The sequence below is a fragment of the Anopheles merus genome, chromosome 3L (assembly GCF_017562075.2).
Source record: "Anopheles merus strain MAF chromosome 3L, AmerM5.1, whole genome shotgun sequence".
In the NCBI taxonomy this organism is placed as follows: Eukaryota; Metazoa; Arthropoda; class Insecta; order Diptera; family Culicidae; genus Anopheles; species Anopheles merus.
Window position 1 is genome coordinate 33,254,218 of NC_054085.1, and position 487,587 is coordinate 33,741,804.

The following is a 487,587-nucleotide window of genomic DNA, read 5'->3' on the forward strand; positions in this document are numbered from 1 at the left end:
TTTTTTTTCGTAATCCCAGCTCCAAACATCCGGTAATCCATCATTCATATGGCACCACTACCGCCCGAATCGGGTCTTTTCCCACGGGTGAAACCGACCATGTGGTCAAGTAGTTTAAGTTTGCGTTTTTCTTTTGTGTGTTTGTTTGTGTGTGTGTGTGATGAACGTTGAAATGGAGAGCCAGAAATATTTGTCCGTTTTATGTTTACATTCAATTTTTCAACCGAGCTCACCGAACTAGAACGTAAATATTATCCGATCGGCTTTTAGTTGCCTTTTCTGATTTCGTTCCATCGGCTTGGAATGAAAACAAGGGGAATAGGAAACGAGTGCGTATCGAATGTTGCCGTTTGTTCATGGGAATCCAATTGGCATCGTTTTCGTTTGCTATCAATCGATTGTTGGTTGGTAGTTTTCAGTATCAACAATCAACAATAAAACAACCCTTGTTACATCGACTCCTTATGACCCAATGTGACCTTATGGTCAAATATGATCAAATCAAACTATCTTGATCCTTGGTTGATTAGAACCATTTACATTAATTTAAGAGACAAGTACACGTTTAATTATCGATATGCTTGATTATGAAAAGCAACTTGAAGTTGTGTGAAATTGCAGCATTGAAGAATCGACACATAACAACAAAACAATCATGTACGGATGAAAACAACATTATGAACATGAATTCTCAATTCCAGTTGTTGCGTTGATTTTATCGGAATCATTGTACATGATTACTGTATGTTTCACTATACTCATAACCAAGTGTGATACCCGCGCTCTGCTTCCAAGTGTGATGAATGGAAAACTTTCTCTATGTAAACGTTATTTATGCCACTGTACTGTAGTGCACACTTTGCTGCTACGTGTAGCGTTTCCGCAGCGTCGGAGCATTGTTTGAAGATGGGCTTTGCTGTTGTGCCGGACGGTAAATGTTAGCCGCTTACTTTGTATCATCCAGTGTGCGCGTAAATCCTTGATACCTCCGTCACACTGCTCGACGACGACGACGACGACCGTGTAATGTAAGTTGTGGCAACGTTTCCGAGATATATCATTTTAATGGCTGTTGACAACGTTATGATCACCTGCATGATGGGTTAGCACGGTGTGCTGTTTGTTTGTTTTGTGACGGCAGCGAGAACGTTTGCGGTAGCTGGTTGTTAAAGCGATGGAACAAGGTTGGAAGTAAAGGAAGCTTTAAGCTTGCGGGATAAACCATTTCAAACTTAAGTTCTGTTTGGTTGAACTTTACTCTAAAAAAATGCCTTTAATTTGCTTGTTTTGTGGCTTGGCTCGGAAAATACGACCTTGAATGATTCAAAATACTGTTAACTAAATGAACTTTTTATTCACTCTGTTATAATATCTCCAAGCATTTACCAAAATACAACAATTTATAGGAACCACATCGTTCAAGCTGATGCCATCTTGACGTCACACATTTGTAGACTACTACTTTGTACACAGAACCTGTGCTGTTAAAACAAACCACTCGTGGCTATCCTTGCGCGAACTGGCTAGCTGAACTTGGCAAATGGTGCGCTGCAAATGTGTGTTTCCATTTTATTTTATTTTTCCACCACCGATAAGTTTGTGCAGTTTGTGCTTTATACGTGGATTACTTTACCACGGTGAAAGCACAATAAAACATCAAGATGGCGTGAAAAGTTTTCACGGTACGCTGAACCATCTCGGGCAGCGGGCGTACATGATGAAGAAGATGATGAAGGTATAGTTTGTACGGGTGTTTTTTTTCTTTTTTTGTTTTGTTAACTGACAGTAGGTACAGCAAAAACAGAAACAAAAAAAAAGCCGACGCTCGCTTTATTCCATCACGCTTATACTAGTTCTGCATTCAGCGGGTAGCGAATCGGAAAACCTCAAAGCCGGACAAATGATGGCAAAGCGCAGTAAGTTTGCTGTTGTCTTTGTGAACAAATCAAAAGCAACGGGAATCATTGCACGAAGACAAAGTGTGTGAAGGTAATGGAGGTGACGGGAAAGTACAAGTAGTGTTACATAGAGTTCAAATGATTTCACCTTGCGATTTCGGGATGTTGGAATAGTGCTAAAGGATTTGTTTTTTTACGGTTCTTTTTACCCGTGCAATGCTAGAGCTAGTTGTGAAGTTTAATTTGTTTAAAAAAAAACGATAATAATTATGAAGAGTTGAATTTTGGTTTCAACCGTACGACTGTTAGGAATGAAATTTTAAAGTTTTGTTCGTTAATTTATCTTGGAACGTCATGGACACTCCTGAACACCTGTGTACAAGTACTACAAACGTCTTGAAAACCACAGCTTGATTAAGACTTTTTGTTGAGCTGACGGGTTGAAAGGACCCCTTGTTATGCTTCGATTTCACTTGCCAAACACGACTGTCCTTTAGACAATGTTGAGCTATTGCGTTGGTGGCGCGCAACAATCGAAACACCATCGATCCTACACGATCACCATGTGTCGCTAAGGACGGGAGATTAATTTGTCATAATACGATATGAATACTAATTCGCATGGTGGTGGTGGTACCACCGTATCACCCGGGACCAACAGTGCGTACAACAGTGTCAACTTCCAAATAACGTGCCATGAATACCCGTGTGGGCGCATCACACAGGATTAACGGTGACCGTGGCGTGGCGGTCTCGGTCCGACAAACTGCAATTGGTCCATCCGTGTCCTACACGTGTTCTTTACTCTCCCACACACACACACACACTGTGTCTCACATACTGTGTATGAGACCCGTACCGGAGAGCGGGACAAACCACCAGGTAAAAAAGTTACTACCACTTTCACACACGAAGCATCGGCTTACCGGTCGGACAGTTTGGACAGTCCACGTTTTGGCACAGTTGTGGCGGGCAGTGAACGAGCTTAGCTGTCGCGCGGCCCAAGCTGACCGGATGTAGTATAAATCGATCTCTGACCACATCCGTTCGCCATCGATTTTCTGCCACGGCTGGAAGGGATGTTTTTGGTATGAAGTAAGTTAGCAGCCGGTTCGCCGGTTTGGAGTGGGACAAAATGGAATCTACTCGGTGGCGAGTAACAGCAAAAAAAAAAAAAACAACAAAAACGTCCAGACCATTCTCCATTTGAATATTCATCGAAAGTATTGGAGAGTTTGGATGGTATAGTGGGCTGAAGAATACAATGTCCCCGCAAGGGACAGGCTACATTCGTGCGCTTGATGAGTGGTTTTTCAGGGTGCTGACATGCTTCGGTTTGAAAGTTATGTTCCGCTTCCGGGCAGTGCTTGGTTGTCATTGGGCATTGGTTTGGTTCGATTGTTAGTGGCACTTTCGTACTAGTTTGATTCCATTAGCCAACCGAGGGACCTTCGCATTCGACCGCACGGTTTCGATGGATTTACAGCAAACGTGAGAATAATTCACAATTTGCCAAACTACGAACACTAACCACTCCGCAAAGGGGATAGTGAATGTGGGTTGCTAGAGGCATCCTACTGGATGTTGAAAGTTGTCCGTACTCTGTCAGTGGTTTGCATGTAGCCGGGGTTGGATGTTGTTCTTAGAATTGTGTGAAATTAAATAATGGTAATATATCTTTCAAACGAAAGAGAATTCAAAGAAAAAATGAAATGAGTACTACATGGAAACCCCAATGATAAGTTGTGGGTATAAACTTGAGATGTGCTCTGTGGGGCGAACCCACGCCTCCGATCCGACTCCTGATATTGTTCCAATCCACTTCCGACTCCTGCAAAACCGGATCCAATAGTTCTACCTGCAGAGTTGTTCGGAGTCAGAGTTAGCTGGTGTTAGGCGGAATCAGAATCAAACTGGAGTCGGAGTTGCCCGATGTCGCCGTGTTTCGTCAGTGTTGGGCCGGCATTTCACTCGGACTTCGAATCGGGATGACGAAGACTCCGACCCCGAATAACTCCGACTACGGACGACTCAGACTCAAACCCCAGATGACTTCGTAAGATTCTGGATGGCTCCGAAATACACTGGTCGGACCTATATTCCGGAAACCGTTTCCAATATTTTTGGAGTTGGATTGGAGTCGACTTTGGATTTTTGCCAACTTCAAAATACATTCAAAGAATTATCAATAGGAACAGGTTCAGTCTGTTCAGTCTAATCCAAATCAAAATGATAAAAACCAGCAAAAAGGACATTTAAAACAAAGCAATACAGTAGGTTGCTGAAAGGTGTCAGTTTTAAAGCCCTAAAATCTCAGATCAAATAAAAAGTTATTCTTAATTAATCTAAAAGTGCAACAAAGTTATCCTAAAGTGGTTATCTAAAAAAAGCTTACAAACTAAAAAGGAAATTTAAAGACCAAGAATTTCATCAATACTGTACCAAACAATAATCGTAAGACCAAGGAAAATGGTTTAATCAAATGTAAGATAACTTTATTGACTGTCTGATTTTAATAAATAGGTTAAAAATCGGATATTTTAAGGCTTTCATAGTAGAAAATTTTAATTTAATTAAAAGAATAGAGTTGAATGATCATGTTTATATCAATATCAAAATCATTCGCCAAACAAAGTGCAATAAGAAAGGTTTGAGCAATCAGCAGAAACTGATCTTCAAAACAACGCTAAATATAATCCTTTGTTCGACAAATGTTTCAATCAAAAGCAAACCCATTACACCACTCATAAATCAATCCCATAAATCAGCGTGTTATCATCGCATATCCATAAATCTGAACCAACCTTAAGAATCATTTTTAATATTCCTCCACTCTAGGGGTTCACTTTCCGCCACTTGGGCGATATAAAATCACGCAATTACTTGGCCGGCAGAATTTTATAACTTTGAAAGTAAAAAAAAAATGTAATGCTCCTTTCTTTCTCCCACCATGGGATTCATTTCACTTTGATGTGTTTTTTCCCAGCCCTTTCCCGCTTCTCGCCTCTGCATTTGACTCGATTGTCTTACCATAAATTTTGCTCCCAAACGATGCTGTACGATCCTTTAGCTTTTAATTGCCACTTGGAGGCGGCGGTGGTTCCGAAGCGCCGGGGTCCGTATCATCGTTTGCGATTGAGAAAATGATTTCGCAATACCACTGGCCACTGTGCGGTTCCTTTGCCACACCCACCAACACAAAAGGCGCGGTGTTTAAAAGTGTAAAATTTCGTATTAATTAGCCATTAAGTCGTATCATTAAAGCCGTTAAATCTCTTCACCGGCCAGCCGGCTGTGGTTCGCCCCGTTGGTGGCCGTTTAGCGGTGAGAAATTTGTCAAGTATTCGATTTGGTCATCGGGCAAGCGATTAACACGGCCATACGGCGGAGGGTGGTGGTTTTCATCCCCCCCCCCCTTAGGTTTCCCACGATCTGAGCAACTGAGCACGGCCCTCGCCAAAAGGGGCGTGAAAATGATGTTGTTAATGAAATTTACGGTTCTCGCTTTCGTTTCAGTGCTGGCGCGCCGTTTTAGGACATTCGCTCGCTTTCATTTCCGATGTGTCCGGGTTGAGCACTCCCCGCTATTCAGTCTGTTTTGCTCCATGGGGAAATCTGGAAAAACAGTTTTCCTACCCGTCGTGTGCTGTGCTGTTTGTGTGTGAGCTGTGGTGCAGACGGATGAGAAGTTGTCCATTGACGAAGTTTTTCTTGCTCGCTGCTGGGGCGTAAAGGCCCTTCCCCTTCCTATTCAACCGCCTTCCTTTGGCCTAGTTTTTGGGGCCGGCCCGCTTCTCCGTAAAAAGGTACTAAACAAATGCAATCAGCATAATTCACTTTATCCAAGGCGCGTACCATCCTCGGGCACTGGCAGCCCAGCGCTGAAGGTGGAATTGTTTTTCTCCACCCACCATGATGCCATTTTTTTCTTCTTCTCTCACTCACTCTGAGCTTGCTGGTCCTCAGTGTACGGCGTGGGTGGTGAAGCGGGAATGGTGACGCAAAACTGATGGCCTGATTTTGGGAATTTAATGTTTGGCACGGTGAGCTTATTTCTCTCTCTCGCTTGGCCGGCAGCTTCGATTTGATAGGGGTGTGGAAAGCGATTTGGAAGGTGCGTGGTAGGTTGTGTGTGTGTGTGCGCGCGCGCACCGGTAGTGGTGCTGGAATTTTGTGGAACAGCAGTTTCGGGGCCGAACAGCACGCTCTCGAAACTCTTACATCGATGATGATTGCTGTGCTGCAGGTTCTGGAATGCGAGCGTTCGGAAAATGCCTCTGAGTTCTGAGAAGTAAAAACAGCGGCGCTCGGAAAAAAAATCATGTCTTTTGTTGTTCAACAACCGGTCGAACTTTACTGGAGGAATGTTTTATGAGTTTGAAAATGTTGGTGCATTTTTAGTTTGTTTGTTTTTGATTTCGAATAGGCTTAATTGAAGCAGAGTTTTTCATTGTAAAATCATGCCTTTGGCATGTACAGGCAAGATGTATGATTTGTGGAACAAACGTAATTTATGCGCGCTTTTTATAGTTCAACGTGAATGTTTCAATTTGAATTAGGTTAAATTATGTATTATTTATGCTACACAATAAACTTAATTTTATTTATCTCATTTCACTAGTTGAAGAACATTAAACCTTTGTATGCGTTCATGGTATGTCCTAGAACACAAAATCGTGTATATGTCCATTATAAGGAAGCGAGCGTATATTAAGATTTTACAATAACTTTTTCCTAAAGCTGGCGTTGCCATTAAACTTACAAACAGTACGATTTGCTAAATTCAAACTTTATCGTGGTGGTGTAGTAAAATGATATATGAACGCCTGCTTTGTTCAGAATGTTACGGTTACCTTTCGATAATAACTTGTCAAAGGTCAGTGGTCAATGTAGTGTAGTGTAGTCAAAATTGTAGTGAATGAGTATGATTTTGATTTTCCTTGGCATTTAAGCGTAGCTCTACTTTCTTAGATTTTGAAAAGGGAACGAACACAATTACTTTTGATCAATAGAAACGTAATTCTGATTATTTTAACAATTATTTTATAAAGGTCAGGCTTCTTCGGGGTACAAAAGGAGACACAATTTCCAGGGTTTACCAGTCCAATAAACAACTGTCCACTTGTTTCTAACAGAAGTCGTTTTGAATAGCCACCGCTGTTTACCACTTGATCACACGTCAGATGGTGTAAGCTACTCTGTCCACTTTAATAACATAATTTTCGCTTTCGATTGAATGTGCCGCTTCTTGCCAAGGCTGGGCAATTTAATATATGGTCTGAACATTTCGACTTTAACATAACTAATGATACTTTCAAACGAAACTAGCTTTAAATTTTTATCTTTGGTGATGTCACAACTCGATAGAGTTAGAGATAGGGTAGAATTAATATTATATTTAAGTTGTCTCAGCCAAATGGAGCAAGACAAATATGGGTACAAATAAATAAATAATTAAATAAAATGATCATGATGATCATAATCTTAATCATTGGCGGTCGTTGGCAGCCAACGACGGCCTGTACGACTAATGAGCTTGGCTATCAAGGACTTTTTGTTCAGCAATAGTTGGATAGTCAGTCTTACGCATGGATGGGGCATGGTCTCATTCAGGGCTTAATCCTACGACGGACGTGATGTTAAGTTTTGCGAGAACTAGATCGATTTAATATTAAGAACTAATCGATTTAATACTTAAGTGTTATGGATGCTCCTATATTGTGACTCTTTCGTGGAACCTTTTCACAAAACATTTAACTTTTTTGGAAGCAGAAGTAGTAAAACAAGGCTATTTCTCATTTTCTATTTGACACTTTTGGATAAACATCTGCTCTCAATAACGAGCACGAACCTCCTTCATACCTCTAAATTGCCCTTAAAGTCGCGCCCGTCAGTGCAACAACTGATGCCAGGTGCAATCTAAATCCATTTGTTAGACTTTCGAATGCCGGTGACTGCAAACAACCTCCCAACTGCCAATACTGCCAGCGCTCAACGGTTGGTCGGTTTCGCCCGTTGAAAGGTGGAACATTGCTTCGTTTACACCGTTCGCTTGTGGTGCGCTTATCGAAACGCCCGTCCTCTAGCTCCAGCGTGGTGGCCGCGAACTAGTGTGCGCGAGCTAGTATACAAACCCGTTCAGCGCTAATTTACATTCCGGCAGCATATATCATGTACAGTTGACGTAAAAACCTCATAAATATGTTTATCGCCTGACTTGCGTCCCGCTCGACCATGGGAGCTTGTCTGTAAGGGGTAGCCCCCACCGCTAAAGAAGCTTTCCCACCCCTTCCTTTCAGCTAGCATCGCAGGTAGACGTGTAGCTTTTGTGCCTTTTGGAGCGGCGCTCACCGGAACCGGCAGAAACCCGCCCCACGCAGTACAAGACGTGAAGGATGTTGCGGATAAATCCTTCCGTCCGCATAATGCCAACTAAAAGGTACCGCGTGTTCCGTGAGCACGTCGAGGAGTGTTGATTTAATGCAAATACCAGATATTTACTCAAGCAACCATCGTTTTCCGGCGGTGCTGGTGGCAAATAAAGGCAAGGAACCCGCAGCACCGTACAGAGGGTCCGGGAGGTTTCGCCTCACCCCGTCCGCGCCGTACCCCGTGCTGCGTTACCGTGGCAGCTTCCGGAGCTTTTTCTGGCGGTTCCGTGCGTATTATGCATTGCGGCAGGGTGATAATATGCCTAACAAGCTGTGGGTTCGCTTCCACCCGAAAAAGGGAAATGGTGCAGCGCGGCTAATATTTACCGTAGCACCTTGGGGCGCCGAACCGCTTTGCCGCGGGAACGACGGCGCGCGGCGGTGGGGGCGCAGAAATTTTGCTCGCTATAATGAGCACAGAAAACGCACTTCACTAGAATGGAATGGAATAAAAGGAATCGTTTGAGCTGTCGGTCGGTTGGTTGCTGTGGCGAGGGAGCTATGCTGACTGGTTGTGGCATTTCTTAGACGAAGGGATTGTGCGAAAGTTGTGTTTGAAGAAGTCTTACCTGTTGTTCGAAAACCATCCATCATGAGTGAAAGTAACAGTGTGGGTGTATTGTATTGTACAATATGGTAAAAAGCATTCAGAATTAGTAAATTAAGTTGGATTCATATTGAAATAACGTGATATACACTTTAAGCATGATGTGAAAATATCTATAAACCCAAATAATTAAAGCTTGACTAAACTCAACACTTGACTTTACTAAAGACAGGCTTTATAATCATATTTATATTTTTGTGTAGAAGTAATTTTAGAATTTTAGAATAAAATATCAAGTTTAGTTACATAAGTTAGAAAGATTTTTTTTAGTCAAAAAGTAAAAGTAACATAAAACTTAACTCTCGTGTTTAAATAAATAAACAAAATAGTTTAATAACAACGTTCATTATGACAATATCGAACATAATCAAAGTAACTATAATGAGCTTTTCTTAATTAAAGTTTTGATTGAAACTTACTGCTTCTTCTTACAAACGACTTACATGGATTCCCACGATTTATTGGTTTATTCTCATCAATTTTTCTATATTGTTTGGTGCGTTCCCAAGATTTGTTGGTTATTAGTTTCGGATATGAAATTCGCGAAGTCGCGGAAGGTTAGTTGATCGGTTCAGACAAAAAACTCTGTACACGGGTGCACAGTTAGGCGTCAGAATTGTAAGTGTTTATTCAGATTCAAAATGAATTCTTATATACTAATTTCTTCAAATTCTATTTTTGGAAGGTTATTTTCTCTTCCTTTTTCGCATATGTTCGTGTCGCTAGCCCTTTCCTTTTTGCCACGCCTACGCATTCTCCTAGGAGGTTTTCTGGTTCTGGTGTGCTGTTTTATGTCAAGCGATCCTGAAGGAAATGTGATCCCTTTTTTTATTGCTTTCTCTGGTGAGAACAAATTGTTGCATTGATTGCAGGCGTTGTGGTTTTCCCTTTTTGGCGTAACTGTACCTAACACTTGACTTCAGTGGTGCATGTTCCGGATGTATCGCATCATTGACAAATACTTGAACTTATTGCCTTTCGAAATCTTATCTGGTTCATGTTATTAACGCATCTATGTTTGAGAGATTTTTAGGTTTAACGATTTTACGGTCGTGAGAAAAATGGATGTGGAATTTTCCTACGCTTCTCGGAGTTGGTCTAGCTTGGCACACATGCATGCTGTAATCCTAAGTTAATCGTTATAGGTTCGAAACGAATTGAAGTAATTGACTGCTAAAAAATGCAAGTCAAAATACCCAGATGGCCCTACTTGAAGGGTTTAGGATTACATTAAGTTTGTCTCCTTGATGGTACGTCTGTTCTCGAGTATGTTTGAACTATCATATTTTATTCTATTTTATGGTTAGAAAGAAATATAAAAAATCTGGATTGTCGCGTTCGCAACATACCGGCCCTCGTAAAACTACAAGTTTTACAAAATAACGCGACATTTTCTATGATAGAATTTAGGAGATTATAAAGCAGAGATAAAAAAAATATAAAATGTATAAACCTACGATATTTGTGTTACTTGCGTTCGTAATCACCGTCTTGCTGCCCGATGAGCGGTTGCTGTGAAGGCGGTGCGCATGCTGTAGTCATCTCGTGGTCTATTGTTGTTGGGATGTTGTTGTATCGCGGATACAGGAACATTGGTAGAGTACGATGTATTCTTTGCTCTACTACGGGTGATGAGAATGCTGGCGGGTTCTGGTCTGTGTTTGGTTCATCGATAGTGTGGTTTGGATTGTACGCCGGCTGTGGTGCTACATTTTCTTGTTGTCTCCGATGGCCGCGATGAGATAGCAGATTAGTCAAGGAATCCCAAAAGGATGCTAGCAACTGCCATCCTACTCCGTAGATTTCGAATAGAATTCTGCCATGGATTATTGTATCCATAATGAATTTGACTGCTCTGCCAAATACATAGATACCTATGGCTGTAGATGTAATGTTTCCGATCCACGTGGACCATGATACCAGTTTCGACCAATATTTTTGAAATGCATTATGAATTACCTTTTCTGATATGAGTGCGTCAAAGGTAAATCCTTGTAGATTAGGATGTTGACCGGCGATCATCTTGTACAAGACTGAAGATGCTATTTTCTTATCACCTTGTTCGTACACTAAGTTCTTCATCTTTTGGAGACTTTCGGCATCGTACACTCCACTCTTCATTAGACTTGGTAAGGGAGTGTATGCCCAATTGGTTACGATATCGGTGGTCAGTTGTTGTGGGGCTGTCGTTTCTCTCAAACGATGATCTGTAGTATACCACCTACCACCAATTGTAAATTTCGCTGGTAGTAATGGTGTGCAGTCTATTTGCGTGCCTCTTAGTTGTAGCATTCGTGTAACTGGAGCCATAAACATAGAGCGATTATTGTACTTCACTGGAATTTCTTGATAGCAATCTTCTTTGCTGTCATAAGTGACGTAGACCGGTTTGCATTCCAGAATGTATAGTACTTCGGCTGCTACGACTGCTGTGTAACCAGGACGTTTAACGAGATTCTTGACGAATTCACTTGGATTTAGGCGAGCAAGTGTTAATTTGGTCTCCAAAAGTGCTTTATCTAGTTTGCACATTTCGGTCATAACTGTAGTGTACACATCGTTCAACTTTTGACCGAGATAGTTTTCTACTAGCGTGATTTTTGAATTGAAATAGGTGAACAAGTCGAGATTTTTTCCATCGATTGCTCTGCGTTTGAAAGGCGATTGATATCCTTGTAACTCAAGAATGAAAATCTTTGGGTGATCGGTTACGTAGCTATTAAAGCCGCATATTTGAGTAGCATCGAGAGCCCTTATTGAAAACATATGCTCTTTCGATATTAAGGTGTAGACTGCGTTAGCTCGTGTTTTAACGTCAGTATTTTGATCAAAGCTTTTGTTTACAGTACCTTCGTAGATTATTTCAAAGTCGTTGCGCTCGCATTGTCTTGACAAGTCGACACTCCACGTAAGGTAGCCGTATTCCGCATCTAGACACCAACCCGTCGTATATTTGCAGATGATCCCGTTACGCAGCGTTACCTGGTCGTTTTCGATGTCCGCCGTGGCTACGTAATCGTACATTCCGATTTCATATTCGTAATATACCAATGCGCTTTCCCAGGTGTAGCTCGATGTCCGGTAAGTTCCGCCGCTGCATTTGGTTCCCGTGACGCTGCCGACGATGAGTGCTTCCCCTCTGGTGGTGTGATTACGACGCAGTTCCCTGACCTTGGCATTGATGGATATAGAAACTTCTCCTAACGTTTGAGCTAATTTACATTCTACTGGTGTAAATTCCTTTATGATGTACGCGTACCCGTATTCATAATCAGAAGTGTGAGAAAAGGCGCCACAATGTCGAATTGAGCGTTTGATTATTACTTTGCATTGACTAACATGTACTATAGTTTTCGGACTTCTTTGTAGTACTTGAATGCGTATTTCTTTTGTCGTTACATTTTTGGCCGGTGGGATACATGATGCTACGTCCATAAGGGAGTAGCTAGTAATGTTTATGTCATTATTAGCGCAGTCATACGCTATCAAACCCCTTGATGATTCCCCTATTGCTTCAGCTGAAAGAAATAAAATCATTAGTAGAGTAATGACAATATTGTTAAATTTTTTGATGGTATTCCCCGTTAATTTCTTTTCCGATCCCGGCCCTCGTTTAGAGTCTGAAACGCGCGTGTCGTTTGGTGGTAAATCATTATAAGGACGTTTAAAAGATTTAACATCGCGATCGTTTTTCTTGTTTTCATTTACCTGATTATGACAGGTACTTAATGGTTTTTTAGGGTTTCGTTCATGCATGATACCTACAAATTCAGGTGTTTTGGCGGAATTGTCTATTGAAGTCTTAAGATTTTCTTGTTTATAAACGTCAAGGATTGCTACTCCTGTAACTGGACGACAATATATACCTTGTGCTGTTTTTATTTTAACAGATCGTATTTGTCCGTCCTTGCCGGGTTGTAATTCTATTACTCGTCCCTTTAGCCAGGTACCGGGTTTCATCGAATTAGAATCTGTAATTACAACGATATCATCGATTTTAATCGGTTCTGTCAATTTATTCCATTTTGGTCTTTGGGAAATGAGTGGTAAATATTGCTTTACCCATTTGTCCCAAAAAACCTTGCCATAGTAGAGCGCAAGTCTGTAATGTTTACGTTCTAAGCTATGGGTTGGGGTTTCTATCGGTATGGAGTAATTTCCTGCTCTACCGATAAGAATATGAAACGGTGTTAACGGTTCATCGTTTTCTTCATTTAGAGGAATGTTCGTTAAGGGGCGAGAATTTAGAATAAATTCGGCTTGTATTAAGGCACTTCTTAAGACTTCAATGGTCGGTGCACGATTTTTTCTACAATGTATCATATCCTTCAAATTGGATTTGATTATGCGGATTAATCGTTCCCAAGACCCTCCAAAGTGCGGGGCGCTTGGTGGATTAAAGTGCCACATTATTTGTAGTTTCATTGCCTCTCCCTGTTCCATGCGGGCGTTAATTTGTTTTATCAACGATCGCAGTTCGTTGTCTGCTCCCACAAAGTTTGTTCCATTGTCGCTGTAGACATGAGTCACCATTCCTCGTCTCCCTTGAAAGTTTAGGAAGCACATGATAAAGGAATCGGTATCTAGCTTTTCAGCTAACTCGATATGGCTTGCTCTTGTGGTCATGCATGTGAAGATTACACCCCAGCGTTTTTCTATTGATCTTTTTACTGCTACTTCGAATGGTCCGAAGTAGTCTATACCCGTATGTGTAAATGGATAGACGTACGCTTCCGTTCTACAGGTAGGCAACGGTGCCATTAGCGGTGCTATCGGTTTAGCCTTAGCATTTTTACAGTATTGGCATCTAGCCTTTACGTAACGAAATGCTGTATTCAAACTGGGTATGAAATATTTTTGTTGAATTGCCGATAAAACTATTTTATCTGACTGGTGGTTGTAAACTTCATGATACCATTGTATTATTAGACGAGTGATGTGATGATCTTTTGGTAATATAATTGGCATCCTCGTTGATTTCGGGAGATGCTCGGTGTATTCCAGTCGGCTCTTGAAGCGCATTACGCCGTTTTCGTCCAAAAAGGGCGTTAGCTTCGAGAGAGGTCCAATTGTTGTCAATTGTCCGTTTTTCTTTATATCTTTTATTTCGTCTGGATAGATATCTTTTTGAGCCTTTCTGTACAAAATATTCTCGGCACGAATTCGATCTTTCATCGTGTATGCCTTGGAAAATGACCTTTTTCTCAATCCAAAATCGACTATTTTCATGATGGTCGAAATTCTAAATATGAGTTTCCACCAATTGGAGAATTTTTGTTCTTGAATGTAGTCCTTTTCATCTATATGAATGTTGACGAAATGTTTTTCTTCGTCTGTCTCTACCGCTACATTCCTGGGCCATTCCTTTTTGTCATGCGTTAGGAATGGTGGTCCTTGTAACCATATGGAATTTTTGGTTATGACCTTTGTGGCCTCATCTGCTGGGTTCAGCTCTGATGGTACCCATCTCCATTGGTTCATTGTCGTTGTATCGAGGATTTCTCCGATACGATGGGCGACAAATGGTTTGTATTTACGGTGAGAGGAATTTATCCATGCTAACACCGTTTTTGAATCAGTCCAAAATGTTGTTTCGGATATTTTGATTCTCAGTTCACTTTTGATTGTATCCAACAGCCTAACCCCCAATAATGCTGCTTGTAATTCTAAACGAGGTATTGATAATATTTTAATTGGCGCAACTCTAGCCTTTGCGGTGAGAATTTGGACATATGGTTTCCCATTGTTTATGCTTCTGGCGTAAATAACTGCGGCAAATGCCTTGTCGGAGGCGTCTACAAATGTGTGTAGTTCTATTTCTGAAGTGGGCGTTTTCATAATCCATCTAGGAATACGAACATGTTTGGTTAAGTCAACATATTTTAGCCACGTTGTCCACATTTCAAACAAATTGTCTGAAATTGGTACGTCCCATTCATTTGTTTCTTTTGTCACTTCTTGCATAAGAATTCTCCCTTGTATGGTTATGTTGGATAAGAGACCCAATGGATCGAAGAAACTCATAACAAATGATAATACTTCCCGTTTTGTTGGGTGTCTGAATTTTAGACGAACGTCAGAAGGTATTTTGTCCAGTTTTGCATGAAAGCCAATGTTATCTTTAGTTGTGTTCCAATAAATTCCGAGTATTTTCGATTCCTCGTTTCTACTATCCATTACCTTTATATTGTCTGCGTCAATCCTATCTTCTGATATGGTACTGAGCAATTCTTTGTCATTTGAGCAAAACTTGGTAATAAAGAATCCTCCTTCATCATGAGCCTTTATTACCTGTTGTACTGTCTCTATGGCAGTGCTCATTGAATTAAAGCTGTCATTATAATCGTCAACATAATGCTGTTGCACGATTGGAGTTAACGCTAAAGGGTATTTGTCCTTTAGCCTCTCTGCATTGGAATTTTTTGCGGCCTGCGCGCAAGAAGGTGAACATGTTGACCCGAAGGTCATTACTTGCATAACGTAAGTATCTGGCTTACGGTCTTCGCAATCGCGCCAAAGAAATCTTTGGGCATGTTGATCTTCTTTACGAATTCTTACTTGATGAAACATTTCTTTAATGTCACCACAGATTGCGTATTTTCCTTCACGGAACCTAATTAGGATTCCAAATAGTGAAGTGGTGCTGTCCGGACCCGATAGTAAGGCGGAGTTAAGAGATTGTCCTCTAACCTTTGCTGCTGCATCGAACACCAATCGGGGTTTCGGCGGATCCTTGTTTTTGTTTATTACCACGAAGTGTGGAAGATAAAATGTATTTGATGGATGCATTTCTATTTCCCATGGTTCTAGTTTCCTAGCGTAACCTTTTTCTACATAGCTCTTGAAAGTTGTTAACGCCCATTCCTTTAGTTCTGGTTCCTTTTTCAACTTTCTTTCTAAGCCAATGAGCCTTGACATTGCGTTGTCCAAGCTATCGGGAAATTTATGGTTATCCTTTTTCCATAGCAATCCTACCTCGTAACGTCCTTCTTTGAACCTCAGAGTATTTTTCAGGATTTGCTTTGCCCTTGTTTCTTCCTCAGATTCAGGTAGCGCCTTTACGGGCTTTACACCAAAATCTTCAATGGAAAAATAATTTGACATCATTCGTTGAATTTCCGAATCTTCTTGAATAACCATCGTGAAATTTTGATTTTTGTTTTCCATCCTTTTACCGTGTATAAGCCAGCCAAGTGGGGTTTTTACGGCTATAGGTTCTCCCTGCTTCCCGTAGCGATGCTTTGTACCCATTAATAGTTTGTTATGTCTTATGCCGATCACAATGGTCGGCTGTACGTTTTCAAACTTATCGATTGGTAAATTTTTCAAATAAGGGAACTTGAGACACAATTCATTGTAATCTAACGTTTGTAATGGTAGCATTAGATTTTTAATCGTCCTAACGTCTTTTAGGGCGAAAGTCTTTTTGGTTGTCCCTCTTATCTTTAGATTTACCTTTTGACTTCCTTCATGGTCAGCCTTTGTACCTTGCGTCCAAACTAGTTGAAGAGGAGTTTCTTCTCCCGTTAGCGACAATTGTTTGGCTATTTTTGCATCTAATAGGGTGAGAGATGAGCCTGTATCTAAGAAAGCATACGTTTCCACGGTTTTTTCTTTATTTATTAGTGTTACTGGTAACACTTGGTAATGCGTGGAAGATGCGCTTTGTACCTCGTGGTGATTATTTGCTACTTCTCTTTCAACTGCTGGTGTTGATTCTGTAGAATGAAGCATTTTATGATGTTTAGCTGTACATCCGTTAATACCACACGTTGGCGCACTTCTACAAACGTTTATACCGTGATTGTTAGAATTCAAACATCCGGCACAAAGTCGTTTGTTACGAACTATCTGTTGACGCTCTGTTATAGTTTTGTTTACTAAGGCGTAACATTTAATAGTTTCGTGGGATTTATTGCATATTAAGCATTTTATAGATGATTTGTTTTGATTTGGTTTATTATTGTCCTGCCATTTTGGCTTAGATTTATGTTCAAATTTTTGCTCATGTATGTTTAGATGTCCTTTGTTATTAATCGATTGTGCGGCACTCATGAGACTGGCTCTTTTGGCAAAGGGTTTTAACCATTCACACAATTCATCTAAGGTTTGATTTTCTAAATCTACCTTTTGTGCTATAATATAATCTGTCCTTTTGACTTGGATGTCGTAGGGGAGTTTGGACACTAATTCCAAAACCAGTCTATGATCGTTTAGATAAGACGGTTTATTCATGAGTTTTACCGTGTGCACTAGATTTTCTAATGCATTGGTCAATTCATAAATCATGGTTTTTGACTCTTTTTTAATTTTCTGTAGATTATTTAGGAGTTCAAGATAAACTAAATCATTTCTTCCATATTCCTCTTCTAACCTCGACATAATTTCTTTAACGTTATTGGATTCCATCATTAGCTGTTGAACGTGCTGCAACGCCTTTCCGTTCAAAGCTTGTGTTAAACGGTTTAGATTTTCTAAATCCGTAAAACTGCCCTCTTCGTTTGTTTTATCAAACGTTTGTTTGAATTTCGTCCATTCTTTTGGATCGCCTCCAAACTTGGGCAACTGCATCAAGGATTGCCTTCTGATAAGGGTTTCCACGTGCGATGGTTCCTTTTTATCATCAACTAATATTTTGATGACGTTAAAAATGTCTTTCATCTGATCCTTTTGGCTGATGATAAAATCTTTTATGGAGGTTTCAATGCTTGTTTCTTGTTCCTTTCCCTCCTTGCCCTTGTCGGTTTCCTTTGTCAAGCTTGTAAGACGATTAATTTCGTACTTGATGCTTTGGCATTTCGGACATAACCAATATTCTTCTCGTTTAGGCAGTCGTTGTAATTTAACACACGACAAATGGAACCAACGATCGCATTCATTGCATTGTGTCATCGTTGGTTCGCTCGTGTCCACCCCGGTACACAATCGGCATGCGCCGTTCGGATTGGTAACAAATTTTACAGGCATTTTGGAAGATGATTTCCTTGCCTTTTGTTAGTTTTAATAAGGAATTGGCTTACCTGGATAAGTTCCTTTATTTCCTTTTGAAGTGACGCAGGGTGACGTTCTCCTTGTCTGGACCTTGGCTGCGCTGTGATGAATTATTACAAGCACAATTGTTCAGTAATTTGATAAACAAACACTGCTGGTTCAGATTACGAGTTTTTTTTGTTTTGTTTAATTAACGAGTTTAACGGACGAGGAGGAAATTGTTCTTTCACAAGAACGGTAAGAAATACGATTTGACGTTACAATTTAACACCCTTTTGTGTAAACTCATTCACTAACTTTTTTGTTCACTTCGTTCACTGGAGTAGATATAAAAAAATAAAGTTTTGGAGTTTTCCTATTTCTTTACACTACTCCTCTCTGGAGCCACCATTATTAGTTTCGGATATGAAATTCGCGAAGTCGCGGAAGGTTAGTTGATCGGTTCAGACAAAAAACTCTGTACACGGGTGCACAGTTAGGCGTCAGAATTGTAAGTGTTTATTCAGATTCAAAATGAATTCTTATATACTAATTTCTTCAAATTCTATTTTTGGAAGGTTATTTTCTCTTCCTTTTTCGCATATGTTCGTGTCGCTAGCCCTTTCCTTTTTGCCACGCCTACGCATTCTCCTAGGAGGTTTTCTGGTTCTGGTGTGCTGTTTTATGTCAAGCGATCCTGAAGGAAATGTGATCCCTTTTTTTATTGCTTTCTCTGGTGAGAACAAATTGTTGCATTGATTGCAGGCGTTGTGGTTTTCCCTTTTTGGCGTAACTGTACCTAACACTTGACTTCAGTGGTGCATGTTCCGGATGTATCGCATCATTGACAAATACTTGAACTTATTGCCTTTCGAAATCTTATCTGGTTCATGTTATTAACGCATCTATGTTTGAGAGATTTTTAGGTTTAACGATTTTACGGTCGTGAGAAAAATGGATGTGGAATTTTCCTACGCTTCTCGGAGTTGGTCTAGCTTGGCACACATGCATGCTGTAATCCTAAGTTAATCGTTATAGGTTCGAAACGAATTGAAGTAATTGACTGCTAAAAAATGCAAGTCAAAATACCCAGATGGCCCTACTTGAAGGGTTTAGGATTACATTAAGTTTGTCTCCTTGATGGTACGTCTGTTCTCGAGTATGTTTGAACTATCATATTTTATTCTATTTTATGGTTAGAAAGAAATATAAAAAATCTGGATTGTCGCGTTCGCAACATTGGTCGTTTCCCTAGAATTTTTCGGTCCAATTGTATTGATATCCAATCGGAAAATACCAATAAATTATAGGAACGAACCAAAGATCTATGGGATACGACCAAAAAACCGTGGGAACGCATAAAAAATCATGCGAACTGACCAATAAATCGTGAGAAACCCTGTAATCGACGGAGTTTTTGCAGGGTTTATTACTTGATTTCGCAAGCGTAGCAACGCTTAACGCAACCGTAGCAATTGAAAGATTAAATGCATCAGTGGCATTCGCTGTAAAAACTGCTCGATTTTCTTTGTTTGTTAAGTGCAACGCATTTCATATGGCATAATGTAGGTGTCAAATGGCTACAACCCGGATGATCAAAATTGTGCCACTGATAGGCTGAAATTTTAGCTTTCTGGATTAAACTATGGAAAAGGTCATTTATTTAATTCGTGCGTAGATGCCTGCTTCATATTCTATTGAACATTTTGGAAAGAATAAATTATCTTTATCCTGTGGAAGTTTTTGCAGCTCTTGTTCAAATAATAGCCATTGAAACATGTAAGTTGTATAATCTACGCACGTAGCAATACGGCCTTTTTGGACCGTTTCTCCTGGATAACAATAATAATCTAAACATGCAACTGCACGGAGCTGCACTATGACACGACGATAAAATAGTTGCAATTTACAATCCTCCACGGTACGAACCGTCAGAATCAGATACATGGACACATTTATGGCATTACAAAACGAAAGTCAACTAAATTACGATGTCTGGTGGTAAATATGAATCGACCACATACGGTGATCAACGCACCCGTGGGAATGTGCTTGTGTGTGTGTGTGGTAAACGACCAGGTTGACACTGGAAAATGGGCAAATTTTATAAAACCTGTCCCACCGGAAGCTTCGCAGCCTGCACTTTGGACAACCCTGCACTGGGGACCTTCAATTACATTGGCCAACTGTGGGTCCCGCATGAGCGGGCCCCCGTTTTGACTACGAAGAGGTGGTAACACACACCCTGGGCAGGCCGGGTATCGGGTACGCTTCCAGATAAATTCCCATCGAAACTGCACTCTAATCGAATCGGAGCTGCTCGAGCGGGCTTGTACGCGCTCGTGCTGGATTAAATACGTACCGGCTATAAATTCATTAGGAAAACAATGTAGCGCATGCTTACCGATCGGCCTGTACCGATCGAGGGCTGGGAAACAATGGCGAAGTGGCCAGCCGAACGGGAGCGCGGACGGTGAGGGATGGTGGCGATGGCGGCGCAAGTGGAGATGCGATGCGTGAATGCACTCTTCTGATTGCACTGACCAAACTGGGCAATGTTGGCATAATAAATTTACTCAAGGAATTAAACTTCAATTATTAGAAACGTGCAGGCAGGCGTGCAATAATGCTCGGGCACGGTATTCTGCACGAGTCTGCCGGGCTTCCATTGCCACTGGTTGCAGGTTGCCGGTGGATTGCTGTGCGGTAGTGAGGTGTTAGCACGGTGGCTTAGCATCGGGGGTTTCGGCACACGTGCTGTGCAGGCGCACGGCAGAAAGTGCTGATGAGTGCGTTACAGACTGGGGACTGGGTATATGTAAGGTATTTGGACATGGAAATGCAAATGGACTCATGAAGGTGTTCTGAAAAGGTGGAAATAAATTTCTAAAATGTTTTATCTTAAAGTTGGCATTTTTAAAGAATTGATGAAAGGCAAACATTTAACAACGATAAAACATGTTTGAAAAGCACTGAACATTTCAGCACAATTAAAGCCATCTGAATAAGAGCATCACATTTTTCATAAGTAAATGAAACTACTAGTGACAAGTAAATTAAATAAAGCTAGGATTAAGGTTAATCATTAACAAAAGTATAATAGCTCTTAATAGATATATGAGAAATGAAAGGAAAAGAAAAAAAGAGAAAGTAAAGAAGGCTTTACGAGGAATGATAATAGAAGCGCAGGAATGATAAGAGTTGAAGGATTGAAGTCGAAGAGCCCTTGAAGCTAGATTAACCGAGCGGATGTAGTGTTGAGATACCAGTTGATGTCAAATTTTATGCTAGAATATAACATTTTTGCTTTCCTTCTTTTATTCATTCTTGCTGATAACTTCTGCAATGCAATAAATCTATGTTTACTTCTGCAATCATTTTAATTTAATATTTAGTAAATTCCCACTTTGAAGGAGGACTTTTTTCAAACTCGCTGATAAGGCGTCATCCATCAATCACGTAATGCAAAACATGCGAATTTTTGACACTGTCCCCCTATTCTAACAAACTGTAACGTTTGAAGAACCCTTTCTTTAAAAATACGTACCAGATGGAGCCTCTTCCCAACAATAGATTATTTTAACTATTTTTACAAAATCAGATTATTTTAGCTGTATTGTGGTACATTCACAAGTTTCTAATTGATACAAAATGAAATTTTATTATATTTTACAAAAGAAAAATTTGTCCCATCAAGCAATCAAATTCAAAAAGATTCTAATAAACGGATCCTCCGCTTCGTTTGCAATATGATTGCATCACCATCATCTGAAGCGTATTTCAACCAGCCATCTTCCTGGACCTCCCTAAATATGCTTATCTTTGAATAAATGTTTATTTGGCTGTTGATATTCGATGGTGAACAATTTGATTATTCTATTTCACATCACACGTGATGCCAGATATGTTACGCATGTTTTACGAACAAAATCGGTACTGTTTGTTTAAGTTCGGCTACATGTTTGATGAATCCATAAAATGATCATCCAGTGATCAGCATTAATTACATCTACAGCATGTTTGAAACGAATTGGGTTTGCAAGTAATTGGATTGGTTGAACACCTGTTTCCTGCGTTACAGTTGATTCTCGTGCCATATGATTAGAATCGCGTGCCTCTACTCTCGAATGCGGCCGTCGTAGTAACGGAATGCCACATGGTAACTTCAGTGATGGGTTCAATCCTTGTGTGAACAGTCCCCTAGGAATGATGGGCTATTGAGCTGTGTGATACATAATGTGATACACATTTTAACGTTTGACTACACAACTCCCCCCTTATCAGCGTATCGTAATTGATAGATGGCGCCTAAGAGTAAAACCAAAAACTTATTTAGTGACTGTATTAATTGCTTTAAATTTAATTATACACAAACTATCACTCTACGGATAGCGGCTTAGAACAGATGTTTCAAAACCTCTGTAGTAAAGTAGTCAAAACGTACCAACAAAAAGCATGCTCATCATGGATCTAATGCTCAAAAATTCAAATTTGTTGCAATGTAAAGCTTAACAAATATTTTGTTCGTCGAAAAAGTATGATTGAACTAATAAAGCTGAGTAAAAGGTTCTTTCTAAATGAACTTACGGCTAGAAGTAACGAAAGTTCTTTTACGAATAATTACACACCAGTTGTACAAAAACCCTTGTTTAGCTAAATTGTGGATGAAAGCACGCTGATGCGGAGAATCATACCATGTGCCCTTTCGTTACCCTAAATAAACTTTGCCCACAACAAGTGTCCGGTGGCCCCACACAAAAAGGCATCACCCTTATCCCTTACCGTACTCACCTGACCGCTTGACCAGTATAGCATAAGAAGACCAATCATGTTCTCTTGTGGTTCAATCTCATAAGGAAAAAAAGTGCTTACTAATCACCACAAGAGCCATGTTCCGGCACGGCCTACATGAAGCATATTCTTCATTTCAAGAGCTTTCGGCAGGCGGGTGCACCCTCCGAAGGTAGGACGGTAATGAGTGTGTACCTGCATTAATTTGACATTTCTTTGTATATTTCAGCTCACTCATCATGTTCTAATTTTTGTTGGAGGGTTTGCATTATTTTTCGCAAGCTTACGATAAGAAATCATCACTCTCAGCATACATGCTATAAACAGACGTGGTCTTTTCTCCTGCCAAAGCAAACACGCTTGATTTACCTTATCTCATCATTGCTAGCAACGCAGTAGGGCGAATGAATATCACCTTTATGAAATGGTCTCTTGCAGATGGGGCATGAATAATTTTGCTGATTGAATGAATGGAGCGTAAAATAGCAAAACCAAGACAGCAAACGAAAACCTAACAACAACAAAAAATCTTTCAAATTTCCATTCCGTACAAAACAGTCCACCCGACTGTTTTTCCAGGTGTGGTGGTGGTGCAATAGTTTGTCCATTTTGAGCCGTGCTCATCCTCAAAACATCGTGCAGTGTGGTCAGCGAACGAAAATTTGCGGTCGACGATCAAAACTAATGACCGGGTGGAGGCGCACGGTGTGTGTGTGTGCTGCGTGCGATGGAGACGCCCGGTGGTTGGTGTCGTCGCGGTCAAAAGAAATGCACCGCACAGCTCTGCCATTTTTTGTTAAGCCGCTGCTGCTGCTGCTCCTGTTGGTGTGCATGTATTCGGGTACAATTTTCTGCACAGCGTCATGAATTGCAAAGTGGTTTGAAGAAACAACTTTTCCTCCGGGCTTCTATTTCTCCGGGGTTACAGGCGCTTTTCGGAGGTTTTCCTGGTCCCGGCTTCCTTAAGGAACGATAGGGGGCGGGAGCAGAGCACGGGGCGTGTGCCATTTTTTATCCGTTTTTGTTCTGTCGATGGTTTGTTCGAGAGGAAAAGGAAGACATAAACGTAAATATCGCATCACAGTAGGATACCGGAACGTCTACCGTTTCGTTTAAGCGGTGGCGCTGGTGGTGTTGGTGGTCGTGCAGCACCGAGCGTCGGGAAAAGGCTTGCAAAGAGAAAAAAAAACCACACTTTTCCTATTTTATTCCGCCGCTGTTTGTGAGGCTGGTCACTGGGGGGAGGAAGCGGTTTGCACAGAAAGCTACGGGCGCATCCTGTACGACGTGGTCGCACTCGATTAGTGCGGAAGTTCCGGTTTGGTGAAGGTTAAACGAGATGCGAATAATGGCCGGCGCATTGCATTTTATGAGATGCAGTTTCGTTTTGGGGTTACCAACCCCACTCTGCCAAACCGCTGTGCTTGTGCCTTGTTCTTGTTCTTGCATTGCTGCCCCGACGGACATTCATGTTGGTTGGTTTTGAAGTTAAGCTGAATATGTATTTATTCGTTGCATCGGCATAATGAGGTACAGAACGGGAACGGTTCTGCCCGGTGGCCAACGTTTCGTTAAGCAGCGCAAAAAAAACAAACCTACAAAGAAGCGAGCCGCTTGCTAGCTATGATAGCTCAAAGTTGCATTGGCAGCTCGCAATGCCACGGGCCACGGGACAGAGCGAACCGGAGTACATCCATCCGTTGCAAGTCAAAGTAATTTCACTGGGAAGCCGCAACAAAAATCAACAACGATGAAATTAAATGATATCACTTGAAGTTCTTTATCGTTTGATATCATCGTTCGTTTGAGCTAGTGCTCCATAAAGGGAGACAAACGAGATGGTAAACTGAAGCAACGATATGATTCTTACTTCTTCTGCTCCTCCTCCTCCGAACGCCATTGAAATTGTGACCTTCGACTGGTGGATTGGCAAACACACTGCACGGTCTTCTTGCCAGCCGACACAGAACGACAGAAATTTCAATTATTTTGGCCGGAAATAGGAAATAATGAAGCAATCTATCTGTCACCAGGCAATCGACCGAATAGAATATTGTCCACGCGAGCAGCACAAAAAAAAAAGACACCACCCAACAACACATTCCTTTCTGTGAGGGGAAAACAATAGAAGTAGTGAAATGGTTTCTTCCCGCGGTGGCCAGACAGACGCGCGGTCGGTTGGAGAAAGTTTATTTTTATCACTGTACGTGGCCGCTAATAATAAAGTGATGCGGTGCTTCCGGTGGTTTATTTCGGTTCGGTCGGTTTATCGCCTCGCACAGTGACAGGGCATCGCGCATGTGTGTGTATGTGTGTGTTTGCAGTGTGTTATCTGTATGCTGTCGTTTAAGAAATTGGAATTGTCCGCTGTTCGAACGAGGACGTTGGACAGCGACGCAAAACCTTTCCCCATAATCGTTCGCTAACCCAAACGATAAACGGTTCGAGGCGGAAAGGGCTCTTTCGGCGTGCTGTAAGACGGTGATATGTAGTATCGCGGCACACGTACAACACAATCAAAATAGTAATTTATGTTTTCACACGTTCTTTATTTCCATTGGGCTGGATGGGGAAGGAGATTTGTGAGATCATGTGGCGGAACCGTTGTTGGTTGTTGGTTACACGTTACACAAGTCAGCGATGAGACAACGATCCTTATGGCAATAGAATGTAATTGAATTACATGGATGTTTTATGTAGTTTAAGTATATTTAGCTGTGTTTTTGTGAGCGTTTCACATAATTTATGTTTGTGAAATAAGACGCGGAGAAGGAAATTCCAAAGAAGTGTAATAAAAAAGGGAAACTGATTTCAGTCAGTGAAATAATAATTATACGCAAGGTAATGATTTCAAAGTCCTTCCAATCGTCAATGGCTGTTCTGTGTTCAGAGTTCGGTCTTAGCATTTTTAGCTTTTTATTTTTGCTTTTTCCCCTTTATTTTCTGCTCTATTTCTCACTCTATCGCTCTCGATTACTCCTTAGCATGTTTAATATTGTATATTTTTTTGCTTCAGATTTTCGTTCCATAGTCTGCTGAAGAAAATTGTTGGTTCTTGTTCTGATCTTTTTTATTTATTTGTTGAGTTTTATTAAATCTATTTAAGATTTTCGTTCCATAGTCTTCTACGGAAAATTGTTGGTTCTTGTTTTGATTTTTTTATTTATTTGTTAAGTTTTATTAATCCTTAATATGTGTCTAACGTCCTCGTTCGATCAGCCGTCAATTCCAATTGGATTTAGATGTTAAATTTCATTTGTTATACAGGCAGTAATTTTTCAGATAAACGAAACCTAAATTAAAAAGAAATATACAATTAAAATTATTATTTTTATTTTAAAATTAATTAAATAAAAAATAATTTATTCCTCACTCATTTCATTCCTCATATATATGATTTCTTGAGCTAAAGTGCATATAAATAAATGATAAAAAAGTAATGGAAAGCAAAGTAAAATATAAAGAACCTTATTGGATAATCTAACCGTAGAAAAAATATAAATTGATAAAAATTGATTGTTTTATAGAACGAGCCAATAGTTGATACATATTTTGTTTTCCATCATGTTTATTATTATAACGTAAAACGTAAGAGCAATCAAACCAGATAAAGAACAGCGATGCAATTATATTGTTCCAGCATACAGTCTGATGGTTTTCTGTTTTTTTTTTTAAATAAAATTCCGGCTCATCGTTGTTTTTGTTCAGCCTTTTAATTATGCCATCTTGATGTACCCGAAGCCAAGAAACCCCCCCCCCCACCCCCCCTCCCAAAAGTTGTACGGTAATAAGCGAAACGATTGATTTATATTACTGCGCGCAACAAAACGGTACCCAAACGGTACACCTAGACAGATGGATGGGTTTCGAAAAATCCCCAAATTGGGTGTTTTAAATTAATAGCAACCAGGTAATAAATGCTTCCGGCAAACCCGGCCAAACGTTTCATTTCACCATTCATTGGCGCTGTTTGGTGGTTTTGTATCGCTTTCCATTACGGGACGCTACCCGGTTACGCTGCCGGATCGGAACGGTATGCTTGCATTTAGATAAAAGCTGGCCAGGGCTGTTTTTTGCTGGCGGGCCTTCTTTTGCTGGTAGGCCTCTTTTAGAGGCTGCAAACGCACACTGCCAGAGTTGTATCTTCTTCTCCCCCCCCCCCCCGGCCCATTCAGGGCACGATTCACAGTTCGCCTCTCCCCACAACAGTGCACACACGAAAAAGCCTTCCCCGGTTGGGGTAGTAACATCATTTGCAGAGCGGTGATAAATTACCCTCTACTTTCTAGGCTATTTAGGGTGAGTTATGGGCTCGCAGTTGAAATCGTTTGTAAATTAGGCGTTGAAAGGCTGGGTGCACGCTGGCCGGCCGTGCTGGGTTCGGTTTTAATGTTCGCACATTTTCGCCCCGCTGGCTGGGAGGTTCGAGCGATGGGCTGTGTTTTTGGTGGTGAGAGTACAGTTTTCTACCATCAGCATCGGATAAATGGAATACGAGTGGCTTGTTCGACTGCTACTGGATACAGTGAGCAGCGACCGATGGTACAGGGGGAATAGAGATAGAAGAATAAATGAATACATAAATTTGTTCATTCCAATCCGCACACACACACACACAGACACTCACACAAAGTACACAAAGTCACCGAGTGATACTGTGTTTGAAGTTGGGTGCTTTTAAAGGTAGCTCTGTGTGCAAACAATGCTTCCCGTTTGTAGAACAAGAAGTGGGCCTTTTCATGTAAATTCAATTGTTTACTGGTTTTCGAGTGTGTATGATTTGGTTTGGCTCTGTTCCGCGTGTCGCAACCGAATAACAATTACTCTACTTCGAGGCAGACCTAGATGGTTCATGCGTTTAAGTAATAAAATTTTAATCTTTAGCCTACCGATGTATTTATTTACTTAAAATTTGGTTATTTTTGTTTGTAAGTAAAATGATATATTAAGCCTGCCTGTGAGAAAAAAACAACAAAATATTTGAAAGATTCATTGTAATAATAGACAACTGATGTTTTATGCTACAACGCTTTACTTAATTAATGTTTGTTACCAAACCACTTCTGTGATAGCATTTATGAAAATGCTCGGATTTTGAAGTGTCCTGGATGCAAAATAAGCTCCACTTCCGTTCCCGCCAACAACCACAACACTCCATTGTCAGTAGAAAACATTGTCTAGCTGACTTATTGATTGTCGGTTTTCAGTGAGAACTTCTGATTTCGCTCGTCCGCCGTTCAATTGAATTAAATTTTGCCCGGAACTTCTTGATTAGCAATCAACCACTCGACGTGGTGAGTTGTGCCATTTCGCTAAAAGAGATCGTTGTTCTTCCAGCTGGGCTGGGTGGTTTATTTAGCATACATTTCATTTACAATTTAAATACACCCTCCAGGCGAAACGAAACTTGCGTACGCCAGGCCGCAAGAAACGACACGACAAGTGCTGCCAACGTACCCAATCATATGGCTCGACGCGTTCAACGAGAGTAGAGTAGCAAAGAAAGGAAAGAAGCGTAACAATTTCACTGCGGTAAACAGGCAAGTTTGCTAGCATAATTGGCATAATATTCACCGATACGTTTCGGGCGATGGTGGCGGCGGTCTGACGATAATGATGCTGAGGTAAAACCCATCCACAGTAACGACGGTGCGGTGGTACCGTGTCGATTCGCTTACCAATCAAAAGGAAGTGTGTGCACGCGGGCTGATTGAAGCCGGGTTCGAATGTAAAACGGCCCACCGGTGTCGATAATTTCTCCTCTTCACAGTCCCTTCCAGCCCGAAAGGAGTGGAAAGAATGGCCTCAGTGGCAGCCAAACTACGCCCAGCACGCTATGGAAGGAAAGGGGAAAATGTGGCTTGCGTCTGTTGCGGTTCGGGAATGATATCTTTATTGCCTCGGTCCCGGGGTTTCGTTATGGGCCGACGGAACTATCATCTCGTTTGCGTAAACATCCGCCACGCTCTGGAGCGTGGCCTGAAATCAGCGACATCATCAGCGTGGCACGGTCACCAGCCCGTGATTTCATCACAGGCAAGTGTTAATGTCACGTCTCTCAGCCGGGCGTGTCGAACGGTGTTGTAGCTGGAACGCTCATGCCGACCGGCAGACAGACACAGACGATTGGCAACGGCAACACGTACATGCGAATTGTAACAGCGGGTTCGCGGAAACGCGTGTCATTTACATACGCTTTCAATACACCCATCGATTATGGGCGTAGAATGGTATCGAAATTAGCAATGAATGCACTTAACCTTGTGCAGTAAGCTTCCCGTTGTGTTGTGCTCAGCCTCAGCTGCGATGCTATTGATTTTGAGTGTGTGTTTCGAGTGGATGAGAGCATTTGATTGAATAGTATGGATGGGTGGTTTGCGCTTCTGTTCGCGGAAAGTTGTCATTTGTGCGCTGTAATGTTTGGTATGATCGCGATGGATTGGGTTAGGGCTTTTTGAAGCGACGTAGTCGATCAACCGAAAACACAGTTGGGTTTGTTTGACGTTCAATATTCAGGCTACGATACTTAGAAATAGATGCATTGAGAAAGCTGGAGATTTTATTTGAAATTAAAAATACAGATATATGCTATAAACTGCAAAACCTTTGTTCTGTGGATCTCTAGAAGATATTGTATTGTTTTTTTTTAAACGTTGTTATTGTGTTTGTTTTCTTTTGTTTGCAATTAGTTTGGATCTTTATTATGTATTTTAATAATTATCAAATTACCTTTAGCCATTCTTAATAATTAATTAATAGTGTATCCAGATGACATTGTAGACTTGTAAACTTGCTAGCAGTATTGGCATTGGTGTTCGTCTAATCAATTATCTATATATGGCGATAAATGTAGAGTTCTTCAAGTGCAAAAATAATCCAATAGTTTACGCCTATTACCTTAACCACTATCAGCTTGCTCGTAAATATGTCATCCGGGACCTTGGAACGCTTCTCACTCATAGACAACAACGCTATCAGTCACTCGTAGACAAGGCTAATCGTAAATTCATACTAAAGATTCATACTAAAGCCTTCAGTGATCCACTATGCTTCAGAGCTATCTTCTCATCAATGGTTCTCTGTACTTTTGAGTAAATTATCATAACCTATTCTCGCTTCTAGGGTTGCAAGCACTTGTCACTGTCGTATTTATTCCTATGGCCTTAAAGAATGAAATTTAATGAAAATAAGTTATTGTTGAATTGAACATAAGTCCAATAAATCAAACAGCCATAAATAATATGTTAACAAAAACAAGTAGATAATTAAAGGTTAAAGTGAAAGTAGAAAAGTGCTGAATTGCTGTGAGTCAGACAAGTAAATTGAAAATAAAAATAAAGAGGAAAAATAATAGCATAACCCATTTTTAAAGCTTGGTTTAAAATTTGTTATACTGTGTATGGAATATACTCAAATCAATAAATAGTGAAGCCATTCTTGTCGCAAGAGTTGCTTTCATGAAACTTCGAACAGGTTGATGGTCACAGTAAATACCAATTCTCCTCATGTTGCTGATTGTTATTAGATTATTTAATTCGAACGATTAAAGACACTAAATCATCGTGTTATCGGCTAGCTACAAAGCTTACCTCTCGGTCTTTACAGTGTGCCCCGGTACCTCGATAGGCTTACACATCCATCAAGTTCACTCAACCGCCGATAATAGACAGATTGTGTGCAAGCGTTCAATCGGCTCAACCACTCTGCACTCTCCCTTGAAGTGTTACGTCTCGGATGTCGAATCCGAACGACCACTTTAACCCGCCCTAATAGTACACGGATTCCCGGGGTAGGGTCGTTGCTTTTCCACGAGCATTCGCCGGAAACGACGGTCCGGTAACGAGGCGTAAAGCATTCGCACGCTTCGTGCGGCCGTGTGCGTTCCTGAGAGCCTGAACAGTCTCACACTGTTGCTGCAGCACTTTGCGGCATGATACAATCATCCAAACCCTTACAGAGTGTGGGGTGAAACGCTATCGTATCGCTTTGCGAGGTAGTGCGGAGGATGAGGGAGAGCCGTATTTACCCAAAAACCGTGCCACTCACGCACACAAACTCCGGAGGTGCAAAACACTCGTCAAATTAATCGAATCATTCGCACTCGATGAGCGGCAAACTCAGCCACAGCGAGAGCGATCGTGCGTTAATGTCCGAATGGAAGAAACTCCCAACCAACGGCCAAGATTACAAACAGCACCGGCACTGGTCCGGTCTCAAGATCACAATTCTCTGACTATGACTATGACGCCTATCGGTCTTATTTGAATCGTAAATACTTGACCGCTATTAGACCCACGATGCTCGATGTTTTGTCTACCGGCTTCCAGCTTCCAACTTCTGGACACTGTCAACAGACAAAGTAAAAGACGGAGCACACAGGCGCTCACACACAAACAAAACCGGAAAGAATCTCGACAAACTCCTGCACGCTTGGGGGAAGAGGGGAGAGCAGCAAGACCTGAAATGACTACAGTTGCGAAAGCAAAAGATTTTGATAGAGTGTCGGACGAGCAAGTCGACCGATGGACAAGATGTCATTAGGAAGTGTGATCTTATTTAATTATTTCGTTTCACGAGCGGCAAGTTCAACAGAAGTCATCAGCAAACGAGGCGTTCGAATAGTTCTCGGAGGGTGGTTGAGTGGGGGGAAAGAACTGACGCTTAGCTCAAGTGTGAACACGATAAGGATAAGGCAGTTGTCCCAGCCGCTCCACCTCGTTAGAAGCTGGAAGAAGGTGGAAGAGTTTTACCAAAGTAAGCTAGGGTTGGCTGGCCATAAAAGCAATGGAGCCTTGTCGAAACGGGCAATGGTAGAAGCAATGGTAGACAACCGAACATGCTAGTATCGTATCGGTTAGTGCAAAGAAACTACACCGGAACTAGTGCCGGTGTGGGTCAGCGAAGGTGCTGGTGGCGGTGTGTTAAGTAAACAGAACCTCATTCAACCCTCATTCGCACCGTTGTACCGTTGTGGTATGGAGGAGCATTTTCTTTTGCCTCCTTTCGGCTCCGTCTTGAGCACGACACTTCTTGCGAAATGAGAAGGACGTGTGTGTGTCTGTGACTGTGGAAGGTGGTGGTATAACTTTTGCATTTGATTATATGAAGCAGCTTGTATGTGTGGGAGAGAGAATTATAGTTGGTAGCTTGAAATGAAACGAATTGACCGAAACATTGACCATCCAGGTCCGGAGAGGTTTGCCGGCAGCAGCAGCAAGGACGTATAAGAAGAACGTTGATGTCACTACGTCTACTTGAATGGTCCATTGATGGATGCAAAGACACCGAGTGCAACGATGCGCAATCGAGCCTCCGGGAAACGGCAGTCCGTTTCGAAAGGATTGTTCGTTTCTGGTAAAGTTGATTGGCAAATGTTTGCACAAAAAGGTGATTCATAAGCTCATTTGTTTGGGATGTACTGTTGACAGTGCAGGCTCGGTCCAAAAAGCACAGGTCACGGTGCGAGTGTTATAATGCGATTTACAAATAGGGTTCCACAAAGTTTACCATTGAAACGTTCTGCAGCAAAGGTGGCAGGGCAAACGTTATTGAACGCAAAGATATCGTAATGCAGTTTGTTGGTTGGTTAGTTTATGCCGTACCAATGACACAGTCTTCTTTGTACAGCCGTTGGCCATTTTAGCTCTGTGGTTGATCACCTTCCCATGCGATCCACCTTGCCCATCGCGGCTCATCACATGGTGGAACACAGAGTGGAATCAGTTTCACCACCGGTCAGCCTTTTGCAGCCGCCGCTGTACCCTAAATGTCCAATAAATTTGGTGGTGCAATTTTCCGCTGCCATGAATGCACGTTCGTGTGATGGCATAAATTTTAATCTTGCTCCAAAATGACCTCATCAGCGTTGCGGTGGTTTTGAGAGTGTGTGTGTGCTGTCGCAACAGTTGAATGCACCGGTGAGTTGACTTCAATCACAGGCAAACCCTTGCGTGCCTTTGACTTTATTAGTTGACGTATCTAGGGCGCGAAGAAGAAGGAGGGAAAGAGTGACGCTTGCAGCTGTAGTAAAACCGTGCAATTTCACCCCGAATATCCATGGAAATCAAGTTTATCATGGGGGAAAAAAGCGGAGCCGCTCAGTTGCTGCACACCAGTGCAAGCACACTCGCCATTTTACGGTCAGCGGCGTGTGATGAGTATCTTTTGACTATTTGAATTAACAAGCGGCAGGCTAGAAGCGTGCGCCGAACGAACCCCCGCCTTCGACCGAACACGGTGATGGGAAGTTATTTATGCGCTGCCCGTTTATCAACACATCAATCGGTTGGGGGAATAGGTTTTTCGTGGACGTTTTCGCGATGCTGCGCTCTGGTGAGGGAAGATTTCGTTTCGGTTTTGATGCGTAGGAATAAAATTTATGGAAATATTACGGCCAGTGCAAAAGGACTGACTGAAGGTATATCTGGAATACGTTGGATAGAAGAGCTATTTTCAGCAACTCATGTCCGGTTATTTGTCCATCAACGTAGTGATGGGTGGGAGTGAGTTTTGGTAGCTAACGTTGTAAAATTAAACAACTTCAAATGGGTCTGTATATAAGTTCAACATTATCTTTTGATGAACAAGGATTAGCAACACATGTATACTGTTTGGAACAGGTTCAGTAAACTCGCTCAAGTACGAACATGTTAGTATCATCCTAGGTTTCAATCAATCTAAGTATTTCACATTTTCTGAAGTGTACGCAGGAATTATTTGGTGTTTGGAAGCTCAATTGAAATAAGGAGCTAACGATGAACCGATACCAGTTCTGGAACTGATCATGAATCTATGCTGGTCCTGGAACCGATCTAGAACTCATACCGATCCTGAAACTTATTACGAATCCAAACTTGTCCTGAAGCTCATACTAAACTTATACTAGTCCTGGAACCGCTCATGAAACCCATTATGGTTGTAGAAACGATTATGAACTCTTACCGATACTAGAACTGATCATGAGTCTTTGTTGTGTAATGTGATGATCGTACATACGACACAACTGCACGTCGAGTACCGTCGCATTAGGTCAGTGTTTCACTGACATGAGCCGAGGTGGAAGTAAGCTTTGTTCGAAACGGACTTTTCAACACTAGAACGCCCAGGTGATCATAGAAACCTGGAAGGGGTTTCCCTTACTGGAAACGATGGAGTTTAGAAGCCTTTCCTTGGGTAGTGGGACATAACCAAACTCTTTGAATGAGAAGTCGACTGATGTAGCAAGCGCCGATCCTGACAGTCCGAACAAACCTGACTTGCCATGGTCGGAGTTGGTTTTATTTATACTCAAAAGATGTTATGGGTTTTGCACATTTGGTTCTTAGTTGTATGTTGGAAAGTTATTGTTTTCACTAAGTTAGTTACGTTTGTCTTTTGTTTTACCGGTCCTGAAATCGATGTAGTACCCATACTTGTACAGGAACTAATAAAGGACTCATGCCGGTCTTTTACCTGATAATGAACTGACACCGGTTCAGGAATCGATGCTGAACTCCTACCATTCCAGGAACCAATAACCTTCCCATATCGGTCCTCGATCATACCGATCATGAACCCGTATGAACTAACACCGATCTTAAACCTTATTACGAATCCTAAACAGTTCTGAACTCATACCAGTCCTGGAACCGCTCATGGAAGAAAAACTGTAACCCATACCGGTACTAATAATGATCATGAACCCATACCGGACCTAGAACTAATGCTGAAGCTTTACCTGCGCTTAAATGGTCCTCTATTTTATTCTGTTTCTGAAACCACATCTGGACCAGTTCCGGGCCGATACAGTTCCAATTAAAATCGAGTAACTTATTCTGTTGTACGACTGCCCACACTCAGCAGTACATGCGCAGCATAGGAATTGCGTAGGAATTAGTGAAAGAACTCGCGTAAGCATTTTAGCTCAATTTGTCTAGGGATGATGATGATGATTTACGGCTTGAAGATGGTCCCATTACACCCTTTGAATGCTGATTCAAACCATAACCGTTCTACGTATGGATTCGTTGATCTCTTACTACAGCCAGATACAAGAAGGGGCTGTTCTTTGGGTTTATTAACAATCATACCAATATTATTCGATGAGTGATGCCAAAATAGCAACTTTCACCACAAAATATTCATGCTGGAACTGTAATTGATACATCACAATTCTAACGCTTGCGAGCAACATGCTACACTGCAACTACCATTTCAATCACTGCGCTCTTTGTTTCGTAAAATCAAAAACCATAACCTACGCTGCAACATTTCCCAAATTGCACAGCCTAATGCAACATCTTGCACCACCACCCACATAAGCCAGCCCGGGCAACAGTGCATTGCAGCCCCGTTGTTAATTTATTCGACTCAATTGACGAAAGTGTCTCCCCGGGCTGCGCACTGCAGCGCGCCATGCCACGACCCCCACCCGTTTCTTTCCCACACAACTCCAAGCGCAAGCTCACAATGGGCAGTTAATCAACGGGCATCCGGGTGGGCTGTGCCGGGTGGAGCCCTGAACACGGAACAATGGATTATCCCGCCGGCCGTGCTTTATGTGGCGATTATCAAGATCCGCTGGTTTATGATTCGCCGGCCGACCGGAAGCGGAAGGCTGTACAATTGTATCTTTCCTTGCAATCGCGCGCCCGGCTCGCAAATGGGCGCGATTGCTTCTTTTGTGATGGAAAAGCGTCCGGGAAAAGCACACGGCACGCGGATGTGGGAAGGGAGCAAGGGAGGGAGTAAGGTTAATGTTCAGGACGCCGGGTCATTACTTCAGCGAATGTCACCTAGCTTCCTTTTTGCTGGGTCAGGGGGTTGGGCAGTGCCCCGGCACAAGGCTTTCCGCAAGCGCAAGGAACAGCTGTGCGTGCGGAAGTGGAATCATGTTGCGAACGTTTATCAGTCTTCCGGGATGTTGTTGGCGACGTTTTTTGTTTTGTTTTGTTTTGTTTCGTTTTGTCGTTTTGTTCCTCTTTGCTTTGTGGGTAAATTTACGGCCATTGTTCATGTTTGAAATAATCGAGTGGTGCTATTGATAATTTTAATTGCTCATTAGTCTTATCCACTGTTTCCTTTTGTGCTTTACCGCACACTGCTTACCTGTCCCGATGGAAGTAATACTCTCTCTCTCTCTCTCTCTCTCTCTCTCTCTCTTCCTTTATCTTTATTGTAGCTGCTTTTCTTTCTATTTCCCGCTGGTGCTGATTGTTGCGCAAAGCGCCGTGGTTGCAGAAGGATCTCGACAGACGATCGGAGGAGGATTTGCGTCCGGACAGAAAGTCATGTTTCTGCGAGACCTTTGCGCGCGGGATAACGAAGAGGGAAACAGCAGTGTACGAACAGAGCGGAGCATGGGAGAAAGGAAATAAAAATCCCAATGGCCGCCGGGCGGGCCCAAGAGTGCAATGCAAAGCAATAAAACCCACGTGCTTTTAATGGTGGTTGCTATCGCTACGCGTCGTCGTCGTCGTCACTGCTGCCCTCGGATGCGGTTTTCATTGCATCATTGCAACCTCTCTGGCAGGGATTTTGCCGCCTGCTTTGCCAACAACAGTCGCTGCATTTTTATAGCTTTTTCGCTTGCTTCCACCCGTATCATTGTGGCGCTTGTGTTCTTTTCAATTAAAAGTGTCCATTTATTTTGCCATGAACCATTGAGCGCACCCGTCACAGGGTTGCGCTTTTTTCCTTCTTGCTGCATTAAAACCGACTAAAAGAGATTTTCCGACTAGGGTGTATTATGTTGGCACAATCGTTGCTCATCAGCTGGAAAGGGGAAGAGTAGGATCGTTCAACACTTTTTGCCCTTCTATAATTCTGAAGGGTAAGAGTTTTACTTTGGCATGGTTGGCACAGCATGTTGTTACTCATGTTAATACCGATTGATCGGTTGTTTCAGTTTAGAGAAATCAGTTCACCTCAAAAAACCTGTCACGACGTACGAAGCTGGGACTATATAGTACTTATATAGTACCGGTACTAACACACGCCTCTGAGACATGGACGCTGTCCAAATCTGACGAAACCCTCTTAGCCGCATTCGAGAGGAAGATGCTCAGAAGGATACTTGGTGCAGCGTATCAAGCTCGTCAGGCTCCGGTGGGCTGGCCATGTTGGACGCATGGTTAGCGGTTTCGCACGTTCCTGAGTACACCAAACGTAAGGATGTTTAATTCCCCAACTATTTAAAATGTAAAACACATAAAATTAATGAATTAAATATTTTTCCTTGGGATTTCCCGCTGCTTATTATTTTTTCACCATGAACAAAGCAGGAAATCATAAGGAAATGCATTCAATGTATTAATTCAATATGTTTTCTATTCTATATAATTTAGGAGCGGAAAATTCTTTCTTTTATACAATAAGCCATATTTTGATTAAAATGTCTTGAAATGTAGCAGAAAAGTCAAAAAATTCACGCCTAATTTACCTGATAGTCTAACGCAGGCTTTAGAGACAATAATTGGTTGAATAAAGACAAAATTTAATGGAAACCCTTCACTGAATACACTTTGAGCATTGGAATTTACCCTTCCTGTGAGATAAAACTCAAATATAGGGTGTTCATTTTGTGTTATTTTTGACAAGTTTTCCCCTTTGTTTTCCTCCTTTTTGATCTAAATTGCTGTTAAACGATTGTTAATGCCACAAAATGGTTTGAATGAGCAAAAAACTAAAGATTTTACTCTAACATTTCCATAAAATTCATTTTGTTTCAACAAACTCACTGTAAAGATAAAATATTCCCGCATTTCCACTACTCATTTTCCCTCATTTTCCCTGCTCGTTTACAAAATCAGGACACCGTTTTCATAACAAGTGTGCGACAATTGCTGCTTCGCTTCCACCATCGAGCACATAAAAAATACAAGGTAAACAGAATCGGACAGCAAATTCGCGCACGAAACGATCTAACTTTAATAATGTTTTTAATGAGAAAAAGTTACCATCGATGTGCCCGGCTTCCGTTCCCTTACGCCAGCGCGGAAGAGGTAGAAAGCAAAGCAGCACAACAAAACCGGGTCAAAAGAATGTTAAAGTGGCGCGCGGGAGTTTTTTTGTTTTTTTTTTTGTTTTTTTCGTTCGTTCTTCATCCACCCTTAGCACGGGATTTAACACCTTCTGCCCTAACCCTGCTGCAGTCCTGCAGGCAACGAACGGCTTCGCACATTGCTGTGGCCGAAAACGGGGAAAAAGTTTAAATATTCCCGTTTGTTGTTTATAATATAAATTTTAATTCTGTTTCCTTCCGCTCTCGTGCTTCTGGTGGGTGGTGGAAAAGCGTCAAAAGGAATGAGGGGGTATCAGCGAGCACTTGACTGATGGTTAGCTGTGTGAAGGTTGTCAAGGACTTGCTGGTTGATTTGCGGGAATGTTGTACCACCGATGAAGCGCAAAATTGTGTCGCAGAAAGAAAAAAAAGCTCCATCTTTCGTTAGCAAAGTTTCACTAATTTTCATTCAACCGATTGCAATTCATTTGAAAGTGAGGCGAAAAGTGCATGCATTGGGCTCATTTCCACTGCACTTGGGACGCTTCGCAAAGGCATGCGCACACGGATGGATTAAAACTCCTAACGTACCGATCGGGTTGGCTAGGGCGGGCAAAGAAAATTGCAGAAAATAATCCACTCGTTAAGGTGGCTTGAAGGAGGTAGTTGATATATAAAAAGAAAAAAAAACATTCACCGTTCTGTTCCGGGCGAAGTGGCACGAAACGGCAGCGGGAAATGAGGTTTTTAATTACTGGCACAAAATTCGCCTCCTCTCTCTCTAAACACTTTGCTGGATGGAAAGAAGGAGCAACACGAAAAAGCGCTAGAATGGAAAAGGAATTAGATTCCCTTCCATCATTTCGACTCTAGTCTGGATGGATACGTTTCCTGTGCTGATAGCGTTTGCTGGACAGTGGAAGCACTTCATTCCGTTTTAATTGTTGCGATGTTAACAGAATGTAGCCACATCGCACCATATCGTGTTGAGTGGAGTAAGACATACCGCGCACTACTGGCGGTGACTGCTTTCGCTTCGTGAATCCCTAGCATCTGAGGATTTCGTTCATTATGCTTGCTCCATTTTTCATTTTGTTTTACATTTCAAAACCCCCACAACAATGCAAAAAGATATTTTTTCCTGCCACAATTGAGTGCGCTCGATGCAGTTTAGTGCCCGCGACACAATGGGGATAAGTGTATTGATTCGGCTTCACAACGTTCACAATGCCGAGCGCACTTCATTTCCTTTCGAGTTTTGGGTTGGGTGTGGGCTCAATGAAAGAAAGGGAGCTCAAACAAACGGTGGAAGCGTCGTGCCCCGTGCGCCGGAAACCGTAAATATATGCTTTACGGAAGCGTTCTGCCACCCTGGACGGTCGTACGACGGTGTGAGATTTTGGGCTTCACTGTGCAAAAATAGCCAATAAGAAAAAAGGATCCTCAATCGAAGTGCTGCACACTTCGTTCAATGAGTCAATGCTTGGGACTGGTTTTGTGTGGAAGCATTCTTCAGCATTCTTTATCATTCCGGGAACAGGTAAGAATGCGTTGGGTGTGAGCATGAGTAGTGCACGAGCAGTGGTGGCCCATTGTTGGTCCATTGGCTTCCAGACGTACGGCTATTCTTTAGTTCGGTACAAAAAAGCAAGAAACGGTTCCCAAGACTCTCTCATCACCATCAAAGGGCACTGTAAGACAAAGACCAATAGCAATTGCTTCCATTGCATCGCATGTGCATCGGAACGGGAAGCTGCTCAGGAAGTGCAGGAAGTGCACAGTTTCTTTCGGATATGCTTGATAAAGGTGCGACACAAAAGCCCCGAGTGGGTGCAATGAAGATACGAGCGTGCAGGGTGAATATCAAAAGAATGCTTATTGATTTATTGCTTGCTTGAGTGCTGTGCGATGTGCGAAAGTTTACAACAAAGGCGAAAAGACGGGGCGGCTATAGGTGCATTATTAGCCTTTTGTATGGTGCGTTTTGTGCGCTTCGGATCTAGAATCTCTCCTCGGTTACGTGCTGCTTGCGGGTGTGGTGCGTGTCATCCTTACTGGCCGGTACCATCGAGTTGAACTGGATGAAGATGATCAGGTACGTGACCATGCCGGCAACGAGCTGCCAAAAAAAAAATATAAAAGTATTAAAAAACAATAAACTTTAAACGATGCCCGCTCTGTCATCTACAAACCCCCGACAGCATGTTGTAGTTGATGGTGAAGAAACCGAACGCCGAGAAGCGAACGCTCGAGATCAGGTTCGGGAACCAAATCGACGAGTGTTGCGCCACCTGGCTGTGCTTCATGGAAAGCTTCGACAGGTAGGACATCAGCAGCTTCGATTCACTCTCCACCTGCTCGCAGATGTACGGCAGGGCCACGATCGCGATCACATTGTACAGAATGATTCCGCCCGACAGGACGAGCGTTTCAATCGACAGGCCTCGGTCACCCTTGGCCGTAAGATGCAGATAGCAGTAGTACGATTGGATCGTGGTGACCGAGAACAGTGCGGTGTAGACGGTCAGGAAGAGTGGGCCAAAGTACGACTCAATCTTCTGCCCGAGATCGATCGTGCGCGACACGATCGCAAGCACCTGCAGGTCGTCCGATATTTCACGCCGCCCCGCGGAGTGCAGTTCCTCGCCGACAGCCGGCTCCTCGTCCAGCTTTACCATCGTCGCGAAGCTGATGATCGTTTGACGCGCCGGCGCAAAGATGTGCCCCTGCCGGTAGTACTGCTCGACCAGCGTGTTTAGCCGGCGGAACCGCGCATGCAGCCAGTAGATCAGCACGTACGCGTGCAGAAACGCCATCGCGTAGATGACGAACGGCAGCTGGTGGGACAGCCAGTACCACACCTCAACCGTGGTGAGCTGCACGAACGACACGAACCCATCGTAGATGGTGAGCGACAGTAGGGCAAGCAGCACCACGCCGTACCGGAGCAGAAACGACACGCGCCTGTAGCCCGCCACCTCGTGCACGTTGTAGCTGCTCAGCTCGCGATCGATGAGCAAAAAGCCGTCCAGTATCGAGCCGAGCTCGTCCGCCTTCAGCTGCGGCACGACCCAGGCCACCGTCAGTGCGATCGTGTTCATCAGGAACTGGATGTGGTTGGCAATGCCGGTGATCAGGGCCGTCCGGCGCTCGATGAAGAACGTCTCGAACAGCGCGATCCAGGCGACGACCACCAGCAGCAGCACGATCAGCATCATCCAGCGCGTGTTGCGCACCCGGTACCGGTCCTTCTGCCTGTCCATCAGGCCGGGCGTCAGCGCAAACAGCCGAAAGCACTTGAACGCGAAATGGAACAGCTGCTCGAACTCCTGCTCGCCGACCGGGGCCGCTTGCAGCGCCGGGCCCGGTTTGGACGGTGGGGCCAGGTTCAGGATGGACACCTTGCGCTTATTAATCCACTTCGACATGATGCTCCACCGACGGCACGGACGGTTCTGTACGTACCGGCCATCCCGGGCAGCAGTTTTGTGCCACCAACAAAGCGGGGCCCGAAAGTTTTGCCTCTTGCAGTGGAATAATGGGACGGTATTGTGCAATTTTTGTGCGGAACTTTTGTGCCCCACAGCACAGCCCACCCATTCCAAGCTTGGTTGAATTGTTTGTGAGGTGATTACCCAACGCCTCAATGGCGCAGAGAAGTTCCTCTTCTGGGTTTTTTTTTGCTTTTGCTTGTGGGACCGCTTTCATTCGGCGGTCCGTTTATTACGCCGAGTTCGAGCTCGAATCGATTTCCAGCGGCAAAGAAAGTCCCCGGCCGGTGCTGAAAGGAGAAAGTTTTTCGGTTATCAATGAGGCAAGAAATATTTCACTCCACTCCCCGTCGCGTTCCCCGGGGCACTGTAATGGATGCATTTGATTTCGGGCGATTGTGCTCGTCGGTTGTGCTGATGATTTCGTTTGGTGGCGGTCGGTCCGTCGGTTGGCAAGGAAAGATGCTAAAAATCGACCACTAATGGAAGTGGTTTGGAATGGGTGCGCTAGATCATCGCCGCTGCAGAGGAGCTTCCATCCACGTTCCCCGGCAGGAGCCTGGTCTATGGTTCAGAAATCAGTCGTTTTTTTGAAGGAAATGTAAATAAACTTCTGCCTGCAGTAAGCGTTGCGGTTCGGTTGGGTTAGGAGGCAGTGGGGCTTGGGGACAGTTTTCCACTTGAATGAGACTTGCGCTGGTACGAAGCGGAGCGGTGTGCAATCGGTATAATTGAAAAAGTGAAATAAATTTCCCCAAACAAGTTCGAAAAACTCTTCGAGAGGGCTTAGTGGAGGATAACTAGCTTTGAATCTGGGGGGGATGAATTGTTTTTTTGAATTTTGTTTTTTTTTAGCGACTAGCAGCGACGAAACAAACGATAATCGTGGGAATGAGGGAATGTTTTTAAAATAGGGATTTAGCATCATTATGTGCGTACCATAAATTAAACTGGCTGACTCTCTCTCTCTCTCACACACATCGCTCTACTGTGAACTTTTCCATTGTTAGCCGCTACTTAACCTGTCATATTTATTGCGTAGTAATTGCTCGGTACAATTGAGCGAGCGTTCAATAGGCTGGAAGGTGCTTATTGAATTAAAAACAAAAAACAAAGCCAATAGAATGATGGGAGCGTGTTGAATGTTTTGTTTCCGTGCCGATAATAAATCAAGCTCTAACGCGGTGGCAATGTGGAATTGCGTATGGAAATAGAAACAATTGATTTTCCGCTGAACGAGAGCTTACGGTTGATAAAGTAAATGATCAATAAGGTTTGGCTGTAACAGTGGTGATTAATTGTTGTACGCTGAATGTGCTTGTGCTGTGATATGATAATTAAATGTAACTATGCTAACCGTTAGTTTTTTGTTATGAATCCTGTTCAGAATAATTTAATCATTTTTGATCAAATGATAATAGATAGTAAGTATCATTGAATGTATCTCAACACAGCAAATGCCAAATTTACATGCATTATTGTTGATGTAGCTTTTGACAAAGCACAATACATTATTTCCAAGAGTTTTGCAATGACGCCTGATTGAAATTATGTCCCAGAAGGCTTACAACCAATAACTATAAAATTTTGATAATTAAAACCCTTTTCGTCCGAAGTTAAGTGCGAATGTGGTTATGAGTATGCAGAATTTTGCTATTGGGAGAATGGGAATGTAAAATTTTTAAAGGAATATTTCAATTTGAACCAATCCCTAGATTGTGTATGTATTGTTCATATAGAAGGAACATTTATAGAAAAACAGTAAACATTGTTCTATATAACATGATCTTTTAATATCTGGGCTACAAACGACTAGTATTGTTTACATCGTTTTAATGATCCTACAGTGAAAAGTGGACTTACATTTGGTTCGTATTATGACATAGCTAGGCCCCGTAGCGTAGGATTTGCGCGGGTTGGCCACCGCTAAAGGAGCCAGACCTTGAGGGGGCATCAAATTAAGAAAACGTTCGAACACAACCGTACTGTAAAAAACATCATTCAGGGCGTCTCTTATGTTATGACAAAGTTATGACAAAAAGGATTTGATATGCGTAGCAATCGTCAGGTGGTCCCGTGGCCCAGTCATCAAATCGCTCGTTTCGAAATCCTTATAGACCGCCATGTTCGCGTAGGACGCTACGTCAAATAGAATGACTAATGGAATCGTTTAAGGTGAAGTGTTCAGCCCGAATTGATTGCTTTAAAGTTGTACAGGATTTTTTTTAATTTATTGTTTCTAAAGGATTTTTTTGTGTTCCAATACCTTCCAATGGCTATGAGAAAGTTCCGAATAGCACCATTGATGACTCTATTAAAAATATAATCATTGGACCGAATTCTATCTGAAAAGGTCTTTACATCGTTATACCTTATAATGTTTAATTAATTCATCTCAGGAAAGAGATATGATGAGTCGATTGAACGAATAAAAAAAATAGATTAATGATTATAGTCATATAAGTAGAGGATGATTGAGCCCGAAGGTGTCTGTCAAATTGATTGTTGAGTCAACCAGCTAGCTCTGACTTACTTGAGCTACTTGAGCTTAAAAAGTAGTCCTAAATTGCAGTATTAACGGGTAGTCCCAGTTTCATAAAAATAGACAATAATGAATATATAGAGTTGAAGTAAAAATTAACACATTTTTTCAATTACCGAATATATGGTTATTAAGGACAAATCGGTTATAAAATAAGATATACTGCATTTTAATCAGTGTACGCTTAACAGTTGTGGCAATATCATATTCGTTATTAACTTAACATTCCTTGCTTAAAGTACCTTACCCAATAACGTAGCTTGATGCAGAATATTGTTACGGAAGTGTTCTTTACTTTACGAAGCATTTCACTTTTTCCAATTTAACTAGTTAAAACTAAAAGGAAAACTAACCGGGAAAATGTGTTCACTCCGCATTGTACCAGCAACTGTGATGACATATCACGTAAAATTGACTTCAGCCGCTTGACAAGTTTGTAAAGAGAAGTTTTCCATCGCAGAGAGAGAGAGAGTGAGAGAGAGAGAGAAAGTGAGGGAAACAGATATGCCACTGAACAAAGCGCTAGCCACAGCAGCAGTGCCGACATGCACCGACAGGAAAAGAAAATGTTTTCCCACAAGAACAATGTACGATCGAGCCGGCGCACGATAAGGCAGCGGCATCACGCTCACCGATGACGGCCCGCTGTTCGATGTTGTTTTCCATCAACACACCAGCAACTACCGAGCAAAACGGAGCCCGAAATTGAGTTATTGGAAGCGCATTCCAGGCGAGCGGGGGAAGCGGTTGCTACCATCAGGGGTTACTTTCCTCGCTGCAGGCGCACGGGGCGCAAAAAACCCCCCTCGTTGTTTCGGTTGGCTGTGCTGGAAATTAGTTTGCACAAAGTTTAGACAGTGTTGATTTTTCGACGCCGATTTGTTGTGCCCCCCCTGCCTACCCTACCTATGTGGACGGGGTTGTTTCTCATCATAATGAACGTTATGAATGGTCCGCGGAGTGACGCTCCAAGAGGGGTGGTGTTGGCACTTCTGGCTGAAGCATTTGTCATGTTTGCAAATCATTTGTTGAAGTGTCTGTGCCAAGTTATGAGTGAGTAAGTGGTGAGTGGCTCTCGCGCGAGGGTCCCCGGCTCTAGCCATTAGCATACACAACTGTGTGTGTGTGTTAACCACCAACATGTGTTGCACCCTAATGAACCCTAACCACGGTGACATATGGAGTTGGGTGTGCGTGTTCGAGTAACATAAAAAAAACACACACACAGCGACGGATTTTGTTGAACTCGCGATATGTTTTTGAAACAAAATAATCAGATAAAGCGCACGAAAACGAAGAAGAGACTACTCAAACATACCCAAAACAAATACACCGGCTCATGTTTGTGGTTAACATTAGCCCTGGTGCGAGAGTCAACACAAAGCTCCACTAAATTAACACCGTACAACAGCCCACTTCGGGAGTCCAGCCCGTTCGGGTGCAGCGGTTTTTCTGCTGTGCTGTGTATGTTAAACAATGGAGAGCCCCAGCTCCCAGGAGTAAGCGCCTGTGCTGCAGGCTTTAACAGTGAGGCACAATTTCAATACCCATCCAACCATCGCCACATTATCGCCACGGAACATTCGTGCTTGAATTTCACAATCGCAATCATCGCCTGCACTCACGCTCACATCATTAAAATGCGATGCCTGCGATGCTGCATTTGCGTTCGATTGTTTGGTAAAGGTGCGGAACGGAACTCTTGTCGAAATGGCGAGGAAAATAGTGACCCACAAAAAGAGTAAAAAAAAGGTAACCCATTTTTTCCGTTTCCGATCCGATTCCCTCTTCGATTTGCAGCACGATCACGGCTAGTGGTAAATGCTTCCCGATGTGCAAAAAATTAAAATTCATAACGTTTTACAAGGTTTTTTTTTGCTTTCCGCCACGGGTGCGACTGTTATTCGTCGATGATCTTGGCAGCATTTTTCCGAGCACCAGGCGAGACGAGCATACACGGGAAAGCAATCATTACGGCGTAGGAGTTTTTCACCGGTGACACTCAAACTCTTGAACCAGCATGCTTAAAAACGTTGTACCACGCTCTTCGCTTCGTGGGTAAAAGCTGTCAATGGCAGTGAGATTTTCGATCATGCATGAGGTACGCTTGATGCTTAAGTGTGTAGAGGGAATGGAATGGCGTGAAGGCCAAATGGAAATCAAATCCACTCGGCTGCTTGCTGTGCGTGGCTGAATGCAGTGTGAGCTACCATTAAGATTCAAATGAGGAAGTATGCTTTGGATTAGAGGGTGTTTTGTAGTGTGGGATTGACTTTGACATTGTTACTTCAATGTGAGTTTATTTAAAAAAAAATCAAGCCTTTGATCGCCAGGAAACGCTTGATCCAGACCCACAAACGTTTAAAGCCGTTTTATCTGGATTAGCAAAAACTTTAGTATTGGACTAATCTAATCTAAGCTAATTAAAAAAAAAAACAAGTGAGAATATTTATTACCATGAAGATCCATTAAAAGGTAGTTAATTGCAACAATATATCTACGACCTTGCGAACAGCCTGTCGTCAGTTATTCGAAGTTTTCGTCATGGCGAAGGAAGACATGCTTGTAGGCATGTTTTAAGATCTACCTTCAATTTTTATTCAATTCCTCCTCAGCGTCCACGATAAAGTTGTTGGAGTAGAGCTTTTGCATCATGTTGGTCTGAAAACATTCGTTGGAGCGCAGCTGGGAGATGTTGGACCGGTTCGCGGACTTGGTTATCCTATCGAAATACAAAACACGCCTGAAATGATTGCATTGAGTCATTTCATGCCAATATGAAGCCAGTAGACTCGAATTTACTTCATGATATGTTTGTTCATGTTTCACTGTTTGGCCAGTTGCATCGATACAGAGACTTTTCACTCGGTCTTCAACATCCTTTGGAGTCGGTCAGAGGATTCAATTCTTTGGAACCTCAAGTCGCTTTTCGGAACTAGGCTTTCTTTCGTTGCTCTGACTGTTGTCTAATAGTGGCAAGACGTTGTAGATGCCGAAATAGGCTTTTACGAAGTCAACAAACTGCGCTACGGGTTGTCGTTCTTTGACCGCACACGCTTCAAAACGAAGTCTTGGATTAAGCATGCGTAGTCTGGACAGCATCTGGTAGCACAGCCAAGCAGAGACTCTAAAGTGTCCAGAATAAATCTACTCGGATTGCAGTCCGCAGGTTTATCCATGGGTACGATAGCCCTATGTCTTCTTAATCAGTTCATTGCCGACTATTAGGTCTGGTTTACATTAGGACTTGACACTGCCAAGCTCAGGCCTTAGTCATAGCCGGTTTTTTTTCCTCCGATCTTGATGTTCCCTATCTTGTCTCGTCTATTCCCCTTTACGATCCTTCTCGTCGCCTCAGGACTAGGCCTTCACTGCTTTTACTCAAAACGATCCCTGGATCAGAGCTGGTAAATCCTTTAACTCTCACTATCATCTGTTTGACTTCAGTCTCGCTCTTTCCCAATTTCGCTCTCGCCTCCTCTATTCTATATAATTTCTTCTGCACGCTTTTCCTCCTTTCCCAGCATGATGGCCTTTTCATCATTCTGCCACGCGCAATCAATTTGAAGAATTAGATTGATCCCGTCAGCTTATTGGCTTCCACCACCTATCAAACAAAGAAAAATCTAAAGAAAAAAAGGCTCAAATAACTCACTCGATCTTTTTATTCGCCAATTGCATCGCATCATCGCTGTGCGAAGGATAATGAAAAATTATCATAATTCCTAGAGGGGTTGCTTTAACTTAGCTCACTCATCTCCTCCGACCTGTTCATCTCGTGCGCTGCTGTGCCGAGCACAGCAATAAATGGTACCGGCAGCCGGGCACAAAACGAATGTATGAAGTAACATATAAGAGCAGCACCAACAAAAAAAAAAAAAACACACACACACACACATCACCAACATAAAACCCCTGTTTACACAATGGGCACCGTGTAGCAGAAGCGAAATCTGTTTGTGAAGCGGCAAGGAAGGCGCACGGTGGCGTACGTCCAACAGCGGGCAGGAAGACGACGTCCCAGAGCAAATAAAATATAACGATCTCATTACCCGAGTTTTGCAAGCGAGCGTTCTTGCCGCTCGTACATGTACATGTGCGTACAGCCTGTCAACCTGTCCTGGCACTGTGCAAGAGGAGCCAAGCATATGTGTGTAGGCAACTGTGTCTGTTTTTTTTTCGTGCTGGTTTCTATTTCTTCCTCTCCATCTACCAGCATTACCACCCCACAAGCACTCTCCTTGGAAGGATGGCGTTACGCGCGAGTGTGAATGTGTTCGATTTATTTGACATATTTTATTTCACATCCATTCGATCGAGGTTAAAACGAGCCGTTTGCTGCGCCCCAGCTGCGATCCATCCATACTGTGCGGGTTGTCCCATCCCCATTTTGTTGCCAAAGACACTGGCATGCAGCAGCAGCAGCAGCATCAGGCAGAAAATCAAACAAGCGAAACAGCAAGGTGGCGGTGTTCAGTTTCAATCTGCGGTTCGTGCCCCATCCCCCCATTGGGGGAGATTGTGAGCGTACGATAGGGACGTTTGAATGGGCTCGTTGAGGCGAAAGCGATGCAGTTGTAACGGTGTACTCGAGTACAATTACGTACGAGTAGCATCGTACGTTAAAGAAAACGCATTGTTACACCGCACTGGTGAGGGACGCAACGAAGGGGCGATTGAATGGATGTTTTAAAAAAATTGAAAAATATAGTTTTCGAACGGGGGATTGGGGGAACATTTTTAGTGTTTGTTTGTTGAAAATAAACTCTGCGACGGTTTATGATTCAGTCATTTTTTTTTAAATTATTTGCTTTTTTGTAAATATTAGCCATATTTTTAGATCTTATATCAATTTAATTTCATAATGCAAATTTCCTAATACTATGTTACAGCTTCTTATTTTCCTGCATTTTTCTTATTTCATGTTGAAAAGGTTGATACTGAGTGTTTCTCAGAGTTTTCAGAGATTTTTGATAAAAAAAAACATATTTTATTGATGTCAAAGGTAAATTATTGCCAAAGTTTAATTGTTCTGGTTAAATTTTACTTCTGGTTTCACTTTAATTTTTAATTTCGCGCAACAAGAGACCAAAGACGCGACCTTAAGTATCATTGGGGCCCTTTCCGTTTTAAGTTGGTAGGCTGAAATTACAGCTTGTCAGCTGTTTGCATTGTATAGCTATTTTCGAGCAGCTATCTAAGGGTGGTACAATATACAGGTGCGGTAATCCCAAGATGTATGTATTTAGAAGGTTGTCTTTTATCGCTTCTGCTTCTGAATAAAGATTTTAAGAGTGTTTTGTGTATTCGTCAAGTTACCAAAGAGCCTGTTTGAGCAAAGTCTTTCACCCATCCTGTCAAAAAATGACGTACAAACGTGATTATAAAAAAACATGCTATGAGACCACATGGATTACATACACTTTGATTCTGGATTCCATCACCAGATCTCTTTAATGTTCCTTGAGATAAATGTAAACACCACCTTGTTTTGCCATTTTTCAAGCAGGTACACTTATCTAATTCTAGCTTTGAGGCTAGAATAATCTAGACTGAAAATGGCAGACTAGTTTTATGCGTGGTTTTGTATGGAGTGTATACAAGATTTCAGCCTCCAACTGTCAAACTTCATACAAAAAAAAACTTACTAGAATCGTGAAGGACCCCATTGATACAATTTTGTTTCCTACTGCCATCGCATTTCCTGTTAGAAATAGAGCGCAATGTTTGGTTGACTTTGTGATTTAGTCCTTTGAGAGCTCATCTATGAAAGCGCGAGCTAGCTCCTTAACAAACGAGGGAAGAGAAAACGATTAATTTTCAATGCGGATCTGTGAGATGGATGTAATACAACATACAGGTTTTTATATTGATATTGTAGATGCATACCCAAAAAGTGTATCGAATACTTTCAAACCCTCTCTTTTACACATCAATTACAATACACACAATAACAGCCAGGGCCGCATAATTTCAACAAACACTCATCGTTCATGTAAACGTCATTCCAAACTAGTGAATCATTCATCATCACTACTTTCAACAGCAACAAACAGTGATTAGTAGTCAATCACGCTACTAATCGTCTCCAGTCATCTCAATACCCTGAAGGTTCCTGGAAAATCTATCGATAATGGCAAGGAAAGCAGCAAAAAAGCGAGGGATAAAACCACTTCGATGATGCGAATTCAATCCCGCTAAACACACTGCACTAATCGAACCCGTTTCCATCTTAACATCGAAGCGACTATCATGCCATGTGACGGAAAACTGATACCATTCACACCGGGTGGCTGTCGGTTGCATCCACACCAGGCGGAACGACACGATCAAGAGGCAATAGTCGGTTTTTTTGCTGGTTTCTTTTTATTTTCTAAACCTACCACCACGCTTCCGACAGTTGCACCAGTGACACATCTGTTAGCTGCGGGCATAATTGGAGCTGACGCGTGGGTAGGGCCGTTTACTCTCGTATATCGATTGCTGCCGTTGCTGCCGAGCGGGACCATTATCGGGTTTGTGCACAATACCCGGTCGCTGGAGCTAATCGTGCAATCAAACGGCAAACCCTCCGGGCGTGACAAAGTGAAACGCTTTTTCCAAATGTATTGTTTTTAAGCTCACCATTTGGCGGCGCTAGGGGGTTTGTTTTTGTCCCGAAAGCGCCACCAAAGCAGACACAAAACATTGTGTGCGGCGGGAAAAGGAAATTTAAACGACCAGACCAACCAAAGTTCACCTCACAATCACAAACAATCGGAGGAGGAGGCGGAGGAAAAAAGTGGGCACTGGCAGAACGCCATAAACAGACGTGAAGTGGGACTCGAACGCTTGAACTTCATTACAGCTGGCAGAAAGCGCAGGAAGAGAGAGAGAGAGAGAACGAAAGCGGAGAACTTCATGCCGTTTTTGTTGCCTCCCTTGGGAACATTATTCTACAGGATTTGTTCGGGTTCTCGGGTCTCAAGCACTGGCAAAAGTATTCATACACTTTTATATATTAATGCTCGAGCTCCAATCCAGCCCAATTCCAATGGTTGGCCAGCATGCGGGAACTTGTTGAAGGAATGGTCCGACAATGCTGGGAACGCTTGCAAAACTTAACTCATCCCGGGCCGTATGTCCCCCGCTCCAATCAGTCGGTTCAAGCGAAGGGAGGAAGACCGTTGTGGACGTTTTTCATTAAATCCTGGCACCAGCTGGTTGTTATGAAGTCGAAAATTGGTTTTTATGCAGCCCGGTGTTTTGGGAGGCGTGAAAACGGTCTTCCTGCGTCCTGCTATAAATTTGAAGGTGACCAGCACGGGGCACCAAGGTGGGCCGGCATGGAGTTACATCCAAAACAAGGGCGTTCGACAAACAACTTCACGAAATGCTTTGCTTTGTTTGGAAAACTGCAGTTCAAGCGCTGTGTGATTTGAATTCAACCAGAAGAACGTGGAATGCAGTCGTCTAGTGTAGGGGACGCACAGAAAGCTAATCAGATAGGGCTGATGCTGACTACGAAACGCTGAGATGCGATGTAATCGTGGCCGGGAATAACATTACCTTCGATACGTTGGTTGTATCGGTTACGAAATTGATCCCGAATTGCTGGGGACAGTAACATTCCCGACATGACAAACACGGTGGTTACGATACGGCATACGGTACGACGCAAATGCATCCTCGTTCCGATGACGTTCCTCGTTTGACGCTGGTGATGCACTAGACCAGCCACAGCCACGACTCGATGGCTTGCGGTTTGTGTCGATGGCTTATGATGGCTAGGCTTGGCCTGGCTGACTCGCTGTGAAGAATCGACACGCCCGCTTAACATGCTGCCAAGGCGCTGCGTCCACTTCATTGGCATTCGAGGCGCGGTTCAGTGTGCGAATGTCTGACGGAACTCTTCAGCTCTGCTCCGGCCAGTGGACGAATGTGTGTGTGTCATTGGGTGTATCGATACTGGGAATGCACGGTGTCTCGTCTCCACGCCACCAGCTCCGGTTGTAGTTGGACCAGCCAACGTCGGGGGACTGATTTATTTACCCAAAAGCAAAGTTCTTTCACCGTTGCACATCTTTACAGCGGTGGGCGATCGTTTCATTGGCCACACGCCAGCGAAGCGCCTTCGCCCCGGGCGAACGGCACGTGCCCTGGCATAACTTCCTTTTGCGTTCGAATCGATGCGCGATGTGCCACGGAAATCTATAAACCGTAGGGCAAAAAGACAAAGGTCGACGGTTGGCTGAGGGTACCGATCCGGTGAGGTATGCAAGTGGACCAGCTTCACGTCCAATACGCTTGTACGGTGCGCTTGTTTGTGCAGAGTAAAAGTAGGCCTTCAGCAGATCCTTGGCGGAGCAGTGGGAAACAGTTTTCTGAGCCACAGCAAATCGTTAGCACAGTGTTACAAGCTTATTTGATAGTTGCCTTTTTTGACGTTTCCTTTCGGTGGTCAGCGTGTACTGAAGCGTGTACTGTTTGCTGGGGAGATAGTTTATCTACCCACCACTGCAGTTAGAGTTGGCGCTGCTACGGAGATGCAACGGTTTAGGGCAGCTGTGTCAAACACATTTCATCAGAGGGCCGCAAGTACAGATTTTCAGTGATTCGCGGGCCGCAAAGTTGAGAATAAAAAATATACCTCAATATTTAAATAAAATACTGTAAAATTATTATTGTTCATTATGATGAGTCCCACCTCTTTCCCCAACATAGGTTTGAGAAGGACGGAAGTATCTTTACGATAATATTACTCTGATAGGTATATTAAAATATTTTGTACGAGCAAGTGGTGGCATCGGAAAACTCTCAGAGGAACCGTCCGAGTCATACACACACCCAAGATGACCAACATAGTTTCATCAAGAAAAAACGGGTCATACTTCATCGAATACAATGGTATTGCCTAGCATCCTTTACGTAGCCCGCCAACAACCATTAAATGGATCTGGCGCACCACTTATCAGGACACAACTGCGACATGCATATTGCCAGTTCCACTAGTGCCAATGATTGGCTCTAGGGCACTACCTTCCGAAGCAGGTGAACCTAATTTATTGTATGTGGAATTTGCCACTTACAATCATCAATGAGTGAACCCTGTTGTGACCTCCCAGACCGTGTGCAAACTGTTAATTACCCCAAATAGATCCCGAATATCCACTTGTACGCGCGCGTGTCTCAAACCTATGTTGAATCTTTCTTATATTTTTTCAAATTTTAATTATAGTATATAAAGAAAAATCTTATCAGCATCATAAAGATCGTGATGACAACTGCAGTTACACATTTAATAATGACATGAGACATCTACACATATTTCATTGTTAAACAAATTGAATTTTGGGCCGATCTGGTGGTACAGTCGTCAACTTGCACGACTTAACAACATGCCCGTCATGGGTTCAAGCCCCGAATAGACCGTGCTCCCATACGTAGGACTGGCTATCCTGCTATAGTAACAATAAGTCACTGGAAGCCAAGCTCACTTCACTAGTGGGTACAGGCAGGCCTTGACCGACAACGGTTATTGTGCTAATGAAGAAGATGAAGAAGAAATAAATTGACTTTTTGTACTCCTTGCTTCAAATCTGGAATCGTTCCTTATTTAAAAATGTGTGATGTTAGTTTTCATTGTGCTCTTAAAAAAAATGTTTGATATACTTTTAAAGTCACATGCTATTTCTTTTATCCTTATTATTGAAATAGGATATTTTCCATTTGTCGCGTTCTCACAGGGCAGTTCTGTTAGAAAATATCGCTCAACCCTACTTTTTCACTGAGGTAGGGGAAATCTAGCTGCCTGTTCTGAGCTATCCATCGCTGGATGCATAACAAATAATATGTGCCTGCAATTTTTTGACAGTTTAAGAGAAAAATTGTAATAAACCGTGTTTAAACATTAGTTTTTGCTAATTTCCAAGTCCCAAATGTTCTGGTGGTATATTCATTTCTTATAACAAGAACCCGTTGTTTATGAATAATTTTTGTAAAATACGATAATTTTATACGACGCAAATAGTAAGAACAGATTTTTGGTTTGCAGTGCTTACAGCACTTTTCAAAATATTCTCGCGGGCCGCATTTATTATCTACGTAGGCCGCATGCGGCCCGCGGGCCGCCAGTTTGACATACCTGGTTTAGGGTATGCAATTTAGCATTGTAGCGTTGAAGTACAGGGATTGATTGTATACAGAGAATAAGGTTTATGAAGGCTTAGACACTTCTTTAGATTGTTAATTGAAACATATTGAGGTATGTAAGTTCCGTAAAATTATATTTAATCACAGTGCTGCAAATCCAACAAGAAGTGTTAATTCCCAGAAGCTGTAATGATGCAGTATTTCTACATTTCTTCCTATTTCACACCTGATTTTCATGGGAATGAGCAGCATTGTGGAAATATAATCCAAGGAGAAGAGTTTGTTCCATCACGAGATACTTCATAGAGAGAATGTCGTCTTTTATTCCTATTTCATTGCTATGTTTCTTGGGATTCGACGTGCAATTCTTCTCGATAATCCTTTCTGCCACAGTTTAATCCATAACTAACTCCATCTGGTAAGTTTAATACTACCAAGAATCACAAAACCATTTAACACTGTTTTTGCTTACGCAAGAAGCACCTTCAAACGGTGTAACTTTTCCTACCAACATTCAACTAAATGTGAAAGGTTGCGCATTAGCTGGCAAAGGTATCGCCGTGTCCGTTAGTTGCATCGTCACAAGTTTGATGCTCATTTCTCAAGCTCAATCCATCCGGTCGAGTTCACCACTTAATTAGTCTTAAAACCCTCGTTTTTCCGGACACAGTCCGGGACCGTGGTGTGGGTTGATTTGTAAAGACTTTACTTTCATACCCATTCCAAGGCCTAACAAGTTGTTCAGAAGGGATGGAAAAAATAACGTTTAACGCAAGCAAAGAGGATAAAAACAAAAAAGAATTGAAAAAAAAACACACACAGGCACAGCATATCGTTGCCCCTTATCTTGGCACTTGATCCATCCTTAACCGTCTCTTTTTCTCGCTTTCTTTGGTTGACCGTTTTGCAGCTCGTACTACCTGGAAACTGCGTAGGTAAATCGGAAGGAGTGGATTCATTATGCTGGGATTGGTTGTGAGGATGCAGCACTCTCTCTCTCTCTCTCTCTCTCTCTCTCTCTCTCTCTCTCTCTCTCTCTCTCTCCCTCTCTCTCTCATGCACCCAGGATGTATTCCATCGGGAAGACCTTATTCGGGAATGTCCGTTGAAGTATTGCTCGTTACACATAAACCCTAGGGACAAAAGGCTCACATCGCATTGACCGACGTTTCCCACCGCACCGTGCATTGCTTTCCCCTCTTGCTGCGTACGAGCATGACGACTTGCTTCATTAACTTCAAGTGGGTGCTTGTGCCGACCGGTCGTGAAATCGAGCCGGGAAGTCCTTCTCGCCAGTAAATGAATCAGGGATCGTTTAGCTCGAATGGTCGAGAGCGGGAGCGGGCACCAGCCGGTGTAGTAACAGGAAACATATTCATCCAAGGCTCGTGTCTTCGATGATCATTATCACAAGAGCTGCATATGGTAAGCGGCACATAGGGAACGACCGGCAGGATTTGCTGAATGTGCTGAAAAAGACTGCGGCCGACAATTTTCCACTAGCTTTTTTTTTTTTTTTGGGTTGTACTAACACAGCTTTTGGGAGCTGCCTTTCGAGATTCGTGTGGCTCTTTGAGTGGTCATTCGGTGCGATTTGAAAGGGGAACATTATTATGATGATTGTTCGATGCTAGAAGCAAGGCTTCCGGAAGCAGAGGCAGGAGTGGAACGGGAAAGACACTGGCAAAAGTCCATCCCGAAGTCATTCATCATCCAGCCACGTGCACGAAAGGGATCGGAAGGGACTGCGGAAGCAAACATAAATCCCTAACGCTGTGGAAGAAAGGTCACTGGAATGCATTCCCACTCACACCAATAGGTCAACGTTGTTGTTGGTCGGTGTTGGAGAGGCCCGTTGGAGGGGTAGAAGTTACGCACTGTAAAAAAGGGAGAGAAAATCGTGATAAAACGGATGTGATTTTCCACTACCTTCCATCCATTATCAAAAATTGTGTACTTTGCCCGGCCCTTCGTTAAGGTTGGTGTGATTTTTGGCCTGCTTTAGATGGGGGAAAATGTGGCAAAAAATGGGACGAAAAAAAAAGCAACACCAAAACCCTGTTGCAAAAATTGATTGGAAATGGGAAGAAAAATATGGCACGGCGCAAGGATTCGCTTCCGAAACAAACTGATACTTTTCAAATACGCCAGACACACCGATGATGGATTCCCATGTGCATGCAATTTGTGGATATATTTTTCGCTGTCAACGCAAATGGTTCTGCGCTGTGGTGTGTGAGTTTTATTTGCCTTTCCTGTTAGTGTTTTAGCACATGGAAATGGAACGATTTGCGGTAAGACGGATATCATAACAACACTTTCCGGTTACCTTCGTTACCGTAGTGTTCCAGTGAAGCACGTGTACAGCGAACGAAAGCGATTGCATCTAGCGCGCGTGTGTGTCTGTGAGCGTCCGACACAAATAAGGTTCAAATAAACCTGCGCGAAGGGTTTGTAAATACGCATGAATGCACGAAAAAAGAAGGTAGATAAACCACTCGAAAAAGTAAAACATCTCTATTGCTTCTACACCGTTTGTTTCTCGAGCTCACCAGCTAACGCGCGCGGTTACTTTAGACATACATCCTGCGGGTAGGGAAAGCAGCAACCATTTTCCTTCCCGAAGCCGCTTGCGCTCACTCACTCGCTCGTTCGCTTGCCCGCTTCCTTTGATCTCAAGCGAGAGGAGGTTTGCTTTGATGGTTCCAAGGCAGAGTTTTTTGTTTCTTTTTGCCTTTGAGCAAACCGAACAAGAAATGTTGTTCTTGGTCTGAGTGAAGCGGGGCACGCGTTTTTCACAACTATTTGTGCTGCGTACTCCACGCGCACGGGAAACACGCCGCGGTGTCGAACGCAAACCCGGACGCGAGAAGCCTTTGTGTGTGTATGTGTACCCTTGAGAAAGGTTTTTTTTCTGCTGTTGCTTTCTTTTGCTTGCTCGTGTTTTTTTCCATCTCCCTCCAGGATGATGGATCACGGTTAGTAAGCGCCGCTTACCGCCGCGAGATCGATTGAGATTTTTCATCCTTAGAAACGATTTTTCCGCTGCACTACTTTTCCCACGCTACGCTCACCCGACCGGGTAAAGCGAGTTCCAGCTTCTGACCGGAAATTGATTACATTGACGAAGTTGCTTCCCCACTGCCGGGTGGGTGCGGTTTATGCGGCTTTTGCGGCGGGAAGGATTTTGAAGAACGGGTTTTACATTTTTCATATGAGAAGGCCACGAAAACAACTTCACGGAATGATGGCTGAACGCGAGCGTTCGTTGGCTGGAACGAGGGCACTTGCCTTTGTTTACAACCGATCCTAAGATTTTCACTCGATAAGTGGATGAATAAAAGGCTAGCGTAGTTGTAGTAGTAGTAGTAACAAATACGTCTTGTTGTTTCGCTTTCACGGCAGACAAATTTGGTGAGTGATCGTTTTTTGCTCTTTGTGTGTCAGTGCGCTTTACTCGCCTCAGATGATACTTCGTTCGCTTTACAGCTGCTCCCTTTACTGTGCAAAAGCAGTGGGGTTTGTGATAAAATTCGTACTGAAAAGACGCTCCTCGGTCGGCACAGAAATGGAGACACTTAATGAAATGGAAATTACGACTGCACATATGCTTCATTTGTTCGCTACAGTATGCAAATACGGTAGTAAATGGGACGAATGGGTGAACAGGAAAAACTTTTATCACAACCAGGAAAAGCCATTTCCTACATTACTGTTTTATGGTGGAATCCAATCAAACTATCCAGAGCTGCTTTCAACGCTGGCAGCAAATTGCCAATTTAATCTATCGCTGATTTGTTTTTGGGTCATATAATGATTAAATGCTAGATTTGCAGTATTCAGCTACAAACACAGCTCAATCAAGAAAAGAAAGATCTAGTTTCTCCTCTTCAAAAAGCGAAACTTTTTAAAGCAATACTTCTTTTGTTTCTCAATCGTTTGCATGTAAATTAGATTCGAAAAATAGCCAGATAACATTAAAAAAGAAAACCAGTCATCTTCCTTCGTTGTCGTCGCGTATACAGCCTACAAAGACTTATATTCAGACCATATATCGAGATTGTGACATTAAAGATATATCTTTAATAAAGCTGTATTCAAAGTTAAAATTTCTCTAGTCAAATTTCATATTTCAACACAAAAAGGAAATATCAAATAATTGAGTCGCTAGAAACGATATCTCATCTCATCTCAAATAAAATTGGATTTCCAAATTGGAAAGTGGGAGAGAAAAGATCTCATTTATCTCACAGAAATAATGTATATCATCATTTTTCAAAAATTCTTAGAATACTGACTAAAAGCAATCATCTAAGAAAACATCAGTTTTGCTGTTCAAATATAAGAAACCGAAAATTGCTCCGACAAACCGGTCAGTCAGTGTCTTATGAGCCATAGCGTATTACACTTGGCCGCAATCACTATTCCATCCACATCAAAACCATCCAGCCAGGTCGGGTGAAATAATAACTTTCCTCCATCTATTCGCTCGAGATGTACACAATCGCCTCGAACGGGGTCGTTCGTTGCAAAGCAGTGCTGCGTACCCGTGTCCGTTCGGGTACACTCAATTACCCTCGAGGATCGTAAATTTACATGTCTTATGTATCTGAATTCCATCACCCCAGTCTGTGTGTGTGTGTGTTGGAGTGCTATCGAGCGTGCAGAAAATGAGCTGCAAGATCGTGTCCTGGTAAAAATGGGCCACCGCCTCAACATACCTGCAGCCATCAAAAGCATCGCAAATGGGAACACGGGTCAGCAATAAGGTGTGTCCCTACGGTGGTTCTTTCCCGGCGCTGGTTCCAGAACGGCACTGAACTGAACAGTATGTGTTCATAATGGTTCCTTTCTGTTGGCCCTGTGTCAGCCGACACACAGGCACACAGCTCACCGTTTTCACCTGCACCGGACATATGAGCAGGGCTAAATTCCTTTCGCTTCCTTTCTGCTCCAGCGATGGACAGAATGGTTTGACTGATGTCAAATGGCGGAAGGAAACGGTGGAAAGATAGAACGATTCTCTGGGGTTAATAAAATTTCACCCAACCTCATCCGGAGCTGCAAGCCGGATAGGTATGGGTGAGGGTTTTGCCAGTAACACTTGCTTCTTGAGATAAAACAGCGTCCGGCATTTATGTGTGTGTGTAGATCGTTTCTGGTGTACATAGATCGTCTTGATAGTCTCCGGGGAAGATGATTTTACGCAACAGCAAGAAACGGACCGTCTCGGAAGTGTAAGACCAGCATCAGGTAACACGTTAAATCTAACGTTCAGGTACGGGAGGAATAAAGAGAAAAGAAGGAAAGGTACGCATTCCAGTCTCAAATCGAACATTTAGCATGAGAAAGAAAGATGAGAACATGGAACGGTGTCGATGGGAAGGGTGGACTTTTTTTTCCCCAATAAACATGTATGATATCAATATTTCTTACCACCGTGTACTCTTCAAAACCACTCGAGCAGTAAACAGAAAACGGTAACACACACACTTGCATCCAGAACGGAAGGGCTCGTGGGCTCGATCTTTTGCCAGTGCCCGGAAACGGCAGTAGCCGTCCTTGGTTGGTGTGCTGTGTTGTATGTGCTTCGCTTTCGAAAGTGTGCATTTGAGAAAATAATAATAAAACAGCGATTGGTTTGGTCACACACACACACACATACTCACACAGCACACACACACAGCTTCACACACTCGTAGTGCACGGATCAGAAATACATGCCGATGACACGATTTCTTTATCCTTCCGGCGCGTGGGCATGGACAGGAAGCGCAAAACCGCAAGCAGAGGAAGCAGAGGCTGAAACATAATAATATTTTCCCGGTGTTTCGTGATTGAAAACTGAACCAAGTGGAACGACCAAGCCCCTTCCTACCTCAAGCACTGCACTGCAAACACATCCTTGACTGAGTGTGTCTGTGTGCGTGTGTATGTGGATTTGTCTTTTTTTCTTCAATTCTTCTTTTTTTTTTCTTCAATCCATCTATACAGGCGCCCTACAACAAAACGTTCACCGAGTCAACCGACTGCAGGAAACGAACCATAAGAAGATTGAAATTGAAGAAACAGCTAAACGGCTTCGTCTACGTCGAGCTGGTTTGTTGTCGTGCTTTCCGTTTTGACGTGCGAGTGACATTACGCAGGGCACGGCACGGCCTACCATTTTTGCATGCAACCGAGACCGACCGACCGACCTCGATGGGGCTCGATACTCGGTAAGGATATTAAAAATAAGGGCAAGCAATCTTATAAGCCTTGCATGAAAGCAAAACGGTGTACGCATGATAAAGTGTTTTCAATTAAATCCGTCTTCCGGCTGGGAACAGCATGGAGGCGCCCAGTCTTTCATTCCTTTCCGAGTGTACATTTGTAACGTTTAAAATTCGTTTTTTTCCGAATGATTTCAATTTCAATCTTGATTTGAATGTGGAAAAGTGGAAATATCTTATAAAAATTTAAATAGAAGGCAACCGTGGTCAAATCTAAAACTAAGCAATCGATTTAAATCAAAAAATTAATATGGAGAGTAAAATGCAAATTAATTATATAAAATAGTTCATATTCGTACAATTTACATTCCTGAAATATGTCCTGAATCCAAAAGAAACTACTACTTTCACTACTATAGCGGTTCTTGGATACAAAAAATCTAAGAGCCAGTATTTACTAAATCAAAGGATAATAATTCAAAGGTGATCGCTAGCAAGCAGTAGAATAGACTAAAAAGCAATCTTAATTATTTGTGATATTTGAATTTAACACTCTGGGCGCTGTGTGGCTCGCTTTGGAATCACAGCTTTGTTCACTGCCCTTCTCTGTGATTGGTCTCTCAGCAACTCTCAGCAGAGCGCATTGCAGCGGGAAGAAAGAGAGAGCGCATATTGCAGAAACGGTATCGTACGTGAGGATCGGAAAGAGAGTGAACGATCGTAAGCCAATGAAACGCTCTCATCGCTCTCTTATCTTTTACTGTTTTCTCAGCAGAAAGCTGATGCAAAATGCCAGTGCCCAGAGTGTTAACAAAGCTTTTTGTGTTTTGCCGCTTATATCTAGAATAATTGTTTAAAACTTTGATAAGACGAATCAGAATTTTTCTTCATTTTAATCAATATCTGCGCGAGCGTAAATAAATCATGCTTTATTAAGCTTGGCTACATAAATTATCAGCATAAAAAGTATATTTTAGGTTGGGTTTTGGGTAGCGAAGGATTTTAATTCAATGTATTATAAAATGTCATACATTTTTCAACATTATCAAACTAATCAGCATAAATTGTGTATTACAAAAAACTAAATTGCAATTATTCATGTGTGACTAAACACATTGAACCAAACATCATCTTTTTGACATTTTTTTAAAGAATATAAACCCAAAATTATACTGGGAATAAATCACTTAAATATGCCATTTAAATACACGATCATTCAAGACTACCAACAGTGAATTCAGCTTCTCGTACACCAGATTAAAGTAAAATCAATAATCCACATAAAAACTCGTGCAGCAACTTTGGCCCGAAAAACGTGACTATCCAGCAATGCCGCATGCACCAATTATTTCAGCGAAAAGTCAAGGCTGTAGTAGGCTTTGGACGGACGTTCATTGTTGCTCCATTTTTTGTATGTGTGTGGAATGCTACATCAACGGCACAACACAGTGAGATGACACTGACAGTTGGGCGACCCTGTGTTGGGTTGTTCCGAAAAGTGAACATCCTTCCGTGCGACACACCACGCCACGGAAGCCCTCATCCATGGGAGGGTAAAAACTGGGTCGCACTGAAAACCACCAGTAGATTTCGTTTCCATTAGCTGCCCCCGAAAGTATGCTCGTAGCGGTGGCACTCACACACACACACACACACACTCTTTCGTCGGCGTCATGTCTGCAGTGCATCAAGCATTCCTGATTCGGGGAAAGTTTATAACCACGCTGCTACATCTACCACTGTTGCTATTTCGGTAGCCGTTCGCCGTACGTGGCCAAAAGCATTCCAAGCAGCTTCCAAAAACTCGCCCGACACCACTCCGGTTGCGAATGACATTTGCATCAGACAACGAGTAAAGTTTGGCAACACTGCGGCACAGGAGTAAGAGAGAGCGAGAAGAGGCTGTAAACAAGAATAAACTATTCCCTTCTCTTGCCCCCATTGCGCTGTGACCTTTGCGGTGAAGGTACCTTTACCAGTGATGGAACAACCATCGGGTTATTGAAACCGACTCTTCGGTGTGCTCTGAGATTCGGTCGCTAAATCCACTGCCGGCAGATTTCAAACAGTGGCAACAAAGAGAACTGTGCATATAAAATTAACTAACAAAAAAACAACCCGTATCTTTGATGGAGAGCCGTCCCAGGAAGGATGGACAGAGGAACGCAAGCCAGCAGATAGAACAGGAGAGGTAAAAGCTTTTGCTCATCCTTCTACTCTTTGCGCGGGTAGTGAAAGTGATGGTGCAAGAGTTAAAGAATGCCACCTGATGGAGGAGAATGCAGTGCGAATGCATCCGTGTTGCACACCAGGCCATAGGATGCGCTTCAGCGATGACATAGTAAGGTAGTGCCGGTTTCGGAATGAACTCAGTGAGCTGATCTGGAAACTATCCTCACCGTTCGTACCATCGGATTCGGAATGAGGAATGATTTGTAATGTGCACAATGTTTGGCCAGGCGACGGATATATCGGTTGCAAGATGAATGCTTCGTGCTGAGAGCGAGTGGAAAATCGATCGAAATCTTGGTAGGTTGTTTCAGATGTTGCGCACTAGTGGCCAGGCCGTTCATTTCAGAATCAATAAAGAAAACAGAACATAATTCAGAAGAAATAATGAAAAGCGAACAAACATATACATGAACTTTAATAATTTTGGCCTAAACTCAAGGGCAAGCAACAAAAACATACAAAATATTAATTGTAATAAAACCTGAAAGACAACAATTAGTTTTAAGCTGCTTGATGAAACTCTATTTTCTGAACTAAAGCTTCTATAACAAATATTTTGTCCTTTAATCACTATTATCCATTACCGTTTAAACAAACTATTTTTCGCCTTTTTTGCTTTTATTTTCCTTACTTACAACAATTTGTACATGAGAGATCCACTTGATCAGTGTAATTACTGTAGCAAATCCTGTGTATCGAATGTGGATTAACAAGTTCCAAGAAACAATTGGTGAAGACAATATGTGGGATGTCGTCATTAACGCTAAATTTAACACCAGGTTACTGTTCCAAGAACCAACACGTTTGAGCAAAGCTGCTAAATACAGACTCCATGAGATGTCTGCTGGGTATTGATTTGGAAATATATCGAATGGAAGACGATTTGCCACAAAGATCATTTTTTACTGTTTACCGTATCAACGTTCAACGTCAAAATCACAATAAACTCTTAACGCGTCAGCATCTGCATCGCCTACCGTGAAACAAACCCAATATGTTTAACCATCGTACGCGATAAGATTTAAACTTTTCGCTAGAAAACTCTAATTTTGTGGGATTATTTTCTTACTCAGCGCTCCATAAGCTTAAAGCTGCTTATCGCGAACCACCTTCCGACGCTTCTCCCGGTTTTCAAATCGATCCCATCCGTGCCTTCAACGTTACGTTCACTACACAATCGACCGTGTTTGTGCCCGTAAAGTTTGATGGACAATTTTATTGGATTACGGCACACGCCAACGAACGACGACGACGGATTTGGCATTGGGCGGTTGCAAAATTTAACTCCGGCAACAACAACGGTACCGCCGTACCGTACTCGCAAGCGGTTGCGCTAACGGAATGTCTATCCTTACCAGGGCCGTTCCCCGGACCGAACAACACGGCTACGCTCGATAACCACATCGATTGAATGTTATTAGCATAAAACCATCGACAATGCTGCGAACATATCTGCGCTGCTTTCAGTAACTTCGTCGCTATGTTTGGCATCTGACGAAAGCACAATGCTGCCGTCCCGTACCGTTGCTACGATACCGTACTGAGCTTGGCGGGGCAGTATGTAGTCCACGATGATGATGATGATGATGATGATGATGATGGCTGATGAAGCCGTTTTGACAGAGCTTGCTCCTATGAATAAGGTCATCGATGCCGGACACGGAGTCAAATGCTGATCCGGCCGGGTAGACTTCTGTTATGCTCAGCGGGAATAAAGCTTCAAGTACAAAACACAAAGCATACCAATGGGGAATGGTGAGGATGGGTGGGAGCTGGGTTGAACCTTTGTCTGTGCACCGTCGAGCGATCGTGTTCGATCCATTGTTTCGCCAATGGCAAGTCGATGGGCTTGAGGATTTTGTCAGTCGCGGAGCGTCTGGGAGAACGGAACAATAAAACAGAATGCTCGACCATTTTTACATCTCACAAGCAAAGATAGAGAAGGAGGGTAGGGCTGGAAAAGGCTGGATTCTTCTTTTGTGCCGGCACTTGCAGCCTAAGTCACAACTTCCTTAACCACTAGCATGGCGAAGCAGCCGAGGATTTTGCTTCTGCACGAGGAGGGAAATTATTAGCAAAGTTTGTTACCACACCAACTTCTTTCACGCTCCTGAAGAGCTCTTTAGGCCATTGACCCTTGTGTGTCTGTGTGTGTGTGTGGGTGTTTTATGCTTTGCGTGAGCGATAAACTTGAAACAGCAACTTCAAGCTGCTTGCACGAGATATTCGGGCAACTTTTTGCTTAGTTGCTTTCCCACCGCCCATTTTTTGGTAGCGGTTTTGTGGCGCGAGCTCTTCCCAACCGTGGTCTGAGATTTGATGAGCTGAGATCACCGTGCGTAGCATGTTTGAACAGCCCCAAAACCCCACGCCAAACAATAAGATCGGTAGGCGTACCGACCGGGCGTACGAACCGATGACAACTTTCGGCCTGTTTATCGCGCACCAGGCGCTAATCTTATCGCGGCAGCAGAGTTTTAAATTGCGATATTTTATCGATGCTGCACGCGCAGCGAGACACAACTCAAGGGAGGGGCACCCAGAAACGTCGTGGCTCGATTCGGCCTAAATGTGAGCCGTCGCCTCGTGCAAGAAGTCAATCAAAAGTCAATTTTCCAACTTGAATTAACTCGCCCGAGCGAGCCAAACTACCCTAACTCGCGTGAGGATTACGCTTTGTGCTGTGCTCAGTTTCTGGCTGCCGGGAACATGAGTGGGTAGGTAGATTGGTGGGCGTTTATTGACTTCGCTCCCTTGTTTGGCAGTCTGAAAGACTGGGCGTCTCCATCCACACTCAGCTGACGTTGCATACCATTCAGGCGCAAGCGAGCGGCTGAAACTTTTGAGTGACATATTTCTCGTAAAATGGAAAGATTTTTCCGCTCAACCCATTAGCGATGGCAAAGAATCTGAAGTCGGTAGATGAAGCGGGCGGTGGAGCAAATTAGGCACCAGTGGGATCAATTAGATTTAATGATCATTAAAATTGATTTCTTCGCACAGATTGAAAATTATCGTAATAAGGTGTATAGCTTTTTAAGCAGTTTTTGATGTGCTTTTTATTGGGCAAGCGTTAATGTACGAGATTATTTTGCCCAGTTGAACTAATTTGTTTATGAAAAGCTAATAATCCCTCGTAGAAAGGAGGGATTTGAGCTCTACAGCTGGTAGGTATTGGTTTTTGGATTGTGAATTAAAAATGTTCTAAATCAATTCAACGTTCCATGGAAGTAAACAAAATTCAAATTAGTATTTAGATTACAAGTGTTGAGCTCGGCTTATTGTTTGTCTGAAATTGATTAATATCATTAAAAATACCAGTCAAAAAGATTCTTTCATACCCTACAATCATAAAACAGTACTAAAATATAAGGCAAAATAAAGGTATTATAATACAATCAAGCTTAACTAACGCATTGTATTGATCCACTTTCACCTGATCCAAAGCCGATCAGGAAACCGTTAGAAGAACAGCCAACTTGCGACTGGTCCTGTCATTTCCCTTTACACTGCTGCACCCCGATTTATGTGCACATCAACTTCGGCTCGTAAAAAAAGAAACCACCATTCTGCTCCGGAAGTGACTAACCTCCACGAATGTCAACAGTTTCTTTGTGTTCCTGATGGTTGTGATTTCGCCGACATGCAAATAGTGGCTCAAATTTAGCAGCACCCGTTGGTCGATGGCTGCGTACCGTCACTCGTACCCTAACCGAAGTGAGCGTAAGCGGCCGGCGTTTTTGAGCGAATTCGATTAATTTTCCGAAATGAAATTGATGCTCCTGAAATGGTAAATATTTACACACGCTGTCGTTTCCGAACGCCCTCGACCCGTTCCGTTGTTACCGTGCCTTCGGTGGGTTGCGTTATTTACGTGCGAAACCTTGAGACAGTTTCCCTGAGCCCCAGCTCCAGTGTGCTTAACCGAAGTGCGCGCGCGTTAGTCAAACAGAAGTTCTTATCTGCTTCTCACCTGGCAAATGGTAAATATGCTCCGATATGATACGCCTGCCAGCCGTGTCCCGATACAAGCCGCTGCCCGGCACTGTAGAGGAGAGGCAAGGGAGCGGGTTTCGGCAGAAGTTTGCCACACTTCTTCGGTGGCGAAAGTTTCTGCACCGTGCGAGAAAACGACGTATTGCTTGTCTTGTTATCTTAATTAGATCCATAAAACCGAAAGCCAACTCGAGTCGTGCGTGTGTTTGACTTTTGCTTGCTCCCGTGTTAGCTTCCGTGCTTGGTTGGGTACGGGGTTTTACGGCACTCGAGTCGACTGTGCTCGTGATTTATCCCACGGCGCGCGTGCAAAGCTCAGTGCGTTTCGCAAGATGCTGCGTATGTATGTTTGCGTGGAATAGCATCAATTATTGAAATAATCATCAGAAACGTTATCAACCTGCGAATGAAATTGTATGAAACGAGCTACTGTGCCGAGTTCGTCGGTCCTTAAACTTAAGTTGTATTTAATGTTAGTTGATTTTAACAAATTAAGCACACAGTAAGGTCCGGTGATCGGCGGTGAAGTGGAACCTTTATAAGGAATATTTTCTTTCAGCAGAAGATCTATGAGTGATGAAGCTTTTCGATTGTAATCTTGAAAGATATTAGGGGAAACAAGCCATTTTCTTTTATTAGTTATATAAAACAATATATTCATAAATGTATAAATTAGTATGAAAAATAGTGTATGAGTGCTAAAATTAAAGAAAAATCATATTTGCAACTCTTTTTCTTCTTTGTGATTGTAGTCAATATTCTTTGATTGTCAAAGTGTTTATCAGTAAGTAAACTTTTAGGCAAATAAAAGAAGTAAATTGAAGAAATGCTAGAAAAAACTATAACAGCGTCTGGATGAAGTTAATGAAAATTGTCTAAAAAAACAAAGATATAGCTACCCTTTAAAGGACTTGGCACACATAATACACGTATGGAACCGTATGTGCGACTTAGTGATGAGAGATATAGTGTTATTAATTTAGAAGAATTATTTGTTTTTGAAAATAAACAAAAAATCATTCAGGAAAACGATATTACCAACGAGCACACTTATGCATTTCTCACGATTCTGAGATAAGCTACTCAAACAATCTTTTTCTTTCAAATGGTTACACGCTATAAACCAGTGTTCAACCATAGTTCACGATCATCCAGTGAACTATACACATCACATTCATCTGTCGATGGCAAAGCGTCATATCAGTCGTTCCGTCGTAGTCCTACAGCAAACAGCACCCAACATTCGCCCTAATACCCTGCAAGCTGAAAAGCCAAACGTAACCAATATCTTACCCAAAGCATCGTCTAAAACGTGTAGCGAATTTATCTCCATTTGATCCATGGTTCGGTTCCAACGCTCTCCGGGTGTGTGTCATCAGCATCACAGCACACACACACACACACACACACAAAATAAAGCAAACCAAACAAAATCCCAACGAACGGAACAGAAGTGAAAGACTAGCCGAGCTCGTTTATGTATTTGTGTCTTTTTGCTGCGTTGAAACATTTATTATTATCATCTCCACCGCTCTTCGCTGGGCTGTTCGCCAACCCAAAACTGTCACTGTCAACGATCGATCGTTTTGATAAAGCCCCACGCGAGTAAAAGGGCGTCGTCGTAGCACCAGCGCACTTACAGCGAACGCCCGTGCTCTGTGTGTCTTTTTTCTATGTACGATGGGAGGATTTGTGTACGTGTGTGTGTGTTTGTGTGTTTTTATGAGTGTGTATTAGTATGCGTGTCTGTGTGTAAACATGGATGACGACTCCTTCACGGCCAGTCGAAACGTGCCCGGGAGCTGATCGTAGCTCTTTATCGCATCTTTATAAAACGTTTGCCTTAACATTGTAGTGTTTCTTGATTTTGTTCTTTTTCTTTTTCCTGTGCCATTTGTTCCTCTTCAGCGCTGAGATGGAATGGGAAGAATGGACAATAAAGCTGACCCCTTTGTTGTATTTTTTTAGATATTATTGATGGCAGATGGTACTTCTCTTGCAGGTGAATGTTTGTTTGTTTTATGTACAAACGTGTGGCGCTCGTGAGACGCTTTCTTGCTGATGATGCTGAATTCCTCGCCCGGCGCGATCGTTTCAAATCGTGTTAAATAGTATAATTTGCTTTGCAAATAATGTTTAAATCGATTGCACCTAGTTACCATAACTATTACTCAATCCCTCGACCGTTTACACTAACGATTTCACTAATGATTTTTGCTAAATAGACTCTAAACTAAAAAGCTGTTCACTTTAACCGCATCTGCTGACGCGGTTGAACAGTCTTTCGTTTTTTCCTCTTACGTACCGGGATGGAGAGACTAGGGAGATGGCTAACATGGGGAAAAGGAATTGCAAGGGATGCGGGCAAGGGATGGAAGGATTGAAATAACGCATCGACTCACTGCATTCTCCTGCAGCTCTGTACACACTCGAACGGAAACGGATAAATTCCTTTCACTTCACTACATTGTATCTACAACACTTCTACCCTCCTTTCTAGTTGGCAATTTCCCAAAGCAGCCGTTAGATCTTTGATAGATTTAAAATTTCAATTACAACCGCTTTCCACGCTCTCTGCTCTTGCGCGTGGCTCAATTCCTTAAAACTTTTTCAATCCCAACTCCCTGGTGGGTATCTTCTGGGAACCCTTTTTCCGTTCGGGAATAGCTTTAAACACGAGTTTCACGTTCACACTGTCTTAAATTTTACCATCAGCGTCTTCCCTATCCTTCATATCTTCCACATACCCCAATGGGGGATATTTTTTGACCGGAAGCTCACCTGTACCGGTCCGAGCAGCGGGTACGAGCAAGCAAAAAAGGGACAGAAAAGGGATCGCCTAGATGTATCCCTCCCTTGCTCCCACCATTCTCTTCCGGGGCGGCATCGTGTCTTGTATTTAAAGTTGAGATTTATTCCAGCCCGACTTTTCTCGTTCTGCGCTTGGCTTGGCTATTTGGGCCCGTTGACCTTCGGGGCAGCAGCAATCGATCGAACAGGGCAAACAGTAGGGGTAACGGCAAAAAGGGATCAGCAAGACAGCACTGCAGAATAAAGGTGGCTTGCTTTTTTTCTGCGAGCACTAATCTTGCCACCTCTTTTGCTGGCGAGAGCGAAAAGTCGAAAAGCCAGCGAAATCTTTTGCCCAACAGCAGTAGCGAGGTAAAAAAGAGCACAGCCTCATACTTGTTGCACTTGGGGCAAAATAGAGCTTTCAAGAATCGGTCAAAGGTTCCATTTCTTTCCGTGCTCTCTCGCTCTTTATTCTTGCCCAAAGCAAAGATGAAGATGGAAAGATTTATTGATTGGAAAAAGGTGAAATGGCTGAAAATGTTTCCAATCGATTGAATTAATGATCTTTTTTCGGTGCTCCACGATCACTCTAAGTGAGAAGTAAAGGAAGAATTATTGCATCGCCAATCAACTGCATAAAGGAAAAGCATGAAAAAAAAAACTATTACAAGCAGCCCACTTATCTTATTTACCCCGTTCGATCGACCGGTCTGCCGCTGAAGGCTGGCAAGCATCTCGTTCCAGCATTACTGTATTGCGCGCGCGTTACGCTCATTTATGTCTTCACACAGCTTCCTGGTCGTCGTCAGCTGTGCTGTACCGATGCTATACGGTAACCTCCTGGATCTGGACGCGTTTCTTGAGCGTGGCCGTACTGCCCGGAGCCGCAGGGCCGCCACCAGCCGGGCCACTGCCAGCGGTAACCGATCCACTTCCGCTCGCATGATGGTGCGCATGGTGATGGTGATGGTGGTGCTGGTGCTGGTGCTGACCCAGCACAGTTGGTGGGCTGCTTCCGGTGGCCGCTGCCGCCGCCGGCACCGTGGCTGAGCTTACCAGATCCACCGTGATGACGCTGCTGTTTGCTGGCGGTGGCAGGGTGGCGTTCGCCAGTTCGCAGCTCTGTTGCTGATAGTGATGGGGCTGATGGTTGTTGTGGTTGTTGTTGTTGGCGGTGTTGCTATTTACAAGGATGGAAGTGAGCGGAACGACGGAGGTGGACGCTGTGCCGGAGGACGAGGAGGCGCTGCTACTGCTGCAGGTCGTCGAACGGATCGGTGGAAGGGGCGCTTTGCTCGCCCGGGGAAGCGTCTGATGGTGGCTGACGGTGGCAGCCGCCGGCGTTATTGTCACTGCCGTGTGGCCGACGTTGGTGCTGTGCGGTGCGATTACCTGTGCGGGCGAAAGGGCGGGAAGACAGTTTGAAATGGGCATTAGATTCATAGAGGGTAAAACCGAAGAAAATTGGATTATTTAGGTATTGAAACGAACTTTAAGTGTTAGTTAAAGTTTACCATGTTAGAATAACAGCAATGTTTTCTTTTTCTCATACAAACAGATATTTTTAAATTGAACTGTCTACCACCTACCCAAACATACATCCTGGAAACCGTGCTAGTTGGGTCTAATTAAAAACGGTATCATCCTGGTGCTATGCAGTTGCAGTTTTAGCAGTTCGTTCGCACTCATTTTTAAGAACCAGACTGTGCTTTTTATGTACTGTAAAGTCTACCAAAGCTACGGATTATGGAGTTAGTAAATTAAACAATTCACTCCCTATCTCTCTGTTGGATTTTGGGTTTATAAATTAATATTTCGAATATGAATTCAAATAAGAAAACACATATGAATTTGATGGAACTAAACCATAGGATATAGATAAAACTACTTGACTAATTTGGACTGCATGAAATGAACTACTCGAACTACACGAATGAACTTTGTAGTGAATTATGTAATGAACTATGGGACAAACGAATGCACAGTTGCAAACGGACCGACGATTAAGGTGCACTCTCCTCATTCTCATCAAATTTATACTAAGCTAATATTACAATCCAGCACTTTAGTGAATATATTTCACACTCTCCTTTTCTTACACACTGATTTTAAGCGCTACAAAAAAAAGTATAAAAATCATATCAGCCATAATTGATCGTTAAAATTTATTCCACCCCTGTTCGTACACACTTCCTCTTTATTCCGTAATGTAATCCGTACAATCTGGCGCCGATTTGCTGGCGTGAGTTTTCATTAAACACTACCCCGTCGTGTTTCCCCCGTTCACCACCCAGGAGCATTTTTGTTAATTTTTCCCACTGCACTGCTCACCACTTTAGTGGCGTTTCACTTTCGGGCCCATCGCTTAAACGAATTAATTGAGCATTAAAGCAGAGCAAGAGGAGAGGGGAGGGGGGGGGGGAGAGTAAGACAACTTATCCCATATTGGTGTGCCCTGCCTTACATTATTCATGGACTGTGTTGTGCTGTGCGCACATATAATTAACTGCTGAATAATCAACGGGAATTCATCATCCTGCCGCCTCACGGGCGGGGGTGGCATGAGGTCCGAGTCACCTTTCAAAGGGCGGATGACGCAAGGATGAGCTCGAAAGCGATGCCTCATCAACTTCAACAACCGTGCCAGCAGGTTCAAGTGGGCTGTGCGAGCTTATCGTGGAGTAGGATTTTATTTTTGTAAACAATTTCTAAACCCGGTCACATGGGGATAGGAGTGCTTTGTGCGCGTTACTCATAACAGATGTTGTTTCTTCCCTCGGTGGAGTTGGGATATGGTGTCTTGGGAGCTTTTTTAACCACCCCCTTTGGCGCATTGTACTGCGTTGTGAGTGTAGTGAATATTTTAATGAGTCAAATCACATCCAACCGGTTGCAGTGGAGGCTAAAGGTGACGAGACACTGGAAGTGTCTATTCTTTGGTCGATGATGAGCGTATCCATCATGCCGGCTAACCGCACCGTGTGGGAGTAAATCAATCAATCAAATGCAAACATTGTTGTCCCGAGCTGGGATGGCGGATGTACATATAAGGTACAACGCGCACAACTTGGCTGTCAGCAGTATGTATGTAAATCTGTACGCTTAGAGGTGAAAGAGACACGGGCGTTCTGCATTTCCTATCCTCCCCAGTTCTTATGCCATGCTAATGCTTCTGTAGGTATTTGCTCCTTCTCGGTATTCTCCTGCCCGAACCAACAGCTATGGCTATAATGTGCACGATGATAAATCGATACGCATGATGGGGCAGTTTCTGGGGCTGTGATGAGATTATCGTGGATGAAATATTGCCCACACCAACACACGCACGCAAAGGACGAGCTGACAGTGAGCGTTCGTCACCATGTCTACACAGAACAGGATGGGGTGCTACTACAACCGACCGTCACGTAATCACCCCAAAAAGACTACGTTGCGTTCAACACGGTTGACAGTTTACCGTCAAACGGTAAGAAAGCGACAGTTGTCCAGCAAACTGCCCAGAGGGTATCTGCTGAATTTGTTTGACATTCCGGACGGTACCGTGATTCCGTCGGATGTAATGCAGGCTCTCGTATGGCGTTCTTTATTGCTTCCACTGTCATTTGCGCTGAATCTTATTGGAAAGCGTCGAGGGGACAGTTATTGTATGCGATTCGGTGGAAGAAATGTGCGGACTGTAAGCAACAAATTAGAATAAAGAAAACACATAATTGTAATCTGGAGGGATCGATTCTCGTGTTACTTGCTGTGTCAGTGAACAAATCAAAGCTCAATCAAGATTTTATCTTCAAGTGAAATTTATATCTTTTATTGGGAAAACGATAAACTTACAGCGTTTTGAAAGGAGAGTATTACGCTTTATGTGCATCGTTTAGAAGAGCAACTTCTACAGGGAAAATGTTTTTTTTATTGTACGAATTTGTCTCCCCAAGGCATTGTACCTGCTATTTAAAGTCCTTCCTAAAGAGAAGTTTTTTGAGGGAGCTTTTCTGGGAAAATAATAAACGCTCTGTTCCAAGAACGTTCAAAGGCAATATTCATTCATAAAATTTAAATTTCGACAAGTTTGAGAGCAACGATGATTAACCAATTCTCTGAAACATTAATTTCATTCCGTTTCTTTGCCATAAATAAAGCACTGCAAACTTTAACGGGTCGAAAATGCTTTCAGTATCTGCGTGAGGATCAGGAGGTTTCAGAGGTTGCGTTTAATTGCGCACGAAGTTATTTATTTTGTATTTTTAGATTTTAAAACATGTTCCAAAGTATCCATAGTATCGTTGTTAGACAACTCCAATAGGAATTTCCAAAGCGCCTGCCCAAAAAGGGTGTCATAGAGTCCAATTTCCAACATATGAAGTTCACTTCCCATCAGATAGAATCAAGAAAGTGTTCCAAAACTATGACAACCCCTGGAAAACCCTGTAAATATCCAATGGCAAGCACAAAATCTGTATCTTGATGGGTTTAATTTTAACTAGGCTTGTTATTTTCAACCAAGCTTATTTTAATTATTTTCTTGTTTTCTTTTATTTGTGCCGACAAGTCAAATAAGAAATATTTTAATAATGATCAAACAACCTTTGATAAATACTTAAAATACATAACTTTTTATCCGCAATTCTTCTTAGTTTCATTATTTTCTATAAAATCGATGTATTTTATGAACAGACTCATGCTTGTAGCGCCATTTTTCATATGTATGCTTTGCAGTTCTAGTCTGATGGGATCTTCGAGTAAGCCAAGTTTTCTATTGTGCTAACAAATTATCTCTTCACAGCATTTTCTAATTGGTTTCAATGTCATTTTTTTTCTTTTTGTCTTATTGTTTAAGTAATTCCACAAAACAAGCTAATTATATGAATAACTGATTTGTAATAATGTAATTTTGATGCTGGGTATTGATTTTCTCGTTTACTTGTTAGTAATTTTGATTTTTGAGTTGATTGGAATGAATATTTCGCCATATTTTGTTCCATTTCACTGTTGGACATGTGTTGTTTTGTAATTGTTTAAAAATGTTCATCAGGGGTCAAATATTTCCATTGTACCTGTTGTTTAGATCGAACATCTATTTCCAGTTTTCTAGAACTGCCTTATTCACGCATGTGTGAAACGTGCTGGATGAGCATCCAAACCATCCACGGCAAACGGATCGGCACGTGTACCACGTGATTCCCGTGTGCACGATTGATGCGTTGTCCATGTGTGTAGAAGTTTGGAGCTTTTGATTTAGAAACGAAAATAGATGGAATAAAAAAAAGGAAACAAAACTTTGTTCCGTTCTAAATCGCTTTAACATGTTTTCCCACTCTTTCTCTCTCTCTCTCCCTCTTATTTGCATGTTTCACACTCAGTAGCATTCTCAGAACACGCGCACGAAACTGTTAAAACATGCAGGCGAAAATCATGCGTCTCCCCCAAGGGGCTTGACAACCGAATTTCTAGCTCTGCCTACTGTTCATACATAAAAATACGGGTCGGGTCGGGTTTGGTATGCATTTCGCCCCTCTCCCTGCGGGACACCTCTTCACCTTTTACCGCCTCACCGGTATGTGCGGAAGGCAATTTCGTGGCAAACGCAATCGACAGCATTCTTTTTTTTTTGTTGCTTGTCTTATATTCCACGTTGCTCGAGCTGCAAATTGAGCATGGTTTGTATTTCGATTCCCCGTTTATTTCTCACTCTTTTCCATCGCATTTGCAGCCATGTTCCCTGACACCCTGCGATGCTATGAGCCTATCATTTTCTGAAACAATTTTATCTTCTGTATCGTTTGTTTTTTTTCTTCTTCTTCGTCCTCCCTTTTCGTGTCTCGCCTGGAACGTTTTCCCACGGGGAGTATAAAAGGGCAGCAGAACGGATGAAGGAAGGGAAGCACGCAAAAAAATGCAAAAGCACACAGCAGAAGCGTGAGAGATCAGAGACATTTTGCGTTCATTTGTGCCTCATACCGTACACCTCTTTTCTTCCCGCTCCGGCAAGGGTAAATATCAATTACCATTTTTTATCTATTTTGTGCAACGTTTCGTGCGCCCCTTTTGCCCGGGTGCGCGCACGCTGCGTGTCGTTCCGCCCTCTCGTTATCTGCTGGCAGTGGGGATGGCGGGACAGCACGACGCATCGTGCTTTAGATCGGTGTGATGCGATTTCTGTGCTACTTACTTTCCTCTTTGGGGTTCTGGTTTTCCTATTTTTTTTAGCACAATTTTCTTCCCTTCCTATCTCTGGCCGTCCATGGTTGTGCCTACCGAAGAAGGCCTGCCCTGGCATGCAATAGTACGAACCCCGGAGCCTGGAATGTGCCTTTTGGCGACAGAATTTCTTGTGCTGCTGGGCGGACCTAAAGGTCTATACCCCACTCACGGGCAAACGGTTGCGTTAGTGGCCTCCTCCCGATTTTTGCGATCCATTTTTATGCCCTACCAATGGCATCTTTTAAAGGACTTCAATTGGAGTTGTTCTGGAGAGAAATTTGAATAAAATTATCCTCCCGTTTGGAGATAATCTGGAGAGCCCAGAAAGAGGGAAAAACAGGGAATGCTGTAACAAGCCTAGCTAGCCCTTTCGGGAGATTTTTTGCTTATTTTTGATCAGTTATGCCCTTGGGATAGGCTCAATTCATTTCCCTAGTACGCCGTAAAAGCTTTCCAAGGCGATGAAGGCTAGAACGGAACGTAAAACAGATGGGCTCGAGAGTATGAAGAAAGTACGCTACCCTTTAAACAGCTTCGATTTTCCTTATTCAAAAAGGAAGCTGGCAACATGCGGCAAGCCTTTTCCTTGCAGCCGATCCGCCACCCAGACATCAATCAGTCATGTGTCAGCTGAATCGGAGGGAACACATGGAGGGAAACCATGTGGAAAGGGCCTCGGGTACGAGGGGAAACTTGTTTGCAGACGCAAGCATAAATCTACGCTGGCCGGTTTCCCTCCGTTACGGTCTGCAACACAGATAACACAGATGGAAGATAAATAAAATACAAATCCACCGCCCGGGCACAGGCTGCCGCTTGGCCGCTTGGCAGTACAGTCGAAAGATAATTCAATGTTTTCAATCGGTCACCGAGATGCGCCAAAACCTGAAACCGGAACGGGAAACGGCCGTTGGTACAGAGATGGATGTGGAGCTAAAAATAGACCTCCAGCTTCGTTCGTAGGGTCTTTGTGGGGGGGCGGTGGATGAATGGAGGAGCACAAATCAGGCGCCTTGAAGTGGGACGGACAAGCAGCAAGGCAGATCAGTTTCTCGGCGCTCGGACGCATTTGATTGATGTGCGGACGGATGGGTGAACAATTAGGGGGGGTGGATGGAATTTAAATTTGTTTGCCAAATCGAAGAAAGATCTGTTTGCTGAGGCAGTCGTTCTGGCGTTGTTTGTGGATAGTTTTTAAGAGCGCATTTTGTGTGTCGGTTTGTTTGGTTGGTTAGCTCAATGGGCAAAGTTGTGGTGGATGTTTGGTAGATATCAACATCAAAAAGTGATTCGAAGAATAAATTAATGAAACATTCTAATCAGTAGGAGAATTCATGTACACTACTTTCAAAATCAAAATTGATGGAAAAGTAATGCTAAAATTCAAAAACATGAATTTTAAATCTTATTACTTTTATCCGAAAGTTGCTGGATGAAATTAAGTATCAACTTTCCAACGATGATTGATTTTTCTAATTTCGCCAACGTTTCCATTCTGTTAAAGCGTCCAAGTTCGTTGTATGTCAGCAAAAAAGCCTCAAATTTTGCTTCATAAAGCTACATAAATGTGAGCAGTATAGCGAACATTTTGCTACAAACTTTTACCAGAAGATTTGAAGACATTTAAGTCGTTTATTGAGGAAAATAAAGTAGATACTATTGTATGTATCAAACACAAAAAATTTCAATGAAATATACTCCGGTTTAATGACGCACATTGAAGTGACAAATTACTGAGCATATTGACAATGTTGTAAATTATAAGACTAATCTACAGAACCACCATAAGGTTGGTAGAATCATACAAAAAGACCAAGTATGCCAAATTCCAAAATGCATTGAAGAAAATTTAGTAACATAGAATCATGTTGAAAGGACTTGTTGGCTAATTTAGAAAGAAAAAGCTAAAATGCAACATGTTGATAAGTAAATAAATCTACTGTTTAGATCTGTTTCACTTAACAGAGCCTACAGTAACCTTACGTATAGAAAATAAATCTATTTGAACAGAATATTCTATGCTTTAAGCTAATGTTTAACAACATCCTACCTATTATATTGTACCACAAAGAAGCAAACGCCAGCAAGGTAAATTATGTGCCTTTAGCATGCAATGCGTGCTTCATATTACACAGTTGATTTTCGACAAACTGCGTTTTTTTTTCCACAACGTTCTAGCTTTGATTATGAGTTTCGATTCTTTTTCGACTGCTCTTTATGCTCCCAGCACGCACCGAAGATACACGCACGCCTATGATCGGTATGGAAAAGATGAAGCGAAGCGAATTATTAAAATAATACCAAATACACACTCCTAGTCACGCTAAGTGTGTGTGTCTGTATAGCGGTGAGAGAAAGAGACAGAACAAGGCCGCTCTGAGCTTAATGAAAATGTCAGAGAATGATTTAATCAGCAGCGACGCATACACAGCCCAACCCACTGCAATGCGTGCGCGTTTTGAGAAGAAAGCGACCCCAAGATTAGAAACTTCCGGAATCACTCACCCTGTCAAATGGAACGCTCCCCGGAATGGGATGGTTCGATTGCGCCGGACGGCAACGAGACGGCAAAGTTCACAAGGTCGAGCATAAATTGAATGCAGAGCTTTTTTCGGGATGAAAGAAATTGATTCGTGCCACGGGAGGAAACAGACAGCGGGAAAATCAAGTGGAAGCAAAGTAAGAAACACTCCCACAGTGGCAAACTGAAGTGAAGTGAACGAGACGAGTTTGCACCGGGAGGGGGGGGGGGGATGAAACGGGTGCTGTGAAAGTTTAGGGACAGTTGTACCTTTCCGAGTGTCACTCCCAGGGACCACAGTACAGAGCGCACATTTGTGGTGAAGGCAACGGCGAAAACGGGCAAGGCGAAAATAAAACCGACCACCATCGGCCGGATGCTGCCACAAACCGAGCACCGGCCCGAGCCCGCGTGCGGAAGGAAACACCGCCCATCCCGCCCCAGACCGGCCGGCTGCTCCCCTTCTCTTTTTGTGGTATTAATGGAGTCCATTAACGACATTCAGCTTCCATTATTCGTCAGCAAATTGAGATGAATGAACGATGGCGTCGTCCGGCTTTTCTTTTTCTGCCCGACCGGACCGCCGGGCGATCCGAAAGATTGAAGAGGGGGAAAAAACGGGGAAACCGAAAAGAAAAGCGCAAAAAGCTGCTGCCAAAGGATCGGGTGCTGATGAAATGAACGTGGTTTTGTGACGTTTATTGGCATTTCCTTCGGTCGAATTAATGTTGACCTAAACAATCATAGAACGGGGCACCAGGCGCAGAGGGGGGTGGACGGAGTACAAAGGGTAAAAAACAGATTTGCAATCAAACGACCGTCTTCTTTGCCGTACTCTCAGTGATTGCAACCGAACGGAGGGTATGTTAAAGGATTATCGCATTCATTAGGGGGTGGAGGGCATTGGAGTGGAACCGAGACCGAGAAACTGGTTTTGTCCAGAGCAATTTAGGAGAACAGATGAAAAGCTTTTTTCCCCCCCCTCAGCCAGTGCCAGTGCTTGTTTGCCTTTGAATGTTTGGAAAATTTGGAAACCAGTGCTGCTAATGAACTGATGAGTGATGGAGTACAACACTATTGAGTTGCTGTGGGGGTTTGTTAAGCAAATAAAGCAAAGGAATGATTCTTGGTTCAGGGAACTTGATTGTAACCAAGCCAATGGAGACAGTTTTAGTTTTGGAATGAAATATCTTTTTGCAAGGAAAACCACAGCTTTTTCAATTTTTGCATAAAAGGAAACTGATTGATTGATGACATAAGTAGTAGCAGGTCTGCATAGTCAAACTGATTTATCATTTCAGAAATTGGAAAAAGTGACTGTTGGTGCCTAAATACGCTTTGTATTGATTTTTCAGAAGAAAAATCTCAGCTTTTTTCGATGTTGCTTTCGAATAGGAATTTTCAATCAACAATATATTCTAGTTGGCTTTTCTAAACATAAATCAATGAATGAGATTTCAAAGGTTAAGTGACATTTCCGATTAGAAAATTTGTACGATTTTTGCTTCGGTTTGAGTTTCAGATGCAGGAATGTAGGATGCCTTGTACCAATATTGTTGTATCCAGTGTCTCAAAATATTTATTTATAGAATAGAAAATCACACTAACTGCAACAGCATTTTTTAAAACTTCTGTACATATTTTTTTTTGCAGCTGAACACTGAACGCTATTACAAAAAGTCTTTTGCGTGCTACTAGCGTGCAAATTATTCCGTACTGCACTTGCTCATGTTCCGCTCAATAAACATTCATTATTGCACAATGGAAATGAAAGCGAAACTCGTTCTCGAAACGCACAACCGCAACCGTTCTCCACTTTCACGTACATTCATTTGTACAACAATTTAACTTAAAACTTCTGTTCTATAATTTCCATTTAGCTGTAGCCTGTATGCACAGCCACACCGTCACAGTAAACTTTATCCTCTGTGTGTGATCAAAATTCATGACCATTTTCAAACACCAACCGGAGGGGGTGAGAAATCGAGGTCGAGGTAAGGGAAACAACAACAACAACCAACGCTTAAATGAAACCATTTTGTGCGCACTGGTAACGTAAACGGGTAACACCGTCAGCAACACTTCCCCAACAGCTGTAACGGTGAGGGAACGCAGGGAACCCAGCAACGGTACGCTTTTCGCCTAAGCAATCCCTCTATTTTTATCCACTCGCGTAACACGCACGTGCAGTTTTTTTTTTGGTACGCAAGCTCTGCTAACACACGTTTTTTTGCCTATTTGCACCACTGTCAATGTTTGTTTTTTGGGTTGCTTTTTTGGTGGTTTTTTGCGCTCTCCTGCAAGCACTTTCACACATGCTTCACATACAGCGAGCTGTTTGAGCTAGCTTTTAACGAAACATGTGGTCACAGTTAAGCTCGGTGAAACCGATTTGATTTATTCAGCAGCAGCGGCAGCAGCACCAGCAACGCCGGCTGACTGTCAACGGGTGAACCTGTAACCGTGCCGATCAATTTTTAAATCAAACAAAAACTTCCCCTAAAACCAAGGGTGGTTTGGAGGAAAGCCATGGGAAAATCCCTACTCGTTGTGTTTGGGAGACGTTTTTTTTTTATTTGACAGAGTGCGCAATTGGTGCTCGGTTGCTTGTTTTCGCTTCTCGTCAATTCGTCAAACACCACAAGACAAACACAGTGCAACCAATGTGAACGACAGTTTGAGCACCGATTGGTGCCTCGGAGTGGAGCGAACAGCTTGTGCATTTTTTATGCTTCTTGTAGCCCCTTGCGCCGTTCGCACGATAACCGGTGAAGGCTAAACATTGAGCATTTTGGGAATAAATCAATCATTTCTTGCTTATATTTACACATTGCCTTGCCATTGCAAGCAACGCGTCGGCGGCATTTTTTCTCTTTTTTTAAATGCTCAAACTCCCTAAGATATCGATGGCCATAAGTCACTGCGGTCACGGAAAGATGACAGTAGGGCGACCTTATCGAAGTATTGGAAAAAAGCGTTTCCACTCACCTGTTGTGTCGAATACGGCTGCTGCTGCCGGCTGCTGGTGGACGAGTCGTAGAAACTCCCCGTCCCGGAGCGTCCGAGTGTGCTGGCCCCCGTCCGAAGATGGGCGGTCGTGGGCGGTGATCCCAGCTTGGTCTCTTTCGTCCCACTCGAACCGCCGGCCAGATGCTGATGCAAATGGTGATGGTGCTGGTGCTGATGGTGCATCCCCGTGGCCCCATTGTTGCCGGTTCGCTTCGGCAGTGTCGCGTAGCTGGGCGGTGGCTCGATCGTACGCTTCGCCTTGACCGGGGACGGACTCGGTATGCTGGTGAGCGGAATTTCTGTCGATCAAGCGCAAAAGTACAAGATTAATCAGTACGCGACCGGCTGGTAGACCGAGGGCGGGGGAAGATTTATTGGCCAGACACACCACTTACCCGACTCGTCCGGCGTTCCGTTGCTGCCCGAGAGGGAGGCGGATGTGCCGCTGGTAACGCCACTGCCGCCGGCCGTTCCGCTCGACTGGGACGTTTGCGATTTCCGTTTCGTACGGTCGCGCTGGTAGTAGATACCGGCAAAGATCAACATGTTGAGCAGCAGCAACAGACAGCCGACGCCCACCGTCACACCCAGCGCTGCCGTATAGCTACGAAATGAGTATGAGACAGAACGGGAGAGAGAGAGAGGGAGAGAGAGAGAGAGAGAGAGAGAGAGAGAGAGAGAGAGAGAGAGAGAGAGAGAGAGAGAGAGAGAGAGCGTGCGATAAAGGGGATAAAATAAGTAGGAAATTACATAGTTTCGCACAGTCACAGGCGCGAGAATCAATCATTCCGCCCGTACCTGTAGTAATGCCGGTTGGCGAGCTTTTCCAGCAGCTCCTCCTCCTCCTCCTCGCTGAGCACGTTCGTGAGGGTGTCGCCGGGACCACCGCCGCCACCGCCGCCGCCACCGACGCCATTTTCCTGCAGCACCTCGCCCATCGTCGGGTCCGGTGTGCACTCGGTGCCGAACGATTCCTGGCGCGATTCCTGCGCATCGTTGATGACACCGTTCTGGTAGAGCGATCGCGGCCGGCTGAACGATTCCGCACGTACCGAACCTGGGTGGAAAGGGGGAGGGAAACGGTTTGGTTGGGTTGGCATTAGTGAATGCTGTTACCGGTCTGGTGTGTAATCAGATTTATTTATATTGAGAATGGGTGCCTCGGCAACGGTTTGCAATAATTATTTTCCGATGAAATTAAGAGCACGGAGAATTGTGTCACAAGGGCACTGTGCTGTGTGTTACAGTATAGTGAACTATGTTAACTATGCGAAAAACAAACAATAAATAACTCTAGACGAAAAATGTTGTGTAAAAAGGGGTTTGAGAAAGAATGCTAAAATTTGTGACATTCAGTGGAACAATATTCAACATTCGTGATGTATTTTCTATACTCAATTGACAGTTGCGTTCCGCCATGTTGGATTTCGGCAGTTGTAACTGTAGTTGTAGTTGTAACGACTGACAAAAATGCATAACAAAAATTGGAATGCGTTAAATGAATTTCAAAACACCAATTTAAATGAAAATCTTCAATATTTCTTTTCCAAAACAATTCCTTTATTAAGTTAATGTTTCGGTTCAAGATAAACTCTTCATGAGTGATTGTCGAGGGTGCAAGTTCTGCCTGTTCCTACACATCAGAAAAGCATTTAATTATAGACGCGATTACCCTAACTATAAACGTTATCAATTACATATTTTGTCGGTCAAATATATTATTTGCTTGTTGATATCACTCGGTATGGCGTAGCGGTTAAAGGTATTTATGCTAAAGACCTATTACCTTTTACCTAGGTCTTGTAATCAAATCAAGTCTGAATCTCAACGGCCGAGTGCTTTCAATACTTTGCAGCTAGTTCTGCCCCGAAAATATCATCTTTCTCTGGATCTAGTGCTGACGAGAAACTTCTTGATGTTTGTCTTGTACGTCGAAAGACACGCATATGAAAAATGTAAAAAAAAATTGCAGTCCATTAATTTTGTAGACACTGCAGGACACTGGATTAAAAACAAATAATTTTGCAGAATTTCATTTTTGTATGTAGCAGCTGAAGGTTGGCATTGGTTTGTAGGAGTCATTTCATTTTTAAATTATTTGATTTATGCGTTATAATTTCATGTATGCTTCTGAAATTACCCAACATTCGACAATAATCGTATCTTTTCTTATGTGGTAAAACGTTACATGAACGCACTTTCCGCTTAGTAATGTACATGGGAATAAACATTCTTTACTTTTTCAATCAAAAACACGTTTTCTTGTAATTTCTATCTTGTCCACCTGCTGCAAACGGTTCCTGCATCATCTTACCAACTGCACCGATGCTGCTCAGTGGCTTCACGGCTCAGGCAAGCATGATCCCGTACCCGGAATGGAGTAATTACGCCCGAAAGTTATTTCATTCCAACGTAACAGAACGCCTTTGTAGTCTAATTCCGCGACTAAGCGAACGGGCCGCACTTCCTGTGAAACTGTGAAACTGGCTAACGCTAACGAAACGGTTCTGCTGCACAATTGCTCCACATTTCCAAACCCAAAACGACGGCGGCATGGCCAAAAAGGAAGCCAGCTACAGCCGAGCGGAGCTCTTTCTGAAGCTGATTTTCTACGGTCCGTCTGATGTTAATGCTGTGAAAAAGGTTATTTTCGTCCGTTTGGTCCGTCCGTCGAAGCGGTAAGCGTCTTGTCAGTCATGTTCAGCACACTTTTGTTGTTGTTGCGTCTGTACGGTGCACTTTACAAGGAAGAGGTTTTAGTTAACCCGAGACGAGTACGGAAGTGTGCAATGAAACCGACGCCAAAGAAGAAGAAGAAAAAAAAAGCCGTTTCCGCCTCGCTGCAAAACAACAAACTGTACCGGAAACGAGTCGCTTGCGTTGGATGCGCTGCCCGAAACGGGGTGTAAAAGAGATGATGGAACCCGTTTACCCGGGAACCGTTTCAGGCGAAGAAGCAGCAGCCAAACGCGGGGTAAAAAATGGCCCCCTTTGCTGCCGTCGTAAGCGGGCACTCGTGCGAAACAACCCCCTTGGCGGTAGAGCAAGAGAGTAGGAGCGTGCCAAATGCCATTTCCAATGCCTTTAGGCTCTTGGGGACCGAGCTAATGGTTCCGTCGGTGTTGCACGGGACCGGGCAGCGTTGCCGTAAAGCAGCCGAAAGTAAGGCTGGTGACGAGCGGGACGGATCGACATGGATGAGTTAGCGATGTTCAAGCGGCGTTACTAGTTCCGTGGGTTTAGCATGCTCCGGAAGCAATTAGGTTTCTTGATTTGGAAATATTCTTCCCGCTTTTCCATTGGCCCTTTGAGCCAATTCGCTTTTGCTTGTTAAAGGGAGTCGCAAGACTTAAAGGGGTCGCAATGCGCAATGCGTGTGCAAGTTTTCGTCCGCTATCAAAACTATCGACCGCTTTAAAGCAAATCAGCTTCACCAGCACTCCAGCAACATTGCTTCAACCGGGCAATCAAACAACAATTTCGATAAACCCCATTGGCATTATAGGGGAGGGGATCGGATTTTACGTGCGTCAACTTTCACCAGCTGCGAGCTCAATCTCAGGAGGACAATGACATGGCCCGGCTCATATTAAGCTTTGCTCGATTCGCGGCTAAATACCCAACAAACCGCAAACCGACACTTTACCTAATAGGCAAACTTTCCGCTCACTCAATATCTCAAGGGTTGCTCCTTGCGGCGGGCTGGTGTTTGCGAGCGAGCGAGCGGTTACTATTTGCTGGTATGTGTCCATCGGAAACATACACTCACGCACATCCCGCACAGTGTCACCTCAGCACTACGCAGTGACGTGCAGCAGCGGTCGCTAAATGGACAAACTTTCGATTGAACTACACGCTAGAAGTAAGGGACGAGATTGTTGCCGCTCACGTCATGTGACAAGTTGGGTCGGGGAAAACCGGGCGGGGAAGCTGAACGGTAGCCCGGATATTAAGCATCACCGCCCGGGACCTGGCAGCCAGGCTACACACTCACATGAGATACACTTGACGCTTTGTGTGTGTGTGTGTGTGTGTGTGTGTGTGTGTGTGTGTGTGTGTGTGTGTGTGTGTGTGTGTGTGTGTGTGTGTGTGTGTGTGTGTGTGTGTGTGTGTGTGTGTGTGTGTGTGTGTGTGTGTGTGTGTGTGTGTGTGTGTGTGTGTGTAACGGTTGAAAGTTTTACTTCCACCGTCTGTGCGGGCGTACATCGCTGTGCAACGGTTAACGAGTAACTTCCGCTTGCGGTTGTTTGTTGCGACTCTCGGTCCGTGCCGTGGACAGGTCGTTGACGGGTGAAGAATGGGCGCAAACAAACTCGCGCAAAATAAAATGTTTAAAACAAAATATAAATTGCTTTAGTTTCTTGTCCGGCTGAAGTGAACCACTGGGAGAGTGGTTATTGTACCACTTTTTTCGTTTACATGTTCATTCATCTGTGCGCTGTGGTTGGTATACATTGTGTGTACGCTCGTCTGTGGCAGGTACAGGGTTTTCCAAGGTTTTTTGGTGTGTTCCTACGATTATTTGTGCGTTTTCCACAATTTCTTAGTTTAATTGTATTGATGTCCAATGGGACGATACCAATCCATCGTATGAACGAACGAAAAATCTATAACATACGATAAATCAGTCATGAGACGAGCCCAAAAAATCATATTATAGATTTGACCCATATTCCAAATTCCACATTCACAAAGGATTTTGGAGAATTTGTTTTTTTGTAAGAATTATTCTGGCTTTCATGTTTTAAATTTTTTTAATGTTTGAATCAGTCTTAGTTCTTCAAGTAATTTAATTTGATCCAACCATAAATTAAAAACTACTTAAACTAATTACCTAACGTCTCTTTTTATCCTTTTGAGTTTGGCTTTTGCTGTTATTTCTCTATTTTTTAGATTAAATATTGACAAAATCCTTTCTTGAATATCTGCCGACTTAATCACGCAATACTTCTACATTCAGTAATGAATTCTTTTATCTAGTTTGTTTTTTTTGACATAAAAAAATAATTATTAAAATTACACATATATATGTTATGTGTGTTATATGTGTTATATGTGTTATATGTAACGTTATGCTTTGATGTAAAGTATTAAACTAATATAATACGTTATAAAACAAGAATGATGCATCAAAAGATGCATGGTTTTCAAAGTAAAAGCTAGTAGATGTAAAAACTTCGTTTTCGATTCCCAGTACCATTACATTTTTTCAGCTAATCTAGCAAAAAAAATACAAAAAGTTGTGTAAACACTGGGCGAGATAGCAAAACTTTTTGAAAATTAAACAAAGGGATCTAAGAGTACACAAGACGACAACATGAAAGGTGATAAAGCACGTCATAGCTGCTTAAAATCGACCACGATGTCCCACGAATAGCTTCATTCCTTGGGACAAAGCGTTCCGATCGTATGTGTTCGCGTGGAACTGCAAGATTGAAACAAAAGTTTTACCTCTCCCGTCCGGTTTGCCTGATCCACAATAGTGGAAAATGAAGCAAAATGTTCCACTCCATCGCAGTAGATACAAGTTCACATGGTTGTGGTTGTGGTTTTTCTTGGAGAACGAGATCATTCCCAACCCAACCGAACAGCAGGATGATGACCGCGCTAGTGATACATTGTGTGTACCCCGAGTGGGTAGTGATGGTCGTTATTGTTGGCTTAAGTTTGTTCGTCGTGAACTACTAAAAAAGAACTTCTCGCCTCGCTCAATCATCACTCGTTCAACACGAGGCAAAAGCAGCAGCCACTGTGGGTGGTTGTTGCTACGAGACTTGGAGGATTTGGAGCACTGATACAAGAAAGACCGGCTTGGTGTAAGTTCCCCCGGGCAACCGAAATGCCTGCACTCACTCTTGAAACTTACCGGCATAGTAGTGGGGCTCCCGTTCGCGGAAGTGGTGATGTCGCATGGAAACTTCCGGATCGCCCGGACGATGAAGTTGTGGAATCAGGTTCAACCAGAGTGCCATCTTGTGCCCCCGGTAGTGGCTACGCATTTTTGGCTTCGTCGCTGAAATGAAATTAGACGTTGAAAATAGATGTTCAATGAAATGATGAGAAGGTTAGCAAAGGTTTGTTGTTGTTCGCAATCGCAAAATCGCAGGGCTGTTAAAGTGCTGTTAAAGTTTCGCTCAGAAGTGAGCGTGGTTTAAATTAAACCAAAGAAAATCCCCGAAACACGGAAAAGCGTGTGTGAAGCGTGTATCGCTAAATTAATTTCACAACGTCAAGCTTTTAATTATCCGTTGAGTCTGCGTTCATTGTTCACCACAAGCTGAACGCACACCGTAGAAGAGAGGGAGCGGCAGCAGACAACCAAAAAAGAACAATCGGTTTTAATTCTCATCACGTGCGATGACCTTTATTGTGCCAGTCCTTTTGCAAGCAATAATCGCATTGGTGAGGTGTATAATTTTTCCCATACGCCAACGCGATCTGGTCGAGCTGTTTTTTGTTTTTGTTCAAAGTGCTCTTTTGTTTTAATTCCACATATTAAACAACAAACACTTTTTCCTGAGTGACGAAAGCCCCGAGGGCGAAGCGCGTTGAAAACAATGCTCCTGCGTTTGAGCCAAAATTATGAACCACCATTGATAAGGGAGAATTTTTCATTTTGCTGTCCCAAGTTTTAAAGCTTTCCTTGTTTGAATTTAACCCACCCGGCATTATCCGGCATGAGTACGGGAAAGCGATGAAACGGCATAGCACGGGAGCAGGAGTGTCAAAATTTATGAAAATGCATTTTTCATCCCTCACCAGCAGGATATGATTTATGTCAATGATCAGGCTCCCGTCATTGTCAGACAGCCACTCTGGGGAACAATGTCAAAACTTGTGTTCGAATCAAAGGACACGAATTCTGATTCTCCTCCTCCCAAACATTCGGCAGTTTATTCGGTAAGCTCGCCCAGGACGGAAGTGAAGATCTATCAGGCTCCACTGTCACGTGCGCATCTTTGGTGCGATTTTTCCAAATAGATCCGTTTGTTTTCGGACGGTGTAGGATCTGGAAAGAAATTCTACCCGCTTCGACTAATGCGTTCTTGGGAATGGTGTGAGCGACTGTCTGGATGTGGAGCCGTTAGTGTGGGCTGTCAGTTTTCGACGTCTGATTTTTGGCTGTTTTTTTCAGCTCCTCGGAAGAATGGTACAAAGGAACCGTTCGCTTCTGGCACGTTCGCTAGACGGAAGCGAGTGTGTTTGATGAAGCTTCTAGCTAGAAATGAATCTATGCTGGGTAGGAGCATAACAGGAGGAAACTCATTTGATCGTGTTATTGAGCGGAGTCTGAGCTCATTGTGACAGAGCTTGGTTTCAGGAAGGTTGATGTGATTTTAATAAATATGGTTAGCATTAGGATGATTGAGTTGTGCGCAATACTGTGTAGTCTGATCGCTTTAGCACAACGTTTTGAGTATTTTTAAATAAGCATAATAAGTTTGGCTTATTTTAAATTGTGTTTTAAATTGTTTGTTGCCATTGGCTGGATTTTAAATAGTACGGTTGAGAAGTATTTCATGGAATCTACATTTATATGCTAACGGAAACCTCTGCTATATTTCCCAGATTAAGAAACACAGAATATGCAAAAGACTTTACAGGCAAACTTCCATATCTTGCACAATAATTAGTTTGCTTACGCCATTAAGCAATTCCAACAAGTACTGGGCGTCTCCATCGTATCGAGTAATTATTAGTCCGCATCGTGAAAGAAATGTTTAAAAATTAATCAATATCTCAAAAATTAAATTAAATTACAAATTGCTCAAATTTGGCATTGCAAACGCATTGAGCTCATATGTTTATTTCAATGACTGGCCCTAGAGTGTCTTCAAATAAACGATCATATGCGATACAAATTAATAGACGCTTAATTATACTACTTGATGTTTTTCCCTGTGCTTGCCTATATTGGCTGTTCAAAATTAGAAAAAATACGAAAAAACTTGTGTGTTATAAAACCACTTCATAATACGATGTAGAAGCAAACTAGTTTTTACTGTGAATGGTTTTAAGAATTCAATTGTAAGTTATGAACACTCAAAACTCTAACGAATCCTATCACTCAACTAATCATAGACATCTGTCCTAACAGTGCCTCTGAGGGGGAAAAAGCAGAAAAAAGTTGAAACGTGCGCTTACTAATACACATTAATTTATCTTCGTCACAATACATCCAGGCTATTTGTATTCCGAGCATACAGGCACACTCACACAAAGGGAAACCCCCGGATAGAAAGAAAAACATACCCGATATAAGTTCTATTGAAAGCAGCCTAACAGCGAATGACATCTTGCGAAAACCGATTCAAAACTATTTCGACTTCCACCCACACCGGCCTGGGTGGCTCTACGCTGACAAAATACAACGTAAACAGGAACGAAATTGTCGATCCGCGCGCTCTCGCAGCAACATGCCATACAACCTACAGCCGGTAAAAGGAAGACGGACTTATCCTTCCCATAGCACCGCTAATACGAATATTGGCAGCGCCACACACACACCGTACGGCGAAATGAAACTTTCAATTTGAAACACGGTGTCTGCTGCGACGTGAGCACGGATCTTCTCACGTGTGTGTGTGTGTGTGTGTCTGTGTATTCGGTGCTCCTTCCGAAAGGCAAAGCCGTCCGGGGTTTGCTTTTCATCCAGCGGGCGTCTTATTGCGTGCACAGCACAGCCAGTAGCAGCAGCCGGTGGAACGAGGACGAACGTGTGCACGATTGGGACGCGTCCGCTGCATTGGAGATGAGAGTAGCAGAAGGATAATCCGTTCGTGTTTTGCAAAGAAGGACGCGCAGCAAAAAGTGCTCGGAAATTGGATGGAAGCTATCCTTTAGTAGTGCAGCAAATAAGCACTAAGCACTGTACGCTTGCACTGTGTCACTGTGGGCGAAGATGGTGAATTGAAGGTTGCTGGTAGATCACTCTAGCGACACACAGACTCAGAAACACACACACACAAAACAGTTTGCTCCACGCTAGGCTGAAAGATGAGCTCCAGCAGAAGCGTCTCGATCTCGATCGGCAGATGTGCCACTCGGTGAGTATTGAATTGCACGCATTCGAATTCGCTACTAATAATGGATGGAGTGCTCTAAACGAGTAATCAATCCAACGTTTTCCCGATTGAATTTAGGAACCCCGGAAAAAGGAGCCGGCAAGTTGTGGTCTAATTTGCCCTCGGCACGAAGGGTTGTAGGAATAATGAGAGGCAAAGAATTGGATCCCTTTAACCTGCTCGCCCGAAGCAATGATGGTGCTGTTGTGGTTCACGAAGCAGCCGTAAAGGAGGAAGTTGTTCAGCTTCGTTTGATGGCTTTCAAGCTACGCCTTTATCAGCGGCACAGGGGCGCAGCGGGGCCACGATTCTAATTAACAACAATCGTGTTCGCTTTTCGCTTCCAATGTTCAATTCGTGGGTAAGATCTTGCGCTTCAATGGTGCCGGGTACGAGTCAGTGAGCACTCGTGTCGAACCGACCGCTTTATGTTTAAATCACTCTACGCTCTGCCGCTTGTCGTTGGGCTGAGCGTTCGCCATTTCGGTGTCGGTTTCACAAGCAATCACTGCACCAGATCTCTACAGCCGCTGGTTTCGCTCAACCAGCAACGAAGACGTCAAATTGGCCCCTTTACCGGGGTTAGTTCCGTGAATGGTTCATATTTGCTATGGCTAATGAAAAGCTAAAACTTAGTCATGCTTGCGAAACACTTCCGTTTATCACCCCCGGTCTGGGCCGGGGTTTCTCTTGCCCGAGCCAATCTTTACGCCATTGCAGCCTTGCCGCCATGCCAACGCCAAATCATTCACTGCTCCGTTCCGGGCGGCTTGCAGCCCAAAGAAGATGCTGGCAGAAAGTTTAAAGACGAAATGGAAAGAACAACATCACATCGAGCCACTGATCGAGATACTCCAAGGGGCCATTTCTCTTTCCGGTGACAGTAATTCGTCACTTTTCCTCATTGACCTTCGCCATCATTTTCGGTGCCGGCTGGTTTTATCCCGCCGGGCCGGTTGCTAGTGGGCAGCTTGACATCGTACGATGAAAGCGTTTTGATCTCTTCCAGCATGATTCGAGCTTTCACTTAACGGTCGCTACGGCTCACTCATCCAACACGGGCAACCGTCTTTCGTACTGACGAGAACGCGCCGTTGCTTCTTACCACTACCACTGTCACTGTTTCACCACTCTTCTCTGTCACTCATTCTCTCTCTTCTTCTCAACAAGCCGAGATGTTTATTTTTCATTAGATTCTTTTCGGCTAATGAATGATGCAAACAAAAATATGCTTCATTTCATTCCCGGGTGCCGGTTTCAATTTTCCACCAACAGTCTAGAGGCACAGCCCGAGAGGACAATGCGGCCCCTTTGCCTAGCCTTGGCATTAGTATGCGACCATTGTTCTATGGTAACCGAAAACCGGTGCTGTGGGTCGCCGGAAGAACAACAAGCATTACGCACGTCTGCTCCCGCACGGCGGGGGAGAGCTTTCACTTTTCACCGTCCAAATGAAGCGTTCTGGCCCGATGCTTTCCGTTCTGTGCTGTGCTTGCGGGGATCGGGTGGGATGCCGGCCTGCTCGTGCAGCATCTTTTGTGCCGTTGTTTTGTTTCGGCCTATTTTGCAGTCGTATTATTTTGGCTTTTGGTGTTTTTTATTCTCATTCTTCTCTCTTTTGCGCCATGCGCTTCCTCCGGCTGGAGATGAATGGAGCCCATGAGTATAAATCTTGAAAATAGATGCTTATCGGCGAGTTCGGCTTCGTTAAGTTTGTGAGAAACAGCAGCCAACGACCGGACTCGCGTTCGCTTCGGGAAAGGTGTGGAGAGAGGGAACGGATGGGACCGTATCAGGCCACTCAGCAGTGCGTTCGATTTATTATGCAAAACATTCGATTCGCTCGGTGCATTATGGCGAGTTACATAAACAGCGCTTTGCATTGTTATTGTAATTTGAAATGTAAGAAGGATTAAGTATCGCTTTCGAGCGGTTCGGGGGAGGGATTTACATATCTCAAGGGGAGATTTTGAAAAAGAAATACGATTATTTATTATCATTTTGGGACAGAATTATTTATGCGATTTAATTATATTACATTGTCGCTAGAGAGTGATGTTGTTTGGTTTAAGATTTCTTTTAAAATACACTGCAGCATGATGACGACAGCTCCACAATTCTGTCATATCAGTCACGATATGGGCTTTGGACAACAGGTCCAGGGCTTTGGAACAGGTTGGACCGTCCAGAATACTTTGAAAAATCTTCATTTGACTGCTAGGGAGTTGAGAGTTGCATTCAAACCCCTAAGCAATCATAACTCCCCATCTGCCAATCTTCTTATATCTCTCTCTCTCTAATTATCTCTCTCCATCATCCTCATTAAAATTGGAAGCTATGAAAAAAGCTTCCAGGTTCATTCTATTCTTGCAATCGAGATATCCGACGTCGAGTAGAATATTGCTAAGAAAATCAGGTAATTTTGTTTTTACTAAATTATCCCACTTATAATTGCGATTTCGAGGATTGTGTAGAAATGTGTTAGATAGGAATATTTTAGTAATGAAATCGTTTACGTGTTTTTTTTTCGATTCCATAGTCGATTCAAGTCTGTCGTCAAAAACACTACCGAAAAATGGATCGATATTGATGCTTTGGCAGTTATGTAGTCAAATACTTTGGTATTCTGCTTCGAAAAATTTAGTACTAATAGGTGCTAAAATAAATTAAAACCTATTAGACCAACATTTAAAAAGGAGCTAATCATATGAAAAGAGATTAGAATAAATCTTATCGATTGATAATCCATAATCCGTTAATTTGTTTTGATAAATTTTTTAATTTTAATAATTTAATAAGCGTATTTTGATGTCATAACCGATGGTCTGGCTATTTGTCAACCACTGTAATGTCGGCTGCCCTTTTCGATTGATTTTCCCTACCAGTAAAGCCTGCTAGCCCTTCTAGAATAAGCTTCCTTGCGGTTAAAATTATATTTTGCACAATTTTTTGATATTTTAAAGTTTATAATTAAAAACCATCTTTTCACAAATTTATAAAAAATCAACTCACTATAATGTATAAGCTTAACTAAACCTGTCACAAAAAAAAACTAATTAACCATAAGACACATTAAACAAGACAGGAATGTGGTGTAAGTCCTTCAAGTCTAGTCTAGCAAATCGTTCAAAACGAACACTTCTACTTCCTTATTGAGTGTACAATTTTGTCTTCCGTTTGCCATTTTTGCTAGCTTTAAAAATGGAAAGCATTAACCACCGTTGCTTTTACCAAGAATCCCCACATTTCCACATCCACTGCCTTCTAAAAACTGTAATTGAATGGAAATTACACACACGAAATTTATGAATCACATCCAAATCCGTACCATTTGTTTGTCTTCCGCCGCATCATGCACAACTCGTGACGGGGGAAGAAACAAGAAAACAGCGGCAAAACAAGAACAGACTTTCCCCCCAGCCAAACCCCAGCAGCTTCTTTTAATATTGGAAATCGTTTTCTTTTGCTGGTTCATGATTCAATTTTGCTACAACGTCCGTGTCCATTGCCTCCAGCAAAATGCGTACGCTCAATTGATGAAACAAAAACTGCTTTATCTTGCTCCACCGCCAATGTGCCATCTCCCAACGGGGAAAGGAAACGCCACGCACAACTTTCTACCCTGCCCACGATGGGCGGCCAATGCCAGCGTTCAATACTTTTCCCGTTGAAATTTCATCCAAAGATGTGTATCGATTTCATGGCCACTTGCGCACGCACCAAATGCCGGCAAACTTTGACGGGCGATTTGCTGCTAAAGCAAAGTCTCTCCCCTTCTTCAACTTCTGCTCTTAGGTAAAACAAACAAAGACAACGTGTGAAAGTGTGTACCCAAAAGGACAGGTGGGGGGGGGGGGGGTGAGAAATTAAAATCAACGTTTTCCTTTCCCAGTGCACGGTGATACACTTAAGGGAACAGAACCAAGCAGGATAAATATCGACCCACGAACATTGCCATCGATTTATCGACGGTGACAACCAAAAGTAGCGGCCGATGAATCGGAAAAAAAAGTTGTCCATTTAATTGTTTACCCCTGAAAGTAAACCATAAATCTTCCGTTGGACAGCTGCAGTCATCGACTTGACCAGCAGCTGACAGTTCTCTGTTTAAAGGACCTTTTTCTTCTGTCGCATGCCGGGGAGGGGAAAGGCAAAAGGAAAAGCAAAACAGATCCAAAACCCTGCGAAGCCATCGTAAACTTCAGCCATTCTTTCATCTCCCGTGTGGCCAGGGTCGCTCGTGCACTGTTGAACTTTTCCACAGGTTCGACCGGGAACTTTGAACGAGTTGCCGAAAGCCCCGACTTCACATTGTCATCACCCACTGAGGGGGAGGGGGGGGGGGGTCGCCCCTGGGCGAACATTCGTCTTCACGCCAATTTCTTTCCGTGGAGTGTTTTAAGCGAAACGGCCCTTTGCCGGCACATATGTTTCGGCACGCAGCCCAAGCCCACACACACACCCGCAAGTTCTCACACGCCCGGCTATGGTTTCTTGGTTTTGGCCACAACATGGACGCCCGGCATATCTTGGTAACATATCTCGAGGAAGAAGGAAAAAATACCATGAAACAAGCGTCGCTTCTGCTGCCTGTTTCGATGTTTTATTTCCTGCTCCACCCGAAAAAGGCAGCAGTTCCTGGGAAGTAAATTTAAAAAGGATACACAGGCCACCAGCAAGTCCTCTTAGCTTGAATCTAGCAAACTTTATCGTCCCATCGTGTGCCCACTGGGCCCCTTGAAAGGAGAGAAAAAAAGCAAAAGCAAGGAAAACCCAAAAGTTCCAGTGTCGCAAAAGGTTCGTACGGGTAAAAGATTTCCCACATTCGAAGCGTCTCCCGCTCCCGGGACGTCCCGACGTCGTTTTGCTTCTTACAACGTAGAAAAGATTTTACTACTTAACCCTCAGCTCTTGGCAGGATGAAGAAAAACACAGCGGCAAAAAAATAGCAGCCAGCCAGCAAACTAGGAACGAAAAATGTGCTGGCCGGAAAATGGATTCGACCGAGCTCCTGTTAGTAGACTCCACCGTACACAGCGTTGTCGCCGCTCGCGCGTGATCCGATAAGAGCCTTATAACTAAATTGAATTTATCTCTCGCTCACTCTCTCTCTCTCTTACTCTGGTCCCTTTTAGTGTGGGGAGTATTTCTTCCTGAACCGGAATCAGTGTGCATTTTCGTGAGGAACAAAAAAAACAAGGAAATCCTCGCCAGCTTTTTGAGGTTACGATCTGTTTTACCGATCTTGTGATTTCTTACGACAAGACAACTGAAAAAAAAAACGGCCAGGGATGTCGAACACAAAGTCGGCGTTGAAGCAGTGCAGAACTATTTTTGGGAAAAATGTGTAAGCCCTCGATGCATGGAATGGTTGCCCACCAATCCGTTAGGCTGTTGGTCAACGATTCATTCATACCCTACGCTTACTAGCTTCATTTGATGACCTTCATCAACTACCATGCCATGTTTGTCATCCCTGGCAAGGGACGCATGGGTCGAAATTATTCATGCTACGATCATTCCTTTCGTCCTCAGTCTCTCTCTCTCTCTCTCTCTCTCTCTCTCTCTCTCTCTCTCTCTGCCTATTACCCACTCCGGCCGGGTAATCATTTCAATCGATCTTTGGTTGCCCCAGCCGGCCGGGAGTTGCTTAACGCTGACTTACGACCGGTTACGAACTACTCCACTGAGTGCCTGGGCACGCACTTGGACCGCACCAGGGCAGGGTGTAATTTATCGAGGCAAGATAAGTTCGCAGGCAATGGAGGTTTTTTTTTTGGCGTAGAATGGCACTTTTTTGTTCCGAGGTAGAAAGAAGCCAAAATTAAAGAACCACTAGCCCTAACCCGCTCAATATTCTGGCGAGGTTGCGTTTGCATAATTCAATGCAGTGGACTGCTGTGGTCATTTTCAAGCTTCAGTATACTCACAGATGCTCAGATACTGCTGCGTGGTGGTTTCGTACGTTTCCCACGTGATCAACCGGAAGCGGGTCCGCTCCTTCGCCGTACCGTAGTCGGGATGCAGCGGGGCCGCCTGCTGGTGGCCGGCCTCGTTCGGGTCGCCCGTTTTGCAGAAGTTGGTCACGAAGTTGAGCACCGCTTCGTTGACGCCCATGTCCTGGCGCGAGTAGTTCTGGGGAAAGACCGGCCCGCCCTGCACCAGCGGCAGCCCGAAGATGTACGGCAGATCTTCGCCCCGCACGCTCCCAAGCCGCTGAGGAGGAAGACGACAAAAAAAGAAAAGCAGAGCAAGAATAAAATAGAAATATGATAAAAGGTTATACTTTAAAAAATAAAATATAGAACAAAAAAATGGGAAGCACGGGCAACATCCGCTCGGGCAATGAAAAGCGGAAAGTCTTGTCGGTGCATTAACTTTATTATATACGCCAAACGCGAGAGCGCGCGCGCCCCAAGAAGCGGGTGGATGATAAGAGCTGAGAAGTAAATCATAGTTTATAGCTAGAATCTTCTTTGTTCGAGAGGCACAGGAAGAGGGGGGAAAAAGAAGACGAAGAAGCGCAACGTTGTTAGAAATATTAATGCTCGAAAAGTATGCAGTTAAATCACACTCTAAATGTAAATCATGTGATAAGTTTTCTTTGTCCGCGCAAAAGCGCTCGAGAGTAAGAGCATAGCTAGTAGTTGAAGTTTGAAAATAGTGTGTTCGAAACTTTATGCAACTCATCACTGGCTGATGATAAGTTTTCGGGTCAAGCATATTGATAGACCGAGGGGCGCGTTGTATGGAAGGAAGTTTTACTATCTATTATGCTATAGGGCAGATATTTACACACTTTTATTTGCACCAATTATTGATAAATTGATAAACTTTCACCAAAGACTGTGACTTATGCCGTTTGAATTCAAACATGAAATAATTTTGGGTTTTAAAATTAAATTTCTAGGATTTATTGGAAAATCAAATAATTTGAAATTGATTAGTTTTATCGCTTTACCCTGTCTTGACCTTTAGTTTTACTTTCACATTTAAACCAAAAACATAACGATACCTCAAAATAATAAGTTGAAACATATTTGAACCCTTAAACAATTCTCCTGAAACTAACACTTAATACTTATTTTGCAATAATTCTATTTTTAATCTTTTAATTTACGAATCTTACCTGCGGATATTCACTCTCCTTGCTTTGATAGCCGAAGTGAAACATGTACGTCTTTGCGCCACGTCTTGCATGTAGATATGCGACCTTAATGATCGGTGCCACCGTGTGGCCATCGCTCAACGCTTCCATGGTCGAATCTCTGTGCGGGTTGGGAAAGCAAAGAAAAACGAAAAACAATCAAAAGATGGATCGTTAGAAAACCCCAAAACAACAATACAATAAACCCATCCACCAACCCACGAGTCACGACGCCAACGATGATGATGATGATGATGATGATGATGCGAGCTACGAAAACGAAGTTCATTCTTACTGTGATTACCAGCAAAACAAGAACAAAAAAAAAACAAATCCAATCAAAATCGCAAACGCCAAACGCCAGGAGAAATGGGAGTAATAAAACACTGGAGCAAAATCAGTCCATCCATCAGCCGTGGATAGAAACGGGGGAAGAAAATATAAACAACAATCATCTTTCAACAACAATTCAAACGCTGCCCTGCGCCCCGCGGGGAAGAACGAGCCGGGCAAGGAGAAGCTGCAATTTGTGGCTGCAAGAACAACAGCTTGGAAGCTCAAAACCGAAAATTAGCCACCACCATCCGGTGTGGTGGGGCAAATACTTGTCACGTCATCCTTTGCCATGACTATCACGGCTGCCTGGAGAATGGGAGTGCAATGAGCGAAAGGGCGTCCCCCAATCGTGTGTTGTTAAGCAGTTGATTTCCTTCATTTTCCAATCGCTTTTCCGTGGCAATTACGATTGCAAAGGCACACCAATGCTGTGGAATCGGATTTTATTTCCTCCAAACGTTCTTGCATCGTAGTAAGCACAGTCCGTTGATATTTGACATAAAATGACAGATATGTTCTCGTTCCTCCTCGCACTGCTCTTGTGTATCACGGGCAGACAAAACAAGCCACAAATGACAGGATGGTGACAGTGAAAATGAGCGGAAACTCTCACTCTCGGGGCTCCGTCGAGGGCGAACCTCATTTGGGGGAAAAAAGGTAAAACGGAAAAAGGAAGATAAATACAAAAAAGCAAAAAAACCCGGAGAAAACGGAAAGAAAAGCGATAATCCCGCGGGTCGTGACTGGCAGCATTTGCGGGGGAAAAAATAAACGATTGCAAGCTGTCGCGCTAAAAGGGCGAGGTTTTGTTTCTACCCGGGCCTCCGTCCCCCCCCCCCCCCCAAACCGCAAAGTGGATATTATTTCTGGACTGTATTTCACCGTAAGCGTCCGTCCCAGCGCTCCATTCCCCCTGCCGAATGCGGCTGTTCAAGCGGAGCGCTTTGTTGGTCCGTGGGAAATTCTGCGCGTGCAGTCCCGTTGCGCGTCGTTGATTGTCTGCTCTTGCACTGGCACCAGGATGTATTTTTTCCTAGAATTTGTTTTTGCTTCACTCTCCCTTTATGGAAACAATGTATTGATTCGGAAAGCTGGGCGAGATGTTGAGGGAGTGTAAAAGAAAAAAAACCTTCGCTTTTTGTTCGATTCCCGGGCATCCCGGGCAACGTTTAACAGACAACCTTGCGGATGACGGTTGACACATGCATTGTGCCCCGGTATCGATAGGAAAAGATACTCCCAGACAGCTTTATATCTCTTCGAATTTTAAGAGCACCCCCGTGAGAAGGGAAAAACACACCCTCGACGAGACGGGCTGAAACCACACAAAAAAATTGATCGATTTTCAGCTCTTCCAGAAGCTTGAGAATTTGAGGACTGAGTTGCTTTTCCAGCGGGAAATATGTCGTTTGTCGCCGTCGACAGGGATGTCGTGATTATGTCAAGTTGTCCATTAATTCGATTGACGCCGCAAAGGCAGTGTCGATTTTTTCCCGGGAAATTGAGGATGTCTTAAACATTTCCTATGAAATATAAGCTGTGCGCTCATGCAAAACTGATACCGGTCGAACAACGAATCGAACCAGCAGATCGAAATTCACACGTACATATACGCATATAGAAGTCAATTTTGCGCTAGAGCTCTTGCGTGACAAACGCAGTGCCGAATGTACATTAGCTCACCCATCGCACACTGGCCGAGCACAAAAGGTGAACCCAATTCTTAAAGGTGGTTTTATACATTTTTTATGAGCTCCCTGGTCCCGAGATCGCAGCAAGGCGTGGCGCAAGGCGGTATGCGCCTAACACAGCGGCTCGCAACCGGAGCACCACTTTCCGGGTGGTTCGGTTTCATTGGCAATTTATGCGCATCGGAAAAATGGTTCCGTTCAGGTTCGGCGCACCGAGCATCCCTTTCGGGGTTGGGAAATTGGGCCGGCCATTTTCATGACGAAGGACAAGAACTCATTTCACGCCCTCACGACCAGACCAGAGATTCGGGAGCACGGGGGCACGGGCCACTCTTGATCTCGGTGAATCGATCTGAACCCCTCCCCATCCACCGGAAGTTAACCCAAAGCGCCCGGCGAACGAAATGACCACATCTCGTCCTAGGATCCGCTTCCCTACCCCTTACTCACAGGTCGAGACGGTCGAGTGCTAGTAATAATTTTTAGCACAAGCCGCTGATTGATGAGTTTGTGTTTACTGTTCGTTCGGGGCGGTTGTTTTTTTTTTTTTGTACCCCCGATACACTCCCATCCAAGCAGAAAAAGTTTTATCCCAATCATTATTGATAAAGTGTTTGGCTCCTTTATGCTGTTCTCGGTCGGTCGCTGCCTACGTACAGTTCAATTTTGACTCAACCTCCCCGGATGAAACCGTAAGGGGTCATGCGGTGGGAAAAATGGGTATTAATATTTATTGCCGCTATACGCGCCAGCAGCAGCAGCAGCAGAAGGGGGTTGGTAGTGCGCTGCTTAATTCGCTCCTTGTACGTGTGTGGCGTGTGATCGGCGTGTGACAAATGAGCCGGAATTATTCACATCACGCACAAAACTGGCCACTCATGGCGGATTAGCAGCTTTGGGTGCTGTTGGTTCGTGGATGGTGGATGGTGGATGGTGATCGTTTTGTATTACTCATGCGCATCATTTAGCCAACGGGTCCGCGTGACCCCGGCCGGAGCGAAGGTAATTTGTTATTTTAATTGCAAAGTTCGATTGTGCCGTTTTGGCTTTTGTGACGGATTGGCTGTTCGGTGCAGGAGATATGTTTTTTTTATATGCAACTTTATTTTTGTGTTGGGTTATCGTAGTTATGAAAACTGTCGTATATTTTAATCAATAATATTTCAATATTTTGTTTGTTTTTTGTTTTCTTCTCTTTTTTTCTTCTTCTCTTTTTCTCTTCTTCTCTTTTTCTCTTTTTCTCTTTTTCTCTTCTTCTCTTCTTCTCTTCTTCTCTTTTTCTCTTTTTCTCTTTTTCTCTTCTTCTCTTCTTCTCTTCTTCTCTTCTTCTCTTCTTCTCTTCTTCTCTTCTTCTCTTCTTCTCTTCTTCTCTTCTTCTCTTCTTCTCTTCTTCTCTTCTTCTCTTCTTCTCTTCTTCTCTTCTTCTCTTCTTCTCTTCTTCTCTTCTTCTCTTCTTCTCTTCTTCTCTTATTCTCTTCTTCTCTTCTTTTCTTCCTCTCTTCTTCTCTTCTTCTCTTCTTGATTTCATTACTCTTTTAACCTTTTACTCTTATGATTTATGTTTTCATTCCTTTTCCTTGTTATTCTACTATCTACTCATTGACGTTTTCAACAACACTTTATCGGATTTTGCTAACATTATCCAAAATTGGCAATTTTTCTAATTGAAATGACTATTCTGCTTAAACACGTAGATGCATTTGACATGCTATCAATAGTTCATACGAAAGCCCTTTGTCACTATTTACTGATAACAGTTGCAGCGAGATTTATAATGTTCGTTGAAATTAATACAAGATTGTTACAAAGAACCTCTTTCCGAACTACTTATCAGTCGTTACACGGTATTCGATGTTCATTGTTGTCTTACCATGTGTTTGTTCATTTCACTGTGTTTAAAAACCAGATAATGAGCATGCTTTCTATTTAATTCATCGCACAGAATGCGTTGAACAAATTTCGTAGAAAATCGTGTATTAACCAATCGAAACCTTACCACCAGCCACATTTAAATAATCAGTGAAGCCGCATAAATACCAAACACCGGTCCCAACGCCAATAAACAGCTATCCCACAATGCGTTGCGCTTTGTCTTCGTGTATGCTCATCAGTTTTATTTTCCCAGAAACCCGTTCCCCTTATCGCATCATCACCAAGCACTCTCAGGCCCTTTAACACGTAACAATGGTGCGTAAAATACTAGTCTAGCAAATTGATATTTGCGTAACGGCATTCCTCCCGCCGGTTCCGACCGCCGTTGATACGATTTCTAATTCGCCGCGATCGATTAATGACTCTCGCCGCTGCATCGGAACGCATTTGGCACTCACTCACTCGTTTATTATCATTATCATCACCAGCGCTTTCCCAGTGCAAGCGGAAAAGGGACCGGAAAGGGACGTAAATTATCGAGTAGCAAATTATTAATACTCTTACTATATCAACACGACAATGGACCTTCAAATGAAGTGGCTGGATGGGGGGAAGGGGGGGGGGTTTGGGAAGGCCGGGTATTTTGCTCCATAAACATCAACGGATGCAGATGATTTAGTGCACGGTGGCATTATGAAAGCCGCGGGTGAATCTGCGAACCCCCCCCCCCCACCCCCCGATCACACTGCTCCTACCCATCGATCATCCAATCAGCCGTACACGAGCGCTTCAATCCGGGCAATGCCAACGGTTAGCAAACGAGCTACATAACTAATCCTATTTTACGGTATTAAATGGCTTCACATTTTCATCCGCATTGCAACAGTTGGTGGAAATGCAACCCTGGTTTGCTACCGCCTTTTGCAACCTCCCCTGTAGACCTGTAAGCAAATAATCAAATCGAAGTACCTTCCCCCATCCGAATGCTTCCACAGTTTCGGGCTTGGGACGTGCGGGACATTTCGTTTCGCATAACTACACGTGTTTTGTGGACACATCTCGTTCAATCCAGCTACACCGCACTGGCTTTGCCTGGTTACGGGCGTAATGATTCCCCCCCCCCTCCGTTGTAGTTACCTATTTCCTGCCTTTGCTAGTGGAGATGCATTCCAAGGCTGTTGGAGCGTACCTTGGGGAAGTGTTTCATTTGGCAGCCCACTACGGATGATTACACAAAACTGGTCCATCCAGACTGGGTTACCAGCTGTCCGTTCGTTGAGTGGAAATGTTTGAAATAATATTATTACCATCACCGGTTATCCCAACCGCCCCTGGGAGTTAGGCAATTGGGGCAAACTAAAAATACAACTTGTATAAACGCTGGCAACGGAAATGGGCAGGGAAATGGAAGGCAAATCTTCGCACAAATGCCGTTGTGAGAGCTCAATTTTATCAAACCATGACTACCGACAATCATGCCACTTAACACAAAGCTACATGCTGCTGCTGCTGCTGCTGCTGCTGATGCGAAAATTACCAAACAGTCCCACTGTGCACAGTGGAATTTACCTCGGCACGCTCGCATACACACCCCGTTCTTTACCGCAGTGCCCGAGCACAAACGTGAAAACCAGCCCGATCGGATTGCTGGTTGCTTGGGAGGTTTAATCTCATGTTGGGAATTAAAATTTCACAAAATCCAATTTAGAATCAAAAGTCTCGCTTTACTATTTCCGTGACGCGCCGGATTTAGTCGCAAAAGGGAAAGGAGAAGAAGAGAAACTGGTGAAAAGGATTTCTCTCTATCTCTCTCACTCTCTCTCACTCTCTCTCTCTCGCTCTCTCTCCCTCTGGTTTCTCTCACACGCTTACATGTACTCGTACGCAATAGGAAAGCTCATAGTGGAAGCTATTTGCACTGCGTCCCAGTGGAAGCGTCCTGCTCACCCACATACGGGTGCCGATTGAATTCCATCCGAGGGGTTTTTTTTTTCTTGCGTTACCTTCCTTCGAAAAGATTCTACACAGCAGCAGCAAATATGGGCTACCACAAACACACACACACACACACACACCCAACTGTCGGAACCTGGGAACCAATTTTCATTTTCCATTCCCGTTCCAATTTCACATCCGTTCCGTTTCGTTTGCGATTGTTTCGCAAACGCATCACGTCCGTAACCGTTCGGGAGGGGGAGTGTACGGCGAGTGCTGAAACTTTTATCAAAATCGCGCACACTCTGAAGGACGTGCTCTTTGGTCAATTGCATTATCGGGAAGGGAGCGGGTAAGAAGGCTTTCGCTAAATTATTCCCCGAGCTTTTCCTTGCCTGTCTGTAAATGAGCGTATTGTTGGTGGCTGTAGGTCGGCTAGGACACACAAATGCAGACAAAAAAGAGTAGCCCAAAAAACCTTTAAAATATACATGGCCTCATTAACTCCTAAGCTAAATTGTTCTTAAACATTTCAACATCGAGTCACCTTTACATACCGATAAGGATACTTTTTGGATATGCTAGTACAATTATCCAGTGCGGTATCTAAACGAACTCATGAAAGACTTAATATAGACTTTTTATTGATTTTAGGAACTTCTAAAGTCGGATTCGATCCGAATCCTTAAACTTCGAAATCGGCTCCTGAAATCAATTTTCCCCAGAATTATCTTGAGCCGTTTGTAACCACCTGGAGTAGTCCGGAGTTGGAATCATCCGGCGTCATCTAGTGCTGTCCGGAGTAATCTGGTATCGTCTGGAGTTGTCCGAAGTCATACGAAGTCGTCCGGAGTTGGCCAGAGTCGTCCGGAGTTGAAGTCAGTCAGAGTTAGTGTCATCCGGAGTGAGGCGGAGACGGCCGTTGCAATATTTTGAGGTCTGGCGTTTCATCTCAAACTCCGTCTCAGGTCGACTCCAGACAACTCCGGGCGGATTTTGTGATTAAGATTATTAGGAAATGCGAATCGGACTAACAACAGTCTGGGATGTGCTCCCAAGAACACACCACTATTTCTACATAAGAAGTGCTAGTTCTGAAGTAGTTAAACTAGAATCATTAATTTTCTAATTTCAGCTTCATATTATCCATTATTAACAGGCTACGGTACGATTTTATAAAGAAATGTTGACTGCTCAACCTTCCGTGGGCCTCATACATGGATTGATTGAAAAATCAATCTGTGTTTTGAAGTCTAAAGATCTAAAAGGCTCCCTTGATATTCTATGAAGTGTATAAAGGCGTTATTTCAGCCAGCTAATGTCAAACTCCATTAGAAAAAAACCTCATAAGAGTCGCAATACTTCCCATACACGGATATCGCATTGTAACTTATAGATATAACTTTTGAATGGCGATTTGTTCCTAAGCAATTATGTTATCCACATAAATATATAATGCTAGGCAATTGAAAGCAATACGAAAGCTGCTTACGATAAGCGTGTACCTTGATCCGGTCTCTTGAGTTGTCGCTTATCCAGGTTCCACTGTATTCCATTGAACATACATCAATAACATATCAAGCATTAATCAACCTTTACCTCAACCTCTCGCTAAGCCCCTGGAGGATGCGAAATCAATTGCTTTCCCATAACCTCCTGGCACACATATGGGAACTTTGAATCACAGTCGTCATTTCTCAAGAGTCTCGTCCCAAAATTTCAATCACCACAAGGCTGTACGCATGGTAGGATAATTCCATCTTGGTGCCGCCGTTCCGCGGGTCTAGCATTCCCCACATCCTCCGTCCCATTTCCAAACCATTTAGTCCTGCCCTGGTCGTGGAATCCCCTTTGGCGCCGTTGGCTTCCTTACCTGATATTGATTGGGTGCTGGATCGGTTTGTCCCAGTCGGTGTACTCGTTCCGGACGGCGGAGAATATCTCGTTCAGGTGAAACGTGAACGCGTTGCGAATGTACGTCCGCAGCAGCCTGTTTCGCTGGTCTTCCTCGAGCCCGTACTGTGTGTCGTGGTGGAAACCAGACAGAGAGAGAGAGAGAGAAATCATTGTCAAATGTTCCACGTTCGCTTTCCCCCCTCCCAGCCCGCGTGCCATGCTCACCTGAATGTCAGACGCGCTAAAGTCGCTGTAGCTTTCGGTCGTGGTCATGCCCAGCATTAGCTCGCTCGTAATGAAGCCCTCACCGGAGTGTTCCATCGCGAACTCCGGATCCATCGAGTCCTCCAGCGGCAGGAACGGGCCCCAGGAGGGCATAAAGCGCACGCTGGTGAGCCGCACGCCCATGAGCGCCTCGATTGGCTTGTCCCGCAGGCATTCGGTAATGTCGTCGGTGGTGGGCTTGCGACCGTTCCGGCCCGGCACGAGATGGCATGCCATCTGCTGCGACACCTCCAGCCGTACCGCGTCCGGGTCCGGGATGAGTGCCCACGGGCTGAGTGCCGAGCCGCTCAGCAGGATCGCCCGCTGTACCAGTCCTAAGCGCACCAGGGAAAGGGGAAGAACGGTAGATAAGCGAATTTTTTCGAATCAAATGAAGGACAACCGGAAGCAAAACAAAAAACAAAAAAAGAAGAAACAAACGGAAAAAGCTAAAAACGTAGCCAATGCCCTTACCCTTGCCCGCCTTGGAGATAAGGGCAAGATTCGCGAGCGCGGCCCCCGTATCGTGGCCGACGATGGTGATGCGCTTCGGGTCGCCACCGAACGACGCTATGTTATCTCGAACCCACTGCAGAGCGAGAATGATGTCCATTAATCCTAGATTACCGCCGGAACCGGGTGACAGTGAGGCACGAGTTTTTAGAAAACCTGCAATGAAACAAGAGCGAGATCAAACCGTCCCAAAACGAGCGGGCGATCGGGTTAGAAGCGGTTAGTGGCTAGTGGAGAACAAAGGGGGAGGGCTTTCGGAAGTGAACAAGGCATAAGATAAACTTCTTAGAAAATCACAACATTTATCTTGTGTCGCAACAGCATTACGAATCCTTTGCCGCTGTCACGCTTAATGAGATTAGGTTTCTTTTGAAAGATATTTTAACGCCACCGGGTACTGTTTTGCTTGCCTGCAAAGGCTGAATGCCTGCAGCAGTGAAGTGAATTGATGCGGTCAAAAAAGTTACATTAAGCGGGGGTTTTGATTTGAATGTTTGGTTACGAAAAAAGAATTTCCTTTTTTTAAGGATAATTAATGAGATGTTTCTGTTTTCTTTTGGTCTTCAAAATGGTTCACTTTATGTTTGCTGCATTTGCAATGTGTTCAGCTGTTATCGCATGATTCGTGATTTAATTAACCCGTTTTATTGCCTTCCCCTTGACTTATTAATTTTTTTTAACTATTTTAACGTTAATTTTCTGTTTTTTTTTTTTACAGAAAAAACAAGTATACAGTATTTCCCCGAACTACGCGACGCTCGAGATATTTCAAATCAGTACCATTTTCGCCAACAATTTTCTCACGAAAAATAAATTGCTATTTTTCTTAAAGTTTTAAATCGCTTAAAAGACATAATTTTTTATCAAGAATGGCATCAAATAAGTAATTAAGTACATAGAAGGAGTAAATTCAATCAATAATCGTTATTTTTTTACTTTTTTTCTCTCAAAAACGTGGATTTCAACTTGCGCAAAAATCAGAGTTACGCGAATGTCTCCGGAACGCATTATTCGCAGTTGTTAACATTCTTTCAAAAATTCAATTTAATAAATTAATATTTTGCTTAAAACACAAGTATTTGAAATATTTCATTAATAAATTTCATTCCTTCAATATTAATGAAAACGCTTCAAAGAATGTATACCATAAACGTAATGTTCTGTAACAGTGCTTGCAGTTCGGTAGGTTTGTGACACATTTCCAAGACTTGTTCCTCCCGCTTCCTAACCTTATGCTACAAAAGATACAGATGCTTCAACAATGAAGCTGATGTTTTATCGAATAAAACACCCAGCCCAGCCTGTCAGCCTAATTTAACCGACATTTGCCACTCTCATTCAACCGACGCGAGCTTCCCGGAAGAAGCAAAAAAAATCAAACGCGGGTGACGGTCAACGAGCCGATGAACCTTAGAACCGTTCCCGACCCTGTGCATATTTGACCGCTGGCCAAACGATGCCCCACAAAAACAGTCCTTCTGAGAAATCGTTTACTCAACAAATAAAAAAAAAACCACCACCCGATAAAGCAAAAAATACAAGTAATTCATTCAATTATTCAAGCACAAAGCACCAGAGGCAACACTATTCTTTCTGTCGCTCCTTCAACCTCCAACCCCAACCATCTGCGGGAGTCCTTTCCTCGGTTTTGGTCCAGCATCATTTTGCCGTTCCGATTGCGGCGGCGACCGTTTCTCGTTTGCACGTACGTGTTCGTGTTTGCAGAAAAAGGAGTTCAATGGAACGCATCAAAAACCAAACGATTGAACAAATAAACCATTTCCTGCGATATTTATCTACTGATTACCTTTTGACCGTCTGGGCGGTCTGCTTCTGCCACCGAAGTCACTAGATCCAATCTATTTCTTCAACACCCCAAAGGTCTCACCCTCAGCATCTCGGGGGCGGCAAAAAAAGGGAGCACAAAGGCTCGCTGGACTCATAAAATTGATAAATGGTAATCTTCTAGGTAAACGTATGCTCTCCCTATGGAATGGGGGGGAACAAAAGGTGAAGATGCTCGATTGAACCCAACCCACCCACCCTGGAAAACCATCACCCGCTCCCGATGATCCGCAGTGATCCCCCGGACCATTCAAATCGATCGATTGGTTCCGATTCCGCCGGCGCTTTGTTGCTCATTGTCCTCCCGATGGACCATTATATTGGCCTGCGGAATAAGAAACAATCGCTTTTCTTATCGCATGTGTGATGCAAAGGGTGGGAGGTGAGGAATGAAACAACACAAAAAACTACACCCCAAACGCGTAAATCTAACTTCAATAGAAATAGAACCGGTACTGCACGGTACGGAATGGATGGACCATTTCTGCTACGAAGGATCTTGCCAGCGAGCGAGGCAGCAAGAGCAGTTTATTTATTGACTCGTTCGGGATCGATTCAAACGAATGGTCTGGCGCGTTAGTTTTTCCAATCCATGGTTTTTGCTTTTTTTGCTTCCTTTTTTTGCTTCATTTCATATACACTTGTCTGGACTGTCCCACTAACAGCGAGCATGATTTATGGAAAATTCATAGTAAAAAGTAAACAAACCTCCAGCAATTCCATTTCGCGCACGGGCTTTGACAGCGAAGCGCGCGAACACTTTCTCTGCGCTCCCTTCGTCCCCTTTTGCGAACAGAACTACCAACACAACTAGTCCCACGTACACACACACACACACACACACACACACACACACCACACACACACACACACACACACACACACACACACACACACACACACACACACACACACACACACACACACACACACACACACACACACACACACACACACACACACACACACACACACACCGAGGCAGAGAGAGGTAAGTATTGCTTCCTTCCCGCGAGCGCAAGCCAAGCAGGCAACACACATCATTGAAGCGAAACGATCGGCTGGAGCGTATAAATTAGATTATTGAACCGCATAAATCAAACGACACATTCGATAGTTTCAGCAGACTTTCTCCCGAGCCCTGGGCCCCGGGTAAGTCATAAAGCTTCTCTCTTTCATCCAAACCCCTCCTTTGCTGCACCCTTGTGGCAGACGCGCAAGCCAGACGTGCGTTATTTTTCTTTGCGCAAGCTGCACCGTTACATCTGTACACGATCGTGGTGCAACTTCTGTGACTGTGCATGTGATTTTTTTCTTTTTCCTTCTCTTTCTGGGTGCCAGATTTTTGCCACAAATTCTGCTTCAGCCTAGAAATCATTGCATATGACATCAGGTGGAAAAATGCATCCGCTGCGTTTGTGCGGAACCGGGGCCACGTGAATGCACCGTCATTTGCATTTGTAAAACCTGGTGCCCAGCGTGATGCTAGCGAAAGCGTTGCCAGGGTGTTTTTTTTTTTTTTGTTCGCTTCGAATGATGTTTTACACCCATCCACCCTTCAATTTGGCACACCTATTGCGCGCGCGTTGGTGAAATCGCGGAACTTAACGGTCGGTGGCAGGAGACGGGAAATTCAATCGCTCTCGAAGGTGGCCATGATTTACAAGGCACATTGTGCAATGCGATTTTATATTGCCATTGGGCGATGCTGTATGTGTGTTTGTGTGTTTGCTTTCCTTGTATGGGGAAAAAAAACCCCATCGTTCGTCAGTACACGAAGAGTAAATCTGTGCTCACCCTTTCACTCTCACTCATTCGCCCAGCATGTACTGTGTGATTCATTTTGCACGCTAAACCACCCCGGCTTGTCGCTTTTGCAAATAAAATTCTATTCCACTGGAATTGCAGTTTTGTTTTTGCTTTTTTTTTGTTTTGCACTGCGAACAGTTTGTTTCATGTCTGTGTTCATTATTAAAAATGTACACAGAGCGTCAGAAATAAATTGCTGGAATCTACCCAGCATACCGTATGGCGTCCAATTTGTACGTTTTTCGTATCATGCAAACAGTCATGCGAGAGGGTTTTGATGTTTATTATTGGTTTATTGGTTGGTTCTAGAATTTTCCGCATTTTTGTTATTGGTTGTACACAATTGGCATGCTTGTTGATTTTACATTTGCTTGTACAGCTATGGACACAGCTAGTTTACATGAATACTATAAAAATGTGTCAATATTAATTATTTTTATTTTCAAATAAGATCAAACTTCTAACGAAGAAATTGATTAATTTAATTAAATAGTATTATAATCAAATATTTACTACAAATTATTTTTCTGGCCAGCTTTTCTAGACTGAAATACTGAGGCTAGATTTGCATGTGTTGACATGATTTAAGCCGTCAACTGTCAGACTTTATGTAAAAGAGCTGTCTAGTATCATAAAGTATCGTATTGTACCTCGTTTGATTAATCTAAGAATTTTCATACATTTAAATGAGTTTACTACAAAACATACAAACATTTGCAAATTGAATTCAAATTAAAAATTCGACTACGTTAAATAGTGATTCCAAGTATTGTCCTGTGGATCAATGCACAACAACAACAAAAAGTCCCAGTCAAATAAGCGATAAGTCATTTATTTTCTATAGCTTTTTTTTCTCCTAATCGATCCCAATGATGTTGGGCACACTGATTTGAGCCTAAATTTACGTCCTGTCAGCTGTGAAATTTATTGGAAAAAGCTTTCTTCGCATGCAGCGCAAAAAAAATCTTCAAACTTTCGCCGAAATTTCGCCGTCAATCAACGTGACGAAGGTAGCCGCAAAGCTGTTTGATGTGCAAGCACTGAAACTCGATAAGGTGCAAAGGTAACAATAAAGCCAACAACTTTCGTTTTGTACGCGTGACAAATTTCGTTCTTTTTTGCACATGAAAAGGGGAGCTTTTTCAAGCTTAATCGTTACGCGTGGCACATCAAAAACCAACAAATTCTGCAATAATCAGTAAGCATAATTGACTTAAAACGATTAGTTTAAGATGGGCAGCATGAGCTGAAACGCTACTTTTTATCTATTTTTTCCCCATACAATCCAACACACACATGGCAACACACAACTCTGCTAACATTGTCGTACAATTTTGCACGCAAATGCTCACACATTTCAAACCGATTATTCCCTTATCTCTTCCGTGCCGCTGGTCGGACGGGGGCCCGCTGTAACTGGATCACCATTGAAAATCGATTCCAATTTACGAACAATATTCGATGCAAAATTCGATGCTCTCCATTAACTTTAATACACCCGCTTTTGTAGGTAGTGTAGAAGGAACCCCGAAGGTGGTGCCATTTTTACAATACGCCCATGATACGACCAGCGGAATTGTGCTTGCTGCGTCCGCCTTGTGCGATATGATATGGCGCACGCAAATGGCTCGGGAGAGGGAATCGTTACACGATCGTTCGTCTTCCCATTCGTGTCGAAAGGTGTCGGAACACCTGTGGTTAAATTACACGTCAATTCAAATGCAGCCTTCTCCTTCGACCTTGTTTGCTGTAAGGTGTGATGAAGAGGACTTTTTCTTTCTGTCTCCTCTACCGCCTTTTCCCCAATCTCCCATTGTGGCACAGCTCGTGCGTGTATGATGGCTTTTTATTGTGCCAAAGCCCGCATGCTGCCGCAGCTCGTTTCCCACAGTTCCCCATAATCCGCACAACAGTGCGCAACGAGATGAAGATTTTCACTGCAGGAGGTGCTACGCTTTACAGTGCCACACGTACTCGATGCTCCAAAATTTGTGGGGCACTTCGGGTATCACCTTTACCCACCGTGGCAGGCAGTGTGCAACCGCAAACCAGAGCCGCTGCCGAGTCCTGGTGCCCAAAGTGTTTAGGAAGAAAAATAGGTGTTTAGGTGAGAGCATTACAGCCCAGTTGCCCACTGGGGCACGCGTGTTGAATTCGAAATTTGGGAAAGCCAACGGGAAGCGGTAGGCTCTATGCTGTACAATGTGTGTCTGGGTGTGGATGGCCCTGTGAGCTATAAATATTTGTGTCTCACTTCTCCTTCGGCCGAAGAAACTCATATCAAGCGAATGCGACGGCACACAGCTGGAGATAGACAGGTCGTACGTTATCTCGTAGAGGGATTGTAGAAATTGGAACCATTCGAAGGATGCTGGTTCGTTTAAAAGGTGACCCAATAAAGGGAGGGGAGCTCAAGCATCGATATGAGAAAAAAAGCCCTACTAACTGTAATGGAATGTGAGATGTTGTGTAAAAATCCTCCATCCGCTTCAGTAAGTCGCTCAACTTCAGCTCTCCCTTCATCGCAACATCTTCGAATATGAATAGCGTCGCTTGGTTCCCGCAGCGATGGGAATGGTTGTTGCCCGACTATCGATGGCAAAGTTACTCAGAATTGTGGCTATGAATAGAAATGGTGCAAACGCACGGTGGCGTTGAATTACCCTGATTTCTAAACTGGCGAGGCACAGCGTTACAGTGACCTACAGGAAGCCGTGCGATGCACATAGGGGAATCCTTTTGAAGGGGAAAAGGTTAAGCTACAATCTCAGTGTTGCAGTGCAGCGGATTCTGAGGATGATTATGATTGCGTCTGATGTTTTCGTGGAATCAATTGTTGTTCATAATTAGTTACATATAATAATACAATGTTGTGCTATTCGATTTTAATCTTGCAGCATCATCAATTTTATTCCAATCTTCAAAAGCTTTGGTTGTTGTTAAATGTAAAACGGTGCAAACAAGCTTTTTTCTCTCGGTATACTGTCATAGCCTTATACGTTTGATGGTACTTAAACACAATTTTCTTTCAAAGAAATCTCTCTTAATCCTCTTTACAGGCAAGACATTATGACAGTGGCCTCTTTTACAATTTAAGCTTATAAAGCTATATGAGAATGAAATTTCAGTCTGTCTGTTGGACAATATTTATGATGTTATGATGTATTTATTTGCCAATTATATACTGTCAAATTGAATTATTGTACAAAGAAAGAGGTATTTTAAAATTTTGGCGTTTATTTACATATATTTCAGGCTGAAGTAATGTAGGCTAAAAATCTTACTTTGGCGCGTGATTTAGTACAAAATTCCATACTAAAAGCTAGCTAGAATCTAGTTGTGAATGTTTTCTTTTGATTTTATATCGTTTATGACGAACTCAGCATAACTATTTCAACGGTTTCTTATGCGAATTCCATGCGAATTCAATTCAAAGTAAAATTAATTGAAAGCATGAGTCTCTCTTCTCTTATTTTTAATTTTACATTCTGTTGTAGTACTTTTTACAATAACAAATTAAAAAAAGCAATGGAATTTTCGAGTGTTTCGTTGTTAGTCAGCATAGTGCAACGAACTCACGCGTTCGTTCTACGCTCCAAAGCGCCCAAATTACCCAACGACGCGTTGCGCATAGTTTATCATCGTAAACAATTTCCAAGCAGAATCTAAACAGAAATTGCACTTTCGAGTGGTTTGTGGGGCTGCATGTGTGCATGCCCAGCATGAGAATTCCCCGCGCTACTTTAAAGCAACAACCGCCAAAAAAACGCGGTCCGGCGACCACCGTTCTAGACGACCGATACGACCGATAACGACGACATCGATTGCACGTGTGCGTTTGGCTGGTCCGTTTGTAGCAAACCGTTTCCCCCCACCGACTTTTGCAATAAATATTATTCCATAACGAAATGAATCCCAGCCATTGCGAAGCATTTGCTGGCAGCTGTGGAACCGATTTTCCCATGGTCGTGAACCAAAACCGTGCCGCGTCTGTGTGTGTGTGTTCACAACCAATTCCATTCATGCTGCTCGCTGTTACATGGTTTTCTGGCGGATGCTGCAGCCGGTCCAACACGCAGCTGGAGAGCGATGGAATCGTTTTTCAGCATTTATATTTATCGTTCGCTTGGTGTCGCCGTAGCACCGGTCGGTGGGCATCTACGGTACGATCTAACATCATCTGTGAAGCAAACGCCCGGAGTTGGGTTGTTGTTCTGATTGCTCCGCTATACCTGCTCTACAAATAAACCATCCCGATTGAGGTTGTATTTTTTGGCACACAGGCTACCCCATCCGATCCGCAGCCAGCCGGGATGATCGTAAGCAGTTCAACATTAGTTGACATCGTTCTCTTGAGCCAATGACGAAGGCATTGGATGGATTTCGGAGATAATCGGTGTGGAATTGCACCGCTTTATGAAAGCACTCTCCTCCGGCAAACGCGCTCTCAATGTCACCTTCAATCATACGCAAAATTTAATGGCTAGCAGTTCGTGCTGTGACAGGAATTTTCCAGGGATTTTGTTCTGTTAAACTTTCCCCTCCAACCAAACCGTGCGTCGCATTTAAGGGTTTGATCCTTTCAGCAGCGCTTTACTGCTTGTTTTATTATTGCTTTCGTATAAGCACTAAAACCAGTGATAGAGTTAGCCGATAATCAGCCTGTGCTGTATGTAGTGTGCAGCAGCGAGAATGCTGCTAACACAGCTACTATCCCCTTTGAATGTACTCGTGTCATAAAAAAATACGGTAGGAGGAAAATTTAATAACACCATAAAACGGGAACACCATAAAACTTGCCCCACCGAGGTGACCGAGACGGCACAGTGCATACAAACAGGCGCGCGCGCGCGCGTGGTTGGAGAATAAAGTTTTCTGCTAGTGCTGCCGGTGCTACATTTTCAATCTTTTGATAAGTAATGATTTATGCTATAATTGTGCAAAATAAAGAAAAAATACCATCACACGCGTGCAGATAGTAACGACAGCAACAGTGGGAGTGGGTTAAAATATGTTATTTTACGCTACATAGTGCTCGTGGCAGTGGATCGCGAGCGTGAAGCATGGGGTAATAAAAATATGTGCCCAAAACCAAAAAATCCGTTCCCTTTCTTCCTGAAAACCCCAAAAACCACTAACCCACGCTGACAGATGTCTTGCGCCGATGGTTGGGGCGCGGTGGTACGCGTTTTAGACAGTGCGCGTTGAGTCAGCAAAAGAACGAATCAAACCACGGCTCACACTGGATCGCTTCGAGCGCAGTGAATAATATAAATTTTCATTATCCCGAATCCACTGGACACACACTCGCGTTCGAAGAGTGCCACCACTCGCCAAACACTTCGTTTGAAAGTGTGGCAGTAGAGCTTTGAGCGCACTGGGACAGAAAGCCAGCCGCTAGCCAACGCTTCGTAGATTTACGGTTAGCCCGGCAACGACCAGTTCGGGCTCGGGCTCAGTTTTTTGCTCGAATGCTCCTTCGAAAGCCTTCGCCCAAATTAATGAACGATGACGTTGATGATGACTTGTTGCAATGGGCAAGCAAAAGCACATCCTACTTAAACCCAAACGCATTGGACACACACTGCACGCGTGCCATACAAGCGTTTCGAAGTCAAAGCGGCAAGGAAAGTGCACCAATGTCAAGCTGCATGCGAGCTTTTGCTGCAGTACGCCTTCCCCGAAGTGCGTATCAAACGAAGGGTTAAATAGTTTTGTGAATAGCGGGTTAGCAGACGTTTCTTAGACTGCCATCCAGCGCTGCAACCCCGATAGTGGCAATCACCGATAGGGGGCAAATGCGATAGCTTTACATTACCCTGTCAGCTTGCCAGGGAGGAGAACCGGCACGAAAGATAACTTACCGAGTATTCCTAAACGAAAATTGACTGTAACAACTATGACGTGACCGTAGCTTGCCAGTACCGAGCCGTCGTACGGATTGCCGGAACCCCAGTCGTACGCTTCGCCGTGAATGTAGAAGAAAATTGAGTACGGTGCCTCCAGTCCGCGGCTTCCTGTTACGTCCAGAGGAGGGAGAAAAGAGAGGGAAGAAAATTATTAGTGCCATGTGTAGTTGTCGTGTGTGTGTGTGTGTGGATGTGTATGCCATCCGTACGTTTGCATAGAGCGGGAAACATCAAAACAGGAAGGGTAAATTCATCAACACTGCTCCGAGAATGGGTTAGATTGTTTCCAGGAAAGTGGTCGCCGTTCGAGTGTGTTACTGTTAGCGTAAGCCGTACAACAGTTGCAATTGAAACAGATCCGGTTTAGGAAGACTAGGCTTACTAGATATCTCAGATCGTTATAATGGTGTAAATAGGTTGGCATGGCATGTCAAAGGATTCATGTGTGTAAATAAAAACAATACTCCATTTGAGTTGTTGGCACGATTGCACCGAAATGAGTGGGAGCTAAGTATTGAAGTGTTAAAATTTTCTATCAACAACTTTTGAATGTGAATCATTTCAGAATTATTAAATTGCTCAAAATTAAACTTATTGAATAACAGCTTCTTTAAGCGCTCTGTTATTCTTTCATTATTCGCATGCAATTTAACGTCTCTGTGTGAAATTAAACTGGATATCATATGGAATAAGACTTCGATATGTTGACGTATTTCAGGAGTTAAGATAGACAAAATGAGGTATAATGACTCTCAATTTGGATGCCATTATACTTGGATAGAAGAGATTGACAAATATAGAGAAACGGTTAAATGAGGTAAATTTTACATGACAAACAGTTCTTCCCAAACCCAAATTCTTAAATCGTTCTTCACAGATCAATCTATTGTAATTTATTCACTTTGATTCTAAAATTAATATGTGAACTATCCTATGAAACTACAAGTGTATGCCTCTACATATATCAATCCATCCACCATCCAGATGATGGTTCAACTTCATTAATATCATTGCGGGTGGCTTGTTGAGCAATCAAATTAGAACTCAGAACTTGTAAAACCTATTTAAAGAACGTTTATAGAGGTTCAAAAGCTTGCTTACAGGCTCCAGAAGAAAAGTAACATAAAAAAAATCTAATAATCTGAAACCCCTCTGAACGATGTAATGAAAATCAATCTGCTTCTTTCATTGCTCGTAACATCCCGCAAACTCATTTTGAACTTACTCTTTTTAAGGCAAACAATGAACCACCTTTATCGGTACCTTTTTAAATATTTGACGTACCTTCACGATCAAACAGCAATGAGTTTTCCAGCACAGTGCAATAATATAAGCAACTCATCTAAAGGTCAGCAAAGGGGTAGGCAAAGGCAAATCCCCGGAGCAATTTTGTTTTACATTTTTCATATAAAATGCCCTTAACGTCCTCACAAAACGAGCATCAATCAAAATTAAAAGAGGATCTAAATAAGAGGCATATGGAAAACATAAATAACTTCTGTATGTTTGCATTTAAAATCCTCCTAAATATTGTTTTCAAAATCTCTCATTTGATTTTTGCAGTTATCTTTCATCTTTCATCGCTTATTAGAAACACATTATTCTCTTATCAAAATTTGTTTTCCGTCGGCTAGCAGCAATCAAACGATCATTCGTAAAAGAAAACCCATTTAAATTAAAACCCACACACAAACCTGTGCATTGCAAACGAGCGTTTGATGAGCCTTAGTAGAAGCAAAACCTCATGTTGTTGTTTCTTCACATCAAGGTAAACCGAGTACACATTCATACGCAAAAAAGACGCATTCAACAGAAGAAAGCAGTACCAGGGCAGGCTTGAAGCAAAAGCTAATCTTCATTAAATGAAGCTTGCTATTCAATTGCTCCCGTTTTTCGGTGACATCAGTAAACGCTACCCAACCCAAAGCTGTGAGAGCTTGCTTTGAACTTTGAACTTTGAACCACCGGCTAAATCCGGCTGGCATACAACGCATCACTTTTTTCGGAGAAAAACTGCCTCCGGCTTGCAGCAAATCATAACGTGAACTCCATATCAAATATGAAATCATCCCGTGCGCCCACACTCGAGAATGGGGCTGCGGGGCTAGGGGCTAGGATTTTAGCTAAAAATAATGAGTGAACATAAAAGTGAACAAGCGAGCGCTTCCCGGCGTTTTGTTTGTCCGGATGTTGCGGATGCTCGTTTACGTAGGATGTTGTGGTTTGCTGGCTTACTGGCAGAGCGAACAGAAGGGGAAAGACGGGGCTAAAACTCATCCACACTTGCCCAAACCAGCTCGTTCCGAACGATGGTGGTACAGGGATTATTACAACCACAAATCCGATACGGAAACAAGACCGAGAGAGAACCATTTAAGACGTGTGCCCGGTCGTCCCGGACCCGGAAACGAAGGATCTGCTTTTAATTGCAAGCACTGGATGCTCTCCATCATGGATGGCGACAGTGGCGACCCGGACAGTTGTTCTACCCTTTGTCTAGCGAAAGTCCGAAAAATCGATCGATCGAGAACGTCACCCCGACGAGTTTCTGAAGAAACTTAATTAAAAATAAATAAATGGTAGCACAGATTGACGCAGCCCGCTGTTACACGTTTAATTAAGATTTCAATTAATCCGCTCTCTTCCTTTCACTTTCGGTGCTAAACGTTCGATGGATGTCCGCTGGCGTCGAGGGCGCACCGTTTAGAAGAGAAGAATCTACGAGACTTGACTACAGTACTTCTTTTAGAAAATGGAGCGAAAGAGAGAGCGAGCTATAAAAAGAATGCCAACTTGTGTCTTTTAAATTGCAGTGCTTCAAAAGCTCTCAACCTCTCTCTCTCACTGATCACGTCTCAATGCGAACTAAAAGCATCTCATCTTTCCGTAGAACCACAGGCGTTCAGTTTACGAGGATCATCATTTTCGTTGGAATCGCCTTTTAAATGAACCACCAACGCTGGTGGCCGGGCCAAGGCGAATTAGAAGTAGACGGAGCACACGCATCAGCTCAATTATGGCTGCAAACGCGTGACACACGCACACACACATTCTGGCCCGCTCTTAGGAGTCTTATTGCAAACATTAAATAATCGTTGATTTGGTGTCGTTTCTTTCCCACGTTTTCTCTAAAAGTCAGTTTCGCGAAAAAAACATCCTCCCAACGAATGATTTCTTGGAAAGTTCAGACTGTGCTTTATAGCTTTCTTTTTCGGTTCGTTACAGCAAATCCACCACCTTCCCTTTCCCTTTCGTAGCGTCTTCGTAGCGGCATCGAAGCAGTGAGGATTTCCCTTGTTAAAGGGAACTCGATCTCGAATGATAGAAAACCGTAAATGTTAAAGTTGAAATTCAATTATCATTTATCATTTGCTACAAGTATCCCACTTGCATCCCACTGCGCTGCCACTACGAGGAGGACATTGGGGACACACACGCACACACAGAACGCACACCGTTCGAGCGGAAGCGCACTTGAACAACATCCTACGCTTGACGACAAGAAATACGGTTCGTTCTTACGGCATACGAACGGCACACCCCGGAGAACAGCATCCTTGCTGAGAGAAAGAGAGAGAACAAGAACGCCCGTGAACGTCTGGACGGTATGGGAGCCACACAAAAAAACATAAGAAAATTTTGCACATAATGTAGATAAATTGTCGTCCAGGGCAGCGTCCTCACCATCGGAAGAACGATTGCAAATACGAAATTCGAAACAAATAAAAACGCAAAGCACCGAGTTCTATTCAAATTAATGAGAAAAAGATTTGTGTCAATGTTCTGCCCGGAAAAGGAAAAGGGGGCGTTGGATGTTTTGAGTGTGTGTGTTCGAGGTGTTCCTAACGACACTGCTGCTGCAAGGGCAACAGATGCTGCTTGCGGCTGAACGGCAGTCCACCGTTTTTTAGTTATTCTTGAACATGTTTATTCACCTTTTCGGAAAGCGAATGCTTTGCAGCGAATCGTGTAAACAATTGATGGCGGGAAAGTGAAGTGAGACATGAGATGTTCAGGAGACACCGGCCGATGCTTTAATAGCTGAATCACACCTTGAAGTGAATGATCGCGAAAATGCGATGCAGGAAATATTAATATATAAGCAAAGTTTACGTGACAATGCTTAAAGATTCAAGCATTTGGGATGTAATCAATATTAAAACGTTACTTTAACAATTCGATCAATGATGATACAATTCTCAGAAATATCTTTCTACCTTTCCCATGTTGTCTTTTACTTTTTAGTACATTTAAAGCAAAATATCCTTCAACCAGTGAATTTTTAGTGAAGCGTTTTAACGTTTTTATGCTGGTTTATGTTTTGGTGGATAAATTCAAGCAGTTAATTTGTTTATGGTAAATTCATATTTGCCGGAGATGTAAAGAAATTCGTGTGAAACATGTTTTCAAAACAAAATACTCAAAACATTGGTGCTAACTTATGCTTACGTAGAGCAGCTTTAGCAGAATTAATTGCTGTATGAACTAAAATCAAACGAAGCGTTTTAACGTTTTTATGCTGGTTTATGTTTTGGTGGATAAATTCAAGCAGTTAATTTGTTTATGGTAAATTCATATTTGCCGGAGATGTAAAGAAATTCGTGTGAAACATGTTTTCAAAACAAAATACTCAAAACATTGGTGCTAACTTATGCTTACGTAGAGCAGCTTTAGCAGAATTAATTGCTGTATGAACTAAAATCAAACGAAGCGTTTTAACGTTTTATGCTGGTTTATGTTTTGGTGGATAAATTCAAGCAGTTAATTGTTTATGGTAAATTCATATTTGCCGGAGATGTAAAGAAATTCGTGTGAAACATGTTTTCAAAACAAAATACTCAAAACATTGGTGCTAACGTATGCTTACGTAGAGCAGCTTTAGCAGAATTAATTGCTGTATGAACTAAAATCAAACGATTTTTTTCCCTTGAAATTCAAAAATGTTCCATTCAAACAGTTTTAAGTAAATCTCAGTTGTCAAAGTTTCATTGTAATTTGCATTGTGTTCTTGCATCCATCGCTCATTCCTGTGGGTCGAAAACTCTATCCCAAAACCTAGATAAACCATGGCAAGAAAAGTTTTGCATTGAACATGCTCCTAATCGAAAACAACATCACCATCATCCTGGCACCATCATCATCATCATCATGATCGTCTCACAAGCTAGCGTCTGCCGCCAGCGTTCTCTACAGCGTCAATAGCAAACCAGAACGATCCAATCAAACCAAGCTAAAGCGACCGAGAAGCTGATTCCACGAAAGTTTGCACTATTTCCCACTACACCAAAACGCCCACTACGCTCCTCAACACATGGCTGCCAGGGAGAGCCAGCCAGGGAAGAAGTTTGCGGTTTGTGGGCGCTGCGAGCTCGTACGAGTTTTTGCCTTGAATTTTGCCCATTTATCGACGTTTGAAGCATCCGCTTCTCGTGCCACCGGCCTCATTCACTCTCTCTCTCTCTCTCTCTCTCTCTCTCTCTCTCTCTCTCTCTCTCTTCTCTCTCTCTCTCTCCGTATGAGTCATGTATTTTGCGTTGAAATAACCATAAAATATGCATTACTGTTGAAGCTGCTTGGCCGGAAAACGGCACGGTTCGCCTTCACTGCCAAGTGCAGCTCCCTAAAAATGAGCTCAGCTTTGGTTAAAAAGTTTCCCTAAACTCGTCGTTTCCGCCATTCGACGAGTGGCATTTCCCACCACTACTGCCACCGTTACAAGGGCGTAAGGTGTTGGTACAGATTTTTCACCTAAATCTAGGCAAAAAAAAAACCCCCACGCAAGCATGCACATCACCAGCCCCGTCCGTGTGACCGAGGTGGTGAAATTGAATTTACCTTTACCATATTTATTCGGTTAGACGTAATTTCATTGCTGTCGACTTTTGCCCCGGTCTCCCCCCTTTCTACCCTACTTCACTGCTCTTGTCAATGAAGGGGAGGGAGGAAGCGAATGATTTGACGGACGGGAAAGTTAATTCACTGCGATGGGTACGGCTCATTTGGGAGCTTGTTTGCCTGTGCGCTTCAATTTCCGTGCCACCTCTGTGTTGCGTTACGCTTTTGACAGCTTCCCGGTGGCGGAAGGCATCTTAAAATTTCTCAAACGCTGTGAAGGACCCTTACCATGCATGTGCCTGTAACATACATATTTACACGCACCCTAAACGTCAAGCGTTAAGCGCCACTGAAGTGATGAGATAAATTGAAAATAACACATTCAAAACAGCACACACACACACACACACACACCCAGACACTTCCTCCAAAAACGTATTCACGTACGCAAAACGGTTCAAAAATCTTTACATTCGCGCTTTTGCTTGCTACGCTTCTTGGCACATGGATGGCGTACGGATGATTTATTTTGCGAATTTTATTACCAAGCGTTCATAAATCGAATTGCGTCGCTGTTCTCTCTCTCTCTCTCTCTCTCTCTCTCTCTCTCTCTCTCTCTCTCTCTCTCTCTCTCTCTCTCTCTCTCTCTCTGAACCGTGGGTGGGTCGACTTGTAATGAAATTAAACGATAAAAATAATGCACACCCACACACACGCACGCAAACAAACTCAAACTGATGTTGTGGACCACCATTACGAGATTAAAGAACAAACCGATCAACTCACACTCCTGCACTCCATACGCATCGGTGGGCCTTTGTGATGTATTTGCCTGTTCGTGCGCAACTGCTCACACAATGAGGAGAAAATGCATAAACAGCAAAATCGAATCTCTTTGCCTTTGTAAAGGTTATCGGTTTGATTTTCGGTCGATTGCAGTGAGCATAAAAGCGGGGATCGTAACATTGCTATCTCAAATACTGTTGATTAAGGAAAATAAATGATTCGGAGGAAAACATCCTACTCATTTCATCCTTTTTTTTGTTTAGTTTTTAGAAAACATGAATTCTACTTGTTCACTTAAATTGTGATCACCTCTGGATGCCCACAACGAGAGCGATTCAGGCTCATGAACATGTATCCTTTAAAACAACGTCACACTCATCGTATCTTCTCATGCCATGTATTCACCAAGAAACAAGATACATTTTGGTTTACCACCATCATTCGATCCGCCCGATGTCGCAAAACCCGATGCGATACGCTCGTTAACGGTCCCGCTCTTCAGCAACCAGCTGCACACCAGGCTCTAATCTCCCTTTTCGCAAGCCCCTGGTGACTAATCTGTTTAAAGCATCGTAAAATTAGGTTCGAAGCTTCGCCCCACTATTTAGTCGACATGGGTAAAGCGGTAGCTCATCTGATAATGACCACCTTTTCGCCCGGCCTGGCCCTTGCCAACCAAACTCTCCAGTTGGCCATATATCTGCGGTTGATGACGGGGTGTGCCCAACCCGACACGGGCAATAGTCCCCGCACGGGAGCTTAATAGTGGGACAATAGATTAAATTTTATAACTACAATTATGGCGCTACGTCGGGGCACCGGCGCAACCCCCCTTTTGATGGGGGTTGCGCATTCGCAGTTCCGGGCCGGTAGCGCCGGTTTCGGCCGGAGATGTTAGTTGGCGGGTGCTGTGTACTTTATAATTTCCCACGTTTTGATAGCTCCATTTCTTTGGCATGTGGCAAGGTGGCACTTTTCTTATCGTGCGCCTCGGCCGGGCAGGGTCTTAATGCTAGGAAAGGTGCTATTATTTTCTCGTTTCTCACATCATCCTGCCAAACAGAGGCATTCAAATTAAAAAAAAAATCGTATTATTATTGAGGTGTGCGGGGGAAACAATCTACAGCAGTGATAAGGAGTATTAGTTTTGAACCGATTTAAATTTATAACCGATTGTTTAATTGAACTGGGTTTGGATCGAAATTGGACATTTTGAAACAATCTACACTGTCAAATATATTTCACATGCTTGGTTAAAAATATTGCCAAAAATATTGGTGCAATCAGCAACAGTCTTCTTTACTTTATTAATGACATTAATTCAGCAATTATAACACAATCAGGGACAAGATAATGTAAGATACTATGTTTTTTTCATATTTTCGATTAAAGCTTGTGAAAAATGAGCTAAGAGCTGCAGCGGTGAAAGCTTCTTATGTGCTGTGGTTACAAATAAATGTTTTCTATCCGGAATAAATCGTTGCTAACAGACGTCATTTGTTATTTTATATGCTTTCCAAATGATCTTTTTGGTCATAAAAAAACAATCTTACAGTTTATTGATATCTTAGCTTTCTCTATCCAAACTAACGGTTAAACAGATAATTTTAGCCGAAATTTTCAGTTAAAACGGTTGAACCGAGATCAAAGGCAAGATCTCAGTTGTACGAATTCCGGTTACTTTAACCGAGATACGGCAAAAAAAAATTAAAAGTGTATGAGGCGTATCCTATTCTTATAATCGACGTTGAGTTGATGAATTTTGTGTGTTCATTTGTAAGGTAAAGTTCACTTTGGAGTTGATTTTCTCGACTCGAATCGAATCGAGTTTAGAATGACAATTTCATGTGATAAAGTGCAGAAATAAATTGAAAATGCTTGGAAAATTAGCAGTGCTACTCCAAATAGAGCTTTTTCAATTCTGACTGGGTGCACTAGATTTTCTAATTTGATTCAACTGTCAAATATATGAACGGCACCGTTTTTTATTTGTTAAATTCATCATCAAAACATAGTTCTTTCGGTAAAAAGAGTAGGCAGTCAATAAAAATAATGCTTTTGAAATAAAACTAACAGTTAACATAGCTTTTATCAACCCTCTTTAATCATTGTTTTACGGTACAAAAACAGAAGTATGTACGAAGTATGAAAACACGTATCAACGAAAAATAAGCTCAAATGAATAGAGTATAACAAGTCAAGTAAATGTACTTTAACTTGTAAGTGTAAGCTGTTGTGTAAGATTTTTAAGTTGAATGGTAAAGGAGTTATCAAACATACCGCTTTTGCAGCAAATATTCAAATGAACGGAAAATATTTTTGAACCTCAGCACGAACTCAACTTTGAAAATGTATAGTTCAGTCCAACAGTGCACCATTCCAACAAACACCAACCACTACCACCAAGTTTCGCCCTGAGAACAATGTCAACTGCTAACAAACAATCATTGTTCAACTGCATTCTACTTTTAAAAAAACTTTCAACCGCCCGTACTTTACTACCGAACGTCCCGCCCCATCCCGCCGCGAGCGTTACTTTGTACGTCAAAGTCAAGGCAACTTGTTTGGAGTTGGCCTGCGATAAAGTTGTTTGTTCAGTGTGCTCCTGAGCTGCTGACCTCATTTCTCTAAGCGGGATGCAAAAAAAAAAAACACTATCCAATTCCGCTCTACCAACTCGCCACACGCTCAACCGAGGTCAACCAATCTCACCGAACAAACGGCGATGAATATTACAAACCATAACCTTACGGTTGCTAGGGGAACAACTCTAAGAAACCTCGAAATGTTCTCGCCGTCTCCCGGCGTTGTATTTTGGGCTAAGCAAAGGCTGTTTGTGCTGCAGCAGTACTTCCTTCCAGTCCGAGGGTACCTTATAGTGATCCAATTTATGGTCGATGAGTGCGGAATTTATCACCCTCCGTTCACAGCCAGCCCGACAGGGCGCGGCCAATCGAATCGGCGACTTACATGAGGTGAAGCTACGGCTGGAATTGCTGGCAAAACTGATGCAAAGAGAAGAGTGCGACAAAGACTGTAGCTTACCACTTCCGGGGACGTAAATGTTGAGCGTCAGACAGTCCTCGCTCTGGTTCGCTAGCAGTGGCTGCAGTCGCTTCAGATGCTGGTAACGCCCCTTCGGCATCGAGAGCAGTGCCGCCGTCCGATTGCTGATGTCGGGGAAGCTCTGCAAAAGATGGTAAAGCGTAAAGGATTAGCGACTGTCGCTGGGTAACTACAGTGAGAGAGAGAGAGAGCGTGTGTGTGTGTTTGTAACAAGCATCAAGCGAAATGGGAATGGGTAGAAAACATACACATATATGAGAGTTATGAACAGCCATATCCTGTCCGGGGTATGGGTACGACACTGGTGGGCAATGCTGCAATCTGCTCCTCAGACGGCAAGGACTCGATGATAAAACGGTGCCCCGCGGCCACTACCGGCTTAATGGAAATGTTCAATTTGGAAAAACGAACTACCGAGACAGACCGAGATGCCGGCTGACGGTGCCGGCAGGCACGGTTGCTGATGTCACGAAGCGTGGCCGGGCTGCAAGCGCGCACACACACCGATGGAGCCAAAGTGCAATTTGCAGTTTCTGGTTGCAGTGATTTACTGACCGGGTTGTTCTTGGTTCGTCCTTCGCTCCTTGCCGTCGAGCGTTGGCTCCCGAAAAAGGGATAGATTTTAAAATTGATCCCAAAATCTGAAACCCGTCGAGAGGGGCCCCTATTTGCCCCGGGAGGGAAAGAGAGCTCGAATGAAAGGTCTTTCGATTTGGGATAATTTTCCCCACAATCAGGTTCTTGTTTTTCGACCAATTTGCAGCACGAGAACGTAACGAGATGATGCATCATCTCGAGTTGTGGTTTTTGTTTTTTTTTTTTTTTTGGCGCGTTCGGTTTGCACCACGGTGAGGCCAAGGATTGTGAACGACGATGGATTGTTGATTGCACTTAAGCAGCAGTCTGGTAAACAAACCAATCTGTTTCGTCGAATGGCCGGGGCGCTGATCGAGTGGGATTTTTGTTTCAGCGTAGGAGCGTTTACCCGCCGGGGATATTCATAAGTGGTCTAGCGACCCTCGAGCAGGGTTAGAGAGCGGTTTGGTCTGAGTCTGAACCGCGGTAAGCCGGGGGTTTGTTTGCTGATGTTTTCAGCTTTACCGACTGTTTATCGATCAATTAGGAGAATTTAATTAAACTGAGCCCGGCGTTGAAAGGGTCACAGCATAATGTATTCCACGAATAAGAAGGTCGTCAGCTTTAACAAAGATCATTGGATTTGTCTTAATTAAAATGAGGATTGACACTTTGATGTCAAGATTGTCCACGCTCGATATTTGTGGAAAAGTTTGTGTTTTTTTGCACCTAAACGTATACTTCGATTTGGAGAAACATTTACAGGCCTATTGTATACGTCGAACGACTGTCCAATCTGTCGGAAGCTCCAGAATCGAACCGGAGAATATTTGGTACCGTATTCGCCGTTCAAATCAATGAAGATTTTGTCGACTTTTTTGTTCTTATTCCAGAGTGACTGGCGCGTTGACGTTGACAATGTGGTTAAATGATACCATATTTTTCTGTCATTCAATTCGTCACTTAATGATCTGTTTGAATCCCATTCCAAAGGCATGATTAGGTTAATTTGGATCCTAAATTAAAGTTGCTCGAAGGGTGCATATGATAATAGGTCCACCAATGTTCTGAAAAGTATCTTACTGTCCTTGGTAAGCTTCGGAATAGCCTTACACACCAACTTTTGAATAATGTGTTTACTATCTATAGCGTTTGCTTTTATTTAGCATTAATTATTTTAGGTCTAGTTTCTTGTAGAAATTTTAAGACATTTCAGGTTACTGGAATCAATCAAAACTGCTTAAAATCATAAATTGATGTTATATTACTTTAACTAGCATGATCTAGGGATTTTTTGCACAATTTATACAGTTAAATGTAATATCCAAATAGACCCACACATCCATAAAAACCTTAAACACATCTGCCTTTTTGCATGGTTATTTCTTGCATCGGTATGCCCGAAAGTGATTTCCAATTCAACGGACCTAGAGTAATCGTAACGAAAGCTCACACACACGCTTTCATCGAAAAAATACACACCGAAACCAGTAGCCAAACGTGCAATATGCACAGTGATAGAAAGAGAGACAGAGACTGTGCGTTTGCATTCGGGTAAGTATGCACTGTGCACAACTCTTTAACTCAGACATTCGAGAACATGCAGCCATCGTTGGATCGTGGTCCGTAAGCAGCGCCCTTGGCCACACATCTGCATAAAAACGTACAGTTCATTTCTTTCTGTCAGCATTCCGATGATGAAAGCTAAGGAACGAACTACAAACACTCCTTTTTTTCTAGCAGCACATATAAGACTTCAAGGCAGGAAGAAACCTCCGCACCATAGCATGCCAGCGTTCTGCGTTCAGATTATTGATCGAAGGAAGGTTTAGGTTGTGTGGAAGCCCGTTCTTAAATGGAATTCCGTTCCCTTTTTAGCAGCAGACGCAAGCATCTGCATCCATGCTGTGGTAGAACGCATCGCATCCAGCAAGCACCACCAAAACCTCCTTAAATCCACCCCACTAATACACGCTCGCAGGCACACTTTTACAGGCTTTGCGTGTTCGGTTTCCGGAAAGGTTCAGCTCTTCAGGCGCAAACCTCTGCAGTGATGCTTTCTCGCAAGAGTTGGCAACTTTCTACGAGATCATCGACCCCCCACCTCTCGTCCCACCATAAGAAAAAACCGCAAGCATTGGACAGTGAAGCAGTTTGAAGCTGGCTGGCGTTCCGCTGGATAAGGATGAGGTCAGGGCAAACTGGTCGGAAAATTGGAAACTTCGTTTTCCGCAGTATGCACTTCACTTTTATCGAAATTAAAAACCGATGACGATGCTGGAATCTCTCGAGCCGCTGCTTCAACCGACCGTACAGGATCGTCTTCCCATTTGCTCGGTTGGCACCACCGTCTGCGGCATGACACAGCGTCCGCCGACCCGGCCATCGCGCCATCGGTGAAGTAATATTTGTAACGATAATGAGAAAAATTTTCACTCTCGCAAAACTTATGATGGTTTATCGACGGCTGTGTGTGGCGCTACGCCCATTGCCAGCCTCTCGAATTGTTACTTCAGCTTCTTGAGCGAGGCTGGTGTGCCAATAAACACGCCCATCCTACACTCGAGCAAATGACTCTTTATCGGCACACGTTTCTGTGCACTGGCACCTTCAGCCTTCGACACACACACAAACACACACACACACACATTATCTGGAAGATACTCTGAGTCGCCAAAACTCGTCATCCGCCGCACGCCGGAAGAGCGGGCGTTGAGTGATGGATGAATATTGACTTTTATCCCGGGGGCCATCTTCGTATGTTTCCAGGCGCGTGTCCTCATGGAGGCGAAGTGAACGATATCGATCAAGCTCTGGCTGAAGGACGACGCAGGAAAGGTGTCATAAATGACTTGTCTGAGGGAAGGACGTTCCATCCTGCACGTACTAGCGCAACTCGATTAGATCCTCCGGCCCGTCCGTTTGCTTTGCCGTTCCGATTTTTCGCAAACGTGGCCAGTTAGGAGGTACTGCTCAAGTGTTCTTTCCAAAGATCCGGCCAAGTGTGCTTACTGTGCCACGAGGGAAGGTGGGATGAAAACTTTCCAAACACCAATCCACTGCTCCACCGTTTCCGTATATTGATCATCGTTTTCCTGCCTTCGGTTCGGTTTGGCTCAGCGCACGAACGAGGAAGCAGCGGGTAAAGCCGTTCCAGCAAGTGCCTTAGTTAGGTAAATGGAGAGGAATGCTCCTTGCCGATGCCGATGGCGTACGGTGGGAAGAAAGGAAGAGTTTAAAAGATTATCTGCATCCATTCGAGAGGTGTCGTTTGCTGCACACATACACGGCGAGGCACTGCGATGTGTTGGGATCGTACGGAAACAATTCTCGCCCTGCAGATAAGCGTTTGGTGCGGGACCGTTTCGGGAAGAAGGCAATGAGAAGCAGAACCAGCAGTAAAAAAAGAAGTGCCACCTCCTCCTTGCTTCGTTTGACGACCGGGGGAAATAGCTTCAATAATTGAAATTGCAATATTACCATCCCGTAACACATGATTTTGTATGCGCGATTGCACAAGGGCGCAAGTGGGAGCAAGTGTGTCGAGAATGTACACTTTAGAGGGTTTGAAAAGACGCCATGTAAGAGTGAAGCCAAATTATTGATCCACGAGGAACACTATCGAGTAGACGTAATGGTAAACAGTGTAAAGAGAGTTTAACATACATTTTTTGAGTACATTTTGGATTCGCGTTTGGTGAGAGTAGTGTTTAGGAGAGTGGTCTCCAATCTGTGGTCCAGAGGACCACTAGGGATCCCTGGTTCTCCGTGATCCGAAAAACTGTACAAAAATCACCAAAACTGTATAGACACCATTGAATACGTAACATTAATAGTTTAGAATCTCCGAACCCTTTTACTCGTTCTGTTAATAGCCATGCTTAATCAATCACACAATTGATAGAGCGTATTATAAAAGAAAATTAAACACGTTTTAACAAACACAGAGTTTCCCACGATTTATTGGTCAGTTCCCATGATTTTTTGGTGCGTTCCCACGATTTTTTAATCGTATCCCATAGATTGGGATTGGATCGTTCCTATAATTTATTGGTTTTTTTTCGATTGGATATCAATACAATTGGATTAAAAAATTCTAGGAAACGACAAAAAATTGCGGGAACGCACCAAAATTTAATGGAAACCAAGCAATAAATCGTGGGAAACCCTGTAAAAGTTAAGCCCGAGGAGTGTAGTTTGAAGACCCTAGATCTAGAGCAGTGTATTTTTGGAACAACTTTGAACTCAAATTTCAAAACTAATTTGAAAAAAATAACGAAACAAATAATTTGATCAAGCAGATTTCCTAATCTCTCCATCTCAATCATTGTTTATTTTATATTTTGTTTACTAAAAGTATTGTACGAAAATTAAGATAATGTATATCTCACAGTTTACTCGCTTTATTTTGCTTTCAATCTTATTTGCAAATTTGTGTCTGCAAATACTTGACTTCTTTAAACGAAAGTAACCGTCTTGTTCTTCGCCACCTTCCTGCCAAAGAAAGAGTTGGTGATGAAAATTTCATGATACTTCAGTTTGCCATTTTTATCGCTTGTACCCCTTGCTACCGTCCGTCCGTTTTCCATCCACCTCCAGCAGCTCCAAGCGTGCACCGCTTCGATAGCCTTGAGGCCTCGTTTGTGTTGTGGTTATGGAAAACAGGGGAAAATAAAAAAGTACAAAGATGAATAAAAATGTCATCTTGCTGCCGCTAGCGCCACCCTTACTAGTAGGTAGGCCCCTAGTCACCCTGTTTGCAAATCTTCTCTGTCTCCGTTGCAGCGTAACCAAACCAGCGTTTGCCTTTAATGGTTTCCCATTTCCTTTTGCCATATGCGAGACTTGTAACGAGTGTTGAGTAAAAAAGGAAGCTGGCAAAACTTTACCTCCGGGACTGGTAGAGGGCCACCATACAAAAACACCCACCCACAGCCATTCGTTGGCAAAAGGACCGAGACTTCTTCGAGCAATTCGCTCATCAGTGCAAACGAAACGGTGTCTACACATGTGTGGATGACTGGGTGTGTGTGTGTGTCTTTATGAAAGAGAAAAACCTGGTAAAATATTGTAATGATTGTGTCGAGTTCTGGGCCGGTGCCCGGGGCCCGCATCCCATCCCCGTTGGGGGTGCCTAAGAAAAGCAAGTACCACTTCCCAAACCGGGTACGTTTGGCAGCGTTGCCCCGTTAAACGTGAACGTGTCGGTCGTTGCACGGGATGGATATACCGTTTACACACGATGTGTGTATGAGAATGACTCGTCGCGCCATGCCACCAGGCAAAAAAGGAAGGGAAATGGGTCTGACGATGATGTGTGCGAATTAAAGCGGAAACAGATGGGAAACGCGCAGGCAAAGACAGGACAGACCGGCAGCTGGTTCCATACCTCGGGGCACTTTCGGCATTTTCCTACACCCGAGCAGCTTATTTTTCATTAGCCATTTGTCGACAATTTAATGCAACGAGTGTTTCCTGCCTGGCTGCCTGTCGGCGACCTTTGCCTTTGGAGCTCGTTTCGCGTAAGCAACGGTTTTGAAGTTGCCCACGTTTCGCTGCGCAGTGGTCGTCGTGTTCGCCCATACTTCCACACCAAACTTGGCGGCATTTTGTAAAGTCATGAAATTGACCTGAATTTTTGACGAAGCAAGTGACCGAACGCTGGTCGGTGTTCCCGCGAGACGGCAAAACTTTGCTCCCATTCGAGATTTAACTTTTTCCTGTTGGGTTTTTTTTGTGTTCCCCGTGGAACAAATTGCTTTTCCAAGTGGCTCACACGGTGTGCTTGCAATTTGTTAGCTAAATGATTTATATTATTGAGCGTACCAGCTGGTCGGGGAGTTGTCGTTTTTTGTTCTAGCAGTTAATTTCTTTACGACAAAGCATCGAATGGAAGCAAAAAAAAGACTCTTTGCACATGATACTTGCAGCAAGCAGAAAATGCTTGTATGAAATGTAACCTAAGCTAATGCACTTGTTTCCTTTCATTTTTAATTTATGAATTATTCAATGCGGAAAAACTGACATGACGTAATCCTTCGTTGGATGAATGGATGACGTACGTGAATACTATTTTTGGCTCGGCAAAATTAATCTCATGCACTCGGGAGGATTCAAGTTGTACACTTTCCTGTCGAGCTGTTTCACAAAGCAACAAAATGTTGGACTACAGTTTATGGTGGTTAAGTTAGGGAAAAAAGGCAGTATTACTCTTCACTCGTGCATTTTTTGGAACAGAAACAATAGTGAGGCCATGGTAACCATGGTAGCAGAATAATTTTGAATAGTGCTCATTACATCACAGTGCTTAATATTTAATTCAAACAAATAGTAAAACGATGATAGGAAGGATTATGCTAGTTTTTTTCTTGTTTGTTTTGGTTGTTTTTATGCAATCATAAATGAGTACAACTCAAGGGAAATTTAAATAAAACTTGTTATTTACTTGTCTCATTTCAATTTCAATAAGAATAAAAATTGTAAGGAATTCAATCATTTTTTTGAATGTATTCAATATGTTTTCTCTGCTATTAAATTATTGATAACATCTTCTAATCATAGCTTTAAACACTGCAGTACAACATTTAAATCATAAACAACCATGCGCCTCCATGATTTAAAAATAGTTTTTCATTATTCCTATTGGATCATGTTTTGTTTTCACTCAAATTTATTCAAATCAAATGCAGGCTTTATTTGTCCTAAGAGCTATTTCAATTAAGCATTAGTCACTTGAACACGCAAACAACTATAAGCAAAAAAAAAAATTATTCGCATCTATCTTAAAATGAGCAGCTTCTTCCAGATTTAAAAGTACTTCGCTATTTTACCTTCATTCACAATCAGTTTCATAAAAAGCAGCGCAAGCAAATTACGCAAAAGTAAACTCCCTCTCACACGATTGCACTTTATGCCCACCCGATAAAGCTCCAGCGCTCGTTCGCCCACCACCAATGCAAAACGACAACCAACCAGATTGCACCGGTGTGCCCGGGAGACGGTGAAAAAATTATGATATTAATTTCCTGAACAAGTGCCGCCAGTGCACATTAAGCACGAACTGGCGCACACACAGTGGACTAAAATATTTCACTATTGAATTGAAAAAAAAGGGCCCTGCTGTCCTTGGACGGCAGTGCAATTGCCGGTTGGAATTTTGCTTTCCTTCCTTACTGGTACTTCCCTTCCCGCCCTTCTCGGGGGAAAAAAATCCATAAAGCTGAGCAAGTCTGGAGCAGATTGAAGCCTTCAAAAAACGGCACACTTTATTGCGGTGCAATCCCTACGCTCGATGTAAGACAGTTGGCGAGCGAAGGGCAAAGAGAGAAGCAAAACAAAAAAACGAGCTGACTCCATCTTGGTGAGGAAATGGAAAATGATGCTGACCATCTTTCACCGGACGACCGGCGTAAGTGCAATGCGAACTGTGAGAGTTACTTTGGCACCAGCATTTGCTAGAATACGTGGCGTTTTGAGCAATGGGGTGAATTTTGTCCTTCAGTGGCTGGTTGAGAAATTTGCCGGATAAGTGGGACAATTTTTATTCCGTACTTTTGGTTGGATTTGGATTTTTTCCCATTTTTTATTTTTTACTTCTTTTCCAACGCTGTTGTAAACCCATTTGCCAGTAGTGCTGAAACGACGATGATGGTACCATTTATCATCTACCAGCACGGACTGCAATCACGTCATCAGTGCGTTGAGGCAGGCACCGACCGTTGGACCGCCCTGTTTCGGTGCCCCTCGCAGCAGGACGGCAAACGTGCGCCGAATGCGAGAAACGAAATCGTCTCATCAGCGACCATTAGGCACGGATTTGATGGCGTGCGTGCTGGGCGCCTTAAGTCAGCCGGCCATTTACTTTCCATTCAACGCCGGCAGAACTGGTAGATAATGGGTTTATTGAAAAATTTCCTCTCGTGAAGCAGGCACACTTTTCCGCTGAAGAACGGTTCCTTGCTGTGTTTCCTGGCCACATCATTAGAGAGTAATTGATTATTTTACATAGTTGCGCTTGTTTTGAGACCACTGAACATGAATAATAGGTTTGGGTTGTGTTTTCAGCGGTTTTGTATCCAAAAGCTTGCTTTGATAGAGGTTATGAGCACTTGGAGGAAATATATTCGCATATGAACTACCATGCGTCTCCATTTACTATGAAAAAAGGACTTTTAATTGCCCCTTGCATGACCTTGTCTTTTCGTATTACAAAAATTAAAACAAAAATGTAGAACAATTTTGAATTGAAAATGTATACGATAAAAAATACATACTGTCGGATTTAATTTATATACTAGTATACCTACTAGTAGTATACTTTACTAGTAAGGTACCCAAAACAAAGCATTAATGCTTCCAACACTCAGAAAATGTATACATGTCTGAGAAAATAAACCAAAAATACTGAAATCAACATTGAATTTCAATTTTAATTAAACCATTTTTATCAAAAATCATGTAAACTGCTTCTTTTTATTTATTTATTATTCAGGAGGAACATTATCTTATTTTAAAATGAATCGTAATGTTATGGAGCGTGAATGTTCCAATTCAAAAGGTTATCTGAATCTAATTTATCTTAATTTTTTGCAAGTCGTAGAGATTAAAACTTTCGCATGAGGCTGGATTGCTATTGAATAATTTTATGAAAAGTACCAGGCACCTCCATTTTCATTAATTACCCACAAACATTTTAATTTCAAACAAACATACCATTGAATTATGTGAATAAACTTAAACTGTCAGTTGAATCATAAACATTTTAAAAGCTTAAATGCATCAGTCACTTGCTTGTGCAGCTTAAATCAGTGTCAGAAACAGTAAATCACGTATGACAAACTTACCTGTGGACACACCGAACCGAACGTATCCGCTAGCTTCGTTCCCTTCCACGGCGGCAGCTTCTTGGGTGGCTCAAAACGTAAACTTCCAATCGGAGGGGTTGCGTACGGCACTGCTTTAAAAACCTGTTTGGAAAAAAATTACGGGAAAAAGAAAGCAGCACATACACTAACCATTTCACACCTTACGGCTACACTCTGCAAAACACTGCTTTCGCTCAAAACCGTTCCCACACACACACACGCGCGCGAGGGCGTGGAACACTGATCGAACACGAAACGTGCACCGTAAATTCAATTTACCTCCACTGGCTCGAGGTGCTTGGAGTTGAGCTCGAGAATGACGCCCCGAATGGCGCCCGACTTTGTATCGACGATGCGGGAGCTGTAGCGCGGTCCGGCCCGGGCAGGAGCGACGGCGAAGCTGCAGGCACACCACAGCACCCACAGCCAGATCGTGGCACGGGCTGGGACGAGTTTTGTTTGCAGCACGAACCCCGCACAGGACGTGACACGGCTGCTCACCTCCGGTTCCGGCTGCTGCTGCTGCTGACGGTCGTGGCGGTAGGATCGCTTTGGCCCATCGTGGGCCTGCATTGTACAGTGCGGTGAACGAATGGGGGAACATTACCGGTTCCCCACGTGAGGATCGGCCATTCTACACACGCGACGAACAACACGGTATGGGGTGGGGCCGGCTAGGATGACGGCAAGCACCTGCCCCACTCGGCATGCCGTTCTTATCCGGCTCGCGAGCGGGCCAGTAAATTCGACGGATTCAATTCACGGGTGCAATTAATATTCCTTACTCGGTTGCCAATTCAATTCCACCCGTACACCGAACACTGCATAATGGAGTAGAAATTATTTCTAGACGGTTCCACAATTCACTTTCGTTAATCTTTGCACAGCACCACACAGATAACATACACCGACTGAAGAATGCAAATAAAAACAGGCAGTGTATAATAATTCCTTTTTCCTCAGTCGATGTTTAAGATGATAAAGTCTGCAAAGAAAAATGACGTATAAGGGTATCAGTAAACATAGTAAATACAGTTGGATCATATGACGATCATGAGTCAACGCTATTGGAACCGGAGTAGCGAACGCGTCGTGAACATATGCGATTTTGTTACCCAAGTTGCCAGTCGTTGCCACTAGATTTTGGCTCTAACTCTCCTAATTTTGACAGCGTGACATACTTTTTTGACAATGCCCTTCAATGTGTGCCTCTTATGCATCAAGTTTTGACTGTAAGTCAATCGCTTTATTAAGAAAATTCAACGTAACGGCTGAAACTGTGTGTTCTAAAATAATTTATGTAAGTTCAGTAGTTGATAATTTCATTTCAAGAATTTGAAATATAACTATCTGTATGCACTAAAAATCCCCATTTTTACAATAAATAAGTAATATTCCATAAGTATAAAGCAAAACCGCATGAAAGCATTGATTTCAATCAAATAATTTCAAAGTTCGTGATTAAATTTGCAAAAAACGATGCAAAAGGCCTCTGAAAAAACAACTTGCGCGTTGGAAAAATCATATTACGCCTGTGAAAATAGCATTGGTGCGGTGTAACAATAACTTTTGACCACTAAATTGAATCTTTAGTTACTCAAATGGTTTTGCTGACATTCGATTCTGACTTGTTAAACCCTGTATTGAATTTTCTTATTATCTAATAACAGTTGTCATAAATCTGCTCAAATACATTATACATTTATCACGATTGCTAAATGAGTCAAAAATTGATGACTTGGAGCCAACATTGAGCGATAACGATTGTTCACCAGTTCACGTTGAGTTCATCAGTACATTCCCATGTTATTTTGTGATCAAAATAAGACATATTTAAGCACTTGGCTTGTATGATACCTGGTTGGTTAGATTCCCCGAGTTATCAACTAAAAGAGACTGCATTCGCTTTCATTTCATTGCGAAACTACTTTTTTTGTGACAAAAATCATCAAAAGACTTTTCTTTGCGTATACAAAACTTTCCCCAATCGTTGTAATTAGCACGATAGAGCAAACAGACAATTTCTTCAAACAAAAAGTAATGTCACATATTTCGTCGCCCATGCAGCCAAGCAATGTGACAAACTCATTATGATAAAACATTTGCCCTTTTGCCCGCTACACAAAGCTTCACCACTGCTGCAATCGCACCCAATTACCCACACCCTCACTCCCAGCGCTTCTTGATAACTCCTTTCACATGCGCTACTTAAGAAAGATAAAACACCCTCCCGACAGCGGTACTTCAGACAGCGGGCAAGCTCGCTCCCCCCGTACAGACAACTTTGCTCTTCCTGCCACATTGCCAATTGCAGCACCACGTTGCAATTCTAGCGCGTTTTTGGTAGAAGTCATCGGAAAACTTGCCCACTCGTACGCTCCTCACACGACGGACCAGCCCGGTGGGCCAGAGAGCGGCCACAGCCGTTCGCGTTTTCCCTAGCGCAGCAGTAAACGGGAAGAGATTTAATTCAAAGTCATTTAAACTTCTGTGTAAGCCTTTAAATAGCTACCGAAGGGAGAGCAGCAGTGTCAACCCGAGCTTGCATTGCGTTCACAAAATGGTGCCTCCAAGAACTACCTTGGCCTCTTGGTCGTTTTCTCATCTTCACTTTCTGGATCACAGCGACCGAACGGTGCTGTCGAAGTCGATGAAAACTTTCCTATGCACATGGACACACACACACACACGCACGGTGCGCATCAATGAACCACCCCACCACCGAAGTAGGTCATTTAGCGAAGCGCGACGAACCGAGGGTACTCCTAACCCCCAGCGCTACCGTGTCTTGACCATCTCCCCCAAGAATGTCGGTAGCCGAAAATTCGCGCTTCTCACACGCCAGGAAACTCGCTGACTCTCTGCTCAGCGCGACGAGCGCAAAGCATATTTGTGCCGTGATTTGCATCGGTACAAATTAAATTAATTTGTTAGCAAAACTTTGCACCCTGTGCCAAAGTGCACCGTAAGCGGCCGCAGTAGCAGCAAACCGGGACAAACAAAATGCCAACGCGCGCCGATGCGCGTTCGGTAAAGTTACTCCTGCTCGGTTCGTTCTTTGGTCTCGCGTGGTGGTGCATTTTGCGGCAAGGAGGAGTGCGTGTTGGTGCACTTCATGTAGTTTCAACCGACTTGACCTCCATTTTTGCAACTTCCGTATTCCGTTGTCGAGGCCCCACGGATGCAGGTCCCATTTTAAAGGGGGGGGGGGTAAAGTCTCTAAAGAAGCTGCTACTATTCACTCTCACGCGGCCGAAGGTTACGACCCAGTGGAGGGTCGTTGCAAATGGAATTACTTTACATTCCACCGGGAGGGCAGAGTTGCATCTTGCCTTCCAAGACCTGGCTGCCTCGCTCGGGTGGTGGATGAGAAATCTTAGCCATCACTAAGACACCTCGCATGGTACAAAGGCGCTGCCTCGTATGGTTTTGGCTGTTGGGTAGACTCGTTTGCTAATTCCATGATTAGGGAAACCCATCCGACGATGTAATGGATGAAATTCGTCCATTATACACCCGGAGATGGGGAAGGAGGAGAAGAAGAAAGAAAAACACTCACAGGAAAATGGAAGCCAACTTGCACACAGCGAAAGCATTACAGTTTTCCTATGAACGGAGGAACGAATTTGAGGAGTTCCACTCAGTCGTTGTAGTATCCATTAGAAGATTAAATACTTTATCCAACACTTCAGCTGCTATAGAACACCCTCTTGCCCTCTCTCCCTCTCTACTCTCTTCCCCATTGCACTATGCATCGCGCAGCAAGTGCATCAATGGCGAGAAAACCATCCGAATCTCGCGCGTTTCCAAAATGAGTTGATTAGAAAAGTTTGGCTTCGTAACAGCAAAAAAGTTTGGCTTGGTGCGCGTGAAAACTCGATCCTCAAAGCGCCCAACTTCTCGCCCAAACCATTCCACTATCTCCTTCGTGCCCGGAACTATCGAAGCTCCGCTCCACGGGAACGAGCAATTGGAGAATCCAAAGTGCCCCAGCCAAGGGGGCCTGCTTCTTCAATAGTTGTTCGTTAAGAAGTTTAATAGATTTCGCCCCCGTTGGCAAGCGCCATGCGCCCTGCTTCTCGCAGCTAAAAGGTAACCAACCAAAGGCGTTAGCTGTAGTTGTAATTAATTCCTTCAGTTTTGTTCTGCACGGCTACCGTGGCAAGCTGTTCGGGGCGACTTAAGAGATTACACCACAGCCGACAGCCACCAAACCCGACAGCTATCATCTGATGCGATTTCGGAAGTGTAGTGGCCTGGCAGAGTTGGCTCAGAGAAGAAGCCGAACCGACCGAAAAGTAAAACCACAAGCCTGTGTTAAACTATCCGCACTGATCGGCTTCCCGTGGGAAACAAAAAACCCCGACGAAGAGTAGTTAAGATCGTTTCCCTCTCCAGGAGATTAAGATTGTAAGCAAAGATGTTTCACACTGTTAAAGGTATTAAGCGATTTCAGCTGCACATTCTACGGCCCAATCAGTTGTTCTATCAAGCTGTTGGGTACTTTACGTACATCTTTTGCTTCATAAAACCCAAACACATGCAGGGGTTATGCTCACTTAATGCCCGAACGATGTGCAACGTGGTATCGGCAGCTCGTTATCAATCATGGACGCTTTCGGTTGGTCGAATTATGGAAAGCGAAGCACACACTTGATCGATTTATCTTCACAGTTTATGAATTTTTATACCTTCTTTCCGGGCAATGGTACACTTCGTTGGGCCTTAGAGGTCGTTCCTTGCGCTGAAAGCTCACAAACAAGTCGTTAACAAAGCGCATCGCGTACAGCGCGCCCCAGTATGTTATGCTTTCTAATCACGATCGCTTCATAAAATGTTTACTACCAGCAGCCGGCCAGCCATGTCAGCCATGTCGGCCGTCCGGTTCGCTATCGTAAAATTCGATTCTCCACCTCCATTCCCTTGCTCCTTCGAATAGTGTAACATCCCAATTCGGGCATCCCGCCGTCCTCCCATCCGCCTACACGGGCCAATGAATTTTCGCTTTATGAATAATGATTTTTCAATCCAATAAATCTTCCATTCGGCTGGTATTGCAAACAGCGATGCTGTGGATTGGGTGGCGAGTTAGTAAACCTCATCGCAGTAAACACATTGAACATTGGTGTACGTTCGCGTAAGGATTCGGTCTGTTTAGAGCGAAACGGTTCAAAGGCAAAGGCGCGGGTGCGGAATGTTTTTTTCCATTTTTTTGCGGAAAAACACTGTGCCCACCCAGCAACGATTTGCTATTACTTGGCAGATCTTTTGCGATCCTTCCACGTACACAAATAGGGCCAAGCGTGCCGTAATCCAATTCGGCTTCCGGCATTGCACGCGAAAGTGATTCCATGCAGCCGGGAGCTTTCACTTCCCCGAACTCATTGGCAGCAGCCACAGGCCAAACGTAAACAAACCAAAGGGCCACGCGCGATCCGACACACTCATCCACATAAAACACGACTACCCGTTATACTCCCCCCAAGCTCCCTCCATGGTTCGTTAGGACGTTCGGTGGAAAGTGCCTGGGCACGTGGACATGAACTCGTATTTAGCTCATTCCTAAGGCTTCGTTGAATGGTCAAAGCAGAAACGAAAAACAAAAACGAGAGCTAGCACAGGAAACCGGAAGCCGGCGACGTCCAGCCGGGCACAAATACAGCGTATAAAGTTGGGCAAGAAATCCTTTTAGCCTCATTACGGCCGGATGTTTTGCTTCATTACGGGAATACTACCGATGTGTTGTTGTGGAGGGGGGAGTTGTGGCAGGCCATGTACAACCCGGCCGGGTCTGATGCGCCTTTTTTTGTTTCCTGCTTATTATATTGCTTGCACTTCATCCGTATGATGCTCGCCCTGCCCAGTTTTCCCGATGCCCACAGGGCCCAGATCTGCCCAGCTGGACGGCAAACGGTACTCTGATTCACTCGTACCTGCAGACGAGAGCTATAAACAGATTGCGCACACGGATTGTATGTAAGCTGGTAGGCGCACGGCGCTGGGCTGTATTGAATTATTTCTCCCTTCCAAACGGCCGGCACCATGATGAGCCAATTAGAGCGGATAGACACAGCAGTTCAATAGATTGCTTGATGTTCGTTATGTTGTTTCTGTGCCTCATTCACGATAGTAAAATAGTGAGATTTATCGCAGCATGAATGTATGTTGCATTTGCTAACATAACTCTTGCAAAACGATTTAAAGTCGGTGCATTTGTATAGTTCAGCTATTTCCTGAAATACGGCTTATAAATTCAATAATTACTGAAAACTAAGCAAAAAGTTCATGAAAAATGTTTTTAATACAACCATGTGCTGTATTTCTTAACCATTATTACGTAGGAGCCAATTTTATTGGGCCGAAAACTCATTTTTTTAATACTTAACATTATACCGAGTCAAGAATGGTTAAACTTATTTGTACGAAAACTCAACAAGACAACGCTCATATATATACCGTCAACTAATAAAACCAATTTGCTTAAATTAACTCACACATTTCAAACATTTTTTAAATCACTCATAAGCTCATAAAATTATCAAAAATAAATGTTATTACTTTAAAACTTACAAAAAGCTAATTTAATTTATTTTATATTTTTTCCTATTTACTATATAACCAACATTTTATTATGAAGCATTAAAACTCATGCACTAAATCATATTGATTTTTTTAACCTTTTTCTTTGATTCGGATGCTCATCTTGTTCTTACAGACAGTATAAATCCGAAGTAATGAATTCGGTTGAATTTTTTATGAACCTTCCTCAACTCACCCATTAAATCATTCCATTACTATGAAACACCAAAGCACTCCCATTTGTCTTTAACGAAAAAGGAAAAAAAAACTCCTAAATGATCTGATTTAAATAGAAACAGACATCCGATATCGATTTGCTACACTGTGTTACACTCACGCTGCCATCCAGCTGGCTCCAACGAGTTCAAAAAAGAATAAAAAAAACCAAGAGGTGATTTATAGCGGATCATCAAAATGTGCTTCACATCAACTTTATCGGCACATAACTCTCATATGGCTCTTCTAAACGACTTCAGCATTGCATTACAGCCGGCAGTATATGGTTGTAAACTTCTACACACACACACACACAGACACACATTTGTAGCTTTGTAAGCCATTTGATTCACAAAGTTAACCCATTTGCACTCCGCTTCTCACAAATGGAACACTTTTCACAGGCAAAAGTACCCCTCCCAGATGCCAACAACCTTGGCCGAACACGTATAGTTTCGTAACCATTTTCACCGCTAGCCGTACTGTGCAGCGAGTACAGAGTCTTCTGATACTTTTACCACTATCAAGTGTTTTTATTGCCACCATTTCCATGCGCGAGGTGAAAGTGCCCATTATAGCCTCTTGGCGCGAAACAGGTAAGGTGGCGGGATCGAACACCTCACCGAGCACACTATTGGCCCCGCTCGAAGGTGAATAAACAAGCGCAAAAGAGCGTGGCGTACTTGTTTGGTAGCGAATGCTTACGTACACATTGCACCCAAGGGAGCCATCGCCGGAGTCATGGAGTGCTGCAAAAAAAAAGAACTTCGAAGGAGCATATTTGTTCGACCTCGAAAAATGGGTCCAAAAATATGGTCCTCGATAAACAGAAAAAGGTTGTGGCATAGAAAAGACAAACCTTGAAATGACTTTTGTCCTTTCATTCACTTTGAGTCACATAATCATACGGTCTAATAGTACGTAGACAATACCGACCGTTCAATCCAATCCAATTCCATCCATCGCACACTGGTCTTGGGGTTTTAATAAAGCTTCCAATCATGGAGACAAATTTCACTCATAACCTCACACAACCCGGGTCAGTTACGTGCAATTCAGCGTGAGCAAATCTATTCCCGGGTCTTTCCCGTTCCCGGCCGGAAGCCTAACATTCCATTTGGAGTTTTTCTTTTCGTAGAAACAAAAGAACACCGGATCATTCCACAGCCGATGCAAGAAGTGGAGAAGTGGAGGAGAAGCTGCGAAAAAAAAACACACGGGACACGGTTATTCTGGAACCGACACGATAAGGCTCTCGGCTAAAACCGGAAAATAAACTGAGCGTCTGAGATGAAGCAACAAAAAAGACGGCAACCCGCACCTGAGCGGGCAACACACCGGGACGCACACACACACACCGGAAGAAAAGAACATTCGGCTCCACTAAATGAGGAGAAGCAAAAAGACAGAAATAGAGCACAGTGAAAAGCACATCCATCATGGAAGCAACACGGTCTGCTGGACTCTTTATTGCTGTCTGCCTTGGAGCACGAGTTTGATTAGCGGACAAGTCGGGAGCAGGATAACAGAGCCAGAGCCTCTGGCCCGATGGGATGGTGCAAACGAACGCCGCCTTTCCTGCTGGACCCTTTCCAACCAATAGCCAGTGGATCAATGTCTCTTGCAGCTTAAAGAAAAACGTAAAGGCCACAGGACGTAGTGACCACTGCAGGAGCATTAGAGCAAAGCGACGGCTCTGACGGAAATGATGATTTCGTTACGTGTTCGTTTCGCCAGTCACTCGAGAAACGGGATGCACCGTTTGCGTTGCTGTGAAATGGTTGGTTTTGATGCTGTGTTTTTTTTTCTTCTCTTCAACCCGCTTTTACTTGTATTATACGCTCAGATTAACCGACTTGGTGTTAGCAAAGACTTTACCCGTTTATGTAAGCGAACGCGGATACTTCAATTGGGTTGCAGATAAGGCTAAGCCTTTCGTCGTCTTTGCACCGTTGCAATTGCATTTGCCATGCAGAACGGGCAAATAAATGTCAAAAGATAATACTCTTCAGTCTAGTGATGTTCTCTCTGGAGCGCACCCACGACTCCGTTCCGACTTCGGATATTGTTAGTCCGATTCCGACACAGGCAAAACCAGAACTACTTGCCAGACTCTGGGTGGAGTCGGATTCGTCCGGAGTTGTCCAGATTTGGATTCCAGATATCCCCAACTACGACTCCGGATGTCCCCGACTGTGACTCCGAATGACTCCAGACGTCTCTCCAGACGGCTCCAGACGGCTCCGGTTAATGTTGGTAGAACCTACCATTCCAATGTCGGATCCGAAATTTTCAGAATCGAATCAGAATCCGCTCAGGATTTTTATTCCCATCACTACTTCATTCAGTCTCAATCCAGTGCAAAGGGTGAGCATCACATCGATTGAAGTCTGTTTTTACAAGATTTGTACCACAGGCCAGAAATAAAACACTGCCAACCCGCCCTGTCTCCAAGGAACTACTGACCTTTCTCCCACAGTGTGCAAATATTTATAGAAATAGCTCGCCGAACGATGATGGATAGAGGCAACGGAAAATCCTCTAGTTTCATTGATAGAGGACGCAAACTCCCTAACTGTCATTCACAGGTCGTCGTCCAGCAGACTTTGCGAGCTGCTTGTCGCTGCCAGGCGCGCGACACAACGTAGGACAAAATCCCAAACTTGCGCCTGCCATTGCAGCAACGTCCCGCCTATGAATAATTGATGTAACACTTCGGAAGCGAACCGAATATTCGCCCCGAATATTGTGAGCACCAACGGGAAGCTGCCTTTCAAATTTGAACACAGCTTCAACGCTTCGAAAGCTCAGTAGCCATAAAGAAAGAGACCCCGACACATGAACTGTACGCCGGTCCGTCCGAAAAATATGCATCTACCGAACTTGCAACCTTCGGAGCATTTGTCCTGCGCGAGGCGCGAGGCGAGGCGTCATTTTATTTATGCCGATTTTTGCCACGAGGCTCCCCGAATTGTGGAACCAACTAAAAAAAGGTTCTGGTTGGATCTTTGAAGACAGGATGAACCATTTCTGCCCCTTTCCTTGCGAAAAAATGGACGCTAGCAAAAAATGAAGAACGAAAAGGCCGCCGCTTGTGCGGTCGTTCGGGCGACCCCGCTCGCTTTGGGGATGGACATTTATGCAAACTAAGCCTCAAATCCTATTATTTAACAGTCCCCCGAAAAATTGAATCAAACTTTTTTTCGCCTTGCTTCATCTCTTTTTTCTTGCTCCTGCTTTTTTTTGTAGTTGTTGACACCCTGGTCGTTCCTTTCTTCCGCACCTCATTTACACTCCTATTCAGTGACCACGGGCACTTTTTTGCGCTACTCCTCCATTCTCCCATTTTCTGCCACTTCCGGTAAGGGTGTGGTTTCGGTATTTTCTCACCACGCTGGCCACGCTGATCGCCGGGTATGGGTCTATCTGCCGACTGCCGACCGACAACCTTTCGAATCATAATATTTCAACAATGATGGATCCAACTCCACCCGCCATAACGGAAGTGGCGGATGGTCCGCTCTGCCTGCGTGTCGAGCGATGCCTTGGGATGAACATTGAGGTCGTGTGCTGGCGGGGAAAATAGAAACTTTTTACTCACGTACATCTATCCCTCCCTGTAGCTTTGCGTGCTTGTGTCCCAAAAACGGGAAGCTTCATTCGTTGTTCACCCTGTCCTCTGGATTCGTTTGCCATCCTTTTTACGGGCTAAGCTAGCAGGGCATCACTGGTGGGATAACTTTTTGACAGTTTCATGTGTTGTTTCGGTCCTGTAGCTCGCAGTGGGCTGACAGATTTAGGGTTTTGATTTTCGGGCAGCAGAATACAAAAAAAAATGTGTTTGCCCGCCGGCTTATGCAGCGGGACTGCCGGCACAAAGGTCCGGCAGTGACAGTGGCGCCATGGGATGTGGATTGATATAATCACATTCAATGGCGAAAAAAAACATGTCAGCAGTGTGTAGATTGTGCAGATTGAGTTTAGCACACGCAAACACAAGTACACTGGGGTGGCTTTTTTTCGCACATTCCATCGCAAGGTTCATTTTGTGTAAAATTCCAAAAAGGCTACCATGTTACTGCGACACGTACTACGAACAATTAGAGAGCACCTTATTCACTCAACTACTTCAAGGGTGTCAGGAGTTTTTAGATGTAAATCAATTCAATTTTTAGAATAAGATAGTAAAATAAAAGCAAATATAATTACTTATTGTACTAGCACTTCCATAGGGTGAAAAATTATGTATTTTGCAATCATTTGTAACATAGCTCCAATGCGATTACACTCACTCATTCTCTATTACGACCATTTAATCACTTCAATTTGTAACTCAATTCACTCATCTTTACCCTTTTCATTTCATTTTATGTGGTATATTATTTATTATTATAATTTATTGAGTAATCTTCAATGGTAAGCCCTAGTTAAGATGGGTAATAGTACAAAATTACATAGTGACATCAAGCCTTTTATCACTGGTTCACTGGAGTCACTGTCCAACCCGGAGACGTTCTTAGAAGCACTGAGTTGAAATATTAAAATCAAAATAATCTGAAACAGTATTGAATTCCCCCGACATGCCAAACAAAGGGTCGGACCGAACAGCGCTGGGGCGAGCAGAGTCTTTCTATACCTAAGTGGTCGAGATGGTGCGTAGATATCGATGCGATGCAGTAAAGGTGATGAACCGATTGAGCCATTTAGCAGGCCAGTGATAAAAGAGCACTGTGCATGGCGTCTTCTAGCCGAAAGAGGTGCAGCATAAGGAGGAAGATTATTGCGATTCTGTTAGGGAAGTAGTTCAAGGTATTGGCGTACATCCTCTACCTAGACTTGTTTGAATAAATTCCCAAAAGATGGAGAGATTCAGAGCAAATAGAAAATCATACTCATATTAAAGCATCTTTAATCTAAAGAGTTTATTTCTAGTTTTGAGTAGTTTGATTGAGCTAAATATTATAACATCAAAGCCATATATTCGTCCAGGGTCCAGAATACTTCAAGTTGTTTGAACTTTATCAAATTGAGATCAATCATTGTACGTGACCGTTCTGTGTGGTCACTTATTTCGATAATATCAAACAAAGAATGTGATTTAAAAATGATTGTTTTGTTATCAAAAAATACTATTCTGTACGTGGATAATGCTGCACCTTGTTGTATGCAGGACACTTGTAGTATCTGTGGCAACTCTAGTTCTCGTTCGTTAACCAGTTGATCGATAAGATTTTTTACTTTTTTATATGTTTTATGATTTTGTGATTATTTTGCTGAACTTCGTCCTCAATGCAACTGTTTCGGGAATCACACGCTTAAGCATTTACTTTTTTTCTCCCTTTATAGCACAAAGCACACGGTGAATAATGAGCCCAGCGGTTCAAGCAGGTCACTGCGGTTGCGGCTTCCTACTCCAACCACCAGTTATGTGGCGACAAATTAAGCGACAGAGCTGTGCCCCATCTAGACTGTTATTATTATTTTAACGAGATGTTTCCCGCCGATTGAGAGGACAGGAAAAGAAGGAAGACACAATAGAGACAAACTGACTTCATTGTTTCGCCAGGAAACCATCATTTGCGGTGACATAAAGTCTAGCAACCGCAATGCAGCTTGTTAGAAGGAAACCCGCGTTGGCATGGTATACATATTTTGTGGTGCGAAACATTTTGGCTCTGATTCGATTTTGTTTATTTTATGCAACACATTTATGCCCGGAAAAACTAAAAATCAACATAAAAAACTTGTGTGTATACATCGCTATCACAAATAACAGGCGCAGGTGGAGGTTTCGGCAATATGTTTGCCCAAAATGATTAGTGGTGCAGCACACGTCAAACTCGAAATTGAAGCATCATGTCAAATATAGTCCCGTGACCCGTTTGCAAACAAAAAAATCCCAGATACTATCCAGTGCACAACGGGAAATGAAATCAAAACAAAAAAAAAACGAGCACTGATCAATTTACACACACGACCTGCTTCAAATTAAAGTCAAAATCAACTCCCGATTCATCGTTTCGTTTGCGCGGGGTCACCGAAGCGTGACGCGAACCTGATACGCAGCAGGTTGCAAACATTTAAATTTATGCTTTGTTTACACGATTTACCCAAAAACGGTGCCCGTTTCACCCAGGCTTGGCGGGCAATAAAAAGTGGCAGTGGTCGTGCATATTTTTTTGCACTGTCCTCTCTTTGCATGTATTTTTCTGCTGTTGGTTTCCGAGTTTGGCGGCTACGATTTATTCATCGCTTCATGCCTCCCCCAGCCCCCAGCGTGGGAAACAATGAGCCGCGCAAATGTACGCGCCAGTGTTGGAACCCGCCCGGATGTGGATATGGTGGATAGAAATTACTCGAACCAATATGACGGACAATAAATTCCGTTCTGCGTACTCTGCGTAGCCGTCCACGCCAGCTTCCGCTTGCCGCGATTCTTCGCATACTGCGCGCAACGTTTGAATACATTAAAATCCCCGACCATTATTCTCGGAAGCGCAGCTGCACGAAAAGCTACCCAAAATGAGGTCAACGGGACCCCCTTTACCCCACCAACCAGGGATCGATTTGGAGTACTTACGCTTTAATTTTCCGATCTCATTGCGTCGTCGGTTCGTATCGAACCAAACGCACAAAGACACGCTTGTTCATCTTGCTGTCAAAAGCTCATCTCCAAAAGCCCCGAACGCCCAAATCATGTAATGTACAACGGCAATTTCGACGTTGTTGTTTTTTTATTGCCTTTACTTTATTTAAACTTTTATTATGAACCGCTTTGCTGTTTTTTTGCTTTGTACGGGGTTAGCGTGTGTCTCGTTCTCTCTCTCGCTCCTGGTGCGGTCTTCGCGTACCGCAATTCCGATACGATCCATTGAAGCAGAAGTTTAATTTTCTGTTTCATTTAAAATCCAATGAAAATGTTTGGGCTTGCACACGCGGCCATAGGCCTGGGTGGGAATGCTGACACTAAGGGTACATGCTTATACCCGTTTCTGTGGGACCGGTTCACATGTAGGTGCAATAATTTTTTTCCCCCATCATTCGGTGAGTTTTTTGCTTTACAATCCCCGTTTTTTATCGGCATCCTTTTATAAGTGTGGATCACTAATGGTTGCTGTGTTGCGTATTTTTGTTTTATTTTTTTTTCGAATTCATCCTTTCAAATCCTCACGCGGAGGTTCTGCAGGTTCAAGCATCCCTCCTGAAGCCCTTGTTCTGTGTGTGTGTATGTTGTATTTTTTTGTCCATGAAATGAGCTTTATATCGTACCCAATTCGATTCGATATCGACATCATTCACTTCCTGTTCATTTTTTAGAGAATCGTGCGGAAAAATCACTCATGCGAATTATGTGAAAATCGCTACCGGGGTTTTATCTCTACCGCTCTCGCTGTATCTCGTTCCTACGCCACCAAAACCCACGCGTGTTCCAAACAGTGATAATACCCACAAGGGCTTCGGCGCCCCCCGAAACACCCATACACCCAGCCTTTTGGGGGCAATACATACCCAACAAGAAACCCGAACATTGTCCTTATGCTCGGCTAAAGCCAACCGATTAAAACACACTCACACTCAACGCGGGCGCTGCTACACCCCAAAAAATGTTTTGACGCCCAGTGCCACCAATTCCGAGGGCTTAGCAATGTTAGCCAACGAAGCAAAACAAAAGCGGCGCGAAAAAAACCGATAACAACTAGAGAGATAGAGTGGCAAAACACACACACCGTTTGCCGTTTCTCCAAAAACTGGGGCTTCCCAATGAGATATATTAGGCTTTGCTAGGCTTCAAAATGGTGACAGAGTGAGGTTTTTGTGGGTAGGTGTGTGTTTTTTCCTACAATAATTTTCCCACGTTTTGGGTAGAAAAGCACCCAAAAACAACAACAACAAAAAAACAACCTCGCGCGTATGTTTGTGACAATCTCCACTTTCCTGGAATGGCGGCTTTCGGTTCGTAATTAAGGCTGTCAGTTTCCCAGCTCTAAGCCGCTAGTTGCGCACAGTTGCGCTAAGCGCATTTAACGAGCTAACGAGCTTTCGTACAAAACATAAGCGGCTGTGTGTGTGTGTTTTTTTTTTGTTGTTGCGTTGCCTTCCTTCCTTCACCTAACACTTAGCTGTTGATCAGTTCAGCTGCCACGGGACGGGTTGGTAGATGTATTGCAAACATCTATTTTAATTACTGACCAGTGTGTGTGCGTTGGGTTCGATCCGTAAACAAAGCAGTGGACACATAATTAATTTTAGCAATTTTTGGGATAAAATACGTGGAAAACTCCCATTTTGACGTCTCGTTCACAGGAACACCTTGCATCCAAAAAGCGTACTTGTATTGATATTCTAAACGCATTCCGGGTGCTCTAACTGTGTGATACAGCGCACTACCCGGTCGCTGCTGGTAATTATGGCGCTGCGCTTGCTCGGGCAATACTTTTTACCCAGCATTTACGGTAACATTCGCAACAAGACAAGACCCGTGAAATGGGAGAGTGATTTTAAATTGTAATTTAATGGTACCCATTTACCATTCGACCCGTTTGCTTCCAGCACCATCGCTGCTGCCGATGCCTGTGGTGTGGTATAATATTCGGGTGGTTGCAGAAAATATGCTACTGCGGTTTCATTTGCTGGGACGTAATTAAACCTATCCATTCTACCGCTTCCACCATCCCACCAGCTGTAAACGATCTTACACGCCCGGTGCGATGGCGTTGGGGTTTTGCGTTGTGTGGAGGTTCCATTTGCTGTTAATTAAAAAATGGAACCCGATCGATTGATTGGCCGAATCATGGGCGCGCGCAGTTTCATAGGCACCATTCGGTAACACGCCTCGACACTCGACACAGGCACGGGCAGGTCAATAACAATTGCAGCCCAACTTCAAACGGGTTTGCAGGTTCAACGTTTTCAGGGTGTGGTAGGGCTCATTGCGCAGGAGTTTTGTTTTTGATTTCAATGATAAATTGAAGGACAATAAACGTTAAAGTAGCGCCGACCACTGGGGGGAGGCGCATCGCAGCAATGAGATATTAAACATTTATTAACCGACGCACGAATGGATCGTTGTTAGTGTCGCAGGGGTGCTTTTTAAGTATTCATTGAATTAATTTAATTCAGGTTTAAACATTCAATCTTACAAAATTTGAGTATTTTACCAAAAGATGTAAAGTGCATGGGTATCAATACCGTAAACGAATAATAGTGCTATGAATCAATTGCTCTTTAATATGAAGCCAAACTAGTGGCATTTAATATTATTAAATATTCATAATTATTGGTATTTAAAGTTATCAAATAAAAATAATGATCAGCTATTTTTACAATCATATAAGAGCTTTCTAGCCACCTATAAATATCTGAAAACATAATAAACAAGACCTTCATGAAGAATCCAACCAGCACTGCAGACGCTTTGAACACATTTATCAAGTCGGTGTCAACATATTTGATAATACCACACTTGTACCCATTATTCTAAAACAAAATTGTTGACAACATCCGAATAGTGTTGCACATAATCCGTTGCGTTCCTATTTGGTAAGAAGCCATTGCTCGCACCGGGACCGTTGCCCAACAGAAAAACCCAATTCGTCGTCGTCGTAGGCACGCGCTTAGCACGCTACACTTTTATCGATTTGTCATATTTCTCTTGCCACACTGCCCCCCCATTTCGTTCGATGTGGTTGTTTCGTTTTCCTTTTTTTTATAGACGAGCACCAGCTTCGCCAGCAGCCAATAGAGGGTTTATTTTATTAGGTGGTACTCAAACAACTCGCTAGAGGACAATTGAGCGTGTCTTCCCCATTGTACGAGGAAAGCAACCATTCTTCCTGCATCAATGGTGTAGGCTGGAAGTTGGCAAAGCCGGCAAAGAATCTTTTTCCGGCTTTTCGCAGAAACAAAAACCTATCTCGCTTTTATGTCCGTTCTATGAAACTTACGTCAGGAGAAGGAAAATTTTATGACGTTCGTGAAACAGAATGGGCATGGACCGATGGGGCATTTTGTCATCTTGTGTAGCCGTCGAGGAAAAGGAAAAAGGAAAGCATATAGAGGAAATGTTAAAGTAACAGCGTGTTACAGATCTATTGAGAAGAGGTGAACATGTAACAAACCATGCCAGTGCTGCAATGTTTTAGCTTTAATAAGGCAGATTAGGATTACAAAATCACATTAAATCTGGTTTTTGCATATCTTTGCTAAAGCTTTGTGAAACAATGCTCTCATTTTTATTACATTGCCGAGATTTTCATTCTATTTTCCATTAACAATTACTCAAAAACTCATACCAATAAAACCAACTATCTTAACATGCTAACGTAATTCCAGTAAATACCAATAGCATTACGTGCACATTTCCTTTTTCCTCGCAATCACATCTCGTGGTGGGATTGAATTCTTCCGCCGCTTCCTTAAGCCACCATTTCGATCGTTGCACAGAATTAGAGCGCAGCAATTGAGCACTAGAGCAAGATTGGTGAGTGTTTTATTTCGCAGTCGCTTTTTTGAACACTCTACCCATCTCCGGAAGGATGTAGATAGCGAAACAAGGGGTAACATCAACATTGCAACCCTTCCAATCACCATCGAACGTTCATCAACATCTTTTTCCAAATTAAAATAAATAGATCTACCTTTACCGGGGTTACCGCAACGAGCAGTGTTTCAGGCAGCCTTTTTGAACATTTTCCTTTTTTTAGGTGTTTTTTTAGTTAAATTCCAAATTCATCCCAATTTCCTCGATTGGAAATGCATCAATTTTTTCTCGAATCTTGTGTTTACATTTCCTTTTCCTCTAGCTCATTTCCTCTTGCTTCTGTAGGAAGCTTATTATGGTCGTTTTTAGCCGATTTCCTACGTTTGCTGGATGTTGCTATTTCGGGACGAGAATGCGCCATGCTTTTCCTTTCTACACAGCGCAAATTTTACAAAGCTGGAATAAAATTAGGAAATCATTACTGGCAGCAAACGAAAACAGAAATGCCTTCCATCACCTTTATTTTTTTTACAGCTAAATGCATTTCCGTACGAACATCCTCTTCGATTACTGTTAACAGTTGCCGGAAACGGCCAACCCAAGCACACACACACACACACACACACACACACACACACACACACACACACACACACACACACACACACACCACACACACACACACACACACACACACACACACACACACACACACACACAACACACACCACACACACACACACACACACACACACACACACACACACACACACACACCACACACACACACACACAACACACACACACACACCACACACACACACACACACACACACACCACACACACCACACACACACACACACACACACACACACACACCACACACACACACACACACACACACACACACACACACACACACACACACACACACACACACACACACACACACACCACACACACACACACACACACACACACACACACACACACACACACACACACACACACACACACACACACAGCTCGTCGAAAATAGACCATTCTTGCCAAATCTCTTACCTCCTGCACCCAGTAAGTGTGGCAGTGTTTGGGAAAATATTTACATTTTATCTACATTTTAAAATTCATTCCATCGCCTGCTATATTGCACCGTTCGTATTTACACAAACCCGATCCGTGCAGCGAAAGGAAATGTCTTGTGAGCACCAGCACCGAGCGCGGCTGGTGTTGATGAAGCTAAGTGTATCTGGCAAGCGCCAACCACCCATGGGAAGCGGGAGCTTGCGCCAGCAGAAGATAAATAAACATGATCGGAAAGGTATTCGTCGTTGCCGCACCGGACCGGGAGCCGGAGGAATGCATTTAGTCGTAAGAGTGGCAAGCGTCTTTTGCAGTAACGATTGCAACGATTGCAATTCTGACTGCCGCACGAGCCCGGGCAGCTGAGGAAGTGAGCGATTGGAAAAGAAAAACACTCCCAACGGTGTTGCCTTCTGGGTGGTTCTTTTTAATGAACGACGTCCGTCTGTCTGCTTCCATGCTTCGTACCTGGTCGTGGACGGTGGATCTGTGTGTGTGTATAGCTTGCTGCAAGTGGAAGCCAGAAATAAAAGCTACACTCAAAGGTACTTTGTGGTGCTCTTGCTGGTGAGGAGCGTATAAGCCAGCACACAAGGGTTGGATTGCTTTGGTTTGCTTTAAAATAACGTTGGAGAAAGCTTCCTTGTTTCTTTGCTGGGGGGAAGGTCTTCGTTCTATTTCCAACAGTAAGCTTTACGGAGCGAAACGTATTCGAGGTTTGAAGCCAGTGATCTTGCTGCACATAAAATGAGTTCTGTTATTCTGTCATAAAAGTGTAATAAAAGCCATAAAAGCCACAAGATTCTCTCTGATGTAGTATTTTTTTAACTGAGTCTTTACATTTAGTGAGCTTCAAAGTTTTGTGCAATTGATGGAAATATTATGAGAAATGCTCAAGCTTAATTTATATCTAAAGAAATCAGGTTCTCCAACGGCAACAAAAATATACTTTCAAATTACTATCTGTGTTACAGGCGTGCCTTTGAACATACAATATTGATAGGCTTAATTGTTATTACTAGCAACTTTCGAGTGCGAAAAGAATGTGTAAAATAAACTGTTTTTGTTATTTGTTAATATTTTGTGTTTTTCTATGTATCAGAAAGTTAATCATTAGAACTAAAAATTTGTTGGAATGATTAATTATATCCTCACAACTACACTCATTTTGCCTGGGGAATTTTGTCTTTTTTGGGGGGGAATTTTTGATCAAAACTTCGCTAAATAGCTTGGTTTGCCACACCCTCCCCCGCTTATGAATTTATGAGTGGGGAAATCCTAAATGCACCTTCTATGGGGCGGGAAAGCTACAAAAAGGTTGAAAACCACTGATCTAGACTGTATTTTGTCACATTTGTAAAACTATTGTTATACTATTGTTATGATAGATTTGTTTTAATTGATTTTCAGCTGATTATCGTTAAGTATTACCTATCAGTTATTTCACATCGGTGTGAATTTTACTCAGTGTGTCCGTTTGATATTGACTGTGGTAAAATGGAAGTTAACAACAATATTCTACTGTAGAAGTAAAGGCAACATATTATAAAAGGTCTAATGTTTCCTTTTATTTAAATTCAAGTGATGGCAATTATGAGTAACCAACCTTAGTCAGTTCATCCCTACTCAACCAACTATTTCCCTAAATTGTCTTTGCATTTGGGATCAGATACAGATCAAAACTTATTGAATTTACTTCATCAGCCTGTAAAAATAAGGATTATTGTAATTTGCGTATGTTTAATAAGCCCAAAACAAGAAACATGTGACCGAATGCGAACAAGACTTTTCAATAAATGAAAAAGCAATAAAGGGTACTTAACAACGCTGAAAAAAAGCAAGCTTCAACTAACACCCAACTTTCGTATTATTTCATAAAAAAGTCAACACTCCGTGTAGTAATTGAAAACAGGCGGCCAGGTATTCAGCCCAGATCCTTTCATCTTGCACTGCCCTTAAACATTCATTACACGCACCGCTACACCTAAATAGCGCTCATCTAAAATCTAAACAAGGTTAAAAAGAAAAGCCCTTACAGTTTTGTAGCGCTTTCCCTCAACACCGACCACACGCACAGCAGGGTGTGCGTGTGTGTGTGTGTCTGCTAAGCTGATAAAGAGAGACTGTAACTGTTTTCATTTTTTAATTAAAATATCTCATATGTAAACGCGTCCCGTAGCGCGTACTGGCGTAGCTGGAAATTACCCCCACAAAGATCCCTTTGATTTTGTCATTTGCGCTCCTGCTTGCTCCCTTTCCCGTCTCATATGCTCCTCTTTGTGAAGCTGAAATTGTTGTATCCAACCAAGAATGGCGCGATAGAGTGGGGCTGGAACGAAAATCCTTACAAATCCCACCCGCCAACAAGTAACACACACGCTCACACACACACGTGCACGCTCTGACACAGAAAATGTGCCATTTGCACAACACGAACCAGCGTACGCTGTATGCGCCGAGGTCGAAAACGGATCACAGGCAGTATGTCTTACGTTGTCAGGGCCAACACTTTCTCGGAGCGTTCGCTGTTGCAACGCTGCACTGCATGTGCATCGGTCCGTGGCGGGAAAACCGCCGAGCGGAACGCTCTTGAAGATTAACACTTCAAGATTCGTTTGCCCGGTAGCCCTGAATCCAACCATCGACTACTCGCCGCGTTCCCCTCGCTAAAAGGCGGCCGCTGGCAACGAGATGCGCCTTTTAGTGCCTTCACGCACCACACGCTCCGAAGACATTGTTTCGTTCGCTCGTTCGTTCGCTCGGCTTACCAACACTGACGGGAGTTGGAGCACGGGCACGGGTGGTGGTGAAAAATATAGTTGAACTGCTGCCGGAACTTTATGATCTTTTCCCAGCTCGCTCGCTTGCCCCCCGGTAGCCTTGGCGCGGTATGACGTGGCGTTGTTGCGGTCGCATCGCAAGCGAAAAATGTGCTCGCATTTGCCGTCCCGTTTTCTGTGTGTCTGTGCCATGTGGGTTTTAAGAAAGGCTGCAGAAAGCAGGAAGAAGTTGATGCTGCGCCCGAGCTTCGCGTTATTATATGGATTGCTTCGTGCACGGCCTCCGCCGGCAGGCGCGTCGCCGTGTGACCCACTTCGGGACGGGGGTCTTTTGTTTTATGTCCCGCAAGAAGATGATGACGGCTTACGTTCCGCGGTCCGTTGCCTTTACCGCGGCGAAATGAGAAACATGGAAGAACCGGCCAGGAGGTTGCATTTTTGTTTCGCCGGCTCATGCCTCTTCGTCGCAGTCACAGCTTGGTGAGCTTCTTCTTGCCCTCTTTCTCTGATGGTGGTTGAATCGGTAACAAACAGGGGGTGAAAAGCGCACAAAAGGTACTCGGGCACCGAGCGCCTGCTTACGGAGTACGTCCGTAAAGGGTAAGATTTACGGTGTATCAGTAAAAGTCAGCTGACCTCGGTTGAACGGTAGCATAGGTGCACCATATCGAGATGTTTTGCTCCGGTCTCGGGACAATCAGCGAGCAATGATGAAAAGAGCTGGGTAAGTAGTTGCTACAATAAGAGATTTGCGATTCGTCGTAAAAAGGTAATTGGGCTTGAAAGGGCCATGCCTCATAGGAGGTTTACAAAGAGTACAGGCATTATAATTTTGTAGTAATGAGAGCTTAATTGGTTTAGAATAAAATAGCAATTCTCGAAATTACATATTGTAAGGATTGTTAAAACGATAATAAACGGTTTAATTTCACATGCTAACCTACACTAGTTGGCGTAGCGTCATGAAGGTATTGCGAGCTTATTTACCTGCAGAAGAAATAAAAAACGCACCATGATTATTATATTTAAAAAAAAATGGTGTAAATTGTGGCATACGTTTTGTGTGATTTATGAACAGTACCAATCAAGCGATATATTTTTATTAACATATTCGTTCAACAAGTCATGTGTCAATTTGAGCTCCAAAATTCAGTGCCCATGCAAGGATCAGTAGTTTACATCCTTTAAACGTTGCAATGTAAAACACACTTTGACAAATATCATTACATTAAGCATTCAATAAACTTAACCCAATAGGAAAATATCTTTCACTATTTTATTGGTTTTATAATTGTTTCAAATATTTTATGTTGTATTTAAAACATAACAATCAAACTAATCTTGTCTTTCCAGTGGCAGTCAAATTAGTTAATGCCAGCCTTTCGAAGCGGCAATAGCTCAAAAATAAAATAAAAAATAAACTTTTAGGTTAGCGTTTTAAGCTTTACTAAAAGCTGCTTTACTGCACTATAACCTTGTTTAAATTTATTGTGAAAATGCCAGGTAAAAACTAAAACTCTTGAATTATTTGTTAAAAACGATACAAATGAAGTTTACGATAGCGAAAATTTTCAAAGATTTGCAAGCTTTTGATGAGGCATAACTAAGGCTATGTTGATGGCATAATTGGAAAGATTGATGTATCTATTATCAAAATAGTATAAATCATATATCTCATATTCAATAGATATAACGATTGATGTATCTATTCCCAAAATAGTGTAAATAAAAATATGTTTTAAGCTAGAATATCTATTTCAAATACAGTATCACTCAATGCAATGCTAAGCTTTCCTTTTTACGAATTATTTTCGAATAATCCTATGATATGATACAGCAGATTGAAATATGGAACTTGATTGTTCAAATTCTCACCAGAATCGTGCTGGAAATGTATGCAACGCGTATTTCCGATGAGGATTTACAATCTGATTTCGTAGAAACGTTTTAGATCCAATGAAGCTTCAATTTGGGATAAATGATTCCTAGAAAACGATGTACCGCTGATGTTACCGCAAGCGAGTGGGAATCATTTTGCTTAAACGTCCTTTCGTACATACATACATACTATAAAAAGATCGATATTTATAACTTGTCTCAACTGAACTGACAAAACCCAATATTGTAGTTAGAAAACTGTACTTTTAATTCTTTTTCCCCATCCTCTAGTTCCTTCCATAGCTCATGATTTGCTTTGCAGCATCCTTCGCTACCTTTCAAAAACCACAAAGCCCCAGATGGAAGCAATGAGAGAAAATTGAATTAAAACTCACTGCTCCAAGCGCCAGATCCGGGGCCAACCATTTCCAAAGTTCCCTACGTTCCCCACGATTTTTCCGCCTCCACCCTTTTGCCTCGTAGCGCACATCGCGCATCACAAACGTGGAAGCGACAGCGAACACAAAAGCAACTTTTTCCAAACCACCGGTTGGCAAAACTCTTGCACTGCTGCCAAAACAAAACCGACCGGTAAATGGTTGGCGATTGCTCCGCTCGAAGCTCCAAATTTCAGTTTAAAATTGAATTCTCCATTGAATTTGGAGACGGACAAACCTCGAAACCGTACAGCCCAGCTTAATCATTGACGACGAAGCGGCCATCAAATACGGTTCCGGGTAGCGGGAGCTGAACGCTTTTTCGGGTTGATGGCATAATTAATGCAAGTGTCCCTGCGGTACACGCCAAAGCACGTCAGTAATGACGGCTAACCCAACCCCCGTGTGCAGTAGCACACGTTATAATTCCACACAGCAGGTGTGTGTGTGAATCAGTTATGCTCGTTATGGATTTTGAGATCGATTTTTTCTTTCTCCTCCGAAAACCTTTTGTTAAACCCTACGATCGTACATTCCAACCGGCCACACAGAAGCACACACCTCCAGCCATTGAAATGAAATGGTAAATGCACGGGGATTTATAAACATTATAAATAATTAAGTTAATGTTGGCTGGTTGTTACCCAATTAGAACTTTGACCGTGACGTGTGCGCTACCCCGCCCTGTTTCACTAGCCACAGTGAGCACATAATTATTTAAACAAGAACGAGCCTCCACGAGTCGAACGGACCGCGGTACCCAGGGGATCGCCCTTCCGTACACTCATTTGTGGGCCGCGTGGGAAAACCACCGGTTGTATTTGCCTTTTTGTTTTTGTTCCGTTTCTACCGTAGCAAGAGTCAACAACAACCAAACGACAAAAAAAAAAACAAGATCGCAGGGCGCAAATTCCTAGATGGGTCAAGAAGTTTTGGAGCACTTTTTGTTCGTGCCCTTCCCCCGGTTTCCGAAGCGCAGTAATTCCATTTGCGGTGGAAGGCCTTCTGGCCCCGCTCGAGGTTGATTTATTTCGTTCTAATTTAATTCCACCCGGGCAGGAGCCGGCATTCCGAAGCGTTTTTTCAACGAAGGTAGCAGAAATTTTAATCTATCCCAATTACAGCAAGGGCCGGACCGGCGATCGCCATGGCAACGGCATGCACGTCTGGTTTTCGTCTGTAAAATGTTGTTTCGCTCTTGCTTACTCTCACTTTGCCTTTTAAGCCACAAACGATAGAGTTTTGGAGGGGATGTACAGAAAAAAATGGACATAAAAAACCAAAGGTAAAATTGTTTTACCCTTTAGTATTAGGAGCAAACACAAATCGCCCGCAGAGGTCGCTTCAACTCCCCCGAAGGGAGCAACCCATTATGCTGGGCAGTAGCATTGTTATACGGTGAGTCAGGTGGGCACACGTTTGTTGGTACAACGAAATGGTCAAGGTGCGTAAAATACCTGCCAAAGGTTGCACGAGAACATGGCAAACACTCCAAACCAACTCGGAATGCCAGACCGGTTGGGAAAGAAAAAGTGGAGAAATGAGAAGACGAGGAGCCCTTCAGATCCTTTGTTATCATTAGACTAGTTATTGGGCCAGTCCGACTACATGCCCCTACTCATTACTGGAGGGAATTTTCCCCCGCCCTGTTCACTATTTCATTTGCTGTGCCAGTTTTCATCATCACTCTGCTCTGTTCTGGCTTTTTTTTTTTTCGTTTACTTCGGTGCTCTTCAAACATTACCTTTGTTCTTGTTGAAGCCGAAGTTCTGTTCCCTGTTTCCTGTCCAGTCCAGACAACGGTAGTGCAAGCGGTACGATGCTTTAGAATGATGATTAAAATTTAGTTGTGTGCCACTCCTTCCAATTTGAAGCTACCGATTGGTACCGGTACGACACCGCTCCCTGTCTCCAGTGTCCAACAAACTGACCTTAGCACACACCTGAGCACAAAACTCTTGTGCTGTTTGGTGAGCATGTCCTCCGAGTTCTTTATTTTTTTTTAGTAGAACCAAAGTATGTTTGACTTTTATTATTTTCACAAACATGCACCCGTTTTTTTTGCTGACCGATAACAATGCGTGTGCAAAGAAAAGCGGGCTAATGAACACCCCTGAGGGGGTCATAGCCATTTTGATGTTGGTTTAGCACTATCAACAGAACCGAAAACGAAGGACGATGTTCAATAATGATTTTTTTCTCTCTCTCTCTTTGGTACAATATCTAGTTCAAATGAATGTCAGAATTAGTCAACATTATCTCATAAGCCCTGTCCTCTGACTAGTATAGGTAGCTTTCGTCATGAATGAGCAACACGAGCAACCAATTCTTGGAGATCCTATCCTTTCTGCATAAATAGGATTTGAGCAAAATATTGCAAACTTCAATCGCTAGCTTCTTGCAAGCCTCACAGCTGCAGCATTCAGGTCATATGAAATTCAAATTTTATATTTGTAAAGCTTATACCAGTTCGATGCTGCCAGTGATACAGGATGTTGACCTGTTGTTTCCCTTCCCGCCCACCGGTTAGCAATTTTCTATCGACTGAACGGCCCGAAAACCGTCGCTTGCTATCGATCGATCAAACCGTTCGACGTTTGCGATACCAATGCCGAGGCAGTGCTGACTTCAGAACACTTCACCAAGCCTTTCCAGCCTCCGTTTCAAGCTCCGCCTACAAAACTGCCCTGCCAAAGCCAAAGCCAAAACCAACATGTGCGACGTCCTGTCCGTTGCATAAATTCCACGAATGCCATCATAATGAATCGCTCCTCGTGTCACACCTTCTCGCCGTGTTTCTCGGTCTCGAGAGCTGCACACGACGCCGGGAATGTAAACATGGTTGGAATTTTTAATGACGCAAACGCAAAGTTTACCTTTGCGTCCAGGATCTGGTTCAGCTTCGGTTGAAAGCGAGCCCGGAAACCATCCACTCCCTATATCATCATTGGCTGGCCGAGTGGGCGAGGCTGCACTGGGTTGCGTCTGACATTGCTGGCGAGGAATTTTACTCGCCCACCGAGGACGACCGTCGGCTGGATGGTACCGGCGTTGGTCACGCGTTGGCATTCATAAAAGGATTATTATGTAATATCGTCAACGTTTGGCGTGTTGGAGATGATCGTTGGCTGACGTCTGCGCTTCGCCCTTTTGTGCCTGACGACGGCGGCCAGTTTAGTAAAGCTAGCCGATTAGGGAATGTCTGTTCCAACTAGCGAGATGACGATGATGATGATGATGATGGTTGTTGTGGTTGCGGGATGGTTAATTTTAAAATTAAGATACACTGTGGCTCGTTAAATACATTTTTCGAAAACAATGCAAATGGTTGGGTGGAACGCTGACAGTTGAATTCATGTAGATGCTGTGTTAAATTATATTCTATTATTTTATTGTAATATGCGTTAGTTGTAATCTTCACAACGAAGTGTTTTATCTTACTAGGTACCTGTACCAGTTGAGTGTGGACAGTGAGGTACAGAAACTTGGAAAACAGTTACGAATTACGCGAATTAACTCTGAAGCTCTGATTTTGAAGATGTGATGCTCGTACACTAACACATCATACATTACATTTACCAGTACACTAGAAATCTTTTCTGTGATCAATGTTACTTATTTTTCGACGTATTGCCTTGAGATGTATTTGGCATTTAAATCGTCCTGAAACAAAAGGTTGTAATTTAATTGTTTGTAGGCGAACCTTTTAATTCCTAAATTATAAAAAAGCACTTTTTAACGTACTACTAAACTAAAAAATGATCAAACAGAGCACCAATCATGGACAAAGGTTTTGTAATGTGATAGTGGCCTGTACGGTACATACTGTACATCGAACAGCGTCGCGGTAGGTCAGTTTTTACTGACATGAGCCGAGGTGGAATAATACATCGATCGAACGGACTTTTCAGCACTTGATCGTCCAGGCGATCATAGAAACCTTTAGGAGGTTTCCCTTACTGGAAACGTTGGAGTTTAGAAGCCTTACCTTGGGTAGGGGGACATAACTAAACTCTTGAAATAAGTTGGAAGGCGAAGTATTAGGAAGTGTAACGTCCTATCTTGGCAGTCCGAACGAATCTGCCTTGCCACGGTCGGAATTGGTTTTATTTATACTCAATAAGTTTCGTACATTTGGTTTTGGAATGTGTTTTTGTCCTAATTAAAGGTTATTGATATGAGGTGCAATTTATACATTGTATCGGAAGTGAGGTGTCTATCAATTTGTGCCTATGCTGCACTTTTAGTGTTTTTACAAAGGTTCTGGAAAGTTTCAACTGTTCTAGCCAAAGAACGAGTGCGTTCGTTGCTCTTTGCCTACACTGCGCTTTTAGCAATAAGTTGCTATGCGTCTGCTTTGCTGCAGTAACGCTTGAATTGCTTATGCTGCGCGATTCGGTTGTTTTCGATAAAATGTGTCTCAATGGTTTTTTCTATGAACGGTATGGTCTAGGTATGTTGCTATGGAGTGGATTGATTTGCTGATGCAATATAATGACTGTGTTGCAATAATGTGATTTGACTTTACGGAGTGTGTTACAATGTGTCTATAGCTGATAGTGTGTATTATAATAAGTTCTGTATAGCAGATATGCTACAGTTTTTCCAAATAGAGATTTGATTGTTTTTTTTCTTTTAGGGCATGTTTCAGAATAACACAATGCAGAAAAACTAATAATTGAAATTATTTATTTTTTTCATGTTTTTTACTGTCAACATGTTTATCTTTTTGTCAAATTGAAAGATTGAAATAAGACTGAAACCATAATCTGTAAATAAAAAAATAACAAAATTTTGCTAAAATTGAAATATTGAGAAACTGAACGAAATATTCCATTTCAAGTTCCATTTTTCCATAAAGATAAAAATAAGCATACGTCAAAACTTGGGGCACATTTTGCAGCGTGTATTTTTCCTCCTCATTAACGACATGTATATGCAATTAAATGCATCGTAAAAAAAATCTACAAAATAATTGAGGCCAAATCACCTCATTAAAAACCCATCCACACATTGCCAAAAATTGAATAAACCAACCAAACCAACAGTCACAGCGCATCATTATAGCATATTTTTCTCTCCCTACCCGAAACACCACACAATTTACAGCTTTTTGTGCTCCTTTGCGTCTGCTGTTTTATTTCATTTCATTGCACTCATCTGTTGAATGAACGAACGAACGTTACCCAAAACCATGCTCGGTAGTGGGTGTCGACGTTGAATTCAGCAGCAACCGATGAGCGGTGACGCGGAATACTCACTTCATCTTGCTTTGACAAATGTGGACCCCGTTGCCCTACTGCCCGCTGCACGCTTTACAACCGACCAGTTCAAATAAAAATAACACTTTACTCAACTCGCCCGCACCAACTCTTGGTTCGCGCCCACAATTGGCGCGCTTTTTCTTGCTTCGCTTACTCGGGGGAGGGAAATGGGCTCGCAAATCACCGCGTGAAAAATTCGCGTGCGAAAATAAACATTAAATTATGCTGCAGGCGGCTGTTGCAGGCCTTGTGGGTGTGCTAAGGTCTCATCCCCGGGCTGCGAATGGGTGGTCTTCGGGGAGATCTTTGCCGCGGTGCTGCCACTCCGTTAATCTAATTTATGGGTTCATTTCGTTTGTTGATTTCGTTGCCGTGGCGTAAAACACGAGCCACCCGGGGGGCGGCCCAGTAAGCCCCGATATCCACCGGCTCCACGGTGAAGCGCGCTCGTAAAGCTCGTTTGATAAGGGCCGGTCGAGATTTAGGGTACCGTTGAGCGACAATGAACGCATAAATTGCTGCCCGATGGCGATGAACGAGCGAAAGAGAAAACGAGAGAGAGAGAGAGAGAGAGAGAGAGAGAGAGAGAGAGAGAGAGAGAGAGAGAGAGTGGAAAGGAGAAAAAAATCGCAACAAACGAACCCTCGTCCCTCGACGCTGTCGAAAGGTCGCCTTTGGGGATGAATAGTAGCGAGTGGATTAAGCCCAATTGCCACACCCGCCTCACAGTCTCACAGCCAATATATCATTTTTGGTCGCCCCCTCGAGCGTAAGAAAACGTACGGTAAGCGTAAAATATGTAAAAAACAAGTTAAACAAAGTCCACTCTTCTTAAACGAAAACGCATGTCCAACCGATATCCGAAACTGTTTACTTTCCCGCTGTGCCTTCGAGGGCTTCTCAAGTGTAATGTAATTATTGTGCGCATGGATATCACTGTCCACCCCGAAAGCTTGTTGACCAACTTTTAACGCCGGCACAACAGTTAACAGCTAAACTTTCGTAACCGGTAGCAAAATCTCGGCTGCTCCTGTGTGTTTTGCTGACTTGCGATGTGTCAAGCGATACTGCCGCGAGCCGTAAACTGGGTTTCGAGCTTTGATCATATCATGGCTTTTACAAATTAAGTTGATTTCCTCCCCGGTGTACTTGTTGTCTGTCTGTACAACAAAATGGATGAAAGGTTCGCTTTTGGGTGGTGTCGTGCAAATGGATGGATGGGATTTGCAAACACGTGCAAAACTTGGCGTAAGATTGAAAATAGTTTCATCGCCATTGATTCAATCACATGAATGAAATTAAATTTTCATTTAATTTGCCATCGTGAATAACATCAATTGCTATGAAAAAAAAACACCAAACAAAATGAAATCAAACTTTCAATCAACAAAAGTTCTATTAACGGAATTAAGTTCAGCTTAGACTCCTTAAAATGATACGATCGTTTCAACAACGCATCCTGCTTGGGGGCTTGTTTCAAATGAAATACTTCTAAAATATTACTTAAAAGTTAGTTTTTTTCTCATTTCATTACGCTTCTTTAATTCTATATCTGCTATCAAAGCTAAGTACAACAATACAACGTGTAATTGACAAAAATACCATTCTTGATCTAGACTAAACTAACTCTTACCTAACGAATAAAAGGAAGAAAAGGGTAGAACGCAGAGAGACTATTGTAAACCTAGAGAAAAATAAAAGAGAGAATAAAAGCTAAGCTACTCTTCTTAGAAATAAGAAATAAAACAGAGTATTTAGTAAGTTTTCTCAATATTTGAGCAGTTCTTAGTATCTTACTGTTAAATCCATGCATAATTCAAAATTAAATAAATGCAATGAACGTATAGTTTCCTGGACCTACTGCCAACACGTCTAAAATTAATCTTTACATCAAATTGATTGTATTACCGATGATTTGTTTGATTCAAAGCATAACCAATGCAGCATAATACATTCAGCATAATTTTACTATTTTACATAATCATATTAAAAAGATGAGAAGCTAACTGAGCATTACAATGAACATAATGTAGAACAGATTGCTGACAGTTTCTCTGTAATAAAAAAATCCAAAGCTTGAACACAATTTCACTCTTCTACAGTCTGCTTAACATGCAAAAGAATATCATCCTTTTTTTCACCCTAACATGGCTCCTGGAAACGAAAAACAAAACCGGCAATCATTATTAATTTCTGCCCCAAAAACAAACTCCACCGGATTAATGCTCTGCACCATGCGGAAAATGAATAAAATTTATCAATTATTCGTCTACCGAACTGGTGCCTGCATGCGAACACGGCCGGCACCAAAAAGCCGTGGAAGCCCGCCACCGGGGCTCCACCTCGGCGATGACACGGGAATGTATCTCCTGGTGGGGGGGGGGGGACCATTATAAAGAAAACGCGCTATTCCCCCGTGTAGCGTTATTCATCTCCCATAAAGTTATTATGATTTCGTGCCGCATGCTTCCGAATAATGTAATATGCTACGCCATCTCTCCTTTCCGCTCCGCACACACACACACACAGCTTCTCACGTCCTGCCGCCTGTTCCATCGCACTTCCGATGGAAAGCTCGGCATGGCTCCCAAGCCTCCCGGGCAGCAGCAGCAGCAGCAGCGGCGGCGGTGAGGCAGTGTGTCGGCGGGCAACGAATGTAAAATAGATGACATCGCACGGGGCCCGGGCACAGATGAGAACATCGAATGTCGGGATGAATTATGATACGGCTTAATACAGGCATAATCATTAGCATAAAAAATGAAATCATCAAGGGTGACAGTAGCAGCAGCAGCAGCAGCAGCAGTGACAGCGATCGAACCAGTGCCTCCCGTGCCGCGCAGATGAGTTTGTGAAATTTTCCACGGTGACATCCGGAGCAACACATATAAGCGCGGCACCACGCTCAAAGCACATGTACACAGCTGTCTCCAAGGAACGGCTCCGCAGACGGAGCCAGCGCAGCGGTGTAGCACACTTCTTTCCGAAAACCGATTTGTTCACCCATGCGGCACGGATCCCACGGGGCCGATCGCATCGCGAACGTTTCGCTTTATCATAAAGCTATCAAACGAACAAGCGCTATTGATGTAAGCATTCCACCGGGAGCCATATGAGGCTGGTTTCCACACTGGAGTTGTTTCGCCGAACAGAGCATAAGCGAGTAGCAGCACTCAAACAAAACAACAACGAAAACCCTGGGAGCTCCTCAATTTCTTGATCAATCAAACTGGCAGTGAATAGAGGAAGTCGAATTGCTCCATTTCCGGTGCTGGTTGATTTCTTGCCGCTTTGAACCTGCTTTTCCCTCATTTAATCGGAATAGGCACCAACAGGGCGAAATTAAACTCATCATGATGGGTGAAAGCGTAGGGGAAAATTGAAGTTTCATCTGCTGTAGGCAAATCTTCGTATTCAGAAGGTTTTGTGAATAGAGTAGCTCGTTCTATTCAGCAATGTCTTACACAATTATGTGCTCTTCTCATGCATTTTGGTTTAAAAGTTATAAAATCTCAAAAATAAAAGCTTCTTGATTATCAAAAGCATTCAATTTATTCTTCATTGTTCTTACCATCAAACTCGCAGAATAGAATGTGTTCAATAAACTTCACAGGAACAACGCTTTAATCAATACGATCCCATTCATCCATACGTTTGGTGAGTGAAATTAAGATTAGAAAACTTTACACCAGTAGCTCTTTGTTTGTTTGTTTTACACAGGAAACCAACTCTCCACGTCTAGCCCAAATAGCATCGCCAGCCATTCTTTCAAAGCTGGTAGTTTCTATTTGAGCAGGATTTAAAATGAAAAAACATCCCTAAGGCGCTACTCTTTGAATGCCCCAACAACTCCTTTCTCGTTTTTTGTTAAATATTTAAACAAGCTGCCCGTTTGTTAAATATGTCAAACTCTCTGGCTTTTCGTATCAGGCACGCGAAGGAAAGCCTGCTTGAGCAACAGGATCGCATACCTAGGAGGCATCGAAGCGAATTGAACGGAGCTAAATGTCCTGTGCCTTAAGATAAAGTTTAAAGGAAGTAAGAGTTGCCTCGATAACCCTCGTTTCCTTCCACCGGCTTCGGTTTACCATTGTTCGCTTCTTCGCCTTTTGGTACAGCTGTCGGAAATATAAAACTTTTCTGCTCTCACAACCACCAAGACACACCAAGGCACACATTGCCGCTCTCCTCCCGCATTTGACCGGCCATTTTTTGCCCACAGGAAATCCTGGGGCCCCCGATCTCACCTAGACACACCCACTCGGTGGTATTGTTTTACCGAACGGTTGCCGCGCACGGCCAGGCGGGACACGGGAACCGGAAACAGCGTGGGCAAGACGTGGTCATCATGCTGAAACGGACTACAATCGGCACGAACTCATCGGGACAACGGGCGAGTATAGATCCGTTTCGGATCGGTCTCCGTTTCTCTTCCCCCTCACCAAACGTGGTAAGCAGCATCAAAGAGATGTGGACTGATCAAAGACGAAATCGAGAATGCCAAAATGCGCCATTGTTCGGAGTGAAGCTTTCATTTCACTGTCAGTTTCCTATTTCCGGCGCACAAGGCTGGCGCTGGTGTGCTCGAACAAACACACAATCGATGGATCGATTAGGTTTCGCTCGTACCAAGACGTGCTGGATCGATTTTAATTCAATTTCTGCAGCATGGATTCACGGGCTTTTCGCACATTATCTTCCCGCAAACGGACATTCGTGAGCTGGGCTGGTCCATTGCAAGCTCGATCGCTTAATGAACCCTCTGGTAAATGTATTTTCTACTAAACGTATTACCATTAGGTTTTAATGTTTAATTTGGTTGTTATTTGTAATTTTGCAAGCCATCCAATAGCTTTCTAGTAAAAAAATTTTAATGTTTGAATACCTCTATTTCTTTTCATTACTTTGAACATGATACACCCGGCGCATTGGCACAGTCGTCGATTACATGCCAGCTATAAGTTTAATTGTATTACAAAGTGAGCTTTCCTTTAACAAGAATTTTGTTTGTTATTTTTGTTATTCATTCAGACACATTTGTCTGCCGTAAACCTCACATACTTCAAGTAAATTAATTATTAGTTAAATGTTGATACAAAGTAACATTCACAGCCTAAAGGCCTCCTATCCTGTATGTATGTAAAGAGTAGAAGCAAAAAGAGTTTAAAGAGTAATGGAAACCAATTAGTTGGAAAAAATTGCTTCAATGATGAACTAACAAACGAATCAAGCGAATCGTAACTAGTGCCATCTTGTTGTTAATTTGAGCCCTAGTACTTTAAGAGCTGAGGAACGATCTAATTGGAGGACCTCAACTGCTCAAAATTTACCTCAGGTCCTTTATCTGAGGCCAGTGAGATCAACTGTCCAAGAAGTTGTTTGTTGTACGTCTGAAAATCATACATTTTTATCTATCTCCCATAGAGTTTTAAATCTTTAAGGTCTCACCGCGTTATAACTGACTTCCAAAGCAATAATATTTAAAAGACTCAAAACTATTTGGAAATGAACGGAAAAACAACGAAATTGTATAATAAACGTCAATAGACCCTGCATTAAAGCTATAATACATATTTCCCCTTTCCACCAGATCTGAAGCACAAGTAAAGAGTTTCTGTAACACGAAAAAACATAACACAAAGTAGAACAATCATTAAAGTTCTTCATCATTTCTCCATTCGTTGCCTAAACCCTAATTCACGTCGGCTAGAAAGCAAGTAGCGTTGATACAGATTCCAATTATTCAACCAAACCATTAAAACGCCTGACTAAGAACCCTCCCCAATAGGACCTCACCTCCCCCCCCCCCCCCCCCCCACACTCCTCCACCGCTGCAAACGAAGCGCCAAATATGGCATGTAATTTGATAAGGCCAAAATCATTCCACGTCTTTTTTCTTACCACCTCCTCTGCTCATTTGCTAAATCACCGCTCCGACAGCCAAATCACCGATCCTCAGTTGCCCCAACCTTTTGCCTCTGTTGTGGTAAGTGTTTCTCGTGCCGTTTTTTGACAAAACACAAACCCACGTCCGAGCGAAACAAACGTAGGCTTATGATTCATATCGATCGTACTGCAGGTACAACAGCAACACCCCCAAAGGCCGCCGCCGCCGCCGCCGTTTTCACCCGAGCAATTCTCTGTTTTTGTGATTAATATTCTTCTTCTGCTGTAACGACGCCCCTCAAAATGCTGCAGTAACGGGTCGAACGGCGAACGGGGGATGAAAACCTTTTGCCAGCGGTCTCGGGGTTTCCGTTTTTTGCACCCACCCGATGCGCAGCAGAGTGAGAAAACTGGCCAAGCTTCTACGAATCGAAGCTCATCATAAATATTCATCAACATTGTGACCGGATTTTCCGTGGTTCGGGGCGGCCTTTCGCCCGTACGCAACGCTTATCGTTCGATCTGCCCGTTGTTGCCGTGGTTCGTGGCAACGTGGCTACAGAAAGCTTACCGTTTCCTTTCTCTTTTGCGCGCTCTTTCTCTCTCTCTCTCTCTCTGTCAAGCCACCATGGCTGGGGCACTCTGTACTGGCACGATCCGAAGCCGGGAGGATAAAACTTTGTTCCAAAGAATGACTAATTAAGCTTACCCCGCCAGGCGACACCACTTCAGGTGCGCTTCGTTTCGGGGTTCGTCTAGGCGCCTAGGTGTGGAAGTATCATATTTTCTGTACGTACGTCGCCCGAAAAAGGGGCGCCAGGAAAGCTGAAGCGGGAAATCTCATGCTCGAAGCGATTGGGCACGGAGCCGGAGATGATTTATGAAGCTTTTCCTTTCCGATGATGGATCAATGATGCGTGTTTGCGGGTGAGGATTGGAAATGCTGGACGCGCCGGAAGGTTTTGTTTTCCTAGTGAAGGAGCTTTAATGAACAGTTGCCTACAGTCGAACGATAACAAACGAGCTTAAACGAGTAAACAGCAAAACAATACATTGAGAGCAGCAGCAGCAGCACATTCACGACTCAGATACTCAAATGCGAACAAACCCGTGGCTTAAAACCTGTCTTTCATTATTTTCCCATAATCCTTACCTCATATTCGGTAGAAACCACTAAGCGTTCCCGGCAATAATGAGGCAAGCGTTTTCGTGCTTTCATTCACAAACATTGCCAAAACGATCAGTTTGCGCGCTCTGCAGCGCTTGAACGAAAATTATGAGAGCAAGGAGAAAGTTTTCCTTTTCTATTTATCACACGCTCGGGGGAAGCAAGGAGTTGCGAACAATGGTATGCTTTTCGCCCACCACCACCAACACGGACGATTCTGAGAAATGACAGTGCCTATAAAATAGATCCTAGACTTGCGTTTTCAATAGCCGGCAGAACTGTCCGGGGAACAACGACCGAGCGCGGCGGAGGAAAGAATATCGCAACTTCTAGCTGAACAAATTCGTAAGCTTTAAGATGGAAAGATTATCGCCCCGAGGAACTTTTAATCCAGATTAATTTGCACTTAAACGGAGCAGAACACATTTCAATGTGTGAATTTGGAGCCCTGCATTGGATTCTGGATAAACGAGAAGCTAAAAGAGCACAGGTTGGCAGCATTATTCATAAAGTTTTGCACTTTTTATACGCAATAAAACTTATTTAATTGGTATGTAACACTCCTCAAACTTCATTAACTATATTCCATGTATTTATTCAATTCATCTTTCCACAACTTTTCCTATTTATTGAAAAATCTTCAGTTGCAGTTTGTGCTATGGATGCTTCCCTTGCAGTATTATTGCATCGAACCGCATTGCGGGTCATCCATCTGTGAAGAACCTGCTGCACTCAACCGGACCATCAAACTTCACCAGCATTTGTCGCAAAATCGTTCAGCTTAGGCAAGCTTAGCCGACGAGATTGATGGAATTTAAACGCTGCAAATGTACGTCTGTACGTCGTTCGGGCATTATTTACCTGCAATGATCACCAATCATTCTGTCTTGACGATGCAGCAAAACAGCGCAGCTAATGGCTTTTTGTAGCAAAATGGCAAAACAATGCTGTATGGATGCTATAAATGGTACAAACCCGTTGACAATATTGCAAACACACGCTAATAAAATATTTTGTGTTCGAACTATGGGGCTAGAATTATTGCAAAAAGGTGTTTGATGTATACACTCTTGATGTTGAAGATGCTGATTCTAATATATTATCACACGTTTTCCTAGACGGAGTAACAACACCACTTTATCTAACTAAAAACAATCCAACTACTATCCTAAGGCATGAAGAATGAGTATTACAATCTTTTACGAATAATTTTGAGTACACAAGTAAAATAATTCCCCTCAGTATAGTTGCGCAAGAGCATTACAACGCTAACTCTGTAGACATAACCGCTTGGTTTTTCCAGCAATACCTAAAACGCAAAACCCAAACAATCAAGAGCATTTCAACGGAAAAAACAGATACAAACACTCGCAATTTTAATCCCTCCCATCCTTCAAACCATGCCAAGCGGGACCTCTGGGAGCTATGTTTGAGATGAAAATTCCAGCCCCGCCCTGTGCCGCGCTGCATATTGCACCGGTTCCTTAAATTGTTAAATCGGATTCGGGAAAATCTCACTCCATATACTCGTATCTATCGGAACATTGTTCTACGACTACGACAGGGAGGTAAAAACCAAAAAAAAAAATCACGTTACCAACTTCCGGGTATGAAGCTAACCTGAATGGTGGCTTTTTGACTTCCACTCTTTTCTCTTTTTTTTTCGTCCCCAAAATTCGCGGAAGCGTCCTCGGCTCGGGCAAAAATGATGCAACACCCGGTGGTGGTGCGTGATGGTACAATAACGGGTGACGCTTGCGTTACTGTTGACGTTAAAAAGTCATAACCGTTGCCCGGAGCTAAGTGAATTTTTGACATGAAATTTTAATTAAAATCGTGCCATATTTTCACTGGTATATTCACGCAACAGTACCGTACAACCTAACGTTAAAGCAGCTTAACTTTTAACATTTTTGAATTGTGGTTTTGATGTGGTGTTAAATTTGAACTATATTACATCAATTCCAAGAGCACGAGCTTAATGCTTCTTTATCCCTTTTCCAAAACACGAAGCTATGCACTTGAGAGCACTAAAGCGATTTGAGAAACTATTTCAAAAATGGCTAATTATTATTCGGACGACCACTCGATTCGGTGTTCGTACTAGGAAACGAAGCTTTGACCCAACGATGCGTTGGAAACAGGAAATCTGGTGGTTAACGATGGAAATTTAAACCAGCGCCGTTAAAGAGGTTATGCGAGTACCGAGAAATCTCATCCGGAATACCGCAGCAAAACAACATTTTGCTGCTTTACTCATATTTAAGACGGTGAAAATTTGCTCCAATTATCCAGCGCCCGTATGAACAACTTTTACCTTTTTACGTTGCACGTTGCAATCAAATCTCCGCACCTCTTTACCACCCCCGGTTGAACGGAGCATAACAATTGCACTCATTATCAGCACCTAGGGGAGGGTTTGTAGGAAAAAAAGGGACGTACACACAACATTCACATGCATGCGTTGGAGGTAAGTGTGTGTGTGTTTGTGTGCGAGATGGTTTCCTTCTTCATGCTAGAACTGTCCTCTGCAGCTTCCGTGAAGAAAACCCCCCAGCCCGAGCTCTGAACCCAACCCACACCGGGCGGGGAGGGTCCGCTTCTCAGCTGTCACCGACAGACGGACGCTCCAGCAGCCATGTAATACTGTCCCAGCAGCAGGCAACACTTGAAGGGGCACGGTTGGGAGCACAAAAGCACAAAAGCATGCTGGTTGTGGACTGGCCTTACTCGCCGGTAAAGATTCTACTACGTTTGTGTAATTAAAAGTTGTTCTCAGCTTGGGCTGCTAGGTTGCAGACTTGTTCTTCTCTTGCTTGTGTACACGCTGGTCCTATTTACTGCTTTGCTTTGGCGTACTTGAGTCACATTCAGCCACTATTCAGGTCAGCCCGGTTGAGTTGAAGCGGTGGGTCTCGCTCATTTTTATTCCTTGACCTGCGCGAAAGCAGCGAGATGCCTTACCGCTCTCTGTTGACTGTGGCACTGTGTACTGTTTATTTTAAACTTGAAGTCAGCCATGTGCAACGGTTCATTAACAAAGGTGTTAATATTTGCAGCAGTTTTCTTTTCCTCGTACTCAAATATTAATGTTTTTTTATTGTATAAACATCAAGATACCTCATTAACGTAATGTTTTCAATAAATATATGTAGAATTAATATTTAAAGCATTGCTTTTATAAATGAGTTAAAATAATCATTTAAATTCAATAAACATTTGAAAGGTTGTAAGATAACAGCTGCACTCACAGTTCCATAGTGCAAATCTTTCAAACATGGGCCTATTAACAGCACTCACATTATTAAATGGCTTTCTCATTCATTCCGAGCACCTGTTAAGCCCTCTACAAAACAATATACAATTACCAGCTCCCTCTCTCTCTCTGGTGAGATAGAAACTGGTTCAAAAATTCCATTAAGACAATGGTTGTCGAACCGCACATATCTCGTACCAATTATGCCAGACAATAGCATGTGCGTTTCATGACGAACCGGAAGTTGCATCCCCTGAAGAGAATGGAGAGCGTGCCCGGACAATGATCAGGAATTGCTTTCAATCAAATTTAATTTTCATTTGTGCTGTGTGTGTATGTATGTATGTTCTGACACGAATACTAAGTGATTGGTGCTTTCCTGCTGCCTAAAGAGCCGCAATCCAAGGGTACATTAAATGAACATTGATAGTAGCAGGTTATAAAGCAATACTTATCACTCAATAGAGGTGTAACGATTGGTTACATTCAATGGCACGGTTGATACAATGTACCATCAGTATGAAATGTGTAATCAAACCTTTGCTTTGAATTGTAAGCAATCAACGCCACTTGATCGAGTGAAGTATAATTATTCACTGATTTAAATACATTTATTGTACAAATTACATACAATTGTCAATTGAGATATATATTTATGCCCTTCTTCAATCTTGAGCTGTTATCAAGCTATATTTTCATGCTTAACCTCACATATTATTTTTTAGATAACTAATTACCTTCTGTTGTATTTCGAACAAGAAAATGTTTCCCCACAGCAAAAACCCATTGATCTCTACCATCAATACCCCAACCCAATTGAACACGACGCTCTCGTTCGGGTGTTTTGTTTTTTCCCTACCTGCCGGAAGCAGGAGGTCGAAGCAATTCAATTAATTCTTCCATAAAATCCAATACCAAAGCGATAAATCTCGGGGCAAATTAAAAAAAAACCACTCTGCCAAGATCACCTGGCACATGTGCGTCCGCTTTGCTGCAACTAATCGTTAGCAAACCACCCGCAGCATAAGAATACTTTTTCTCTATTTATCCATGCATCCATGCTCCCAACTTCCAACCTCGTGTTCGTGCTAGCTGGAAGAACTGGGTTCCTAGTTTTTCTTCCCACATTTTCAAAGCAAAAGCGCCTCTTTGCAACCGACGACCACGCTAAATCGTGGACAGGGCAAAGAAGTGTGAAAGAGGTTTGCCGCTTTCTTTTCTGCATTACCTTTTTTGTCCCATTTTTATTTGTCTTCACAACGAACCGTTTTTCATACGAAGCGGAAGAACCACCAACGACCTACCGTACTTTATATGTATATACCTCTCTCTCTCTCTCTCTCGCTATGCCAGTGTATCGATTGCTGATACGCTCGGTAGTAGTATTTGCACAGCAATCGAATATAAAAACGACATGACGATGCCACCAGCCCCAAACCCGAAAAAATGGAAGCCTCAAGCAGCCGAACCTATCGCAGAACATCATCAGAACAAACAAATTGTTCAGATTGTGATGCGAATTTTTCACTCCACCTCCTTTCACTGGCGCGCGCACACACACACTCATATCCATTTGTGGTCGATGCCTCTAGGCGAGAATCAAGCAACCCGGAAGCGGAAGTTCAAAGCCTATCGTCTCTTGCTGAGCCCACTCGATTGTGTGTTTGTGTGTGTTTGTGTGGGTAGAAAATGTTGAGTGGGGTCCTTGCTCGCCCTGCTCTCTCACCGTATCGCATATCATCGATCCACTCATGCTTCTGCACCGGCAGGTTGGAAGGGAAAAAAAGGCTCAGCTCAGCCCTTCCCAGAACACCAAGAGCATAGCACACCAAAAATGTGTACGTCGTTGGAGGCCATTCCACAGTCCTCTGGCTGGCCATGCTTGCTATGATAGAAGCAAATAAAAATCTGATAGAAATTCATGAGTCGCTGTGTCGCTAGATTGCTATCGACCGTGGTCAAGCAAACTTTATCGCAGATCGGACCATCTTTACCAGGAAATCATCTTCGAGATTTTGGAGCCCGAGGGAAGGAGGATCGGGGGCCGGTGGGTCCCGAGTTTAAAAATAGATCGTGGATAGAGAGGTAGTGTTCGGTGTTGGTTTTATTCTTCACTTGTTTGCATAGATATTGGACGCTAAGCTTGGCTAGCGTATGAATGCTGTTCTGATTGCAGCTTTGCTTTCTATTTTTAAAACTCTACATCAGCGGTCGGCAAACTTTTGATTCAAAGTGCTAAATTTACTTAATGATCGTGAGCCGCGGGCCAGGAGATGCACTTTTTTTTGTTCATACATGTTTACATTATACAATTGTAAAAACAAAACATTTGGTGTTTGATTCATATTAAGCAATCCAAAGCGGTTATAATGTATGCTTTCTGTGATTATATCATCCAGGCAAGATTCAAAGTCTCACTATTAAATAACTGTTATTAAGTTTAATTGTAAAGATGATCTTTAATGATCGGCCACATAGCTACCGATCCCATGCTGCAAAACATATTGGTGATATTCTGGGGATGGAACAAATTTTACGAACTCGAGTAAAAGATTTTCGAAATCAGGCAAGTCATTTCACTCGATGGATTTAATGTTCCGACAGACTGCATTTGGCCCGCAGATCAGACTTTGCCGACCGCTGCTCTACATAATGCTTGGACTACACTGCATGGTCACTGAGAATAGTAAAGAAATTCAACAATTGCACGAATGTTTTGAATAATCTGAACTTGTCTGCAAGATTATTTAAGCAATTTAATTATTTAAATGAATAATTTAAATGAATGAAATAATCACTTAAATAATATAAATACTGACCATTGCTTTTACTCAATTCTAAGTATGTTTTAAACATTCTATTAAAACTTTTTTAAAAGAAGATACTGTTAGAAGATTTTTGACTTTCAAAACGAATTGTTCTTAACAATAGTAACGTATCAAAATTCTACTTTTCTCTTCACTGTCAAAATTTATCAACTTCACTTCACTGTTTTAGTCATTTGTCGGCATTTTGTAATCGAAATACACCTGAGAATGTTTAAAAATTACTAAATGTGATAAATTTACTTCAACTATCAACAAAAAATATTTGATATACTTATCAGCTTCATATTTTCCCATTATATTTGTCAGGATTTATCATTATGATTATAACGTATCGGGGAAAAATCCGTTCCAACAATATTTTCAACTTCAGCCCAGCCGATTATTATATCGCCAGTACACTCACAGCTTGTGTGGCTCATCCCGCCACTAATTGGATATTCAAGGCAGCAGCCTTAATCCACGACCACGCCTCCCCGACACGCCACGAGCATGCTCGCTTTTCCCACGCGTAGAGCAACCTTTTCTCTCATTTTCGGTCCATTGTTTTCATTGATGTTGAAATTAATTACTTAAACTAGTGGGCCACACCACACTTCACCACAGCATCCAAAACGAGCCAATGGAATGGGAGCGTGGCAAAAAAACCCGTTCTAAGTAATTGCCACCAGCCACAACGGGGGGGGCGTGTGCCACAAACTCTACCGGATCCAATCTTCTCGGAGCGAGAAGGCAGAAAGTAGAGAAAAGCAACGACAACAGCAAAGCAAAAAAACCCCATCAGCACCGCCAAACAAACGATGGCAAAGCATAATCCTTCAAAACCAAAACCCACCGCCACCCTGTGCTCGTGCAAACCCCGGTAATGAATGGGTTGCAACATAATCCACAATCATCGTTCGCCGGCGTGGTCGAGAAACAAGTGGGAAAAGAAAGCACACGATCCACCCACCGGCTAACATACACACAAAACACCGGCACACGAGATGTCGACCGACACCAAACAACAACGTTTCATAATCATTATGTTTCCTCGCAGTACGTACCCCGCTGCTGGCCCCCAGAGGGAGCCAAAGGCGGCGGCCGAAGGTTAGGCGGGTTGCTGCCGTTCGCTTCGATGATTCGTTTTCATTTATCGTCTTGTTTATCTCGTTTTCGGGACGCCATTTTCCCCGGTGAACAATAACACGCCCGAGGAACAACAACTATAATTCAAAATGGTGGGCTGCGTGTTGCTTGGCCGTACGGACCACGGAATGGGTGGCTGTGTGCTTGCCGTACGAGCCATCTTTTATCCATCGTAGGATTTTTCTACTCAAACCGAACCGGGTCTGCCTCTACCCTTCGTATCCCTTTTTTGGAAATGGGGATGCTCTTACGACCTTATTCTGTTCGGTTCTTCGCTTTTTGTTACTTGCTTTATTTGCACTGTTCTGTTAAACCGTCACGACAAACTGAAGGTGCTTTATTATATGTGTCTTCGTGATCGCCTTGCCGCACACACACACACACCCGCCAGCACAGTTTGTAACATTGCAAACACCGAACGAGAACATTTGTTAGCGAGCCGGTAAGCTCGATGACGACGACGACGACGACGACGACGCAAACGGTGACAAAATGCCACTTTTAAGCCCACGTCGCGGACGTCGCACCGTATGTGACAAGCATCTCATATAATGATTTTCCCCCGGTGGCCCGTGTTTGGCCAAAACCCTCCGCCCTTTTTCCAGGCCGCGTGGTTAACACGCTAGTAAATGAGGCATTGCCGTTGGTGGGCAGAGAGTGGAGCCGGCCATCACACCCGATGGCTCTGATCTGTCCCCGTCGAGCGGCATCAATGTTGGGTGCACAGCCACTGGGCGAGCGTGCCAGGAAGGAAAACACCTTCACCGTGGTTCCTTTTCGCTTGTTTGTGCCTTACTTGGGGCCACCTCCCCAGCCCTGCCTGCGATAGACCCAGAACGAGGTGTAAATGGATGTTTTTGACGAGGATTAGGAAGGCGCATGTTAGCAAGCATCCACTCGCACTCCGTCATGGTGTCACGTGGATTAAAGTGCAATCGATTTTTTACACTCTTATACCGCACGGTTTCTCGGGTGATGGATGAGACAAAAAGCTATTGTAAAAAGGGGGCGACACATTCGAAGACAAAGTATCCTTGTTTGTAGGAGCGTGAAAACTGAACTCAAGTGCGACCAAGACAATAGGGGTTTATGTAGAAAATTTAATAAATATCTTACATTGTATTGAAACCACAAATAACAAAAATAATAATAATAATAATAATAATAATAATAATAATAATAATAATAATAATAATAATAATAATAATAATAATAATAATAATAATAATAATAATTCTTCTTCTTTTGGCTCAACAACCGTTGCCGGTCAAGGCCTGCCTGCACCACTTGTGGGTTTGGCTTTCAGTGACTAATTGATTTCCCCCCATAGCAGGATAGTCAGTCCTACGTATGGCGGCACGGTCCATTTGGGGATTGAACCCATGACGGGCATGTTGTTAAGTCGCACGAGTTGACGACTGTACTACGAGACCGGCCTAATAATAATAATAATAATAATAATAATAATAATAATAATAGTAATAATAATAATAATAATAATAATAATAATAATAATAATAATAATAATAATAACAACAATAATAACAAATGGTTAGTTGCCTTTTTGTGATGTGGTTGTATTGGATGTATTGGAATTCATAATACCAATAAATTCAACAATTAAAATAAAATTCCACTTCTCACGTAGTTGGTGCATCCCTTTATGCTTGTAAATTAATCAATTGCAATCATCAGAATTTTCGCTGCCAGTCATTGAAAGGTGCATGTCATGTATTTCCTATCCATGTGAAATGATTTTAATAACCTGCAATCATCAAATTCTCATTAATTTAAAATAAAACATGCAAGCTTGATTATCAAATCTGAGTAAAAATAATGAAAAGCCAGAGTATTCTCACTTTCAAAGAAATAGCAATTAGTGATTTCTCTCTTGTACGTCTTCTGCAGTAGCAAAACATGATTAACTTAAAACAAAACATGTATGCATTAATTATAACTAAATGTTGAAAGTATATTTCGAAAGCAAACCGCTCTGCAGTAATCATTCGCCAGTCGTGATAACATACACACACACACACACAACCAAACTTAAGTAACTTGATCTCCAGTGTGCTGATCGCACCGTCAGTGTACGTGCGTGATAAGCATCAAATCCATCACACCGTCCTCGTCGCACACACTAATCCAATCGACCTGCAGTGGGCCTACAAAGCTGGCAGAGCGAAAATTGTTCCTAATGTATTTTTCAAAAAAGCAAGACCATGTATCAACGACCCAGAATGAACCAACTCCTCCACCACGTGCCGGTTTGCTTCACCAACACGTCAGCCCATGCCGTGCCACAAATAAACCCAAAACGTGACGTGCAGAATTCACGCTTCTTTTAATCTTGCCGGCTCGTCTGGCTACAAATGGTGCCCGGCCAGTGCCCCTGTGGAGCCATTTGTGTGCGCAGCCCACCCCAGAACATGGTGGTCGTTCTGCGCGTCCGTAGAAGGACTTTCCCTTTTTGGCAGAAAGCTTTTACCCCTGACCCATTCGCAAAAGCAAAAGCTGGGGGGGGAGGGGGAGGGCCCATCGTCCAAACAGCGGGATGTCGATGGCTCGCGTTTTCGCTCCGTTGTAAAACGAAGGTCAGCTGGGTTCTCGTTTTTTTTTTCGTGCTGCATTGTGCCACTTTTGAAGCTACGAACCACTGCGGGATGTAATTATAAATCATCTCAACCTACACACCTGGGCAGGTTTTTCGTTTCTGTTCTGTTTTGAAGGTGAATGTTTGCTTTATTGTTTCCCCTTGCAATGCCGCAGGACGACTCGCACCGTTTCCTTCCCAGCTGTCAATATTGCGTTATTTCCTCACGCACTGTGAACGACACACACACACACATAGCGCGAAAAACACACGCCAGTGGCTGGACACAGGAGGTCGAATTTTAATGGCACTGTTTTATTCATGGCCCCGCTTTGGCAGGCTAACTTTTTTTGCGTTTCATGTTAGCTGCTGTCCGGCGAAAGATGAATGTGTGGGCGGAGGGAGGAAGTTTTGCTTTCACTCGACGAGCATTTGCCAAAATGTAACGATAAAGTTTGATAATGGAGTCAGGTAAACAGTGCTTGAATTAGAAAAGCGGTTAAAACTGTGTAGGCAGTGCATTTAAACCCCAAGAATAATGTGATCAACGGTGCGCCTACCTACACTCGTTTAGTTTGATTACATTTGCTTACTTTATAAAATAGTTTGCCTGCGCAGCTGGTAAAATATCAATACATATGAGCAAATGCTAATGGGTGTATCTTATTTTAAATTAATCCTTATTTAAAATTGTTTCTAATCATTTTATTCCAATTAAATTGTGTAATTTACCTTATATTTTTCATCTTATCTATGCATCTCATATCCTAGATTTTTTTTTCAAATTTAGTAACAGCTATAGAAAAGGTTATTTTTGTCAAGTCTTATAAACATGTTTGCAGGGTTTCTCTCGTCAGCTTTAGACCGTAATTAAATTTTCCAATCATGTAAAATGCATTTCTACAGTATCCTTGGTAACATGAATGTTCTGCAAAAGATTGCTTTAATTACGTGTACATCCGATCATTTTGAATTTAACTTGAAATTGAGTTGGAATTAAACATTGATGTTTAAATAATCAAAGAAATCCTGTACTATTTACAAGGTTTTCTAGAAGTTCTCAAAGCTGTTGGACACTTAATTTACTCTTTTTTTATGTGAAATGGACATAATGTAATGGGAATTGGACTCTATAGCACCCTTGTTGGACAAATCTAATAGGAATTTCCAACGATCCTGTCAAAAAATGATGCTATATAATTCTATTTCCAACATATGAAGTACACTTCCCATAAGACGAAGTCCAGGAAGTGTCCCACAGCTATGAGAACCCCTGTAAAATCCTGTTTAATCATAATTCATTTCTATTAAAAAAAATCATCTTATTTAGCTATCTTATTTCAGTTTTATACTATGTATTGAAGCTAAGGCCCGCACATCACTAATTCTCATATTTGCTTTTGGATCGACAAAACTAAAGCTAGACATATACCAGACGCACAACCGTACATGGTCTCATGTCATCTGTTTCAGTAAAAATACTTGTCAAGAATTCTCTTTTAAATTCTTGTAAAAATATACTTTACACAACACGCTCCACAAAACAGGGGAAAAAATAATCCATTCAAAGTCGATGACGATTAAGTTGGCGTAAGTCTATTTTAATGGATATTTTCCACACCCACCCGGCATGTAACAAAGCAAATCTTCAAACATGAAACACAACTCAACCGCCGAGCCATCGTAGGCAGGCTTCCAATATAATCACATAAATCAAAGCAAAACGCAATCGGAATCCGACGGCAAAGGAACCAGCCGTAACCAACCAACCAACCGGTCCGCCCCGTCAAGCACGCTTCGCTCCGTTTTCCCCCGAGGGAGTAAGGGAGAGTCGAGAAGAAAGGGAGCGAAAAAATACACCAATACAGCAAATAACTTAAGAAAGAGGATTACCTTCGAGCCTGATTTGAGCATTTCGGTGTCCTCCGTTGTTGGCATTTCCTGTCACCCTTCGTTCCCGTTTGTACCCCACACCTCGACCCTTTTGCTTTGTGCCTGAGCGGTTACTTAGTCCTTAGTATACTATTTCAAGCAAGCAGCAACAGAAGAAGAAAAAGTACAACCCGCGTGATCAATGCTATTGGAACCGTGGCACCGTGGTACATTGTTGTCTCGTTGCATGTGAAGTGAAGCCCACCAAAAAAAAGCTGCTACAGCAACAACAACAAGCAATAACAATGAACAGTTCCCATTACATCGGTTCGGGGAGCACCAACAAAAAAGGAAATGAAAGCAGTACCAGCGCCACGATTCGCTCCGCTCCATTTAGCCCCGGTGTTCGCTTTCATTCCGCACTCTCGAGACATGGGCAACTACTGTTGGATCATGTGGCAAATTAATTGGAAGCCATGTTACCACCTCTAGCGGTGCCCATGCATTTCTGTGTGTGTGTGGTCGCCTGCAAGGATCGTGCACGGTGTGATTAACTTGACGAAGGGTTTGCTAACCGCCGGCACTGCTAGGAAACTGCTATCGGATCGCCGGGATTGCCGGGTGCGAGGCGCAAAACGAGATGAAAATCTGCTTAATCCTTTCATCCGTGGTCCGGCACACGGTCCAGCACTCGACAGTGGTCAGCGATGAGAGAAAATGATTAATTAGCCGTGGCGTAAAGTCAAGCGATACGTTTACGCATTTATCAGGCCAGGAAAGAGAGATGTAACGGAACACGGGAGACCATGCCCGACCGGCTGATTGTTTGATGTTGTTGCGATTTTAATTAGAATCATGTTGCATTGCTTCGTGGGGTTCGTTTTGTGTTAGATTGTAAGCTATTTTATACAGATTTTAATTGTACCTTGTTGAACGGCTTACAAATTGCCGAAGATTCGAATGTGCCTATGGGTGTTAGAATCGGAAAAGCAATAAAAATGTCCTTTGTTTTAATTTCGAATAAAAGACCCTTACATTGTTTGCAAGAAAGCATCTTCGTAGAATCGAATTCCTAGCGAACGATTCAGATAAATTGTTAAGTTTCTTTGAAATTCTCTTCATGATGTGCTTCTAACGGTTTAGTCCTGTGTCCTGAAAACTGTTCTGTCTTGTCTTTTTTCCGATCCTCTACACGTATATCTCACGTTTCTAGATTCTGTGATACTCCTATTCCCCGTGTGTCTTCGTGTAACCTTGGCGTATTATTTGATCCGAGTCTCTCTTTCAAAGAGTATACGGATTTTACGGCCAACAAATGGTGCTGGTTATATTAGTCGTACGCATTTATTGCTGGGACCGTCCGTGGAATATGCCAACATCAATTGGTCTCTTGCTCAAATATCTCTGCTCCAAAAGGATTGAGAGGATCCAGAGACAATATTTCGTAGGTCACTGGGTCATCACTCTATTACCCTTTTCCTTCGTATGACGATAGATGCGCTTTATTAGGCCTAGCCTTAGCTTGGAACACCGCTTCTCGGTCTCTCAGGCTCCTTTCGCGGGCGGGCCTGTTGCTTCATACGATCGAAGCTTCTTCCCTTCTGTCTCGTGTACATTGTTATGCTCCTTGTCTCGTGTCCATTGTTATGATCCTTGTCGCACCTTACGGTCGTACACCTTTTGCTCGCAATGAAGCATTTTTAAGAGCTATTTCGACATTCAATAGTTCCTCAGATCTGTTCGATTTCAACCTATCCCTTCCCGTCTATCAATCCACGGCTACGCTCTTTTACTTCCTTTTCTTGCACTCAAATTATTGTTCGCTTTAGTTAGTAAGCACTAAGGCTGTAACCCTACGTGACCGAGCAATTAAAAAAGAGAATTATCGAATAAAGGATTTTTTCGCAATTTCACACTTGTACATTGCATTTCAACTGTTAAGCGTGCACATTCACCATCCAATAACATAACAATCTCTCCAATCTCCCATAACATAGGTTCCTATTTTCCATTGCTACTTGTTTTAAATTTACAATGCCGTTCATTTCCTAAATCACGTGCCATCTTATCAGTGCTCTCATGGAATGCAAACGAGCAGTGGTGAAATCTTTTCTTCCCATCCCAATTCCCAACGCTCTGCAACAGCTGGATCCCAAGCATCCCGCAATGCGTCCCACGCCACAACGGCTCTGTCGTTCCAGCTGTGCGCGGCCGGAAGAGCGTTGCAAAATCAACCATTCATCAAATTCCGCCTTTCTTCATCTTATTCACCTGAGCTGCTTCTGCCACCTGTGCACCTGTGTGCGAACAACTCGCTACGCTACGCCGTCAGCTCGAGCTCTAATCCGACTAAGCAGAACGATATCCGGTGAACGCACCCCGCTCCCATCCAGCCCACCATGCGCCACACAAGCATCAAAGCTAACAAACCTTCCCCGCCCACAAACCGGAAACGAGGAAACAAAGCACGACAAGCAGGAACCGGGAAAGAGGTGAAAAAATCATTCCCCTAGAACTACCGGTTCCACCGGAAAAGCCGGGCAAGCGTACAGAATCCCGCACCGAGCACGGAGCACGGCATGATGGCGCACGTTCGATCCGGTCGGAACAATGCGTCCCATCAAGTAGTGTTGCAAGGCGATAAGATATTACAACACTCATCGGGGAGAAGTGCAGCAGTGTAGTGGCAGTAGTAGCAGTCGCCGCGCTGCAGGCAAACAGCCCCAGTCAGGTGGGACAAATCAAATGACATGTATTCTTTGAAGCGAGAAAAGAGGGACACAGTAAAAAGTGTGTCACCAGAGCCGGCTCGGTCCGGCACCGTCTGATCGTACACGTTTTGCTAGAGAAGTTTCCGGTTCGCTTCCATTTCCATTTCCAGCTGACAGAGTGGCTGGTAACCTCCAGCATCCACGCTTCCCACCGTCGATTTTCCCATCCTGGAAAGTTGAACCACGTGCAAGGAATTTGTAAGTTTTTCACGCTTCTTTTGATAGTATATTTTAGTCGGTTGGTGCCTTTTTTCCTCTTCTGTCGATGATTGGATTGTTGTTGTGCTTCTGTTGTTCTCCCGTTGATCTCTGTTAACACTGCCAGATAAATTGCACACCAGGTCGTATTGATTGTCTTGGATACTCCGTTACCCCTTCCACATCAATGGTGCGATAAACATCGGAGGCCGAATCCAAGTGCCGGTGGGTAGAAGTCACAACGACAACCAATTGTCGTAGCTCAGATTGCATGAGCTTGATCGACCCCTTCTACTCAGTATAGCATGCATGGCCGTATGTAAGATTGAAGCAACTTTTCCCCTGGCCCTTTTCCCTTTGTTTACTTACGGGCTCTGCGAAGAAACTTTCCTTTTCCCCCGAGTTGCTGAGTCCACTTGCTGGAACTTCCCAGAAGGGGGCTTAGCACCGTTGGCAGCTGCTTCAAGTGGAATCGATTTATTTACACTTGTACAAATATTCACACCCTAGCCTGCTTCTGTGCTCGTGTTTGTGTCTTCGCCATCCCCCTCTGTGCCCTATTGCTGCCAACGCCCCTTCCTGTCAGGGCGACAACACAATCGTGACACGTGATGCGTGACTATCACCATTCCCCGTGATGGCAAGTGTGTTACGACGCGTGTACGATCCTCCAACCCGGCTCCTGGTGGAATGACTCAACTGCTCAAAGTGTCATTTCAAGTAAGAAAAAGCTTCCCTTTTTGGTGTGGAGTGTTTGAGAAGCAGGATAGGGGACACCAGACCGTGTCACCGGAGAAGCATTATCGGCTTCAACAACTTTGCGCTTCCAGATTTGCTGCTGACATGAGCTCTTCAGTGCGCACCCGTTTCAATGGTGCCGAAGAGACGAATGTGCGGTGGAATCCCTCGTTTCACTTGTTGTTTCATTCCCTGGAAATGAAACCGTCCCATATCTCCACTTTGCTTGGCGGGTAATGGTTCTGAAAATCGACCACTTCAAGGTGAACGAAAAGGCGTAACGTTGCTGAAGCAAAACGAACAAACAAACAAAAAACCCATAACACGCACAGGTGGCTTGCTTCAAAACCGCAAGCTCGCGATCAGTTTTGCAGCGAAGGCAGTGCCATAGGCTCTTTCTTTTGCAATCGATATCGGGCTGCAGGGTGATGTAGTGGACCTTGTTGAATGTAGCTACAGGCTTCCGTCCATCCACCATCCATCACGGGCGTGATACGTGCGTTAGTGATTGATGAGGACGGTCCTGTCTCGTTTGGCTCTACCGGTCGGTGTCCCATCTTAACGTCAGCCACATTAATTAGGTAGAATGGTTTCGATGGCAAGAGAAGGGGTGAGTAGATTGATTTCAACACATCTGTGCGGTATCTTCGGACGGGTGCGTATGATCAAACGCTCTTTAATTAGGTAATTCAGGTTACACGGATGAAGACGAGACGCCAGAGAGGAGCTGCTGGCCCATCTTTAATGAGCTTTTTTCGTTATTAATTACAAAAAAATAATTACTTGTTTTCTTTTTTCTATCCAGCAAGCTGAAATTTCAGCTAGTCACTGGAACAATATTCATCATCCAGTTGGGTTGTATCCAGTTGACAATTACGTTCCATCCACGTTGAATTTTTGCAGTTGTGTACAAAAAATCTAAATTCGTTTTGTGCGTGAGATTTTGACAGCCGCCTGTTAAACGCCTTACAAAAAAGCTGACTAGTATCGGAAAACCTCCCAATAATTGAAAGCACTGGGAAAGCATTTAAACTTTATTTGGATGTTGGAATCATTTTATTCCTAAGCGGCTCAATTCAAGGGATACAAATTATCTATTATTAATTTATGAAATACGTTCGAGTTTTGTCCTTACGCTTATAAAATAATATTATTCTTAAAGCCATCAAACTCTTTCATTCGTATTTGCTTCCATTCGTGACAGGCTGCCATTTGCACGTTACTTCAATTAATAAACATTCAACAATCTAATTTTGCTCCAACTACCACCACTTTGATCTTCAAACGCATCAGCAACAAAACTTCAAACGGTTCATCAAACACGGGAACTCTGGCAACGACAAACAACTGCGCAAAAGTTGTCCCTTCCGGGAGCGGCACCGAGCGTCGAACTAAACTTGTTCCGCCTCCGTATTTCCGTAGGTTGTGTATTGAGGCGCACATTAGTTACAGAATGTGCAGAAAATCAATTAAACTTTTCGTAGCATCTGCATGTATGGGACGGACCCCTTTGTCAAACTCACCGTGCACAAACACTGACGACCAAATGACGAACGACGGTTGCTACTGTTTGGTCCCATTGTCGTGGTACGCCCTCCAAACTCGCTGGACAGTGTATTGTTTTAATGAGACAACTTTTAACGCTCCACAACAGCTACAACAGCAAAAGACAAACGAAGGGAGGCTAGTTCGAGCAATGTGCAGCGAGTAGCAGCAAATGCTCAAACTTTACTGGTTATGTTCACGCAGCCGCCCGGTGCAGTGTCGGGCGGAGCCATTACGAGTTTTGCATCGTTTTTTTTGCGAAGTTTTTTGTGATTTCTTCACTTGCCAATGCTCTTTTCATTGAGAATGGATACTTTCAAATTTTGTTTGTATACAGCCGCGCAGGTAATAACACACAGTTTGTGGAAATTACTATAAAGAAAACAAAAAAAAACCTGACAGCATCATCATTCCTGTTCTTTTCTTAGCCAACGTAGCTCAACTATAGACTTGCTGCCGTTTTTTACCTCATTAAAGGCAACACTGTGCATTCTAATTTTACTCGTATTCCCTTTTTTGCATAAGCTTCATGTAGTCTGCTAAGCTCTCCAGGATGGTCCGTCAATGAATGCATCTTTCCATTGAAAATCAAACTGTAATCTACATTTTACCACAAAGCCCCAGCAGTGGCTGCAATTAAATATCAAATAATACAGACCTTTTAAAGCAGTATAGATTGAAGCTTATAGAAACAAGAACCTCGCACACAGAAAAGTAACAGACCAAACACAATTATGTTGACATAATAATTGAAGGTCAAGACATAATAAGATATCGATATCGTTAGACCCGAACGGCATCCGAATGGCTAGGAACTTTTTTTTAAGAAGCAGTCTACAAACAGTAAACGATGCTAGGCTCCTGCAGCACACTGCTGGCGGGTAGGATGGTAATTAATAGAAAGGTCAAAACCAGATACAGTTTCCCCTGAATTTAGAGCATTTGAAGCCGTATACTTTTTTCTCAATTTGTAACTAAAGAGAGACAAATCTGGAAGAAACGTTTTGAAATTTAATACAACTGTTTTGTCTTACACTGTGTTTCTCTTTTATGTGTTTTTAGCAAATCTGTTCCATTTGCATTTCCATTACAATCAATTTTATTTATAATTTAAATTAAAAAAAATCAATGCATTGCACATTTTGTCCTTCGTAAAAAAAGGAAGGCAAATCAAATCAACAAGCATAAAGTCTTGAAAAAAATAAACTAATAACAACTTCATGCCCTTAAACGCCTCGTATCCTGTCCAGATCATCCGATTTTGCAACAGCTGTTATTCAATTAATGTCACCGTATACATCTTCCGCCCGCTCATAGTATCATTAAAATCAATAACCACCTTGGCTTGGTGAGTGACCTTCTCCTCACACTTGTCCGCCTTACCACACCTCACACCCCAAAACTTGAATTTATAATCCCTCCAAACCTGGTGGGCCACAGACGCTGGACACAAACTGTACCTGTGTTGATGTACAGCACTGCTGCTTCTGTTAACTGTTTTCAACAGGTAGTGCAACTGAGGCTGAGGCCCGAAAACCCTTTGGAAGCTCATACATTACCCCGCTTATCTTGCTACTGCCGCTCTAACTCTTCATAAACACGTAAACAACAAACAGAAGCCACACAGCCACTGGCTGTGGAACGATATCGAACGTTTCCTTTAGCTTCCCATCTTCCCTTTTGCTGCCCCCGTCTAATCGAATAAGACAGCGCACCGAAGTGCACTGAGGCTGGCGTATGTTTGTGCACACATACACACACACACACACAGACATACAAACGCTCTGTATATTTCCTTCCCTAAAATGTAAATTTACCACCATAAAGCATGCTTCCGTACGCCCGCAAACATCCTGGTCCTGGTCGTTCCGGTTGCGCCACGTACTAGACCACGGGATCAACTACCAAACGCCAACCCCCCCCCCCCCCCCCCCCCCCAGGGCAAGGGTGAGGAAGGTGGAGGCGTCACGCGGGGGAACAAAGTTTTTTTCCCCTCTTCCGAGCGATACATCCTTCCATCGCGTCGGGTCGGCAGCCCCGATTGTGCAGTGATTCAGCACGGCAACGGAACAACATGACAAGGGCATTACAACCCACGGCCGCATGGTCGCCGCTGGAGCCTGTCAGATGCAGCCCGGAACTTGCACTCATTGTCCACCTTCAGAGATGTGGGTTGGGCTGGGAAATCATACAAAAAAAAGCGCTTTTTGCACTACACTCCAACTACACCCCTCGCAACCCGCCCGATTTCCACCGGATGGCGCTGGTTAAGCTGCTTCCAGAAGCCATGCTTGCAATAAAGAAGCCTTCGAGAGAAGAGAGTTTGCAAAAAAAAACGACTTGCAAATGTCCGACCCCTGGGCTGGAAAAGTGGGAAGCCCACCGGTCAATGGGGCGACCGAGCAATGGCCACCGTTTGCGAAACGTCAAGTCACGGTGAACTTGTCGGCTTATGACGCGCTTGTTTTGCTGCTTGTTTCACCGTTCAGTGGAAGCTGCAACATGTTTACGGCTCCCCGTGTGCTGGCAGCGATGGCGTGTGTCAAACTTTCTTCTGCCGTTTTTTTGTACAAGCGTTTGCGTGTGTGCCTTGACTCAACATGGGGGAAAAAAGCTGCTTTTCAAACTGTCGCTGACCTGAAGAAGTACACGGTGCACGGACTGGTGTACCTACTGGTGTACTGTTTGCGCTACCATCGAGTAAGACGCCACCGGCGAACGAAGCAAGTCAACGGCCTGGCGGCCGGGCTGATTAAGCATTTATGCTAATTAATTAGTTTCACCTTAATTCTTGTTTACTGGTAATACGCAAAGTCTGCCCCTTCATCGCGTTGTTAGTGACCTTGCGGAGCGCTCGCAGTAACAAAAGCGACGCAACATATTATGCTCGAACAGCAGCAACCTGGTACCAAAGACCAATCAGTGTCGGCCCTTGTTCACCGGAACAACTTTACGACCTACCTACCCGGGAACGGGCTGGCCAACTATAATCACATCCGGTGGCAGCGCTGGTAAAAACGCACGGAAGAAGCTATTAATTCCAATTATTTACAACTCAACCGAACGGGATAATGTGCGGGCTGATGTGAATGAGGCCCGGTCAACGAGCCGCACCCAATCAACCGAGCTTCGTTGGTTTCACCCCAAGCGCCCGAACGCACAGCCTACCAGTACGATTACACTTTGATTGAACCGTTTGATTTTAGCATCACTCTACTCCCTTTTTTTTCTCTCCTTTTCTCTTCCTCTACTCATATGTCAAGTGTTTGCCGTTTAATTTATCTCATCAATGAACGTTTACCGCAGCTTTTTTTTTCGGCACCATCACATCCTACCAAATTGGGCCCATTCTCTGTGGCTTACCTGTTTTGCTTCCTCTTTTCTGTGTTTGACTAAATGGCTACGGCCAGCGGGGGAAATTACAGCTGTTCGGGCTGCAAAAAGGAGAGGAGAAAATTGATCGTTAGTAATTTTGAAGCGCTGATTGAAAGGAAAATGCTTCAAAGTGGAAAAGTTTCCATGTTGAATATCAGTTTTAGCTATTTTTTCTGATTGCGATCAATTACTACTACTATCCAAATGTATATTATCTTGCCTTTAGGCTTACACATTGATTTCGTTATCAGTAAAAGGTAAGTAAATAAAATACCACAAATGTTTCTTTTCTGTAAATCAAAACAGCAATTGTTAAAGAGAAACGACCAACTAGGCTGTTCTTACAAAAAATATTAAAAAAGGGCAATTGTTTGAGATTCATTTAAATTTAATGTAAACGTCGTTTTAAAATCATCTTCACGAATATTTCAATTATCTATTGTAAAGATTTATAGGGCAAATGATTGAGAATTATAGGGCAAGATTATTTAAATTTATATTTATATTTTATATCTATTTCCATTTTAAATCCATCTCTTGTTGAGCCGAACGTAGGGAACAAGTATAGACAAATAAATAAATAAATTAATGTAAAGTTTAGAGGCTTTTATTATAGAGTCAAAGTGTACACTATTATAACACATTTTACTAAAACAAATATAAAAAATAACATTTATTTATTTGCTACTATTCCCTAATTTTGTCCATTCAACCTTAGATTCTCTTAACTGTATGAAATTGCTCAGCATCAGAAGGATTTCCCCACACCATCCTACAATTTCAAAGCCCTCGGAGGATTAAAACAAACCTCTCTCTTCAAAGCATGAGTTGATTCGAACCATTTCAATGAGTCTTCGAATGTTTGCATATTTTTATTAACATAGCGCAACTTGGATTATTCAGCAATGTTACAAACCCAGTGAAAATTACCAGCATCCTTGTTATCACGGCAATGCGCCACTAACAGGCACCATTGATGCAATAAAAAAAGACACTTAATGGGGAAAAAACTGCCACTTTTCACGTTTCCAATTGGAACATCCCTTTCTTCCTGCCAACCAACCCATACTTGCCCCCTGATGACCTTCCATAAAAAAGCATAGTGCATAAAATTCAAACCCTGCTTTCTCACTGTTGCAGCAAATTCGAGCACCAACCAGCGATTTGCTCTCCAATCAGCAACAGCGAAAAATAAACCATTACCCGTTTTCCAATGTTTTTTTTTTCAAAAATTTTCTAATTCTTTTCAACGCTTTTCGCACAGTCCGATCGGATGCATCACTTTACAAAGGGATGTAAACGATCGCTTTGCACATTCCAATATCGGGGGCAATATCGAAGCATTGATGGGTAAAATATTTCCACACTAAACCCGATTCCGGAGCTCGTTTCACACACATTTCCGTTGCAGACTCTTCTTTTTTTGCTTTCATTTTCCTCGCTTCATTCATTTGCGCTTCACATTTCGCGTGGCAATGGGGTAAAAAGCGCGCACATTCACGTCAAGGCACCATCAAACCATCAATGTCATACGCTTAATTCCCGACCTCCCAACGGTATTCAATTACGCATCGCTGATGCAGCTGCATGCTTCTGACCTTCTTTTTATCTTGTGATGAATGTAAAAACGCGCTCGTAAAAATGAACGCGCGTTACAAGCTTGAAAGCGAAACAAAAAAAGCCGCACCTCGTATCAACTGAGCTTTTTTCCAATGCGCAATCAACCGGCATTGTATGCGCGCAGAAACTGGTCCCGGTAGCGTACTTGAACGCTTTGTAAATCATTCCGTTCTGTTACACCAAATTGCCGATTTCAATATTAATATCATCGATCTCCCAGGTCGGAATGAATGCCGAACCGCACACATCCGCCGTGGGCAACGTTCGAAACCGACGTCAATAAATGATGATTCGAATGATCTGGCATCGTGACAGGGCCGAGTCTGTGAGTGGTCTGGTGGTGTAGTGGTGAGAGGTTTCCTCGCATTGAACAGAGTCGGTTGAAGCGTTTCGATCGATCGAATGATGAATCTTGACCACGGATGCTCGTACAGGTTGATTCGGGTAAATGCTGGCAGGACAAGTTGGTAAGCTCCCGACGAACCCATGTGGATCGAAACATCGTTCGTTAGGGAAATACGCTCAAGAATGCATTTCGTTTGGATACGATCATTGTAAATTCTTGTTTACCCTTCAAACAGTAAACACAGAATATGTTGATCGTCTCTAGTTGGTTGATTTGCAGAATGGGTTCAATCAAACTGTTTAACCGTAGAGTTGGCAACCAGATTTACACACGTAAGTTGGCAACCGGCATACCCGGGTATTCCACACGTTTTGATGCAAAAAATTAACGATTTTCAAAGGTAAACAATGCTCTCTATATTTTAATGCTGTAAGCAAGTAATGCCGACCATCTATTCTCTTCCATTTCATTTATTCATTATTTTTTTTTTCATTTTATTATAAAAATAACGGTCAAATCGAAATTTGGAATCGCTTGAATTTGACTCGAAAATAAGCACAATACGAAAAGAGGATAAAGAGAAACGTCATTCTCCATACAAAATGTATGGAATACCCGGGTATGCTGGTTGCTAACTTACGTGGTAAAGTTAAAAAAAATTCAAAATAAAATACTTACAGGCGGTTTAAAATTACAACTTATGCACTAAAAAATCATAAATTAAAAGTTGAGAGGCTATGGAAAATTTCAGGTTAATAAAAGCAATGAATCAAAAGTTATTGCAGTTCGAAGTTGAAAAAAATACCCGGGTATCCGGTTGCCAACTTAAAGGTTAACACCCTTCTAAAGGAGTCGGGTGTTGATCGAAACAAGTATAGTGATGTGTATTACTCACCCAAAGCCCTAGCTGTAAGACATAAATCAATAATGATAACATCAAAAGCAGCAGGCTTGTTTTTCATGGCTATTAAATCAATTCCTATGATAATCAAAACAAGCTTAAATCAAAACTCATTTACAAAATGGGTTATAACACCCATCTAAAATCTAAATGATTTCCCTAACTTATATTGGTTTTGAATAAAACAGGCTTTATCACGACTATTTTAACTTTCCAACATTCCTTTGTTATGAATTCACTTTAAACCCTGGTGGCCCTGTAGCGTCTAAAGCGGACTCCTGGTGGCAGTTTGTAGACTTTGTACAAGCCTGTTTCAGTATCTACAACATCTTGGTACTATTAGACAACTCTCAGAGCGTGGACGTGTAATCCCATTTCCGAATGGTCGACGACTCTGAGTGACTCGAAGTTCCAGAGGAAGCTGAAAATGAAACCCGGGGGGCATATGGCCACATTGCTGCGTTTGATTGGCCGTGCGGTTCATGTATCCAGCCTGACAGGGAAATAGTACCTGTGGAACATGAACCATTATATCACGAAGCAGAGCTCGCGTCCGATGGCTTCGCAGCGGCAAGCATTTGACGCCAAAACTCAATGCGACGAACTCAGGCAAATTTCGGTAGAATTTCGATATGACACTTTAGTATGCGAACCGGTTCAAACATCCTGTAGGTATGTTGCAAGGATTTTTTCAGATACAACATGATGCAAATGCTCTACTCTAAAGGCCGGGGCACATTGTCCGTACTCGCTAGTGTAATTTGGATTCTCACTAGCGCATCTGGCGGCGACTGCCCGAAGCATTTTTCCAAACAATTTGGAGTCACTTCAGAAAATATGTTATTTTGTCATGTTTTTATTTAAAATGGACTGCAAAAGCGTTATAAATGATAAATAAATATGTTGTGCAAGTATTTCAGCCATTTTCTTGACAAAAAACGATGAAAAAACTACTTAAATTTGAGATCCGGCACAACTATTCCCTCGGTGACCAAAGAAAGGTTCCACCAGCCGCCTCCAGATGCGCTAGTGCAAATCGAAATCACACTAGCGAGTACGGACAATGTACCCCGGCCTTAATAATTACGTTACGTTAATTTGATAAAAGCAATTTGTTGAAAAACGTTGATAATGTTTAGCAGCAATTGCCTCAACATCCGACATTAAACTGAGCTTTATTTTATTCAACCTACCAAAACGATTTCATGAAATTTTAAATGAAACGAAGGCGTTTGAAATTGTATTCTCCATTTTCTAAAAAAAAATCACCTTTTAGACCTACAGACGAAAAAAACACCTTCATGCTTGATTGCCAAACCGTTCGGGGTTGATTTGCCTCGTGCTTAATTTATAACGCTCTCGAAACACCACAAAAGCTACCACTTCTACCGAGCACACACACACACACACACAGACACACAATCAACCACAATCTACGGAACCAGGTGGGCCGAACAGGACGAGCTCATTCTTCATTGATGTGCGAAACCGCCGCCGGCAAACGAGCACTTCTGTATTCATTTCAACTCTTATTTATATTCATTGTTGCTGTACGCGCGCGGCCTGGCCTCGCCTCGCGCCGTACGACAAAAGTCTCGCGCGCATTGACCGTAGTTGAGTGGTGGCTTCCGAAAAATAAAACGCTCAAGTTGTTCGACTCAATTTCCGCCTTTTGGGGGGGGGGGGGGGGGAGCGCGACCGGTGGCCATGCAAAAGAGTGTGCACAAATGGCGTTAACGGTGGTGCGCCATGGTATCGTCGGCCGGTGCACGGGGAACGATAAAAAGCCCCCCCCCCCCCCCCCTGCGGCCCTTAAAATTTAGCCACCCTCACTAAATGTGACCAAAATGGATGCGCCAGATTGGGCGCATTATTTTTCACCCGCACACGCCCCGACCTTTTAGCCCCCCACCGAAAAAAGAGGCGAAAGAAAACGGGATCCTACCTTGCCTTTCGTGCCTGCATTTCACCCTCAAACCACCTGACAAGTGGAATGAAAATTGAAATGGCACACTCAAAGGGCAAGAGTGAAATTTGATTTTTCCCCGCATGCGACCACGCCACGCGATGTAAGACGACGATATAATGGAAAGGCAGGAGAAGGGGGCACAAATAAACTGCACCGGAAACTGTGGGCCGGCTGTGTCAAAAGATATTAAGGATCCCTCTCACTCTCTCTCGCTCTCTCTCTCTCTCTCTTGGCCACTCAGCCAACATCCCCGCTGATTACTGATTCCAGCTACCAGCAGCACCGGCTTTGCTCAGCACAGCCTTTAGCTTGTGCTCCAATTTTATTTTTATCGACGCGGAGCACAATTTCCCAGAAACGAACCGTTCGTCCAGCATTTATGCAAAGGCAAACTTCACCCGCGGACTTGTGCAAATATAGAAAGAATGCTAGAAATTGAGCAGTAGTATTGCCTGCAGGACATTTTCATTGAAACTAGCGTTGCTTTGAATATGATTTTAATGGCCTTCCCATTCGGTTCGGGCCAGCACGCAAGGGGCAAGCGGGAGCGGAATCATTCAGCGAATGCTTTATAACATTGACGACGAAATTGAATTCCCTCCCCTCCGAACCATTCTCCCATGCCCATTGTAATGAAAGCCAGCTCCAATTAGGGGACACAGATTATAGTCGAAACGCCCTTCTATGTGCGCGCTTTTTTGCCATGCCACTATACTGGGTACCGGCCCCCATGGCTTCCCGATGCTCATTTCGATGTGAATGAGCCAGTTGCCGGAAATCTGTTTGGAAATTTGAGCAAAACATTGTTACGCTCGTAAAAATGAACGACCCCAAAATGGGCCCTGGTTGTAGTCGTCGTCGTCGTCGTCGTTGTCCCGGAAGATGGAAAATTGGAAATTTCTGTCTTGAAACACCAGGCGCCCCCATCTCATCGCCGGGGGGCGTCTCCTGCTCCTCGCCATAATTGCACAGAATAGAGCTGTCAAAGCGACACATTGTTGGGGTGCAATTTCTGTCGTCAGCAGAAGCCACCGGCGCTCCGGGCCGTCCGAACCAATCAATTGCTGTCGGGCTTTTGTTGATCGTCACTCTCGCCCCACTCGCCGTCGTCAAATGGGGGAGCCGATTCGATGTCCGAATTTGAACACACTCTCGACACAAGTACGCTTTCCAGCTAACAAAAGCGTGCACCAAATCGTCACCCAAGCTTCGGCTTCTCCATTTGACAGCTTTATTTAGAGGCTCACTTACGGTCCAATCACTCCTCACAAGGCGGACTGCAAATGTGCGAACCAGCAATGGCTCTACCGCTCTACGACTAGTGAAGATGTGACACGATAAATTGCCCGACACGAGCATTAAAAAACACACACTCACACACACGTTTAGCCACAACCCACTTGTCGTTTTGTAATCTCGTTCACTTCTTTTAAATGTTTACCCCAATTTTAAACGCTCTCAATTAAAAACAAGCCCACTCTGTTGCGGACGGTTGAAGTTGTTTGACTCCGAACACGATTGCCGAAGCGCACCCAGGCGCACATCGAAGTGAGATTTCGCGCCCCCCCCCCCTCGGGGCCGTGCTCTATGCTGTGGTTAAACAACACGCCCCATCACAAACAATACTACTCGAAACTTCACTCCATCACACCAAGCACAGGGTGTTTCGGGTGAGGTCACTCGAGAAGCCTCAAGCGCAGCGCGTGTGTACTCTGCGGATGGGCTACGAGCATGCTGCCCTATAACCCTCGCTCTCGAAAGCTCTCTGTTGTCCGGGGGGGTGAGTGGCACCACAATGGGAAAACAATAAACAAAACGGCACGGTATGAACAGCGTGTTCAAAAAGGGTGAGGACGGTTAAATATTTTCCGTGTCAAGCAACGGGCGCCCTGTGTGTTTTTTCGTCGCTTTCGAGCTCGCGAAATAGCAAACTTTCAAGGGGCTAGTAGTGCTGGTACACTGCTTCGTTTGCGCTTCCGATGCTTCGGCACTTAAACGAGAGCTGTTTGAAAATGAATGTTCATGCCTGAAGAAATTTATTTTAAAAACATATACACAAACGCATATGTTTGCTATCCACGTATGGAGTGATGCTTGCGGTATCTCGCATCAGCATTTCTACCACAGAGAGCGGACCGTTTGCTGGAATGAGGGCGCCCACTTGCCACACGCTTCGCTACGCTCTATTTTCTTTGCCACGTGAACAAATTCCAATAAAGCCTTAAAATATAAATACTACCACCACTGTACGTTGCTGCAATGTAGCTCCAAATAAGCTCCGCCATCTCTCTCTCTCTCTCTCTTTGCCGTCTTCAAACAACGCGTCACACTGGAGCTCATTAAAACCGTATTAATATTATTCCTTTTTCTTCTGTCTCTCTGTGTGGGTGTGTGTCTGTTTCGAAAAGCTTTCAAGTAATAAGCATTGACCAGCAAGCAAGAGATGGTAACAAGACTGCCACCACCGGCAAACCAACACACGCATTCTCTCGATCGTGTGGTTTTATTTGTTGTTTGGCTGCTGTTGCGTTTTCATATCAAACCGAGATCCGCGTATTTAATTAGCAGACACAACACAGGGGCAAACAGTGTTATCGTTGTTGTTTTTTTTGTATCTCTCTCTTTCCCTCTAATCTGCTTTAGCACAAGACACGTGCAAGATCAAAGGCACGTGATGGCATGGCTGGAGCTGAACCGGGCCTTCTTCTTAAACCAAATAGACGTTGTGTTAGTTTTGCACACTGTTTTTACACACATTCGATGTCGGTGTGCCGAGGCTGAGGCTGTGTTTGACTACATTTGGCCACAAAACACATCGAAAATCACAGTGAATTTTTCGACGCACAAATGTTGTAACCGCCCAGCAGTTAGCAGCAACTTTTCTCTTTTTTATTCTAAAACAAGACTGGCACTAAATTTGCACTCGACTAAATATCAATTTCGAGGAATTCAGCCGAAGTGTTTCATTAAAGTTGGAACAATAAAAAAATGTGTTTAAGCAAAGTGGTACGTGTTGGTCCATCTGCAAAATGGAAAATCGCTCCTGCCCCTGAACAAGGCTGGACAGTTTCCATCAGATCATTTTATTATTGAACATGATTGAATATCTAACAGTGTTTTCACCTTAAATAAACTACGAAAGTTATGAAACAGAATGTAGTAATATTGAAGGATTATACACATATTGACATGGCACTACTTGTTCGTAAAGCATTACAATAGTTACTGAATGTAAAGCATTTTAAATAATTCCCAGAATGTTCCCAATGAAAGGTTGTCCCCGAGATACGCTAATAATGCGGACCGTGAATAAATCACGTATCTCTGATTTCCATGTAAGTTGAATCACGCGGTTTCTAGCCAAAATATAGCTGATTTTAGTGTAATGTTGTATGCAATGGGTGGTTTTAGCTACCAAAATTAATTATTTAATATGATTCTGATTCTGAAGATTACAATTTTGAATCGTTTTGAATGATTTTTAAAATTCGATCAGTTGGGAAATTATTTTACATTTTAGCCTCAAAAGTTTGCCCATCGCTGATCTAGACTCATACCCTGCGGGTAGTCTATGGTTATATATTTTTGTCAAAATATTAACCGCTAAATGTAAAACTAATCTACCTTTAATCGTAGCTCTGCCATTTGCTAAAAAGTGTTAAATAATGAAATCTTAAAATACGTAATGAAACGTTCATTACACTGCCTGCGCAAAATGAAATGGATTCTAAAACCTCCATCACTAATTCTAATCTCTCTACAGTTATCATGGCATACCTTACGATCTTGCATGCTGCTGAAAGCTTTAAGGAGCTTTTGAACTTATTTTATGCAGATTAACTTTAAGTCTCTTTTTTTCGTTTTTAATTTAAACGAATTTTAATCATCTACACACGTAAAGCATCCAGCTTTCCCTAATATGCATCGTGTTTGTGCCGAGATCTCAGATTCCCCAGAGCCACGTTTGAACGTTAAATTTCCAAGCCCTATTTTGTTGAGTGCGTTGTTTGGTATTCTCCTCCTTCCCGTAGGGTCCTAGTGGAAAACGTGAAAAAGCTGCTACGAACAGAATGTGTTTGTGTGTGCTTTATTTATCGCTATAACCCGCTGTCTAAGCCAGCAGCGACCGGACACTAAACCACAAAACCCCGAAATAGGAAAACCCCAAAGCCAACGTGCGAGTCGGTGTATGTGTGTGTGTGCACAAACACAGCCACACACACACACTTGCTCGGCATCTGCCCAACGAATGAAAACAACACAAAAATCTCTACACCGTGTACATAGCTCGCCAAACATGTGTGTTCCAATATTTGTGAAAGATTGCCTCTGTAGATGTTTGCATGTATGTGTGTGTGTGTGTGCGTATTTAACCTAGAAAAAGGAATTCGCACCATTAGGTTCAAATGCTGCGGAGCTGGTTTTTCTTCCCTTTTTTTGCCACGTAGTTTGTTCGTTCTCCTTTTCTGCACTCCCCTGTGACGCGATAGCAAATGTCGACTCAGTGTATGATTTTGAGTCCTTGCTCCCCTATCTCTTTCTCTCTCTCTCTCTCACACACACACACACACAGCTCCCCTCTTTTCAAACCCACAATGCAATTCGGTCACAGGCGTTATAGTTCTGCAAGTGTTTCGCCCGATAAAACAAACCAAACGTTTGTACAAGTCGTTTTCCCGCCGTGGTTGCGCCCTGCCCGTGCTGCGCCCAAAAACCTCCGCCGAGCCTCTGATTCGATGACTCCACTCGTTAACCTTTTGCGAGAACTTTGGCACCACTTCGGCCGGTGTCTGGGTGCCACTCTCGAGCAGGAAGTAGGAACTTGGCACTGGGCGTGAAGACTTGCCCGCCCGTCCCGGTCCCGGGCGACATCCCGAAGGAATGCAACAACGACTCCGAATCGCTTGCAATAAAAATGCACTGCGACAGCACAGGCTTTACTTGCCCCCTGCAGTCACCGTATAGTGTCCACTGTGGCACTGTGCTAGAGTATTCCAAGGATCAGCTTTGGAGATAGATAAAAACGCCAGCGCGTTCGTTCAAAGTTCGCATGACAAAAAAGTTAATTAAATTCCGCAGCATTCGCTCACTCGCTACGAAACACAACTCCGGAACTTTGGTTCGGTGGGCCCGGTTGGCAACCAGGGCCATGTTTGGATCGGTTCCAAAAGTGCTAATCCTGATAATTGAAATTAAAAATTAACCGAAGCGCGCAACAACAAAAAAAAATGCCACGCGTGAACAAGTCCATACACACAAACGCACTGGTCGATCGTTCACTTGGCAGTGTTTTGCAGTTCGGAGTTTTCCGTTTTTTCATGTCCTTCGTGTGTCTGGAATATCCTTCACGGTTCAGCAGTTTGTTGCTTTAATCGTATTACTCCTAAGAGTCTTGCTTGCTTTGTAGTAATTATAAAATGTATATTTCTCAAATTAAATAGAGACATGCCCCTTTTTACTCTGCCTGCTCTACTCAAGCATCTTAAGCGTTGACCTCACTTAAAGCATCAAAATACCAAACATTCTTGAAACCATCATTCCACCTGACACCGTTCGTTCAACTTTCTCCCTTCCCTCCCTCATAATGCCTCAAACCTCAATCAATTCTTCGCGTAGCTCAGGGACCAGCTGAGCCATAAAATTGCTCGCAAATAGTCTACGAAAGCTGGCTCGACAAAAACCAGCATGATCCCATCCCTGCCCCATCTTGTAATGAACCGTCTGTGCTTGTCGGACCAATGCTTAACCCCGCACAATTCACAGCTCACTCATAGAATAGCGCCTCGCTTCAGCATTTCCTTCACTCACCGGGGGTGAGACTTCCCACTGGCGGTAAGGTGAGATTTGCTCAAGATTGTCGCGTGACTTTCCACTTTTCCGTGTGGCTGAGCTGGAGCGTAATTACAGGCACTAATTAAGCTCCATGATAGATGTCGATTCGAGCCGTCGCATGGTAGGATGGTGATGGTGGGCGCCTGGCCTAGCCTAGCTCCGCCTATAGCAGCTGTTGCCAGCGCGTCCCGCGCGCAATGGTTACAAGATTAAAGGTGTAATTATGAATCATCTCCAGCCTTCTCCACCTTATCGCCTCAGCCACTCCCACTCTTGATGGAGTTGGATGGGAAAGGCCGGTGGTGGTTCTCGTGACGCTGTTGTCTCATCCTTAAGATGGTCGGATATATCGGCGAGTGTTCGACGAAGACGATCCGACCTCCCCCGGCTCAAAACCGTCTGGGAGTTAACGATCTGGAAAAATGCGACACTGCGATAGTGACAGCACACAGGCGTGTGTGTGTGTGTGTCACAGAATTGTGTCAGCCTCTCGGTAAACAAAGCTCGGCGTGGGGACTGTTTATCACACACAAACACATCCGTAAAGCAGAGCTGTCCAGCAGAAATAGCAACAGAAGCACCTGGTGGGTCACAGCCATCTACAAGTTAATAAGACTACTTCGGTACCATCACACTGTCATTAGCGTCATTATCATCTTTAGTAGATTGGAAGAGGTGCAAATTTAGATAGGTATTCACAGCTTTTCGGATGGAAAGAGATATCCAAGAATTGTTGGAAGTCATCGGATTGAGTAACACAACATAATTACATTTAAAAAAAAACTCAAAATCAACTGAAATATAGCAATGAAGCTTGTTTCTTTTGATCAAGCTTTATTGTTGTTGTTTCTTACTAATTTTAGCTATCAATTTTAGTTTTATACAAATTAATTTGTTTAAAAATCTTTGCAAAATTTAAGAATGTTGTACCAAAAAATAAGACAATATACTTTACAACTTGACTTTAGGCATATCCTTTATAATTTTTAGGCATATTCTTAATCAACAAATAAACAATAATTTAAAAAAATAATAAGGCAAATATGGCAATATGCATCAATCTGAACAATGTGTAAACTCAATAGCCCCTTCTATCCTCCTAAGATAAAACAGAACCTCGATCGATAGCAAATGGAGTTAAATATAAAGTCCTACTTCTTTATGCGGAGAAACGAAATGGCCTAGATGCTGACCTTTTTACTAGGAAAAATGAAAAACTTTGTGACAACCGTCCGTCTTTATTAATAGCATCATTTTACAGGTGTCTGGGCATGTTCTAGGAATTGTTGACGTTTGGTGAAGCGTACCGAATAATGCCTCAACATTCATAATTACAAAGAAATCAGCAAAATTTGCATTAATTACTTTTGGGGTAGGAAAGGTACCACCACAATTCATTTATTAAAATCCAGCTCCGTCCACTAGCCGTTTGCGCGACACGTTACACGGGCGTTGAAATGTGTTTTGCGCTTTATCTCAGGGAATTTTGTAGTAATTGTTGACTTCAATATTTTAAATGTATTTTCCAGTTCCATAGTAACACTTTTAAAATTTTAGCATTCAAAAACATCATTAAAAATCACTAAGATGAAATGCATGGCATAAAAAACCAATGTCTTCCTTCACATCTTTCAATCAAGTCCATCAAATCCAGCCAGTTGATAGTTTTTGTGCAGACATAAGCTTATTGTGGTTTATTTTTATCCACACCTTGATAATAAGTCCAGCGTAAAAGGCAAATCTAGATGAAATTCCAAAAGTTCCGTTCTTCGAGGCGATATGTGTCTGCCATTCAAATCTCAGGTTATGCTAATAAAACGATCCATGCGAATTTAACTAAACGCAAGCGTCCTCTGTCAGTGCACATACATCCTCCATAAATCCATTCAATCATAACAGTACATCCTTTTACATCATCTAACGACATGACCACTTGATCTGGGATTACCATCCATCCAACTAATCAATCTGCAAATCACAACAGTACAGTATCCGGTGAGCTTACACCCTAATCCTAGTACGTACACCTTTGCAACAATAGTACATGAAGATATGTTTTCCTTTTTTTTTAAATCAATTCCAACCACTGCAGTACACCATGCGACAAAGACAGAGCATGATGGTGACATGATCATAGCCTTAAAGGCTGTAAAACGGTTACGCCAGCCAAAAAGGTTCAAATTGAATTGAAGCTCTCTTTAACATGCTAAAGCTACCTACATTTGTCTGCTGCAGTGTCAGGGCGTGAATATGTGTATCTGTGTGTATGTGCGTCTATGGCATGTTCTTTAATATTTGATCATCTTTTAAAGGACCTCCAGCACACAAATGTTTGCCTTCTGCTCGAATGCTTCCACTGAAGGGCCTTACAGTTTGCCTACTTTAAGAACGGTTCGTCTTCATTGTCTTCATTATTCAGGATACGAAGCACACATACAAACGCGCGTACATATACAAATAATAGCTTCAGGTATGTACCTTCATTTGTCACGATTTTGTTCCTCCCTCGAATATCCCCAGAACACCTCTCCCAAGCTACCAACAATAAACAACAGCAGTACCAAAACTTTACGGCATGATGAGTGTGGTACGTACATCAAAATGTAAGCTGCAGCTGTCTGTCGTGGCAGACTTCGTGTACCGAAGCCGTGAGTGCGCTCGCTACAGCAATAGGGCGGACCGAATCGCCCGTTTTAAAACCAAACAGCAGCACTGGTTGACAAGGCTTTAACACAACGCGAAACTTTGGCGCTTGATGAAGTTCAAAGCCATGCCATGCCGTTATCGCATCCACTCTGAATTTCGCTCCACACTCACAAGAGCTCTCCTTCAGCCATTCAGGCTCAAGTGCCAGTGGCGTGTACCAAAAAAAACCCCCCCCATCGGTCCTTCTTGAGCCGTCATCTTGATTTCTCGTGCAGACGCACAAACCCTCCGCCAAGTCCCTCCGCATGCCCGACCGCCGCGGTGACTCGTAAATCTTTGTACGTGTCAGTGCCGAAAGTAACCACCCCGCGCTCGTCCCTTCACCATCCTAACACGAGCAAAACCATCCATTTCAGCAATCTGGGAGAGTTTCTTTTCCGAGGCCCTCACCGGAGCCGCCCAGTGTAAACGGTTTTCACTAACGTAAACTAACGGCCGCACAAGCTATGTGGTTGCATCGGCCGGCAAACTGTGGGACAACCGACTGGCTGAGGCCAGCCGACCGCCGAACGAACAACGCTATGAATCATTTTAATTTGAAGATATCTTTTGTGTCCTGGCAAACTACCAAACCCATTCCCGGCCATTAGCTACAAGCGCCGGGCGTTGTTCAAAAGCGCTCGTGCTCTCCTGTGCTCGCTCCTGCACAGAAGGGGGATGATGTCTTCGGCAGGTAAGAGTCAAATTTGTGGCGATACGATAGCCAACACGGCCAACACGGTTGTGGCATGTATTTTTGGGCACTCGTGCTCGTGCACACCGTCCGATGAAAATAGCTGAATGCTGATGAAGAATGACTGCAGTTTATGCTTCACTCTTCACATCCACTTGAGCCCACCCGTTCACGTTCTCGCTCCCTCTGGCTCTCCCCCCTATTCAATGTCAAGCGAAAATTTTGATTTACCATTGTGTGTCGAGAGAGAGAGAGAGAGAGAGAGAGAGAGAGAGAGAGAGAGAGCGCGCACCATGCTTAAAAGTAAGACACACCCGCATTGTCTGGATTGTTGGGAAAGTTTTACTTTTATCGATGCCAGGCACGAGTGAACCCATTTTCCATTTTCCATTCCCGTCCAACACGAAAAACAACGCGCACACACACATACGTAGGCACATTGGTGAAAAGTTTCATCTCAACGAACGCTGAAGCCCTTCGCCATTTGAATGATGCACCCATGCCGTGTTTGGGTTTCATATTCTGACGAAACACATCTGGCACCGATGTGTGGTTGGGACAAACTTATGACGAATTACTACCACCCCAAACTCCCGCACAGGCTGCAACGTTGGCCAAAGGGATATTTTAATTAAGGGAGGTTCTTCGAACACACAAATGAGCACATTAGCACAAAAATGTTGCTACTGAGAATGTGGAGCTTTTTGTTTTCACTATTGAAGTGCTTTGTAGGAATGGTATAAATAAGGGAGATTCCATCACACTTGCTCTATTATCACACTAAAACAATGGCCTATTCCTACAGTGACTCAATGAAGTGTTTGTACAGCTGCATTGGATTGGTTCTTTCAGATGACTTGTGCTGATGGAAGAGCTTTTTGTTTTTATTATATTACTTTGCCGTTCAAAGGTTAAGCCGATTAAAATACTGTCTCTAAGCATGTATATGGAAATTTTGAAATCAAAGATTTTACAACTAACCAAGCCAAATGTCAATTTTATGGTTCAAAGCTAGAATTACGATAAAGATTTCATTTGATTTATTTTAACAACATGTCAAACAATTGCTCATAGATCAGAATGTGTTCAAAGTGCACAGCTTTGATCAAATTTCCTTTGTTTCTTTTGGCTTTACACTCTATTCCTACGATTATGTTGATTTGAGTCGATTTGCTAAATTTGAAGAATTATGAAGAATTCGAAGAGTTGCCTGAAGAATTGCCTGAAGCTAAATTCGGGCGCTAGCGCTTGTCTTAGGCGACTTAGGAGAAAAAGTGGAATTGGATCATTCAGGAACCCTCAACAGGATCAACGATAGACGCTCTCTCTCTCCTAATCTGCATCTACGGCGCTCTATGTCGACTTTCATAGAGAGTCTGTCGTACGATCTGATCGACCATTAATATTCAAAAACAGTTGCATTAAACAGACAATCCATGACGGGCATGTTACTGAGTCGTTCGAGTTGACGACTGTACCAGGGGGCCACCGGTAAGATTAACTTAGACCAACCTGTTTAAATTTCATAGAAGTGTCCATGGCATTTATTCTAAAAATGTAGAAGATTAATAAAACCTAAACTATTTAGAAGGCCAGGCATTCTCATTGCTCATAAACATTGATTTAGCAAGAGTTTATGAGTCAATATATGCAGGAACTGTTACCTTGTGTTACATTACAAGGAACTGTTCATACAAATATTCTCCATTCGTTACTAGGAATTCGAATACGATTTTCACATACTATCCTGATTCGATACGAGTCAAGGTAACGAAATCAAAAATGAACTTTTCTCTACCATCAAAACAAAAACTAAGTACATCAAGTCGATCTCAAAACAACTTGATTGTAAGAGCGCAGAATACAGCTGTACCATCAACACTGTAACCCACTGTGTATGGATTTTAATCAAATCACAAACAGCTAATGCCGTACCGTGCATCTTTCCCATTGAAATGAATGCTCAAAACCACAACAGCTCCCGCCTAGTTGAATGATAAATTGTTTTCACAATTTCACGCGAAAGCGCAGTATACACACACAACCACACGGAATTCCTCGATGATTAATTACCATCCGCATTCCGGATCTGTCTCACCAGTGCGTCCACGAGTGTTAACTTTTGTATCAGATCATTTTCAATACAGCCTGCCTGAGAACTGGGGGGGCTCTCATGCCCCATTGTATCATTGCACGGTCGCATTACACATCACAATCATGACATTGAAGCACATCGTTGAAGCATTGAAGCTCATACATTTCTATTAGCCGCAGTCGAGTAACATCTAAATACACTTCAAGATGGACCGCCAACAACCATCACCATATTACTTAGCTTAGCTAAACTCCACTCCCCCCAGGTTGGCAGGCCGAGATAATGTACACTTCCCGGTATTTATGAACTGGCTATAAATTTGCAATTTCCACAGCAATTTTGGAACGCGTTCCCGCAGAAAAAGCCTCCCAGTGGAATGTTTCAGTTTTATTGTAATTTAGCGGCGTTTTCAAAGTGACGATTCGCGTAGGTAATAATGCCAACTACACCCACGAGCGCTTTGCAAGAAGCGAACCTAAGAACACTTGCCCGTGGCCAAGAGCGTGGGCTGTCCGCGGAGCGGTAAGACAGCCGGGCTAATTAGATTAATGGAAAATGCTATCGAAACCAGGGGACCAGAAACCGTTTCGGCTGAGTGCCATCTCTTCCGTTAGTCATCTTCTAATGCCATCCGAAAGACCGTAAGACACCGCACGCCATCTTGTGCGTGCGACGGGGATAAGTAAGATTCCCAAGAATCTCCCGCACTGATGTGGAGAGGATGTGAGCCGGTTTTGGACGGACGGACACTCACACACACACACATAATCATCCGACGCTAATGCCATTCCGGTGTTCGTCGGCAAACAAACAGGACTTTAATTAACTATTTTTCTGTCAGTGTCGTCAGTAGAGTTCCTTTGGCACCGGTCCGTCAGCGCCGGATACTCCAGAACCGGCTAATCTGAGCTGATGTCCTTTTTGCATCCGGTAAGCAGATCTTGGGTATGATATTGGGATGTGTTCTAAGAAAAAAAACCGGCATTTAGCGATTGATTAGTAGATGGACGCTTCCCGACATCCGGCAGACACGCGGGTTGATGTGAGATTCATATCCGGAGGTAAGGTTTGAAGTACACGCACACGACGTCACCGGCAGGGACAATTCCCCACCAACATGGGCATGAGGTAATTCGTGTTGAATTCGTAATTCTTTTCCAATCCGGTACATGCGAAATCGAAAAGAGGGATTTTTGTTTTTTGTTGGTTCTTGTAGTTTCAGCTGTTGTCCTTCCATGCACTCTTAGCATGTCCCCCAGCATCCCTGGTTGCAACGGGAAACGGACCATGTCCGTATGGGGAGGGGCACGCGCGTTCACGTCGGAATAATTTATGGTGTCGCAGTGGAATTTTCATTTTACCCATTTCCACAGTGTGTTTGTGTGTCTGTGTGTGTCTCAGCTGTCGTGACGGGAGTGTTGTGCCCTGTTCCGCAAACACCACCACCACTCCAATCGAGTTGTCCAGAACACAACGTGTGTGTGTGTGTGTGGTATACACCACAAGAAAACATTCACAGAAGAGATGTTCGGGAAAGTTTTTGAAATTGAATTAAACTGACCCGAACTGACGGGTGTATGGGGTGGATGTCACCGGCGTTCCTACGCAATCCAACACGCACCAAACAGGCACACACACACGCACTGTCACACAATGAGGTCACAAAGCATTACTTATGCATGTGCTGTGGGCAAACGTTTTCCCTCATACCTCATCGCTGTGGGCACACTTCCGCATCAAGCCGAACGAGAGCGTTGCACACGCGTTTGATAACTTATCCACCGTGTATAGTTTTGCCTATAGAGGGAGGGTTGGGGGAGAGGAATAAGGACCCACTTCTTGGAACTTATTTGCCTGCTAAGAGCTTTTCCACCACCAAGCACACACACACACAGAACAAAAGCGCTAGTACGCGTCCTCGCTTTACCGCCCGTCCGTTAAACCGGGCCCAACCACTTGTAACCCAGCCCGTGTGAGCAACAACATGAAATGGCAATTTTCACCAATTTTCACCCCGACTTTTACAAGTGCGGTGTTGTGTCTCACTCACCTGTGGACTGTGTTCCCTCTCCCCGAAAGCACCTCAGCGAAAGACACGCACCACACGAGAGATATAAAAGCCTCCGAAAGCGATAGGCTGAATTAAATTTAAATAAATTACTTTCTGTCCCGTCTGTGGCCTTGTTTTCTCGCAGGAGCGTTAGAGAGCGCCTTTTCCCCCGTGGTCGCTATTTTGTTTGCGGTTTAGCACTACAAAGCAACCGCACGGTACAAGGTTTGCCGTTACGGCGGGCCATCAAATAGCCATCAAACGGGAAACCTTATCCCCGCTTCCCAATCCGACTTTCGAGCTGTCGATCTTTTGCGTGAGTATTTCGCACATTTGGCCCCGCTCCTGCGGAAGGTAATTTGTTTACGGAGCTCCCACTGCAAGCTCTATTGGAAACGTGTGCACAAAACCGTTGAAATTCACTACGGCGGCAGGCAGGCAGGCAGGCAGGCAGGCGGCTGGTGAAATTAATGATGGATTGTACACCACGTGGCGCGTGTTTGATTTCATCAAAAGCGCACGCTGCCTCCCACCGCTCACCGCTAATTATTATAAACGGATATTGTACACCACCACCACCACCGGCATGGAGGCGTGCCGATCGTATCGATACTCTACGAGTGAATGTATAAGTCACGCCAAACGGGATGGTTGACTTCATTATAAGGCTTTTTTCTTTCTTTTGCTGTTGGTTTTTGGTTCTTTCGCTTCTTTCTATCTCTTTATGAGAGTAAGAGGAGAGCCATAAGACGAGTCCTACCACACAGCGGAAGATACTTGACACGCGTGTAGCATATAAAATTAATCATCAGAAGTACGGGGGCGAACGAAAGAACCATCTGGGTCCTCCAAAAACCCCTCCCATTGGCCTGAGGATTCAATAACCTGACGACCTGACAGCACCCGTGCCCGTGCACTGCAAGCGGTAATCAAGCTCTAGAGAGTGTGCGTATCCCTACCCAATAACATGTGTACGCGTAAAACGGATCCAAATTCTCAGAAAATTATTCAAAATCGAACAGCTTTTTATAGAAAGCTCATGCGAAGGTTTCGCGGCTCGAAAAAAAACCGTCCGATCAGGCACTACACATGACTGAGCACGATTGCGCGATGCCATCCCATCTCCCCACCGGGCATGAATGATACTTTACAACCATCCCATTCAACATGGTTCCGTTCTGCTGTTCAGTAATAGGGAGGAAAATAGTAGGGAAAAACTCCCATTTACATCAAACCATTTCCCGTTTTGCACGGGGCGAAGCGAAGCTTTCCGCACGGGCAACTAGATGAGTGGTGTAAATATTACATCGGCGGATAATGCTCCCGGTTTTTTGGTGAGTTTGATGAATACAGCAACGAAAAAAAAAAGGGAGCATCAATCCCTCCGTCACGTTTCGATTGAATTATGAAAGCGGCAGCGGTAGCTGGCCCACTTCGGGGAAGTCGCACATCCCCGAAACCGCTCTTAAAGGGGACGCTCTTGAAGCGTTTCTGGGGGCCAGCAAACCTTGAATCGGAACCCTCGCCGCTCGGACGCAATCAAACTGCCAAGCGGTAGTCCATTTACAACACACACACACGCACGCAGCACGCGTCCAGGAAGCGGCAATCCCAACCCGGTTGGGCGGATTTAACCCTTTTTGGCCTTATTTACCGGTGCTCACTTTCAGCTCGATTAGCTTTTAGCGTTTTCAGTGCAGTAAGGATTTTAAAGAAAAAAACCTTTTTCCCCTCACAAGGATGTACAACGAAGTGAGTCCCCTTTTTTGCCATTATTGTTGTTTTGGTAAGTTGAAATGGTCACAAAACGCGCAGACATGCAGATGGGATTAGAGCGATGGTCAGCAAACGGTCAAACAACCTACCCGGCGAAGATGGTTGGCGATGAAATTGGGTTTGAAGCAATTCCTGAAAACTTCCCCTTTGCTGTAACTTCCAAAAAGCACCCCTCTATCTCGATGTTTGATAACGAAAGGGAGCTTTCTTTAACACTTTGTGGGATCTCTTTTTTATTTCCTTTCCGCCTTCCACAAAAGGATGTCACAGCAAACGGCAAATACACTTTTATTTCCCCACTGGATGAAATTTACACTTCATTGCTGAGGCTCTTAAAGCTTCTGAGGGGAAAGAAGCTCACATACCCGCACTTTACGCCACACGGCTATCGCACAAAGATCTTCGCACAACATCACCACCATCAGGCAACAGCATCATCAGCACCATCATCATCATCATCATCATCACCATTAGCATGAATATTTGATCATTTTCGCCGAAACACAAATGCACCACGCACACACACGGTTACGGTTAGTGGGCTTCCATTTTTTTTGTTGCGCCCTTCCTACCCAGCCGCATACCGCCAGCGGCATTTAATCACCCCCCTGAAACACACACACACACACACTCATTCACATTCACATCTACCCAACCAAGGATAAGTTTAAGCCAAATCCACCGCTGCCTTCATTCGCCGTATTCACTGCAGCAGTACACACGCACACGCAAGCAGCAGTTCCGCTGTCCGGGCTGCGGGCTATTTGCATGGCCGGTTGCAGCGGAATTTTACCATTTTTTTTCGTTGTTGTTATCTCCACTGCGGGCACAACATAAAAGATTCCCGCACACAAACGCACCCGAGCTGACGCAACCAACCAACGCTCAAGCACACATTCGCGATCCACGCAAGCAACAATGTTTCTCCGCCGCAAGGGAGGGACGCTCTACGCACTGCACACACCGGACGTCCGGACGTTGCTAGTGGGGCTTTTGCGTCAGTTTTGGACAGCCGGAAGCAATGCACAACCAGATGGAAATACCTGGATGCTATTGTTTTTTTTTGCGAGCAGTGCGGCAGAAAGTGAAACAATTCCCCTTTTCCGGCTTCTGGATCGGTTATCCAAGCGCTAGCCCCCGGGGCGGGTTGATAACGCGAGTAGCACGCGACACAGCACAGCAGCACAAACACCACAATCACTCCGCGCGAAACGAACGAACCGCTAGCTTAAAAATGCCGCCGTCAATGCCGCCGCCGTCGGCAGAAGCTAAAGTGGAAATCGTACACTGCCTGGCGGACCGACTAGCAGCGGGGCTCAGCTTTCCGAAACGGTCAGGACACTCACCACGGGATGGGTTTTCCGTGGGAGAGGTCGAACATTTTGAGGCACTCACCGCCTTCGTTCGCTCGCTCTCTGGTAAGGATGAGTTTTGCGGACTCTCACTCTCTCTCTCTCTCTCTCTCTCTCTCTTGCGGGAACTCATTGCATCGTGTGCCTTGTCTGTGCCAAGAGTAAGTACATCCACGTGAGGTAGTAATGCAGGGGTTTTCCAACATGTTTTCCGCGGTGAGCGATGCGATGTTTTGTTTATTTTACACACTCAAACCTCAAACATTTTCATAACTTTTTTCAATCAAAAGTTTTTTTTCCCCAAATTCATTCCCAGCAATAACCCAAAACACTCAAACCTGGGGTGTATCCTCCCATACGTACTAATTGTCATACAATGCTTAATTCTAAACTCGCCGGCAAGAAGATTTAGTGTCGATACATCATAAAGCTCAACAAGCTCGTCTTTTATCGATTTAAGGGTCGTCCTTTTCCTCTACCCTAACCATCACAAACTTAAGTCCGATGCGCGAGCCACCCAAACACACCAAGAGCATTTTGATCCTTCACTCAGATGGTGAAGATAGGAGATGGATAGGAGAATGAATGAGCAATATATCTAACGTCTCATGTTTCTCTTCTGGTTCTCATTAGATTCTGAAGCTTGTAGCTTCCCCAGAGCATTACAGCCTCGGATGCAACTGCTAATATAGTTTTCCCAAATAATACATGCACAAGTGATAAAATGTTCCTATACCACTTCCATTTTTTTCATATTCAACAAATTGAAGAGAACTATAGCTAATATTATAAAAAGGCACAAAATCGGAAGGCAGAAGAATAAATAAACAGGAGACTAAAGGTGTTTTCGGTCAGATTTGACTTTTCTTTGACATGTCAGATTATCGCACAATGGTCACGGTGACAGTCATACTACGATCCTACCAATTGAGCACTATAGTCTAACCAAGGGGTCAAATCTCCAAGATATTACACTATCCTCTCTCAAGATGCAATTAAATTCGATTTAAAATTTTCTTTTCCTGCAAATTAATACTCTCTACAGCGACTCGCTATTATCATGTGGCTACTATCATGTCTAACGAACAAACCTATGAGTTTAGATCCGATTAATGGAAATTCATGTTAAATATGTATGCTTTTGAAATTAATTTTTCGTTTTGGACAAACACAATCCCAATTTAAGAATTATTACTCTTTCAGATGCCAAACCCTGCAGTTTATCAGTCCTTTGAGGCTACCAGCTGGTAACTTCTGCACCTTAAAAACCATTTATGCTTCCAGTGATTTACTCTTTTTCTCTCTCTCAAATCAGATAGTAACTCATGAGAGTACTCTAAAATAATCAACTCCTGCCACCCGTATGCAGAATGGCGCTGCTATCGCTAGAAAGATTTTAAACCGACCGAACAGATGTTTTCTTCCACAGCGCCAGCAGTTAAATTGAAGGTTTTATTTGAACGTATTCTTGTATGTGGCTAGTACTTATTGGTACAAAACAAATCCAACAAATTTATGCTCTTTTTCTCATTCTTCAATCGAACCTCATTGCTGTCAGCAAAAAAAATCCTTTCGAGCGCAAACAAACTCGAGCAATATTTACCAACACGAGAGGGCCAATTTGTCCACGTCCATGTTTTATGCAGCACGCTTGCCTACGCGCATACAAAATCAATCTCGATGCTAAGGTTTTTCGCCGTTTCCGCAAGCAACAAGCAAACCACTAACGGAGGAGAGCAGAAAAGTACGACACGGCCAGGAATATTCTCATATTGCAAAAGTTGTTTTCTACCTCCACTAACACCACCACCACCAGCAGCACTGCCCAGTATTAGCATCGGGGTGCAGCACTCAACTTTGCATCTTTGGAACAGGGGAGTAGTAGTAGTAGTACTAGTAAGTCACGCTGGAAACTGAAAACTGATTAAGCAACTGTGAAGTACTAACCAAGTGAGATCGCGCACTCCTCCCTACGGCGGGTACGGCGTTGTCTTGTCCGAGGAAGGAAAAGGAAAACAAAGAAGAGTAAGGAAACTTTCACCATTTTTACAATTGACTTTCGCTCCCTCTCTCTCTCGAGACACATCCTCAACCAGATCCGAACCGAGCGTACTAAAAAGCCTTCCCTTACGCCAGACCATGACGTACGCATCACAATGCATCGCATCCATCCATCCAGGAGCAGTCTGCACACAAAACTGCTCGAATTACTTTCGTCCCCCCCTACCCCCCCTCCCTCCCCCCCCGCACAAAAAAGAACCAATTTTGCCGTAAAACTTCTACCATCAGCGGCCAAACTTCTACCACGCACACTGCAACACGGCTATTTTTAAAGCAAGCGTGGGCCTTATTCTACGCAAAAAAAAAACGGCGTTCCTTCCCAACTTGCACGTTCTGATCCATTTCGTCAAAAATTAATCCACCACCGGGGTGGATACAAATCGGAGCAATTTGGGCGAACAAATTTCTCACAGATCTTTTTATTGACGCGTTACACACTTTCTCTCCAAAACGCTCGTACGAGATGGGACGCGGCGGGTACGATATCTTCATTTTCACCTTCACATTTACTTCATGCGTGCACACACACACACAAGAGGCTTCGAATGTACTTAAAAACTCGTTACCGGCTCGTAAAAATTGCGCTTATTTCAACGACGCACGGGAAACACACACCGTGACCCGTACCAATTTTTAGCTTGAAGTGGTCGAGAGGATTAATTTTGGACCCACGTCCCACGCAAACCCAACGAACACATACAGTACGGTGCGTGGGAAATTTCACCAGGCACGCAAAAAAGGACACGGACACGGAGACAGACAGACGTAAAAACAACAGCAACAAAGCCCGAAAAAAGCACCTTTTCCAGTACAGCGAGATTGGCGCACTCTCATCATTAACCGACGACGGCAAACGACACGGTGTGGGACGTTCCCGTTCAGCCAACCGAACCCCTCCCATGGGACCAACTTCCCCCCGTTCCCCCCAGCGTTCGATTGAGCAGTGTGCAGAAGAGATCGTTTTGTTTTGTAATTTGTATCGCTTCAATTCACTCACCAGGATTTCACTCACGAACGGAGCAACGGGGTGACCGTAATGGCAATCGGTGGCAATCGCCAATTGGATGCCGTCATCGTCATGCCGGCCCGTTCGTATCGTTCCGTCCATCAGAGTGGGAACCCAATTTCACTCTCCGGGGCCGAACATCATCGACCATCGCCGTCTAATGCTGGCGCTACTTACCGATGAAATTGGATTCTGGTTTCGATTTCTCCCCTCCCCCCCCCACCCCTCTTTGCCCTTTAATTTCCACCTCATCACCAGTTACGGATACGACAACGACCGTGCCACAACGACCGGTCGGTCGGTGAACAGCGTCTAAATGTCACCGAAATTGGATTATCTAATTCCTGCTAGCGCTGGCAGTCCCTCGTTTCCCTGCCGGAGAAGTGCATCGATACTTTTATGCATCTTCGCTTTACGGCATGCAACGGCGCACTGTATAATTCGGTCGACTGTTCCTGCCCTTGTGTGTAAATGATTTACTGCCCGGGAGGTCAGTGATACCTGTGACGGCACGGGCAGGATCACTGTTTTATCCGATTTGTTGCCCGATGCCCGGTTTTCGGGTATCAATGAATATATAGAAATGCTACGGTGAAATGCAAGCTCCGTAAGGAGCGGAGGTAATTCAATTTTGACTTTGAAATTAATCGCTATTGATCGTTTGGGTTTGGGTGCGGCATGGCACAAGGGAGCTACTAGCATTTACTTTAGCACTTTATCTCTGTTTACGCGAGGCGAGGGGGCACCTGTTTGAGATGCATTTTAATTTAACAGTATAATAGAAGCATTCACTGCAAGTGACATGAGTAGTATCTTTGATGCTTGGTTTGTTTGTTATTTTAAAAAATATATAATTCTTGGTACTTGCATCACTCCTTCTAGTCTCCTATCGTCAGAATATCCCTTCTAGGATCAACAGGTATCATCCTAAATACCTGAACAGTCTGTTGGAACTATTCTACTCGAATAAAAATTATGATAATCTTTCTCATAGTCTCCTTTTCACTTCGTACAACTTGTCTTTTGTGTACGACAATGTTAAATAAAACAATTTCATAGCATTAAGTTTACCGAGAATACCCGAGAAAAGGTAGCTGCAAGCAGAAAATGGTTTACCTTGAAGCCACTCTAAGTGCTTTCTAGTCCTGGTGCTCCTGGAATTGTGCGTCGAGAAGAGAGTTTTCATTACATTTGTGAAAAGTGCGGTGCCTTTTAGTATACGACTACGCGTCAAATGGATCTTCCATCGAGCGGTAAAGCTGTGCCAGGGATCATGGAGTGTTCCTTGACGAAAAGTTGAGCCTCGGCGTCCAGCTCAAGCACGTGGATTACTGACATTACTGACCCGGTCTGCATCAAGCCACTTCGGTAGTACTTCGGACATTAAAATGCAATTCGGTAGCATGGTGGCTGCTCGCCCCCTGACCAGTTTGACTTGCGTTTCTGGAGTGTCCAAGTAAATTACGACAGTCACTGTGCGGTGTTAGGCCTCAAATCGTAGAACCAACGAGATTGCTACGTCCAGTGATGCCGAACTAGATCGCTACTCGACGTAGAGGAACATCGCACTCGCTTTGACTCTTCTGATCAGTTTATTCGTATGTGGCGTTTGTTCAACGTTACCTGTGATCGTCATCAACCTGAGATACCGCGCGCCTTGTTATTAAATAATATTGGTGCCTTGCGTCCTTCTACGTCCTAATTTTCATTTCTCTCCCATTTATTTTAAGTCTCTTTTTAATGAATGAACCAAAACTAGAACTACCTTAGAATAAATTGGTAGCCTGTTGTACCTTGTTGCTTCAATTCCAATCTTCAATCCATATCGTCAACATAAACTCACAAACATACGTCACTGTTTTCAACAAAAAAGTACCCCCAAAAACGCTATCAAGACAATCTATACCTTATCAGCCATACCTTATCGCCGCACTACCTCAATGTCTCTACAGTAGTGACCCTCCCCTTAGAGCGATAACAAACAACTAGTCTGAATTGAAATGCTTTGCTTTATTAACCTCTAATGTGAAACATCGCTACTACCGATCGCCAACGCCAAACCTTATCGCATCTTAGATAAAGTTCAGAATCCAGCTACGCACGGCCGAGATACGGACAAACACATCTGGGCGGCCGGTAGCGCACGGTATACCCCACGAGGCGACTCCGATGGCATAGTTGTCCAGCACAAGTGCGCCGCCCTCATCGCCCTAACAGAGAAAAAAACATTTAGCACATACGATCACTTCATGTAGCTCACACACACACATTCTTCCTTACCCCACAGATGCCCTGTCCCTCGCGGGTCAGCGTACACAGCGAGGACGGTCCAATGCGCCATCCCTCCGCACCGAGGAAGTTGGCACAGTCGTCATTGCTCAGCGTGTTTACGTTCAAAAACTGCAGCGCGTTGGTGTTTCCTCCGTTGGCCTGAAAACCCGGTACTCGAATCAATTGCAAGCAGCAAAGAATTGCATACTCCAAACTCAACATACCTGCGAAGCTCCCCAGCCAAACACACGGGCACGAACGCCCACGCCAATCACATCGGCCGACAGTGGCAGCGGTTGGACCGATTGGGTCAAAATGAACTGCAGTGCCGTCTGGAACAGGGCGACATCATGCTCGAGCGTGTTGACGTTAAAGTTCGGGTGCGTGATGATCTGAATGCCATAGTACGGAATGGCGGCCGTGTTGAGGAAGCGGGATCCCGCCACAGCCATGGTGGCCGTTGCCAGCCGCCCCGACAAGCAGTTGGCCGACGACAGGACGAACCGGTTGCTTAGCAGCGTGCCACCGCACAGATGCTGGTTGATCGAGTTCCGCAGCGAAACCATCCATGGTGCATCTCCGGCCACGGCATCAATGCCACCAACGATGCGCCCGTTCGGTCCAGCTGCAAAAGCAGGGAAAATCAGAAGCGCCAGTTTCGCTTGGAACGTTTGTTTGAACCTACCGATCGCGGAAGCAACCACAAGCAGGGCGCTCAGCACCAACACCACCTGTCGTACGCGAGTCATTCTTGCAGCAGGGAAAGAGCACTAAAGGGCCACTGAAAGGGTGCTGTCCCTGGGAGGCACATTTTATGGGCTCGTACCAGCAATACACCCCCGAACCGCTATCGCCAGATTAGCTTAAGCACCATCATCATTGCCGTGGCAGATATCGAGTCCCCGTCGATGACGATTTTTAAGCGGACGAGCTCTGCATAAGTATGAGTGAACCGTGAGAGTAATCGCGTGATATTCGGAGTACATTTCGGCGGGAGATAAGCGGACCTCGTACACACCTATTTTAGTAGCCAAAGAAACGGAACGATTCGTGGATTTATTTGTCGTCATGCTTTTAATCGAGCTCCTGTCGCTCGCTCAGTACACTCCCGTGACTGCGCCGATCCAGGCGCGGAACGATGAAACACGCACATACACGTCCGGATAGCCGACGGCACAGGGGATGCCCCACGACACGATGCCAACGAGCTCGCCATCCTCAACCAGCGGGCCGCCCGAATCGCCCATGCAAGTGCCCTGCTCGTTGCGGCTGAACGTGCAAAGAACGCTCGGCGTAATGGCGCGATTCTGCAGCTTGCGGAACCGCTCCGAGCAATCCTCGTTGCTGATCGTACGCAGCGCCACGTACTGCAGCCGGTCGGCCGGTTTCGGTACGCTCAGCGTGGTCAAACCCCACCCGGATGCGAGCACGGCCCGATTGGCCGGCGTGTACGTGCGGGCCAGCTTCACCGGGAACACCGCCGTATTGAAGCTGATCGACCACTTGGTGCGCACGAGCGCGATGTCGTTCTGCTGCGTCCACTCGTTGAAGTTCGGGTGCAGTATGAACTGCTCCACGTCGTAGTTGTAGCCACCGCGCGCACTCGTCAGCGCACCGACCACGGCGATCACTTCCGCCGGCTTGCGGCCGGCGAGACAGTGGGCCGCCGTCAGGATCCAGTGGTTGCCGATGATGGCACCGCCGCAGAAGTGCTGGTACGTCGCCGATGTCAGCGACACCTGGTACGGGAACTGGCCCGAAACCGCGTTCAAACCGTTGACAATACGTCCCTCCCAGTCCGCTGTACGAAGCGCTGCGTCTGTCGGAGGAAAAAGCACAATTCCACGCATTGAAACTCTATTGAATGTTTCACGCATTTGATTTCACCCAGCTGTTACCTTCCCCACAAGCCACACTGGCAACGCACAGTACTACAAACGCGACCCAACGGTTCATTGTCACTGCTTTATCCTTTCACTTGTGGGCTCAGCCGTTCCCCTAAGGCTGCCGATTGAACGCTGTACTTTGAGGCATACCCGGCGACGGTCGTTCAATTTATAGCAAATGGCATGAGCTGCAAAGCATTCCAACATCTACGTCGATATGCCAAGAATTTGATCGCAAAAAAAAACTTCAACCGCAACAAAATAGGCATTGACAGTTTACATGGAGGCGCGTAAGTCTCGGGCAGATAAGAGCTGACTCCACAGCGCGTCATAACAAGCGCGTCCAGTCAATCCTGTCACGAGACTGACACTCGATTATGATTGATACTATTATCGGTGACGATCGCTACTGGATCGTATCCAGTTTGGTTCGCAAAATGCACTCTCGCTACTCTGTCGGGCAATGCACACGTGCCATTCTATGATTGAATTATCACGAGACATAAAAATAACAGTATTAGCTGTATGTACAATATGTACAAATGTACAATAGAACATTAATTTGTTGAACTACAAATTATCTTCTTCAGCGCTGTTCTTAACACTGAGAAGCTGAAGGAACTCCAAAGAGAAGCCGCGCTGTGACTTTTGAAACGTAGATGGAAAAAATGTCAATTTTACGGGCTAAAATGAAGCCGACTAAGGTTCTTGCACCTTGCTGTCATAGGATGCTACATATATCAACTATTTAACTGATTGCTCAACTGCTAGAAGAATAAACCGTATGCAATCACACACGACTCACGACTAATGCTCTTTTTTGTTGCAATAATTGTGGGAATATCTTATAATTCCAGGATGCGTGCACAGGGGTTTTTAAAGACTATCAAGATATCAAGACAAATTAGTTCCTGGAGCTTTTACATAGCCCATACTGGTACTGAATCTGATTCTAGCTCTTAGAGTTGGTTTTAAACCTACACAGGTCGTTGAACTGATCCTGACACCATACCGATACTGAAACTGATCCTATACAGGCCCTGGAACGCATATCAGTAATTTAACTGAACCCTTACCAGTCACCAGACACTTATACTGGTTCTGGCATTGATTTCGTTTGCTATTCTTTATTGTAAGGATTCAAAACCTATACCAATTCTAGAACATACCCTGATATCATTGCTAACTTGGAACTGGCCCCAACACCATGCTCTCTGAAACTTATGCCATTTTTATTTTGGCTTTAAACAGAACCTGTATGTATAGCGCGTGGTCCTTTGATACAGTCGTCAACTCGTAAGACTTACCAAAATGCCCGGGGTGGTTTTCTACATTCCATGTTTGAGTAGGACTTTTACAGCAAATTGAAGAGTATCTATCTCAAACTCTCAGGGATCTTGTCCGAGGTTTGCAGAGGTTCGGCGCGACCTACTGGAAATGGGAATGGACAGTTCTATAACTGAGGAGAACCTCGGACAAATGTTGCTGAAAAGTTCAGACCCTTGGACCCGCATTCAGGAAGATGAGGTGCTGGAGAGAAGATGAGGCGGCGCTGAATGTGCTTGCTAATTCCACATCCGCAGAGGCGGCAGTCAACGCTGAACAGACGCAGGACGACCCGGCTGCAGCCCGACGAGCGGCCCGTAACCGTCAAGCAAGGACCCGGAGAGCGCAGGAGCGCGCGGAGCAGCTGGGCGACGTGGAATTGGCGTCGGCGTTCAGGCAATTGTATGGTCCAACAGCCAGCGATGCGATATCATCAATACCGGCAGCAGTGCCTTTGCTATTGGAGGCAACAACAACAGTAGACCCTACACCAGTAACAGCAGCCGTAGCGGTAGCAGAAGCAGCAACAGCAACATCACCGGTAGCACCAAGATTAGCAGCTGAGGTTGCATCCTCTCCAGCAACCACCGGAATGGCGCCGCCGTTATCACCAATTCTCTCTCCCAGAAGGTCGGAGACAAGCGCAATGGCAGGCCAGAGCGCATATGCTCCCCGACAGACAACAGAATGGTCGCGCAGTGTCTTCTGCATAGAAGCTGGAGCGTCGTCGCCAGCGACAACGAGAAATGGAGAGAACCCGACGACAGCGGCAGCGGAGGGCGAGGGACAGTCAGGCCGTCACGATTCCTTTTTCGCCATTACCATCCGACGAAATACAAGAAAAGAGATCTACTCTAACGGCAGAAGAGGAGGCTGCTATCAGCATGCAGGCTACGTCAGGGCGCTAAGCAACCTGCCGTATGTAGGGTAGCTTACAAAAGCTAGGGATCTCAGGGATCTCAGGAAGGGCTAAGATCTCAGGGATCTATTTTTGATAAATACAGCTAATCAGTACACAAATCGATATTTGAAGACGGTATTCCGATTCACAATTTAAACAAAACTATTCAGAAAACCTTACCACATATATAGTGGAATGCATAAAAAACAGGTATCTTATTTATGACGGCCTTCATTGCAAACACTTTCTTAGCATAAAAACAACATCAAAACAGAAATAAAACAAAATACAACACAAATATCGCAATAAACCGAACAAAAGTAATATATCATGCTTCTCCTAACCTTTCAAAACCCTCAAAACTAGGCCGGCATTGCGTTTTCCATAACCAATCTATTACCAATCTATTACGGGGTATCTATTTTACCCCGTCTTTCCCTACCATCACTTAGCTGTAATACAAACAAACAGCCCTACAGTGCCTAACATTAGGCGCAACTGAAACCATACATGGTGTTGCGATTTCGCCGACTTCATTGACTTTAATACATTCAACGTTCCGTTTCGACATTAAATCTTTTAAGGCTAGAGTGGAGGAAACATTGATATGTCAGGTTATGCATGAATTTAATACTGTTTTAGCTTCAACAAACTCTCCCAAAAAGCAAACAAAAATATTACTGTTCTAATTTTTTTATTTTATATTACATTAAGTACACTCATTTCCTCCTTCTTTCTTAAGTTCTAATACTACGCCTGCGCCTTAAATGAGAGTGTGCGCAAGGATCCAGCCACGGTGCGACGAGATGCGTGCGTAAACGTCCGGATAGCCCTCACCGCACGGAATGCCCCACGAAACGATGCCGTGCAGTTCGGCACCGTGGATCAGTGGGCTGCCCGCATCACCGAGGCACGTGCCCTGGCCGACCGGGCTGCTGCTGCACAGCGTCGAATCGTAGATCCGTGCGTTGTACGGATCAGCGAACCGTGCGCGGCATTCCAGCTGCGAGATCACGTTCACCGCAATGTACTGCAAGTTGTCCGGGAACTGAGGGTTGGAGAACTGCAAAGCACAAAAGCAAAAGTGAAGATTTGTGGTTAGCGTCACATCGTGTTGTGAGCTATCTACAACGCTTGACTTACTTCGGTACGACCCCAACCGGACACAAGGGCTCCGTAGGCCACGTTAATGTTGTACGAGCCAAGCTGCACACCCTGCACGGCATCACTCAGCACCATCTGCTGTGCCACACGTGCCACCGCAACGTCGTTGGCCAGCGTGGCCGATGCAAAGTTGGGATGGATGACGATGCGTCGCAAACCAAGATTGAAGCCTCCCTGGCTCAGCCGGTAGGCTCCCACCATGACGCGCGTGTCCGCAGTCGAACGGCCAAACAGGCACGAAGCGGCCGTAATGACCCACTGCTGGTTCAGCACGGCACCGCCACAGATGTGCATACCGTCCAGCGTGCGGAACGAGGCCTGATACGGGAAGTCTCCATCGCGCGCGTAAGTGCCACCGACGATCCGACCCTTCCACTGCTGGTAGAGCGGATCCGAAGTAGCCGACTCACCACTGACGGCCACCGCCAGGAAGCAGACGATTAGTGCAGCAGCTGCTTTGCGATACATTTTGCGGACGCACACGTTCCCACGATACTAACGAACCGGCGATCGAGCTAACAATTGTTCTTCAGTGACATGTGATGGTGGATTTTTATACCAAAAAAGCCAAAGCAACTGGATGGTCGAACGGCTTATCGCGGATGATAATGGTGGGCAACCGGTGGCCGCACCAATAGCCAGCCATTTGGCATTAGACAGATCAGCTCGATAACGTCTTCTACACAGCTCGGTTTATCGCTCCTCGTCGCAAACTGATGAATGTAAACCAAACTTTATCACCCATTCCCAATGCAGCGCGAATGTTACGCTCGAAAATTCTCGTCTCACCCTTGCCGACATTCCTACGCCGTTACATTTTAACCCTCTAAAGCGCATTTACAAGCAAGATAGTGGCGCAGTTTCCCGCCACAACACGCCACGAGCGCCGTGGATGCAGGTGTCCATTACGGATTAATCAATGCAATTAGCAACCGTGCCTAATCTTTTGGCTTTCAATTAAGCTTATCATGCGAACGATTGCAAAAGTGTTGCAAAAAATAAAAAGGATTATCAAAACCGCAAGCTCATTCGACATCAAAGAAAAACACGAACACTCGAAACACAGACGATTAGATAATCAATCACCGAGCCGCAAACATTCACATCATGTCTGGGAGTTATTTTTAGAGCAAGTTTACAATTGGCAGAATCGTATTCCATCTGCCTCCTCGTGGATGGTGACTGCGCGTAATAGATAAGTACTTACAATTATGTATGTATTGATAACTGGCACACTTTAGCTCCGCCATAAGTAAACAAAATGCAACCATTTTGTAATGGTTTTCATCGATATCATGCAGTATCGAAAATGGGCAACTAATTCAACAGCCGAATAGAATTGTTATCAATTGTTGAGTGCTGTGATAAATATTATTCGAACCCGTTGTCGGCCCGTCGTTTATACCGTTATCATTCACGAGCAGCAGCTGTTTTTAATGAGCAGTATTAAAATTAATATGCGTTTGCATGATGTCACCTGTTTTATTCTTTTCGGGCTATCTATGTTTTTAATAGAAAATATCAGCAATAAAACAAAAGCATTCTTATGTATGTACGTTTACAGTGTTTTGGTCTGTAAGGCACAAATTATAACAGTGTGCATCAGTATTTGCCTCTAACGTACGACTTATTGACAATCAACATTGACTCTATTAAAACTCATCATTAATGCATAAAGGTCGGGCGACATTGTCCGTACTCGCTAGTGTAATTCTTGTGAACCAGTGTGTGAACCAAAAAGTGTTTTGGGCTGGGGAGACTATAATTTTATCCAACGATGTATTTTTTCATTCCTGAAGATACGTGACAAATTAGAAAACTACAATGAATCTTTACAAATAAGCTACTAATTATGTATCCTTAATTTAAATAATATACATAATTTAAGAATATACAGCCTAACAAATGCCGCAAAACATTTAAAATAATATGATACACTAGTAGTAAACAAACGTTGCTTTAAAGACAAATATTGATGACAAAGAGGCAATAATTGGTGACTTAAATGCAAATTCAGCTGTAATGAATAATTTTTAACGTTAAAAATACGTTTATAATTTTAACGAAGCTTTAATGCGTTGACCAACACAACATCGCAGTTCTTTTGGAAGCGCACCTTAGCAACGTTGCTACCAGAATCAAGATGGCGCTACAGCGCTAAACAACGTTTCTTTATCGCCATTTAGGCGTGAAGCTAGCAGTTACACCAGGGATCTCCAAACTTTTGAGTCCGCGGGCCACATTGGTTCGTAAATTTAGTTGCTGAAGGCCATTTACGCGCTACTTTTGGTAATGAGAACGTTTAAATCTTGTTTTGACAAGAAAATACTTACTGAATATTTTAAAGTTCTGCATTTTTCTTCTATAGTAACTTGATTTTTGTCTTAGTTTAGACGCGGACCGTAGTTTGGAGACCACTGAGTCACACTAAAAGAAGTTTCACTTCATCGTTCAATATTTTGTTGTGTTATGTTCAAAACGTTCCGTATGTTCTGTATACCTGATTAGATTTTTGTAAATTTTGGTAGCTGCTCATGGTAGTTGAACGAATGAATATTAGATTAGAATATTAGAAGAGAAAGAGGAAAAGCAGTAGCAATACAAACGCGATATAATCAATAACGGTTGGATAAGAACACAAAAAAGACTAGGCCCTTGAGGTCCCAAGCTATAAAGAACACAATCTGCATAAAGAACTGCTCCCAGTTGATGCTTACTTATCTACTCAAAACGTATAGTTGTACTTTTGATTTCCTTTACAAGTAGCTTTCCACGTTACACAAGATGCAACGCGTATGCTTTACAAGTTATTTTTGCTTATATTTTCTAAGCTAGAACTTTACTTTCTTGCATTATTTATAATACACTGTAATAGAATTTTTGGAGTTCTTGTCTTAACCTAATTATCCTATCTTAAACTATTTTTTAACCTAATTTTCCCTACACCTAAAGTTATGTTGGGGCGATTTCACGTACACTGCCCTGTATCTAGAAAGTCTACATTTTTCTATTAGCATCACCTGTATTGTTTGGCGATGTAACCTTGTACATGTTCCCTAAGCCAGACAACCGTAAATTACTGCAGTTTGGATGATTTGCTTGAAGACAGCTCACTTGTTTTAAATGGAAAGCTTGGACCTACCCGATATCAGTGGGTTTAAACTCATTAAGAGAGTTTGAGAACCTATCCGTGGGAGTGCATCTTGCTATCCAATGTGAGGCCCAAATATTTCACTCTGCTAGTCCATTCGACCAGAAGACCGTTAATCTCCCAGTTGTTGCTGTTGGTGTCTTGCAACATTAAAGATTTTGTTGTTTTTTGGGACATCGTTGAAGATTTTGTAAATGGAAGAGATGAAGTATAATCCCACTACCATTAGTACAGCACCCAGTAACACCTTTTATGTCAAAGATGCCTTTTTTCCGATAGTTGATAGATGAAGAATGTGTGCAGGATCGATTTCACTCACAAGTAATCCTACAGCAAACAAATCACACAATGATGAATGGTTCTTTCTCTATGCCAAATTGTCTCCACACGCGTTGCATTTTCAAAAGTAAAAACTCTTTTAATTATCCTATCCAACCAGTGCCAAATTCATATCATCACAATCACACGGGGTTTTTTTTTTCCTTCTGCCAAGCGACGATCGCTTAGACAGCGTTGGCATTGATCCAGCCGACGAAGGACGAGACGCGAGCGAACACGTCGGGCATGCCGAGACCGCACGGGATACCCCACGAGACAATACCGTGGAGGGCACCGCCCTGCACCAGCGGGCCGCCGGAGTCACCCATGCACATGCCCTGGCCGGACGGGCTCAGCGTGCAGACGGTCGAGTCGAAGACGCGGCCAGCGTTGGCAGTGGTGTGACGGTTGCGGCAGTCAGCCAGCGTGATGATCTGGGTGTTCAGGAACTGGAGATGGTTCGGGATACCGACGTTGGCCTGTTGGTCATTCAAAAGAACAAAAAAGTGAGTTAACATTCCAGATCTTCACCCAGCCAGCCAAGCCCAAGAACTGTCGGACTTACTCCAAGCTGACCCCAGCCGGAAGCGACGGCTCCACCACCGGTGACGAAGTTCGTTCCGAGGGCGATCGGCTGCACAGCGGCAGTGTACGTGATGAAGGTGGCGGTCTGCACCAGCGACACATCGTTGGCCAGCGTGTTGGCGTTGTAGTTCGGATGGTTGACGATGCGGGCCGTGCTGTGCGCAATGCCGCCACCGTTCAGGAAGATAGCACCGACCACCGAGATGGTGTTGGCGGTGGTACGGCCGACCGTGCAGTGAGCAGCCGACAGCACGTAGCGGTTGTTAATGATCGAGCCACCGCAGAAGTGCGAGTTGCCGGAGGAGCGCAGCGACACCTGGTACGGGAACTGGTTCGTTCCAGCGTTCTGGCCACCAACGATACGGCCGGCCCATTCGTAGTACTCGGGCGACAGTACTGTATTGGGGAGAAGAGGAACGTTGATGAGGACACCCGTACACTGCCTAGGAGGCGATCTTTTCCTACTTCAAACACATGGAACACTACTACGTACCGTTGCCGAGGGCCGTTGCGGCCAGACAGATGGTCAGCAGAACGCTAAGACGGAACATTTTGTGGAGACGGTTAGACGACGGATGGTCCTCTCGGTAGCCGAGCGGGGGCATTTTATATCGGGCGGAACCCGATGGTTACGACGCCGAACAAAAAAAAGCCCCTGATCGACTCGAGCCGCGTCACGCTGCCTGATAATCTAGGCGATAGTGAAACGTCCGAGGATTTTCGAAAGTGTGTGTGTTTGGATTTGATTTATTGTGCTTCAACGTATCAAGCCCAGCGTGATAAGGATAAAATAAGACGATAAGGGCAATCGCAAGGGAAGTCTCATTTTGCAACAATTAAGCGTTCAAATATAACGATCAGTTGGTAAAAAGTAAAGAAAATGTTTACACTTGTGTTCTGTTTGTACTGTCCGTTGTAGCTCCATTTCATTTTTTTTCTTTTTCTCCATTTCTTCCGCCCACATCCACCAGTAATCAATTCTAGCCCATCGTCAAACCGACAAACGCCATCCTGAGACACGCGATATCACACTCCAGATAATAACCCATTTATAGATATCAATTACGGGAATAACCAGACCAGGAGGTGTACATGTCGGTTACATCGCCGTGCTCGTGGCTCGTGGGCAGACCTTGTCAATGAACCGTGGCTAGCATTACGCGCAACGTCACGGCCTCTGCCAAACCGCTTGTTAGCTGTTCAAACTAAGGCCAGCTGCGATCGTCATCAAATCAATCTCAGTAAGTTTTACCAACCCGACAACGACATAGTTGTTGGCCAACCTTCAACGTCTGGCCACGAGTTATTCATACTGCTAATAAAAAACAAAAAAACGGCGCCATTAATGCCCGCTGCGCGACAGAGTGCACTCCAAAATAGTCAACCTGGGACGCAAAATTTTGCAAACAATGCAAGGATTATTTACCCACCAAACACTGGCGCAAAAAATGGTTTATCGGGGTGTAAAGCTACCGTACGTAACGATACAGTTGGATGACTGAAATTGGATTTCCCTGTGTCATAATCGGGAGGCGATAAAGCAAACAGCAAGTAGCTGCCCAACCCGATTAGCGATATACTACTGTTCGGTGTATTATCAACACGAACGGAGCTGCATGATTGTGATTTTTATTGTACGAAAGTTGGGTTTCCAATTGTTCTGTCATGCTTCAGTTGGTTTCGGTAGTGTGAGGCTTATTTTTAGCTTGTAGCCATAAATCGTTTCAGATAACTGTCCGCCAAGCAATCTTTGTTTTTATTTACGTACATTCCCAAGTAACACTTCATAACGTTCTCGTTTGACGTGTTGTATTGGGAAAATCCACGAGCATACTAATATTGATTATGCTTGATCTGCAAATGTGATGATATTTTGAGAAATATGAGTTCACTTTGAAGTCTAATAATTACATTTATTTGCAGAAACTAATTCCTTTTAACACATTCAGTGCTTTGGCTATCATACATGATAGCCTGGAATAATTGACTTTAAATCCTATCTTGAAGCAGATAGGGTGAATTATCATGCAATTTTGCAAAAAGATCAACAAAATACTAAATATGATAATGTATACGATTTTTACCAATTTTGTTTTTTCTTTTTTTTAGATTAATTCATTTATACCCATAAATGATCGAAAATCGAGAATATAAATGCAAAATAACAATTCCTTCGATCAATATAGTGCAGCCACATATATTAGTTAATTATTGTGTGAGTTTTCAAACCGTATAATGTACAGCAGATATTAATTAAAATATTATCTAAATGTCAACATATATTGTTTACATGATCGCTTTTCAACAAAGTTTCCTGTTGAAAACAAATATATTTATAACTTTAAACAGTTGTTCTCGTCTTATACGCCATAACAGGGTATACAAAATAAAAACTTTAAATAAAAGACTGCTGATTTTTATATATTTATTATGTATTTAACTGTAATTGAAACTCGATAGACTAAAGCTAAAGCTACATTTTATTATTAAAAAAATGTAGGTACATAAGTAGGAAAACAAGGTTAATTGATAATAGTGCAGATTCTACTAAATGGAGAAATAATCAATACAAAAAACTAAAAAAAGTGTCGAATCAGATTAAACAAAAAACAACATATAACAATTGTACAAGAAGACCATTAAACTTGATATAAAAAAATGTAGTGTAAAACGCAAAAAAAACCTCAACTACATCCTACCAAGAAAATAATCAAAATTCTTAAAATTATAATATTAAAGGAAAATTGTTGATAAAGACTGTACTAGCTGTTGAATTATTGATGAAGAGTGTTGAATTTTAAGTGAACCAAACAACTTCATAAACCGTTTTACATGAATCCATCTCTTGAAGAAAACTTTTTGAAAGACACCTCATCTCACCCATCAAAACAAACTTTTCCCTTTTGTTCCTTCTAAAACTGCACACGTGCAAGTTTTCTATCGCCCCCCTTCACCCGTGCACAAGAAGCAACCTAAACTTAATCCTTTGCATTTCCCGAATTGTTGCTATCCCGAACAGCAACCCCGAAAAAAACCGCCTGTATGTTCTGTGTGTCAAAAACAAAAACGGGTCAAATCAATCGTACCACCCGCCATACCCACCCACCACAGTCACCAGGCCTTTGCTTTCCCCTTTTGCTGGGCATGTGCGCTCACACATTGGGACACTGTGCTCGCCGTGCCCATTTCCTATCGATCTAACAACTTAACCCAGCGTTGAGCTGGGCACGGATTCCGGGATTCGAGTGTTTTGGGAAGCAGTTGGGTACGGGCTACCGAGACACACGGGCTTTCGTTCCAGCGTGCCACCAGTATGGACGCGTACGAAGCAACCGGTTCGAGTGAAGATCCCGAGGTCCGGCAGGCATTTTCCGACAGCATTCTTTACATACTAAGGCCTCTTTCGGTGATGGAGCTGCCCGGGATCGGTTCCCGCCGTGATAACGGTTGCGATGCTACAGACAGTGCCCTATCGGAACCATTTTCCGACCTGGACGATTCCTACATCCTGCTGGATCAGCGCAAAAAGGTAAGCGTAATCAGTTCCTGTAAGCATCTTTACAATCTAATTACTTGCGGTCTACTCTAGCCAGTGGGGAAGGATGAAGGCGACGATATGATGCTGCTGAATCAGTTCACCTCCGAGTTCCGGGAGGTTTACGATCAGCTTGTCGCAGAAATTGACCACGAGCAAGAGGAACCAATGCTACCCCCGGACAGTGAGCCAGACCTGCCCTTCAGCGCCGAGATGCCGTTTGAGGATGCCGGTGGCTTCAGCCCACCCTTTCAGAGCTTCATCGACGAGATGCTGCTCAAATGTGACCTGAAGTACCATCTGGACGAGAGGAAGCGGCAGCGCGATCAGCATCGCCGCAAGCAACGGCGGGTACGCAAGGCGCCGCCGCCAGCTGCACCAAAGGACGCCCTCGAGCCGGCCGAACGTGACTCCCTGTCCGGGGTGTGGCGGATGCTCGATGCCGTGTCCGAGCCGAACGGGTTCCCCATCACCGAGGGCCAGTACGATCTGTACGAGGACGAGCGGTTCGAGTGGTTGCTGCGCGAGCGGATGCCCTGGCACCGGTTGGAAGTGTCGCGCAAGAAGTGTGAACAGTGGCTCAAGATAGGCCCGAGCAGGGCCAAGCAGGCACAGGACGAGAAACGATCCCGCCAGTCCCATCGATCGGCGGGCAGGCGGTGAGGTGGGGGTGAATGGAAGGTGACAGCATTGATAAAAGCCAGTATTCAACATCCACATGTGCCATGGCGTGTCTGTGTGAAACGATACGACTGAAGACCGGTTCCGGATCGATCCATTCAGCATGCAGCACTGCTTTCTGTTCGGTATCTAAATCGGATTCCATCTGCTTACGAGTTCCGAGAAGCTCTGCACAATAGCAGAAAAGTGCACCAACAGCAACTGCAAAAGAAAACACGATGCACTTTGCCACAAGTCAACCCGGATGTACTCTTAAAGGATTATAATAAAAGAAAATGTACCGATTTTCAATAGCTGCCTGTCGATGATGTGCTGCATGGATTGACAATAATTCGAACGAAAGGAAGCATATCCCGGTGCGATAAATTTGCGTTATGCGTTATCCATGTAGCATCTACTCAAAGGATTATGGATTGATAAATGGAGAACCAATGCACAGTGAAAATAGACCGGGATGAAAATCATTTTTGTTATTTTTAGATTTTAATGCAGGAATTTATGGCAAAAATATAACATCAAAAATTATAAAAAAAAGCTAACGTATGTCTTTTACACTGTGAAATATATAGATATTTATACCTTCGCGTTTTCCCTAGTACTACACATTGTAGAATGACTTGTTATAAACCTTGTGTCCAAACATCAAGATCCTTTTTTTTCGCCACCTTAAAAGTTACACCATACATTGTAATTATCAGTTTGTAAGGTGTATAGACAATATCACTTCTTCCAGGTCAAATTAAAAAGCATTATGATGAAAATGAAATATCAGCGTGATGTGGAATAGCACAATAGTGCTTCATGCACGCGGTGAAAAGCAATGTTTACATTCGAAAGTGACTTCGAAACCCTGTATTTCAGCGGGGATAATAAAGAACAAAGTTAATTTAAATAGCAGACATTTTAATTATGAGCTTTTAGAACTGCATGTTTATAAGACGATTAAGATACAGTGGAGCACCGTTTATCCGGGTACTTTTTATCCGGCTCTCCGTTTATCCGTGCTGTTGAGAAATGACAGTTCAATACAAAGGTGACATTGCGTTATGAGGAGGATATTTAAAAAAGCGGTTACAAGAGCATATTTTCGTAACAAAAAACACTATAATGCATGGCAAATTCCAAATATTTCCATTGGAAAAACATGAGGTTAGTAAAACTGGGTTATTTTTATCCAAAAAAAAAGAAAATTTTCTAAAACTTCATCAGGAATTGATGAGAAAATATATCATTTGACTCATTATCCGTGTTATTCGCATATCCGGGCGAGGTAAAGTCCCGAGAAACGGCGCTCCACTGTACATTCGAGTAAATTTAGCAAGCAAGAATAAGATTATAAGTATGTAATATGAATCACAGCTGAAATGTTAACATTTGTTGACGTTTTTTTCATAAATATAAATATTAAAACAATAATATGTACGTAGGTAATATTTAAGATAAGGTTTATTCGTAAATACTACAAAGAATAAACATAAACCACAAAAAAAATATATCTGACCAATACAAATGACTTTTGTTTCAGTTGAATATTTGAGAAAAAAAAAACATGTAAAAACTAAGTTGTAACAAAACGAAAGCAAAAAAATATATTAAAAAAACAATTGATTTATACACAATTTCTTTTAGTTTAAATTACTCTATTTTTTGGCCAAATTTTTGGTAAAAAAACGGAAACAGTTGAACAACGAAGCCAATTTATTTTCATTTTTAAAACGAAGCCTTGGACGTTTTTAATCACTCTCTTGCAACGGCTCATGCTCTTCAGCATTTCATTCAAAATAAACCTTTTGTGTTGCAATAATAAATGAACACTTCAATGTGTCCTCTCACCGATGTATTCAACTCGTTTGTTGCATCGTTCGTTTCCTGTATTGTCATTTCTGCTTCCCCAATCAAGGGTGCAACAATTCACCCGTACCACGTGTTTGCATGTGCAATTCAATTATCAAACCATAACATTTACGCATCACGGCATAGCGAACAAAAGAAAAGAAAAGGACACAAAATAATGCAGATGAACGTTCACGCTCGCTCAATAAAAGAATGACTTTAATTAATCACGCAATCTATCGACACACCGACATGCACTCTAATGCCGATCCCGACCCGAGTCGTGCTTAAAGTCGACACGTGCTGCAGCCGGCCCCTGCAACACCGGAAAAGCCAAAGGAAACGCACTTGTACACCTATCAAAATTAATTAAACGAAAACTTTACATTCATACCGACACCCGACAACGAACGGCAAGGAATGGTACCACTTGTCACAGAGGCAAACGGAAGGGCCAGGAACGGGACGGGACTTGTTTGCTTTAAAAACCTTTGTCACCAAGGCACTGACGATGACGAGAGCGGGCGTGAACCGTAGCTCTATCGTGCGCTCAACCGACAAACGTGTGACTATCGTGCGTGCAGCACTGTGTTTGTCTGCCAATCGATGGTGTGCCAGCCCAAAGGGTGGTGCATAATCCATCCGGGTGTAGTGGATACCGGACAGGGAAAACATACCGCCCCGGGGGCACCGCCTGCTAAACACGCAACACGCCCTTCAGTAGTTGGCAAAGAGAACATTTCCGGCCCCCGACGGACGGTATAGGACGTTCGTCAGCACTTTGACTACGGCCGCTCGCACGCGTAAGTTGTTGCCATTTTTACGAGTACCTTCCGCTGTCCCTCCTGCTGCGCTCACCCGTTGCTGCCGCCCTTACACCTGTGTTCGCTGCGCCGGAGTTGTTTGGACCTAACCCGACGCTGCCAACCGCCGGGTGATAAAATATCTCTGTAAGCATCAGCACCAGAGCCACCCGGGCTAGTCAGGCCCAAAGCCAACGCCAAAAAGTGGGCAGCAAGCACAAGGGGAAGAGCACTCTTGTGTGTGTTTCGTTTCATAAATTTAATCAAAACTAATGACAACGGCGCATTAGTATGCCAAGTCAGATTTTACCAATTAATTCTGGGCCGCGTCTCCACGCCGTGGCCACTTTCAAGCATCATCGTGCATCGAGGGACCACGACCAGACGTTGCGATGCGCAACCAACGGCATGTCCTCTACTTGGTGGCCATTCCATCCTACCGCCCCCTCCCCGGAACGCAAATGGGGAAAGTTTTGGAACTAGAAGAAGACAAAAATAGAAAAAGCAGCAGCTGTAAAAAATAACCACCCCAAACAACACTTTCCTGAGCGCCAAACCCCGAGAGCCAACCGGTAGAGAAAGCTAATGATTGTTTCGTAAATTCGAGAACACGACGCAAAACACTACTCTGCCGCTGCTGCTGCTTGTGCTGCTGCTGCTGTGTGCAGCGGGTGCTGCAAATGTGTTGCATCGCTTGTCCGCTCGCAAACCCAACCCAACGCGAGAGGTTGATCGATGGAACTGGGCCACACCGCGGGAAAAGGCGGAAACGTTCCATTTGTCAAAAGCTGGGCCGGGGCGGGATGAAGAAAAGCACAGACGAGACGAAAGTGCACAGACACACACAAACACAGCAAAATAACCAGGCTGCTTTCTGGTAATTAGCGACAGGAAATTTATTCATTCGAAACGCTTGTTGAAGGGAATGATGGAGCTGTTGTTGTGCTGTCCTTTTGCAGTAACACTGACACAGCACGAACGGAGATGGTAGCTTAGGCAAGTGGGAGAGAAAACATTTGCAAGGGTGATTAATTTAAAGAGAGAGAGAGAGCGATGCAGTTTTTTTCGAACTTTTTTCCTGTAAATTGTTTAACATGAAAGCTGAGATATTGAGGCATGGCAACAGATTGCTTGCTTTTTCAATTCGTTCTACCGAGGTTCAGTGAAATATTCCTTTGGCGTAGCAGGGAAGATACATGGCTTAGTAACATGTTCATGGAAAGGTTTCAAGTCTAGTATAGTTTCTAGCTTGATCGAACGACTTGAATGGCTATACTGGTATGGAGTATAATGTAATTTATAACGCTCAGACAACCAACCTCATTAGTGACTTAGGTAGTCAATTAGTTTCTATTTAAACATTCAAAACAAAGAAGAACATTGTAATCAAGGTGATAAGAATCGAGTGCAACTTACACAAAATACTAATCTATCCGGTATCATTCTTTCCAGATCTAGTGCTTCAAAGGCAGTCCCTGTTTAGGACACAAAATATGAAGAAGAACAAACAAAGCGTTGAATAAACGATGTTCTCTTCTAACGTTCATATGCTATGTTACATATGTTGAAGTATTTGGAAGAGCATTTTCCCTCGCTACCCCAAAGAGATTCGTCAAATTTAGACAATGTCTCAAAGGAGCAAATAGGCTCAAGCTTCAGTCAAGCTTCAAACAGCAGTGAAAATTCCGCAGGCTACAGTTCGCACAATTGACATAGTGCTTTGAAACTCATGCTGAAATTCATACCATGAAACTGAATCTCATGTTGTCAATGATACTCCTGCATCCTCATGTTGGCAGCACTAGTGATGGGGGTAAAGTTGGCAAAAATCCGAAGTTGACTCCGATCCGACTCCAAAAATTTCAAAACTAATTCCGGAAGGTAGTTCCAACCAACATTATCGTCCAGAGTTGAACCCTTTCTGAGTCATCCAGAGTCAGAGTCGGAGTCGAAATGTACCAGAATTGACGAGAGCCAGTGAGTGTCTGGGTCGGGGATCGCCAGTGGAAGGATGATAATACAAAGCATTGCTGTCGTCGCTAAGCGCTACTCTTAGAAACAAAGGCCTATTTACATAGAGCGAAAAGAAAGCAAAAGAAAATCCGACTCTGGACGACACCCGCATGACTCCGAATGACTCCTACTCATTCGGGCGGAGCTAAGTGATTGCGGTTTTGCCGAAGTCAGAATCGAACTAACAATAACCGAAGTCAGATTAGGGCTGAGCTCCAGATTACGATCCAGATCACACTGACTTCAACACATGACCGGTGTAGTTCGAGCACGTTTCAAATATCACCGTTTCCCATTGTTTCTTAGCAGTTTTGGAGCTACGCTTGTTCAGGTTTGACTCATCAGTTATCTATATGATATTCCCATACAACAGTTGATGTCATCATTTTCAAGCTCAGATCTTGATATACTCATAGTAATTGGAAATTAGAACACCATTTAAAAGCACACGTTACTGGACGTTCATGAAAAAACGATTTTTTAATGGTCAGACAAGGAACATTTTCCACATTTTATACATTCATCTTTTTCAGCTATCAGACTAGACTAGGGAGTATCACAATAGTAATCCTACTAAACCCAAGCTTTTGTTTCAGATTCTTCAGACTTTTAATTTCTTAGCCGTTTGAAGTAAAATAACTATTCCTCATTTCTTAGCAATGAAATGGACTTCATTACTCAACCGTAACCAATGTAATTATCTAATAATCAATGGCTAATAAACAGATCCACTCGCAAAACAACTCTCCCACGAACGGCACAGCAAAAACAAAAGCGCAATCTCTACACCGAACGGCCAATCATCGCAAAACCGACATGATGATGCATGATGTCACACCGTTACGCGTCCCCCTCCCTAATCGACCAGTGGAGCTGTCTGTGCTGGGACCGGGCCCACTAAGGCCACACTAAACCATTCATCTAACGACCCAGAGGCACTCGCCATCCTGTCAGCTTTCGGTCCGAGCTTAATTGAATTGAACCATCCAACTGACCGCATCCGTCGGAACAGCCGTAGTCCTAGCCGTGAGCAGACATTATCTTACCACGATCCCCACAGCAGCAGCAGCAGCATCCAACGGGCTTGCGGTAAACCATTTCTTCCTCCTTTCTTTGCTCCTCAAACCCACCCATCCGCTTTCTTTCCGTTTAATGCCGTGGCTTTCGTTTGCTGCCCCCCCCCCCCCCCCCCCCCCAAAAGAGCTGTACCGTAAATCTCTTGGCGCTTCATCTTTTTTACGACCACTTCCTCCAAGGTGTAGAGGACCACACCACACAACGCACCGAGTGAGCAAAACACTTGCAAAACTTTATGTTAATTGTCATAAAGGATTACGGGCTCGGGAAACAAAAGCGTAAAGTTGACTAGACGCCGGCCGACGGCAGAGAGCTTACCGTGCAGTGTTTCTCGTTCCACGGGCTGGTGGTAGCGCACAGTAGTAGCAGTAGCAGCAGCTCAGCAGCAAGGTTTTCCTCGTCAAACCTCAAAGCCTAGGGACCAAACTCGCACTCCTGACGAGCGTCTTCTAGCGTGCGAAGTACAGGAGGGCGTGTGAAGAAAAAACGACCACCCGAAACAAGAAAGTGAGTGTTGTAATTTATCTTGATAATTTATGAGGTGTCGTTTCCATCTACCAGCGGCGGAGGATCCGACGGAGGGACGGCAGGGTCCTGAAATTGGCCAACCAACTTACATACTCTCTTTCACTCTTTTTCTCCCACTTTCTGTAACCTACACCGAGCTGAAGACCACTAAAAGTGGGATTAGAGAACGCTTGCAGGAATATCGCCGCAAGAAGGAAGAATGCAAGAATTGCCGGGTCTGGCCGTTTATACATACGCGCCCATTCTTAGACATCCCACACACACACACGCGGCCACCACTCAGCGGTAATGATCCCAATTTACTTATGCCCGTGAGCCAACACCCGACCACACTGCATCCATAAGTGCACCTGCACCACTTGGTTTTGGTGGACTTGTAGACTGCTCAAACTTTGAAAAGAAAAGAAAAAAAAAGTGCAAGCACGTGCGACACCCAAAAGAAAATGTGAACTTTCGTGCGGCCGTAACCTAACTTTGGACCAACAATCTGGGCGGCGGCGGAATAGTGGAGAAGGAAAGAGAAATCTTACTACCGTACCAACGCCTTCCGACGGCTGCTTAAGGAGGATTAAGAATGCGTTAGTTCTTGGTTTGTTCTTTTGGGGTTTACTACAATGGTAACCAAAAATGGAATGGGGTTCTCTGTTAGTTTCGAGATTTGACCGAAAGGCGTGAGCGTTGGGACGGGCACCACGTCCAGACGGGCGCCAACAGCTCCTGCAGTGGACTGCGTTCCTAGTCACGTTTTTCCGTTTATCTTGGACCATTTGCAACTTTGCCGGTGGGCAACCCGGTGCCACTTGCAGGCAAGTTGTTCGCTTCAAGCAAGCTGCCACTGTGTGTTTTGTGGTTCCAAGTTATTTCAATGCTTCTCTACATCTATCTACCTCCCTAAGACACCTAACCAACGAAACGAAACGAAACAAAACCTCACACAAAATAGACTAACAGCGCAATGGTGGCCGTGGTGCGTGTAGCGGCCGTAGTGCCTTGAAGCAAGGTGTCGCACTCGTTCGCTTGCTTGCCTTTGAAATGCAAATACAGATGAGACTGTAGAGAAGAAGAACAACGCACATTTTGCACAGCAAGTAATTAGGAAAGTAGCCTCGCAGGTATTAATCACATTTTCTCGTCTAACTCAAGGTAATGGGGCGCTAACTGGAGTGAGAGACAGATAAAACAGCACGATCGTTTCTCTTTCTTCGTAGAATGTACAAAGCGTTTGGCAGCGTTTGCCCACCAAGGTATCGTCGAAAGGCGGAAGAAAGAAATCCGCAGCTTACCTTGAGGAGTAGAATTAGCTTTTGTTACTTAAAAATAAGCAAGATACTATTTCTAGGAATACACAAAGCACGACGCAATTACACTAAAAGGATACGGTGCATTGCACATTGAATGACTCGCCGAGTAGTGAAGTAGATAGACATGTCGAATGTTTGTGGTATTTTAGACACTATTTTGCTTATCTATTACAGGTACAAAAGTGTTTTTCAAAACGACAAGAAGCATTTGTCATCATCATTCACCACAATTGCTTTCAATTTATCCATTCGCCAGCTATAGAAAACAGGAACGGCGTGTTAACAGAATGATACCTGGAGCTATAAGCCTCAAATGCAAAGTTTTCTAAAGAAGCCATAACAAAAACTGCGAAATAAACCGCGCGATGAAAGTACACGTGGAAGAGGAAAAGGAAACAATAAATGCTGCATAGTAGTGACGACTTCAGCGCAAAAACGATGCTTTCTGTAGAGTGAGAAAAACACTGCTACAGTTAGATGGACCCAAACCCACGCAAAGGACACAAACGCTCAAACTTCCTCTAAAATGCAAAGCTAACAGACGAAATAGTGTAACTGCCATGAAAGGGGCTGGTGCTGTCTGGCGCAGGCCTTCGGTGGAAATGCGCGTCGTTTTTGAAGCGAGTCCATACTCGGAAGGATTTACTATAGGTTTGGAATTCATGCCGCTCCGCTATGGATGGTACTATTAATGTCTATTGTTTTGAACCGACATTACCTTTCGGACGAATCTTGTCATAAACATAATTGAAGAAAAATAAGCTTGAAGGATTAAAAAAAAAAAAAGGCAGTACACTTCGTTGCCTGGTCTCGTGGTACAATCGTGAACTCGCAGACTTAATGCCCGTCATCGGTTCAAACCTCCAATGGACCGTGACCCTATACGTAGAACAGACATCCTGCTGTGAATAACCAATAAGTCACTGAGAGCCAAGCCCACCCTCCAAGAAGAAGAAGAAGAAGAAGAAGAATAAATAAATAGAAGAAGAAGAAGAAGAAGAAGAAGAAGAAGAAGAAGAAGAAGCAGAAGAAGAAGAAGAAGAAGAAGAAGAAGAAGAAGAAGAAGAAGAAGAAGAAGAAATAGAAGAAGAAGAAGAAGAAGAAGAAGAAGAAGAAGAAGAAGAAGAAGAAGAAGAAGAAGAAGAAGAAGAGAAGAAGAAGAAGAAGAAGAAGAAGAAGAAGAAGAAGAAGAAGAAGAAGAAGAAGAAGAAGAATGTTGGGTAAGCATTAATAGTACATGAATAAAAAATACAACAACACAATAAAAAGATTAAAGAAAATCATTCATAATAAGAAAACAGCATAATAAAAACACTATTAAGTGTAGAAATACAAAAGTTGAAAAGTCAATTAAATGAAATTTAAACTAAGAAAGATATCTCAAAGCAAAAGATGGATGGTGCAAAATATGCAAAAACATTCTATAGTCGAGTATTGTTAGTTGGATATTTAGATTCAATAGATACAAATAGAGCTTGCTTTTGACGTGGATAGAACAGGAAGCAGTAATACACTGGCACGAAAATAGTGTGAGAAAAGCGTCCTTTTACGCACCAGTTCCTGTTCCAGAGCAGAAAAAATAGTGGAATACCTACTACCGACTAGCGAGCCCGTGCGGCATAATGATGACGATACAGAGAGGGACCGGCACAAATAAAACAGTACCCCTGGCAGGGGGAGTTGAAACGAGCCTGCTGGGAGGATAACAAAAACTACAACGCAGAGATAACACACACACACCCCTTCCTGCTTTCGGTGTTGGCACTTTTCCTTCGATTTTCTTCGAAACGGTGCACAAAACCGCGCCCCCCGGGTGGTACTAGGTTCGGCATGCAGACCCGTCAAAGTATGCAAATTACAGCAAATAAATTCACACACCCATTCCGGCCCGGCTCAGAAGGAAAAATGAAGATGCTCCGGTAGGCGAGGTAGAAAGGGCAACACAGCCACAGCATCGTTTCCGTACGTTGTTTTCTCAGTGACGCGTTGCCATGTCCGCCTTCTTCCGTGCCGAGCAGCCAAACCGCAACACCGAAACACCTTCAACTCGGTGCAAAACGGTACCCAAAACGGGCACCACCCGAAACCCGGAGATGCGAAATAAAACAGGTGAAAATGAAGATAAACTCACACACACACGCACACATGCACGTGTAGCATAATGTGTAAAACAGCTAGCATGTTAAATAATCAAAAAGCCATTCCGTCTGTCGCCATCTGTACCGTCGTCGTTGTGTCACTTAGTCAAGTCCGGGAGCACCGTCATGCCCATCATCAGGCCACCGGAGTATCTCGCACCATCTTGCAAACAATTGCGTTCCATTGGGCTGGGCTTGCAGGTCCCCCGTTCCGTCCACACTACCATTATGGTGATGTTCTGTCACGACCGAGTAGTCCTTCGCTTATCATCGCACTGTTGATATGGTCCGCACTTTGGCACACATACACACACACACACACACACACACACACACACACACACACAGAAGGGCATGCTCGTCAGCAATTTCTTCCCCGGAGAACGAAACGACCAGTTTTGCTGCTTCCACAAACCCACAAACGAGCAGGTTGTAGGAATGTATCATAAAAACGCTGAGATTTTATGAGAATTGATAGGTTAAAAGAACAATGCGCTCCAGCGGTTGACATGAAAAAGGTGTACTAAATTTACATACCTTTCCATGTTTTATGTGCGCGCGGGAGTGCTTCCTTTTGTGGAGAGTGCACTCTCCCGAGCCCATAACACCGACCGGGATTTATAGCAAAGCTATCAATTTTGCCGATCGTAATGATTCATCATCTCAAAAACTGCGATAATAACCCACAACCCACTGGGAGCAAAACATCAAGAGAGTGCGAGCGCTAGCGTCCCGAGGGCATTCTTCAAATTCAATTATGAGTGTCAATTTAGCGATCCAGAAAGTGAGTCTTAAAATAATAATTTCCCACCATTGTGACCGCCCCGGAATCACGCTAACCGCGGACGTTTGCGTCCTTCAAAAGCTCTAAAACCACCCAGCAGACTTTACTGCACTGTCTTGATCATAATTCCGTCATCCTGAGTGTGCTGGATGGAGGTAGAGCGCGAAACTTTCGCCCTCGCCCCCTCGCACTGGCACCGGATTGCACCGGAGCGAGATTGTAAAGTTTAATGGTAGAAGATTTTTCTTTACGACCTTTACCCCTCGGGGGGTGAAAGCTTTCGGTTCTGCCACGTTCGAGTGGACTGGTGATGTCAATTTTCACGATTTTCCAATGTTTGATGCTTTTCTGGGGCACTAGTCCGTCCGAGGCGACTCTACTGTTGGGAACGAACGAGCAACAGGTCGTTCTTGGGCTAGATGCTAAAACACAGGAAAGTTTAGCTTCCTGCCTGAGTGGAGTGAAAGTTTTAACCGAATTAGTAAACACTTTCCAACTGAAACTGGGAGGGTTTCCATTTAGCACTTGCTTGAAGTTAGTTGCAATGTATTCTGGTGCAATGGGGAGGCAGCTATCGCCTCACAATCCATCCTAAACGAAACAAAACATCAAAGACAAAGCTAAAACAGATTTTTTTACAGTTTGTTTGAGCAAATGCTAGTCTCTACTCCTATTCTCTATCGACTTACCTGTAAATCCGCCAAGGAAGTCACCAATATCCCAAATTCTCCTAGCACTGCAACACATCTGGCACACCCGGCAGGTGAAGAAACAGTCTCGGTGACATTTACATACGGCTAACGAGCTGTCGAGCAGTATGATCCGAGCATCCGAGCAGGCCGAGAGTTTGTCGCGCTGGAAGAAATGAATCAACATACCATTGGAAACTAGCCTCGCGCGAAGAAGAAAAGGGACCATTGTGCTACAAAATGCACCGGAAGTGTACGCGAGGACATCTTCTTTCCGGTGTTACGATCCATCACATCAGTCTATTCCACGTCTGGTAGATAGATTCCGGTGTTGGGGAGTGAACTGCTGAAAGAAGAAAAAACAGTATTGTGCATCTTCCGAGACAGAGTGTGATAGTGCTGTTTTGTTTTGTTGGGCGTTGAAGAGGAGCATTGTGGTTGACGCGCGCGTTAGTGTGTAAATCGAAATTGAACGAGTTTCGGTGAGTGAGTGACAAAGGCGCGCTAGACGTGGGGGGGTCCCCGAATACTACTCCACCGCGAGGTAAGGATCTTGCGCTCACGCGTTGTTACGAATCACGATCTGGAAAGATAAATTCCCTCTCCTACTTCCAGATTGCTGTCGGCTCCTCGGCGCCATTGTGCCATGGTCCGGAGTAGTGGGATGGAAAAGCACAAAACACATCTTCCGGACTGCCGGAAGCTTAACGTCACCGATGGAATCCCCGGCCCCCATCCGGCTTGTTGTTGTTGCAAGCGCTGCAGTACCTTTTTAAAAGGGGGAGCGAGGTATTTTCTTACGTTCGTCTTTACGACGCAAAGCGAGGCGTCCTCAACAAAACGTCCCACACACACAGGCAGGCAGGCAGGCGTTTGTGGTTGCGTGCCCGGTGCAAGTGCATCTCGCCACACCGTCAGAGAGATAAATTATACGAACATGTAGATACACACACACGCCCTCCCCCGTGCGGGCGGAAATCAAGAAATGCATCAAGAAAGCTGTGCCGTTCGGGGCCGCCTTTCGCGCCACACTTTCTTCGGGGATTTTTATGCCTTTTTGCCACCACTTCTTTCCCCGTGTGACGCTTACGCCGGTACACATTTCATTTCTGCCGGATACGCCGCAAATGCCTTCGTCGCCCCGAGACCGGAGATACTACCCCCGGTTCCTCGGAACCCTCCTCGACGGAAGCTATCCATACACACACACATGCATAAATGTTTGCACAGGAACCGGATGAGCGATGGAATTTGTACCGCAAAGAAAGCAAACGCTAACTTCTTGCACTTCATTTCTCGTGCACTATAAATGCAATCTCGCAGAAGGTTTCATTGCATCCGCCTGTCGACATCGTTTAAAAGCGAGCGTGTGTGTGTGTGTGTACATTTCCATCGGTACCAGCTGTCGGAAAGCTCAGGATGGCGTCTTGCATTATTACTGCGGGTTTGGTTTTGTGTATGAATTTTTACTTCTCTCTCTCTCTCTCTCTCTGTTCCGCTCAACTAAACTACACCAAACTTAACACAATTCAAAACCCCGGAATCAAACGGAAAGTTTTTCCATTATGAGCTCCACAAACAGCAATTTACTGTAAGCTACTACTACTACTACTGCCTCTGTGGGTGTTGCTTTTCATTTCCAGTAATGCATGCGGTTGACGCGCTACCTTCGCACGAAAACCTATCTTTCCGGATTGCATTTGTTTCTACGAGAAGCAGAAAGACGAGAGAGTTGCGCTATGCCTCAAAATCCTTAACAACCAAAACGGAAGGCGATAAATGGGCTAATTTGTTCGGATGGTAACACTACACTTTGCAGTCCGGGAATGCCGGCACGGGAATGGTAAGTGTGATGAGATGTTACCTAAAATTGTGAAACTTTGCGTCTGAATCTCTTTCCGGTCGGAATTAATGTTGCTAAGTAATAACGCGCTGGTTTCTCGCTGAAGGCTCCAATAAGGAAAGACGGTTAACATTATGCATATTTTCCGTGTAAAAGAAAAGTTGATGCCTCAGAATTATAGCTACTTTCAATTGCTTGAGAGGTTTTGAAGCAATTCTTTTCAGTTTTTAGTTGGTCTTTAAGCGCGATGGAGTTCTAAACTACTTTATATCGTTGAACATCGATGGGTTTGTCCCCTCTTTACCAAATATTTAATGCCTTTGGAGGAACTTCTAGATCTTCTATCAGTGCTTTCAAACCAACTCCCTTCCATCGATCCTGCGAGCGCTGTTTTATACTTTTTACTTCCTTCCGAAATGGTTTCACCGAACTAATTAAGTATATAATCACTGTGCCCGACAAAGAAGATCAATACAGTAGTGGAAGTGAGCAATACAAATGTTGAAGATTAAAAATTAGAAAGCCAAATAGTTTCTAAAAATGGAATCATTCTGGTATATTAACGCATTCTACGGAAGAGAATCAGCATAGCTGGTCTGAGGCTCTCATCACTGAAGTCAGACTTCCGAAAGAACTCGCCGAACAGATGACAAGGGAACAACTAAAATGAACTAACAGAGGTGATAACCATCTGTAAAATGGGATATTCCGTACGGGTATACACCATCACAAATGTGAGACATTGCAAGGAATCTCATGATGACTTCAAAGCTCCAACTCTTTGGCGTGATACCTTTTTTAAGAATCAGATTTATTGTAATCTATTTTGAAAGCTACCGTGACACTTTTATCGTAATGTCCTGGAAGTCTTAAAACAACACAGTGGCTTTCATGGACATAAATACGACGGTTCATGTTGACTCTTTCATTTTGTTGAGGTTCTCAGAGATGACAGTTTTATTTTTCAAAAAAAGTCCAAGGCTTCCAATGTTCCTGAGAACTTCAAATGTTCTTCAATGTTCTGCAATGTTGTTTGTTTTCTCTTTCGGAGTTCTGTGAATTTTCCATGGAACCAACCAATGTAGCACTTCTTGTAATAACTATCATCCAGCCCCTTGAAAACCATGAGAAAAATGCATTTCTTTGGCTCTTTTTACGTTTAAATTAAAACTCCTTCTCCCATTAATGATATCTTGACAAGGGCAAAGCAAAGCACCCCTCTCTCCCGCATGATAGTTAAAACTTTGTTTTCATTGCACTTTTCACCCATTTTGCTGTTTGTCAATCACCTCTACCTCTAATGACATCGCCACTTCACAAACTTAGTGCATCCTACCGCCATCACCATCCGCTTCTTAACGACACCGAAACCTTCGCGAGAAACTGATCCCTGAAGATGGTCTCACCGGTGCCGAGGGAAAACCGCAACCGTGACATCGCAATTCGCTCGGTCGACTCCCGTATTATCAAAACCACCCCGCCGTTTGGTGAACCGTGCGAGCCCACACGCGTATCCAAGCCGATGAAACACCGCTGAAATAATGCAGATTCCTTGTACCGGATGGAACCGAAGGTATTAGCGGATAAGGCGACCACGACGATGATGCCAACGCCTCGCACCAAGATAGACATCTTTTCACGCTCGAGAGAGCAGCCCCGTACGTAGCCGCCACACCGCACTGTAGCCGAGCGCCGAACAATGTGCTGCACGGTACAACGGTGCTAGCAAATGCATTAAATTCCAGCCGCTTGAACACCACCCCACCCTCAAGGCTTGCAACCATGCAGCAAGGGGATTACATGGTCGGGCAAAACTTAAATCCAAAGCAAAACCCAATCCCAAGAGCGATGACTCAGCTGAGGGCCCCTCCTTGGGGGCGCGTCCCTGTGCAAGGCGACGAACGGGGATTGTTGTGCACTTTCTACAAGTACCGGTGGGATAAGTACCGAGCTGCCATTTCCTTATTGCTTCTTTCTTTCTTATATCACACCTCCACGGACCTCGGCTCAACCCGGGGTAAGTGTGTGTGTATGTGGCATTATAAAATAATCTTTCCGAGCAAGATGACGAACCCTTCCATCCGCCGAGCGACGACGAACGAGTACAGCGTATCCACCAGTCAATCATTTACCACAATCGCAGAAAAACCCCAAAAAAATTGGACACTGAAGCTCAAAAATGCATCCGCAAAACACGGCACTGCAACATCGGTCAATTATTCATCCGTCCATCCATCAATCCGCCATCACACGCGGGCCAGGCACAGAGGCGGATTTAGGGTGTTGGGGGCCCTAAGCGTTAAAAGGAGTGGAGGCCCCACGGTTGGTGTCGAGTGGGGGGGGGGGGGTGCATATTGGTGCATTAGGTTTTGAATCAATCACACTTTAATGGTTTGCTGACGGGGGGGGGGGGGGTGCTCAGAATTCCCTGTACTGGGCCCCTATAGTTTATGAGTCCCTTCATCCATTCATCCCTATCTAGCACAGAAGCTCTCGCTGATACTACTGTGCACATTGTTCTATATGCTGGAATTACCATACACGGGGCCCCTACATTGACGGGGCCCCCCGCGGCCGCTCAGTCCGCGCATCGTTAAATCCGCCACTGGCCAGGCACCACATTTCCGAAAACCTATGACGGACACACAGCACAAAATGCAGTGCTCTCTTCCTTCAATTCTTCGAGTTCAAGTTTCGTTCTCCCACTTACCTGTTCGTTGCTTGCTTCCCTACCCCTTTGCATGCAGACACACAGAGATACAAGAAATGCAAATTACCCGAGCAAGCTGGATGGCTGACACGATGATGACGATACCAGCTGCTGGGAAGCATCTGTGCCGATGCAACAAAGGAGGACGGGAGCGAAGCGAAAGAAATCGCCGTCCCGTATCTATAAATTTTCCACACTTCAAACGCTTCCGGTTTGCAGCAGATGAGGAGCAGGTGAACCGATTCCGATTCTGAGGCACCATCCATTCTTGCCCCCCCCCCCCCCCCCAAAACCTGGCGCTGGCAACAGAGACCTGATGGATACAACGCTTAAATCTACGACAATGGGTAGCATGCCTTTTTCCGGAGAAAAATCGCACCGAGCTTCTCTGATCTTATGAATTATTGCTTACGTACGTCAGGAGGTTGGGCCGGTGATAAAGGATGGGATAAGGATGCAACGTGCGCCACACCAGAGCTTGCCGGAATAGTTCCATTTTCTCAAATTTGCTGCATGACTTCAGGAGAGAGGAACCTTCTGTTCCAGTGCCTACCCTCCCCCCAGTGTTCAATACCGTTTGCCGTAGTGCCGCTGTGCCGATGTGTTTAACAAATCTTTCTAATGGTTCGGACTGCGATTCGGGAGCTCAGAGACTCCCCGCCCCAGTACCGGACACGGTACGAAAACTCGGCCCTGTCGGAAGCGGATGAAAAATGCAAACGCTACGTCTCTAACAAACGGACGGCCTCTGCTGACCCGTCATGTTTGGTCCGTATTTACTCGTGATATTTTTGGCATCTACCGGATGTGTGTGTGTATGCGCTGAAGGAAAAATCACTTCACACTCACTCATTCACAGTACAAAATCGTTCAACCGGAAACAAAAAAATGGAGGCTTTTAACTAAGCAAAAACGAACCGATCACACCTGATCATGTTGAGATATTGAAGATTTTTTTGTTGTGTGATAATGTGTCTTTATTTGCACTTTTTTGCCTTAGAATCTAGTCCGTGTGTGTGCGCCAAGGGAGATAGAGAAAACAGTAATACAGCCTCTCTATCCACTGGAAAGCGGTGGATCATCGTTTGTGTCCACCCGGGAGGATACAAACGGCTGTCCGGTAACGCCCCAAAACAGGAAGTGTAGACGAGGTGAGATCTTTTCCGTATGGTGCAACATGTGTGGTGCGATTACTCTCTAGCACGTGCGTCTACATATATGTCCTTCCTTTCCGCTCGCTTTGTGTGTGTGTTTGCGTGTGTGGGTTGTTGCTAATAATTTGACTACAATTGACACCGTTTTGGCATTTCTTTTTTTGTAATGTTTTGTGCCACTCCGCTTAAGTCGACTGACCTACTCGCTGTTGCTGCTGCTGTTGCTGCTGCGTGTATAACACCATCCCAGCGGCGACAAACAGTCCTATCAGCAAGTAGGAGCCCTCTATTGCACCCACAAACCGACGCACCGCATCCAGCAGCCAACGGAGCAACCAGTTCCACGAACCACCACCACCACCGCTGGCCGATTGTTCGGCGGCCGTGCGGAAGTTCATCTGCCTCAGCTTGTCCCGCAGATGCGCATCCTCGCGGGAGAACACGTTAAAGTAGTCGGTGAGCCGTTCGCGCGTCCAAAACCCGCCGGCATCGGCGAACGAAGTGTACGCGAACCGGTACAGCGAGGTGCGCACGTACCGCGGCGCTTCCGCTGGGACGTGCCGGCTGTCGAGCAGATCGAGCACCGGTTGCTGATGGTCGAGCAGCCGCTGCACCAGCGGGTAGATCCACTTCTGGGCGTCCGATTTGGAGCCGGCGGCATCGTAGAACTTAAAGTCGAACCGCGGAAAGTGTAGCCAGCCGTACGGCAGCGAGGCAGCCCGCTCCACCGTCCACGGTTTGTACTGGAAGCCGTACTCGTGCCAGGTACCGTTCAGCTCGTCCCCGTACTCGAGAATGATTTCCCGGCGCATCGGGCGCATCTTGGTGAGGTGGCGGCCGTACTGGTTCACCACGTACAGGCTGTGCAGGCCGCCGTAGGCGCGTGTCATCACCGGCGAGGTGACGGCAGTGCTCGGAAGCAGCCGCGAGTGTGGAACAATCGACATGAAGAACACGGTAAACGCGACGATTGTCGATATGAGCAGGCCGAGATTTTTCGAAAACTGACGCATACCTTCCGCCTGCGGGAAAAAAGGATTTAAATGTGAGTGTTTGTTTATTTCATTATCGGCACCACTTTCGCTTACCAAACTGCCCACACTGTCCTGGGAGGAGAGCAGCTTCAGGAACTGTTTGACCAGCAGCACAAACACGAGCAGTGGCGCCGCCCGCACCATCGTCTGCATCACGTTCAGGTACTGGTCCTGGGTGAAGGTTGGCTGGAAGGTAAGCTGTCCGTCGTCCTTCGACACTCCCACGCTGAAGCACAGCCACGAACCGACGACCATGAACAGGCTGATCGCTTTCACAAGCCGGCCACCGTAACGGTCGGCCGAATCGTCCGTGCTGTTGCGTGCTGCCGTCCTTGCACGGCCAGCGCGTCGGCGCGTGTCGTCCACCGCCAGCCGTTCCTGCACCCACACGACCAGCTCGTCCTCGTCGTCCAGCAGTGCGACCAGCAACGTCAGCACGAGCGGCGACAGAAAGCCGTAGTTGCCGCACCCGATAATGTTTAGGTGCAGAAAGACGTGCCACCAGACGGCGAACCGGCGCACGGTCCGACTCGGGGCGAAGAACAGCCACGGCACGACCAGCTCGCTCAGGTACACGTAGATCGTGCTGACCCGGTGGAACGCGTCCGGCAGCTGGTACGTGTACCAGCTGTACGACGTCGGCAGCGGCATCGTTTCGTAGTGGCGCTTCAGCCCGTCCAGCGACCACCAGAGCGGGCAGCCGCTCGCCAGCTTCACCGAGCCGGACGCGAACATGAACCGAAACACGAGCCACTTGAGCAGCAGCAGCGCAATCGCCTCCATCGGATGCCGCCGGTCGGTGAGGCGGGTCGGCGCGAGCAGTATGCACAGGAAGCCCGCCTCGAGCAGCAGATGGTCGGCCTGCTGGCGGAAGGACTGCGCTATCTGGACGAGCGAGAAGTACACCGACCACATCACGATGAAGCTGAGCAGCCGGCAGTGGGCGCGCGAGATGAGCCCCAGGAACGCGACGGTAGCGCCGACCAGACACAGCAAATCGATTGCCTCGTGACCGTGGCCCAGCCCGACGAAGGGCGCGAGCTGGAGTAGGCTGAGCCGCTCCTTCAGTGTGCCGTTCGCCAGTATGCGGCTAGCCGGCAGAATGCCCCCATCGCCGTACAGTCCTGTGGGGAAGGAGAAGAGATGAATCCGCGGGAAAAAGCATAGTCCCGTTCGGTCCCACCAGGTCGGAATCTGAGATTAATCGAAGCGCTCTAATGGATTCGGACATGTCGCTCTCGCCGTCTCCAATGTTCCGAAACGAAAAGGCCAGCGAACGATGACGATTGGGATTGTGCAACCGAGACGCCAGGAATCGATTACCGGCGAGTTTTCTTCTCAAATTGAGCGATAATTAAATTACATCATCGCTCGCTGTTCGCTGTGCATTCGCATTCCCGTTTCGCTCGTGGGAGATGATAAGGGTACGCCGAGGAATCAAATTGCCGATGATGGCTGAGATGCGGTGGATCCATTTCAGCATACCCTAAGGACCCCCGGTCCAAAGGGCTCGATTTCAACGGCATCATTTATTGCCGTGTCTCTCCCTCCAAGGAGCCCAGGCTGTCATAGTTTGCCATCATTGATTTCTAATTCCTAATGTGCTGACGACCCGGTCGTTTCGTTTCGTCGGCTGGCCGAATCGCAGACAGACAGGAGAGGCCAGATGAAAGGCGCGACCCCAGAAGATGTTGAACCTTTCTTTCTAGCACGTATAGTAGCATCATTTTCTCTGACCCTGACGATTGACAAAAAATCGATCTAATTTACAGTGATCCACTGGTACAAGTAGGGGACACTGAATCGTATTAAATTGGGCCAAGAAATTCAATTACCAAAGCACATACACCCCTCTCCAGACAGTCGAACAGTGGCTAACCCCTTGGCTGAGATGGTATCAAAGCACTGTTTAAACAGCTGATCCGTACCAGAGGGGTAGGTAGAATTTGTTTTCAGTCATTTCGAAGAATGTATTTAGGCGAACAACGTTAAACCTCACAAGTCGAGGAATTTGGAGCAAAGATGTATTGGAAAAGAGAAGTTAATTTAAGGAACTAGTTTTAATTTAAGAAAAATGTCAGTAATTCGAGAAGATGAAAGCGTTTTTGTAAGTTTCAAACAGTGGGGAACGTTCAATTAACCGAGGAAACGGATGAAACGCTTACTCCAACAAAAACGTTGTATAAATGAGTTATTATTATCACTTTGACATTTGAATCTTTTTGACATTTGAATCTTTTTTGTTCGATGCTCCATACGTTTTGATCGGATCGTTTAGCACCAGTCGCATAGTATAGCTGCCAAATGCATTGTCTAACATCATGCCCATCTTGGGATCGAATTTAGTATGAACCGACACTTAAATACGCTGAAATACTTATAAATTAATTGCTATTGCTCTTCCGCTTGCGTCTGTAAAGTTGAAAATCCTTTTACGATATGACTGTTAACATTGTGTTCGTTGAACAAATTTTACGATGTTTCTACAATATTTCCATTGCCGTTGGCGTTAAACAGGCGAGAAATACAACAACTCGAACCATTAAATTTAACTAAAGCCTAATGCCTAATGTCTAATGCCTTCTGAACGCCTTCAATGCCGTTCAATGAAAATAGCAATTATTTTAAAAAAAATCTTGTTAAATAGGATAATTTAAAATTTTTGAAAATAATCGTCACCTTTTGTATAGCTTTCTATCTTCTGATGCATTCCAACTTTAGTATCATTAAATGCAAAATTTTAACTTGACTATCATTTACTTATATTTGAAAATTGTTCACCTAGATGAGAAATCTATTTTCCACTGCTTTACGAAAACAAACGGACAAAAACAAAAACGGACAAAAACGAGCCGACCATCTGACCGCCCGTTAAGTTAAGCGTTTTTCTCAACCGAAGAGTTTCCGTTTGGCGTTTCTGCTTAATTTGTTACTTGGGCACTCTTTCCAGCCAAAGTGAGTGACCGCACGGACGAGCACACACACACATTCGCATCTTTGCAGAAGAATAACAAAAGCACCGGGTAGAAATGAAATCGATACAACAGACCCGTACTTTTTTTTCTTGCTCTCCGTTTGCGATTCCGCAGAAATTATTGCTTACCTTCTGCCTGACAATAGAAGCTCACGAAAGCCATCAGGTAAACGGCACACATCGAGCGTAGCAGCAAATTTCGCACCCGCGGCACATCTCCAATCTCCTCTTCATGCTGTGGCCTTGGGTCGTGGTTTTTATCACTTCTGGCCTTTGCCTGTTCCATGCTTCTTTCAACTGTGTTTTGTTACGATTTATGACACAATTTTACAACAGTAGCAGCATCCAAAATTGCCTACACTACGGCAAACATTCGCGAATTCACAGCACCACTTCTGTCGTTGAGCCAGCGTTTCGATGAGCCTAAAAATTAATCCATTTCAGTTACACACATTACAAAACATTCTTTCCCAACACAACAAATTGCGACGCTGAGCCACCGAGCGCTTGCTCGGTACGTAGCGAAACACCAACTACAAAATCAAAACAAAAACATAACCTAAACCGCACTTTTCACTGCGCGGGAACTCACGAGGGAACTCTCCCACTGCGAATGGCGTCACTTTTTTTTCCTTGTTCTGAAAAACGAAACCGAATGTTTTTTTGGATCGAAATTTTAACAAACTAAACCAATTTGCTTACTTTCGGATGCAATGCTTAAGGATTAGAAACACCTGGCCCTAGTCGCTGCTGGACGGGAAATGGGACGCGTGCGCTTGGACGGCTGAATTTCATAATGCATTGGAGCCGGCGGGCACAGAGCCAGCCCCCAATGCCGGTGGTATCGATTGATAATCATCAGCCGGTAACTTGATGCCGCGGGGCGGCAGCGCGGCTTCATGGTAATGCTGATACTTTAAAATGCAATGGACAAGAACTGCAATACAATACTGCTCAATCATGAGGACGGACTGAGAAACGCCATTGCTATTGGCCAGAGGCGCACGTTATCTAATCAACCATTTAGAAATGGTTTTGGTCAAGTACACACTTGTTCCATGGCTACCTGTAAGCACATGGTTCGTACTGCGTGGTGTCCTTCTGTCCCGGAGCAGAGCAACCATGGAAGAAGAGGACAGCCCAAGCCGTGATTCTAACGCCGACATACAATCGAAGCAGACTCTTACCTGTGGGAAAAACAATCCATTTTGCGCTATTTCTTTTTCCTACAAATCCATCTTAATCTTAACTATAAAATAACCAACACAACAAAGGGGACAAATTCGGTTCTTAATTCTTGTATTTCTGCTTCACTCTATCGTCGAAATGCAGCTGTTCACAATTTCATTTCATATTTCACATGTCTCAGTATAGTTCCAAATCAAGTTCATTTTCCCTCGAATTCTCCGTATGTTCAACAGTATGCGTGCGCCTTAAAGTAATGTGGATCATCATCATGAAACAACCACTTAAATTTCTGATAATTTTGTTGCCATACGAGAAGGCCGCCTGCTTTCGTAGCAGGGCGCTCCATGGTACGGCAACAAAATGTATCAGATTGGTAGAGTAGAATGTTTTCGGCAGCCTTGGTCTGGTACGCCATTATCTTACGCCACGGAGAATATTACACCGATCGTCTTTGCCGGCACGGTGAGGCTGTGAACCAAAAATGGAGAATGAAGAACGGATTGTAATTATAATTTCTACATCGAGCTGGTTCAGGACACCATCACATTTAGTTAGATTCTTACCTGGATAGAAGTAACGCGAAGTTGTGATGTGGTTAAAGTTTCCAGAAAACCTCTTTTCAGCTCGGAGAGTTGCGAAGAAATGAAAGAATAAGGCCGACAAAGCGTAGAACAAACTTCACCACCAATACAACAAGCCAACTCCATCAAAAACCCAACCAACAAATCTGCTGTCAAAATTCAAGATTGTGCTGGATTCCCAATTAACAAAAAAAGAACATAGAGGTGAGTAGGCAATTTTTTTTTGATGTTTGCTCTAATTGGAAATGCAACAAAGTTTTGTTTTTAATTTTTAACATTTGTTTTTAATTTTTTTTTCTCGGAAAGTTAAAGGGTATATAGGCCATGATTAGATAAAGGTAGGCGAAACAAATCGCAAGAAAAGGACAGCAACATATCAATGAGTTGTAAAACGCCATCTATTGAGCAAACCAGTGAAACTATTGAGCATTCGTTATTTTGTGCGGATATTTGTTTTTACAGTCGTTTAAGCTTTATCTGTTACGCTTGGGTTGTTTAAATGAAGGTAGGCGAAGCACATTTTCAGAAAAGGACAGCAAAATATAGATGAGTTGTAAAGCGACATCTATTGAGCAAAACCACTGAAGCTATAAAGCGTTCATTTTTGTGGTTGTTTGATTTTACAGTTTTTTAAGGATTAATCTGTACCACTTAGAGTGTATCTGACCACATGGCTATTTTAATTAATTTTAATCGAGAGCTTACTAGCTATTTAGAATGTATTTTAGAATTGGAGGATAATCAATAGGTCACTGAAAGCCAAGCGCAATAGTGGTACAGGCAGGACTTGACCGACAATGGCAGGCACAACACGTGCCATACAAAATGAAGAAGAGACGACCCGGCCGTTTGGCTTGGAATTACTTGGGAACTAGGTGAATAAATCCAAAAAAATGCTACACAGTTGTCCACTGGATCAAACATTACACTTTTTATCTATTCCTTTCATAAATCGAGCCCAGTCTAATTTGTTTTCCAATGCATCACAGAAATGAGAAATTTTCATTTGACGCTGTTTAATGGGAACAGCCAGCTTTAAAGTGACAAAGAAGAGAAATATTGCTCTTGCTCTTTTATTTTGTCTTTTTCCCCACTGTACTGTAAGTATGTACTGATTTTTATCGCAGCATAAGATGATACTGTTTCCTGAGTAAAAAAAAGAGGTTGATTCTGTTATCAGTATAAACACCCTTGCAGTAGGGGTATTCATTTTTTCAAATATTTGTTTAAAAAAAGAGCATCATCATTCCGATTTGTTTTACCAAACTTCGAATGGGATCGAATTTAAGCTTTTCCAGCTAGAGCAAACATAAATTCAGTAGGAAAATGTAAATCCCCTTTTGAAATAAACGCAAGAACAACATACTTATTACAGTTTCGAATAGTTGGGTGGCCTTTAATGTACACTCTCGGATGCTGGTCAGTGGGGCACGCTCGACCTAAGCACCTAAGTGTGTGTTTTCTCTCCGATCGTTACACACCAGGGAAGGAGATGACTGTACAAATTGGTGCATTACTTTTAATGTGCAGCAGCTTCACCATTCATAAATATGGAACAGTCGGTGGACCAATGGATAAAACGTTCCTAGGGTCAGGTACTAAACGAACGATCACCCATACAAGCCCGGTTGCCCAACCGGCAGCCAAAAGTCCGAAATGGAACGACAATTCCATTAATGTCCCCTTTCGAACCCCACCGAGTGCTCCCGGCATAAATATATTCGCAACGGAAAATAATTTCCAAACTTATGCTCCAACCGTACTGACCTTGCTGAGTAATTCCGTCTCCTTATCGACACACTTGTATGATGGGTCCATTTTCTCGGTTTCGGTACGAAACATGACCCCCTTCCCCGCTTGGTGGCTCGTTGGTGTCGTCGTAAATATTATGTGCCCGTTGTATTTTTACATCACCCAACCCTTTAGCACGTTCTGGTTCGGCTATTTTTGGGTACTAGCACGATGGCTAAAATCCTTTCGCAGCTCGGAAATGAAACGGCCCGACCTAAAAGGGATGGAAGGCGAGATACGGGACAAAATTGTCGTTCGATGATAAAGGTGTGGCAATTTATTACGAACGCTAAAATTGCTGGCATGGCGCTAGATAGAGTCGTCGGCTACATTAAGAGCTTTTATGCTAATCCCGTCTCGATGGAGAGAAAGAGAGAGAGAGTGTGTGTGTGTGTCCGTGAGGGTAAGGCCTATGGATACTTTTCGTTTATTTTTGTGCTGTGGTGGTGCTGCTTGTTGGTAGTAGCTTGTAACAAATATCTTCAAATCACTCAACCATATCGATGGAGCTTAGAAGCTTCAATATCCGGACTGTGTTTCCGATGAGACACACATTTTGTGCACCAAAAAGGATTATTTCGTTGACCATTTGCTTGAAGAAGAGACGATTTGGCAGGGAGTGGGGCGTTGGTACAGAATGTACGGTCATCTTGGTATAGTTTCGGATGGATGAAATCAGGAAGGAAAGCTCACGCTACAAGTCTCCCGTTAGAGCTTTACCCACGTGTTTGCAACAATCGGATTTGGATGTACACAAAAGAATAAGAATGGAGCTAAAAATGTTCCCTTCTAATCAACTCTGATCAGGGTGGAAAAAAGATCCCCTGGTCTTAGATTTTACCCTCGAAACGTGTATAAATTCCACAACGTTGTAGGAAATTGAGAATATAATAGATACTGTTGTACGACACAGCCAGCGCCTGATTGGGATATTTTTATCCATGCATGCATCAGAACGTAATTTTGTATTCTGGTAAATAAAGCCAATATTGTTAGTGAATGATGAAAAAAAAAATATCATACGTGTGCGGAACTTCATACGGCCGATCTCTCACACACCTTACACAGTAATCGGCATAATGAAACCGTTTTCCCCCGATGAAGGGTGCAATTTTATCCGCGAACGTGGGAATGACTGTTTTACATAAGCACACCTCCCAGCCAGCTTCATGAATATTTAAGCTACTATTCGGCCCTACTACAACGGGAAGCACACGGGAAGCATGTGAGGATTTTATTTAGGCGTCAAATTTCGTCACATCACGCCTGACACACTGAATGGAAGGAGTGGTACTATCGGAAGGAACTAATTTCGAGCCACTTGAGCGTACAGCAACAAAAAAGGTCGTTGAGCACAAAAAACGATATCTAATTGTGTGGATGAATATGTTTTTCTTTCGGACAAATTGTGAGAGAAAGTGCTATAAAAATTAAGGCTAGAACATCAAGGATCAAACGACCGTTGGAACCCTTGGCTTCGGGTACAGCGTTAAGCATCATTGATTGTGGGATGGACCAACCATATCCTTTAATGTTGGCCCCAATGCTGTTGTTGGCCTTTCCCATTTTGCATCGATTGACTTCCCGTAAACGCTGCTGTGTGTCGTGCAATTTCTCCCCATGTTTTTCACCTCACGTTGGGCGTTTGTAAGGGGGTGTCGTATGGGAATATTGATGATAGGACGCATTACCATGTTATTTCTGTTATGTTTGGTCAGCGAAGGTTGGCGTTAGCGAAGGTAAGGAAGCGTGACGATAAATCCTACTCTGTGCGGACAGTATTGAGGGAATGTTGAGAGAAGTAAGGTACGGAAGTAGTATGAGAGGAAAGCACATAATTTGTATTCAAGCGTTCTTTCATCTTTCCAATGTTGACTTTTTGGTCTTTTAGTCATTAATTTGAATGCTTGTGAATCACTTTGAGTGACGCTTTTTTTTTAAACTAGATTTTTTATTATCGGTGCATATCACTATTAAAATATCATTTTTACTCATTTTTCATCACACTCTATTTCTTTAGACTATATTTTAATTCTAAAAATCTGTTTTTTACTTATTTTGTTAGATGGTCTTGGAGGCTTCCGACGCGGAAGTCGGGATAAGACAAACGCGCGTTCTTGTGAGCAATTGCGGTAAGTTTTTACCCTAAATATGTCTAAAATATAGAATGTTCTCTAGATGAACAGTTATCTCTTTGAAAATAACTTGATTCAATCCACACGAGTAATACTAAGGACAATGGCTTGAGACTATAAACAAAGGAATTGACTCAAAACAGGAACATAGATAGTTGGAGAAGACATTTTTTTCCACGCCATTTTTTTAAGACATAATTTGAACAAAATAGCCAAAATAGAGTAAAATCACTATCTAAAAACATTCACCGAAAACCAAGCATAGCCAATGTTCTAAACATAGGCCATTTAATAGTAGTATTGTATGTTTGACATGTCTGGTGGTGTGAGGTATCTCATTGATTATCAGAATAGTCGTCACTAAACAGCATAACCGTAATATATAAGGTCTGGGTCCATACAAGATTTGAGCCTACGATGGGTGTGCTATGTTTCTGTTAGGTAGTGCAACTAGACGACTATACCACCGGGCATTGACTGAAGACTGACCTAAAGAAACCAATTTAAGCCATACTAGAGACGCGTAATCAAACCGAAGATTTCTTTTCCAAATTTTGATTTCAGCACTACAACGGTACCATAACCCAGCGTAAACTATAAAAAGATAAGAATACGTCTATACGCACGCAAAATGTTAGCGTTAAATAGCTGCAGTTCTTTCAACCTTCCTTCCTTCTTTTTGCATAAAACTTCGACCTGCTTGATTATTCCGTAATAAATATTGCCACAGTCTTGGTAGTCGGCCCTTTGCAAATCGCGCGGGAAAACCTTACACCCCGACGTGCCGTCGTTACTCATAGCAGCAGATAGTACAACTTCTAACTCATCCGCGCCACTTTGCTTTCACCTCTTCCCTTACTTTATTTTCTTCCTCTTGTTATCGTATGCTTGTTGCCCCCATTTTCCGAGAACTATTTTTGCCCTTTTCATCCTTTACATCCAGCAGCAGCAGCAACAGAACGCAACATAAAAACACACACCGGGAAATGCAAGAGATGATATGCTTCCCCCGCCTTTTTGCGCCATTCGGGTGGGAATTCAGTTTTCTCGAGTGGCCCAATTTACATATTTTTATGTGCATTCATAAATAGTAATCAAGAAATACTTTTACTTTCTTGGCGCTTTCTTGTTGGGGTGAGATTACTGCACCACCGCGGGACTGACAGGCGGGTGCTGCTGCTGCTGTGGGAAATGCTGCTGTGGAACTCATCCGACGAAGCACTTGCTCTTGTGAGCTTTGCTTGGTGCTGCTGTGTTTAAGTTATAACAAATTTGCTTTACCGTTAGATGAGGTAATTGGTGCATTGTAAATTCTTATTTGTCAAGACAGCTAAAGCTTATTTTAAACAATTTTATTAAAGATAGATAAATAACTTTGAAAAAGCCTAGTTTTGTGTAAGGCATTTAGATGTCTCACAAATATTTTCATCAAGCAATACTCAATTCTTAACCAAATGATTCTAGAAATTCATTCGCTCTTTGTCGCATTCATGTGGAAAATGGATAATTTCTGAGCAAAACAAAAATAACAAATTGAATATGACAATATTCTTTATCTCGGTCTCCTTCCGGCAACGAGGACGGTCGAAAAGCGCAATTAATATCGTCATAAATATACAAGATTTATTTCGATCCTTGGGATGCCATCCCGCTGCAGCTGGCGTACAAAACACACAAGCAAACAACCCCAAACTCTTATTTTCTTTCGCCTTTCTCTTTCTCTACGGGAAGGAAATAGACTTACTGCGAACGGCTCTTGCTTGCGCAAAAGGATGGCTCTTGCTGGGCGCGCGCACGCCGCGTGTGCGTTTATATTTATTTTTCTCACTTTACTTCAAGTAACGCATCAACACCGATTGTTCCCGGAATGTTTAAATTTATCTTTATCATTGCTAAAATTTGATCAACCGCCGCCGCGACCACGTGTACGCACACGCGGACTCTCTCGCTCTTGCTTTCTCTTTCTTATGTGTTACGCTTATATAAACCAATTCGTACGCATTCTCGCATAGTGAAGGGATGATTTCTTACAAAAGTAGCTAGAGTAGGAAGATGATGATTCGCGGCCACTAATTGACCTTCCCCACCCATGTCTCCAGGTGGTGGTGACTGTGCGTGTGTGTTTTGGATGTGTGAGTTTCATTGGTGTGTGTGTGTGTAAAGTCGCAAGGGTCATCATTGTTCAAACCGATGCCCGGCCCCGGTTGGGATGGAAATCGTACCGCAGTGGCCGTATCAGCCCATCGTCGTCCGCTTCAAAGTCGTGCAGCGGCGGCTGCATCCGCTGCTGCGGCCCATGGTTACCGTTCCCGGGCCCATTGAAGCCGGCCGGCGAACGAAGCTGCGTCATTTCGCAATCCATCAGCGGATAGCGATAGTTCGTCTCGATGTAGCAGCCGTTGCCGCCGCCGCCGCCGCCGCCGCCGGTGGGCTCCGGCGCCATGTCGAACTTGGTCGGACAGTTGTGGCACACGGTGAGCGGGTTGATGACGGAGATGCGATCGTAGCACCGCTCGTCCACGCTGTCCGTGTTGCCCGTGATGATGTCACCGTCCAGCTTGACCGCTATTTGCAGTGCCTGCAATGAAGGGGAATAGCATTTAGACCGTGTACGGCAGCGAGAGGAGCATGGTAAGGATCTTACCTGTATGGCTTGCGCTTCGTCCCGCTTCTCGTCCTCCGTGTTCATCGTCACGAACCGCAGCACGAGCAGATTGAGCGAGGCGGCCACCACCGCCAGCCCGAACAGGATGAAGATCAGCGCAAACGCCACGTACTCGGGCTTCTTGTTCAGCGCGTTGTCCTTCTGCAGCGCCACCATATCGCCGAACCCGATTGTCGTGAGCGTGATGAAGCAGTAGTACACCGAGTCGAAGTAGCTCCAGCCCTCGAACTTGCTGAACGCGGCGGCCCCGCCCGCTATCGTCAGCGAGCTGAGCGTCGTCACCACCAGTATCAGGTCGACCTCGGACGCGATCGCTTTCTTGCAGTTAAAGGACGTCTTGATCGCGTGCACGATCACGCTGCTCAGCCGGTTCACCCGCTCGCCGATGCTCTGGAACATGACCAGGCCGAGCGGGATGCCGATCGCGGCGTAGCACATCGTGAATATCTTCCCGCTGACCGTGGTCGGCGTCGAGTGGCCGTACCCGATCGTCGTCAGCACGGTGGTGGCGTAGTAGAACGCACCGGAGAACTTCCACTGCTGGCCGGCCTTGTGCGGTTCCGACTTCATAATGACCGTTTCGATGACTTTGAAGTCCTCCGAGCTGATGTTGTACCGTGTGATGAGGACATTTTCGATTGCTGGAAAGGGGTTTAGGATTGGATGAGGATTCAGCCGGTGTCAGACCGCGTAGTACGTACCACTGAGCGCCTTCCAGCGTTTCTTCTCCGTCTCTGATTCGAGGGCATCGAACACGGCGGCACCGATTAGCAGGTAGGTGAACGTACACACGATCAGCGAGATGGTCCGTACGTTTTGCTTTTTCATGCTCGTTTACTCGAATCCTGGTAAAGGTAAAAGAGGAAAGTACATCAGTATTTGTTTGCTTTGCTGTTGAGGCCTCCACTGCTTACCTTTTACCCTATGTCGTCTACACGAGGTACTCTGTAGAGGAATTGTGGTCTACCAGTAGTGGATGGGAGGGGGAAGGTACTGGGCACCCTCTTTGGCAAACTAACTACCCTTGGAATTGTTCGGATCTGTGGAAGAGGAGGTGTGGATTGTGTGCCGCTGGAGCTGCTGCTGCTGCCACTACGCGACTCCTGTTGGTCCTCTAGCTACGGGGAATCATCCTGGCAGGGAAGTAGTACTGGTGCTGTTCGGGGACGTTTGGGGACCAGCGGGGAAGCGAGGGGCGTTTGAGGAGTTTTTGGCACACGCACGGACGCTCCGCACTTTGGGGCTTCGGTTTCAATTCCGTCACCGTTTTTGCTCGGACAGCCCCGATTTGTCACGGTACGCGATGGTGATGGGTTTCGCAGTATAGCACCATGACCAAATCCGCAGCAGTAGCAGCACAGCCACAGTGTCCCTCCGCTAGCGACTACAAAATATTCTTCTATCGATTGATTTTTTTCCCCGTTTTTTCCGTTTCGTTGTTTGACGACCAACCACCAAAAAGGGGTTTTGACGTTTCTCGCGACCCGTCCGCTACTGCGCATGACACGCAAGAAGCGTGCAGGACACACACACCAGGACGCGCGCTAAGGACGAATATGTCGCGTAAGTATACACATGTTTCGCGTGCCAGGGCCGCACGTGCTTCGGAGTCTGCATGTGTACTAAAAAGGGCGCGCGCCCGCTGCTGTTGAATTTAAACTACCGCGTTCGTTACTTTTGGCGTTTCTTTATTTTCGCAAAATACACCTAGCACTTAGTTTCAACCGTACATATAAATAAACAAACTGTCACATTTTTCCCTCGCGCTAGGAACTGGGTGGGACACAAAAGGATCGTTTAATTTTACACATATAAATCTTTTTTTTTTTTTTGTAAAAATACACATAATGGTTTCTCTCTCTTGTCGTTCTTGCTTTCACCTTCTTGCTTGTCCGATTCTGATCTAACTCACGAGGTCCTTTTTAAAACCCAAAAAACAAAAAAAAAATCCTTTCTCTTCCCTCATGGCAATAGAGTGCACACCCCCACCCTTCTAGCACACCAGCATAAAGTTTAAAGCACAACTACCTCCCTTTTTGGCGCACACTACCACACTCTGTCGCCCTTCCGTTTCGTCTCGTCTCAAACCCCTTTTCACGATTAATTTAAACAAAACAGCTTTGTTTTTCTTCTCTCTATTGCACAGCCTTTTTGTGAAAATCGCGGTTTTTTGTTTTGTTTTGTTCTTTTGTCGCTCGCTGCTGTACCACACCTCACAACGACACCACCTACCCGCCCTTGCGAGCCCTTGGTCTAATATCATTCGGTGGCGACGAGTGGGAAGGGGAGAAGCGTTTCGAGCGAAAGAGGGAAGGGATGATAAATTAATCGATCGCGTTCGCGCTAACCTAAAGAACCATAACACACACGCACACACCACCATAAATCACATCTCGGTTAAAAGTTGCCTCTTTTGCAAGCTGTCTTAAGCTGTGTACGAATTATTATCTCTTGGTGTTTTTTTGTATGATTTTTTGCGATTATTTTTTACACTTAAAAATTCTCCACACCAGCAGGGAGAATGGTATATTGTACAGAGAATGATTGAATGATAAAAAGAGAGTGTGTGTAAGAGAGAGAAGAGAGATAAAATAAAAAATAACTCTAAGGATTAAAATTAGCTATGCACCATTATTACGCGATCGTCTGATCATGCCATCTTCCGCGCTTGCAGCTCATCCTCAGACAATCTGCTTGCTCGATTCCACAAAAAATACAACAAAATACTCTAGGTACGCTTCCGGTGGTTCCATACACAACGCACTACACGCCGTGGATCGATTGAGCCTCAGCTGACCGTCACCAGCAAAATACGATAGGTTCCTGCCTACGTGCAAAATACCTTTCCTACTAGTTCAGCGCTTGCAGCTATTATCGTTACCAAACACGTGGCTCCTCTACTAATCCGCGCTCTGTAGGCGTGTAAGTGTATGTGTTTCTCTCTATGTAAACGTTTGCTAAGTCTTTTGATATGGTGAGAAGTCTCCGCGCTTTTGGTCCCGCGTATCTTTCTCTCTCTCTTTCTCTCTCTCTCTCTCTCTCTCGTGCCAATCGAGTGTATGAGCAATTGCACACGCGGGGTGGTCGGTTTGCTCTCTTGGCGTCACGCTTTGGCTTTTGAAGCTTACTGCCTCCACCGCACCATGGCAGGCACGCACGGAAGGGAGCGGTGGGGCCACTGCGCCACCCCAAAAAAAGGTAACTTTGGTCACTACTAAATGGTAATATCATTCCGGTAACACGTTTCCGTTGCACGATTTTGCTTTCGTGGGAGTGCCAGCGGCCCCACATTTTGTCTCGTCCAGACGAGAGCCGGCAGCAGCAGTGTTAGTAGTAGTAGTAGTTGTTGTAGTAGTACTAGTAGTAGGTAAGGCACGCCCGATTCTACTTTGCCTGCGCCATTCACGCGTCGGGCGCGCGCGCCGCTTGGGTTTTCTGTTTCATGCCATCAGAAAAAGTCTGGCTCTCCGACAAACGATTTACATCTCGATCGAGTAGGACGAGGGCGGTTTGCTCAGCAGCAGGGTGGCCGACTCCGACATCAGGCTCGTCTGCTGGTCCGCTTCCGGCTCGAGCGAGGGATCGTTAAAGTCCGCCGACAGCTCCTCGATTTCGACCTGCGAGCATTCCCACGGGTTGATCGGATACTGGGACAGTGTGTTGGGGCCTCCGCTGGTACCATTGTTGTTGTTGTTGTTGTTGTTATTGCCGCTCATGAGATGATGGTGGTTGCCGCTCATAAAGACGCTGGGATCGATAAACTCTTCGATGTCAATTATATTGTCACCACCGTACGAGTTGGCGTAGAGGAAATCTGGGCGAGAAAAAAAAAATGTGAAAAAATGGCGGAGGATTAGAACAAATCAAGCAAAGTTAACCACAAAAAATTCAATTGTTTCCGCACTAATTACACATGCCATAATATAATAATTACATTCAATTACCAAAAGCCCCAACAATCATTACAATTAAAAAAAAAACATAAATAACATACACAACATAGAAATTGGTGATAGAACTAGAAGGTGCATTGGTGCAGTGTGTGGTTAGTAGAAAAAAGATAATACTCTTGGGTGTTTTAGACTAGTGTTGGGTTTCATGAATCTTTCGTTGAGATTTATTCATATGAATCTTCAGTGATGAGTGATTCGAATCACGAATCGAATCTTCAAAGATTCATGAATCTTTAAATATTCACGAATCTTCAAGGTACAAACTATCCGGGTGCGTGGTATTGCCAAGAAGTCTCGAAAGCCTGTATAGGCTGCCATGACCACGTAGGTTGTTACGCCAAGAAGAAAAAGACGAATAAAAAGCTCAATTCATTGAAAGTTTTGAGATTCATGAATCTTTCAGATTCAGATTAATTGAATAAATTCAAAGATTCATTCTGATTCATGAATCTGAATCAGATTTACCCAACACTACTTTAGACACCGCGAGTGGGGAGTAGAAGTTCTGCAAAATTTAAAAGAAATTAAACACATTAAACACAAACAACACGACGCTTCGGTATTTTGTACTATACTAAGAGTAAAACAGTTTTTTTTGTAACAATCTCCCTACAAAAACAAACAAAACTACACAATTAGCAAACGAATGATACATGTGGGATGGGATACACTTGGTGAGGGGGAGGAGGACATACACAATGTGCCATGGTGGACGTCCAACTATAACGCTTCTTCCGCCCAGCAGCAGTACCTGGCTGTGTCGTTTCCCAGTCGGTATCGAACTCCAGCTGCTGGTTCGCCTCGAGCTCGTTGGCCGTTTGCAGGGCAGGATTGTCGCTTTCGCTCATGTCGAATATCTCCGTCACCTTAACCTGCGTACGTACGAGATCGTTCGATGAGATATATATGGGAAAGGTTAGAAAAGGGTTCGTCGCTTATAATGCAGGAAGCGTCGCGCCAAACAACACGCGGCAACAATTACCTTATTGTCTTCGTCCATATAGTAGTAAGCGTACATGGCGTCGTGGTGCGACGACACCTGCAGGATGTGATCGAACGTATCGAGGTCGCCCATCGCCGAATGATGCCCGGCGGAGCTGTAGCTGGGGGTAATTTCTTTGCCGAATGGTTTGCTGTGAAAACGGGGGGAAGAGTTTTAGCGGTTAGTAGTTTATGTGTCACTTCTTTTCAAAAAGCCTCGTACTCGTACGACACTTACCCGTCCTCCATTCGCATGTCGATGATTGAACTGCGATGGCTGTGCTGATGGTGCTGCTGCAGCTGCTGCTGCTGCTGGCTCTGGTTGTACTCGGTAAGCGCTATCTGGCATTGGAGGTTCGCGGTCAGTTGCTGCTGCTGCTGCTGCAAAGAGAAAAAGCGCAAACTCCCCCGGTTCAAGCGGACACGTGTGCAAAACAGTTTCCTTTTCGCCTTACCTTCTGTCGCCGTCGCACCCGGAGCAGGATCGTGTTCAGGTTCTTCAGCACAAACTCACTCATCGCCCAGATCTGTTTGCCTATCGACGGTGCGGCACCCATCAGCCTAAACGGGGTGATACAAGGGCATAGTTAGCATACACATCTGCAGGCAGCTGTCTGTTTTCCAGGAAGAGGCCTTGAAAGCACTTTAGCAACGGCAGCACACACCCGAACGCCCACCACCAATACACAAACAGGGAAGGAGTATATACAAATGGGGAAGGACGAAGACACACAGGCAAAAGGCACACAAACACAGCGCGTGGTTGCGAATTTTAAGGGGCCGAAAAAAAGGTTAACATTTCTCCGGCCTACGCTTACCGGTACGCTAGACGGTTCTCGAGCTGCGCCAGGAAGCGCATCCGATCGGGGACGGCCAACGTTGCCAGTCTGTCGAGAGGAAACGGAAGGGGAACGATCGATCGAGACGGGGAGGAAGAGGAGGAGCATACAAAATGGTTACAACATTTGGTACGGTGGTGCTGCTGTTGGTGGTGCCGGTGGTGGTGGTGCTGGTGGTGCCCAACTGTTGGACGTTCTGTCGGGCAGACGACATTGCCGAGCACCTGGTAGCGGAACTGTCGCTGCTCGATTATGCCACCAACGATACTAAGTAATACGGTGCGAATAATTTAGCGGGATTGAGGAAGGAGAGGAAAGGACCAGAGACGGGAAGGGCGGTTTTGCGGTTAGTTACGAATTCTACTTCAACTACTTTAGCGGTGTTTGTGTGTGTGTGTTTTGGAGGTGGGTGGGTGAGGTGTAATACAGGGTTTCCAGGGGTTCTCATAGTTTTGGGATGCTTCCTAGACTCTTTCTTATGGGAAGCGAATTTCATATGATGAAAATTGGACTCTATTGGACCTTCTTGGTCAGCCTATTATTGGATTTGGGAAATTCTTATTGGATTTGTCCAACAAGGATGCTATAGAGTCCAATTCCCATTACATTAAGTTCAATTCACATATGAAAGAGTCAAAAAAGTGTCCCCTAAGCTATGAGAACTCCTGTAAACTCCTGTAATGCGGAAGAGGCTGTAAAGCGTGAGTGTTGGTGATAAAAAACGCCATAAATGCAGTTTTTTTTCTTAACCGATTGATAAAGCTTTTTGACATCAATCGGTTGATTGGGACGCGAAACAAAAATGGACACACAAAGGTAATGGGGTGGGGCGTTTTGGGGTGCAACTGGCAGTGAGGAAGTATTTAAGCAAAAAAAAAAAAGAAGCAAACGACCGGCGCGCACACTTACTTCGTCAGCGTGGCACACACAATGTCGGCGGGCAGGATGGCCGGCAAGGACAGGGCCGTCAGCAGCTTGCCGCCCCGGTGCCGAAACACCCAGTTGATCAAACCCTTGTTCGCCTGCTCGATGTACGTCTGGAACACGGTCAGCACATTGTCCGGCATGCTGCCGACGAGCGCATTCTTCCGATGCTGCGTACACTCCTGGCACTCGCTACACTCCGGATCGTACTCCTCCAGGATCTTCTCCTCCAGGCAGGCGGACGGCTGCTCCGCGACCACGAACGTCGACTGCACGGCCAGACAGCGCGTACAACTGATCAGATTGTTGCGGTGCAGAAAGTTGAGCGCATCGTCGAAGCCCTGCTGACAGAACGAGGACAGTATTTCCGGCTTCGGCGGGAAGAGGATGCGCCCGAACCGGTTAATGTTTTCCTTCGACAGCTCGATGCTGGTGTTGGCCCAGTTGACGTGAAACATCTGCGAGCTGTTGTCGCGCGGGCAGATGTCACTCTCGCCACAGAACGGGCTGACCGTGACCGTGTTCTCGTCCAGCGTGGGCAGATTGTCGGAGAACGCACCGTCCATGTAGCGCACGCCGTGGAAGCGGGGCGGCAGCAGGCCCGAAAACACCGGTATGAAACACGCACACAGTAGAGCCTGGGGGGGAAAAGGCGAGAAAAAAGGTCACAAAAGGAGCACAATAGAGACAGTTCTTGGAAGGGCGGATGAGCGCTTACCTGCAGTAGATCCTCCCGGCTGTTGAACTGCGACACGATCACGTTCTTGCCGTCGTACACGCGGGTCAGCGAGATGTGCAGCTTGCCGTTGACGCGCTCGTGCGCATCCGGCGGCAGAAACTTCTGCAGCCCCTCCAGCAGGCAGGTCTGTATGTTGAACCGCGGGCTGAACGGTCCGAGCGAGTGTGACCGGGCCTCGTTGACAACGCGGAAGAAGTCTGACGTCATTTCACCTGGCAGGGGAAAGATGAAGGAAAAAAGGGTTTATTATATTAGTTTGGATTAGAGTTTACAGTTTGGGATGGTTTTGGATTTTTCCCTCTCTATAACTTCAGGATAGTGTGACCCCCCGGTAGCGCATGCGCAATCAAGAGCCCGCGAGCGTTGCGCAACTGAGCGCAAGGTTAACCACTTGAACCTGACACACGATCTCGCAGCGCGTAATAATTATAGCACGGGCGAGAAGCAATCGGTGCCATACACACACACACACACGGCAGAACGTGTTAGTAGGTGTAATTGATAGTTTACTAGTCAGTGGACTTTAGCACTAGAAGCAACAAGTGCTAGGTTTAGAGCAGGATGAAGTTATCTCGACCCCGAAGCAAGTAGGACGCGCAACACATTCTTCCTGTTTTCAAGTGGGCAAGATAATTGATTGCGCACCTTTAATGACGTCTGATCGGTAGCATTAAAGCGCATCTAATTCCCGGTAATGGGTTTTTTGCTTGCCCCAGGCTCCTTCTACCTTCTCACAAAGACCCTTTTTTTGTCCAATGCAGCACAAATGCATCGCCCAGTCCGTTTTTTTCTTCTTTCTTTTCCCGTTTGCTCGCTTTTGTTTTCGAAAGTTTCTGTCGACGTCATGCAACCCACCATCAAGACACACCTTTTTTTCGTTCGTTCGTCATCTTCAGGTTTCTTTCAGGCCCTTTTACCTCTCTCTCTCTCTCTCTCTCTCAGCATCCCCTTCATCAGCGCGCGGTGCAGTCGACTGGACGGGCCTCCAAAAAAGAGGCGAAAATCACCAACCCACCACCACCAACTCATCGGCCAAACGTGCTTTAACGCACAAAAAAAACCGGGTCTTTGCCACCAACACGCTCCCTTCGGTTCCCTTTCCCGCCCTACAGAAAGGGCCGACGTAACCGGCCGAGCTCGAGCGAGAGCTGCGAGAGGCGCTGGTGGTGGCGGATATTTCCCAACATAAGTCGGCGCGCATAGATTTCGACACCGTCGGGAGCTGCCGTCCGTTCGTTGTTGTTGTTGTTGTGTGGCTGGGGCCGAACGATCACGCCATACCGTCCCGCACCTACATTCCCTTTTCATGCTTCTTCCCTTCCCGCTTTGGCGCATCATCTGCGGCGTGACTCATACAAATACAACCAAAAAAAGGGCCCGTACGCACTCTACACACCCTTCACAACAGTGGCAGTGGAGCGCGCGCGCGTGTTGGAGAAGTTTCTAGATACCGTAACGGGAATGGGGCACACGTGCTTCTCTGTATGTGTGTCCCGGGCGGGAATTTAATACGATTAGATTTTTGGAGGCCCGTCTCCACGACTGGCATTTTTCAATAGACCCCCAATCCCTTCCCGTTTCGTTAACGGGTGTCAGTTGTTTTTTTTGCGTCGCAGTTAAACACTAAAGCGTGGAGGGCGGCACGCTGATGGGGTGAGACACGACGAACAAGATAAAATCTCGAGGTCACACTCTAGACCTAGAGGGGACCGTGTGTCAACAACACGCCCGGGACGAGCCCTTCGTGCGTCGTGCGCAGAGCGTCGCGCACGCACGCGGGTCAGACGGTTGCCTTAGATTGGCCGAAATTGTGTATCCGGCTTACGCGCGGAAAAGGGGAGATGGAGGAGCTGGCAGTTTTTGGAGATCCCAAGACTGGGGAATATTGCGCATCAGACTGGCTTGTTGATGTTGTTGTTTGGTTTTGGAAAGTGCGGATGTTTTTAATTGAACACAGAGCACGATCTAATTCCGGCAAGGTTCGCTCTCTGATGTTTGTAAATATCGCGCACTTGTTTTTCGCTATTTTTCTAATAATAAAATTGGCAAAATTTCCCGCCCATTCATCGTGGTGATAGAGGAGGTGGCGGCCCCCAGGTGGTGCTATTTTAAATCTAATCTATCAACTACTAACGTCATCAACGTGAGCGTTTATATGGAAGTTTGGCATAAGGGCGGATTAACAAGTCTTCCGACTTTCTTGCCAATTAAGCGTGATAAAACCCAAAACTCACCTCAAGGTCATTGGCGACGTTTGCCAAATCTAATCATTATTTTGCAAGAGATTAAAAATGAAACAACGAACTAAATTCCTATTTATTAGATCGAAATATGACCTGCAACCTTGAAATCAAAACAATTGAAGAATACTTTTCTAGGCAAGATAAGACATCACACTAAATAGACAAAAAGAGCGTGTGGTCCTTCACCAGAAAACCCCAAACAACGCGCACTTGGAACACGAACTCCATCGCGTTTGCCGCGTTTTCAATGCGAATGTTGACGTCAATGCGGTGTGCGCGGGGAGTTCTTATCAGCAGCCCACCACCAACCAACAAGTCCCTCGGCATAGTGAGCTTGCGGCGCTCTCTTGCCAGGAAGGAAAGTGTTACGAAACGGCGGACAGCATAACAAACTTCAGTAAAAACGAAAAAAAGAAAGAAAGAAACATAATTCACCAACCACCAGCAGCATAACGTGTCGTTGGGATCATCCGAGTTTCGATCGCGTCATAACAACACACAGCGAGACCCTGGGGGTCGCGCTGCTGTCGGGGTCAGTAGGATCATTCCACTACACAGCTCGTCCGACCGAGACAATCGCTAAACGATGTCGGCGGGAGTCAATTAGGTCACATTTTGGAGCACCATTCCCCCAGGGGAACCTTAGGGAACAACTTCATCAATGGAGAAGAGGCTGCAGATTACTGTTTGATAAGGATCAGCCAGGATGGCTTTATTTTGCTACCAAAACTACCATTGTGTCTATATTGGGAGCAGCAAAGCATTCGACCAATATGATCATCCCCTTTGATTAGTACGACTACTTTCCCGCGTGACACACTACACTATCTCGACTTTGTGTTGCTGAGACTAGTGTGCTAACTAAGTGCTGGCCTGCTGGTGGGTTCTTTGTGATGCCGACACGTTTTTCCAGGTCAACCAATAGCCTAGCTCCTGATAAAGGGCACACCACACTAATAGTCGGAGCCTCTGTTGAGCGCTGTTGTCTCGGCCAAAATCCCAAGGCACTACCACCACATCACAGCGATGACTCGTGGGTAGTAGGTTTGAGCAAGCAAAGGGTGGTACGGGATGTATTGTTAGCAACATTGAATTGATCAATCGACAGCGTCCCCACTCCCACTTTCTTATCGCCCCGGCTGTTCGCTGGTGTAAGGCCGATGAGGCGATGCACTAAGAGAGGCGAAGCAACAACAGCTGCCTCTAATAAACATTGCATTTTGCTGGTGTGGTGTGCGTGTGTCGGTTGGCTTTCTATTGTAGCTACGCAACAACAAATCATGCCATCAATTTGCGTCACACACGGCCGATCCAGGCGCTTTTATAGGGTTGGCGGTGAAGTTGCACGCCGATTACGCTTGGTGATGGTCTCCTCTCTCTCTCCACCGGTTTGCCTTTGTCTTGGGGGGGGAAGAAGCGTGTCGAGACAAGCAGGAAGTTTGCATTCGGCCACAGAGGCAGCGTGCTAGCGTGCTTAGTGATAGAAGTGCAACGTGCAGCAGCACGAGCGTACTGGCACATGTCGTCCGTTGTTGCAAAAATTGGTCGTAATTGGACACTGACTCATCTGTCTCGTGGGGTACGGGCAAAGTCCACCGTGGTTCCTGTCACGTGGCCGACCACTGGAATCACTGTACAAGTAGAACTAATATTCCTACGCTTAATTCTTGTTGTTGTTTACACAATTGCAGAGGTATTGGATCTTTTGAGCACTCTTACACCTCTAGTCTACGCTTAATTCCTACTCCTAACTCTTAGGCTACACATGTACTGTCGGGTATGGTTTGTCCACTAGCGGAATCTGTTAATAGATCATAACAGAAACTGTACTGTATCCAGACCCGGACCAGGTTCATGTTTCGTTTCGAATCCGGAACAGGTCCAGGTACAGTTCGAGGAAAGGAATTAAACCTGGAGCTATTTCAGAAGCGGTATGGGTTCATAATAGGTTCCAGGATCGGTATGGGTTCGAGATCAGTTCCTGGACCGGTATTGGTTCAATATCAGTTTCGAGACTGATACAGGTTCATGAACGGTTCCTGGACCGGTAGGAGGTCATGATCAGTTTCAGGACCGATATGGGCTCAGTGTCGATTTTCGGACTGGTACGGATACAGTATCAGTTCCTGGACCGGTATAGGTTCAACATCAGTTTCGAGACTGGTACACGTTCATGAACGGTTCCAGGACCAGAATGGGTTCACTATCAGTTTCAGATTCGAACCAGGTTCATGTTTAATTTCGAATCCGAAACAGATCCAGGTACAGTTTCCAGAAAGGAATCAAACTGGGAGCTTTTTCAGGAGCGGTAGAAGCTCAATATCAGTTTCGGGACCGATATGGTATCAGTATCAATTCCAGAACCGGTATGGGTTCATGATAAGTTCCAGGATCGGTATGGGTTCAGCATGAATTCAAGGACCGGAATAGATTCAGTATCAGTTGCAGCACCAGTATGGGTTCAGTATCAACGAGAACTGTCTTTATAAATAGCACTCACGCAATGTCACCATGCGTATGACCTCAACCGCAATGCTGCCCTTCGTCGTTGTTAATCTCCTTCCCACTCTATCTCTCTCTATGGCTTCCACTGCCACACCAATGCGAAAGAAAGGCGCAAAGCGCGTGGTACCAAAACAACTTGTTTACAACAATCTTGTCCGCTCACCCGCACCAGAGAGAGACAGAGCGAATAGAGCACGTGGTTTTGACCTTGTGCGAAAAATGTGCGTCGCGTTGGCGCAATTTTCGCCAAATTGAGCATGCTTGCGGCCATGTGCCAGGCGGATGATGATGGAGGCACCGACATCTGCACGTGAGTGAGCTGAAATTGTTCCATCGAGACAAGTGAAAGGGCCACAGCACTCACACGCAATCTTGTTGCCGTATTGGGCAAACGCGTCCGTCCGATGCCATCATCTCTCGCCCTCGCCATGCTGCATCATCATATACAGCTAGGCTAGACAAAAAGGCGAAGTAGGCACAAGTGTGTGATACCACCGTCACAAGGGAAAGTGTTTCGTGAGCGTTTCATGCGGCCGGCAACAACAACAACAACAACAAAACAGCCTTTATGACTGGTATGGCTCAATGCAACCGTAACTGCATTTGTTAGCCGATCGTACACGATGATCTCGACTCTCACGTGGACATGAGGCAACACACACACGATCGCGTAAATCGCGACAATTGAATCATTTAGACATATTTTCGGCCTTCCACGACGCCTTCCCTTGCGTAAACGCTTCTAGAACTGACCTAGCAGCGAGCAGGTTGCGTTTAATTAATTCCACATTGCTGGCTGGCAATTGAGTTGTCGCTACGGAGACCTAATTTCTGTGTTGTGCTTTGTCTCTTGCCCGATTAAAACTGTGTCACCATACAGCGCGGTAAGCAAGCAAAGAGTAGCATAACAAACTGAGACGCCTCGGAAAGACTGCTGGCCGAACGGCAACAAACAGAGCAACAATACACCACACACACACACACATTGGCCAACCAAATGCGGTTCCCTCCTCGGCCGTTCTTTTGCTTTGGACAGGCCGATTACGCGAACGAGATGATAATGTGCGGAAGCAAATGCACGCCGCCGCGCGGTTCAATAACCCAAATAAACGCGCCGCAACAATTGCCTAAGGATTTGCCGAGGTAAAAACGCTCGGCGGGTGGGAAAAGATGCTCCCAAAGGTCGAAAACATTCCACCCAAAACCCATTTAAAGAGGGGGGTGGGGGGGGGGGGCAAAAGATCTATTGCGTCCCTGCTCTCCATCGAATCACGTACGTACAACATTGCCCGGTTCATTGCTGATAACCCCCCCAGCAGCCTTATATTAATTGCACCGAGAGGTTCGCTCTAGTGAAGGAATGGCAAACTAGGCAACTCCGTACTCCAGCACACACACACACAGTGCGCTGTGTCCATTAAACGTCCAACAGTCCCGCATCAGTCGCGTTGCGTTTTGCGTCATAATCAACTCGGTACACCCCTTCGCTCGGTCCCTTTTGCTTGCGACACGACCGCCGGTGGTACTTGATTTCTGGCGCCCGAATTCTAATGCGCAGTAAGCATTTCAAGGTTACTGAGGAGGTTTGGTTGGGAGGGGGAGGGGGGGGTTTCGATTATGCGATGCGTTAATTCATTTTCAATCACTGCCCAAAATCGCATTTCTTCGGCTTCATCCTCATCAACATTGTCACGGGCTGTGGTTCAATTCAACAACGCACAAAACCCGCTTAGCAGCCGGCCCAGCGTCATCGATAAGAGAGGAGGCAGGGAAGGGGTACTCTGATAACGATGTCTATATTTCCTTCTCGAAGCGCATAAGTTCCCCTACACGCCCACACACAGACACACACACACACCTGATCAAGCCCGGGACGTGTCCAAAGGGCATTGGTGGGCTTTTTTCTGTTCGTTTTGTTTCGAAAATCCCTCCACCACCTCTCCAAAGCCTAGTGATCTCATCGCTTTGTCTTAGTTCCGTGTGTGTGTGTGCGTGTGTTTGTTGGGACGAAGGGTTTGTGTTGAAATGCCGATAAGGATTACGGCACGCGACGTCAGCCGTGAACCGCGAGACGCTTATCTTTCCCAAGTTTCCGAATTGATTAAAAATGGATTAAATTTCATCCCAAACCCCCTCCCCCTTTTCGTTTCGCGGCGGTATTGATAAGCAGGATCGCCGCCGATTTGGACCGGTCCGGGTTCAGATGCAACGGGCGCCCACCCGCGTTCCCAAGACAAAGAACTTGCACTTTCAACGGCGCGACTCATCGTGCTGTGTGGCTCTCCGGGATCTTTCTTCCGCGCGGCTTAATTCATGGCGGCAGCAACTCAGTGCGCGCCCTTATTGTTTGGAGCGGGGATTTCGGTCCAAAGGCCAGCTTGAAAGGCTTCTCAGCGCGCGCGTTAACATACACGCCACTGTCTGGTGACGAATAATCTTCCCCTTCCCACTAAAGCCGCCTTCCGGGAAGCATCGACGCCCGGGACACGTGTTTCGAGGCTAAACAAACCAGCGATTGTGCTGTTGCTGCTGCTGCTGCTAGAGATCGATAGAGATTGACTGTTTGGACTTCTATCGCTCAGCGCCCGGGAGTGGAAAGGGGTGATGAGGCATGGGCAAACAGACCCGGACTTTGACGCCTGTACGGCCTGAAGCTCTTGACATAGCGTGCCGCCAACTTCAAACAAAAATTGCATTGTCAGTGCATCAAAACGCATCAAAAAGGTCGTTGCCAGCCAACGGGCACATCCCCATTTTCTTTGTGAGTCTGCCCCGGGCTTTCAGTGACGGCAGACGGGGCTCATAATCGCTGTCTCTCCGGCTTCTAACCCTCCACACCTTCAGTACTTTTCCGCTCCTACAAGTGGTGCGGAGAAGAAGAAGAAAAAACGCCTTCATTAATGAGGACAATTATTAAGGGGTAGAAGAAGTTGTTAAGCAGATTTTAATGCACCTGAACAACAAACTGGACATTGACACCGACACACACACACTACCTGCTCCATGGGTACCTCTTCTTTTTGGTGTGGCTTTAATTACCCTTAATTTCCCATCACGTCAATGCCACCGAAACCGCTCATGCCTCACGTTTGCACGTGCTCCTCTTTCCCTCCCAGTTTTTGGGGCGGCCTGCTAAGCTGTAAAGGATTTTGTAAGGATTCGGCGCTCGGCAGCAACACGGGTACTGCAACTTACCCAGCGGCATGTCGCAGAGCAGACAGCAGGCGGCGAGGGCACCGGCCGATGCACCGCTGATCCGGTGCAGCAGCAGATGCGGCGCGTACTTCTTGAACGCCACCGCCACACCGACATGGTAGATGCCGAGGAATCCGCACCCGGCGAACGATAGATTCATCTTTGGTGGTTGCGAAATTTGTTGTCGCTGGCGTTGCTTTTGCTGGTTTCCTCCTACCACAATCACCAAGAAAATCTATCCTTTTTTTTTTACTTGTTTTTTCTTCTTCTAAGGCTTTACCCAACAAAACAAATGCTGCTTTGTAGCTTTAAAACTTTATAAACACTCCGCGCACTACACACACACACACAGAGACTGCGTTCGTTGTCTACTTCGGGGTTCACACGTGACACACGGCCCACAAGTAGTATTTACGGCACACCTCAACCCCCTCAAACCACACTCCTGTTGGAATGGAATATTTCCGTTTAAAGATGATTATTTTTCGCTGCACTTGACGCTCGGAATGTGAATGATCGCTCACGTCCTTGTGGGGGTGTGTTTTGTTCAGCTATTTTCTTTCACTTCACAATCAACCACACACACACACACCCTCACGCACTGAAACGAAACCTTGTCCTTGTTTTTCCGATGTCGGTGAAATGATTTACATTCTGTCGGCCCTAAAACGAGACAGAAAGAGAAGAAAAAAAGGCGGAAAATTAGTTTAGAATACCAGGGCAGGGGAAAGGGGATTCTGTGCTGCAGCTCTTTCCCTTCACACACATTCAACACACGGGGGAGAGCAGTAAACAAACAAACCCCTTGGCCTGCTTGGACGGTGGAAAATGTTTGAAAGGGAAACACGCTAAAACCGCGGTTGCTGCGCGGGAAAGGTCGTTCCGTACCGTGTGCAGCGGGGGATTGATGATTTGTGCTCCAAACACCAAAAAACCTTCGCCACCGTTTAGATCGCTACCAATCACTTGAATTGGTGAATTAGTGTAAAAAAGGCCGTAAAAAGGGGGGTCAAACACGGCTGGAAAGCGGTTTCGAACGTGCGAGCGTGCTGTGCTGTGCCGTGTACGTACTCGCGCTCGTCCGGAAGTAGACTGAAAGCTGACCGCTAGCTGGGGTCGCGGTTTTATACCACCTACCCGACCGTATTTCACCCCTTGCTGGACCGACCGCCTATCGCCCCCCCCCCCCCTTCTCCCCCCGTTGGTTTACTTTGCGGTCAATCGTACCAACACACACACAAGCATGGAAAAGAGGGAGAGAGAGAGAGAGAGAGAGAGAGAGGAGAGAGAGAGAGAGAGAGAGAGAGAGAGAGAGAGAGAGAGAGAGAGAGAGAGAGAGTCCGTATACTGATTGTGGGGCCGGTTGGAAGTGTGATTGACATCACCATCATCGTACGACTCTCGCGTGGCCCGGGGGGAGAGCCCGTGGAGACTTTTTCTTCTTCTTGCTTTCTATTGCGTGAATTTGCTCTTTTTCTCGCTCTCTCTCTCTCTTTCCAGATTTTTTTTTGCTGTATGTATGCAGTTTTCGTTGCGTTCCAGGGCGCTGTGTGTGGGTGTGTGATGTAAACAAAAGCCCTTCGTGAGAGGGCTTCAATTCAGCTTGAAAGTTGCGTTTTTTTGCTTGCTTGCGGGCACGAGTGTAACAGGTTGCCTTCGGGAAACTCACACACACACACACCAGCAGCGCATTGCTTATCAGCGTTTTTAAAAGGCGAAGAGAGAGGGAAATTGAAGAAGGTGGCGTGACCATGTAAAGTGCAACGGAACATGCAAACCATGCACACACGCACACACATGGAGCTGCAAACAGCTGTTGCATTGGCTGCAATAATCACATTCCACACAGAGACAGCACAGTATGCGCGCCTTTTTCGTTTTCGGAATTCCAAAGAAGCATCACAAAGCAAACTCCGCAAACACACACACACACACACACACACGCACACACACCTGACCCGCTTCTGCACACCTTCTAACGCGCACGTACGCGAAAGCGGGTCGGCCGAGGGGCCCCGTTTCCATGGCAACCGAAAAAGCGTATTTGGCGTGCCGAGGCCGTTTTCCTCCTTTACCTGCTTCCGGACACAGGAAACTTTCCACGCACACACCCCTCTCCTACTGACTCCGGGAGTCCATCCGGGGCGGGGTGTAAAATTGCTCAAAAATCGTTACAGCGGCGGGCGAAAACAAAAAACGGCGCGCACTGTACTGTATCTGTGCTCTTCTCTCTCTCTCTCTTTGCAACATGCCGCGCCGTTGTAAGAGCTTCTCTTTCTACCGCACGCCACGCACGTGTGCACGCAGGATGTGTAAGCAGCGTTATCCTTTTTGTAACGGACGTTTTCTTCTTGCTCGCCTTTTCGCTCGCCTCGTGCGCGCTCTCTCTCTCTCTCTTTCCTTTTGCTTTTCCGTTTGCAAACCGTTTCGCCTTTTGACGGCGGCCGCCGCCACACACGGCTGTGGCCGATTTTATTTTACAACCTCTCGCACACACACACGCATTAATTTGTACCGCCGCAAAAAATCTTCCATCGGGCGTTTTGTTAGCTCTTCTTCTGCTTCTACTCCACGCACCTTTACACAGCGCAATTACAAGGTGTGTGCTATACCTTGGTATTGTCCGAGCTACAGTGTGTGTGTGGCCAGCCCTGCCACAGTGCGTGCTGTTCTAATTCTCCCCCCCCCCTTTTGATAAGAGATGACAATTAAACGATTCGCAAACAATGACAACCTCGGCTTGCACCACACCGCAACCACATCGTATACGTACTTGTTTGCACACACTGAAAGAAGCTATCCTTGATCGTGAACCCGTCGTTCGCACATCACGTGTAGTAGTAGTATAATCACCCGGCAGTGTATAATTGAAACAAACAAGATAATCAAAAAAAATGGCACTACGCTCTTTCTACGGCTTGGTAGATGGTTCCTCTGTTTAGCGCACGTACTCTATACACACACCGACGACGACACACCCAGTGTTGTTTTTTGTTTTCTCTACGCGAGCTCGCTCTCGGCCGACCCGTTCTGTCCAACTGTTTGCTACGATATGAGAACGCGGCGTTGAGCAAGCACGCACCGCAGGCGGAGAAGGGCTCGGTCGTTCGGTATCGGGCCGGAGGGGAAAACGGGCGCCCGTGTTTACACGGTGGAGTTTTTGTTCGACCGTGGTTGCTGCCGCTGACGGTTGGCGGGGGACACGGGATGTGTGCTGTTGGCTCTTTCGGGCACGGATCAACCGAACAATGTTTTGAAATGACCGTTGGAAATTAGAACAAATGACGAATTTCAACAGATTCGTTTGACGTTTTTCGTTATGAAGGAGTTGTTTCAAACTGTTCTATCGAAATCGAATCCATCAGCAAAACGGTCTTGAATGTAGAACAAAGCACCGAATAATTACCTGTATGTGTGTGTGTGTTGTGCTCGATGCGTCATCAAGTTCTGCAATTAGTTTAGAACACGATTGTACTATGGATTGCATACTTTAGGGCGAACACTGTTTTAAGTTGTCGGTTGCATTGATATCGTCAATTGGAATTTAAATTGTCGCTACATGGTACAGCGTATAACTTGGTACAGTCGTCAACTCGCACGACTCAATAACCTGCCCGTCATGGGTTCAAGGCCTAGAATCAGCCGTTCCCTCCCCCGCATAAATGACTAACTAACCGTTTTTTGTTTCTGTTTTCAGAACGTTTTTTTTATACATCATTTTTATTCATCATTTTCAACACCCATCATATACCATATCTTTCGAGAGCGAACTCACTATTTCCTTGGTACATATTGATAGCACGTTGTGATATGAAAGAACCGACTGTATTCATTTCTTTGGTTTATACTTGAAGTAAAGCTGCTAGCAGTACGTTGACGACCGTTATGACAGCAACAAGGATTGATATGGCTATGCCCATCCTTGGTACAATCTTTGGATAGCTCTAAAGAAAAACAAAATGTTGACAAAGATTAGAATCCTAATAATTGTCCACAAACCAAATGCATAAAATGGTACACACCTTCATGATGATGACACCCATCCCCTGCATGACCTCCATCACAAGCGAGATAATGACCAAGGAGATGCACACAAAATATGTTCTAGACTTTTCATTGTACGTTAGCAGAAGACGCAACTGGTTAGCATTGGCCGTCAGCAGGGAGATGTCCAGCGCGCTGGACACGATGCCTTTCGGCAGATGACGACGCTTCGGTGAGGCGGATGTTGTTGTATCTTCATGATCAGACGTTGAATCCTGTTCGTCTGAAGTGCCAAGTGATTCCAACGGAATATCTCCTTTTTGTACGCATACAGTTATCTTAACGTCTGTTGGACTTGCACACGCATCGATTGCGTCTGCTGCGAGTACATTAGGCTCGTCCATTTTTTCGACGATTTCGATCGCCTCTTCCATTGGATTTTCGATTATCTGATCCATTACGAATATTCTGTTGAATAGTGTTTCGAATATGGTTTATCAATACTAGATATGCCTCCGACCTTCACATTGGATTGCTTCGCACTCAACCACTTTCACCAACTTTACCTAAATCTTATAAATGATGCCTTTTGCGACTAGCACAAAACGTGACTGCACCTAGCTCCTTTTACGTTAGCGACACAACTGAATAACTGTGTCACGTTCAAGACACGTACGAGTAACGAATGATCCATTGGATTCAATTATCAAAAATGATATGTTGATCTACCTAAGTCTAGTTAAACTTATGTGTTTTTTTTATTAATCATACTCTTAAACATAAGCCGTATGTGTGTATCATTCTTTTCTCAGCCAATACATACCATGAGTCATCGTGGCCAGTGCCCGATTTGATTCGACTGAATTAAGAATGTATATGTTTACACATGATATTTATCTTGCAAATTTTGCATATGTATCTTCTGATATGGTATTACGCATGTGTCATTTGGTGTTTGAATTCATATAAACCAATATATTCAACCATTGGAACGGTTCAATTTCATTGTAGTGTGATCAAAAGCAAGCAATTCATCTGGATAGATAAAAAGTATTTAAAGCATATCATGGACAGTCGATAAGCCATCAGTTAACACGGATCACGTGTTGTAATTTTCAGTAGAACTTCGATTCCACGCCATCCTACTTCTCAGAAGAGCAACATCAAATATCGGTAACCTTTGCGACCTTTACGCAGCACACAGATACAGTGAAATCTCTCTAAGCTGCAGTCTCTTCAAGATTAATTGTTTTTTTTTTTTTTAAGATGAACATTTGAACGGTCCCATGATATTCTATACATTTTACGTCTCTTCAAGAAGAATGTCCAGTGTTATTAGCGGTTATGATGATGAAAAATGATAATAAGTCCAATTTATACCTTTCCACCATTGTGAATTCGCGGGCTTGCAATTTGCTCGATCCTTGCCCCATCAGTCCCTCAGTCGAGCAGTAACGTGGGTTAGATGTCATTGTATTTTTTTCCCGTTATCAACAATAACAATTGTAAATTGTATTGTCTAAGGCAGGTTGAATAAAGCATGAGATTGATAGGAGAGATGCTAATAACATCCATTTCACTATACAGGTAGTACGAAAATTAGCTAAAAACTACTACACTTGACTTACGCGGAAATTCGAGATACGCGGTATTTTGCGGTTGTTTTCGGTCCTCATTAACCATGTACCTCGGGGACCGCCTGTAGTTGAATGTTCTAGGTTAACTTTCACTTACACGCTGAATGGACCTTAAGTTGCATTTCTTGCTTTCGTAATTTGCCTACTTTTAGGCGTTTTGTTGAACGTGTCGCACCGTTTCTCTTTCGTTCCCAGGCACTATGAACTGCTTCTAATTACAAGCAAATACAAACCACGTGCGTTGAACAGAGACGAGCATTAATACTAATTATATTTCAAGTTGTATTATAAAACATATCTAAAATAGTTCCAAACGATTCTGTTGAAAATAACTGCATGGAGTATCTTGAAACGAGTGAATGAATGAGCGTTCCCGAGCTCTACAAAAATAGCGCCATCGAGATAAGCATTAGCAATCAGCAAATTTTCTCATACAAGCTTCACCAAGGTTAAAACGCACCGTTAAATTTCACACATTCTTAAGCTTTATTCTATCTAGTTGGACATTAATTTAAAATTGCATCTCTAGTTAAAACTAACGCGTTTTAAAATCCTCAACGCCCCATCTCCCACTGGATACACTTTCACACCACTGGAGCACAAATTCCGCGTTCCCCAGACCTCTTCTGGGACTGAATCAAAAAAAAAAACGAAAACTTACAATTCCTCCCTGTTTGTTCACTGTAACTGTGGTCTCGCTGCTCAGATACTGCTCGTCTGTGGTGGTGTCAACGGTGTCCAGGCACTGCCAACCGCATTCAGCGACGTTCGACCGTTCGGGCTGTGCGAAAGCTGGCCCGCCGTTCCGACCGCTCCGGGAGAGGAGCCGAGTGTACTGGCAGCACTGCTGGTTGCCACCGTTCCGGGCGCCGGTTCGGGGCTTTGATTTTCGGTACATTGCACATTTGCCGTTCCGTGGCTCTGTTGCTGCTGCTGATGCTGCTGCTGATGGTGGTGGTGTGGATGATGATGGTGTGAAGGGAGCAAGGTGGATGAGTTTTCGCTCACATGATGCCCATGGTGATGGTACTGCAGTGGGGACGGGGCAGCCGCCGGTTCTAGATGCCGATGAGTAGCCGGGCCGACTGATGTCAGCTCCGTGATGTCCGAGGGATGATTGTAAGTGCTACGAAAGGAAGGAACTACAGTCACGAGATGATCCTACGATGGTGATGTTAAAGAGAACCTTACTTAATCTCTCCTATCATTGGGATGTACTCGGCCGTCGGGTAGTGGTACGTGCTTTGGTAGACACTGAAGTCACTGGCACTGTGCCAGGAGGTGGAGTACCCGAGATTCGTAATGGAAGGTGCATTCAGCACATTGCCATACAGCTGATGGTTCGGCGATGCTTGTGTCGGTGTTGGATGGTAAATCTGTGCGAATTAAAAGTGCAACACCGTTAGTTGTTGTGCGAGTCACTTCAAGAGCTCTAAAGCATCTTACCTGATGACTGGAAGGCGTGTAGATTTGCTGCGGCGACCCGGACGGTTGGTAGATGCCTTCCATCTGCGCACTGGACACGGGAATGTACTGCGGATGCTGTGGCGTCAGCGCCGGATGACTTGCCGGGTACGATGGCGATGAAGCCGCGTACGACGGTGACCCGTTCGAGGGTGTTGGCGAAATGTTGGGAGCGATCGAGTTCGGACTGCCCGGGTTCGTACCGAGCAGTGGTTGCTGCACCGCCGACCCGGTCGGATTGCTCCAGTACGACCCGCTCGCCGTCGTTTGCGTCTGCCAGGTGGACGGGTAGGACGAGAAGACGGGTGACGAAACGGTATCGAGCGGCAGGTACGAGCTGTGCTGTGGCGACGACCCTCCGCTAGTGTTGCGCGAACGCTGCGTCGTGTACGGCGCGACCCGGTTCGATCGGGCGACCGTGTGCGGATGCTGGTAGGAACGGTCGACCTGGGCCTGCAGCGGCGACTGGGCCGTCGCGTACGAAGGATGAAAGTTGAGCCAGCCGTAGGTGGAGCTTTCGCGCGAGTACACCGAATCGGGGCGCTCCTTCGCATCGAGGAACGCTTTCGCGAACGGGTTGTACTTGATCTTGAGCGAGGTGACCTCCTCGTTCTGGTACGCCGTCACCGCGATGAACTGCGTCTCTGGGAATGGGTACGTGTGAACGTTGCGCTGATCGCGCGCATCCGACACGACCTGCACCAGGTGGACGCGCGGCTCGTACTTGTGCAGCGAGTTGAGCATGATCTGCCCATTGCCGTTCGTCTTGTTGGTGAGCTTCACCTTGGCGAACGAGATCGGTTCCTTCATCCAGTGCTGGCCAAAGTTGGGCGACTCCGGGTGCACGTACACCGGGTTCGGCGGTGGTGCTTCCGCCTTACCGCCAGCAACCTGACGAAGAGAAGCAGAAGCGAAACGAAAACCGTACAGTAACGGAATGGATGGTGTGCATCGCGGGGCCCGGGCGGTTGGTTCGTTGCCAATTGTGCCGGGTGCACCGGAACCGGAGGCAGAGATGCACGGGACACGAAAAGCCCTTGCAATAACGGCCATCGGTGTGGTCCGTTCTCATTAGCACCACCGTCGAACGGGGGAGGAATTGTTGTTTCTGTGCATTAATTAGCGTAATGTAAATAGTTTGTTACGGAATAAACAAGCGCTCTTTAGTGGATTCACACAGTAGATCTGTACAAGTGAGAGCCCTTTACGGTGTGGCGAGGAGAAGGCAAGTAAAAAAAAAGAAGGGAAGGATGCACCATCAAGATGAAGAGCCGCGGCCGCTTCAGGGTTGTTGTCCGCGTGCACAAACTGTTTCGCGAAATCGCTACAGTGCGTTTGTGTGGGTGTGTGTGTGTGTGTTTGTCTAATCATTACTGTGATGCACCACCGTCCCGGATGCCGCGGCCGCTCAAAGCTCTCTTGCAGGTGGCCGCTCAACTTACCCATTCGCCGTTGACGTACTTCCAGCGATGCGAGTCGACTTGGGAAAATTCCAGCAGTACCGTGTACATGGCGGTTGGGTCGAGCCCGGTTGCGGTCACCTTAACTACCGGGAACATGCGTCTAGGATGGAAGATGGCGAGATGGTTGGAAAACAGAAATTGTAGTTGAATTGTATTGAAATAGGTATTTTTATGATTTGGATCTGTCCCTGTGACACCTTTAAAAGAGAAAATTGGATTTGGTAGATGATCAACAAGACCCTGGATCTTCATGTTAAAGGGAATTAGTTTAGAGAGTTAAGGTACAATACCATATCTGCAAGTGATTATTGGTCTGGAAGTTCATTATAAGATTATATCTCTCTTAAGTGAATTATATGACTATTTAGTGAACAAGATGCTACACTAAAAACTAATACTTTCACTATGAAAGTACATTTTAGAGAATTCATGGTCAACGGTTTTTTCAAACCCTGGTGCCTGGATTATCTTTTTTCATAGTTTATTGTGTTTTTATTTGACGGCCAATATTTGTTCATTCGTTAATCATCAACCAAGGTATTGAAGCAGCTCAATATCACTTTGTATGCGTCATATATCTAACGTAAATTCCGTGATGTACTATCTCTATGATCATCTCGCAAATATGCAACGGGTGATCTGGACTTAATAAATGAATGAAAGAACGAATGCAATGAGCAAAAATCCGATACAGGATAGGCATACCTAACTATAATAAACAGAATCTTTTACGAAACTTAACTATATGCATATCTCAACTTTCCAATGTTTATGAACGAATCGTCAGAGATAAATATTTTCTATACTGCCTAAGGACGTAAAAACAAATCGAAATTAAGTTGTTTTCAACATTTTCGAATACCAAAATAATACTACACGTTTCAGTAGTTTCAAAAAGCATGAGATGAGGAGTATTCAAAACCATACTTCGGGATTTGGCAGCAATATGTTTTGAAGCAAATTTACATTGATTGATATCTCCAATGCCCTCTTATTCCAACGGTTTACCGTATTTCTAAAGAAATAAGCCATAAATTACTCGGATTACACTAAGTAAGAGGAATGTAATTGTTAAATAGAGTGATAAGTTAGGAATGCTAAAAAGTTCCAATCAATTGGTAACATTGAAGTTATCTTATGATTATTGTTATTGTTAATTCAGTGCCTCAGCAACTCTTTTAATAGCTTTTTGTGTTTATGTGAGGTCTTACTTTCGTGTGCTTATTTAATTTTTTTTGTGCTTATTTAACGGGAAGTTTAAAATGGTATTTTGCAGCAATCTAGAGCCGCAGTTGCAGCCTGTCCACACCCGAATGTAGAACCTAAGATTCGATGAGCTTTCATTCGAATAATGGATCCAATTTGGTACTTAATTATGCGTCAATTTGCCTTCAACGAGTCCTTACTTAAACTTAGTTCCTTTTCCTTAGTCCTATCCTGTCAGAAACTACTTTATGCTGCTAAAAAGCGGTCAATCCTTCTATGTTTATATTTAAATCAACCCTATTACCTCAAGAGTTATAGATCTAATCATGCTCGACTAGCAAACCAGAAGCGTTTTATACATACCTGCCATTCTTGGTGACGATCATTTCGTTGGTAAGGTTCTGAAACCGCAGCCAAAGATCCCGATCGTCCAGCGTTACCGAGAGGCTTCGATCACCCGCACCGCGTCCCATCACCGTCGATCCGGACTGCAGCAGCGTCGTGGTGCCACCACCGCCACCCGTATTGGCCCCGTTCGAAATGGAGCCGGCATCGGTACCGTTCATTCCACCGCCGGTCGGAGTGTTTGCCGACCCGGTTATAATTGGATCGATGGCGGACAGTATGTGGGACGTCGCCATCTCATCGACCGATCGCATCGAACTGCTGGCCCTTGTGAGAAGGTTTTCGAAGCCTGGTTACGGCCGCAGCTAGAAAGGCAAACACAATTAGTAAACAACTGGTAAATGGTGCATTTTACAGCGCGTGTAAATCGCGCAAGCTGGCTGACCCGGAATGTGTTAGCAGTTTTGCAAAGGGGGAAGGAAGCTGTCGCCGAAGACGTTCGGGGACTATTGGAAAGTTTTCTGCAAACGCGGTATGCTTCTGGGGCCAAAAAAAAAAACTCCAAGATTTGTAGCCAAGTGCTGTCCGCAGCCAAACGGGTGTCGGGAACGACACCAAAAGCAGCACGACTGTAACTGCTGCCAGCGGTAATAGGTAAACACGGTGCCCTCGATCGGCAAACATTATCGAGAGAAAACACACAAACGCACACACACACACACACTCAGTCGAGAAGAAATGTACAAATTGTTCATCATCGCGCTCTTTTGGTATGTGAGCCCGACCGGGAGAGGGCGACGATCAACGCCCCAAAAAACCGGTGCGATGGCCAAGCCGGACCAAGGGGCAACATATGGGTTTAACCTGGAACGTTTATGAAAAATGATCGTTTGTTCAAACACCGATCCGGTCGGGTGCAAACAAATCGTAAAATAATGCCCATCCGTCTGCGTGTGCGTGCGTTGACGCGGTTGAGCGCGCAACCTGGGCCCCGGGAGAATTGATCAAGCGCTGCCCGTCCGTGCACCACAGCTCCGAGGGCCCCACAATCGAAATCCTTGGAATTGAAGTCGCGCAGGGTGAGCAAATCGAAACACGAAAAGTTAAAGGAAAGCGTCCAACAACCAAAAAAACAAAAATGGTTTCGATGGACCACACACACCAAAAAAAAGGCGTCGGGCTAGTGGGTTTTTTTCTTTAGGAATGGCCGCCGGAATGAGATCTGCGACGAAACAGGAAAACCAACACGGTGTTCGAGCAAAGCTAAAAGGGTGTAGCGAAGGTTAAAGAAAGGGTGTAGAGGAACTCAGGTGTACGCATAAAATGGTGGTAGTTTTCTTGTTGCAGCATTGCGTTAGGCGCATTTGTTAAAGATGGTGGATTTCACAATTTAAAAAACATAGGCAGAGCGTTGCAATGTTGGCTGCATATATTCATTGAATCGCAGAGGTTTCTTCTAGATCTAAATTCATGATTTCAGAAATCAGTTTGAATACACCCTTTTGATCTTGTTCCAAACTTTCGACTTTCACTTCTTACCATAGGTAGCTTAAAAAATAAAAAAAAGCTGAGTAAAGTCTACACCAATTATGCCCGTTATATATTATGACGCATCACATATATAACTTAGTGTTGTGTAGATATGTCACTGCACAGCCTACATGGTTCATAAAACCAGTAAATTCAAACACACCAAACTATATCAGTATCATCCAAAAATAGACTTAAAAAGCGGACAGGCTTTTCTGGGGTTCACATAATGCTGGGACACTTTCTTGATTCTTTCTTAACGAAAGTCACATTAAGTTATAGGAGTTGGACTCTTGGGCACCCTTATTGTGAATTGCTGTTAGATTTCCAACTCCCGTCATATAAATTGCCTTTTTCCTAAGAAAGAGCTCCAACATTATAAGAACTCCTGAAACCTCTATATTGGTCTTTAATCCAACGAAAGTTGAAGGTAAAATAATCAATCGCTTCGATAATTCATTTGAAGAAATAATGAGATATATGACTGATAATTCACCCCAAAGTTTAGAAATATTAATATGATACACCAATAAAATAAATAATTCAATTAAAAAGAGCTAAACTTCCAATATATAGCAAAGATGCAAATGTTTTACCGTAGTGAAGTGACCCAGGTGAAGTGAAGTGACCAGATACGTTACGGATAGGCAAAACAGCGTTTTTACGTCACAGCATCAATGTTTCATGCACCCAGTGAGTTAAAATCCACCAAACTAAAACAACAGATTTACAGGGCTTTTCATCCATTTGCAGCAATAAGACAAAAAAGCACAGAACTTTAACCAAAACATCAATAATGAATCAACTAAGCTTTAACTTCCAGCAAGTAGAGAAAATTCGTGTAACGCTAGTGGTTTATTGCAAACGTTTACCACTTCCACAATCAACAAATGCACAAAATTCCAATATTATTTAAATCGAACAGTTTATGTTCAACTTGGCAAAACATCTCTATAAGGTTAACTCATCTTCAAACTAACAACTAATTCCTTTAAAAACTAAAATATCTAAGAACTAACAAGTAATTCTTGTAAAGACTAAAAGATCATCTAAAGGTATACACATTGCTTTATTCAAGACTGTTTATTATAAGCGTCATTTTTAAACCTTTCAGTAATGATTGACCATTCCATCATACGCCAAAACATTAAATTTAGTCACCTAATATCTTAATTTAAGAACACCAGGATGCTTAGAAATGCAGAGAATGCAACAAATCGTAATCAATATGCTGAACAAAGAGCGTTGTTAGGAACGTGTATTATTAGCGAATTTGGCTTAACAATAACCATCTCCTAACGGGCAGATTTTGATACATTCGAGTTTGGAGCTCAAGGTCATCGTTTTATTAGATAGTTCGATTTCAAACTACTCCATGAAACGGGCACGATCAAATTGTTTTCTGACCGGTAGGACATGAGTTTTGAGCGATGATAAATTCATTAAAAGAAACCCAAACGACAAGACTCTAGAAACATCCGTATGTATTTAATCCATTATGAATACATTTTAGAATATCGCACAAATCTAATTATCACATAGACTATCACATAATTTAAGTATAGTATCAACAAATCAAGCGAGAAGTGTGCTACGCCGCACTCAAAACCGTATTCGATAAAACACATGTTCCCAGTCAACCGTTGCAACTGCGAACATGTTCATCTAATTTATTTGAATCTACTGCAAACCGGTCGAACCAAGCTTCTCCGCTTCCTCTGCAGAGCTCAGGTTTTTTTTGTTCGGGTTCTTCTGTTTTACACACGGATTATGCCGGCCCGCACCGGTACGATCAAAACCCTGCCCCCAACCACCTCCGTTTGATGTGGACCATTATAAACGAATTAACATTTCGATGCTTACGTCGCCGGGCTTGCAAATTGGCAACGCACATAGGGCAGCGTGCGTAACGGCGTGACACCGATGCCAGATCAGATGGCATGCTTGTACGTTCAATGGAAAATTGGTCTACCAAAAGTCAGAATCTCGAACGAAGTGACGAACCCTGTTTTGCGCTTTTCCTCGAACGCGTTGACGCTTTTTTGTTGTTGTTGTTGCTTGTGCGTGACGTATCCGTCACGTGGGTCACTTCGCTACGTCACGAAAGTACGCAATCACACCCCAACGGACACGTAACACTTATCAGACGTTCGGAGCTTATCGAGCGCGTTAAATGTGGAATGAGTGTGTGAGCAAACAAACCCCCCTTCTCCCCCTCTTCCGCTGATCGTCGGCTCGCGCGCGTGTGCGTATTGATATTGTTAAAAGGTGGAAATTTGCCACCATATCAAGAGGCATATGCCGGGCCCAAAATTGGCAACCAACTATCGCGCACAAAAAGGGTACCGGACCGAGGGACTTTTGCTACCGGTGTTGGTGATCGAGGCAGTAGGGCTTTGCTGTCAAAATCAAAAGAATCCGGCACCTCCAATAAAACTGCTGAATGCCGAAACGTTTTTTTTTTCTTTCTCTCTCGATCGCACTCAAAACGTGTTTGGCTTACAGCACCCCGGCACGCAAAGCTTCATCGTCCTACCAGAGGCTTCATCGGAAGAAGCAGATAAAACAAAGCAGCAAAAGCTTGGGCTGCTGAGCGATCGAGCCACAGGGCGAGCGAACGAACGATGCGAAAGACGATCGACGGCGTGGCCACATAAATCAGAGAAATATTAATTGATTCATCAACAAAACACTCGAGCACGGGAACACGGTTTTATGGCCGCTTTTGCACTGTTGCCGCGGCACGGTTCAAACTCCCAGATTGGCGGGCACCGGGTGAATCCGGTGAAGATTGCACGTACCATCATGAAACCAAACCGGGACCGAAACTGTGGTTCGGCAAAGTTCTTTTGATTTCGTTTTCCCACCACGGTCGAAGGTCGGATGGGACATGGAGACGGAGTGTAGAGGTGCGTTTCGATGAAAAAAAGGTTAAAGCGTTGTAAATTACACTTCGACCGTGTTGGTGCGTGTGTGTGTGTGTGTGTGTGGATGCGGGAAAGGTTCATCGGCATGTAGCGGCAAGGAAACGCTGTTCTCATTTCACGCTTGAGGCAGGGTTTTATCTGCCCTTACTCAAGATTTCTCAGTTAGGGTCAAAGGGCGCCTTGATGCTCATTATCAGCCTGAATGTATGCAATGCGCAAACAATTAGAGCTTTTTTAATCTCGGCTTCAAGCTGTAAGCGCTGGTTTTATCGTCCTACAATAAAGGTTTCTGCGCACTCTTCTAGAGGAGCGCAAGAGTCAATTGCAATCTCTCCTACCTCAGCGCGGTACGAATCACGCCAAACGTTTGACCTTGTCCGTACGACCATTCGAACGGCACCGGCACGGACGGCTTCTGTACTTTCGGTGTGCCCGTTTGCCTCATTCTCGGGCACGGATTTAAAGGCCCCGGCGGTACATCGGCCCGCGATTAGACCCTTTTGCGCGAGCGCACACATTCACGCATTGACAGCAGCATCATCAGCATCAGCAGCAGCAGCAGCAGCAGCGGCAGCAGCCAGAACGACTGACGCCCATAAAGCGATAAAAATTAAATGATATTTTCCAATAAAAGAGATAAAAATAATAAAATATTGATATTGGGTCCAGAAGAAGCAAGGGTGTATGGTATGCAGTGGTTGGTTTGGTCAATCCGAGTGGCTTCCTCTACATGATTCGCTTCTTTAGAAGCCGAAACACTGCTGCACGATCGCGTCAGATCGAGCGACGGGATGCAGGAAGACCATATTCTTATGCCCTCGTCACTTCAGACACCGGGTGGACCAACGGTTGCCGGCACACTGGAGTACCCTGCCATAAAAGCAGTATTATGGCATGGGATATTCCTTTACATGTGATGCCGAAACCGCGATCAAGTCCATCAAATGCGCTGTTGTTCTCGCGCGCTTTTACCACTGCTGCTGCTGGCGGTGCTCAAGAGGTGTGCCCGCGAACGGTGACGGGCGGTGATCTGAAATAATTAAGACATTTCCGATGGTTGTAAAGACACTCGAATGGGGCGCTCGATAATCCATCCTCGAGTTGGGGTTGTGGTGATGATCGAACCAAAAAAAAAACTGGCTTTGGCAAGCGAGCAAAAACCCGGCGAGAGAGGTCAAATCGCGCTAGATTGGCGTGTCAAGTCACCGCGAGACTTGAACGATGCGCAAAACGACGAACGGACGGCATCAAACTCCACGTCCATAGACGAAATAAAACTCATCGAACAATCGATCCATCGATGGGAAGGCAACCAAAACTTCACCACCGAAAAGAATTCGAGCAAGATATGCGAGCAAGGGAGGAAAGGAAGGTGATCGCTCGGTGGTAGTGTGGCAGTGGTGGTGTGTGACAGGCTCACACAACGCACGGCCCGAACTGCCGTCGTAAAAAATTAACTCGTAATTTGAATTGTATCACTTTCGTGTGTTGCTAAGTGGCAGGCTACATGTCATGATGTGTTAATTAGGTGTTTATACATTTCTGAGCCGGGCGAGCGAGCGAGCGAACCGGCCACATTTTGGACCGAATTTTCTGCCCAAGCGTGCGACACAAACGTTCGCGGAGAGACTGTTCTGTGGATGAAAGGGGGAGGATAGGGAAGGGGCGAAGAAAGAATCGATCGGAAAACATACTTTCCGGGAAGGGAAAAATTAGTTCATCGGTTCGGTGTGACGATGATGGCAGAGCATTGTTGGGAAATTCACCGATCAGATGGGTAACCATGTTTTGTACGTTCGCTGAGCTTGTTTGGAAATGTATGTACGTTTGTTGGAGAGAAACTATTTTAAAAAAGATCATAAAAATAGACATTGGATTTTGAATCATCTGTAGCAACCAGATGATTTTTGATTGGTGCATATGATTTTTAGATAGTCTTCACTAGTAGAGCATATAATCCAGAAGTAGATCAAGTTGGGAAGTCAATCATTCAGTTCTTATTAATGATTTTTACTAGCTAGATTGTTGAGTTATTGATTTAGTTATTGATGAAATACATCAAATAAAAAAGGACCTTTTTTCCACAACGTTTATTCTTCCCTTTAAAACATGATCTCCTGAGCTGTCATGCTGTCAAAAACTATGCTGAACCTTTATTACTTTACATTTTCGTTATAAATATGTTCTTACATTTTTTTGTAATATACAACATTTAAAAAGATAGAGATTAAAGTAGCGCTTATGGAATTAGAAATCAGCTATAATAAAACGATTGATTACTCAACGTGGAAGATTACCTGAACCAAGCTAACCAATTTAGGTAGTATAGCAGATATTTTAATAGTTGTTTTACAATGCTTTAAAATTCATGCAAATACGTTAATAACAATCATGTCAACAATCGCTAATTATCGCAAGGCAACTAGAAAGGTATCAAAATCCCGGCTCTAGTAAGACAATATTAAAACATGAAATTATTTTTTCTTGGAAAAAAATAATATTCTGAGCTGATTGTTGTGGTTCGGAATACTCACAAGGAAATTAAATCATGCTGTTAAATTTTGTAGAATGCCATGTAATCCCTTAATGATACCGATGGCGTTGTAGGATAAATATCTGTAAATGGTTTTTGGAGTATTAATCCTAAGCCTTTAAAAGTTTGTATCATTTATAACGGTTTTGAAATTTTACTTTACTTCAAATAAACACCAAAAAATCGCCTATCAATTTCAATATCAAATTTTTATTCCAGCTAAAGCATTACTTTTTAGCTAAAGCGTAATAACAGAAAAAATGAATAATATTACAGCATGTGTACTTTAGCAGTGTTCATCTTGATGTTCAATTCAATAAAGCTCAATTAAAAGGAATTAAATTTCTGCTCAATTATAAAAAAATAGTAAAATGAATTGAGTATAAGCATTCTTGCGATTTTTAACATATTGGTTTATGATGTTCACTTAAAAAAGTTAATTCAAATTCAACTGTGGAAATACCATCGCTTCAATTGCTAGTTTAGCGTTTCATTACTTGCGATAGAGCGATCCGTACTGCATGAAAGGTAAAACGCTGTTTCGAAAGACTGTTATTAGATATCAAATACTTCTAGCAGCACAAGTCCACAAATCCTTGTTTGTCGTGAGGATTTGTTGCAAATCCTACCCATCCACCTTAGCAACACGGCATAAATCGCCAAAAAATAAAACATTCCCTCCCACAAAGCACACACAACGGCACGTCATCGCAGGCCGTTAAGTTTCTCTCGCTTTGTTTTCCATTTCTGTTTTAGTTGTTGCTGATCTCAATCATTTGCATACGCACACACCGCTCTTCCATGGATGTTTCTACACACAGCTCCTCCATGGCAGTGTTTGCCAATGTCGTATCATGTTTTGTCAGCCGCCAGCTTCAAATTATACACCTATTTGTCCAACAGCCGCACACTGATTTGGCTGGGTGGTCCATCTTCAATTACTACAGAAAAAAGCACAGCACAAAGAGCAGAGCTTGTCGCATTGCAGTGCAGAATTTTCTCACGCTTCCAAATGGGGGGAGCCGAGAGGAAGGGACTGGAGATCGGGATCGTATGCCAAAGGATTAGTGTTTTAATGTTGATTTCAAAATTCAATACTACAACTTACCCTTCCCTCTTTCTCTTCCCGCTGAGGTGCTGAGGTGCGAACGATGCGCGTGGGAGATGTGTTCGCGTGTGCGCGCGCGCGCGCGCAAGATCCTCAGAAGCAGAGCGCGGATGAAATTGGCTGGATTCCGTTAATCACCGCCTTTTGTGTGGGGTGGGTTTCTTGTGCAATTAGGAAAATTATCTCCTCTTTAAGCACCGTTTGGCACCCGCGTCGTCCGCTGTGCCGAGGAGTTCCCGTCGGCAAAAGCACGCCTATTGGAGTGACAGTAGGGAGCGTAAGCACACACTAGTCAGTTTGCTGACCACACACACACACAGACACACACACAAGCGCACATAAAATTTGGACAAGTTTGGAGCATTGGCACACCGATTATCACACCGCCAAAGAGATTGGTATGACAATTCGCAAAACTGTAAATTTATTAGCCCGGTTCGGTAGGATGATTAGAACTGCAGTGTGACAATCATAATTCTCGCAGACACACCAACAAACACACAACGCGTCAATTACACAAAAACGCAACGTTTTGCACCTCGTTAGGACCTCTGTTCTAGCGCACACAAGTGTTGAAGAGGTCGGGACGGGAAGGTGTCAAAGATCATTCACTTTTTAAGCAAGATCACACACACACAGGTCGGATCAATGTTAGAGAGGAAGCATGATGAATAAAATCGTATATACGTGAAAGAATAACGACGCATTGCCTTATACACATACACGTGCACGCACTGGTCCACAAATATGGACAATTTTAATAATAATCTTTGTAATAATGCTATGGATATACACTAATTAATTAGTATGGGTTTGTCAAATGTTTTATAAATAATCAACATCTTCCCACGCGCGCACCTACACTTCCTGCTCGCACCTTGTCGGACGTTTGCCGGCACACACGGGTTCACCCTCCACGGACTCGATGGTTCGATTGACACTTTGACACACTCTCCTCTCCTTAATTGGGGGTCCCACACCCGCGGATCCTATTTGGCACACTTGTCACAGACAAACACACACACACACACACATTCAATCACTAACACGCAAACACCCGTTGGTGGGAGATCATAAATAATTCACCTTTTCAACACTGCGCACTGTTTTTAGAGGCTGTACAGAGGAATGGTTTTGGTTGAACTGAAACTAACACCTCAGGCACTCGTTGCGCGCAACAAGGTTCGTCGCTTGATCGTGCTTGCAAAGCTTACTGAACTCCTCCGCCGTACGCACTCACACCGAAAGCGAACCGCAAACGCGCACCGCAAGCTACCGCGAGGTCCTTCTCGACGCAATGATGGCCGGCAGCAGAGTGTGTAAAACGGCAGCATGGCAAACCCATCTCGCCTGGTGTGCGCTTTGGCGGCAACAGATAAAAAAACATACACACAAGAAAACTAAAACGAAACCCTACGGCTCAGGTGTAATGGAGAGTGTGGTGCGGGAACAAAACCACTGGCTGTCTTGTTTTCACCTTCCAACTGCGCTGCACACTACCAGTATCAGGTGTGCCTGTGTGGTGTCGTTGCTCTGGCAACCGGGCCCGTCCGGTTGCTGCTTAGCTCCTCCCTTTTCGGGCACTGAGAAAAGGCAACACACTGGACACCAAGGGTGATCGTTATGGTGGATCGTAAACGTTTATGGCCACTCGAGCACAATGTGCCGCGTTGTGTTTTGGTGTGTTGTGTTGTTATTTTTTTTTTCTATTCAACTCTTTTTTGTAGTCTACTTGTGTTTTGTTCTTATCATTTGTTGTAGTTTACCGTGTTTCACATTTCTTTTCGATATTACTAATTTCAGGGTAATATATTTCCTAATCGAAAGCATATGTGTAAAGAGAAACGATTTTAGTGTTTCGGTTACTTTAGTTTTAGCGTTTGCAGTTTATTTTTTTCTTTTTCTTTTCGCTCCTAATACTAATTAATGCAATGCTGCAGTAAGGTTTATTGAGATTGAATATAGTAAAATCAGCCAACAATATTTCTTCTCCTTATTACTCTTTTTTATATTTGATTTTTTATGCCTTATAGATTTTGTTTTTTGCTTGTGCGTAATTTACTTTCATAATCAAAAGCGCTCCATTAGTTATTTTTGGTGCCGATTCGTGATTCTTTAATCGAAAATGCATTTACTTGTATTCTTGTATTTTGTTTCTGTAAAGAGCTCATAACATCTAACTCGCTTTTTCATCTTTTATTTTTAAATGTCTTTTTGTTATGTTGTTCGATCGTTTTGTTAATTTTCGTTCTTTTTACATGTCCATTGATTACAGGAATACTTGTAATTTGTTTCCTTAAATCGTTGTCATTAGCGTTATCTACAAAATTTATCATGTTTTATAACATGAAACGTTAGTTTATGTAATGTAACTTTGTAAGTCGTTCCATTTTTATTTTAAAAGATAAAAACAGCAAAAAAGGCCATAACATTTGAAAAGTTTTAAATGTTTTTACTGCTCAAGGAAAGAAAAATGACAAAATAATCTGTCTAAAGCAAATAAGAGCTTCTTATACTTGACATCAAAGCAATGCAAACTAACTCTGTGCAGTCTTTCTTTTCCGAGTGTTCCGCTTTCAGTGGAATTTGAAAGCTTACGTTTTAGCTCGCCTCATTTCGTGCCCGTGGTCGATGTAGGGCTCATTTGAAGAAGAAAAAATGGACGCAATGATCTTATTTAAACGTTCAATCGAAAACGTTTGTACAAACGATCGACCCTGTATCATTCCTGCTCTTGCATCCTCTTCTTCATCCCCTCAAAAAACAACACCATCACTCGGTGGTCGTGTCGTCGCCGCTGTCGTGATACCGTTTTTTTTTAAATCTCTCTAATTTTTCCCGCAAACATTTGCCCTCTACCATCTGACTCTGGAACGCTGCTTGGTGCTGCTTTCGTGTAGGGGGTAAAGCAACGCAGATTGATGGAGCAGGTCGTCACCGAAAAAAGTGAGACAACCGAATCCGAACACCCTTCCACATGGCCTTTGCCGAGCGGGGCTGAAAGGTTTTGGCGTGACTTGAAATTAATTCAAGCGAACCAAGCTGTCAGGTCGCCGGCCAGTGGTGGCCGGTAGGTGCCCGGGAAGGTCCATCCAAAGTCGCCGTCAATGTCGCGCAACGATTCCATTTTGTCGGTTTCGTCGTTGCCGTTGTGGTTGTCGTCGTGGACCACGTCGTTCAATTGTTTGCGTTATGCTGAGCATGAGCAAACACACCATTCGTACGATCAGATTGCCACAATAACGCGCGTACTCGCGCGCACACACACACGTACACGCACAAACAACCGGCCAAACGACGTCAGCCCCAGGGAGAAGAAAAGGAATTTGCTTTTCGTCCCCGCTGCTGGCAGCATCCGCCACGGATGGCTACTCCGGTTTTGCTACGAACTGCTCCACACACACACTGCCTATTTGCCGAGTGCATTTGTTTGGAGAGGTTTATTTTCCTTTTTTTTGTTGTTGTTCTTGTGTTTGGTTCGGTGCTGTTGCTGTAGGGGATCGATTTTATTGCCATGATCCTCGGGCAACGGCAAGCCAGTGCGAGGAAAGGCTTGATATTTACCGTAGCCCGTCTAGCTGCAGTGCCCCAGTTTGAACAAAGATCAACAGTAAAGTGGTAAGCTTAATGCATTTCTTTTTTACAATGTACAAGGGGCAAACGCAAAAGGTGTACCACTGTGAGGAACAGTGTTTGTCTCGATTAAGGCTGTGTGAGGAGGAATACGTACGAAGCAAACAGTAGGCCGATCGTTACTATTCGATGCTTGTTAAGGCTCATGCGTCCCATTCAGCGTTCGCCAGGATCTCTTGCTAGCAGGCCGTGCAGTACGTTTGATATTAGGCATTTTAGCAACTTAACACCAGGCCGTTGTAAAGAGGAAAGAAAAATATGTAATTCGCTAAAAGCTTTGCTTCTATTTGGGGCTTTCCACAGACTTTCGAGGCTTTATTCAGTGCCACGTTGCCGAATAGTCAGTCCTTGCTACGGGGGGACGGTCCATTCCGGGCTTGAACCCATGACGTTTATTGAATATGTCTATGCAGCGCGGCAAAGGATCATTACAACCAAATACAGTTCGTTGAGGCTCTATGTATATAAAGGACAGCATGATTTCTAAAAGATCTCGCATGAACGTATTAAACGTCGCTCTTCTAGAGTTTTCTAGGGTGCAAATAGGTCACATCGCTCAACATAACTCGGTAAAGGAACATCCCTGCCCACACATCTTCGGAACATGAAGCGTGTAAACCATTTTTGTACGGCTTCTAACCGATGAATCTACCCAATTCTGGTAGGGCACGATAATTACTACGATAAACGTATTCCAATATTGCACGTACCAGAGCACAAAAAAGAGCTTTAAGACAACATGCATCAGAAAAACTACGGATCATTCGATAAACAAAACCTTAGTAAGCAGGATCGCTGTAAACAAACTTGATATTGTATCTTAGGTCATCTACGTCTGTTACGGCGCGTGCAAACTATGAAACAGAAGATCAAGCCCTGTAACTAGGCTACATTGATCAGCTTACTTTTTCTCTCTTTTTCCATTGGACACTTTCATGCGCTCTCTGCTTTCTCTCTCGCTTTACTTCTTCTATTGCTCTCTCGCTCATTAGTTTTTTGCTTAATTTTTTGATGATCAGAAGGGTAGAAACATTATCCAATTTAATCCAGTAATGTTTTTAAATTTCATAACTAAATTTTCAAAAGAACAACAATCGAAAAAAGCGGGGACGGATAATAATATTGATCTTCAGTCACTGAATCAGTCACGAGAAGTGAAACATAGTGTGGCATCTGGGTGGGGTAGGCAATTCAAACGGAAGAAGTAAAGCAATATATTCCATAATTTAAATGCAGAATATTTGGGATTTTCATGTAGATGGGTTCGGTAAAACCTTGAACCCTTACAATAGGAAACACCCTGGCACAGCTATGTCACAGGGTCACATCAACAAGAATTGGAAATACATCAAAAAGTGTAACCGGAATTAATAACCACAGAAACGTCCAGGATAACAGGTTGTCTCATCATGTGAATAAGAGCTGTAGGCGCAATTGGTATCAACATTTTAAATAGATACATCAGACATCTGTTTATATAACCGATACATAAGATACATAACAGGGTCTGACACTCTGTGACCTATTGTTAAAGACTTGGACTATGAAGCTTAATGTGCTGTGGGTTGGTAAGTGTATTTCTTTGGACCTTTTTAGCATCATTTCTTGCCGGATTTAAGAGATAGGGCTTAGGAGAACATTATGTGGTAATGCCACTTCAATCGTTTCTTCAATAAACAACAATATTGCAATACAATACTACAATACAATACAAATGCTTAAGATCAATTGGAGTTTAATTTTCTCTTCATAGTTAGACTGGGATAGAAAAAAAAATCCTTTTTTATTATCTGCTGATCTCTCGACCTCATTAGCCGGGAACTTATTTCCTTACTCCTGTACCAATTACTGGCCAGATCATATCAGTAATTGAATTCGATCCACCCACGGCCTTACCATACTGCTTTGCAAGCTTTTCTTGATTTCTAGTCTATTTTTAATTGCAATTTAATTCCATTTAAATTTAAAAAATCTCTTTTTGCACCACTTAAGCTCACCATTATAGAATTTTGATTAGCCTTTTTCTGTGGCAGAATTTTAAATGATGGGTTTTAAATGCCAAACCCTACCGTTCAATAAACAGCATTCTTGAGGCACATTTTTACTAGTGCTTTTGTTTGCCCATACATATATTTTTTTGCATCAACCCACCACCAAAAGAACGAAACATACCTTCACCAAAAAGGTAAGACGGCGGTAAAAAAAGCTTTAAACAGACGGAAGCAACAGAATCAAATCCAGAAAGAGAAACAAAACAGCAAAAAAACCTGACCATTGGAGTCGGTAGTCGGCATCTGAAAGATCTGACGAGTGGCCGATGTCCAGTACCGTCGGAACACTCTGTCTGTTCCACACCGACACCGAGCGATGACGAGGACGACGACGAATCCGTTCCGTTTAGGGTTCCCCTACCATAAAAACACAGCAACAACACCGGAGATGCGTGCAATAAACTTATTAAATCATATAAACTTACTTCTGCATGTTGCCCCTGTTTCGGTGTCTCTCTGTGCTGGACTCGTCCGGCTCGTCCGGTTCCCAAATGCCCGCCGCAAGTGCTTTCATCCCCCTTTTCGTTGTTTTGGGACGACGAGGATTTGTCGTCACTTTCTGAAGTGTTTAAGTGTGCGTGCGTGCGTGCGTGCACTTTTCCACCCGAGACAACCTCCGTTTGGCCTAGGTTCTGTTTGGGAAACGGACGTCGATGGTCGCCACCCGCCGCCATCGGGTGGGCTGGAATGAGCGGAGAGGTGGGCGGCCGACGGAGAGAAAGAGAGAGAGAGAGAGAGAGAGTACCAGTAGCAGCTCAATCACTCGATGTCCGTCCGTCCGTTGAGCGGCATCGTCTTTGATCTTTTATCTCAAGCATCACCGACTAATTAACCAAAAAACTTCACTGATCATTACATCGCCCACCGCGCGTTCGGGGACCACCATTTCGTTCAGATCGATCGGTCGATTGAAGCGACGGGACGGTCAGGATGAAAGGGGATACACTAGCTGCACTTTGCTTGTTCGTTCGAAACGGCTTCTTTCGAACACCCCCAACCGAGCGGTGGATTAAGACGTTCGGGAACAGGCTGCCGTGGCTGCAAACAAGTGGGGAAAGAGATTCTGACCTTGAGCGCAGCGATTGGGATGGGAAGATAGAGACAACAACAAAAAAGCAAGAAGCACTTTCGAAATACATTTATTTACCTAAATAAACACAATTTACAACACCTTCCACCGTGCCCCCCCTCCTCTCCTAGATCACTTCCGGTGTGGTGCCGTGCAGATATCGCAACGATTTCACTGCCGACAGCTTTTTCTCCGCGTACGATGAAATGTTGATGCAGCCGCGTATGTTCAGTACCCGCAGTACGCGACAGTTCTCCACGATATGCCGGATCGCCTTGTCCGTGATCTGCGTGCAGTTCTGGAGCTTCAGCGTGGTTAGCCGTGGCTCGCACTTGGTGATGATCTCTATGCAGCGGTCCGTGATCGTGCGGCACTCGCTGAAATCGACGACCTCGAGCGAAGGACAGCCGAGCGCGAGTCGCTCGATGCCATGGTCGCTGATCTGCAGCAGCCGGGCCAAGCTGATCTCCTTCAGCTCCTTGAAGTTGAAGCAGCGTTCGAAGGAGTAGTCGGTGATCTTGTAGCAGCCAGATAGTTTGAGCGAACGCAGGCCGATAAGATCGGCAATGGAGAACGATAGCTCGATGTCCCAGATAGCGAATGCTTTCTCCTCAAGGTTGACACCGGTGATGCCGGCATCAGAAATCTGTGAAGAAAAAAGGGGAATCATCTTACAGCAAAAGGCATTGGATCGTTTTATGATTTTTGTATTGAAATACAAAACATTTGGTTAATGAAGCGAAGATGCTTGACATGAGTCCGTAATTAGTTTTCTTGGATTATGCTGGTCTTTTTTGAAGTGATGAGGAAATGTGATGGAGGCGTCTTAAGTCAGGGACGTATCAATCACTACGCAAATAAAGTTTTCGCTTATCGTCCTCGAGGTCGCTATTGGGGGCTGAAAGCCTCCTCTTTCTCTCTGCTCATAAGCAAATTTTCATCCTGCTGGACTCTCAAACCTAAATCCGCCACTGGTGGCATTTAGTGGCAACTTCAACGAGTTGTAAAATATAAACTTTTTGCCTTTTTGTCTCATTTTTTGACATTTTGACTAACCGACGGCTTTCTTCACGTTCAAATGAATGAAAATTGAGTTTAGCATGCTCTTCTTCCTTTTCTTCTTCTTCTTCTTCTCCTCCTCTTCCTCCTCCTCCTCCTCCTTTTTCTTCTTCTTCTTCTTCTTCTTCTTCTTCTTCTTCTTCTTCTTCTTCTTCTTCTTCTTATTCTTCTTCTTCTTCTTCTTCTTATTCCTTTTCTTCTTCTTCTTCTTCTTCTTCTTCTTCTTCTTCTTCTACACAACGACACAACGTCTTACGCGATCATGCCGGCCCATACAGGCTTTCGAAGCTTACTACCACGCAGAAGTCCTTGCTATGGAGACGGTCTATATGAGTCTTAAACCCGCGAAAGGTATATTCTAATATACTAAATATTATTGCAATTGCTGACCTAATGGTAAACACTGTATTATGTTTCTGTGAATACGGTGCTCGCCGTCATTATTTCACATGATCGGAGTGTTGCAGTCACTGTTGCACTTTGAAATGTCATCTAATTTGATCAAGTTTATTTTTATTAGCTTACTTACATTTTCATTTTGTCTGACAATTACTCATTTAATATCATGATTCACAAGTTTAGTTCAATACAATGGTGATTTTAAGAGGTGGTCGATGCAATCGATGAAGACGATAGTATTAGCTATACAAAACAAACGTTGATTAGAATACGTTAATAATGGAAACATTCAACATTCAAGTTTAAATATCCATTCTGATCTAAAAAGGAAATCAATACTTTTGGCAAGAACGAAAAGCATGATCAAAATATCTATAGCCCCAAAATGAGCTACAATAGTTGTAAAAATAGAGATACTTAATAATTTTCACACCCCCTGCAACAATACAATGTACCACCTTCATGGCAGCACTTATCTCTAACAATGAAACTATTACCAGCAGTAAGAACATGCTCCCCACTGCCCCCAACCCCGCCGCTTTTCGCACTTACCTTCGCACAACAGTCTAAATTTAGCTCCTGCAGCTTCGTCATGTGGTAGAAGATGTACTGTATCGACAGATCGTTGATGCTGTTCGAGCAGCCGCCGAGATCGAGCACGACCAGGTCGCAGAACTCGAACGACACCTTCGTGAGTGCCGCATCGCTCATGTTGGTCAGCAGGCCCAGGTACAGCTTGCGCACGTTGCGGCGATTGTGTGTGAACAGGCCGCCCACCAGCCCGGCATCGGTAATGCGCTCGCAGTTCGTTAGATCGATGTGCCGCAACCGCACCAGACTCTTGATCGCCGTAATGCCGTAGTCGGTAATCATCCAGCACCGGTTGAGGATGAGCGTCTCGAGCTGCGGAATCGAGCGGGAGATCTGTATCAGTGCGTAGTCGTTCAGCGCCAGCGATTTGGACAGATCGAGATGGGTGAGCCCCGTTTGAGCACGCAGCAGATCGATAATGCCCGGCTCGTTGGTGGGAATCTTTTCACACACCATCAGCGCCAGGCTGCGCAGCGAGAGGGCGCGAATGTCGGCCAGGCCGCGGAGAAACACATTGTCGATCGGTGTACCGGCGAGGAAGAGATGGCGCAACCGATCGCAGGTCGTTCGCACAAACTCGAGAATGTGATTCAGCATGAGCACGCGCTGCCGCGCCTCGATGCTGCTGAAACACTCCGACACGTCGAGCGAATCAAGCTGTGGGGCCAGCTGTACCAGCTGGTCGAAGTGAAAGTCCTGGAAGCGATTGTTGCGCGCCAAGCTAAGGTGCCGCAGCTCGGGCATGACGAGATTCCACGTGACCGTGGTGTTCTCGATCAGCTTCCACGCCTTGAACAGATCGGGACAGTTTAGGACGTGCAGACGGCGCAACCGGGGCATATACTTCAGGATCGAGACGAGCTTGTGCTTCCAGATGACACAGTTGTCGAACGTCAGCTCCTCGATGCCGTCGCCGAACTCGCTCCAGAACTCGCTCTTGTTGCCGAACACTACCTTCGTGATGCGGACGTCGGTGAAGTAGCGAAAGGATGTCATCAGTTTGTTTAGCGGATGCCCATTGTCAACAAACTCTATGTCGTGGATGTGGAGCCGAACGGCACGCTGGAACTCGATGTAGCGGAACGCATCGTACCAGGACCGGCAGACGAGTGCGGCTGCACTGCGATCACTTGGATTGAGGTACTGGAACAGTTTGATCAGAAGCTAGAAAGATGAACTATACATCAAGGACTCAACTCAATACTGACGACGGCACATCCCCGACGTACCTCCGGTGGCAGTGCTTCAAAGTTTGGCTCGAAGAAGTAAACAAAGCTATCCTCGTAGTGCACGTACAGCGTTCGCTCGATTCGTTCTACCAGCCGAGCTAAAGCCATTTCCGGAAAATCAAAACAACACCCAAACACAACACCGATCTCGTGACACTTTTGCCGGTATTCTGCTTTGGCACGACCCAAACAAATTTTGTGCCAAGCGCCAAGTTTCACCTTCACACAAGAACACGGCCGCAGTATCTTTCCGAACTGAACGGGTCAGTGAATGAGGATCGACTAAAACTGAGAGTGTCCCGAAAATGTGTGTCTATTTCCTTGTTTGTTGCGCTAGAACCATGCGATGTTCGTTTCGGGTCGTGTCGGGTGTGTAATCGTCCCTGCCTCGTAGAAGATCGAAGCCGTAGATCGTGTTCTTAGATCGTGTGACATAATCGACGACAACGATGGTGACGAATGATATCCCTTTGCCAAAAAAAACCGCCTGCATTTGCGCATGTGAAAGCGTTCTATTACGTGCTGGCTACAGGTGGAGGTTATTTTCTGCGTTCTTGCAAGGACACACGGGCAACACAGCAACACGGTTACGTGGGAAGAACGAGTTGAAAGTTGATACATTTTTGTATGAAGATTAATACATTTAAACAAGAACGTTTATGTCGTTCGGATCTATGGCCTATAAAAGATCTTGATATCTAGATGAAATCATTCTTCATCATTTGTTTTGTTTTAGTTCAGATCTCATTTTCGATAAGCAAATGCTACTTCATATACTTTATGCTTTATTAACTCACAATAATGTATAAATAGCACTAATATTTACGGAGTTATCTTGCGTTCACAATCACCTTCTTTTAAAGCTATTTCATTGGGTTAAAATATGTTTGCTCATTATTTCATAAGAGATTAAATATGTTCTTAAAATGATCGTCCTACGACTTATACACCTGTCTCAAGGTGGGTATCTTCGAAAGACGTTCCGCAATGTCCGGTGGCAGCTTAAAGCATCCTCTTACGTACAGATACTACGAGAATGAGAATAGAAGGAATGAAACATTGTACTTAGTATCGCTTTCTTCGCAACCAGTTCAAAAAGTTGTAACCCACCTTCAAGTTTTTGCAGAACGTCACCAAATAGTGTAGACATATCTCCGTCAGCAGCGGGCAGTTGGCCAACTTAAGGGTGCTGATACGCTTCAGCTGAATCGCGATCATTTTCACACAGTTGTCGTTGATGTTGGGACACTCGCTGAGATCGAGATACTCTAACGTCGGACAGGTTGATACTAATCGTTCAACGCCAGCTTCTGAAATCTAGAATCGAAAAACCGTTCAATTTCAATCCCTGCGAACAGTCACAACCATCCAAACCTTACCTGATGACACCGGGATAAGCTAAGCTCCTTCAGCTCGTTAAATCGGAAGCCGTAGCGCAGCGCGAAATCCGTCATACGATAACACCCGGACACCTTCAGCACGCGTAGCTTCTTCAACCGATCGATCGCGAACGTTTCCTCCACGTCCCAGATTGAGAACGTTTTCTCCGGCAGATCGATCCCGGTAAAGCCCGCATCCGTCAGCTGGAGTGGAAGAGAAAGAGAGAGAGAGTAAAAGGTTAGGCATGTTAAAGAATGCGTCGATCACGTTTTGCCTTTCCCGCGTCGCCGAAGCTATCCCCAAGCTTCTTGCGGTCGAGGTGTTAATTACACGCTGGGCAAGCGCAGTGCCCGCACCGTTGTACCTTTGTGCTGCGCTCAATGTTTAAATGCTCCAGATTGACCAGATTGCAGAAGATGTACTGGGCCGACCAGTCGGTCATGCAGGTCGACGAGCCGCCAATGTTCAGCACGGTCAGGTTGGGAAAGTTTGCCCCAATCTTCACCACACACTCCTCGTCGAGCGTATCGAGCAGCTCGAGGTGCAGCTCCTTCACGATCGCACGATTGCTGAACGCGGCCCCATCGATGATGCCATGCTTGGACATGCGGATGCAGTTGGAAAGGTTGAGCGATTCGAGCTGCTGCAGCCGAAACACTTGCCGAATGCCGTAGTCCGAAATGCCCCAGCAGCCGGTCATTACAACCACCTGCAGCCCGACTATGTGGCGTACGATCTGATCGACACAGTAGTCGGTGATGCCGTTCGAGCCTGTTACGTCCAGGAAGCGCAGATTCGTTTGCCTCCGAAACAGATCCACGATCGCTGGCAGACGGGTGGGCATTTTCTCCAGATACGTTAGGCTTAGCTCATCCAGCAGCAATCCTTCCGCGTCCGCTAAACCCCTCAAAAAGATATCATCCACCGGAATGCCACTAATGTTGATCGCTCGCAGTACGTACTGCCGTCGCACGATAAACTTCTGTATGCAGCTCAGTAGGAACATCTTGCGACCCGTCTCCACCTGCCGGAAGCAGTTGGAAAAGTCAATCCGCGTCAGATTTGGCATCATCTCTACCATCGACTCGAACTGTAGCTGGCTGAAGTTGTTCTTCGCCAGCGAGAGTGTCTCCACGCCCGGGAAGTCGATCGTGTACAGCCCGTTGTCGAAGAATTTCCACGTCCGGAACAGATCATCCCGGAGTAGATCACACTCCACGAAGCGTGCGACGCGCAGGTTGGGCATGTGCTTAAACAGTGAGATCACTCGCTCCCGCCAGATCATGCACTTCTCGAACGTGATCTCGCGCACGAACGGGCCATAGTTTTCCCAGAACTTGCTGTACACGTTCAGCTTGACGCGGGACAGCTTGATTAGTGGGTATTTGCGATCGGCGAGGATCAGGTTCATCACGGGCGGCTTGAAATCATCGAAATCGACCCCTATCAGGTGTAGGACCATCTGCTCGGCAAATCGGCAGTACTTGGACGCTTCATACCAGCGGCTGCAGACGTACGAGGCCGACCGGCGATCGCTCGTCGAGAGGTACTTGAAGATCTGCACCACGAGCTGTTTTGTGAGAAGATGAGCATGTTATGCTTCAGTTTTTTTTTTACAGTCGCTTCGTATGAAAAGCTTCACTTCTTACCTCGACGGGCAGCAGCTCGAACTGGGGCCGAAATATTGGCAACGGTTTTCTGTGGTAGCGCATCCTTGACTGTGATCGCTCCGATGGTCGGCTAGTGAACTGCAGCTGCCCGGCTTGAATTAAATAATGATCGCTCGGGCGTCGGTGGTTCGGTGTCGGTTCGACGATCGAAAGTGTTTGCTCTTCGAACAAGGAAATGGCTCGTCGTTTACCGCGTCGTGATGTGGCGTGCGGCCGACATTTTGTTGTTGTTATTACGCAACACAACAAGCGAGAGGCATTCGAGAGACGCGGCGCAAGCTTATTTTCGCTGCGCCTATTTTGAGTACGGCACCAACCTTTGGCAGCGACAAGTGCGGATATCAAATGACGATCATTACGCGGATGCGCTTGCTTTCCCTTTTCCAACAGCGATGCTTAAAGTTCTAATAACGCAACACTCAAACAACCCATTCCCTTCACTTACCTTTGCACAGGATTGAAGGTTAAGATTGCGTAGATCCTGCGAGTAGCAGCACAGATACTGTAGCGACGTATCGGTAATCGTCGCATTACTATCCAGATCGAGCACCTGCAGGTTCTTGAACATCAGCACCAGATAGTACATCGTGTAGTCGCTCAGCGTGCACAGCAGCGAGAAGTACGCCTCATCCACCTGGCGCGGTCGCTTCCCAATAATCCCTACGCGCATCCCATAGTCCGAGATACGCTCACAGCTCGACACGTCCAGCACGCGCAGATGCTTCAGCGTGTGCAAATCCTGCACCCCTTCATCCGACAGCAACCAACAGCGCCGCAGCTTCAACACCTCCAACAGTGGACAGCTTTCCACGATCAGCTGCAGACAGACATCGTTCACCCCGATCGACGAAGTTAGATCGAGATGCGTGAGCCGCGTCTGTACGCTGAAGAACTTCAATATCCCCGGATCCTTCAGCGGAATACGATCGGTGTACGTGACGGTAAAGTGCGTCAGGTAGAGGCCGCTCATCTCCGCCAGCAGATGCCAGGCGACATCATCAAAGCACGGAATGTCGCTAATGTTGAGTGCCTTCATAATGTTCCGATTTTTGCTCACCAAGCGCATGACGCGCGATATCATCGTCATGCGCCGGGAGAGATACAGATTGATGAAGCAGTTGGACACATCGATCGATTCCAGTGCCGGCGCCGCCTCAATGAACCGCTCAAAGTGATACTCGTTGTAGTAGTCACACGCTGCCAGCGACAGATGCTTCAGGTGGGGCAGCGTAAACGGGAACATCGGCTCGTCCGTGCTGTAGTCCAGCGTCCAGTGCTTGAACAGCTCGTCGCACTGCATCAGCTCGAGCCGCTCGAGCACGGGCAGGTTCTTCATGATCGTGATAAACTTCTTCTTCCGTATCAAACAACAGCGCATCGTGAGCTCCCGTATGTACATCCCGTTGTTCAGCCAAAAGTCACTATGCTTGGTAAACTCCACAAACGTGAAGGACAAGTACGGGTACGTTCGCATCGGCTGCGAAAAGTATTTAATCGGCCCCTCCTCATCATTGAACTCGATCCGATCGAAGTTGAAGTACATCTGGCGCTGGAACGGTTCGTAGTAGTGAGCCGCCTCGAACCACCGCCGGCAGGCCTCGCTGGCCGCTAGCCGATCGCTATAGTTCAGCTGCTTGAAGATCTTCAGGATCAGCTCCATCGGCAGCAGATCGTAGCGTGCGGTGAACTTACCCTCACAACTAAACGGTTCCATCCAATCGCAGTACTGTACCGGCACGGAAATGTTCTCCTCCACCGTCGGTTTCCACTGCACGCTGGGAAAGAGCGTGAAAATACTGTTTCTTTTGCGCTTTTCCTGAACCACATCCTTTTTCGGTTCGGTCTTTTTCCTCGACGATGACCCCGAGCCGGACGAAGAGGAGGAACCCGCTTTGGAGCTGCTGGTACTGCTCGACTTTCGACTACTGTCAGGCTGTTTTGTCTGACCACTTGACTCGCCAATTGCACCATCTTCCTCCACACTGGCCATTGGTGGCGGTTGATCGAGGGACTTTGATCGGGACAGCACCTTGGCGGGAGGCTTTCTCGCGGGCAGGAACACACTCACGGGACACACAAAATCCATCGCGTCTCGGTGGTGCATGTGATGCGGGCGGAATTGACAGACTGACTGAAGCTGAATCCGAGGCTCGGTACGGTTGCGTTAGATCCTTCTTCCCCCATCGCAACCGATTCCGAGCGGATCGAGCCGACCGATTACCGAACGGGACGGCAGCGAGGTAGGGTTATGCAATCACGGGTTTTACGGTAACGCGAGCGCATCGCTATTCATATGGTGAGTATTTTTTGCCGAATGAAAGCGAAAGTATTTACCGTAACGGGTGAGGGATTGATGGTGAATTGTGCATTTAATATTGGTTGTTGTCCAATGAAAACGTGTTGGATTGCATATATTTAGGCTATTTATTTGCCTGAATGTACGAAATAATGTGAAAAAGGTTATATTTGGCTATGCATAAATCAATTGTTTTATGTTTAGCCATTTAATTTTATTTTGCTTCTTACGTATATTAGTACTAAACGCCTAAAGGTATACTTTTTAGCTTTTGGAGATTTACTTAAAGGTTAACTTATGAGCCTTGAGGTATGCAATTTGTTGCATTTCTGTATTGAATTACTTGTTTTACTTACTGATGATGCTAATGGACTAAATGGAAGATTACTAGTTTGAACGATACTAGTTCAAAAATTAATTCGTAAATACATTGCATACCCTCGGGCGCTAAGGCTCTACAATCTTCATTTTTACCAGATCGATTTCATTTTTTATTCAAAATGCCCTCATAGCACACAGAGAAAAATTTAGGAAAATTAATAATGGTTTCTCAATAACTTATAAAACTGTTTAAGTAAACTATTTCTATGGTTTATTCCTTTTTTTTGGTTATGTTTTGTTTCCTATTTATATCGATTCGCATAGTACACAGGTGGTTTTTGGGTGATCCAACATATATCCAATAGACTTATTCCGACGTGCCTGAAAGAAGAAAAATTGACATATCTCAATACCATAAGTCTACGGTCAACAACAACAGGACACAAACGACACTAAACACTGGACGCTTGGCCACGAACACGAATAACCACGATGGGACAGCACAGAGCACAGACACACAGCGGCTAACACTTGGGTATATTACGTAGGGTGGCAATTTTCTTCAACCGCTCCGGTGCATCCTTCGGTACTTTGGGGCAGCCGCGTATGTTGATGTACCGCAGCGCCTTCGCGTACTCTACCAGCGCATCCACACTGGCAACCGTAAGCAGCGGAAGGCGCACGAGTTTGAGTGAACGAAGCCGCACGAGATTTTTCGCCAGTGCCACCACACACCGATCGTTCACGTGGAAGCAGTCGCTCATATCGATTTGCTCCAGCGCAGGGCAGTTGAGGGACATTGCTTCAATCCCCGGCTCGGATATCTACAATAAGAAGTTACAGCTTTTATCTGCAGGCAGAGGTTTTAAGGTCACATTTACCCACCTGCACGCAATGTGCCAGATTGAGTTCACGCAGCTCTCGAAAGCGGAATGCATGGGTCAGCGTAAAATCGGTCACCTTGAAGCACCCGGACAGCTGCAGCTCCTGCAGACTGCGCAGCTCGCAGATGGCGAATGTGGTCTGCGTGTCCCAGATCTCGATCACCGCTACTGGTAGGTTTTCTCCCGTAAGCCCGGCATCAGAAATCTGGAAATCAGAAATGCATAAGAACTATGAAAGCAACAACAATCTAGCGCAAGGTCCCGCTCACATACCTTAACGCATCCATTCAGCCGCAAAATACGCAAACACTTTAGATAGCAAAACAGAAACTGTACCGAGGTGTCGTTCATGCAATCCGAACCGCAGAAGTCGATCACGGTAAGGTTAAGCAGCGTCAGACAAATCTTCAAGATCACACTATCCGTCAGCCCCGGCAGCATGCTCAGGTACAGCTGGCTCATACAATCCCGTCGCCGGTCAACGATCGCCTTCATAAACCCACGATCACTGATCTTATCACAGTCGGACAGATCGAGCACCTGCAGCCGATCGAGCTTGTAGATCGATTCGACGCCAAAGTCCGTCAGCAACCAGCAGCCATTCAGCTTGAGCGTTTTCAGCAACCGAAGTGAGGTGGAAATCTCAATCAGCGCAAAATCGGTCAGATTCAAAAACGACGACAGATCCAAATGTACGATCGCCGACTGGCAGCGCAAAATATCAATAATTCCCGGATCCTTGATCGGCGCCCGCTCGAAAAAGGACAGACTGATCTGACTCAGTGACATGTTTTCGATCTCGGCAAACTGCTTCAGAAACAGATCATCGTACATGGTGTAGCTGAAGTCGACCGCTTGCAGCTTCTTCTTGCGCATCTTCATGATCGTCAGAATGGTGGTAAGTATCTTGACCCGCGTCGGTGCATCGATCTGCTTCAGACACTTGGAAATCTCTAGCGCACTAATGTTCGGTCCCATCGCGACCAGATAGTACAGATGATCGACAGTGAACGCATTGCTTTTCCTCAGTGCTAGCTTGCGCAAACATCGGCACACCGGCTCGATACGCTTCAGCTCAACCGGGGTCCATGTTTTGAAGAATTCGTCCGCCTCCTCCAGCGCCAGGCACTCCAAAAACGGAAGCCGCTTCAGTATCATCGTCAGCTTGGACTTTGTGAGCGTGATGCAGTTGCAGAACGTGATCTCGCGCAGATACTCCCCGAACACGTCCCAGAACTCGCAGTACCCGTTGAACTGGACGCGCGTCAGCTTGATGTTGGAAAAGTGACGAAAGCTGCGCAGAAAGAGGGCGATCGGGGGCGTCCCGTCGCAGATGCTAACCTCCTCGAAGTGGAAACACACCTCGTCCAGGAACTCTCGGTAGCCCATCGCATCGAACCACCGTTTGCAGGTGAGGGCAGCCGCATCACGATCCACCCCATTGAGGAAGCGAAATATGTTCAGCAAGATCTGTTGGCGATCGAGGGAAGCTTGTAAGCATTCAGCAAAACCATTCAGCAACTCTTACCTCCATTGGAAGATTGTCAAAGCCGGTACGAACACGCGGCCCCTTCAGGTTGATGTAAAACACATCGTCGTGAAAGGGAAACTCACGATCGTCGACTTCCTCGATCGGTTCCTTCGGTGTTGGCTCCTCCGCTTCGCTTTCATCTTCTTCCTCCTCCTCGTCGTCATCGTACCCGCCACCGTCCGCACCGTGCCCGAACCCGTAGTAGTGCAGATTGAACCAACTCTCTATCGACATCTCCATCTTGTAGGTTTGTAGGCGAACGCACGAGACAGCGACACAGCTCGGACACACGGTTCGGATGCCAGACTACAACTGCTGACTAGCGCGCTGGTGGAATTCTGATTCTATCAAACCCCGTTTCCGTCTGTTCGGTGTGCTCGGTTCTGCAGTTCTATTATTAAGCTCCCGATCGGTCACGATCGACACCCGTTCGAGGCGACCGAGACATTGACACTGAAGAGCGCAACCGAAGAGCGCCTAGTGCGCCTGCGCGAAAGCACATCCGATCTGCAGCAAGGATCGCTCAATTTGTTTACAAACAAAAGTCGCGCCGCAAAAGTTCACTGGTTCGGATTAATGGGGGCCAAGACCAGAATTTCGTAATAGTACATGACGCCCGTTTTACGCTTACCTTACTGACTATTACGCCCGATTAAGAAGCGATTGTGGTGGTTTTAAAATAGAGCTACACCGTCTTTCTTTTTACTCGTTTGGCTTTCACTTGTTTATTGATCGTATTTCAGTACAATTGGTACAGTGGTAGTAGTCATAGGAACCCTTCACCATCTGGGGACGGGACGCCGCTACCACTCTACGTAGACCGCCTTGAGCGAGCAATGGTTGGCGAGCCGTTCGCGCGGTTTTCGCACCCGCCGGCAGTCGATCATGTGCAGGTACTGTAGGAAAACTTCAAGCACATAAGCGAAAGGTGGATCACACGGAACGACACGGAACAAAATACAGTGCGGACGAAACGGTGTGTGTGTTTGTGGTTGTGTGTGCGTGTGCCTAGCTGACGGGCACGAAGCTTACCTTCAAGTAGCTACAGTTTCGGCCGATTATCTCCAGGCAGGCGTTCGTCAGCTGGGGACACTTGTTCACTTTGAGGGTTCGCAGCCGCTTCAGGTTAGCCGTCAGCATCTCGATGCAGTTATCGTTCACCAGCGGACATTCGCTGAGATCGATAAACTCGAGCGCGGTTGCCACTTGGCTCAGGACGGCAATTCCCTTCTCTGATATCTATTTTTTTGAAGGAGAAGAGATAAAAAACCAGACATTAAACAAGCTCATACAGTCATAGAGCAATAGCATCTGTAAAGGGACAGTTGACACTCCACCTGATAACAACGCGCGAGATGTAGCTCCTTCAACTCCGCCAGCTTGAAAGCGTTCTCGAGCGACAGGTCCGTAATGCGGTAGCAACCGATCAGGTTCAGTACGCGCAGCTTAAACAGCCGATCGAGCGGGAACGTTTCCTCCTGGTCCCAGGTGATCATCGGCTTTACGGGCAGATCGATCCCAGTTAGGCCCGAATCCGTCAGCTTCGTGCAGCAGTACAGATGGAGCTGCTTGAGCGACACCAGATAGTAGTTGACGTACTGCATCGTGGCGTCCGTTGCCGCATTCGGGCTGTTGCTTAAATCCAGCACCTGCAGCATCTCGTAATTCAGCGTCACCTGTATCAGCGAGTAGTCGCTCAGTGTGGGCAGCTCGCAGAGGTACAGCTCGTGGAGGTTTTTCACCTTCCGCCCGATCACACCCCTGTACATCGCATGGTCAGAGATGCGATAGCAGTTCGACAGATCCAGCACCTCCAGATTCACCAGATTGACGATGTTCATGATGCCCTCGTCCGTCACCAGAATGCAGCGCCGTAGTTTGAGCGTTTTCAGCTTGGGCAGACAGGTCGTGATCAGCTCCATCACCTCGTCGGTAATGCCGAGCGACGAGGTTAGATCCAGATGCACCAGATTGGTTTGCCGCACCAGGAAGCTAATGAACCCGGGCGCTTTGATCGGATGTCTGCCCACCTTCCACTCCAGGTCCTGCGTAATGTTCAGGTCCGGCTGACGCCTCAGCAGATCAATGATCGCCGCCGGTATCTTGTCACAGAACGTCATGCTGAACGTTTCCAAGCTCAGCCCCTCGATCATGGACAGCGTGCTCAGACAGATATCGTCGATCGCAAGCGTCCCGTTAAACTTGAGCGTGTGCAGCTGGAACTGGTGCATGTTGATAAAGCGCATAATGTGCTCGACCATCGCGACCCGCCGATGGGACGCAATCATCTTGAAGCAGTTCGACAGATCCAAATGCGCAATATTCGGTGCGAGCGTCATCAGCTTGTTAAAGTGCAGCTCGTCCAAGAAGTCATTGTTCGTGAGCGACACGTCGAGCAGGTCCGGCAGCACAAAGTGAGACTCGCAGCAGCTTTGGCGCTTCTCGAAATACCACGACCGAAACAGCTCGTCGCACTGCTCTATTTTCAGCTGGCGCAGATTTGGCACGTGCTCCAAGATGTACAGCAGCTCGGTATCCTTGATCAGGCAGTTCTTTATCGTCAGCTCGATCACGTGCTCTCCAAACAGCGGCCAGAACTGGCTGTTCCCGTAGAAGGTGCACGCTTTGATGGCGATGCGCGGGAATATCCGGAACGCGCCTAGGAAGCTCTTGATCGGCGGCTCGTAGTCGGTAAAGTTGACGTTCGTGAAGCGGTAGATGATGCGATCGCTGAACGGTAGGTAGTAGTGGGCCGCCTCCATCCACCGGTGGCAGGTTTGGCCGCACGCAAGCCGATCGTCGACCGAGATCTGTTTCATCACCTTCAGCAGAAGCTGTTGGAGAGGAATGGTCGGTTGGGGAGTTAGTTGAATTTCGTGGATGTCTCAGCACACTACCTTTTCTCTTTGGAGAGGATCTCCTTAACACTTACTTCCATTGGGAGATAGTTAAAGCCCGTGAATATCTCCGGCTCGGGCGTTGATTGTTTGGGAGCAGCTTTAGGCTTCTTTTTCTTCTTCGTCTCAACAACTCCGTTTGTATGTTCTCCGTCCTCCTTGGGAAATGGTAACGTGAGCATCTCCATCTCCGGCGCTGGTGCCTCCACAGGAGTGTTATGGTTTTTCGCAATAAAGAAGTCCATCATTTTTGTTGTTGCTGTTGTTAGCGCACACACACGCACTTAAGGGACAAAACGGTGCTTCAGGGAAAGCACTCCTTATCGTTAGAACTCAAACCGCTGACTGGCGCTGGTTAGCAAGAAAGGCAACATCGGAAGCCATCCACCGAGAGTATCCGCCGCTGGTGAGTAAGTGAGGGTACTGTTTAAAAATAAATTCATCCAACGGTGAACGGTGGAGGGTCAATCATCCGTAAAGCTTGGGCGAGGGATGCGTGGTGGTTTGTTTGTTTGCTGTTTGCTGCCAAGAAAAGCGAAACCAAGCGAATGGGAAAGCTCCGTTTATTAGTGTGTGTGCGTTTGTTTTCGGTGGTACAATCACATGGTAGAAGTGCGGAAAAGTTGTTTGGTTACATTTGAGTTAGTTTGTTACGCATGGGGAGGAACGCACATTTTGAACGCTCGCTTCAACGCGTTTCTATTTTTAGTATTTTTTCGAGCAACTATTTTTCACTTTAAATACATTGAAAAAGAAGATTTTCATTTAGAGTGAATGAATTTGCTTCTTCTTTCTTTAAATTCAGTTTTCACCACAGCCACGTGCTTCACCTCCACAATGTAACGGTCCGAGCATATCTTCAACTGTCAATTTTGAATTTGACAGCTCATCGAGTTGCCATCAGTGTGGCCAGATTATTTTGGCGGTTTTCGGTAGGCGCATCAAAATTTTATCGGTAGTTTTCGGTAGGTTAACTCGAAACTTAACTCGAGTTAAAAGAAATGAAAGCGAAAGAAGTGTTAAGCGGTATGGGGAGGGGGGGGGGGGGGTAATAATGCGCAAAATGAACGGACCCCCACCGTGTGTTTTTACTTACCCCTCGCCTGAAAATTTCATTCTCTTTGTCTGTCGGGTAAGCTTTAACCACCGACAGCGAGATTCAAATCTCTTCATTTTCTACTTATTAGGAACATTAAATTGTAACGGATAAAAATAAAAAGTGCCAGACAAACAAACGTGCATCAGCGCGATAAGTAACAAATGAGGTTAGCAATCCTTGAAACAGCATCCCAAGCGTCACAGATTAATCTTAAACGACTGAAAAATCAAATATCTGTGATTTTCGGTAGGATAAATGGAAAATCGGTAGTTTTAGGAGGCTTATCTGTGAATCGGTAGGCATATAAAAATCGGTAGGAATACAGATAAATCGGTATTTCTGGTCACTCTGCTGGTTGCCATCGCGTATGTTTTTGGGCCTGGTTGTAAACAATCCCACGAGTTGTTGTTCGGTTTACCGCCGGGTCTGGCAAGGGGCATTTCATTGGAAAGTTGTAACTTGTAAAGATATCACTCCACCATGTTCCATATAGCTCGTGCACCTTTGTTTAGGTAAGATTCGTGTACGCTCGTCGGCTTCCGCAAACAAAGCTAAGCTTGTCCCATTTTCTCCATCACCCGGCTGCCGCTTGTCCAGATTACATAAGTCACAGAGCATCCGTGTGCTGCTGTCCTGCAATGGCTTTTCCACCGACTCGAACACTCCCGGCGATGGGAGCGACAAACCAAAGCCACCAAAAAAGCCCACAGCTCGACCCGCCGACGCCGACGCGAATGAAGCCGATGGTAGCAAAAAATCGTCCGCAGCCCTGAACCGCCTCAACGAGCTGCTCGCCATGATGAACACCGAAAGCGAGCTGAAGCTCGTCAAAAAGGTCGATCTTCCCCGTCCCAAGGGCAAGAAATCGCAGGACAAAAAAGCATCCTCCGACAGCGATTCCGATTCCGACGCGGAGGAGGAGCGCCCGAAAGATCTCGCCCAAGCGACGCGCAAGGTGGCCAGCGCGCTCGGGGGCGACGCGAAGCGCACCGAATCGGAACTGCTCTCGAAGCTGCTCGGTACGGCGGCACCGGCCGCCGATGGGGAAAGCAACCTGAACGACATCATTACCGGCATGGCGGTGGACAGGAAGGCACAGAAGGCGGCGCAAGCATCGGGCGACCGTGAGCCAACGCGCAGCACGCTGGTGAAGAAATCGATCGACTCCAAGCGGGCCAAGCAAAGGCGCACGGAAGAGGGAGGTGCCGGCGGTGAGCAGGAGCGCTTCGGCTCGAAGGATCGGTACGAGCGCAAGCGGTCCAGCGCGAAGCAGACGGCCCACGCCGCACCGGGCGGACCGGGCAGTGTGAAGCTGTTCGGCGAGGAACCGTTGGGCATTTTTACCGACCAGGCCGCGCTGAAGGAAAGCCCCGACAAGCTGCGCACCTGGCAGCGGCTGAACGAGCGCGAGCTACGGCTGGCGGTCACGCATCCGCCCGCAAACTACTTCCAAAAGATGGCCCTCTGGACGGAGCAGGGCAAGCTGTGGAAGTTCCCGATCGACAACGAGCAGGGGCGGGAGGCGGAAGCGACCGTCCCGTTCACCGAGCACGTGTTTCTCGAGGAGCAGCTGGAAGGGTGGTGCCCGCGCAAGGGCCCGGTCCGCCACTTTATGGAGCTGGTGTGCGTGGGGCTGTCGAAGAACCACTACATTACGGCGCAGGAAAAGCGCGAACACATCGAGTGGTTCCGGGGCTACTTCGAGCAGAAGAAGGAGCTGCTGCAGGACCTGATCGTGGCGGAAGCGGCCAGCAAGGCGAAGGAGGTTGAGAAATAATCATTAATTCCCGTAAAATAGAATACGTTCTAGAGAAAGTGCGTGTAGTCGTGTGCTTTACTTTTCGTCGTTTATTTTATTTACGGTTTATTGATGTTGCTTTATTCACAGTTCTATTGAGCGGAAGTTGTTTCGGTGATGGGTATACATCGTATAAATGCGTGCCGGAAAAAGGGTTGATTGTTTTGCTTGACGGTCGGTGCCACCCCACACTGGCCCCCGACCGACACGGTTTACCCCGGGGTTCACTGTCTTTTTTCATGGTTTTAAACGTACACTATAAAAAATTACCTATTTTTAAGCTATTTAAGCTATTTAATGCATTGGATACAATTATAATTTAAGCAAAAATCAAAGGCACAAATGGGACAAATTGTATGAGTAGAAAAAAAAGGTGTAAAACAATGCACCTGAAATGTGCACTCCCCCCCCCCCCCCCTAAAAAAAATAACTAAAGCCTGTTTTTGTGTCAACTTTTTTGCACATTTTAACCTCATGATCTTCCCACACTCTAGGGGAGTTCTTTTGCTTCTTCCGTTGTGCGGCAGAAAGCGTTTGATTATTTGTGCAAACACCTGCTGTGCTGTGGACGGCAACGATCGGTAATCGAAGGGTTTTTGGAGATTGACAAAACAAAATAGTGTTTACTACTACTAACTTAACAATACAAATTGGCGCAAAGGGAGTCGTCTCGTGTCTGCATGATGGGGAGGTGGCAGGAGTGGTCGGTGGATGATGATTTATGTAAAACAAAAAAAAAAAGTGCAAAAACACCTAACCTAACAGTAGCCACTATCGTAAATGAGACCTAAATGGGAAGGTATCGACACGATCGACATGTTCGAAAAAGATTTTGTTTTGTCGGGCTTCATAACCTTCATTGGATGAGGGCTGAGGGCCAGTGGGAGTGTGTTTTGTGCAATTACTTTCGCCATTAGAGAGATAAAATTGCTCATAAAAAGAGGTCGAACGAAGAAGCAAAACTTATAGCAGGAAAGGTCAGTTCTGCGTATGACGACATCGGCATATACGAGGCTTGAACCCATGACGGGCTTGTCGTAAAAGTCGTACGACATAATATGACTGTCGGCCAGAGCATGGACTCCGTTCGCGAGAATGCGTTCGCCGCGACACCCAATCTTAACTCATTTGCACTCATGAGTGCCTCACTTTTCAATGAGAAATCCGTTCGTTCCCGTTTGTATGGGGCGAAATCCGCGTGGTTTTGCTCGATAGAGGTATACCAAATGAACCAGAACCATACGGTTCATTCAGTTCACGTGGAAACAATGAATGAACAGGTTCACAAGAGAAGAATGCCATGGTTCTTTTGATACATCAAAATTACAAAAAAATATCATAAAATTGAGTCCAAACATTCATGATTATTTTGTTATAACGAACAGAAAAACCCTCCAACATTCGCAAATTTAAAGAGAAAACAAGAAACGGTCTTGTTTAAACTGTTTGCGTGAATCGCTTTCTAGGGTCAAATGATAGAGTGTTTATAATATTGGCTTATTTTTCATGTGATCAGACCAACGGATTAATTTGTAGTTCTACCGATTTTCCAATAGAGTACCGATTCACAGACTTTGCAGGTGTTGCTGTTTGCAAAAGAACGAAAGAACTGCTCATGCTCTGGCCGTGTATCGTATGGAACCGACTTACAAACAAGAGTTGGTCAGGGGTTCTCATAATGTTTAGGCTCTTTCTTAACTCTTGCGTTGTATTGGTTTGAAAACCCTAGTCTTAAAGAAAAATACAACAAAAATCCCATGACTTTTGTAGTAAAAGAAACCGAAAATGCACAAATTCAATTGTTAACAGGCAATCGAAGTTGAACCAGTTCAAGTTACGATTGTATTACTCTGAGATGAGACAAAATACTGACAAATTCGTCAGTAAAAGATCTTTCAAAATCCCTCTTGTTTGGCCCGATTCCCACGGCAGGTAGAAATTCAACCCGGGCAGGAAAAATCTCCAACATTGGCAAGAGTCCAAACGTCGGCACAACACAATCCTTCGAACTGTTTTTCGAACATGACCGATCGTAAACCACTTCGCATTTTTAAAGCCTATGGAAACGGCGGGAGGAGATGGGGACCCCTCTCCATCCACCGTTTTTTTTTTGTCTCTTTGTGTCCTTAGAACAGCAGAATACGCTTCTCCACCGTCTTGCGGCAGATGGGACAGCCGTCTATCTGATCGCCGCACATCTGGCACGTGCCATGGCCGCACAGGAACACCATGTTTTTGATCCGATCGAAGCAAACCGGGCACATCGTCTGGTTGCAGGACGTGGTAGGAGTAGGACAAGAGAAAGAAAAGATAAATTAGTATTTTCACGCAAAAAAAAACCTCCCGCCCCAAACACCAACCTGCTCCTTAATGTCCTGCAGTTGTTGCTGCAGCTTCTGGAAATCGTCCACCAGGTTGAGATTGTTGGGCGAAACAATCAGCGATGCGTTCGTGTTGCTGCTGCCCGTCGAGCTGCTGGCGCCCCCGACCGCCTGCCCATTGTTGCCCAGCGCAACGCCGCCGCTGCCCGAACCCGCCGCCAGTGCGCTTGCATTGGGCGACATCGTGTTGTTCATGGCAACGCCAAGCCCTGCTTTGTTCGTTCCCTGCAGCAACTGCTGCTGCTGCTGCTGCTGCTGCTGCGATGCGTTGTGATTGTGCAGCAGATCCTTCTTGCCGTCCTCCACCGGGTGCTGGATGTTGATCACGCTGCCCTGCCCACCGCTGCACACCGACAGCGGTACCATCTGCTCGAGCTGCGTCCGGCACTGGACGCACTTCTTCATGATCGGGGCGCAGTGCTCGCACGCCACCATGTGGCCGCACGGTTTGAAAAACACCGACGCCTTCCGGTCCGAGCACACCAGACACTCGTCGATCTTTTCGCGCGACAGCACCGACTCCCGGCAGATCAGACACTTCTTGATGCGCGGGCCACAGTTTTCGCAGCACACCACGTGCCCGCACGGTTTGAACACCGTGTCGCGCTTCTGGTCCGAGCACAGCAGACACTCGTCCAGCGGTCCACTGCTGTCGCCGGCGGTGGTGGTTGCGACACTGCAGGCTACGGAAACACCGCCGCCGCTGCCACCGCCGCTTGCCGTGTTGTGATTGACGCTTACGTTCGTGTTCGCTTCGCCGGCCGCGTTCGGCTGGATCGACATCTTGCTCAGCCCCATCAGCAGGTTGGCGTCGATCTGGGCGTGGTTCAGGCCGCCCGAGCCGAGCCCGCTCGTGCCCGGATTGCCCGCGGACGTGGAAGCGATCGGCTCGTCCGGCGGGCGGTAGCCACCGCGCCGCAGTGGCATGGTAGGGGGGCCGCCGCCGCCGCCCGTGTGGCTCGCCATACCGAGGGTCATGCTGTCCATATCGTCCGTCTTGCGCTCGTTGTAGCATTTGATCAGCGTTTTGCAGAGATTCGGATCCGGGCACAGGTCCAGCGGTGTCTGTAGCTTTCTATTTTTTATCGTCAGATCGGCCCCATTGGCCGCCAGAAAGCAGGCAATCGATGCCGACGCTTTCTTGTCCGTGTTCTACCAAAAAAAAAAGGAAACATATGTAAGTTACAAAATGTTTAAAACAAACAAAGCGCCAAACACAAAACGTACATTTCTCAAGCCCATCAAAATCTTGCCAAACCCTTCGACGTCCTGCAGCTGGCGCAGCTGCGACAGCGTGTGGTGCCGCAGCGCCTCGTGCAGCGGCGTGTCGCCGTCCTTGTCCGGAATGTTCAGGTTGGCGCCCTCGCGCACCAGCAGCTTCACGATCTGCACGTGCTGCCGCTCGACCGCCAGATGCAGCGCCGTCTGCAGGTTCACGTTCTGGCAGTCCATGTTCGCCTTGCCCATGCGCACCAGCAGCTCCGCGATCTCGACGTGATTGTTGAGCGCCGCCAGGTGCAGCGCCGTGTAGCCGTCGTCCTTCTTCTCCTCCACTATCCACAGCCGGTTCGTTTTGGTCAGCAAAACCTTCATCGCGCTCGGGTTGCCCTTCAGCGCGGCGTGGTGCAGCGCATTGAACCCGTTGTTGTTGGTGAGCGTTATGTCCGCCCCGTTGTCGAGCAGCAGGGCCAGCATGTTGTCGTGCTCCTTCGAAATGGCGTCGTGCAGCGCCGTATCACCCTCCGAGTCCTGCAGGCTCGGATGGCAGTTTAGCTCGAGCAGGGTTTTCACCACATTGAAGTGGCCCTTGTTGACGGCGATGTGGAGCGCTGTCTGGCGCCGCTTGTTGCGTGCATTCAGGTCAGCCCCCGCCTTTGCCAGCATGCCCATCACGCCCGGCTCGTCGCCGAACGCTGCATGATGGACGGCCCGATCGCCGTCCTTGTCCTCGATCTCGACATCCGCATTGTGACGCAGCAGCACCTCGATCACTTCCAGGTGGCCGTTCTGGCTGGCCGCTTGCAGGGCGGTATGGCCCGCAAACACACCGTTCACGTCGACCTTGACGACCGACTGGGATTCACCGAGGCTGGCAGCGGCACCGGCCGCCGACGACGAGGATGGCGTCACGTTCTGGCCCCCGGCCGAACCGATCAGGAACTCTTCCACCTTCGCCTTGTCACCGTTGGCGGCGGCCTTTACCAGCTCTTCCGTGGTATCGCCCGAGGCGTGCGGTTCGAACAGCTTCTTCAGTATCGCCGACAGCCGCTCGCCGTTGGTTGTGACGGCCGTGGCACCGTCGGACGAGGAAGCCTAAGCAGCGAGAAAGAAGAGCAGAAAAGTTGGGACGTTAAATGAAGAATTTCCCCCGGGGGTGGCTCGTTTGTCGCAGACTTACAACTTTTGTCACAGCGAGCGGATTGTACGTCCAGGATGTGTTGCAAACTTCCACCTTCAGATCGTTGTCGTGGTACACCTGCTGCACGCGGCCCACCTTTCCGAGCGTCTGTAATTGAAGGAAGCAAACGGGATGTTGTTAATTGTCGCTAAGAAAAAGGTCGTTGTCTTTTAAAACATTAATTTCAACCCGGTTTAAGTCAACAACATGACAACAGCTTGATTTGACTCAATCATAGCGAAGGATGGAAGTCTGATTCTGAGGAAAAGTGATTCATTTCAGATAACTCGCGCCCATTTTTTTGTACGATTCATATGACTCAGTCATAAGCTCAAACGCATGGCTCAAAAAGTTAATAGTCAGCGAAGAAAATTTATTACTTCTGGCAAAAAACTATTAACTTATTTTGTTTAAAAGTTTAATGTGACACAAATCCACATAACAAACACTTCAAAGCTGCGGTGATTCATTTCAAAAGTGATTATTGTTAAATATAAAGCCGTTTTATGGTCGCACACTTTACTGCCTACGTATTTATGTCTAATTTTACCCTTTTCACCCCCCTTGGGACACTTCCTTGACTCTTTCCTATCAGAAGTGAACTTCCCTTATATGGTCAAATTGGACTCTGTGGCACTCTTTTTGGACAGGCTCCTTGGAAAATCCTATTGGATTTGTCTGACAAGGGTGCTATAGAGTCCAATTTCCATTACATTAAGTTCATTTCGAGTAAGAAAGAGTCATAAAAGTGTCCCACAGCTATGAGAACTCCTGGAAAACCCTGTAATAATAATACACATTCATTGGCCCAGTGAAATAATGCTTAAATAAAGGGTGCCCATTTTGCCCCGTTTAGCCCTATCTGATTTACTTTCCTCTTTGAATTTGTTTCTGTAATTGAACCCCTTTAAAGTTAGTAAACTAATCAATTAGTATTTGTTCCATTTTCTATCTAAATATTACTGAATTATTAGTATGGAATCTATAGGATGCCCTGAGAGGGGTTAGTTATAACATTATTGAGGATTATAATTGATCAAAATGCATTTGTTATTCAGCAGGAATGAACCAAATAGTCGTATTGCTTAAAAAGCTTCTTACAATATATAAAAAAATGGCATCGGAGATTGCTGTACATTGATAGCACGAATAACTGATAACAAACAGATAACAAAAACGGCTAACAATCGCTAACCAAACCAAAAACACAACTCCCACTTACCGGCACCATCGCTTCCGCCCATTCGCCGTGGCCCCGCTGCAGTATCTTGATGCGCTCCAGGTCGCTGCAGATCTTCACAAAATCGCCGACCGCGAACTGCTGCGGCTGGTTGTCGGCGAGCAGCATCATCGGCGACGACACGATCGTCAGCACGGTCGGATTGAACGTCCAGCGGTGCGAGCTCGGGTACGCGACCACTATGTCATGGTCCTCGTCGATGCCGACCACCGTGCCGGTCGTGCTGAGACACTCGAACATCCCGTCGGTCCAGCCGCCGTGTCCGTGCTGCAGCGATTGCACTATCTCGATGTCCAGATCGACCGTCACCTGGTCGCCGATCTGGAAGTTGTTCGGCGCCCGGCCCGGCCCATACTCGCCCAGCAGCGGCAGATGGTCCCGGTACACCGTCATGCCCTTCGCGTCGTTCACCACCTTCAGATCGGCCATGCCCTCGAACCCGACGCGGTACAAATTCTTCGCCCCGTTGTCCCACACGACGTACGCGGCGGACCGGGGTGACGCCGACGACCAGTCCTGCACCTCGTTCACCTTCCCCCGGCGCCCATTGCCGCCGTCCTGGTCCTCCCACTGCCAGTCGACGCCGCGCACGACCCGCGCCCCCGGGAAGATTCCCCGCACGGCGATCTTTTTCGACTTGCGGCGCGGCTCGAGCAGCGTCTTCTCGCCGCCGGGCGTCGTGATGCGGTGGAAGCGATGCCGCAGATGGTGCTTGTCGCTCTGGTAGCAGATCGAGCAGAGATCGTAATTGTTACACTCGGCGCACTTCCAGCGGATGCCGAAGATGGGCTGCTGCCGGCAGGTGTCGCACATCGTGCCCTCGTGCTTGATGCCGGTCGGCGCACTGTCCAGGATGCGCAGATCGTACGCACCGGCGCACCGGTAGTTGGCGGCCGTCCCATTGTCCCACACGACGACCACCTCCTCCTGCGACTCGAAGTTGCGCACCGTGCCGACGTGCCCTTCGCCACCGTCCTGCAAACCAGCGGGCGTAGTGAAAGTAAAGAGAAAGAGAGAGAGAGAGAGAGAGAGAGAGAGAGAGAGAGAGAGAGAGAGAGAGAGAGAGAGAGAGAGAGAGAATTAAAAACAAATCAAAATAGAAATCGAGCTTAGAGGGCTGATGCCGGAAGAGATTCCCCAGCGCGGCCCGATGCAAAGCCGATGCAGCAAAATCGAATGAAAACAACCCCGGCACATCGAGGCGGAAATCTTGTCCGGGGTCAAGCGCTTATCGCGCGGAGAGCTGAGAAGGCAGACATGGCAGGCGGCATGATGATCGCGTACGCGATCTAATAGTGGCGCGATGTCTCTCGTTCCCATGTGACTACTGCGGTTTGTGGTGGTTGGTTGGCCGCGTGAACCGTATGCCCCAATGTATGTCCCGGCGTCTCGGGCCGTGTTGTTGTTTTCCTTTGCCCCAGTGATCACACAAACGGCTTTTGAAGGTGGCGGCGACTTTTGCGCAACGCGGTGCTCGGGGGTCCGACCCCTCGCTGCCATAACCGACGTTGAAAGGAAATAAATAAACCAATTTACTATCTTTTTTTTTGGGAGGGGTGCATTTTTGAAGAAGTCTCCGCAGCATCGTTTTGTCGTAATTAAACCAATGCTTCATTGGCCATGGTTATGTGGTACAGAGTAGTGATGGGAAAAATGAAGTTTTGGTCGGAATTGATTCCAGCTAGCTCCGAAGTTTTCTGGAATCAATTCCAGATAGTGGGTCCGGAATCGGAATCGACTCCAGATCGACTAGTTACGGAATCGGAATTGGTTCCGAAATCGAAATCGGCTTTGATACGGAGTCCCCCCAGAGTCGATTCTAGATTCAACTCGGCTCCAGAGTCGACTCCGGGTTCGGCTCCAGAGTCGACTCCGGGATCGGCTCCAGAGTCGACTCCGGAATTGGCTCGAGAGTCTACTCTGGAATCGACTCCGGAATCGGTATCGATTCCAGCATCGGAATCGGCTCCGGAATTGATTCAGACCATGCAATCGGAATCGGGTAGGTTCGATTCCGAGCTCCATCCACTAGTACAGAGGACGCTCTAAAAACGAAAAACAAACTGGAAGCTTGTGAGAAGAAAAAAAAAAGGCATAACAGCGGCGCCTCACTTAGCAGGCTCTCTTGCACACTCCCAATTAGTTTTAGCTTTAGTAGGCGAGACGACTAACCCCCCTCCCCCAGACTGCCAAATGTTACAAATCGGTAAACCGTAGTGAGCGGGCAACTCCCGGCGGTGCTGCAATTGTTTTCCGTGCGCAATCCACCATCGGCACTGTTGGCCGTTGATTGATGAAATAATAAATTTTAAATTAACGCTGCGCTGCCTTCTTCACTCCAGCGACCAACCGGAGCCGACCGGAGGTCTCGCACACACACAGACACAAACAAACCGCTTTATGTGTGCCGTTTTTTTCTCTCTCGTGGCCTGCTTTGCTGCATCATTCTTGTAAGCGGATGCTCCTTTTCTCCGTGTGTACGGTCGTTTGCCCTTCGCTTGCCTGCGTTTACCATCGCTTCGCTTTGCCGTAAATGCTAATAATGGTGCGTGCCTCTCAAGCGGTCGGACGGGTCGGTCACATAAATCCCAAATTCAGCAGCATCCCAAGCATCAGCAACAGATAAAGATTATGCCATTCGCATTGCCTTCAGACGGTTCGCTTCTTCGGTTCGCTCTAAAACGCACAAAATCGGGATTTAATTTCTGGTACCTGCTGATCGTGCGCCCTCCTTAAGTATGAGCCCTCTTCCCCTGGGGAAAGAGGATTTCCCTTTTTTCCATAAATACACACACACACACACACTTTATGACCCAAATTGTGATCTCTCGTTTTGCCGCTGTGTTCGTGGTTCGGGGAACCGCATGCGCTTGTGCCGGCGCATCCCGGAACTGGCTCGGCCCGGCAGTTCTGCCAGTGCTGGAATGTTCTACTGAAACTCACCTGCTTGCCCCATTTCCAGTCCGGCCCGCGGATGACCCGCGATCCGACGCCTTCCATCGTGAAGCGTGAAGGTCGTGCGGCGGCCGCTACGTTTGTCGGCCCAGCCGGACCCACCAGCTCCATGCTGGCCGTGGACGAGGTACTAGCACAGGCCATTGTTTCCCGTGTGCATTGGAATCTTGTCAGCAGCGGTCGCAACAACAATCTGCGGGATGGATTCTGCCACCACTATTATCGTGCCCTCTCGCTCTCGCTCTCTCTCTCTTTTACTCTGCCTTTCTGACTCACTCAATGACGAGATGTCGTCGTCGTCGTCGTCGTCGTTTGATGTGAATGCTGGTGAGAAAAAAAGGCAACACAACCGCGTTCTTCTTCTCGTTTCTTGTTGCTGGTGGTGTTGTTGCTGCTACCGCTTCACTATGGAAAACTGTTCACACACACACACATACACACACAAGCACACTTTACCACCCCATCTCGCTTTGCACCCCGTTTGTGGGGCGGCCAGAATATGTTGGAGATGTTGGAAAACTTTTATACTTTTTACACAACTTTGCCTTCAATTCCAACACACTAATAGAGCACTTTTTTTACACTCGTGCTAGCCAGCCAGCACTTCCCTCTATCTGTGTGTGTGTGTGTTTGTATGCCAAATTACTGGGCAACCGATCAAACTTGTATAATTGTTCCCCCGCGCGTGTCCCGAGGAAGAGGAGGTTGGGCACCTGGCACCAAACTTTCTTTCGCACCCGTCCCGCACGGAAAAGTCCACCAGAGGCAGGGGTGGGGGGGGTTTGGATATGTGATCCCTCGTTGCACCTTGCAACAGTGTGGACAGCTATTGCACCAGTTTTTCAAATCACAGCACTTTGGTTTCGGTCCATTCTCCCCACTGGGGTCAGGTGTACGTTTGGGGGTGATATTTCATTGAACAAAAACTGCTGCAGAAATAACCTAGGTCTTGCTTGTGCTGAGCAGCCCAGCAGCTTTCAAACTACGGGCTCGCACGGGCTGGAAGACGGAATAGTGTATGTGTATGTGTGTGTGTGTGTGGGAAAGTGTGACCGCGTTTGCCGTTTTGGAAGGGCTGAACGCGAAGCAACCCGAAGGCAGCCCGAACTTTGACAGCGCGCACGGATACGAAACGTCAAATCGGGTTCGAAATTCGAAGCGTCGGTTGGGAGCTGTTTTAACCCCCTGAACTCAGCTCTTTGGTAATTTTGTTTCCTTTTTGGTGAATAATTATAGTGGTGTAGTGTTAGTCTTGCTGTTTGAAAGAATGGTTTATGTTGATTCAAAAATTTCGTTGAATGTTCGAAGAGAACAATCTAGATCTAGATCTAGATTAATGATTTATGAGCTAACCAGAAGCTAGATAACTCCAGCTGGAGTTGCAGACGTTGGACCGAGGAACGATTCGGCTTCGGTCTTGAGGATGCCATGATATTAGGGTTGTTGTGGCATAGCTGTCGACGACTTAGAGTTCCTGTAAATTGACTACATGTGTACTTAAATATTGCAGCAGGTTCTGCCACACACTAATTAACCACCAACCAGGCCTTGTGCGCTTTTTATCAAGTTTCTGGTTAGACTCAGTTTTATCGTTTATCTTATCTTAAGTTTTATTTGTTTTAAACGAAGCTGGTGTTTCTTCTATGTTAACAAGCATAACGTACAGATTCTAGCTCATAGATCAAGCAACTGATACCATATCCAAAAACCCAACTGGCAAGCATTCTGGGAAGTCATCCAGCTTTATCCTTTTGACATCTATATAAGCCCATTAAGGACTTCAGTAACAATGTAGTCGATATGTACAGACTATTAGGAGACCATCATATATGAGTGTACCAAAATCTACAAACCCAACTGATAGGCATTCAAGGAGGACAGATAGCGCCAACTTACAGATAACTGTACAATAAGGTCTTCAAGGGCTGATAGGATACGATGGCTGGGGCATGTCATGAGGATGCTGAACTAATGCCCCACCAAGAAGGTGTTCGACAGCGATCCCCAGTTCGGCATAAGTCGCAGGGGAGCACAGCGAACTCGATTGCTGGATCAGATGAAGCGAGTTCTTTCGAAGGTTGGGTGTCTACATGCAAGAGGCTGTAGCCAGGGACCGAACATCCTGGAGAATAATTCTTGTCCGGGCCATGTTACGACGACGTGCTCTATCGCTAGCAGGCCAACAAGAGAGAGAGAGAGAGAGAGAGAGAGCGATATAGGAAGTCTTCAAGGTCCTTAATGAAGAAATAGTCGAGATCTAGGCTATTTGAGACCATCAACAATGAGGTGAGGCTTGAATGAGGACATCACATCTCTCTCGCGCCGTGATCCTCACTGCGCCGAACGTCGGTTAACCCATAGGATTAGGCAGCAGTTAGTACGGATAAGAGTTTTATGAGATCCATTTCAAAAATCCTAACAATATCCCCATCTGGGACGGTGCCTCATCACCAAGGACACCAAATAAGTCTAGTAAGTCGATGTAAAGACCCCAAGATGATGACGGAGAAGCCTCAATGAGAACTTCATCCATGGATCAGTATATCTAAGGTACTCTTTCACTCTATCCCCAAGCGTTCAAACAACCTTCAATACACGGCCCGACAGCAGTAAACATTAACGTTTTAAATAATTTTTCCTTATTTATTGGTTCAATCTGTAACATTATATTTCCGATCTAAAAACTGATTTGATTAGAGTAATAAGCATTGTTACGTCCTCGTCCAGCTTTTCTGTTCCTCCTTCCGTTGCTAAGAATTGGGGGGAGAGATACCGGAGTTTCCCTACAAGAATAGAGTGCCTTTTGTTGTATTTGTACATTGTTGCTTTTGAACTAATAATTTATGTGTGTGTGTGTATATATACGCGTGGACGTTCACTTGTGCCGTGCGCCCTTGATCGATCATGTAATGCCAAAACACAGTAACACAGAAAGAAAATTCTACTTAATTTTTTTGAGAATGAGGTTTGTTTACTGTAATCGAGTGCGCTTAAATAGACACGCGATCGTACCCTCTAAGTGGGTTACGTATCGGGTGGATATTATCATCTTCCGGTTCCTGTATACTCTGACACGCTGTGTTCGATATCGTCAGCGGATTTTTTGTAAGTGTGGAAAGTGTGTGTATTAACCACTAGTTGAACAACAAAGTTACTAAAGACCTCTTTTTTTGCTTCTAACCTTGATCCTCAGACACACACACACACATACAAACACGACGAATACACGCTGCACGCTTGTTGGAAAAGAAGGATGATCTCGCTCGATCTGAATTGATCGCTGAAAGAACCGCTCATTATTGCTACTACTAATCGTCCGCTCTGCTCTCTATTAGTAAACCGTCTAAAAACTCGAAGTATGGTTGGATGGTTGGAAAGGTATGCTACAAACTACCTTCTCTACAGCAAGCTCGATCTTTCTTTTTCCGATCGTGAAAGAAGAAGAAGAAGAAGCGCTTTTTACCAACCAACGTACCTGGAGGGCGCACGCTACGTAATCTCACTGTTATTTGAATAAATCTTATCGTTTAGTTTAAAAATAAAATTGCCACCGTTACACAGTATAGCCAACTGTTTCCGCTTTCCACTTCGCGCACAACAATATATAAAGTAAGACCCAGAGAGAAGTTACGTACACACCTTACCATATGTGGTTGCCCTTGCGGGCTTTCTCTTACGCTCAAACGCAACTCAAGCCCTCAATCGTACGTATTTTGTGTGTGTGTGTTTAATAAATATATAAATCTGCATTTAACTGTACCTATCGGCGACTGCGGCCGTTGTTTTCCTACACCTTAATCATAAACGAAGGGGCTGGGGGGACACATTTTACATAGGATGGGGTGGTGAGGCCAACCTTTAAAACATTCCTATTCTTAGATTTAGCCAACGAACGAACGAACGAACGAATAAATCGAACGGTAAAGAACCTTTTCTGTACTATGCATTGAATTTCTACCATGCAAAGGAGTTTTCAGTGACAAAATAGTCCTTTTGTGTTGTGATTTTTAAAAACCTTTTTGCTGCTGTTTGTGAATGTGTTCCCTGTACGCTATGGGAATTATGTGTGTTGTTGCTATTTCACTACCATGCTGTCGCTATACCAGCGAAACGATTTGAAGAGGCAATTAATTTAAGATAATATACGTTTTCATCTGTACATACAAAATATGCGCGCGCGTGTGTGTGTATATATATATAAATCGTTACTTTCGTTCGAATATGGCCCGATCTGGAGCTATGCCCCAACTTCGGTGACAACTACTATCGGCCTAAAACGTAGCAACGTAGAGGCAATAGAGATCTCGGGTTTTGTTTTTCCTTCTCCTTCCTCCTTCACGACACACATTTTCCACCCGTCGGAATTATGCTACCAATTCCTTTCCTTACCACCAACGTGATTCGCGGTTGTTTTTTTCTCTTGTTTGTTCTAGTTAGAAAAGAAATGTAAATCCTTTTATACATGTAAACCATTCTAGGCGTGTTTACTGCCCACCGTACCGTACCGGATCCTTTCTGCCCGTGGTCGACGAGAGCGCAAAGTGCGTTGCAAACAAATAAACAGGACAAACACACATCAAACTGAATCGTGATTGCTATGAATGTATTGGTTGGTCTGTTTTGTTGGCTTTTACAAACTAAAGAGGGAAGCATTGGTGTGGCGCGTACACTTCAAAGGTACACCACCCCCCGCTAACGGATGTCTTTCTCTATTGGCGCTCTCGAGTAGATCGCTTAAAAACTACATTGCGTACGGTTGGTGTGGGGTTTTCTATGTGGTACACGTTTGTTACTGATTGCTATTATTGTTTTAACCGGTTTTTTACTTCGACCCACTTCGACACCTGGCGCATCCTTGCTTATACTCTGCATAAACCACACGAGCGGTCCTAAACGGTGGCCGGCGTCGAAGGCTTGCTCGGACCGGTGGACGACAGATCACCGGCACCACTGCCGCTGTTCCCCGCCATACCCGGTTCCGGTGAGCTGGCGGTGGCCGAACAGCTCGGCTGCACTGGTACGGTGCTGGTGGCGATTGCCTTGTCCCGGTCGCGCTCACGCCCCGGACGGAACGCTTCCAGCAGGGCGTCGACGCGCGCCTCGGTCGGGGCCCATCGGGCGTACCCGGCCGCATTCTGCAACCAGACCACCATCGTGCCGACGATGCTTTTAAAGTTCACCTCCGATCTGCAAAAGTGCAAAAGAAAAAAAGCGTATGATTAGATTCGTAGTTGAGCATAAATTGCCGCTGCTCCTACAGGTATTTGTTTTGCTGATATATTTAGTGAGGTGGTGCACACTGCTGGTGAAATGAGTGAATTGCATTTGTTTTATATTTTTTTAATTAAACAGATTCTTATAGCTATAGCACTTTAATTTAACAATGTCATGTACATTTCGCCCCTGCAGACGAGCTTCATCAAATACGAAACGAGCTTCGTTAAATTCAGACGATCTTCAACAAATACAAAACGATCTTCGTTAAACAAAACCTAAAAATTGAAAAATTATACAAAAATAATTATTTAAATTCAGGATGTTTTGTGGCAAAATGTTCAAAGCTTCCTACTTTCAACTAATAGTATGTAGCAGTGGAAATTAAAGTTCAATATTCGTTGCATGCAGCAGAAGCAGCAGGATTCGCCGAATAAGTTATTTACTTTTCGTGTGAATGGAATTAAAGCACTATATTTAGAAAATTAGAAGTAAACAAAAGGCTTCTCTTGGTTGAAAATCATGCAAAAGAAATTGAAAATTATGATGAAAATGAAATGAGAAATAACTTCTTGGGCTCGGTGAAAAACAATGATTACATTCGAAAGTGACTTAGCTTACCGAGTTTTCTAGGATATATAAAACAATTACCCATCAAAAGAAGGTTAGCACACATGCTCAAGTAAATCATTACGCACACTACAAACGCCTGCGACAAATGTGCCCGCTTCAGAGGGGGGTTTAATGATTTGCTGACTCAACTACAACCGGTCCCACTAACCGATGTGGTATGTTTGTGTATTTCGATTACTCACTTTGGTATACAATGCTGCAGGCCATGGCGATACTCGTGCTCCATACCCATCACGACCACCTGTTTGCGCTTGTACGGGCTGTCCTCGATCTTGGACAGACACTTTAGCGGCGGATCCTTCCACTCTTGCAGAAACACAATGAAGCTGTGAAGGCAATGGCAAAAACATTCCAATCAGTTGCATTCAATATCGCACAAACATTTCTCCCCGTTACCTCAACGGTTCGACCGAATCCGTCAGCAACCGGTCGATGTGCTGCAGGCTCGCATCGATCAGCTCCTCGCAGTACGGTGGATTCACCTGGAACGAGCCCGACACCGGCTTAAAGTCCAGAAACGAGCCCCGCGACCCGAAGAACGAGTCCGTATCGCCGAACGCGGAACAGTACTGGCGGAAGTAGCAGTTCAGCGGGCTGGCAAAGCACTCGAACGTCACGTTAAAGTGGTGGTGCAAACACTCGAACACTACCGCCGGCAGGGCCGCCTGCGTCAGCTCCGGTTCCTGCTGGTTCGGGTTCGCATTGTTGCCGAGAAAGGTGGCGTACCGCTTCAGCATGCAGTACGCCCGGCCGATGAAGAAATCGAACTTCTTGTCATCGAAACAGTTGTACCGGTACAGCTGCTCGAGCTTCTGCAGGTGCGATATGTTTACGACGTGCGTGTCCGGCGCCGCCATCACCGCCGTGTTCGTGTACTTGATCACCATGTGGTCGCGATCGTTGCTGTAGTCGATCTGCGGCATGCGGGGCGAAGGCAGCGCGAACTGCACCGGATAGCACCAGACCTTGCGCGTGACGGGCGGCTGCAGCGGCGCGGACAGCTCCGGTATGCCGTGCTCCTTCAGTATTTGCGCGTGCCGCTCGCGGATGTTGCGCGCGTGCTGCATCGACAGGTGGTAGAGCTTGGCGCACAGCTGCTCCACGCTGACGCGCACCGTCGCGATGATGTGCGGTTCGCACTGGCGCTGCAGATGCGTCAGCCGGTCCTGGAAGTCCTCGTAGCTGGCGCCGACCGTGCGCCGCAACCACTCGTACGCCTCGTCCGCGTTCCACTTGACGATCTTTTTGCTCTCCTCGCTGGCGCCGCGCCGCTCGACGATCTTTTTCGCCGCGTCACAGTACCGGGAGAGCTGCTTGCGCGCGTCGCCAGTGAACTTTGGCTTCACGATCTTGATCGGTATGTCGCGCAGGATTTCGCGATACATCTGGGGCGAGATTTCGGGCGTGCACTGGCTGGGCAGCAGCGGATCGATGCCCTGGTCGATGATGCGCCGCTCCATCAGCCAGCGCTGGAAGGAATCTTTCGGCGGCGCGATCGATTCCCGCTTATTGCACAGATCCTCGTACGTTTTGGCGAGCCGGAGCGTGAGCGAACCGCGCAACGCTTCCACCTCCGGGTAGGGCTGCGGGAAGGTCGTGGGCAGTCGCTCGTAGATCAGCACGTTCGTCGGCACCTCGAGATCCCACGGGCCGGGCAGGACGTACTTCTTGAGCGGTGGCGGCCCACCGACACTGCCGGCACCGGGCGGGAGATGGGCGGAGTGATGCTGCTGCTGCTGCTGCTGCGGCTGCTGCTGGGCTGCGTCCTCCGAGGCACGTCGTTTCAGCGTGTGGTGGCTGTGGGGCGAGGGATGGGAATTGTTGTTGTAGCCGGTGCTGTTGTGCATCGGCAGTGGACCGTTCAGCGGGCTGGTGCTGCAGATGCCGAGCGGGTCGGTCAGTGGGTCGAACTGGGGGCCACGGTTCAGCTGGGGCGGTTCCCAGAGCGATTCGCCGGTCAGCTTGTTCCAGAAGTACGGTCGCCCTTCACGCTTGGACCAAAACTTCCGCCAGCCTTGCTGCGTCAGCTCGGGCGCCAGCTCCTCGTTGAAGTTGGCACCGGGGGCACCGGGGGCGGCGCCGGACGGGGTGTGCGCCACGTCGGGAGGCGTCGTTTTCGTGGGTGTTAGCAGCGGGGCGCTGATGGTGGTCGGGCTGGACGCTTGCATTTGGGGCGATTGGGCCGGATGATGCTGGTGGAGCGGTGGCACCTGTTGCTGCTGGTGCTGCGGGTGTTGCTGTTCGGCCAGGGAGGGGTTGGTCAGCTGGTCCCAGGCGGACGGTGCCGCCGGGAGTATGTTCTCCGTTTTACTGCTCATGCCAACGTCATTCATGTTGTGGCTTTCGTCCTGAAACGAGGAATAAAATGGAACGGTTTTGGGTTATGATCTTAGAGAAACTTAAATTAATTTAAAAAAATATATGAATTTCAAATTAGTTAATCAAATATTCCAGTACAATTTCTTTAATTTCAATTGTTAGAAGTTTAAATCGCTTTTTCCCAACATAAACAGCGTATGCATCAGTTATTGCACTCAATTTAAATTAATATATGATAAGTAATTTATGCTTTTTATATTTACTTATCCTGCTACAACTAAGCTAGTTTTACACACGCTTTTTTAATCAAAATAAAAGAGATTTTTTTTTAATTTTTGTCGAATAATAACGAGTAGCTGATATCCACAATGAAATTAACGAAAGTCTCTAACATAACTAGTCAAAAGAAGCTCATTAAAAGTAGCTAATTTAAAATCGCTATAAAAGGTTTTAAAGGTTGACAAGACTATTGGGACTCTCTGATTTTCGTTTACTGAGGTTCTGATTCTTCCTAGAATTACTAGTAATTTGCATTAGTTACAAGAAAACGTTCCCATCTCTGATTCCAAAGACCAAATATTTCACCCTGAACTTGAAGTATTAGAGTACCCCAGGATCAACTGGAGTCGATTTAACGGATTTCCTGTTAAACGACGTGAAAAAAGAGCTTTCTTATCGCTTGCCAAACCGTTGTCTATGCAACTGAGATTTCATTTTTCGAACGAGCATTCCTTCCGTTGTGATGAGATGCATCCTAAAACGAAAAAAAGGCAAACACCTTCCGCCACATGAGCGGATCGTAAACAGATGCTTTCGGAAGCTGCATTTAGTGCTACTGGCCGCATTATGACGGAGCTTCCCCCCCCCCCCTCCCCTCTGTTGAATTGGTTCGGGACGTTCGTGCAACATTCGGGGGAAGCGCGATGCCTGCCGAGGTGTCACATGGTGGTTGTTGCGTTTATTGCAACCGGTTCCACACACAACAAAAAAAAATCTGTTGTTCCTCGTAACGATCGCTACAACATATGCTACAAAGAAAAAGGGGGAAACACATTAGCATCACCAAATGCTACTCACCTGCGATGGCGGGGTGGTGGTGGTGGGAGATCGTTAGACAGAAAAAAGCGCGCCGTTTTTCCCGTTGCGTTTTGCTGGTGCGCGCGAACCGTGTAGCCAGGCCTCCTCCCTCTCCTCCGTCTCTTATCGTCTTGGTAGTCGTGTGTGCGAGGGAACGAAAATAGCTCTTGAAGAAGAGAAAAAAAACCCGCCAAAACGAACTAACTGCTTCACTCTGTCGTCGTTGTGCTCCGGAACTACCCGATTCCGTACGTGTTCCGTGGCGTTCGATATGGCACTCTTGCGAGGAAGTGGCCTACGGCAACACCACAACAACAACGACAGCAACAACAAAAAACTACCTGCTGCTGTTGCTGCACCCCCGCCAACGGTCCGTATGCATCTGTTTACTGCGCAGCTAACGCAAACTATCCACCAGCAACAACACAACGAAAGGCAATACGAATAAACACACACTCGAAAACCCACCCCACCCCACCACCAAAAGCGGGATCACACACACGCGTCACGGATTGTTTTGATGCGCACGACGCACCACCGCTGCTCGCTTCCCAAACGCTCTCGAGCTCGAGCTACTGCGGCACAGAGCACAGAAGGGCACAGCGCTTCAGCTGCACGGAGCAGCAGCCGTAGCAGCAGCAGCAGCAGCAGCAGGTCGGTTTTGGGTAAAAAGATGCACTGGCCTATTTCCGCACAGAACCGCATCCAACTCGGCGTACTCCAGCGTACCGAGCTGCGGCATCGAACGCACCACAGTTTCACGCACCGATCGGCCGCCAAAACATCGCGCAAACTATCGCAAAGCACGAGAAATCGGTGACGAGGAAAAATTCACTACAGCCCACCGTCGTACGCCATTTGCATTTTTTTTACTTCTGTCGTTTTCTCGCTGCCTGGCGAAGCACGGTCAGAGTGACCAGAAATGCCGAGTTATCTGTACAGGCGGTCCCCGAGATACACGGTTAATGGGGACCGAAAACGGCCGCAAAATACCGCGTATCTCGAATTTCCGCGTAAGTCGAATCTCGTGGTTTCCAGCTAAAATATCACTGATTTTCGTGCAATTTTGCAAGTAGGGGGCGATTTTAGTCACTTTATGAGTTATTTGATATGATTTTGACTGAACATAATAGTGTTAAATCTTTTGAAACAGTTTTTAACATTCGATCAAAACGGAAATTATTTGGCAATTTATAATTGATGTGTCAAATCAGTACAAATTGCTCAAAGAATTGTCAAATTTAGAAAACCACGTATCTCCGAATCCGCGTATAAGCGGTACCGTGTATCTCGAGGACCGCCTGTACAGATAAATCGATATTTCTGGTCACTCTGGAACTTTTGACGAGATGGTCCGGTTTATAAGGGCGGGTTCAGGTGCTTCGAAAGTGAACGGGACGCGGTGCGTGATTGTCATTTTAGTACAGCATATTTGTTATCGTGTAATGTAAAGTTGGGTGCATTTTTTTATAACATGTCTTCACTTAAATAGTTTTTAATTATGTTGTGATGTGTCTGTAATGTGTAGTTTAAGAAAATATTTTAATTTTGTATTGTTAGATTCGTGTGCTAAAACTGTCCACTTTTTTGTTGTTCTAAAACAACATGTAGCATTTTCATCGGGCAACAGTGACGAGAATATTTCTATGGGTAGAAGAAAAGAATGTCAAACAATGATTTTTCATGTCTTTTACATGACTGTTCAATATTGAAATATTTTTTTATATATTATGCCTCTCCACTTCATGATGATTACCCTAACGCAGGATTGAGAAGGACGGAGGTATCTTTACGATAATATTACTCTGATAGGTATATTGAAATATTTTGTACGAGCAAGTGGAGGTATCGGCACATCCTCAGCGGAACCCCCCAAGTCATTCACACACCCAAGACGATCAACATACCCAGGTGACAACTGTTCTACATTTTTAGCTTAAACTACTTGTGAACAGCTCGATTTAACCCATTGCCTCATATAAACGTTTGAAAACATGGGTGTGTGAGTGAACAACACACGAAGTTTATGTCAGAACTTCGGTAGAAGCCGGGCAAACAGGAAGCTTGCAGTTTCGTCCTCGGTGTACAACAATCAAAACACTGAGTAAGAAGAAATAAACGATCTATCCAGGAGTATCAGAATAGCAGGGAAGCGCATTGACCAACAAAAAAAGTGAAAGAGTGTTTTACAATATACTTTTTGTTTCATACGGATTGAAAAGTACACATGTTTTTTTTGGGCCGGTAGCTTTTGCACAACGTGATGACAATTCTCAAAATGGCACCAGCAAAAACGCTTCACTCTGACGTTTCAACTGTTATAATAAGCTTAAAGTCGTTGATATCGCCAGCTCTTTAAGCTAACTTTAAGCCTGCTCTTTAAGCTTCCAGCAGCTCGAAAAACGAAAAAATCTACTCGAAAATGTCACTTGGGTAGTTTCATCAAGAAAAAACGAGATCATACTCCATCGAATATCATGGTATTCCCAACCATCCTTATCACCACTTATCAGGACACAGCTGAGACATGCATATGGCCAGTTCCACTGGTGCCAACCGCTGGTTCCAGGATCTCTAGCACCAATGGCTGGCTCCAGGGCACTACCTTCTAAAGCAGGTGAACCTAATGATCTGTAATTGACCTCTTGCAATCATCAATGATTGAATCCTGCTGTGACCTCGCAGACCTTTTGCAGACAGTAAATCCCCCTCTTGTTGGTCCTCTTGTACGCACGCGTTTGTTAAACCAATGCTGTCTCTTTCTTACATATGTTTTTCCCTAATTTTCATTATAACATATAAAGAAAAGTCTTATCATCATCATAAAGATCATTATCATTGTCAATAAATAAAAGAAAAAAATTGCAAAAAAAAACATATATTTTTGTAGTTTAATTGAAAGGATTTTCTTGTAAATTAATAGAAAACTAAAATTCATCCAACAGCGTTAAGTCATATAGCTCCGTCTACGACTATGACGGGTACTCACTAGCCACCTTACAAATAATAGGTAGTCTCCCTCATCACTAATTTCTTAACACCTTTCTTTTTTATTCCAAAATTTTTACCTAATCCAACTAAAAAAAAATCACCTGTCCTTACATTTCTTGTGAAATGCCATTTCAGGTAAAAGTCCACATCACGAACCTACCACAACCATTCCAATAGGAATTCCACAGCCCTCAATTCTCAAGGCAACACTTTGTTTACAGGACTTCTCTACCCGGAGAGCCGGCGCGCTCTCGTCCCATCTCTGGCTGGCGCCTGGCTCTTCCCGTAACTCGTGGGTGTTCTTGTGCCCTTCTTTACCTAAGCCCTCGTATACCCTTACCCACGCACATACGCACATTCCGGGGCAAAATTTATGGATTTGTTATAAAAACTATCCAAACGATCGTGGTACGCTGTCAGTTACGTTTCAAACCAAGATCACAGCACATCGTGATCTCGTCGGAAGATCCGCATCATTCCAAGATGTTTAGGGAATACAGTTTGTGCGCTGTTGCGATAGTGCTGTACGTTTTTATCGGGCTGGTTAGTTCAACCGGGTTCTACATCGACAATGGTGTCGATCAAACCGTCCGGGAGAAGAGTGTCGAGCTGCACGAGCGGCAAGAGATTGAGCATGAAATTCTCGAACTGCTGGGACTTCCCGATCGCCCCAACAAGCAGCATGTGCATCCTTCCTTAAGGTAGAGCGCGGATACTCATTACAATCGAAATGTAATGATTAAACATGGAATGGAAATTAATCGCATTTTTTATTGCTTTTTCTTCTTCCCTCACAGAAAATCAGCACCCCAGTTCCTGCTCAACATCTACCACAAGTTTACGGAGGAAATGAGCGGTGGCCGGCGGCGGAAACGGTACGCGGACGGCGCCAACCTGCTCACGATCGCCGACGAACGGGCGATCGGCGAGAGTGACGTGATCATGTCCTTTCTCAACAAAGCCAACCGCCATCTGCCCAAGATCCGGCATCATCGCGGTGGCCATCGGCTGTGGTTCGACACGGCCGAGATCGATGCGGAGCGGGACAACAATCAGCTGCTGTACGCGAGCTTGCGCATGTACAAGAACCGCACGACCGAGCGGCCCTGGGATGCGATCGTCCGGGGCCGGCAGATAGTGGTGCGTGCGTCACTGATCGGTGGGTACGATGCGGCAAAGGACGGGCATCGGTTGGAACTGGTGGCGGAACAATCGGTACCGTACAACTACGACGGCTGGGTCGAGCTGAACGCTACCCAGGCCATGCAACGGTGGGTCGTCGAGCGGGTCGCCAATAAGGGCATTTTCGTCGAGGTTTACTATGCGGAAAGCCCACGGAAGGAGATTCTGCCGCACGAGGTCGGTTTGATCCTGTCGAACCGGTTCGGTCGCTATCAACCGTTTCTCGTGGGCTACTGCAAGGGGCCGGAGCTGGTCAAACCGACGGCAGCCCTTGCCGGTGGCAGTGGGACGGTCGGGGGGCGCTCGAAACGCAGCGTCCGGCGAAAGGCGGGAACCGGCACTGGGAAGCGCAGCGATCGGGTGCGAAATCCGTTCCTGGAGCGGTTCGGCGGCGGTGGCGAACGACACAAAAGCTGCCAGATACAGACGCTGTACGTGAGCTTCCGGGATCTGAACTGGCAGGATTGGATCATCGCGCCGGACGGGTTCGGGGCGTTCTTTTGCTTCGGCGAGTGTAACTTCCCGCTCAACACGCACATGAACGCGACGAACCATGCGCTGATACAGACGCTGGTGCATCTGATGCATCCGACGCGCGTCCCGAAGCCGTGCTGTGCACCGACCAAGCTGAATCCGATCTCGGTGCTGTATCATATCGACGATGCGAACATTAATTTGAAAAAGTATAAAAATATGGTCGTTAAGAGCTGTGGCTGTCTGTAGGGAGGGTGCTGGGGCGGAGGGGGGGGGGGGGTGAGAGCCTTGTGGCGTTTGATGCTTCCAGTGATAGGGGGAAGGGAACGAGAACAAAATGTAGAATAGGCTTTAAATAAAATTAATGAATTAATTATTGGACTTTTAATGGAAATTTAATGGATGATCATTAACTTACTCTAGAGTGAGGCGTTTTGTTTAATATTCAAATTACACGTTCAAGCATTTAAAACTACAAAAATAGCACTACATTTAGAAGCATTAAAAAATTGAAATGATTAAGATAAAAATAAAGAAGAGCGCTTTTAGTCACCATCATGATGAAATATAAAAAAATAAAACAATTAAAAGTAACAAACTAATACGAAAGAAAACAATAGAACATGATGTGACATTGAAATGGAAAAAAATGCTAGGGGAGGACTGGGTAAAGATGGACACGTTACGGGAAATGTAAAAAATCTAGGGAAATAAATACAATGCCGATGAAAATGGTCATACTCTATTTTACTCTCATGTTTTATCAGAAAATGTGTTGAAACTGTTAAATTTCTATCAATTTTAAAGGTTTTTTTTCGTGCAATTTTGAAATATTTGTGTAAAACGGACACCTGATGTGGGAAAGATGGATATCTTGAAGAGTAAAATGGACACCTATAGAAAATGTTAAAAATTTAAGAAAGTTTACAGTATTTTAATACATCTTAATGCATTCCATGTCCTGATACGTACATCAAACACATCTTGGCAACTGCAACGACGGTTCATTCAGCCGTAAATTTAGGAATTTTAAGCGCCTCTTCTAACACATCGTAGAATGTAGAATCTTATGCTTTTTTTTCGAAACATCGGACACTAGCAGCTCCAGCTTACACAACAACAACAACATGCTAGAACTTACCTTTAGGAAATTATTCAATGGAGAGTCCGCGATCCCAGCGAGTTAATGAGGGACTTTTATAATAGGTCAACCCATTTCTGATCTTTTTAATCCCATAGAATCTCTCATCTATTTCTGAACGATGTCATATTAATACCTCTTCTTTTTGTTGATTGAAGTTGTAATAATTACTTTTATAGTGTATTTATAAGAAATGTCCGTCTGTACCTACCTTCCTTACGTAATGTAATGATGGAAGTATTAAAGGAATAATTAATTAATTAATATTCATTATTTATTACTTTAATGAAACACAGAAACAGAAAAATAGAAAATAAAACAACATAAAAACTGGATGAAAACAGAACAATTAATTAGCTAAGTAACTGAGAAAACATAAAAGTGTAATAATTAATTTGAAGTATTGCAATAGAATGTAATTAAGAAAATCTAATTTTTCAAAACAGTAAAGCATTCAAACAAAGTGAACATGATCAGTTGTTTTTTTTATTGACTTTTATTTTCATATCGCTCTCTAAACTTGTTCCATGTTCTACCTTTCCCCCCCGGATATATACCGTAGAGCCTAAGCACAACCCAACTTGAATTCTAATTTTTACCCACTTTTTCTTCACACGCTTTCTCCTTCCCTTGTCACGTACGCACGTATGTATTTTTTGCATTTTTGTAGGCTTTTTCTCACACTGTCTTCTTATTTTACATTCGATTTGTTGTTTATCATCTCCTCGGCGTTCGTTTATTTTTCCTTTTTTGTTTTACATTTTTAAAGCTGATCAACTGTGTAGCAGATTTTTCAATTTTCCTGTTTCTTATTTCTGCGTTTCGGTATGATTTTAATGATTTTTTTTGCATTTCTTCTTCTCGGCTGCACTTCTTAACACACTCACGCTGATTGTAGTGTTTTGGGGTTAAAACTGTTACCGGTAAAAAATGTCCAGTGCTGTTTGAATGGGATTGAAGAGACACACAGGCAGGGGGCCGTCTGGTTAGGTTTGGTGCCGGCGAATTAAATGTACAGCACACCTTTCCCATAGGGATATGGGTCAAGGTGACTTATTTTCGCCTCCAACATCTCTTCGCTTGATTTTGGATGCATGCTGGATTGGAATATAACCTGCTGTTGCTCGATCAAATACATGTGTGTGATAAATATAATTCTTTAGGAGGTTTTTGGTAGGTCCTATCTTAATTATGCAGTTGGTTTTTATTTGACTAGGAGTTTAATTCTGTTGTTTACCAAGCAACTGCAGCGAGTATGAAAAGTAAGCGGATGAAAAATGGCTAAGAAAATGAGTAAAATATTAATGGTACTGCTGACGAGTGTCGGCTTGATTACTGGACTAGGTAATTCGTTAAGGTTCAGTTTGGTTCGTAGGGTTCTTACATTGTTAAGTTAGTTCGGAAACGATTCCCACTCGCTACACTCGAGGGATTGGATTGGTTCCATGGACCATCATCATGAAGGGTGTGTGTGGGTGTCTTTGTCTGTCTGTCTGTCTGTGTGTGAGTGTTTGTTTACATGTGGTGTGGTTTTCATTCCAATTTTATTCTTGTCCTCTCATGTTTAGCGCGTATTGATCACAGAGTAGAGTTGCTTTCGCGTGTCGCTGGCGTGTTGGCGTTTCACGCGCGGAGCGTATGTACACGCACGCACAGCCCCGCTTAGAATATGTTTATATATATTTATATGTATATAGCCTACTTGTTGTATCTTGTTTTATTTTTACGGTAAATTCTCTTCTTCCTCTTCTACATTGCTATTTACATGCGAATAGTGCATCATCACACGAGCGTAGCTTCATATTCTTCTCCGGCTTAGTTGCGTCTAAGGGTAAGAGAGGGATGGCTGACGTTTAGCGATGCGAACGATCGAACGAGGCTAGGCGCATGATTATTAGTTTAAATAACCTCTAAATTCAGCAAATTATTTTTTTTCTAGGGTTTCACCAAAACTGTAAGATAATTTATGGCCAATTATAATTTTAAAAGAGATAATAAATCAACTATAAACAAATGAATTTCTAAACTTTTTAACTGATCAATTTTTATGAAAAAATAGTTTAAATGAATACATTTTAATTAAAAACGTGAAATGTTTTGCTTTATAACAATAAAATAACAATAAAACTAATCCTTTCTGATAAATAATACATAAGCATAGGCGTTTCGCGATACCGATTGCATACATTGAGGCGACAAACTGCAACGCCTACAAACAGGCTATTTGCATTACACATTAGTTTCATTTGAACAAAAAAGCCTCTTAATACGTTCACTTTACAACCAATTCTAATGAGTCTAATGAATTCTTATCCCAGTTATATATTAATTTTATCTAATGTGAATGTAATGAAGAAAAAAACGAAGTAGCTACAGCAACCACAAAAAGACTAAAAGTTATACAGCTGTCGCAAATTATTGGATTATTGTCTTCAATCGTAAAATCGAAAGATATATCAATAAAAATGCCATTACATTTGTTTGAAAATTGAAATGATGCCTCTTTTAGCTACTTTTCACACCCATCAGTGAATGATATGCTTCTAGACGCAGCGAAGGTTCTTCCGATTCCGAAGTGTAGGTTACTGTAATTGTAAATTGATTGTTGTTCGAATCGTACAAACCATTTCCTACCGAACGAGACACGCGAAACGAAACGTTGCTTTACACGCTTGTACCGTTGCACTACAGAAACCGATTATCTTTTAGCATTCTTGTTTTTCCTCATGAGCCCTCATCTCTCGCCACACACACAGCGGGGCTTAAGGTTGAACCATTGTTTTTTTTCATAGAGATTGTGGGATTTGATTTTTGGTGCATTTTGAATGCACTTGCTTTCGCATGAGTGTACTATCACTACGTCGAATGGGCGAGCTCGAAGGAGATTGGTGGACATTGAGGACGAGCTTCACGAAATTCCGCTGACATAAGACGAGATTGCACAGCACACAAGTGGAACAAACTACACGCTCTTGCTCTCGCACAACCGCACACGGACACACTCAAACGGGCGCATTGCACCACCGATCACTACCGGCTGGCGTTACGTTTCAATGTTGAAGAGCTTCCTGAACCCCGACACCATCGTTTTGTTCGCGACGTGCTGGTGGAACGTCGTGGCGATGGTAGTGGTCGCCTGCACGGTGGCGACCTCTGTCGGGGCCAGGAGCAACCCTCACGTCCGCACGTACTTGTACACTACCAGAAACACGAGAAAGCTCACCATCACCAGCACACAGGCGGTCACGACCTTGGCGAACGTGTTCAGGCCCGACTCGTTCGGGTTGAGCGGCCGGGACGAGCTTTGCTCGGTGGAGTTGCGCCGCTTGGTGGCCAGTCCGCGGGCCAGCGCCGGGAAGGCGAGCGACTGCGTGAAGGTCAGCTTGTGCAGTGACTCGCTGAGCGAGTAGGGTCCGACCGAGCCGCGGGCCGCCGCCCGCAACAGTGCGTACTCGAGATCGAGCGCATCGAACAGGGACAGCCGGGCCGTCATCGTGGAGGCACGGCGCTGATCGAGCTCGAGGTTGTCTTTGTCACGCTCCGGCCGTAGCCAGGGATCGGAGGACCTGTCAAAGACGAGATGGAAGGTGAAATGAAAGAGCGACATAGAGGGGTTGTAACACCGAACGCTTACCGCTGCGGGTGTTGGCCAAGAGTCGCAACGGCTACCGAGGTAAGCGAGGAGGTCGTGCTGGAGCTGGCGGTGCAGAGATGATTGCTGGTCGTGGGCCCGTTAAACTCCGTACTGTCCTCGAGCGAAGTCTGCAATGGATGGGGAGGAGTGGAAGAGGTCCTATGATTGTCAAACAACGGCAGGCTGGCCAGGCTCACTTGGTCGGGGGAGGCGGGCGCCCGGAGCGCGAAGATGCGCGCATGGTCCGGATGCAGCAGCGACGTCGAGGGACGCCGCGTCGCCCGGTCCACCGAGGGTGTGGGCGAACCGGCCGTCGGCGATGCGCTGGGTGAGATGGCATTGGACACGACGAGCGGATGGCAGGGCATGGCGATCGGTGAGGGTGACGCCTGCACGGAATCGATACCGGAGTCACCCGCCTGCAGCTGATCCACGAACAGCGAGTTCCGCCTGCCATTGGCGCTCTGTTGCTGCAAAAACGGCACAGACATGAGACACACGATTACAACCACACCATGCACTTTGGCCCGCCTACCAACCTGATCGTCCGCTACGATGGGAAAGACGAAGCTCTGCCCATCCGCTTCACCCCGGGGCGAGTCCTGGCTGGGCCACACCTGTAGCAGCGGCAGCGAACAGGTCGGATGCTTCGGCGGACTATCGCTGCTGCTGCTGCTGGCGGCAATGGCCGGACCGGACGGTTGCTGGAACGCCTTTCGTCCGAGTTTTGTAGGACTTTCGCAGCCGCCGGACTCCTCGGAGGACGTCGGCGGTTTGGTGGTGGTGCGCCAGAATCGTTTCAAACGCAGCTCGCGTCGCTTTTCCTGTTGCTGTTCGAAGGGGGGGGGGGGGGGGGAAACGATGGAAAAGAAGATGCAATTTGAGTGCGGTAGAGTTGGACGATAATGAAAATTACAATACATTTTGATATTCAAGAAGAGATGTTCTTCCTTGCAGAGTATATTTCATAGCGTTTTTCCCCCATTTTGACTTCTTTCAAGAGGCTATTTTTAGAATATTTTTTTATGAATCTTATGGACATTACACTTTGATACGTCTCAAAGATGTTTGAGACCAACATTTTTGCGATCAAGATTTTTGTGACCAAAAATGGAGCGACTGTGCCGGGGGTTTCCTGTCGTATAGTTGTCAACTTGATAACATGCCCGCCATGGCATCAATCCTCAAAGTTACCGTCTTCCCCTTAGCAAAGACTGACTATCACGGCTGCGTGGTACTCAAAAATTCTCGAAAGCCTGTATAGGCTGGCATTTGGCGTCCCATGTGGCATCGACAGCACCGTCCACCACATCTTAAACGAATACCATGGATATATAGCGGAACGCATCAACTGCAAATTGGACCAACAGCATCGACATCATCCACTCACCAGACAGCGATTGCAAGCGTAAACTTTTAAAATTCCTTCGTATTACTAACTTATATAAAGAAATCTAACCAAAACCACATTTGTAACAGACAATAAAATCAACGGATAGCTTTAAGTGAGCCGAGACTAACAGACAGAGACTAACCAGTATAAGATAACTGCAAGCCATAAATGGCTTGCAAAGAAGAACGTTAGATTTCAAGGTTAGAATTAATCAACCAATTGAAAGAGCCGAATGAGGCCAATCGGCACAAAGTCTCTATAAAAAAGGCTATCCGTCGCTAAATGGAAGAAGCATCAACATTACCATAGGAATACAGTGTTTTTTCTAATTAGGTTTTATTTGGACTGATAATTCCACAATTCTTTCCGCACTACGATCACCTCAAATATTAGTTTCAGAACAAAACAGTTTTTAAAACTCTTCACATTTTAAATGCCAAATTAATTCAAGCAGAATTCTCCATTTATCGTTTTCCACCGCATGCCTTACCTATGACTTGATTAATTGTCAGCACTCCCTCCCCCCAAACACACAAAGCGACTACATCCTCGTTACGACCACTGCAGGTCCAACAAAAAACAAACAAGCTCAGCCCCCGCAAATGGTTCCACAGGGGGGCTAAATTTCCAACGGCACTCTAAAATTGCGCTCCACCGCGCCAAAATAAACCGAGCACGAAATTCACTGCAAAACGGGACAATTTTTCACCGTCCCGAATGTTTGCGCCGGTGTTTACAACCGGTGGAGACGGTGTAGCCCTTAGACCGTTTTTTTTGTCGTTATTGTTGCTCGTTGTTCCATCCCAAAAGCTTAATCCACCAAATCGTTCTCTGGGCCATTGCCTGTGCTTTACCCGTACCCGGCGCTCCGAATCTGACGTCACTATTTAAAGCACGCAGCCTTCCCAGCGATCATCAATGCACGAAAGGTAATCGTCCTCGTAAAAGGGACCGCACTGCAATGGCAAGAAGGAGGATCCGCAGAAAAACAACAAAACCAAAAAACTGCCGGTAAATATCGGACCGTTTTGGGACAGCCGAAAGAGCCAAAGCTCATCATAATAAATCTTCATCCACCACCGTGCCTGACCTTTTCGACGCAGATTACTTTAAAAGTACACGCAAACGGTACATTTTTCTTCTCGGCGGGGCGCTCTGTCCGCGCTCCAGCTGCCATTCGGTGTCACTTTCCGTGAGGATGCAAAACCCGCTATTTCAATAATTTATCGCTCCCTCCCACGGAGGGATGGATGTGTAGCGCAAAGGACACGTCTTTCGCGCGCAAGCGAAAGCCCGAAGGATTGGTGATAGATTTAACGGAAATATGTTTTTAATTTTCATCCCAATCCCGGCCCTCATCGCACTGATCCAATGATTGCAGCCGGTGAATTAATGCTGTTAGGTCCGGTGTCCGGCGGGAGCCGGTGTGTGCTGCAAGACCTTTGCACACTTGATGCTACGTTGCTCGTTCTGCGTTTCCCTGAATTGGGTGCGATACATGCATGGGACACCAAAGCCAGCCAGGGCATGCGGAACTAACGCGGACTCACGATTCAGCTGTAGCTCGATTGGAAGCGGCAGACGGCGATTTGCATAAAGTATTAAATTTAATTAATATTGAACACAATGTCTTCCTTTTCCGTCTCGCTACGTTCACGCGAAAGCGTACGGTGTTCGTGCATACGGTCTGTGAAGCACACAATTCCGACAGGAATGCAGTGGGTTCGGTGCATTGCAGTAGAATTAAACAGCATTCGTTGGGGGGACAGCAACAGCAGAACGAGTCGCCTTCATCGATTGGATGCATAAATATGGACGGGTGAGATTGTTTGGTCAGTATTGATGATTGTGTGTGTGTGATTCAAAAGCGGATGTAGAGATGTGGTGGAGAAATGGCAAAGGTATGGGTGCTGCAAAACGAGTCATGAAATTTAATTGGAACAATAAAGTAAAACGATCGAATCATGGTACAGCATGAGCGGAGAAGTTCAGCAAAATCAACCGGAGCCATGGTTTTTAGGCATTTGGCGTAACACGTTTCCATGTAACGCGTTATTGTAGCATGTTCATATCTAATTTCAACAAGTTGAAGAGTTGTACTGGATTGGTATTAGCATGTGCTTCAATTGTCTAGTTAATATGAGAACCCCGGCATTCTTCAAAGCTACTGTGCTACTATCATAGGCTTTTATCTTCTTTTAAATCCTAAATCGACTCCAATCCTACGCCGACCTACTCTGAAAGGTAGAGTAGTATTATCCGGAGCCGTCCCGAATCGGCCGGAGTCGTCCGGAGTCAAAACCATCCTGAGTAAGAGTCGAAGTCGTCTGGAATCGGATGGAGCCGTCCAGAGTCCAGACTTCGGAAAATAACTCCAATTAGATTTTGATTCCGGCTGCCTCTGGCCTACTCCGATTCCTGCCGATTCCGATACTGACTTCGGACGAACCCGACTCCGGGTTGAACTAGTGGTTCTGGAGTTTTGCTGGAGACGGAATTGGACTAAAAATAACCGAAGTTAGATGCGAGTCGTCGGCACATCACTGATGAGCTAATTTATAGAATTGGAGTATTGTCAGCAATTGCCATATACTTATGTCTGCAATAGGTTTTTTTATTGCTGAAGCTTTCCATTACTTCAGTTCCATCGAACTTTTGAGGTTTAATTTTAATATTTGTTTCGAGAAATGTATGGTTTCCTGATGTGTTTGTGCTGGAAAATAGGTCCGTGCAGCAAACATACTGCATTGTAACAGAAACATAAACATAGACATTACAAATATCAACTTGATGACTGAATAAAACTATGTAATGATCTATGAAATGTAATGAAAATTCCATAAAATGTTACAGCAATACCGAAAAATTATAAATTAAGCTTTATTTGAATGTCAAATGAATTCGACTTGGACTGCATTATCTAAGCGTTAAATTCAATAATAAAAATGACTTGTTTTTGATGAGATCAATGACAGATAGATGTATAGAATAACGCAGATGATACACAACTGTCAATTGAAATAAAATCATAAAGTGAAAATAATACAATATGTCTAATTCTTCACTCGACGGTGCTCAAACCATAACCGGCTATACAATGGCTTACAAGGAAGAAGCTTCAACTTTATTTTTTGTCCAACTCAACTTTCCCTAAACATAGATATCCATCATGCTTCCCTTTTTTTAATCCAATTCCTACACTTTGCTTCTAATTTTCTCGGAAAATTCCGGCAAAAAAAAAGAAGCCTTCATACATTGAAAGCCCGTTCTGCGTACGTACAAACACACCAATACACACACACACACAATTTGTAAAACACGTGACGATGATACATTATGATACCCGGCGCGACTGTGCAACTTTTATTTCTCACGGGATACCGGTCCAGTTCGGGTTCATCATGCATTACCAACAGCGAAGAGAGAAAGAAAAAGAAAGAAAAAAAGATTCCTACTGCGAGGAAAATGTTTTATTGCTTCTAAATAAAAAAAACCTCCATACCACACCAAAGGTGGGTGAAAAACTCACCCAAAAACCGGCCAGGGCGCATCATTCCCTGCTGGCCTGATGCCGGCCTGTCAGTCTGCAAAGTGGTGACGTCAAAGCATCGGAGTTTTTACCTGCCACCGGGGGTTTGTGTGCGTGTGTGCGTGTGTTCTTTTTTTGTTGTTTCTGACCCCTTCCTTTCGTCCCTGCTCGCAAAAGTTGTATCTTTCATCTAGATCGCGAGTTTTGTGTGTTTGCCTTCTCCTGCACCGTGGAAGCGAAACGGTGCCGCTCTCGCGCTCGTGATGGATGGTCATGTACTTTCTGTTTGCACAGTTCGCTTATCTAGGCATGTTATCAAACCATCTACACCAAAAAAAGGGGGTGGGGGTGGGGGCAGCACCCTTCAGTACGCTTCAGTACGCGTTTGTTTGAGCAAAAACCTAGCGAATCAGCGCGGCAATGACAACGCAAACTTTGGCTGCACATCCTGCACACCAGTACACCGCCACCATCAGCTGAAAGCGGAGCCTTTGGGTGAAATTTTCATCCAGAATTTTAAATGCACCTTCCGTGCACACTACGCTTCGGTGTCCGTGAGAAGGATGATGAAGAAGCAAGAAAAAAAAGGGGATATTTACGAATAGTAAGAGAACACCAAAGCGTCGAGAAATCCGTCCCCGGGACATTGAAGCTAGTGCGCCGCTGTTAGGCCCGGTCCGGCTATGCGCTTTGATTATGAATTATGAATTGCCTCGCTAACGAACCAAAGGTGTATTCCACCCCACCACTCCCTCCCCAACGGGACAACGCAGACGAACGGCAGGTTGGCCGAGGTCAAGATGGGTCTGTAGCACCGGGCCTGGGATGCATTCCTGTCGACTAACGGCGCGTGTTTTTTGCTTCTGTTTTTAAATTTACTAACCCGCCCTTCCCCCCTAGTGGTTCGTGGCTGATGTCAGGGTGCGCTCTTGTGGAAGAATTGCAGCGATAATAGCGATGCGATGCATGCGTGGGACGGGCAAAGGCCGGGTGCGTTTCAGTGCAGTCCGACGGGTAGACGTGGGTCTTATAAATAACTCTATTATCCTTTGGCGATCGTGCTGAACTGGCAGGTTGAATGCAATGTGCGTTTTATGTTTTATTTTTTCCCCGCTCATCGATACACTCGACCTGCAAACGGCCTGCCGACCTGTGGAACGGGTTCGTGACTGCAACAGTTCTTTTGCGCTGGTCCTACGTGTACGTGGGATGAAGGATGACAGCGTGGGCTGTGCAGACAGAGCATTTTAATAGCAAGAATAATGGTGCGATGGAATGTGTATTAATTGAGATATTGCATTTTGATCGAGCTTTTTATACTAGAAAGCTCAATTAATTTGAGGAATTTCATGATAGCAAAAGGAAGGTATTGCACGAGATTACTTATGTAAGAGACTGAGTACTGAGTAGGTGATATGCATTCCGATAAAGTGGCTGAATAATGCATTAATTTCCACGGAAAAGCACTGATATACGTTTTTGTCACCTGTGCTGTCTATTTCCAAGAGCTGCAAATCCTTTGAAAAATTGATGTACGATAATGGAAATGGAGTGTGGACAATCAAATATGCTGAGGCTACCTACACTCACAATATGGATGGAGGAAAGCATAGCACTGTCCGAATGATGAGAACAACTGAAGGTAGCAAGCGAATGAATGGCATTTCTTTGAATGCAGTTTATATTTTCGTTTGAATAGAAGTGAAATTGCAGTTCCTGGGAGAGAAGCAATATCAAACCCGACCTCTGTTGACGGTACTTGAAATTCGGTAGATTTTGGCGTAACTGGATGACTTAACTGCCAATTATAATGTTTAGCTAGTTGATTGGTTAAGCTGCTAAAAATTTAAGGTCAGATGAATGTTGATTTATAGATGTACAGGCGGTCCCCGAGAAACACGGTTATTGGGCCGTCAAATACCGCGTATCTCGAAATTCCGCAGTAGGTCGAATCTCGTGATTTTCAGCCCAAATATCCTTGTATAACAGTTACATATAACAGTTTTAAACCTTTTGAAAATGGTAAATAATTCTACAATTGATGTTGTCAAATCAGTACAATTTGGTGAAAGAACTGTCAAATTTAGAAAGCCGCGTATCTCCGAACCCTCGTTTAAGAGGTACCACCGGGGTATCGCGGAGACTACCTGTACTATGAAGTTACAGGGTTTTCCGAGTCAATTTTTGATGTCAACCAATGTGCCTAGATAGACTACAGGAGTTTAGATCTGATTTTGGCAGCCATGATGGATGGAGATTTCTATGGAGATTGGCAAATAGGGAGTTGCTAAGGACTTTGTATGTATTGGAAAGGACTTCCTAGCTGTGCAATGAAAATGTTCAAGAACTTGCTCAACAATATTTGTTCAGTTCTTCCACATGATTTTCAACACACTGGACTTAGGTTGCTAGTTCTTTGTGATGTGTTGAAAATCATGTGGAAGGATTGAAACTTTGAAAGCCTGACGAGCTTGATACGTTGCACAACAGTGAGGTCGCCGTACTTCTCGTATAGCTAACGGCTCCTCCGTGGTTCTTCCACACATACGAGACCAAGGAACCTTCTGAGCATCTTCGTCTCGCACGCGGCCAAGAGGGTTCCGTCAGCTTTGGACAGTGTCTATGTATCAGAGGCGTGTGCGAGTACAGGTACTATATAGGTGCTACATAGTCCCAGCTTAGTCCGTCGCGACAGGTTCTTTGAGGTGAACTGCTGACTGAAGACCAGCCAAGTACAGCTCTTTGATTTTGAGATGGCGGCTTTTAACCGTTCATACACCCTAAAAAAACTTTCACACAGTTATTCTCTTGGTTTTTCAGATTGGTTCTTCACATAGAACTCTACGAACATGTTTGTAGAAATTGGTTCCTTCGGTCGCAATGTTTTCCGATTGCTGCTGAGGACAAATATATTTGACAAATATGTGAAGTAAATCGGTCGGCAGATTTTTGATTCATGTTGAATTTTTAATCTGTTTGAAACCTGCTAAAACATGTGTAAAATAATGTGGATAATGAATAGAAGTTGATGGGAAATAATGTAGAGTTAATCCAGTAAAAACTCTATAAAGAAAACTTAAAACAAAAAAAAAAACAAAAAATTTGCCAATAAAATGAGATTGTCTCAAGAGGACAAAAGCTGAATTAAAACAAATAACTCTTATTGTTAAACTTCGTTTTCATGCAAATTTCGAGTCGATCAGAAGTGTCTGCTTTTCCCCATCGTCCACCATATTCCACCATGGTGCTAACGAGTCATTTGAGCTACAGCAACAGACTGCAATTGAAATAAGGGAATGAAAAGCTTCCATTTTGTAACAACCCCAAAAATCGCCCTTCCCGGCGTGCCATTGTCGTACCGTAGGGTGTCGGTAGGTTTCCTTTTACCTTACCGATGCCACTCGACGCGGTTTCATTTCATGGTTTCCACCACGTTTCACTGTTCTCTCCCAATACCGTTCCATTGGAGTGAACCTGATCGAAGAAGTGTTTCCTTTTCCGTAACGGTGTCGATTCTCTTTCTCTCTTCTTTCAATGGTTTGTGCCGATTTCTTGCACAGGCAGTATATGCAGTGCAGGGTATCCCATCTACTCGCCTTACACACTGTGCCCGGGAGCGCGCCAAAATGAAAGTGAAAATATGTGTCGCTGGGGAAATTAATTCCGGTAAACGGTAGCCACGCGGGTATTGGCGCAATATTGGCAGGCGGTCGATGATTATCACGATTATTTGCGCTTAATTCGAGCCCGCCCGAACCGCGATGATGGGGCGTTGGTGGCGGTAGTGATTTTGTAATGCCTTTGTCTTTTGAAGCCGGTGGAACACGTCGGAAAGCTTTTTTGCTAGCAAAACAGCTTTCTTGGAACGCTTTCCACGATTGGATGATGAGAAAAACCACGCAATCAGTGGTGTGCGTGACGACAAGAAACGGCTCATCGTACGCTTTCCAAACCCAAAACCAAGCAATTGGTTGGTGGAACATTCTTTGTTGGAAAGTTTCTTTGTTGCTCAGTATCATGCGCATATAATGAAACGTATTGTATGCACCCACGTACCGCTGCAGCTACTCGAGCGTAGTATCAAGCCGTGCGCCATATTTACATATCCCTTCATGCGTGAACAAACAGCAACAGGGGAAGCGTCACATGCGCTGGCCGTGTCAGTTATAGCTCGTTAATGAACTGCATCCGATGCCAGCAGGAGCTCGATTTCACCGACGATCCATTACTGGGCCGTTTCGGTTTCGCCGGTCCCGGTGGACTAATTGCAGTTGAAATATTATCTCCGGCCCCCGGTAGTGGTGGTTTGCGGGTAAATATGCATTGGCTCCATTTGCGATGCAGATATGTAGTTGCGAGCGCACAACCCACTGGGAGTCACCAATGTTTGATGCTTTCCTCCCATGTTTTTTGCATCCCCATGCCCACCCTTCCAATGGTTTGGTTCGAATGCTCAGTCGGAAGCTTTGTTTCGGATGCGCAATCGAGTGTGGTGTGACATGAATGGGAAAAGTCACACAATGGAGCCGCCTGGTCGTTTGTGCCAACTTGGAAGCAGTGGTGGTGGTGTTGGTGGTGGTGGAGGGTTTTAAAATTGGTAGGATAATGAACGGTCTAGTAAAGTGCAGTTTGCACCGTTTGCTGCTGCGTGCGAAACATTGTAACAAACACCTAACCCACAGCACCCACATCAACTGGCAGGCAAGCGAATAAATTGAGGTATTTAACGTATGAAAACGGTAATCGTACGGTAAATTAAATTAACACCTGGCCGGCAAACGTGTCCCATTCAGTGGTGAATGCTACGGCGAAGTTCATCTGACTCCTCTGAGCACACCCCCCCCCCCCTGTCTGTGTAGGTAACGGTCCGGCTCTGTGAGGCGATTGTTTAATTGGAAAATGGGATCATAATGCTAATGAGCAAGGGCATTTATTTTAGGTATTGTTGGATAATTTGTCCCCGCCCATCGCTGCAAAAGTCTCCACCACAAACGTTTATGGAAATGAAAATGTTTGATTGTTTTGTGCAAATGATGCCTGTTTGTGGTGAAAATGACAAAAAGCAATCAAAATGTAATTGGAAGCGGCAGCAGTCGTTGAATAATGCTTCTCGATCATAATACTTAACGTATGTTCTCGGCACATTTTATTACTCGGCACACGAGGGCAATAAGTATTATCATTTTATTGTAAATTATCGTACGTAAACTGATTTAAATTATATGAAGGAGTTTAAATATAAATAAAATACTAAATTTGAACGATTTTTGAACACCAAAATATTACTTAAATTATTTCAAAAAAAAAAAACATCTATAAAATGTTATTTACTGTAAAACAAATAGGGTAGTTTTTCCATTGTTGCGCACTGCGTATGTATTACTGTTTTTTCCAAAAAATTATGAAAAATTGATAAAAGTTAGAAAGTTAGTAATTTTTCCCTGTACATTGAGCATTTCTGCCGCATATTCTACTGTTTTATTTTAAAAAGAGCAATTTTTCGATTTTTAAGGACAAATGAATATATTTCAACTGATTTCGATCCAAATGTATGCTGTTCTTAGCTAAACCGCTAAATTGTTAGCTAAATTGTTAGCTAAATTGTTAGCTAAAAAATCAAAAGCCTACGCGGATTACAGTAGAACGAGATCATCGCTGCATAGGAGAATTTTTTTCGATGCACTGAACAATTATCGTCGACATAATCGTGTGCTCTACCGCTCCTTCATTCGCCGTACTGAAAGGCAGCTATTTTCTAAGCCGACACGGTTCTGGAGCTTCTGGAACAAACGGCGCAATATAAGAAGTATCCCTCCGTCAATGAGCTACAATGGCCAAACTAGTATCGATACATCCGATATTTGCAACACTCTCGCCAATCGTTTCGCTGATGCATTCACCCTTCCTGTTCGCAATCCTAACACACTAGCTGAGGCCACCCGCAATACTCCATCGGATGCTATCGATTTTATTATACCCACAATTGACGAAGCATTAATTGCGCGCACACTCAACGCCATCTATAAAACTCAATAAAACCATCTACATCATCTGGACCTGACAATATTCCCGCATACATATTGAAGTACTGCCGTCAATCACTCGCACCCATTCTTGCCAAAATATTTAATGATTCCCTTATGCGTGGCACGTATCCTGAGTCCTAGAAACACGCGCGAATGATTCCTATCCATAAAAAAGGCAGTCGACTTCATGCTAGTAATTATCGTGGCATTGTATCCCTATGCGCTTGTGCAAAGGTGTTTGAGCTCATTCTATACAATCCGCTACTCACAGCAGTTCAAAACTATATGAGCCCTAGTCAGCATGGATTTCTCCCAAGGAGATCTTCCACCACAAATCTTGCTGAATTTGTTGGCTACTGCTTCGACAACATGGATCGTGGTACTCAAGTTGATGCAGTATATATCGACTTCAGGGCTGCGTTCGATAGTATTTCTCATGATATTCTACTTTCGAAGCTAAAAAAACTCGGTTTCCTCGACTGGCACATCACCTGGCTGCGTTCATATTTAACTGGTCGTTCGTACTACATAAGTATAGGATCTCATCGTTCTCACTCTTTCACCAGCTCCTCCGGTGTGCCTCAAGGGAGTAATTTGGGACCGCTACTCTTCCTCATCTATATTAATGATCTATCTTTCGTTTTACCGCCAGGCCAACACCTAATGTACGCCGACGATGTAAAAATATTCGCTCCAGTTAGAAACGACAGTGACTGTGTACGCCTTCAAACGATCCTTGAGAATCTGGATAGCTGGTGCAGCAGAAACGCTCTCCAAGTGTGTGCTGATAAATGCCAGTGTATATCATTCAGCAGAGCCCGTCACCCCATCACGTTTACATACACTATGCTCAACACGGCTTTGGCTCGCACGACATGTATCCGTGATCTGGGGGTGCTACTCGATCAGAAGATGTCATTTCGCCCTCACATTGATAGCGTTGTTGCGAAGGGAAATCAGCTACTTGGTTTAATTACGCGGACCTGTAGCGAGTTTACCGATCCCATGTGCGTCAAATCGATCTTCTGTGCCATCGTAAGGTCGTGCCTGGAGTACTGCTGTCCGATCTGGTGCCCGCTTGGCGTTGGTGACATCAATCGCCTCGAAGCCATTCAACGGAGACTCACCAGGTACGCGGTTCGACTCCTTCCATGGCAATCCCACCACGCTCGGCCCACCTACCATCAGCGGTGTCTGCTTCTCGGACTTGAACCACTCTGCTCTCGACGTAAAAACGCCCAATGCCTTTTCATATTTCGGCTCCTTAACGGAGAGATCGATTCCCCGGCATTACTAGCCAGCATCAATTTGTTCGCTCCCTGTCGGATTCTTAGATCCAATTTCCATCTCCGTGTTCCGCGTACCCGCAACAACCATAGCCAGGGACACCCTATTATACGTATGTCCCTCGAGTTCAATGAAGTGTTAGATTTGTTCGATTTTAGTATGTCTACTTCCACGTTCAAGGAGAAATTGCGTCTACGTCACATGTAATGTTTGCTTATAACTAGATGTTTATTTATATGCTCCTTAATTTAATTATAAGGTTGCCGATTAGACATGATGGTCCGTCGGTTTATATATGAAATAAATAAATAAATAAATAAATAAATTGTGCCACACAAAATAAGGTTTATTTCACCTTGTATACTACCTAAACTGTATATTTTGATAGAAATCGAACAAAGATAATTAGTTCTCACGATAATCATATTTATTACTTATAGACAATAAAAACAATTATTTTAGTCCAGTGTTCAATTATTGGAACAAAGATAGTGTTCGATTCTATTTATTGCACAGGCCAAAGCCTCCTTTTCTCACCGTGCCATTATTTTGACTGTGTTTTATGTACTATTCATGTACTATATGCTGGACACATATAACAAGAATATTGTGGTTTTATCCCTCTCAAACATACAAAATATGTTGACTGTTCCGTTAAGTGTGCCACAGATGGAAAATTACCCTAATATCTGTTTTTTTTTTCAATTGAAATAAAGGACTCGCTGTCTTGCTTAATTCTTCTTCTCGTGTGGCAAATCACATTAAAGTAGTTAAAGCATTTATTTATTCCTTATTCCCTTAGCAAGGTCAGCATCTTTCAGATAAACGAGTCGAACGTCTCGTCGACAAAAGCACAATAGCTCGAAAAAAAATCAATACCTCTTACTTAAAGTCAAAATGAATCAGAATCACAAAGCATGCGGGGCAGTATGTTTACCATATACCACTCGATAAAGTACACCACAATGTGCTGTTGGACGTGAGCCTCGCGCAATGATTGATCCTTCTGCGTGCCGTGAAAGGTAAGCAGTAAAAATTGAATTTTGATTTCCTAGCCTTTTGCAAGATGGAAAACATCGTGACGTGTGAGCGCGATACTTTTGCCATCAATCTTTCCCCAGCAGCGTATTCCAATATCCCCCTACTTCAGCCACCTGCATGCAATGGCTCGACCGTGTATTAGACGTGATTCTAATCACACCTCAAACACGTCAACACACATGCTGCCTCTCACACATGTGTGTACTTAAACCGGCGACCCGCTGGTTTATGAATTAATTACGAATTATTTCGTTCCCGGCTGTTCCCGCACCACCGACTCGAACGCTAATGATGATTGAGTTTTGAAAATTCAATCACTTCCGCATCAGCCCGGCGATCGGTTCACCGGCGGCGCGAGCGTACTGGTAACTGCAGCGGAAGTAGTAGTGGTTTCAGCAGTAGAACTAGGGCTACCAGTAAAGCATGGAAAAATAGCTTCAAAGGATCCCCAGTTTGCAAACACACCGCAACAGTGTCGCATACGAGCACGAGCACGAGTATTCGGGGGCGCATGGTTAGCGTGCCGGGGGTGGTACCGCGGCATGTTTTATTTCCGGTAGCCATTTTACGTTGTTTATTGCGCTGGCAGGGAAAAATGAGTCCGTGCTTTGTTGCAGTTTGTGCGCTTAACTACATCCGTCCACAGTCCCACGCGTAATTTTCGGTCGTTTCGGTCGTTTGGCGCGTGTAGAGTTTTCACGTTTAGGTGTATAGGGAAGTTTGGTGCACAGCAATTTTTTTATTTTTTTTTGGGTACTTTAAAAGTACTTTAAGTACTTTAAAAGCTTTTTGAGTCTCTAAACACTACAGCTAATGCAGTCGCTACTACTTCTGTCTACAATATTTGTTTGCTCTTGGTATGTTTACCTACACCAATGTCCTAGTTTTTTTTCCACGCTTCAGCAATTATCTGTCAATAATCGTTATTTAGATGATTTGCTAATAACATGTTATAATATTTATGCACTTTGTTTACAGATTTTTCTAATAATTTTATAAAGCTGGCATATTTTCTGAAATTATGAATGAATTTGGGGAAATTAAGCAATTCATGTCGTGTTTGTGGTTTGATGGATTATGACGTAGCATTATAAAGTATTCAGAAAGATTAATCATTGATTGAACTATTCACAATGTAAACAAACTTCACAAAACATATAAGATAAGATGTTTTAAAAATACGCAAATAAGTATCGAAATAAAGGTACATACTAAAAAAATAATTTAGCGACTTTATGCATCATCGTTTCAAAAATAGTGTATCAACTGTTCAATCAACCCAAACGTTCGGTTTTTGCATGGCTCGCAGGCAAATGGCAGAATTCAGACTGTTAGCGCTTCCGGGGCATGAGACCAGCAAAAAGAAAAAGTCTGCCAGTCGTGATTATTTTGTAATTTAATTTCCATCAACATCGGCTTAATGGTTGATCGGGCGAGGAGCTGCCGGTCGGGTGCGTTCGCATGCTAACCTCGTAGGTTGAATATCGTCTTTATCAGACTTGATTTACCCTTGACCCGATGATAGCAAGGATAAGAAGCCACACGCTCACACACACACACACACACACACACACACACACACACACACACACACACACACACACACACACACACACACACACACACACACACACACACACACGGCTCGTTGACTCGAGCATTGAGCGTGATTTATCAGCTGCTCGAGGAAGGAGACAGTTATGTGACAGTAACCGAGAAACGGCAGGAACCCGCGCGGTACGAGGAACTAAGAAAACATAACTTTAAATTTAGCAGCTCGTACACCAGCTCCATCCAGTGTGTGAGGGAAAGGGGAGCGGGGGCTTTGCTTTTTCCTGAAACGCCACGAATGCCAAGGAAACGGGTGCGGGAACGAGCAGTAGCTTTGGAATGGCATCTGAATTATTTATCTAGTTTTGCGCAAGTGTTCAGCGCGAAAACCACTGCCACCGGGCTGCCACCTATCTGGCGCGGGCAATATTCACCCGCTATCCCCTTTACCAACGTCGGCGGGTCTACGGGTAGGGTAAGTATGTTAGGTAGATATAGCTGAAGAGGAGCTGCTCCCTTCGCCCTTCCTGTCAGGCCAAGCTGAAACTGTTCACCAAACAGGAACGCTCATTGTTTGTGCAAACTATGAACAATTTGTGTGTGAGCGTGGAATGCGTTCATATTTCATATCGGGGCGCCTTTTTCCTCCTACTGCTTGGGCGGCTGCTGGCAAGCAGAATGGAGCCACATTCCTCAAAAGGTGAAAGAAAAATGGATAAAAGTGTTTCGTGAAGTGGCAAGTGGAGCAAAAATTGCGAGCGGAAAGATTGCACAAAGTCCACTTTTCTTGGTCACCCAACTGGGAAGATGATGATGATGATGATGGTGGTGATGATGATGATCATTTCGTGTGAGAGAAATCACTGCACCCGGTGGTGGTGGTGGTTTTTGTGGCAGCACAAAGTGGTTTGCGAAAGCATTTGTTTTTGTTAATTTAGTTTGTGAAACGCTTTCGGGTTTGACGTACAACTTTCCCAGACGGCACACGTACGTTTATGCATTTGAATTGGAGTTTTTTTTTTATCTCGGCAATTGTGTAAAGGGATGCTCGGGCAATGGGACTGGATGTGTCGGGCAGTAGAAATGGAATTGAATTTGTGCAACCAGTTGAACATTTTGCCGGGAGGACAGTCGGAAATTAAATTGGGCAAGCGTTTTGGTCTCTAACTGGATTAAAAGGGTGTGAAATATTGGAAAACTTCCACTTCGAAGTGGGAAGTATTTTTTTTAACTAATCTGGCTCTTTTGCTTTTGAATAGATTAGATTAAGATTGACAAAAGAATGTTATGTCAATTGAATATTAGTAATAAGCTCGTGCTTTGTACTAATGTCATAAGCTCCAATATAACCTAAGCATTCTCACTATGGAATTCTTGTGCTACAACACATAAGATCAAATTACGAAGAATACAAAATACACTTAAACTATTAAAACAGCCAAGATTTACAACATATGTAATATGCCAACCATCCCGTACTTTAACACTTTGACCGCCGGCCTGACGTCACAGTTTTTGAGTGAGCACGTAGCGCATGGCAAGAGAGCGATGAGAGCGACAGTTTACCGGGCCATTGTTATCACTCTTTTGTTTCATTGCGATAAGTGGCGTAGCACATGTCGTTCTCGTTCTCTCTTTCCTACCTCATTCGTTCTCAAGAGAATCACTGAGCGTCAGATGCAAAGCTGAACGATGAGCAAAACCGTCATGCGAATTTATATGACACGGCGCTTAAAGTGTTAATCGAACGTGTATACACAACTACAGCACAAGAAACTAGATAAATGTTCAATGTACATAACAAAGCTCTGAGCTCATTCAAACCCAAAGTGATACTGTTTATGTCTTAACAAATTCTAACCGAAACAATGTCCATGTCAGCGTCGCGTACTCAATTGTGATAATCATGAGATGATGCTCAAACAGATAGTTTGATCAATACATGCTTGGTGACTTTTGAGCAATCAACGCTTGGTCAGTCACTTTGATAAATTCCTACAGAAACAAATACATGTCAGCGTTGCCAGCTCTACTGTGATGATCAGAGGTGAGACTTAAGCAGTTGGAACGTCCATCACATGGTTGGTGACATTTTCCTTAACCAACACTTGGACGCCCAACATTTTCTGTCGGTGATTATCACGTTAGTCATAAATACATTAATAGTAGTTGGTATGTATCTATTTTCATGTTTAAAACATATTCACTACTACCTACTCATGAGACTAGAATATAACGTTTATCATATTTATGTATAACGTTGATATTAATCGTAAAACCTCCAACTAAAAAAGATATTTTGATTATTAAATTATCTATTACCAAACTAACATGCCTATCTTAAAAATATAAATAAAGATAAATATAAATAACAGTATCGTCGTTATCACTCGCAGTATAAACTGGAACTGAAGGATTGTATCTCAAAAAGACCTTGCCGAACAAACGATATTAAAACTATCTTCTTTATCATGCGGCTAAAACGTACAAGAGATTGTTTAAGTAAATATTTTGAAATTGTTTGATGTAATAGCAGACCGATTGTCTGATCTTTTATCCATTTTAATATGAAAGTCATACCCCTACAGCAAAGCAGTTAAAAACTCGGAAAACTGCCACTTTAAACAGGAGTAAGAATTAAAGCACGAGTAAGCTTTCTTTTGAATGTTTTACTGCTTAAAAGTTCCCATCAATCTTGCTGACTCTCATGCTAGCACAATCAATCTTTAAGCTAGAACGAAGGAAACCTTCGTAGTACACCCTTCAACCAGAAACCACTTCCTTTGGTAGTTTTATACACACACAAAAAATACAAGCCAACTCACCTGCATCCTGTTGCTGTCGGTGTTCGGTTCCGATCGATGTTTTCATCCCCAAACGTTTTCTATAAGTTTTGCCACGTCAGCAACAACGAGAAGCCGGAACCAGCTGGCACCTGAAGCCGTTCGTGCTGGAACGAGACAAACGACACGAAAGCAGTGAGTGAGCATCAGTAAAGTGGGACCGATCCAAAAAAAGAAAAAAAAAGAAGAAAAAAACTATTCCCCCCCTCCCGCCCCAAGTTTCCCGAGGGTATGTGTTTTGGATTATTGATGGTTAATGTAGATGTTCCCTGCTGTTGCTTTGCGGGGTTTGCGGGCAATCGAACTGAACTTCGTTTTACGATTGTGCTGCAGTTTGCCAGCGTATGCAGTTTTGGCTTGACGCTCCCAAAGGGGGCATGACCGTCAGTTTTCCCCCCGAGCGGGTGAGTATGCAAAACACAATAACCCTCCATCCAGCTCGACCGTTGAGTGGCCAATTGGCCGCTTGCCGGACTCGAAGCGGAAAGAAGCGGACGGACGGTGCTCTGATGCAGCATTTTCGACCGGCGCTTCCGATGGGAACATTCTGCAGCGACATCTGGTTGTGTTTGGTTCTGCTCGGGCGGGTTTCTATCGGAAGTGGTGCGATCATCGGTGAACTTGCAGACAAGGTTGAGGTTGATTTATGAAAATATTTAGTGCAAATCAAGCGAGGCCAAACATCAAGCGTCGGGCTCGGGAGGCTTTTAGTACGGGGGATCGTTTAGGGAACGAGCCATTCTCGCCGTTCGCAAAGTAGGATATTGAATATTGGCCCTCAGCAAAGGCTTTTCAGGTCAATATTGACAAGGAAATGGGTTTCGGGGGAGGGAGGCGCCGTCTGTTATTTCTGGAAAACATGTAGCGTGCCACTATTATTTCGGTGCATTTGACCGAGCAGCCCATCAGCCCCAATCCCCTCACCGACGACGATGACGGTGCTGCTGCCCCGTCTCAACGAACATGGCCAACTGCCAACTGCCTTCCCCGCGCTTTGGGAGGTTGTGGATCCCCATCCACAAACCGCACGCCGCCGTCAACGCCATGTATCGCCCTGTCGGTGCGCAAAACTTCGATCCGATAAAGTTATTAGACTTCCTATTCGGCTTTCCGACGCTCGGAGTAGATTGTTTTTCCTTCCTTTTCTGTACTGCTGCTGGTCGTTCTGCTGCTTCTGCCAGCCTTTTTCTGTGGCGTTGCTGTGTTCTGGATGCCGTGTTTCGGCAGGCGCCTTGCGTCTGCGTTGAGCACACACACACACACACACACACACACACACACACACACACACACACACACACACACACACACACACACACACACACACGGATCGAATACGAAACACACGCTAGACTCTGCCCTCTGCCAAGGCGGGCCAAATGCGGATAAATTGATCGGAAGTGTAACGGAAGAGTACGGACATAAATAAATACGATCGCTAGCACTAGCAGCTGGTTGTTGCGAGCTGCATGCCCCCCACCTCTTCACTTGATGCACGTCCGGGGGTTTATGCAACTGCAGAGCGCACATAAAAGAGCGACCGGATGATCGGGATCCTTCGGGTGGTGGGAAGCTGCAGTTCGATAAATTGCACTTTTCAATTGCAAAACGAGGTAAAGCAAGAACGCGTGAGCTGAGAAAAAAGGTTGGACTGAAGGGGTTTCATTCAGGCCGCCATGCAGCACATACTTAAGGGGAGCGGGTAGGGTTTATTGATTTTTATTACTTGTGTAGAATATGGAGGAGGTTATTCAATGGAATTAATTCAGCTGCTCAGCATAGAAGCGCAATGCAAATTCGAGTAATCCGTTTCATAATGCTATTTATCTCAACTGAGGATTACAAATTACTGTAAGAAAGTGGTGTGTTATAATTTACTAATTTAATTTTTTCATAATTTAATGACGCATATTAATTCTTAGTCTTTACTCAAAACAAAATTAAAAAATATCAATAGGAATTTTAAACTAAACTTGTATTTTTTAGCATTGTTCTTTTGCCAAGAAGACCTTTTTGTGTATTGATAAGAAAATCGATTGTGTTAAGTGTGCTACAGTTTTGATTTTTGAGCTGTATGGCAGCAAGAAGTCGTTGAAAAAGATCGTAAAAGCTCTTTTTGCGCCTGAAAGTATGCTAATAGAGGGTAAATATGCCCCTTTCCCTTTTAAGATCGTAACCTGAAATTTCAGGTTGCCTTGCTGTTTGCAGTTCGCGAGTAGCTATCAAAGTGAGTATAATATACAGGTGGGCTTATCCCAAGGTGTATGTATTTCGAAGGTTGATTTTTATCGCCACTGCTTCTGAATGAAAAGGCCCCAGCAAAAATAAATATAGTAGTAAAGGCAGTCAATATAAATGTATTGTAATTGTTGATATAGGTAAATAATCCTTTAAGTGATACGGCAAGTCAGGGCGAAAGAATAAAATAAAAGATTATCTCACGCCGATTTTTCTCAGCGCCTGAAGGTATGCAAAGTTACAGCATACGTTGTTATTAATTAATTTAGGGCAAATTAATCCGTTTATATAAAAATTGGTACTTAAAATAAATATTCAGGACCAATAAACCCAAAAAGATATAAGGAACAGCAATACGTAATTATTTAAATCCGGTTTCTAAGCAAAAATTCCAGGTAAAAACCGTACTGAGCAATTCTTTAATTATACCGTAAACCTAACATTCTAGGAATCAATTGTTATTCTTACTTAGAAAAAAAAAAGCCAGTACGCGAGCAATGCCCCACTGAAACAAATGAAAATAGAACCAGCAAAAAGAGAAGAAAGAAAAAAAAACAAAACACCCCGAGAAGCGGGAAGCCGTAACGGCCGATACTCAACTTTCGTTCATTATTATAACGGAATGAATAATTTGCGAGCAGCATATTCCACCAACACGCGCACGGCGCAGGCGACAATAAAAACTTCATTTCAATAACACCATTATACCACCGGCGCTACTGTCAGACGGTGTCCCATTCCCACCCCACCTCCACTCATTGCACTTCCTCCAAAAACTGCAATCTATTGAGTCAGCATGTTTAAAAAAAAAACGGGCATCGAAAGGACCTTAACAAATGTCGACATTTGTGCTCGACATACTCTCTTACACACACACACTACATGTATGTGCCGCTCATCGCAAGGGTAATTTAATGTTAGTTTTCAGTCGACTGGCCACGATGACCACGGAGCTTTTTTGTTACTGCTGCTGCTGCTGCTGCTGTGAGTTGGCTTTTTTGCTTCGTCCGTTCCCTATTTGACCATGAACGTGTACCGTGCAAACCATATTGAGTGAGAGTATATGTTATGTGTGTGTGCGTGTGTTACTTTCGCGCCCCAAAATCACGGGAAGGGAAAGGAAAATCGATGAAAAGCTTCACGTTGATTCACCGAACATGGGTAGGGCGCGAACCGGGAAAGAGAGAGAGAGCGTTGCAAGCAGGCGGTGGAAATAAAAACCTACCATTTCCTTCCCCACTTTCTCTCCCTCTCTCTCTCTCTCTCTCTCTCTTTCTTTCACATAAACCCTTTCCCTCGGTTCAGCCCTGCAATCAGTGTCAACCTGTAGAGCGTGTACCGAGCGAGCGAAGCACGAAAGCGCGTATCGCGTAAAGCGATTCTTTATGGCTGCGTCATTGTAATCACGGTTGGGATCATCGGTCGGTATGAGTGGTGAGAGAGTGTGTGTCTGCGTGTGTGAGTAAAAGGAACGCTACCAACGGTATTGAACCGTGTGCACGTACGCCCAGGTGTAGTCGAAATCAAACAATAAACTTCCCGCCCCCTCCTGCTCAACCGGTTCGTCGCTTGCTTTGCCACGCTGTGGTTGCCCTTGAAGTGTGTGCGAGCCGTGATGGAGGAATGTTTGTAAAAGGATTTCCATACCGCACGCAGTATTTCACAGCACAGAATGGCTGTATCCCTTTTTTTGAAATGGAAAGGAAAACGCTTTCAAGCCGACCCGAGCGATGCTGAGTGGTTTTCGGGGCAAATGAACATTAATGCACCTCGTACTCACTTATAATCAGTTTGTGTTTGTGCTTTCCTTTTCTCATTCCCAATACATCCTTCAAGTATATCTTCAAGTTCAAGCAAATAATAATGTGCTTGTGACAGTTTCCAATACAGTTGCTGTTGTTATTATTTTTTTTCAACAAGAAATGAAGAGCCCCAGAAACAATACGTGCCAACGAGCGGACAATGAGCTGACGGGTGTAGACGGTCTACCATTGCGACATTGCTACCACGTTATTTATACATCTTTATTATGTCTTTTCTTGTTGCGAGTTGGCAATTGTGTTGCTTCCGTGCCAGGGGTAGTACCGGGTTTTGCTTTCGTTATTCTTTCCCACCGCCCAGTGTGTCGTGTGTTGTTTTCTATTCTATTCGGTAAAACAACATCGAAACAAACCTCTCAGCAGTGTGCCAGTACGAACCGAGCATTCGGCGCGCAAGAAAACACAACGTTTTTGGGAAGGAAAAAGTACAACTCAACTAAGCCTTGCCTTTAAGCGGGTTCGTGGTGAGACAGAGGCAAAAAAGGACACTGTGAAACAAAGCTTAAACAGAGGGCAGAGGAAGAGGAACGGGTTGTGCGAAATGGAAATGAAAAGTATCAACCCAAATGACTAACGATGGCGGGGATCGGTGGAGAGCGCTGGCGACGAGTGACTTTGTGTTTATGAGGCGTGTGACAACGTGTGGCGGGAGGGCGGGGTGTGGAGTGGAAACAAAACACACACAATGAAGAAGTCATTTTTTAATCCCACCCAGAAGAAAAATCCGTCCTTGAGCCGTTGTACTTGTCATCCAGCAGCAGCAGCAGCACTGCTATCGAAGCTATTGAAGTCTGTCAAAGGGCGTGGAGGCGTGTACCGCTCGGAGCGTGCAACTCCTGAGACTGGGACTGTACTAACTGTTTTAGAACAAAAAAAAAGGAACGAACTTTATCGCAACGGCACGGGAAAGGTGCGGGCGTCATATGTCAGGATGGTATGGTAGCTTTTGGTATGATTTCGTGTCATTTTTGTCTGTGCTGCTGGTTGTTATTATTAATGCCACGCGAGCAAACAGGTGGGATGAAGCTCGGGATTTTTTATTTTTGCTTTTTTTTTTAGCCGACGGGTTTCACTGCTGGATTGAGTGCTCTTTCCAGCGTGTGTGTGTGTGTGTGTGTATACAGGTGGGTGAGTAACAGTCCATCGAAGGTTTTGCTGGCTTCCGTGACACTTTATTTCTTCCGCTTTCGCCCTCGCATTCGCTGCCGGGCGTATCGGAACCGGCGGCGCCAGAGCAGCAGGTGCTGCGTTGGCGGGGATTCAATTATGGTGCCTTTCTTTGTTTTATAACAGAACCATGCCCACTCTCCTTCCCATGTCCCCCTCCCTGTACACCCATCGCACGACTACCGTCCGTATCGGTATAATACGTTATTCAATATTGCGCGTTTATGTTGCGCGTTCTGTACCCAGTTGCCGCTGGCGTGCCGTAAATTGGCGTGTTTCACTACCATTAAAAGCTTGAAATAGCAGTTTAATGCTGCCAGTGACGGCGAGTTGTCGGAGCGCGTGGGGAGTGTGGGGGAGCAAGGAGTTGAAAAGTGTTTACAAAATTTTACCACTGATCAAATCAACGAGAGCGTATGGATGATGAATGCTGAGAGAGAGACGTTTGAGCTTGATTGGTGAATGGGATGGAGGCGCATGTGGGTGGTGTGTGGTGTGATTGTGCATTTGGCGCTCGGTTTGCCGCTTGACTGTTGGCGTTTGATGGATCAAAGTTTAACGGCATCATCAGTAGCGTTTGATTGTGTGTGTGTATAATTGAACGATTAAAGTTCAAATAAAAGGAATACACTATCTTATGAAGCAAGCAATATTGTATAAACTAATCTGAGGGAATATCGTTTTCACTACATATTTATTAACTGCATTATTTTGTCGTTTATAGATCAGTTTAAAAGGTTAACTGTTTGTTACTTTATATGATAAAGTTAATAACACAATAAAATATAATAAAATAGCACACTGCACGCAAAGGAGGCGCATGGTAGTAGGTATTTAAAAATCTTCCAAAAATACATAAAAACATATTTTAGGAAGGTTTTATAGAAATTCATTTTTAAACGATTTTTAAAAAGTATTTTTATAACGTTTTTGGGAATCCTATGAGTTTTTAATGTGTCGATTCTACTCTATCGCATTTTATTTTTAACGAAGTAAACGAATGATTCATCGAATAAAATATCATGAATTATTGATCCATATTTTTATATCATTTTATGCGAAGCTTTTCGACAACGCGTTTAATTAACTCATCAATTTAATTTTCAGACACTTTACCTCCTTTAGGTACCAATCTCCTGGCATATCCCACGCCTATCACGGCATTGCAGTTCAGTGAGCCATTTCGGTTTCCTCAACTCAACTCATTTAAGCTCACTCTGGTCGATGCGCCTCACCGAGCAGCATGTCAACGGTCCGTTAAACGTTTAACGCGTTTAATCGATGATGGCGATGATAATGATAATACGTTCCATCGCTTACGTATCACTGACCAGCGAGCGTGTACGCGCTGGATAGGGAAGGCGCGGGTTAAAATCGTTACTATCTCCCGCCGAATCGGAAAAAAGGATGTTTCGACCGTTGGCTGCATAAGAATGGTGCACTGGCCGGACGGTGGTACTCGTAAAGCCCTACAGCCATTAATTCGATCCAGGGGATCATAAATCCGAGGGCGGGGAGCTTTTATAGTACCAAACACAGTTCCTTCTACGCAAAAAAAAAGCAAAAACCTTGAATTTTATGCTTTTGCCGCAGTCACGGCCCGATCGAACGAAAACGGTGTACTGTGTTCGTGGCCGACGTCAAATTGGTGATAATGAATTGGAGGGATTTCGGCTTGCTGTTTATGTTTTTACTCAGTGTTTTGTTTTACACCGGGTAATGGTATCGTTTTCCTGCTTTTTTCATGCCTCAAGCCTCAGCTGTGAAGGTCAAGTCAGGGCTTGGAGGGATTTTAAGCCCTAGCGGTGTTTTTTCCCTCCCATTGTCTAGCATCGTTACGCGAGAATCGAGAATTATGTTCCTGCTAGCAAAAGTAGGTTAATTGTTGCTGGGTGCTGCAAAAGCACGGTAAAAAAGAAGGAAAGACGATTGCGAGCGATCGCAAACCACCATTTGCAGTGTAAGTGAGTTATCAGCAGCGCGTTTTCCGACAGGTGCGGGATGCGGTTAGACGTTCGTGTGCCGCATTCACGAGAGAAAAAAAAAATGGGGCAGCATCAGAATGTTTTAAAATTTATTTGCTCGTTCATTAGCGTTGCTGCTGCTGCTACTGCCTGCAATCGAGGCAATTTACATAATCGCAACGAAAGCCGGCCGGTTTGCGACAAGAGGCGAAAACGAAAATTGCGCTATAAATCTGGTGAAGGGCGTGTAACAGGGCTTGCAGTTGTACCAGCACAATGGGTGAGGTATAAATAAAGAGTTTATAGTTTATATATAAGAATATAAGTAACGAAAAGACGATAAGGAATGAGTGTGAAGTGATGTGTGCACGGTTTTTCATTTAATTTGATGCACATTAAGGTAAAATGGTGCATTAAGTGCAAACAATCACCGTTAATACGCCTTCTTTCCTTTCCATACAAACGATCGTACTGTTCAACGTTCGTAGTAGGGAAAGTGAGGATTGTAAGTAATTTATACTTTGAAAGACTATTCTGTAATTGAAAAACTCAAGAAAAATAGATGAATTTTACATAATTCAGATCAAGCCCTATAAAACCCTTACTCTTCATCGATACAAAGCGATCAGAAATACTGATTTATTCAGTACCACCTTCGAAAAGCTCACTCAAACGAACCAAAACAAGGAATAAATGGATGTACCGAACAGTCTCTAACTCACCGTTCATCTTTTCAATTTCATTTTATTCGTCAAACATATGGAGTTGTGATTCCAGGGGCAGCCCATCCTTCCTATCATGTTTTACTGCGCTGCGTTGGTGTGAATCAATTTGATTTTATTTGCAAATCACAACGGGGTTCAATCCCTTGTGGGTGTCTTTGTTTTTTTTTTTACTCGCCATTTCCCATTCCCACTGTAAAGGTGCAAAAGGTGCTACGGTGCTTCTCAAAAGCCTGTCCCGATTGTGGGAGGACAGAGGGCATCGAAGAGCTCGAAGGAACGAAACACCAAAGAAACAACAAACCAAGATAAACACATTCGATTGCATTTTGTAATTTAGCTACGGCGAAGGCCAAGATTAAATGAGACGGAGAGGTGCTCGAGCTTGGAGCAAGGTGCCTCAAAAAGATTGGCATTTTATTTGATGCTATTGGAGTGGTGTGTAGGAGGCAGGCCGCTTTAGATGGATGTTTTTTTTAAAGAGGCTTTGTCAGTGTCGATCTGCTCTCACCGTTGTCCGACGACGCGTGCAGAAGGGAATCGCCCTTAAACAGTTGTATGTGTGTGGGGTTGGGAAGAAAGCAACCATTTTATAGACACAATCGCACACCGTAGCCACAAAAGTTTACGTTTCACTGCAAATGAAAAAAGGCGAACCTTCGGTCGCGCTCGTAAAGTGCAGCGATACGTACAGCGCGGCGCGGGACGGCACGCTATCGAACATGGTAAAGTTCACCACACACCATAAGAGATGAAGAAAGCTGTACAACACACACACACATACATACGCGACTGAAATCAAAAGGTGGTTTTGCTTTAATTTTTACCACACAAGAATGTAGATCGTTGTGCTTGTTTTTGTTGTGTGTGTTTGTGTGTTTGTAATTATTTCAACGAATTCACGCCCTTCGCGAATGCTGTGGCTGTTACGGGCTGTGCGGTCAGGCGAGCTGCTCTAGAATCGGACTAACTTCACTCGCCAAAGAGTGTTCCGATGATTTCCTTTGTTCTCGGAGCAAGCAACGGTTATTGTAAAATGATGGGAGAAAACTTTTTGTACCTCATAATCATAAAACGGACCCAGGCGTAAGGAGGCGGGCCGATATGTAAAAGGATCTTTGGCAAATGTTACTTTGATGCTTAAGTGCACCATGAATTGAAACAGTTTTTACTGAAGAGAAGACATTGAGAGCGACGAAGGAGAGAGAGAGAGAAAGAGAGAGAGAGAGAGAGAGAGAGAGAGAGAAAGCGAGAAAGAGAAAGAGAGAGAGAGGGAGAGAAAGGGAAAGAGAAAGCTGCGAATGATGTTATGGCACGCTCCATATGATCGTCGCGTGAAAATCATAACTTTGTTGAATTTATCGCAATCATTGAACGTTTTTAATATCAGGAGAGAGAGAGAAAGAGAGAGAGAGACGTTTTAGGATTTACTGTATCATAAAGGTAAGAGTTATACCCACTGAGTATAGACATCAGAAATGCATTTTAGGGCATATGAACATAGAACAATAATCAGTGCTGCAAAAAGTCACTGTCAATGGCATATGAAAATCTGACTGAAACAAAATCCATGTCACGTATTCACCTTACTAGTGAGATGACCAGAGGTGACACTCAATTCGATTGGTGTGACCAATACATGCTTGGAGACATTTTTGCGACCATCACCTGGTCAGTCACTACATGTCATGTCACCTTTGTTTTACTGTGATTCTGCAAAATTGTCAGTGACATAGCCATGACACATTCCGGCTGAATCCAAATCTTGTCAACGTCACTGGCTCTATTGTCATAATTTAGAGGTGAGACTCAAACAGTTCAAGTAGCCATCACATGCTTGGTGACAGTTTTGTGCAATCAACTCTTTGTCAGTCACTTGGTCGTGATATTGTCTGTCTGTGACCATCACAATAGTCACGGGTGATATGTGGTGGTTGCTAGTGGTTTCAAGAAACAAAAGAGCATTTTTTCTGTCGAAATTTCGACAAGCATGTGATTGATCCACTGCTGCTGCTTGAGTATCACCTCTGATCATCTCAGTTGGAAACGTGAGCTGATTTGAGCTTCGTTTCAGTCATGAGTGTTGGTGATTACTGAAACAGGGGCATTTGGCAGCGCTGTTTCCGGCTTAAAAAAACTCACATTTGACTCAAACACTCGCATGTCGTGGTGAACATCTTGTGATAGCTCATGACATTTTGCAGCACTGGCATTAATTCAATGGAGCTTCCAAAACTCTTGTGTAAATGGAAATAATTTATCTATTTTTCAATAAATTGTTGATTATGCGAATTGAATAAATTTCAACAATTTGTTTCTCATCCTTCTCGAATTAGTAATTTTGAATGTTCATGAATTTTATAAATATTTTTTTTTGCATTTTACAAATAAACTTCTTAGCATGTTCATTTGGCCCCTGGTTCCCTCATCAACACTGTCACTTCAGCAATATACTTTACAATCTTCCCCCTTTGATTTTAAAAGTGCACGAATGAAATCCCTACCAAGTGTATGACATCTGTTCCGGTTGGTCGATGATTTAAAGGCCCAATGTGATAGCGCCGGTGCAATGAAAGTAATATCCCGAAAGCAAAACATGAAAGCAGGTAGCATTAGCTGGCACCATTTCGTACTGTGACTGATGCTGTTTGCAAGAAGGCTACACAAGTGGACTCCCATTGAAATGCACACAAACACAAACGGGAGAGCTCTTTACGATTCAAGCCGGAGGTCATAAAATGATAAAAAGTAAATAGTTACACTCACTTCAATGGGCAGGAAGCTTCCATGGAATGAGACGAGTAGTTGTAAATAAGCATCCGTAAACTGGGAACGCAGCGAGTGAATGTAAGGACACGGTTGCATCATCATCCCACAATCCTTTGACGGGAAAAGTCGTTGCGGGAAAGGGATTCGAGCAAACTGTGGGTTTTCGGACAAAGACGGTGATGGAATGGGTTATGCTTTGCAGCTCCAAAAACATACCGTGGGAAGAATCTGTTTCTGTTGTTCGCTGTTATTTTCGCGCGGAGCAAAAAGACTTATGAATATTAATCTAATAACTTTGGATGAAAACTTTCACAGTTTTTACGACACTTGGTTTATTTGTTTTGTTGCTCGGGAGGGCGAGAGCGAGTCCTTTCTTCCGCACCTGAGGCAGACCTGGTAGAAGATCACAGCCACCGCTTACCTTGTTTTGTTGTTTGCCGGAGCTGACGAGGACGAGATTCATGTTAGTGATTTTTTGTTGCTTTGCCGGCTGGCGACTGGTGCTTGTGCCGAGTTGTAGGGAAGCAAGTGTAAGGTGTCAGTGCATTAGGTTTACATTTTAATGACAGCTTGGTGAGCGTGTGGTGAGCAAAGTTTTTCGGCAAAATGTTCCGCACACCACTTACTGCTGGCATTTGATGTTTGGTACACCTGCGCCCGGGAGCTTTTGACGTCGGCGAGGTGACTGTGCTCCGTGCACGGGGAGGAATTTTGCAGCGCTGTTAATTTAATTTCGATTTTACATAATTTACGCTGTTTGTTTGTTTATGCCGACTTGCTTGCTGACGGAGGACGGTGAAGTGCCCTTTCTTTAGATTGTATAGTATGAAGCGAAAGGTTAGGAGGCGCGAAGCAAAACATCTAATTAAATATTGAATTAGAAGGGAACGCACAACAAAAGCAGTTGGCAGTTGAATTAATGATGTAAATGGTCGCGTTGCTTCTAGCGGCAAGCGGCAGCGATGCGGAACCAGTAGTACCTGCAATGCAGCATCCATCATAGGTTGTCCGTGGTTGTGCAACTATGAAAAGCGTCAATGTTTAGTTTCATTTTCCGGTTGGTGAATGGCTCCCGGACGGAGCGCCGTGTTTTGTGCAAGCACTACAAAGAGGAGGTCCGTTTTTTGCTAAACACTGCCCTTGACCAGACTGTCGCCAACGCTGTTCCATTAGGGTTTTTGCTTGCTTGATTTTTTATTCATTTGCCACTACAGTCATTAGTATAAATGCACTTTAGATTGAAATTGTATTGCAATTTCTCTGCTTCTGTTTTTTGTGTCGTCTTGCTGTACAACTTGTGTTGAAACCACTCTCGAAGCCAAGGAAAATGGTGTTGAAATCGAAACATTCAGAAGCTACGCTAGCGGACGACTACGCTTACGATTAATGGAGGGAAATGGTTGCTCTAGCAACCAACTAGCAACGCTCGGTAGCATTTCAACCGGTGAGTCCATTTATCATCAACGATTTGCACAAAGCAGACTAGAGCAGGAATAGAGGGCAAAAGTGTGTGTGTGTGTGTGTGTGTGTGTGTGTGTGTGTGTGTGTGTGTGTTTTTTAACTTTTTTTTTGCCTGTCCGTGCCGATTGCATGGGTGCAACATTGTTGCAAAGAGTGAAATAAAAATGCTCGAAACTCTTTTTTTTTAAACCCGCGTGCGAAAAGTTGGATAGTAAACTTTGTCTACCATCGTTTTACATGGTCCAATTAGCAGAAAAACTTTAAAAGTTTGTGCAGAAAATGATTACACCGGTTGCATTTTGTCATATTAATTTATGTTGCGAATGCTTTTTTGCTATTGAATAAAAAAATAGAAATTAGTTCATTTTTATAACAATTCAAAGTACGGTGAAACCCCTTATAACGAGTACCCCTAACGAAGAGTTTTTCGCATAACGAGCAAATCTAAATACTAAACAAATACTAAACGAGTAAAATATCGCATAACGTGCAATATTATTTGTATTGCTGATATATGTTTTACTTCCGATGGGTTATAAAGAGCACAACTGTTAACATTATGCATTTCTTGAATTTTTATTATCGCTCTGGTAAATGAGAGATTCGATACTAAGATTTGTTTTTTTTTTAAACCATTTGCACAGAAAAAAGACGCACATGTTTGTGATATATTATCAAGTGTTTCTGGCGTTTTGAGACTCAAATTTGAACTTGTGTGATTCGAAAAATATTCAAGAAAATACTAAAACAGTCGACCATTTTCTAAAGAAAATTGACCAATCGCCATGGCTAAGAAATAGCGAGCTACAACCATTAAAACTATAAATATCATTATATATTCCAAATTATTGGTGCTATGAGGAAAATTTCTTATATATCGATATGGGTTTATGCCCTTATACCAGCACTGTTACGGTCCTGAAACCAATAATTTCACTTTTCATACAAATTATATGGAAAGGAGCCCCCCGCATAACGACATTGTCGCATGATGAGTGTTTCACTGCAATGGATCAAACTCGTTATGCGAGGTTCGACTATGCATTTTTTACAAAATTAAAATCATTTAAAAAAAAAAGCAAATAATGATCCAATTACTTAGCAAATTGGTACGTTGTCTGGTAGGTTTTTTTTGTACATACTTCATACTGATGTTTGAAACTGTGTTTATTTGATCATAATGGCTTTTCTGTTCATACCGACCCTGCAACGAACGGTCGTTAAGTTTATCAATGTGGATCTCAAAGATCTCCATGTGTTTCCGTAATCAAATTAAAAGTTAAACTGTTTTCGCGAAAAGAACTTTAACATTCATTTCAGCTTCACTAACTCCAGAATTCCGGAACGCCCGGGCACAGCAAATTGTCCGTAATGTTCACTCATTTGCATCATGCTCCGTCCAGTGTCATTGACTTTTGTTGGCACCCGAGCTACCACCATGAGAGCAAAGTGGCAAAAGTGGTTAAGAAACCATTTTCCTTGCTAGTGAAAAGTCTCTCCACACCAGTGAAGTGTGTTCGAGTGAGCGAAAGTAAGAACGAAAGAGGAGGGGGGTCCGATTCCACTTCATTAAACCGATGAATTATGGAGCATTTGTTTTATCGCCACTTTCGCGACCCGGCCACGGCAGGAAAGTGTGGTGCGTGTTCGCTCCAACTATCCGGCACGATACGGCAGCGTACGGCAGAACTTTCGCTCGCAAACATCTGATGCTGTGGCGCAGGTCATAGCTGGCGGGCAGCTATGCCACCGACAGATACTTGTAGCAAAATGTGGGAAAAGTTTAGCTTATTGCACAGTTTCGCCTCCCCAAACGCACCGAAAAACTATTCGCCGATACACCGAATGACGCGGACCGCCTCAGCGCCTCGAAGTTCCGTTGCGGAAATTTGCCCTCGAGACATAAATCTTCACTGGCAAGCTCGGTTGCTGTCGGGCGTTTCGGTTGATTGGTCGAAGTTCACATTAGTCGTGTTGAGCCGTCACAACAGGCACGGTGCGGTGTCTTTAACAGATACGTGACGGTTTCCGCTTCAGTGGTCACAAATTGATGAGACATTAAAAGCAAGCATCCCCTTCCAGCAGTGAAATTGGTTTCGTGCTGCGGTCAGCGTGTTGTCACAACTGGACAGCGGCCGTTGGTTTACCGCAGCCGTTGCGGATATTGTAAATAATTGCTTCTAGCTAACGTGAACAGTGAGACGTCCTGGGCAGGAACTGCAGCACTAACTGCAGTGTTTTAATCGTGAAAAATCACCACCACGTTGCGAAGGTTCTTGAGGTAGTTGATGAATGCGAGGGTCGGTACGAAGAGAAGCGGAAAAAGGGTGAGACGCTACAACTACAAGGGGCAGATTTAGATGATAAATGGGATGGATTACGCTGGTGATGGTGTTTGGTGGAAAAGTGTATTTGATTCAATAAAGTGCGTGAGACGACGTCGTGAAGAGGGTGATAAATTAAATCGTAAGACGCTAGGGGGCACTTATTCATATTCATGAGTCCCTTTGTCGTGGTGTATGTTTGCGAACTCTTGATAGATATAATTAGAGTGGATTATAGCTTCTTTGGTATACATTTTAGCACTGTCAATGTCAACTAATAAATTTAGATGTCAATTATTAAATTAGACCTAAGAATTAAATAAAATGACTTATCAGTAGTGTGTTGTTGTTATTATTATTATTATTATTATTATTATTATTATTATTATTATTATTATAATTATAATTATAATTATAATTATATTATTATTATTATTATTATTATTATTATTATTATTATTATTATTATTATTATTATTATTATTATTATTATTATTATTATTATTATTATTATTATTATTATTATTATATTATTATTATTATTATTATTATTATATATTATTATTATATTATTAATATTATTATTATTATTATTTTTATTATTATTCATAAAACTATAACACATCACACAACAATGACTGTTTTCCCCATTGCAGCACACATACTCAACCCTCTTCGTATTGAACTGTCACGGCATCGATCGGTAACATCTTGCTTGATTGACATTATCAGCTGATCTGCATTAATACGCACAACCGTTTCAACTCTGCTCCTAGATTTCCTCTGTTTCTCCTATCGTAGCATATTATACTAGTGGCCTACACCACTCGTCCTGCTCTACTGTTGCTCTTGCTCTCACAGTCGCACACGCTGCCTGAAGATATGTTCATTTGATAATGATGATTGAGCAATGCATTTACCGTAATTATCGAACCGATGGCAATGCGCAATGGACGCACAAAAGTGCATGCAACCGACTGGTTCGCCCGCTGGTTCCGGCCACTCCGACAAGCGTAACGGTGCTCGCACGTATCCGTTTCGCTTTTCCATCAATCATTGTCATCGTATCGGTTTGGATGGATTGGTTGTCGAGCATCCCTTCGCAACGTATATCCTTCCGGTTTCTGTGTGACACGCGGGATGGAGATTGGGATGAGTGTGTCCACACTTGCACGGAGCGATACACATACGTACAGGAGTGCGTGCTTGGAGTGTAAAATGCCTCCGGTAAGATTCACAACAAAAAAACCAGAGGACACGAACAAAAGCGACCGTACCAAACAGTGAAATGTCACGCTTGAAGGTAGCGACAAAAGTAGCTAAACTGTTCACTGGAAAAATCGACGTCACCCGACGTTGCACGGGTCTATCGGTCCGGTGGTCATCGTGCACGGTTTGTGCTTTCACTTTCATCTCTCCCGGGCCATGTAATCGAGACAGTTCATCTCGACCGGAAAGCCGGTGCGGTGTTTGCCGTGCGTACATATCCTTCCAGCTGGCCACCCATCTCCTTCCTGCCGCGGGGCAAATATTCACTATCCATCGTTCATTTTTTCGCTCGGTTGAGCAGAAAGGTTAGTTAGCAGAGAATAGCTTCACCACGTTCCTTGCTGCTTCTCTAATGTGTGTGTGTGTGTGTGTGAGTTGGTTGGTCATCGTGCAGCAACAGTGACGCCGACGGATACGAAGATGATCACGCTTCGTATTTGCGAAAGTCATTGCACGAGTGAAGCAAACCCAACCATGGGGAACGGAAAAGTGAAAGTTAACCGAATTCCACACAAAACGATCATATTGTGCCACTTCCGTAATGGGCGAAAAGTTGAACCCATCGTGGGAAGTTTTCCTTCCAGCACTTCCCCCCACTTTTGTTTTTCTTTTCCTCACTCACACATACTCTCTCTCTATCTGCTTTTGTCCATCTTAATTTCGAAACATAGGTTCTTGGGAACGGTATTGAATTCTTTGGGAGGGTTCGCTCAGCCCGAACAAGCTCGTACAATTTTAGCTTCTGTGGTGAAATTATTGCACGGTTGAGTGATTTTCTTCTTTTGTGGTTTAGGATAGCGCAGGGATAATCGTTGAGCTTGCCAGAAGGAAAGGATGGGTTGACACAATGGATACATTATGGTGGTGCAGCTCTCACGAGCGTCTAGCAACAGATAGAGCTCAATTTTAATAGCCAAAAAAAAGAGTAATTTACATAATATTCTCTTTTATGCTCGGTTTTAATTCCCAGCTGGTCAGCTGCATACAGATAATACGCTCAATTGTGGGCATTGTTTGACGTAATCTTTTGAGATTGGTCCTCCATGCAAAGCTCGATGATAAAATATTAAATTAGTCACAATCACAGCTTGCTTGCCGAGGATGGAGCCGCCTGGTAGTTTAGTACGAAGGGACCGGATGTCGAGTGATGTCACCCTGCGCCCAAGTAGTGTGCAGCACGCATGTTTACACGCGTGATTATAATTACACAGCGTACGGTAGCGGTAAACGCTCGGTACACGTAGAAGAGTATGTTATTTTTTCCATTTTTAATGCAAGCTTCTCGCTAAACGAAAGGGGAAATCACATGGTGATGGTGTGCCAGTGTATGTGGCCACGATATGAGAAAAAAATAATCACCCTACATTATTACATTATTCGTGTCAGGAGGCAGTGTGGTCAGCGTGGTCACCTTTTTCGTCGCAAAATGGTGATGAATTTGCAGCACTAGCGCGAAACCCGTGGGTTGTTGCCCCATTAGCTCCAGGGAATTAGCGAAGATTTTATGCGTCACCGGTTTGAGATTGGCATAGTGTAAATGGTGTAGCGTCACACACGGCCGTACCGAACCGGTGGCGTTGGCGTCAGTGAAGTAGATTCGGTAATATTTATTTTCCTTCCGCAATTGGAGCAACTACGTAGCGGATGCACGGTGCCACGATGTTTGCGGCGTGATTTAAATGATTCATTCATGACTCTAATTAAAAGGATGTTGTTGGGCCCAGTCCCAAGCGTGACCCCCCCCCCCTGTTGACGCACACGCTTGGTCGTAAAGTGGGCTTAACGGGGAAAATCCTTTTTGCAAAGGTGTGTTGGATGAAAAGTAAGCTAATTACCACGGGTACTGGTTTTGTATACTTTGATTTGCAACGCCGTAATACGAATATAGTTATCTATTGTAGCTTAGCTACAGTTGGCGTGTATTTGAAAGTAAATTAAATTTAATTTATATATATTTATATCTTTTTCTGCAGAAATTATTCTTCTTTGAAGAAACTCAATTAATGATTTAAGTATGGAAATTGGACTTGATTTAGTAGCTTAATCTTTAATGCTTTTTCAATTAGTAGTTTCTAATTTCATTTGTTCGACATATCCTCAAAGTAGCTTAATTTTAGCCTAAATTACAATCATTATTAACAAAAAGAGATATTTTAATTGATCAAAACGTGCGATTTTCCTTCAAATATTTGAGTAGAGCATACGTTGAATGCGCACTAAAACATTTATACAACGAAACTGTTATTTACAACATTTATGTACATTTTAGCTTCAATAAGAGCAATTATACGGCATTTTAAAGTGCTTACTGTTGCCAGTGAGCTGTACATTACAGTCTGAATTCACTGGTGGAACTCAGAACGATTCGCTGCCCACTATTGAATATGTACTTCATAGTTGGGACAATTTTCCTCAGGAAAAATAATTAAAATAACTTCCTATCTGCCAATCTCCTTGCATTATGGCTACCAAAATCAGAGCTTAGAACCCACCTGTAGTCTATCCAGCCACCTTGAAACAAATGCATGCTTTTTTTTAATTTTAACTATCAGCCAACAATCCAACAATTCAGCTAAAAATCATGCCAGCTAAAAGCGGTCAACTATTGAATTTAGACTATATTTGCTATGGAAAAGATTATCATCTGTATCACTTTTGTGTTACAAAATGGATTAAACTAAAGAAATCATAGGTAAAAATATAAGCCAGGTTGAAAGTACGAACGAATCGTGACTGTGAAAGTTAAAAAACTCCAAAGATGCGAGAAAAATTAACTGAAACTAAAAGAACGAAATGGACACTAAACTTGTTGAACGTACCAGTTGCTCCAATTAATCCCATGCAAACGTCGTGAAGTTTTACCAATAATCCTAGGTCCTAGAAACATCCCTGGCATTCGTTCGATCATGGTATGACTTTTATACGTCTTTGCTAGAGAAAATTAGTTTCTGTCGTGCATTAAAACGGATGTAGGAAAACAGCAGAGTAGGAGAGTAAAAAAAAAAAAAAGGAAAAGACACAAAAGTATCGCTCGAGGCAAAACTTTCTAATTATGTTGTTGACAGGAATGTAACGGGACAGTGACTATAACTCTCCCCAAACAGAGTTCGAGCTTTGCCCCGGTAGCACACCGCTGTACTACTCCTTGCTACTTTTTTTTTCTAGCGAACTCCTTCCACACCGGCTTCATTTTGCCCCTGCCCTTCCACCGCCCGGCAATGGGATTGACCATGTTCATGAATAATAAATTGAGGCATACGCCGTATTTACAGTACAACATCATGGCTCTCCCGTGGCGACGCTCCCCCATTCCTTGCGCCCTTACTAACGACATGCGACAAACGACCCACGCTTATAGCTTTTCTATTTACCTACCTAGCACCTAGCGTGATCATCACGATGAGTGAAAGAACCGAGTTTCCAAGGCAAAAGCTGTCTCGAGTCGAGCTGCAGCACCTTCGGCAAGTGGCAAGTTATTAGGTGTGACAATGGCGTAACGGATAGTTACTTCGGTCCGCCGTGTGCTGCGGATAGGGGAACAAAACGAAGCACATTTGATGCGTCACCTTCGTGGAAAAGATGGGTGAAAGAGAAAAGGAGAGAGAGAGAGAGTGAATGCGTGTTGGTGGGTGCCACCACTATGTACTACCAAGCCACGACGGGAATTCTACCGAACAAAGCCACGCGCTGTCGCGCGTACCAACGCACTTCCGGGCTTCCGGGGGTTGGATGGAAGGACACAAACACAACTCGATTACGTGTACATGGAGCTCGTCAGACGGTGAGTAAAGGTGCCAGTGCTTTGTAGCAGGTGGCACACTGACAAACAGGGGGTCGTTGTCTGAATTGATATAAAAATAATATTGCCTTTATCACACGCACAACACGCGACGATGGCCAGCACATGACGGTGGAAAGGTTAAAAGCTCTTGCAGGATCGAACGGGGCAGGTTGCTATATTAACCCTGTACCGTGGCTGCTGCAGGGTGGGATAAGGGTGAATGTAAAGTTTCTGATTTTATTGTTCTGTTGCGGTATTTTCACAATTTAAATTTAGAATACTATATTGAAAGAAATTGTACGCAAAAGCAAGTTAAGTATAGCAAATGAATATGTTTAGCCTTTAATTTATCATGACTTAATGTAGATTACGTTAAGAAAGCTCAAACTCAAAAGTTTGATACTTAACGGTTGAATTCTGTTAACGCTTTCCCTACCAAGACTAACTGCCGAACTACCAAAAATGATGAAAATACATAATTATAAGCTTCTTGATATTAATTACCTGTAAAAACAGTGCTTAAAACAGTCCTTCAAACGTGTTTCATATGAGCCCAACCCCGCATCATTCCACCTTTCAGTGGAATAAAGCACTATTTTCCCCTCTTCCGGTGTGGGTTGATTCTCCCGATTCCAATCTAGCTGCAGTAAAATCCATACAGCGATGTAGTTTAATATTTAAATTTTAAAACACCGTTATCCCTTTGGTCCAAGGACGAAGGGAAGCAACTGTTTTTTTGTTGCTTTTTTTTGGCGGTCTCATCGTTTCCCTCCCCCGAAACGAAGGCAAGGGGAGGGTTTCTTTCTCCGTTGGCTTTTGCCTTCCCTGGCGGCACAGGATGTGTGCAAATGAGCACATGCACAGCACGTCGTTCGAGTTGATGGCGCCAAATAATACACCGAAATAACTGCTAACGGCCAAACTTGACCCAATTACAGTAATAAGCTTTTTTGTTTGTTTTTTTTTTGCGCTCTCTACCTCCCTCTGCACTTCAAAGGCAGTTTCTTGAGAGATCGTGCGCGATATGGGGAACGTTCGCCGCCGTGCCAAACGCTTTCCCTGCGCTTCCCAGCAAAAAAACGTTGAACCAGCAGTTTGCAGTCGGCCGGCAATGGGTCCAGAAACCGTTGCCGGAACAGCGCCACGTACAGATAAGCGTAATACACTTCCACTAAAAACCTTGCCCCGTACTGTGGAGAACCTCCAATCTAACCGCCACTCGCCGCGTCACGCTTGATGAACTCAAAGCCCGCAAGACCCACAGTAGGTGCACGTTCAAATATTTACCACAGTTTTACTGCGCGATGGTTTTCACGAAATTTCGTCCAACTACTCCAACCATTCGGCGCCGGTTCGGCCAATGCTGTTGATGGTGCGTTAACCAACACACGTATACAGATACACACACAAAACGTACACTTCTCGCAAATGGTTTTATGTGAGGTGTTTGCTTTTCATTAAAATAAAAACGATTTTATTCGCCATTCGAACGCTCGCTCGCTCGGGCAAACGTACCGCTCGTTGCTCGTCGTACCAGTTGTTGATCGTGCCAGTGTGTTTGGTTGGATGTTTTTGTTTTCCCTGCTTTTGAGTGGGAATTGTGAATAGTGAAGTTGCGCTTCCGAAAGGGGTTCCCAAGCTTTGGCCTCGGAAAACCGGAGGTGGATAGCGCTTATAGATTGGTTGATGAAATTTTCATCGATGTCCATTGCGCGAGTGCCGGAATCGTAGCGTTGGTGGCAGTGTTTTTGTGGCTAAAGTTTTTGTTCCCTCTCCACCCTTTTTTTACTCGCAAGCGCGACATGAAAATGTCAAAGTTGGTATCTTTCTCTTTCCCTCTCTGTTTCCTTTGTAGATTAGGTTCAGCTATAGAGCCGCGTCAGCCATAGCCAATCGAAACGCGGGAAAAAAACAAGAAAACACATCAAATGACTTTTCGATAGTGGATAGTTTGGACCGCTGCCTCTGGCACTGCGTGCAGTGGCGATTATTTTGCTGCTTTTGCTAGCAGGAAATTGAGCCATTCGACTTTTGCCGACGGTCGATAAGATAAGCGCGGAAAAACGCTTTGCATCAGTGCATCAAACGGGGTGCAACGAACGTACGCAGCTGGAAATCGAATTTATTCTATCCGTTTTACAGCCGAGATGCGTTGGGAGCTGCTGGGAGAACGGGGCAACAGATTGAGTGACATGGTCTCCGGTCAGGAAGGGCAGCAACAAATGTGCAATCTAACGTTTCGATATCATTGGCTTGGCGTTGCACTGTTCGTGTTCGTGTGTGGATGGAAACAACTGGGAACTGTGTCATTTGTGCGCTTGCTTTTTTAGCGTTATAGCTCACGCACTGATGGGACATTTATTTCCTTTGTGCAGGTTTTTGACTGGACATGTGGTAGTAATTTTCACATACGAGAGGATCCAGTAGTTTGTGGCAGTTATGTTAGGCGTGTATGTGTGCTACTAGGAATCGAGAAGCAATCAGAGAATGGACTGTAATTTATCTGTCAGGGTTTTTCCTGATTTTTACTACTGATGCATTGTAAAATGAAGAATTATTTGCAGAAAAATGTTTCAAAACTTGAATCATACAGAGTTTGGCAGAGCAACATAGCAAAAACAATTTGATTGATTGACAAATTTCTATAATACTCTAATTGGCCTAATCCAATAGCTCTCCAATCTCTATAATCCAATAGCAACTGCAGATTTTAATAATATTTTCAATTTTTTTTAATACATCGGCTATGTTTTGGCTGAAGCATATGTAAAGAATGTCATCTACGAAGTGTGAGGAGAGTTTTCCAATAGGTGGGCTAACCAATAGGAAACAGTCTAGGCAGCCTCAAAGTCAGAAGGTACGTGTCCTACTTTAGGTGGTCGCTACTGTAGGTCCGGATATATGACAATGTCGCGATAATATTTCCTTCTTTATATTGCTATTACCTTCTTTGAGAGGCCTCAAAAAAAAAAATACGCCTCGAACTATAATCCACACTTGAACCAGTAAAATTGGATTAATTAAATGAAATTCATTTGATCGCTGTAAATTTACATGCAAAAGCAAATCAGAGTTATAAATAGAAGTAAACTGCGCCTATTTATAAATGTCATTTACTTCCCTGGAACACTAATCTAGAAAAGAAGCCAATTTTAGCGTCAACACGGGACTAAAAGCCCGTGCAGAAAAGCCTTAGCATGGAAAGATCTCTTAAAAGTGGAATGAAAATAGCTCCACTCAAACGGTGAATGTGGGCGTTTGTTCGCTATTTTCAAACCATACTATTATGCTTTAAAATTTCCCATAATTAGGTATAATGAAACGAGCAGAAATAAATTTTATGTGATTCTCCAAAAAAAAAAGAAAAAAGCCCCTACCATGCACGGTTTACGTCATTGCGGAAGCATTGCCGACAGTGGCAGAGCCGTAGCATAGCTTAAAATAATTGAGCTATCCTATTAAATGAGCGTCATTATTTTAATTGAAGCTATTGATAAGCAACAGCGAAAGACGGAGACGGAGCCAAAAACGGAGCACGGAAAACATTTTCGGAGCTCAAAACAGGTTCAAAATAAACCGATTCTGCGGAAAAATTTGCTTTATATAAATCTCACGCGACGAGCGATCGTCAGTTAACCGTTTCGTGGCAATTATTTCGATTGCAAATAATTTCGGGAAATGTATAATAGTGATGTGCTATTTCTGTATCTCGATTGGAATTAAGTTAATGATCCAATAACTATAAACGTGATTACCTCACGAGGGTGTATTCAACAGTTAAAAAAACGAGAAGTTTCGTTTGATTGCTCCGTTAATAAAATGATTTAAAAAAATCTTAAAATCCCGATAATAAAAAAACGCAACGTACATCGACCGGAAGTTCGTCTTTCAGACCCGGCCAACAAAGAGCTTCCGCATTGGTGGCTGCGGTAAGTAATGCGATAGCAATCATTTGAGTTACAACCGTTTTCCAAGAAAACAGCAAAACAGCAGCACAATAGCGGCGTATCGTCGAACGTGGCATTGTTAGTGTATTGTGTAGCGATTTTCTTGTCAAATTTCCAGTTTAATTTTGATTAATTCTCATCCACTGCCACTTAGGGACGGTGTTTTGCATCGCTCCAGTGCGGTTTGAGGCCACGCAAAGCGCCGATGGAATGAAATGGTACGGCATGGTAAGTGGATTTCAGGTTGACGAATAAATCCTATTTGGTGCTGAACTCGCACAAAGGTAATCAAGCGACGGTGGGTTTGGGTAGGTTTTGGGAGAAAAACAGTCAAAGGAAGTTATTGTTATGGAATAGCATGCTATAAGATGGAAATTAAAAAACGAAATAAAGCAAAAGAGATGTCCAACAAAAATTGAAAAAAGAACCTTCAAATAAGAGTTGAAAAAACCGATTGTAGTCTTTGTAAAGTTGTTGGAAATCGGAGTATAGCCTAATCCAAACAACCGCATGCACAGCTTGCTTTGGTTTCGCTTGTTTGCATAAATTCATTGACCTGAAGCATGATTCCTAGAAAAATGTTCTAAAACCACAGAAAAACAAACAAGTTCTACAGACATGCTCAAGGAAAAGTTTATACCTCTCTCCTTCGATCCTTTTTGTTTTGTTTATTTCCGTCAGCTTGAGCATTCTTTCAGTGTATTATAGAAACCTCTTACATGCACATCAACACTGACGACCGAGTGACAGCTGGGGAAGAGATTATATTCGATTTAAGATGCTAACATAATGCAGTAGAAAGCCCTTCGGAAGCTTTCTGCTCTTTTTTCCAGCCCTAACACTACGGACAATACGAAGCAAGTGTGTTAAAATTGTGTCAATCTGGGCGAAAAAGAAGTGTTGATAGGGTTGATTGTTGTTTGCGTAAGTGTTCAGGCCGAAGGAAGGCCGCAAAGGTAGCGCGAACATTGAGGAGTGGAAAATGGAGAAAAATGAGCAGTGGCATAAAGTTAACTTCCTTTCCGCGAAACAGTATTCACCGCGTGATGGATGAAATTGTTAACCGTGATGTGATCGTTTCATGAGCGCTGTGTACGTTGTTTATCAAATGCCATTGATTACATTACTCTCACGAAGCAGCGAAAGAGGGAATGGAGCGGAATATGAAAATGCATAAATCATGTAGACGTAATGAAGTTGTTATTCATTCCTACTGATTTTCGCTTGCTAAAATAAATGCTTTCTAAAATAAATGCTTGCTAAAATAAATGCTTGCTAAACAGTACTGCTAGAATAACTTTCTTAATGATTCCTGAATAAGTGAAAAATAAGCTTAAACATTATTTCGCACTGCTTATGTAAACCTTTTACACACTGCGATGCGTTTTGCAGACGAAACTGTTACGCTAGCTTGTCGAAATGCAAACCGCAAAGGGCCTATCACAGTGGCACCACCATAGACCATAGCCCACAATAGACATAAAATTATATGACCCCTCTTGACCGTCAAAAAACCCGCACAACTCAAACGCCATAAACCTGCTAACCACAATTTAGTCGCATGGAAATGAACCCTCGATAAAAGGGCTAAAGATAAACCGAAAACCATGAATCTCATCCCTCCCCCCTTTCGTATGGCTATGAATTTCAAACCCATTTCTATGATGTTGTTTTAGCGTTAAATCTATTCTGCCTGAGCGGGAGGTCATGTCTGTGTATTTAAGTATCTAAAGGAACGTGAATAATGGGATTTTGTTCTATAAGCATGTAGCGCTATACAGCGTAGAGTAAAAGAAATGTTTTAAAAGAAGCTTTTAAAAAGCTCATTCCCCCATACTAAAAGCGAACGCACAGCGGATTGCATACATTTGGGAGTTAATATTGGGTTCAGAAGTAATTTTAAAAACGCTAAACAAAACCAACATACTTGCTGTGCCGTTGTCTGGCGTTGTCTAGCTGCGTGGTGTACTATCCGGTCGCCAGCTTGTCTCAGCCCAGCTGTGTCTTGCAGATAATGTAATATCGCCTTCCGGTGAGCGCACCAGTTTCGGTTACATTGTTCAATATGTCATCAGCGTCTGCTTTTCTGTTTGTCTTCAAAAGTGAGGCTCGACTTTCGAGGAATATGATGGTTATTTTTTGCTCTTCGGTTTGTCATGCCACTCGCTACACTGTTGGAGCATTTTAAGATGATGATGCTTGCTTTTCCCTTTTTTTTTGCAGCGATCGTTACGTGGAAATGATAAATTGGGTAAAAAAGGGGCGATGGCAACACGAGCAAAGTTATTGCATGTAAAGCGCAAGTATGGAAATCGTGACTCTCCGTCGATGGAACGACTGGTTGGTTTAAAGGAAAAGACGCGTTCCTTTTGATTTAAAGACCCAAGAAGTGAGGTTTGAACAAAGCAAAACGATGTACTTCTTTGCAAATCTATCACACCCTTCAACGTAAAGGACGGTACATCATATCCCCAGCCCAAGTGATACAATGCCTAACGTTCAGAAACTGAATAATGTTTGCTACCAGTAAGCACCAGTAAGCATTTCTTCCAAGCTAGTTGAATTTCAAAATCCTTGCCTTCCGAGAAGTTTGGCCTATAGCACGGTGGCGTAGCAACCGCTTCCAATAAATCCACACCATCTTGTTGATTCATTGTGGTTTATTCAGATAATAATCCCGATGATGTACCATTTCTGTTCAAACGAACCAGCCTTTACGCCACTTCCGCCCCCCGAAAGCTGTCAGGAATCTGTAATCCATCGCTTCAGTGCTAATAGATAAACATACACAGAGGCGTTCTTTGCATTCCACTCTGTCGGACCTACAAAGATTGGCACATTGGCCTGTAGGAAGCCAAACCAAGAACCGATAATGGACGACGGCCTGAGTAATCGCAAGCACAAGGTATCATAAATTTTATCTCTCCGCTTTCGTGCGGAATTTTAATCAGCGAACCGAAACCATCCCACCGCTTCTGCCTGCTTGCCGGATTTATCAGCATCCTTCCAGCCGTCGCCGTATGCCAAACAATGGGCGGGCAGGATCAGCAGCATTTACCCGATTCCGGTCACGATCGCAAACCGATGGTCTATTTGTACACAAATTAAGTCCGAAATGGTTGCGTCCTCGACGGCACAAACCATTGCCCGGGCGACCATTGCTGGGAGGGAATAGAACAAACTGTTACCATTTCCGGCTGCCAGCAGCGAACGGTTGGTCGGGTTGGTTAGCAGACACAGTCTCACTTTCAGCACTGTCAGTCTTTTTTTTCGGCCGTGCTCACAGTAATATTGCCAAATATTCCAACACACACAGCAGCAGCGAGCTGTCACACTTTGCACAATTTGCGTATCGAAAGGTTGCCGGTGCTCTCAAAGGATGACTTTCTGCTCGGGCGCTTGTCGGTGGGTGAGACCCAATTTTCGGGCTCGAGGGATTTTGTCAACGTAGTCGTTTGTTGCCTCTGTCGAATCCAAGCTTCGGTGGAAGGGTCCAATAGCCGGAGCAAAACCACCTGCTAAACCTGCCTGAACAATAATCCAGATTCGGGACAAACCAGCGATGAAAGTTAATTTTCTGTCATCGTCAATCGTTTTGTGACCTTATTCTGCTGTTTGGAGGTTCGGAACTGCATGGGAGTGTTGTTAAACCAAATTGTTAAATTTCTATCGCATCTTTCTTGATATGGGATGCGGACAGCTATTTGTTTGCTTAACGAACGTGTTTGGTGGTGAATAGAACCTTTCCAGGCTTGAATTGCCAAACCAGGGATCTAAAGGGTGTCTGGGGCAGAATGCATGACTCTGCAACAAATGATGCAATGCATGTCCCGAAGCGTTTTGTTATAAACTACCCTGTACAAGTATGCTCAACTAAAGCAACGTGCAATGGGTTCGATTTACACCGAGAATTTGCATTTGTTTAGTAAATATTTTAACTACCAACATCCCTTCTCGGAAGGCAAAGAATGGACCTGAGCTGTGATGGTCAGCAATCTAATACTAGCGATCCTCTTTATCTATCCCGTTTTCTCCGGGCACGCACGGAGAGCACTCTGATGGGAAGCATTTCTTCGTTGCAGGGGTTTTATGTGTTCGCTAGCCCGTTCTCTGTGTGTTGATATTCGAGCCGGGACTGCTCCAAGTGGACATAATAGTAACGGTCCGGGGCAGCATCGTGCTTCGAGCTGAGAATGAGAAATCGTGTTTGAAGAGGACCCATCATCGTCGTCGCATCCCATACCCCCACGCAACCCACGTCGATGGAGCTGTCAAACGGTGCCGGACAGCAGGCTAGAAAAGCCCCGTACTACCCATAGCCGTAGCCACCATCGCACGTCCATCATCAAAGAGTGGCAGTTTTTCGTTTGCTTTGCAAGTAGTGTGGCAGCTCAAAAACACAAATAAAAGGCTCCCGTTTTTCGGTAAGCGCGTACGTGACTGGTAGCCACAGCCGGGTGTCAAAAAGGAGGAAAGAGATGAAACCATCGCAGGTGTGTCCATTTCGGTGCAAACGATTCACCTGGCTCGGCTAGATGGCGTGTGCTTTTATCGCAAATGAAAACATTTTAAAGCACCACGCTCCGGTGCAACGGCAGTGTCCTCGAGCGATGGTAGATCGTTTTAAGACCGGCACCGGCAGCGAACCAGCCGGACAGGGTGGCGATGAAATCATTTCAAATGCTCCACCTAAGCCCATTCATTCATTCAGTAGCCTGATGCTGATTACATTTATCCGCGCGTTCGTATGCGTTTGCTTGCCCCTTCCTCGGGGGGAGGTCATCGGAGTCGTCGTGTTCTGGAGTGCAACGTGGCAGGCAAGCAGGGCAGGGCGTGTAATTTACATCTTATCTCGTACTCGGAATCGCTCCACAGCTCTCCACTGTAGGGGACGGAAGGCAGTGGAAGGACCGTCCGGAAGTAATATGTCAACGTTGCTCCATATGAAAGCAGCCGACTAGAGCAACGAGTCCGAACGAGTGAAAGGATTGCTTCTAGTGAATGGATGAATTACCAGCACCGGCAGTATGCATCATCACTGTCATCACCTACACAAACACAACGGACCTGTGTGTCTTGTGTGGAGCTGCAAAACTGTACATGGCGTTCAGTTTACATTGCCCTACCTAGGAGATACTGTTCTGTAGGGCTATTTTCCTCCGTTTTCCGTTTGAAATCGCTCCCTTCAAAGTATCTGGGCACTTCCTTACACGATTCCCTCTGCAGAGAAAGGTCTTTTCGGAATCGTATTTAAACGGATACGGTGCCGTTGGTGAAGGATAATGTCTACAAGTCGGGGTTCTTAGCCTCAACATCATCGTCCTTCATCGAGTCGGCTCAAATCTCAAAAGCGTAACAATGTGGCAAGCCGGAACAACTGTACCATTGTCGAACCGAGACCGGAACAGATTCGGTACAGGTTTTGGCAACGCAATCCGGTGCACGGGTTGAAAATGGGAATGCACTTTTGAGTTGCGGTGTGCGGTGGAAAGATAAATCAGGCTTACGGTTAGCGAGTTGTGACAGGGCGAGGCAGATACTTAAGAATCTTTGCAAGCAACCCGGAACAGACAGAGGAGAGCAGCAGACTGCGATTGTTGACAATGGTAAATATATTTTCTTGCGTCAGTTCGCGGGGAAGGTGGGACGAGTTTGGGTTCTGCTACAAAAGGTACTTGCAAAGGACTTGAAAAGCGGCTTTATCTGAGCTGACTTCAGATCGGCTGTTAAGCGAGTTCAGGCGAGGTGTACTCCTTTATCATGGGAGCATTCTACCTGAGCGGGCGCAAACATTAGACAATGGTAGATCGTGTCGTGGAATGAAAGCGACCGAACGGTTGGTAATCTCTAGGATCATCTTGTACCACAAAGAAAGCTTGCTAGTTTCAAGATCACGTTACTGAATCGGCGATAGCTTTCCACTATCTTTGTGCAGTGTTTTCCTAAATGAAGAATGAACTATGTTTTTCTTAACTACAATTAAAGCTCCGACTAAAGTTTGAATGAAAATCCCAGCCAACGCTACCACAAAGCCCGGTATGGTTAGTTTGGCGTTTTGTTGAAACTGAAAATGTGTCTAAAATATACACCGGCTCGCTTGTGGATGCTTGCATTATCGCTATATTATGCTACAGTCGATTGCTGTACGCTTCCTGTTTCTACTATTTCGCGCACCAAAAATTGCTCGAGTATAGTTATGAATAATTCATAGCTAAAACATCACCGAGCGCGCGTGGTACAGAATAGATCCGCTAATGGAGTGAATGGACATTTGTGTTGTTTTACCTTGCAGCGGAGTGCACCACTCGACGGGGCGGTCCAAACCGGTTAAAAAGCAAAACGAAAAGAGTGGTGAAAAGCTTTTGGCAGTATCCTAGTGTGCGGAGTACGTTCGTGGTACTAATATCGGACGGGTGGTTTTTGAATTCAGCAGGCCGGGAGAAATGAATGCATTCGATTCGGCTCGACGCGATATAGGGAATAGTAACAGCAATAAAATATTCACGACGTTCTATTGTAAGTTTACATTCATTTATTCAATGCGGTACTGTAAAAATATTTTATAGTATGTTTATCATTTGTAGAAATGAACAGTTATTCACCGATGCAAATGGAATTAAAATCAATAATGGAAAAGGAGTCAATAAACTATTTTCTGATGCTCTAGTGATATTTTTAATAATTTTTATTTTTAATAAATGTTGTTGCTAAGTATGTTATTTGCAGAAGGTCTCAAATTTGTCACATTTTTGGTTCTTTGTCAGGAATGTTTATAAGACAACGAGCTTATGAACTGCTTTGGGATAACTTGAATGATAAAAATGTGTTGAAAAAGAATATAACTTCATATCTGTATTTTGCATGCAAGTTTTTGTTGATTGTTTCATGATTCAATTTGAACGACAGGATTGTAGACATGCATATCACCGAAAATAATAGTATTATTACCACAACTACTGTTTACACTATTGGTGCTTCTTTGTCACAACAACGGTTGTCGATCAAGTCCTGTCTGAACCAACTTAGAAGACTTGGTTTTCAGTGAATTATTGACTACTCGAGGGTGAAGACTTCTAGAACCATTTTCCATGAGTCATCCCAAACCCTGGCATATGCTGAAGATATTGACATTATTGGTCTGGGGCTCTGCCATGTAGCAGTATGTTTATAAGCCTGCCAAGGGATCAAGCAGGCGGCAGAGATCCTCGGACTGCAGATAAACCAGGCAAAGACCAAGCTGGCAACATCAGCGACCCTGCCAATAAGATTTGTTATTAAACGCTTGTTAAACGTAGGAGAGAATTCACCTCAAAGGTCAAAGGTCAGCAACGACAATCGTATGCAAGGTGAGTTGCGCGCAAGGATGCTGGCTGCCAATCGGTCATTCAACAGCCTGAGAAAGCAGTTCACCTCAAAGATATTGTCGCGACGGACGAACCTGGGACTCAGTGGCGGATTAAGGGTTTCGGGGGCCCTAGGCGGAAAGACGAGTTAAGGCCCCCTGTGTCACAGGTTCTAACATTTATGCTGACGGATGGGGGGGGGGGGGGGGGGGGGGGGGGGGGGTGATTTGCGAGTCTTGGGGCCCCAACGGCCATCCTTCCGGGGTCCCTTGTCGCTAGTACTCTGTCCATACGGCATACTATAGAATGGCGATCTACGGGGCCCCTAAATAGCGGGGCCCCAGGCGACCGCCTAGTCCACCTACCGTTAGATCCGCCACTGCTGGGACTATATAACACCTATAAAGCACCAGTACTCACATTGCCCGTGATTGAGAGGAAGATGCTCTTAATGATAGAAGAATAGGAGGAACCTTTAAAACCTTTAAAACCTAATAGGAGGAACCTTTAAAAGAGGAAGCGTGACAGGCTCAAATTGAGGGAGCTTGATGGCGTGGAGGCGTCCGCCAGTAAGGCCGGGATAACGAACTGGCAGACGAAGGCGCGAAACCGTGAGCTGTTTCGAACCTTCCTGAGGCAGGCCAAGACCGCAAAGACCGCTAAAACATAGATTACCCATAGCAGGATAGTCAGTCCTACGTATGAGGGTGCATTATCCATTCGGGACTTGAACTCATGGTGAGCATGTTGTAAAGTCGTACGAGTTGCCGACTGTACCACGAAACAGGCTCTAACCTTTGAATATGCATCCTTATTTTACAAATTTTAATTTCAGAAACTTAAAAATAAAATTGTTTCAATAAAACGTGTAAGCAACAAATAAGCAGAGAAACAAAAACCTGCGATAAACGTTGCTCCCACAGAACAGCAGAGGCAACAAATGTATCATTACCGTTTAATTTTCCCTTACCTCATGAAACAACCATTAGCGAGGCACAAGCAACACGCTACCGCAGCGAGTGCGTAAATAATCCCGATAAAGTATATCATGCTGCACCACCACATAACTAGTTGTTCCCTCTTTATGACCATCAACTACAGTAATAGTAAATCATCCCGTACCCGTATCCTCACTATTACCTCGCATGTTTCCCGAATAGTTTCCCCCAAAGTGTGCACTGTTCACCGAACACGTGGCACCACGGTGGCCTGTGTTTTAATTCGACAATTTGTGAGCGAAACTTTAACTGCTCTCGAGGGGCAGTAATACATTAAAGACACTTTTGCTCTCTCTCTCGCTCTCTCTATTCCTGTTTTTTCCACCATGATTAAGTATGTTGAGAATTACGAACAGAAATGAAGTACCAAGGGAGAAGCGCGCGGTGGAGAAGGTGCATAGCATAGCAGCGGCACTTTCTAAGACGACACTTGAAACAACACTTTAAGCTATAACAATCTCATTTCTCTCTGGCTGTGATAAAGCGTTATCCCACGACGGCAGAGCTCGCGGAGCGCTGTGCCAAATGTGGAACACTTCACAATTTGGAGTTGCATTGCGATGCGATGAAGGAAGGCACAGAAAAAAGAAAGAAAGAAAAACAACACCAGCAGAAGTGAAATTGCTACCAGCTGCTTTGCAGACGGCACCTAACGCTTCGGTTCTGGCGGGTTGGTCAGCAAGCGTTTCAGGGGGGGATGGATGGATGGATGGATGGGGCTTGGCCTTGGGAAGTAGTAGTAACATTCCTGCTGTCCGACCACGAAACCCCAACGCAGTTGCCACTGGAAGCATTTTATCCCGCGCTGTGGGTGGTTGGGTTCGGACGGTTTGCCGCGACCAGCTGAAGTGGATAAAATTCAATTCAATTAAGTTTTAAATTAAATGTCCGAGCTGGTGGACGTGGGTGGGTGCTGTCTCCTGCCCGGAAAGCTCCCATCCCCGGTGGCGGGTCGTTTCTGCGGTCGGTTAACGTTAAGTTTGGCTTCGCGTGCTAAAATGCGACCTAAATGGCGGGTGAGGACAGTCGAGGACGGGAATAAAAATTATGCTTCCCCTAAACATCTCTCTATTTCCCCCTGACGCACAAACACATACACTTTCGAGCCGAGATGTTCGGGTTTTTTTTTTTTGAAAACCAGCAGACCAGAGAGTGTCAGGAAAGCAGGGCAAAGCGACGCGCCATAGAGTGCACCCGTCCAAACGGATCAAAGTAATTCCGTGCGATCCCGCGAGCGATACGGAAGTGGTGGTTTATGCTCAACGAGGCAGGAAGGTTAGGAAGAGGGCTGAAGGGACAGGCCAGGGAACGGAGTAGACATTATCGTTATTTTCATCATCATTATCGTTGTTATCTTTCGAAGATGGTGGACAGTCCTGGAGACTCGCGAAGGTGGAGACAACAACGGGCGCCTTGTTTGAGTGCAAGAGCGACATTGAGGAATGGTGGACATGGCGATGTACAGGAGGACAATGCTTGAAAGCAACCGTAAGCATCCCATGGGCAAACAATATCGAATGAATTGAGCGGGTTCGTGTCGCTTTTCGTTTTTGGCTCTGGATAATGGCGTGTAAAAATTGAAGAATGGCTCCACATTTTGAAGGTCATATTGTATTTGGTGGAGTTGAGAAATGGAAATGCTGTGTAGCTCATCAATGTGAAACAAATGGAAGCTTGAATAACAGGGAACTCAATGTCATTTCTATTGCTTGAGACTAACAATTTCTGTAGCGATTTTGCTTTCCTTCAGCACAGAGTAAAAATCAAAAAATCTAATATCCCAGTACCATTTTCTTGGGAACTCTCTTAACTACCCTTTGTACTCTGGATGAACTTCAGTAATAAGATTGTGTTAAAAAAATAAGCCATTACAAAATGTGCCACCAGCACAAACGAACGGTTCCGCTTTGTTTCATTTCTCAAACTTCCATTGCACCTTAAGCAAAGCTCGTTCCACGCTGACAGGACTCGCATCAAAACCCATCAGCTTAAAGAATGGGCAAGCTTTATCCTTCTGCATCCATTTTTTCTCTCTTCAGCTTTTCAAGCGCAGACTTGCCTGCCAAGCTCGTCTTTCTGCTTGAAGGAAATACTAATGGAACTCACCGTGTGCCCGTGTGCCCCACCGAAGCGATGCAAATCTTGCCGGGCTTCTTGTTGTGCAGAATGTGCACCGAGACATTCCGAGTGAAGATAACGTTTCGGTGCGTTCAGAGCTTTGGCGAGTGGATTTTTGAACGGATCGCGACTTTTAGCTGCATCGTGAGGCGCTACTCTTCTGAGAGGCAGTCTGTCAGTTACGACGAGTACGAGGCGAGGTGGGAAAGCTGCTCGGATTTGGTGCCTTCTGTGGTGCATTTGATGTGCCAGCAGGGTGGAGTACGGACCGGGTGGAACGGCGTTCGGAGGAGTAGTTCATTTGCATTGCTTGCCAATTTTTATTTACAGTCTGGAGGGTTTGATTGTAGCTTGCCTTTGGGGCTTGCACTGCATGTGCAAGGGTGCAGGTAAGAATGGCTACAAAATTTGTGATAAGACATAACTGATTTAAGCTTGTTGATTTGGGTCGCGACAATTGTGTTTCTTTTTATATTTACCATGATTGTATGCAGACATTTTCTAAAATAAAGGTTTGTTTCCCCTTCCTCAAATTGTTCCTAAATTTTGCACTTCTTAGACATCTATTTAGTTCCACTAATCATGTTTGCTATTAAGTATAGCATTCAATCAAGAGAGAACATAGTTTCGTACCTAACGCGTAATAATAAGAGTTTAAATATGCAAGTAAAATAGCAAACTAACTAACTATAACATAAAAGCCTAGTATATGGTAGGACTGAGAGAGGAAATAACACTCATTTGATTTGATATAAACTTGTCAGAATAAATGCCACAATAAGGAATGGGCGTAATAATAGATTTAATAAAAATAAATAAATAAATAACTAAATAAATAAATAAAAATAATAAAAATGAATAAATAAATAAATAAGTTAATGAATAAATAAATAAATAAATAAATAAGCAAATAAATAAAAAATAAATAAGTAAATAAATGAATAAAAAAATAAAAAAATTAATAAATAAATAAATTAATAAATATATGAACAAATAAATAAACAAATAAATAAATGAAGAAGTTAATAAAAAAATAAAAATAAAAATAAAATAAAAATAAATAAATAAAATAAATAAATAAATAAATAAAATAAGGTTCTAAAATGATGTCTACACAGCTTATAGAATAACAAAAAAATTGAAGTATATCAGTAGCAAAAAGATATTAGAAAAATAAAATAATTAAAACTACAATTTTGAACAATTAAACAGCATCCCAATTATTATTACTAAAACATGAAATACCCGATCAGCTAACAAAACCAACATTCGGCTCTGTCAATATAGAAACAATAAAAAGCTCATTTTTATGAAAAGAGTAACAATAAGCACGTCCTGGATTCAATCATGGAAGATGAATTGGAACTGAACAGCCGGCACCACTACTCGAACAAAACGGTGTGTTCATAAAATCAGTTAACAGTTGCTCTATCATTGCTCGTGCTCGCCAGCGATCAGTAGATGAAAACGAGTGGAAAATCTCTCATCACAAACACTCCGACAGGACGCATGATGAGAATACTAATCGCCGTTCATCTATCGTACACCCTTTCCCATTGAAAGCATCCCCATCCATCCCCCAAGCGGTGCATTGGCAAAAAAAAGGCGTCACCGTGTTTGGCTGCTAGCCCAAAAGGCCGAGACGATGGCGTACCGAGAAGAAATGGCTGTCGATAAATTTCGAGACGTGCGGTTTTACATCGACGACCCATTTCGCTATTTCCCCCTCTTGGGCTGGCGGGTTTTAGCCCTCCTAAGGGCGCTACTCCACATTACGCCCTAAAAACCTCCTTTCGTGTGCCTTTTTTTCTCCTTTCGCTTCCCCGAAATTACACTAGCCAGTTCACTTAGGGCTTTAGCGCAGTTTGCACAATTTGTACCGAAAGTTAAACGATAAAACCGGAACGTCCCCCCGGTGTGACGTCCCCCCGTTCGAACTGTTGGATTCTCTCTCCCCCTCCAAACACGATGCTTTTAGCGACTCGACATGTTGGGCCCGCAACGTTGGCTTTGTGCAGACAGCCTTACCCGGGGTTGACTTTTGCCGGCTAAAGAGGCTGACGAACCCACAGAGATGGAAACGGGGCGGTAATTTATCTTGTCGGCCCCCGTGTCGAAATGGCCCAACGTGCCTAGTTTATTTCGGTCGGGCAAAACAATCCCACCAGGAGCTACAAAATAGCACAGGCACGAGGTAAAGTGAAACACATTCTCTTTGGTTGTGATGCGGTGGAGATAAGATCATCCGAGGTACACGGAGAACGGTGGGCGTTTTTGTGCACTAAATTTAGCGTTGTTTGCATCCTTTTTGCAACCAGTTTTGGCTGGCTGGACAGCCATGGCGGTGAAGACGTTGGCTGGCTTTTTTTTGTGTGTCCCCAAAAACTCGGACCGTTCATCATTCGAATTGTACAAGACACGAATCACAAGCCCTATCAGCGCGTTTTCCTTTGCGAGGAGATGATTTTCCTTTAGAGATTAAAAGACAGCGTGCGGTATCGGCTTTGCTTTCAGAAAACACGGCTCCTGTTGATCCTAACTTTTCCCCGAATGGACTCAAAAAAAGGAGCTAGACAATGGTTTGCTTGGCTGAAGTCTTAGCACCCAGACAACAGTCTTCTACTCAAGGCTCATAGAACTGCAAACCCCGATTCCCAGTGAAATGGGATCGTTTTTTTGCAAACATCTTCCGTTCTGCTGTAGTTGGCGTTTGTTTACCTAAGCAAAACCTTTGCCATCGTACAGTCCTAATCGACTATAATATGTTGTGTACCTGCTGATTAAAGACACTAAATAGATGGTGATTGGATCGAATATCTTGTCCACAAGACGGAAAGAAAGTTAATTAGTCTTTTGGTTGATCCAAAGCTCACTGGAGGCATGAGAAAATCAGTTTCCGGTTATGAAGAAAATAATTCAAAAAGAAGTATTAGCTAATGTTGCACGGCCTTTCGTTTAGCTGCTACATTCATTTTTTAAAAGGTACAATATCTTTCTGCTTTCCAAGGTGTAAATTAAACTTCAGCGACCTTCGCGTGAGCATCGCTGTACAAAAGCGACACACCACCGCTGCGAGCTATTTTGTTTGATTTTGAACGTTCGTTTGGAGGCACCGGCAACGTCTAATAGCATTTAACTTTTCCGGCACGGGTTCGGGAAGGATTTTCCCATCATCGTTAAGACAGTTTGCTACAACAGCATGGTGTACAATATCACGATTTGCAGCTCAGTATTTAGCAGCAGCAGCACAGCTGCGTAGCTGATGACAGTGAAGGTATGGAGGAAAATGTAGTTCATTGCGACGTGGGTGTGATGGCGTGAAAGGAGCAACGATGCTACTTGATCCTAGCTGATGATTTGATTAGGGATGTTGTGTTTAAAGCTGCACCAGCGATGACAGCCTCTCGTAGCGATTGCACCAGGGAGGGCTTTTTATCTAATTACCCGGACCCGGTTAGTTAAATGCTATTGACTTACGAGAGAGAGAGAGAGAGAGAGAGAGAGAGAGAGAGAGAGAGAGAGAGAGAGAGAGAGAGAGAGAGAGAGAGAAAGAGGGAGTTGGCTTGGGGTGTTAATTATTCACATGAGTACGCCAGTTGATAAGTTAGCTTGAAATGATGCGTTAATGGTATGTTAAATGGCAATGAAACGCTTAGATGTTAAAGTAGATAAATTGAAATTATACGATCACTTTTAAGTAATGTGTCATTTCTGGAAGGAGTTTCTGCTTAGGGCGTGAGGTAAGGGAGTGTCGGCCAAACAGTTAAGAAGAAAAAATACTATTTGTGTCATGAGGTTATGAAAGTCATGCATTCGCTATTTCCAGGAATGAATTGACAGTTAGGGAATGAATCATAACGCTGCAGGTAATCTGTCTGGCGGCATACACTTAGACGTCATCAATTATTTGACGAAAATTAGACGGCCATTGGCAGCTAATGTCCCTGTGAGCGAAATGTTCGGTGCGATTTGATAGTCCATAGCGAGAAACTCGAATTGGAGGTTTTGATGTCACTAGCTTTGTTATGGGACTTATTGGATTCTATCTCTATGCTGGTTGTTTGTCATTCTATTTGGCGTAAACGTCCCACGCGGACATGCCGGCTTATACAGGCTTTCAAGCCTTTATTCAATACCATATAGCCGGATAGTCAGTCTTTACTAAGGGGGGACGGTCCATTCCGGGCTTGAACCCATTACGGGCGTGTTATTGAGTCGTTCGAGTTGACGACTGTACCACGGGACTGTCCCCAATGTTTGTCATTAGTGGAGCCATTTTATTGAACAGTGGCACTTGAGTGAAGTTCGTGATATTAGGTATTCCTCATTTTACAAAAGCATATCCAATATGGTAGGAAATTGATTTGGCTGCAGCCATTAAAGCACAGCCGGTTTAGAGAAGATCTTTGTCTGATTATAAAGGTCATACCAATCAGATACCTGGAGGTGTAACCGTGATGTCCCTCAAGTCAAATAAATCAAAATTCTGGGTGTGTATAAATTAAATCAGACATAAAAGTTATCTAAAAATAGATAGCTTGGACATGGTGTATAAAGCTTAATGTTCCGTTCGCAGCTAAGACTCACTAGAGGATTTAGGAGATTTTGATACATAATGAAAAGACCCATTGTTTGTCATATCTTAGTAGAGCGTACATCAGGTACATTAGAGCCTAAAGATGCTGTGTTTGTAATAATAACAATCGGTCATTATGTTACCGCCTTACGCGTTATGCTCCTGGGTTACTATCTGAGACATTACCCATCCGGAACATTCAATGTTGAGTTTCCTTTTTGAACATTGTGCCCATAACTTGAGCTGACGGAATTTCGAAATCTTATTAATTTTGTTTCCTCCAATTGAATCACGATTTAGTTTTCATTTTAATTAAAGTTGAACTTGATTAAAAAAAATGCAAACAAAAGATTGCATGCCGCATACGACCGTAACCCAATTTGAAACCGTTTCCTAAGAAACAGACAAACAAAATCCATTCTAGAGGCGATAGAACTATCGATTGCGTGTGCAACGTTTCGGACGCAAACGGAAATGCAAGGTGCCAAGAAGAAGAGTAGTAACCTACCCCAATAAGGAAAGAATTATGTGATACAATCCCGTGGAGAACGGCCGATAACAACGCAATCAAAAGAATCAGCATCAAATCGAAGAAGCACAGCAAAAAATAATCAAAAAGTAAAATAAAATCCCACAAACAAAAAAAATACCTCCTCACAGACAGAACCAAACTCGCACCAGCTCGAAGCGAGTAAATGGAGTGAAAGTATGCAAGAGCATTGCTGTGCACAGAACGAAAGGGAAGAAAATGAATTAGACTCGTGCGGCGGTTGCGGAGCGCGGCCGCGGAGAAGGGTACGAATGAAAACAACGATCGTATATCACCATAAATGGTATGGAATGAAAATTGCATGGTTAGAAGCCATAAAACAGCGTCCTTCACCACTACTCCGGTGGCTCCGTTCACATTTCGGGCCCGATTTGGGTATTTCGTTTTCATTTATTGGAACTGAAAGCAGCGTGTAGCAAAGGGCCGGCGCTCTGGTCATTCGGATTGTGTCGTTCGTTTTTATCACAGTATTTTTTGTGTGTGTGTTTGTCCGTTCCGTGCTGGCGGGTTGGTATGTCACTCCTGCTCTTAGTCTACTGCCGTCCGAGAAAGGGTTTCGTGAAAAAAGAGCATAGCAAGGGTGAAAGCAAGTTTGGGCTTTCATGTACCCCCAGTACGTATTGGACGCCTTCGAAAATCGGTGTGGTGGTCATTGGCCATTGCCTTTCTGGACGGCTTACACGATGGACTTTCGTTCGATTACTGTTCGCTTCGGAAGATTATCTTCTTTGTTTGTGTGTGTTGTTTTCATCCCCTTCATTGGCAGGAAAGGAAACGCAACCTAATTCGGCACTTTGATACGGCACATCTGATACTGGGCAGAATTTGAAACATCTGCGTACGCGCATAGAGGCAACAGAACCTGAACCCTGCACTGCCGGCACTACTACGGCTAAAGAGTCGACGGGCGACGACGAAAGGCTTATGTTGCATGCTGTTCGTCTGGTCTGGATGCAAAAAAAAACATTCAGCTCGAGAAGTCAGATCAACTAGAAGCCCTGCTGCTTGCGGACGCACCGATCGAAATTCGATTTGCCATTTAGGTGTGCATGCACCCGGAAACACAACACGCGCGCGTGTGTGATGTGAACAAAAGAACAGCAAAGCTGGCTTATTGCCCAGCTTTCCCCTGCACTGTACAACACTAATTCCCTACTATCGGTCAGATCGGTCCTTTGGTGTGTGTGTGTGTGTGTGTTTGACCGGTACCGTCCGGTAGCTCTAGCGATCTAGCTGGCGGTGCGAAATTGGCGAAATTGAGTGGAAATTCTCGCCTTGTAAACAAACGAATCACAAAAAAAGCAAAACAACCCCTCCTCCTTCCAGTGGCATGCTGCAATTTCGTCGAGCGCAGTTACTGCTGCACCTTTTAACACACATCACGCTGCTTGGTGGTCGGTGGGTCACCGCCACTTCGTTTATTTTCCATGTGACCGTTGACCACCAGAAGGCAAGGAAAAGGTACAGCAAAAAAAAAATGCCACCATTCGTTCTTTTAGGTGACTGCCGTGGATGTGATAAGAGGAGTTGGACAGCGGATAGAAGAAGAAAAAAAACAACAACAAGGTAACAACACTACCGGAGCCACCGGAGCCACCTGCACAGCCAGGATCACCTCCTCGTATGTCAGCGGTTGGCGTGAAAAATGGCAAAAGGGTAAAGAGGAAATTAGCTGCACGAAGGGCACAACTTTACTGCTGCATAGCAAGAGAGAGAGAGAGAGAGAGAGAGTGAAAGAGCGAAAAAAAAACAACAATGGAAACGCGATCGCAGCAACACGCGATATTGCATGTGGCTAAGAAAATTCGATTTCCCATACGCAAGAGTACAGGGACCGTCCGTACAGGTCAGCGTGTGGCAGCTGCTACCAGGGGCACCCAGCACTACGGGTGGGCTATGCATTGGGAAAGCAAGCGCGTTTGCAAGTTACCGAACTTTGTGTCCGTGTGTGTGAGTGTGTACTTTTCGAAACCTCGCTCGAAAGCGCCATTTTGGCTGGCTGGCATGGGTTTGATAGTTGATTAATGTCACCCGGGATGTTGGATGAATAATTTGTAAATCTTTAACGGGGGAATTGGCCCGCACCGGGACTTTCGGGGCTTCCGGGGCCCGTGGTGTGTAGTCTCCGTTCTCTTCCCCATCCCACATACTTGGTGGCCTTGCTTGGCTGTCTATGTTGTAGTGTGTGTTTCTGTGTGCAGTATTTGCAGTGAGTGGGATTTACGAGCTGTATGAGAATGTGTGCGCGTGTCTACCTGAAGTAGTAGGATGCGAGCCGGCACTACAGTCCTTGGCATAAATTAGATAAGAACCCCTTAAGGGAGGCTCATTGGAGCGCAAGTGAAATGAGGATAAATAGGGAAGTAATAAAGGAGCGGTGCGCGCTCGTGTCTGGCTGGAGGTTTAGGGATGTAAATTGCCGGCTGAAGCTTACAGTTTACAGAAAGCCCTAACTTCACCATGACAACAAACACGTACCGCTGGAAGAGGGCGTGAGGTAATGTATTTTTTAACTAGGTACAAAGAAAAGGTGTAGCTTTTTAACATGCATGAATGATCATACAAATACATCGTCGCGTGATGGGTATAACTCAGTTATTGTAGTGTTTTTTATTTGTATTTTTCGTAATTATTTTACTTCATGTTCAAGAAATGTGATCGAAAACACGATTTGTGAAACTATTTGAAAATTAGATAAGAAAGGAAAACATATAGAAACAGCATTTTAACTAGAGCTGCGTACTGAATTAAATAACATTCATTATTTGAAGAAATTGGATCATTATTTTTAAAGCAAATTTTAAATTTATTCATTTTTAATTTAAAATAGCTTGCATTGCGGTGTCTTTGGGGTAAGAATTGTTTCTCTTTCTTACCAAAAGTTTTAAATCTAATTCTTGAAGGTTTGTCAGGTACCTGTATGCCAAACTAGCGTTCTGAAGCCAGCAGTTGATTTTTACCTATTTTAATGAGAGTTTGATCATTTTGGTAATTTCGTGTTTAAGATTTGTAATGAATGAATATGGTACGAGCTTTTTAAATATTCACATTTCTTTTCCACACTCTTTCTAAAAGCACTTTGTTTATTGTGCCACATTTTAGGTGCTCCTCCATGCTCCTCCATGCTCCCGCAGCATTATGGTCTTAAAGTGTCCCGGAGTATATGTAGAAACCACTTCCACGAATGGAGAATGCACCTGATGTCACATGAAAAGACACGGTACAAAGAGCACTGATCATAACCATGTTTTAATCGTTCGCAAGCGAGATGTTGAGTGCCGCTTATAAACATAGTTATGGGCAACAGAAATATGATGTACTCATAAACCAACTAAATTATTTTGTTAATAGTAATTATAACACATTATGTTTTCTTGATGTTTTCTTGAGCGCATGTATCTAACAGGAGTTGTAAAAAGTATTAAACCAAACTTAGTTAAACACAAGCTAATTTTACCGCATGCTTCTTCAAATGTATATGATGGAAAACACTTCATTAGTACCTTCAGCTCCCGATTAAATCGTTCATATTATTATCTAAACAACCAGCCGCAACAAGCGGTAAGCGAAATTGCATTACACACGACGATTTGTAAGTAACTGCCTACCTTCAGGCGTATAATCCGTGCAAACGTCGCTCTCGTCAAGTACACTCGCTGACTCGCGTTCGCGCACAAACACCACCATTTCAGTAAACATACGCAATTACGGTGGCGGATGTTACGGATATCCCGGCCCATGCGACACACTTGGTGCAAAAGTTAACAAACCATTCACGCGGCTTATAATACACCGTTTGGATGAGGAGGTTGACTCTTCACCTCACTGTACAAGGTCTTGCGCCACAAGCATTGCTTTTAATTTCACACCACTGCTGAGCTGAGTTGCGCTGCTTTTCTTTTTTTTTCTCCGTCCTCTGGAAGGTGATTCAAAACGGTACAGGTGTCGGCTTCTTAAGCGCAAGAGATCAGCATGCATGCATACACATACAGCCCCCTGTGCCATTAAGACCGGAGAGGTGAGGCGTTGCTGGAAAGAAGGTTACACCTCCGGAGCTTGTAGGTGTCAAGTGCAACGCTTATCATACGAGCTGCAGCTGTTGGAATACAGCAGCTAAAGAAAAAAGAAGAGTGCCACCATTTGCATTCAAGCTTAAAAAGCAATGAGCTGCGGAAACGAGGTCGTCGTGCGGCAGGAGCATGGATGCTCCAGGATGCTTTTCACGATCATTCGGGGCGACACTCAGCAAAGCGGGCAGCAGATTGAAAGGTTTCTCGGTGGCGGCAGCCGTGGTAATCCTTTGCCATCTATTTGCCACGCTCTAAAACTCCTAGTGTCTGTCGATGCCAGGCGTTTGGAAAGTTGCTGTTGGAAAATTATAAACTATCCTCTAAGCTGGCGAACCCTGGGTGCACGAGCACGACCATCAAGGTGCAGCTGTTAAGTCTGCCGCAACCCTTGGCAGCGCCATTTGAAGCGTGTCGGTGAAATGGTTTTTCGTGTGAAACGATGGCAGTACTACAGCGACTACCTTTCCGAAACGCGAACCATCAACCCCATCAAGTGATGGTATTTGATTTCAAAGGATGAAACCTTCCCAACCGGAGCGTCCAAAAGCCATAACACGATGGCATGACGGAACCCGTGTCCGTGTTTGCTACCCACTACTACTGTGTGGGGCAGTCGAAAATTTCACATTTCGTCCTTTTTCCACAGCTCAGCAGCTTCGTGCGCGATCAGTCGACGTGGAAAATCAAAGAACCGGAGTGCTAACGCCGCTCTGTGTCGCTTCGTTGTTTAGTTTTTCCCATCGAATGACGTCACGGGAGCGGGAGAACGGCGTAGAACAACCAAACCGAGGGAAAGCACCGCTTTACCGAGAACGTAACATACATTAAACTTTTCGCCAAACACAACAAAACCCGTGCTGCTACACATGTTGGAAATTTGGCGGAACGCTCCATGTCCCGCTTTCCGAGGTGTCTACGTGCCTGGTTCGTGTTTGGGCACAAGAACTCTTAAGAGGATTGATAACACCATCACAAAGCCACCGCCGTAGCAGCAGCAGCAACAGCACCGGGAGAGCGTATCCACTTCGGAGAAGCAACAGTGTCCTTCCCACGCTGGTGTCTGCAGGTTGAATTACTTCAAGGACCCACTCGGAAAAGCGGCCCATCTCCACTACAGAACAGCATCGAATGTGCGCCATCAGCATGTGGAAGAGCAGCGAGGAAAAACAATGGAACTCTAACGACAAATCGTTACAATAAACTCCCGGCCCTGTAAGCTCGGGAAGGATTTGTTCGCCTTTCATGCATCCCTTTTTTGCCAATGTTTCATGCTCCCTTCCTTAGACACAACTCTTTTATGTTTTGTAAAATTATTTGTTGCCAGCAGTTGCAGCTGGGTGTTGGGTGTAGCTTTTGGCGTGTGTGTGTGGATGTATACTCTGTCCCGGAATAAAACAACGAACAGGGTGGAACGGAGAACGGAGTTGGATTGAAGTGGATGGAAACGACACACTGACGAGATGGAAAAGTTAAACAAAAGCTTACTCCCGTCCTTGTGCAGGAAGCCATAGAGAAGGGTATTATGAGCAGCAGTAGCGTGCTGGAGGGAACAAAACCCGCCTCCAACGACACATGAACACGTTGCGAGATGTTTAGTTTGATAATGGTGGGGTAAAACTCACACTGCTGAAGGGAAGAGAAGAGCCAGATGGGATGTGTGCTTAGAGAAAATAGTTTTCACTGCTATCTCTTCACTCGCGCATCGTATCGAGCAGATTGAATTGCACCGTAGGGGTAGCAGCAGTAACGTTTAAGCAATTATGTGAATGTCACTTTAATTAGAAGCTTTATGCTTTGTACCATCATTTTAAATGCTCCTTCACAAGGGTAGATTGTGATAAAGATTGTAGATTGTGCAAGTGGTTTGCTTTTCCTGGATATAATTTAACTGTATAGAGAGGGTAGAATACACCGTTTTGCCAACGTTTTAAGCGTTAAGGATGGAGTCTTCGAGGTGTGCAATAATTATCAACTGCCCTTTCATCCGTGAAGATGAATTCGAATGTTTTAAGTGTGTTTATACATTGTTTTTCATCGTTAAAATAGGTTTTTTGGACAATCTGTTTAACTTGTTTGATGAAATTAATAGCCCAGCAAGTTAGAACTCTAATGTTTATACGTTGATAGTTACTTCCACAATCAATATCAATTATGCAATCCAAAGCATCTGGACCCGTGAAACTGCTTAGAATGCCTCCGGCGGCGTACTAAACGACAGAAAATATTTACGTACCGTAGCATCAGCATAGCCTACAAGGGGTCAGACACATTTTAATTGATTTTAATACATCATTAAAATCTGGCTTTACTGTATTGCGATATCAAACATTAACCATGGATAAATATTAACTAAGGCAAAGATTAACAAGGCGCTGAATACTCCTGAAAGTATGCAACAGATGATTTTTTTTAAATTATGTTAAAAATCAAATTTAATAAATTGAATACAGTCTGAACTCACTGGTTGAACTTCGATTCCCTGCCAACTGTTGAATATGTGCTTTTTAGTTGGCACGTTTTTCCATACAAAAAATTTATGAATTTTTTCCCGGCAGGCCATGAATTGTGAAATTTTCAAAAAACGGTTTTCCCGTACAAACGCATGCTTTTTAATTGAACTGTCAGCCAACTATCGAGCATTCAACTAAAAAACAGGCCAACTAAAAAGCGTTCAACTATTGAATTCTGACTGTATATACAATCATTAGTTAACAAAAAAATAAGAGAAAATGCAATAAATAAATTTTAATGATACACGAGATCCGAGGCAAATACAAGCAGATAACCCTGAACAACCAAATACCAGCAGATAACTTAATTTTAATTATTGTCTAATTTAATGCAATTTGAAGTGATTTTAACGTAAAAAACAGAAATTTTTTGACAACTTCGTTAATCTTAAAAAAAATGAAACATGAACGAATTTATTGTTCCTTATTTTATGAAATTTTACCTCTTTCCGAACTAGTGGAACTTGTAGATTAACGAATCTACGGTTTTTTGCTATCAACATTCTTCTTCTTTTTCATTAGCTCAACAACCGTAGGCTTGGCTTTCAGTGACCTATTAATTACCATAGCAGAATAGTCAGTCCTACGTATGGCGGCACGGTCCATTTGGGGCTTGAACCCGACTGTACTACGAGACCGGCTATCAACATTATTAGCATCATGTTATTCCCACGAACACACGCTTCCCATATGTTTTACCAATACACACGAGTGCAACTTCAAACTTATCCCGCACACAAAGTAGTTAAAGTACTATTAGCAATTAAACTATCGCACCCAAACAAAACGATACAGTTCCACTCCAGTGCAGGGTTGATAGAACACTAAACCTCACTAACGAATACGTAATGGTGTGTAAGTTTTTCCAATATGGCTCGTAAGCATAGCGTTGTAAAAGCCACAAGCTCGCCATTGTTGACCGACCCGTCGGCGGGTTTTGTCTTTGGCCAGTGAGTTGGATCGCAAAATTTAACGATCGCTTTAAAAACCATTACAGGGTTTTCGAGGATTATATAGACATGTTCAGCGAGTTGTAGATTCGTTCAGGCATATAATAGACTCTTTCAGCGAGATATAGAATTGTTCGGAAGTAGGCGTAGATATGTTCGGTTGTACTGTAGAGCTGTCACTTTCGTACCCCTTGGACTGCAGCTTGGATCATTCTCATCAGGAGGTAAACAAACAGTTTTCGAAAAAATGAGCTTTTTTCAACTAATTTATGTATTAAACAGCTTGGGTAATGATTATTAACTACTTTTAGGACTTTTAAGAATGAAAAATTGAACCCTGCGGCACAGTGTGTAAACAAAACAAATGACAGCTCTACAGAATCGCTGAACATGTCTACGCCTACTTCCGAACAATTCTATATCTCGCTGAAAGAGTCTATTATATGCCTGAACGAATCTACAACTCGCTGAACATGTCTATATAATCCTCGAAAACCCTGTAAGCGGTTACTAGGTAGATGGAGGCAGGTTCTCGCACACGATGCTTTCATCTGCACGCGTAGTTTGTAGTTGATCGTACGACTGGCCCAGGACAACGGGAGGACAACACTCGTTCGTTCTTCGTGCTAGCAAACGCCAGCTGACCGAGTCATAGAAGTATCCCATTTTTTTTTACCCTCCGCTTGGTAAGCATCTTTCGCGTGATACAGCCAGACAGCAGGAGATGTAATGGCAAGCGCCACACCGCTAATGCCGTGTGATTCCGTCCGTCTTACACGATGCGATTAGATTGCGGTATCGGCGGGTGCAGCGAACAGCGTAAGAAGAACAGGCAGCAGAAGTAGAAAACAATTTATCGCTTCATTAGGCGTCCGAGTGGCAGGACGGTGGCGGGAGCGCCCCGTCTAATGACCCACGAACGATACGAATATCTGAATATCAATAGAGATCGGCGAAAAGGGAGAAAATGTTTCGCATCTGCTCGAACGGACGGGGCGGCCGTTATGTAGTTCTTGCAAGTTGTGCGTGAGCATGTTGTGTGTGTGTTGTTGGTGCTTTAACGAGCCACCGGTATATTTACGCCGAAAGACGTCTTCCATCTTCCAGTCATGCCGAAGCATCGTTAAGAAGCGCTCTTTATCTCATTAAAGTTTGCTTCGATTCTTATTTATTCGAGATCATTAAAATAACGTTACCGCAAATGGTAACAGGCATGGCAAAACCATTACTGCTACCATTTTGCAGGAAAGGTTAAATGCCGGACTTATATAGCAGGAAAGGAGCGCGAGTGCGTCGAAATGGATTCTTAAGAAAGTAAATATTCTTTGTTTCAGCACAAGTGTTCAGCGACCATCATGCTATTTCAAAGCTCGCCCGACAAACGTTCGTCACATTTTATTCACCATCACTATCTATCCTCGCCAGCAAAAACCACCCTCACGCGGTCCGCCATCTTAACCGGTTCCCCGCGACTGCCGAGGACAAATTGCTTGCTTCCGTTTTCCAATTGAACAGTTCAATTTATTCCATTGCAGCTCAAAAGGCTCCGGCATCTGGTTTCGCTTTCCTTCCACGAAATGTCACTTCTCGCAAGGACGATGTCGACGACGAGGGCGCTTCGTCTTCCGCTCGATTTGTGTAGCGATTTGCCTGTCGCATTTGCTGAGCATTCCGGGGCATTCCACTTTCTCGATTGCGCTCGAGCCGAGCTCCGAGATCCGAGCCAATATATCACTTTTGTCGTTTGAAGCATTGCCCTTCCGCACCGCTGCATATGCGGGCCCAAGCAGCGTGTGGGGAAAGGATTTGCGCCTTTCCACTTTGCGTCAGGTTGCAAAATGGGAAACGGGGTTTTGAAGTGCAGGAATGTGTATGTTTTAAAGTGCGGTTGCCGAGCAAGTGATGAGATTCCAAGGATACCGAAGCACTGTAGATGAAAGCAACTTGGTTGTTTTTTTTTTCGTTTGATTTCGTTAATACACACTACACTAGTGAATGAGAAATTAATTTTAATTGCTTAACTTTCTCGTCTATCGGATCCCGACAAACTGAGTGCGATCTGTCCTTCGCGTTCTACCACAGCCGAATGGAATTATTTCCGAGAAAGTTAGTTTTGCTCACCCGGCAGCTTCGCCCCTAACAAGGGTGACAAGTGGAGGCTGCTGATCCGGCCCAGGCTTCTGATGAACCTGTCCCCGGTGCCTTACCCACTCATTACAGAGACACCTGGGCTGCCTAGGTCGGTTTCGAGAAAACGAGAGTGTTCGCTTGTTAACTGCCCTAATTGGCCTACCTCAAACTAATGACACTTGATCCTTCCGAAACTTCCGAACTTTTCCTGCCCCGTCCCTACCTCGTATATGGTCCGGTACGGCGATTGGTTTCGGCAGCACCTACCAGGTAACAGCTAGCCAGATTCCGGGGAGGTTGAGTTGAGGATGAAGCGCAGCCGAGCCTCATACACACCCATCCACGAGCGATTAATGGGCAACTTGGGCAAATGGAACTGACGGGGGGCCGAGGCGTACGAGATGAGGCCGCTGTGTGGATGGTTGCACATTGATACTAATTAGCTTATTGGCCCGATGCCACCTCCGGGCATTCTGATGACGAGCACGAGTTGTAATGCAAACATTCATTATAACGCTTCAATGGACGCGTTATCGTGATGTAGGTTTGATTAGGGGCTCGGCGTTAACGGCGAAGGCAAGAGGCAAGATGAGCTAGGGGCCGGTCGTGAAGCTGCGGCTAGTGATTGAAGGGCCACACTAAAGCGTATGCTTCATAGTCCATCAGGAATGGGGGAGGGGGGCAAGGTTGGGTTTTTTGGGGTTATTTGTTTGGTAAAACTTTGAACGCCTAAGAAGATTTACTATCGACGGGTTGTTTACTTAGTGGCTAAGTTTACTTAGACAACTAAGTGTAGTTTTGGCGTAGATATACTTTCTCATAACAATAATAAAAATCGTTTAATAATTATCTTGAAGAGAATTTTAGCAATATTTCATAGAAATTGGAAGATGTTATATCGATAGGACATAATAAATTATAAATGTCAAGTAAAGTTATGAATTCTTCGGCCCTTAAATGAGGTTCGTGTGTGAATCTTTACATAATGCTGTAGCTTATCTGCTATACAGAATCTACTAGAACTTAAAAACCAACCCAAGGTAAGGCTTCTAAACTCCAATGTTTCCGGTAACAGGGATCGCCTGGACGATCAAGTGTCGATAAGTACGGCTTGAAACAGGATTCACATCAGTTCTACCGATTTCGCCAAAACGAAGACCTTCCTTAACGATGTTTGAAGGCCTCTCTGGCCAGCACGAGTTCAAAGTTACTACATGCCGACCGTATCCATAATCAAACTTACAGATAGTTATTAATCCTGCCCCTCAACTCCAACTCAAAATTAGATTTATACTCCAGATAGATGGCACAGTCCATTCTTTTATGCGTTTAATTGCATGTTGCATGATGTTCTTAAACAAAAACAAATCATAATAGAACTCTTGCAGAACTTTGCTATTTGTGGAGAACATTTCTAGGTTTTATTTTTGCCAAAATGTTTGATATAAAAAAAACACTTTTAATGCAAAACAAATCACCAAAAGTTTTAGATAATATTTTTTCTTGGTAAAATAATATTCTGAGAAAGAAAAAAAGAAAGCTTGTTCTATTGAACTTTCTTCTCTGCAACCAAATTTAAAGAAAAAATAATATTTTTTCGGTGGAAAAAAGCAAACATCGACAAGCGGAAGCGTGCATATATTTCATGCAATATTTAATAGTGCATCATAAAGGAACGGTACGCTCTTGCCGCTGGAAGAAAAAAAAGAAAGGATGAGTTCACAGCGAAAAACTTTCATTCGCCGTAGAAACGCAACCTTTTCCCCATTCCGCAGAAAGTAGGAAGAAAGAAAACGCGGAAGCGTACGGAATTTCATTCCCATGCAGGCGCATATAGGTATAGGCATGGAACACAGACAATCACCATAATCGTAGCTGAGCAGGATTTTTGTGTGAGTGTGTGTGTGGCTCTTCATTTTCATACCGACATATAAAAGGCAATGCGCTAACAGCCACACGATTGGGCACGACCAGCAGAAGAAAAGTTTGCCCCACACACGCACACACACACAAACACAGTCTCACGTTTCACTTCCAAAAAGGAGTTGTGTCAGTAAGGAAAATTTGAAACCGTATGCATATAGAAAGCGGCATGAATGTTCTACTGTTGCATTCATAATTCACCTGCGCACGGACTGCGGAAAATGGAAAGGTAGTGGCGCCAGCGTGAAATGCATTTGACGCAACACACGCCCACCGTTGGCAAAGTTTGCTGCTGCTGCTGCTGCTGCTGCTACTCGGATTAAGCCCTGTGATAGCTCTGCGTCCGGTTCCGCGGCCCTCTCCACGACGTCTAGCAACCCGGCAACGACAAGCTAGGCTTCGGGAGTGGAATAGGAGGCATTGGTGGGAAAAAATAGATGGAAAATGTTTGCAGCATTCCAGGCGCAAGCGGACGCACCACCCTTTTGCCTATGAATTTCTAAATCCCACTCAGTCATCCCCGACCAGTGAGGACGAACGGCGGTCGAGGCACACCGTACGACCACGAACGGCTGAGAACCACATGTCACGGACACAACGATCACGAGTGAGCCTTGCCGTGACGCTCCTTCCCTTCCGCTGTGACTGGCACACTGAAGCTTTGTGGGTGTGTGAGACAGTAAAATATTGCTAGTTTGTGTTCGTGGTATGTCAACTATTTGTCGCCAGTGGTTAGGTTTTTTCGACACGTTTGAAAGAAAAACAAAAAAAGAAAGAAAAACCAAAAAATGGTGACAGTCGGAAATGAAAATAACTTACGGTCAAACGCAACAACTTAGTAAAATAACACAGAACAAGAATAGAGCAAATAACGCGATCCGATACGGAGAAGAACGTGCTGAACGTGTGACCAATCGTTGCATAACAAATTGGATCTTTTTTTTCTTATTGGAAAAGGTTTAAGGGTGTGTTGCAGAAAATCACACTTGAAAAAAAGCGGCTTATAACTCCCAGGGCTTAATGTGTCGAACGCTTGAACACCCTTTAGTTGGGGCTGCCGAGTTAATTAATCGATCTGATTTACCCTACTCTTGGATGGTGATGGTTCACACCAAAAAAACACAAAGTGTGATAAAACTCTCGCTCCGTTGTCACTCGTTGTCCAAAGAAACCGGCACAGTTTTTAAGGCCCGTTTTTGGGCGCTTTTTTTGTCTGTAGACACGTTTGATAATAACCCTCTAGTAAATCGTTTAAAGCCCACGCGGGTGTGTTTCATTAAAAATGTAGGGACCGTAACATGTAAGGGCCAAGATTTTCGGGGTCGGTGCCGTCCTTCAGTTTCAGCTACTTTCGGCACAGTGAGACCGGCTCGGACAAACTGATGCAAGGAAAATGTGTGTGTATTAAGGGGTTTGTTTTACATTCGAAGTGAATATTTATAAAAAGGTACAACCGAAAAATGTTTCATTTTAAAAGTCTATTACAATTTCTGTAGTAGAAATATGAATAATGAAATTTTAAGAATACAATATTGTTATAGAACTCATACAATAAAAAAAATCTTTTTTTTTAAATTATCAAAATAGAAAATTATAAATTTAATATTTATGCAACATTTAGCTCAATGCTTTATCTTTATTCCTAAAGATGAGCAGTTTAAAGCCTTTAATACTACTTTTTTCCAATGGCAACTATTTAATCCCACCATGCGGCCACGTAGCACGGTGAGATGAGTTGTGTTTATTTAAATTAATTAACGAACCCCTTTTCCTGCCACACATCCCCTCTCCGCTTTTGCTGCTTAAAACCGGCCCAAAACCTTCCCAGTTTTTAAAAAAGCCCCGTTTGTAGCACGTTTCGGATTTATGCTGACTGCAGCTGAGATAAACCGCATGAGGGCGTTGAGCTACCGCTACCGGCTCATCCTTTAACCCCCCCCCCCCCCCCCCACTTTCCCGACGCGCGGGCTGGCGAGTGCTGACAATGTGTGGGTGAAACCACGGAAAATATGTCCCCGCACGGTTAGTGGACTGTAAAAGAGGGACTGTCTGCCCTGCATGCTCGCACGTTTAAGCATGTGTGAGTGTGTGTGTGTTGAGTAAGAGGATTTTCTTTTTTTGAACAACCGGTCGCCTTAACGACGCTTTGCAGCTGAGGTGTTTTTGGGATATGGAAAATCTTTCAACCACAGTAGCTTAAAAGGTAAAGAAAGGCCAATCCAGGAGGATCCAAACCCAGCTAAGCACCGTTCGAAAAGTGATACTTTTCGTTTTTTTTTCTAGATCGATCGAAGAGCGGCTTTTCTTGCCTGAAACGATTGAATCTTACAAGGCAGTGGCGAGCAAATTCAATGTGCGGCCAAAAAAAGGAAGAAAAAATGCACAAAAAATGGAACGAACACTTTGTAATAAATCACTAAACAGCGAAATAATTCCTATGGGAAGCAGATACCTTTTTTATGGTGACGGTCGCCTAGTTTTTTTGCATCCATCGTTTGCAGATATTTATTTTTTTACTTTTTCCTTCATGTTTTTTTTTCGAGAAGGTCACACTCGCCTTCTAACGCAATTGATTTTTTGTTCAGCATTCTATTTTCTTGTCTACTGTCCCGGAACGGATCTCTGAGCGGATAAGCGGTGCCCGAAAAATCCCGCAGCAGCGGCACCCGGAAAAAAGGCACACCATACGGTCATGCTCCGGGGGAAGAGAAAAAAGGCTGTAACGGCGGCGCCTGGCCCGGTTTAATAATGTGAGGTTAAATTTTATTGTGTACGTTTCGTTTGCTCCCGGCTGTGGGCCAAAGGTGCGAGCAAAAGAGCAACCAAACAACAAACATCACAAAACAACAACAACAACAAAAGGGAACAAAATTAATTCCATTACACGATAAATATCGGGTTGCGTGCGGCAAGATTTTCATCCCCGCTCTAGAAACTACAAACCACCACGGGTCACCACGGGACCACGGGAGAGAGTGAAGGTAAAATTCCCACGAGCGAACAATGTGGCCACAGGATGATTATTACAGCCGCGGAAGGTGGCTACGAAGAGAGCTACGAAACTGGGCGAGGTGTGTGGTGAAAAATGTCTCGCACTTAAGGGACTGCTTGGGTGCTGACAGAAGTAAAAGCAACGTGTAGCCGGGTCACATGAACTCATCGCACACACACACCCGCCCTCGGAGCAACAATCAGCAAGTCGTTTGAGGTCTGCTCATGTTTGTTGCTCACTGATTGAGATCGTGATTTTGCCGGATAGGAGCGAAGCGTCCCGACAAACAGAGCGTCATCAAGGTGCCTCGCAAGAGACGACACGAGCCGTTCCATTTCTTTATCTGTGTCTAACTTCTTGCGGCTTGCGGCCGGCTTGCGTGGGAGCAGTAACACATCACAAATTTTCATATCTTTGGGTCCATCCCGAGTGTAAGTGTAAGTGTGTGTGTACCTTCCGTAGCATCCCAGCAAGTTTTGCAAGGAAGGAAATTTTGCAATTTGTCTCCCGGTCGATCCCAGACACGTTTAGGCAGAGAGATGCGTTGATATGGAGCAAACAGGCAGGACAGAAAGCTGATGTACTGGAAAGGGCAAAGTTGAAGACATGTGTGTATGTGTGGTTGAGCGTTGGTGGTTGACAGCTTTGTTTGATAAAGGTGACTGTTTTGGGCTGTTTTAACTTAATGGTTCAGGTGTCTTCAATTTAAGATGATGAGATTTTTGCATTATGGCGTGCAAAGTTTACCTCAACCTTGACCTTTCGAACGACAGTTATGAATTGTGAAGCGTTTGTATTACAAATGTATCTACCCAAAGATGTTTTATTTGAGTTTCTAGCCAGAATTAGCACTAAGATAGAATAAACATAGAAATATGGTAGAGAAATGCGCGGATTTATAATTAAATTAAAACTAAAATAGCACGCAAAAGATATTAGAGAGATGAGATAACATATTAAAGCTTTAAGCTAATCTGTTGTGATTTATAATCATTGGAGTAAAATTTTTTAAATGCTCTAAGGCATCAATTTTTGACTGTGTACATCAATTTCTTACTCTAAAGCACTCAATTTTGTCTGTAAGTTACTATTGTAGGATTCACCATAAATTTGCTCAAAAACAAATTTATGCTAACTGTAATTTCACATAACAAGAACAATACAAAAATCGTAAAATTAGATTGTTTTTATTTTAATGAAATTTAATAAATTCATAAGCAATTACTAATAGACAAAACTCGATGTCTTACAGACAACGATCAATGTACAGTGTTAAAAATTGACGCCATAGGGACAAAAATAGGTGAGTTAGAGCAAACATAGAGCCGGAGCTATGCGCATTGCATACATTTAGGCGTTTATCATTAAAGCGCCTTGATGTATGCAATATTCACAGCAAACTTATCCCACTAAGCCTTTGTTAACATCTTTTTCAATCGTCGTACGAACAACCTCATCAAAGCAGGAACATTGTAATACCCTCTCATTGAAATGGGAAAATCCTTGAAGAAATGTATCAACCGGAATTAACTCCTTAAAGGTCGACTTACCATTTAACTGCAGCCCCGAGTGGTTCGTGGTGTCACTTAAAGAGAATCGAATTGAACCGAGATTACCGACTCGAACCTCACCCAAAATTCCAAAGCGGCACAGCTTCCTTTCTCCACCGTTCAGATTCCTCGCACCAAATTCCAGTGGTAAGTTCGCCACTAAAGCCGCTTGATCGAAACTGTAGCCCTTTTTTCACAGTTTAGCAATCGCGTGCGCTTGGATTGAAATTAAGTTTCAGCGCAAGTGAGCAACGAAAAAGGCAAACAGCATTCCAACTCAGTATCAATTTCACCGTACAATTCTCTAACACCCAAAACTTTCACCATGGACACAAATGTACACTTCTTTCCACCTTCACCAGCCAGCAAACTGTACACACAACAAACCCTCTCTCTCTCTCTCTCACTCACTCTCTCTTTCTCTTTTCTTCGCACGCGTATCAAATCTTTCGCTTAATTCCGACGGATCACTGCGGGCACGGTTCCGTATTCCTTTTCCGTAAGCGGCAGTTTTCTTTTTCGTAATTTAATTTCAAACTTTTAACGCCACAACACTTCGCCACCATTTGCGCACCGCACCGCTGGTCTTGGTTTTGCCCGCGAACGTATGTGTGGCGCTTGTTGCTTGCCGTGGCCGCCTCGCCGATATTCGATGTGATTCCGTACAGTTGCGTTTGCTGGATCGCTTCCGTTTCGTTTACTACTCCGCTGCCCCTGACGTGCGTTTCTGCCGGTTCCGCCTTTGGAAGTAACCGATTGAACGTGAGACGATTTTCCCATCAAATTAACCGACCGAAACAGCAGCTGGTGAGCCGCTCGCTGGTGGCAGAAGTTGAGATGGAATTTTCTCACAAAATTTTCACCCACAGAACTGGCGCGAGTACGGCTGTGTGGAAAGCAGCGTGGGGGAGTGTTTTCCGAGCAGTACTCGAGAACTCGTCACTTTAGCACAGCCTTTCGGGATCGTTTTAACGAAGATCGATTGGTTCTCGCTACTAATCATCGCCGTCGGGTTGGAGTTTTTTGTTTTGTTTTTTGGCCGTTCAGTGGGCTGGAGGGTGCGTTTTATTGGCCTTACAACAGAGCAACGAACGGAAATAACGAACGGCACTGGAAACTGATTAACTTGCGTTTTGTGATTGATTTTTTCTGTATTATTTTTGGGACACTTGCCACTGGATTTTGGAAGTTGTATCTATAAGTGTACTATTTTGCAATCGAAATTAAACTTTTAGCTTGATCACTTCTGTAAATTTTTTTTGCAATTATTACACATTTTGCTGCCAGGCTTTCCTCAGAAGATATTTAATGCATTTTACTAATCACTCCAAATACAATGCTCTCTCCCCAACACTTGATGCAGAACATTCACAAATGCTCAAACCGTTCGGGACGGTTGCCTCACACTGAAACCTTCTCACAAAAAAAAAACCTTTGGACGCACCTGTCTCCCCATTTTACCAGCCGAGTCGCTTCAGGTGGCGCTGTGACGATACGCCCCACAAACCAGCAGGTGTGAGTAATTACTTTTCGATGTTCGGTAAATAATTTCACACTTCCTTTTGGGCTTTTTGGGTTGCCGAAGGACTTTGCCACACAGTTTGCCACTTATCTTTATTTTCTAGCTGGCGGCGCACGGAACCAAGCTGTTAAAATAGCTCTCAACGAACCCATTAACGATTGTTTTAAATGGGATTCACGTGCCGCAAAGGCTCAAATATTTGCACACACACACATACACAAACACACCTGTACACGGTCGTATATTTGCTAATTTAATGAGATTTTAATTGTGAGACATCACAGCTTTTAGAGCGCTTTTTTACGTACTCTCCATATTCTTTCGTAAAATAAACGTGTTTATACACTTGCACAACTCCGAATGCATGTACAAACTTCGAAAGAAGTCTGCAATAGAGAGCGAGAGAGCATCACTTCACCACCCCTTCTTCTGCCATATCTTCTGCACAGGGACACGGCAAGGAACGAACTGGAAACGGTCCAGGATTCACGGACACGGGTACGGGCTTTCCCGTGTACGAGCAGCGAGCACAGGCGGGCGCGAACACACTTTCCCGTGGCAAACGTCAGCAACAAACTGTTCGCTCGCTCGCTCGCTCGTCCCCGACAAAGGTCCCGGCGCGAGCTCGCCAGCTGCCGTTCGCGCGATCCTCGTGAATGATGACGATGAGGGTACATTGAGGGTTTTGCGGTGTTGACTGCGGTTCCCTCTGATGAAGCGCAACAGCTTCCGTGGAGCGTAGAGGGACCGCGGACGCAACAGAGGGGTGGATTGAACGATTGCGCCCGAATCCGAACACGGCCGAGGCGGAACCGAAGTGGAAAGCTTTCAGGAGCAGGCAAGCTTTCGTGCAGCGGATACATTCAACAGAACCGAACGGTCCTCGGCGCGGGTTCGGTGCCTGCGGTTCCTGCTGGGAAGCTGCTGCCTCTGCCTGATGTTTTGAATGTCAGGTGCTACACCGTTTACCAAGGGGAACGGGGCGTCTCCATCGTGGATAGGGGTGCAAAATGGGAAATGCTGAACGACTGTTGCTTTTTGTTTACGGCAGACCGATTTTCGCTCGAGCACAAGACGGATGGATGTGAAGGTACGGATGCTTTCGTGGTGGTGGCGTTTTAAAACGCGAAACAACCGTGAACAAGATTTAAATGCTTAATTGTGCACGAGCAGTTACGTTGCGAAGTGGACAGTAAATGCATAGCCAGGCAGAGCAATTGGCAGTGCAAGTGGAGAGCAAATGCACAGCAAGTGGGTTGATTTTGCGTTCTCTTCTATCTGCGGCAAAACACTCATACCAACAAGGCAGACAGGGAGCAGATGTAATATCGAACCATCTCCAACACTGCATGGTGGTGGTACGCATCTCCTCAGGCTCAGGAATACCTGTGCTTAAGTGCTACTTGCTGCTGCTGCTACTTTTACTTCTTCCCATCCTGTTGCTCTCCATAAACTCCAAACGACAGCTGGCTACCGGTGCGAGACCCGCTGCAAGATGTTCCACTGCGGGTGCCTGAAAGAAGCTGTTGTTATCTTTCCGCTTGCTTGGAGCTCAACAAGAAAGCTTGAATTCCGCGTACGTTCTCGGGGTGGGTGGGTTTCGCCCGTTTCCCCCTTTTTTCTGTCCTAGAATAAAAAAAATGGGAGCAACCACTGGCATGTTTGCGTTTCTTCTCCATTTCTTTTTTCTATGCTCTCCCCTTTTTTTTTCTTTCGTTTACACGCTCCGTTCGTTCCTTTGATGTGTCCCTGCGCACGATGTACGATAAGCCGGCACGAGGAAGCTCATTTTCACTTTCTTATTCGCTTATTTAACTGCACTCTCGTCAACTACTTTCCATCAGCCGCCGGGCGGGGAAGGAGCACGGTTTGTCGTTTGGTTAGTTTGGCTGTCTTGCTGTTGCGAGCGAAGTAAATTAGCTCGCTGGTTCACAGCGGAAGCTCATCATCATCGCCACTCATCGGTCCATCTGCTTTGAGCTCACTTTCTATGCCCACTCGTTTGATACCCGTGCGCGTGAGCTTTATCCTTTGCGGCCACTCTGTCTGGCTGCTAATTTATGATAATAAGCATGTGATAATAGACACGCCGTTCGAAGCGCACGTGGGCACAACAAACGTTCCCCTGTGGCGGTGGTGGAGCGGTTCCCTTCGCAACACATTATTGGCACGACGTGCACAAGTCACACACGCGCACTGCGTGCCCTTCACCGGTGTCACGAACTGGCACTGCTAACGAATTTCATTACGAAAATTGGTTTACACGTACGGCACGGCAAGATGCCAGCGGTTGTATTTTTGTTTGCTGTCCGGTAATTGTGTTTGTCGGGCTGCGTTTGATATCCTCGCCGGAACGGTCGATTTGCTACGTGTGGATTAATTTGGGCTAGGTGTTCGAATGAAACATTTCCCCTCCCATACCATGCTCAAAAAAGTGCTCATGTGTGTGTGTGTGTGTCTGCTTTCCAAGGTGTATTATTTATTACACCAGGCACACCGTCTTGCAGGACACGCACGATTTTGCTGTGACATTTTTTATTGGTGCGTAACGGTTTTTTTTCCAATGCTTGTTGTGCATGTTCAAGTTCATGTCGAACAAGCTATTTTTGGCTGCATGTCATGTCAGGAGTGTGCAATATATGTCTGGTATCGCAATGGTTATTAACACTAATACATCGTATAAATTTAGAGAGAAGAAGCTAGAGTTTCATTTCAACATTTCGTTTCAACACATCAATTTAGTGATACGGCCAATTAGGTCGTTCTTACGGGAAATTTTAAACACTTGGTTTCTCAATTACTCAAACATATCCCAAAATACTCAGAATAAGGCAGCTACAGGCAAGAAATTATATACCAGAAAAGAATGATAGTTTCCAAGGTTAGATTTTGGTTTGGTTCAGAGAGACGAATGAGGGCATCAGGCTTAAAGTCTCTACAAAAATGAAATATTTCAGAATTTCTGAAGAATGTATCTTGTATCTATGTAAGAATGTAATTTCTGAAGAATGCATAACACCTAGAACAAAAATTAAAAGAGAATAGAATCTAATCGTTGTCTACGTGAACATGCTGACAAGTATTCCAAGTAAGATCCTACCTTCTACGGGGTAGGCATCGATTGGTGACTAACCCAAAGCGGGTTTACAAACTCATCAACTACTTCCGGGAATCAACAACTTCTGCTTGAATTCATCAAAGAATCAGAACAATTCCAATACGCTGCAAGCACTTCTGAGCCACCGCAACTACTCGTAAAAGAGGTGGGCACCTCAAGATCCATTTGCCATGAACATTTCAGGGAAATTTTACAAAGCCATCAGTACATCAGTAATTTTTATGCTTGATGGTACTATGTTCCGTCTATCGTATTGTTTCGAATTGCCGACACTTAAGGCATTTTTGGTATTAAATATTTTCTTACTAAATCAATTTCAATTGGGATTTGATTGCGATTCGATTGGGATTGGAATTGAAATCCCAATGGGGATAGGGATTCTGATTAATGGGGTCGAGAAGTAAACTCGCGTCTAGAATTTCCGAGGTAGAATCGCGCAGTTTCCAGTCAAAGCAAATATAGCAAATGTTGGTGTAATGTTACTTTAATGAGAAAATACAGTAACGAACTAAATTATTAAATTTCAATAATCAAAGTTAAAGAATTAAGAGTAAAACAGAATGAGCTCTTACTCCAGCTTTGACGAATGGTATACAACTAATGGTATGAACCCCCCGCTTCCTCACCCCGCTGCGAACTAGGAAAAACGCTACATCACATTGGAATTTGAATTCAAAGATTGGAATTCCAACCGGGATTGAGATTCGCAGATTCGAATCCCTTCCAAGATTCATTTTTCCCATCACTAAACGGGATTGCCCAAAATAACGTCTATAATCTTTAAAGTCACATTTACCCTACACCTTTTAACTTTTTACTAATTTTAAGCTCCAAAAATCCAAATCTTAGTGAAGAAATCCTCCTAGGCCGACAGAACGATGGTCTTAAAAGCAACGGGATTTGCGTGCTGTTTTTCTCTTCTATTCGTAGATGCGTTCTTCGGTTCTAGAACTGGTACTGTCTAGTGCTGGGTCAACTTGGGGTCGGACACGTTTTCAATATATTCTAGTACATCATGGCAATTATTAAAAACTTAAAAGCGGCCTCCTCAGGGACTGGATACGAAAAATCACCTCTTTTTACTTCAACCTCTACACTACTTGGGAAAAACTAGGGAAAAAATAGTTTTTAGCAACGAATTCATATGTCTTCGAAAACCTTACCACAATTCTTCTCTTCGTTTGTGTCATTTCTCCCAACCAAACAAAAACCAAAAATCCAAAAAGTGATCAAAAATTTCCTCTTTACGGCCTTAGCTTACACATCGATTCTAGCAAAAACCCACTGCTTCATACCCACACAGCTCCAAGTAAACGAACTTCAAGTGCTAACACCGAGCACCGAGTGAGCATGAGTTGTAGTGATCAATGTGCCTTTTATCACGATATCATGTAACGCTTGAGCAGTTTTGGAAAACGTTGAACCACGTTCCGTGGCCGCCATTCCAAGGCCAGGAAGACCGCTTGGAATGGAAACGCCAGTTGGTCACGATTTTAATCTACCAAATTGAAGCACGCACGGTGTTACCCATCACTAGCCACCCCAGTGGCACGAGCAACGAGTACCGCTGGATCCATTATCGGTGCTAAATCATTCCGGGTGGTTTTCGCACCAGTAAGGAGACGGATATATGGAAAGCACCAAAAGTGGTTTCGTGGCTAGCGCTGGAGCGAAATATTGAGCGGGAGCTGTTTCCTCCGCTACTGGGGCCATGTGTGTCTGCGCTGCACAACAGTGTTTGTGTTTGGTGAAGACACCCAAGCAAACCAAGCAAAACCAAAGTGTAAACATAAAGAAAAATGTTTGAGAACGCTTCGCGGACCGCTTTCATCGCCAGTCGAAGTTCGGCGGGGCCCATTCTTTATCGTTTGCTTCTCACGCATAGGTCTGGTTCCTTTAGAACCAAACACCTACTGGAGACACACAAACACACCCGTACTGTAGCACTAAATCAAGAAGAAACAAGAAACTCCCTCCTCCTTCCGTAACGATCTCAAGCCCCGATATGGATGGATAAAGTTTGTCAGCTAACCATTGTTGCGGCTGGGTACGCCACACCGGTGAACTTTTCGGCCAACGGCAAACGATGGAAAGGTCAACTGGACGATAACTTTGACCGGGGCCGATCGGCCAGACTAGACCAGACCAGGCCCGGTCAGGATGAGAATGAGTTTCAGATGAGTTTTCTTCTGCACACTAACCGCAACCGAGATAAGGTGCGAAAAGCGTTTCCAGAGCGTCGATTGGGTAGGCTTTCTGCAGAATTGCACCTTCGAAGTCGGCTATGGAATTCTATTAGAAGAGTTGATCCAACTCCTAGCCACACAATGGCACCACCTGAAAAGCTATCAGTTGCGGTAAGGCTTTTCTTTTACACTTTCAAATAGCTGTGCGATCGAAACCGACCAATTACTCGGATAGCACTTCGGTGGGAAGTACAAGAAGTCCTTTTTTGGAAGAGAGCCTCTCTTCCAATGCTTTCTTGTTTGGTGGTTTGGAAAAGTTTCGTGCTTCCTAGAAACAAAACCGAAGCGTCTAATGCACCACATAAATTCATCTCGGAAAGCAAGAAACGACCGACGTTCCGGCTCCAAAACCTTCCCAAGTTCCAATATTAGCAAGCAAACACCATCAATCAAGCAGATCGAACAGAAAAAGCAAAGAAAAAACCAAAAAGATCTTACCATTTTTGCTGAAGCAGTTACTGTTCTTTAACGGCAAAAGAAGCGAAATTAATTCAGTACGCTTCGCTCATCGTTCCTAGGGGTTTTTTCTCTCTCGCTCGACTGTTTACACTTGCTTGGCAAGTAGGAATGAGCGATCAAGTAAAAAACAGCTCCCAAAACTAACCCCCATATGAAAAGTTTCATTTCGATTTTCGTACCCATGTGGATGTATCCTAACGAACGAGAGCGGCGAGTGTTGTTGCCTCGCACCGTTATTTTTCCCCCCTTTCCCAAATCAAAACGAATGCTTCCGATGGGAGCAAAACTTGTTGGGGATAGTGCAAACCCGGGCCCGCGACAGTCACGGTGCTGGGATTGAAATGAAAATTTCCAACCGAAAACCCAGACACATATTTGCCGTGTCGTTGTGGGTGTGTGGCGGGACCGATCGCACGTACCCGGAAAACCTGCAAACCTTCGGCAAGTCCGCAAACGAGAGCAAACGTGTTGTAATGTTGTCTCAGTGCAGCCAACACCGACACACACACACACAGGGGATGCCGGATGCGTTCGCACCATACAACCGCGATTCCGGTTGCTTGCCCGTGCCCGGATGTAGCGGGCACCGGTTGTTGGGGCCCGTGTTTCGCGTGGAAGCTTCCTCTGCATCTGCAATGCGTACATTTAACATTTCACACTTGTTTGTTTGGTTTTTTGAGTTAGCCGTTCCGGAGTTAGGACACAGTGTAGGTGGTTTAAGGGCGGCACAGCGGCAAGTAGAAGGATGGTTTACCAATGTGTCTTGCAAATCGAGGTCGTGTGGACTACACGTTTGATAAATGATATTGTTTGTGTCGGGGCAATAACGAGACGCATTGATGGCGTTTGCTAGCGAGTAACATGATTATTTAAATATGGTTTCATTGAGAGTAGTTTATGCTGGAAAAGATGAGGGTGATAACTTCAAAAAACAATTTTACACTGATCTTTTTTATTCTTGCTATTAATATTTCTTTATGGATTGCAATTTGGAAGAAAATGCTTCGAACAACTAGTTTCCAACTAGGCTCCAAACCTTCTTTACTTCCATTGTTATTGCCTTTTAGAATCTTGAGTGCAAGGATACTTTACACGTTATCCACGGAACTCTTTATCCAACAACTTAATTCTACTAAATGTTGTCAACGAAGAGGCACCATAGCTCAATCTATCAAAGTGTAACTGAAATATCAACTTCATCTATTCGTGTATTTGTGCCATGTTTGTGAACCGTCAACAACATAAACTTTTTCTGTTAGATGTCTAGGTGAGCCTAAGAAACGAGCAAGGAGTCTGTGAGATAATCATTATACTAGGCATCAGTATTATTCTTCGAACAAACGAATAATAGTGTAGATTAAGATTAATTAACAGGTATTGTGCTACAGCCGTCAACTCGTACGGACTCAACAACATGCCTGTCATGGGTTAAAGCCACGGATGGACTGTGCCGTCATACGTAGGAATGACTATACTGCTATGGGTGATGAATAAGCCACTGAACCTAGAATACCTTGATTAACAATGGTTGTTGTGCCAAAGAAGAAGAAGAAGAAAAAGAAGAAGAAGAATAATAAGAGTAAAAATAATAATAATAATATAAGTAATAATAATAATAACAATAATAATAATAATAATAATAATAATAATAATAATAATAATATAATAATAATAATAATATAATAATAATAATAATAATAATAATAATAATAATAATAATAATAATAATAATAATAATAATAATAAGAAGAAGAAGAAGAAGAAGAAGAAGAAGAGAATTTTATTGATTGCCTATAGCTTGCTCTAACCTAGACATGATATTCTGCCCTCTCATCTCCTAACGGCCCTAAACACCCTACCCCACACCACCTTATCGAGCCATAACGATTGTAGGAAGTTTATCAACCTCTTCAATCCTGCTAAGCCACCGCTGACAGGCACAATAATTCTGGGTCAAATGGATGGTCGACGGGACGACGACCCGTCACTCCGCCACAACCTCACTTCACATCAAATTGACCCGCGTCGCGCGTGCTGTGTGTGAGAGATTCAATTTTTACTACTACGCAACCAACGCGTCAATCCGCCATCATCACCGCCCTGTTCTTTTCATCCCGCGCTCACTACCCCGTGGCACACGCCGTGGTACCGAAAACATGCTATCACGAGTTAGTTTAATCATCTTCGTCGTTGTGTTGAGGGCTGGCCGCTATCAACCGGTAGCCAATAATCGTAATAATGTTATAAAGTTCATTTATTCGCCCTGTCGGTACATAAATCTATTTTATAGACCTTACGTGTTTAATATTTCGCTGTGCCGTGGCTTCGCTCTTCCCGTTTCGCACCGGGGACGCGTCTGGTTGTGGATAGAATGCGACTCTCTACCGCTTTATTCTACATTAGCAACCAGGGGAAAGTCGCACTGATGCTATCATTATACTACCGTCGAGGTAGTTCGCCCTGGAGGTAGTACACGGGTGAAACGGATACCGGCGTCGGACAGTTGGCAAAGTGGGTGGTGGGCGGCTTTATGTAAATTGAAGCACGCATACGTCCGATGGAAAGCAACCGCTCTGGAAAGGAAAACGCTTCACTCTAACGACGTGGTCTGGACGGTAACCAGACGCCTGCTGCAATGGAGCGACTCGCTATCCTTCTTGGCCTCGGGCAGTCGTTGAGAGCAGGACGGACCGGGACGAATTGTAAATTCCGGCGAAGAAATTGCTCAAACCGTACTTGGCATGCCATGGACAGGCTTTTGACAGGCACAGCAAAAACCCCGCCGGGAGCTAGCCGGTAGGGCTGGGGTCTCACGAACACGAGCCATGCTCGCACGCACACACACACACACGCGTAAAGAATAGACGAAATCTGATTCAATTATCGGGAGCCGTAAATAATGGTGAGCTGGAATTTATTGAAACACGATCCGGGCGGGCTCGTGAACCGGAAGCTTCATCAGCTCAGACCCGGTCGAGTGGTGATTGGTACCGGCTTGGATAACTACTATTCATTCCACACAGCGGAAGGTGGTACAGCTTAACACTTTGGAAATGAAGCTTGTGAAAAGTATACCGCCAACTAGGGGCAGAAAAGTAATGAGTTTGTTTTACGATCAATCTGATTGAATCGATCAAGCAAACTTGATAAGAATAATTTTCATTTCTGGAGAAGTTTTGAACAGCTTCCATCTTATTCTAGTTGAATGAAGTATTATTGGGCCAGTCTGGTGGTACAGTCGTCAGCTCGTACGGACTTAACAACATGCCCGTCATGGGTTCAAGCCCCGAATGGACCGTACTCTCGTATGACATGACTATCCTCCTATGTGCAAAAAGTAAGTCACTGAAAGCCAAAGCCCACTTAGTGGTACAGGCACAGGCCTTGACCGACAACAGTTACATACAACAGCGGCACAACGCCAAAGAAGAAGAAGAAGTATTATTTCCCTGCAAATATAGTACTGAGATGAATTAGGTAGAACAACAAATTGAAGAAAATGTGTAAAAGAAAAAAAATGAATCATTAAGGCAGCATCATTAAGGTAAAATGAGTGAGAAAAATGAATTGAATTGTATGTTGTGGAAAACAATTCTCGCTTAGAAAGATTTATGCAAATCCATCCCAAGTATGCAATTTTATACAGTTCCATCTCTGGAAGGCTTGATGTAGCTATTTACTCTGACGTTGACCTGGATCGTGATAGCAGAAGCTTCTGCTGAATACATTAACAGATTCTCCTGAAAACATAACATAATTTTAGTCCATGAACAATCGGTTGTACTTTGCGTAAATCTGTCACTGTCAGATTGAGGAAGGTCTTGCACTCGGTGGTAAGTAATTCTGAAAGAGTGAAACTACAAAACAAAAATTTACTCAATGCACTGCAGTTGAAAAACAATGGAAAAATTTAAAGACTTTAGCACACGAACCACAAATAACATTACCAAGTTTTGAAGAATTAGCGAAACCAATGTTAAAAAATCTTAAAAAAGCAAGAAAATGACAAATATTAAGTTAGTAGACATAAGTTAACACTTTCTTGCATCTACTGAACATTCGGTTCGGATTTGATTCCGGCTCCAACCTATGGCACACGCTGCACCCACGGGTCGGAATCGATTCCGACTGGCTCGTACCCGACTTCGGGTCGGGTCGTGAAATGAATCAAATGACCCACCGCTAGTTCACACGAGCGCTGTAGGTTTGCGTGCTATAAGCTATGCAACTTGCATCAAAGCGATCCAAAGTTCAACACACTGTGGGAGAAAATCATGCCATCTATCGGCCAAGAAAATATATATATACGCTCTAAAATGTTCCATCGCAGAATTCCAAGCTCCGAATACAAATTGTGCAACATTTATATTTTCCTAAAAATTACTGCCAATGTCAGCCAAAAGGTCTAAAGCCTCTATGAAACAAATATTAAAAGAAATATCCATGTTTCCTGACCAAATTTTTCCTCTTTCTAGGATTTTAATTTTTTTAACAATTTCTATGAATTCCAATTTAGTATAAGGGTTTAGATAGGTAAGGTTTAGCTTCAAGTTTTTGTTGTACAGCCCTCGTGGCAAAAAATTGAAAATAAATACAATAATAATAGTAATCAAGATGAGATACAGATCTGAATTATCCTCACCAAATTGTTCAAATCTTAAAAGGCAGCAGCTTTGCTCACTTCTAATACACGATTAATACCCCATATGTTCTAAAACAGAAACGCCCAATTCCGCTGTGAAAGCGTAAGCAACCCCGGAACAGTCCGCCAAATGCCGCATTCCTTCTGCTTGCTGTGCCCGTTCAACATGTCAGCTAGACACAATCGATAATTGATAGACTTTCAATGAACGTGAACTTTGGTTCAACGGCCAAACGTCATCGTAGACCAACCAAATATAAAAAAAAAGAAACGACTACCTCACTTTCGTTTCCTACTTCAACTTCAACCCAAAAGCCATCCAGCGGAGCGACCACACCACGTGAACCTTGAACTAAATCTGTTCCACATGAGATGGCACACAATTCGGCGCGCCCCGCCCGCAACCCCGTAACGACGGACCCTTCCACACCCCGTGCCCGGCATCGACAACTGACACTGACCCATCGATAAATTATTTATATCCTCTACCACCAGCCAAAATTAATAAAAATGTAAACTAACATCCAAAAACACCAACACAATCGCAGGGGACTTTGCACTGAAAATAGAATCCCGTGCCACCCCGCAAAAGAAATGATTTATGCTGTCAGAGGCGTCCGAAGAACTCCTTTATCAGACACTGAGCGGATTAGCATAATTTGGTGGCAAAACACAACGAAAACGATAAACTCGGACGCGATTTCACACTTTTGCCACCGGATTTATTGCTATTGCACATAGTGGTACCATTTATATCCACTGATACTGGGCGGGAGGAGGTAGCCGGAGGATGAAATGCTTCAACATGCCATTTGCATTTCAAATGGAGCATATCTCCTCTCCATCTCTCCCTACCATCAAGTATGATACCACTGCGGACGGGGACGGTTGCTGGGTGTCGGGGTTTTCCTTATCGATCGATTATGATCATGGGAACTCTTGCGCCATGCCATCGTTTCGCTTCGCACTTTTCTCACCTCTACGCTCCACTTGGACCGTTCGCTTCAATTGACCATCGATGAGACCATCCAGCCCCGAACGAATCTGTGATAAAAACACTGACAACGGGCACTGGTTTTGCTCCTTCCCGTGTTCTCCTCCCGTGGATCGACACTGTGCAACCAACGGGCAGCCCCTCGCACCGATATATTATCATAATAATTTCAAGGTGAGTTTATTTTTCGCCCGATACCGAAGCCAAGGAAGCTCCGGCAGCCGTTCCCGCTCTCCCTCTTTCTCACCCTGTTCCCAGGCGCTCTGCGATGGCGCCGAGGGTCGGGGCCATGCTGTGCGTGTCTTTGTGTGTTTCGTGTAGCGATAAAGCAGCGAGCCAGAAGACTCGAGAATGTCTTCCTGATTCTGAGCTGCCTGCTGGTTTAATGGACGGCGGAACAACCCCCTAAAACTGAGCGACAAGTAAAAAAACACAGAAATAAAGGACCAACAAACCTGTCGAACGAGATCCGGGTCCCCAATGAAGGTCAGTGTAACGAGCTCACCTAAAATGGAACACTGGTTGAATCGATGGAAAAAGGGAATAAAACAAAAGCGAACGGCATTGCTGGCCGGCGCGATGAAAAGTCCATGAGAATCCTTTTTCTTTTTTCTTTTTTTGAAAGGAGTACTTTGAACTTGCGCGACGCTCCGAATGGTTTGCCGTACGGTGGCTTTAAAGGCAGGGAAATACTTCAGTCATAATTAGCGTTTTCTCTCACCGGGTCGGACAGGATCTTTGGAGCATTCAAGGATTTTAAAAGTTGTCCTACACTAATTGCCCATTGGGCTCAGTTATAGATTATTCTTTATGTGCTTTCTATGTGCTCTTCCGTGTTGTTTTAAGGGGTATCAGAAGAATACGGTTTTGTTTTTGGATTTCTTGTCTTGTTCAAAGTAAATTGATTTGAAGACCATTGTAGAACAATTATTCACCACGAATGATGATGAGAGGACTCTGGCAATCGGTTCCTCTGTACGTTTCACTTCCTCGATGCATTGAAATGTATTTTCCATATAACCTAACGGTAAAGCGTTACATTCTCCGCCAGGCTAGGGTTGATCTTACCAAGAGCGGCTCAAACTCCCGCTAATGTTTCCGTCAGTTGACCGCGCAATGATTAACGTTTCTAGTCATTTGCCGACGAAGCAACGAACCAACGAAAACAGAAGGAAAAAAAGACATCATTAACCATTAAGTATATGCACATACTCACACACACATTCTTGGTACATCTACAAGTGCATTGGGGCGCACATCCACAACTGTTCCTGAGCGTTGCTTCACGGCGCAGCATACGCGGGCAGAGGCAAAATGTCATCGTAGCTCATCGTCACATGTCACCCCACCCGGTGGTTGCCCGCTTTCGACATGGCGTGCAATGCACCGTGTTCTCGAACCCACACCTCCTCCTCCCCCGCTCCCTCTCTCTACTCAGCACCACGGTGGGATATGGTGAAGTGATTTAATATTCAAATTCCTTGCCTTTCCGCTTGCTTCTCGCTGGCTCGTGGCGTGCTTCACCTGCACCCACTAATGCCCACTCCCAGCCGAGGAACGGCATAGAATTCTTAATCCATGTCGCATTGCATCGACATTGCCCGGCGGCGGTGGGATTCGTTCGTTTGGGTGCGCGGTGGCATCCGCTCACGGCATTTCTCAACAGGCCGGTGTTTAAAAACGATTGTTAGGGTGGGAAATCCACAAAACAAACCAACACAGGTTGAGTTTGTACGTTTGTGCATTTTCAGTTTGGTTGATGATGTGTTCCAATTTGTTGAGCTCAAAACGGTAACATGATGTAATTCATTTGATTTTGAAGCACTGGAAATGAAGCTCATTATTTTGTACAAATTAGTTAAGTTATTTGTTAAGGATTACCATCTTTCTCCAGAACACATGGTAGTGCTAGATATATCCAATTTTCAGCGTGGAAGCTCTCCATTGCTACCGATACTTATGTGATTCTGAACAGGATGGTTTGCTTGGAATGAATACGGATCTGTAATTCGCTCATTTAACTTTAAACTTACTTTAAAATTTGTCATTTTCGTTACGTTTCGTATTTTTTTTTAATTCATTTACCTTTGTTTGTAATTTGCTACATCTAACTAGGTGTAAGCATGGTAAAGAGCAGTGGAAGATCATGAGCAAAGGAGGCCTCAGGCGGTTATATTTGCTTGCTCCCAAGCCATTTTATAATGATTGATTCAATCAAGAAGGTGTTTTGGAAGGTTTATGGGACAATAAATTAAATTTAAATAATACAAATTACTAGTCAGATCCATCCTAGAATACTCCTCAGTAGTTTGGTGCCCAGCGTCCTCGTTATGGTCGAATAAGATCGAGTCAGTGCAGAAGAAATTCAGCCGTTTAGTCTTACGGTTTACATCCTGATGTAACGTAGCAGTGAGATCTAGTTATCACGCCCAGTGTTTAATACTTGGACTCGAGTCTCGTAATTTCAGAAACAATAGGGTACTAAGAGCCAAACTAGACGTACATATCGCAATAATGAACCTATGACTGCGATGGCTATCAGATACAATGAACACTATGACTCTTTTGACTGGAACTCTTTTGACTGGAACTGTTACCCTGTGTATGTCTTGCTGTGATACTCTTTGTTTTTTTTTTATTTGTGCCGATGTTACAATGCACTGTGATGCTTTCTGTTATTCATTGCTATGCTAGACATCTAAGATAGTATATAAGTTCAGTGATAAGGCCGCAATGATGACCAATCACTTAACAAATACAAATAAACAAATAAATAAATAACAATCGGATGTTTGTTTTACATGCTGTTTCAAAAACATATAGCCTAATGCTTAATGCAAAGCCTTATGCCTTAGGGATGGACCAGCCTTTACTACGGAGTCATTTTACATTCCAATTAAACCTTCAATTGTCTTAAATAGCGGAATAGTTCCTGTACTAAAATGTAAATAAGCAAGTGAAATTTAAGCTGCGAAATTAATTTAATTTAAGCGAAAAAGTACAGAACAAGAACAAGAGAAGAAAGCCTTCAATTACTCTTTGTTCGGTTCAAAATGCTCTGAAATGAAACCAAAGAAGTAAACTCATACTATGGAATGTCAAAAGTCGAAAAGTCATTCATACAATAGAGTATCAAAAGTAACTATTAAAAATTTAAAAAAAATCTGAATAAAATAATACAAATATGCACTTCCACAGAATATAAATAATTTCTATAGAATAAATTTTGCTTTGTATTATTGTTGGCACCACATTCCATTATTAAATTAACTTCTGCATTTTTTTTTTTCAATTTCACAATCACCCCCTAGCAACGGTACAGCGCAACACACGTGTGTCACCACTGGTTGTCTCGCATAATCTTTTGCTCGGTGGGCTGTGTATGTGGAATTACCAGATTGCTACAATTAATCGGTTGCAAATGTGCGCAGGCAGCCGCTAAACAATCGACACACAATTGAAAGGACCCGTCCAAAATGTCTCTCACCTCCGCCCTGTCACCCGTTTCCCGCCACTCCCGCAACCAGCCCGATTTCACGGTCGTCACACGGTTGCGGCGAAGGCGTATGGGAAAGGTGCGAGATGAGCCATATTCAAGCAGCTGTACCTTCCGATGCAAACGGCACGACGAAAAATAATAAAAAAGCTCCCACTCACTACGGTTTCCCCTCTACCGGAGCGACCACTCTGCAAGCACTGTTCGTGAAAAGCACGGCTCGCGAGTGCTGCTGAGTGCTCCGCTCCGGTGAGTGTAGTGAGCGGATTTCTTAAAAGCCCTCACCACACAGCCACCGAAACAAGACCTCTTAAAGGTGGCACAGTCAGTGTGCGGTGCAATTCAGCTTAAACTTTTTACTTCGCTCGGTCTCGGCCAACCGCACTGAGTGACCGGTTTGATCGTGATCGGTTCTCGCCCTCCCCTCTCGAGCGCGGCCAGCACAACACAACAAAACAACAACACACGGCACACTCAAAAACCCCAGCGTAGCCCCCTTTGCTTGCTGCCAGAAACCAACCCTGCCACCCGAAGAAGGAAGCAGGGAGAGGGGGAAACGGTTTTGCCGCGTGTGTGTGTGCGTGTGTGTGTGCGCGCCCGTTTTCGACACGAAAAAGCCCGTCGACCGAGCTGCAAAGCTGCGCGACGGTCACAGCATTAAGTCAGTGTCTCCACCACGGTCCCAGTCGGCGGAGGTTTCTTTCCATTACTGCGCTGCCGTTGCAAACACAACAATTCGTCTCACCGTTGAAGCCACCGAGCCGAACCACCAGCAAAAGCAGCCGACAGACGGCGGCGAACAGACAGACCGAGTGCGTGCGTGACCGAGTGCGTGGTTTGTTGGAAGCCAGAGGCCAGCGTGCAGTCACTTGCCCTGGCGAGGACTATTTTGGGCGAGGGTGGTTTTGGAAGTTTTTTTTTTCTCCGGTGAACCTGAAGTGCGTCAAGGCAGCGAGGAAAGGAAGCGCAGGGAAGCAACCGTGTAGCGAAGACACGAATTAGAAGTAGTAGCAGAAGTAGTAGTAGTGTGCTATTCCAGCAAATAGCAAACAAGTGGCAGGGCGAAAGTGTACCGTCAACATGGTGAAGTTGCTGGCCTTAATTGGCATCCTCGCGCTAACGGTGGCAGCAGGTAAGCTTACTACTTTTAAGTGCTCGCACCCCCCCCCCCCCCCCAAAACACACCCACTCGCCTTTCCCTACAAACCAGACAGGGGTCGATTGCTACAGAACGGCTGACATCATCAGCAACACCCAAAAACCCAAAGGAGCGTTGTGGGGAAAGGGCTTCCGCTCCTTCCCCCTTTCGCTGTGCCAGTTTGAGAGACTTTTTTTTTCGGGGGGGAAGGAGAGGGCGTTTTCCCTTTAAGCTCTTTTTTGCGATCGTCAAAACGAAAAAAAAAGACAGTGCAATTGCCGTTGAGCGCAAACGCAACGACGGCACGAACTGCTGCACAAGAACCAGTTTCTGTGTCCCACACACACACGCGCGTAAAAGCAGATCGGGTGACTGCCGGGTGAGATGGCGGGGAGGGAAGGGGTGCAAAACCTTTCACAAATTTGCTCACCCTATCGCTCACCCTTTGGACGGCTTACGCCTTACGGGGGAGTTTTTGCTTGCGCTGGTTTGACACGCATCTACGACTTTGCAACGCAAACGCACACAATCGATCGTTGGAGTGGCGCTGGTAGAGTTAGCCCCAAAACCAAAACCATCTCCAACGACACCTCCACAAAGAAGACTGAGGAGAACATTCCGGAGCTTCTCCCGCAGGACGGAATGTCCTAATTGCAACTAATCGCGAACGCTAACACTTCCGCACCGTAGCTCAGTGTAGCTCACACACACACACACACGCGCGATTACCGCACAGACGGTGCCTCAATTTTCCACCCCATACCGGATATGGAGATGGAGCAAAAAAACAAAAACGGAGAGACCTGAATAGCAGATAACATTATACAATCAGCATATCGCTCGGTCCGCTTGCAACGTCCCGATCGGATGAATTGCGGACACGATCACTAGCGTCACCCAATCGCGTGTTATTTTTTTTCTTTTACTTGGTCGATCCTCAAGCGGTTTGCGGGCCGGAACCGGGTGGACTTGACGGTGGCTGGTTTGCGCTGGCGTACCGGCTTTCTTTCTCCCAGCGGGTATTACGTGATAATGCAGCAAACTGCCCGCCGACACTCCTCGAGGATCCGGTGTGGATCCTGGGACGAAAGAGCGCGCGCGGAAAACCTGTTCCGTCAGCGCATAATGCAAGCCAATTTTGAGCACACACTCACAACCTCTTTCTCCAAACTCTGGGACTGTTGATGTGGTTGTTTTTTTGTTGTTGTTTCCAGGTGGAATTCGAAACCGAACGTTTCATTTTTTTTACGTACACAAAAACGAAGAATTTAAATGCAGATATTAAGACACGCTCGTAACAGCGGGCGCGGCAGCCATCCAAAATGTCACCTCAAACTCAATGTAAATGGGTTCGATGCAGTGGAACGGGTGGAATGGGCTACGCGATAGGGGTGTTGGTTTAACAGTCATATTAATACACACAGATTAAATGTAGTTAATGCTTCAATACAAGCTATCTTTTCCAAGAACACGAGTAGAAGACCTACATCAATTGCTGAAGTTTAGTTCAGGAATTCACTTAGGATCTTCGTTGAGACAAATTCTGCTGTGAAGAAATAGATGATCTTGAGGATATTGATGTTTATCCCAGAGCTTCTTCAGATTCTTTGTCTGAACTTCTTCAGAATTTGAGAATGCATCTTCAAAAATTCCAATATTACATGCTTAAGAGCATCTGTTTGTAGATGTACAATCAATAATCCCCAAGTTCCTCCAAACTACAAAAAGATATTGAAGATATAGCCTTTGAGACGAGGCTTATTAGGATTTTATTCACATTCATTGAATGCTTTGTTTAAAGGCTTAAAAAGAGAGAATTAATTAATTCAACCTTCACTTTTCCAATATCCTCATAAACCGTAGTACCCTTCGAGCCAAGTATTGCGTTTCAAGCTACGAAAACACTTAAACTATTAAGCCTGGTACTTGCGGTGCCTTCACTACTGAAGCGGAAATTATGAGCGATTCTGCTTGTAATTTCAACATCTCCCTGGAAATGGCACTAATGTACCTCAAGCCCCAGATACCTTCCCTTCTTAAGTTGTTGATTGGTCTGAATTTGTTCGCAGACGGGAGGTTTTAATTTTTTCAGCATGCTACCTTCCTGTGTGTATTTTGCTCGAGTTGTCCGAAAAAATAACAAAACAAATAAAATCCAATATAATCGATAGCTGGCAGATATTTTCCATCAACTTTTTGGTGAAAAGATAGCTCCAAAAGCCCTCCCGGTACAAACCAACCCCTCATGGGTCGTTGCTATTCTGCTGCGTGTGCAGCGTGCGTCATTAATGAAGCTCGAGCGCAGCGCTATGCCCGAGCCATGCCAAGCAATTATGGGTGTGCGGGTTACTTATTTTGCCATTACATCCTTTTCAGCGGTCCCGGCTTCATCGCATAAAGCTGATTTGTTGTTTCCGCCGGTTGGCAGCCGGTAAGGGAAGCGCCAGAGCGAGCGCGCGGCGGTGGTGCCTTATGCAATGCACGATCGCTCGCCGAGATCGTGCCACAGCTTTCCGCGTTCAACGCATGCCGGTTGTGGTTGCTTGCAATCGAAGTGATAGTTTTTTTTTTCTTTCTTCTTTATAATTTGTTTTTCAACATCCAAACCGCTTCCTTGAATCCTACCCCGTCAAATGAGAGGAGATAGGGGGGGTGGTTGATCGACAAAATCAATCTTGTTTTTTCGATCCCACCCCGCTTCAGTAATGATTGCCATCCAGTGCGCAAAGATACAGCAAAACAATTGCGATTGCGTGGTCGGTTTTCGGGTTCATTAGCTGAGCCGTGCTCGAGTCGAACCTCGGGATCATACCGAGGAACACCGAGGAAAGATCAAACAAATGAACCTCAAACCCATTGAGCATGCCCCCCCCCCCTCCATGACGGCTTTTGAGACGCGCCCAGATGATGAAAGGAAACCGAATGCTGCCGTAGCAGCGGCAGCAGCCATTTATGCTGGTATGGAAAATGATCCATTCGGCTGGCGGCAAGACCCTTTCGCAACACGGTTTTGGGGGGTGCCGCATCAAATGTCAAACGGAGGAGGAGTGTTTGCCTCACACCGTGTGATGGGTTTTGCTGCTTGGGTTCTTTTTTTGCTGCTGCTGCTGCTGCTAAGCTCTCCCAATATTGTTGCGATTGCCTGATCACGAATCACGGCTCGATCGCTTACACTGTCCTGGTTGTCCCGCCGCAGCGGCAGATGCATTCCACTGCCGTCCGGGCTTTTGCCAAGGGCTGCCAAACCCATCGCCCATCGGGGCGACTGTAGCTGCACCTGTTGCATTGTACTTGTTGCCGCCGTAGAGTGCATGAGGATGAGCGGCTTAATGTGTAGCCTGTGTCACCTTTTGTCGGCGAAAAAAAAGGGGAACGCAAGCAATGGCTTACAGCTACAGATGACACGCTTTTTTGTTGGTCACAACGTCACAACGAAACTGTTTGTGTAAATTACACACCGTTTCGCACAAAATGTCAACACTGCTTGAACTCTAGCTTATTGCACGAAACAACAGTGGTTGATGGTTTAACTGCGTAAGCACACACCGTCCCATCCCGCTGACCCGGCATCGGTAATTTAACACGCTCATCAAAAGATCGATTACCGTGGGGCTCCAACGTCGCAACGCAGTCGGTGCGAAAGTTTGGCTCAATTCTCACCGCACCGAACCGCGCCATGATCATCACCACCCACCAGCTCGGAGCAAACTTTCCCCTTTCAACGTCAGGGGTTTTTTGTTTTTCTCACCCCATGCGCGTGCAAAAGATCGATCGGACCCCAGTGCCCACTTAACCATACCATGAGGGAGGGAGGGTCAAGGTTCAAGCGATCTACAAGTGATACTTAAACCGTACAGCCGTACCTCCGTACCTTGTGGTTAGTCAATAAATGTACCCCGGGTCACCGTCACCGTGCTACACAGGGGGGGGGGGGGAGGGTAACCTTAATCATTTCGACTAACTGCTCATCCCCTTGCACCCATGCATGCATCTTGCCGAATCGATGCGCTCCTCACGCTGGGAGCCGTTCACGCAAACGCGCCCGAGGGCAATCGATTGCCCAACCGGTGGTTGGGGTGAACAAAAAGAAGCCACACGAAGAGATGAATCTTTGCCTGGCACGGGCGATCGGTATCACGGCCCTGCGAAACGGGCACTAGGTCGACCCGGGCCAACATGCTCCACCATTAGCCGGTGGACGGTAATAGTCGGCGTGCCAAATTGCCTGCTCACCAGTAGAACGAAGTGCACTTCGGAGCACGCTGAGAGTGCTGGAGAAGGCAAGATTTGAGGCTCACTTTACCCTGGGTGTACTAGATTTACGTTTAACCGTTCTGACCTTCGGTGCACTTTACATACCCATCTTGGATTGAGATTGAGATTCAGAGGTTCGATTTCGTTCGTTTCATGTTTTTTTCCACGACCTTCTTCCTTCCCCACACAGCCACGGCCGAAGTGCGAATCAAGCGACAGGCGGAAGAAACGACCAAGAAGGAAGAGTCATTCGAGAAAGAGCTTTGCAAAGACAAAGATGCCGGTGAATGGTTCCGGCTGGTAGCGGGCGAAGGCGACAACTGCCGTGACGTCATCCAGTGCACATCGTCGGTAAGTACGGCGCTGCTACCCGGCTGGTGCCTCTAGCTAACTTCCCAAACCATCGGACCGAAAAGCTTACTTATCATCTTGCTGGGATGTATTTCTCTATTTCACCACCAGGGCCTGCAAGCCATCCGCTGTCCTGCCGGTCTGTACTTCGACATCGAGAAGCAGACCTGCGACTGGAAGGACGCGGTAAAGAACTGCAAGTTTAAGAACAAGGAGCGCAAGGTGAAGCCGCTGCTGATCACGGACGAGCCACTGTGCCAGGACGGGTTCCTGGCCTGCGGCGACGGTAACTGCATCGAGCGCGGCCTGTTCTGCAACGGCGAGAAGGACTGTAGCGACGGCTCGGACGAGAACTCCTGCGGTAAGTCTCCGAGCGATTTCACAACCGCCGATCGAATTTCTCCCCAAAATGTTATGCGCCAAAATTAACCACACAACCACGCAGAAAACCTAAAAAAAAACACCTTTTCATTGGAGGCCGTGCCATAGATCACGCCCGGTTTAAAATTCATATCCATAACTAGCAGCAGCAGCATCCTCACACACACACACACACCCGACTGGCACACAATCGAGTGCGCGAGTCGAGTATTTGCATAATCCTCCACAATCCGCGCCAAGGCGTGGCAGCGAAACTGGATTCCTTTAAATCAATCCAACAACAGCGGCAGCCAAGCAAATGAAGCCAAATTCCACCTAATCGAGTTGTTACGAAAAGTGGTGCTAAAAACCACAAATCCCGCCCTCTCCGTCCGCCCGTTCGGGTCACCTTCCCCCCAAAACAACCAGTGGCAACTCCGGGGCGCGCGGTAGAAAGATCACATTCCACAAATGCGCCCGCAACAAACACACAAAGGCGCGACACGCTTGCCACGGTGCGGCGATCGGTTTTCGAGTTGCAGACGCTCTGAAATCCAAACCTGGACGTCCTTGAGGGAGAGCCGCCGTTCGGCTCGCCCAGCCAGTCGCCACATGTTGCTTTTAGCGGGGCGAGGGATACACAGCCGATACACAGACTTGCCAAACATTGGCCCAGCAGGATCGAATGGATGCCTATTTTTGACTCTTGAAGCTCTTCTCTCCAAACACATTACCATACGCGCCTCATTCTTCGTGGTCTGACCTTGCACAAGCTAGCCGCAACCCACAAAAAATTTTGGGGAAGATTTTGCGATCGTGTTGTTTTGCCAAAAAAGCCCCCCACCGTACGCATCGTTCGTAGAAGACTCTTGTGCGAAATGATTGTAGTCCGGCTGGAAGCTATTTTTAGTTGCGTTCACACAATACGCAAAGACAGGTTGTGGCAGGCGAAGGGATTCGGCCGCTCTAGGGCACATAATTTCACCGCCAAAAACTTTCTCTTTCCCCCTGGTGCGCGGTCTTTCCTGCGCGGTACAGTTCTGTTAGGTAGCAACCACGCACACCACGAAACGAAATGGAAAGGATCTTTTTTTGAAAAAAAAAAACGAAAAAAATACCGCAAAAAAAAACCTTCACCTTTCGATTCCCGGGTTTTGGGGCTTTGCGATCATTGCGATCTACATCACGCGGGCCATTACAAAATAACGCACTCACAGAGCACTGCAAAAGGTTTCTCACTTTTACTCTCGCCTGAATCCCTTGACTTTAAACCCAGAGCTAAACGCAACAAATGCCGGCCCACAGTGGCTTTCACATTTGGCATGCACTTTGCGCTCCTGAATGATGCGAGTTTTTCTCCATGTTACTGTGTGTTCGTGTGTGTGTGTTTGTTTCGGGTTTTTGTTGTTGTTTTCGGTTCAAACTATGCAGCTAAGGTAAATTGGTTGATGTGGTAAACGCACGCTCGCTCGCCTGCTCCCGTTTAGAGCCGATTTCCTCCAACGCGCGTGCTTGAAGAAGTACAGGAACAGCTGTGTAACAACTGATGTTTTTTTGCAAATATCCTGCACCTTCATCAGCGAATAAATAAATAAAAAACTCCCTACACAGACACACACACGTGGATGAAGGTGAAAGGAGAAAGGCCGATTGCTGGAGCCGGATGTAAGCGTGATTCTACGGTTCGGTTGTACGGTGCGGGGCTGATTTTACTGCTAGCCTTTTGCTGCCCCGCGGGGCAATTAGCTTGGCCAATGGTCTTTTTTTATGTTGCTTGTTTGTTTCGCACCCTCACCCTCTTCTACCCGATTTGTTTGCACCATTGTGCCGGTAGAGAGAGAGAGAGGTTTCGAGGATGGTCAGAGGGTTCCTGATAGAGTGGTGTACATACTACCTTTGACAACACACTCCGCAAAAGGTTATGCAGCGTAGGAATCGCGATGTGATGCGCGCACGAAAATAGCAACACACGAAACAACAATCACAGCAGCAGCAGCAGAAACGGCAACAAAAACAGACACATACACAGAGAGATCATCGGGGTCTAACACGCGGACAGCAGGTGGAATTGCAAAAGCTTACGCAACGGTTTACCGTGCATACGTCGACGTCTTCATCGTGGTTGCCGTTGTCGTCGTCGCCGTCTTCGGCCAGCATCCCAAGCGAGCCACAATGTCACGCAAGGCCTGTGCCTCTTTTAGGCGCTGGGAACAACAACACTTTCTTGCCTGCAGTCGAGTCTTGGGTCCTATTTTAAGAGCTCCTCTTATTCTTCGCGCCGGTCGAATGGTCGCGGCTGGTTCAATAATTATGTGCGCATATTTTAGACCATGGTGTGTGCACACGGTGGTGTGACCGAACCGACCGAGTCAGGCGATTTGCATCGATTTAAGTTGCTTACGCTAATGGGATGGGAATAACCACTCAGTAGCGTGAGCCTATTCTGAGTAGATGAGTTAGAATGGGGAGGTAAAATTGAAAACTCTATGCTCCTAAATTGCCATCAAAGCAGAAGTAGAAGTTGATTGCCGGCGTTTATAAAACACTCGTGGCGATCGGACGAGTGAGAACTCACCAAAGAGTTATTTAATACACGAAAGAGTTAATTTGCCGCAAGAGAGTTGCTAGTCGGTGTGAAGAGTTATTAGTTCTCAGTGGAGATTTAACTCTCGAAAGAGTTGTATACATTTTATTTCCCTGTAAGTGAGTTATTACTCTACGAAATGAGTCACTCCACGAGCTTCAACTCTCAAATGAGTTCTGAAATCCACGAACGTGTTGATTCGGAAAATGAAAACACTCGTCGAGATTAAGCTCTCATAAGAGCTATGAAAATTACGAATGATTCTGTACACTGTGAGTGCGCTACAACCCTTTGCAAAGAAACTCAAAACTCAAATGAGTACTTCATGATAAAGGATTGAAGTATTGTAATGCACAGATATCTCTATTTGAGAAACTAATCATGAAGCAAAACACTGTTCAGAATATATCAAACCATCCAGTGCAATGGTCCGTCCGCAAACCCCAAAACTGTGCTCCAAAGCACAAAATTTGTAAGGCTGGCTCAATGTCTCTATAAAAATAAACAAAAAAAATTGTAAGGCTTCTAGCCAAACATTGCAACAGGACTCAAACCATGCCTGCACGGCATGGCGGTCGAGTCCGCCGCCACGGTGTATGTCGCGTGTAATTTCTCTATCAATCTGCGAAGGTGCAGCAGACAAGATTCCAGGCCGGTGTTTAGGTCACTCGGATCAGCCGTACCGGAGTTGCCATACCATGGAGCTCGACGAACCGGTCTTGTGCACACGCCCGGCCAACCAATCTGGTGTCTCCGTGTGTGTGTGTGTGTGTGTGTCGCGCTGGGAGATAGCAGGACTACAGCCCCTCTGCTCGCCTCGAGGATTTGCTTGTCGCTGCGAGTCTGTGGCGGTAAAGCGGGTTTGTAGGTTACACGCCGATCGGTGTACCCTTTCGGTTGGCAACTCTTTAGCCGCCCGCCTCGCTCTCCCCGTTATAAGCTTCATCGATCAGCTCAGCTGGCTTATGTAATCGCACCGATACGCGACGGCAGCAACCCCCGCGAGAGGGATCGAGGCCGGCTTGGGCCGGGGTGGGTTTTTAGTCTAGTCTTCCCTCCCAATCGATCGTTTGCAATCGATCGTTTGCAACTCACCACACCGCCACACACATTGCGCTTTCTCGCTTACAAACGCGGTGGCGGTGGGAATTGGATGGAAGAAGAAAAGTTCAATTTCATGCACCGAACGCCAGCCGAAATGCCAGACACAATGAAATTAAAGGAACCGGTGGACGACCTGGCACGACCGGCTTAGACATAAATCCCAACCCAACGTCCAATTCTTGCCCACCCGCGATCGGTTTGGGTGTGTGTCGTGACGTGGGGCTTGCGGTACTGCCGAACTAATAGGGTTATTTATTCGCTATTTGCTTAGCCGTGCGCCAACAAAAGCACGCCATCTGGGCAAATTGTTGAAATAGCATCGCTCTCGTTTGGTTGGTAACGATGCAGACCAGTCCGAAAATCGAAAACAACATCGCATTCGTTCGTTCTTTCGCCACCTGGAGCTGGCCGGTCACACTGGCCAGTAATGGGCAACTGCTTTGCTAATGGAGCATTGTTGATTAATTTCCGTCCCTTCGTGTGGTGGCCATTTAATAAAACAGCCACAACACAGCCAAGCACCGCGCGAGCATGAGAATGCACTTTTCGCGTGCAGACATTCCACTGTAGGCTGTAGGTGTTATTTGCCCACGGCACACAAAACCTTACACGGCATTGGCTAGAGGGCTAGAGAGCTACATGAGCTACACGGGGACGTTATGTTTCAAGCCACGTTTAACGAGGCAGAACAACGGTGATCGTCAAAGCGTGCTGGGAGGTGAAAGGTGAAGCCTACAATTTCCGCATCGGAATATCTAGATAGTTCCTGCACGCCTCTATCGTACCAGCGCCTTCAAGTAGGTACATTGTTTCCAGGAACCCAGGAAAACCTACTCAACTTGAACAGTCTAGAATCTAGGAAGTCTAACGGCAACGTCTAGCGGTGAGCTCACGCCTGTTAATTGAATCAACAGCCCAGTCATCCCTCTCTGTGGGCGCGCGCGTTAAACATTGCCCTCCTCATGTGTATCTAATTTGAAGGATCGTGTCAATTTCTGTCCCATCAGATAGAATAAATCTCACACTCCTTTCTTACTACGCGTCCTTCATCACGGTGCGCGAAAGTTCCTGGTGGTGGTGCTTGAAGGTTGGCCACCTATCTTAAAAAGGGAGGCCTGCAAGTCCTGAACTTTCCTGATATTTACCCGCCCTCTGAGCAGCCCCTTGGGAGCAGGTGCAGCACCTACTATTCGAGTGCTGGATCCGGTTTGTGGCGATGGTGCTTGGCGTGCGCCAATCGCAAGAAGCAGGAAGCAATCAGGAAGCGTCGTCGGTAAGCTGCCACTTAGCTGCCCTCCACGCCACAGTGCCGTGATAGTGCGGTGGCATATATGGGTGGTACGCATAAAATGCGCACACATCATGGCTCTCCCATGCTGTAGCCCTTCCCTTCCGCATACGTCACAACAGTGACCACAACAACAGCAGCAGCAAAAAAAGCGATATGTGGAAGTAGCCGCGTATTCCAGCTACGTGTCTCAGCCACGTCGTCGTGGTCGGCTAGAGTGAGCAGTGAGCGCGACGTTTGGGTCAGACCTGCCACACACACGCACACACACACACACAAACAGGTTTAACTGAATCAAGGGGAAGGGAGGGAAGACTGCTCATTATAGACTGCGAGGAACTGCTGTGCGGACTGGCGGTGGTGACTTATTTTCGGACACGCGGACATCATCTGGACCTATGTCCAAAGTTGCCGAGACAGCAGCGATGTGGCTGCAGGAGATATCAGGCAGCCCGCCTCCTCCCCCTCCCCCTCCCTCAACCACCTTATAAGCTGTCTCCACTCCCTCGGGAGTCCGCCGACACGCCGTAAGCACACACTTTCGCTTTGCGTAATATCACCTTCTCCTCTGGCCCGGAGCCGCACGATCGCTCGGGAGACGCATAATCCCGGTGAGCCGGTTTCGAGCCGGGCCAAGAAGGAAAGTAACACAGGCAGACAGGCAGGGCAGCAAAAAAAAAAGCAAACCTGAAAAGCACACATACAAACTAGGCCCCGCGGGGCGCGATACCGCTGCCACGCCAAAACCAACCTTCACACTCGCGCGCGCGGTTATCAAATCGGCGTGATCTTTACGGATCTTTCTCTCCGACGGCGTGTCTCGACACGGGTCACGCCGAGATCGGGCGGGTGTGGCACCACCACCGGTGTGTGTGTGTGTGTTTGCTTCGATATGTAAATTGAATTTCACTCTCGATTTCGTTTGAGAAAACTGGATTTCGCTTGGCGGGCCAGGTAAGACCTGGGACATAGCAACAAAAGGTTGCTTTGTTTTCTTATCAGGTTTTCGGGGCTTTGCTGGAGTGTTGTTCGCTTTTCGTCGTGACTGTCAATGATTTCGGTGTCCGATCAGGTGGGGAGAGGTGTTTGATTCCCGCAAAAACCGAAGCAAAAACAAGCATTTTGATGGACGGCTGGGCGGGAAACCACAGGCCAGACGGGGTGTCCTTTCCGAAGCTGACAAGTTCATGCTTTCCAAAGCTGCATGCTTACACGAAGCTTAACATCATGTCGATCGGTTCCCCGGTCCGGTCTGCTGGTGGTGGTGTTGGTCAACATGTTTTCTTTGTTTCGTAACAACCGCACCATCAGCAATGTGAACTAACGAAGATCTCTATCGAAGTCGCACGGAGCCGTAAGTGCAAATGCAATGTTCACGGTCTCGATCAGCGTTGTTACTGCTTCCATTACGTTTCTTTTGTCCGCTGCTGCCACTGCCCTTTGCGCTGCAAACCTTGAAAACTTCGCACATTGTCCGCCGCAACGCTATTAATCATCCCAGCAGCTCAATGATAACTTTTAATGATTCTCGAGAGAAAGAGATATCGCTCACTCTACATGCTCAGTTCGCTCGTTGCTTATGTTTGATGTTTCGGTTCATATCTCCCCCATTGCTTCACGCTAGATATCGAGAACGACCCGAACCGTGCGCCACCGTGCGACGAGTCCGTCTGCCAGCTGCCCGATTGCTTCTGCTCGGAGGACGGTACCACCATCCCGGGCAGCCTGCCGGCCAAGGATGTGCCGATGATGATCACCATCACCTTCGACGACGCGATCAACAACAACAACATCGACCTGTACAAGGAGATCTTCAACGGCAAGCGCAAGAACCCGAACGGTTGCGACATCAAGGCGACGTACTTCGTGTCGCACAAGTACACCAACTACTCGGCCGTGCAGGAGACGCACCGCAAGGGACACGAAATTGCCGTTCACTCTATCACGTAAGTACCCCGAGAGTGTGGGGGGGGGGGATGCATCATAGACGCGTTTGATTTGTTTCGAGTTAGGGGAAACGAAGGAGCCTTGAAAGACCTCGCCAGACACCGTCACCTATTGGTCACTATGTCCAAACCTCCTCCAACATTTGTTCTCTCTCTCTCCCCTTTTTTTGCAACTGCCACAACAGCCACAACGATGATGAGCGCTTCTGGTCGAACGCTACCGTGGACGACTGGGCGAAGGAGATGGCCGGCATGAGGATCATCATCGAGAAGTACGCCAACATTACGGACAACTCGGTCGTGGGTGTGCGTGCGCCGTACCTGCGCGTCGGTGGCAACAACCAGTTCACCATGATGGAGGAGCAGGCGTTCCTGTACGACTCGACGATCACGGCGCCGCTCTCGAACCCGCCGCTCTGGCCGTACACGATGTACTTCCGCATGCCGCACCGCTGCCACGGCAACCTGCAGAGCTGCCCGACGCGCTCGCACGCCGTCTGGGAGATGGTGATGAACGAGCTGGACCGCCGGGAGGACCCGACCAACGACGAGTATCTGCCCGGCTGCGCGATGGTCGACTCCTGCTCGAACATTCTGACCGGCGATCAGTTCTACAACTTCCTCAACCACAACTTCGACCGGCACTACGACCAGAACCGCGCACCGCTCGGGCTGTACTTCCACGCCGCCTGGCTGAAGAACAATCCCGAGTTCCTGGACGCGTTCCTGTACTGGATCGACGAGGTGCTGGCGAACCACAACGACGTGTACTTCGTCACCATGACGCAGGTCATCCAGTGGATCCAGAACCCGAGAACGACCAACGAGGTCAAGAACTTCGAGCCGTGGAGGGAGAAGTGCGTCGTCGAGGGACAGCCCGCCTGCTGGGTGCCGCATTCCTGCAAGCTCACCTCCAAGGAGGTCCCCGGGGAGACGATCAACCTGCAGACGTGCGTCCGCTGCCCGAACAACTACCCGTGGATGAACGATCCGACCGGCGATGGTTTCTTCTAAGGCTTAGCTTATCTTCTGCAGTATCCTTCTTGACCATTTTTAACATGTTTTTTTGTAGCTTTTCTCGATGCGTCCTTAGTTTTTTTTTTTTTGCGGAGGTCGTAAACACTCAATTTTAGAGCAATCATTGTATCTCGAGATTTTAAGAGCGGGGACGACTGTTCAATGTTTCGCTTTTAATCTCTCACTTTATGAACAACGGGAACAACTTCTTTCCGTTTCCTGGTAATTCTATCAACGCAACCGCACTTTTCTCACTTTCCGGTGCGTTGCAGATTTAACACTCCGTCTTCGTCCCGCCCGAGGAGCTAGCTAGGTAGGATCTTAGCGACCTTTTTTTTGTTTCAGCCCTACCTAGTCTCCTTTTCCCGGCTACGTCTGGTCTCGCGCCTCGTTGCCTCGCGCACTGCCGGAGGCCATTCTCGAGACCTATTCTGATAAGCCTTTCCTCGAGGCGGGAGTTGCAAGATGGAATCCATTCCACATACACACAAACAAATGGAATGTTGCAAACAAAAACGAAGAAGAAGACACGCATAAAAACAAGAGTAGTAAGAGAACAACGAATGCTGTGGATATTACAATTATGTATTTTTTTTGTCGTTTATAACTTAATTTAATACACAAACAAGATGGAAAATTAAAGAAAACTCAACTGAAGTAAAAAAAAGGAAAACAAATTGCAACAACAAAAACACTATTACTCCAGAAAACTGTCCACTCAACTCAAAACTGCACGGCAAACGACGACGAAAGTAACATTGACATTTTGTACATCCGAGGAGGCAGCGGAATAGAATGCAAAAAACGCCTCTCCCACGGTATGCGTGATGAGCAGAAGGTATCCCTTCCCCCCCTCAACAACTTCTCTTTCCTAACTCTCGTCTAATAGAGCTTGACGAACGGTACAATTCTAAGCACAGCGAGCTCAGCGCAAAAGCTGCGTTTTAACTGCTATAACACCGAACCGTTACTAGCTTCGGTTCTGTACCGCGCTTTTCACCGACTTTCTCGCTCCACCGCTACACGGGAAACCTTCTCGACTCTCGATTAATATGTAAATACTGTGTAGACGCCTAGTTGTTTAAGTGATTTCTGTGCCGTAATAAGCGGTTCCCGTTTTTTTTTTGTGCGCGGAATGGAAGAATCCAGCCCTACTTTCCAAGCAAATTGTTTCTCATACATGTTTCATACGGCGGATCGGGTCGGAGAACCGACACCGACCGGTCGCACCGTTGCAAAATGTTGCAAAATTTTAGCGATTAGAAGACATACTCTTCGCATAGAAAACTCCAAGAAAAATACGAAATACAACATCTCATTCGAGCCACAAACGAACGATTTGAACGTGTTTTTCAATTCAAACCACCGCTCCAAAATTGACTGTGAAGGAAGACAAACTATTTTAGAGAAAGAAACACAAATCCACCGCGCCCGAAGCATCTACATGGTGACCGATCGATCCGCGGGGCAAATTTATGTTAAGTCGGTTCGTCGTCTACCGCCGCACTGCGCAAGATGTTGCAATAGAGTTCGCGCTCTCTCTCTCCCTCACTCGCTTTCTGTCTCGATTCTCGGCCTGTGATCGAACCGGATCGTTCGAAAGTTTCGTTCGCTCCGGTGTGCATCGTGCGCAGTCCGTTCGTTCGTCCGCCCGCGTCCGCCATGCCAATGAAAGAAAGGGAGAGTTAGCAACGGCGTTCTGTTTTTTTTTCAGTGCTGCTGCTGCCGCTGCTTTTTCGTTTTCTATTCATTCATTTTGCTATCCCATCCAAGGTGATCCAGTAATCATGCCACATGCCCGCGCCTCGGCTTCCCGCTGTCACCCAAAGACCCCGCCGCTCGAGGGGGCCAACTTGCGGTGTGTGGCGTGTGCACGGAGCGTGTATCATTTGCGTATGTGAATGCAGCGCCAGGCACGCCACCGGAGCTCGCGTCTGCTTCCTTCTCGTCTGGCGTCGCCAGGGCGCAGAGCTGCTGAGATTGCATTAGAAACAACGGGTCGGTCGACCGGGCTCTGTTTGCTGTTATTTGCGCTTGGTGCTGTGTTTGTTTTTGCCGTTGCAACTGTGTTGTTGCTGGCTATTCGATTCATCCACACACCGAAAACAAAAACAAAAAAGCTCCACACGGCAGTGATTATGCCGAAGAGGGGGGGGCTGGTTGTCAGTTCACGATTGCTTTTGTGTACTGCATGGTGCCTTTAGCCTCTAGCCGAAAGTGTTAGCGCACCCGGTGGGAACTCTTTTGCTAGAAACCACCACTATCAGTGCTGGCTCATGTGGCCCAGGGACTGACGTGTACTTTGGAGTAGCGTCACGACGACGCCAGCTTAGCAGGGTCTATGTTTTATCCACTCCTTCCCCACCTCATCATTCTAGCTCTGACCTAACGCCGCCACGTGTAACAGTCACAGCGTGGCCATATTGACACCTTTTTTACGCTTAGGACGCACCAAGAAGCGGTTGACTAAAGCACGGCCGGCGCCGCTACGAGGGAGAGGGTTGTAGCGCTTATGATAATGAACCGGCGAAGAATTCACACGTCACACACCCGGAACAAGCGAAGGGAGAAATCGGGATGAAAAACACTATTCATAAGTATGTTTCAAGGTTAGGGTGCTTTGGCAGAAACAAGTTCTGGCAGGAATCGTTAAAGCCATTTCAGTAGCTTACGTGTTGTCACGTGGAATGGAAGGGGAGCTGATGGAAGGAGGTATAACTTTATGGGATTATGATTTAGATGATTATTTGAAATAAGTGAGGTACAATCTGTTACCAAATAAAGATCAAAATACCTATGAAGTATAGGTAACGTTGATTACTGTTGCTAGTTGGTAGGCTCTTTAATCAATTATTTAGTACGATCCAATCAGAAAATAGCTTCAAAAATGGAAATATTTGGAAAACCACGTATCTCTGAACAAAACTTCAACAGCTACACCATGTGAAACATCATTCACATTTTTGTCCATATTCTTTCATGCAATCGTAAGATTTGTACCAATAGCAATGACATACAGACACAAAATTTCAATGCAAAAGGTTACATCTCCAATCAAAGCACCGATCAGGGAAATACCCTTAATTTCAGTATCGAATCAAATCAATTTTAGACCGCCCCACAACTCATCGAATGAATGTCAGCAAAGAAGAATGCGCCAGTGCAAAGGTCCCGAACATTACCGGCTATGACTAAATGTCTGAGTGAGAAATGCTCTAGCACGTAGCACGGCTAGATTGTGATCTTTTTAAATAACAAAACATCCAAACCAACCAGCTCAGTAGGAACCGGTGAGCCCTTGCAACCGTGTGCTGGAACCGAGAGACTCCTTTTTTGGATCCGAACGAAGATCTCGCATTCATTGGGGTTGGGTTTTTCCAGCGCAAAACCATCCGATTGTACACATACAACCCCGTGACAGACCGAACAAGGAACCTGGGATCGTCTAATTAACCTCCTCGATGATGATGATGATGATGATGATGGCGATGGTGGCGGTGATGATGATGAAGGCGATGATGTTGCTGGTGCGCCTACCTAAACCTAAACGCTCACACACCACCGACGACCACGGTGTAGAAAGGGGTGGCAAAAGCGACACAGTGCCGATCGATTTCACGGCTGTGCGCGCCAGCACTCGCACCATGGCCGCCTGACAAAACCGTTACCGTTAGCACACCCTGATCGATTCCTTTCATAATTCACCGTTTGCATTGCGGAACACCTTCACCAGGCAACGGCGACGACACGACGCCCGCCACGACACATTTGCCGGATGGTCTCCTCCGCACGCACCGGGCCTCACACACTTCCTTCTAGGTCGCTCATCGTCAACTGTCAATTATCGTCATCCCAAACAAAATGCTACAAATTCGGTACAAAGAAGCTGAGCGCTTGGGTGTGGGTAAGTGTATGTGTGTGTACGGCGTGTTGGCGAAAGGGGCACGGGCTTCTCACGATATCGCACCGCTGGATGGGCGGCCAGCTGGTGCGGGCATAAGGGCCATGTCATGCCACGCTATATGTCAAGTTCGTGCACGAGCCGGTGTACCCGTTGGCCACGGGCGCCTTGCGAAAGCCTGGTGTCTGCGGAAGATCGTGTGGCACCACCAACGCTCCCGGTGTGCCGCTGTAATGGATGATCATTTTCGTGCTTGATTGCCGGTCCAGAGTGGGGGTTATAGCATGGATGCCGCCTTCAAATCCAGCCTGTCCCAGAGCTCTCTATGCGGATCTAACAGCTTCAGAGAAATCAGAGTTCATTTGCACTGATTCATCGTCAAGTACTACTTCTGCAAGATACGACGACAACGTGTGTGCAAACGGTACTGAAACGCACACTTGCTATTTGCTTGACTTAGCGACAACATGTGCTCTAAAACACGAGGAAACGTCGACCTCATCCATCAATCCGAAAGTCGCTTGGAGTTCCCTCTACCGACCGAACGGGTCTACCTGTTCTGACCTCCAAGCCGCAATCCGGTAGAAAAAGGCGCGAGGCACGGTAATTAAAAAAAAGAGAAACAACCGTTCAACCATTACTACATTCTCGACTCACTTGCGCCCACCGACGACCACCAATCGTGTTGCCACGTTGCCATTCGGAATCGATTCCATTCGAATTGACTACCCCCCCCCCCCCCTTCGCTCGATCGTTCTATTCGGCTACCGGGTCTGGGCGGCGCACAAATTGACCCACTGCTGGTGTTGGCTACTGCGCGGCAAAACGGTTGCAGAGGCTACCGAAACTACCGGGTGCTGGGAAGTTGGAATTCGGTACCGCTATCTACCGCTATCACGACCCGCGCCGTCGAACCCTGCGTCAATTAAGTGGTATAACTGTACGCGTTTGAATTAGTATGCAATGCGAGCTGCGCGATTCTGACGCCCAGAGCCTGCGCCACCTTGCTATCCCTGCGCCCTTAGAACATTGAATGACAATCGGCCCGAGGTTGATGGAATGGTGGGCCATATACTGATCACGGTGTGGCGGTGTAATTCCGAACTATCCGGATTGTGAGTCAATGTGCCGGCTAATCGATCCGGAGATACAAGAAGTCTGCTACAAGAATAGGACTAATTGTGCAGAACTGGAACCATTAAGCAACGGAACGCTTTGAGGTGGCTGTATCTTTACATCTAGCATTACTCTTTGGTCTCTTTGGACGAATTGCAGATTACAGATTATAGAAGGGCGTTCCCGTGGTACAGTCGTCAACTCGAACGACTCAATAACATGCCCGTCATGGGTTCAAGCCTAGAATGGACTGTGAATTAAGTCTCGAAGGCCTGTATAGGCCGGCATGTCTGCGTAGGAGACACCAAATAAAAGAAGAAGAAGATTCTAGATTTAACTTCAAATGTCGTGTTCTTTTTATCGAATACCTCTCCATCAAAGGTGTACACTATATGCAGCGAAATGCCTCATCTTGAATCTTGGAACTGTACTTTGAATTCCTTAAATAAAGAAATTTTAAGGAAATTTGGAGCCATTCCAGGTTAAAGTCTAAATAGTTCCAGGATCTAAAAAATCCAGCTAAAATAAAGATGAAGAAGAAAACGTCTGAAGTTCTCGCAGATGATAGGGGGAACAATGTTGTTCATATTGCTCCTGATAATACTATGATTCTGGCTTAGTCTAACTTTAAACTCACACCAATTTACGCAGTAACCTTCAAATAAGGAGCGTAGGCTACTATTGGTAAGACGATTGCATTCTACGTCGTTGAAGACCTAGCTATTAGATTTGTTATTTATTGCTTTCTTTATGCTAGTTCCATAGCAGTTAGGTTCTTAGCGGTGAATTATATCTTGCAGCAGTAAGAGGACTGTTTCATGACACCATTCTTGGCAGTCTTACGGTACCACAAAAACAATCCAAAACAGACCAACAGATCATTTATGTCATATTTAAACCAATGGTACACCTCAATGCAACATAATAACTATTGCAATGAGTTATTGAAGAGCTTTTATTGCACGTAAATATCCCAGTACTTCTCGCCTATTCAAACCAGCTCTACCAACACTGTACCCAAACCGCCCGTGTTGCTTGCACACAACATTATTGTATTCTTTCACAGCCCCTCGACAGTTAACGTTTGATAAATCGCGCACCAATTCTGTGCCCTGTTTTTCCCCCTTTGGCAAACTCTGGACACCTTCTCTCGACGGAGACTAATCGTCTCACCGGTGCGACAAATGCAACGCCGTGCTATTGGCCTTTGTTCTGGAGACGCATTCTGGTCCACGCCGGTATCACTAGTAAAGGTATGCCCCTGCTTAGTTGTTTCGCAACTGCTGGTGTTTGCTATCCAATCTGCAGCAGCATGCGGAAGGTTAACGAGTCCCGGACCGGCCGGGTCAACGGAGCGCGAACGCGATGAAAGTAAACCCGGTGCCGTTGTTGTCGGGTCGTGTTTCTTGCCGCGACACACCGGGCACCGCCCGGCTGTGAACTCTTAGCCTTGAGTTGGAGCCCCGCCACTCCATCGCACGGATACACCGGAATGAGAAACATTAATTTCCCACCGAATGCACACGCTGCCGGGTGAGTGTTTTGCCGTTGTTGGGCCGGAGGCAAGAATAATGTATGGCTTCTGCACCACGAACAGAACGGCACCCGTCGAGCGGACAAGCACACCATCACTGGAAGATGCAACCGAGCGGTGGATGCTGTGCGCACGATACATCGTACGATCGGGTCGTGTGCACCACAGCAATTAATACACGCAGTGACATCAGCATCCACGCATCGCATGCGCATTTCCTTTCTCCTGCGGCGATCGGCAAACAGCATAACAAAGGTGCGCAGACCTTGCACTTTGATGGATGGTCAAAGAGCGGGGTAAGGCTTGTAAACAAAGCCCCCCCCCCCCCATCGGGGAGGGGGGGAGGTACAGAAGATGCCTCAGAGTTGAGAGAAATCAAAGTAAATGAAACAAAAGCAAACCAGCGACAGGTTTGTGGCAACAACGAACAACAACAAAATCAAGGTGCCAAATGCAAAGCACACATTACCCACCGATTGCACGTTTGCATAATCTCGCAAACTCACCCATTCGCCAGCCGGTGGTGTGATAAACATGGACGACACAGCCACGAAACACACACGAAAAAAGAAGGCAACCACCGCAAAGAGCGGCCCGGGTATTACGACGGGTCGCTCTCTCGTTTGCATTCCACGATAGCAATCACTTTCGTTTTAGATCATCGTGTTGGCGAGACGATGAGCGCGGCTTCTGGAGTGAATGAACCAGAGCGCTGCGCGAAATGGAAATGGAAGAAGCGGCAGCATCGAAAGTAAGTGCATCTGCAAGTAAGTGCGATCGATCGAGCCGCACCGTATCCGCCCGCACGTCACAGCAATCGCGCCACCAGGATCCTGGCTACGATTGCCATCCATTTGCGAATGTTCATTGTCATTAGCCGGCGCCTGGCAGTACACTATGGGTCGGAACAGGACAGAATGAATGAACTGTATCGTGTATCGTTTTTCAATCAAGTATAGTGAAAAAAATTACAATAAAAGGGATAAAGATAAAGGATGAGTTTTCAATTACCGGTTACATTGTCAAACAAAATGCTACATTTATGAGTAAGTTATTCCTCTCAACGCTTATTGCATTATTAAATAATATTACGGGCCGGTTCAAGCCGCGTATGGATTGTTCTCCCCATACGTAGAACGAACTGTCCTGCTATGGGGGATCAATCAAAGTCACTAAGAGCCAAACCCATTAGTATTGCCACAGGCAGGTCGTTGCGCTAAAGAAGAAGGTAATATTATGTAAGTTTTAAAATTTATTTGTTATATAATATGCTATTAGATTGCAATCTCTGTATTTCCCCTTCCAGCGTTACGTTATTGATAGATGACGCCTAACTTGCACCAAACATGTGGTTTTTGAATCTTCAATGTATGTATGCGATTCCGGATAGAATTAATCACTCATAAAGACCTTTTATGCAAACTTTTCATTCGTACTGCTTAAACATTTGAGCTTGGTTTAAAACAAATCTGTTCGATGTGTTCGATCGAGGAAAAAATCACTCAACTTTAATACAAAGGAAATACAACATGGACAAGTTAAAAGAATCCTCCCTATTATTGCATACGTCATCTGTAAACATAAAATAGCCCCTCAAATTCTTGTCCATTTTCAATAATTCATTGGCTCATTTTTTGTATAAATTCTTAATTATTATTTTTCATAATAGTGATGTTTTTGTCACAATAGAAATCTCAATTGAATATAAAACAGTTAGCTACCACTACCAACACTAACCATTCCCATAGTGCTGTACAGTCAACGGTGTACCACGATCTCATCGCATGTAATAGGCATGCAAAAGTTCCGTGCCTCGAGCGCACATGAGAGCCGAGGGGCATGTGAGCCAGTGGTAGACGAGAAGACGAGGGGAGGGGGAGGGTCTTTTTTATGGTCGAGATCGTAACAGCCGCGCGCTGACCGGAGCTTCCTTCTCCGGTATTTTTAAACTTATTTGTAGCGCCACTTTGGTGCATCGTCGTAAAATAAGACTAAAAAATAAAATCCACAAATCCACTCTTCCGCGCGTGAGCACAGCGGGCCGGCCGGCCGAGCACAATGAACATTAACGTCCTCGAACGGAGAAGAAGGGGGGTTGGTGGGGGTTTGTGTATGGAACTGCACTCCGAAATGGTGCTCCTCTCACCAACGCTTCTCGGTTGCCTTTTTCACCTTCGGCCAAAAATCGACAGCCCACCATTTCCTTGACATTTGCCGAATAATAAGCTGCCTTCCCGTCTGCCTGAGGTGTTGCGGACGGTGGCTTTTTATACGGTGTTTCCTTTTTGCTAGCCAATTTTTTTGTTTTTTTTTTTTTGCATTATTTTGCGGATGCGGATAACGGGTTTTCGGGTAAAGGTGTGAGAAATGCAGAAAAAGCAAAGGAGTGCACACACAGTACGATTGTTTTGCTCTGCGAAATTTACATATTCACTCACCGAAATAGTTCAGCGCGGACTGATAGAGCAAACAGTTTTATAGGGAATTTGTAGTGCTTCCGTATTACATTGAGCGTTTGGTGTTTTGGTTTAAGTCGATAAAGAAACCAAAACCTCAATAATAAAAACTATAACACGCAACTTTAATCCGTTCCTATTTTGGTTGTCTCTTAAATAATAAAGCTTCTTTTGATTGTGGTTAATTTAAATGACTCGATTATTTTAACGATTTAATCTCCTTCTCTTTGTCTAATATCCTTCCATTTTAATCAAGAATATAATGGACCGACTATCTACGCATCTATTCTTTGCTACCCTTCTACCGAACTAGTCAATCCACCAGACCGGAGCGGTGAAAAGAGATTAGACGCCTTTTGTCTAAAATCTCCACCCTTTTCAGATTGCTTTGCTTAAGGGCAAACGGACAGGCAACTATCACCGTCCACGCCATCATCTGTGAAGTCTGTCCTGAGGGGAGCAGCCGTTTCGCCCATGCTCAACAGCTTTCAATCATCGTTCAGGCGACCTGCTCACTAGTGGGCTGAATGTCAATTAACGCTAGCTTCCCTTTCCAAGGCGCCTCCATCAAAAGACTAGGACGTCGTGGGTCACTCTACTTTCTTCTAGCTTCACCAGAAGCACCTTCAATCTCAAAGCTCAATGTGTCCGAGCTAGTCGATTCCCTTCCCAAACTGTGCCCAATATGTGAACCACCGGGCAGCATGAATGTGTGATAACATAACATTTGGCAACACCAAAGACCCGAAATGTGTGGAAGAAAAAGGAACAGCACAAAAAAAAGCAAGCTCAAACACGCATCGGCTACAAACAGAGCGTAACTTATTTCATGGTCACTTGAAATGGGCTAATCATATGAGTTGTGTATATTTTTTTCCTCTTCTTCTGTTTGGTTTGACGGGGATGTGCGTGGATTGTGTGGATTTCTTTGCTGCATGTCTGTATCCCCGTCAACTTTAAATTGTTTTTTTTTGCAGGTTTTGGCTTTTGGATTTATAAATCTCCATCTCCATCTCTCTCACACACACACAAACTTCTTTCTCCAATCTGGCAGACGCCAGGCAATTGCGAAAGGGTGGGGAGGAGGTGTCCCGCCCAATGCCTTTAGCAGTGCGGTCCAGAGGTATTAGAGGTGGTTGCCTTTTTCGGCAGGCCCGCAGGAACGCTGCAAAACAATCGACGACCGACACCAACTTCAATTCAAAATCCCACCTGGAACGTGTCAGGCAATATTTAACGGTTGACAGTTGCCTGCCCACGGAGCGAAGCGGATGATTGCTGGGGGCCGTGCACTACGCCTCAAACACTCTCCGCCATAAAAGGGCAGACAGTGACATTGTTTACCGTACCCACTGTGACGAAAGAAAGCCCGTCCAAACAGCCACACGCATTGGATGAAAGAATGCTGCTACGCGGTTGAAAAACAAATCGACCTGTTCTACTGGGTTTGGGGAGAGTAAGCTTGCGACAGAACCGAACCGAAGTGTGCATGAGTCATTGTTTTCAAAATTTCACGGAACTGCGTTACAGAATTTCATAACACTGCAGCCGAGTTTTAATCGCGTAAATCAAATGTAACACGCATGTTTCATTAGCTAACGCACGAGTAATTGAAAGAACTTTCTCAACCCCAAAACCAGCTTCTAGGACTTCCTGCCGGTACCAGAACAATGCTTCGTTAGGTTCGGCTAACGCAAGACGCATCGAGAACGCAGTGGAGGCCGATTTTTGGAAGTACGTGCTCGTTAACCTCGCTCACGATTTATGCTGCCAACGTGGCCAGAATGGCCGAGTGGAAAACTTTCTGTATGCGCTGCGCGACGAAAGGTTCGTCGCCTGCAAAAGTCGCGCAAGTCGTAGCGGGCGTTGAAGTCTTTTGTACATTATTTCTCCTACATTCACTACAACCACCGCCGCCGTTTGCATCCTTCCATGCACGTGCCGCGAATGTGTAAAATGCTTTAACCATTTAGCCACGGCAGCACGGAGGAGAAAGAAGATATGATGGTAATTTCGTAGCCACTTTATTTCTCTTAGCCGCGTGTTGTGATGTATGTGTGTGTGTGTGTTTCGATTTTGACCAGAGTTCATTCACATTTACCCTGACCGGATGAAACCGGTGAAGAAATGTAGTATTGTATTGAATGGAAAAATGGAGCTTTTTGTTATGCTGCATTAAGTGTTCTGTTTCAGATCGCATTAAACTTCATGGCAGCAGCATTTCAGCTTGTTTTTTTTCTATTCTCGCGAGAGAAGATCGTACAAATTGTGATCAATCGAAAAAACATGCACCGAAACTGTACCTCCTCAATTAAAGCGAGAATCGGGGAGGAAACATCCGGTAGCAAAGCATTCGACCGAGCACGGTCCAAACCGTATCCAGTAGCACCGGCTTATGACAAATGATCATTGATCCGCACCCCTTTCCCTTTGTCCCAATCTGGACGCTCGGTTTCGCTCAGCTCCTGCAACTTTGCCCGCCACGACACGGAGGACCTTTGGCGGAGGTGCGAGACCGCAGCCGGCGGCTTTCTCATCGTCACCGCGGTGAAATTATCGATGCAGCAAGGCTGCCCGCGCGAGAGAACCCCAGCCGCGAAAGAAAAGGGAAAGTTATTTATTATTTTACATTTTCACGTTCACCCGCAACACCGCACACGGTCGCCGTTGGGGATGATGATAAAAAATAAACGCACAAACAAACCAGCCACACTCACACACGCGTACAAAGAAACCCCCAAAGCGAAGCGACTTGTTCGTGCAGGCGTTCGGTGGCCAAAAGGTGCATGAACGGAGGACAATAACCACAGCCGTCGCCACAAACTGCCAACTTTCGAGCCAATACCCCATCCGCTCGCACGGGAGAAAGGGAAGCCGGGAGCTGTGGTTCGTTCAATCGTATCGCGTATTGGGACCTCAGCCGCCCGGGCCCGGGTTGGTGTCAACAATGCGATGCGACGACAGCTAGCCGAACCATGATGGATGGCAGCTAAGAAAGAAAAAAATAAATAACGGGTGCTACACAACAAAAGCTACAATCCCTTCTTTTTTGACAATGCGGGCAAGATCGTCAATCAAGTGATAGCACAACACTGAAACTGGAAGGTAAGCATGGGGAAACAACCAACAGGATTGATTGCTAACCACTTCGATCATGATGATGATGATAATGTTAGCTGAAATATCATTCGTCTATAAGTATGCTTACGGTAGCATTACCGTTTACAAAATACTGGACTTTAACATTCAAACGGCATGTTTTTAATCTTAAAAATTGTTACACTATGTTAACATTCATCAATACCAATTATCAATTAACCCATAACCGACTTCAGAAGAAATATCTGAAATGAAATTTATAAGCATGTTTCGGCAAAAAGCCGAACAATAAAAAAAATTTAAATGGATACCTTATGATTGCCTTAAATCTAAGTCTAAGGGGCCTTTCACGATACTAGGCAGCATTTTGTATGGAATTTGACAGTTGGCGGCTGAAATCATGTCAACACTCCATACAAAACCACACACAAAACTAGCTCTGCGATTTTCAGCCTCAAAGTTTTTCGATTATTATTTTCGAATACTTGCTCAAAAAAATATCAAAACAAAATCGTGTTTTTGAAAGCTAAATACTCTTAATAATGTTAAGTAAAACAAATCTTTGTTTTGTCGAGATCTACTAGTCTAATATTAGAAAAAGGCAAAAAAAAGGAATGAAACCTGAATCCCAAAGGAACTCTGTCGATATTGTTCAATATCTTATCATTATAGATTGCTCGTTTCCTTTAAAGCTAAGTAATTATCTGAGGCTTTAATTTTTTACTCTAACGCACTTATTTTTCTCTGTAAGTCAAAGTTGTTTGTCTTTTGAACAATTTTTGTCTTTTTGCCATGATAATTTTACATGATGATGATAATAAAATAAAGCCATTGATGTGCTATAGAGCAACAGTAAAAAAACTGATGCCTCAGAGACAAAAATGGTTACATACTTTCAAAACTTAGTGCCTTACAGGCAAAAATATATAAATTAGTACTAAAATTTAGTGCCCACGACTGCATAAAACTAAAATGCACTCATTAAGACGCTGTACTTCGACGTGCTCCTCTTACTGAGCTTTTAAAAAATAAATAAAACCTCAAAAGATCATACTGGCATGCTTTCTCGAGACAAATGCAGCATTTGTATTTCATGTGCTACTAACAGCATCTTCAAGTCAAAACCACTCAACCCATTTGAAGGATTTCATACTGGTACTGGGGATTTCTTAAACACCAATGGCAGATATGCACACACACACACACACACACACACACACACACACACACACCCAATCAACAATTTCAGAGAAATCATAAAGGTTCTGACTCAGCGGAATTTCTCGCCGACCTGGGTGCATGGGCCACATTTCATTGGCCGACACCGCCGCCACAGTAAGCGTCGCGGAGGGGGAGTCGTCACCGTGCCCGCGCCGTCATCATCCCGGCGCACGCTCGGGGTGCCGGTTTCGTTCCGCTGCCAGAGTGGAAATCCTTGGCATCAATTCGGTTTTTAGAATAAAGTTCTGCGCGCAGGCGCAGGCTGGCTGGGTGTAAGCATCCTCCGCGCATGCGTGCGTGTAATGCAAACGCCAAAGCCCAGCGCATCGAACCCTTAGTCACCCATCGCTCTTTCTGGCGGCGTGTGAATCATGGACATGCGTTGACACCGTTTCGGGGGGTTGGAAAATTTAACGACTAGCGCTACAAACGGTGGTGAAAATCCCAAACGCTCAAGGATGCAAACTGATAAATGATGGCAGAAGGATTGAACGGTCGGCGATTCAAGGTTTACCGGTATCGATTGTGCCCATCCAGTTGCAGTGCGTACGTAGAACCGAAAGTGGAACTGATGCGTTGGAATTTCCACCCCCTCCCCCCTCTCTTTTTGCCCATTGTGATCGACCTTGTCACGCGTTGCGTTGCGGGCAGGCATTCGGATTGTAAACGATACTGGTTATCGCCTGGGGCGATGGTGGAAATCACAGTCATACGTTATGACACGCTGCATCAGTTGTTGATGCTGATTGCCAGCGTCGAAAATAGTCCACCCCGGCATCGGTGTACTGCTGTTAAACATCCTCACAATTTCAACATTAGGCGTAAACACCTGTCCTTGCGATCCTTTTTATGCTACCAGTCCCGATCTGCTTCCTGTTTCTGGCAAAACTCCGTTCTCCTCTGTGTGCCCCCGGTCCTTCCGCTCAACTGGATTTTCGATCCGTGCGGTGCTCCAGTTGTTGGCCTTGATCTTTATTTTGCGGACCGTGGCGGGAAGCCACTCTGCCGAGAAACAGCGCGCGGAAAGCCAAAAAGACGGACGACTTTTCAACACGCGCTCCGCACGCCCGGCTGTTTTTAGCCGACACGCCTTGGGATGCGTCGGACGCGTCGTTCCTCAGTGCGAACCGTACTGGACAAGGGGGTGGGTGGAATATACAGACGTGGTTTCAGACATGGTATTTGTGCTGCTGCTGCTTGTGTTGAATTCATATTTTACGAAATTCTTGAATAAATTTCATGAATCATCCGATATGCATACATTAGGAGCCGTTATCAGTGCAAAGCAATAAACACACACACACATACCTACACACGTTGGGAGGACGAGACAGGCAAAAAATATAAGTCACCCATAAATAGATAGGCAGGAAGGAGGACGGAGCTGCTACCGTGCGGCATAAAGGCACGGCTATCAAATCGAGATAACCGTAAAACCTGGCTCGAAACCCGCTTCAGAAGATGCGTTCGCTTCACATTTGGGAGTGGTTGCTATGCTGGCGAAATGTTAAGCAAAACAAAACAAAACAAAAACTCTGCAAAAAACACACGCGCCCAATGTTGCAAACTAGGCGAGGCCGGGGCATGCAGCATTGGAGCAAAGTCTGCTTAGCACGTCGGCTAGTGTTGCAATTATTTCTGGCAGTGGTGGCACAGAGACAGGACCGACCGAGTAAAGGTGTCATGATTTAGGATTTCGGTTTTTCATAAGCGCGCTGCCATTTGACCGCCCAATTTGTGCGGTGACAGGCGCATTGATTGAATTGACTTGTTAGGAAATGTGTTGAATATTCATTTCTTGCGATGGGTTATTTTTATGTTACCTAGATACTACTAGACCCCGTAGTAGATGAGGATGAGAGAGAGAGAGGGAGAGGGATATGAAAAACAGGTTAGACGTATGGATGTATAATTTAAATGAAACTTGTACATGGATCTAAAAATAAATGGCTTTAAATGAGGTAAAAATGCAGCAATAAATCTATTTCAATAGGTACATTTTCACAGCCCATTTCTTTGTGAGCGAATATTTTCCCGTCCACCAGTCACATGTGTGAAAACAAGATTCGTCAATTATCGTAATTTAACAAAATAAATCAAATCAATGCGGGTTCCAGTAGTATTGCTATTGGAATATTGCTATTGGAATGCTCGAAAAAGATTCATCAAAAGCTGATAGAATTACCCTACGTCAGTGAAAAAGTATGTTTAACAGATATTTTCTCGCAGAAGATGGGTGGTGAAAACGAGGGTACTGAGAAGCTGCAAATTGTATGTTAAAACGATCAGTTTTACAAGCAAAAATGCTCGGAATAGAACAAAAAAGATGCAGAGAATAAGAAGATTTTTGGAAAAAAACATGGAAAACATACGTTTAGATAACACACGAAGAAAAAAAAAACTAGGATCTACCCAAATAAATAACGAAGATATATGTGTGGGGCAGAGCATGGAGTTGCTAATTCAAGAAATCGCCTTTTTTATTGCAGGAATTTACAGAATGCTTTAAAAGAGCATATTAGAGTAAAAACACAGAGCACAGTGCATGTTGTTGAAGTCGTTTGAACTGATCTATTGGTTGGTTACCGTAGTTTTTCGAGCTCGAATCACGATTTATTCATCGTATCCCATAAATTTGTTGGATCATTCTCACAATTTATTGGAGCCGTCCCATCGTAAATCAATACAAATGATCCAAAAAATCTGAGAAACGCCCGACACATTGTGGGAATGATCGAAAAGCCCCTGTTAGGCCTGTAAGATCCATGAATAGAACACGAATATTAGGTAAGTTCTTAAACCATTGTTTACATTTTTGCTTCTTGACAAAAGACATTTTTTGTAAGTTTAAAATATTAGTCATTTAGTCGATTGATACCACACGAATGTGAATTTCGACGACACGTTATCGTCTAAAACGGACTACGTGTGGCACTTAACGGTCGTCGTATAAGCCTGTTTCGGTATCTAGAACATCTTGGCACAATAAGACAAGAATCAGAGCACCGAAAGAAGACTCGGTACCAAATGGCCGAAAACCCTGAGCGACTTGAGGGTTCAAAGGAAGCCAGCAAATGAAGACCTAGAGACAGAAGTGGCTACATTGGCTGCGTTAGTTAGGCTCCCTGCTGCGTCCTATCGAAGTTTTCTAGACTAACATGATGTAAAAGCTCTACTTCAGCTCTAGCTCTACCGCGTAACTGACGAAAGGCAGCTCGCATAGTCGTAGATTTATTTTTGTAAGAAAGCTCAAATAATTACCTTTCAAAGGATGTTAATAAATAGAAGTTTTCTCTATTCCTTTTTCTACAGTTAGCTCCATTTGTTTTATGCAAACGTGATCAAAAGATAATGGCAGAACACATCTTCAAATCAAAAAGATTTGAGATTTGAGACGCCACCGAATGTAAAGAGTAGGCAATCCGGCAGGAAGCAGCTCGCGCACAGTCGCATAATCATCCGTTCTTAATTTAATTGTTTAGCAGCGACGGTACAGTGACTCGTACGCTAACACCCATTTGATCCGCCGGTGCATTACAAAACCGTGCACCGGGCAGCATCGCGCATACAATCTAATGAGGCCCACCGCTCAGGTTGCGCGTCATGCTACTACCCCCAACCTATCAGTTCCACGTGGTGATTGAAAATACGCGTTATGCGTTATGATTGAGCCCGCCACCTTTATGCAAGATGGATGTTTGCAATTAAAGTCCGTCCAAATTGATATGCTAAAAGCTAGGCATTTCAATTATCACCGGGGCCTGCAATCTGCACACAAAGTCATCCCACACCCGTCGCACTCATCTTGTCTTCTTCTCCGCCCTGCTCCTCGCTGCAATTAAGCACCCTTTCGCGCTCAAAAGCTCACACGCGCGAGAGGGCGAGAGAGAAATGGAAAGAAAATAGAAGAATTAAGAAAATAAGTGGCCACCAACACTAACACCAACACCACAACCGCACCTGCCTCGGTACTGACTGACTTATGTTTCCTTGTTTTTTTTTTTTTGGTTTTGTATTTCTTTCGCCTGTCTTTTTATCACTCGCAAGGCAAAGGCACGCAATACTGCACACACACACACACAATACATGCGGACGTGTGCATTGATAAGACCAACCGGTCCGAACGCCGGGGCAACCTTACGTAACCCCGAGCCCGAGCCCGCTGGGAAACGCAATGTCCCCCCCCCCCCCCCAAGGGAGGCATAGTTCATGCGGCTCGTTCGCATGCGGCTCGTTCGCATGCGGCTCGCACTGGCTACGGTCAGGAAGTGGTGGTAATGTCTCACACGGCACGCCACGGATGGTCAGGTTACTCAATACGGCATTAATTACTACCCACACGATGCAAATCAGATTTTCTCATCGCCCAAACACGGGAGGGAGGACACGATGCCAAACTTCCTACCGTGGTTGTTTCTTCGACCCCGTCAAGAGAGGATGGCCCACACGGCGCAACCAACCAGCACGCGCCTGCTCCGGGGCTGCTGCTGCTGCTGCTTCGTTTAGGGGAGTGCGCACCACACACACACACGTCCGGGGATCCGGATCGGTGCCGAGCGAGATGCATCGCCGATCGAAATCGATCTCGGTGACCGATCTCGCGCCTGAACAGGATGCGCGCGCGACCGAGCGGTTTATGTAATGTGGAAATCGTGATGGTTTCGAATAATCACGAATTAATCACGGGCAGTTTTGAGCGGCAGGAAGAAAAAAAAAGCGGAAAGGAAGAGAAGCCGATAAGACGGGGAGGGAGGGGAGGTAGAAAAGGGAGGGAAAAAGCATGCCAATCTGCATTCCAATGGTCAGCGGACGTCGGTGCAATTGTACAAAATATTCATTCCATTTCTGTCGGGGTTCATCGCTGTCCCGGTATTGAAGTCTTTTGAACAGAGATTGTACGAAACGTTTATACTGTTTATATGTGGCTGTGCGTTGCATAATGCGACGTAATAGCATTAAATTCAACCTTAACACTGTATTAGAATCCTCCGATGTAAATCCTGCCTGTGAGCACTCAGTTTATTTAAACCTTGTACCGATTCCTACACATTAACATTTGCATACTGGCGATAACCATCGTAATATTTACCTCAATAGCCTGTGGCAATGAACTGGATTAACATGCTGTTCCAAAAAAAAAACTTTCCCTGTAGCAATGTAGCAATTTCGCATCTCGACGAACTTGCGCGAGGGGAACGCAACAAAACACGGGACAGGCAAAACCGTAACTCGAGATGACATCAGTTTGTTGGTGGCGCAGAGCGACTGTCGAAACAAGCAATAGCAATACAAAGTTCATGCACCACCAGCACGCAGCAGTACCCATTTTCGGTTCCTCCAAATGACCTCAAATTGAACCCATTTACCCAAAATTGTCCATCCCACTGTGTGCGTGCTTCGCCGCCTTTTCTGTCTTCATCCTCCAAGCGTCCCAAGCGTCCCCGTCAGCTCCTCTCATTATGCGCCTCCTTTGACAGGGTGAAACCAGCCGGGAAGCTGTTTTGCGTTGATATTTTTAGCCTACAGTCCATCTGCATTTTATGGTCACTAATGTGTGTTCGATCGATCGATTGGCGGGTGGGTAAGGTGCGTGTAAAGGGGAAACAAGTCAACAAAAAAAAAAGGAACCGTTGTCCCCGTTCCGAATGCGAAGGAACTGTGAGTAGTTTTCGCTTCAGACGGCACATTGCGAAAGACTTGTATGCATATTAAGGTTCCACAGGATATTCCAAACTTTGCTCTCATCAAACGATCAGGAACGAGAACAGGAAAATCCCAATCCGTTGTTACTTCAAAAATAACTTCACCACTTGAACGTTCCAACATTCGCGAACAGTCAATAATCGATTTGTTACGTGGCAGCAAAAAAAACAAGGGGAAAATATCCTGTCACGAATCGAGTGACTTGCCTTGCCTAGGTCAACCCGTTCCCGTTGTTGCTTCATAATGATTTTGCACAGCAAAAAAAAACAAAAAATTGGAATAAATCCAACCCAAAAGCTGATACGCGCGCACAGACGAAGAAGCTCATCTGCCGTTGATTATGCAATCGCTCATATTCCAGCCAAATCTGTTTGAGTGTTAATTGTGCGATCTCGAACAGATTTCAACGAATGCACACTCGATTAAAGTTTATTCCACAAGGCCACATCACTTACATCATGGCTGGAATTCCCACAATTCTTTCTGGCGTCTGTTCTGAAGACGCTTCAGTTCCTCTTTGTTGACCACTTACTCTTGAGATGGCTGCGGATAAATGCGGTTAGCGTAGAGGTGGTTAGAGGCTACCCTGTTGTCACAATTTTTGAACGATTGATTCGCTTGAGGGCACTCATCAAGAAGCTTTTGCATTCTCCCACCCACCGCGCAATCGTACACACTCTGTGCCACTCACTGTGCCACCGAAACCGATCGTACACTCACGCAACCTCACGACCTCAGATAGTCTCCTTCCTTCCACCCCCTTCAACCGTGTGCACCACAGTTGATCAAGCGTGTTCGTTTGATTTATTTTACGTAAAGCGGAAAAGAAAGCTCGTAAAATTTTGCCACAGGAACTGTTGGTGTGGGCAGCACAATAAATAAGAATGTTTAGCTGCAAGGATTGGAAAGTGAGTTTACGGTTGCTTCCGTGCCTTTTATTTATTTACCGTGCCTTTTATACTGGCAACAATTAATTTGGCAATCGCTGACCTTTTTTCTAAATTGACGCCATTTATAAATCATTTGTTGACGTTAGACGTTGGGGTAGAGTTTAAAAATGTAATTTTAGAAAATCGAACTGGCCATACATATAAAAGTAGAACAAATCCAAATAACTCCAAATAGCCATTAAGTAAAAACAAACGCAACAAATAACACACAAATAAAAGCTAACAAAAGTAAAGGTACAAATCAGATTGAGAAAAAAAAACAAAACTTAAAAAAGACGTTGATTATTTTGCAAGTACCTTTGAAGGTTTAAAAAAAGAGAAGCAAAAGAATATGCCTCGTAACTGACCAAGTAAGATATAGTTGATGTCGCTAATCATTGACTCCAACTCGCCTATTTTTATCCCTAAGGCATTGATTTTTGACAGCGTGTCACAATTTTTGCCTCTATAACAACCATTTTTCACTGTGAGCCAATCAATTTATAAAATGTATAAAATGCAGCGTGATGTCTGACTACTGTGTAATGTAATGTAACGTAATGTCGGCGAAAAATTCATGCCTTAGAGTCCAAATTTTGTTGGTTGGTAAGACAAGATTTTAATGGTTTCAGACCAGCGATCGGCAGAGTAAGGTTCGCGAACCGCAGTGCGGCTCTATGATAACAAAATAGTGGATCTTAATAGTTCAAATATTTCATAGAACTTTAACACATTTTTGCTCTTGGTTGAACAGTTTGTATCTTCGCGTGAAACTTCGAACATTTTTGTAGAACTTGACACTTTCGGTCGCAAAGATTGCCGATCGCTGGTTTAGAACAATCAATCGAATTAAAAGCTTCTATAGTAAAATAGAAGAAGGTGCTTCAATTATACATTCTAATTAAACGATAAATCACGAGCCAGTATAGAGTATTCTATTACGTTTCGAAACAAGGAAACTAAAGACAACTAAAGCCCCTACCTGTCCAGATGTATCGGTGCTTCTTTCGGCGTACCCCAGGGCAGCAGCCTAAGGCCTGTGTTGTTACTGCTCTACATAAATGACTTGTGCAGGGTACTTCCGGAAAATAGTTGATGATGACAACCAGATCCGTCAAATCCGTGAGCCAGAGGTCCATCTTCGGTTGCATCGATAAATTGCGCCATAATCGCCATAATACACTCGCATCTACTAGGGCTCTTGTGCGGCTAGAGTCTATCCAACGGAAGGCAACGCGCTTCCCGTCTTCCCGCGATTGACCGCAACGTCTGGAATACAGGACTAGTATACTGGGAACGCAATTTGACTCGAGAGAGCTTTTGTAGTCAAACGAATAATAAACACTAAACTAAACGAAGCCCAGGCGTCGTATCTACAACCGCAGAAAGATCGGTACGTATGTATGAGTCCATGACAACGCATTACAGTTAATATGAGCAATGAAAAATTAACAAAGAATTTAAAAAAGCATAAAAACAGTACCAACTCATCTAGAACAAACTGGAACTCTCAGAACGTACTTTAACATTACACAATATTCCTAAACACTGCCAAGAAAAACTTGCATGAGCCAATACCATCGAAAGAATTTCAATAAGGAAAAAACAATAGCACCACCAAAAATCTGCTTGTGACTTGTCCAACGTCACCACTCACCCCGGGTCACTCAAAGCTCACGCGAGAGCGCAGTTTGAAAGCTGCGCGCTCTCGCGCACAACAATCGTACCATGATCCCTTCCACCCGACGCTGTGTGTGTGTGTGTGTGTGTGTGTGTGTGTGTGTGTGTGTGTTGTGCAGACAACCACTCGGCACATGGAAGTGGAAATGCTTTACACCCTCACCGTAGCTAAAGCGCTCACACCGTGCAGCCCCCACCAACGAAACCCACTCCGTACCATGGTGAGTGTCCTGGTGAGTGGTATTTCGAGCGCCGGGCCGCTTTTTTATGTCTTCGCTGCAGTGGTGTGAGGTGCGGTGTGGCCAAATCCCTTCCTCTCCCCCCCCCCTCCCCCCTGCACCAATCGTGCCGGGCGGACGGGGTTCGTTTGCCAGGTGAGAGGCGAAAACTGGCCCCACTATATAAGTAGTGGCCGGTGCGGGAAAGGACGGTTTTAGTGCGCGCGCCCTGTCCACGAACCGACGTGTGTGCGCTAGAGTTACGTGCAACGTAGCGGCACCCCTGTGCAGCTGCTCAACAGACGAAGAAGAAGAAGAAGAAGTAGTAAAAGAAACCGGCCACACCCTCAGGCCTTTGGACAGCACCCCCCGCCCCAATTCGAGTGGTGCGTTCTGCTCTACCCGCGTTCCGCGTGTGCCCGGTGTGTTTGCAAACCCCGTGGCGGCCCAAAACCAGTGTGTTAAAATGGCCAAAGTGATCAAACTGTTCGGTTTGCTGTGTTTAGTGGTGACGATCGGTAAGCAAAACACATTCCCGCCCCAACAGACCAAAGAAAAAAAACAAAAGCAGGGCGTTCAGTACAGGATTCCGAGTTCTTCTTCAGAAGCAGAGTTCGAACGAGCGTTACAAGTTCAAACATGTTGTCAACCCGGAAACGGAAACACGGTGAATTGGTACAGAAAGGCAGAACGGTCGGCAAAACAAGTCGCAATTTGGGGTGGGAGGAGGGTTCCACGCCATTCGGGCGCATCAATTGAAACACTGCACCTGAGCTTCCTGAGTGGTTTTGTGAGCATTTGAGCTAAAGTTCAACAGCGCGCGCGCGTGTGTGTCTGTGTTTGTGTGTTTGTGTTTGTCTCTTTTTTTGACGATTTTGACGAATCTTTAACCTTCCCAAAAGACGCACTCAGGCGAAGAACTTCCTAACAGCACTTCCAAGTACCGGGTGACGATCGAATTGCAGCACCTAGAAGTAAGCCCTGACGACTTTACCCGCAAGGGTTGGGCTCTGTTGCGCTGTTTTTTTTCTCTTTGCGTCATACCTTTACGGGTACTTGGAGGCCAATTTACTTTACCGCCCTGAAGCATTCCCATTCCTTTTTGTTGCTGTAACCATGATCGGCACCGTTGCGCGTACCGCGTACCTTGCGGGGTTGCGTGGTTTGCACCAAGAGCGCGTGCATGAGGAGCAGTGCATCCAGTGCAAACTGCAGCTGCCACCGCTTTCGGGTGTGCAATTTGCCAAAGTGGAGAGAGAAGGGGAAAGAACCGGCACAAAACCCGAAGCCGAAAGAGCCATCATATTGTCCACTGTCCCTCATCGCACCCTCCCTACCCTTCTAGCGCCCAGCAGGCAAACCGGCCCCGCAAAACCGGCACTGGGGATGGAGGAAGAACTGGTGCTTCTCTCGATCTTTCTCTCTCTTTGTATCTCTCTTTCTCTCTCTTTGTATCTCTCTCCCTCTTTCTCTGGCTGTCTCTCTGTGTCTCTCTCTTTCTCTTCCTTTCTTTCTCTCTCTCTTTCTATCTCTTTCTCTCTTTTACTCTTTACTCTCTCTTTTCTCTGTCTGTCTCTCTGTGTCTCTCTCTTTTTCTTTCTCTCTGCCTCTCTCTTTCTCTCTGTCTCTCTATTTCTCTCTCTCTATTTCTCTCTCTCTCTTTCTCTCTGTCCCTCTCTCTCTTTTTCTGTTTAGTTATCTCTCTTCTTCTATCTCTATCTCTCTCTGTTTCTTCTTATGTCTCTCCTTCTCTCTCTCTCTCTTTCATTCATTCATTTACGTCGTTTTTCGTTCGCCGCTGCTTCTTCGCGAAGCACACCATGCGAAGAAATCAATCTTCAATCGCAAATCAGGACTGGCAAGCGACACGCATTTACATAATACCACCCCCCCCCCCCCCCACCCCTCCCATTGGTCCTTTCCCCCCATGCTCACTTGTTTCTACCCTCAAACAGATTATGTGGGTTGGCAAGATTATCAACAAAATGGATGCTGTTGCGTAACGGCATGTTTGCTGCGAGCCCGAGATGGAGGTTCGATGATACCAAAGAATCTGGTCGGCCGGCACCAAACCGATGTCCGATTGGAGTCGGGTCGGGCCGCGAATGCTCGCTAACGGTGATTCTAATCTTGCATGTTAAGCGAAGCTAATAAAAGTTCGCCGGTCCAGCAGCAGGTTCTTTTGACCTTGACCTTGAACGGTCCACTGGAATTGGGTGGACTGCCAAACTCCACGCGGTGGCGCGTGCCAGCACACAACGGGAGCTTGGGAAGTTTTGATTAATGATGTAGCTTCGCCGGTCGCTGGTAACGATGCCGGAGGTTGATGATGCTTAGACATTGATGCGTTAGAATTAAGAGAGAGAGAGAGAGAGAGAGAGAGAGAGAGAGAGAAAAACCCCCTCTATAATTGTGTCAGTCGACTTACCGGTCGATGAAGGCCCACGGGTAGAATCGAGATCGTGATCGTACCTTGACATATCCTGTGACACCGTGACCCAGCGAGGAGCTAGAACAGAACGCATCGATTAACATCTCGTGCTAGACAGCCCCAATCCGCCATCTTTCAATCGCTACTCACCCCACACCTGATAATCACACTGCACAGCTACACAGTGTTACGCACGTCACTGTCTTACAACCACAGCCCACGCCACGCTAAAAGTAATAAATTTCACTTTCATCGACCAAACCCGTCCGAGCGATGTGATAATGCGACGCAGCGACGACGCACCAGCGCCATCTTGGATTGCGGGGTGCCGGTTGTCATCATGGCAACTTTCACACGCGCTCTCCTCGCCCGTCCTCACAGCCAACTCGAAAAACACGGCGCGTTACGAAACAGATTGCCTGCTTTACAAGCAAGCGCTTGTGTTGTGTATGTGTGTATGTGTGTGTGTCATTTTATGGCGATTGCCTAACCAACAAAATCAGCCTCACAGCATCGGTGAGCGCTCTGCAGCGACCATGTTTGTTCCGTTCGAACTGTTTGTTTTTTGCCTTGCCTTTCTCTTTGATTGTGCTGAACCTGGTGTTTTTCGTTTTTATTTAACACTTTCAATATTTTCTTCTTTTTCCACACTATAGCGGCCGAAGTTCGCGTCAAGCGTCAGGATGAGGACCTCGATCCGGACTCGATCAACGTGGAGGAGCTGTGCAAGGACCGGCCGGGCGATGAGTACTTCCGCCTGAGCACGGACGGTGACTGCCGAGAGGTGGTGAGGTAAGTGGATTCGGTCCAGCAAAGGAAACACAATCCCCCCCCCCCACACACACCCCCCGTTCGTCCGGAAATGTGACAAATCGCGCGCACAATCTTCCCTTGTATGTCTTCGCGCGGTTTCCGTTTCGGGTGTTTCGCAGCAGGCAACGAACCGCACTTTGCAGAAATGCGCCATTTTTGGTCGCAATTATCCGCGTTTTCCGTCTCTTGCCGAGCTGTCAAGAGCAATTAGCGTCTTTGGCAGCGTCGCGCTTTCCCGTAATGCGTAGTGTTACGCGTGTGATCGCTTGCACTTCCTGCTGCTCCCTCGAAACCAGCAAGCGACGAACCGGTGGCCCTTTCTTCCGGTTGCGCTTTTTACTTTTTGTGCGCAGTTTCCTTCAAAACCTTCCCCCCCCCCTTTTCCGGTATACTTATTCGCTTATTGTGCTTTTCACTTTGAAACGAAAAAAACGCCAATTTCGACGAAGAATAGGTGCGACGATGCGGGTGAAAACGGCATCACGCGGCTCGCCAAAGTGCGCTGCCCGACCGGGCTGTACTTTGACGTGCTGCGCCAAACGTGCGATTGGAAGACGAACGTGAAATCGTGCGACCTGCTAGGAAGTAAGTCCCCGGGACACGGACACACCCCCCAATCGAACCCCCTCTTCGGTTGCGGTGGGCGAAGGGGAGGTTGTGCATGCAACAACAAAAAAAAACTTCCTCCTCTTCACTCGCCCCACACCTGAACGGTTTCGGTGTCCGGGCCCGGTTTTTTTCTTTCCTGTGTTTATCTAACTGTGTTCTTTCTTTCTTCTTTATCTTTCTTTCAATTTGAATTACCCTTCCTTCCCGCCCCCCCCCTGCCCCCATCTTTCTGTTGCTCCATGCTGCACGAATGTAACGTCCCATCTTCCCATGCCCTGCCCATTCTCGTTGTGTGTTTTGCTTTCCAAAACCCGCTCCCCTTTCTTCAACCTTTTCCCGCTCATCAAACTACATCCGACGGACAACACCTCCCAATGGCGCCAACGTGCAATGCAATGCAATCCCTTCCTTTCTTCCCCGTGTGTGTGTGTCAATAACCGAATGCATCACTCCCACCCCCCCCCCCTCTTCATTCCTCGTCAACTGCAACATGCATGCGCGGGCCGCGTCACAATAGGTGTACACGGTCTGGACTGAAGCAAATCACTTGCCCGTCCGGATTGGCGTTCGACATTGAGAAACAGACTTGCGACTGGAAGGCAAAGGTTACCACGTGTGACAAGAAAGAGAGTAAGTGTGTGCCCGTACTCGCATTGTGTGCGCTTTCCTTTCGTTTTGTTGCTTTCACGGGCCTTAACAATGTACAGCGCTGTACAGGTGGGCTAAGGCGAGCTAGGGTGAGGCCGCGGTTTAAGGCCGCGCACGCTCAACAGCTCGAGTTTGGAAATCGCTTCTACCTGTACATAGGGAGGGAGAGAGAGAGAGAGAGAGAGCGAGAGAGAAGCGAGAGAAAGCGAGCGAGTTTGTGGGAGCAGCAGTCCCGCAGACGCGCTTGGAGCTAGTTTACACGGTTACACCCCAGGTAGAAGGTTGAAAGGCAGTGTAGACACCGGCAATGCACACGTGGTACAGGTTACGGTTCTAAACAACTTGGTTCCTGGTTTCAGGCACCGCCAAGTTACACTCAGAGCAGTTAGCTCCCCTGCGCCATCATTTCAATGGCACGGAGGAGTTCGTAGTCGCACTCAAGTCACAAGTCGCCCAAGCTACAGACAACAGGACACAAACACACACAGTACACATGAACAACATTACTAACAAATCATTGAGTAGGGTAAAAATTTGCTCAAAAAAAAACAAATAACGGTGATTGGTTACATTTGGCATTGAACTATTTTAGCATTCAAAAAGCTTCACACAGCACAACAACAACAAAACCCCCTGAAAGTATACTTTTCCGCATTGCAAACAGTTTGCTGGTTTATGGTGCGGAGTCTCGAGCCCGGTTTTATGGCATGGTACCATAATTTTACACTTTCGTCGCTTACGCTATCAAAATCGTATTAATATTGTTACCTGTTTACTTTAAAACGGGTTTTAAATTAAAATTTAAACTCATTTGATAGAAAATGGCAGTTAGAATCTGCACAGAATGATACAAATTTCCCTATTTTTTTTAAATTTCCGTCTAATTAACGTCCGTTATGTTTTGGCAATTCCAACCCCATTTTTGCAGGGTTTTCCAAGTCACTTTCAAATATTTTTTTTTTTTTTTTTTTTTTTCTTTGGCTCAACAACCGTTGTCGGTCAAGGCCTGCCTGCACCACTTGTGGGTTTGGCTTTCAGTGACTTATTGATTTCCCCCCATAGCAGGATAGTCAGTCCTACGTATGGCGGCACGGTCCATTTGGGGATTGAACCCATGACGGGCATGTTGTTCAGTCGCACGAGTTGACGACTGTACTACGAGACCGGCCAAACTTTCAAATATACACATAATTATTCACCATGTTTGCGTCATCATAAAATTTCAGTTCTTACATATGATTTTCAACACCACAAAGAACTGTCAAACTCAATCCAGCTTGAGTCGTGTTGAAAATCATGCTGAAGAAATTAAAAATTATTATGACGGAAATGAAATATCGGAAACCCTGTAATAGATAACCATACGACAAAATATTATTCTTGTTTTTTTGTCAAAATTATTCATTTTCCTTTGAATTTCTCTACTAACACATATAAAGTCTGATTCATTCGTCCGAACAACTCTTACTCCTCTTGTTCCTGAATTTACCCTTTTTCCCAAGCTATTTTCTTATTAACGTCCAAAAAAAAGTCCATTTCATTCATTTTTAACAAACGATTTACGTTGCTTAACAACATTAAGACTCATGAGACCAGAGCGACTAGTCTAGCAAAAACGAGTCAGATAGCAGCAGTAGCAAACGACAAGAAGGCATTAGTTATACTTTAAAAAAATGTTGATAAGCACAGCTCACCGTTGCCACAAACGGAAAACAATTTCACAATGGCTTGTAAAACCAATACAAGCGCACCGAAACACGCACACCTCAACAACACACATGCCATTACAATGTTGCGTTGGGGGTGGGTGTGAACACAATTGTAAATACAGTAAGCGCACAAACGCACACGACACGGTTAAACACAACAGCAAGATACGACACACCTTAGCGTCTGATCATTTCATCTCACGATCATACCCCGAACACACTTTTCAATTTTCACACCACCTTGTCTAATGCCTCTCTCTCTCTCACTTAAAAAAATATACTTTTACACTAACAACAAACATTCTTCAGAGCTATTTGTTTTCTCTCTCACACTAAAACACTTACTAAGTTATGGTAGTTTTGTTCACTAACTTATTACGGGTACTGGTACTGGAGGGAAGAAGAAGCATTTTCTGCTCGTTCTGCAGTTTTGTTCTACAATGTTTGCTACTCTTTCCCCCATTCAGAGCCACGCAAGGTTCTGCCGATCCTGAAGACGGACGAGCCGATCTGCCCGGAGGGCAAGCTGTCCTGCGGCAACGGCGAGTGCATCGACAAGGAGCTGTTCTGTAACGGCAAGCCCGACTGCAAGGACGAGTCGGACGAGAATGCGTGTAGTAAGTGGTCGTTCCGGTTCGCCTCCGGGAAGAATCTTTAGCACTCTCTTTAGGCTTATATTGAAACTATTCTAATTTCCTCCCACAATCAGCCGTTGAACTGGACCCGAACCGTGCGCCCGACTGTGACACGACGCAGTGCGTGCTGCCGGACTGTTTCTGCTCCGCCGACGGCACGCGCATCCCCGGCAACATCGAGCCGCAGCAGGTGCCGCAGATGATCACGATCACCTTCAACGGGGCGGTCAACGTCGACAATATCGATCTGTACGAGGACATCTTCAACGGGCAGCGCCAGAACCCGAACGGCTGCCAGATCCGGGGCACGTACTTCGTGTCGCACAAGTACACCAACTACTCGGCCGTGCAGGATCTGCACCGCAAGGGCCACGAGATCTCGGTGTTCTCGCTCACGCACAAGGACGATCCGACCTACTGGACGCAGGGCACGTACGACGACTGGCTGGCGGAGATGGCCGGCGCCCGGCTGATCGTGGAGCGGTTCGCCAACATTACCGACGGTTCGATCATCGGCGTGCGGGCGCCGTACCTGCGCGTCGGCGGCAACAAGCAGTTCGAGATGATGGCCGACCAGTTCTTCGTGTACGATGCGTCCATCACGGCGTCGCTCGGCCGCGTACCGATCTGGCCGTACACGCTGTACTTCCGCATGCCGCACAAGTGCAACGGCAACGCGCACAACTGCCCGTCCCGCTCGCACCCGGTCTGGGAGATGGTCATGAACGAGCTGGACCGGCGCGACGATCCGACGTTCGACGAGTCGCTGCCCGGTTGCCACATGGTCGACTCCTGCTCGAACATCCAGTCCGGCGAGCAGTTCGGACGTCTGCTGCGCCACAACTTCAACCGCCACTACAATACGAACCGGGCGCCGCTCGGTCTGCACTTCCACGCCTCCTGGCTCAAGTCGAAGAAGGAGTACCGCGAGGAGCTGATCAAGTTCATCGAGGAGATGCTCGGCCGCAACGATGTGTTCTTCGTCACCATGCTGCAGGTCATCCAGTGGATGCAGAACCCGACCGAGCTGAACGCGCTGCGCGACTTCCAGGAGTGGAAGGAGAAGTGCGACGTGAAGGGCCAGCCGTACTGCTCGCTCCCGAATGCCTGCCCGCTCACCACCCGCGAGCTGCCGGGCGAGACGCTGCGTCTGTTCACCTGCATGGAGTGCCCGAACAACTACCCGTGGATCCTCGATCCGACCGGTGACGGTTTCTCCAAGAAGTAGGCGGCCTTCACCCCCTAAGCAAGTGTGGCCGGTGAACTTTTTTCTCACCCTCACCCCCTGCATTACGAGGGGGGAATCTACTCTGTTGTAAATAATGAATCGCGGTTTTCAACCAACACACGTTTCCCTTGCGCGGGTCGTTTCTCGGCGGTGTGGCTTTTTAGACCACTGCTTTTGACTGCAACTGCTTTCTCGCACTTTCCACCACCACGGTGGTTCTGTTCGAACTCACTCTCCCTTTTTTTGTACGTTTTCTTCTATCCATCCTTGAAACACACATCGTGATATTTTGTTTGTTCTCGCCCTTCATCGTCTGGCGTACCTGGAGAGAGTAGGGGAGACGAACGCCCACACACACACACACAGGATGGTGGCGGACGGGCGGTCGTGCTCGCTTCCCATCGACCATCTTCATCCTTTCTTTCTTCCCTAAAACGGAGAGAAAGAACGGTTAAAAAAACATGTTGTAATTGAGTGTCTGTGAGCGTGTGCTCCCTCGAAGGGCACAAACACACACACAAAGCGCAGAAGAGTGAGAGAAAAAAGCGTAATTTGTACGGTACTGTTTTATAATAAAATATTAAAACAACACAAAAAAGGCAATTCTTTGCACGACCTGCGAGAGTGCGAGTTAACAGCGCGTTAACAAGCTCTCCCAGTGTCGGAAAGGGAATTATATATTTAAAAATGTTCGAAAAAAAAAACAATAAAAAATGATACTAAATACAAAAAAAAACCATTGCGTGTACCTTTTTTCTTTTTTTGTGCGGGGATTTTGTATGCGTTACTGATACGCTTTTCGCTTTCTTTCCACTCGGTTGTGATGGAGATTTGCATGTAAAATAATTGGCTCTTTGTCGCTCTCACACTTCAGACACTGAAAACTATCTGAATGTATTTATTACAAATTCCCATTTCGCTCGCTCTCCACATCGCTGCTGGCATTTGTTCGTTTGTTGAATTGCGAATTCATTATCCTTCTTTTCGGGCGCTTTCAAAGTGTTTGGAAGATGGCTACAATGGCTTTACTCTGCTACTCGAACATTCACACACACAGTTGGCTCGGTTCTCTCGGGACAGTATCGGGAAGCAAAAGTGCAGCAGTAAAACCCTTAACCTTGCAATTCTCTTCCTCCTGTTGTGTTGCTGTTACTATAAAATGATCAATAATGGCAATAATCTTCCGATGTTCTTCAAATGCAATTTCAAAATGGAAGTAAATTAATTCGTTATCTCCAGAGTTACTGGAGGGAGGCGGGACAGCTGTACTGTAACATAATCAGATATATAAACAATCGCCTGATCCCTGCTGCCTTGATTAGATTGATTAAAACTGTATCTCTTGTGGCATTGTATTAGAGTTTAAGCTAAATGTGCACCTGACACACATACACATCTCCCCCTGCTGATTTATGGCGAAACCAAAATGACGTCACGTACACACGAAAAAGTGATTCCTTTTATCTTTCGCTAAAGTAATGTTAAAGAATTTTAGCGTACAAATAAAAAAAAACAATCGTTGTGAAAGTACGCTCTTATTAGTTCATTTTTCTCCTTTATGGTAGCGTTCTTTACGCCTTTAAAGTTCCCTCTCTCTCTCTATCTCTCTGTCGCTCTAAGCACTACTAAGTTAATGTTAATATTTTGTGTGTGTGTTTGTGTTATTTAGATTTTTTTTCGCAACAAAAAGGCCTCTCATTTACTGTGTGTTTTATATTCTTTTTTTAGTTTAGTTTAAAGTGCTCCTCCTCCTCCGATTGTTCGCCACGCAGGCCAGAGCAGGCAGGTTAGAGCTGTTTGGTCTTTGGAACCAATGTTAGTTGTGATTGGATTGACAGATAATCTCTCCGCTCTCTCTCTCTCTATCTCTGGTGGTGTTGTTACTGATTTTATTTGTAAAGTTACGCTCGTGTTACAATAAGAACGAAAAGGGACAAACAACCAAAACACAGTGATGTTGTTTAGGTAATTTTGCACATTATTACAACTGTAAGTAGTAGTTCTGTTCAATATTATTTTTTTACAGTTGAATTCTCTGTAGCGCAGTCGCTCGTGTCACGCATTACTTCCTACTCCTCCTTGCTTGCTGTCCACGTACGGGAACAAGATGTACTAAACTTTATAGTATTACCCTTTCCGAAGTATATGCGCGGCAGTACAGAGGTATGGTGTGTGTGTTAGAAAGTGCTGCGTGTGTATTCACACACGTGTAATTATAAAATAAGAAAGAAGAAAATGCAAAAAACAACGACTCAACGCGTTTCCGTCGTTTCTAGTTCTGGCGCAATACCGCAATGCGCTACTGCCGCTTCTTCTGCCTGCGTCTGTTTGTCTGTGTTTGCTACGGATTTCCTGCGTTTGTTTTTGCGGAACGCAAACAAAAAAACAAATACCTATCTATAAAGTTCATTTCTGATTTTTGTGGATGTCAATTGTGCGCACAGCTGTACCCCGCTGTGGGCGATAATTTTTAAATTATTCGCTTACAACATACGCCACCGCTTCCCGCTTCCTTTCCCAGGTCGCCGTCATCGCGGGCCGAAGAAGAAGGACGAGGTTCGGCGGCAGAACAAATATGTGTAGTGTTTAAAGAGATAAAATTATATATTAACTCCACCACACGCGCACGCTCCATGTGGCTTCATATTGTGTTGATTGGTTGATCCGTGCGTGCGTGCTATTACATGATGCGACACTTTTCGTCGCCCCGGGGTTCACCCTGGAAAAAGGAAAATAATACAGTAACGGGTTAGACAAAATTCACAGCGTAATGAGATGTAACGTAACGTAACGTAGTGTAACGTGTAACTAATGTCTTTAGAGATTCATGTAACGTCATTGACAAGATGAAAAGATTCATCAAACGATGCATTTCACTCACCTGTTGATGGTGAAGCTCCTCTCCGTAGCTTCCGAGGTATTCACGGTGGCGCGAGGCGGCAGTCGAAACCATTCGCTTCACACGCTCCGAGGCGGCTACCTCCTGCAATATAAAAATGCATTTAAAACCTCTTCTCTCCTTCCAACTAAAACCCCTCGGAATCGTATTTTTACCTCGCCTTCGGCATTCAGCAGATGCGTAGTCATGTTGTCACCGGCGAACCACTTCTGCCCCTTCATCACGATCGTCGTCGGTGGCTCGTGATCCTTGCCCAGATCGGACGACCAAACGGTCACAAAGGCGCCACCGTCCATCTTCAGCGAGCGGTGGAATTTGAACACGGTTTCGTTGCTGCCGACCTTCCGCAGCACGGTCCATCCACCGATTTGTACTTCCTACAGCAACGGGGGGAAACAAACAAACAATGTTACATTTGCAAAATGGAGCAGAATTTGACACCCAAAAGCATCTTCACACTCACCTTGCCGGATTTGTTGTGCAGCTTCACGTACTTGCCCTCCGGGTCGACCTCCACGATCTCGACGTCGCCCTTAGCGGACGAGGTGACGGAGTAGTCCGACACGCTGCGCTCGTCCGACTCCTCCAGCACCGTGCGCTTGCGCTTGGCCGCGGCACGGCTGGGCGTGCGGCGCACCACCCCGCTGCGCGACAGGCTGCCCGACATGCTCGACTGCGAGAAGATGGACGTCTGGCTGCCGGGCGTTATCTTCAGCCGGTCCTCCTCCGAGCTGAGCAGCTTGTCGTACGCGGCAATCTCCATGTCGAGCGAAATCTTGATGTCCATCAGATCCTGGTACTCCTGCAGCTGCATCGAGATTTCCTTCCGCAGGCGCTCGACCTCCTCCATCATCTTGGCCTTCTCGTCGGCGTGGCGCAACCGCTCGTGGTTCATCTGCTGCTCCAGATCGCGAAGACGAGCCTGCAAACAGAACAAAACAAAACCAAACATTTTGTTAACAAAACAATGCTTTACAGACGAGTCTCATGCATGATATAGGTTTTTCTAGACGCACTGACCTCGTACAGATCGGAAATTTCCTCGCGGTTGACGCGCAGCTGCATATCGTACTGGTCGCGCAGATCCTGCAGCGTCTGCTGCAGCTTCGCCTCGTACTGCTCCGACAGCATGCCATCAATTTCGCTGATCTCCACCTGCCGGCGCGTCTTCGTCTCGGTGATCTCCTGCTGGTGCACCTGATCCTTGAACGTCAGCTCCTCGCGCAGCGTCTGCACCGAGTTCTCCAGCTCGACGCGCGTCAGCGTCTCGTCCTCGAGGTTCTTGCGCAGCGCATCCAGCTGCTTGCGCAGCTTGGCCAGCTCCTTCTCCAGCTCCTTCTGGTCGTCCTTCGCCTTCTTGTGTTCCGACACGAGCGAATGGTACTTGGTCGACAGTTCGTTGGCGCGCGCTTCCTGGGCACGTGCGTTACGATCGGCGTCGGCCGCTTCCTTCGTCTTACGCTCCAAACTGTCGTAACCCGGAGTGGATGGGACGAGTGATGAAAAGATGCCAAAAAGTAACATAAAACATTAGTATGTATGCAACTACAAATGATGAAGGGCAATTTTATAATATTCTTAAAAACAAGCGCTTACATTACTCAACATTCTTTTATTTGATTTTTTTAGTTGATTGATTTGCATTTGCTTGAAAATGGATCCAACAAACATATAATAATGAATTCTTAGGAATATTCGCTATTTCCTAGGCTTTGCTTTAGATGATGTTTCATTTCAGTGCCAAATTCGTGCTGGAGAGTGATCGTGATCGAATAAACACATCAAATTCGAATAAACAAACAGCCAAAGCAGTGATTCGACACAGTTTTGTCGTAAAAGCATTGTGTACATACATTTCAACACACCTTTTCAGGCATTATGTTGTAATAAACTCAACACAATCTTGCCCGCTTGTACCATCCATTTAGGAACACCTTCGATGAACCAATTATTCCTTCTTTAGCCCGGCATCGGCCTCTTCCCCCCTTCAATGGATGGAGCCATTTGCTTTACAAGCAAAACGGTTTCGCATTCAAAACACGTTCCACATTCTTCTCTTTCACTACGTTCTTCCACCAGCAGCACGTCCGTGGAATTGTCGTGGAATTTCCATTACTCATGCTGTGGGTTAGAAGATCGCTCCCGCCAACAAGTCGAAAAAGGGCGAGATTATGAATAAGGTTTTATAGCGAGAGACTGCTCCAATCGTCGCACATTCCTCTAGAGGTTGTAAAGTAAAACCAGGAAAGGGAGAGAAAGAAAGAGAGAATGCAAGAAGAGGAATTTGTTTGCTCCACCAAACCCCAGCACAAGCACACGTGGTTTGTATCATCATAGCGTAACGCACAGCAGCACCAGCATGGTCATTGGTGTGCGTCTTTACACTTGACGCGGCGTTTGGCTTAAAGCGGGACATGTGTGCCGGCTACAAAAAGATAACGGGGCAAGATGATGATCATAGTTTTGGCTTAAACGCACATTGATGAGTCCCCGGGGCTACCCGGGCAGCCTCCTATGACTAAATATAGCGTGTTAGTTTTCCTCAGCAGCATCTCGTCGCACAGCACGGCAGCATGGTTGTGTGCGTGATTTTTGGGCGTGATATTTCCATTTTCTGAACTACACGCTTTCGCTAACGCATGCATATTATTAATATTGCTCTCCCCCGAAGCTTCACTCCCTATTGGTTTGAGGGGAGGTCGTTATGCTCCCGGTGTGGGGTGACAATGACCCCCCTTGAAACCGGGAGTGTCAAATTGGAGAGAGCGTCCAACGACAAAGGTGGGATAACAAACAAATTATACAAGATGCTTTTCCATCTACTTTCTTTTCCGTTTCTTTTCTTTGCTTCATTCCTATTCTTGCTTCATTTCTTCGTATAGTTTTCATCGTGTAAACGAAACAGTTTCTTGAATTTTGTCGTCTTATCAAAAGGAAACGCATTATCCAGCGCACTCGACGAAGCAATTCAGCCCTTCGTTCCGTTCGATCACTGTAATGAGCGAAATTCAATCGAAAATTAAAAATTTCAAAATCAAAAGTTCGAAAGTCAATCCAAAACAAGTTCCGAGTGCGTGGCGTAGGCTTCTCCAATACGGGGCAATCGGAAGGCGGAACTCCTACGCGATGCCCTCGCGTGGTGCGGCTTGGCGTCACCACGCAGCCCTCACCAATACACTGACAATCGAGAAGCGCGATGCACCGCTTCCCTTACCCAAACTTCCCACCACCCCACACATACCAATGTGAAAAATGCATTTCCCTAAACGCTTTCCCTCACGGTCATCATCCCCTACATGACCCTTACGCGAGTTAATCGTTTATTTTCTTTTTGCCTTTTTTTCTCCCTTCGACGTTCGCCCTCCGCACGAGAGGAGAGCTTTGATCGTACGGAGGAGGATGATGTCATGCGCGCGTTTTGCGCCCGCGCACTCACACACGTACGCGTACGCACGCCTGGCGCAGGGGAGGACGCGCCGTCCACAGTCATGGACGACCGCTTTCCCTCGAACGCCTGTTTCCCGCATTTTTTTTCTTCTCTACGCGCGTACATTAACTCACAGCGAGCAATCAAAGAGGCGCGAAGGAATGGGACGGGTGTCAGAGATCGTCATCGCACGAGCGCATGGGATTGAATGCTCACACCCGAGATGGAGATTTACATTAATAGTCAATATTTGATTTTCCATCGAAATGCGACGGTACCATGCGTGGATGCCGTAAAATGCTTAAATAACTTTCAAGCACAACCGAATTTGTGTGCGTACGTGTGTGTTTGCACGTCCCTTTACGCATTTAATATTTCATGTTTCCTTCAACCCCTGTGTTGCTTGCGGTTGTTGTTTATAATGGAGAAGATCACCACAGCAAATGCATTTAAATTGAAAGATGTGGGAACTTCAGTGCCTACTAGCGGGGTGAATGGATCACACAGCTTCTAAACGAGACGCTCGCACTCTTCCTTCATTCTCTCTCTCTCTCTTGAAACAATAACCAAACAGAGAAGAACGGGAGTAAGTAAACAAAAGCGGAAATCATAAAATCTCTCTTCTCTGTCTAGCTACTTTGGAAGTTATTTAGGAGCTCTTCCTTCGGTCTTGAACATGAAAACAGATCTTTTGTTGAATTATACAAGAATGTACAAGCTTTTTTATCATCAAATACGTGTTCTAAAGAAGACTTTTTTTACAAAAATAAAACTTAAAAAGAACTTCCACACAGTGCATAAATCACATATTTTTGTCTAACGTTGTTACAGCAGTGTGTGACCAAGGTTATGCGTCTTATCCACTGCTTTATCGAAGCGGTGTACTTTAACTGAGCGGACGTGCCACCCCACATAGGCATTTTATGAGCGAGCCACCCCGTGCCTGATTCTACGAAATGGCTCTCGAGATTATTATTGCCCGAGTGGCAGCTTTAATTGCTGACAACCGCCGCTATACGCCCGCATACGCGAAATGACAAATATGTTTCACGCCGTTTTTACTCCATCCGGCCGTGTGTCCCTCCGCTCTGGGCCTCCCGCTACGATCGGACCACCAATCGATTTAGTGAAGGCTGCACATTTCACACTTGTCAAACAACCGGCTTTTTTTTTCCTACCGATCCGGTGGGAGAATTTGGAGACTGATGTCATCTTAAATTTTAGATATCCAGTCAGTCCCTCGCGCTCTCTCTTGCTCTCTCTCTCTCTTTCTCTCTATCTCGCCCCCGAATTACGTCACTGTTGTTTGATTGCTGCCAACAACGCCGCGGAACAACCTTCTCGCCCCAGCGCCTTCAAACCCGAAGCCTTGAACGACGTCAGAATCCATGTGCTGTTGTGCTTCGAGACCACCAGTGGCCGAGATGACTTCATACACAGCATGACGTAATGGTGTTTACAATCCAACCACGGTCGTCATGGGGACACTTTCAGCAAGCGAACCACAGGCACGCACAATCTCGTTACCGGCTGGTAGCATTCGTTCACCTTAAATGAATTTCGAAAGCATTAAAAAGGTAAACCCATCGAGCAGGGTGCGCTCGGCAGGGTAAACAAATCACCCTGCCCCCTCTGCCTGCCTGCCTGCGTGCCTGTACCGTTTCACGAAAGCATGATGGCGGGTACAGTCAGAAATAGAATCTCATCGATGATCTACATAAAACGGTGACGTCACCTATCTAATCCCCCACACACACACATACACGTTCGCCCTTGTTTTCCTTTGGCCTGCCTGCTACGATGGTTCTGCTCGAGTAAATCCACACGCTCGGCGGGAGACAACTGCTCGCTTGCCGCCGATAAGATTCGAGCAGCTCTCGACACTGGGGGGGGGGGGGGGGGGGGACAATCCTACCAACCGCGCAAGATGCATCCTCCCTTTTCGTTTCCCTGCTTACCGCTTCTTTAGCTCGTCGTTTTCCTCGAGAATGCGCTTGCCGTCGATCTCGAGCCGGGCCTTTTCGCGCGACGTATCGTCGAGCAGCTTGCGGGCATCGGACAGCTCGTGCTCGTACATCGACTTGATGTTGGACACCTCGCGGGTGGTCGTGTCCTGCGAGGTGCGCACCTCCATCGTGAGGCGCGAGTTCTCCTGCTCCAGGTAGCGCACCCGGTCGATGTAGCATGCCAGCCGGTCGTTCAGGTTCTGCAGGTCGGCCTTCTCCTGCAGCCGCGAGTGGCGCGTCGGGCTGAGCGGGCTGGCCGGGCGGGCGCTGTGGTGGTGGTGCGCTGCCGACGCACCCGCCGCACCGCTGCCGCTCTGCTGCACCGGGGTGCTGGCCTGCACCGGGACCGGCGTCGACGCACCGGAACGCTTCGCACGCTGCGACATTTTCACTTGCTTTTACGCTTCTTTCTCGAGCACCGTAAAATACGCTTTAAATGATACTTTTTGCTTCACTGGCTTGGTGCGGGAAAAACTTCACACGGAGAGGGGGGAAGCACGCTCCCTTTACAACACTTTCACAACTCTACGCACACGCACACAAACAAACTCACACACACGCGCGCGCGTGCTTTCTCGGGAAGGCGGCTACCGAAATCGGGAGGGAACGACTGACGGGCACGCGCTTGCTGCTTCTCAGTCGGCATTCACCGGGAGGGCCTCTTTTGCAACACCGGAAACAGGGCCCAGTGGTCGGAGTAATCGATCTTTTTCGTGCACCTTTCCGTGCTAGTGGTGTTGCTCTATCGCCACCGACTGCACTACGCGCGGTGGATCACTTATTTCAACGATAACGAGCACAAAATCCAACGGACAGACATACGTTTTCGTCCACACACGGAAAAAAGCACCAGAAAAATGGCGTCACCGTTGCCGCTGTCAGGTCAGTTGACGGTCACAGCCCGGGCGGCCATGTTGGATTGTGATGGGAGCGGCTTTGACTGTTGTGGACTCGGGTACGTACAATGTTTTCATCTTTTTTAATTACAAGTTGTGCGTAAAGACATTTTTACTTATTATGAATAATGCAAGATTTTTTTCTTCATATTTTTGTATGTAACATCATGTCCGAAATCTAGATTATTTCATTTTGTTGTGCTTGCTCTGCTCGAA

At 44.7% G+C, this 487,587-nt stretch overlaps 24 protein-coding genes and 2 long non-coding RNA genes across 42 annotated transcripts; 6 read left to right on the top strand and 20 right to left on the bottom strand.

Moving 5' to 3' along the window:
* Window positions 1–39,557: 39,557 nt before the first annotated feature.
* On the bottom strand, window positions 39,558–41,133 carry LOC121599687 (gustatory receptor 68a-like). The gene is made up of 2 exons (XM_041927705.1): window positions 39,870–41,133; window positions 39,558–39,796 (listed from the first exon to the last, which is right to left on the bottom strand). The coding sequence occupies exons 1-2, from the start codon at window positions 41,103–41,105 to the stop codon at window positions 39,677–39,679; spliced, it is 1,356 nt and encodes a 451-aa protein (XP_041783639.1). The 5' UTR covers window positions 41,106–41,133; the 3' UTR covers window positions 39,558–39,676.
* Window positions 41,134–67,764: 26,631 nt separating this feature from the next.
* On the bottom strand, window positions 67,765–211,547 carry LOC121599444 (neuroligin-4, X-linked-like). Of its 2 annotated transcripts, XM_041927248.1 has the most exons (16): window positions 210,342–211,547; window positions 190,273–190,343; window positions 134,491–135,196; window positions 134,191–134,313; window positions 124,751–124,892; window positions 115,040–115,192; window positions 105,483–105,677; window positions 104,970–105,343; window positions 104,722–104,867; window positions 96,997–97,135; window positions 95,798–96,083; window positions 86,669–86,815; window positions 81,601–81,859; window positions 81,198–81,406; window positions 80,782–81,101; window positions 67,765–70,466 (listed from the first exon to the last, which is right to left on the bottom strand). In XM_041927248.1, the coding sequence occupies exons 3-16, from the start codon at window positions 134,782–134,784 to the stop codon at window positions 69,900–69,902; spliced, it is 3,354 nt and encodes a 1,117-aa protein (XP_041783182.1). In that variant the 5' UTR covers window positions 134,785–135,196; window positions 190,273–190,343; window positions 210,342–211,547; the 3' UTR covers window positions 67,765–69,899. The 2 variants fall into 2 exon arrangements, with proteins under 2 accessions (XP_041783182.1, XP_041783183.1); XM_041927249.1 differs by lacking the exon at window positions 190,273–190,343.
* A 5,115-nt stretch (window positions 211,548–216,662) lies between these two features.
* LOC121599233 (chymotrypsin-1-like) lies at window positions 216,663–217,743 on the bottom strand. Its single transcript, XM_041926890.1, has 4 exons — window positions 217,628–217,743; window positions 217,167–217,567; window positions 216,952–217,101; window positions 216,663–216,881 (listed from the first exon to the last, which is right to left on the bottom strand). The coding sequence occupies exons 1-4, from the start codon at window positions 217,689–217,691 to the stop codon at window positions 216,744–216,746; spliced, it is 753 nt and encodes a 250-aa protein (XP_041782824.1). The 5' UTR covers window positions 217,692–217,743; the 3' UTR covers window positions 216,663–216,743.
* A 220-nt stretch (window positions 217,744–217,963) lies between these two features.
* LOC121599124 (chymotrypsin-2-like) lies at window positions 217,964–218,983 on the bottom strand. Its single transcript, XM_041926664.1, has 2 exons — window positions 218,841–218,983; window positions 217,964–218,761 (listed from the first exon to the last, which is right to left on the bottom strand). Exons 1-2 carry the CDS (start codon window positions 218,896–218,898, stop codon window positions 218,040–218,042), a joined length of 780 nt encoding a protein of 259 aa, XP_041782598.1. The 5' UTR covers window positions 218,899–218,983; the 3' UTR covers window positions 217,964–218,039.
* A 2,749-nt stretch (window positions 218,984–221,732) lies between these two features.
* On the bottom strand, window positions 221,733–222,756 carry LOC121599195 (chymotrypsin-2-like). The gene is made up of 2 exons (XM_041926810.1): window positions 222,199–222,756; window positions 221,733–222,118 (listed from the first exon to the last, which is right to left on the bottom strand). The coding sequence occupies exons 1-2, from the start codon at window positions 222,685–222,687 to the stop codon at window positions 221,819–221,821; spliced, it is 789 nt and encodes a 262-aa protein (XP_041782744.1). The 5' UTR covers window positions 222,688–222,756; the 3' UTR covers window positions 221,733–221,818.
* Window positions 222,757–225,767: 3,011 nt separating this feature from the next.
* On the bottom strand, window positions 225,768–226,893 carry LOC121600175 (chymotrypsin-2-like). Its single transcript, XM_041928519.1, has 3 exons — window positions 226,767–226,893; window positions 226,254–226,669; window positions 225,768–226,167 (listed from the first exon to the last, which is right to left on the bottom strand). Exons 1-3 carry the CDS (start codon window positions 226,876–226,878, stop codon window positions 225,874–225,876), a joined length of 822 nt encoding a protein of 273 aa, XP_041784453.1. The 5' UTR covers window positions 226,879–226,893; the 3' UTR covers window positions 225,768–225,873.
* Window positions 226,894–229,554: 2,661 nt separating this feature from the next.
* On the top strand, window positions 229,555–231,342 carry LOC121599501. Its single transcript, XM_041927350.1, has 2 exons — window positions 229,555–229,802; window positions 229,863–231,342. Exons 1-2 carry the CDS (start codon window positions 229,587–229,589, stop codon window positions 230,469–230,471), a joined length of 825 nt encoding a protein of 274 aa, XP_041783284.1. The 5' UTR covers window positions 229,555–229,586; the 3' UTR covers window positions 230,472–231,342.
* A 10,484-nt stretch (window positions 231,343–241,826) lies between these two features.
* Window positions 241,827–258,720, top strand: LOC121600512. 4 transcript variants are annotated; one of them, XR_006005837.1, is made up of 6 exons: window positions 241,827–242,199; window positions 242,271–242,444; window positions 243,299–243,498; window positions 253,182–253,343; window positions 256,996–257,062; window positions 257,630–258,720. It is a non-coding gene; the product is annotated as an uncharacterized LOC121600512 (long non-coding RNA). The 4 variants fall into 4 exon arrangements; XR_006005838.1 differs by lacking the exon at window positions 253,182–253,343 and having other exon boundaries at window positions 241,831–242,199; XR_006005839.1 differs by lacking the exons at window positions 253,182–253,343; window positions 256,996–257,062; window positions 257,630–258,720 and adding an exon at window positions 246,246–246,264 and having other exon boundaries at window positions 241,832–242,199.
* On the bottom strand, window positions 247,169–252,163 carry LOC121600505 (lipase maturation factor 2-like). 2 transcript variants are annotated; one of them, XM_041929161.1, is made up of 4 exons: window positions 252,073–252,163; window positions 251,500–251,793; window positions 248,451–249,520; window positions 247,169–248,384 (listed from the first exon to the last, which is right to left on the bottom strand). In XM_041929161.1, the coding sequence occupies exons 2-4, from the start codon at window positions 251,654–251,656 to the stop codon at window positions 247,548–247,550; spliced, it is 2,064 nt and encodes a 687-aa protein (XP_041785095.1). In that variant the 5' UTR covers window positions 251,657–251,793; window positions 252,073–252,163; the 3' UTR covers window positions 247,169–247,547. The 2 variants fall into 2 exon arrangements, with proteins under 2 accessions (XP_041785095.1, XP_041785094.1); XM_041929160.1 differs by lacking the exon at window positions 252,073–252,163 and adding an exon at window positions 251,963–252,048.
* LOC121600511 lies at window positions 252,653–253,264 on the bottom strand. The gene is made up of 2 exons (XR_006005835.1): window positions 253,122–253,264; window positions 252,653–253,026 (listed from the first exon to the last, which is right to left on the bottom strand). It is a non-coding gene; the product is annotated as an uncharacterized LOC121600511 (long non-coding RNA).
* Window positions 258,721–258,819: 99 nt separating the features above from the next.
* Window positions 258,820–261,304, bottom strand: LOC121600508 (two pore potassium channel protein sup-9). The gene is made up of 4 exons (XM_041929168.1): window positions 260,645–261,304; window positions 260,432–260,575; window positions 259,710–260,371; window positions 258,820–259,643 (listed from the first exon to the last, which is right to left on the bottom strand). The coding sequence occupies exons 2-4, from the start codon at window positions 260,556–260,558 to the stop codon at window positions 259,248–259,250; spliced, it is 1,185 nt and encodes a 394-aa protein (XP_041785102.1). The 5' UTR covers window positions 260,559–260,575; window positions 260,645–261,304; the 3' UTR covers window positions 258,820–259,247.
* A 232-nt stretch (window positions 261,305–261,536) lies between these two features.
* On the bottom strand, window positions 261,537–278,148 carry LOC121600506 (1-acylglycerol-3-phosphate O-acyltransferase Pnpla3-like). Of its 5 annotated transcripts, none has more exons than XM_041929163.1 (10): window positions 277,883–278,148; window positions 275,110–275,772; window positions 267,146–267,378; window positions 266,413–267,065; window positions 265,483–265,551; window positions 265,120–265,225; window positions 264,903–265,045; window positions 264,666–264,816; window positions 264,435–264,555; window positions 261,537–263,544 (listed from the first exon to the last, which is right to left on the bottom strand). In XM_041929163.1, exons 2-10 carry the CDS (start codon window positions 275,267–275,269, stop codon window positions 263,210–263,212), a joined length of 1,971 nt encoding a protein of 656 aa, XP_041785097.1. In that variant the 5' UTR covers window positions 275,270–275,772; window positions 277,883–278,148; the 3' UTR covers window positions 261,537–263,209. The 5 variants fall into 5 exon arrangements, with proteins under 5 accessions (XP_041785097.1, XP_041785098.1, XP_041785096.1 ...); XM_041929164.1 differs by having other exon boundaries at window positions 278,061–278,124; XM_041929162.1 differs by lacking the exon at window positions 277,883–278,148 and adding an exon at window positions 275,998–276,216.
* Window positions 278,149–278,806: 658 nt separating this feature from the next.
* On the bottom strand, window positions 278,807–279,763 carry LOC121600509 (ninjurin-1-like). 2 transcript variants are annotated; one of them, XM_041929169.1, is made up of 3 exons: window positions 279,660–279,763; window positions 279,132–279,561; window positions 278,807–279,053 (listed from the first exon to the last, which is right to left on the bottom strand). In XM_041929169.1, the coding sequence occupies exons 2-3, from the start codon at window positions 279,549–279,551 to the stop codon at window positions 278,952–278,954; spliced, it is 522 nt and encodes a 173-aa protein (XP_041785103.1). In that variant the 5' UTR covers window positions 279,552–279,561; window positions 279,660–279,763; the 3' UTR covers window positions 278,807–278,951. The 2 variants fall into 2 exon arrangements, with proteins under 2 accessions (XP_041785103.1, XP_041785104.1); XM_041929170.1 differs by lacking the exon at window positions 279,660–279,763 and having other exon boundaries at window positions 279,132–279,653.
* A 1,668-nt stretch (window positions 279,764–281,431) lies between these two features.
* LOC121600507 (T-box transcription factor T-like) lies at window positions 281,432–294,762 on the bottom strand. Its single transcript, XM_041929167.1, has 6 exons — window positions 293,307–294,762; window positions 285,227–285,573; window positions 283,637–283,757; window positions 282,177–283,085; window positions 281,922–282,106; window positions 281,432–281,856 (listed from the first exon to the last, which is right to left on the bottom strand). The coding sequence occupies exons 2-6, from the start codon at window positions 285,520–285,522 to the stop codon at window positions 281,433–281,435; spliced, it is 1,935 nt and encodes a 644-aa protein (XP_041785101.1). The 5' UTR covers window positions 285,523–285,573; window positions 293,307–294,762; the 3' UTR covers window position 281,432.
* Window positions 294,763–300,186: 5,424 nt separating this feature from the next.
* Window positions 300,187–304,060, bottom strand: LOC121600510 (F-box/LRR-repeat protein fbxl-1-like). Its single transcript, XM_041929171.1, has 3 exons — window positions 303,338–304,060; window positions 302,070–303,272; window positions 300,187–300,705 (listed from the first exon to the last, which is right to left on the bottom strand). Exons 1-3 carry the CDS (start codon window positions 303,443–303,445, stop codon window positions 300,187–300,189), a joined length of 1,830 nt encoding a protein of 609 aa, XP_041785105.1. The 5' UTR covers window positions 303,446–304,060.
* Window positions 304,061–304,064: 4 nt separating this feature from the next.
* LOC121599917 lies at window positions 304,065–308,473 on the bottom strand. Its single transcript, XM_041928067.1, has 5 exons — window positions 306,833–308,473; window positions 305,082–306,287; window positions 304,717–304,920; window positions 304,448–304,654; window positions 304,065–304,365 (listed from the first exon to the last, which is right to left on the bottom strand). Exons 1-5 carry the CDS (start codon window positions 308,471–308,473, stop codon window positions 304,273–304,275), a joined length of 3,351 nt encoding a protein of 1,116 aa, XP_041784001.1. The 3' UTR covers window positions 304,065–304,272.
* A 967-nt stretch (window positions 308,474–309,440) lies between these two features.
* On the bottom strand, window positions 309,441–311,687 carry LOC121600346 (F-box/LRR-repeat protein 15-like). The gene is made up of 4 exons (XM_041928837.1): window positions 311,417–311,687; window positions 310,162–311,358; window positions 309,890–310,093; window positions 309,441–309,828 (listed from the first exon to the last, which is right to left on the bottom strand). Exons 1-4 carry the CDS (start codon window positions 311,657–311,659, stop codon window positions 309,529–309,531), a joined length of 1,944 nt encoding a protein of 647 aa, XP_041784771.1. The 5' UTR covers window positions 311,660–311,687; the 3' UTR covers window positions 309,441–309,528.
* A 628-nt stretch (window positions 311,688–312,315) lies between these two features.
* Window positions 312,316–314,639, bottom strand: LOC121599836 (dynein regulatory complex subunit 6-like). Its single transcript, XM_041927923.1, has 3 exons — window positions 314,352–314,639; window positions 312,757–314,253; window positions 312,316–312,658 (listed from the first exon to the last, which is right to left on the bottom strand). Exons 1-3 carry the CDS (start codon window positions 314,562–314,564, stop codon window positions 312,428–312,430), a joined length of 1,941 nt encoding a protein of 646 aa, XP_041783857.1. The 5' UTR covers window positions 314,565–314,639; the 3' UTR covers window positions 312,316–312,427.
* A 1,140-nt stretch (window positions 314,640–315,779) lies between these two features.
* On the top strand, window positions 315,780–317,631 carry LOC121598883 (28S ribosomal protein S31, mitochondrial). Its single transcript, XM_041926235.1, has 2 exons — window positions 315,780–315,927; window positions 316,013–317,631. The coding sequence occupies exons 1-2, from the start codon at window positions 315,896–315,898 to the stop codon at window positions 317,190–317,192; spliced, it is 1,212 nt and encodes a 403-aa protein (XP_041782169.1). The 5' UTR covers window positions 315,780–315,895; the 3' UTR covers window positions 317,193–317,631.
* Window positions 317,544–327,223, bottom strand: LOC121598882 (E3 ubiquitin-protein ligase mind-bomb). The gene is given in 8 exon segments (XM_041926234.1): window positions 317,544–319,480; window positions 319,574–319,816; window positions 319,818–319,909; window positions 319,912–320,746; window positions 320,822–321,907; window positions 321,993–322,100; window positions 323,215–324,207; window positions 326,176–327,223. Coding segments are annotated over 8 exon segments (3,654 nt in total). The 5' UTR covers window positions 326,332–327,223; the 3' UTR covers window positions 317,544–319,339.
* A 1,580-nt stretch (window positions 327,224–328,803) lies between these two features.
* On the bottom strand, window positions 328,804–336,316 carry LOC121599179 (mRNA (2'-O-methyladenosine-N(6)-)-methyltransferase). Of its 2 annotated transcripts, XM_041926770.1 has the most exons (5): window positions 335,772–336,316; window positions 335,431–335,596; window positions 332,431–334,382; window positions 332,217–332,360; window positions 328,804–331,374 (listed from the first exon to the last, which is right to left on the bottom strand). In XM_041926770.1, exons 3-5 carry the CDS (start codon window positions 334,365–334,367, stop codon window positions 331,077–331,079), a joined length of 2,379 nt encoding a protein of 792 aa, XP_041782704.1. In that variant the 5' UTR covers window positions 334,368–334,382; window positions 335,431–335,596; window positions 335,772–336,316; the 3' UTR covers window positions 328,804–331,076. The 2 variants fall into 2 exon arrangements, with proteins under 2 accessions (XP_041782704.1, XP_041782703.1); XM_041926769.1 differs by having other exon boundaries at window positions 335,431–336,316.
* A 2,588-nt stretch (window positions 336,317–338,904) lies between these two features.
* On the top strand, window positions 338,905–340,326 carry LOC121600355 (protein 60A-like). The gene is made up of 2 exons (XM_041928852.1): window positions 338,905–339,122; window positions 339,219–340,326. The coding sequence occupies exons 1-2, from the start codon at window positions 338,905–338,907 to the stop codon at window positions 340,324–340,326; spliced, it is 1,326 nt and encodes a 441-aa protein (XP_041784786.1).
* Window positions 340,327–341,718: 1,392 nt separating this feature from the next.
* LOC121600356 lies at window positions 341,719–473,022 on the bottom strand. 5 transcript variants are annotated; one of them, XM_041928854.1, is made up of 6 exons: window positions 472,652–473,022; window positions 472,499–472,579; window positions 362,505–362,629; window positions 345,392–345,682; window positions 344,853–345,322; window positions 341,719–344,784 (listed from the first exon to the last, which is right to left on the bottom strand). In XM_041928854.1, the coding sequence occupies exons 3-6, from the start codon at window positions 362,508–362,510 to the stop codon at window positions 344,394–344,396; spliced, it is 1,158 nt and encodes a 385-aa protein (XP_041784788.1). In that variant the 5' UTR covers window positions 362,511–362,629; window positions 472,499–472,579; window positions 472,652–473,022; the 3' UTR covers window positions 341,719–344,393. The 5 variants fall into 5 exon arrangements, with proteins under 5 accessions (XP_041784788.1, XP_041784791.1, XP_041784790.1 ...); XM_041928857.1 differs by lacking the exons at window positions 472,499–472,579; window positions 472,652–473,022 and adding an exon at window positions 417,695–419,784 and having other exon boundaries at window positions 344,853–344,980; window positions 345,050–345,322; XM_041928856.1 differs by lacking the exons at window positions 472,499–472,579; window positions 472,652–473,022 and adding an exon at window positions 417,695–419,784 and having other exon boundaries at window positions 344,853–345,316.
* On the top strand, window positions 434,527–449,548 carry LOC121600354 (chitin deacetylase 1). Its single transcript, XM_041928851.1, has 5 exons — window positions 434,527–435,303; window positions 439,754–439,914; window positions 440,026–440,275; window positions 446,875–447,196; window positions 447,382–449,548. Exons 1-5 carry the CDS (start codon window positions 435,252–435,254, stop codon window positions 448,208–448,210), a joined length of 1,614 nt encoding a protein of 537 aa, XP_041784785.1. The 5' UTR covers window positions 434,527–435,251; the 3' UTR covers window positions 448,211–449,548.
* LOC121600353 (chitin deacetylase 1) lies at window positions 470,270–478,945 on the top strand. Of its 2 annotated transcripts, none has more exons than XM_041928850.1 (5): window positions 470,270–470,588; window positions 473,158–473,293; window positions 474,441–474,553; window positions 476,748–476,897; window positions 476,990–478,945. In XM_041928850.1, exons 1-5 carry the CDS (start codon window positions 470,537–470,539, stop codon window positions 478,141–478,143), a joined length of 1,605 nt encoding a protein of 534 aa, XP_041784784.1. In that variant the 5' UTR covers window positions 470,270–470,536; the 3' UTR covers window positions 478,144–478,945. The 2 variants fall into 2 exon arrangements, with proteins under 2 accessions (XP_041784784.1, XP_041784783.1); XM_041928849.1 differs by lacking the exon at window positions 474,441–474,553 and adding an exon at window positions 473,769–473,899 and having other exon boundaries at window positions 470,271–470,588; window positions 476,990–478,943.
* Window positions 478,946–478,994: 49 nt separating this feature from the next.
* On the bottom strand, window positions 478,995–487,356 carry LOC121600352 (lamin Dm0). The gene is made up of 6 exons (XM_041928848.1): window positions 486,428–487,356; window positions 482,063–482,510; window positions 481,506–481,964; window positions 481,198–481,419; window positions 481,025–481,126; window positions 478,995–480,862 (listed from the first exon to the last, which is right to left on the bottom strand). Exons 1-6 carry the CDS (start codon window positions 486,859–486,861, stop codon window positions 480,824–480,826), a joined length of 1,704 nt encoding a protein of 567 aa, XP_041784782.1. The 5' UTR covers window positions 486,862–487,356; the 3' UTR covers window positions 478,995–480,823.
* Window positions 487,357–487,587: the final 231 nt, after the last annotated feature.

Excerpts from the sequence above, each read along its gene's own strand:
- LOC121600354 (XM_041928851.1), top strand. The coding sequence starts at position 435,252 with ATGGTGAAGTTGCTGGCCTTAATTGGCATCCTCGCGCTAACGGTGGCA. Across the intron at positions 440,276-446,874 it reads CTCGGACGAGAACTCCTGCG|ATATCGAGAACGACCCGAAC; the intron begins GTAAGTCTCCGA and ends GCTTCACGCTAG. Across the intron at positions 447,197-447,381 it reads ATTGCCGTTCACTCTATCAC|CCACAACGATGATGAGCGCT; the intron begins GTAAGTACCCCG and ends CTGCCACAACAG.
- LOC121599501 (XM_041927350.1), top strand. The coding sequence starts at position 229,587 with ATGGACGCGTACGAAGCAACCGGTTCGAGTGAAGATCCCGAGGTCCGG. Across the intron at positions 229,803-229,862 it reads TGCTGGATCAGCGCAAAAAG|CCAGTGGGGAAGGATGAAGG; the intron begins GTAAGCGTAATC and ends GGTCTACTCTAG.
- LOC121600510 (XM_041929171.1), bottom strand. The coding sequence starts at position 303,445 with ATGGCTTTAGCTCGGCTGGTAGAACGAATCGAGCGAACGCTGTACGTG. Across the intron at positions 303,273-303,337 it reads TTGAAGCACTGCCACCGGAG|CTTCTGATCAAACTGTTCCA; the intron begins GTACGTCGGGGA and ends TCATCTTTCTAG. Across the intron at positions 300,706-302,069 it reads ATTTAGACTGTTGTGCGAAG|ATTTCTGATGCCGGCATCAC; the intron begins GTAAGTGCGAAA and ends TTTTCTTCACAG.
- LOC121600346 (XM_041928837.1), bottom strand. The coding sequence starts at position 311,659 with ATGGAGATGTCGATAGAGAGTTGGTTCAATCTGCACTACTACGGGTTC. Across the intron at positions 311,359-311,416 it reads TTGACAATCTTCCAATGGAG|ATCTTGCTGAACATATTTCG; the intron begins GTAAGAGTTGCT and ends GATCGCCAACAG. Across the intron at positions 310,094-310,161 it reads GGCTGAATGGATGCGTTAAG|ATTTCTGATGCCGGGCTTAC; the intron begins GTATGTGAGCGG and ends TCTGATTTCCAG.
- LOC121600355 (XM_041928852.1), top strand. The coding sequence starts at position 338,905 with ATGTTTAGGGAATACAGTTTGTGCGCTGTTGCGATAGTGCTGTACGTT. Across the intron at positions 339,123-339,218 it reads CATGTGCATCCTTCCTTAAG|AAAATCAGCACCCCAGTTCC; the intron begins GTAGAGCGCGGA and ends CTTCCCTCACAG.
- LOC121599233 (XM_041926890.1), bottom strand. The coding sequence starts at position 217,691 with ATGACTCGCGTACGACAGGTGGTGTTGGTGCTGAGCGCCCTGCTTGTG. Across the intron at positions 217,568-217,627 it reads TGTGGTTGCTTCCGCGATCG|CTGGACCGAACGGGCGCATC; the intron begins GTAGGTTCAAAC and ends CTGCTTTTGCAG. Across the intron at positions 217,102-217,166 it reads TTGGCTGGGGAGCTTCGCAG|GCCAACGGAGGAAACACCAA; the intron begins GTATGTTGAGTT and ends CCGGGTTTTCAG.
- LOC121598883 (XM_041926235.1), top strand. The coding sequence starts at position 315,896 with ATGTTCCATATAGCTCGTGCACCTTTGTTTAG. Across the intron at positions 315,928-316,012 it reads GCTCGTGCACCTTTGTTTAG|ATTACATAAGTCACAGAGCA; the intron begins GTAAGATTCGTG and ends CCGCTTGTCCAG.
- LOC121600509 (XM_041929169.1), bottom strand. The coding sequence starts at position 279,551 with ATGGATCAGATAATCGAAAATCCAATGGAAGAGGCGATCGAAATCGTC. Across the intron at positions 279,054-279,131 it reads TGGGTGTCATCATCATGAAG|AGCTATCCAAAGATTGTACC; the intron begins GTGTGTACCATT and ends GTTTTTCTTTAG.
- LOC121599917 (XM_041928067.1), bottom strand. The coding sequence starts at position 308,473 with ATGGATTTTGTGTGTCCCGTGAGTGTGTTCCTGCCCGCGAGAAAGCCT. Across the intron at positions 306,288-306,832 it reads ACCTTCAATCCTGTGCAAAG|CTCGTGGTGCAGATCTTCAA; the intron begins GTAAGTGAAGGG and ends CTCACAAAACAG. Across the intron at positions 304,366-304,447 it reads CGTTCTGCAAAAACTTGAAG|TATCTGTACGTAAGAGGATG; the intron begins GTGGGTTACAAC and ends TCATTCTCGTAG.
- LOC121600507 (XM_041929167.1), bottom strand. The coding sequence starts at position 285,522 with ATGCGATCGGTCGATGAGATGGCGACGTCCCACATACTGTCCGCCATC. Across the intron at positions 283,758-285,226 it reads ATCGTCACCAAGAATGGCAG|ACGCATGTTCCCGGTAGTTA; the intron begins GTATGTATAAAA and ends CTTCCATCCTAG. Across the intron at positions 283,086-283,636 it reads AGTACGTCAACGGCGAATGG|GTTGCTGGCGGTAAGGCGGA; the intron begins GTAAGTTGAGCG and ends TCTCTTCGTCAG.
- LOC121600175 (XM_041928519.1), bottom strand. The coding sequence starts at position 226,878 with ATGCCCCCGCTCGGCTACCGAGAGGACCATCCGTCGTCTAACCGTCTC. Across the intron at positions 226,670-226,766 it reads CGCAACGGCCCTCGGCAACG|TACTGTCGCCCGAGTACTAC; the intron begins GTACGTAGTAGT and ends TCCCCAATACAG. Across the intron at positions 226,168-226,253 it reads CCGGCTGGGGTCAGCTTGGA|GCCAACGTCGGTATCCCGAA; the intron begins GTAAGTCCGACA and ends AATGACCAACAG.
- LOC121599444 (XM_041927249.1), bottom strand. The coding sequence starts at position 134,784 with ATGCAGGCCCACGATGGGCCAAAGCGATCCTACCGCCACGACCGTCAG. Across the intron at positions 115,193-124,750 it reads CATTTACGTCCCCGGAAGTG|GAAGCCGCGGACTGGAGGCA; the intron begins GTAAGCTACAGT and ends TGGACGTAACAG. Across the intron at positions 70,467-80,781 it reads AGCCGTATTCGACACAACAG|GTAATCGCACCGCACAGCAC; the intron begins GTGAGTGGAAAC and ends TCGCCCGCACAG.
- LOC121599195 (XM_041926810.1), bottom strand. The coding sequence starts at position 222,687 with ATGTATCGCAAAGCAGCTGCTGCACTAATCGTCTGCTTCCTGGCGGTG. Across the intron at positions 222,119-222,198 it reads CCGGTTGGGGTCGTACCGAA|TTCTCCAACCCTCAGTTCCC; the intron begins GTAAGTCAAGCG and ends TGTGCTTTGCAG.
- LOC121599687 (XM_041927705.1), bottom strand. The coding sequence starts at position 41,105 with ATGTCGAAGTGGATTAATAAGCGCAAGGTGTCCATCCTGAACCTGGCC. Across the intron at positions 39,797-39,869 it reads ACTACAACATGCTGTCGGGG|CTCGTTGCCGGCATGGTCAC; the intron begins GTTTGTAGATGA and ends TTTTTTTGGCAG.
- LOC121600508 (XM_041929168.1), bottom strand. The coding sequence starts at position 260,558 with ATGAAAAAGCAAAACGTACGGACCATCTCGCTGATCGTGTGTACGTTC. Across the intron at positions 260,372-260,431 it reads ACGCTGGAAGGCGCTCAGTG|CAATCGAAAATGTCCTCATC; the intron begins GTACGTACTACG and ends ACCCCTTTCCAG. Across the intron at positions 259,644-259,709 it reads ACGAAGCGCAAGCCATACAG|GCACTGCAAATAGCGGTCAA; the intron begins GTAAGATCCTTA and ends CCTTCATTGCAG.
- LOC121599124 (XM_041926664.1), bottom strand. The coding sequence starts at position 218,898 with ATGAACCGTTGGGTCGCGTTTGTAGTACTGTGCGTTGCCAGTGTGGCT. Across the intron at positions 218,762-218,840 it reads CAGTGTGGCTTGTGGGGAAG|ACGCAGCGCTTCGTACAGCG; the intron begins GTAACAGCTGGG and ends TTCCTCCGACAG.
- LOC121600506 (XM_041929163.1), bottom strand. The coding sequence starts at position 275,269 with ATGAATCTATCGTTCGCCGGGTGCGGATTCCTCGGCATCTACCATGTC. Across the intron at positions 265,226-265,482 it reads GAGAACCGTCTAGCGTACCG|GCTGATGGGTGCCGCACCGT; the intron begins GTAAGCGTAGGC and ends CACCCCGTTTAG. Across the intron at positions 264,556-264,665 it reads ATATGGACGAAGACAATAAG|GTTAAGGTGACGGAGATATT; the intron begins GTAATTGTTGCC and ends GTACGTACGCAG.
- LOC121599179 (XM_041926770.1), bottom strand. The coding sequence starts at position 334,367 with ATGAATGACGTTGGCATGAGCAGTAAAACGGAGAACATACTCCCGGCG. Across the intron at positions 332,361-332,430 it reads GATTCGGTCGAACCGTTGAG|CTTCATTGTGTTTCTGCAAG; the intron begins GTAACGGGGAGA and ends TTGCCTTCACAG. Across the intron at positions 331,375-332,216 it reads CTGCAGCATTGTATACCAAA|ATCGGAGGTGAACTTTAAAA; the intron begins GTGAGTAATCGA and ends GCACTTTTGCAG.
- LOC121600352 (XM_041928848.1), bottom strand. The coding sequence starts at position 486,861 with ATGTCGCAGCGTGCGAAGCGTTCCGGTGCGTCGACGCCGGTCCCGGTG. Across the intron at positions 481,127-481,197 it reads TGCTGAATGCCGAAGGCGAG|GAGGTAGCCGCCTCGGAGCG; the intron begins GTAAAAATACGA and ends TTTATATTGCAG. Across the intron at positions 480,863-481,024 it reads AGGAGCTTCACCATCAACAG|GGTGAACCCCGGGGCGACGA; the intron begins GTGAGTGAAATG and ends TCCTTTTTCCAG.
- LOC121600505 (XM_041929161.1), bottom strand. The coding sequence starts at position 251,656 with ATGGAACAGGCAAAGGCCAGAAGTGATAAAAACCACGACCCAAGGCCA. Across the intron at positions 249,521-251,499 it reads CTTCTATTGTCAGGCAGAAG|GACTGTACGGCGATGGGGGC; the intron begins GTAAGCAATAAT and ends CCTTCCCCACAG. Across the intron at positions 248,385-248,450 it reads AGGACAGTGTGGGCAGTTTG|GCGGAAGGTATGCGTCAGTT; the intron begins GTAAGCGAAAGT and ends TTTTTCCCGCAG.
- LOC121600356 (XM_041928854.1), bottom strand. Across the intron at positions 345,323-345,391 it reads CCATCGTAGCGGACGATCAG|CAACAGAGCGCCAATGGCAG; the intron begins GTTGGTAGGCGG and ends CCGTTTTTGCAG. Across the intron at positions 344,785-344,852 it reads CTTGGCCAACACCCGCAGCG|GTCCTCCGATCCCTGGCTAC; the intron begins GTAAGCGTTCGG and ends CGTCTTTGACAG.
- LOC121599836 (XM_041927923.1), bottom strand. The coding sequence starts at position 314,564 with ATGATGGACTTCTTTATTGCGAAAAACCATAACACTCCTGTGGAGGCA. Across the intron at positions 314,254-314,351 it reads TTAACTATCTCCCAATGGAA|CTTCTGCTGAAGGTGATGAA; the intron begins GTAAGTGTTAAG and ends CCTCTCCAACAG. Across the intron at positions 312,659-312,756 it reads ATCTCGCGCGTTGTTATCAG|ATATCAGAGAAGGGAATTGC; the intron begins GTGGAGTGTCAA and ends TCAAAAAAATAG.
- LOC121600353 (XM_041928849.1), top strand. The coding sequence starts at position 470,537 with ATGGCCAAAGTGATCAAACTGTTCGGTTTGCTGTGTTTAGTGGTGACG. Across the intron at positions 473,294-473,768 it reads GACTGCCGAGAGGTGGTGAG|GTGCGACGATGCGGGTGAAA; the intron begins GTAAGTGGATTC and ends GACGAAGAATAG. Across the intron at positions 473,900-476,747 it reads ATCGTGCGACCTGCTAGGAA|AGCCACGCAAGGTTCTGCCG; the intron begins GTAAGTCCCCGG and ends TCCCCCATTCAG.